The following is a 497,257-nucleotide window of genomic DNA, read 5'->3' on the forward strand; positions in this document are numbered from 1 at the left end:
ATAGATTAAACAGTACCCAAATCCCAAAATTATGAGCAAAGACAATTTCCTTCTGACCTATTCCTCCCTCAGCAGGAATAATGTTACTAACTTCTAAAAACCTTCTCCCCAATATTTAGGTTTTCCATCTCGCTGAGCTGGTTTCAGTATTGTGTTGAAGTTATGCAGCTATCAACATTCTCTTGCAACCACATAATAGTGCAGTGTTTTTCCACCTGGGCAACTTGAAGGTGGGTGGACTTCAACTCCCAGAATTCTGCAGCTGGTTCTCCAGAATGCTGGCTGAGGAATTCTGGGAGTTGAAGTCCACCCACCTTCAAGTTGCCCAGGTGGAAAAACACTGCAACAGAGACTTGAAACAAACCAAGGCAAATTTTCCCAACCAGGAGCTGATCTTGTTCAAAGCACCATCTCCCTTTTTGCTGAACCCCAATAAAGTGCTTGGCATAGTGCTGTGTACAAAGCAAGGTTTTCAAAATACATAGGAAAACAGTAACTGTTTATGTAATCCCTGCCTCAAACTTTTACAAATAAATAACAACATGGGGGAATGGCATTGTAAATCCATCTTTGTTCCATGGGCAGTTTTGTAAAGCCAACTATGTTTGTGTTGGGAATATAATATTGGATGGCCATATAAATTGAAATAAAGGCTCGCTTTTGGTTGTACAAAGTGCTGTCTTTTTGGCTCAGCCAAGTTCGTTCCCTCTGAAATTCATGTCTGATTTATGCCTGATTGTGTTGCCTTTGTTTTTCGAAAGGCTCGGCAGAGTCACCTTTGGTATTCATCTCAAGGCCGCATACGCATAGAAGTCAAACTTCGTACAAGGTAATGCATCATTAAAAAGGATTATGCAAACGGCATCTTAACAAACCCCAAGTGAATTAAAATAAATCCTGCTGTATATTTAGGTATTTAACTTCCTGTATTTTTTTCCTGTAAATTTGCCATATCTTGATTATTGATTCATCCAGCTGGATGAGATTATTTTGGAGTTCTTGGGCATCTTTTTTTCCAGAAAGTTGGAAATAAATTTTGTAAACGAGCTTGGGATGCTGTCTGTCAGCAGGATAACCCTCTGAATAAGGAACAGAACCGGATCAAATTTGGTGTATAGAGAGAGACCAGCAAATGAAAGATCAAGGGTGACTATGGGCTGAATCCAGCTGGGGTCTGCAGAGGAAAAACACCCTGAAGAATCCCACCAGGCATCCCTAGGGGAGAGCAGGTGGCAGGGACCCAAAATGATGCTGACTCTTCCGTCCTAAGCTCCTCCCCCTTCTTCCTGGTCATGTGACCCAAAGCAGAGTGTGTGCAGCCTTTCCTGTGCTTTTTTGGTGCAACACAAGGGGAGAGTAGAAACACCCACACACATGTTGCCTCACCACACAGAAGAAAATTCAGATGCCACCTATGGCCCTCACTGGTAAAGGGGTTGGAAAGAATTTCAGAGGTTACAAGCCCGTGGGCCTGGGCGTTTCATCTGCGTCCAACCAGGTGCCCTCCAGAGGCACTGGACTACAGTCCCCATGATTTCACCAGCAACAGAGTTGTCAGGACAGCCTAGAGGTGATGGGAATTGTAGTTCAATGCATACGGAATCCAGTCCTTAAGACTGGGGAAGGCATTCCACAATAATTAAGTTGCTATGGCAATGATAACCATATGGTTTCAGAAAAAAAATATTTATAGACCAGCATGCCCCACCCAGCTTGTCCTCTTCTATTTGTCGTTTGTGAAACCAGGTTGTTGATGACTGAAATACACCCATTTGGTGGCTTTGGATAGTTTTTCAAATGAGGCCTCCATTAGCTTTGCAGTATCCACTAGATGGCACCATGTTTGAATAGTATCGGTTGACTTTTCACAGGCATGGACTAGACGTTGGGCAAGTTTGGAGGCCATATTTTCCTATTTTTACTATTGTTCTTGCAAATCCAGCAGATCCCAACTCATGCCAACAATATTTGATTAGAGACGCTTTTGTAAGGTAGATCAGCGTTTCCCAGTCTCAGCCACTTTAAGATATGTGGACTTCAACTGGCTGGGGGATTCTGGGAGTTGAAGTCCACACAGTTTTAAAGTTCCTGAGGTTAAAAAACACTGCATTAGAGCATTTCTGACAGATGACTTTCCAGCTTCTATTTAAAGACCTCCACTGAAGAAGACCTACCATGTCCCGTGGCTCCCTGTTCCACTAACAGCTCTTACAGTCAGGAACTTCCTCTTAATGTCTCACCTAGACCTACTTCCTTGTAGTTTTAACCCACTGGTTCTGGTTCTGGCCTCTGGGGCAATGAAAATAAATCCATACCATCTTATATCTGTCAGTGTTTCAGATGTTTGAAGACTATCTTATTTTCCCCTCAGTTGTCTGTTCTGTTAGTTAAACATACCCAGATCTTTTGACCATCCCTCACAGAACTTGGTTTCCATATCTCTCACCATCTTGGTCATCCTCTTCTGGACTTGCGCCAATTTGTCACTGTCCTTTTTGAACTGTGGTGCCCAAAATTGGATGCAGAACCCCAAATGGGGTCTCACCAAGGCAGAGTAGAGTGGAAGAGTTATTTCCATAATCTGTCTCAATGCTTCTCTTAATGCATTCAAGAATGGTGTTTGGCTATTTAGCAGCTGCATCGCACTGCTGGCATATGTTGGCTTTCAAGTCCCATTGCTCCCAGCCCTCCTGACCAATAGCTGGAGTTTATAGGCACCTACAAAAAAAGGTGAGGCTTGCACTATGATTATGCTTCTGCCATCTTGCCTTTTTTGACCTCCCCTCCCCCCTGTGGATGCTGCTGGTCAAGGAAGTGAAGATCCATTATATCTGGAATGTGCCTAACAGGATGGCAGAAGAGAAATACCGCATACTAAGGAAGTGCCATTACAAATCAGGAGATCAACTCCATGCCAGCATCACAACAGTTGGGTGAACCTTGTGAATTAGTTGACTGGAATCCTTACAGCCAGCTAGATGCTGTTGGACTCCAATTTCCATCAGCCCCAACTAGCATAGCATTAGCCAGGTCAGACAGGATCTGGGAAGCCAAAAACATCTAGAGACCTTCACGTTGCTTGCTTCTTCCTAGAACTTCATCTGGTTGTTCAATGTTTGTCCTGCATTATTTATTTGTTCGTTTTCCTAACTGCATTTTTATATTGCCCCGATCTAAAAGAACCTGGGCAATTTACTTCAGACAAAGACATGCCTTGAATAGAACATTTCCTTGAAAAGAAAACGTATGTGCCAGTAAGGGAATACTGTAAGAGAAAAGGACCATTCCCATAGATGGAGGAAAAAAACAATGCGGGACCTCAGCGGCCAAGGAATGCTGACGGATTTGGGGTGAGGACTGAGAGGACAGGATTCCCACTGGAGCGACCACAGACCTGCTCTGGCATCTGGGAGGCCCTGAACAAGATGCTGGCAGAGGGAGAGGGTGGCGGAGGCTGCCCTGTTCGCCGCCGCCTCCTGGGGCAGCCACTGAGCCATACTCCGAGCAGTAGGAAACTGGGGCAGCCGAGCTGGTTCTCAGCATCAAAATCCAGCCCCCCCTCCCAGCTACAGAGAGGCACTGGGGTTGGAACAGCTGTGCAGAAGATGACAAAGGATGGTGCAGCTATGAACACCTGGGCTGGCGCAGCTGCTCCTCCACTCCATAACTTTTCTTCCTCTCTGCAAAAAGTATTTCAACCTTAGGAGCTGTTGCCTCGGCCTGGATGACTTTCATTTAATTTTTTTGTTTCTGCAGCACAGCTGTGTCCCCCAAGTAAGAAGGCCGGATTGCTTAGCCCTTCCCCCAAAGAGCCCCTTGATGCTCAGGATTCCCCATTGCCCAGTTGCTCCCGGTTGTTGCTGCTGCCAAACGCTTGCCTGCCGCCTTGCTTAGCTGCTCTGGATCAGGAAGCACAGAGGGTAGATGCCAGGGCCACTCCCTGGTGGCTGGATAATGTGGCCGCTGCTAGGCTGGGGTGAAAGAGAGCGCAAGAAAGCAAAGGAAAGAGAGCTTGGCAGCAATTCTCAGAGCTTTAGTTGGCTCTGAATCACAGTGTCTCCTGATGCCAGGCCTGCATCCCTGACATGCCACAAATACCAATCCAGCAAAGGACATTCTAAATCGGAAATTAATTACTTAAAGTGTCCCTTTTCTGGGCTCCTCCTCCGAAGTTGTCCTAGTTAACGTGCAATTAATAATAACAAAACCCTTCCTGCCTGTTTTAGACAGAGCACTAAAGGAGCAAAGGATGAGGAGGGAAGAGGAAAACAACTCAGGTACCAATTCTTAAACAAACATAGTAGTTTTGATCATGACCAGATGAGATGGAAATGATTCAGGGAGAGGCGCCCTCTCAGCAGAAGTGGTGGTGTAGCTCTTATTTCTCAGTTCAGCTGTGAACTGTACTTTTCTTTACTCTGTTCAGGGGAGGGAAGGGCATCAAATGATCTGCACATAAAACAGTTTTTTAAAATAAAACTTCATCAAGACAGATTGAAAGCACAATGCCTCGAAGACAACAGTGTGCAACTTCCATCAACTTAAGGGCCATGTTAGGCTTAGTGTGAAATGTTGATACACCCCAAAAGTAGCCTAGACCCACGGCTGTCTTCTTTGGAAGGGAGATGGGAGTTTTATGACGTAATAGTATCCCTTTGACATCTGCAAGGCTGAAGAAACTCCTTTTGTCTATTCAACCCTGCCCTCTTCATGCAAGAACAAACCCAAACAGGCCAACACTTTTGGTTTCACCCACACTGGGGGCCTCTGGGCAATGCTGGGTGAGGGGCATTCCTTATTCCACCCCTGCCTAAGATCCAAATTAGAGCCAATGCTGATTTGAATGCTAGAGGGCAATTGCTACGTGCAACAAGAATTCACTGAATGTTTCAAAGGCATCTCAGAGGGGGAGGTGGGTCAGATCTAGCATCAGAGACGGGAAACCTTGCTTTCTGGCTGCATTCACCGCCAGACTCAGCCATGTAGTATTGCAGAGCAATGTTTCTCAACCTTGGCAGATTGAAGAGGGGTGGACTTCAACTCCCAGAATTCCCCACCCAGCATGAGAAGGCTCTGATGCCGGGAAAGGTGGAAAGAAAGAGAAGAGGATGACCAGCAGCAAGCTGGATAGACTCAGTTACAGTGGCAATGGGTGCACTGTTGGAGGGCTAAGAACTGGCTAAGTTTGGCCTGGAAAAGAGATGTATTTATTTCATTTATTAAACTTATTTCTATCCTGCTGCAATCAATGAGACTTCTGGCGTCTTACAAAGAATCAAGGACTTATGGTGACCATCTTCAACCAAAAGACGTTTTCACATGCATGATGAAGAAAAACCATCCTCTGAAGGGTGGAACTCAACCCAGCTGGCTCAGATGAGAGGAAAGAAAAGGAGAAGTTCAACCAAACAACGCAAAGCCCTTCTCACGAGTGGTTGGAGAGAAGAAGGGGCCACCTTGAAAGGGGAGGACTTTTTCTGCCTTGGAGTTGTCATGGCAGAAGATCGGTGGATGCTTAACTCAGACACGATGGGAATAGAGCTCCTGCCAACAGCAGATGAGACACCTTTGAAGTTCATTCCAGTTCTGTGGTTTTTTGAGACAAAGAATACTTATAACATAGCCTATCTATCCCATGCCACCAAGCTGGAAATTCTGGGAGTTGCAATCCCTTCATATCTGGAGGGCACCAGCCACAGAAAAGCCGCCTTAACCTCAAATGTTAAGTTTGTTTTCATCACCTTAAACCTCATGTTCTGGAAATGTGCAAAAAAGGACTCCTTTTCTGCCTACTAAATTCTGCAGAGATTTTGCTCCCATGAGACAACATGTACAAAGAGGCCTTTTCTGCATCCTGATCCATAGGAACAGACTTTTTGGGGGGGCCACTGCTGGCTGCCAGGAAAACGGTCATTTGGAAAACATGTCTTTGAATTACAGAGCCAACAATAACCATCCATCATCCAAGTAGAATTATATTTATTAAGATAGATTATAGATGACAGACAGGCAGATGACTGATAGATAGATGATAGATAGATAGATAGATAGATAGATAGATAGATAGATAGATAGATAGATAGATAGATAGATAGATGATGGATGATAGATAGTGATAGATGATAGATAGATAATAGAGAGAGAGAGAGGAGAGAGAGGAATTGCCCAGCTCACACATCTTAGTAGTGCTGACAGATTCAAAAGCAGATACATAAAGTGCTGTTTTCAAAGTCCAATAACACAGTTGACTGTATTTGCCTGACATGCTTCCCTGTGGTTAACTGAACTCTAGTCTACCCAGTTATCTCAGTCTTCCAGATTCATACAACACACTAAGCCATAAAACAACCACAAGGGCTGAGCCTACATGACATGCTAGGCTAAAGTTTGGCTGGCTAGTTTGTGGCTTGGAATGTCATGCAAAAACAAGGCTAGCTTTCATGTTGTTCTAAAGCCACAACAATAGCTAAAATCCCAAGCTTTGTTGGAGTGATGACTACCAGGACCAGACGAAAAATCCCATCTTAGCAACTTGACTGATAAAGCTGAAAAACTGCTTCAAGAGAACTCTTGAAATGATTATGCATTTATTTTTATTTCCGTTTTCATATATAGCATTGCTGGGGGAGTGGAGGAGGAAGAGAAGGTCCCCTGCCCTCAGACAGCTTACATTCAAAACATTAAAAACGGTGTAGCCAGGTTCTTCTGGTCCTGATACAGTCCTCTTCAACTTCCGAGGCCCATCTCTGAGGGCTGCCCATCATTTCAGGCCAAGCAGCCCACCTTTTCCATGTTGACAGCTGCCCACAAACAGGACGCTCTTCCAGGGAGTCATCTGATGCTTTGATGTCATACTGACACCACGTTTTAAGGAAAGCCCACAAACGTCTATTTAAAGTGGAAGCTTTACTACTTATTAGGGTTTCTAAGTGGCTTCCTCACTGTTGTTTTGCATTTTTGTCATTTGTAAAATCTGGGGTGTTAATATCCTATTCTTTAAGTATTTGAAGGATACGTGCATTCAACAAACAGAACCTGGGGGGCGTGGTCAAAGAGGAGGACTATGGGAAGAAGAACATGGAGGAGGAGGAGGAGGAGGAGGAGGAAAAACTGGTACATGTATGATGGTGTGGAGGTCTTTGGACTTCCCTGTGAAGAATCAAAGGGACCTGAAATGTTCTAGACACCATAGAACTGTAGTTCTCAGGAGCCCCTTCCTACTCGCCTTGCTAACCAGACAGGGGTCCTCTCAGGGTGTAGTCAAAAAAGTCCAGTTGGCAGCTATAACAGTGTGATTGAAGCTCTACCCATCACACATAAAAAACCAGGAGAGCTCCAATCGCACCATTGTGGCCACCATTTTGACCTTTGTGACCATCCCCTGCAGACCATGCCCAGTAACTGCCCAATTACTGCCCATGCCCAATAACACATCCTTACCCTAATATATAATTATAGCAAACACATTTCCCCAAATGTAAATGCCCTCCAGGGGCCAATATTCATGAGAGATTTCCAAGAAAGAGGAGCTGAAAGTTAGTGTGATCATCACAAACTTTATTGAAGGTAAATACTTCAACAGGAGTAAACAGCAATGCTTCCTGGGATGGACACCAGGTATGTATGCAATGGTCTGCCATGGCGTGTCTGTGTCAGGGGCTGCTTTGCAAAGCTGGGTGCAAAACAGACTGTCAATTAAAAATATGTGAGAAACTGATCTATCAGCCTGTGAAATGCCTTTCCTGTGAACTCCTCCATATCTCTACACCTGGCATTACCCTCACGAATGTTCCTAGGCAGTGCTATGCATCTACTGTATTTTATACTAAAGGCCCGTGCAGTAGTTAAATATGGCACTAGCTTGGTCCAGGGTATACAACACACTATCTGAGCATGGATCTTTAAGTAGCCAAACGTCAACAGCTATACACATGGACGTATCTGCAAGCTTGGGGGAAAACCCAAAAGTTTCCAAAAGTACAAATATATCAGGAAAAAAGACAAAGATACGGGGAGGCAGGCAGCTGAAGAAGAATGCCGTGTGTGCTCCACAGGGCATGGAATGTGTGTTGAATTTTGGGGAGCAGCAGAACAATTCGAAACTGGCCACTGCAGTGTTTGTTGGGGTGTCAGCCTATCCACATTAACACAGCAAGCAGCAGCAGAACAAGGACAGCAGGAGAAGGGATGACCACGTTCAGATGCAGCTTGCAACCCTTTGGGCTCTCTGGGACGGTAGCGGTAGACAGAACTCTCTACTTGCCCCCCTTCTGAGGCTCCTCACCATTCCTCTTCTTAGGGGTAGGGAGCATTTCTGTTGGCAGTGGGATCCATAGCCTTACCTGATGCCCCAGGATGCCAGAGTCCTGATGCCAGATCTCGAGATACGGGCAGGAATGAAAGCAAGACCAGCGATCACAATAAGGCATAGAGCCCTGGAAAGGCGAGACGTGGTGCCTTGATTCTGCCCTAGACTTGTTGACAGAAAGATGGGGATACAATAAATTAAACACACAGAGCAGGGCACACTGGGTCTCTGCTTACAGCAGAGGCTTGTCTTGGTAGATCAAGACTGCCCTGGAAGCACACGCTGCAGCAATCCGTTTTTCACAGCCACACACCCACACACACTCACCCACACACACATATGCAGGCATCACCAGTTCTTTGGGGTCATTTGTCCTGCACAGGCTGTTTGTGGGGGTGGGAGAAGATTGGCATCTAAAAGCCACAGGACTTGGAGACGGGAAGTCTGCCTTTCTTCCTGGTTGCACTGTGGGAAAGATTCCCAGCCTTTATGACTGGTTCCTCCGGCGCTGGCCGGCTCTCTCGGTCAGCTCCGATAAGTCACGTATGCGCTCTGGCCCCCAGGAGTCTATGGCTCGGGCCGAATGGGAACTGCTGGAAGAGCAGTCAGGCGGGAGACCGAAGCCCAGCCATTCAGAAACTCGTGTCGGATCAGGAATGGACCCGGGCTTGTGCGGTGAAGGCGGGGGCGGAGGGCGGAAGGCCTGCCACGCTCTGCTGCCCTCAGATTAAGCAGGAGCCAGGCTTGAGAGGCAGTCTTCTGATCCGCTATCTAGAGATACTCCTAGACCGACCAAATGAGGGCCCGTTTTAAAACTGAAAACCAACAGTAGGCAAGGGCTGGGTTTCCAGGTTCACACAACTAAACCAGGCTAGTTGAAGACGTAGCCACTGCATTTCCACAATAGCATTCAATTGGTTAGTATTGGCTGGGTTTTTTCCTTTGTGGTTGAGTGTGTTATCCGGACTCAGATCGTTGGGTTAGTTGATTTCTGGTTTAAGGTATTATGTCAACCTGAAAAATGGGTTAATTCAGGAACCAGGTTAAATAGGTTGATTGAACACAGTTAAATATAGGTACATTCATGTGACTTCATGTGCCCCCCCCCCAAGAGATGCTTTCTGAGAACCTTAATCTTTTCATCTTCACATCATTCATTGGGACTATCGGAGTTGCAGTCTAAACAAATACTGGTAGCTGATTTACACACCGTTATCCTCTCCCAACAGGTCTGCAGCAAAGTGGGTTCCTCCTCCTCCTCCCTCTTCTATCCTTCCTCTTCTCTCCCTCCTTCTTCCATTCTTCTCCTCCCCCTCCTCCTCCTCCCCCCAATGTCCTTCACATTGTCTACTTCGGAGTGTAGGGAATGGTAACGCAGCAATGTTTCCAGGTCCATTGGTTCCCTACCCCAGTGCCAGTCCAGGATCAACAAGGGTTTTCCTTCAAGCACATTGTTTTTCCTGGGCTGGTCTTACATTCTTACCTAACCTGGATTCTGGGAGGATGAAGGAGAGTTTTTAGCGTCTTCCCCATCCCAGGCAGGGCTATTCCCATGTTCTCTCATTCTCAGTGTAGGCATTCATGAGGGAGCAAAGGAGGGCAAGTGACAAAACAGGTGTTGAAATGTCAGGACACAAAACCCATGACTTATGTTCTTATGTCCAATGTCAAGATGCAAGCTGACAGGCCACAATTTGCATTATGGCATTGCAATGCACTGTTCTTTTTTTGGCTGTTTCTTGTCGTCTTGGTTTGTGGCAGATGCCGACAGCCCTCTGCCTTCACAGGGCCCTTCAACTTTCCTTGATAGGACTTAGTTTCCAGTCCTTTGATTCCAGTCTCTCTCTCCCCGCCCAACGCCCAAATCTCCATTCATACAAGACAGTGATGCTTATAATAGCTGATGCATTTGTGCAGCTGGTTGATGTTCAACCTACTCTGGAAAGAATTACATGTCTTCTAAAACATACAATTCCTCACCTGGGGGTGTGTTGCTGTTATTAGGAGCACAAGCGTTCTCTATGGCAAGAACCACCTTTAACCATTTGTGACCCTATCTGGACAGCCACAGCCTCCTAGTTCTTGTTCAGATCATTGCAATGTGTTATGCCCAGCAGGGGGCAGCACTCGCCAATGTAGCTGATCTTGAAAAAGCTAAGTAAGGGCAGGAGCGGTTAGTAGTTGGATGGGGGACGTCCAGGAAGTCCAAGGACTGCACACGAGGCTGGAAAGTTGAAAAAAAGAAATCTTCCTGAAGAAGACAATTGCAAACCACTATTGTTGTCAAGAAAAAGACATGGAAGTCTACAGCCTATAAGGCTGTATGGAATCTTCAATTGCTGCCAAATATTGCCGCAAAAGTACCGATCGACGCTGGATGGTAACTTATGAGCCAGCTCTATTTTATCTTCACTGGCTTCTAGTATATTTCTGATGTCAATCCATAGTGATGGAATTAACCTTCGCTGTCGCAGCACCTGCCCTCTGGAACATCATCCCCTGGAGATTTGTAGGGCTCCTACTCAGATGATGTCCCAAAAGGCATTGCAAATCTGGGCCTTTTTCAGGGCTCGGAGGAGGGTGGTGGCTGAGCCTTTTAATGTTGTTTCATGTGTTTGTTTTTTTTCCGGACACATAACATGTTTTTCTCTTTTTCATTGTTCTGACCTTTCATTATGTAATGTGCCCAGAGTCAGTTGGAGACAGGCATTCTGTGAAATGAATGAATGAACGAACCTTTCATAGCAAGACTAAAGTGGCAGAGACAATCTTTTTTTTTTTCAGGTAACAATATTGAAGTGGTTTGCCACAACCTTCTCCCAGCATGTTTCTTACTTCCTAGCCTAGCCTACAGTCTGGATTTCTGAGATGATCTCCCACCTAGATCAACCAAGAACACTTCCATATTTAGACTTGGTTCACACATCACGGTTGCTCTGTTCATAGCTTGTTGGATAACTGCCGGTTGGCTAGGTTCACATAACACATTAAACCAACAACCTTGTGACTGGGATAACACCATGAGTGATACATGGATTAGTGTGATGTGTGAATGCAGCCTGGTTTCTCTTCATAACAGTCCTGCAAGGTGGGATCTGCATTTTCCATATTACTGAGTAGGTGGGTATGATGAGAATGAGAACTGGATTTACCTTTCAGTCCTATCACCATTATTCAGCACCTGTTCTATTGTATCTAGGCATGAATATATAATTTTGCTTTTAAACTGTTTATTTTTCCTTCTTGGATACCACAGCATTGTGCAACAAATATGATCCAAACCAATATTACAAAGATAAAACACTCAGTGACCAGTTCGCACAGTATTGTGCAAAACCATAATATGGTTTCATTGGTTTGGAGCCCAACACTAACATCTGAAAACAGCTATAAAGATATGAACAGAAAAGTCTTATCCTCAAATCCTCTAGCCTCAGTTCGTTCAAGCTGTCTTGTTCTATTCGAGAATGGCCTCTGCTCCACTCCCAACAGAGGTTACCCGTCAGAGTAGACAAGACTCCTCAGTGGAGGACCAAATCCTAAGTACCTGTCCCTCGAGTCATCTAGGATGGTGTTAAACTAGAAAGAATGCTTAGTGCATATATATATTTTATTACTTCTTTATGACAAGTTACTTGTGTATGCTAAATAATAAATCTAAACTTTTTGTTAAGTCAGTCTGCATGGTGTGGGTGGGTTAGTTTAAGTTCTGCTGGGCTCATCTCATTCCTTGCTAATGACTTCGTCATCTTGGCCAAGTTAATAAGGAAAAAACAACAACAACCCCAAATTTTGGATCTACTTCAATGTTTCAAGATTAGAAGTCAACTCCTAGTCACCCCAGCCGAAGTACCTCTCTCAATCAAAGTGACAACTCTTCGCCCTCCTTGTACGTGTCAAAAATTGACAAGCAAGTAGAAAAATTACCAAGATGTTTTAGAGAAGATTTTAGAGGAAAGAGAGCCTGTTTTCCACTAATTCCCTTGAAAGATCCTAAAGAGGTTTTTTTAGGAATCCCTGGGCTCTATTCTATGACTGGGGGCTGAGGAGGGAGATGTCCACGCAGATTCCAAGTTCTGACTAACTTCTGCATTCTCTGGCAATGCAGTTCTATGAGTCAAAATTCCAGCATGTAAAAGAAGCATAAAGCTAAGACGCCTGAGTCAAGCTTGGCGTCTGGCAACAGCATCCACGCCGTTTTCTGGGCAGTGTTACAGCAGTTGCTTGCCCCTATCTGCTCTTGGGAAGTTGTTTTGACTTCCCAAGCTAGCCCAAAGGCTTGAAATTTCTAGGTGATTCCCCCCTCCAAGGACTACCAAGGTATAACCCTGCTTAGCACTGGAAATTTGCTTTGTTCTGCACAATCAATTTGTTCTATATGCTGCCATTATGTTTTATTTAAGCTACTATTCTTGAGAAAGAATTATCCAGAGCAGAGTGATGTCTTGGTTTTAGGAAGCTTCATTGAAGGAACCTGCTGGCTATTGAGTTTGTTGCTGAATTGGTTCATTCATTGTTGCCTGCAACTATATGAAGTAGAATAGTTTTGTCTTGCCTGGCTTTGGTTTTAAGATGATGTCCCCAATAAGCTGAATTTCACATCTTATTTAATACTCTGGGACTTGATGAACGATATTTAGAACAATACCCCATTCCCTTCTAACACTGAAGATGTTGCCTAGTCTGGCAATGAAACGTCTGCAAGAAAACAACCAGGCTCAGAGAGCACCAAGGACTCCACAGTTAGGACAATACTTCTGACAGACAGGCCTTTTCTTTCTTCTGAGCATCTGGGAAAGTGTTATATTTAGCTATGCAGGGGGCTCTGCAGGATATGGTCCAAAAAGTCAAGATGGCAGCCACCACAGTGTAATCGAAGCTTTGCCTGTTTTTTACAGGCACCGCACACAGGAAACACACAAAAAGGCAGAGCTTCAATCACACCATCATGAGCATCTTGACTTTTTTGGCCATACTCTGTGGACAGCTACAATATCCAATGGTAAGGTTAATTTTCCTCTTTGAATAAGTCAACACCTTCCTTCATTTGAAGCTCTTCAGAGGTTTTCCATTAGAAATCAAACAATTCTGTATCTGCATAACCTTTGATCATGCTGCTGGTTACAATGGAAACCACTGCCAAAACCGATGGAGTTTTTAAAGGTCAATAAAAGAACTCCAAGCAGCTAACAACAACCTTGCAAAGTAGAAGTGTGAACCAGAAGAGAGCTTGCACATTAAGCTTAATTACGTTCAGAAATAAGTTCAGTCTTCACGCTGTAGTTAGATGAAGAACAATAGAGATAGCTTACTTTTATTCAGTAGATCTGGATACAGGTAGATTCGTAGTAGAAAGTACTTAAATCATCACTGGTTCTTTGTAGACACATTTCTATGGAAATAGAAATGTCTGCATGCAAGTGAGATGAAAGGACGAGAGCTTCATTCTGCAGCACCTCCTGCTTGCAGGTCTGCCAGAAGGTAATGGAGATTTTTAATCCCCAAGCCCAAGAAGGAGGAGGAAGTGGAAATCAGGTGACCCATGTGACATCCCACAAGCACAATAATAATTATTTATTATTATTTTATAAATTTATTCACTGCCCGTCTCCCCCTCACTTGGGGGCTCTAAGGATGTGTTTATTAGAGAGACCCCCTTAAGCTTATGAGACAATGCTGAGTTGACCCCTGATAATTCCAACAAAAACCAGGATGGGGAATATTGCTGTCTTAGGTAATAGTCATTGCTAAAATCTCCTGATCAATTTCAGTATGCTCTAAATGAAATAGCACTACTTTGTATGAACCCAATATGATTTATGCATGTATATGCTTCATCACAGAATTTTAAGTCTCTTACAAGTTGGCTTCCCTGTCAGTATATGTCATTTTCTATGTATCTTTTCTTAACTCCTCTATATTAATAGATGTTGAGATGTTTATACATTGTAAATGATTTTCTGTTCAGGTGATATTGGACTCATTCTCTCAAAAGTGGTTGGCAGTAAATGTGGTATCACTCTCCTATTTAACTCAGAGTATATATAAAGTAATTTCATATTTGGACAGATGCTGCATATACAGGAAGTGGAAAACTTTGGCGATTGTGCTTGTGAAAAGGATCTTGGGGATCTAATAGAACACAAGCAGAATATGAGACAGAAGTGCCATGCGGCTGCCAAAAACTAAAATGCATCAACAGAAATACAGTTTCCAAAGTAATCGTTCCACTCCATTTTTTTGGCACTGCTCAGACCCCCACTTGAAGGACTGGATCCAGGCAACAAGGAAAGAGAGTGAAAATGAGAGACAAAGAGTGTGTGTAAAAAAAAATCATATTTTTGAAAATCATATTTTTTCCCCAGGGCAACAACCTATAATAATCCTGGAGTTGTGAGGCCTCCATCACTAGAGGTCTTCAAACAAAATCTGGATAACCATTAATCTGGGATGGTCTGAAGATTCCTGCCCTGGGCAGGGGGTTGGACTAGAGCAGTGTTTCTCAATCTGGGCCACTTTAAGATTTGTGGACTGTTGGCAGAGTGCTAGGAAAGCATTTGGCCCAGGAGAGATCAGAAAAGTCACACACCAGGCATTTCTATAAAAATAAATTTATTTACAGAAAACAAACATATTTAAAGGCTGTTTGCTGAGAGGAGAGATTTCTCTCAGTTGCATATTCTCTGCAAGCCTACACAGAAGGGAAACTGAAACTAAAACAAGTTCAGGCAAGTTCCTCCCTTAGGCAATGCAACCATTAACACATGAAAAGGGGACAATTAAATTCAACCTCTTCACCCGGCCAAAATGATTAGTTACCATAGTAACCTTAATCTGTAGTAGAAAACAATATATTAACATGGACTTCAACTCCCAGAATTCCCCATCCAGCCCTGCTGGCTGGGGAATTCTGGGAGTTGAAGTCCACACATCTTAAAGTGGCCAAGGTTGAGAAACACCAAACTAAAGGCTTTAATCAATCCTGGTTTGATTGACTTCTGTTAATAAAATAGAGAAGGTGTAGAATGAATTACCAGCTTTAATCATACCTGTGTCAAATGAAGCCTCCCTTGCTAAGAGTAAGAAGAGTACCAATAGATTTGAGCCCAAGTGCACCCAAAATCTGCTTCACCATAGCATGTTCACACTATTCTATGCAAGCTAGGATCTCTAATTCCTTTCCAGCCAACATCCTGTTGCCCAGATCCCATCAATTGGGAGGAACATGCGGTGGGCTGACACACACACAGGATGCACCACCATTGAAACTATTTGGAACAAACCATGTTCTAAAACATTCAATAGTGCCTCCTGAGAAGAGGCAGATTTACATCACAAACTTCAGGCAATCTGTGCAAAATACAGCTACCATTTGTTATGAATTCATAAACACCCTGAGAAAACCTATGTAGTTTTTTTTAAAAGTGACAAGTAAGCTTGGATAGTGTCAGCCATCAAAGCACTTGCCTCTTTATGGACCCTCTACATCGCAGCTGGAAGCTTTAACACAATCTGTTCTTAAATCATGTTATAGGCAAAGTCTGTTACTTGTGTAGGGCTTCACATGAATATTAGCAGGAAGCACATAATTAACATATGGATGCATACCCATTCATGTATCGCTAATCCACGGTGCACATACAGCCAAACATCTGGACATACTGCACAGTAAAGAGGACGCTGGAATTGTGTCTGCCAGTGCTGCAGATGATTAAATGAACAATCCCCACAGCAAGCTAAAAATCAAGAAGAGGGCAGGTTTAATTTGTTTTACTTGGGTGCAATTTAAAGATGTCAGTATTGGAGATGTGCAATTACCATCCGAGTCATTCAAGCAAATCAGCCATTAACCGAGATAGTTTTAAGGGAATCATGTTTCCTGCTGGCATTGTTCTCAGGTAGGGACCAGGGGAATAAAATCAGCTTTGCTAATGCATGTCCCTTTGTCTTCAGGAGCCAGTCCAAAGATACCTCTAAAACTAAAGGTGGTGAAAGCCAAGATCCATGTTGACACGCTGGTGTTCACCTTGCTAGGGAACAATAGTGGGATAAGGACTGGCAGAATTCATTCATTCATTCATTCATTCATTCATTCATATAGCTTATAATTATAACAGAAGCAGCAGCCAAGATCCTAAAGTTCTTTCTTGAAGAAAGGATCTTCCGTGCATCAGCCAGCATTAGCTCTCTTGATCCATAAAGTGGTTTATTCCAAGTAAACAGCATAAGTGGTTTGGGAAGAGTCAAGCATGTGAGCCAAGACACAACTGTAAACAAACTGGGGGTGGGGGGAGAACCAAATAAAAACTCAGTGTAAGCCAAAACAACCACAACAGCTAACAACCCTCCTGGCCGGGCTCACTGGTCTGAGTAGCTGTGTTAGATGCTGGGGCTGTTTGCTGTGAGTTCTTGTCACTGGGAGCTGTTTGAGACTCTCAAGGACAAGCTACCCATCAGCGGTCAACAGAAATCATGGTAGCAGGGATGTCCGCAGGTTGTGGTCAAAAAAGTCAAGAGGGTGGCCACGATGGTATAATCCAAGACCTGCCTGTTTTTTACGGGTGTCACACATAGAAATCAGGCAGAGCTTCAACTGAAATGTTGTGGCCACCTTCTTGACTTTTTTGACCACATCCCACGGACATCCCCACACAGTGGCCAAGGTCATGAAGAAGGAGAGCGTTTCTCCCAGATCCTGATTCTGGGTTTAAAATTCTCCCCAGAAATGCATATTTTCAAGAGATTCCAAGTTCTTGACCGAGGGCCACTTCAGACACTCTTGAAGGGATGATGGGATCCCATACATCTCATTCCTACCCCCTCCCCTTTTTTCTTTTTAACTGTGGGCTCTCTGACTGCTGCTGTGCAACTAAGACTCCTTAATCTTATTACTTTCCATAATCCTCTGGGACTCTGATGTGGCATCAGTCTTGCTGGAAATATGCAATAGACATGCATTAGCATTAGTGATGCTGTCTTGTCTTGTGCAGGAACGAGAGACCAGGGCTGAGCATCTGGGTATTCATGGATGCTACATAAATTCTTCCATTCTTTTCCATTCTTATCTGCAATCTGTCAGATTTACTGTTGGTATGTTCTGGTAGCAGTGATGGGTTGCCTTCATATGTTTCTACAAGTCCTAGTGAAGGGGCTCCTTTGGCCCTATTACAAGAGAAAAATGTTTCAATCTACTGAGTAAGCTTTCTGTTTATTAAGTAGGCTATTTCAGCCCAGCTCTCAAAGAACAGAAATAGATTTATTGAGCTCTTGGGAAGCTGAAGGTGAAACTCTTTTAACTCAGGTGACTGAAGAAATGGCAAAGCATTGCACCACTGGAGGTTTTGCTTTGTTTTGTTTTTCCCAAAAAAAAAAAAGCACAGAGAAATGTAGGAAGCTCAGGGAAAGAAAAAAGAGTAATAAAAAAGGTTCTGCCATGCTTCAAACCAGTAACCTTCTACTTGCAAGGCAAGAATTATAGCCATTGTGCTGTTATAGAACCCAAGGAAAGTGCAGCTGTATAAAAGTATTAAATTAAATAGCACTGTAAGCACTGGCTCAGTGTAAGGGGTGTTCCATCCTCTGCAAAGTAGCCAATGAACTGGCAGGGTAAGCCTGCAACAAACAGAAGCATGCTATTGCAAACAGGATCACTTGCAGTGACGTAACATGGAAAAGTGATTTCATAAGTCAAGCAGAAAAGCATGCCCTGAATCCACTGTAATGGTGAGTGGGGCTTAATAGAGGGTGATGTCTGTTTCAACCTTCCATAAACAGTTGCCTGCCAATTCTGGTGATCGGGTGACAGGGCAGTGCAGCTAAACTTTGAGATAACCTGAAAAGAATAAATCATAAAGGAACTTAAATGATGCAATGATTCCAAAACAAGGTAAGCAAGTTGGTGCCCTCCTCAAGCTTTGTGTTGCACTAAACACAGCTCCTTGCCACTAGCCTTGCTGGCTGAGGCTAACGGGGGTTGAAGTCTGAAACACCTGGAGGGCTCCAGGTGGGTTGCTGTTTTTCTAGGACATCATGGGAATTTAAAATGGCAGTTTGGTTCCATTCCTTTTGGCTGCTTTTCGTACAATGAGAAGCGTTCCTTGCTATCACCCTGAATCTCAGTGGCAGAGACCAGCAAAGCTCATTTTATCCAGATCTAGAACTGGGTAATCTACACATTTCCAGCTGTGGCTTTTTTTTCCTGCAACAACGTTTAGATATGTGAAGGTATGTTTAATTATTTTAATTAATTAATTTTAATTAATAATTTTAATTATATTATCAAGCCATTGATGCAAAGTAGGCGAGCTAGGATTTGACAGTGGAAGTCAAGATAATTTGTTAGGAAATATTACTCCAGGAAGAGAGTAGATTTGGACAATTAGGGCAACTTCAGGAAGGAATAAAGAAATCTTGTAGAGGAGATGGTAAGTGTATTGTGTGGAAAGCTGCCTCCATTCAATTGGGGCATATTGGAGGGGAAACACGTTGAGATCATGTTTAGAAGAAGAAACCAGAAGCTTTAACTTTGAAGCAACCCATTATTTTAAATTGACTTTTTTCGTATAAACCACAGTCTGACAATTTGGATGACACAATTTTTTTCCCCAATCCATTAAATCATGTCCAATCCTCGGAGACTGCCTGAATTAGTCCCTGCAGTTTTCTTGGCAAAGTTTTTCGGAAGTGGTTTGCCCTTCCCTCCTTCCTGGGGCTGAGAGAAAGTGACTGGCCCAAGGTCACCCAGCTGGCTTCATGCCTAAGGCGGGACTAGAACTCACAGCCTCCCAGTTTCTAGCCTGATGCCTTAACCACTACACCAAACTGGCTCTCGGATGATACAATACTCCGTGGTTCATAAAAAAAACAAAAGCAACACTTCTGAATTTTTCTTTCCAGCTGTATTAGTGAAAGAGGATGGAGAATGTGCAATGAGACTGGCCAATTCTTGGCTAATTTGGTTAGCAATTTTATGAATGAAGATCTTGTGTGGGTCTGGATACAACCCAGCCTCAGTAGTCAAAATAAGGAAGGTAGGAGCTTGGGGAAAAGGTTCAATGGGGAAAGAAGCGAGATGGCTTCGTCCCCGAGCAGCCTTCCCCCCTGGCCAACTTCCATTCCCAGAATTCTCAGCAACTACCACATTCGTGGGAAATTCTGGGGATGGAAGTCTACGCATCTGGGAGCACCCATGTTGGGGAACTCTGTCTTGGTGTCCTAACTAGACATTTATTTTGCCTGCTACAGCCTTAGAAGAGTCAGCTGCTGCTTAAAGTGTAGACGCAGGTTCCAGAAACAAATCCCCCTTGTAATGTTCAACTAAGACTGTATTGTCCTAACTGTTTATCAGAGGGAAACACAGCACATGGTGTATTATAACAGTGGGTCATCTGAGTGGGTTAAATGGTGAATGCTTGTACATGAATAAGCCCCACCTATTTAAAAAAAAAGGCTATTCTTTATTTGCATAGCCCTGACCAAAGTTCAGTTTAGGCCCCCATGTTATGAAAATCAGAACTCAATGTACCCTAGCAGACAGACGTGTTCTGAGACACGCTGCTTCCTGGGTCAAAGGACAAGAAGGCACCCACTTCCCGTTTCGTGCACAACATCCAACTAGAGTGGCAGTTCAGTATTTCTTCAGTAATGTTGGGGCAGTATCTCCTCCACCCAGGGAGTCAGCTTGCTAGCCTAGAGGACCAGAGTGGGCTGCACTTTGATGCCAAGTCTCAGAATCTGCCGTCCCAGGTAACTGCCCCACTTCGTTGCACACCAGCACCAATCCTGCCATAACAGCTTGGACGCTACTAGTCATCTGGAATAGGTGCTGTGCTTGAGTCTTCAGCACAAATTCCGTAAACCCCAATAAATGACACGCACAGCCATCAAAGGAGACTCTGCCTTTTTTAAAGGTGCATTTGGAGACCACAGACACTGGTCCCAACATGCTTGCAAGCTGCTGCTTCTCTGCTTCTGGGAGGCTGCATCCAGGAAGGCCAAGGCAACCAAATTATTTCCAGATAAGGCTTCGTTCTGCAGCCAGCCATGCAAAATTCAGCTTCAGAAGGGATTTGGAAACATCAGCAGAGGTGAGACATCTTCTGTGAGGCACATCAGGGGAAACTGGTGGGTGGAATTGCCCTCCAACGTTTCTTAAAAGGCAAAGACTCCACAGGCTTTGCCAGTGTCGTCCTCCCGGAAGATTTTTTGTTTTTGTTTTTAATTCCCCAACCTAGCTTATAGCCCCAAGATTTGTGGGTGGTTCCCATCTGAGTACTAACCAAGGGTACCCCTACTTAGCTTCTTTCAAGATAAGCTAAGGCCTGCTAGGTGCCATCATCTGTGGTGATTATAAAGTTTCTTTTTTTTTTTAAAGTCAACTGAAAAAAAGAATCTAGAAGATTAGAAACCTTAATCAGAAGCTTTTCAATCAACAACACCGATACTATTGCTCCTATCAGCCTGACAACTAGATCTGATTCCTTCACATTGCAATCAGGTGTATGGGCAATGTTTGGCAAAAATTAAGCCCAGGTATCTAGCTCTCTAATTCATTGATTTTTTCAATGGATCACTTTTTGAGCACCCAAAAGCCATTGAAAGATGGTTATAAATCCAAAATACATAAACACAAAATCATCTTAAATTGTTAAGATACATCAGCTCTAACACCATAACTACTGAATGGGGTACCAGACTAGCATAACATCATTTCAACAGGGTCTTACCTGAAAACAATTTCACACACGGTAATTGTTATTCTTACTGCTTTCTTGGTGGGACTTTCTGGCTAGAGGGGCAGCCCTTGCTCTCAAGCGGTTCAAGGCTTTCAGAATTAAAACCAACACTTAAAGTGGGCTCAGAAACACCACTGGCACTTAGCAGAGCTGCTGCGGTGTAAGTATTACAAGATTTGACCGGTTGACTTATCTTGCCACAGGTGAAATTTCCTTTGGAGCTCGTCATGTGGGTGCCTTAGCAGCAAACTCATAAAGCATGGAAACATCGAAGTAGAGAGGTTCACTCACTAAGTGACCATGGACTATGGAGCAGGAGCTAATCCACAGGTTCTGCAGCACTTTCTCTGCATGCTTCACCTTGTCCACTACCATCTGCATATTCTTACCAGAAAAGGGAGGCTACTATGAAGTACACACATACGGGATATTACGGGTAGTAGCTACTCTACATCTCTAGTCTTGCTTTTCAGATGTTCTGCTGACCACATGGGCATATCCATGATACGTAATTTTGGGGCAGTCTTAGTGAGGTAGGTCAAAAGCCAAGGGCTTGACGCAGATCATTACGATAACAAGATTCAGGCGTCAACAGCTCTTCTCAACCAAAAGCCAGAAGTGATCAGCCCATGACGCTACATGGGTGGGAGAACAAGGTATAGACTGGAGCTTTGATTCTACCACGTCGGCCTTGCGTTGCATCGTATACTTTGCCCTTATTGGATTTTTCCATGAAGGGCTTTTCTAGTTCTTGCAATAAAGCTGGCTCATCATGTGCTGTGTCCTTGAATCACTGCCTGGATGGATTCTGGTTCCAATATTGGTGGGGAGAACCCTGGCTTTCTATCTCCCCACACTAAACATGGGTTGCTGAGCTAATCCATTCCCCAGATTTGCACAATATAATTGTGAAATAAATTTACAGAATGGCTGGATTTTGGACAACTTGCTTATCCACCAAAAAGTTAAAACTAACCAAGCTCTAGATGTGTAAGCACAGCCATTCAGCTTTTAACTGACTTGTTTAAAATGTGTTGTATGAACACAGCTGTAGATGCATGAGACTGTGCCAGTCAAGCTGTTGTAAATATGGGCAAAACTTGGCAGAATCACACAGAGAAGGACAAATGTCAGTTAATTTTTTTTTTAGACCCCAGATTGCAGACTGTAATACCCTGCAGCTCTTCGTATCAGACCAGTAAAACCCTGGCTAGTAGGTTGGCACCATCTTCTGATCTACCTTTCAATAATCATTCTTTAAATGTTGGCCTCTTGACCCAGAAAGTTCCCACTTCCTGACTCGTGCTGATAGCACCAATAAAACCAAGTTTGGTATTTTAATAGCTGCATTCAATCAAACCACATTTCTAAATGCACATTAAAAGGCAGCAGGAGGAAGAGCTGCATTTTAAAATGGAGATGCTGGTTCTTTTTTGCTTTGCTGGTGATTTCTTACCTGAATTGTCTAGGACTCCTGTAAAATGCATTTTCTTTAACTCAGCGAGGAGCTAAAATCAGATCAGCTCTTGCAAAAAGCTTATCTCAAAGATCTTCACCATTCCTAGTTTGGAGATAATATATTGTGATTTATTAAACTGAGTTACATTCAGACTTAGAGACTACAAGACATTTCTGCTTTCTTTCATCAGTGGATGCCAGACCTGAACACTAGCTGTGTAAGTAACAGCAGGGTCTTGTATGTTCAACAGATGTGGAAGTGAGAACAAACCAGATTGTGACCAACTATAGAAATCAAATAAATAAATAAATAAAAACTTCAAGCTATGGTTATTGATCTTGGTTTGTCCCAATCTTAGTAACCAAAATTCCCTAGTTTAAACATAACAAGGAACTCTAGTGAATAACCCTTAATGGTTTTAACTGTGACACACTGGAAAGAGGCTCACAAGTATATGTTGGCTTAGCAAACCAAGATTTTTTTACACATGAACCTGACCTGGATGTTTGCTTAAGCTTAACTTCATAATATTTTGTTATACTGTTATTAAAGCAAAATCATACTCTTTTGTCTGCTGCCCTACTAGTCAGAAAAATGAATGTTTTTAATAGTTCATATTTATGTTGGTTTTAAATTATGTTAATTTTTATGTTTTTGTATCTCATGGTTATAGACATGTTAGCTGCCTTGGGTGTTCAAACTAAGTAGAAAGATGGTATTAAAATAAAATAAAATAAAAAATCTCTCTCTCTCTCTGTTATGTTTATCATCTATCTTTATCATCTATCTATCTATCTATCTATCTATCTATCTATCTATCTATCTATCATCTTTATCTATTATCATCTGTCTCTTATTTATTTGACTTATAAACTCCAGGAGCTCTAGTCAGTATATAAAATCAAACCCGGGATATAACACAATGTATGTAATTACAACAGTAAAACTGAAAGCAACTTCATTCCAATGCTATCTGTTTTATGCTTCCAAGGTCAAGACTCTTCAGGTCTATTGTCCAACCAACTTACCAAAGTGTCTGTGGTCCCATCTTAGACAATGAGACCAAGCAAGCATTTTCTTTAATTTCTGAATTTGGATACTAAACATTAACCAAGTTAAGGTCCATCTTTGCGCTGTACTTCCATGCTCAAAGACACCATTACAGTTTTCAAAGCAGGCAGGTGAGGTTCTGTCTTTCAAGATTGCATGCCCAGCTATGAGCCACAGCTATTTAACAGGCCACTAAGGTTTTTGTGTGCCTGTGACTGTGTTGCACAATAACAAAGGTCCTCACTTTAAGATGGCAATTCTCCCTGCTCACACCAAGTTACTTCTGTTTCCACAGAAGACTGAGTCAGGCATGCATAGCACAAAACTGCTTGTCGTTTTCCAACCCAGCCCAACTGATACACATTGCCCGTATGAGTTTATTGAACAGAATTATGTTCACACCTCTATTTGGGTGTGTTTCTCTGTGTGTGAGATGCCTGGGATAAGGAAGCCAACGTTCTGATGTGCTCATTCATCCCTTTGCTTATACATGTGCTGGGTTTCTGCCACTGCCTTGTAAATGCTTAAAATGTCTCCCCTGATTATTCACCAAGACAACTTCCTTGAATATACAATATTCCAGTTGAGGGAAGGCTCATCTTAGATTATTATATTTACATGGTTAAAATGCTGGCATCCCATGGATAGTTTTAAAGACAGAAATGGCCTTTTAATTTATTGGAGGTGTTTTCCATGGATATACACAAGAAAATCCTCTGCCTCTTGACTGGCTTTATCAGTTTCCATGGGAGCTGTCATTGCCAAAGTTTCATTTCACAAACAATGCACTGAAACATCTGTTCCGGATCACAAAGGGAAGTCTGTTGCTAGCCTACAAAGAAATGTATCTCTGAAAGGTGAAAAGTGACAGCTTTTTGAATGCCAACTCCTGAGGACAAGCCCAGGAGTCCACTGAGTGCTTATTTTTAGGGAAAAGAGAATCTATGTAGATATGAGCTCCCCAGAAGCTATTATGGAGCCTACACTGAGGTCACTAAGGTTTTTGTGTGCCTGTGACTGTGTTGCACAATAACAAAGGTCCTCACTTTAAGATGGCAATTCTCCCTGCTCACACCAAGTTACTTCTGTTTCCACAGAAGACTGCGTCAGGCATGTGTAGCACACAACTGCTTGTTATTTTCTATTCTATCTATTCAGGAGCATTATGTTTACCAGAGATTGTCACACAGACCTGGAGATAGAGAGAAGGCAACCCAGGATGGTCTACTTATTAATGTCAGAGATGTAACAAAGTATGTCTTTCAGACTGCTGTGGGAAGCTGATGTGACTGCCTTAATTTGACTTCCTTTGGCTCAAGGAAGGGTAGGAAGCATGACCAGGATGGGAAACATAGTCCTACAAAGGGAGACTCAGAAACTGGGAATGTTTAAACCTTCAGAAGACAAGACTAATGTAGGATATGATTGATGGATTGATTATGTGCCATCAACTCACTGTAGACTCTTAGCATCCACATAGATAGATTTTCTCCATGACAATCTGTCTCTAACCTGGTCCTTCAGGTTTTCAAACGGTGAACCCATCACCACTGTAACTGAGGCCATCCACCTTGCTGTGGTCGTCCTCTTCTTCTCTTTCTTTCCACCTTTCCCAGCATCAGAGCCTTCACTGGAGAGCCAGGTCTCTGCATAATGTATCTGAAAGGATACCATCCTCTTCTTCAAATACCTAAAAGGATGTCAACCTGAAGAAGATTCTGTTATCTCAGATGTTGGAGTTACATTGGAAGTTAGTTTCCCAGGTCAAAAAGATTGATTTTGTCAACAACCAACTGCTATCTAACACCAAGCCAAAAAGTACAAAGCAAGATGTCCATTAAGCTGTGGGAAAGACGGGAGAAAGGAATGTTTGGTTTACGTTGCAATGCATATGAGAAAGGATTGCCTCTTGTGTGAATGGAGCCCATAAGCTGCTTGAGGGGCTTCATTCTAGCTTGCAGACCAGATGGTTCTTATCTGTCTGTATCTCAAGTCTGGGAGATGTTATCAACTTGGAGCAGGTGAAATTGGTACCTGAAAGTAGGTCATGGGATAAGGGTCTTTTGGTTGAATGTTAGGAAAGACTCCCAACACTATGAGCAGTTCAACAACAAATCCAATTTCCTAGGGGAGTGAGAGGCTCCCTTTCACACAATGTCTTCAAGCAGAGGTTGGATCAGCATCTCTTCAAGGTGCTTTGAAGAGGAATTTCTGCATCGGGCAGGGGCTGCACTTGATGACCTCAGTATCCAACTGTGCTCATTTAAGTCAGCATCAGCTCCATGTTTGGGAGGGCATCCATAGCAAGGGGCTAACATCTCCTCTCCAAAGCATTGCCACTTCCTCCCATTCTCTTTTCTTGCCCTGGACAGCAATCAACCAACCAAACGTCTATTACAGCCCTAAGGCCAGATACAATAATAATAATACTACTAATATATAATAGTAACACTCTTACATTGGTGTGTGTGTGTGTGTGTGTGTGTGAGAAGCTGGAGAAGTACCAGGGCCTGAAGGAGGAACTAGAGAGGATGTGGAAGGGGAAGGCCAAAGGGGTCCCAGGGGTGATAGGAGCACTCGGGGCAGTGACCTCCAAGCTGGGAGAGGGGCTCCAACAGATCCCAAGAACAACATCGGAGCTCTCTGTCCAGAAGGGTGCAGTGCTAGGAACAGCTGAGATCCTGCGCAGAACCCTCAAACTCCCAGGCCTCTGGTGGAAGACCCGAGGCTGAGGAAGACACATACCACCCATAGGGGTGAGAAGGGAATTTATTTTTTTACAGAAAAACAATTAGTATGATACAATCTAAGATTAAGAATATTTAATAATTAGGAAATTCTAAACCTAAATAATGGTACAGCGTATCATGCAGATGGTAGCATAAAACTGGGCAACATGGAGGATATTTTGAAGCCCTTCTCCGAAAGTTGTTGTTGTTTATTTGGTTAGTCGCTTCCGACTCTTCGTGACTTCATGGACCAGCCCACGCCAGAGCTTCCTGTCAGTCGTCAACACGCCCAGCTCCCCCAGGGACGAGTCCATCACCTTTAGAATCTCATCCATCCACCTTGCCCTTGGTCGGCCCCTCTTCCTTTTGCCGTCCACTCTCCCTAGCATCAGCACCTTCTCCAGGGTGTCCTGTCTTCTCATTATGTGGCCAAAGTATTTCAGTTTGGCCTTTAATATCATTCCTTCAAGTGAGCAGTCTGGCTTTATTTCCTGGAGGATGGACTGGTTTGATCTTCTTGCAGTCCAAGGCACTCTCAGAATTTTCCTCCAGCACCACAGTTCCAAAGCATCGATCTTCCTTCTCTCAGCCTTCCTTATGGTCCAGCTCTCGCAGCCATATGTTACTACAGGGAACACCAAGGAGTTTTAGGTGACCATCCATATCACACCAGCACATGACTGGAGAGTAATCCTAGTACCACCTTTTCATTTTCATTACCTTTAAATTTAAATGAAACCAAATCAAGTGGAGGTTTTGTTTGGCCCAACTTTGGAGAAAGAGGCCTTCTCAAAAGCCAAGAGCATCCTAAGCCCACGAGGCTAATACAGTCAAAGCCTCGGGATGGACCTTTCGGTATCTCTGCATGGTTCCAAGTACATGCTGTGGTGGCTGCTACAGAAGGAAGCCAGTTCCAAATGTCTCATCTTAGCAGCAGCCTGAAATGGCAAAGAGTGACAACGGGGACAGGATGTCCAGGCTGGCTGAAGCAGGTTGACTGGGGTTTCAGCAGACATCCAGCACAAGAAGACCCTGGGCAACCGGCCTTTGAAGTCTAAAATCCTGATAGACAGACGGAGGGAGGGAGGGAGGAAGGGAGGGAGGAGAAGAGAGGGAGGTAAAGACAGACAGACAGATGAAGGGAGGGAGGGAGGAGAAGAGAGGGGGGAAAGAAAGAAAAAGAAAGAACGGACGGACGGACTGGAGGAAGGACTTTCCTTTTCCCTTACAAATGTAGTCTGCTGACGACTGATCTATAAAAGTGATACCATCACATAGGCCAGTCCCACGCCTCAGACACACCAAAACTCTCTCCCTTGGCCAAAACTCTCAACTCTTGCAAGAGACTCTGCTGTGATTTATGGATGACTCTCAGTCTGTCTCTAGCTGTGGCAGGAATGAAGCCCAAGCTTTTCCTGTTCTTTCTTCATCTGTTTCAACAATCTTCCTTGAAGCTGCTTCATCTGAAGCTCTCACACTGGGGAGGTGCAGGGGGAGAACCACGATTGCTTCACCTCCTTTTCTCCTCTTCTGCCCTTTACTTCTTTTTACCACAGACAGACTGTGTGGGCCTGCAGAAGACACATGTATTCTATTGCACACTGAGCTGTGACACAATCTCTGAGTAAGGCACAATTCATGTCTCTCAGCTTCCTTCTGGGGAAGGACACAAGGGTAGTTGTTGCTGATTCTTATAAATTCTTTGCAATAAGCCAAAAGCCTATTTCCACACATTTTTAAGAAAAAAGCTTGGCTTAGGGTATCTAGAGAGGAATAGAAAGAGCTTGAAGCCCCAGTATCTACAGTATATGGTGATTAATACAGTGAAGGGTTGCATGGTGATCTTCTGGTGTCTGTGGACAATCAGCGGTGGTTGGCTGAGTGGTCATGATGTCAGTGAGATCCAGATGGATCTCTGGAGCTGATTTAATCCTACAAAGGGGTAAGAAAGTCAGAGGAACTGGAAAAGGAGCAGCAAGAAAAATGGGAAAGGGCCATATTTTAGGGCAGTGTTTCTCAACCTCAGCAGCTTTAAGCTGTGTGGACTTCTTTGTTTTTCAGAGTTTTATTAAATTTCAGAAAAAGATATAAGATACAGAAAAACAAAAAACTACAAAAAGAAAAAAAGAACTAAAAAGTGTGAAAACACAAGAGAAAATTTTTTAGATAGACTACAAAAAGAAGTGACTTCCGACTTTAAACATCAGGGATATACAGCAATTTCCCATAATCAATCCCTTACTCTATATTAAACCAAAATCACATTATTTCTACCAATCAACCCCTTAGCACCTTGTAAAAATCACTAACTACCATTGCTCCCTTCCTTTATATTAAAAGAAAAGAAAAAATATAAATCACCTAATCAACTTCCCGCCCCCCAAAGTAACAATTACTAAATTATTCCCTTCCTACTACTATTCTATACATTCCTGTCTACTATAATAAAAATCAAAAAGAAAAAAGCATGTAAATTGTCTACCATTATAATTAATAATACAAAAAACATGAATAAGAACTTTAGTAATCATAATCCCAATCATTAACGATAAGTAAAGTCATCTAAAGCCATAAGACCATCCAAATAAATATTTTTAGTCCCTTAACCCACTTCAAAATAGACCAAGGCATTTACATATCCCCATAATAGGCATAGAGCTATTTTCTTAAAGAAATCAAACAGCCCAGCTGCTCCCCTCACAAACACAGACTTCTCTCCAGAAAACCTCCCAGACATAATAACTCCTTCTTTTCCATAGCATTCCATCAGAAAGTCAAATTAACTCATGTCTTGCAACTCAATTTCTCCGTTTAAGTTCTTCAGTTCAGCATTGCCAACTTCATCAAGGATTTCAACACAAGCCAGAATCTCACTCTTAGGAGAGATAATTCCATCGCTGTTAGATTCCTCAGGTTCATCCACATCATCCTCAACCAGATGGCACATTTAAGACCACATATTTTCCACAATGCTCCGAATGTCTTGCAGAATAACATGGCAGGAATCAGAAAGAATCTCCTTAATATCTGCTTTGATATCTCGGCAACAGTCAGAGAAAGCCTGGCTAAGATCCTCCATTTCTGGAGCAGTAAGTTATGGCGCTCCCTAGATACTTACCCGGCAGAAAAAAAACTGGCAGAAATGGAAAATTTCCCAGCTGAGTTAAGATAACAGACAGTTTCCAGAGAAAGTAGCAGCAGGAAAGTAAAAGTTCAGAACGGCAGATTCAACGTGTAGGGAAAATGCCAAAATCTTCAAAACTAGCGCAAAAATAATAACAGGAAGATGATATCATCCTCTCAACCCTCCTTAATATTGGATGCAAAGCAAAATCCAAAGCTTTTTTTAAAAAAATTTTTTTAATTAATCACAAAAAAAACAATAAGCACCAAGATTGTTCCTCCTTAATGCAGAAAGCCTCTCTTAGGGTACAAATACTTAAAAAAAAATTGGGTGCTTTAGAAATGGGGTGGCTGGACTTAGTGTCCCTTTAAGGGCTGCAGGGCAGCTCGGAAGTGGTGAAATCCCAGCCTCCCAGCAAAGACTTACGTGTGGATTGCGCACACTGCCCATGATCTCCTGGCTACAACTCGCTGTCCAGAGGACGAATGGGTTGATTCCAAGCATTTTCCTTAATCCAGAAAAACACTCTGGGCTACAGGAGAAACCAGCCTGAGCCCGAAGAAACTGCCGTGATGCCAGTGCTGTCCACGGAGCTCACAGACACAACTGCTCAGCCCACCATATTCCCACTGGAAGTCCTAAGCTGTGAGCAACTCCCAGAATTCCCCAGCCAGGAAGGCCTTGGAAAAAAAGATCTATTGTAAAGACGGGAGAAAAATTCAAGGGGAAGGGAGGGAGGGGAGAGCAGTGCTTCATTTCAATTGGGGCAGGGGGCTGATTTCTTTAAAGGGGTGTGGATATATTTCTTGGCTTAGGGGCCACATGACTGTTTGGCAGCCAGTGTCATGATCGCCGTTGCGATGTTTGCGACATCGCAACGGTTCGCATGACAATACAGGGATATGGGTCCTGAGCTGATAAGGCGAGGGCAATAAAAAAACACAAAAAGAAGTAAGGGGTTTAAGGAAACTATGTAACGACTGAGTCCGGCAGCCCAGGAAGCAACAATAAAAGGCAACTGACATGAAATTGAATAACAACCACACAGGCGAGGAGGTTCGGAAGGGCGTGCCCGGGCTTTCGAGGAATTAGAAGCCTGATTGCCCGGCAATGGATCATCACCGCACAGGAAGGCGATCGAGGTGATGCCCGGGGCACAGGGGGCTGGACGACCTCTCACCTGGCAAGGACGAACTGTTGGGACTTGTGGGGCGCACCTGGGGCAAGGTGGGGCGGAGCGCTGACCGGCGCGAGCTATTTAAGTCCCGTTCCGGCGCGCTCCCCTCACTCTCAGCTTTCTAAGGGCATGCATTCTATTCCCAAATAAAACCGGAACCTAAGTCTACTCTAGCGTCTGTGTTTTTATTGGGTCTCAGGCAGAGCCTGACATAAAGCTGAGAGTCATTTAAAACGAACCTCGCCGGTCTCCACCGGAAAAAAAAATTTTCCACGGGAGAGAACACCGGCGATGACGGAACCAGGGACGGCCATGGAGTCGGCGCTTCAGACCAGAGGCGCGAAAGACGCAACGCACGTGGGAGAGATGACCAGACAGCTTCTGGAGTTGGTGCGCCCGAGAGGGGACACGGGCTCCCTCCCTGCCCACACCGCACCCCAGTTCCAAACCTGGAGCTCCAGCCCGGAGTGGAGAGCCCCGATGGAAGAGGAAATCGGGAGCCAACAACTCTTCACTTGGGACGGCGTAACGGGACCCCGGCCGGGGGCATCCTACACCACCTGGAGACTCCACTACCCCCAAACACCCGAGAGGGAAGTCGCAGGACTGCCGATCGGGCAGCAACCGGCAGCACCGAGGATGGACGACCCTGTCACACCTGACAGGTTCAGAGCCCTGGAGTCCAAGGTACAAGCCCTGGAACACATGCTCCAGTCCATGGCATTGGTGATGAGCGAGCTCACAAAGACTGCTACTGCACAGGGGGTAGGGGGGGATCATGGCTCCCCACCCACCCTATCGACAACCCCGAGAGGAAGGGGCCAAGCACGGGACTCTTTCTCAGGGCCCCGTGGTCCCTTTCCAGTGGGGGTCATCCCTAGCCACCCACAGGTGGGGGTCTCGCAACTTGGGGGGTTCACCAAGGACTTCCCCGTGAGATTTGACGGAGACCCCACGAACCTGTCGTTCTTCGTGACGAACACCACAAACTACATGATGCAATATGGACATTGCTTTGCAACGGAAGGGGCCAAAATCTCGGCCGTGGCCACAAAACTCAAGGGCAGGGCTGCGGACTGGTACGTCCAGATGTCAGAGTCCAGAGCCCCAGCCCTGGCTACCTTCCATACCTTCCTAGCCGCTCTAAAGCGGTACTTCGAAGACCCCCTGGCAAAGGAAAGGGCCAAGAGTACCCTTAAAGGACTTTGCCAAGGACAAAAAGCAGTGGCGGACTACGCCCTTGAATTTAAGGTCCTAGCGGGGAAAATCCCGAATGGTCCGAGGCCACCTTGATCGACATGTTCAAGGATGGCCTCAACCGTGAGGTGTTGCAATGGGCACTATACAGAGACGATCCAGACTCCCTGCACAAGTGGATCTGTCTTGCCGGGAAGGCTGAGCACACCCAGCGCACCTTCATGCTAGCGACCAAGAAAGACAGACCCACTCCTAGCGGGAAAGGGCCAGTTCCACAGTCGGGCTCGACATGGGACGTGGAGCGACAACGTCGGTTTGCCTGTGGGCAATGTGTCAGGTGTGGGAAGACGGGCCACTGGGCAGCTGAATGCCTCAAGGCCAGAACGACAGATCGCCCGCCCAGACCAACGCAGAAGGCGCCGCACAAGCCACCCAACCCTCCCAGACGGCTGACAGGAGCGCTAGCGACCCAGGACAAGGAAGAGGACGCCTACCTCGCAGGGGACATGTTGGACGCCCAGGAGCAGCCGGCGGGAAACGCCTTCCACCTGCCCTAAGCAGCGCCGCCGGGCAGGTGGTGAAGAATGGGCGCGACACCCCCAGAGTGAGTGGGGATTGTCCCATCCTGGCAGGGGAAATCGAACTGACCTACGGCCCCAAAGCCATCGCGGTCGGAGCTTTGGTGGACTCTGGGTGCTCCAGAAACCTGATCCACCCGGACATTGCCGCCGCATTAAACCTACCCTGCTTCCCCCTCCCAAAGCTGCTGATCTTTCAGCAACTCGATGGCTCCACGGCGGGGGGGGGGGGGACTGGCCACCCAGGGTACAAGGAAGGTCACCCTGAAAATGGGCACCCACAAGGAGACCATAGACTTCGTGGTCACCCCGGTAGGCAAGCCCATAGTGGTGTTGGGGATCCCCTGGCTAACCCGCCACAACCCCATTAATTGGAAGACCTGTTCGATAACATTCGAGGACGGGTTCTACCAGGCACCAGCAAGGGAGAAATCCTCTGCTTTGACTGTGGGGAGGGCTGAGATCGTCGACCACCAAGCCCACGCTCCCGCCCCCCGGAAGAACTGCCGGAGCAATACTTGGACTTCGCCATCGTCTTCGGGGAGGAGGAGGCGGACCAATTACTCCCCCATCGCAAGACGGACTGTGCAATTGAACTGCTCCCGAACGTCCCACTACCCAAGCCCAAAATTTACCCCATGACTCAGAGGGAATCGGCAGCGCTGCGAGACTTTTTAGACAAAAACCTTGCTAGGGGCTTCATCGAACCGGCAAACTCACCGGTTGGAGCGCCCGTCCTATTCCGGGAGAAGGACGGCACCCTAAGACTATGCACAGATTACCGCGGGTTAAATTCCGCCTCCCTGTCAAACAAATACCCCCTCCCCCTCGTAAAAGATATGCTGGCACACTTGTCAAAGGGAAGGGTGTTTTCTAAACTCGACCTCCGCGAGGCGTACTACTGAATTCGCATCCGGGGGGGGGACGAGTGGAAAACAGCGTTCAACTGTCCCTTGGGCTCCTTCCAGTACAAGGTACTGCCTTTTGGTCTTGCGGGGGCCCCGGGGGTCTTCATGCAACTAATCAACGAGGTGCTGCATGAACATCTGTTCAAAGGAGTCTTAGTTTACCTAGACGATGTCCTAATCTACTCTAAGACTCAGAGGGAACACGAGAGATTAGTGAGACAAGTTCTCACTAAGCTCCGGAAAGCCAAACTCTACGCTAAGCTCTCCAAGTGCGAATTTCACAAGTCGCGCTTGGATTACTTAGGGTACAGAATCTCAGACAAGGGCATAGAAATCGACCCTGTGAAGGTTCAGGCTGTTTTGATCTGGGAGCGCCCACGCACCTGGCGCCAGCTTCAAAGTTTCCTTGGGTTCGCAAATTTCTATAGGTCCTTCGCAAAAGGGTTCGCTGAAATTGCCCTGCCCTTGACCGATTTATTGAAGACCAAAGGCATCGGGGAGACGCGCAAGGTCAAAAACCCAAGGGCCGTACTTAATTGGATTCCCGACTGTCAAACCGCTTTCGACAGGCTAAAAGCACTGTTCACAGCGGAGCCAATCCTGTCCCACCCCGACCCCGAACAGCCTTTTGTTGTGCAGGCTGACGCCTCCGACTTTTCAATTGGGGCTATCCTACTGCAAAAGGATTCCGCTGGAATCCTGAAGCCCTGCGCCTATCTCTCCCGGAAATTTTCCGAGACAGAGAGGCGCTGGCACGTGTGGGAGAAAGAGGCATTTGCGGTTAAAGCAGCACTGGAGGCTTGGCATCACCTTTTGGAAGGGGCAACTTGCCCTTTTGAGGTCTGGACAGACCACCGCAACCTCGAGGCGCTCCGTACACCCCGGCGCCTCAGTCCCAAGCAGATACGCTGGGCTCAGTTTTTCAGCCGGTTCAAATTCCAGCTGAAGTTCATCCCAGGAAAAAAGAATTTCCTGGCAGATGCACTCTCCCAACTACCCCAGGACACGGAGCCTATCTCCGACGTCGTAGGGACTGTGCTTTCTGACTCCCAATTGGGTTTAGCAGCTGTCACCCGGAGCCACGCTTGGGGACAGCCTTCCCCCCCCTTGCAAACGACTCCGGCGCAGCCCGCCCCAAGCTGCAGGCAACCACAGATGCCAGGTGGGTTACATCCAGATTTTATAACAGCATTAAAATCTGACCCCTGGCTCCTCGCCAACCCTAACAAAGTGACTATGGAACAGGACCTCGCCTGGGTGGAGGGAAGGTTATATGTCCCTGACTCACAAAGACCGACTATCCTCAGCAGGTCGCATGATAGCAAACAGGCTGGTCACTTTGGGTTCCTAAAATCCCTCCACCTAACTCGACGCCAATTTTGGTGGCCCTCGCTGAGGAAGGACATCAAAACGTATGTGGCGTCCTGCCCTGTGTGTGCGATGGCCAAGCAACCGGCCGTTAAACCCCAGGGGCTGCTGCAGTCCGTGGCTGAACCTTCACGCCCTTGAGATGAAATCTCGATGGATTTCATCGTGGATTTACCGCCCAGCCAAAAGAAAACGGTCATCTGGGTAGTCAAAGACTACTTCTCAAAACAAGCCCATTTTATCCCCTGTGCCTCGATCCTGTCAGCACAACAGCTGGCGAAACTCTTCCTGGTACACGTGTACCGCCTCCACAGCTGCCCCTTCCGCTTGGTGACCGATAGGGGCACACAATTTACCTCAAGGTTTTGGCAGGCTTTTTTGAAACTAATAGGTACCCAGCAAGCCCTGTCAACCTCCTGGCATCCCCAGACAGACGGATCTACAGAGATCCTTAATGCCACACTGGAACAATTCCTCGCTCCTATATAAATTACCACCAGGACGACTGGGTGGACTTACTCCTGTTTGCAGAGGTCGCATACAATAACGCAATACATCAAAGCACGGGACCAACCCCCTTTGGGGTGGTGTCGGGTCGGGAATTCGTCCCCATCCCAGAGCTCCCTCAGCCCCCGTCCCCAGCAGTGGCCGCCTGTGACTGGGGTTCAAAACTCACAGACTCCTGGCCCGTCATCAAGGATGCGCTTAAGGAGGCACAAGCCGCATACAAACTGCAGGCAGATAAACACCGGCGCCAACAACCAACTTTTCGGGTAGGGGACCTGGTTTACCTATCAACCAAATTCATTAAATCACCGCAACCGTCTAAGAAACTGGCCCCCAAATTTATTGGGCCATTCCAGGTGACACAAATCGTGAACCCAGTCACGGTGCGCTTGGACCTGCCCCATAATTTAAAGCGGCTGCACCCGGTGTTCCACTGCAGCTTCCTCAAGCCGGCAAGTGACTCCTCCCGGTGGCACCCACGCACTCCCCCCCCCACCAGTTTTCATAGACGGATAGCAACATTTCAAGCTCAAGGGGGTACCCGACTCCCGCAAACTGCGGGGCTCCCTCCAATACCTGGTAAAATGGAAACACTTTCCACACCCTGAGTGGGTCGCTGCCTGAGACATCCAGGCTCCCGAGCTAATCCGCAACTTCCACACTGCATATCCCTCCAAACCCTCGGCTTGATTTTTCTCAAGGGGGGCAGTATGTCATGATCGCCGTTGCGATGTTTGCGACATCGCAACGGCTCACATGACAATACAGAGATATGGGTCCTGAGCTGATAAGGCGAGGGCAATAAAAAAACACAAAAAGAAGTAAGGGGTTTAAGGAAACTATGTAACGACCGAGTCCGGCAGCCCAGGAAACAACAATAAAAGGCAACTGACATGAAATTGAATAACAACCACACAGGCGAGGTTCGGAAGGGCGTGCCCGGGCTTTCGAGGAATTAGAAGCCTGATTGCCCGGCAATGGATCATCACCACACAGGAAGGCGATCGAGGTGATGCCCGGGGCGCAGGGGGCTGGACGACCTCTCACCTGGCAAGGACGAACTGTTGGGACTTGTGGGGCGCACCTGGGGCAAGGTGGGGTGGAGCGCTGACCGGCACGGGCTATTTAAATCCCGTTCCGGCGCACTCCCCTCACTCTCAGCTTTCTAAGGGCATGCATTCTATTCCCAAATAAAACCAGAACCTAAGTCTACTCTAGCGTCTGTGTTTTTATTGGGTCTCAGGCAGAGCCTGACAGCCAGGGGTTAAGATGGTGGCCATCAAAAACAAGTAGAGTTTTGATCACACCATTCTGAGAATGCAATGGCAAACCACTTCTGTATTATAGGTCCCCTATGAATATGCCCATTGAGTGATTCTCAACCCAAAGAAGATGTCATCTTTTTCTCTCTCTGGCTTTAAATTTCATTAGCTTGATTATCCGAAGTTTTGCCCATCAAAGAGCTGAGAAACACCAGAAAGCAGTAATATATATCCTAAAATAGGCTCAGCCATTTAAAAAAACAAACAGCATTCCCTCCCAACAACTCCCATCACTCACTGAATATCCCCTTTTCATCCCTTTTATATCATCGGGATGCTCTCGGTTGCTTTGCTGCCCCCCCCACTCCAAAAAACGGGGCAATCTGGCCTCCAGCCATCAACGGTCTGTCCATCTCCAGCAGGTTGGCCCTTCCAAAGTCCAACTGTGTTGTTTTAAAATACGTACCTTGCTTTGCAACATGAAAACCAGATCCCTATTGTTGGCTGGGGGTGCTGGGTATTGTAGCCCCTCCTCATCTTGGGGTCCAGGTGGAGGAAGATGGATCTCTCTTTGCCATTGCCTGACCCTCAAACAGGAGGCAGTTTGGAATGCCACCCGATCCATTTGAGAATTTTAGCCTCTCCATCAGTCCATTCATCCACGTGAGAGATTTTAACCACAGGAGGAGGGCCCTGCTGTGTGGTTTTCTGCATGCCATTTCCCACAAGCTTTAAAAAAAAAATAAAAAAGAAAGGAACATACTTTATTTCATGACCAAGTTGCTATTCATCTCGATCTTCTTTTAAGACCGGAGTAGACATTTTGCCAATTGCTAATAGAAACTAAATAAACACAGCCAAAACAGTATCATCTATCTGGGGGTGAGTAATTATGAAGGATTTCTCTTTAAATAGATGTTTAAGTAAATATAGAAATATCATTTTACAAACGCTGGCTCAGACGGAGAGCCTTGCTAAACTGCAAAGGACAGACGACTTCTCACCAAGGACGGCGTGTGTGGCTAACAGCGAGTGGGAGACCCAATTCATATGACTGACAGGGTACCGCCCGCACACGGGTCCACATGCATGTGCATGCACACACACACACACACACAAAAGGACCCCATGGCTCTTTGTTCCAATATAGGCCATACTGGTAACAGTTAAACATCTCGATCACACATCTCACTTTGGAAGTTTTGGATTCTCTTGCTAGATGCCATCAGCTGCCAGCAGGAGGGCATGCCCAGAGCCCCTTGGAGTGGCCTGTGGCATTCAGAATATCCCAGGATGGAGAAGCTGCATACTACATTTCTAACACGCTTCTATGAGTAAAAAATCAGGAGACGTCCGCTAGCCCCTTTTCCAACTACCTCATTTTATTAACAGGCAGAAGCTCCTGTGATCCATCAGATGCACAGGGTGGCTACGGAAGGCCACGCCTTTTAATAAAATGGGTTACTCAAAAAGGTGCTGCCAGGTGCCTCCTAATTTCTGGCTACCATACGCTAACATTGTTCTCCTCCTGCAATGTCTTCTATAAGTATTCATCCTGGAAGTCCCTTGCTCTTGCTTGACATAGGACGAAGGCAGTTCGGAGCCAGCCAACCGTAGGCAGGTTTCTAAACCATCCAAGCTGCAGTATGATCATGCTGGCTGGTTGACATAGTAGGCAAAGGCTGATTGTTGTGTTAACGACTTAATTCTTTCCATACCACATCAAAAGGATCAGCTTGGTCTCTGTGTGAGAGAGACAACACGCACATACCCATGCAGACTCATACAAATGCATATCACTGATGCTTTTTTGTTACCTCTAAAATGCAGACTGGCAATGGCATAAAAGCTCATTTTCAGTAACTTCCATGCTGCCAAGATAACCTGCAAATTGAGGCTTAATCAGCTTGATTAATTAGCACATAGCAGATGTTCTTTTTATTGTACCCCCCATCTTCCCCATTCGGTTGTATAACTGCACCCTCAGCAGTTGATTTACTGGATGCCTTACAGCATTACAATTTCAACAACTCCATTCACTGGAGAAAAATTCAAAGTGTACGAAAGTCTCGGTTTCTCAGATGAGGGAGGAAGGGGAAGGGAAAACCTTTGGGGACACGACAAGCTTGTGCAATGTGAAGCAACGCATAATGGGATTTCATGGGCTCACATCCTGTCTGCTGAGGGTGGTTAATGATCCAATAACTCCTCTTGCAAACTTAAGGGTGTTCACCACATTTTCCTTTTCTGGCCTGAAGCCAATGCAGGTAATTTGGACTGCAAGGTCACCCAAAGTTCTGCGCCACACGGAAATGCCAGGAATCATGAACTTAGGTATCTATTTCAACGGCTTAAGTCTAGCCGTTTCCCTGGAACCCTGGAAGAATGACTGAAGGAGCTGGGCCTTCAAAAGGGGGTCTGAAAAATACGATAGCCTCTTCAAATACCTGAAAGGATATCACCTAGAAGGAGGCCAAGGCATGTTCTCTCTTGTTCCAGAGTGTGGGACATGGAATTTGGATTTAAATTACAGGAAGGCAGAGCCTGATTTTTTTTCTAAGCTCCCTAAGAGTTGGAGCACCTGGACAATGGAAGCAATAGACAGAGAGGCGGTCAACTCCCCTTTGCCGGATGAGCTATCATTGGCTAGATTCACACAACATCGCAAGGCAAAGCCAGTCAAAAATTCATTAAGTCTAGCAGAACAGCTGAATAAGACAACCTGCAGCAAACACCTTATTTCAGTTCATGGGGGAAGAAAACTACAGAAAAGGCAGATCAAAAAATCCATGCAGATTTTGGTCCACTATGAAGCAAGAGGGGCCGACCAAGGGCAAGGTGGATGGATGATATTCTAGAGGTGACGGACTCGTCCCTGGGGGAGCTGGGGGTGTTGACGACCGACAGGAAGCTCTGGCGTGGGCTGGTCCATGAAGTCACGAAGAGTCGGAAGCGACTAAATGAATAAACAACAACATGAAGCAACAGAATATATCTCACCATATGTCCACTGGTTCACACCTCACTGAACACGTTAGCTCATGTTCTCAAGAAGCTAAGTTGGTTGTGTGGACTGGTTTGTAGAAAACACTGCAGAAGCTCTTTGTAATTTTGGAAGAGAATCACTTTGCCCTGGAAATGGTGTACCACATAGGATAATTATCAACCAAGGGAGTGATTTGCTGAGGAGAGAACTATATTAGTCTATTCCTAAACCACTTCTCATATCAAAAGACAACTCAAAGCAAACTACATCCATTTTTGATACAGCATAACTAAAGGCATAATAAAATTCAGTAACTAAAGCATTCAAATAAGTCTCATTAGTAGTTGGATGGGAGACTCCGGGAAGTCAGGCCTCGTTAATAGTTAATAGTTGGATCCAATAGTTAATAGTTGGATGGGAGACTGTATATAGTTGGATGGGAGATACAGGTAGTCCTTGCTTAACGACCACAATTGGAACCGGAATTTCAGTTGCTAAGCGAAGCAGTCATTAAGTGAATGACCTGATTTTACTACCTTTTTTACAGCGGTCATTAAGCAAATCACTGCAGGCGTTAAGCGAACCACATGGTCATTAAGTGAATCATGGTTCCCCATTGATTTTGCTTGCCAGAAGCTGGCTGGGAAGATTGAAAATGGTGATCATGTGACCATGGGATGCTGTGACAGTCGTAAATGCGAACCAGTTGCCAAGCACCCAAATCGTGATCACGTGACTGCAGGGATGCTGCGATGGTCGTACATGTGAGGATCGGTTGTAAGTCAGTTTTTCCAGCACCATTGTAAGTCTGAACTGTCACTAAACGAATGGTTGTTAAGTGAGGACTACCTGTAACCAGATCAAGCCTCGTTAGTAGTTGGATGGGAGACTCCAGGAAGTCCCAGGGGATACATGGAGACTGGGAAGTGGAAAACACCATGCCAGAAGGTAACAATGGCAAACCACATCTGTGCCACTGTCAAAAGAACAATATGCACACAAGGGCACCAAGAGTTGAGTTCAATTCAGAGACTTTTTAATACCAATACTTCTGAAGGACACCCGCTGGAGAACAGGGATGGGTCAGCTTTTTTCCCCCTCTGCATTCCTACAGAGATGGTGGGTGGATGCACAGAGGAAAGTGGTTTCCCTCTCACACACACTTCTTTCTCTCCCGCATCTAGTCTTGTTTGAGGTGCTTTGGGGCCACTGCACTTGATACAAAAACCCAGCCACACTGAAGAGTATATAAATTAATATGTAAAAAGTCAGTAGAGAACAATGTCTCAATCACATAATACTTTGGATATGTTACGTGAAGACCCAGCTCTCTGGGGAAGGCTCTCATGCTGGGGAAGGTGGAAGGAAAGAGGAGAAGAGGGCGACCAGCAGCCAGGTGGACAGACTCAGTTACTGTGGCGATGGGCGTACCATTAGAAGACCTGAAAGATCAGGTTAAGGACAAATCATCATGGAGAAAATCTATCTACGTGATTGCTAAGAGTTGACACCAGCTTGGTGGCACATGATCAGTCAATCAATCACGTCAATTCCCCTTCATCCTCATCCACTCATAAATTCATCCTGCATAATAGCACCACCGTATCTTTTCAGCCACATCCACTTCTCTTTCCCCAATGCTCTTCAGAAGATGCAGGTTTTTAACAATTTCCTAAACCTTATCTGATCTATCCAGTGGTAGGTTGTTCTACAAGAGACGAGTCCTTGCAAAAAAAAAAATTAAGAATGCCTGCCTTGGTATCCCCTCCCACTGTGCCTTTTCATAGACTTCTTCTCCTTTTCCAAAGTAGTGAGGGAAGCGTGAACTGATCGCTTGCCCAAACATTTTGGAACTAGGCCAGGCTGCATGGATTTATGGTGTTCTGCCAAAACCAACATACCAACCTTTATATAGGATAAGCGTGTTAGCTTTTCAGTTGCTCACAGAACGGATCGTTAATTCAGACCACCTTTTTACATGCATTTGATGCACAGGGAAGGATGCACCTCCGTTAGAATCTCACCTTAAAAAGAAGTTTTGATCCCTCAGGTCTGCAAAACGATGGAACTCCCCAAATAATGGTGAGACTTCCAGTTTTCCAGATAGTTTGCTCCTCAGTTCCTAGTTCTGTGACCCCCCAAGGAAGTTACCACCATCTCTTTTCCAAATATCCAGCTCCACTAAGACACTGAGACGCCACCAGGGCACTAATGAAATAAATGCACAAAAATCGTTGTGACGTATTTGAGTACGCAGCTCTTACTTTCTTTAAACACAGAGGACTCACAGCAATGTCTTGCCCTGCCCTTACTTGACAAATCCCTGTGCGTGTTTCAAACGCTTAGTATTATTCACATAGCACCATTAAATATGCAAAGTATTTTCCAGCTCTAACTTTACAATAGGCACTTACAACATGCGCATATAGCAAGAAGATCAATAAGTTGATCAATTTTTTTTTAAAATACTCATCAGGAACTGAAACTGAGGAGGCGATACGAGACAGAAGGTGGTGCAAGAGAAGCAAACTGAGGCTGCCTCACCTTAAGCATTGCATACCTGACTGCATTTTAGCAGAACACAGGTGGTTTCTTCAGAACCGGCATTGCTCCTAATATGTATAATTGTTCCTTCCTCCGCTCCACTCCTCCAATCCCTAGCTTGGTTTTTCATTTATTTCACTTTATTAGTTCACCTCCTGCAGCATCTGCAGCCCACACATGTTCGCAAAAGAAAAATGCAACCCCGAACCAGAATTAGGGTAAAACAATATGAAACTGAATGCTTAACAATGGCCAGTGAAAAGAAACCTAACCAGATAAAACAAAATTTAGCTTGTTTTTAAAAGCCTGGTTATGTAAAAAGGTCCTTGTCTGACGAGATGAAAAAATAGCCTGCTCAGCCTCAGGTCCATCTTCCTGGGAAGAAAGTCCCAAATGAAAGCAGTAAGATTAAATGCTTCCAGAATGCCAAGGATGTGCCCAAGGACACCTATTTCCCTGTGGCTCCCTGACCCGTTTTTAAAGATCCTTTGGATTCCTGAAAGGGAGAACCGGTCCAAGTTGCAAAGCAAAGCCCCACCTTCTCAGGTATGTCAGTATTTTTGTCTTCCTATTCATTAAATTTATATGGTCATCCACTTGCCAGGTGACTCTGGATGGCTAATGAGGGTTGAAAACATCAATACTGGAAGATGATAAAAATGAAATACAGGCAGTCCTCGCTTAATGGTGGTAATTGGGACTGAAAACTCCTTCACTAAGCAACACAGTCATAAAGTGCAATGTCACACGACCGCACCGCTTCACGATGGCAGTTCCAGCAGGCCTGGTTTCTGTCGTTAAATGAATCACCGCAGGTCATTAAGCGAAGACCTCACGTGATCGCGACTTCCGACTTCCTGCCCGCTTCCCCATTGACTTGTCGGAAGCTGGCAGGGAAGGTTGCAAACTGTGATGAGGAGAGCACGGGATGCTGCAACACTGTAATTGTCAGCCAGTCTCCAAGCACCAAAATTATGATCACATGAGCACAAGAACACTGCGATGGCACAACTACGAGGACTGGTCGTAAGTTCTACTCGTTCAGGGCCGTCATGACTTCAAATGGTTGCTGAATGAGTGGATGTTAAGTGAGGACTACCTGTATAGTCAAGTCAAACACACTGTGCTGGGGATCAAACACACACCTCATATAGTTCCAGCAGGCACAATCGGTTTCTTAGCCCAGCATCTGGGGAAAAGCAGGTCTTGCTGGGCCGGAGGGTTGGGGCCAGCTGTTCCACAGGGCAGGCGCTGCAACAGAGAAGGCCGAAGGGGAGCCAGCTGGGGGCGGAAGGAGGAACCTCACTAATTCGCCTTTGGGGATTGGAAGTGTGAAAAGGAAGGGCAGACTTTCTTCATGACTTGTGGAAAAGCAAAGAAATTTGGGGTGCCAATTGATACAATGATGCAAAAGGTATGCAGACTAGTATTACAACGAAACCAGAATTATTTCTATTGGGTTTTACGGACGCTGCAGTGGAAAAGAAATATGGGAAACTAATATTGTACATGGTACAAAGCACAAAGATGGAAGAATAATGAAATACCCACAGTAGAAGGTGGGATTATAAAATTGATGGAGCTCACAGAAATGGCAACGCTCACCAGTTTGGTCAGGGAAAAGACAAAATCGTCTTTTAAAAGGACTTTTTTAAAAGACTGGAAGCCTGATATGGATGTTTTGCTGGAAGAACAAAAAAACTGAACTGATGATTTATGGATTTGGGGATTAAAAAGGGTTAAAGAGGAAGGGGAAAAATTATGATAGCCATTACTCGATGGAGAGAAGGGTTGAAGTCATAATTCTATCTACTCTTACCTTCCTCATTTTTTCTCTTATTCTCTATTTTCTTTCTTTTTCTTTCTTTCTTTCTTTTTTTCTTTCTTTCATGTTTTTTAAATTTTCTCTGCTATTATTGTATTGAAAAGTTTTAAATTATATATAATTAAAATATAATTTCCACAGGGAAAATGGAAGCTTTGCAACTGCCCTTACTACCAAGCCAGCCATGTTGTGAAGGGGCATGCCACTATATTCTGAGAGTGCTGGCAACTGCCTTTAAAAATCCAAGTGTGGATGCACAAATAATACACTCAGCTGTCTTACTTGGAGCAAAGCAAAGATGGATGGGGAACAAGCGAGCTGTTGCAGTTTGCACCCCTCTTACTGAGCCCTCTTCAAGGGCTGCCCCGCAAGCAGCTTACTGCCACTAGCCAGCTGGGATGGGAGGCGAAGGCAGGTTATCACGATACCACTGAAACCACTTGCGTTTCCAAAGCAAAAGGCAGATGAAACAGTGGCTCCCACCCACACCCCATCACCGCAGACACGTTTTTACTGTGTAATTCACGCTAAAAATAGAAGCAAATTCCAAGCCCAGTCATTTCTCTGTGAGAGTAAAGCTTTCCTTGTTTCTCCCCATCCCACTGAGAGGCATTTTTGCCTCCATTTCAGACCAAATCTACTTTTAGGTTCCTTCCTAGCCACACATTTCAGGCAACCCGACCAATTTTATTTTATTTTAATTTATTATTTAAGGAAACTCCACCAGCGGTGCAGTCAATGCTTTCCTTTTGCAGTGTTTCTCAACCCTGGCCGCTTGAAGATGTGTGGACTTCAACTCCCAGAATTCCCCAGCCAGCCTTGCAAGGCTGGCTGGGGAATTCTGGGAGTTGAGGTCCACACATCTTCAAGCGGCCAGGGTTGAGAAACTCCCCCTTTCTAGCCAGTCGCAACTCCGCATCTTCCATAGGTGCGACGGTGATGTCACAGCCGCCTCCTGCCAATCACCGAGAGGCAGAACCGGTTTTTCATCTCCAGCCCAAGCCTTTTTTCCTTTCCCTTCCTTTCCTTTCAGACCCCTGAGAAAACTTCCAACTCTTTGGCCAGGGGGTGCCCCGGCCCATCTGGAGGGTGCCAACTTTGAAGCCCATCTGGGACGTTGGGGAGTTTTGCAAAATACATTCCGAGGCTTCCCCAGGCAGGCAAACCCCTTCGGGCCGGTGAAAGTGGAACCCAGGGCGGTTCACCTTCCATTCGGGAGGAGCTGGCTGTCCACGTGGGCCAGGTCGGGCGCGTTCGGGGAGCCCTCCCTCTATGGGTGCGGGGACTACCCCACCCAAAGTGCCCAGCCAGCCTGGCAACCCAACCCACTTCTGAGAGGGGTCCCGCTTGCGCACTTGGAGGGTGCCCGGGGGTCGGTGTAGTGCACGCGCGGTCGTGTTAAATCGGTGCTTCTTCGCCCTTCCCTCTCCACACGACAACCCTGCGAGGTGGGCTTGCAGGACAAGTTCGGGCCTGGGGGCTTCTGGGGGGCCTGCGAGAGCTCCGCGGTCCGTCGGCCCGTCCTCCCACGGCGGGGGCGGCCCTGCCTCGCGCCCCCCTCGCGCCCCCGGCCACCTGCAGCCGCCGCCCCCCGCCGGGCAGGAGGGCGCGCACAGCGCCAGGCGGAGCCAGCTGCGCCAACGGGGCCGGGCGGCGCCTGCCGGCTCCCTCGCCCAGGGGCCACGCGCCGCCCCGCGCCCTTGGCCTGGCTTGGCCCCGGCCGGCCCCCCTCCGGCTCGGCAGCCGCTCCTCGCCCGAGCGGCGGCGGCGACGGCCGGGCTGGCATCACGAGCGCCGCCTGAGTCATCCGCATCACAGGAGCCGCCGGCGGGCGAGAGGGCGGGTGGGGCGGGGGCCGCCCAGCGGGGACGGGGCGCGGGCAGCGTGCCGAGGGAGGGCCCGTCCGCGGGGCCGCCGCTCCTGCTCGCGGGAACAGCCGGCCAGCCCGGCCGGGGCATCCCTCGCTCTCCGCGGCGCGCCCTCCCCCCTCCCGCCTGGCACGGCCCGACGCGGGTCACCCGGGCGCGCCGGAGAGCCGCCCCGGAGCTCACGTGTCCGCGGGGGCGGCTCCGGGGCCCCGCGGCAGGCCGGGCGGGGCTCCGGGGTCATTTCGGGAGACGCGGCGCGGCAGCTGCGGCAGCTGCGCCGGCTTGGTGAAGGGGTGGCTGCGGTGCAGCGCCCGGCAGCCGGGAAGGCCGGGCGGCGGGGTCGGCTGCTCCGCGCCTGAAGCTCCATCCCGCCCTCCTTCGCCCGGGCGGCCCCGGCTGGGGTGCGCAGGCACCGCGGGGGCGGTCGCGCGGCCCCTTCCTCTTCCCCCGGAACGATTTGGGGCTTTTCGGACCTGAAATCTGTTCCCGGACTTGGCAAGAAACGAAGCGTCGATCGCACTCAGTTAAGTCCTTCCTGATTTCCCGGCCCAGCCGGGCCCGGATCAGGCTTCACCCGGGCTACAAGCTCATCTAGCAAGCCTGCTTCCACCCGCATTTCACCCTCCCTTTATTTTCGTGATATTATCCTGCAAATGGTGATGACTTTCTAAAAATGCTGGCATCATTATCTGGAACTTTTCCATTACAGCCTAAATGCACCCGGCAAACCCCTTTTTCTGCAGCCCCCAGTATACCTGTGGAGTAGACAACAGCTCCAGTCTTTAGGGTGTGTTTGTTCTGAAACGATTTAGGAGAATTGGGGCAATGCTTGAAAACCCCCAAGGCCTCCAAAACTGGGCCTAAAATATTGGGCTTGCCCACTGGCAGCATTGCTGGCAACAATCTACCATTCTCAAAAAAAAGAAAAAAGGCTGACCCTCCCCTCTGCCCCCCCACAAGATGGTCACTTTTGTAAAAGCCAGGGTGGAACGATGCCGCCATGTTCCTGCATGGACACTGCAGCCTCCAAAGGCAGTTGGATTGCTGTGGATGAGACCCAGAGCATACTGATAGATCACCTCCAGGGAGGGGGAAAGATAACTTTACCATCTGAAGAAAATGTTCAGCCAGGGAACGTGAGGTACAGCATACACATTCTCCTCTAAGGCTGCACTTTCTCAAATATGGCATGCAGGTAATAAAAATTCTCCACAGCAGTGTCTTCTGCAAGGCCGTGGACATGGTGTCTTCCTTACTGGGTGACATCCCTGAATAAAACAAAGGGTACGCCTCTGCGGGTGTTTATAGCCGTCTGGTGTCTGAAGGTGATTTCAGAAACAGCTGGCAGAGTGACTGGTCCAGAGACGTGTGCTCAAGGGAGAGAGTTATGAAAACGGGGTTTCAAGAAGGTGACGTCTTGACGCCCATCATTTGAATGAGGCCGTGTGATTGAACACTAAAGTCCTGCTTAGAAGCACCCTAAGTTGGAGTGATACAACAATTACGTGTTTTCTGTTGATAAAAAAGAATGCAGACCTTTCACTAGACGCCAAAAAATTAAAGGGAAGTACATTTGGTCAATGGTTGTGGCCAGACACTGAGTGAGCAATCTAAAAACAGGGTCAGGGATACAGCAAGATAAGGGTATAATGTCATTGATTCCTTGATGGCACTGAACTTTGGGTCACGCACACATGACAAGGCAAAGGGAAGCTGGCTTCAGATAGCATCCTTGCAGCCAAAATATTCACCTAATCAGAGAACCCAGTATAAATATACACCTGAAGGACAGAAGTTAAAGCATATACGCATCATAAACTTTTAGTGAGTACAGGTAATCCTTGCTTAACAACCACAATTGCAACTGGATTTTGGTTGCTAAGTGAAGCAGTCATTAAGTGAATCCAGCCCAATTTTAAGATTTCTTTGCAGCGGTCATTAAGTGAATCACTGGTCATTAAACAAGCCACATGGTTGTTAAGCAAATCACACATTTCCCCATTGATTTTGCTTGCCAGAAGTTGGCTGGGAAGGTCAAGAATGGTGATCGTGACCACAGGATGAGGCAATAGTCATAAATGTGAACCAGTTGCCAAGCACCCAAATCGTGATCACGTGACTGCAGGGATGGTGTGACGGTTGTAAGTGTGAGCAGCAGTTATAAGTCAGTTTTTTTCAGCACTGTCTTAAGTCTAAACTGTCAGTAAACAGAAGGTCATTAAGTGAGGACTACCTGTACACAGTGCTTCCATTCACTCAGAAGTCATATACTCAGGTATAGAGATAGAGTTCAAGTGGAAAACAAATGTATCTACAAAGCAAACCCTCTCGTCTTTCTAATTAGGAAGGTAAATGGTGAAGTAGAATCTTAACTTACAGAAGTTTTTCACATATATTAACTGAGTGCATGACACAGAGGGGCTGAACTGCAAATACCAGATGCTTTTTGCCCCACAAAATGGAATAAAACATACTATTGAAGGCAAAGCCCTATGCTCATAAGAAACACAGATGACACTCAGAAAACTCCAAAGACAAAATGCAGATTTAAACCCAGCCAGCAGATGCAACTCTTTCTTCCCTTCATGTCCTACAATTTCCCAAAATGTTCCCTTCTAACACTTACATAGGAGGGTGATAATGATTGCAGGACAGTTGAGAAAGCAACTCTCAGCTGCAGCTAACCACCACTTCTGATTTTCCCAATGTCAAGAGAGCACTGGGAAGTAAAGATGGCATTAGGACCTGATACTTTGCACCTTTCCTGCCTCCCTATAATTTTATTTTATTTTATTTTTGGAAGAGATATATAGATGATAGATGGATGGATGATAGATCTGGAAGGATGGATAGACTGGCAAATTGTCATCTTGGCATGTTTTAGAGTTTTGGTACACTAAGCAGTTTTTCATTTCCAGCTGGAGACATTTAGTTATTAATAGGCAAGAGGTTACATTCTGATCCCAAATCACATGAAAATGTGATGCTGTGGAATAACCCACATTTGAAAATAACAGGGAAGATATTCTATTGGAAATGCTTGGGTTAGACAAGGAATCAACACTTCAACTGGCTGATTTCTAATGGTTGTTCTAAAGATTTTGATAGCCTGCATCATAAGTTTGACATACCTAATGACACCCTTTTGGCAAAATATACAACTTCAACCCTAACTCTAATTAAACAGAATGGCCCAGAGGCTCTAGCAGCCTCTGAGATACCTGAATTTGTAGGTTCTTTAACTCATACGATTTGGTCTTGTCCAGCTGCAGCCTTGCTTTTGACTTCAAATCATTGCATATATTAATATAATTTGCGGAAGAAAAATTATACTCAGTGTGATACTGATACTGAACTATGTTCCTAAAACATGAAATTTGTCAACTGGGGCATGGCTAAAAAGATAATGTTATGTGATTGGAAATAAATTTACTCTCCTGATTTTAAAGAATGGATCTGGGATAAGAGTTCGTTATCCATTTTTGAAAAGTCTCCATGTTCTAAAACTCAGAAGATAACACAATACGTTGCCGTATGGTTAACTTTGTACAGTTACTTATCATGTTTTTCTCCTAGACAGGAACAAGATAAAATGGAGAACTGCTGTCATACTGCTTGGTGTCTTACTGTTATATACTAACTTTCAAGGAATATCTCTCTTGCAGGTTGCACGCAATCTCTTCAATCATTCACACCTTAGAACTGTTTTCTTATGAATCAGATACTTCAAAAGTACACAGGAAAACAAGCAGCAGCTGAGAAATATTCAGTCATACACACATGCACATCACCCTGGGAACATTTCCAGTAAATACAGAGATATAAACACTACCTCTAAAATTGGTCTGTGGTTTTAGGCACAGATCCGTTTTAATTTATGTTCTAAACCTGTGTTTTTCCAACTTGGCAAATTTAAGATGTATGGACTTCAACTACCAGCATGCTGGCTGGGGAATTCTGGGAGTTGAAGTCCACATATCTTAAAGTTGCCAAGTTTGAGAAACACTGGTCTAAACTAACCAACTTTTCTTTCTCTGGACTCTTTTCCATTCAAAGGCTTTTAAATCCAGGGCTAGAATGTGACAGCCACATGTCATTTTCTGTGCAAAGATTCTCTATAATAGGATGGTTGATGATGACACTGATTGATTGGATTATTCATTAACTAAACAATGCTCACAAGTCCAGTTATACTGCCTTATTGTAGTGGTGACCACGGTGGCATTCTTGGGAAGAATGAGCAAAGAACGTTGGGAGTGTTTGCCAGGAGTATGTATTCCCAGCAGGGTCACCCAAGGTGTGAAGGTCATCTCAGCTGCCCAGCTAAAGCAAGTAGGCGCCTATTTTGGGCAGCAGTGATATAGGAAGATGCCAGAGGCTGATGATCACTTTAGTGACAATGGCAAAGGCGTCAATTCATACTGTGTGGGAGAAGGCAATGGTAAACCACTTCTTTATTTTTACTAAGAAGATAGAAATATAACACGATTGACAATATAGTGCCAAATGATGGGCCCTTCAGGTTGGATGGCACTCAACATGCTACGGAGGAATTGCTGACGATCTTTTGGAGTACTAACGGTGTTTATGACATGGCTAGATTAAAGGCTTCAGGATGTCTAGTTGCTGATGTTGCCAGGCGGGAAAAGAAAATCTGAAGCTGCAAAGACAGAATTCCAGTGGGAACGTGGAACTTAAGAAGTATGACTGTAAGAAAGCTTAGCACTGTTATAGATGAAATGAATCTATAATACATTGATATCTCAGGCATCAGCAGCTTGAAATGGGCTGGAATTGGACACATTCAGTCAGAAGATTATACTGTTTATTACTCTGGACATGAAAAACAAAGAATAAATGATGTTCATAGTCAGGATGTATCATAGCCAGGAAGGATGTAGCAAAAACAGTACTTGGGTATAAAGCTTTCAATGATTATTATCCATTAGATTATTTAGATAACTCTTTAGCTTGACGGTTATTCAAGTTTATGCCCCAACCATTGATGCAAAAGAAGAAGTTGATGCGTTTCACGGCTAGGTTCAAGCTGAAGTTGATAGAATGTGCCAGCCAGAATTAATGAAGGTTCTAACTAAGCTATACCAGCAGATCTGGAGAACACAGTGGCCAACGGATTGGAAGAGGTCAGTCTACATACCAATACCAAAGAAAGTTGGCTTAATGTTGTGCAAATTATTGCACAATATTCTGAATTTCATATGCTAGCAAAATAATACTTAGGATTATCAGAGCCCTACTTGGAAGGGGAAATGCCACATGTTCAAGTTGGATTTAGAAAAGGTCGAGGAACAAGAGACATTATTGTTGACGTATGCTAGATACTGTGCAGGGTATACCAACATTAAGCACTACTGGAAGGAGTAGCAAACTACTCAAAGGGTTTGCTACTACAGTTCTACACTTGAGTTTAAATAGGAGAACTTCTATCATAGATTGCGGTAGAATTCTTTCAGAAATGCATTGCTTTATCCTGGCACATTTAGACTTGGTAGATTAGCTGCTTTTCTAAAAGCAACACTTTTATTTTTATGTTACATTTAATGCAGTTCAGACACCACCTGATCAGATGATACTGGGGAGATTACGTTTTTAAAAATTATGAAAAAAAGAAAGAAAACCAGATCATAAGTATCCAGAAAGCAACATCCTACAGGAGCTCAGCCACCTCTCTGTCCCAGGGCCTGGGAGGACTGCCTGGTTGTCCATGACTTTCTGAACGTTATCAGGGAGCTGGACGGATCTCTGGAGGGATGCTATTCCAGAGGGCAGGCATGGTGACAAATCGTAGCCATGTCCATCCAGGGGTATGGGGGAAAAAAATCCCAAATCTAGGTTGGGTAACATTTTTAATTATAACAGAAAAAAAATAGGCAAGCTTTCAAGTTTTCAGAACTCTTCATTGGATAAGATGCACCCAAACCAGGGCAAGCTGGAGAACAAGCCAGAAAATTTACCAACTGGGGCCAATGTTACGGACGCCCCCTAAAAGTCTGGATGAACTTGGATCTGGTTGCATGCAGGGATAATTTCCTTCCCTGACCTTTCCAAATTTATCCTGGCTGGGAAGCATCTTTCAAGAATTTGAACCTTGGAATGAAATGCAGAAATGGAGACAATGGGCGCCTTTGTTTGGAGCCAACCAAACCTGCACATTTAGGGCCACGCTACTCAAATAATCCGTAAGAAAAGCCTTTAGAACCTTAATACGAAATGAGCGTTCTTTGTGATTTTTTTCATGAGATAATTTCAGGAAACGTGCTATAGAGAAAACTCTGGACTTCAGGGAACAGCATCTACATTTTCCTTAAAATGTTGAATCTTTAAATGTTGGAAATACGCAGAAACATCTCTGGGCACTTTGGAATGTTCTCCCTCTTAAGCCAAAAGAAAGGTGTGTGTGTGTGTGTGTGTGCGCGGCATGCATGTGTATTTAAATAAATAAATAAATAAATAAAGGCCATTTGGGATGTTCATAACAAACAACCTGTCTTTTCCATTGTCCCCATAAGGGAGCCATCCTTCAGAATTCTGTTATTTGACATTTGTCTGAAAATGTAAGTTGCCAAGGTTGAGAAACACTTTTTTTAAACATTTGCAGAATGTGAAAAGATTGGATAGTGTTAACTTTTATTTTTATTGGAGGAAGGATCTCAACTTCCTGTGCAAACTCAGCCCATTTGGTTAATTTATGGTTCAAGAAATTCTGCAAATCCAGAAAATAGGTTATTTCAATGACCAGCTTAAAATTTTGTGCACTGCAAAGACGTGCAGGACCACTAGATGGCTGCAAAGAGATATGGCCACCACTAACTTTACTCCTCCTGGTGTTCAACTGGATTTTTGCAGGCAAGATATCATAATCCTAAATCTAAAAGAGTTCATTTTCCTTATTTCTGGCTCCCTTAATTATCCTCATCCTTATGGCAGGATGCGAGTCATTCAGATTAGAAGAAGAAACCAGGCTGTCAGAGGCTGCCTCGTGAGAATCCTTGAATGATCCTTGAAGATTAATTCAGTAACCTTGAAATATCTGAGCTACATGCATTGCGCAGTAGACAAAGAACCTCATTAGTTGCAAAGCACTGTAATATTGCTTTGCCCTTAGTGACAGGCGGGGTGGTTAAAAGTTGGCCAGTTTAGGCAAACGTTTGTTTATGGATAGGCGAAATCATTATTCTTAACGTCTTAATAGGGTAAGATCTTTAGCAGATAGTAATTGTCTAGCTTTCTCTTTTACAATATTCCAGAGCCTGCCTGCCTGCCTTGTGTGTGTGTGTGTGTTCTTTTCAGAGTTCTTTGCTTTGCTTTCCTGCTTTGTTTTTTAATAACTAGAACACCAGAACCCTTACCATTTTATTTCCCTTTAACCTTTGCTTTGGATTAATTGATTCCTTCTCTTGAAACACTGCCTCGAGCAAGCGTCAAAATAGATGCATCCCTGATTTAATTAAATGCTCCTCTTTGTAACAAGCAAGAAGTTAAAGCAGTTGAGATCAGAAAGAGACAGAAGAGTGTTGAGGGAAGCTTTGCAGGAAAAAATGTTGAAGAGGGAAGGTGCTTTTTTTTTTTACGTGCATTTATCAAGTAACCCATCCTTCTTTACAGAGGTTGGAACTCACTTTAGCCTAGGTGCAGTTCTGCCCATTTTTGCCTTTTCCTTAGCACAATTCTGGGAAGTAGTTTATGACTGGCTGAACTGACTTGATAACCTTGTCAAGTTTCTGGCCAAAGGCTGGTTAGAATCCAGACCCTTAGATGAAATGCTTCGCATAGCGTGGAATAACCCCACCTTTCCCCTAAATTCCCCAGAGAGAAATGTATACATTTTTAAAAGTATACAGTTATAATTATTTGTTAGCCAACTCTCACCTTACTATTGACCTCTGAGTCCTACAGGTAGTCTTCATTTCGTGACCGCTGTTGGGATCGGCAACTCAGTCTTTAAGTGAAGCAGTTACTAAGTGAAACTGCAACTGTGCTTACAGTCTGGCTTCAGCTTTCCTTTGTTTTACAGACCTTTGAAGGTCGTAAAGGCGAGGATTGGTTGTAAAGTTACTTTTTCATCACTGTTGTAACTGCGAACGGTTGCTAAATGAGGCACTAAATAAGGACTACCTGTATCTGCTTGAGCAACTATCTTTCGGGATAGTAACTTCTCATACTGTCGGTAGATTGCCCATTCCTTTTTAACGTCTACCTGAAGCTGTTGGATGGGGTCATCCATTGGGGCCAAGTTAAGCATTGTCAGTCTGCTGATGCTATGAAGTTCTACATCTCTACCTTGGGCCAGCCAAGGTTCTTCCCCAGTGTTCGGAGCCTGTGGGGATGGGGATGAACAGGCTTTGGCTGAACCCAAGCAAGGCTTGTGGGCTTTAGGGAGATTTACCATCTTTAGTTCTGGGTGGTGTTGCCCTCTTCCAGACAGAACTGGCATGCAATAAGGGGATTGTCTTGGACTCATGGCACCTGAGGAGCAGGTCGCAGCCATGCCCCAGAGGGCCTTTGTACAACTCTTTTGTGCCCCAATTGCGCCCCTTCCTGGATTGAGAGGCTCTGCTCACAGTCACTCATGCCTTGGTCACCTTCTGTTTGGACTACTGCAATGTGTTGTACCTAGGGTTGCCTTTGAAGACCATGTGGAAGGTACAATTGATCCAGTGATGGGTACATGACAGTATAATCATGTACAGATAGTCCTCACTTAATGACCATTCATTTAGTGATGGTTCAGACTTAAGACAGTGCTGAAAAAACTGACTGACAACCAGTGCTCACATGTACGACTGTCACAGCATCCTCATGGTCACGTGATCATGATTTGAGTGCTTGGCAACCAGTTTGCATTTATGACTGTTGCAACATCCTGTGGTCACACGTTCACCGTTTTTTACCTTCCTGGCTGGCTTCCGGCAAGCAAAATCAATGGGGAATTGTGTGATTCCCTTCACGACCACATGGTTCACTTAACAGCTGCAGTGATTCACTTAATGACCACTGCAAAAAAGGTTGTAAAATTGGGTCAGATTCACTTAATGACCACTTCACTTAGCAACCAAAATTCTGGTCCCAATCGTGGTCGTTAAGCAAGGACTACCTGTAACTCTACAGAATTTTTTAAAAAGGTTGCATTTGCTTCTGGTAGAGTAGTGGAGCTACTTTCCAAATTCAAGGAGACAACTTGGGGTAGATTCTATTTTGAGCTCTTTCTGGTGCAAGTTCTGCCATGTAAATGGTACTCCTATAAAAGCATCATTGTATACTGTACATTTGCAGAAGAGGCATTATCCGACAAGTGGGGTTTGCTACAAAACATTTCCCATCTGGTATCTCCAGGTTCCTAATTCCTCGCCAAGGAGGGCATTGCCCTATATTCCCATTTCCTGTTAGTATTCAAGTAATGTCTCCTTTGGATCCTGGTTCATCTTGTTTTCCTTTTTTCTGATCATGAAGCACGTGAGTGTCTTTAGTCAAAATTGGACTGCTTTTGGATCAAGGGAGAGATATTGACCAGCTTTTCTGCTTTTTTATTCTCTCCAACCCATCGTCCATCCATTAGCAGGCTGATTCTTGAAAACTCAGCAGAATGGGGCTATATTTGGTGTGATGATGGGAGAAATTGTCAAAAGAAAATTTACATTAAAAAATAGGCCTGATCTGACTGGGGGCTGCAGAGAAAGAAATCCCCATCAAAACTAACCTCAGTGCATCCTTACAGGGAATGACTCAGGGTATTGTTGACTCCTCCATTCTAGGTCTCCCTCCCACCTCTCTCCTGGTCATGTGACACAAAATAGAGCAGTTTTAATTGGTTGGGAAAAATCCAGAAGGGTTGCTCTGCAGGCTTCCCCACCTTGTTTCAACTCTGCTTTCTTTTCTTTTTTTTTTGCATCAAAGTTCACACTATCTCTGTTTCTCAGTTGACCCACTTTGGGTCAACATCATCAGAGGCTGCTCTTAGAAGGAATGATTAGGAAAAAGCTTGCTACAGTAGTGTCTGGGTCAGACAACAACAGCTGTTTACCTCCAACAATGATTTATGCTTCAGCCTCTAAGAGAATCCTGTTCTATAAACTACCTGACTGCCTCTGTCATAAACAGATTTTTAAAAAAAACCTGTGTAAATAACATTAAGGCTTTGACCTAGACCATTAAAAGGAAGGAGCTCTGGTTATAATCATCCACCTGCCAACAATAGGAATATGTTTTTAAAAATCCTACTTATTGTGATACTTCTTCTTTTTTGCAGATCAGTTGGTACAGGCCAAAAAGAAGATGTATGACTGAATCACAAAAGGACAAATGCCTTAAGACAATGTGCCTGGTTTTAAGTACATAGCCTATTTCAGCAGGAAGAATTCAATGTAATTAAAAACACAACACAAAAGTCATTTTTTTTCTTATGGTACTTTTATTTTATTATTATTTCTAGGATGCCTTTAACAGCATTAACTGGGGCATATACACATTTGCTTTGTTGTTGTTTATTCATTTAGTCGCTTCCGACTCTTTGTGACTTCATGGACCAGCCCACGCCAGAGCTTCCTGTCGGTCGTCGACACCCCCAGCTCCCCCAGGGACGAGTCCGTCACCTCTAGAATATCATCCATCCACCTTGCCCTTGGTTGGCCCCTCTTCCTTTTGCCCTCCACTCTCCCGAGCATCAGCACCTTCTCCAGGGTGTCCTGTCTTCTCATTATGTGGCCAAAGTATTTCAGTTTTGCCTTGAATATCATTCCCTCAAGTGAGCAGTCTGGCTTTATTTCCTGGAGTACGGACTGGTCTGATCTTCTTGCAGTCCAAGGCACTCTCAGAATTTTCCTCCAGCACCACAGTTCAAAAGCTCAGGTATTGGGTCAGATTCGCTTATTGACCACTTTGCTTAGCAGCCAAAATTCCGGTCCCAATTGTGGTCATTAAGCAAGGACTATCTGTACATTGTCTCCCATGGCCTCCAGGATCCATGTCCTTGTGTGTTGCATGATTGGTCTCCCCTGGCAATAGTCCTTTCCTTTTGTCCAAGAAACTGCCCTGGAGAACCCTAGCACAAATCTCTGCTCTCCAAACAGCCATTTCAGCTTCATTGCACAGGCAAACTTTTTCTCTTCTGGCTTCTTGATTGTAATGGATTGTAATCTCAGCCGCCCCCTCTAGATTCCAAGCCCCAATAAAGTCCTTAGCCTGCTCCCCATCCTTGGGCATGGATGTTCAAGGAAAAGCCCAGCTGTTAAACTCAAGAGTAATTCTCTGCTGGGAAAAGTGTGGTTAAAGGCTGCAGTGCTGCAGAGCAGTCAGGATGAAGACCCACTCTCTGTCTCTCTAGTCTGTCTACGTCAGCCTTGAACATTGGATTGACTCTTACAGGCGCCTGGAAACGTGGCAAGGCTAGGGGATTATGGGAGTAGCAGATAGGAAGGTCTCCAGCTTGTGGAACGGTTCACTGAGCCGTGTAGAGCTAAAAACACTGTAGAAGTTCCTTCCAGGAGGATGGGCAAAGATGAAAGTCCTGGTAGATCTCGGCCTGTGCAGTTTGACCAGCCTCTCCTAATCTGGCTGCTCCAGGAGAGCTGGGGCTGCAGATTGCAGCATTCCCAACTTGCTTGGATGAAGTTCGGCTGGGAATTTTAGGAATTAAAGTCATTCCTTTGGGAGACGCTAGCAAATTGGGGAGACTGGCTTGGATTCCCTTAAAAGGTAAGAAATCTGAGCACTCAAGTAAAAGCTTTTGAAGGCTGCTTTAAGAAGGACCTGCGGTTAATACTTGTTTTTAATTAGGAAAAACATCCCTCACCCACTCTGAAGCCAGTCTAGACGGCAGGAGAGCCCATCCCTCTTTCTTTCAGGGCTGTGCAAATTCTACCCTCTTGGTGTCCGTCTCTGTACTGTGGTTGCCATGCCGTGATGGCATGTTTTAGAAGGACTTCTTGGAAAGGCCTTGGGACTACAGGGACATCTTCCAGATCTAAGAATCCTCCTTGTTCTCCCAAGCTAGAGAGTCCTGCCATCCAAGAGCTAGAAGTTAACCCCTTTGTTATTAGGCGTTAAACACAAAGTCACCCTAGTCAGCTTTCCCTTTAATCCTTAGGAGAAAGATGTTCCAAGCGTGACACCTCATCCTCTTTGGCGAGGCTTGTTCTACAAGACAGGGCAGGGGTCTGTCCTTGAGCTTCAGAAAGCTGAAGCTCTGGTTGGTATGTTAAATGTGTATTGGGACCCTGGGTGTTGTGCAAAGAGGGTAAAGAGACACAACAAAGAGATTCTAGGCACAAACTGCCTGTTTCTGTCTCCCATGGACTCCAAAAGATTGGTTTGAGATCTCAGTAAGTACACTGTATGATTCACCTAACAACCGTGGCTTTTCAGATAGGCATCTCTTATCCACCCCCTGGGAGAAGGCCAATTTTTTTTTCCAGATGACTAGCTTGGAAATAGCCTGTAGTAAGCATTTGCCAAATGGGATAAATTAAATGAAAGTGGTTTTTGAATTAAATAGCTCCATATAAGATTCAAAAATGGGATACTTCTGTTTTCTCATGGGCATGTAGCATAGTTCAACCCCAAACTCAGCGCTTTAGATTTATACCTAAGGGAGAAGTGCAGTTGGGGTTTAATTATGATTTGATTAAACAGAATCTAATAAGTGCATCTTTGCATGGCATCTCCCCAAAACTGGATTTATTTTAAGGGCTGAAATTCCTTTTGCAGAACCCAGGGATGCAGGCAGACCTGCGGTGAAAGTGCTTACTCTTAAAATAAAGCATACTGTACAAAGAAATACGTTTTCAGGCCTTTGCCATAGAGCTAAAACAAAGCGGTGGAAATTTCGAAGAAATACATTTGAGAGAACCATTTGCAGAATGGTAAGAACTCCTAATGGTAAGAGCTGTTTGTCCCTAGAACAGGAATGTGTTAGGAGGTGGTGGATGCCACCAGAAGCACTGACACTGAAGTTGGAGAGCTTTCTCTGTAAATGACCCTCAGCAGGATATTGAATTGGGTGACTGAAGTTCTTTCCAATGATACTAGGAGCCTGCATTTTGCAGTCACTTGTTCCTCACTCCGTTGCCCCATTCACTATAATTGCATCCAGGAACTGCACAGCAATTGGCCAACATCTGACACAGCAAACTGAATAAATGAATGAATGAACTGTGGGACTTGAGTCATCTATGGTGGCTCACCGGATCTCTGTAAACCTCTTTTTTTTTTGCATTTCCTGTCTTCAAAAAAAAAGGGGGGGGGGTTGAGTGTCAGATCCATGGCAATTTTCACAGATGAATCATTGCTTTATGTATTTATTGATTTAGACTGATATGGCTGCCCATTTCACAATAGCTACTCGACTCAGCCTGAAATCTTGTTATTTTATTCATGTATCCTTATTAGGCCCAAGCAGGTGGCTTTGCAACCTTTTAGCTAAGAACAAGTAGGTGGTAGTATGTAGCCCCCTTGGCTACTCTTGAAAAAAAACTAAGCAGAGTCAGATTGAGTACTTGGAAGGAAGACCACTAGGAAATCCTGAGACTGTAACCTAGACTGGGATGTTGAGAACATACCATTTATATAGTGTTGCCAAGAAAACCACCGACCCATGTCCATGGAGTCACCACGAGTCACATTCAACTCAAAAGAGATTTATTGTGGTTTTGTTCATTTTATTATATTTCTACACATGATTGAAGCACTCCCTTTTTTATGTGCATTTACCAGGCTTTGATTGCATCTTGACTTTTTTGACCCTCCTCTGAGACAACCCTGAATAAAAGGAAAGCCAACAGCCAAAAGACCAGCAGTCCTTATAAACAAATACGACAATACAAATCAATACAAAATTCGAACAAGACTCGTTTTTAGAACCACAGCCAGCTTTCCCTGAAAAGACAACAACATGCGCATGACGTGCGTTGCATTGCCTTTAAAAATGGGAGGAGCTTCAATTGCACCGCTGAGGGTACCATCTTAACTTTTACCACACCCTGCAAACACCCCCATTTCCCAGAATGCCTCTATCACTATGTCAGGGGCATTGTGGGAAATTTAAAGAGGCGCTTGGAGATGGGTCATCACCGTCAGTGGTACAGCTAGATAATTTTTGTTTCTGGAATTCATGATTTTTTATACTGCAGGAGGGGGAAGTTTCAACATCCCTCTCATTTTAGAACAGTGTTTCTCAATCTTGGCCACTTTGAGATGGGTGGACTTCAGATGGGTGGACTTCAACTCTCAGAATTCCCCAGCCAGCATGGGTTTATTTCCTTAACTGTATTATTTCCTTTCAATCGTTTATCTACAGTAGTTGTGGTATTTAATTTTGAAAAGAGTACACCAGTCCAGAGACCTTCTCCGGGGGGGGGGGGTGTCTCCTCCTCCCATCACCACAAAGCTGAGCCTTGGACTCGCCTTTCCTGCCACAAAGCTGGGCTCATCCCTCCCGCCAGGTCAAGGCTGGATTCAGAGCATTTGCCTGCTTGAAAATCTCTGCCGGGGATCACCGGCTTTCCAACCCGTGGGCCCCATCACCCCTCGGGAGGGCTGGCTTGTCTGCAAAGTTGCTGCTGCAGGCCCTTCTCTGTCTATGTAATCTCGCCCCTCCATCTTCAGACAAGCTCCCTGGCTCCTGGTTCATTACGCAGAATGACAGCCAAATTGTCTTCTTTGCTGTTTACTAAATCTCCAGGGACCTGCCTCAAGCCTGGGCAGATGTTTTGTCTTTTGCTTTGTGTACTGTGTGTGCACGCACATATATATCTACAAGCAGTGGCAACTTTCTGAACTCCCCTTCCAAGGAGGGGATGGTGAAGAAGGCTTGAAGAATGAGACAAGGGTGAGAAAACCAGAATAGAATCCTATTTCATTGACATTCTCTATAATTCTCTGTTATTCTCCCTGGTCTCGCTCTAGAGCGGTGTTTCTCAACCTTGGCAACTTTAAGATGTGTGGACTTCAACTCCCAGAATTCCCACAGCCAGCATGCTGACAGCATAGCCCAACCTACTGCGTACATCATCCTTTTCTTAAAAGACAGTCCTCCACATGCTTTGATGTCATAAATTTTCCCCTTGCTGTATGAAAAGTCATAAAAGGAGAGTTAACCATAGTTCTGTCCAGGCTGGAAAACTAGACCAAGATCCCTTGCTATAATTTAGAGCAGAGTTTCTCAACCTGGGCAACTTGAAGAGGTGTGGACTTCAACTCCCAGAATTCCCCAGCCAGCTGGCTGTGGAATTCTGGGAGTTGAAGTCCACACCTCTTCAAGTTGCCCAGGTTGAGAAACACTGCTGTAAACCATCCTGCTCCACTGTGCATCTCTGCAGCAATACGGTCTAGCAATTTAATGGGCTATTTAATATTTAAATGAGAGCTGCAGAACATTGATGAGTACGTTCAGGGAAGGAAGGGAGGGGAGGGGAGGGGGGAGGGGATGCAACATTTTAAATCATTTAAAACAAAATCATTTTAAATCAGCAGATACAGATTCATTACAAAGCCTGATTTGAATTTCTAAATTATCGTCACCACCACCACCAAAATAATAATGCAGGGGTTATACTACCCTGAATGCAAATTTAATATTATTCATTTATTTATTGGATTTATAAGGCTGACCAACAATGCTAATCCTAAAATTGGTGTCTTAAAATGCTCAGAGGTCTTAAAATGTATTTATTTAGGTGCAGCTTTTAGTATGTGTAAATGCATAGTGAGAACATAATCCAGCCGAGTATTGAATTCTTGGGTTTGCCCCCTATCTCTTGATGCATATGATAGAGATAGTATTTAGGTAGGTTATGTGATGGGAGTAGGAACTGATAACTTCCCAGCTATGGGAATCTTGCCATAACAGGATCCAAATCTGCAACTTGCAACATACCCAATTTTTGCAAAATGGACTTCAAATGTGTATGTTGTCTTGTTCGTCTTATTAAAAACATACATTGGCAAGGTTGTACCTGCTCTATACAGCCTTTAACAAACATTTTTTATTGTTTATTTATTTGCAACATTAGTAGGCTATCGTATAACATAAAGTTCTCTGGGTGATTTGCAATACGTAAACATAAAAATAATCTGGATGCTGAACAGAGCACAAAGCCATTATATTAAAAGCAACAAAAGAAAAAGTGACACAAATCACAGCATCCCATAGTTGAACACGTAGAGCCTCGTTCTGAGGAACCCAGAATGCATAAGTCACATTAACGTACAGAACATGCTTTGTACAGTAACGATCTTCGCCCAGTGCTAAAGGGATCACCGAGACGGTTCTAGGCAAATTTTTCTTCCAAGGCTGGGATGCAATCCAAAAGGGCCTTTTCTTGATAGTTATGCGCTTAATTTGGCAGGAGTTCTTGGAAAAGGTCTTCTAGAAAAGATCTCCCCTGTGGTGATGATCTGCAACTTGGTGCCTAGAACTGCCACAGTAGGCATAAAACTCCTAGATGTCACTCCAACCTCAATTTTTTAAAATTTGAAGAATGGTCATCAGATAGCCAGGTCTTAACAGATAATGAAAGATATCTTCTGGAAACAACTCTGCACGTAGGAGTGGAAGGATTCCCAAATTGTTCTCCCACACCCAACTTAGAAGGACATCATGGTCAATGATACCAGAAGCTACTGAGAAAGCCTGGGGATTTAACATGGTCATGCCTCCCTTGCCTTCCTCTCAGTGAACTTCATTCCACAGAACTAAGATATTCTTGTCCACAAATCAACTTGCAATGGATCTCAGTAATCATATAAGAATTAGTAGACCTGCTCACCCTCCACTTTCTTGGCTATCTTGCCCAGGAAGAGAATAGTTGGCCACTGGACTATAGTTGTTTAAATTATTGGGGTTAAGACAATGTTTCTTCAGGGTGAGCTACTGCTTTTAAAGAAGTTTGATATTCTCTCTCTCTCTCTCTCCCCCCCCCCCCCACCCTGGATTCAGACAGACATCCACTCCTTGCTCCATTTAATAATCTAAGAACACCAAGGATCAAGCATAGAAGGGGTCAACCAGATTTGATCAAACCCATTATTCAATCCTCAGATTCCAGTAACTGAAGTTCACCCCACAAAATTGCACCAGATGGTGCTTTGGCTAAGAAAACTCTACCAAGATATGGGTCATCTACTCTCCAGGGCTGTTGCCAAAGGCTTACATTGTGCTACTAGGGGTCTACTATTATACTGAGCCCAATTTCAGAAGTCCTTGCATCATCCAGAAATGTTCTGCTAGTCCATGCATGATGTTCAAAGGATTTGGGAGGCTGTTTCATGCCCTCCCTCACTATCACTGTGAAATAGGGGGCTCTCCCTCAAGTTTGATTGGACTTCTATGAAATTTTTCTTCATTTGCATGGGTTCACTTCAGTGGAAGAAGCTGCTTCGAAGCTGCTTCAGGAGTCAACAGTCCACACCATGACTCTGCTGCAGAGGCTGACAAGCAATTCAATGGGAATTTTCAAAATACCAGCATCCATTTGCTTGCTGGAGGGGAGAATGTTTATACTCTTAACTTCCCCACCCTTGCAGAGGTAAAAAGTCGCTAAATTTTAACTGAAAGAGATCCAGCTGTGCTAGTGAAACAGAAAACCAGTAGAAGTCTAATCACTGATCTTCAGACCACTTTGAGAAAACTCATCTTGAATGTATCCTGATTTACGTGATGGAATAATGATGTTGAAATAGCAACAAAATAAAGTACTGTCAAAGACGTTTTCAATGGGCAGCAAAGCCATATTTTGGGAAATGAGTAAACAGTTCTCCCCAAAATATACAGGCTGTCAAGGATTAGTTCTAAATTCTTTGGTGTTAACTAAAATATTGCAGACTACCAGCAGACAGCAAAATCTCTGCTCTCCATCTTGATGACCAAAATGTGTTCTGTGCTTGGTTTCAGGATGCCTTGAGAATGAGATGGGGGTGGGGAGAGAGGGATGCCAGTTTGGATGTACAAAGACTTATAAGATGTTGCAGTGGGGAGTTTTGTGGTTTCCTAGAGAGTATGAAGAAAAGCTTAAGAAAGAAATCAAAAAGCCCAGAGGAAAGGAAAAGGCTGGAATCTTGATGTCCTAACCTTGTAGAGCTGAGCCTGGTGAGAACTTACATTTTGTTGTTTATTCGTTTAGTCGCTTCCGACTCTTCGTGACTTCATGGGCCAGCCCACGCCAGAGCTTCCTGTCGGTCGTCAACACCCCCAGCTCCCCCAGGGACGAGTCTGTCACCTCTAGAATATCATCCATCCACCTTGCCCTTGGTCAGCCCCTCTTCCTTTTGCCCTCCACTCTCCCTAGCATCAGCACCTTCTCCAGGGTGTCCTGTCTTCTCATTATGTGGCCAAAGTATTTCCATTTTGCCTTTAATATCATTCCCTCAAGTGAGCAGTCTGGCTTTATTTCCTGGAGGATGGACTGGTTTGATCTTCTTGCAGTCCAAGGCACTCTCAGAATTTTCCTCCAACATCACAGTTCAAAAGCATCGATCTTCCTTCTCTCAGCCTTCCTTATGGTCCAGCTCTCGCAGCCATATGTTACTATGGGGAACACCATTGCTTTAACTATGCGGGCCTTTGTTGTCAGTGTGATGTCTCTGCTCTTAACTATTTTATCGAGATTTGTCATTGCTCTTCTCCCAAGGATTAAGCGTCTTCTGATTTCCTGACTGCAGTCAGCATCTGCAGTAATCTTTGCACCTAGGAATACAAAGTCTTTCACTGCTTCTACATTTTCTCCCTCTATTTGCCAGTTATCAATCAAGCTGGTTGCCATAATCTTGGTTTTTTTGAGGTTTAGCTGCAAGCCAGCTTTTGCACTTCCTTCTTTCACCTTCATCATAAGGCTCCTCAGTTCCTCTTTACTTTCAGCCATCAAAGTGGTATCATCTGCATATCTGAGATTGTTAATGTTTCTTCCAGAGATTTTAACTCCAGCCTTGGATTCCTCAAGGCCAGCTTGTCGCATGATGTGTTCTGCGTACAAGTTGAATAGGTAGGGTGAGAGTATACAGCCCTGCCGTACTCCTTTCCCAATCTTTAACCAGTCCGTTGTTCCGTGGTCTGTTCTTACTGTTGCTACTTGGTCGTTATACAGATTCTTCAGGAGGCAGACAAGATGACTTGGTATCCCCATACCACTAAGAACTTGCCACAATTTGTTATGGTCCACACAGTCAAAGGCTTTAGAATAGTCAATAAAACAGAAAGAGATGTTTTTCTGAAACTCCCTGGCTTTTTCCATTATCCAGCGGATATTGGCAATTTGGTCCCTAGTTCCTCTGCCTTTTCTAAACCCAGCTTGTACATCTGGCAATTCTCGCTCCATGAATTGCTGAAGTCTACCTTGCAGGATCTTGAGCATTACCTTACTGGCATGTGAAAGGAGTGCCACTGTTTGACAGTTTGAACATTCTTTAGTGTTTCCCTTTTTTGATATGGGGCTATAAGTTGATTTTTCCAGTCTGATGGCCATTCTTGTGTTTTCCAAATTTGCTGGCATATAGCATGCATTACCTTGACAGCATCATCTTGCAAGATTTTGAACAGTTCAGCTGGGATGCCGTCATCTACTGCTGCCTTATTATTAGCAATGCTTCTTAAGGCCCATTGAACCTCACTCTTCAGGATGTCTGGCTCTAGCTCACTGACCACACCGTCAAAGCTATCCCCGATATTGTTATCCTTCCTATACAGGTCTTCTGTATATTCTTGCCACCTTCTCTTGATCTCTTCTTGTTCTGTTAGGTCCTTGCCCTGGCTCATAGATCTTACATTCCAGGTTCCAATGGTGTGTTGATCCTTAGAACATCGGATTCGCCGTTCACCACCAGAACTGTTGGCCGCTAGCCGTCCTTTCGGCTTTGAGCTAGCTGCCTCATCACGTCTGGGGCTAGTTGAAGTCATCCTCTGTTCCTCCCCAGTAGCATTTTGACCATCTTCCAGCCTGGGGGTCTCATCTTCTGATGGTATACTGACATATCTCTGGTTGTACTGATCCATTTAGTTTTCACGGCAAGAATACTGGGGTGGGTTGCCATTACCTTCCCCAGGGATCGCATTTAGTCTGACCTCTCTGTCATGACCTTCCCGTCTTGGGTGGCCCTTCACGGTTTAGCTCATGGCATCATTGAGGTGCTCAAGCTCCAGCACCACGACAAGGTAACAATCCTTTGCTGAAGGAGAACTTAGATAAAGCACCAGAAATGTGATGGAGTTCGGAGGCCTGTGAATTAAATATTTAAATAAAGGAAGATGGGGGGGGGGTTGAAGGGGAGATGAAGAAGTTAAACAAAAAACAAAAATCAAATAAGAACTACTGGGAAAAGATGTGTATTGCAATTTTAAAGGTTTTTAAATTGAATGTATAATAGAACTTATCCCTTGTAATATTTTGTTTTAAATAATAATTTGATTGTATTATAAGATTTTTATGTATAATGGTGGATGGTACTATTAGGGGAACAATAAGATAAATTTAATAGATTTGGCAGAGAAAGCTAAACGGATTATAGGGATGAGAGATAATATTTAGTTTACATTTGTAACTGGTGAAAAACTGCTTTCGGGCTTTTTGTTTTTAACTGAAAAAATGATGTTATAGTTAGGAATTTTGATTATTAGGCTGAAATGGATTATAGAAATAATGTTTATTATAGTTAAAATTGGAGTAAGAGATTGATGTATTTTCTATGCATACCTTTGCTGTAGAGAGTCGGAAGTCATTCCTTTTGTATCTTTTTCTATTTATTTCTGCACTTTTTTAGTTTGTCTCTTTTTTCTTTAGTTTTCTTCCAATCTTTTTCTATCTTTTCATGTTTTATCTGTACTTTTAAAATATAATAACGTTAAAAAAAAAAAAACTAATAAATTACTTCCCAGAAGAAGGGAGTGGCAAACAATTTCTGTTTCATTGCCAAGAAAACTGCACAAGGGTGTCCATTGAGGAGTTCCCCTTAAGAGTCCCTTGACCTTTTTTAAAAAATTGATCCTATTTATTGCTTTTTAACTGCGAGTGGGAGGAACAATTCCAACAAATGGGATGGGAAGCCACAGGATTGCCCTGTGAACAGGAAGGGTAAAATAAAACCTTAGACTCAGCCAAAGGAAGCCTTTTTAAGTAGCATTGATCTTAATGGGAAAGATTAGCATCTCTCTGGAAGACAGTGGAACTTAAAAGCCTGAATTTTGTATAAAATAAGCCCTAGATGGTTGCCCAAATTTCAGGGGCCAGGTCAGCAATTTCAGAGGAAGAACCTGGTTGCTTTCAATATTATAAAGTCCTTGTATATTCCTCTCATTTTTGTCCAAGAAGTTCATGACAAAATAATACTGTGCTCCCAAGCATCTTCCTCAAGAGCGTATCGGGACGGAGAAATATTCAGACCCATTTTTCTGAATTATTGCCTGGTGGGGAGATGATCAGCCACTTCAGACTCTTTTAGCAAGAGCTGAGAAGAAATATCTTTTCAAAGTTTCACCCAATCTGTGGGCAAAAAAAAAAAGGGGGGAGACAGGAGAGATGAGGGGAGGACATTGATTCCATTTTTTTTCCAAGGGAGGAGAAAATCTCCAAGCATTTCTCAAGGGCAGAGTTCTACCCAGGGGATCAAAAAAGTCAAGATGGCGGCCACAGCAATGCAATGGAAGCCCTGCCCTGTTTTTCTGTGCAACACGCCTAAGTATGGAAGGCCAGGGAGAAGTGATTGCACCATAGAGATTGCACCAGGACTGCACACCATTGATGGGAACTTCTTGGTCTCCTTGTAACTTTCTAAATACAAGAGCATCACACTCTACGTGTGAGAATTTCATCAGATCCTTTTGTCCTTTCAAACTGGATCAGAACTAATAGGAGCGGGGGGCGGGGAGGACACTATATCTGCCAGGTACTAGTTTTAACAGAGGGTCCCCATTGAAATGAATGTGTTGTTGTTTATTCGTTCAGTCGCTTCTGACTCTTCGTGACTTCATGGACCAGCCCACGCCAGAGCTTCCTGTTGGTTGTCAACACCCCCAGCTCCCCCAGGGACGAGTCCGTCACCTCTAGAATATCATCCATCCATCCACCTTGCCCTCACTCGGCCCCTCTTCCTTTTGCCCTCCACTCTCCCCAGCATCAGCATCTTCTCCAGGGTGTCCTGTCTTCTCATTATGTGGCCAAAGTATTTCAGTTTTGCCTTTAATATCATTCCCTCCAGTGAGCAGTCTGGCTATTTCCTGGAGGATGGACTGGTTTGATCTTCTTGCAGTCCAAGGCACTCTCAGAATTTTCCTCCAGCACCACAGTTCCAAAGCATCGATCTTCCTTCTCTCAGCCTTCCCTGTGGTCCAACTATGCGGACCTTTGCTGTCAGTGTGATGTCTCTGTTGTTAACTATTTTATCGAGATTTGTCATTGCTCTTCTCCCAAGGATTAAGCGTCTTCTGATTTCCTGACTGCGGTCAGCATCTGCAGTAATCTTTGCACCTAGAAATACAAAGTCTTGTAATGACTTGTAGCTTAACAATATCTGAATTGTGTCCGGTGTTGACTCTATCTGTCTTCCACAGAATTTAGATGGGAATATGTTTTCTGGTGGTGCCTGTTCACACCAACCCCAGAGAAGGAGTCTTTTAAGTACAGTAACTCATGATGCCCCCCTTCCTGGATTTTTAACCATCGTGTCTGTTTAAGCTTTCTTAGAAACATAAGCCCTTGCATGCAATTTTGTAAACCTTCAGTTGGCTGAATAATGGCATTACCACAACATAAGATGTTAAATACATAATAGCTCACATTGTGAGATGTGAGATACTCAGACAGATAATATTCCCAAAGGAAAGGGGACACAGCCTAATTCTGTTCAGTTTATTCAGAACAACATACTAGTAATTTAATGAACTGACTCTCAAATCCGTGTAACAAGAATTGCAATTTTAGTAGTTCAGGATGAGGAGAAGCATCAGTTCTGTGTATCTTTGTGGTGCCAGAGACTGAAGGGGATTATACCTCTGGCATGTCTACTTTTCTGGTTTATACTCCAATTGTCACACCCTAGTGCCCTTAGTAAGACAATTACTTTAACAGTTCCTTGGCTCCAACTGTCTGCCAAATGCTGAATTGCATTGCAAATTAACTTGAGTTTATCACTTGTCATTAACTCTTCAAAGGTAGTTGTGGACTAAGATTTCCAGAAGCAAGCCCCTTTGGGAAGTACAGTCTGGAAATACCACTTTGCCCCACAAACCCAAGATTTGTAGTCATTCTTGTAGACAGTGTGTTCAGGCCAAAGGATTGTCTGGCTCCAAATTAACCATCGTCATTTTCCAATTTTATAATAAAGGGGAATGCCATTACACAGCAGAGCAAATTATGATTATTTTTAATTTCAGAACTGCTGCAGCTTACATCTGTCAGTCCGTAATACCCTGGAAAGCTTTCAGCATTAAAAGAAAATGCAATGCATGAAGAAACAAGGATATCTGAATTAAGCTGGATGCCTGCATCCGATAAAGAGAGGGGTAAGTAATTCTGCTGCCTTTTCTGGGTTGTCAAACCATCATACTCATGAAAAAGGTTCAATATATTCCAGAAAGAGCAATGGAGAATTGATCAGAAGAACTGTGATCATCTTTAAAGCATAGAAAGTACTATACACAAAGTTATGTTGTTTCTAGCGAGGACCTCTTTAAACTGGAAATCTGCTGCACCAAATCTCTTGGAAGATATTGTTGGGTTTTTCTGGATCTGTCAAGAGCAGAAATCTCTTCTTGAATTGATGGTTTTAAGATTGAACAAAATTATCCTATCTGCACAAAGCAGGAATGAGAAAACTGGGGAGACAAGAGTTACATTCAACTTTTTTTGGAAGCCTAGGGCCATATGTGAATGGAGTGGTGTGAGAAAATTTGGGGAGGGGGTCTTTGATGTAAACTGTGAGATGCCTATTTTAAGACTTCTCCTACAGTTGTCATGCTTCCCATCTCAAAATGATGGGAAAATGTGCTGTCCATGTCCAAGGATCTGAACATGCCCTCTAAGGACAGGTTGAAGGAACTTGAGATATTGAGTTGGAGAAAAGATGACGATTTTATTTTTATTTATTTTATTTATTTTATATCCCATCTTTACTATTTTTATAAATAACTCAAGGAGGTGAGCATACCTAATACTCCTTCTTCCTCCTATTTTCCCCACAACAACAGCCATGTGAGGTGGGTTGGGCTCAGAGAGAGGGACTGGCCCAAGGTCACCCAGCCGGCTCTCATGCCTAAGGTGGGACTAGAACTCTCAGTCTCCTGGTTTCTAGCCCAGTGCCTCAACCACTAGACCAAACTGGCTCTCCTGATAGGAGACTTGATAATCAACTTCAGCTCCATTAAATTATGCCATAGGGAATATGATCAGGAAGTATTTTCCATGGCCACAGAAACAAGGACCAGAACAAATGGGTATAATTTGAAGCTTCTCAGTCAAGAAAAGTCTTCCTGACCAATCTGTCCAACACTGGAACAGTTTGTCTATTGCAGTGTTTCTCAACCTTGGCAACTTTAAGATGTGTGGACTTCAACTCCCAGAATTCTGGGAGTTGAAGTCCACACATCTTAAAGTTGCCAAGATTGAGAAACACTGGTCTATGAAGATTGTGGATTCTCCATCTCTGGAGATCTGTAAGAAGAGCTGGAGAGCTATTTCTCAAGGATGGTTTTCCTGCACGCTGCAGAGGTTTGGACTAGATGATCACTTCCAACTCTACACTTCATTGATTCTTTGTGGTCAGAAGAGTTAATGAGGGGTCACCGAAAGAGTCTGAGGTTCTGGCAAAGGTTAACCTATTCTATAGATGACTGAGAATAGATCACAGATTTGCAGCTTTTGAAGGGATGAGGGCCACACTTTGCTTCTGAGTGACAAGTGAAGGGCCAACTCTGGAAAGTGAGTGGGTTAGAAAAAAACTAAATCTCATTTGAATTGAAATTGATAGAGTTAACACGATTATTCCCCCGGAGTATTTAGTTATTCTCTCTCTCATGAAAACAGAAAACAAAAAATAGCTCAGTGCAACTTTGGGAAGAATTTTTGGAGCCCTAGCATAAAGACTTGTTAAAGCTGCAATCAGCCCCAGTGTATCTGTCTGGGAAACGTCCAAATTTGCAATACGGTGGTTGCGGTGTTGCAATGGAAGCCCCACCCGTTTCTTAGGTGTGTACTGAAGCGCCAATTGTAGCACCACAACCATCATCTTGCAGAGTTTTGGACCCTGCCCCCCATAGACACCCCCCGCCCCATTAATCTTGCCTTGTCCCAGCACCTTCTGTCAAAGGAATGTTTTTCTCCACTGTTTTCATCATGATGAGCTTCATGATGTAGCAAGTGAGCCTGTTTGGAGAAAGCACAATAATTTAACTTATCCTTTTTTACCATTTTGAATGAAAAGGATCTACAGTACTCTTTTGAACATTTCAGAACTGAACCTCCCTTGAGCCATGTCCATGAATGGCACCCAGAAAATCGTGCCACCCCCACAAGGCCCTGAGACATGGGCTGTGTCCTCCCAAATCAGAAAGAGCATTTCAGCATCAGCAGTGATCTCAGGTGCTCCCATGAGTTACAGGAAATGTGGCTCTTTCCCACCAAATAAATGTCTGGATACTGCCATGCCAGCATGGTAAATTGTTATCTGTCCTTCCAAAAAATCAGAACTTTGGTGATGTGAGCTGTGTGATTGCAAGCTTCCTTCTGGTAGAAGCACAGATCACTGGAAGAGGGGTGAGAAAACTCTAGTCTGGGAATCCTGGTCCAGCACAGCAGGTCAATTATTCTGGCTAGTTAAGGCTTTGCAAAATGCTCCATTCCTTGCCACCAGGGACATCCATGGGAGGTAATAAAAAAAGTCGGGATAGTGGCCGCAACTCTGCTATCAAAGCCTCTTCCCCTTTTTGTGTGGGTGGTTCTGAAGATCGTTTGGTTCTGGCAGCCATTTTTTTGACACCCCCCCCCCCAAATACCTCAATTTCCCACCTTCTTCTCCATGGATGAAATCAGGGGATGGTGCTTAAGCTCTCCCATAACATTGTCTACCCTCCCGGTGCACGTGCTATCTGGATTCAGCCTTGCAACCAGATCTGAACCTGCCTAGAGCTGTTATTTCTATTAGTTGGTTTTTTTTAATGTCAGAAAAAAGCTATTTTTTACCTGTGGTTTCTAAAAAGTCATTTCAGCTAGGTTTAATCGTCTTTGCTGAAACTTGCCTTGCTTTGCTGTTCTGCTCTGCGTGTATTTCTAATTGTCTTAAGACTGTTCTTGTTTCATTTTCAATCTTTTAATCAACGTGATACTCATTTGATAATTTAACTGACGAATTGGGGCAGGCTTTCCAGGCCATCCCGTATTTGGTGTTGTCAGGACTCCAAAGATCAGGGAGTTGCTCTGGACTCAGATGTAGCACAGGCCCATTTTCCATTTAGCTCTACACCACAGATCTGGGATAACTGTCATGAGTACGGATGGTGAGCAGGAGGGGGCCCCTATCCAGGGGCAAAAACGCATGCGTAGTTTAGAGAGTTTGAGCTCTCATTCAAAGAGACACAGAACAGACCTGCCTTGACTTTTGTGGTTTATCTGTCTGGGTTTTCCCACGCTTCTTCAGTTGGGTAGGATTTTCTGTCTACTATAGCAATAATAAAGCACTAGAGACTTCTTCCTTGTCTCGGCGTGGTTCTTGCTTAGTCCGGGCAATAACTCAGAACTGAAGACAGTAGGGTAGGGTCTTCGACTTTGACTATACAGGTAGTCCTCACTTAACGACCACAATTGAAACCAGAATTCCAGTTGCTCAGTGAAGTGGTCATTAAGTGAATCCAACCCAATTTTATGACCTTTTGTGGTGGTCATTAAGTGAATCATTGCAGTCATTAAGCGAATCTCATGGTTCTCCATTGATTTTGCTTGCCAGAAGCCAGCCAGGATGGTCAAAAATGGTGATCATGTCACCACGGGATGCTGCAACAGTCATAAATGCGAACTGGTTGCCAAGTGCCGAAATCGTGATCACATGACCATGGGGATGCTGCGACGGTTGTAGCTGTGAGCACTGGTTGCAAGTTGTTTTTTTCAGCACCGTCTTAAGTCTGAACTATCACTAAATGAATGGTCATTAAGTGAGGACTACCGGTAAGAGTTTCTCAGGAGACTTTCCCTTTGAGTTGGAATTGGAGGTAGACATGTTCTGCTGCCACCCTAGAAAGATAATCCAATCTCAGAACATTTCTGAGCAGGAGATCTCCCACCCACCTTCTCCCACCCACCCCACACCTGTTGGCCACAAAGCAATGGGGAAGAGCCACATCAGTTTGCTCTACCTCAACATGGGATGGACTGGCACACTCAAGAGATGTCTTCCAAGCAATTTCCTTCAAGCTGAGATGGAATCCTGGCAACTTCCTAAACACACTGGGGTTGCTTTCTGAGCAACCACAGATAAGCGGTTTCTTGTTGCTTCTTTCCTGGATGTTCTCTGGACTTCTCAGGCTACTGGGGTTCCCTCGTAGGCTCCCATCCAAGTCTTAATCAGATCCGCTCCTATTTAGCCTTGGGGGAGGTGCCGCCACCTTACTGGGTGGAGGAGGCATTGGGGACCCATTGGGAACTCAGCTCTGGGTCTAAGGCAGTGTTTTTCAAACGTAGCAACTTTTAGATGGGTGGACTTCAACTCCCAGAATCCTCCAGCCACCATGGCTGGCTGGGGAATTCTGAGAGTTGAACTCCACCCATCTAAAAGTTGCTAGGTTTGAAAAATACTGGTCTGGGGCCTCTGCAAGACTCGTGAGAAGGCTGTGAAGGGACTCTAGTTTCAACATGAATTGCAAAGGCATCTGGTGCAAGAAAAAAAATTGCTCAATTTCAGGGCAATTTACCCTGGGAAAAAAGGTGGGCAGCTTAAAAGAACACAGAGCAAATTCACACGATCTCTATATTGCATGGTAGTGTTTACTACAACTCTGGTTTGCAGCTCTGTTCCAAGTCAGCCCGTCAGGATGTCCCCAGTGAATCTCCGTCTGATCTTTGGGAAGGGGTTAGTAAAGTGATCTCCCCAACCCAGCGAAGTGCCAAACACATCAGCGCAGAAATCCGCAGCAACCTGATCCGGTGTGGATTAGGGATTCACGCACTGATTCAAAGTATGCCTACAATTTAAAAACCCGTGCCATAATATTGGATTAATCTTCCGAGGTGCCACAAGACTGCGTGGCTTTTTTTTTTTTTGCCTCTGAAAATAAATTTTAGTAAGGTTTTTTTTGCAGCATCAAGTAGGCGACTTAAAACCGTTTTTGAAGAAAGGGAACGGGTTGGCCCTGACAGAAAAAAAATCCATTCTGTTTTGTTTTTTTTAATAAACACGTTTATTAGACGTATTCAAAGGTCGCCAAGGCTCCGCAAACTTTTCGGCCAGATCTCTCCATCAGCCACGACGTTCTTAAACAGCAACAAAAAGGGGAGAATAAAAAAAAGGGGAGGGAGGGCTCGAGAAGCGGCCAATGACCACCGCTGAGGACTTCTGCTTTTAAGACGCGGCGGCTCGTTTTTCCTAAGGACTTTCTTCAATCTTTCCGAGCTCGGTGCCTTTCCTCCTCCCCCTCCGCCTCCCCAGGAATTGCAAGGAGGGGAGGGGAAAAAATAGCTTTCAGAAACTCGACGCCGTCTTCGCGCAAGACAGCCTTTTTTTTTTTTTAATAAAAAAGCGACAGGGTGTCTAGACGCCCACGTGACCCGGGCGGGGAGGCGGGGCGCCTGGGCCGGAGAGCGCCGCGGCACAGTCTGCGTGCGGGGGGGCGGCAGCGGGGGGGGGGGGGCGGGGGAAGGGAGACGAAGGTTGGCCGGGGCCGTCCGGCCGGCTGGCGCGGAGCCAGGGCAAAGCGGGCCGGCGGGCGGGCGTTGCAGCCCGTGCGCCCCTTCCCTTGCCAGCTGCTGCTCGGGCGCGCTGGGGGAGTCCCCTACTCGCTTCCCCCCCTTGGCCGCTGTCCCTGGCAAGGCGCGCCCCCCCGGGGTGGTTTCCTACTCCCCCCGCCCCTTGCAAGAAAGACAAGGCGCTGCGTAATGGCAAGCAGCGCCCAGCCAGCCCGGAGGGAGTAAGAGAGGCGAGAACCAGCCGGGGGGGGCGTGCAAGGCACCTTTCCCCGGCGTTGGGGGGGCGGGCAGGAGCGGAGAAAGGGAGGCAGCAGCGAAGCCGAGCCAGAAAGGCGGCGGGGGGGGGCGGAGGGGGAAAAGAAAGAGGGCCAGGCGAGAGGAGCGGGGCGGATTCCTCCCGGCCCCCCCGCCGTCCGCTCTCCTTCCTCTTCCATTCGGCCGCACGGGAGCGCGCCGCCCTCCCACTCCCCCTCCCCCCCCAACGAGCCGGCGGCGGACGAGCTGCGCCGGGAGCCGGCGGGGGAAGGCGCGGAGCCGGGCACTGCGGCGCTCCGGGAGGCACGGCTGCTGCCCGCTCGGCTCCTGTCCGGCCAGGCCGGGCCCGGCTCCTCGGGCGCCCCTCTCGCCGCGCCGCCTCCTCCTGCCGCCGCCGCCGCCGCCGGGCTCCCCGCGAGAAGGCGCCGCCGGAGGGGGACGCGCGGAGGGCGGGGAGAGCTGGAGGAGGCGGAGGCGGCGGCGGAGGAGGAGGAGATCATCTCCGCGCTGTGAGCCGCTCCGTCTCGGGAAGGAAGCAAACAAGCGCGGCTCCGTCCGGCGGCCGGGAGGAAGATCAAAGCGCCTCGGCGGAGCGCAGACGTCTCGGGGGAGCCGGCGACGGCCAGGCTGCGGCGGGGGGGCCGGCCGAGGAGGCACGCGCGCACCGCGCCCTCGCCCCACTCCTGGAGGAGCCCCCGCCGGGCGGAGAAGCGGAGCAGGCTGCGGGCGGGCAGGAGGGCTCTCGCAGGCGCTGCCGCCAGCCCCGCGGCGGATCCCGGCCGTCCGGCTTCGCCTCCAGCGCTGGGGTCGCTCCTGGGCCATCCGCGCCCCTGTTCTGTCGCGGGGGGGCAGGTAGATTCTGCCTCCCCCTCGCCATCCTGGTCCTGAAGGTCTCCCGAGAGGCGCCGCGGCTCGCTCGGCATCTCCTGGCTGGCTCTTCGCTCCTCGTCCGGAGGGGCTCGGTCTCCCTGGACCGCCGAGGATCTAACCCCCGCGTCGGCCGCCTTGGGGGGAGGGGGGGCGGGAGGGGGCCGGAGAAGAGCCCCGCCGGGCGCAACGCGACCCTGCGCTTCGGCTGGCCCGCGCCCCCGCGCAGGAGCTCGCCTGGCCCCCGGCTCGGCCGCGGGCGGGCGGAGGGCATGCCCGCTCTTCCCGGGCTGCCCCGACGCCTCGTCCCGGGCTTTCCGCCCCGCGCCTCCTCGCCGTAGACTGCCGACCCGCCGCCAGTCCTCGGCGCGGCCGTGAGAGGGGACAGCGGAGCCGCGGAGGAGGGCGCCTTGCAGCCGAGCCTGGGCTGAGGGGCCGGCGCATGCTGCAGTTCGCCTTGGCTCTCGCGCCACCGCCAGCCGCCGCCGCGCCGCCGCCCCCTCCGGCGCCCCCCGGCTCCCTCCTCGGCCCCCGCTTCGGCCCCATCATTGCAGGCTCCTTCTACTGGCTGCCTGGACTCGGATCCCGGATCCTTCATGAGTTGCGGACGACATGCCCGCTTCTTAGCCGGGGATCCTTCTTCTCGTCCCGCATGTTCAGGACCAAACGCTCGGTGCTCGTGCGAAGACTCTGGCGGAGCCGTGCGCCCGGCGGGGAGGAAGGCGCCGGCGACGCCGCCGAAGGCGCTGCGGACGGGCGGCCTCATGGGGCCGGCGGCGGCGGCGGAGGAGGAAGCCGGATTTGCTGCATGGGCAAGTCGGGGAAGCTCGCCAAGGCGCACGCCGGGTCGGAGGCTGAACTGAAAGCGCTGACCCACTCGGTGCTGAAGCGGCTGAAGGAGAAGCACCTGGAGGTCCTGCTGCAGGCCGTGGAGTCCCGCGGAGGCGCCCGGACCGCGTGCCTCCTGCTGCCCACCAAGGTGGACTCCAAACTGGGCCAGCATTGGTACTCTCTCCCGCTGCTGCTCTGCAAAATCTTCCGATGGCCCGATCTCCGGCCTTGTTCGGAAGTCAAGCGGCTTTGTGGCTGTGAATCTTACGGGAAAACTCACCTGGACTTAGCCTGCTGCAACCCCTTTCACCTGAGCAGACTCTGCGAGCTAGGTACGTGCTGAGCAGGAGCCGGTCGGACCGGGCGCTTACCCACGCTGAACAGCCAAGCCCCCCACCTCCCATTTGCTACCCCATCAGCTCCCGTACCCAAATTGAGCCGGGCCCGCAGTTTGCAAAAAAAGGCAGACCTTCGCCCTTTTTGAGACCCGGGGGGGGGGGGACACAGCCTTCATTGGAAACTTCTTCGGGGTCCTGTTGGTGAAATGGGGATCTAACGTTAGGGAATCCAGGATGAACCGGTGTGAAATCGAGGATCCTGCCCTTAAATCTTGCACCTGTATCACGAGAGGGAAGGGGGGCTTTAGATTAAGAAGTTCCAGTTTGGGACAGGCGCATTGCCTCAACGAGGTCCTGTGTGCATCCCACCAACCTCTCCTGGGGGTGGGGGGTAGAAATTAAAAAGAAAAATTCCCAGCGAGGCTTTTGATTTGGTTTTTCATATTCCAAGGGGAATTTTGCAAAGGGGTTGGGGAGGCAGAATGGGACAGCTTTGACTTTAGTTCCCATCTGAAAATCGGCTCCCATCTGGGTGCTTCTGGGTGTGCATTTAAAGTTCCTGCTTTAGGAGAGGTGAGTAGTGGAGGAAGGGATGAAGACTTCAATTTCATGTTAGGGTTCTTTCCAGCAAAAAAATAAACATTCCAAAATTTGACAGTAAATTATGTTTTAAATGGTGACGTAGCCAGGTGCTGGCCAAGCTGTAGTGTTTTGTGCACGATGCGCCATTAGGAAAAAACCTGAATGCTTTTGGAAAAACCCCTTCCAGGATTTTTTAGTTTAATACACAAATCTCTAGCCTTTTGCAAAAGCGATCCAACCCTTGGCTGGCTTACTCCCTCCTCAGTGCCCGGCCGCCTACCTTGGGCCTCTTTGCCTCAAAAATATAAAAGAGAACGCATAATTTCCAGGCCTGCAATCTTGTTTGCTTTTCTCCTTCTGCCAAGTTGCCTTTAGTTTCCACATTGGGTAAAGGGGGGGGGGAGAGAATCTCCCACAGCATGGTTGGAATTGCAAAGGTTTTTTTCCTTCCTTTTCTTTTTTTTTTTAAATGGGGATTAAGTTCATGATCTGCAAGGGAGAGAGTTGCTTGGGTAGGTTTTAAACCACATTAGTGGGCAGCCCTCCCACCCCGTTCCCCCAGAGCTAAAGTCTTTAGCCCCCCCCTCCTCTTCCTCCCCCCACCCTCCTTTTGCAAACTTTTGGGCGCTGTGGGTGTGTTAGGTCCAACCTGCGGGCTGATTCTTCAAGCCGTGGGGCCGGAGGGGGGCAGGCGGGGGCAGAACAATGTGAATCTGTATTGTGTGCCTTCCCCCCCCTTTCCCCCCTCCTGTCCCCCCTCCCCAAGTTTTTTGTTAAATGCGTTTGCAAGCTAGTTGGTAGGGATTTATCAGGGACGCTGGATCTATGGGTGACTTCCAGGACTGGAGCGTTGGGTGCAGCCAGAAGGCCCCTGCCGAGACAGCTACAGGAGCAGAGATATCGCAGAGCTTGGCGCCAGTGAGGCCCCTTTGTTTATCTGACAGTTAAATATCAAGGCAGTTGCCGCCAAGTAGCTCTGCCTTCGGCCGCCAGGGCTAAGACAAACAGTTTTGCTACAAGAATGCCTCTCTTATCATAAGTTCCTATCTCCCCCCCCCCCACTTCCCATGGCTCTGATTTTATTTTCTCTGCACTTTTCTAATTTCAGAGTCCCCCCCTCCTCCTTACTCCAGATACCCGATGGATTTTCTCAAACCAACGGGTAAGTAGATGCTGGTGATTTTTCAACAAAAAAGGGGAACGTGGGTTGGGGTGGGAAGCTGAGCTTTCAGCATAGAATATCTCTCCCTCTCTCCCTATCGCCTGTCATTGTCCTCCTTATACCAAATGGTGGTTTTTATTACTGCCAGCGTGTTGCCTTTTTAGCTCTTAATTTGCTGCTGGCTTACAGAGTTAATCAGATGGATTTCCCATTAAGATAAGTGAGCTTTACTCCTGAATAAAAGGACTGAGATTTTTACAGGGCTGTTTTGGAAGTTCCTGTTTACTGCAGTAAACCCATGTTCAGAAGGGCTCATGGCTGGGTCAGTAGGTACAGGATTGCAGTCAAAATCTATAAATTATACGAGATGCACTGAGTTTATTTTTCTGGGTGTGCCTTTGATAACTTGAAACTGAAATTCCTTTTTTTAGTTAATCAGTTCCTCTTGAGATGCAATAGTGCACCTGCACTTTTATATGGCCTTTTGCAGTTGGAAGGGAACTCAAGGATCATCTAGTCCAACCTTCTGCACAATGCAGGGGAACTATTTAAACCATCCATGTGAGGGTTTGTGGCTGTTTACTGAGAAGTAAGCTCAGGTGGGTTCCATGAGAGGGTCTGCCAAGTTAAGTGACGGGGTCAGATTGCCTGCTGGGATCTTCATAAACTTCTCTTGAGAAATGAAAAGAAAATTGATAAGCTGTTAAGATGTAAAACAAAAGTTAATAGCTTCCTCCCAACTTTTTTACCTATAATGTCTGGAACATTTGGAATGTTTAATTTTTTAAAAAAGTGGTTAATAACAGAAAAAAGTGAATTTCAGGTAAGGTGGATTTCCTGAAAGGTTCTGTTTTATATTTCATTTGGCGCAAATAAAGTATTTAAAAAAATGCAAAGAGGCACACGGATGTTTTTAGCACAGTTTGCTCGGCATGCTTGTTGCTTGTAATTGAGTGGCAAGCTGCCAAGGTAGAAGCCCGTTTGAGGCTGGCACCAAGCGCTGTTGCGGTTGTCTGCATAAACTTTTGGCTGGCAGCGGGCTCACCCTCTGCTAGATAAATAGGCTGGCATTGTGGAAAAGAGGGAGGGGGAATCAGAAATGTGCATGCAATGTGTGTGGGGGGGAGAAATAAAATTCCACAAAGCCACTTCATATCTCTTCTGACAATTAATGGACCAAAAATACAGATTACAGAGAAGTTTTTTTTCTGTACTGATTACGCCCTAACGTTAGGCAAGACAGTAAGTTGGGCAAGGCTTATAAGGAGACTCTTACAGACTCACCCTTGTCACCTACCTTTCCCATCCTTTTCCTATCCAAGAAAAGACAATGATTGCTCTGTTCTCCGGATCTGATTAAGCTTGCCCAATTTAAACATGGGCCTTGAAAAGCATTGGGTCCTCTTGACCAAGTGACCCATCTTTGATACCACTGTATTTTACATTGTGAGTTCTTTGGCTTAAGGGACCATCCTAAGGAAGGATCTTAGAGCTGGTGTTGTCTCAGCCAGGTTTATCTGGCAGGACTGTTACAGTTTGATGAAACACTTGGACTGCTTGAAGGGGATGTTCAGATCTATCCTAAGAAAAGTTTGGGATTTGCAATTTCCCAATGTTTGGTGTCACTGTTGCGTGACTGAGAAAGAGGACCCAGAATGGGATAATATGCTCCAAGAATGAGTTCGTTTTCTTGACATTTGGAATTATGGGCATTCAAGGGAAAATGCTGTGTTTATCATAGTTAGCATGTTGCCTGAGAATTTTGTGAGCTGTAGCACCAGCCCATCTTGAAGGCACCAGAGTGGGAAAAAAGTTTAACAAATCCCCTTCATCTTCTCAAGTAGGTGAGTGGGTAGCATTCATTCTGTTGGTCAGTTGCAGAAAATCTGTTCATCTCTCTTGGCACAGGGTTACCTGTGCTTTGCTGAGTAGAGTTCCACAAACTCTTTCTATTGTACACATTCTCACTGGGAGTCCTTCATGACCTTCCTTTCATGAATGGTTGTAACATTTTCATGAACTGTACTGCAGCAGATAAGCTCCCAATGAGCTTGAATTTCAAAGATCTGGGTTGGATCTATCATTTATCCATGGTTTCTCCCCCTTGTGAAGTGGGAATGCTGCTTGACTAATACTTTTTTGAGCACAAACAATTATAGTTTCCTGTCCTCTCTTAACGGTGGGCAAGGGTCTGCCCATAGGGGTACAAAGAGAGAGGTGAAAAGGTCAGCAAAGGGGGAAGATTATAAAGTTGGAGATGCCTAAATATAGCAAGGCAGGTGCTGCCAGACTACAATTCCCAGCATCCTTGCCATTGGCGATGTTGGCTGTGGATAATGAGAGTTGTAGTTCAGTAATGTTGCTGATCTTGAAACAAGTGTGTGATGTGTTTTTACTGAGTTGTGGCTTTGTGACCCTTCTGTTGGGCAGGCGAAGTATTGCAGCTGGTCAAGCAACTCTGCCTTAGGGATTGGCAGATCTGGATCTTCTGGTCGGGCCCTCTGTGATTTATAGTAGATCACAAATAATTTCTGGCTTGCTATAGCAACAGGACTGCTGAAATGAAGAGAATTTAGGGAGGAGATTTGGGGGGGAGGTAAGAGACAAAGGATACATTGTGGTGCACTCTAAGGTACCTTGTTCTGATTGGATTCACACGTTGTGTTAAACTGTGGTTTGCTTAAAGTAGGGTTTATTGCATAAGCCACAGTTGGCTAAGATTCACACCACAGCTGAAACCAAATGAAGCAAAGGGTGAGTGAGGTCAGGTTCTCCTCCTGCTGAGCTACTGTTTGGGAAGCGGTCTTGGTGAATCTTCTGGGTTCCAAGCTGAAGGGATTCCAGAACCCTCAACCTATGTGGCAACTGATGGCCATCTGAGATCTGCAGCTACCCTACTTGGTAGTGGACAATCCAGGCTGGCTTTCCTTTGCTTTGATGAGCTTGGTAGGAGAAGGAGACCTCTCTGGAACCCCCAGGAGATCTTCATCTGATCCTGTGCTTATTTCCTCTCAATCCAGTTCTCCTGGGTTCATCTGAGTTTACTGCTAAGGAAGTCTCCAATCCCAAAGATTTGTGCTTGATAGCTCTGCCCAAGACACTCAGAGTGGTGTACATCGCACTCATTCCTCCAGGTTTGCCCCAGAACCTCAACTTTGAGAGGTTAGGGTAGGCAACCGGAGAGAGAGAAAGTGCTGGCTCAGGTGGATTTGAACCTGGTCTCCCCTGTCCTAGGCCCACACCTTAACCATTATACCATATTGGCTTATAAGTAAAAGTGGTTAAAGTTTGGGGGTTTGGAGGTTTTAAGGAAAAAGCTTTTTTTTTTAGCAACAGCTGTCTCTGCTGCATCGAACTCTGTAGATTTGAAAAGCGTGGCCAGTAGCCAGCCACGTTGGGAAAAAATCGCAGAGGGGCTATCATTTTTGCTTTTGGTAAAGATGCTGGGATAAATCTACAAGCAGGCAGTTTAAACCTCCATCCTGCTGTATACCAGGCCCTCCTTCTCAGTTAGAGGAGTGACATTTATTCAGTAACAGACCGTGTATAAACAGTAAAGAAACCCCAAACTTCGACAATGCTGTTTTGAAAGGAAAAGTTCTCTGGATCGGCTAATGGGAAGTGATTAATAGAGCCAGTCGGAAGTGTAAAAAAAGTGAAGGAGCGTCCGGACGGTTCCTTCCCTTCCTTAAAGTCCATTTGGCAGTTGAACCCTGAATAGAATTGCGCAGGCAACTCGGGAGACAAAAATAATTCATAAGTCTGTCACTGCAGGTGGTTATTATAACCTCTGACTCTCATCAAACTTCCTGTTTAATCAAGGCCATTGTCAGGAGAGCAAGAAAGGAAATTGTATGTCTTTATTCTCTTGCAAATTCTGCGAGGAGTTTTCTTTCCCCATGTGCTTGAAACCCAAAGTGGGTTGCTAAAATGGTTTGATTTCAGAGGAACAGGCTATCCTGTGCTGCCGCCCCCCCCCCCCCCCCGCCGCATAGGAACAATTCGGGTTGAGGTAGAACTAAGCACTTTTGGGAGATTCAAAGTTCACTTCCGTAAGCCAGCTAGGCACTGTTTTCTCTTTTTATAGAGCACTATTAACCATATGGAAGAAAAGCAATCCTTGCTATCCACAAAGGTAGACAGCAGAAGGCTAACACATTTTTAACTGTGCGAGATGCCAATTATACCAAATGATGTGGATTTATTGAGCCAGGCTGCAAAGGTAGCATTTGATGTGTGTGAAAGGGTGAATTCTGCGTTCAGAAATGGTGAAGAACAAAGTTGGATTTCTGGACAGGGGTGCTGAGGGGATTTCAGAAAAGTCGAGATGGGGGCCACAGTCGAAACTGGCCTTTTGGACACCTGTTTCCAGAGCTTCAGAAGTGGACATAATCTGAAATCTGAAGCATTGTAGATGTGATACATATTTTCAAACCAGGGAATCTGAACCCCATTTCAGCTACACTCTTGAGTTTAGCAATTCCAAACTTTTTAGCTGGCTGGGGAATTCTGGGATTTAAAGTCCACAGATCTTAAAGTTGCTGAAGTTAAGAAACACTGCTTTATAGTAAATGCGTGTGTGAATGAATGATATATAAGCTACCTGTTGCATTCTGGAAGAATTGTCTATCCTTTTCCTTTTTTTCCTTCTCTTTTTACGTTGCTCCTGCCAAAAGAAAGATTTGTTTGCAGATGAGGTATTCTTACGACTATGTTGCAGTGGATCTCATTCTTTTCAGTTTGTTCTCAGCATCCTGGCACAAGATATCCTGTATGTCAGAAATATTTTAGATGAAGTGTTGAGTGAAGCATTAGTCACTCTAAATGCCAATCAGTATGACTTCTTGTGGTCTCTAAGAAGGCCATAACATTTAATTTAGATAGTTTAATATTAGCAACTGTGGGTTCTAAATGGGATAATTTTCAGGTACTGTACCAATAAGGAACTGTCCGACGATTAAATATGGAAAATTTGGTGAAAGATAATCTCATTTGTGTGTATATTAACAGATAGCAGTGTTGAAGTTGGATGTCCCTTCAGCTCCTGGAAGCAAGAAAAACATTAAAATTAGAACTGCATGGCTAGACTTAATTCTGCCCGTTGTTAACAGATAATGAACCCATTCAATTAAGGAAGTCAAAATAATGTTGGGCATTGTTTTGGCAACGTCTCTCTACCAACATTGGTGCTCAGGACTTAACTGTTGTTGCAGCCCCCACAATACCCAGCTTTTGTGAGGTGGATAAGTATTGGGTATTTCCCCCAGATCAGGGTCTTCTAAAACCTTTTAGAAGGCTTGGGAAGCCTCAGGTCAATCGAACACTATAGAAATGTGTGCGGTTGTACTAGTATTTTAGAGAAGATAAGTAAAGCAAGATGGTGAATTATTAGAAATGCATACAGATGTCAAAGGAGATAGATGTATGGACTTCTGTTTGGGAAGGGGGAGACAAATTGGTGCATGGATTTCCACACCATTATGCAAGTCTCCATGTTCATCTTCCCCACGATGGGTTGAAGCCCTATCATTCTGTAGTTATATCCTGTTTTTACCTTCACTGTTTTCACCTTGATGCAAAAGCTGACTTCCAATAACACTGTGTTTTGTGCTGCTTGTGTGTAGGGCTGCCACATCTGGGCTGCAAAACTCTGGGCAACAACTAGGGGACAGCAAAGTGACACAAAACCCTTTATTGTTTGCCGCTGTCTAGTGATTTACCCAACTTGTAGCCCAAATCTGATAGTTCTACTTAAGTGAAAGTCCTCTTCGTATCATTAGGATCTGTCCTGGCCCATGCATCCATAAAAGCCATCGCTTGATGTCCTTCAAGGAATTCAGAAATAGTGCCGTCATTGATTTTCTTTTTAAACCTGCATCTGTAAAACCAGCAGGGCATTTGGAAGTAATACTGTTTTTATACCTGATTCTGATTGCTGATTTGCCCTTTCCAAGCAAATCAGGAATTCTAAATCAAGAGCAAATCCTAACTTTTGGGGGAAGTGATAAAGTAGAAGGAAATGACAGATACTGAAATTGGACATGAACTAGCCAGCCCCATTTTAGCTAAGTGCAATTGTGTGGACCCAACCCTTATGTGGCCTTCCACGGTATGCTGGGCACGGTGTTTCAGTGTGCTCCGCAAATCCAGAAATTTGGATTGAGTAAATCATAATTCGGAAGTAAGATTCTTTTAAATTGGTTTTTACTGGATTTTCTGGAGGAGGGGTTTTTTCTGGGGAGAGTGCTGCCTTAATGGTTGCGATTGATTGCCAACCACCCAGCATGTAGATCTCGAAGGCCCTCTAAACATGTTGCCATAAATAAATAGTTAAGAAACCCCTGACATAAGTCTGCCAGTTTGAATTATCAGTGCAATTTCAGGGCACTGAATTTCTCTCCCTACATTAACGAAAAACGTCTTGTGTGCACAAAAGGTGCGAGAGAAGAAGGTTGCCATTTTAAATGCGTTTGGCTTTTTTTCTTATTCTGTGACATTGTCTGTGCTAGCTGGGGATTATGGGTGATGAAATCCAGTGCAGCTGAAGGGTGCAAAGGAGAGGAAGCCTCGGTGGTGTCCAGGGAGGGGGGGAATTGCCAAGATGCTGGATGGAGCATCGTCACACAAGTCCTGCCCCGTTTGTACATGTGTCAACGTCACGCACAGCGCTTCAGAAGGGGACGGGCTTAGATCATAATACTCCATCCAGCACCTTGTCTGTTTTCACACACGCACACAGACACCTTTGTAGCTGCTCTCTTCTTGGCATGCATTGCTGCTTTAGGAATTCTTAGGTGGAGATCTTTAAGTTTCTTTCTCATACCTTCTTACCCCTTATTATGAAGTGATATTACCCGGTGAGGCCTAGGTGAGGCCTAGGTCCTTGGTAAAGGGAGATCTCCAGCTGAAGCATTTGACTGCCACTTGCCCGTTTTGTTAAAGTCTTAATTGTAAAAAAAGCTGTTTCCTTAGACCACAGAAAGACACACATTGAGAAAGTGTATAGTATACAGTATTTCAGAAGTAACTCAATTTCCTGTCTGTTCCATTGTTTTTAGTTTGATTAAGTATATCCTGTTAAACTGTATATTCCTGTTCAGGGTTATACTTAACTCTGATAAAATGAGATTACGGAATGTGCATTAAGAAGTGTGTTCTTTCCCTATCTGCGAAAGAGGGAACGCAGTTACCGAAAAAACGATTTTTGGTCGTTTAAAAACAGGTCGTTATAAAGTACGTATCCCTTTTCCGACAGGTTGTTTGATTTTACGTAACTCTCTTGACCAGGTGCCAGTAGTTTTTGGTTGGGCACAGGGATAGATAAATCGACTTCTAATTTATATTTTTCCTCCCCTTGGCCTTAAAAGGTTGGTCTTTCCAATGATTTGCTGCAGGGAGCATATTTGGAATTCCGGGGTGCTGGCAAAGGAGTTTATTGTATTGATTCATTGAAATGGATTATTAGATGCTTCAGTTGCTAGAAGAGAACTTACCCATTTACAAGGAAGCTGCTATACAGGACAATGACAAGGTGCTGATTTATCAGAAGAGTACCTCCATTGTCCCTTGAACTCTCTCTGCCAAGGTGTTTGGAAAGTACCAGGCCATTTCTGATAAATGATTCTGCTTTTTTTTTCCTTTCTTTTTAATAAGCATTTATTAAGAGTTAGATCTTTGCATAGAAATACATTTCTGACTGGAGACCAGCAGAGCAGAGACCAGCCCATTAAAATGGAGGGTTGACTATCCTTCACTATTTGTACCATTAGGACCTCAGCTTAGATATTTTACTATGATAAGGGAGATAAATGGGGAAACCACCCTGTCAATAACAACGTCTTGGAAGAACATACACCGTCGTCACATTTTGTCTTCCAGAATTCCTGATTTATGTCTTCACCTTGTCTTTCTGTTTAATCTTGGAATGTATGTCTGTAGTGATCAGTGTTTGGCTGAATAAGTGTTTTTCAACCTTGGCCACTTTAAGATGTGTGGAATTCAACTCCCACAAACAATTCAGAGAAAGTCAAACTTCTGAAGGGTGTGAGCATGATGATGGGTCTCGTCAATGAGCAGACATGAATGAAATGGGTTGTTGTACAAAAAATCCTCTGTATGTCAGACAGTTCAAATATAGATTAGTCTCAGTTTTGTTTGTGAATTCTGGGAGTTGAAGTCCACAAATCTTGAAGTGGCCAAGGTTGAAAAACACTGGGTAAAATAAATGCATCATGTCACCCTTTGGAGGGAAAAGGTGGGGTGACATAGAGGACAGTTTGCATTCTTGTTAGAAATAAGAGTTTATTGCTATCTGCATCTTTGACAGAGATGTCTTCTATCTAGTTTGGCTAATGGAGAAGCCATTACAGAGCTGGCAGGGCCGTCCCCATATTAGGGTTTGGGAAGCTGGTGCGCCCAATTGTTGGCCTTTAATTTTCACAGTCTCTTGCACTGACTGTGCCAGCTGGTCTCTGGGCGTCAGGCTACCCTAGTTTCTGATTCTGGTTAGTAACCATAGCTCGCCTGGCTTCAGGGATGTCCACAGGGAGGGGGGTCACAGTCATGTGATCAAAGCTTAAAATATGGTTGATCTTGATTTTTTTACATGTACACACACACATACACACACACACACCCTGCAGACACTCCTCCCTGGCTTAGAAGTCACAACAAACTGTCATTATTATGACAGTAGAGAGGGAAATTGGCAGTATGCAGAATCCACAGACCTCTAAGATGGTCCTGGTTTTCCATGATGGCCTGGCAGGTAACCCTGTAAGATAGGTCAGTGTAACTCCAAGTATGCTTCCATTCAGTGAGCATCATTTTAGCTTTTCTGACTGTTTTCTGACTTCAGGGGGATTTGTGTGTCCCAGCATTAAGAAAACCCCAAACCTTCCATTATACAGTCCTTTTTTACAGTAGGACCCAGTGTTTTTGAGAATAGGACAGGGAATAGCTGATCATATTTCAACAAAACGTGGTGGTGGTGGTGGTGGTGGATTCTCACTGAAATAGTAAGAAAACAGAAGCTATTCTAAGGAGGACAGAGCAAAATACCTTTGACAAAATGCCCTCTTTTCCCCCATCTGGGCTGCCTCAGTTTCTCGACTGAGAGGCAGTAGTGCAGCCACGAAAAATTCCTTTTGGATTTCTCAGCTGAGGTTCAGCAAGCTGGAATTCAATAACCAGGGACGATCAAGCAAACAGAAGCAGTTCAGCCAAAGGAAGGGGGTGTGCATTCGGCAGAGAAGATGACTGCAGCCAGCCTATAATCTTGTGCTCCTTGACTAATGACAGGAGCCCAGACATGGTGATGAAGGCTGAGGGTGGATGTATCATGAAGAATTGCCCCGTGCAGACAGTTAGTAATCACTTCCTAGTAAACTCTGTGGAATGTGCTTCATTTAGGGGGAGATGGGCGGTGATAGAAATGTGAATAATAAATAAATAAATTTAGCTGGAGACGTAGTTTGCAGGGAGCTTTCAAGTATTGGGGGTGCGGGCAGTGTCATGTCATACTTATTTCTCCACTTATTTCCCTTTTTTGTGTTTCAGCAAGTTGTCCAGACTCTGTGCCTTCTTCCACAGAAACGAGGGGAACTAATTTTCTGGCCCCTGAGGGGCTTGCAGGTAAGAATCAAGATCTCTTCGGTGCCCCTTCTGTTGTATGTTCTTCTAACAAAGGAAGTTGAACTTCCAGAGCGATGTCCTCAACCTTAACAGCTTTAAGATGTGTGGACTTCAACTCCTAGAATTCCCCAGCCTACGCATCTTAAAAGTTGACAAGGTTAAGAAACATTGATCTAGATGGCCAGTTGCCATCCTGTTGTAAGCAGTATTCCGCCTGATTCCGCCCCTGTTGTCTGGTAGAATACATCTGTTCTGATGCTTTTCCAGGAATGAAAATCTTGGCAGGATTTTTCCCCAGCCCTGGTGGATAGGGATACCATCTGAGGGTATCAGGGGTTGGAAAGCTGTTGTATGTTCACCAATGTTGGGAATCAAGAGGAAGTCAAATTTCTGAAAGGTGTGAGCACAATGATGGGTCTCATTAATGAGCAGACTTGAATGAATGGATTGTTGTGCAAAAAATCCTTTGTGTGTCAGACACCTCAAATATAGATTAGTCTCAGTTTCGTTTGTGACTTGAAATCCTGTACTGCATTTTCATAAAAGGTTGTAAATAGGTCACAGTTATTTTGCATTTCTGCTAGAAATTTCAGCCCCCAATGGCCTATGTCTGAAAATCTTCCCATTTGTAAGAATGTGTATGATAATCCAGCCCTCAAGAGAATACTTAACTAAGATGTTCCAGATTTTGATTATTTCTGAGTATTTTTAACTGTGTTACACTTTATTGGTATCAGCCAGGAACATCAGTGAGTTTTCTATAGCATGGCCTGTCCCTATTCCATTCTGTTTCATGGCTGAAATACACCTCCCAGCATCCTTAGCAAAAATAGCCCATCATGGGGAATGCTGGGAATTGTAGTTCAGCATCTGACTGGCCTCAGGTTGCATGGCTGTAGGATTGAGTTTTACCAGCTGTAGAATTAAGTTGACCATATTTCACATTTCTGGTCTTACTTGTATCTGCCCTCCCCTGTTGAGAGCTGCTTTGGAGCCTAGACATAGATGCTGGCAGTACCACAGTTAGCTGAGGGCAACGTCTGCCTATGTGATTTATGCACAGAGAGCTAAATTATATACTGTCCACTGTCAGGGTGTGCCAGAGCAGGCTCCTGTTTTTTTTGCAAGTTTGCAAGTTGAGGCTGGCTTCTGGTGATTAAGGCTGGGTGTAAGGAGTTTGGGTAGCTTGCAATTTCATTTGGGAATGGCTGATCTCTGGGGGAGGAGGTGGAAAAGAACATTTTGAGATTAGCCCCCAAGGAGCACCATCCAGGTGGGGAGACATTTTTCTCCCAGCGCGTTTTGACTTCTGAGTTGCAAGTTGCCTTTATCAGTGGAGTCTTGGGCACAGTTTGTGCATTTGTATGGCTGAATTGTAGCCTTTGCCTCCAGAGCAGTGTTTCTCAACCTCAGCGACTTTAAGACAGGTGGACTTCAACTAGCAGGGGAATTCTGGGAGTTGAAGTCCACCCGTCTTAAAGTCGCTGAGGTTGAGAAACACTGCTCTGGAGGAACCACCCCATTCCGCTGAAAAGCCATGTAGCTCTCCCGACTCCTGTGATGCAGTATGCAAATGCTTAATAGCTTTTTGCCAGTGCCCCAAAAATACTCGTCTGGACTTGCGTACCTTTTGAAAGAGAGTTTTCTTTGGCCAAGGACGCCTTGTTTGATTTACAGAAGAGCCATACTCCCATTCATTAGCCTACCACTGGAATGTTAGAAAACTGTGTCCCCCACCCCCCACCCCACGAATGTTGTATGTGTGGGACACTTTTGTGTGTTCTCTGCAGGAATGGCTTTCGGCGTGGCGGTGTTTATGTGACTCTTCTTTGCTTTCTTTCTAACGTAATATATACCCTCGGCTTGTTATTTGAGAGGAGCGGATTCTGTTTGTTCAAAGGCAGCTAATAAGAATTAATCAGGAGGAGAGGAAAAGAAAGGAGGGGAGGGAAGTAAGCATGGAGAGGTTTTTTCCCCCCTTCTTTAAAAAACATGTATTCCCTTTCAACCTTCTTGCAGCCGAGCCCTGCAGAAGACGGTTAAGGAGAGGAAAAAACCTCAACTCGACAGAGGAGGAATCAGACTATACAATAAAAATGTTAAATAGTTGAAAAGGGAAAAAAATGAAGTATGCGGGAGGGTGGGGTTGAGTTCCGCAGGATGCCACATGAAATAAGCAAAGGAGGACTAGCTAGGAGCCTCTTTTTAAAAGCCCTATGAATTGATAACATCTTGGATTGTCTAGTCTGCTGCTGAAAGGGAGGGGGAAAGGAAAGGGGGGGATTGGGGGGCAGCAGGAAATCACATTGCTCAGCCCCGGTGGCAGAACGCTTTCTTAAGAGATGTCCTAGATGCCTCCACCAAAAAAAAATAATAATAATAAAAAAGATGCTTTCTCTGAAAGTTTTCATCCTTGCAATTGACCCTTGGTGCCTCCTGAAAGTAGATCTTTCTGTCCGTTTAGGTTTCTGGAATTGCAGAGGGCCCAGATGGGAACACAACCTAATAAGGTTAATAATAATTTTTACAATTGTTTTTACTGCAGTTAAATGAAGAAAAGAGGGAGGGTTGTTTAACGGACAAAGAAAAGGATAAGCAGGGGGTTATCGGTGAAGTCTGATTCATTGATGAACCTGGAACGCTTCGTGAAGGTTCCCTAGCTAGAAAGACAGTGGAACCATATGCAGCTGAGGTTCAGTGTTTTCAAACGTTGAACTGAGATTACCGTGGCCAAGATTTTAAATATGAGCTCTTTAAAGTGCTGAATGTTCACTGGCTGTTGCCTTTATTTTTTTCTTTACACCCTTGAGATAGCTTGCTGGAAAGTGTATTTGAACAGGATTTTTAATGAGCAGTTATTGGGGCAACTGGGCTACTTTTATCTGCAACGAAAACTTGTAATAACTTACCCGAAGTTTAAATAGGGGAGGGGTCACAACGAAGTCAACATTCCTCTCTCTTTTTCCTTTCCCCTTTCATATATTTTTGAAGTGAGTAGAACTGCCTTTTCTGAATTGCACATTCTGTATTGGCCACATTCTGAATTGCAACCAGATCTCCAAAGAAGGATCCGTGGCCACCTTTGTTATGGATCCCAACCTGGGAAATAAAAAGAAGCTGTTTCTGGTGCATGTTGGATGCTCTCTCCACCAACAACCCTCAGGTGGCTTTCTGGAGGAGCCCTGCATCCTCTTTGAGTGTGTGCAGGCAGCAGCACACAGGTTGGTTTTTGCATGAGCTGGGCCTGTGCATTATTGTCTCAAGAAATTATCCCTTAATGCAGGGACTGATGACCAGATGTTGTGGTGAGCCATTCTTCTTCAAGCTGGCGCTTTCCAGCGTGTTTGGGGTTGGAGTCCCAATCCACCTGGGCCACCAGCTTGGAGTAGGAAAGCTGAAGTAGATACTTCAGTCAGAGCAGTCCCTAATTCAGTGTTTCTCAGCCTCGGCAACTTTAAGATGGGTGGACTTCAACTCCTAGAGTTCCCCAGCCAGCCAAGTTGGCTGGGGAATTCTGGGAGTTGAAGTCCACACATCTTAAAGTTGCCGAGGCTGAGAAACACTGAGCTAAACGGACAGGAGCTGGGATATGTTTGGAATTGATCCACTGGGGCTTCAGTCTCGATGTCTGTGTCTACACATGCCATAGACCCCATGATTGCTCTTTACAAGGAATGATGTTTGTATAGGAAAGCAAAGCATCTTCTTTAACTTGGTTCAGCCATCCAGGAATTTGTAATGTGATGCTCATCTGTAGACCTTTCTCCCCAGATGTGACCTAACTTCCAGAAGTTGTCCTCTGGGTGAGAAAAAAAGGTTGTCCAATTCTGAGATGCTTCTAAATCTGGAGATGAACGTGGTGTCTGAAAAGTGTTCTTCTGCAGCTAATTCAGAGTAGCCAAAACAGTTTTGCCCAGCTGGAAACATTGGGCAGTTCTGCCAGGGATAGCGTAGCACCCTTCTCCATTTGTACTGAAACAGTGTAGTGGGTGTTTCGCTGTTCAAAGGGTGCCTTTAAAAATGGAAAGGAAAATAGCGTAAGATGTGTGGAAGAATGCATGTAGGCTTGGGGGTGCGTGCGCTCACAGATACGAACACAGTTTGCTTAAAGAATGCAGAGAAAAGCTGATGTTTTCTTTGAAGCTTATAAGAACGATTTTGTTCTGCTTCACGGGGCTGAGCAGATTCTCTGGGACAAAGATGCCCAGAGGATGTGCGTGGGTGATCTGCTTGGAAGGATGAGCAAAAGAGAGAGACTGCCCAAGTCTTTCCCCCTTGAAAATAGCCAGCCTGACCTTGTCCTTCACTGTTTGCTGTTTCCCACCTTGGCTTGGTTGAAGGAGTTAGTGAGTCCCAGGTAATGAATGAAGTTCAGTTCGGGATGGGAGGAAGGCTGGAAATCTGGAGTCAGTCATTCTTTTAGCAGGGGAAGAAAAGGAGTCAGCGGGAGTCAGTATATATATAGAGAGAGGGAGAGAGAAAGCGGAGGAGAGGGATGTCAAAACTTTAATCCTGTGGGGGTCTTCACAAAGAAACTGGTTCCAGCAGCAATGACCTTTAATTCACTCCGTTCTGCTCTTTCATGTCATCTGGGGCACTTGGAAAAATAAATGGGGAAGGAAATAGGTGGGAGGGGAAGTAAAGAGGGAAGGAACTTGCACAGACCAGCCAAACTGAATTTCTAGAACCTAGTTTCACTCTTGTTTTCTTAACGGAGCATCTTCCAAAAGGTAAAAACCTCAATTGAGGAGGAAGAGGAGAAGGAAGAAAAAGAGGGGTGGAATTCGGGGCTTGGGTCTGTCCTTCCCCACTTCCTCTCTTAATCCTCTTCTCCTGGGGTAAATCACTCCTTGCCTCTCTCTCCCTCCCTCATTAATTCAATGCCTGCTTTATGTCTTTGGAGCAGGAATGGATAATGTTTACTGTGCAGTCCAGAACTGTACGATGGGGAGAGATTCCTGGGTTGCAGTGACCTCCCAGGCTTGGGGGAGGGGGGCTTATCCTGGTTAAAGAAAGCAGGCCACATTCTGAATTGCACCCAGATCTCCAAAGAAGGATCCGTGGCCACCTTTGTTATGGATCCCAACCTGGGAAATAAAAAGAGGCTGACTTTTTGCTCTGGTACAAATGGGATGCTCTCTCCACTAACAGCCTTCAGATGGCTTTCTGAAGGAGCCCTACATCCTCTTCGAGTGTTTGCAGGAGGAAGGCCTGTAGACCAACTACAGCTGCACACATGTTGGTTTTCCCATGAGCCAGGCCTGTGCATTATTGTATGACACTAGCATGCCTTCTCTCCTGCAGACATTCATACAGTGTTTTACTCCCAAGCAAGGTTGGCAGGAATGTTACTAGTGATCTTGTGCACGTAGAACACACTATTTTAGCAACGTCTGAATGGGCTGCAGTCATTTAATCAAGATTATTTGCGGCCATTATATGTTGATACTTAAATTTCAAGTGGCATGTTCCCATTGTATTTCAAATTACATCCCAGCCTTGCTTGAATTAGCAGGTTGGAAGAGTGAAGAGTCCAGCTGACTCTTCTCCAATCCTCAGTAGTGAGTTGAAACTTGACATTTCCCTGGGGGTAGGAAAGATTTGTCAGAATTACTTGGAGTAGGGGAGGATTTTCCTTTAAAAAACACTTTTCAGTACCAGTAGTTCTTCACCTGCTACTGTTCCTTGTAACTATATTAATAAGATGAATGAGATTCTGCCGAAAGCAAGTAGTAGAGTTGGTTAGGCTGTGATGTCACCATGGGCAAATGAGGACAGTTGAAAGTAAGGGTACGTGAGGTCAGTGTAAATGAGTAAGCTTTTCCTTTTCACAAAAGACATTGTTTATCTTATTGCCCTCTGTTTTGTGGGATATCAGAAGCTCAGCTCTAGTTCCAGGTAGCTTGGAAGTTGCACTTGCTTGATCCAGCAGAAAGACTTAGTCTTCAAATACTCTTTAATTGTTAAGGCAGAGGAATTATGGCTCACAACGTGAAGATCCATTGCAATCTGATGTTTGATGTCCCTTGGTTTCAGATTGGTTCATACATTGCATAGGTTTAATTATTCTTCCATTCACTTTTTTTAACAAGAAAAGTTTTGAAGAGCAGTTGATTGTCTTTTCATTATGAGATGGAAAGTGGTTCTGGAAAAGTTCTGTGTGGCTCTTCATCCTTGCTGATCCCTGGGCCCATTACAAAGAGATAAACATTCATCTGCTTGCCTGTCTGTGTCTCTTCACAATAATTTATTTTTTTCTATCCTTGGCTACCATATGGGTAGTGGAGATTGCTATGTGTCCAGCTCTTAGATCCAGCATGGGTGAGATGGTGTTACTCATACATAGTTCGGTCATATTTCAGTCCCTTCCCTTTTATTAGGAAAATAAGTTAACAACAACTCAACTTCATAATAATTAAACCAAGACCCACTTGTCTTGGCTTAACACAGATCTCTGCTAAGGCTTTCCCCCTCCTCAAATCTCTTTATTTAGCATTTTATTTAAATCCACCATACCAAAATAAGTAAGCCTCTCTCTAAATAGATGACCTGGAGGTGCTGTGTTCCTGTTGCTTGACTTTTTCAAAAAGAAGCTGGCTACAGAAACCTTTGCTTGCTCGTGAAATGGCTTATATAAAAACGTAGGTCTGTCTACAAAAGGACAAGGTTATCAGGGGACATGAGTAAGATGAGAGCAGTGATGTCTGAAGTAAGGCAGGGTGCCTACCAGGCTAGCAAAGAGTGCTGGAATTCCCTTCATACATCTTCTGACCATGACAGTGTCGCCAGGTCAGAAGCATGAAGAGAGACTAGAAATTGGGTGAGTCATGCCACATAGACTTTGGGTTCTGAGCTTCATTCTACCTTGCCCCTTCTTTCTCCAGTGCTTCTTCCAAACAGACTATACTTCTGCTCTGGGCTAAGTGTAGAACAGAGACCCAGCACTGTTTATTCCAAAGAAGTTCTGCAGATTTCATGGACAGTGTTAGAGTAGCACTCGCTGAAGATCTATAGCAAGGATAGCAAGCTGATGTTCCACCAGAGATAGTTAGAAGTTGTAGCTCCAGCAACAGGGGACATGTCACTGGTTCCCTACCTAGGACTAGCAGAGTAGGAACAGATAGTTAAATATCTCAGCGTTTTTTAACCCTACTTTCAGTACGGAATAACTAACATACTCCTTTGGGAGTTAATAAAGCACATGGAAGAAATTGATCAATGGTTATTTAACGGAAGAATCCCCAATTCTCATTTTTTTAGTGATTGCATTAATCCACTGCAGCTGTTCTTGATTTCATCTTCATTGAAATTTATGAGATGGGTGCCTTTAAGGGGGGAATCGAAAAGGCAAGTGCAAGAGTGCAATTAAAGTCCCACCCCTTTTTATATGTGTCATGACACGTTCAAAAGGAGTAGGCCTTCATTTGTGCAGGCATGGCCCCGTTTTGGCTTTTTGACCCATCCTGGTATGAGACCCTGTTGATAAAATATTTTTGTTTAATTGTTTATTGTACTGGCTGTAGTCCAATTAAAGTTGCTTGTAACTAAGAGTGGGATTTGAAACATCCCTGTTTGGAATGAGAACTTGTTATATTTGGCCATGCTTCATGATTCCTAGGTAAGTGTGGAGAATTATAGCTCAGATTCCATAAAAGCAGTGGAAGTTAGTTGCAACCAATTTAAAATTCATTGTGTATCTAAAATTCATGGCATATCTGGATTGCAGCCATTAATAATAAGGGCCAACATTTGGTGGGAGTTTGCTTGATTTTAGTTACAATGAGCGGGGGGGAGTCATGTTGTCATTCAGAACAGCCCTTGCTATCCAGATCTATGCAGAAACTTGGTGAGTGGGTTTTTTAATGTGATTTTTTTCCTGTCTGCATGCCAGATTCCCCTGATGCTTTAATTTTATTCCAAGCTTGTTCTTAGCATTTGTAGAGCTTGCAAGCTTCCCTTTTTTAAAAAAAAGTTCCTGGCTAAGCAATATATGTATTAAAAGTCTAACACAACCCTAAAGGTGTGAGCATGGATTTATTTATGTATCTGCCAGCTAAATAAAATTTACCCAGAGGAAGTGGTGAAAACTTCAGCGTGTGAGATGGTTTACTTCAGCATGTAAGGGTTGGCAATTGAGTCAGATGGATAATTTTAAATAGTTGTGGTTGGAGGGAAGAGCAAGTGAATAGCGTGATAGAGCTAAAAGAAGAATCCAATATCTCACACACCTCACCAGGTATTTACAATTCCCTGCTTCCTTTTTTCCTCAAGAAAATAGTGACAGGCTTCCACCCCGTATAAAATATAGCTAAGTAATGACTGGTTATGTAGGATGGAAAATATTTCCATCATTTAAGTAGCGTAAGTGTTTGGTTAATACTTGGTATATATTCTGTGTGGTTTGTTTCACTTTGCTTTAACTTGTGTGAATCTATACCTTATAGCTGCCAAACCATGGTTTAAGGCTGAGCACAAAGTATGAATCCACCCAGTTGTGGTTTATTCCATAAACCATGGGTTAATGCAGTGTGGGAAGCCTGCTGTTGTGTGATGTAGGTACTTAAAACAGAACTCTCCACCACAGATGTCCAGAACAAGCTGGGATTGTGTCAGATGACCTCATGCATAAGTGACACAATCCTGTATTGGCATTGTGTCTGACACAAGTCATTTAGATCTGTGGATACCCTGTGATCTCAGTTGTCCCCTTCCATCCCAATCCAGAAACATTGGTAGTCATGCATCTCCTTGTTTTATGTGCTGAGTGATGCAGGAGAACCTGCCAGATAGGTGTCCTAACTAGGCCTTTGCTATTATTGAATTGGGGAAAAGGAGAACTTGAGTATGTGTCAATTTGTTTATTGCATTCAAATGTGTGGTCTTCCACTTACGGAATTCTGCAACTGGCATGGGTGAAAATTCTGGGGATTGAAGGCCATATTTCTAAAGAGTCAGAGGTTGAGAAAGCTGCAGTATGGAATATAGTTGACCGGGGGGGGGGGGAATAGAAACCACTTTACATTAATTTCTTCTTTCTTCCTAATGTGGTTTCACCTGGAAGGCAGTAAAGTTGATAGAGCAACTACATAGCATTTGCAGAAGGCCATATTGTAGTTGGTCTCACCTTTTCAGCATGGTCTTCCCAGAGCTTCCTCAAAAGCTATTGAAGAAACTGAACTTAACAGTGGGAATTTCCTGTAGTTTCTCTTAATAACTTTGACTGCCATCCTGGAATGCCAGCCGTGGTGTTTGTTCTAAATGCATTTATATAGGATATTCTGTGCCACAAGGAGACTTTATTGTTCCTTTCATTAAGTATATAACCTCCCAGGGGCTTGGGGATAATTTCTGATGGATTTTGTTTCCAATTTCTCTTTATACCTAGTGTTTGATATTGAACAATGCAACAGATAACTTTAAACTTACCTAGTTTGTTGCATTGTCTCTAACCTCATCTTTCAGCTCTTCCAATGGTGTGCCCATCGCCACTTAACTTGAGACCATCCCCCTTGCTTCTGGTTGTCCTCTTCTTTTGTTCCACTTTGCCCAGCAACAGAGCCTTCTCTAGAGAGCTGGGTCTTCACATAATGTGTCCAAATTAGGATAATTTGAGCCTGGTCATTTGTGCCTCTAGTGAGAACTCTGGGTTGATTTGTTTGATGACCCATTTGTTTGTTTTCTTGGCTGTCCATAGTACTCTCAGGAGTCTTCTCCAACATCAAAGTTCAAAAGTGTCAATATTCTGCTTCTTCAGAGTCCATCCTTCCCTTCCATAGAGTGTCACAAGGAATACCATGGCTTGCTGATCTGATCTTTGTAGACATGACACATCATGACATCTGCATATTTTTTCCAAGGCCTTCATGGCTGCTCTACCAAGTGCTAGTCTGTGTTGTATTTCTTGACTTCTTGTTCCTGAGTAACTGAGGTTACTTCAGGCTTATCAGCTATGCTCTATCAGCAGTCCACCTCTGCAGCCACTAAGAGACTCTAGGACGGTGTTGAAGAAATGCAGATATCTACCCTCCCAGTACTGTATCCCTAGCTCTTGGGCCCGAGGTTTCCCCAAAGATTCAAGAAGGAGTCATAACAACACTCAACAAAGGTCATGCCAGCCAGGGCCACGTTTCTGAATCGGATTGAATGTGCCCCATGGAAGGCAGCCTGGCACTCTGCCCAGTGTCTCAGATAGTTTCCTTTCCAGTTTATTTTCAGTTCAGTGATATTATTAAGTGCAGTTACCTGGCCTTCGTTCAATTTGTGGCACAAAAAGTAAAGTTCATATTTGCCTCCTTAACTTTTTACCCAAATAACTTGGCATTTTACTGACCAGTTGCTATTTTTCATAGAATTTGTTCTAAGGTGTTGCTGGGGAACGGTCTTCCACCATTCAGGAACTGCGTCGTTAAAAACAAGAATGTGGGCTGGTGTTGTTTCAGGACACTTGGCAAAATGGTGAGAACCGAAAGAGCTTGGCAGCTCTCGGGATCTCTAGCCGCTGGCTTTTAATTAGCTCTTTTAAGCAACATTAAAAATCTTGGGTGTATTCTTAATTTTGTTTGGTGTTAAGCTGCAGGGAATGCCTAAGTCATTTCATCACGTGGGGCCAAAATGTCTGGAGCTTTGTGCAAGGGAATTTTAATCAGGATGCCCTAAATGGAATATTCTTTTTGTTGTCAGTCTAGATTTGTGCGTGTGTGTGTGTTTCATATCCAACTGTTTTATGTGACTGGGAAGCTCTGTGTGCTGCAATGCCATCTCACAGTTTTGGATGACAATCAGATCTTCCTGGTTAAGGCTGCTAATGAGAGATAAAATCTGTAATAAAGTCGCAGTGCAATATGTGCACCGATTCCTGTAAACTGTCCGGTTATTTTTTTTTATCTGTGTCACATTTGAGTAACCGTCCTCATGTGCTCTCTAGTTACCTGGGCCTTGAGGTAGTGCCCTTCAATGTTAACCTTGATGCGTGGTTGCACGATATCCTGCTGATACAATCTCTACCTCTGCTGAGCGGTGAGGGAGAGACGCATTATGTGAACTTAACGGCTTATATGTGACATCCCGTATCATTAAAACATCATGTGGCTTGTTTGATTGGGCTTAGAGCGATACACCAAGCTTGGCAGGTCATGTGTGAAACCCGTGGTTTATAGCTCAGTGCGGTAAGTGAATCAGCCACTGACCTGTTCAATAGAACAAGGGTAAAATAAACCCTAACATTACGCAAAAGTGGGCAGTCTTCTGACGGTCAAGGATGTGCAGTTGCTGCATCAGGGAAGAGGTCAAAAAATCAAGATGGTGGCCACCCAACTGAAGCTGCCATCTTGGCTTTTGCGACGCCCCTTCCCAGACATCCCGGGTGGTGGTGCAGAGTTGCAAAGTGGGTTGGGCTGTTTTGTGGCTTGACATGGCAATTTGGGAGATGTTTAAAAACAAAACAAAACACGGTGAGCCAGTTGAATTAGAGGACGTTTTCCTAATTGCCTCCTGGACTGGAGTGACTGGTTAATCGAAAGAGTTTTCAGAGGCATCTGAAAAACGGCCACCCACCCATCAAAGCCATGCAGATTCTCAGCCTAGCAGACCAGCTTTTGAAGGTTGTGCATGACCCTGTATAAGTGGGCAAGGCTTCTGCCTGTAATATTTTGCCTAAAGAAGAGCAAGAGTTAGCCTCTTCAGGGTTTACCCCAAAGGGGACAAAAGCATGCTTCGGTTTTTGCAATTAGAAAGCGGTTTTCTGCCCTGCCATGTAGCATGTTAAGGGGTTAAAGCAGTGTTTCTCAACCTTGGCAACTTTAAGACGTGTGGACTTCAACTCCCAGAATTCCCCAGCCAGCATATCCACACGTCTTAAAGTTGCCAAGGTTGAGAAACACTGGGTTAGAGATATAATGAGATGATGGAGGGGGGTTTGTTTGTTTAAAGACATAATAGCAACTTTTACCCCATTCTTAACAGGAAATAGAGAAACCCCATCAGATGTTGCATCACAAAAGACCAAGGCAAGAACAGCCGAAACATGGAGGCCCAACTCTTACGGCCCCGCCTGTAAGGAGGGCGAGAGAGCCTGTCCGAGGGCTTGATTTTGTTTTTATTATTTCAAAAAATATTTTAACAGCAGAGTCACCTCCACTTGAACGCGGCCTGCCGCCTCCTGTCTCTGCTTACTGAGAAATTTTTTCTTGCCTTTTCTCTCCGCTTCCTTCCCCAAAAGGCAGTTAACGTTGCTGTTCGGCTGGGAGTCTGGTTTGGCTGCTAAGGCTGCAAACTTGGTTCCCACCCAGTGTCATTATCTCGGTTTCAAGAAGGGAGGAGGCGGCGGCGGCAGAGCCGGATGGGGGGAGAGAGAGAGGAAAGACTTCATAAAAATTTGCTCCGTGCTTCGTTACCCTTTTAACCTTGCCATGGGGAGTGTGGGTGGGACCCATCTCTGTTTCACCTCCCCTTAGAGCACTCTCGAGGGCGTTCGCTCGCCTTGAAAAGCATGAAGCCGTACGGCTTTCCTTTTTTCTTTTTCAGGAATTCCTTTGAAAGCCTCTTCGGTATCGGAACACGAACGAACACACACACACATGCAAAAGGAAGCTACTTTTATAGCTCTCTTGGTGGATCTGGCCTATTATGTGTCTGCAAAAAATCTGGTGCAATTAACCCCTTCGTTCACCAAATGTGGGGAGGGGATCTGCCTCTGCTAATGATCATGTATTCGCATTCCTGAGGGACGCTGCCTCTGCTTTAATCTGGAAAGTGGTGACCTTGATCCTAAATCTTCCTGGAGTTTGTAGGATTTAGTTTTTCGGACTGCTTAGGAAAAGAGAGGTGGGTTCAGGTGGACAGGACAATAAATTCTCCCAAACCTTAGCATTTTCCCCTTTTCCATCTAGCTTTGGATTCCAGGGTATATCTAACACTAAGGAGCCAACCGCATCACAGATAAACTCCAAACCAAGCTTCGATAAGAATGAGATAATGACTGGCCTGGCTTAGATTAGTCACACACGGAGCCCAGTTTTCTCTTTCTGGCTGTGGTCAGATGGATGAGTTTGTTGTGGAAATTCACAGTCTGGTGGTGATACAGCCAACATTTGTGAAATCCTCTCTTCAGACCCTCGGTTTTCATGACTTGGAGGTCTGAGTTGAAAGGTTTCTCTCCAGGCGCTGCCTCCGTTTGAAGCTTTCAGAATGAGAATCCAGCCCAACCAATGCACCAGCATGCACCTCGATGATAATTTGGTCCATGAAAACGATATGCAAATGTCCATTGAATTTCATGCAGTTATTGCACACAGATGGAGTTTAGGCCATTTGATTGGTTTTGTCCTGTAATTCCAATCTTCCCTCAAGTGCAAGACCAATTGTGCACTTTGGAACGGAGCGAACAGCAAATGCCTGGTCTCGTGGTTTCTGTTGAGTTTTTGTTCTCCGTTCAGACCCGCTTGTTCCAGATGCCTGGATCTGGCTGATAACTAAGGCAATTTGCCAATATGTGCAAGAATGAGATGATGATGAGAGTATTACCTATTGCTATCTTTTTAATTTGGCATTTGCATCTAATTTGACTAGCTTCCCAGTTTCATATGCATCAAGAGGCAGATGCTTTCTTGGCTGGCTTATGGATCCGACTTCCTTTCTTGAGCAAGCACAAAGCAGAAACTTACTCAGCCCTTCCTAACCAAGTAACCTAGTCTTTACTCAGAGAAGGGCTGTTCTAGGAGAAGACAGCAAAAGGTGTTGCTTGTCTGTCTTTTTTTTTTAATTTTATTTTGGCATTGGTTTGTTTTCATAACAACAATGAAAGCCTGGGGTTGTAGTTGTTGGTATGGAAAGGTTTGTCAAAACACAGCAAGACACCACTAGGCCACAGCGTTAGGCGTTTTGAACAGTCTTGGGGTGGCTTGGCGTGTTTTGTTGGTGCCCTTTATTTTTTTTTTCCTCCACCTCTCCCATTAGCACAATTCTGAAACATCATCCTTCTTTGAAAGTTTACATATTAGCGTTGTGCGTCTGGTTTTTCAACTGTTAGGTCTGCAATTTCCCCATATATAATTTTATACTGAATTAAGCCTGAAAGGCGAAAGAGTGAAGTTTGGACATCTTGCATTGGTGCATGAAAAATTAGGCATATCTTGGGAACTGATGGGTCTCTGAAATGGGCTGCTGAAGGGTGAGCTTTGGAAACATGAGCATTGACCTTTTATTGCTAAAATCAGCCTTCTGGGTCTGGTAGGTTGGCCCTGCACAGCTCCCCCATTACCAAGGGGTTGCTTTACAGCCTTCATGAATGTCATGAAAATGACATTTTAAAGCATGTACCAACGCTAGCTAAGCCTTTGAAAATCTCCTATCCCAGTAGCCATGTTGAATTAGAATTGTAAATGCTGTAGTTCCAGTACACATTAATTTGCCATAAGGGGAAGATCTGGTTTGGACATTTGTTGAGGCAGTTCTTTCTGAGATGGTTTAGGGTTAACAAAGAGAATAATTCTTGCTTGTGAGACTTTAAAGAATTAACTTCTCTGTGAAAGAGCAGAGGAACCCTGATTTTATTTATAAAACCCTTTTCTATTCACTTTTGTAATGATCGTTACTTGTGTAGCTAATATAGTACGATCCACGCTCAGGAGATGGTGCATTTATTCCATTCCCAGTGTTTCAGATAGGTTCTCCAAGTCAGCCAACCTACAGATACATGTATGATCTTCACCTCCCAGAATTCTCAGCAACAGCCAAGCTGACTGGGGAATTCTGGGATTTGAAAAGTATTCACTGGGATGGTGATTAGATAAAAATCTTTAGGAGGGAGGAACGGTGATAGGAAAAACAAAGTCCCAAACAGCCTAAAACAGCTTTGTGACTGTCCCCTCTGCTGATTGAATCCTCTGGAGCAGTGTGTGGACTTCAACTCCCAGAATTCCCCACTGCATGCTGGCAGGGAAATTCTTGGAATTGAAGTCCACACAGCTTAAAGTTGCCAAGGTTGAGAAACACTGCTTTGGATTATGGGATGGACAAAAAGAGGTGGATTAGATGAGTATTGAGGAAGAGGCATTCCAAGTGATGTGGAAGAGGCATTCCTCATGTTTCTGGAAGGTTCCACTTATATTTTCTAAGAGATACTGTTGATAAAAATTGCTCTTCTGCCCACAGCTGCCTAAGGAAATGTTTAAAATGTTAAAACTTCATTTTGGATCATTGCAGTCTAAGGAAATACTTAAATTGTTTTACAGAAGGCAGTCTTTGCAAATATAAACAAACATTTCTTGATTTCTTTAATTCATAACGCTTACTACATTTTGTTTTATGTATTCCGAAAGGACCTGCAAGTAGATATTTCCATCCAGTTGGTTGCTATCTTCTCTTCCTGGCGTGATTTTAAAAATGTAAAACCGCTAGCCACAACTCTGCTTTGGCAAGATTTTACTAAATGCTAAGTTCCATTTAAAGATATACAGCAGCAAGGGAGAAATATGGACATCTTTTCTTGACTTCATTAGATCTAGCGACATGCAACCTGCCAACAAGTGAGGATTAGGCATACGAAGTGGCCTTCTGCTTGCTGGATAGATATTTCCTTTCTGTTGTTAATAATTGTCAGTTACATTTTTATCGAACACGCTGGGGAGAAGTTTCACTGTAAACTGTAAAATCGTGGCTGACTGAAGACCCATTGGTAGGAAGTTGGGAGTGGGAAGCAGAAATGGTTTTCCTGGGTTCGCCTAGCTCACTCAAAAAAAGTTGTTTGAGCATGATTATACCTATAAATAAGTATGTCTGAATGTAATCTGCATGTATATGAAATAGGCATCTGACAAGCAACCACAGATTAGTCCAGTTGGTAATTTTCTTTTGTTTGAAGACCCTCTTTACAGACTCCCTTACTGTTGACAGTAAGTTAAGTTCTGTGTGTTCTTTTAAAATCTTTTCCAAATCAAGGCAGTGCCAAGTTTCAATGGAGGTTATTGTCTGGTAATTTAATATCCACCTTCTAAAGAACTCCAGATTCATTTTATAGTAACTTGCGTAGTCATACTGGGACAGAAGTTCATTAACTTCTGAAGCAATGCTTATTTATGCCCAATGAACCTGAGCTGAGAATGTCTAAAGAGCTTTCACTTTATTGCTTTTAAGGATGGCCTCGGGCTGTATCACTTGGAATGACAACATGGGTGGACTTAATTTACAGATACTGAACGTTCCAGAGCATCAAATTTGCAGGCCCAGAACTCCTCCCTGTCCCCAGAAATGTGGAGAAATGGAACCTTTAAAATTTTCAGAGGCTTTCAACCCCAAAGCACTCCATAAAAATCTGGCCTTTCCCCTCAGTCAAGCTCATTTTCCTCTTTGGGGGGCAGTTAACAATGAAGGGGTGTCTCTTTAGCCTCTATTTTGTCCCTTAAACTACCCCCACCCCTTAAAAAATGGAGGGTGGCTGTTTTAGTCTGGCTCACTGGCTTGATATCAATGGGCAAGGCTAAAATGTTCAAACTTTTGAGCAGGACTCAAGAAAGAAATGGAGCAAAAGCCTCCACCTGTTCAGAGCAATAAGAAAAATTTGAACACTGAAATAATTCCCCCCATGTATTTATTTAATTTAATTGCTTTGACCACATGTCACCTCATATAGTGGCCCTCCTCAGTTATTCTGGACTTCAGATCCTAGCAAACCGACCCCATCTCTTGTACAACTAGAAAGGATTTACTGCTAAATGACAAATGTTATATTTATTATCAATAAAAGAAACTACAGAGTAAACAGTACACTTATTTCAAATCTACTGTCAACCTACTGGATTTGGGGCCAGGTATTGCCACACCTGCCTCCCAGGTTGATGTTGCAGAACAGTGTTTCTCAACCTTGGCAACTTTAAGATGGGTGGACTTCAACTCCCAGAATTCCCCCATGCTGGCTAGGGAATTCTGGGAGTTGAAGTCCACCCATCTTAAAGTTGCCAAGGTTGAGAAACACTGTTCAAAAATATGTGTGTTTGTGTTAAAGAGTGCAGTGCACTGTTCCTTGAAGCTCCTGGAGGTTCAGTGGGACTTAAATTGGATGATTGGATGGATGGATGGATATATTTCCAGAGTAAATCCAGAAATCCTCAGGGTGTCAAGGAATTCCATGGCAGACCTGACTGAACAGGAAGATTTACCCAAGGATGAATATTTGAAAATTATCAAACTTCCCCAGGTTAATGCATTTGAGATTGCTGAAATAGATTACTGCTGCTTCTTACTCACATGTTCTTCCCTTTATTGGGTGTCCCTCCTTAGCCAAATATATAGCAGCAAGATAAAATTGTTTCTTCCCGATCACCATTTAGAGATGTTGGTTGAGTTCTGCCTCCCAGTTATTTATTGGACAGACCTGTTTGATGCTGTTCTTATAAGAACAGGTAAACGCATTGATCTCTGAGCCTCCAGGACCAAAGCAGAGAATGTTTAAGGGCTGATCCTTGCATTATGGGGCAAGGGCCTTTATCACTTAGACTGGACATGATCATTTGCGAAGCAAAAACTGCAAAGACGTATATGTTGCTACCATCATAGACATATGGACCTTCTCACTGACACTTCGCAATTTCTGCCAGACGGGGAGCAGATGTGCTTGCTACATGTAGTGTAAATTATCCTTAGTTGCTTTGAGAAAGCAGTTGATCTTAAGCAACAGAGCCTAGCTTCAGTCATTAGGGAAGATTTTTAAAAAGCCTTGCAAAAAAAGAGAGAGATGTTAGCTTTTAATCTTTTTGAAAAGACTGTTCACCTGCTCTCAATTCAGCATCAAGTGGGAACAGCAGATGAGAGTCCAGCAGAACATGGCAAATTCAAATGCCCAACTATGTTAGGATGTTTTTTAATGCAATCCTCTGTAAGCTACTTGGATACGTCCCATTGAGTTTAATGAGGCTTACTGTGTGGAATAGTAATTGAGAGTCAGTGAAATAGAGTGGCTAAGAAATTGGACTATAAATTAGCAGTCCCTGGTTTGAGACTCCCCTCTATAAGGAACTCATTTAACCAGTCTATCTACAGCAATGAAGGAGAATATGATTGGCTACCTTACAGGTTTCTTCATATGCAACAGCCATATCAATCTTAAGAGTTAATCAACCCTCTGCTTTGTGTAAAACTGGGCTCGGCTTGAAACAAGAAGCAGCATTCCTAGAATGCACCAGCAGATGGAGATTGAGGTTGGCCATCCAGATGATGCAGGAAAGGTCCTCCAACATGTGGTACCTTCGCACTGACACATGGAATCTGTAACGAGATGATGCATTTTTGGAAATGATAACCAATGCCCATCAGTAGGCCCTTCTCAAGAGGATATCATTATTTTCAGAGCTTTTTTTTTATCTCAACCCACTGTGGCAAGGAATTTTGCAGGTCACTGATCCATGGGGGTCAAGAAATACTTTTACCTTTACACCTGTTGCTTTGGAAAACCTTTTGTTCTTATAAAACTCCCCTCACCATTATTTTTCAAGTTCTCCTTCCAAGTGACTGCTTTTTTTCCCTCCATAAATGGAAGACTTTAAATATCTATTCTTCTCCAAGAGAAAGAAAGAAGATAATTCTATTTCCTTATGAGTCATTGAGGTTGGGTGGCATACAAGTTTAATAAATTACTATGATTATTTCCTTAAGCTTTTTTCTACTACTGTATTTTATCTGCTAGCATGTCTGCATTTAACTGGCTTTATTATATATTTGATTGTATTTTTTCAATGGTCCTTTGGAATTTTATCTTGGTTAGCTGCCTTGGCTAAAGGGAAGAGTCCAACTGGGATCAGGCAATGGTCTGGTATGCCTGCAGATGGTTTGGACGTCCACTCCCACCAGCCATGTGGCCAGTGGCAAAGGACATGAGAGCTGTAGTTTAACACCTTGAGGGGAGGTGGAATATCAGGTGGGTAGCTGACTGATGACCTGACTAATGTACTATGTAGCTAGCTGACTGATGACCTGACTGATGACCATGGAGATGAATAAGGGAGAAAGTGGCGTCTTGTGTGTGCCTGTTTTTACTAGCAGCAAAAAGATCACCAACGTGTCCCCTTTAGGACTGCTTTGTAATAAGAATAAACTGCTGCCTAGCCTGTTTTTAAAGTAAACTAAAAAGTAATTCCTCTCCCCTCCCCTCGCCATTCCTTGTTTTGCGCCATCAGCTTCCCAGGAATGCTGGGAGGGTTAATTAGTCTCAGGGATGGCAGATAACTGTTGTTAACTCCCTGCATTAAGGAGGGGTGCCAACCAATTGGCAAGGTAATAAATGCAACCTCCCCTTTAGGAAGAGTCTTTATTCTTGGTTTTCTTACCCAATTTCATTCTCAGCTGCCAGGGATGGAGTGGGGGTCCATCTCCTAGTTGTGGAGGGAGGGAGGAAGTTTGATGCTGTTTTTTCAAATACCTGTTTTCTCCATTCTAGTGCCCCTCCTGATGTGCTCGGACTACAACTTCCACGATTCTCAGCCTGAAGGACAGCCTGTCCAGAGGGCACCAGCTTGGTGAAAGCAGTTGAGTGTGTGTGTGTGTGTGTGTGAGAGAGAGAGAGAGAAATGGCTTTTTCTGTATACGCTTAGGCACAGAAGTGATTAGATTATGAAGGCAGACAGAAGTAATGATTAACTTCTTCAGTCTGCAGGCTGTCTCCAGACTGGCTGGATGCTGGTTTCCCCCCCTAAGTAGGGCCTGGCCAGAGAAGACAGAGTATTAGGTTGTAAAGGAAGGAAGCATGAATGGGGTGGGGGGGTGAGAGAAGGGGGGAAAGGCTGGCGGAGGAAGGGGGCGTATGGGGTAGAGGAGGAGGTATTTTTCTTCCATCAGATCCGGGAACAGAACTTAACTGGTTGCAATTTTAGCAACTGTTCAGAGGGCTGTCTCATCGAAACTTTTTTTTTTTTGGCTGCAGAAGGGGCATTTTCTTTACTGTTTTAATTGAGAGGCTTTTGGGCGAAGCCCTGAGTTTTGGGGCCTTTAAAGCTGAGAAGGTTTGATCCGTGTGCAGCCTCTGAGATGGGCTGTCCTCCGTCTCCCCTTCCGCCATTAAAATTAGACTTGTACCACGCAGAGTGTATCAGGGAGGAATGCCGTCTGCAGTGAAGGAGGAAAAATGAATGCTGCTAAATATTTGCAGTTAATCTGGTATTGCTACACTTTATTTAGGAGGTGGGGTGGGTTGGCTGTCTTTTACAAGCCTTCTTAATATAGACATCTTGGCAACTATCGTGAACAAAGTTTAGAAATGTCATCTGTCAAATGCAAAGTATGGAGCAACTTAGCTTTCCCATTTCCACGATTCCGGGCCCTTAATATTGTCGCCTACAAAAGTTCAAAAGCAGGCGAAACCCACAAGATTTATTTGTTTGTTTAGGAAGCCTTGCCGGATGATCTGAAGATTATTTTTATCAGTTGCATTTTCCCAAGGGAGAAAGTTTTCAGAGTTCAGTTCATACACAAGTGCCTTATTCCTACTCTAAAGTATTTTCTTAAAAGAGAAGGAAGAAGCAGTTTTAAAATATAATGACTACTTTGCTCTGCTTTGTCCTGGTTAGCCTTCAAGTTCAGTGAAACTGGGGGGAAAAAATCTCAGATGTATTTGGTTTGAATCTTATATGGATCACAAAAGTAGACCGTGTGTTTTAAAAAAACTGCTCACCCCCTTCGGGCTGCTTGGCATTTGAAGAATCAGTTGCGGGTGCGCTCACAACATGGCCACCACGGGTAAGATAAGCAGCTACACAGCACACACTTAAAAGAGTGCTCCCTTTCGCTCTGTCTAGCCTGCTTGGTTCACAAGATTTTCATTCCTCTTCTTGGTAGGCTTTGATGTGTAGGAGACAGGTGGATGATGCTCTTCCACTGAAATGCTGAGTTGCAGCCATGCACAATCTATTTTATTTTTTATTATTTTCTAAGGAAGCTCGAGGGACCAGTTTTGAAATATGTAAGTTGATATTAGAGGGTGGCTCTTCCTTTAATTAAAGAAGAATGTTTCAGAAATGTAAACGTCAGGTGGGGCAGGGAGCCCAGTGGGCACCAGAGGAGGTGGCTGCGGGTATACCCAGATGCTCCCAGTTGCTTCTTGGACTAGGCCCCGGGTGATCTCTTTGAGAAGACCCATGGAGTGGGGATGGCTGATTTCTAGAGTGTTTCCAGCGTTAAAAGTGGCATTGGGTTCTTTTATATCATTTGTTGGCACATCTGTTGCAGATTTGGAAGAGAAAGTTCTGAAGGGCTTAGCAGTGTGCCCAGGGTTATTCAGGGAGTTCCCACAACTGGTGGAAGAATTTCCAAAACCAAAATTGTAACTAATGCAGCGATCTAGCTATCGGTCCTTTCTGTTTAGAGCACACGTCTCACTTGTCAGAGAGTTAATAGAATCAATTTTGGTCTTAGATGTGGAAGGAAGTCTTGTTTTTTGAAACCATAACCCTGATGACCCACAGTCAGGTCTTGGTAGCATTGAGTAGGTCTTACGAATTTACTGCTAGCTGGGCCTTGTTTTGAAATCCGTGTTGAGATTTTGCTCAGACCTGCTGATATTTGCAAAGATCCCAGTTCCTCCAAAGATCAGTAGAAGATGGCTTGTACATTTCCGAACTCTGGATTTTTCTGCCTCCCTCAGCCAGATACTTCTCCATCCAGTCTGCTCACCTTCTAGATATTTTGGCCTAGAATTCCCAGATCACAAGTGATTGGGAATTCTGGGAGTTGTAGGCCCATGTATCTGAAAGGTCAGGAAGTCTGCTTTAAGAATTAATGTGCAGACTTTGTCATCTTGCATCAGAGTCCAAAACATTTCTCCCCAATTTGATACCTTCTTATCTCCAAATACAAAGATCAGGTGGAACATGTTCTGTCTGCAGTTTTTAAGGAACATGTGAATGTTTTAGGTTACAGGTTAAGGTAACTATAATGTGTAAATAAGCATGGAGGGCCTACTAGAATAATTTTTTCCCTTTTAGGTTTGTCTGTGTGTACAGTACTTAGAGAGGAGCTCAGAACAGAAAGACTCGCGTCTGGATGCATGTCTACCAGAATATTTGAAAAGCAAACAAAAATTGATTCATAAATGCTTCATTAGTCACTGCTGCCATCTAATTATGACAAGTAATCAATTACTGCTGCTACGAACAATCCAAAGAGGAAGAATGGTAGGGGAGGGAGGGGGAAAAAAGTCTTTTTTGAAGCCTAATTGTATTTTCTTTAAAAGCCAGCAGGCAGGAGCCACGGAGACTGTGAACGAGTTTGTTTTATAGCTAGAAAAAACACCCTCATACACACAGACGCACATGCACACACACACCAAACAAGGCTGCCCTGTCTGTCTCTGGTGGTCAGACTGAAGCCAACGGACTCCGGTTCTTCTGTCGCAGGCTATAGGCCTCATCAGCCATGCAAATTACAGAGTACTGTCGTCTCTGAAGGCCAAATTTCTACTTAGCTCAGGGAAAAAAAGAGGCTTTAGGAGGGAGGGAGCGAATGAAGAAACCGCGCCAGATCCATTCATAATATTTACTGTAAATGGCCTCTCTGCTGTTTGGTATACAGCCCAGCCTAATTATTTAATTTCAAGAGCCTTCTGTAGGCCTCGTCTCTGCTTTTTAAAATATGCCCCTAAAGATCTCTGCTTTGCACTCGCCCTACTCCACCCTCACCCTCCTGGCTCGAAAGGCAGCCATTCGGATGACCTCCCCTCGCTTTGGGAGAATGGGCCGAGGGGGCTTCCTCAGGCTGGGATGAAGGGTGGAGTCGGTGCCCCACAGCTGCTGAGTGACTTGGTGGCTGTGCTGGGATTCAGATCTGCATGTCCCAAGACCAGTGCATCATCTTCCTCTCTCCTCCTGGCCTTGGGCATGAACGTGGTTTCAGTGCCAGGTGGTTGACTGTGGGCACCTGTCTTGGCTTTCATTTGAGGTTTTATCTTCACTTTCTGTGCTTTGGATGCTTGTTCCGATTTAGCTATTTCTTCTTCTTTCCTTTGGCGTTCACCACACTGAGTCCTTTGGGATGGGGCGGGTCATCAGTCCTCTAAAATAAAGAAATAAAAGCAAAGCTCATCTCAAAGCCTTTTAGCCCATTCTCTAAGTTGTAATTCATGCCCTTCCTCTTTGCTAATTAACTACGGAATTTAGCAACGCAAGCAAAGTCAAGAAGGGGCAAGACCGTGTTTGCCCGTTCTCTGCGCATCGGTACAACGGCTAACAAGAACATCAATAAGGCCAGCCATACCCTTAAGATGGACTCTCGGGCATCTAGGGGGGTGTCCAAAAAGTCATGATGGCAATTGTGAGTGTGCAGTTGAAGCCCCGTAATTATGATTAACATCTTGACTTTTCTGCCCCCCTCATAGACTCTAGTAGCTCAGCTGGTGGCTTCTGGTGATGTATCAAGAAGAGGGGTCTCCTCAAAAGAAGGCATTTATGGGAGAAGTAGGGAAGAAGGAATAGGACCAAGATAGGAAGGGACAGTCACAGTTGGCTGGTGGAAGAGAAATGGCCCAGAGTGGCAGCCATGACGATAGCAGTCTTTTGAAAAAACTAGGCTAGAAGGTTGCTTGTTTGTTGTTTCTTTTTCACCTTCCCAAGGGAGTAGAGAAGGCTGATATTCATTAAATTGAGTAGAGACTTCCATGCCATGATAACTCTAGATACAGGGCAGTGAAAGAAAACCCTTCCACATCCAGAATATTCCAGGAGCTAAAAGGTGTTAAAGGATTTATACTAAAAAAAAAATTAAAAACCCCACCCTGATGTACCTGTTCTCTGAATCAAAGAACGGGTCCAGTCATTTTGAGTTAGCATGAATGAAGAGAAGAGGATGTTAATATAGCACCACCACAGCTCTGGGTTTCTTAAACTTTTCAGGAAGACTGGATGACTTGTTTCCTACAGCGTATCTAGACATTTATTTTTCTCCTCATCTTTGGTTGAGTAACAATTTGGAAGGGTTGATCAGTGTGGGACTAATAGTCATTTTGGTGGTTTCATATATTGCCCTAAGCCAGTATTTTTAGCTGTGGTTGGTCAAGTAAACCATATTGGCCTGCTCACTCTTACACTAAGTCACAATGTTTGGGAGTGCAATATGACTCTACCTGTCCATGACCCCACCTGTTGACTTGTTCAGATGCCCCACTCAGACTCTACCTGAGGAAATATCCTCCCTTTGCCAGTGGCAACCACACAATCTCAGGTGCTCCAGCCAAACATGGAGGGGCCATCTTCAACAGGCTCCTATCTGCAGTTTTTCATGTGTGTCAGCCTCTCAAAATAACCTTTTCCTAACCTCTGATTTTCTTCCGATACTTTTAGGTTTTGGAGTTACAGTACAGTACTCTAAATGGTGAGAACTATCTGCTTATTTAGACACAGGAACTTATTGAAGTGTGATCTAGATTTCTGGGATTAAAGAACTCATTAATACTATATTAGTGATACTATATGCTGTAATAGCCCAAGGAGAGATTCTAGTCTGTTGCATGACAATACAAAACTTTTCCTGATTGAAAAAGTAGTTCAGCAGTGGAACAAACTTGGAAGATGGTGGACTCTTACTTCACTGAAAGTATTTGAATAAAAGGTATATGCTGGATTTGCTGTAGTAGCGGATTCCTGCATTGGACAAGGGTTGGACTAGATGATCTCCTTCGTTGTCCCTTCCAACCCATTTTATTATTCTGCATTTCAAATACACTGATGTTGATAGATTGCCATATAACAATAATGAAATGCAATTACTATCTGTCGTGTAATAAAGATTTCTATAATATGCATTCTTGATAATTTGGCTTAGTTGAATCTTCTAAGATTTCAGGACCACAGGAAATAGTGATCAATGAGCCAGGGAAAGTATATTCCAATTATTTTTGGAAATACGTTTAGCCACATAGAGAGGAGTGTTTCAAATTATACTGTATCAGTGTATGTTCAAATATCAGTTATATACTGAGCTCGATTATTAAAAATAGAATGTTTAAGATCAGTGTTAAAAAGGACGAGTGGTAGTGATTTGTGATTGTTCTAGCCCTCATCCTTTTAAATCAGCTCTAGTCCTGTGTGGTCTCGTTTCTTTATTACTAGAATCACTGTGATTCACCACATGTTCCTAGTTTGGAAAGGAAGCCTGCATACTTGGAATATCTTAATAGTTATGATGCAAATCTCTGATGCTGCAAAGACTTATGTAAGAAGAACAGATAATTTCTACACTCTTCTTTAGAATGTGACTTTGGGGCCATCTAATTAAAACAATCTCTCTTTGCAGGAACCCAAGTAAAGCTAAGGGAAAGGCTAGGAATTCTGGGAATTGGAGTCCCAGTGCACTTGAAAGGTGCTAAGTGGATGAAGTCTGGTTTACCAAAGATTACGTTTATAATTTGAGAGCATATATGGAGGGATACTAAATAACCTGATCTCTAAACATGTTTCTCCTTTTGCTTTGGCGTTAATGAGGGATTGTCCAAAATGGGTCATTCGACAAAGAAATGGAGTTATATTTGACTCTGCAGGTGGAACTTGCAGGTTGAGATGAGGGTCAAGTGGGATGGGAAATTCTTGTGTGGTGGGGTGCTTTTAGTTACTCGCTTATTTGACATTCAGAGTTACAGTCTGGACCCAAGATTTTTTAAAGTGTGCTTTGGTGGTCGTGTGTTTTTAGGGGTTGGTGAATCACTCTTGCATTTTGTTTTGGAAAAATGCCTTTATCTACCCTCTAGCCTCAAAATTTTTAAAAAAGTGGTTCCAAAGTAGATTGTTTAACTTGTAGAATTCCTGATAAAGTAAGCTTTGTACTCTTATTCTTAGTTTGCCTGTATGTCACCTGTAAGGCTATATTTGCAAAGAGATTTCAAGGCATTGCTTTGGAGGTCAAGCATGTCTCATGAAAAAGTATCACACATTTTGTAATAGAAATATGCTGCTTCCTTGGCTATGAACACTTTTGTTCATCGGCATCCTTCATATTTTGAGCTCAAAAGCTGCAATATAAAATAGGTTGTGGTCTCTTATATGTTGGCTTCCTTGGAGAAAAGTCATTGAAAATAGGAGGAGGAAGGAGCATTAGGTATGTTCACCACCTTGAGTTATTTATAAAATAATAAAGGCGGGATAGAAAACAGACAGACAGATCCCTTTTAGTCTGTATTCAGGTCTGGTTTGCAACTAAAATGGCCTTGATCATCTTGGTGAAGGATTCTTTACTGTGAGATAGGCTGGAAGAGTATATCTTGTTGGTTTCCAATGGCTTTTAAGACCAGCAACTATATTTCGTAGATTTTAATACTATCAATCTCCTTCAGGGACATAGGCCTGGGAGATTATAGCTTGGCTCCTGCATCATTGATTTACTGAGTTCCATTGTTTGAGTTTCTTGTGGTTCCTTCTTCTATTCAGCATTTACATAAAACTACTGGGAAAGGTCATCTGGAGTTTTGAAGCTGGGTGTCAGTAACAGGCTAGTGAAACCACCTGTCTCCTTCAGCTTGTATACAGAGATTGAAGATAGTTTTCTTTTGAATCTGTGCCTGGGCATAGTGATACCTTAAATGTGGTCAACTGAAAAGTTGAAGTTTAGTCAAGATGAGCTAGCAATAGAAAAGCTGATGTGGAGGCAGAAAGAATGGCCTGTTTGGGATGTGGCCATGTTTCTTTGAAGGACCAGTTTGCATTAGGAGATCCAGAGGTCTTTTGTCTCAAAGAGTGTACTAAATTTCACCTGGGTATTTTCCTGGGGAAGGCAATTCCATCCTACTTAAATATTCCGTAGTCTCATTCATGTAAGATTATTATAAGACATTCCAGAAGAGGCTGTGTTCAGAAACTAAAATTATACCCTTGAAAAAATAATGTTACCTTACCTGCATTAGCTTCTTCCTTTCTTTTTTCTTCCAAGCCCAGTATCAGATTCTGGTTATAGTGTATAAAATTATAAATGAATTAAGGCCAGACCATCAGAGCAATTGTCTCCTTCCCCACTCAGAAGAACCAAAGCATCTGCTTTGTCTTGTCCAACCAAGTTGTGATGGTGATGGGAGAGAGGTGTTTTTTGTTTTTGTTTTTGGAGGGGGCGTGAACTTGTCTTCTAAAGATACAGTATTTGATTATTCACAGACTTGGATGCTTTTAGCCAAATTCATTTTATTCTGCCAGGCTGTTAAAAGTTTAAAGAAATCATTTTCCCTTTTGAAGCTGCTGCTTTTCCCCCTTATATTCAGATACATTTTTATGGTTGTGAACCTGAAGACTGAAAGTGTATAACAACATTTTTAATTAGAGTTGTCTTCATTTTTCTTTTTTCTAAATAATATATTTTGGAGGGATGTCATTAGGAAATACCTTACTGAAATAGCTTTTCAAAACTACTTAATTAAACATTTTAAAAACATTGGTTACCAAGGAGTAAAATCAGAGATAAAGTACTATCCTAAGGTTACTTGTTTTTTGATAACCAAGAATAATATATTTCTGGTTATATATGGATGTTATGGACCCAATGAAGCTGTTTTTGTGAGAATGACTTTTGGAGGGGGGGAAAAAACTTTCTTTTATTCATTGTGCATTCCTAACATTGTAAATGTTCATTCCATAACATTTGCAGGGCATACGGTAATATACAATGAATACAGTGTCTGTAGGCTGGAATGCAGTGATAACAATGCCAGATTGAATTTAGTATTTTTATTTGCTGTGTTCTTATATCTGAATGCGGCATAAGGTCTCTTTCGTGCATTCCTCGTAGCATTTGAAGATCTAACTAGGTTTGAACATCTTAGCACAGTTGTTCATACAAATATTCATAGTTGGAATGGATGAATCACCATGGAAGTAGATAGAAATAAGTTCCTTGGCCAAGTTTGGATTTTGGAGGAAATGATTCTGCCCGTTGGCAGTGAAAGATGGTAATGCCCAACGCTGATTTCAGGAGACTTTTCCAGCTGCTTGGTAACAGAATTCTTTTTTACTTAAGTAAAGTGTCCAATAAACATTTTGCATTAATAAACATTCATTTGGTGCTTCAAAAAACCCTTTCAGTAGCACAGCTGTAGATTGGGGGTTGTTCTGTCCATTGAGAATTGATTGCAAAAGAAAATTTTTCACCATTGAAGTCAACATATTTCAGCAAAGCTAAACTAAGACAGATTGAATGCAGTATAATCATCCAACAGCTTGTGTCGCCTGCCTCTTTCATGAGATTGATAAGCAAATTATGTTAATTGCATGCAGCTTAAAACGTAAATAAGCTGGGATTCTCTGTCTCGTGATGTATTCCTAATGTGGCCTTTGCTTCTGAACAAATTGCCCAGCTGTGGGGCTGAATAATGAGACAATCTGTACAGTTTGCTTGCCCAAGACAACCGGGGCTAGTGGCCCACTGTACAGTAAAAGGCAGTTGAGGAGGGAGAACTTATGTGTTATAAGGTGTTTTCACTAAAATAAGCAACAAATAAGGGATAGATTTTGAGTCCCACTGAGTTATAACTTCAGTGTTCATCTGCTTTCAAGCAGGTGCATCTCCAGGTCGCTAAGTTAGACAGCTGTGAATTCTGGAATAGCGAGTGATGAACCAATCTGAAAAGTATTAATGCAGACTTAGCACGAATAACGAATCTTGTGGCATTTGGTGCAAATCCAGAAGTGTTGCCTCCATGGAATTTTGTGGGGGAATTCCAATGATATGGGCTTTCATTAGTAACCACCTTACAGTTTTTCTACAGCTTCTTATCAGAGTAAGTTGTTACAGAGGAAAAGTTTGCATAGCTCTTGAGTGCATTTTGAGTGATCACATTAAAGTCTGGAAACACCCTTCTGGAAGAGCCCCCTGAATCCAGATTTCCCTTGTAATGTTTTAAACCTTTCCTAGCAGTTGTATTCAAACAGATTCCAGCTGACATAAGAGTTTTTCTCTGTGGATAGGAAGACACCACGGGATATCAGATGAGTTCAAAAGATTGTTTGGAGCAGGTGTAACTGAAATGAGCATAGGCCCACCATAATTATTGCGCATGTTTGAAAGTTCTCTTTTCTCCAAGGAATTTAGGATAGTGTAGATGAGGATTGTCCCTATTTCAGTGTTGGAACAAGGGTGACAATTGATGTGAACTTTGCTTGGCTAGGACATTGCTTAGAAGTAGAAACATGCAGAGGACTGCTCAGGGTGCATCTAATGGACTTGCTAAGCCAGTCTCTGTTTTGACCCACCTTTTCCCCACTAGATTCGTGTGAGAAGCAAGGTTGAACATGGTGCAAAATGCAACAATAAATAGAAATAGCTTGCCCCTTGGTAAAGATGGTGTGCGTTCTCCACCTGATCCCTTGTTCTGCATTCAAAGAGGTCGCCATAGTGTCTTGTGAGGTGGTGGCATTAAGGCTCTAAGGCAGCCTTTCTCAACCTTTTGACTCTGGAGAAACCCTTGAAATATTTTTCAGGCCTCGGGGAACCCCTGCACATTCAGGCTCAAAGATAGGCCAAATTATCATATTCGTTTCATGGGTAGGCCTGTATAGATGCATTCACAGTTTTCTTAAACTAAACATAAAGAATGAAACTTACCTCTTTAAGGTGAAGTTGCCCGAATTTGAAATAATTTTTTAAATAAATCGTGATCTCCCAGGGAACCCCTAGTGACCTCTCGTGGAACCCGAGGGTGCCACGGAACCCTGGCTGAGAAACCCTGCTCTAAGGGAACTATATAATGGAAGTTTGTCTCCCTCTCTGTCTACACAAACACACACGCCCCAGAGAGAGCCCTGCAATTTATCTAGGCTCCAGCCATTAAGGTAATCTGAAGACTTCTCTTTAACCAACACAGGTCTGTCTGAAAATGGCTTGGGGCATGGGTGGCCAGCTGAGAAGGGGAAAAAAATGCAAGAATGCATCTGGAGGATTTTCTTTCTTACAGTATGGTGGTTTCAGCACAAATATCCCAAGTTCTTTTATTCATGCCTGCTTGTCTGCTGATCTGCTTTTGGCATGAAAGCAGACTTTTTTTTTTTAAAGGGAGAAAACACCTCCCCAAATACCCAGAGTCCCACTTTTGGGAGAGATGGGCGGTAATAGAAATTTGAAAATAAATAAATAGTTGTAAAATTCAACACATTTTCCCTATCCAGTTTGCGACAACTGCGCTGTAATAGTTTCAGAGAGAGTGGTTAAAGGCAATTTGATGCTAAAGTTTGTTTATTCCTCCCGTGGCTTTTTCAGCTCCCTCCTGCCCCATCCTGGGTTTCACTGGACTGGTTAGATGAAATATTGGGAGGCACTAAAAAGGGGTACAAGTAGAGGTGGGAAGAACAGAAAGATGAAATCAAGGCCTGCTGAAAAGTAGAGTTGCTCCCTTCCACCAAGCTCAGTTGATTTAAATCAGTTCTGGGAGTTGAAGTCCACACATCTTAAAGTCGCCAAGTTTGAAAAACACTGATTTAAAGATAGGAGAACCAGGGGTCTTCCTCCCCCTTTTCTTTTGGATGGATTCATCACAAATGTTACCTTTCCCATATCCCAGTTTCTAAGAAGTTGGCTGAAGAAATGCCACTTTTCCCTCCTCTTCATGAAGTCTGAAAAATAGAACACAGATAGTCTTCACTTAACAATCACAGTTGGGGCTGGCATTTCAGTTGCTAAGTGAAGAGGTCATTAAGCAAATCCAACCAATTTTATGACCTTTTTTGCAGCGGTTGTTAAGTGAGCCACATGGTCGTTAAGCAAATCCCCATGTGCTTAACGGTTCCCCATTGATTTTGCTTGCTGGAAGCTGGCTGGGAAGGTCGAAAATGGTGATTACGTGACTGCACGATGCCACAACGGTTGTAAATGTGAACTGGTTGCCAAGTGCCCAAATAGTGATCCCATGACCATAGGGACGCTGTGACAGTCATAAGTGTGAGGACTGATCACGAATCAGTTTTCCCAAATCGTTGTAAGTTCAAACCATCACTAAACTAATGGTTGTTAAGCGAGGACTGCCTGCATTTTGGTTACTCCAATCTGGCTTTAAGAAATAGTGAAGGGGTTTGGGGGCCTTTCCAGCTGGGTTAACCCATCCCACCTAACCTGGGCATCCAAGAAGTGCAAAACACGGTGAACATTAACCTTGGTAGCTATGAGACCAATCAAAAATAATAGATGAAAGGATTTAAATAGATACTAGCAAAAATCTTTAAAGTGTAAGTATCAGTGGCTGGGGAAACAAACGGAAGGGAAAGGAATGCGTGACTAGAAAGTTTTTCCATAATATTTTTATTTATGCTTAGCAGTTGTTAATTTTTGTGTCCCTGTCCAATGTAGACCCTCTTTTTTTCCCCCTTTAAAAATACCTTTTTAAAAATGTTGACCTTGGTGGCTTTTTGTCGTGCAAACCAAGCTTGTTTGGTGCATTGTGGGAATCAAGAAAATAGATAAATTACGTGGCCAGGCTAAACCTGTTGTGTGAACTGTGCCACAGAAGGGAGAAGCAATCCAGCCACCATCTTTATTGCTCTTTGGAGTTGGCTTCCCACCTTGCCAGCTTTTATCATGTGAAAACATCCTGGGAGATGGATCGCTAATCTTCCATCCTGCCATAAGATTGCTGGCATGTGCAACAAACACAGTCACCTTATGTGGACCACTAACTCCGTGTCTTGGTAATGTGATGTCTTGGTAGCATGGGAGCCGTCGTAGAGAACAAACCATGTTCCAAAGTAACAACTGAGTCGTTTATTTCTGCACTTCAATTCAGACCTTCCTACTTACTTATTTTCAAGGGCAGTTATCATTCTAGAAGTATACTTCTACTTTTGTGGTAGGGTGGATTTTTAAAAAAAAAAGTCTGCAAGAATGCACAGAGTGACAGATTACAAAGCATATGTCTATAAAAATAATAATGTGCAAAAATAACATGAGTCAAAATTGCATATAAAAACCTGCCTTAGAAGATGCAGACAGACAGTTTTTAATGCAAAATAAAATCATCCTGTCACAGAAAGGAGATGAAACCAGATTGGGCCAACAAAACAGCCCGTGAAACCAAAACCAACTGATTTGTTCATCCTTGTATTAGCTAGACTTAATTCCTTGGCCTTTATTCTGCTTTTCTTTCTTTAGATGTCTCTCTTTTTGAGGAGGGAAGAATTAAACACAACGGGCTTTAATGTTCGATTTGGTCCATTGCTCGGTGTCAAAAGTTTGTTTCCACATTGAGATTATGATTTTCCTCTTCCCTCCTCCTGCTTTTTCCTTCTGTGTGGCATCTTCCAGACTAATAGCTGGGTGAAAGCCCATCCATTTTCATTTGTCTATGTCAGATGCTCTGTGAATCTTCATGACTAAAAATAGGATAAAAGTGCTATAAATAAATAAAACAAGCGTAGGCTTGCTTGTGAAGCTCACTGTAATTGTCTAGGATGGAAGTTGTATTGATTTCACTTAGTTAGCCAAACTTATTTCAAGCTTACATGGAACTTCCTTGACTGTGAGGGACAACCCATGTTGATTATCTCTGTCTTAATGCCCTATAGCTAAACATTTTTGAGATGAAACTTTGATCCATCCTGTATTTAGAATAAGGATATAAATAAATACCAGTTGAAAGGATGTTTGGAAATGCTTAGGCTATGAACATATGGATTAGAAATTTGCAGAAGGGCAACCTCACCATCCATTGTTCCTGAAGCAAAATAATCCTTGCAGGCGCAAAGCTGCTCTGCCTTTGTTTTTTTTAAAAAGCTTTGTAAAATTATCAGCAGGGAACTGATGCCTTCAGATTTGAAGCGGAAGGGTCTGGAACAAGAACTACCTTTTGCAGTCCTCGTTTTTTGCTTCCCAACAGGAAAGTTTGTAATAATTGCCTTTCCCCTGCTTTTAACACAGAAGCACAGTTAAAAAGGGAGGGATTTAGTCAGAAAGGAAAGAAAAGCATACCCTCATTCTCTGCAATTTTTTTTTTTTGGCTAAGAAATGCAAGACTTCCGGTCTCCACCCCACTACCACAAACCACAGTCTAACTGCAGCTCAATAAGATGTATTGCTCGCTCATCTGACATCTGCATCCTTTGGCATTTTATGAGCCGAGATCTAGGCATAAACGAAGCTTCTAAATTAGTGTTTCCCAACCTGGGCAACTTTAAGATGTATGGACCTCAACTTACAGAATTCCCCAGCCAGCATTGCTGGCTGGGGAATTCTGGGAATTGAAGTCCAAACATCTTAAAGTTGCCCAGGTTGAGAAACTCTGCTCTAAATTATAGCAAGGGATCTTGGTCTAGTTTTCCAGCCTGGACAGAACTATGGTTAACTATCTTTTTACGACTCTTCATACAGCAAGGGGAAAATTTACGACATCAAAGCATGTGGAGGACTGTCTTTTAAGAAAAGGATGATTTATGCAGTGGGTTGCGCTGTGCTGTCAGTTCTGCTTACATGCATCTGACATCACAAAAGACTGTGGTTGATTAGCAGATTTTTGATATGATGTTATCTGCCATTGATTTACTCTTGGCTTGAGCCAAAAGACGCAGCCAGGACTTGCAGAGAGAGACGGGTGGGATTGCAAGGCCTGGGGGACAGGGGGAGAGAGAATTATGGCATATACAAGGTATCACAGGAGAAAGCAGTTTTGCATCTTTGCCCATTGCTTTCACCACAACTGATTTGGCTGGCCACCATTCATGAATAATATAAATTGTTGACAATTGGAAGAGGACACTGTTCTTGCAAAGATAAACCACAAAGAAATGTTCATAGTTCATCCCTAGGTGTAGAATTCCATATTTATGGAGGGTTTAAGAGGTTATAGAGGACTGTAGCCAGCTCACCCCAAAGTCCTTATTCACATCTCATCGTTTTGACTTGGGAGTGAGGCAGTGAAGACTCCATCAGCTGATTTAAAGAGGCCCAGTGGCCAGATATTTCTGGGGAATCTGTAAGTGCATGAAAGTGATAGCACAACCCTGGATCTTTTTCTGAAGAGGTAGACACCATTGAGCTTTCATGACTTTGGAGCAGCGTTTCTCAACCTCAGCGACTTTAAGACGTGTGGACTCCCAACTCCCAGTTCTGGGAGTTGGAGTCCACACGTCTTAAAGTCGCTGAGGTTGAGAAACGCTGCTTTGGAGTCAGTGAAAGTCTGGCGAGGCTAGGACAAAAGTGCTCACCAGTGTTTCACCTCAAAACATTTTCGAGGATAACTGCTAAGGTACAGTTTTGAAATTCACACATCTGGTAACTTGATTCCATTTTGAGTCCAAAGGTTTTGAGAAGCATAACCGTTGCTATAACAGAAGGGTGGGGGGTGGGGTCTGTTATTCACGAAAGTCCATTAAATCAGAGAGATTGTCAACCACAGTCCTTTGCATAAGGTGTCATTACACAAATGACATTTAGGTCTCTTTCACAATGGCACTGTTACCCAAATGATGCAGTCACATCCTTTGCCTGACAGTATCATTAAGCACATAATGTTTACCAGTGCAAAAAACCCCCCCAACAACCTGTCCATTGCATTCAGGTCTGTTAAATTGTTGTTTCCCTCCAGATGCTGGTTTTCTGTGACATTAATCTTTGACATTCTCTGCTTTTTCTCTCCTAGATTCCCAAGTTCTACAGGAACCGGGGGATCTATCACATTGGTGCGTGGTGGCATATTGGGAAGAAAAGACTCGTGTGGGTCGGCTGTATTCTGTGCAAGAGCCCTCCCTGGATATCTTCTACGATCTACCTCAGGGGAATGGCTTCTGTCTCGGACAGCTCAATTCGGACAATAAGAACCAGTTGGTGCAGAAGGTCCGTACCAAGATCGGCTACGGCATCCAGCTGAGCAAGGAAGTAGATGGAGTATGGGTTTATAATCGCAGCAGTTACCCGATTTTTATCAAGTCGGCCACACTGGACAACCCCGACTCCAGGACGTTGTTGGTGCACAAAGTGTTTCCAGGCTTTTCCATCAAAGCGTTCGACTACGAGAAGGCGTACAGCTTGCAGAGGCCCAACGACCACGAATTCATGCAACAGCCTTGGACTGGCTTCACGGTTCAGATCAGCTTTGTGAAAGGTTGGGGCCAATGCTACACTAGACAGTTCATCAGCAGTTGTCCGTGCTGGCTGGAGGTTATTTTTAATAACCAATGACTTGAGACTCAACAGTGACATTTTATAACGACTTTGCTGCTAAAACGTTTCCTTCTGAGTGCTTGCTTTGTTGTGCAAACGTTTTTTGTTTGTTTGTTCTGTTTTGAGAAATAGCTTATGGAAAGATTTCTCTCTCTCTTTCTTCCCCTCCCTTTCTTTGTGCTTTTATTTGGGTGGGGGGAGGTGTTTTGGACATAATATTTTTGAAGTGTAGATGACTAAGAACCCAGAATGGGAGGAGAGCACTAGGGAGGAAGAAGGTTGGGAAAGGGTTACACTGAACATGGTTACAGAGGGGATTGTTCTGATTCCCTTTCAATTATGATTCCAACTTAATGGGTAGAATTGCAGGCCACTATCTTCTCTGCACCTTCTCTTGAATTCAAGCTATGTTACCTTTCTTGCCTCCCTTCATAAACTTAGCACACCTCTCTCCAGAACCCTGTGTTTTCCCCAGTAAATGCACACCTTCTTTGCGCACTTTGGATGTTCTGCTCATTTCAGCAGAGCTAAGGAGGCAAGGGACCTGCCCAGGCAGTCTCCGAAAATCGGACGCGATAGGACGGATTAAAAAAAAAAAAGATTCACGCTTAGAAGTGCCATAGTACACCAAAGTCTGGTTTTCTTCAGTGAGATGCATGGAGGTGGGTCTGGAGCTCTCTGGCTTGCAAGGGGTTGATCTGTCGGATTCTGGCAACAAGTTATTTCATTCTAGATCTAGGTGAATGGTTCTGGATCGCTCCTGTTGTCCAGCTCTTACAAGATGCCTTCCTTCTGACCGCTTAAATACATGGATCTCTCTTCTGCAGGTCATTGCATCTGCTGTTTGTTGCAAGCACGCCAGGTCCTTGGCCCGTATGAGGAAGGTCAGCCGTGGTGATTCAGAGCCCCCCCCCCCCCACCAATGATCACTGGCCCAATCTGCATGCAAATATTCAGAGTCACCATGGGGGGCAAATGCAGAAATGCAGAATTTTAGCCAACAGCTTTAAGAATGTTGTTTCTTCTCCCCTTTCCTACCTCTCGATTATATCTACCTGCAACTTTAACCCTCTGTGTCTGACCTCGTGGATGAAAAAAGATGCTGCGCAGGTTTGGGAAAGAAATGGCCATGTTTCTGGGCACTTGGTTATCACTTAAGATGCCAGCAAAACAAAACAAATGTGCGTGGCCTGGGCTTTTCAAATAGATTTGCAATGCAGACTTCATCCCCCTCTTTTTTTTTTTTAATGGACAAAGCTGAATTTCAGTATTTACGCCCTGTCCCCTCTTTTGATCAGGTTTAGGATAATACTGTTTGCATCCAGAAACTGCAGTCATTCGGTTAGTATTTTAGTATTTTTCTTCAATTCATACACTTAGTATGATAATTTTACACTGTTCTTAGCTCAATGAGCATGTTTAGACCTTAACATAAGCTATTTTTCTAAATACAAAAGGATTAAGTGAACAAGAGAAGCATTCTCCTTGGAATTTTAGCATTGAAGTGCTTTGGAAAAAAAAATAACAACAGACTTCTTTAAAAAAAAAACCCTGAGATTTATTAAAGAAAAATGTATTTTATGTTATATATAAATATATTATTACTTGTAAATACAAAGACGTTTTATAAGCATCATTATTTATGTATTGTGCAATGTGTATAAACAAGAAAAATAAGAAAAGATGCACTTTGCTTTAATATAAATGCAAATAACAAAATGCCAAATTAAAAAAAAAGATAAAAATTAACGATTGGTGGGTGTTTTCTCTCTTACATGTGGTGTTTTTTACATCTGCTTGAAAGGGTAGTTTGCTCAGCGTGTCACAAGATGGAATTGTGACCACAGTGGTCAAAACTATAGTCGGTCAACTTACAAAGTGTAAGTATTAAGGCAAGAAGTAACAATGGACGCCTTTAGAATCCAGCTTTCAGGTGAAAAGTTCACCAAACCAGGTGAAGACTGTCTGTCTGTCTGACCTGATTATCTCCAAGGGCTTCCATTCATTCAGCAGCCTAGAAGCTGACATAAATGTTGTAAACACTTACAAAATGAAAACAAGACAGACGGTCCAGGAAAAAAGGGGTTCTTTTTTTTTCTATTTTTTGTTCCAAGGCTTTTTTTTTTTGCATTTTTCTGAAACATGGGGAAGATGACCTATGAAGTACTTCCTAATATTTTCTTTGTAAATGAAGCATGCAGTAGTCACATATTGCTTGACCTTTACTCTCTGCAATACTTTCTAAAACCTAGGTAATAGGAAGATACATTGATAAGGCTACTTTCAAGATTGGGTCATTACAGTTGTAGTCCAGCTTTGAAATGCAAGAATGCATTTGTTTTTCCCTCTGGGGTTCACTGGCATTTATTTTCAGAAGACAAAAATTCAGCCTTTCTTGGCTCCTGGGCTTCCTTCCTCTTGTTGACTTTTTGAACTCAGGGTACTGCAATCTGTTTGTGTCATCCACAAGGCTGCAAAGCACTAGGACTCTAAAGGTGTTACAATAAACCTGCTTAGCTTCAAAGGACAGCCAAGGTCAGCCAGATGCTACCATTTAGAGCAGTTTTGTTTTCATGTCCAGCTTCTGAAAGGACTCCAGAGCTCTTCAGGTTGTAATTAAAGAGCTCCCTAAAAGTGTTAGGAGTCAGTTTGGTGCGGTGGTTAAAGGCAGCAGGTAGTAACCAGGAGATTCAGTCCTGCCTTAGGCATGAAACCATCTGGGTGACTTGGGGCCGGTTCCTCTCTCAGCCCCAGGAAGAAGAAGGCCAGGGCAAATCCCTTCCAAAAATCTTGCCCAAGAAAACTGCAGGGACTTGTCCAGGCAGTCACCAGGAGTCCAGACTGATTTGAAGGTGCAGAAATAGGATAACTAATGCAGAATAATTAAACAGATTAGCACAATGCTGAAACTAACAGTAAATATGCAATGCACCATACGAAACACATTATAGTGCCTCTTTCACAGTAGTAGTAGTTCACAAAAAGAATGAAATGTAGACTATCAAATTATGCCCCATTTGTCCTCAGCTATAAAGAAATCGTTAGTTCGAACAGAAACAGAAGATGCAAATCAGCCATTTCATATTAAAAAGAATAATTAAAAAAGCAATAGAGCAGCAAGGAAGGCTGGCTGAAGGCACATCCCGCTACGCCACATTTGTCTGATTCCAGCTTTCTGTATTATGTGACTCATTCAACAAACTATTGTTAAACCATTGTGTAGCTTGTTATAGAAATCTAAATACATGGTTCTGCTAAAAAAAAAAGTCTACTAGCATTGATAGAGGAATTAGCAGAGAAAAGATAGGGGACAGGCCCAAAGGCATTTATGATTTGCTAGACCATGCCCAAATGAAGTTAGGTAGTTTGTAAGCATGTAGTAAAGCAAGCCATCATGTTCAGCTATAATACATATAGCATGTTGTGTGAATGATGAGCAATAGCATTTTGTTAACTTGGGTTTAGGGCATTGTACATGAATCTAACCTCTGAAATTTGGGCATCTGAAGGCGGACACAAGATTGGTTATGGTTTGGAAGAATGTCCAAAAGCCTGAGGAAGACTGACGAGCTGTATTTTCATCAAGCAATGCCTAGAAGAGGTGAACAGTTGTGAAAAATTCCCTCTAAGGCTTTCGGTTAAATTTGTGTTGTCTCCGATCAGGAATTCTTCAATCATCCTGTCCCATCTTTCCCATGGCAAGATGAGAAAAGGATGGGCCTTTTGTTGCAAGAAATTCAAGCAATCAGATGCTCCCTTCTCTTCCTCCGAACCTGACAAATTCATACAACATCAAAGGCCCTAAGAGAAGGGAGGGGAGGATGAGAGAGACAAAGAAGATAGCAGATCAGTTGTAGAATTCTTCCCGCCCTTAACCTGAGCTGGCACAGTATTTACCAGCACATGCAAATAATACTGAAGTTTATAGTAGACACTCAGTACCTTCCCAGCATAAATGCTAGTATTCAAAAGGTTTTAAATTCAAAAAGAGCCAGTTTTGAGTTGCAAACAGTGGTTACAAGTCTGAAGACAAGCCACAGAAGACTTTTGCCATGCACCCTGCATGTCTAGAACCCTTTTTTTCTCAATTATTACTTCTGCCAGAGGAAACCTGAAGATGACACCAAGTGCTTCATCCACAAGATCCCATTGCCTTTTCCCCAGAAAGAACTGTAGAGTGCGTCATCAAGGCAAAACCAAGCCATCTCATATGGGGCTGAGTGTCCCTCATATTGGCATATGGTGGACCATTCTATACATGTTTTGCAGGGCTTCCCAACTCATGGAATGAGAAGATGCACATGCGAGCTGTGCATGTGCTAGATTTAGATCTTGGACTGAATGTACTGTATCTATGAGAACAGGGCCTATCAGTGTGAGGTTGTCCTTCCTGGTCTACTCCAGGAAGAACAACCTCACACCGGTTGTCCAATCTGTGCACATGTTTTCATGGAGGCATTGTGCAAAGAAGTGATTCTTACTGAGCTGGCGCTTCTGGTAGGCCATGTACAACCCTCTTGAGAAATAGGTTTGCATTCAACTTCTGACATCCATCTTTTCATGTTGGTGACAGTAATCTTTGCTTTCCACCAAGACTCCAGTATAATCAGCTCTAAATCTTCTAATGATATATCGCCATTCAGTAAATTATAGCACGGTGGGGCTTTCTCACTACAGCTTGGCTGAGCTGTAATTGCAAAGTGCAGTAAAATAGGTACAAAGCATGTAACTTTGAGATGATAAATCACCTGAGAAAAATGCTTTGATTGTCAAGAGCTGATAATGGAACAGGTTTCATGCACCAAGAGGGATAATACAAGGATGGAGGGGGAAAGCCAACTTGCAGTTTAATTTGGGCTGGTGGGATGGGATTTCAGCACAAGCCAGAAAGTTCCTTAGACTAGCCTGCTACTCACCAGATGTATTGGGAGACAGATTTTTATTCCATTATAACTGGAAGGTCTAAAGTTGAGAAGGCAGTCCTAATTCATTGGATGCCAAGAGATGGAAAACTCAAGGGTTGAGGAGCTTGACAGTGATGGATGGAAGGGAGAGGAGAGGAGAGGAAGATGCCAATGTTCTCTACATAAACAGCCATTATGAATTATCTGTTTGAGCCCAGCCTTTCATTTCTTCATATGAAAAGGACATTTTCACCTCCTTGGCAAACACCTCATTACAAAAAGGGCCAGATTACATGCTGAGACCCTAAACAATACCAAGATTCGGAGGCTCCATACCATAAAAAAAATAAATAATAAAAGGGAGATAGATACACACAATATTGAATTATAACAGAAAGTGGAATGAAAAAAATAGTAATACACATCTGTGGTATACAGTAAAGGCAAATGCAACCCCACCCCCAGTAGATCTTCCAAAAAGCTTTCTATGCATTTTCAAATAGCTTATGCTTCCTAATTAGAATTTATAAAACCGAAAGCTTCTGTTTTACAGACACATAAGAGCAATTTCAAAATCAGAACTTGGTTAATGGAATTGTTTCTTAAAAGCAGTCCAGCTTATACGAAATGATTAACACTGAGATTATGAACAAAACATGTATCTTGCAATCCTTCCCATATTTTTGTGTACATTTAAGAAATACCTTATGACTTCTTTCTTAGTAGCAAATAGGAAATTAGAGACTTAAAGTAAAAGGCTAATGAACTTGGCACACACCAACATTTAGTCAACAGCACTTTCTGCCTCTCTTTGCACAACACAAACATTTAAGATATTTCCTTAATGCTTAGTGCAGACAGCATTTCTTTTTTTAAATTAATTTTTAATTAAGAAATTTTTACAGTATAAAAGCAATACAAACTTAGAAAAAAAAGAAAAAAAGGAAAGAAGGTGGATAGGTTAAAAGAAGAGATAGAAAGGAAAGATATAAAGAAGTGGCTTCAGATCTTCTTTACAGCAGTTATAAATGCATTTATATTTTATCCTCTCTCTTTAAAAGTACATCATAACTCCCTTCTCTCCATATTTTACCCATTCTAATCATCAAACCCATAAATCACAGGTTCGTTTTTTTCAATTTTCAGCAAAAAGCCTGTAAAGGGTTTCCAGTCATAGATGAATGTCATTATTGTCTTCTCCCTAATCAGACACGTCAGGTTTGCCGTTTCTGCAAGTTCTGTCAGGGCAGACAGCATTTCTTAAAGCGTTTTTCATCCTTAGTGGACTTGATCGCTGTAGATCCATGCACAGCGGCTGAGACGTCAAAGGTAACAGTCACAGCCCCCACTGTCAAGCGAGTTTTCAAATTTGAAGAGTACTTGATTGTGGTGCAAGTACAACTGGTGTGACAAAAACATGGAGAAGTGCTCCAAGCTAAATTGGAGAAGGCATTGATGTATCTGGATCAGGGTTTCTCAACCAGGGTTCCGTGGCACCCTAGGGTTCCGTGAAAGGTCACTAGGGGTTCCCTGGGAGATCATGATTTATTTAAAAAATTATTTCAAATTCAGACAACACATTAAAGAGGTAAGTTTCATTCTTTATTTTTGGTTTAAGAACACTGTTAATGCCTATATACAGGCCTACCCATGAAACGAATATACTTATCTTGTAACTCCTGGCCTATATTTGAGCCTGAAAATGCTGGGGTTCCCTGAGGCCTAAAAAAATTTCAAGGATTCCCCCAGGGTGAAAAGATTGAGAAAGGCTGAGCTGGAGGAAGCAAATGCAGTTGGATGACCAGGAGCCTACAGCAGGCTTTCTTAACCTTAGCAGCTTTAAGATGGGTGGACTTCAATTCCCAGAATTCCCCAGCCAGCATGTGTGGACTTCTACTCCCAGAATTCTGGGAGCAACCATGCTGGCTAAGGAATTCTGGGAGTTGAAGTCCACCCATCTTAAAGTTGCCAAGGTTGGAAAACACTGATTTAGATGCTCCCCAACTTGGAATGAGTATGGAGATGGACATTAGAGAATTGAAGGCTTATGCATTAAAGCTGCAAAGCAGGCTTGAGTTGAATATGGAGCAGAGAGACTTTTAGGCATATTACTTGCTTTCCCTTCTGAGCATCCGATGGCATTTACCTGCCTGGCATAGTTTGCCCTATTCTTGAGTTCTCATGGCCTAGTACGCTTTGCCCTGCAAAGGGAAGGAGTTATGAGCCATGGCAGGACCGCCACAGATGGCTTCTTTGTCAGAGATCAGAGGACAAATGCCAGAGGAGTGTTCTCATTTGCTGCATCATTCTTTTATCAGTTATTTGTTTCAAGTATTTTATTATTCTGCCTTTCCCATGCAGGGTGCCTCCAAAAAGCATCCTGAAAACAATAAAAATACCACTGTGATGTCTGAAATGAAAGCAATGAACATTCCAGAAATGTGACTAAACCATCCTTGCATTAAAGAGAAGCAAACAGCCAAGTGGACGAAAAAATAAACATCTTTGCTTGATTTGAGAACCGGGGAAACCTCTCAGGGAAGAGAACACCGCAAATGTTGGTCTCACCCTCCACCATTAAATTGCCAGGAGTCTTTCAGGTATGCAAAGCCGGCTCTACCACCGAGCAGAGTGAAACTGCTGCTTCAGAGGCAGGGATGTCTGCAGGGAGGGGCTCAGAAAAGTCAAGATGGTGGCCACAACCATGTGAACAAAGCGCTGCCCCTTTTTAATGACATGGTAAAATTTCATTTCATGAAATACAGCTCTTCATTCAGTAATGAATGTAGGCAGCAAAGTAATGGATGGCCTCTAGACACTCAAAGTGTTTGTTAACTTTAATAAATCTCACTCTCTAAAATGATGATAGCAGAATACATTTGATTATGTGAAGTACCTTTTTCTTGGAAAGCAGCTCATGGCTCAGGGTCAATACAGTTTTGCATTTCAAAGGTCTTTTGTACACAACACAAGCCATTAATACTTTGATCACTCTCTTTGAGCATAACTGGTTTTCTTTGCAATCTATATACTACTAAAACTCTCATGACTATTTGTCTGTTTGTAACCTTCAACTGGAAGAAACAGTGCATCACAGGGCAACAATTTTTGAACCAAAGTACCTCAAATGGACTAACTTACAGAATGCATCCAAAATCCGGGATCTATTACTCCTGTGGAATTGAAATTTGACAAAGTTGTGGCTGCTTTAGTACCACTGCACCTTCCAACTACACTTCCCAGAAACCCATAGGTTATGTAGCACAAAGGAAGATGGGAGTGGCATATCCCTCCCTCCTTCCCACCTCTTTCTGGCCCCTGTGCCCAATCAGCTGGTGGCAAGGCCCAGCAGGCGAGTGGCAATTGGCTGCTTTGGAACCAAGGTCAAAATTTGAAATCTCTTAATGGCGGTGGGCAGTGAGGGAAAGATGAGGGAGTGACTCGGATGCCTGCTGGTGACGTAGGACTGGCTGGGGGGCACCAACAGTTGACGGATGAGCACTCTTCTTCCCTGGAGGGAGGGGGCCCTTGGGGACATGTGAGGATGTGGGGTGCAATTTTCCTTGTGGTCCGCAGCTCCCTTCATTCCCCTTTCTCCCAGCAAAGTGGCAGGCAGCTTGCAATACATTTTTCTGAGAAGGTGTCTACAGGTTTCGCCCGATTCTCAAAGGGCTGCTTAACACAGAAAAGTGAAGAATTCCTGTTTTAAGCAACGCTAAGGGTTCTAGGCCATGGCCACTTACTTTGGTTCTGTTTATACTGAATGGCCCTATTTCCACAATCCACTTAACCTGGTCAGCCACTAACTAGGTCAAATCTCTTTAGTGTCTGTAAGCAGAGAATCTTTGGGAATATGGAGCGCCCACCTACTTTTTCCAAGATCTGTTGAGTATTCCATTAGCCCAGTGTTTCTCAACCTCAGCAACTTTATGATGTGTGGACTTCAATTCCCAGAATTCCCCAGCCAGCCATGGAGAGTTGAAGTCCACACATCTTAAAGTTGCTGAGGTTGAGGAATACTACATTAGACTTTGCAGCAGGAGGTGATGGGAAGACATCCTTACATCGCTAGCTGCATCTCCATTTGCCAGGTAAGCAGGAGTGGGTGTGGCCTAGCTGCTGCAATCAATCAACACCTCTGGGACGTGTTCTGCAATTTCTGAAACAAAGGTGCCTTATCTTGCAGCTATTCTTTCTCTCCACTTTTCCTCTTGGAAGGTTGAATGGATTAATTTCCCATGTTAACTGATACCGTTTTGATATCCTTACAACACATTATGCCCTTAATTCACCAATTAAGCATGCTGTGGGAACAGGGTAAATGCCAGGTATCATCCTGCTAAACTGCAACCATCATAATTCCCAGGCACCACCATCAATGCTGTTTTTAAAATCCTTGAAGTTGTGATCCGGTGGATCTGGAGGTCCAGCAAAAGGACCAGGACTCAGTTCTACTCCATTTAAGATCTTTTCAGAAGTTCCCTCCCTTCTTACGAACACACAACCTGAGCCATCTACTACTGTCCACTTGGCAAGGCCTCCCTTTCCCACCTTGGATCTTCCAGACTGGCTGGATCTCAATTCCCATCTTCTCTAGCAAGCATCACGATGCAGGCTAGAAATCAGAAGATTTGAAATCCAGCACATCTGGAGGGCCTTGGCTAAAGAAATGCTGCAAACATCTGACTTCAGAACATTTGTCAAGCCCTCATTATGAGAATCCACTTTGGTCTGATTGTTTTTTTAAGCTTCCAACTAAATCTTGCTGTCTGTTGCATTTTTCTGCAAGTAACCATGCTGTTTGCACAATTCCACCCCAATCATATTTCCCTTCTGAATGAGAAAAGCTTTCAATATTATACTCTTGATTATTCCACTGTGGCATCACAGGATACTTGAGGTAAACCGAGGTTTCTGGTTAGGCACTATTCTTTTAACATATTTTTCCCTTAGTGCACATGGCGCTGACTTCTCATTTTGAAAACATTTTAACTGTGCCTTGGGAAGAAAGACAGGGCTGCAACCAACCTCCTTCCTTCCTTCCTTCCTTCCTTCCTTCCTTCCTTCCTTCCTTCCTTCCTTCCTTCCTTCCTTCCTTCCTTCCTTCCTTCCCTTCTTCCACAAGAGTAGCAACAACCAAGCAATCTCTTGTGCTCAATTTTCATGGGTTTCATTTGCCACCCACAACTTCTTTAATGCACAAACAATTCACCAGATATAATTATCTGCATTATAGTAGGCAAGATTCCCACCAAATTTGGCCACAATGTATGGGAATGGGCCAGTAGCTAGACTGTACTGGAATATGCTTCCGAGTCAAGAGTTTTTTTTTTATTCCTGTGCCCCGTAAGTGACCCTCTTCCTTATAAGAAGAAATAGCCGTCGGAGGGCAGTGCTGCATCTTTGCAACCTGGGAACATGCAGAGATTCTTGCAAGGGCTGAAGGTATCAGACCCTTTGCAGGTATCAACCAGGAGAGCTGATACAAAAGGGACAGTTGGATGGAGAACTGAGGAAAGTACAGGAGTGAAGCAAGACCAGGAAAAGAAAAACCCTTTGCATTTGATGAAGCTTCAGTTTACTTCATGGCCAGGAAACTTTGTTCTGGCAGGCTCACCCCAGTGCATTAAATGACAATTCCCACCTAAGATGAAAGCAACCACTAATATTCTTTGGAAGGAACATCTTCATAATTACCGCTGTTATTTTCATTACGGTTGTGCTTCGCTCTCTCTCTCATCAAATGGCTGAGGAGGTGCTTTGATCCTCAGCACGGTGAGGCAAGGTGAGGCCTTATACAGACCGCCAATCTTCACTTCTGTAGCCTGGATGGTTCCTTTGACGGCCCCCACCCCAATATACTGCCTTACAGTATATTAGCACACCTAATCTCCCTGTGCCATCTCAGAGGGAGAGTCCCACAAAGTCATCTCTTCTCATGATTCTCAGAAGGAAGCTGAGCTTCGGCCTGCCTGCTGCATTCGTTCGGGAGGTAAACAAAGCCACAACTGAATACGGCATCTGCTCCAAAGGCAACGTATTTCCAGGGAACAGGGACTTCAAGGGGGACCAGCAGGACTTACCCGGTGGATGAATAAAGGATTAAGTATCTCTTCTGCCTGCTGAAGTCTTCCCACTCAGGGCCACCGCCTGGCTGATTCCAGTTCTATTAACTGGCTAGGAAGAAAATGAGAACAAAACACCAAAACAAACAAAAACCAGCTGAGAAAGGGAATTTGGTTGACTGAAAGCTTCAGCCAAATCCTTTCATGTTCTGATTCTCCCATGAAAATTATGCACCAGAAGGGTCACCTGATCCTGCTTGAATGGAAAGGATGCTGAGAGCTGTTGTTCTCAGGGTAGAGTTTGAAGGCTTGTGGCGTACTAGGACATCTGGCGAGATCCTCCAAGATCTGGCGTCTTCTAGAATTTATGGACTACACATCCCATCAGTCCCAGCCAATATGGTCTATCAGGGATTACAGGAGTTATCCATCCAATCACTAGGCAACATCATTTGTTCCATCGGAGTAATCTTGGAAAACTCAGTTTTGCTTAGATATTCTGGATTAGATTTTGTTTCCATGGAGTTCTTAACTGCAGGCATGGGAAGATTTTAAAAGTGTGGGGTTAATATAAAGGACACTGCAGGGAAGCCATCTTGTTTCCAAATCCTCAGGTTTTTGAAACTTGAAGACAGACTATTTTTGAAAGGTTGGCTAGTCCAAACCATCAGGAGCTGTGAGGTTGCCCAAGCACAATTAGCATTTGTTCAGCAGAATATACAGGCCCCCAGATCACAGTCTCCTGACATTCACATTAAACCTGTTATTTCTGAATTTTCATCTAAATGCAGGAAGGCGGATTCCAGTTGGATATAAGAATAGATTTCCTAACAAGAGGAGACTCAGCGGAAACAAATTCCCCAGAGAAGTGGTAGATATGCTCAAGGGAAATCTGAAGAGCCACCTATCAGGGATAGTTTATGCTGGATTCTTGCCCTGAGTAGGGGGTGGACTGGATGGCCTTCCTGACCCCTCCCAGTTCTAGAATTCTAGGATTCTAAATTAGAAATATGAATTTTAATTTCTCCTCTTTGGGTAGGGTGCATTACAAGGTTCACACGCTTGAATGCATCTAGCTTTTATGGATAGGGATGTATTTTTTTAAATGGAGGAACATTTCATATAATCCCTCAAGAGAAAGGATTGTGTCTAAAACACAGATTTGCTTCCTCACTCCGATGTAGGTCATTATGATATTGGAAAGCCAGTTCTTTAAAACAATAAAAAGCTCTATTTTTCTTCTAGGACCCTGGAGGATCTGTTCTCCCTACTGTTGGAGATGTTAACAAATCAGCATGCTTCATTAGCATATAGATGGGTTGATCCCATGATGCAATTCTCTATGTGCAAGAAGCTGTTTGTTGCCACTCCCACTTCCCCTCTCTCTTTTCCTCCCTCCACCATCCAAGGAGGCAGCATGCTTTTGCTGCTCTCTCTCCCTCCATTATGGCCACATGCTTGGGCCTTGAAGAGGGATTTTTCCCATTTTCTGCATGTAGCTCTTAGCAGCTATGAGGGCTAAGAGTTCATTAAGTTTAGGGAACAGAAGAAACAAAGAATCTTCATTTTTCACCAAAGATGGATGTAAGACTCTTTTTACTTTAAACCTACTTTGTCTGAGCATGTAATTCTTTATGCTTGGGAGGGCTAAGTGTGTAATATCAATAACCTGTATTTCTCAACGTGCTCATTAAAGCTATTTAAGATAATATTCTTTTTCTGTGTGCAGCTTCTCCACTATGTTAAGCTCTGCTCCATTCAGTGGCCCCAGCTGTCCACTAATGGCGTCACTTACATCCTTGACAGCATGGGGGTCCACAGTGAAGGGCGAGGTCAAGGTGGTGGCCACAATATGTCCAAAGCCCCACCCTCTTTTGATGCGAGGGCAGGGCTTCAAATGTGTGGTCAGAGGCACCATCTTGACTTTTTGACCCCCTCTCCCACAGAGCCCCTGATTGAGAGAGAAAAAATTTAACTTTTGTGATCCCAACTGAGGTCTGGCCTATCCTTAGGGTGCCTCAGATGCTAAGAAGCTTGGCAGGCCTTGTGCACTTGGACTTGTAGTGGCCAATATGCAGCAGTTTCTAGCAATATAAAGCTGTCTTCATTTGGGATTGATCCTCCCAACAATGCCTGGGGGATGCTATCAATTGCTGGATGGAAGGTGGGTGGATCTGCAGCGAAGTAACTCGGGTGGTCTGCTCTCTCGATCACTTTGATTTCTTTCTGCTTTCCTACGTTCCATCTATTATCACAACCCTCCCTATCGAAACACCTGCCAGTGGGAATCCCTCCCCTCCCTTCAAAGGCCAAAGGAGCCTGGGGTGATGTCAAAAAAGTCAAGATGGCAGCCATAACTCTGAAGCCCTGATCTTTTATACATGGGTTGCTTCTCTGTGTCTGATTATTTTCTCATTTGAGAAAGCTGCCTTGGGAATCTAGCACCGGGCAAGTAAAAAAGGGCGAGGCTTCCATAGCAGGCTTGTGGGTGCCATCTTGACTTTTTTGACCCCCCCTCCCTGCAGACACCAAGGAGTGTTGTAGGTAATATTACTGCCGGGAGACATCAAAAGGAAGATGATCTCTGCTTGAATGTGTCTGGCATCATCTTTACTTAATAATAATAATCTGGGTTAATTAATAACTAGTTAAATGTGCTGTGCAAATACAGCTAATGGATCTAGAACAGTGTTTCTCAACTTTGGCAACTTTAAGACTGTTGGACTTCAACTCCCAGAATTCCCCAGCCAGCCATGTGATGATCTAGGCAACAGCTTCAGGGAACAACGAAGACCTGGTTAGGTGACTCCCCTGCTCAGCCTCCCTAGATGAGCAGGGGAAAAAATGTCCATAGCATGACCCAGATCCCTTCTGCATTAATTCAGGGCTCGCCGGAGTTTTTCAAGCCAGGGCACGCACTTGGCCATTGCAAATGATGTGAGGGACCCCACTCATTTAATTTAATTTAATTTAATTTAATAATCCTATTTTCCATTCCATTCCATTCCTTATTTGTTACTGAACCATGATCAACGAACATTATCAAGTAACTAAATTAACATAAATCCAAGACGCATAGAGAAAAAAGATAATAGAAAATTTATTTAAAAATCTACTGAAAAGAAAGTAGAGACAGGTACCGTACATGTACAAATTGACCAGGTCTATAAAATAGGACCATACTGTGCTTTACTGCTATTGAGGTAAACCATAAAATCCTTCCAAATTTTAAGGCACCCTCCCCCCTTAAAATCTGGCAGAGCCAGGACAAATGCCAACCCTGGTGGATTTAATGTCCCTCAAATTAAACGTGACTGTTGAATTCAAATGAACTCGGGAGACTTTAGGAGTTTCAGAATCACCCCTGGAGGGGGGAACGGCACTCTGGGCAGCAAATTTGGGAGAGGGGAGGAGGTCAGAAGGGGAAGGTCAGCCAAAGCATAATTCATAACGAAAACGCTCCCTGGGTCATGTCAAAGCTGCCAGCTCCCCAGTCCACCCCCCTCCCTCTGCAGAGCTTCGGAGCGCCACTGCAATGGCCTTTTGTTCTACGAGCGAGCCAGTTTTAGAGGCTGCATGAAAGAGGGTTATTGTTCCACATTCTCAAACAGTGACCTGGTTTCACTGTTGACTTCAGGAGAACCGGTGTCGGCACGTGACCTCAGGACTCGGGGCGTCCAGTTTTGGCACTCCTTGCGTTCAAAACAATGGAAAAAGAACGACGGAGGCTGTCTGCCAGGAGAAGGGAATGTGCAATTCCCCAGTCCTCTTTGGCAGCTCCCAAGGCTTTTGCCAGGGCATGGGTGAGTTTCAGTCTCGCATCGGTTGGAGGCCAAAACAGAGGAAACCGTAGCGGGGCCTATAGGAGGTAGAAACAAAAGGGGGAAAAAAACATCCCTGAAAGCAAACAAAAGGCAGACACCTGTCCACCTGTATGGTTTGCCCCACTCAATCTGTGCCATTGTCATCCCTTACACCTGTGTTTCTCAACCTCAGCCACTTTAAGAGGTGTGGACTTCAACTCCCAGAATTCCCCAGCCAGCCATGCTGGCTGGGGAATTCTGGGAGTTGAAGCCCACACATCTCAAGCTGCCAAGGTTGAGAAACACTGCCTTATGTGCGCGCACAGACAGACAGGTTTTAATCCTTGTAGAATGCAAACTGAGATCAATTGTTTCCAGAGCAAGGTTCCTGATCTAAGTCTGCAAAATCCAGATGGTTCAGTGGGGTTAAGCCAACACACGGAGCCAAAGCTAGGATCGGCCACTTGAGAACTGCGCTATTTATTTGTTTATTGAACCAGCTTGTCTGCCTCTTCAGTCGCAGGGTAACTAGGCAGCTTCCCTATTCGATTTTTTTTTAAAATGCCCCAAACAAGATGCAAAAGCCACTCTATAGTAGAGAGATGCTGTGCCTGCCGAGTGACTGATTCTTTTTTTTTCCCCCCTGCAAAAGGGACTTCTCACCTGATCTTGAGCTCAGGTTTTGACTGCCCCTAGAAAACAGCTGAGCAATCTAGCATTTTAGTATTCCCCTGACAGTGAAGTAGCTTTGCAAAAGAAAAAAAAAAGTAAAGGAAGGAACAGTGATAGAAGCTCGTGGGTTTTTTTTGGTGGTTCATGCATAAATGTGTTTCTTTCTTACCAAGTTGGCAAACATTGAAAACAAAATCACTTTGTGGAGTCCTTAGTGCCCTCTGAGCTTGGTTGTTTGCTTGCAGACATTTCATTACCTGACTAGGTAACATGGTCAGTGAGAGGGAGTGTGGAGTTTGCTCCCTGTTTATATATGGCAGCTTGCCCTGCCCAGTGTTGGTGGGAGTGTGTTCTCTCCTTGGTAGTTGCTGGATTAGGGCATTGTTTTCTGCTTGATTGTTGCTGGCTCGGGAATTCTGGGAGTTGAAGTCCATGCATCTTAAAGTTGCTGAGGTTGAGAAACACCATTCTAAATCTATTGCCTGCATTTGCACAGTACCTTTAACCTAGTTATTAGTTAACCCAGATTAGTATTATTAATTAAAGTTCAGATGCTTAAGAAACACGTCCATCACCTTGGTTTTGAATGTTCCTGTTCAAGGAGTGGCAGTCAAGATGCTATCAGAATGATGATAGCTTAAACACCTTCACAGTGTCTTTCTGCAAGACACATTCCAGGATTTGTTGGTCAAGGTGGAACATTTAAAAAAAAAATCCTGTAAATTTCCAGTGATTTCTAATAAGACATTTGTGAGAAACCCAGCTATAGATCATCACTTTGAGGAAGAAGTTCCTAGGTGTTCTTACTGAAAATGAAGAAACATTACTGGATAGATAATTGCATAGTCATTTTTGCCCTGGGGGTTTCTATCATTTTAAAAAGTATTTTTGCCTGGAAAGGCTGCAGGAAGTTCATTTAGTGATGCCATGAAGTACAGCTAGCTAGCCTGAACTGATCTTGAAAAACTTAAGCAGAGTCAGGTTGGATTAATGCACAGATTGGAGACCACCATGAACTCCTAGGTTGTAGATTAGACTGGGAAGTTGAAAACAATCCTTCAACAAGGCAGAGGCAAACCATTTTGATAGGCTTGCCAAGAAAAATACACGAACATATCCACAAAGTGACTGAGTCAAGCTTGATTTGGAAGAGACTTTTAAGTACATTAAAACATTGTTAAATTCAGTGTTTATAGACTGGCAGAGTAATTCTACTGGACAGACAGATTTGTGATCCGACTTGTCTAAAGTCCTTCTCGGTACAGTCCAGGAGAGCAAAACAAGGGTGGGTGGAATGATGTCATTCTTTTCTTTTCCTATCTTATGTACTTCGTTTTTCTTCATATTTTTCATTCTTGCTTTTTTAAAAACAAACATGTTTACAATGGGGTACAATTGGAAGACAAATGATGTATGTCATTCCCAGGACCAAGAGATGTTTCTTTCCATGCTGGAGACATTTCCAAGGAACAGGAAGGCTCTGGATCCTGCAAATTTAAATCTTCTGATTAGCCCTTCTCTTTGCACATAGCCCGGACAACGCTCTCTTTCGGCGTTAGACAAAACTGGAGCCTCGGCATGGGAGGTGTGTGGATGATTCTGCAGCCGTATGGGCAAATCTCTCCAGATTCAGGGTTTCTTTCATTTTTAAAATCCTAAATGGTTTAGGGCCTGTCCACTGACTGTCTTCTCTGTATCCTGGTGACCTTTGGGGGTTATGAATGTGCATAAATCCTATGCGTTGTTCCCAAACAAGGAAAAGCTTATAGCCCTCCTTACTTCCCCTCCTCTTCTTCCTCCTCCAGATGCATTTTTAATTTGCTTTGATGATCTGTATTCGGTTTTAAAATGTTTTTATGGTTGTTGTTTTATCATGCCATCACTTATCTATATCCTACTAAAACTCTCATGTATGTTTGTTTGTTTGTAACCTTTAACTGGGCAAAACAGCATGTTGTAGGCCAACAATTTCTGAATCAAGGTATCTCAAATGGGCTAACTTACAGAATGTGTCCAAAATCTGGGACCCATGACTCCTGTGGAATGGAAATTCGGCAATTTTTAAATACAAAATGTAAAAAAAACATTTCCTATGGTCAGCTCCTGATGTTTGACTGGGCTATACAGTTCAATATGAATGACATGGGCTATTTTAAGGGCAGATACATCTCTGAATGTCTCCCTGAATTTTTAAGAACTTTTCCAGTGAAGATAGCACATTAGAAGCTCTGCCATTGTTGAAGGCATTGGGGAATCTGATAAGATTACATGGATACATGGAGGACTATTCCGTCCTGCTCCATGACAGTTCCTTCTTTTCCAGAGTCAAAAAGGGAAAAACAGAACATAATTTTCTTCTATCCATTCAATGAGCCAAGGACAGTGTCCTCTTTGAGATCTTTGAAAATCAGTGTATAGCTCCGAGTTAGGATCGTGGGTCTTCTTGATAATGCTGAACTACAACTTCCAGCTTCCTTGATCATGGGATATGGAGACCAGTGCTTCTCGGAATTGTAGTTCAGCTGTGTGATAAACTTCTGCTTCCTCACCTTTGCTATATTCCCTGAAGCTTTGCCTTAGGCGGCTGCCCACAGCATCAGTGCATTTTGGCCAGTCCTGGAGATTTGGTGAGAAATCCAAAATCCTGTAAAAGTGGAAGTATTGAGATCAAAACACTGTGCAGATCACGGTCCATCCCTTAGCACAAACTTGATTACTTTGCACATCAGCAAGTTTTAAAAATGATTATTGCAAAGCTGATCATGCTGATTATATTCATATTCCTAGATTTCAAATGCAGACTCTTCTTTCAGTTTGATCTTCATATTTAGAGCCAGTTGGTCTAGTGGTTAAGGCAATGGGCTAGAAACCAGGAGGCTATGAGTTCTAGTCCCGCCTTAGGCCTGAAAGCCGGCTGGGTGACCTTGGGCCAGTCCCCCTCTCTCAGCCCAAGAGCCAATCAGGCGTGGTATGGGAGTTCTATTCCCGCCTTAGGCACAAAAGCCGCCTGGGTGACCTTGGGCCAGTCCCCCTCTCTCAGCCCAAGAGCCAATCAGGCGTGGTAGGAGAGTTCTATTCCCGCCTTAGGCACGAAAGTCGGCTGGGTGACCTTGGGCCAGTCCCTTTCTCTCAGCCCAACTCACCTCACAGGGTTGTTGTTTAGGGGAAAATAGAAGGAAGGAGTATTAGGTATGCCTTGAGTTATTTATAAAAATAATAAAGGTGGGATTTAAAAAATTAAATAAATAAATAAATAAAATTTATAAAGCAATGGCTTATTAATGATGTTAGTGGCAGATCCAACATTATTAATTGATGCAGCCAATTTGTTTCTTTTGAGCCAAAGTTTAACTGAAGATTTAGAATTAAAGGCAGAGGCCTGAGATGGTTGACCTTTGAAAACTGTGCTGAGAATATATATTGGATGAAAAATGGGTTGCTTTGAATGAAATGGCAACACAAAGGTTGGCCTTGCAATTGTGGTGAATGGCACAGGCTGGAGTGTGCAGAAAAACCAGTGGGGGGGCTGCAGGGTGAAGTGACAGCCTCCTGGTACATCTGTTGTTTCAGCTGTTTTGGAACGTGGGTTTAGTGTTCTTCTAGAGTGACATTAAACCTGTGTCCAGGAGTCTGTTGATCTGCTCTGCTTTGATGTGCTTTATGCAGATATATTCAGAGGGAACTCAAACTTGGATGATTCAGAGACGTTGGACATGGGTTTAGTGCTATTTTAGAACAGCACTAAAACCCTGTCCAAAAAAGAACCCATCAGCAGCTGATAGAAGGACTCTCTTTAAATGTACCAGCACAAATTGATACCAAGTCACAGCCAATCCAGCCATCTGTCAAAACTCACCTTCTCCCCAGCTGTAGCCTGATCCCATACATTTTTATGCAGGTATTGTTTTCTGCTGGCTGAAGGACTGGCGGATGTTATTTTAGCAATGAGGGCCCAGGTATTTAATTTAAAATGCTTAAAATATCATATCTCCTTGCACCGTCTACATCATGCTTTAAAACCTACTGAGAGGTTCCCAGCAGTGGGTTCATCTTTCAGCACGGTGACCACATCACAAAAAAGATATTCAGCTGTCCTCCACCCAGTCTTTTTTCAGAAAACAGCTACAGACATCTTTGTACATTCATGGGTCAGCAACAAGCACGAGACTGTTATTTGGCTTTTCTGTCCCCTCCCCTGCATCGTTTAATTTTTTTATTTACTGATATATTTTAAGCACTATTATTAGGTTTTATGCAGGGCTGATTTTTAAAAATTATCTTGCAAACCCTCAATGCTTGTCTAGAAGGAAGAGTGGTACACAATAGAATGAATTCAGTGTAAATGCTTAGCAGAACAAGAAGGCAGGAATATTCCCACTTTGCCAAAAGCAAAGTACAGACCTCCATCCACGCTTGGTGTCACTTTGGGGGAAAGAGGGCTCTGGATAGAACTGAGGTCCATTTTCACCAGTCCTGGTGAGCAAGAGGAGACAAGTCTGATCTTCTGGCCAACCAGAGGTGGCTTCTCCATCTGTGGATGGAAATGAAAGACCTTCTTCTGTAATCCCATAAAATGCTAGTAAGCCCTTTCCAGAAGGAGGCACCGTTTTGCATTGTAGTCTGCTGTGACAGTAATGCACAGGATTACAGAGCAAAGAGAGATTTTACTGGAAACTCGAAAGGAAATTGCATCTTTAATAATTTAACTGGGGCAGTTTGGAAGGAGCTGCCAGGTTGTGGTCTTGGTGCTGTCAGAAAAATCCCACCATCTGTTCCTGGAAATCTGGCTGGCTCCGCTGCCCAGCCAGGACGACCACAGGAGGCTCCGTTTGCACATTAAAGAGGGGCAACGGATGTTCTGCTGTGTCTAGACCAGGGTGAAAGGTTGAGACGCTGCAAAGCCTGGAACATGTTCTCTCAGTAGCCCTGGCCCAAAGTGGGTGCATACGGGGAGATAGGATGCAAAACATGGAAATGAATAAATAAAACTAATCGATAGAGCTTCTTGGACTGATATGGGTGGGAAAGAGCTGCGTGTTCAGTCTCTGTTAATAACTATTGAAAGCCACTTATCTTCTGCTACGGCCACTTACGTTTTAATTTGAAAATCATCTTACATCTCTGCTAGCTTGACTTATACCTCCAAACTAGGAAGTGGCTACAGAGGCAGGCTAACGGGCCCTTGGCCACGCAGCTAAGCCTTGGCAAACAGAATGTTGGTATCTTATCCTGGTTCAGCCAGAAGTCAAACATGGAATGCCAAATCACAATTGCTCCGTTGTCTTTTAAGAGAGCTCCATGCATGTCTTGCTGCCAATGCAGAGAATCAAAAAGCCTGTGTGAGTTTACAAACTTGAAAGTGGAGACTGTTGTCTCAAGTGGCCCATACTGAGAAGTAGGAACTTGTTGGGAGGGTTAGAGCTGCTCTGCACCCACCCCCTAAGGTAGCCTGCTGTTTGCTGTTTTAACATGGATGAGTGCCATTTAGTTTTGGGTCAATCTTTGGCCATAGAATCAATTGCATTTGGTTGAGTTCTGTTCCTGGGCCTGATGTTTTTGCAAATTACTTTGACAGTCAAAGGGGTCTGTGGGATGGGGGGTGTAAAAAAAGTTGAGATGGTGGTGTGACGGTGTGATCAAAGTCCTGACCCTTTTTTACATGTGTCACATGTGTAAAAAAAGTGTGGTGCTTCCATCATAAGGTCACAGCCATCTGGGACTTTCCATGGATGTTCCTGTTGACTGTCTTTCCAATTGAAGAGTTGGATAGAATTCAGTTACATGAGCTGCAAATGAGAGAGTCCAAATACAGGGATTGTGTGATTTAGTTATTAATTTAGGAAATCTTTACGCTGCCTGACTCCCAACAGGCCAACTTGGGGTGGTTACAATATTCAGCACCTCACAGTCAACAAAGTAAATTCAACTTCATACAACCCTTAAAAACATAATTAAACAATCACAGGGCAATCAGAGCAAAAACAATGTATGAGTAATGCTTGTATTATCCAACAACCAGAATTAAGCCCAGTTAATTCATTACGTTTGTGTATTGTGTCCCTTCTTACGGGTAGCAGGGAAAGACTCTTGTGCCAAAGCACATCCTGGAACATGGACTTTGCAGTTGCTGCTCCTGGATCTTTGTGCTTTCCATTTTCTGGTAGCTGAGTTTTCTGTGAATGTTTCTGAGAGAGATGAAAAGGGGGAATAAGGACAACTATCTGTGTGACTGTGTAGAAAAAATGTTGCACTGTGACATGAAAGCTTGGAAATAAATACCCCCACTACATCAATCCTTCCCACTCAATCAGGTGGAGAGGGGATGTTATGGACCCTGCCCATGAGGGATTGCCAATTGGCAGGGTCCAGGAGGAGGGCCTTCTCTGCTGTGGCTCCCGCCCTCTGGAACAAGCTACCCCTGGGAGTAAGACAGACCCCCACTCTCCCAGTCTTTCGAAAGGGCGTAAAGACATGGTTATGCCACCTGGCCTGGGATGGGAGGGGGGACAGCTATTCATGGGGGTGGTTGGCCCCGTGAGGGTGCCAGAATAAGATCTTATTTCCCATCTTGAATTTATATTTTTAATTCTGTATTTGTATTTGTATTTATATGCTTTTATATTTATAGTTATATGGAACTGTTTTTAGCAATTTGCCATTTTTATTCTTTGTAAGCCGCCCAGAGTTGTTGTACACGAGATGGGCAGTAGAGAAATTTAATAAATAATAAAGAAATAAATAAATCCCTACATAAAGCAATAGACTCTGAACACTACTACATCTCAAGGTGCAGTGAATTGATGGATCCAATCAGAAGATGTGCATCCTCTTTTCAGTTAAATGGGACTGAAGTGGGACTCTCTCCTGGTGTCCATCAAGCACATCAGGTTCTTGCAAGTCCCTTTTTGATGACAATTCATGATTCTCAGATGTCTACAATATATCAGATGTCCAGGGCAGGGCTACCAGATCCAGGCTGCAAAACTCTAAATAACCATTAGATGGCAGAAAATAGATACCAAAACCCTTAACTGTTTGCTACCATCTAGTGGCCCAGATCTGGTGGCCCAATGTTTGCTTGCATTTAAATTATTTTCTCAATAGCCTATTTTTTTTCCAGGGGATTCCATGGCAGCATATCAACATTTGAGACATGTCATAAGCAATATCAGTAAAACAAGGTACCCACAACATTACAGCTATGGCAAGTGGAGGCTTTTTAAAGAAACCCAAAACCTGGGAAAATAGAAACACCTTCACCTGACTTCATAAGAGGCAGTAGGTGCCAGCTGGACTGCTTTAAAGATGTCGATCATCAAAAAAGGCTCTTCCCTGGGTTGTTACACAATGCATTCACAGTAAGGAAGTTGTGTGGAAAAGAGCCTTGGTGGGTAGCTGTTCTTCCCCCCTTTTAAGGAACCAAAATTAGACATGATATTTGAATTACTTTCAGAAAAGGGTACAGTCAATATAGTTTTTACTAGACAACCTGTGACCCTTTGGGTCATCATTTCAGAGATATTTCCTCACCAGATTCCTCAATGCCTTCAACAATGGCAGAGCTTCTAATGCAGGGCCTTCATGGAAAAGTTCTTAAAAATTCAGGGAGATATTCAGAGATGTATCTGCCTTGAAAGTAGCCCATATCATTCATGATGAACTGTATAGCCTAGTCAAACATCAGGAGTTGACCACAGGAAATGTTTTATGACATTTTGTATTATGTCATAAAATGTTTTATAAAATGTGCAAAATTTCAACTCATCAGGAGTCATGGGTCCCAGATTTTGGACGCATTCTGTAAGTTAGCCCATTTGAGGTACCCTGGTTCAAAAATTGTTGCCCTATGTTGCACCATTTTGCCCAGTTAAAGGTTACAAACAACCAGACATGAGAGTTTTAGTAGGATATAGATGTCAAGTAAGGTCAATGGCCTGGTGACTTCAGGGAGAGACCTATTTCCTTGGCAACAGTGGTTTACCTTTGCCTTTTTCAAGCTGTTTTTTCCACTTCCCAGTTGTTAGGTCTCCTGGTGAGCCAAACCTAAGTGCCAATCAGATCCAACTTGCTAAGCTTCTGAGCCCAGGAAAAAACAGCTAGCTCTACAACTTGTGCTGATTAGCTGCTTATGTAAAAGGACAAGTGCAATACGTGTGTGTGTGTGTGTGTGTGGACACCTTGAGGATACAGTTTTGCTTTGGTTGCAATCCTGGTTAATGGCCACCTGACTGACTGCCTCATCTGGGCTTATAGGAGCAAATAGAAAAGACTGGATAGAAGAGAATATCTGTATGCTGGCTGGGGAATTCTGGGAGTTGAAGTCCACGCATCTTAAAGTTGCCAAGATTGAGAAACACTGGTCCAAGGAATGTCCTCAGGAATCTTCTCAGGTTACATGCTGCTGAGGGGGCAGAGGAGGAATCCATTTCTGGCCATAGGAAACATCCTGCTGGAGAGAAGAGATTATATGTACAGGAATGTAGGGCTGCAATATCTGGGCTGCAGATCTCTGGATGAGTCCTGGCCAGTCAGCACGGGGTTAAGATTTTTCTCTATCCCTTTTCATCCAGCACTTGTCCAGAGATCTGCGGCTCAGATACGGTTGTGGTAGAAATTGTTCCATAAATGGGAGACCATATGAGCATGAAAATGCCAGTCTTTGGCTTGAAGTAGTACAGCCAGGAAAAGGATGAGGGCCAGATCCTTCAGTAGGTATGCTTTTCCCTGTAGCACTCTTCCAATCCAATATTTGCTATCAAATCCTCCAGCTGTTTATTGCTCAGTGACCAAGACCCCCGTCTCCATCTGGTAGTAGGCCTCAATTCCAATAGACTTCAGCTGGCATGCTAGGACACAGAGCCACCCAGCCCGTGGTGCGTAATATACTTTGACTGCTTCTGTGAAGACCTTGTGATGCCTTTTCTACGAAAATATTCCCTCGAAGGTATAAATGCATCATTTAAAAAAAGATGTGCTTTCCCTTCAGAAGGGCTTATTTATTCATTTCCAAATGGCAACGGTTAAATGCGCAGTGTTTCACTGATTATAGCACGTTTATTTGGAACAGTCCAGTTCGGCTGAGTGGTGATTCGTGCTGTATAACTTGCTCAGAACTGCAACCAAACCATGCAACCCTCTCTGTATGTGCCATGGAGTTCAGTGGGCCTTAATTCCTAGGAAATGGGTGGGTATATGCAGGGAGGGGATCCAAAAAGTGAAGATGGCAGCCATAACCTTGTGATCGAAGCCCCTCACGACTGTATGTGCATCATGGGTGAAGCATTGTGGTTTAAGGTTGTTCAGTTGGATGGCAGAATGTCAGGAGGAAGCAACCCTTGTGGCGGCTGGGCCAAGTTTAGAACATTTATAGTGTGCAAACAATGCACAAAACAAGAGTCATGAGCGTCTTGTCTATTCGCCGCAGAATTGCTGTAAGGGCTTCAGCCAAACTCAAAGTACCATTTCTAATTTGTCTGAGGATGCTCTCTACCATTTGCTAGGACCTTTCTGGAGTCCAGACTTTCCTGCATATGAACTACCAGCTAATAGTTTGCTATGCAGTCTAGCAGTGGCCTCTACAGTTACAAGAATTAAAAGATTTGTCTTAGAATTTGTGGGACAAAGAGCCCGGTAGTCACCAAGGGAGTTTATTGGGGGCACTCTGGTACCTCCAGACCCCACATTGCCTTTTTTAATGAATGTGCTCAAGCTCTTGTCCTTTGCTGAAACAGAAGGGGATGGTCATAAACTAGACACTCTGCATAGGGTTTTGAAGACAGTGAGCCTCTGCTGATGATGTGAGCAGAATCCAACATACCAACCCACAATACGGTTTGACTTCCCTACATTTAAAGTGAAACATTCTTTGTAATCCCTTTATGGTTCTGTTAGACCAGTGTCTCTCAACCTTGGCAACTTTAAGACATGTGGACTTCAACTCCCAGAATTCCCTAGCTAGTCTTGCAGGGCTGGGTGGGGGCACTGTTATGCTGTGGGTTCTCTTCCTTCTTATTTGGGTGGTTCCAGCTGGGTTGAGAGAGTAAGAGGTCGAGCTTTGGGGTCCATAGCAGAAGGTGCCACTGGGGTCAACACATTTTTCTCCTGTTATTTAACAACTATGTGAAGTCACTGGGGGAGGTCATCTGCTGGCATGGAATTAGGTATCATCAGAACACAGATGAGGTTCATCTGCTTACCTCAAAACAATAGATGTGGTGGAGATCTTGTTCCAGTCATTGGAGGCTGGGAGGGTTGAGGTGGGGGTGTAGAGGTTTAGAGTCAATCTCAGGAAGCTCTTCAGTTCCAGAGATACTCCATCACTGGCTCTGGATGGGGTTGCACTCTCCCATGCAGAGCTGTTTTGTAATCTGGAGGTCTTCCTAGACTCACAGCTTCTGCTGGAAGAGCAGGTAGAGGCTGTGACTAGGAGGGCCTTTTGCACGGGTCCATCCTGTCTGCAGTTAGGGCCTTTTCTGGATCAGGAGACTTCATTCATGGTCATTCATGCCTTGGTCACCTCCTGTTCAGATTACTGCAATGCATTCTACATGGGCTGCCCTTGAAGACTACCCAGAAGCTGCAACCAGTCCAGAATGAATCAGGTCAAGCAGTTACAGGTGCAAAGTGATGTGTTCATATAACACATCTGCTCTGAGAGCTGCCCTGGTTACCAGTTTGCTTCCAGTTTCTCACCTTTAAAGCTTTTTGTGACTCGGGACCTGGAAATCTGCAGTACCTCTTTCTCTGAATGGTCTCTGTCTGTCCCTTAAGATCTGCAAGATGAGGCTTCTGCCTGGTCCCTACCTTATGGAATGTCATCTGTCGGGATCCCAGAGTTAGGCCTTCTCAGTATCACCTTCCTTCTCTAGAACAGCATATTTGCCTGATACCCAATGGGCCGTGAACCTGTTAGGTTTTTGCAAACCTGGCTCTTTCAGTGGGCTTTTGGGATCTGAAGGTTGATCTTGCTCTCTATGGCAGTGTTTCTCAACCTGGGCAACTTTAAGATATGTGGACTTCAACCCCCAGAATTCCCCAGCCAGCAAACACATATCTTAAAGTTGCCCAGGTTGAGAAACACTGCTCTAGGGGATGATTATCTATATGGGCTTGGTTGTTTCTCCGCACTGGGAAATTTTACTGTTATGCTGTGGTGTTTCTGTTTTTAACCATATGACAGTTTTGGAGATCTATAAGCTGCTCTCAATCAGACAGGACTGGACCAGTGTATAAGCCTACTAGATAAATATTGGGGTTTTTTTTTACATATATTATTTGCTAAAGTCTTTCTTCTGTATGTCATTTCAAGCAAAAAATAAAAATATACAAATCCTTTTAGACAACCAGAACTGATATGACATTGCAACAAAGATGGCAAACAATTGAGCTTGAAAGTTTTATTACTCAGATGATGTATTTTACAGCATACAGCGGTACGGGATGTTCCATAAAGAAAACAGAATTGCCATGAAAAATTGTCCTTTCTCTTTCCTTAGCATTCTGTCTAATGCTGAAAATGGTGGGGGAACATCCTTTCTCTGCCCTCCCCTTAGTACAAACGCCTAGGTCCTCCTAGTTCCATTTTGTCCCCCTTTACAATCTTTCCTTATTAAAGCAAAATAATAATAATAATTAAAAAAACAAATATGATAAATGATTAAATTAAGGTTGATTTTCAAACAAAATAAATACATTTTCACATTTTTTTAAAAAAAGGATCATCATTAGCACAAACCTGTGCGTTCTAAGGAAAATCACTTTGAAAACAGTTTTGACACAGGATTTTGACAGCTTAGTTGTTCTGAAAACTCTTGATGTATGGAGGTTGGTGAAGTATTGATGATTAGCCTGCTTAAGAAAATTTTTTCCATTAAATAGTGTTGATATCAAACCCAAGAACACATCCACAGGGGGGCCATATAGGAATGAAAACTGCCATCCCAAACACCTTTACTGGGGTGGAGGGAGGATGCTCAATTGTACAAATCTCGCAATGGAAATTGGGAAACTGGTGCCTCAACAATTTTGCTGGTAGATCCTGCTGTTACAGAACCCATGGTAGTGCAGATGTGTTAGGAGAGTTTCCAGAATGCTGGCTAGAAATACACATTTGTAGCCAACATATCTGCATGGTTCCAGGTTGGGAAAAACTGTTCCATCCTGCCCACTTTTGTGGAGCTGGATTGTTCTCCGATTCCCATGGACCAGAAGGTTACTGGGTTCAGTAAATATAAGGATTCGCTAAATGTTGTTGAACATAATAAAATGTGGACCCCTCTGCCCATTTTAAAGAACCAAAAAGGATCAAGCAGAGATTTTAATCCCTATTAGATCAGATTCACAAACCCAACGTGAATGATTGACAACTGTGAGAATCTATCTACAAATCTCTCGTAAGAGTGCAGATCAGACACGCAAGTGTTATGTTCACCTGCTCGCACAAATCTCTTTCTTGAACCGAAGGATAGTGAACGCAGAAGCACACACGAGAAAACAAAACACGTTGGTGCTTTTGAAGCATTGCAGGAACTGTCAAAACACAGCAAGAGATGGGCCATCATTCCAGATCAGCATTCAGAGTAAGGAAGGCCAATATTTAAGAAAAAGCTCTTCCCCATGATATCCAAATATTCAAATATGTCTTTGAGGATAAAGGTCTTTGCTTCCCCCATACTGCTGGAATAAATCAAAACTGGGCCAAGAAGCACCTGCTTTGTGGTAGACTAGGCCCCCAATTCTGATCATCTGGCATATTGGATACCTTCTACAGCCTCTTGATAAATAGGGATCCTGACAGTGTACAAGGGAACATCTCAATTTGCTTTACGAAATGGTAACGTTTCATAAATTTGCTTTATGAAATGGTAACACGATCCTGAATATCACTTCACACTAATGATGAGCATTCCCATAATTATGTCTAGGCCTCCCCTCTTTCTTTCCCAAGCCTTTAGCTTAGGTTGGGGGTCAGGGAAAGCATCTCCAATGAAATAGTGGATTCCAACCCATTAGGAACTTCTACGACATACCCCCAAAAGATCCCCTTTTAGCTATTCTCTCTCTACCGTAATTCTGGGGCAAAGTTAGAGGTAATAGTTTCTCATGGGTGGAATACCTCAAATAGCTCAGGAACAGATCCCACCCAGCCTGTAAGGAAAATATTTGACTCCTTAAAACTTGGAAGACTGCAAGAATTCCTGAAAGAATCCCAAGACCTGGGTAACTGGAGGGCCTGAAATGGGATCCCGGTGGAAAAAAAAAAAGAACCACAGTTTGCTTTGCCAAATTAGAATCCATGTTGGTCCTGATTCTGAATTGATAGTATTAAGCTGTGGGAAATGGCACTGGCTTATATTCTAAGTTACATTCATTCATTTCTGGAAGAGCTTCTTAATGATGTGGAGAGAATGAATAATAATCCCCAATGGGAAAGACCTCCTAATGATCTGGGGTGATTCTTGCAAGCCACCTCCAGAATCCCATTCCTTTACTGGTTAATTCCTGCAATTTACACCCTACCTTTTTTAACCAAAGAACATTCAAGATGGCTAACTGTAAAAGGGGAAAAGAGGTAAAAATCGATCAGGCTGAGCTGGTGACTGTGTAGATCAGTGTTTCTCAACCTGGGCAACTTTAAGATGTGTGGACTTCAACTCCCAGAATTCCCTAGCCAGCATGCGCTGGCTAGGGAATTCTGGGAGTTGAAGTCCACACATCTTAAAGTTACCCAGGTTGAGAAACAGTGGTGTAGATGCATTCATTTAGTTTCCCTGGTAACAAAAGGGAAGCAATTTGGCATGCCCTTCTACCAGGATATCTACTCTACAATCCTGTGATCTCCTAGTGGTTTTCTATCCTAGCAGTAACCCCCCTCCAACTCTGCTTAGCTTTTCAAGTTTGGTTAAGTGCTGGACACAAAAACTGAAAAATGGAAGTCAACGGGTTTTAAAAAGTCATCATTAAGGCTAGCTGAACAGGAGGATCTTAGCTCTTTCCTGAAAGTGGAAAGAGAAGGGCGTAATCATGTTTTTCAGGGAGATTTTTTTCCCCCAAGGGGCCAAAAAAAAAAAAAAAAAAAAAAAAAAAAAAAGAAGATAAAATGCAGGGTCAGGGAAGAGCTTGTAAAACACTCCCATCAGAATCACCTCCAGGGCTACTTGGAAAGATCTGTCAGCATCGTAAGGTGGACATAAATATGTCTTGTTGGTCCACCCAGAACTTGATGGGTACCTCTCAGGAAGACAAAAACTTTGCTGGATCGGCCCTACATTATTCTACTGCAGTATCCTTATTTATAACAGGAGCGCTAAACCTTTTTCCAGCTGGACTTGGCACACCACACTGAAAGAACAAGAGCAAAATTACGTATTATCTTTAAATGACATATACCATTAACGTGATATTTAATACCTCTCCTGTGGCAATAAGCACTGCAATTCAGGGTCCAGTCCGGACCTTATTTATCACAAATACCCTCGAGATGCCAGCTTTGGAGGGCAGACACTTTCCTTTCCTTGATCATCTGCAAACTTTGGCATGTTAGATGTAGACTGCTGCTGTACATGGAACTTCTACAGGCCTCAAAATTGAGCAAATCCTGTGGCTGATTTGAGCAATTAAGTGCCTGCACAAAAACATACTTCAGCAAAGGATCGTTACCTTGTCGTGGTGCTGGAGCTTGAGCACCTCAATGATGCCATGAGCTAAACCGTGAAGGGCCACCCAAGACGGGAAGGTCATGACAGAGAGGTCAGACTAAATGCGATCCCTGGGGAAGGTAATGGCAACCCACCTCAGTATTCTTGCCGTGAAAACTAAATGGATCAGTACAACCAGAGATATGTCGGTATACCATCGGAAGATGAGACCCCCAGGTCGGAAGATGGTCAAAATGCTACTGGGGAGGAACAGAGGATGAGCTCAACTAGCCCCAGACGTGATGACGCAGCTAGCTCAAAGCCGAAAGGACGGCTAGCGGCCGACGGTGCTGGTGGTGAACGGCGAATCCGATGTTCTAAGGATCAACACACCATTGGAACCTGGAATGTAAGATCTATGAGCCAGGGCAAATTGGATGTGGTTATTGGTGAGATGTCAAGATTAAAGATAGACATTCTGGGCGTCAGTGAACTGAAATGGACTGGAATGGGCCACTTCACATCAAATGACCACCAGATCTACTACTGTGGACAAGAGGACCACAGAAGAAATGGAGTAGCCTTCATAATTAATAGTAAAGTGGCTAAAGCAGTGCTTGGATACAACCCAAAAAATGACAGAATGATCTCAATTCGAATTCAGGGCAAGCCATCTAACATCACAGTGATCCAAATATACGCCCCAACCACAAATGCTGAAGAAGCTGAAGTAGAGCAGTTCTATGAGGATCTGCAGCACCTACTGGACAACACGCCTAAAAGAGATGTTATTTTCATCACAGGAGACTGGAATGCTAAGGTGGGCAGTCAAATGACACCTCGAATTACAGGTAAGTATGGCCTGGGAGAACAAAACGAAGCAGGACACAGGCTGATAGAATTTTGCCAAGACAATTCACTCTGCATAACAAACACTCTCTTCCAACAACCTAAGAGACGGCTTTATACATGGACTTCACCAGATGGACAACACCGAAATCAGATTGATTACATCCTTTGCAGCCAAAGGTGGCGGACATCTGTACAGTCGGTAAAAACAAGGCCTGGAGCTGACTGTAGTTCAGATCACGAACTTCTTCTTGCACAATTTAGGATCAGACTAAAGAGATTAGGGAAGACCCACAGATCAGCTAGATATGAGCTCACTAATATTCCTAAGGAATATGCAGTGGAGGTGAAGAATAGATTTAAGGGACTGGACTTAGTAGATAGGGTCCCGGAAGAACTCTGGACAGAAGTTGGCAGCATTGTTCAGGAGGCGGCAACAAAATACATCCCAAAGAAAGAGAAAACCAAGAAGGCAAAATGGCTGTCTGCTGAGACACTAGAAGTAGCCCAAGAAAGAAGGAAAGCAAAAGGCAACAGTGATAGGGGGAGATATGCCCAATTAAATGCAAAATTCCAGAGGTTAGCCAGAAGAGATAAGGAATTATTTTTAAACAAGCAATGCGTGGAAGTGGAAGAAGACAATAGAATAGGAAGGACAAGAGACCTCTTCCAGAAAATTAGAAACATTGGAGGTAAATTCCAGGCCAAAATGGGTATGATCAAAAACAAAGATGGCAAGGACCTAACAGAAGAAGAAGAGATCAAGAAAAGGTGGCAAGAATATACAGAAGACCTGTATAGGAAGGATAACAATATCGGGGATAGCTTTGACAGTGTGGTCGGTGAGCTAGAGCCAGACATCCTGAAGAGTGAGGTTGAGTGGGCCTTAAGAAGCATTGCTAATAACAAGGCAACAGGAGACGACGGCATCCCAGTTGAACTGTTCAAAATCTTACAAGATGATGCTGTCAAGGTAATGCATGCTATATGCCAGCAAATTTGGAAAACACAAGAATGGCCATCAGACTGGAAAAAATCAACTTATATCCCCATACCAAAAAAGGGGAACACTAAAGAATGTTCAAACTATCGAACAGTGGCACTCATTTCACATGCCAGTAAGGTAATGCTCAAGATCCTGCAAGGTAGACTTCAGCAGTTCATGGAGCGAGAATTGCCAGATGTACAAGCTGGGTTTAGAAAAGGCAGAGGAACTAGAGACCACATTGCCAATATCCGCTGGATAATGGAAAAAGCCAGGGAGTTTCAGAAAAACATCTATTTCTGTTTTATTGACTATTCTAAAGCCTTTGACTGTGTGGACCATAACAAATTGTGGCACGTTCTTAGTGGTATGGGGATACCAAGTCATCTTGTCTGCCTCCTGAAGAATCTGTATAACGACCAAGTAGCAACAGTAAGAACAGACCACGGAACAACAGACTGGTTTAAGATTGGGAAAGGAGTACGGCAGGGCTGTATACTCTCACCCTACCTATTCAACTTGTATGCAGAACACATCATGCGACAAGCTGGCCTTGAGGAATCCAAGGCTGGAGTTAAAATCTCTGGAAGAAACATTAACAATCTCAGATATGCAGATGATACCACTTTGATGGCTGAAAGCGAAGAGGAACTGAGGAGCCTTATGATGAAGGTGAAAGAAGAAAGTGCAAAAGCTGGTTTGCAGCTAAACCTCAAAAAAACCAAGATTATGGCAACCAGCTTGATTGATAACTGGCAAATAGAGGGAGAAAATGTAGAAGCAGTGAAAGACTTTGTATTCCTAGGTGCAAAGATTACTGCAGATGCTGACTGCAGTCAGGAAATCAGAAGACGCTTAATCCTTGGAAGAAGAGCAATGACAAATCTCGATAAAATAGTTAAGAGCAGAGACATCACACTGACAACAAAGGCCCGCATAGTTAAAGCAATGGTGTTCCCTGTAGTAACATATGGCTGCGAGAGCTGGACCATAAGGAAGGCTGAGCGAAGGAAGATCGATGCTTTTGAACTGTGGTGTTGGAGGAAAATTCTGAGAGTGCCTTGGACTGCAAGAAGATCCAACCAGTCCATCCTCCAGGAAATAAAGCCAGACTGCTCACTTGAGGGAATGATATTAAAGGCAAAACTGAAATACTTTGGCCACATAATGAGAAGACAGGACACCCTGGAGAAGATGCTGATGCTAGGGAGAGTGGAAGGCAAAAGGAAGAGGGGCCGACCAAGGGCAAGATGGATGGATGATATTCTAGAGGTGACGGACTCGTCCCTGGGGGAGCTGGGGGTGTTGACGACCGACAGGAAGCTCTGGCGTGGGCTGGTCCATGAAGTCACGAAGAGTCGGAAGCGACTAAACGAATAAACAACAAAACAACAAAAACATAAGCTGAATTAGGTCTTCAATTTGCTTTTAAATATGATATTAAGCATGGGGGTTCATGTGTCTGCGGTTTGAGTAAGAGGCCAGGGGAGAGACCAAATTCTGCAGACGAATGGGGCAATCTTGCATCGTATAATCAAGTCGGGGTAGAAGGAAAAGAAATGGAAAGACACGTTTTCTAAACTAGAGTTAGGAAAGGGCAGCGGATGATCACGGAAGTTATCCAGAGAATGCCAAGAGCAGCACTGGCTCCAGAGAACCACGAAGCGGGACCAAATCCCTTATCTGGGTCCTGGCCGCTATTCAAAAGCAACGTCTATTAAAGGCCATTTCTGACCGAGTCTTTCATGGCCGGGAGGCACAAAGCACCTTAACAGAATTCCTGTCATGCAGGCTGCTTGAAAATGGGAAGTGATTATGTGAAAATTAAGGGCCTTCCAAAGGCAGGGACATGCTGGCTGGGGAATTCTGGGAGTTGAAGTCCACACAGCTTGAAGTTGCCAAGGTTGAGAAACACTGCTTTAGATAGAGCTAAGCCACAGCATGGTTTATCAGAGTATAAGGATTGGGGTATTTCTAGAAGTGACCTGACAACGGCTTTAGCAACCGCTTGTGGCTCTCTTGATATGGTTTGTCACATCCGAGGTGAGCCAAGGCCTATTTCAGAAGGGATGTTTCTCCCACGCTGAATGGGGGGGCAAGAGGAACAGTTTTCTCCTGTTTGCTTCATCCAGGAAGGACCCAAGGCCTTGTGCTTGGAAGAATGAGCTTCTATTCACGAAGGATGTACAGTGCAGAGATGGGCAAATGCGACTCAAAATACAGGAGGGGAAGCAACCCACAGCTCCCGAGCCTCTTCCACAGCTCTCTGAAATGGCATCACTAACATGGAATGATAAACCATCGAAGAGACACAATTTCCTGCCCACTGGGGGCCAAAAACAAAACTAAGCGAGCTCTTTGAAAGGTTTAACAAGCCTTTGAAGACATCTCAACCCTCGCTTGCTTGCCTGACGCAATTCTTCATTGCCCCCAAAGGTCGGCAGAGTGTGTCCCCTGGCTAGGGGAAGGTTGCCTACCCTGCTCTAATATCTGCCCAGCTTTATTCAGCCCCAAAACTGACCCAGCCAAGCCCAACATTGAACTAACTCCATCAGTTACTCTGCAACCTAGTCATTTCACCTTTTTGCTTATCCAATCCTCCCAGAAAAAGAGCTGGTGGGAAAGACTGGCTGGGAAACCCCCCTCAAGCCTCTCTATGATAGAAGTCACAGTCAGGGCCTGGCATCACAGAAGACCCTTCCCAAATAGTGATTGGCTACAGTGGCTAAGCTACACCCACTGCTTTTTTGCTTGGCCAATGGGAAAGGGGATAGTGGTTAATGAAGGCTTGCCAGTTCTATGCTGGGTAGGGGATCACAGAATATTAGGCAATTTCTGAAGAGTCAGTGAGGACTTAGCATCTCCAGTGCAATTTAAATGCTGTCAGAGGGAGATCTGATGGTGTTAGTGGCTGGTTGGGTCAAGCGTGTTGTGAGAAAAGGGCCAATGTATTCATGCAATGAACGCAACAAGATCTGTTGCAATCCTAATAGCTGCCATTGCACAGATTCTGGAAAAAGTGTTTTTTCCTGCCTTCTTGGAAAGAGAGATAGAGGATCAGAGATTTAAAAATTGTCAGAAAGAAATGTGTGTAAGATTGGGTGCATCCACAGACTTTTGGATTTGATCCTATCTAAGTCTTCCACCCACTAGAAGGCCCATTGTCCATGAGGGAATGCAGCCCTCAGAAGATAAAAAGGCCCTGAGGATTTCTAGAACCACTTTCTAGAACCACTTTCCTCCAACTTATTTGATGGAGGAAGAAAAACTCTGTTCCCCACAGGACTCAAGACTTGTGAGACTTCATTTCTCTCCATTCTGAACTTCACAATCACATTTTTTCAACACAGTTAATCTGATTTCATTACTGTGGTTCCTTTGAATCCATGTCCCTAGGAAACAGTCATTCTTCAAGTCTATGGAAAATATCTACAGGAATGCCATAGAGGTAAAAAGCTCAGAGATGGCCTGATAAGGCCTCTGAAGTATATGGCAGAGATACCTAAAATTATAAATTATACCTGGAAGGATGAAAAGGAACAACCTGTGACAACCTAATGAAGCTGGTTCAGGGCAAACAAATGGAGGCACAACTTCACACCATGGAAACTATGGAATCTGCTTCTGCAAGAGCGAATGAGGCCACAAACCTGGACCAATTATCGTGGCTATGAATTACGTCTCTTAATTCCAGATGTTGAGAGAGTGTGAAGGTGCTACTGACTGCATGACTCAGGGGCTTCCCACTAGCAAGTGGTTGGCCGCCACATGGAACAGAACATCAGTCAGGCAGAGCAGTCCTATTCCTTAGCCTGAGTTCACTCAAATCAGAGCTTTCCATAAGACCTAAAATCCTGCAGGTTGCAGACAGGCAGGGTTGAAAGGATGTTTGCTTCCTTTCTCATTAAAACAGACAATACAATTTCCTTCCAACTGGGCATCAGGGGAAGGGATCTATTTAGACCAGGGTTTCTCAACCTTGGCAACTTTAAGATGTGTGGACTTCAACACCCAGAATTCCCCAGCCAGCCAAAAAGTCCACACATTTTAAAGTTGCCAAGGTTGAGAAACACTGATTTAGACCAACACTTGGTGACTCCAAGTTGGGGATGCAGGAGAGTGGTGGAAATTAGGTGATTCTTGAGTGTCCCTCCTTATGGGAGATTTCTGAGAGTAGAATTTCCCAAATTTAAAAAGCCTGCAGTGGAAGCAAGCAGGTGGGGTAGCAATCCAATGTTGGATCCCATTTACAGGGAATTAGAAGAATCCTATGAATTTAGAAGAAGAAGCCTAAGTAGCAATTGCTCTGATCTAGCAAGCACTTACTTATTTTGCAGAAAAAAATGTGGGTAGAGCAAACAAAAGTCTGAAACAATTATCAAGCATTTGCTACCCTTAATAGTGATACAGGTAGTCCTCAACTTATGACCATTCATTTAGCGACTGTTTGAAGTTACAACAGTGCTGAAAAAAGTGACTTACAACCAGTCCTCACACTTATGACTTTGCAGCGTCCCCGTGGTCACATGATCAAAATTTGGCAACTGGCATGTATTTATGATGGTTGCCATGACCTAGGGGTTATATGATCACCATTTGTGACCTTCCCAGCTGGCTTCTGACAAGCAAAGTCAATGGAGGAAGATGGATTCGCTTAATGACCATGTGATTCACTTAACAACCATGGCAAAGGGTTGCAAAAGCAGGCATGACTCACTTAATGACTGCCTCACTTAATAGGAGAAGTTCAGGTTCCAAATGTGGTTGTAAGTTGAGGACTACCTGTACCCTTAAACCTGCTACTTAAGGTGGGCCTTTTTTTTGTCTAATTGACGGGTTGACCTTAGGAAGTTGTAAAACAGAACTAGGTCTTCTTGCGCAGACACTCGAGGCAGACAAAATCAGCCTTGTTAAAGTTTCTGAAGTAGATTAATTCTACGATTCTAGGATCTAGGATGTTTATGATGATTTACTTCGCCTTTGCTACAACAGTGACTGAAAATCCCTGAGCTGGGCTGATACTTGAGGCAACAAGATGAACAACGGTGGCGTTCCCCAGTCAGCACCCAGCTGTCCTCAGCTTTGCTAGCTTGGGATTCTAGAAGCTGCTATCCAAAACATCTCAGGATACCAGAAATTGGTGTAGAGGAGTATGGAGATGGCCTCGAAGAAGGAATTCAAGAGCCATTAGAAAAACACCAGCTTAGCCCTGGAAAAGGAGGAGTGGATGAGAAAGAAACTCAGGTTGCTCTGCCTTGATTCTCTTTGGTATAAGAGCAGGCAGTGAGAATCAGAATCTCAAGAGTCCCTTATTATACCTTTAGCAACAGCGCTCCAGTAGTTCTTGTGGTGTGTCTTTCCTGACCCAGCCTCCCTTGAAAGGCTGACAATGGGGAAGGTTAGTTCAGAAGAAATTCCTCAGACTTTGGGATGTACAAACTCTTTGCTTAATACAATATCAACTGAACTGGAGGATGCAGGTCCTTGTTCCAAACCATCAAACCACTTATCCTATATATTGTTATCGTATAACTAGGATTATTGATGGGTATACCCCTGGTACTGCCAGCCACAAGGTCTGCACAAATTATGCACAAGTGGTTGATAACAGTGAAACATTTCTCCCAGACTCACAGCTTTTGAGACTCTCTCTGTCCACTTCCATGCTTGAGCTGTCAGCTGCCATGTCCTTCAAAGCAAGATTGCCAAGAGGGGCTGAGCCAGTTTTAAAATGAATCAGAACATCTGCGGGAAGCCTGTCTAACTGGGCCCTTCACCATTTTCCCTCAACAGCATCTTTTCACATTAACACTTCATTTCATATGGAGGAAAACCCTCAGATTAGTCAGCTTTTCGAGTGAACTATAAACTAAAATTCTGACATGATGGGGAAAAAAAAACACTCCTTAAATTCCAAGGCTAAGACAACACAGTAAAAATTTTTGGATTTTTCAAAGTCTTAACAAGAAACATTTTCTTACTCCAGAATTCCAAAGAGCACATACAGGTAGTCCTCAACTTATGCCCACAACTGGGATCAGAATTTCCATTGTAAGTCATAGCAGTCATAAGCCGCATCACCACGTGACTGGACCTGATTTTATGACCATTTTTTCGGCAGTCATTTGGCGGATCCAGCTTCCCCAATGGGCATTTTTGGCTGGAAAATGGCAAAAAAATCACAAAACGCAATCACAAGTCAGCAGGACGCTGCAACCGGTCGTAAATGCAAGCTGGTTGCCAAGCACCTGAAATGCGATCATGTGACCATTGGGGGGCGCAACATTTTGCGACGCTCGTAAGCGCTTTATAGGCCATAAAGCACCCATTCTGAGGCTGTTGTAACTTCGGACCATCATTAAACGAATGGTCGTAAGTTGAGGACTACTGGTACTTACAACTCACCTTCTATTCATTGGATGACTCAGGAAGAACTTCAAGTCTTAATTCCTCATTCCTACTCAGCTCCCTGAATTAACGTTAGGCTGTGATGGTACAGCCCCTATCATAACTGCAACTGTGACATATTACAATCCCCCCCTCACCCCAGATTAACTACTTTTAGTTTTGCACACACCTCAATCTTCACCGTCAGCAGATTTGCTGCAAATCAACTCTTAGAATAACTGGCACACCGTTTTTGACTCTATTTAAGTTATGCTCCTCCGCACAATTCAAGCCAATCCGCCTATTTATGGCTGATATGAGAAACACCAAGTGTGTTGAGCACAGAAGAGCTGATATGTTGATATCATCCATCTTAATATTTAAACAGTCATGCAGATATTTTAGAAACCAGATGGCAGGGTTACAATGGTTTCCCCTTCCTTATTCCATGTACAGTACAGAACTTTATTGGATGGCCAGCTTTCAATTTAAATCCTTAAATGCTTGTGATGGGCTGCATCTTTCATCTAAATCAGTGTTTCTCAACCTCGGCAACCAGAAGTGCTGGTTGGGGGAATTCAGGGAGCTGAAGTCCACGCATCTTAAAGTTGCCAAGGTAGAGAAACGCTGATCTAAATGAAAGATTTATTTAAGGAACGCAGGATAAGCTGTGTAATGCAAGGACGTCTGTCCCCCAAAAGAGGGAAGAATCAGAGAGGACAGAAGATCTTTTTACATTGCCTAATGGTAGAGCTGGGTCAAGATTCAGAAAGATGTTGCATGGGAGTTCCAAGATTTTTACACTTGGGCAAAAAACCTTGCAGAAAGCTAACATAACCTTGGGGTTTCTCACAGCCATCACAACCCGTGGAAGGGAATTGCACTGAACTCCATACAGAATCAGGATATTCACCGCAACCTTTTGGCAAGGTATTTTTGTGGCAATAATACTTCTATTTGCCTCCTTTGCTTCAAGATCCTTGCACCGTTCTCCACAATCTCACACCACAGCATTAACTTTACCTTTTAAAAAACAAAACAGCAAGCTGTCTGTTCATATAAGGATATGTGCATATATATACATATATATATTTATAAAATAAAAAACCCGCAAAGTAAAAATAATACTCAGTGCAAATGCAAATGCCCCTCCCCCCCAAAAAAAGGCAGAAACAGAAAAATTTATCCCCTCTCAGTGTCTAATCTGGAATGAGGTTTCAGGATATGGAGCAATGGAGGACAGCCAAGGAGACCAAACTTCGAAGACAAGAGGACAGGAAGAAAGGGGGGAGGGAGTTCTTTTGGCTTGACAAAAGCTGTCAGTGGCCACCATTTGGGGTTGGACACGTCTGCCTTTGTCCCCCCTCCCACAAAGACATCTGCTGCAGCTGGGCTGCCTCCCGCCAGTTGGCCAACGCAAGCTGGGAGAGTGCCGTGGAGACAATCCACTCCGGCCCTCCGACTTGCTATTCAACCTGCCATGTTCCTTCTGAGGCCCAACAATAGCCTGGCAGGATGCATTGCTGCTGCACGGGCAATGGGTTGCATAAAAGGGAACGTAAAACAAAACCACAGTGGGGGGAAAAGGGGTGGCGACGGCACTTGAGGACACAGCTGAAAAAAGACATGCTTTGCCCCGATGAACATATTCTTAAACATGCTGCGGTTTATCTGACCCCTTAAGGGTCTCTCTGTCCTGACCACTAAAGGTCACTCTGTCCCTTCTCCGGTCACTGTAGCGCCATCTTTTCTCCATCCTTTTATATTATTCTGAATGCGTTTTTGTTTGTTTCTTTAAAGTGCGTGTCTTCCTCCTGGCACTGGGCCACTCCCGCCTCCCGCCTTCCTTTCAAGCTGTCAGTTTCTGGATTGTCTTGTTGTAATACTGCGTAATGGTGGGGGTGAGGGGGTTCCAACTGTTGGCGTGCAGCTCAATCACCTCGAGGAGCAGGGACCGGGTCAGCATGGACTCTGACGGGCACAGCATCTTGTCCCGTGCGGTGGCCAGCAGCTCTGTCATCAGTTCGGGCAGCTGTTCTTCCAGCAGCCGGCCGGCACTTTGCAGCTGTTGAGGAAGAAAGACACGATGGTCAAGAGCTGGGGACCAGTCACATCCCAACGCCTCTTCCATTTTTCCAGTCTCCCCCACAATTGGAAGAAGAGAGGCAGGGAGGAATGGTCTGCCCCTTTCTGGAAGGGCTTGATTTCGTTATTGCTTCAGTGTGCACATCTTTGTTAAAATTAATTATATTCTAGTATAATTATATGCTTTACAAGACCCTGGAAACTGCCGTTTTAAAAACCAGAGGCAAATAACATAAATGCTTTAAGAAGCTGGCGGGGTGGGGTGGGGCGGAATCTCCCAGGAAAGCCATCAGAATGGAAACCAGGCGAGGATGTGTGTGTAGAAATATGTTTTCTCTGATGCTTTATTTTAAAAACCACAAACAGCCCAGACCTCTGACAGTAAAGCTAAAAAAAGTTGGGGGGGGGGCTTCAAGGCCAATAAATGTGTACCATGAATTCTGCAGACTTGGATGGATCTGACTTGGACTTGGATCTGCCTTGGATGGGCAGATGCATGAAGGAGATGCAACAATCTTTACAATCGTCCCCTGCATTTGTTCAAGCAGAAGTTGCAGAATGTTGGGTCAACTACATGTTTACTAACAGTCAGTTCTCACATTACATTTTGGATAGTAAGATCCAAACTTCTCAGTGGTTATGAATAAACAATACAATGTGGACTTTGCTCTTCACTTTTTAGAAAGCAACTTACAGCATGAATCCCCTAACTGGACTTTTGAGACATTTCTCCAAGTCCTGGTTGCTGGAATATGCTAGTTAAAAGGAAAAGAAAGGATCTGTACGCATGAAGATGAATGAAGATCAAATAATGAAGAAATCACATATGCATGATATTGACAATTGATGAAGTCATGGCTTTTTCAGCTAGCTTCCTAGATATTTGTAAGCATCTCCAGGCACACAGTATCATAAAAAGTCAACCAGTGCTACTGAATACACTAAAAGCTAAACCTCAAGTAGCAGTAAATACATTACGATTATAGAATGATAATACAGGCTAGTTTTCCAAATCTCTTGCAATGGGTATATATTAAGCATTTATGAAGACAGCTTCTCGGGACAATAGATGTAAACAAACATTGTTACGGCTTTGAAGAGATTCTTCTAATAATGGTTTCCCATTTTGTGCAGTAAAATGGCTGTATAAATTCCCACACTCATAATTTTGACCTTCTCTAGAAAAATAGCCCTCTTTAATGAGTGAAGAAGATGTAGAAGCAGGTTAGATGGACATCTCAGAATATCTACCTCCATTGAACAGCAAAGGACAGCATCTTCTTTTATGTCCTGAGATTGCAACAACTGCAGAAACAGAGAAAAGGAGACATTGAAAGATGCCCCACTTAGAAATTCTGACTTACACCTCCAGGACAAAAACTTTTATGTGCTAAACGAGTGAGATTTGCTTAGGTCAGAGCCAAAACAGATTGTAAAGCTTATTTTATTTCCTGCTCAGAATAGGCACAGCAGCACAGACTCCTGGAGTGAGTTGTGATGGCATGTGCTTCATTGCACCAATGGCGTCCTTCGCCTTTTGGGGGCAATGATCTAATGAAGCCCATGATGTTCCTGACTCCTACTTGGCCTCCCCCATGGATACCCCTGCAGAGCAGGCATCTTAACCTGAGGTCTTACACTGTGTGGGACTGCTGCCCTCAGAATTTGCCCATGATGGCTGGGAACTCTAGGCCTAAGCTGGTGCAACACACCCAACTCTTTAAAGCAGGTTAACCAAACACAACTCCTCTGTGCACATAACTACCATGCCCGAACAAATAAAATTGTATGATAGGTTAATGCATTGCCCTGGTTCACAGAATACGTTGACGCAACTTGTCTAGTCTGTTGTACGAACCCAGTGTAGGAATTGCACACCCAACACATTGGGAGAGTGCTAGCTTAAGACCTCCAGGAAGCAGGCAATAGAAAACTACTCCTTGCCAAGACAACTACAAGGACGTGGCCATGAAGGAACCAGAAGTTGAGATGGAAGGAGGGTCTACCTTAGCTTAAGACCCTATCCAGTGTCATAGTGGTGGCAACGTGGGTGAAACTGGCACTGAAGCAGTTTCCCCCAAACAGCAGATAAACGTGACTCTGGCACCCTGCTGAATATCCCAGCCCTGGTTGAACAGGCTTCCATCTAGAAGTTGTGTTCGATGAGACCTTCGTTGAGATGCCAGCTTCGTTGCTGTCTCAGGCAATGGCTGGGATTGAGCACAAAATCCATTGCTTTCCAAGAATGGAAGCCAAGATGAATGGCAATTAAAAAAACCCAGTGAAGCCAAACAGCACAGACGAGGCTGCAGTGACTCAGGAAAATGCTTCCCACGGCGACGTCGCTCTTAGACTGTCTGCCTTCAATAACAGCAAACTCATGAGCAGGGGAACACATGCAATTTTCCAGAGGATGTTTTTCAGTTGCCTCTTGTGAACTTTGCTATGACACTGAGGGAGATTATTGGTAACAGAAATGGCCGAACAAAGGGCTTGTTGAAACCACAAGCCAGGCTGGTCTATATATTGGATGTTAGTATACTCATAGAGAAGGCAATCTTAGTTAAGTTCATCTCCTGGAGTCTGTAGAGGGTTGATGGTATATATCTGCCTCCACCACAGGGATCTATCTGTAGCAGTGACTGTTATGTTTGACACTCCTCAGATGTAATGAGAATGCAATTCCCAGAAGGATGAAGGGGCTGGACCAGAAGTAGGGGACCCAGGTTTGAGTCCACAGAAGCTTCCTGAGTGACTCTGGGCTGGTCCCATTCCCTCAGCCCAACCTACTACACAGGGATACTGTTCTGGGGGGTGGGGTGGGGAATGGAGGAGGAAGTGCTATCCTAATGGAGGAGTAAGTGTTGAGCTCCTAAACAAAAGTCAGGATGCAAACAAAGCAACTGCCTCTAGGAATCCTGGGAATTGTAGTCCGACTACATTGAAGGATCAGAAGGTTGGGAATTGAAAGCCATGTTCCTTGTCCCTTCCTTGCCACTTATGTTTGCTGTTTCCTCTCCCCTAAAGGCGGTCCAATCCCACTGCTGCAGCGACAGCTGAAGCCACAGAATTGGTACTGTGACATTCCCTGTACAAGACAGCACAGCAGCCCTGCCTAACTGCACCATTTCCATGCGCTCCTGGAAGATGATGACGGAATAAGCCCATTTCTCTGTGGTTATGATACTTCATACCTGTTGATCTGTCTGGATTATCACTGCATTGCAAGGCATTCTTGAGGAGGGAACAAATGTGTTTTCCCCCCATTTGGACTAAAAATTAAGTTCTGCAACAGGGAGATGACTAATCTTCAGTTTCCAGAAGTTTTTGTTAGCTCTGGAACTTTTTCCCTATCAAAATGGCTTTCCTGCTATGTTGAGGAAGGATGCATATGATACGACACTTATAGGCACAACACACACAGAGACACACTCCTAAAACAGCGGTTTTCAAATGATGGACCCCTGGAGTATTCCACAATGTGTTTGCATGTCTGTATGTGTGACATTCTTTCAAAAACCTGATTCCATCTTGTACAGGCAAAGTAGGAGCATTAACACAACTTTCTTGATTTTGCCCCTCCCTCTGCCCCGTGTAACGTAGAATAAAATTGCATGATTAAAAAAGGTATGTTTTTAACATCAGTGAAATTATTAGTTTTATTTATGGAGGGAGGTGGGCACACACAGGCTCATTTATTATTTTAGGGAGTCACAGTAGCACAAACTTTGAGAATCCCTGCCTTGAGAAAAGTGACTTGGATCCACATCAGAGGCATCCTGGTGGGGAGACAGGACAAAAAAGTCAAGATGATGGCAGCAACTGCACTATGGAAGCCCGTCCCCTTTTATGTGTGTTGGAATGCATGCAAAAAAGAGGCAGGGCTTGAACTGCATAGATGTGGCCACCATCTTGACTTTTTTGACCCCTCCTCAGATGCTGTTGATTTCCAGGTAAATTTCACATAATTCTGCTCACTGTGCCTCTCAAGCACCTCCCTGCCAAAAATGTTTAATGTGTCTTTCACTGTTTTGTCAACTTTTGAGATGGGCCAGCTCAGGAAACAGACTCCAGAAGGACTACTGGAATTCCACTTTATTGTTGCAGGGTGTAATGACAGAATCTTGAAAGCCTGAAAGTTTCTCTCTGTTCCCTCTGATACCTGAAAGAATCAAGACAGGGCAATCTTGAGTTTCTTTCTCACCTCCTCCTCTCTTCCAGGGCTAAGGCCGTCCTTTTGTAACCGCCCTCCCATTCTTTCTTCAAGGCCATCTCTGTACTGTATTATAGAATCAGTTGGCCAGAGATCACCAGGGGAGAACCTGTTAATGAGTACTGGAAGCCACTGAATGACATCTTTCAGCCACTCATGAGTGGGCCTTTTCTGCTGTGGTCCCTGTGCCCTGGAAATCTCTCCCCCCTAAACATTTGTGGGGGGGCATCTTCTATCAAACTTTCAGGCACCTGTTGAAAACTGATCTCTTCACCCAGCTTCCTTCCCATTATTATTATTATTGCTGTTGTTATTTTTTTTTTAAATCTGTTCAATTGTGTCTGATTCTCAGAGACTGCCCGGACAAGTCCCTACAGTTTTCTTGGCAAGGTTTTTTCAGAAGTGGTTTGCCATTGACTCCTTCTCAGGGCTGAGAGGGAGTGACTGGGCCAAGGTCACCCAGCTGGCTTCGTGACCAAGGTGGGACTAGAACTCAGTTTCCTGGTTTCTAGCCCGATGCCTTAACCACTTCACCAAATAATAACAACAACAACAAGCCATCAATTCTTCAAGACTGACAGCAGGTCATGGCAACAAGTTAAAATATAGTAAAAGTTCCAAAATAAAATAAAGGTAACAGAATACACAACAAAGACAGTAAAAATAATTACTTCACTTCTAATAACAAGCAAGGTTCATCCAGCGATGGCCAGAAGGGTGTTGCCTTCTCTTTACACACCTGGTCAATGAATACTTTTTTTAAATTGAACTGTTTCCTATTGTTCTCATGTAATGTTTGTTATTTTACTTTTCATACTGTTTCTATTGCAAACCTCTTTGGGAAGCTTTGGTTTAGGAAGCGGTAAAGAAATATATCAAACGTGTAATCGTCATAAAAAATAAAAGGTTTCCTTTGGATAAAATGCTAGGCTAGGCCAGGCCAGGCCAGGAGCCTTGTGTTGTAACAAATGTTGTTTTACTCAAGATTTATCAGGGTGCTGAAGGAATCATCAATCTTTTCAGACAACGGGGCATCCCAGTCCCCAAATAATGTCTGAAATGTCACCCAATCTTAGGCATTCTTGATTGGAATTTTGCATGATACGAAACCCCAAAATGCGGAGAATTTTTGAGAGTTGACAACTGCATGCAAATTTGCCCCCTTTTTGCCAGAACTGTGCTGTAGACAGCTACAGATAGTAAGCAAGGAGCACATACCCCCCACTTACCTCCCTGAGGCAGGTGTAAATGGGGCAGACAAGCACGCGGAAAGGCTCCCCAGTGCTGCTTCGCATGGTGCCAAAGACTTCGCAGAGGAAGGTGATGAAGCCGAGCCAGCGCTCCACGTCGCTCTGCTGCAGCTCTTCCCGCATCGTGAAGTCTTTCTGCACAAAAGGGGAAAGGGCACAAAAGGGCATAAGAAGGTGAGATGGCAGCCGCTGGCATGGGACTGGCAGGCAGGGAGGACTGGAGCAGCCCCCCAGGAAGACCCCAAGAAACCAAGGACAGGAGGCTGAAGTGGCCCTTCGCGTTTTACCTAAGGTCAAAGCCTGAGCTGGTAGCATCCTACCTTGGCAGATGGAGGTGTTATCAGGTCAAACGGAAATGAGGATTCATCTTTCTGAATGCTCCCTTTGATGAAACAATTAAAAAAAAACCATCTAGAGTTGTAGAACCAGCAGAACAGGGAGCAGGCTGGGTTGAAACCTGTCACTCTGATGCACTTTGCAAGAAGCTTGGAATGGGGCAACACCTGACTCCTGGGGACAACGTCCCTGCAGTTTTCTTGACAGCATGACGAACGTGGCTTGCTATTGAATTCTTCTGAGATGTTTGGGTGATTTTAGTCTAGTCTGCAGCCCTGGGATTCCCAGGGGGTGCTCTATCCAAGTCCTAACTGGACCTAGCCCTCCTTCGCTTTCAAGATGACTTGCTGGAGGCCCTCGGGATTCAGGACAGCAATTTCTTCTAAAAAAAAAAAATTCCCTTCTCACCCCTGTGGGTTGTGTGTGTCTTCCTTAACCTCGGGTCCTCTACCAGAGGCCTGGGAGTTTGAGGGTTCTGCGCAGGATCTCAGCTGTTCCTAGCACTGCACTCTTCTGGACAGAGAGCTCCAATGCTGCCCCTGGTATCTGTTGGAGCCCCTCTCCCAGCTTGGGAGTCACAGCCCCGAGTGCCCCTACCACCACCGGGACCCCTTTGGCCTTTATATATCAGCAGTGGTGACAGATGTAGCGGTGCCAAGTGACAGCAACATCAGGAAGGAGTATGAGAAGCCGGAGAAGTACCAGCGCCTGAAGGAGGAACTGGAGAGGATGTGGAAAGGGAAGGCCAAAGGGGTCCCAGTCTCACCCATAAGGGTGAGAAGGGAATTACTATATTACTGAGAGTTTTTATATAATTAAAATACAAACAAGAAAAAATATAGAAAAGGAAAGGAGAAAAAGATAAAGAAGTGCTAGAAACAGTACAGATAAAAAAGAAAAAGGAAGACAAAAGTTAAAGCAGCAGCTTCTGATCTCCTTTACAGCACTTACAAACTTTTACCATTTCTCTCCCTTTACAGTATATAGCTCCCTTCTTCCCATATTCAACCCTTTTTCATCAGCAAAGCCAGAAATCACCTGTTCATTTTTACCCATGTTCAGCAAAAAGTCCATAAAGGATTTCCAGTCTTCTATAAAGGTACTTACTGTTTTGTCCCTAATCAAACAGGTCCATTTTGCCATTTCTGCAAATTCTGCCATCTTCACAGTCCACTCTTCCATGGGGTGGGGGTGGGGGGACAGCCATTTCTAAATGTCTCCCTTCCAGCTGCAGCTGTGGCATTGCTGGTGGCGGTGGCTGCTTTCTGCTGCTGGACCAAGTAGCCCGTGCTTTATCCAAGACACACTTTCCACTCCAGCTGCCTGCAATTCCATTTGACTGCTGGCCCTTTTAAGAAGCATAGCTAATTTATACATGCCTCTGCTTCCATGTATTTATTTCTGAAAACGCAAGCATCTGAACTGACTGCTCTGCCAACAAACAGCAGCCCTGTTCCTTTAAAAATCTGCCCTGGCAGCAGCTTCTCAGTGTGTCCAGCCAGCAGTGGCTATCTAACCCCCAGGTTCTTCTTTCCTCCCCCACCTCCCAATTTATTTATTACATAAATACCTTTAATTGGCAATGAGACTTTTTATTTAGTTTTCTGTCTGCTGCATTGGTTTCTGTACTTTTTATGCTGTACCTTTTTCACCAACTTTGTTTAGTTCAATATTTTTAAAGCGTGAACTTAAAGTATTGTAAGCTGCCATGGGAAAACTGTGTTCTGAAAAATAGCGTTTTTTAAAAATATATAATGGACTTTCCTTTGAAATGCAAGTAGTTTGAGAGAGAAGATTTCATGTTGGCCACAAGAGAAGGAGCTGAATGTTTCCTTTTCACCAAACAGTCCCAAGGCTGATCAAATGGTCCCTCACCAACCCACAATGTCCTTATTAAATATCTTCTTTGGCCCAGAGATGGCAAGGATAGAAGCTACATAGCTTTGGATTTTCCCTTGCAATGAGTCCTCTTTAAAAGCAGATCACTGAAGAGAAATATTGAGGGACAAATTTCCCTTTTTGGCAGAAGCAGACTTTGAATTTTGTGCCAAAGAAAGGCCACATGTGCTCTGATTGCAGCTTCCCCATCACTTCACTCCCAAAGAAACTAGATTTGATTGGACAGAGATTTCACAATTGGAGAGTTTACAACACTACATGTGATTTCAAGACACGTTTCTATGATTATATATTTTATTTAATAACTCTTCATTATTTCTATATTCTTTTCCCTTTTCCTTATGTCTCTATATATTTCCTTGGTTGGAAAAAGAGTGTAGCCCAACTGGAGAGCCAAATCTTACCCAGTCCAACATTCCCAACATGATAATGAAAACAGAGCCCATAGCTGCTGCAGTGAAGCAGCAGAACAGGCAGGGCTTCTGTAGGCAAAATCTTTGGGTCTGTACACATCCTATGGAAAGATCCAGGGGTGTTACCTGGTACAGTCTGGTTCTTACAAGCCAACTCTGGGGGGCTGCTCCTGAGCTGCTGCCTGCCTGGGCCTTGCTGCTCTCAGTGCCCTCTCCGGCTTTGCATCTCCTCCTACGCCACTTCTGTTCCTGCAGGATGTCTTGTGGCTGGCAGCCAACACACTGTGCAGAATGGAGTAATCCCACTTTTCTAAGGTTGCAGATGGGCTCTCGGCTCCCTTAGAGTTAAGGGTGGGAAAGGGGAGGGGAGAGGGCTAAACCCTGCATGCGGTTGCCTGTGCTTGGGGGGAAGAGAGTGAAGAGGAGCAAATGGATGAATCATCATTGAAACCAGTTGTTGCCTAATTTAAATTACACCAGTGGAATGTCAATTTCCCATCCCGTTCGACTCTTGTTTACAGTCCAAGGGATCTCATACACCTCTGGAGCTCCTCTCCGCCTACTCCTAACACGGCCTCTCAATCTTCCACTTCTGGGCTGAAATGCTTATTGTTCCATTGATCTTTCCTGAAATGGACGGACCACTTTACTAGGGTAGCCAAGCAGCAACAGGTCTCCAGGTTTCCAAAGCATGACCTGAGCTGTTTAGGATCATGCTGGACTATGATTAAGACAGCAAATTGAGCCAGCTGCGTAAAAGCAGAACGAGGAGAAGCTGCATGTTCACTCCTATGGGTTTATTAAGATTTTCATCCCACCCAGCTTTTGCTGTTAGAAAACAATGTTTAACAATAAAAACAGAGGGAAAACCAAAATCTAGCCCAAATCCAGTTGCTGGCAGCCCACCTCAGTTCATTTCCTCTCTCTTGGTTGCCCTGCATGGAAATGAACCTTTTTGTTTTATATGAATTAAAAAAAAAAAAGCAAATAGCTTGCCTAAAGATTGATCACAATGGGGAAGACCATATGATGCATTTTTACCAGTTATGCTTTGTAAGCAATCTAACCAACATTAGGTTTTTTTGTAACCCAGTATTACAGATTGCGAAACTTCAAAACCTCAATATTTGAGATTGGTTCAACTGCATGAAGACTCCAGTGACTAAAACTGACCTGTTTCTACTTGCCAACATGATTCACAGCCAGGCTATGCTTTAAAGGCATCTTTCCCAACCTGGCATCTAATTAATGGGATGGGACAGCAGTTCCTAGAATTCCCATCCAGCATCACTGAAAGATGCTGGGAACAGGTAAGGAGGGAGAAGAAATTAGAAACAGAGAACACTGCCCACCTGAATCCCTGCATAACACAGACCACCGATTTAACACCACAAAAGCTGTTTCCATTGTTGTCAAGTTCTTGCTTCCTCATCCGTGGTCTGGTGATATACCTTACCCACTTTTTCTTGCAGCAAAATTTGGTCTGTCTGGCTAAGAACTGTATTTATTTTGGGGCAAGCAAGAATGCCAACAGCAACATGAAAGAGTCCACAAAAGGAAATTCCTTATTTTTGCCCTGTTCCCTAGTGTATTATCCTTCAATTAGTGAGATGCTATCTATAATTTGGTACCTTCCATCCTAAATTTAAAATGCTAATACAATGCTAACTTGATGCTCACAGGTTCGGTTTTTGTAAGAGAATGAAAATATGGAAGGGGGGGGGGAGTTGTATGAATGGGGAAAAAAAGGAAAGGCTTTTGTAATCCTAGACTAGATTCTTGTAGTATGTTCTCCATGGATTAGACCTGAACAGTCCTTGACCAGGAAGAGGCCCATGACCATCCTATAAGATCATTTCAAACCTCTGTTGCAAGCCTTCTCGTTTGCTTCTGGGCTAAATCATGATTCCCTCAAAATCCAAGCAATGTTGTATCTGCTCCATCAGCCAAGCCCTTTGTGAAGCGATGGACAGGAGGGCTTCCACCTGCACCCCCACCAAGACTGTGAAATAAGCTTACTGTATTTATTTGCCAGGTTAAATAGTTTAGTTGGAGACTCTGCTTTGACCACCATGCATGGCCCTGTTATTGCTGCATTTTGCTCTTCTGATTTTAATTACTTTAAGTTGCTTGTGGAATGTTAACGTGTTAGAAAAGCAGGATAATTTTTGTTCCCTTTGCTTTCTCCTTCTTTGTACTTTTTACTCTCTCTTTCCTTTAATTTCTGAGTTTAGTTTGTATTAGTTATTATTACTGTAATATATATATATATATATATATATATATATATATATTCATTCATTCATTCATTCATTCCAAGCCATGTTATATATATTACACACACAGACGCACACACACACACACACACACACACTCCAAGCCAGGTTGTTTGCAACATGCACAATACTAGGATTTTTAAACTGGAGAACCTGCTGAAAGAAGATGGGATTTTCTTCACGTAAAACTTGTGTTCTGTTCTGGAGCTCTGACCTTTTGTTCCTGTTCCTAGAACTGAAGCCAGGACTTCTGAAGCCAGGACTTCCCATACAAAAAGTGAGAATCATACCTCTAAATTAAGGGTTCATAACCTTGGCTTCTTATATATTGTTGGACCCAAACTCCCATCACCCAGACCCAACATGGCTACTTATTGGGCTTGATGGATGAAGTCGAAAACCATCACCCTAAACCACAACCACCACACAAGGTGCAGCTTGCAGACCCTCTTTTTTGCAAACTTGAAGTCTCCAGAGGCAGCACTGCTGAATTTTGTTTTCCCACCAGTTTGAGGCAGGAAATGCACAAAAAGCAAAAGCAGGCTTCACATGCTTTCCAAAACACCTTCCCCACAAAAGCCAGAAATTCCCTCCTCTACGTGCCACTGCCCCCCACCCTCCAATTGTTCCATGTAGCCCTGGCCACCAAAGCATAACCTATATCAGGAAAAAAGGACTGGGAGAAGTTCCAGATTGTGGTCCTGAGATAAAGTGAGTCCCATGCCTCAAAATCTGGAAGAAGACAAATGTTCACCCCAATCCTATGAATCAGACAGGAATGTGAGTTCAGTAGGGCAGGGTTCAGGGGGACAAAGGGCCCCAGGCCTTAACAGACCGGTGTAGCTTTGATGGTATTGCCATAAAACTCATGAGAAATATAAAGAATAACTAAGAATAACCTAGCAAAATGCAAGAGGAGGTCATCCCTCAAGCATCACCATTTTCCTCCAAGATAACAGAAGCCACCAATGAGCAATGGCGTGTTACATTCCAGCATCCATCTGAGATCTAATCACATATTTTCGCTCACTCACTAAATGCAATGGAGTTTAACCATGCTTAGTTTAGGCTGGATTAGGTCTTTGATGATCTCTTATTTCTAAAAATCTCTTTCAAAAGGCAAGTCCCTGCATCATTAATTTTCCTAACCGTATGAAGAAACAAAAAAACTTAAAGAAGGCAGACATTTCATTTTAAGCAATAAAATCTGGAAGACTTTATGCGCTGACTGTCGCTTGAGGGGATGCGGTGGCACTGCGGGTTAAACCGCTGAGCTGCTGAGCTTGCCGATCGGAAGGTCGACAGTTCGAATCCGTGTGACGGGGTGAGCTCCCGTTGCTAGTCCCAGCTCCTGCCAACCTAGCAGTTCAAAAACATGCAAATGTGAGTAGATTAATAGGTACTGCTTCGGCGGGCAGGTAACGGCGTTCCGTGTAGTCATGCTGGCCACATGACCAGGGAAGTGTCTACGGACAAACGCCGGCTCTTCGGCTTTGAAACGGAGATGAGCACCGCCCCCTAGAGTCGGACACGACCGGACTTAATGTCAAAGGAAACCTTTACTTTTACCTTTACCTTTAGGCCTGTATAGATGTACTAACAGTGTTCTTAAACTAAAAATAAAGCAACTTACCTCTTTAATGTGAAGTTGCTTGAATTTGAACTGATTTTTAAATAAATTGTGATGTCCCAGGGAACCCCTAGTGACCTCTTACGAAACCCGAGGGTGCCACAGAACCCTGGCTGAGAAACCCTGATTTAACTGCTGCCTTCTAGCTGCAAACATTTTTAAAGAAGGGGATGTGGTGCACGTGTACACACTGTTCTCTTCCAGAGTCACCCACCTTGTGCCTGGTGCAGAAAAGGAGTAAGAAATGTTAAGCCCCCAAAAATTAAAGGCATGAGATAAAAAAAAGAAAAGGAAAATTAGTTTTACAGCAACATAGTCCATTAAACTTCTCTTTTCTTTCCTTGCAAACTATTTTTGTTTCTCCCAGGTCCATACATCACTTCATACCTTTTGTGAATCTCTCTCAAAGCGAGCATGACTTTTCTCCTAAAGGCTATTTTTCACCGTTCATTTCCAAGGATTGAGGGGGGGGGGGCTTCAGAGACCGGCAGGGGTATATAGTCTTGCCATAACTGGAATGGGTGTTTATCCCATGTTGGGGTTTCAAGGGGCAGAATAGAGGCCTTAAGCTGTAGCTTTAATGTACCAAGTACCCATTTCAAACTTTTTTAAAAAAAGCAAAAACCTGGGAACAACAGTGTGAATTTTGGTTGGTTTCAAATATTTTCAAGAGATCAAATGGACGGCACCTACTTTCCCCTTAAACATTCCAAGACACCAAAGAGGCCTCAAATTCTGGCTCGGCTCACTCCAGAGCTGCTCTGCATGTGTTCTGGAGCCCACAAAAGGGGTAAGCGTTGGCAGGTGCAATCCCCGGTGGCGTACCTACAAGCTAGAATAATTCTTAAGAGCAAGGATCCCAAGTGAGCTTTGGAAAGGATCAGGAAAACCGCTGTTCCAAATTATGGGGTTGCATGCTGCCTGGGACAAACAATGTTATCAAGGGAGTGTGAGTCATTCGCATTGCCACAGCTCTTTCTGAAGAACCGTCAGGGCTGGGCTTAAATCTCCAAGGAATCCTTTTATCTTACACAGCACTTTGGGAACGTTCAAAGCACTTCCCAGATACCTTTGGTGTCCTTGTATCACCCTGCAAGGTGACGCACTGCTATCTCCCACAGAATCTTTGAAGATCTAGCCTTGCTCCACCTTTTGGATCTGACATGGGGAGGGTTAAAGACTCCCTCAAATTCCAGAAAAGGCCTGCTGTTCATAGAATCCTAGGGCTGGAAGGGACCTTGGAGGTCTTCTAGTCCAACCCCGCCCAGGCAGGAATCCTCAGACCATCTTGGACAAATGGTTGTCCAATCTTTTCCTGAAAACCTCCAGCGATGGAGCACCACAAGCTGCTCCAGTGCTTAACAGTTCTCACTGTCAGGAAATTCCTCATTTCCAGATTGGATCTCCCTCTGATGAGCTTCCCCCCATCGCTTCTTGTCCTACCTTCAGGCACTACGGGGAATACATTGATGCCCCCTTCCCTGTGGCAGCCCTTTAAGTATTGGAAGACTTTGATCATATCTCCCCTCGGTCTTCTCTTCGTTACGCTGAACATACCTAGTTCCTTTAGTCTGTAACAACATGCTGTTATGGCATGTTGACTCAATGCAACATGTTATAAGTAGAGTGGTCCAAGTTCCCCGGGGGGGGGGGGGCACAGAGCTTCCATTCACTGATTTAGAGGTGAGTTTGGGAGGATGGGATCTGGGGGGGGGGTCTAACCAACCCCAAATGAGGCCAGAGGGAAAGTGGGCAGCTTCTGTGGGCTTATCCCCATCCTGGAACTCTGCTCTTTGCTGCGCTAGATGGTGAATAAATGCTGGAAACTGGATTGTATAAAGAGCCTGGTGGATACAGAATAGAAATTGCTTCCTGTTCCAAAACCACAGTCGTTGCTTTCCCTCCCTTCTTGCAGCCGGAAAAGACCAACTGAGGCCAGATATAAAGGAGCTGGTTGTGGCTCAGATGCTTTCCAGAGGAGGGGGAATGAAGCATCCTCTTGCGGAGCTGCCAGCATTTCTCTGCTGCACCCCAACGATTCTCAGTTTGTTTCACATGCCTTTGCCACAGAGTCAGAAGAGGTTTTACAGGACTGCAAGTTCACAGAGAAATCAGGGGACCCTTGGGACCCGCTCATCCGCACCAGGGCTGTGCTGGGGCCGGCTGATTCTGGCTGGCAAGAGCTGATGGTTAAATTTTCTAGAAGTCTGCCAGCCGGCTGAGAGCAGAGGTGAGCCTTGACAGCCAGCACATCAATCAGCTGTTTGCCCACTAGTGGCGCGGCAGTGGCAACGGAGCCAGCGGTGTCAGTGAGGCCTGGAGGTGTTGGAGTTGCTCGGCAGCATGACCTTTGGAGCAGAGGTGGCTGCAAAAGATATATACACGGTATTCCCTGTGACCTCTAGGGAAGCGAAAGTTGGACTTTGAAGCAGCAGGATAGGAAGGGTATTGAGGCCTTTGAACTCTGGGGTTGGAGAAGACTCCTGAGAATACTGTGGACAGCCAAGAAGACAAACTTATGGATCATCGAACAAATCAACCCAGAGTTCTCCCTCGAGGCCCAAATGACCAGAGTCAAATTATCTCAGACACGTTATGCAAAGACCCAGCTCTCTGGAAAAGTCTCAAATGCTGGGAAAGGTGGAAGGAAAGAGAAGAAAATAACCAGCAGCATGGTGGATGGACTCAGCTACAGTGACAGGTTCACCACTGGTAGACTTGAAAGAACAGGTTAGGGATCGATAGACAGAGAAAATCTATCTATGTGGTCACTAGGAGTCAAAAATGAGTTAATGGCATGTAATCAATCAATCAATTTTCTTTTTTCAGAGAGCTGGTTGTTAAATGATTACAAGCACACCACTACATGCACCCCACACAGGCCTACTCAAAGAAACATCAACTGGAATCCAAGTAAGAAAAAAAGGGGTCATTCCATTGCACTTCCCCAGTTATGTGCCCCACTGCATTGGGCTGGGGATGCCCACTTAGGAGATGCCCACTTATGGAGGCCCACCCAACCAAACCTGTTCCTACAATCCAGAAAATGGGATTTAAATCAACCTTCATGCCTCTCCAACAGACATAAATAGGAAGCTTCAGGAAAAAAGCTCCATTGGCAGCAATGGAAGCTTCTTCTCATATACCCGAGTCACGGTGAGGGTGGGGTTGGATTTTGCTTCTGTTCAAGATTGTGTGGGCAGCCTTCTCACTAATATCTTCTCCCCTCCCTGAATCTGCCACTTTTAAAAGTGAAAACAAAGGTCATGCATGCAATGTGTTGACTGGGGTGGGCAACCTCCGATCCTCAAACCACTACTCAAAACCATAGCATAAGCCATATATTAATAGTAGACAAGGACCAGAAGACAGCAGTGGTGATAGATGTAGCAGTGCCAAGTGACAGCAGCATCAGGAAGAAGGAGTATGAGAAGCTGGAGAAGTACCAGGGCCTGAAGGAGGAACGAGAGAGGATGTGGAAAGTGAAGGCCAAAGGGGTCCCAGTGGTGGTAGAGGCACCTGGGGCTGTGACTCCCAAGTTGGGAGAGGGGCTCCAGCAGACCCCAGAAGCAACATCAGAGCTCTCTGCCCAGAAGAGTGCAGTGCTAGGAACAGCTAAGATACTGCACAGAACCCTCAAACTCCCAGGCCTCTGATAGAGGACCTGAGGTTGAGGAAGACACATACCACCCATAGGGGTGAGCAGGGAATTTTTTACATACATACATACATACATACATATTTCCATTTGTCATGTCCGATTCTCAGAGACTGCCTGGACAAGTCCCTGCAGTTTTCTTGGCAAGGTTTTTCAGAAGTGGTTTGCCATTGCCTTTTTCCCAGGGCTGAGAAAGAGACTGGCCCAAGGTCACCCAGCTGGCTTCATGCCTAAGGCAGAACTAGAATTCATAGTCTCCTGGTTTTTAGCCTGATGCCTTCACCACTACACCAAACTGGCTCTCATATTAATATAGTATAAATAAAAATGGCTTTGCTCTGGCATTAAACTCTCATGGAAAAATTTAGGTATACCCAGCCTTCCACTTAGATAGGTTAGCTTTGTTTACACAAAAGATTTTGTTTCGGAGAGAGGTATTTAGGCACAACACCCTATCTATCTATCTATCTATCTATCTATCTATATTTGATTTTTATCCCTTTATTATTTTTATAAATAACTCAAGGTGGCAAATATACCTATTACTCCTTCTTCCTCCTATTTTCCCCACAACAACCACACTGTGAGGTGAGTTGGGCTGAGAGAGAGAGTGACTGGCCCAAGATCACCCAGCTGGCTTTCATGCCTAAGGGGGGACACGAACTCACAGACTCCTGGTTTCTAGCCCAGCACCTTAACCACTAGACCAAACTGGCTCTCTCAAAAGAGAGAAATGAAAATGCGTATTACCTCTCTTTTGAGACAATGGTTCTCCCAGGCAGTTCCCCAGATCAAGTTCAAGGAATGGTTTTTGATACATCATCTGTTCATACACCTCTGACATCAACACTGTGAACAACTGTTTTGATGCAGCTCTGATGGATCTCTTGTCCAGGAGAACTTTCTATGGCCCAATGTTCATTTCGATATATCTGTCTCTAGACAAGTCACAAGGCACCAAAATGTCTGGGGCACTGTGGCTTGGGAAATCCTCATGGGATGAAGCACAGATCTATCTGTTCCCAAGATGTTTGGGCAGATACTCAGCAACAGGGGACAAACAAAAAGAAACAAATCTTCAGCTGCTGAAGGCTAACTCTCATTGCCTCGTTCCTCCTCTTTTTTCAACTGGAGGGTTGAAAAATTCTCCAAATCAGTGTTTCTCAACCTTGGGAACTTTATGCCTAGCATGCTGGCTAGGGAATTCTGGGAGTTGGAAGTCCATGCATCTTAAAGTTCCCAAGGTCGAGAAACACTGGTCCAAATCATAGCAGTTTGAATGGGCCATTAAAGTCGGCGTGATTCAAAGAACCACAGGAAAAAAAATTATCTATCTACCTATCATCCATCCATCCATCCATCATTCTACCCTACCCTACCCATCATCTCTTGTATACTCGAGTCTCTGGTTGTAATTACTATCCAGTTTTTAAATATTTTCCACCTCTTCCTTCTTTTCAGCCTGCCTCCACTCCCTCTTTCTCTCTCTCTCACACACACACACATATGCACACACATTCATTCACTGTGTCTTCTTTATACATCACAGGAGCCAAGGAGTCTAGTGAGTGCCGTCAGGTCAGCAAATGCCAAGAGAGCAAAGGAAACTAAAAATGTCCGAGTGAGCCCTGTTTGAGTTGGCATCTCCCCTTGCAACTTTTCCAGCAGGGACTAATCTTTCACTGGAAAGACATAATTTGATGCAAAGTGCCAAGTCCACAGAAGACCATTCCTCTGCTTTCCTCTTCTAGCAATCATGGGAAAATGATGGGGGACTGTCCTGGCATTTCCTCCTAATGACCTGTATGGGATGTATCCCTTCCAGAAAGGGGCTGAAATGCTCAGCTCCTCTCCTGTTCAATGTTGGGCTTCATTGCTCCTGGGTTATTTTGCTCCTGGATTTTTTTTTTCTTTTATTTGGCCTCCCTTCTCACCCAAAGGCAAGGTAGCCTTCCCCACTAGGATGCAGCAGGAATCTTGGAGGCTGAAGGGGTAGGCTTGAAATGATGCTAGCCTTTCCTGAGCCAAGCTTCCCCATGTGTGGGTCTTCAGCTCCTAGGATGCTCAGCTGGCTAAGTTAGGGATTGGTGGTTTTTAATCTTCTTCTTCGTAAAATGGAATATACTTAGCACAATCTTGTAAAGCTGGTCAGCCTTATCAGACATAATAGCATTCCCCATCCTCCTGCGAGTTTAGGGAGAAGCTAAAAATCTTCATGAAGGCCATCCATCCAAGATTATCATAATGATACCCCTATTAAGTAGGTTAGACTGGTTGGGACTTGCCCAAGATCAGTCAAAGGTATAACCTGCTGCCAAACATGAAAGGTTCTAGTAAACCTGTAACAGCACTGACTGCTAACATCATGCTCTTCAACTATGGTAACCAAATATGCATGGCTGAGTCCCATCTGCCAGAAATTTATCTCCTCTAGTTTTAAGGTCACTGGCTTCCATTCAGTCTTGACTACCAGCAAAACATTTAGTTGTGGATTAAATATCTCCTGACGGTTTGAGGTGGGAATGTGCTCGCTTTCCCACCAGTCAGTTGAAGTAAAGCACATCAGGCAAAGATGATCTCAGGGAATTCAACATCCAGATTCTCCAGCTGGAAGGATCTAAGAGATCCTGGAAAGGGAAAGTTCTTCTTTCTTGGGGAATCCTGGGAAATCACTGTCAAAGTGGACACTACTGAAATCAGTGGGTTGTTGTTCTGACTTGGAAAAAGGTAGCTTCAGGTGATGGCTGATGCAAAGGCTGATGCTCTTGCAAATAGATCTTCAACGCAGAACAGCAGCATCTTCCTAATATATCAAAAAATCTTGTGGCAGTGAGTTCTGCAAGCCATGCCAATCCCAAGAAAAGATCCTGGGATCTCAGCAAGCCTTTTACGCCTTATGGCTTCTGCTCAATCACTCATGCACACACCTGCCAGCTGGTTTGCAGCCTTAGAAGAGCCGGCTATCTAAAAAGAGGCACGGTGTCCGTTGTCACATACGTACAAGAGCAGGCAAGAGTTCATCTGCTGAAGTTAGCCAAGAATCCACATTCTTCATTTAAGCTTCACACTTCCAGGGCGCCCACTTTAAAAGGCCGAGGTGCCGAGGAGTCTATGGGGAGCAGCCAAGATTGGAACGGGATGCAAGATAAACTAAAACTGCAGTGAGATGGTGGGAAGGAAGAGAGGGAAAGTGTCATTCACATGCACATTCTGGGGTTTTCCAATCCCACGTTACGATGATTCCTGCAGTTCATAAGCTGTAAGAGACAAGGTCTGCAAAAATGAAGCTGTGTCCACTGAAATGTTAGCATTGCTGCCTGAGTTCCTTGGGTAGAGCAGTGTCTGGAAAAATTCTGGTTGACATCTCCATTTCAAGAATTCCGCCAGTGATCTAGTCAACCTCAAGGGAAGCCCCCACAGTTTAAAGTCTGCCTACCATTTTGGAGATGGCTGACCTTTTGGCAAGAGAAATACACAGTGGCACTGCCCATATGCATGTGGATAGAAATTGGGACCCTAGTTTTCATAGCAAGAATAGACAATGAAATTTTCCCATCTGTGTGTAAACACACACACACCAGACTTCAAATGCTAGGTAGTTCCCATTGCCCTCTTTGCTACCCCAGCTTACATTCACATATTATATACTGCAAAACACTTGCTACCCTCATTGCAATCTCAGTCCACCTTTGGACCCTCAAAGAATTCTGGGAGGGGAGTTATTCTGGCAAGCACAAATTAACTTTCGGTACACCTCACATGAATCACAACAGTTTTACTGATACACAAAGATGGTAGACTTCTGAAGCAAAGAACTGTCTGTACTTGGCATGCATACCTCCTCCTTAATGAGCTGATATAATGAGTACTACCAGGCTTTCGGCCAGACTCAACAATAAATCTCAACTCTGCAAACACTCATTGCGGCATTCAGGAACTTACTGAGGACAGAAGCTCTCAGACGGGGCAAAGCAAGCTTAGTTGCTTTATTATAGGCAAAAACAAAGCCACGTGCACGCTGGAGATCCGCCTTCTGCAGTACACACAGAAACCAAAGCCTATATATGCGTATGTGCACCAGCATTTAAATTTTAAGCCTTGAGATTGGGAGGCACCTGATCAATGTTTACATAATGGTTCTGTCTCACCTGGGAACTTTTGGTTCCCATTTCGCCAGCTTCATTCCTCAGAAATTATAGCAATGCTCCTGAGTTGGAATGCAAGAAGGATTTTGTCACCGAATATTCCAACCACAAAATGACCATTCCGACTTTCTGCAAGCCATCCAGCCACAAAACGGGCCAGTTCTGAGAGCGCTCTAATGGCAAAACAGGTTTGAGTGTCAAAACTCTTCTGGAATACTCAGAACAGCCCATTTTGAGGTCAGAACATTCCGTGATGGAATGTAGTTCTATTCCCAAGGAATAATCCTGTGCAACATAACGTATGAGAATTAGAATGAGGAAGACTAGCTTTCCTTTATGATACCTTTGATTACAGCCTAATGCTCTCAGAAGCTAGCAACTCATCTCTGGGCTGCACTGCACGGTTGTGACCGAATGTGCAAAAGAAAAGAAAACCAAGTTCCAGCCCAGAGAAAACTAGCACGTCAAAGAGGAAGATTTGTCCCTGATGCATTTGTTTTTCTGGATGTAGGGACTTGTTTTGTGTGGCGGTGACTTTCAGTCATCAAGACCCTAATTCAGGCACATTTATGCTACCTATTAGTCTAGTACAAGTCACCGAAAGCCAAAGGCCACAGATCATTCAGGCAGCAGGGCTAACTAACTGCAGATTCTGTTCTAAATTCTTGGGGTTGTGAAATGAAAGAGAAGCAAAGACGCTGGGACTGTTCAGGGGAGGAAAGGGCCTAAGCTACAAACTAAGAATGTGCTGTTTGGCGAAGGAGCCTAACCCAAGAATGTCTGTCTTTTTGCTCTTCATTTTCTTGCCCCTTTTACTTCTCCCAGGTGTGATTATTAATCCGCTTGGTGGAGGGCAGGCCAGCACAGGCCCTGTCCTTCTCAGATGCAGTCAATGCTGAGAGGCGTCAGCTCCTAGGCTTCCTACCCCAAATGGTGGGGGCCCAAGGCTTGGTTTGAAAGCGTGCCTGACTGATTCCCAAAGAATAAACAGACTGGGTGACGGGGTGTACCCTGAGAGCAATGGGGAAGTGGGGAACCCCCTCATCAGCTTGCCTTCTGATCAATGGGCGGTTTGTGACTGTCCATGCTATGACAGGTAGTTGGGGAACAGCTGCTGCATCAGCCCCTGTCTGAGAGCACCTGCAACTGACTCCCCACATTCAAAATATATTCCCCATTTTAAAAGGGTTGCACACTCCTGCCCTAAAGCACTGAGGGCTAGGATGCCCTCCCTTGACAATTCCTTGACATGCTGAAAACTGTTTTGGGCCAACCTAGAATGGAAAGTCAAGTAGGATGCATGTCAAGAAGCCCACAGGATGGCAGCAGGGAGGAGGGAGTTATGGGTTGAAGGGTTCATACCTATAGTAATGGGGGGTAGCTCCACCCACACACATAATTTGCTCTCTTCCGCACAGGAGGCAACTTATTTGAACGGGAACCACAATCAAACAAGTCTGTCCAAGTTGCCTGGAGATTTCTTAAAGGCTGGTCTCAGGATGAAGACAGACTTTCACACACCAGGGGTGGCAATCAAGCCGGCCTGTTTCCAGGCCCTGCGTTTGCAACCAGTTCCAAAGGAAACTTAATTAGTCCATGTTCTGCAAAGTACTTTGAATTATGTAAACCATTCTCATTACTTGGGTTAAAAAAGGAACTGTTCATGCGGTTCAGACCTTGGGGTGTGCGCCAGAATGTCAAGCTGGATCAAATTATTGCCTGCACCAATATTATGCATACTTTCTGTAAAAAAACAGAGTGAATGAAGAAGAATATGGTCTACGCTTATTAGCTGTTGCTATGTTTCCTAGGATCTTACACATATCGCTTATACCTTTAACTTTGATCTATACAGCACCACTTCAACTGCCACTTTATAAAGCACAATTTAAAAGGAATGGCATTTGCAAAACACAGAGCAGGTTAGAACAATCACACAACACTACAGGAGAAGCCGCAGAACCGCACTGCCTTTGCTGCAGCTCGGGTACAATGTCTACACACAGCTTACAGTGTTGGCGCCACCTTCTGTTTAAGGGACCTCCATGTTCCTCAGACCATGGTCTTCACCTTAGCTCAGCTTCAGCAACTTTAAGATGAGTGGACTTCAACTCCCATGAATACCCCAGGATTTCTTATCAGGTCACAAGAACATGGACATGGTTGATTGCTGAAATTCACTTTATGGAAGAAATGAGGAAGTTATGGCTTTTCAGGTGGAGAACTACAACTCCCTGCATCCCACACTGCTGGTCATGCCAGTTGTGGTTCAGCAACCTCTGGAGAACCACTGGTTTCCTGTCTGTCTGTCAGGTGTACTTTGGGATGGCCACAAATTTTATACAAATTAATAAAACACAGTGGGAATTTCTCCAATCCAGATTCAAGTGGAGATAAACCACCAAAAGTTAAAAGATGGTTAACTAGCCATCAATGAGACAGGACACTGGATTCGGCCACTGGGGTTGCACAATATGAAAGAGCAAGCTAAAATGAGATTGGATGGTTCCATGTATCATGTGAATCAGGCTAAGTTACAAATTGATTATTTTTCTTGGGATATAGGAAGTCATATCAACACAGATTTTGTTGTTGTTAAGCTAGCTTTAACCTTTTTGTGTGAATCTAGCTGCATTGTTATATAGTTGCATGCAGAAACTCGTATATGGTATACAGTATGAGAAGCAACCAAAGCTGATTTACAATGCATGAATATGGGGAAATTTAAATCGTGTTTCAACCCAACAATGGGTTTATGTCACTGGAGATGTGGACTGAGAAGCATGGCTGGAAAATGGAGCTGCAACAGGTCAGTAAAGCTGTAATTCCTTGGTTGAAATTCGAATGTCACCAACCATTGGAAAACCCATTGTGCCTTCGAGTTAGCATTGACTCCTGGTGACTGCCTGGACAAGTCCCTACAGTTTTCTTAGCAAGGATTTTCAGAAGTGGGTTGCCATTGCCTGCTTCCTGGGGCTGAGAGAGAGTGGCTGGCCCAAGGTCACCCAACAGGCTTCGTGCCTAAGGCAGGACTAGAACTCTCAGTCTCCCAGTTTCTAGTCTGATGCCTTAACCACTACACCAAACTGGCTCTCAGTGGTGATTAGATGGCAGGGAAAAGTTCATCTGCCTTAACTGCAACGTAGTGGTCACCCAGACTTTCGTTTTCTCAGGGAAGATACTACTTTCATACCAGAACACCCTGGACTGGTTTCTGCCTGCCTCTGCAGTAGGCTATCTCTGAGTTGGAGGATCCTCAGCAAATGATAAATGGTGCGTAGTTACAGATGCATTCAAAATATTTAGTGGAAATTGGGGGTAAGAACTGGGTTAATCTACAGCTATAAGTAGGCATGGAATCTGTTAGCACCTTTATGACCAACCACCTTTAACAGGGCACATGTTTTGGTGAACAGGAGCTCACTCCAGCAGATGCATAGAGGAGTTTGCTATTATGGGGACTTTAAATACAGAGAGTTGAAGAGTGACAATATTTATGGCAAATTGGACATCAGAACTCACAAAAGTGACAAGAAAGTGGCACATTTCCACTCCCAGGATACGCCATCTCAAGTGGTGATGAAATGGAGAAGCTTCACCACTGCCATACAGTGAGTGACAACCGAATTCCAATCCATTAAACAAATCCCAATCCATTGCAGAAGACTTGAACAGGGTCTTAGCTTATTACATTTTCTAACTAATAAGATAACACTCAACCCCCCCTCTCCTGGGAGATCTTCCCCTCAGTTTCTGCTATTGCATAAACCCATTAGCTTCCCACCCTGTTTCTTCTGCTTACCCCCTTCCCTCCCTTTAATTCTCTGTATTTAAAGTCCACATAATAGTAAACTGTCTATGCATCTGATGAAATCAACGAATTGTTGCTCCCAAAACCTTATGCCTCAATAAAGTTGGTTAGTCTTAAAAATGCTTCAAATCTGTGTCAAATTATTTAGTTCCCCTAGATGGTGGCATTGCCTGTATTAATAGTAATACATCATTCTTCTGTACATCAAGCCTTCCCTGGAGCCATGGGAAGGGAAGGGAAGGGAAGAAGGGAAGGGCATTTCTCAAGGGTTTGATGGGGGAAGTCTATGTCCCTTTCCTGATGGCTTTCTGAGCTAGCCAGCAGGCAATCTCCCATCTCCAATCATATTAATTACAACTTAACCACACAGTGAGGGAAGTGCTGTTTAACAAAAGGCTGAACTCTTCCATGATTCCTACACTGGGGGATTGCCTAAGAGTTCAGCCATTTTAATGGTTCTCTAATCTTAGAAATGGTTTTTAAAATTGTATGGGATTTGGGGGTCCTGCAGATGCCACTAAGGAATGATTGTGGACTTCTGGGGCTTGCAAATGATGCATTAAGAACCTTGAAATAAATACAGTGAACTTCTGTCATTCAGCGTGAAATCCACAAACGTCAACCCCGCAGGAGCAGCATCGGAAGTGAATTTCTCAGGCTTATCCACCCTCAATTATATTGTGGATACTTTTCATGAACCTTCCTTTGACTTGCTAGTGGTACGGACCTCACCTAGAGTGACTTATCTCCTCTTCCAGTGAGTCTTTCTTCCAAACATCCACCCACCTATCCAGTATTTTGAGTAGATCTGGAGATAGGGGTTGACCCCAAGCGGCAACAGTTGGGGGAAGAAGAAAACAGTTTTTGAGCCAATGAACAGACACTTTGACCAAGGCAGGGGCCAATCCAAGATTCACCTTTGCCAAGGGGCAGGGTTTCACTTCTCTTGTAACTGCAAGCCAGGGACATTCCTGCACTCTCCTTCCAATTCCAGCCTGGAACTGGGGGGGCGGGGAAGGGGCCATTCTGCATAATGCTAAGTAGTGTTTCTCCCCCACACCCCCCGCTCCAAGAAATGGAAGCCTGGCTTGAACCTGGATTTGCCAGCAGCCAGCAAAGGAAGGCAGAGGCTGTTTTTGGTAAAATGTTTGCTTTGCACACAGCCAACGGAATCAATGGGCAGAGGCTGGGAATTATTCCCCCACTCTGCATCTCAGCAACTAGGGGGAGACTTGACCTCCAGGCTCTCAGCAGCTCATCCCTTTCCACCAGAAAGAACGTTGTGGGCCTCCTTGCTGGGTACGGGATGTCTTCTGCGGGAGGGTCCCAAATGCAAGAATTCAAAAGGTACTCTTTGCATGGCTATCCTGTCTTTGCCTCCTTCAGAGCGGGATCGGTGGAAAGAAGAAAAGGCAGATCAATAGGGAAGGTTGCTGCCGAGGGCTCTGCTCCTTAGACCCCCTGCAGAATTCCGCCAAGAGCAAAAGGTGACTGTATGATTAAAAACATCACCTGCAGAGACCCAAGGTGGTCCTCCTCCTTCCCTCCAAAGTGTCACGTGTGTGATCTCGGGGGCCTATATCCTTCCTCACCCTTGGCCAATAGGAAGAGGGAGGAAGCTAAGGCTAAAAGGGGGCACCTTGCCCCAAACCATCCAGTGAAATACCCAGCTGAGCTGGGGATTATGGCTCGCTGCTCCGCCACCTCTCAACAGGCAAACAGCTGTCCAGCTGCGTCAACTTCTCCGGATAAGAGTGGGTTGATTCGCCCAGTTCTCCAGGGTCCCTTTCAGAGTCTTACTCCCAGGGGCACCTGAGAGAAGGGGCAAGGTCAGCATTACATAACCTTGCAAGCAAATTTTCTGTAACTGGGAACTGCCAGAAATGCATGTGTGTGTGTGTGTGTGTGTGTGTGTGTGTATCCTTCTCCAGCCTGGCAATATAAGCAGCCTCTTCCCTCAATTGCCTGCCAGACGTGCTTGTCTTAGGCTGAGATTCAGCACATTGCTGCTTAGCATGCCTGGGATTCTCTTGCCGGTGTGATTGACTAGACAGGAGTCAATCGGAGCCTGCTGGCTCCCGCGGTCTGGTCCGTCCTCCTCCCACCCTGGCTCGGGGTGACCGAAAGGATACTGGCATTAGCTGCTCTGATGCATCCAGCCTGAGAGGTGCCATCACTCCGCTCATGCCCTGGGACAGCTTCATAACCCCGTGGCTGGCTGGACACTTAATACCGGCTTCTTGATGACTTGCTTTATCTGCTTGGATCCAGGTGCAAGCGGCTCACGTAACATTAACAAAACATAGAGGGGAAAGCCTATCAGGAGATTAGAAGGGAAAAAAATGCACAGACGACGGCTGGGCCAGACACAGGGCTGCGGTGGAGTATTCCCAGCATCGAGTGAAGGGCTGGCAAAGCCTCAGAAGCAAACTCTGAATGAGTCCAAGCCTTCATTTTCACCTGCCTCTTTGGGCAGCTTGCCAAAGGACCCTTCTCTCCCCCCGCCCCAATATCTCACATCTCAAGAGAGGAATTTGGGCAACTGCAGACTCTTCCACCCTGACTACCAAGGAGGGTAGAAAATAAACATGCTGCTACAGAATTACTGGAGAATGATTGCCTAATGTCGGACTGAGCCAAGAAAACTTCAAGTCTATAACGTTATTACCAGACAAGGGTTGGAAAACCTCTACATTTGGGGAAGTATTTTTCAGGAATCATCTCTCTAAAGGCAGCAGGGACCACCCTATTGTTGGGGAATAGTGACCAAGCCGTTGACCCATGATGGTCAATAGGGTATATGGTTGGTCACAATTCTGCAAGAGTGTTCTCAGTATCTGATAACTCTACGAGGTAGACCAGATCAGGAAACCAACTCCACAGGAAGACTAGAACTAAGCTTTATTGAGAGAGGTTATAGTAGGAGACTCAGTTACAGTGACAATGGATGCACCATTAGAAGACCTGAAAGACCAGCTGAGGGACAGATTGTCATCGAGGAAATCTATCTATCTATGGGGTGGCTAAGAGTCAACACAGACCTGATGGCACGTAATCAGTCAATCATAGCAAGAGAATTTTGGAAGTCTGATTGTGCTTCTTCCCTACCCCCACCTTATACCCCAATTAAGCAGGGAGGAATCCGCCTGGGTCTCTTCTCAATACTAACTCCTTTCCCAGGACTTAAGGAATGCTTCTGTCCTCTTTGTTCATATGATGCAGGGTTTCTCAACCAGGGTTCCATGGCACCCTAGGGTTCTGCGAGAGGGCACTAGATGTCCTGGCTTAAGCAAAGACCACGTTGAGATGAGGAGAATGTCTCTAGTGTTTATTAAACTGCTATAGCAGACAGAAAATCCTACCAAACTGAAGGAGCATGGGAAAACCCAGACAGATAAACCCCAAAACTCAAGGCGGGTCTCTTCTGGGTTTCTTTGAAGGACAGTTCAAAGCCTCTAAACTACACATGCATTTTCCCCCCTGGATAGAGGCCCCCTCCTGCTCACCATCCGTACTCTTAACACTAGATGTGTGGACTTCAACTCCCAGAATTCCCCAGCCAGCCATGCATGGCTGGCTGGGGAATTCTGGGAATTGAAGTCCACACATCTTCAAGTTCTCAAGGTTAAGAAATACTGCTATACGTGAATTTAATTTTTCCCACCTTTTATTGCATTTAAATAAGGGGGGTATATTTGTGAAACATGCTTTCCCATGGTTATACGTGATTACCAAGGCTTTCATTGGAATTTATGTAGTCCATCTAAAAACTAACCACGTAGCTGGGTCCAAACGTGATTACCAAGGCTTTCATTGGAATTTATGTAGTCCATCTAAAAACTAACCACGTAGCTGGGTCCAAACTACACTTTAGTCTAAAACAGGGTTTCTCAACCAGGGTTCCGCGAGAGGTCACTAGGGATTCCCTGGGAGATCACAATTTATTTAAAAAATTATTTCAAATTTGGGCAACTTCACATGAAAGAGGTAAGTTTCATTCTTTATGTTTAGTTTAAGAACACTGTTAATGCATCTTGACAGGCCTACCTGTGAAATGAATAGAATAATTTTGTAACTTCTAGCCTATCTTTGAGCCTGAATGGGCAGGTGTTCCCTGAGGCCTGGGAAGTATTTCAAGGGTTCCTCCAGGGTCGAAAGGTTGAGAAAGGCTGTTCTACACAGACATGTTCACGATCCAACCTCCTTCATTATCTGGAGCTCTGCAGAAAATATAAGAGTGACTTCCCACACAATCAGCGAAAAGCAGTAAGATAGCAAGTCTGAATGTTACAAAAGCAAAGTTCAGAAAAAGACAACACAACTGGCTTTGAATATTGTTTCTATATATAGGGCTTGTTTTTGAACCACAGCAGTTGCTGATGCTGTCAGGATTTGCCCCACTGCGCGGAATAAACCACTTTAACAAGCCCACAAGAAATCCAGAAATTTTGATAAGTAATATTTATTGCAGCAAACAAGAATTTCAGTAAGATTCAAGAAAAAGCCCTGTCAATAGAAACAATGCCTCTTGGGTTTGGCTCTCCTTTCTGTCCACTTGGTAGAGAGTTTTGGGCTGGCTGGTCTATCTCCTTCTGTCTTTTGCTTTGGTAAATGGCCAGATTTGCTATCGTATTGTTTTTCATTGACTGTGTGAGAACTAATTTTCACAGAGAACTTCAGCTTGTACAGCATCAGGGGGCAGGGCATACTAATAGGACCTCAGCCACCAAGAGCTGTTAAGTAACTTGATGTGTTTAGCTTAAAACAAGAGAAGGCTAAGGGGAGACATGACAGCAGTTTTCTGATCCACGAAGGGATGTCACAGAGAAGAGGGAGTAGATTTATTCCCCCTAGCACCTAAGGGTAAGACAAGAACGTTCCATGGTGGGTGGAAGCTTTAGAGAGAGAGATTCAAACTTGAACTAAGGAGGAATTTCCTGACTGTGAAGGCTATTAAGTAGTGGAACAGCCTGCCTCCTGAAGTTGTGGGTGCTCCATCACTGGAGGTTTTAAAGAAAAGACTGGAGAGCCATTTGTCTGAGATGGTATGAGGATTCCTGCCCTGGGTAAGGGGGTTGGACTGGAAGACCTTCAAGGTCCCTTTCAACTCTATGATCCCTGCAAGGGGAAGTCTGGCAGTGTGCCACCAAACTTCAATAGGAAAGGTCATGACCATGACATGAGGTTATTTCAACTTCCCTACCCTCTTCTTGCGTCCAAAAACAGAAACCAGATTAAGGGTTTGTTGGCTCCATTATTGATATGGAATAATCCAAGCAGAATTATTCAGGCCAGGCTCTGCACAAACACTGGAAATCTCCAAGACACTTGTCCAGGTGGAGTCTCCAGTAGTATGTCCAGTTCTGGCACAGAAGCTGTCGGGCCACATTGTTTGTAATATATGCTGGTGCCACAACCTCCCTCCCTCCAGATAGGTTGTAATGACAGCTCCCAAAACTCTCAGTCAACCAATTTGAAAGCCAATTTGGAAACTGGATTAGGTACAATAACAGGAGACCATTTCCTCCAATTCTGTTGGCCATGATACCATGATGAAGTAGCAGTGAGTAAGTCTCCAAGTATCAGGTCCTGGAGAAATAGCCATTACTGTTAAGCTCTGCTTGGTGAGCTTATAGGGACATTTAGCCTACTCTTCTTGGAAAAAGAACACTGGGACAGATGGATTTCAGCAATATAACTCCGTTCCAAAGTTTTATGGGATTCTGGGAAGAAGAACCTAAGCATGACAACTAAAGAGTTATACTTAAATCTTTCTCTGTTCAGCTTCACATGAGACTGAAGCTCTCAGAATGGTTATGTAGAGTCTATCTGAGCAGAGAGATACAGATGTTATTTTATGCCATGCCCCTGTGTACTGGGTTTTACAGTATATGACTTCTACCATTACCCTCTTGGAAGGGGGAAATGTCCCAATTTTTGCACAGTGTATATCCTGTGTGGTATTTTTCAGTTACAATGAGATAGGAGCATGACATACTGTAACATCTGTATCTCTCTGCTCTGAGAACTTAAGGGAAGATGGACTGTACATAACATTTTGATAGTGCCTCTAGATACTCCATCCTGCAACCACTGTGTGCCAGGACCTGGATAGCTCCTAAAGCTAATGCAATATATATAGTAATCTAAAGAGCAAAGCCCCCAGAGTTCAATTCCCGATAGAGAATTTGAACCCCATAGAATAACATCTAGTTACCCATGTCTGAAGAGTGCCAATATAGGATGAAACTGGTCACGTGGTGCCTCCTGGTGGTCAATGTACATGAGAACAAAGGATTCCTTTGAGCTATCTACCTCTACCATCTTCATTCCCCCTCAGGCATCTTTCAAGCTGGAAAGGTGGAAGTGGACTGGTCTTCTGTAAAATCTACCACCATATCTGAGGGTTGCTTCAACCAGTATCAAATGGGGAAAGTCAAGGCCAGATTAAGGAAACTCGGTCCATGCTCTGCCAAAGGAAACAACAACAAAACTCTAAAGAAAACGGAGAGCTTGCTCAGCTTATTTACGGTTGGTGATTCCCAAAGACAGAGAAGAGCAGTTAAAAATAAATCCATGTGCAGCACATTATTAGCATTCACCACAGTTTAACAACTTTAGAGTTCACAAAGTGGTGGTGGTGGTGGGAACAATTTCAGTAATGTTCTTGCCACATCCAGGAAAACAGATTTTTTAAAAGTCTGGCCTCTTGAGCAGTGGTTTGTGACATCTGATACAAGCATTAAAGGGTTTTAGCAGGGATGTTGATATGGCCAAGAGAACATTCTGGATTCTTCTGTAACCTGTCACTTGGATGCCGTGAATTCTGATATGATCCAGGCCATCTCTGATTGCAAGACTGCCTGTTCCATAGGAGCCTCAGCTGGTAGTCAGGTAGACAGTGCAACAAATTAAATTTAAAGCAACTGAAACAATTGTGTGCCATTTGGGATGTTCAGTTGCAAGATACATATTTATGCAATATGCAAGAGGTGGGTTTAATACTGGCTAGGGATCTCTGAGGATCTGTGGGACCCAGTGATCTTGTGCACCAAGAGATCCATCCAGGACTGAAAAGTTAGGTTAGAAAGTTATATGGATTTCTGTGAGCAAATGTTTGTGTATTGAAATTGCAACTTTTCCTAGGGCTTCACAAATCACTATGTGGGATTAGTAATCTATCCAATAACTGACTGACTGACTGACTGACTGACTGACTGACTGACTGACTGACTGACTGACTGACTCTATCTATCTATCTATCTATCTATCTATCTATCTATCTATCTATCTATCTATCTATCTATCTATCTATCTACCTACCTACCTACCTACCTACCTATCTACCTACCTATCTATCTATCTATCTATCTATCTTACAATGTTTATAGCCCACTCAATTCAAATAACCCTGGGAGGGTTACTGCAAGTTAACATAATAAAAACAATAATGAATTAAATTAAAATTATAAAAGCAACAGTAACAGTAAATCAATGCTAATAAATCATTTTGCTCCCAAGATGGGTGCCAGTAAAACCTAGTTGGGGTTGAAAACATGCTGAAAAAAACCTGTCTTTAAAGATCTTCTAGAAACCATGAGGAAGGGAGATGTCATGAGCACTGATGGTGAGCAGGAGGGGGCCCCTATCCAGGGGGGAAAATGCATGCGTAGTAGTGAGGAGCTCACAGCCATTCAAAGAGACACAGAACAGACCCGCCTTGACTTTTGGGGTTTATCTGTCTGGGTTTTTCCCACGCTTCTTCAGTTCGTTAGGATTTTCTGTCTAATGTGGCAGTAATAAAACACTAGAGACCTATTCCTTGTCTCAGCGTGGTTCCTGGCTGTTAGGACAGGAGCTTTATATACCTTCTGGTGGTAAGGAGTTCCAAAGCGCAGGGGCCACCAGAGAGAAGGCCTGTTGTCCTGTTCATTTCCCTCTCATTCAACAGACCTTCTTCAGATGTCCTTCCCAGATTCAGTTCTGCGAAGGGAGGGCCTGATGAAATCTTGCAAGGTGAGGTAGCATAACCCCATTTTAAAGATCTGGGGACAAAGGATCTGAGCCAGAGAGGGTAATAGCTTCATGTCTGAGACCTGAGGAGTAGTTTTCCCCAACTTGATCAATTTTACATTAACATAAAACAAATTGTGTGTACACATATGGAAAACTGACAAAAGGCTGTTTTAGTTCTTCAAAGACTACTTTCCACAGCTCCTGAAGGTAGGGCAAGAACCAACGGGTGGAAGCTTTACAGAAAGAGATGCAAACTTGAAATAAGGAGGAATTTCTTGACCAGGAGAGCCATTAATCCAGACAGACAGGCACCATTTGGTTTGACTTTCCTACTATATCGTCATGACATTGCCTCCATCAGGGAGACATGATAGCAATCTTCAAATACTTTCTTAGCTTGACTAGTTAAATCTAATGTATGGAATGCAGATGAAGAAGAATATAATGTGTCTTCAGCATGAATTTCAAGCTTTCACTGTTATTCAAACTTCTTTGATTTCTGTGCACACATTTTAGAAATATTTTTGGCCAATTGTAATTATGTGCTGTCCTGTATATTCTCTGCACACTTTCTCTACAGGTGAGCATTAAAGAACTCAAAAGCTTGCTCACTCTTTTTAATTCCTGGTGTGCTAAAGCACACATCCAATAATCTCCAGCTGGTAAAATGGGAGTTGAAGCCAACATATCTGGAGAGCTCCAACTAGCAAGAGGTATTCTTACTCCCTGAAATGCTGTCTTCTAAGAGATCGAGCTACTTTGTCTGGTAAACTCTGTAATTGCCAGCAGACAATTCTGGCAAAATTCAGGTAGAAGTAAAGCATCTTAAATTGTGGACCTTACATGTGGAGTTTGGAAGGGTACTCCAATGCTGAAGCTTCTCTTCCAAGTGTAAATGGAATTTTGCTGCCACGATAGAGTTCATAGCTACTGCAGACGCTCTGGGATTATGACCCTTATCAACATGACCAATGGGCGTTGTAGCCTCAACACATCCCAATGGTGATATTTTGGGAAGAACGGACTTACAAAATTGGAACACGAGGGAAATCCTTTTGATTGCTCCTTGCAGGTTGTCTGTGTGATGCTGCAAGGCTATTAAGGTGCATTTTCTTTTATACGAATTCCCCTGCGCATGCCAGGACGGTTGGCGGCATTAATAATACAAAGGCAATTCTCTGAGGGGAGATGGGCGGTGGCAAAATTTGATGAATAAATAAAATAAATAAAATAAATTCCCTATACCTGATTCCCCAAGAGGAGGATTCTTAGCCCGTTGCAGCTAATAACAGATCACTCACAAAAATAACTCGTCTAATCTTGATAAATGACAGAGACGATTTGAAAAAAAAACCACAAATCAGAAGCTACGTAGTTTTCAACACTTTAGCTCAGATGGAAACACAACACTGAAAAATTAAATGTGTAGGTATTGCCTACCTTCTCCTGGGATGCTGATCCTCGTAGACTACTTTAAGGCATTGCTTTAAAAAAAACAAAACTTGGTATTCCTCCCCACAGAAATGAGTGTTTGTCAAGCACCCGGCCAAATGGAATAGGACAGAACGTTTTATTGAAGGTTCTGATCAGAAAGTTGTACTGCCTGCAGCAGAAAACCTAATAATCGTCATGAGTATTTTTCAAACTTGGCAACTTTAAAATGTGTGGACTTCCACACCCAGAAGTCCCCAGCCAGCATGGGGACACATCTTAAAGCAGCAAGACTACACATCTTAAAGTTGTCAAGTTTGGAAAACACTGGTCTACCTTAGCCACCTTGGAATCTTGTCTGACCTGTTCAGATTGCAAGTTCCAGGTTCCAAGCCAAAGATTATGCAGCCTGGGAATGATCGAACTTGCAGTCCCAGCACCTCCAGGATGATTTAAGGATGGGAAAAGCTAACCTCACTTCTCATTACAATGGGGTTAATGCAGGCAAGCTTCCTAATAGACTATGTCCCAAGTTAATCCCAAGAAACAGGCAGCGTTTGGGTGAATTCCAACCCATTCATTCATTAGATTCCATCTATTCTACATAAGCATAAGGTGGCATTCACAGCACTTACTCCTCCAATCTTTCTCCACAACAACTCTAGGAGGTTGGTTATGCTGAGGAACAATGACTGGTCCAAATGAAGTCAGTGATTTTTCTTGGCTGAGGCTGGACCTGAACTTGGCATTTCCATCCCCCTAACTGGTACATCGCTATGGCCAGTGGTATCTCAGACAAGGTGAAAAATGGGACTGTTGTAATTATTTTACCCATTTTTATGATGTTTTGCAGGTGAAGCATTACAAAGCATTTAACCTAAAAAAGTGTAAAACACATTTATAAAAGTATGTGATAGAACAGTAAGACTATGGCAGAAAAGGGCATTGGAAAAGCAATTTTTTTCCTCCTTTCTCTCTCTTGTCCCGGATCGATGCTACATGGCATATTGGGCAGTAAGTTATTTTTCCTCCTTTAAGGACCCATATTTCTTGGATGCCCTTGGGATTGTAACGAGGGAAGACAAGAGATTTCATCTGTCTGGTATACCTAAAACTTCCAAAATTTCCCACCTGAAAAAAAAATCACACCTGAATCTGGACAGATTAGAAAACTCGGCTGAAAGGCACAAGATGTCCTTCAACATGGAGAAATGCAAAGTATTACATTCGGAGAGGAAAAATGTACAGCATACGTACAAGATGGATTTATGGCTTGCATGCACTACATTGGAGAAGGACTTTTTCTTGTTTGTTTAACTTAATAATAATTTTTAAAAAGATAATCCAAAAGATAGTTACCTGGGCTTTAAAAAAAAAAGGCTTTTGACATGGTCCCTCACCAAAGACCCCTGAGCAAAGTTAGTTAGTAGCTGAGAGATGGGAAGTCCTCTTATGGATTAACATGTAACTGAACAACAGCAAAGAGAGAAAGTCACAAAGTCAATTCTTGCACCAAACTGTGGGACATACACAAAGGATTGCATGGAATCAATGCTTTGGAACTTACTCATAAAGGATCTGCAGTTGTGGGGAGCAGCAAAGTAGTCCAGTCTGCTGATGATACCAGATTATGGAGGGCAATAAAATTGCCAGTTTGGTCTAGTGGTTAAGGTGCTGGGCTAGAAACCCAGAGTCTAAGGGTTGTAGTCGCACCTTAGGCCTGAAAGCTGGCTGGGTGACCTTGGGCCAGTCCCTCTCTCTCAGCCCAACTCATCTCACAGGGCTGTTGTTGTGGGGAAAATAGGAGGAGGAAGGAGTATTAGGTATGTTTGCTGCCTTGAGTTATTTGTAAAAATAATAAAGGCGGGAAAATAGATAGATAGATAGATAGATAGATAGATAGATAGATAGATAGATAGATAGATAGATAGATAGATAGATAGATAGATAGCAGTGAGGAGCTCCTTAAGGACCCTGAAATAGCAAATGGAGTTCAGTGTATGGAGGTCTTCTAGTTCAAACCCTAGGGCAGGAATTCTTAGACCATCTCAGAGAAATGGCTATCCAACCTTTGTTTAAAACCTCCAGTGATGGAGCATCCATGACTCCTGGGGGCAGGCTGTCCCACTGCTTAACAGCTCTCACCATCAGGAAATCCCTCCTTATTTAGAATTTGGATCATTCTTTGTAAAGCTTCCACTCGTTGGCTCTTGTCCAATCCTTGGGTGCTATGAAGAATAGATCCACAACTCTTCCCCATGACAGTCCTTCAGGCATTGGAAGACTGCTACCATGTCTCCCTTTAGCATTCTCTTCATTAGGCTAAAGATACCTACTTCTTTTTACCAGTCCTCATAGGATTTAGCCTCCAAGCCCCTCACCATCCTTGTTGCTGTTCTCTGCACTCTTTCCAGTTCCCCAGCATCCTTTTTGGATTGTGGTGACCAGAACGTGACACAGTATTCCAGGTGCAGTCTAACTAGGGCAGCACAAGAGCAGAACTATCTCTTCCCACGATCAACCAAGTAAAAGTGCTTTTCATAATTCAATACTCTCCAGGTACATGGAGACACCCTAAATTGCAAGCCAGGTTTAGCCATCTAAGAACAGGCATCTGGTCAAGGAGCCTGGCAGAAAGCAATCTTTAGCTGACGCATTATTTTAATTTTACGGTGTAACCCTGTGCATGGCTGAAATCAATGGGAATCATGTCAAGCAGACAGCTATAAGATTAAGTCTCCGTTAAGGGACCCTAAAAAGAAGAAATCTCTTTCAAGTTGAACTCAACTCCTGGTGACTTCATGGATACATCCATGTAGTTTTCTTGGCAACTATAGAGAAGTGGAGTTTTTTTTTTAGTCTCCCAGTATGTTTCTGGTAGTCTCCCATCCAAGGACTAGGTAAGCATAATCTCAGCAAAGCAAAAAACCTATGCTTTACCAAACCCATGGAAAAATGGAAGGCAGAAAGTATCCGTTTGCTGGTTGGAGGTGAAGGAATTACCGTTCAATACATTTGGAAGTCACTCAGTTGTGGAAGGCTTTTAATGCATTCATTAAAAATATCCTGCCTGAATTCTATCAGTTGTTTACTTGATAATGACAAGGCTTGGCACAGTGAGGGTTGTTTTAGAAAAGTTTTATGTGTGTTTTTCTCTCTCTCTCTCTCTCTCTCTTGCAACAATCTGGCAGTACTGGAACCAGGGAACAGATCTGCTGGTTTAGGCATTTCTCTCCAAACCCACCCCACCTACCCTTTTTCCTGAAAGGTATCACATCCTTCTGTTTGACATGTTGTTGGAAATGGTTGCTAAGGAGAGAAGGGTTCTGTTACAACCAGTGATGCCTGCTCTAATAATACCCTTCTCTGTGCAAACTTCAGGAGCAGACACCTCTCAGCTATAAAGAGCCTGCACATTTCAGCAGAGGAATACTTTAACTTAGGTTACATCGCCAGAGTTTGTAGGCAGGCCAGTTAACCTCCTGGCTCCACGCAGCCCTAGATGGGAGGACTAACATTCATAACAAGGGCCAGCAGAAGCTTCCCAAGAAGTATCTTTCAGCTTCCAGAATCAGAGGCCTCTCATCCTTCTGAAAGATGAGCAATCCCAAGCACCTCAGATGAACCATTTGCCTAAACATGCTAAATGAACTGGTTGGTTTTCAAAATGGTGAACGACAGGCCTCATCCAGGGTGTTTTATTTATTTATTTATTTATTATGAGCCCTGACTGAAGAATCAAACGTTTGTCTAACGTAGCACTGAGCTTCCTCGACAGGTGACCTGGAGCTTCCTTACTTCTTCGGTTCTTCGTTAGTAAGTCATATTTCTTCAGTGATTCACCCAAAGTCGTGCTATGCTGCTTTATCATGGTGGGGGTTGTTCCTGGGAGGGATGAGCAAAGGATGCTGGGAGTGTATCACCAAAAGTATACACTCCCAGCAGGGTCATCCAAGACATGGAGGTCCTAGCTGCCCAGCTAAAGTAAACAGGCACAATATCAGGCAATTGTAATATAGGACAGTGCTGGAGGTGGATGATCGCTTTAGTGACAACAGCAAAGATGTTTCTTGTGGTGTAGGAGAAGGCAACGGTAGACCACTCCTGTATTTTACCAAGAAAACCACACAGATAGACAATATATAGTGACTGATGATATAGGGCAGGATGATGGGCTCCTTGGGTCAGATGGCATTCAACATGTTACTGAGGAATAGCTGAAGATTTTTTTCGAGTACTAATGGTATTTATGACGTGGCTAGATTAAAGCTTTCTGGACATCTAGCTGTTGATGTTGCCATGCAGAAAAAGAAAATCTGAAGCTGCAAAGACAGAATTACAGTGGGAACATGGAATATAAAAAGCATGAACATGGGAAAGCTCAACATGGTGAAAAATGAAATGTATCAACTGTACAATGACATCTTAGGCACTAGTGAGTTGAAATGGACTGGAACTGGACACTTTCAGTCAGAAAATTATACTGTTCATTATTCAGGAAATGAAAAACAAGAACGAATGGTAGCAAACACAGTAATTGGGTACAATGCTGTCAATGACTGAATAATATCAACTAGAATTGTGGACAATCCTTTAATATGATGGTTATCCAAGTTAATGTTCCAACTACTAATGCAAAAGAGGATGTTGATGAGTTTTATGATCAATTTAAAACTGACACTACATGCAAGCAAAATATGCTGCTTGTAGTTGGAGACTGGAATGCCGAAGTTGGAAATAGTAAGGGTGAAAATGTTGTTTATTTATTTACTGCCTAAGAAACAGAAATGAAGTAGGAGAACTGTAGGAGAACGACTTATCAGTTTCTACTAATCCATTTATTTCTTCATAGCTAACATGGTCTTCAAACAATCAAAATGATGTCTATATACATGGATATCACCAGAGGGAGCATGTGGAAAACTGACTGACTTCATTATTGGTACACGGAAGTGGAAAAGCTCAGCTGCAGCAAAAACATGGCCAGGGGCTGACTGTGGAATAGATCAGGGACTACTTGTGCGCAAGTTCCAAATCAAGCTAAAGTGGAAGAGCAAAGCCAACCAGTTTCCATGACACAATCTGAGCATATGCCCACCATTTTCAAGGAGAACGCCACAAATTGCTTTGAAGTCCTAAACCCCATTGATAGGCAACCAGAAGAACTGTGGAATAAAATGAAAGAAGTTGTTAAGAATGAAAGAACAAGGAACAGAAGAAACCAAACTGGATGTCAGAACCGATGGCAGAAATCGCAAAGAAGTCAAGAGAAACCAAAGCCAAGATAAACAAAAATTTCAGGAAGGAGCTTAAAAAAAGATTTTAGAGAGCTAGTAGATGAGACACGAAGAGAGGCAGCATTACAACATCTGTAAAGACACGGAAGATGGAAACTGAGACAGAAAGACAAGAAAAGTTTTCTGAAAGATCTCTAAACTTAGAAGGAGGCTCTCATCTTGAATGGATATGCTGAAGGACACCAATGGACAGGTAGTAACTGATCAAAGGTGAAAGGAGTACACTGAACTTCTATACAGTAGTGATGTCAACACCCAAGATACCTTGAATTGCACCTAGAAGCCTACTGGGAGCCAGTGCAGCTCACAGAGCAGCGGTATTAAATGGGCATAATGAGAAATGCCCAAAACTGCCTGCACTGCTACATTCTGGACCAGTTGCAGCTTCCAAGAGCAGAAAAGGAAAAATAGGAATCATAGCCCTTGGGTTCTGACAAATGAGGCTAAGTCCACTCCCTCACTAGATTTGCAGGAAGCACTTGGACAGACATCATACCTCATACATACACAGCATCCTTCATTCAATTTTTCCTCACTACCACAAACCCTGTGAGGTGGGTTAAGAGGCAGCCACTGGCCCAACACCACCCAGGCAGTGTCCATGGCTGAAGGTGGATTGAAACCTACCTCCTAGTCCAACATTTTAATAACTAAACCGTGCTGGCCCTCAGCTGCTGAGCTCTGTTGGGGTTTAAGCAGAACTAAGACATTTGCATGGATACAGCACAGAGCAGGACAAGTTAGAACCTGGTCTATTTAACCCAGCAATAAAAGGGAAACACAAATATACACCAAGCTGGGACACCAGGAATCTGCTCCAGAATCTGTTATCCACCAGATGGGAAAGACTGGGTGCTATGACAAAACTGTGTTGCCTTGCTCTCTCTGCACTCCGTGGGGTCTCTTCTACTGTGTTACTACAGCCATCTGTTGCAGAATACAGGAAACCCAACACACGCGCACACACACACACACACACAGAGCTAATCCTAGGATTCATCCAATCTGCAAGGAACAGCAGATCTCGTCCCCCTTCACCCCCCACTTGACAGTGGTAACAGATTATCAGTGGGTGGTTGCCTGCTAGAGGAAGAGGCAGTCTATCACCTAAAGCTTGTGCTAGATGTCTCTCATTCTTCAGCAGGCTTTCTGTTAGCAAGAGGACTTTGCTTCACAGCTCCAGGTCAGCAAGGGGGCAGGCAACAAAAACAAAAGAGGGAGTGGGGAAGCAAAACTACAAGGACTGCTTTTCTTTGCAGATGGCACAAAGCTACTGAGTTCCAAGTAGCTCCTACGTGACTGGGTAGGTGACAACGAAATCAATCCAGTGCTAGACAGGCCACGGTCTATCCTGGAGTTTCCTAAGCCTCTTCTTGGTTCTCCTGCCCCAGCTGTGAGCTCATTCGTTTCTGTTCTGCTCCCTGCTACTGCCACAATGCCATCCAAGCTCCTGACTCTCCCAGCCCTTTAAGACAGGGAAGGTAGCCATGGGGTCCTCTGAAAACCTTTTCCGTCTAGGGTGGGGAGATACATATGGGCCCTGTGTGCATGATTTGCCTCCCCTCCCCTTTTCTCAGCTGTACAGTACAGGGAATTCAGGCAGCAAAGGAAGAATGCAGAACAGAAAGTAGCAAATGGGGAGAGTGAATAGCAGAGGAAAAGAGCAGGAAGGTCTAGGCGCAATCTGGTCCAACGTAGCCAATACCTTGCAAGTGACACCAGGTTTAGTGCACCAACAGGCTGAATCAAAGAGGCCCTTTTAAAGCACATGCCTATTGCAAGTTAAGGATGCGAGAACAGCCAGGCTGGATCTAACTCAGGGTCAAGCCTTTGTTTCCCAACAATCAGAATTGTGCAGGTAATGGTATTCCCTGTGACCCTCTATGGAAGCGAAAGTTGGACTTTGAAGAAGCAGGAGAGGAAGAGCATTGATGCTTTTGACCTTTGGTGTTGGAGAAGATTCCTGAGAATACCATGGACAGCCAAGAAAACAAACCAATGGATGATTAAACAAAGCAACCCAGAGTTCTCATTGGAGACATAAACGACCAGGCTCAAATTATCCTAGTTCAGACACATTATCTGAAGACCTAGCTCTCTGGAGAAGTGGCAGGAAAGAGAACATGACCAGCAGTGGCAATGGGTACACTGTTGGAAGACCTGAAGGACCAAGCTGGGGACAGATCATCCTGGAGAAGGTCTACCTGGGTCACTAAGAGTAAGCCCAGGAAGGGAAGTGACTTGAGATGACAAATGATCAGGCTCGCTCGCGCTCTCTCTCTCTCTCTGTCATATTTTTATCACTGCCTATCTCCCCCACACAGGGGACCCTACTTCAGACACATTACATGAAGACCTGGCTCTCTGGAGAAGGCTCTGATGCTGGGAAAGGTGGAAGGAAAGAGAAGAAGAGGACGACCACAGCAAGGTGGGTGATCGGTTACAATTGTGATGGTTGCACTGTTAGAAGACCTGAAAGACCAGGTTGGGGACAGATCATCATGGAGAAAACTTATCTATGTGGTCACTAGGAGTCGACACTGACTTGATGGCACATAATCAATCTTTTGCTCCCAAAAGCAACCTGTCAAATTACTTTGCAGATTCCCAGACAGCACTGCACTTTCATTTGATAACCAGAAGCACATTCCCTTCTGCACATGGACGCACAGTGTTTCCTGACATTCACTTTATTAATAACTCTAACCAGCTTGCCTTTTCACCTCCCTTTTCTTGAAGTCCTTTGCACACATTTATTCTTCTGGCAGCACAGTGGCTGGCAACGTTGGGCACAAGAACTGCCCTTTCAGGGACAGGGCTGCTGCAGCTGGGACTATAAAACCAAGGCCGCATGGGTGCCAATGAAGCAGCCACTCTGAGCAATTGAAAATAGCTGCCAGAGCATGAACTATTTCTGCCTAGCCCTCCACACCCCAAGCCAGTCAGACAGGATCAAGCTGAGGCATTGCCTGGGCACACAGGCTCCAAAGTTACAACAGCCTCAGAAAAAGTGCTTTATGACCAGTACTCACACTTATGACCATCGCAAACCATCACACCACCCCCACAGCCAGGTGATCACAATTTGGGCACTTGGCAGAAGGCTCACATTTACGACCAGTTGCAGTGTTCTGCGGTCACGTGATCACAATTTGTGACCTTTTTTGCGGGTTTTTGGCAAAAAAAAGTCCATTGGGGAAGCTGGATTCACTTAATGACTGTTGTAAAAATGGTCATAAAATCAGGTCTGGTCACGTGGTGACTCACCTAACAACTGCACTGCTTAACAATCAATTTTCCAGTCCCTATTGTGGTTGATAATTGAGGACTACCTTTACAGACAAGTTTACTCGGCTTCCAAAATCAGGATCTATTCAAGCTCGGCTCTTTAGCTATTTGTTTTGTCTTCTGCTGCACCAAGAAAGAACACTTGGTCAATATCAGAGCCATAGATGAATCTGTCCTTCTGGTGCCCCCCTACAGCTGGGAAACAGAGAGAACACCTTTGGAGATCAAGGATGGGGAATCGCTTGGCTGCTTGGGGGTGGGGGGAGACATCCCTTTTTACAATTATTTTCTTCAGCCTCCAGGCAGTGCAAGGAGCTGGATGATATGATGCCTCTGAATGGGGCGACGCCAACATTTTCCAAACTTTTTCTCCTTTACTGGGGAAGGATGAGCACATGTTGAAGCCTGTCAGAACCTTACAGCGTTAGATGTCCTTTTCACTGGAATGTCACCAAATTTCTGTATTTTGCTGTTAGGTTTTGGCAGTGGGATCTACAAGAAGCTCCAGGGGCCATAAAAATGAAGTTGGGGGTTATATCCAAACTATCTGCTGTGCATTGTTCACTGTAGGTGGAACTACGCCTCTGGGTTAAAAAGCTGCAGTGGTCCACCCTGGTTTCTTTTTCTGCTGGTAAAATGCTGGGGCAGCACAGTGACGTATTTTCCAGGTACAGTAAATCTATTTAACCATGCCATCCATCCATCCATCCATCCATCCATCCATCCGATTTATAATGCCACCCAACTCAAACAATGACTCTGGGCAACAACAAAAACAAACAATAAACTATCCATCCATCCATATCCATCCATCCATTTCTCCCTCCCTCCCTCCCTCCCTCCCTCCCTCCCTCCCTCCCTCCCTCCCTCCACAGAACATTAAAAAAGCTACCTAAGATATAAATGATCACTTTTGGTTCATCTCTGGCAAACAGCAACTAATGTGGGGAAAAATTGCATACAGCCATTCCCAGTGCACTGAGGTCTTTGTACAGTCTTCCCTAGCACCTCCAGTTGGCTGTGGAAGAAGCTGTTCTCAGAAGGTGTGCTCCATAGAAGAACATCGCTCACTTCCTTCTGGAAGGGAAGCTGTGCCTCTAAGCTTTATTTGCGAGGCAAGGCAAACTCTGAGTATAATTGCCAAATGCCCCCCACAATGATCCGGCACTCCAGTGTTCCCAGAACTGATTCTATGACAGTTGGGTATTATCTCAGAAATCAGAAGCTGCAGAAGAGATAGGTAGATGAAAGGTTTTTGCAGAGAAGGAGTTGGTAGGTGGCTCTTGAGAATGCCTATTGGGAAAAATACAAGGGATGCCACCTGGGACCAGAATCACAAAGGAGGAAAACCAACATTTATCCCAGGAACCCATATGAAGGTCAGGCTCCACATGTTGCAGCTACAGACTCTTTGATGGAGCTTTTCTAAAACACACGCTCGCCCCCAGATATACACAGAATGGACCATTCAATCTGTCCTATTCAAAGTCAGCTCTTAAAAATGTTATACTGTAGATGATCCATTAAAAAAAAGTTGGGGGGGGACTCCACTGATCACACACAATATATACAAAACTGAAGACTTGCATCCAACAGCCGGTAATTGTAAGCCAACACAATAAATTCAATTCTCCTGAATTTTCAACCTTCCTTCCCACCAAACCTTTTGCAGCTCCTCCTGTCCCTGGGCCCTACTTGAGGTTTTTCCTTCCCCCTGCTAGCTCTTTCCCCATATTCTGCCACGGGATTCACACATATTTATCCAAATGCGATGAAAGCCACATATAAAACCAGCTAGTTAGCTGGATCTTTTGAGCTCAAGCCGATTTTCATGGCAAAAGGGAAAAAAAAAGTCCCACTGTGCCTCACCTCCCTGTAGATCAACAGAGGCAGCCTTTCAATCCCCCCCCAAACAATTCCCCCTTCCCCATTTACAGAGCAGAGAAGAATTGCACCTCAGGAAAGTGAGTGTTTGCTAAAGGGAGCATTTAAAATAGAACCAGAGAGGGATTGTGTCTATATAAATTATAACAGTTCCCTGTAACCATGAAACGCATCATGTAAACAAACAGAAATACCACTGCCCCTTCCCTTCCTCCCTGCTGTTTTTATTTTTCTAAAATTAATTGGGTGCAAAAGGAATGTTGGGCTGCAAGCTTTCAAGCGTGGCCAGACGGCATGGAGATCTTGCCCTGCAAGTGACGGGACGCCCGCAGGAGCAGCAGCAGTCATTTATCAGGTTACCTGCAGCATGTTCAGAAGGAGACTCCGGAACTTGGTGCCTTCCACCATGAAGAGGGCCATCTTGTCACAGAGCTTGGCTGCCGTGGACGCAAAGCTACGGTCAGTCACGGCCTTCTGGTAAATGGTCTTGACAATCTCCCCCAGCATCTCCTCAGAGTTGGTGGAATTCTGGGCTTCCTCCATAAAGTTGGTGAGCTTGGAGTCCACCCCACTGCTATTGTTATTCCTCATGCTGTTGAGAATTTCAATTAATTTGTCCATTTTGTTCCTTTGGGGGTCAGTGGACTCCCCCACCACTTCGTCCTGATCCGTGAAAAGGGAAAGACAAGGCATCTGTTACGCAAGGGAGAAGTGGAGGGAGAAAGAAAAGAGAACACAGATCAGCACCCTGTGGCAAGCAATGATGGTTAGGAGGAATACAACAAAAACTCGGCGAGAAACTGGCCTGCTCCACATCTTGTGCCCACCAGGGAATTCTGAGAGTTACACTCCCAATACATTTAAAGGCTGCCATGTTATAAAAGTTGCAGCAAATTTTCAAGGGCTGCTCTGACATGGTGTCCACTTCTAGCTGGTCCCTACTCAGATTGTGGTACATCTCCACAGAACCCAAGAATCAGTCTAAATTGCACCTTTCAAACTATTCAATTGACATATTTCTCTCACCGACAAATTCAAATATCCGAGGACTTCTGAAAAAGGACTGCCATGCTTTCTTCAAATTCAGTGCTCTGGAAAGGGAGATAACCACGTCCCCTAAAAATTTTGGACAGGCCTTGGAGTGCAAACAAGGCTCTTTTTCCTGGGCAGAAACTCTGCACTTTTAATACCCATATGGCAAACAGCAATTAAAGGAATGAATAAACCCAAGAGAATACTGACATCTGGGAAGCTATGCACATTGAATTTCTGTTCATCATTTTCACTGAATTACTCATTCATGTTGTGATAAATGATCACAGTCCCTCCAACATCAGAGGTAAAATTGCGTTCTAATATTAATTAACTGGTTGGCTTCACGTAAGGCGGCACAAGAAATATGTGGGGCTACAGTTCAATGGCTGGTTTTCTAAAATTCATGAACTGATGCCCAGGACATTGTTTTTAAATGGGTGCTTCTCCTGGACATGGAAGTGAGAGTATTTGGGTCAAAAACTAAGATTAGCTTTGATCTATAGAAAGCAAAAGCAACAAACAATATAGCATGACACCTAGGGGTAGAACATGGTATTACAGGACATTGCTCTGGTTTTGTTGAAGCAGAAGAGAAATTACAAATAGGGACGCCAAATGACAACAGACTTCTTTAAGACAAAATGAGGCCAAAGAGCAACAGTCTCTGTAGAGATGATAATAGCAATAACAATATATTAGTAATCATTTATATCCCACTTTTCTTTCTGGCATTCAACACGACTTTTCCAAATTTCCCTATAAGGCCATGAAAAAGCTAGTCCACTGGCAAGCAATGCAGAACGTAACCGATGCCTCTTAATTCAGCTGAGACAGAATTTCATCCATGTGGATTTAAATACAAATATCAACAACAGAGGCAGCTTGTGGTGGCAATAATACAAAAATATTCATATGTGGGAATAATACATAGATGACCCTAGAAGATTTGTTGTGTAGGCCTAAAGCACGCATTTGTGCCAAAAATCCCTCCAGATTTTTTTTCTATTTGGGAGGATTTAAAGGGCAAAATGGGGGCCTTAAGCCCTATCAAAACTCCATCAAAGGCCTGAACATTTTGGTCCCGCTTAGTCCAGTGGCAGCATGGTCACAAATCCCGTGACCAGGTTAGTGCAACTCCCAGACACAAGAAACTTGCAAATGTCCAATGCTTCAATGGGTCAAGAAGTGAGTGGGGAAGAAAGGCAGCTACCTTCTCTTTCAGCCTCCGTCGTAGCCTGTCCTTGGAAGACTGCAACAGGTTAACTTTGGGCCTCTCGTTTCTCCGTTCATGGATGCCGTCTTTCCGTTTGCTTTCGGGATCCGGGACGTACTGTGGCGATGGCCTCTCGGTGACGTCGTTGCTGCGGTGCATCTCCAGAGGAATGTGCACTGTGCAGACAGAGGTATCTTCTATTTTCAGATTCTCGGTCTCTTTGGCGTTGCGGTGCGCCTCCTTGTCATTGGGAGAGTGTTTCTGGTTGTGGTGCCACCGCCGATTCTGGCTGTAGCCGTGGTGGCCGCATCGCCCAGAGGAGTGTGGCGCCTGGCCTCCCTGTGAGAGCTTCTGGTGTTCTTTGTTGTGCTTGGTGGTGCCTTGCTGATGCTCTGGGTGTTGCTGCGGCTTGTTCCCCCCAGGAGCCCTTTGTTTCCTGCAAAGGCAAAGCAGGAGGATCAGCACACTGGTCTTTCTGTACATGGCCTTGAAGGCAGGCCCCCCAGCACCACACCTAGAGCATAACAAGGTAACTGTGTGAATCCATCTGAGGAACAATGTGCACTTCTGGCTAGTAGTGTAGATTCAGCAACCTGCATTAATGCTACTTCAGCAATAGCCCTCTCCATTGTGGGACAGAAACTTAATTTGAATTAACTTATGGGGGGGTAGGTTTACAAAATACAGTGAATTGCAAACCAACTAAACAGGTATACAGTGTACAGCGTCATCCCTACAAAATAGACCGGACCAAGAAACAGATGCCACGTAGGCCTAAAATGACTTTTATTAGAATAGCTGCATTAACAGAATCTTGCAAGCCTGAATGCGATTCCTCACCTCCTTCTTTTATCTTCTTGAGAATTAGGGGAGTGCCTGTCCGAGACATTTTTAAACACTTCTGCCTTTGTATGGGCTTAAGCCACATTTATCTGTTGGTTGCCTTGATAACAAGATCTTCTTTCAAGGTCATCCTCTATACTTTCTAAACAAAGTCACATACACACATACACTTAAAATTTAGACTGAACCTTGATAAGGCTTTGTGATGTAGCATGTTTATTTTCCTGAACTAACTACCTCGAAGGGCTGACAATACAGGTAGTCCTCGCTTAACAACCATTTGTTTAGTGATGGTTTGGACTTATGATGGTGCTGAAAAAACCAACTTATGACCAGTCCTCACACTTATGACTGTCACAGCATCCTCACAGTTACCTGATCAGGTTTGGGCACTTGGCAACTGGTTCACATTTATTACTGCCGCAGCATCCTGTGATCATGTGATCATCATTTTCAACCTTCCCAGCCAGCTTCTGGCAAGAAAAATCAACGGGGAACCATGTGACTTGCTTAATGACCACATGGTTCACTTAATGCCTGCAGTGATTTGCTTAACGACCACTGCAAAAAAGGTTGTAAAATTGGGTCAGATTTGCTTAATGACCTCTGCTTAGCAATCAAAATTCTGGCCCCAATTTTGGTCATTAAGTGAGGACTACCTGTATTCCTGAAAGACTTGAGGCCAATATCCCTCTCTCAGCCCAACCTACCTCACAGGGTTGATGTGGGGAAAAACAGGTGGCAGGGTCACTACATACGCCCCTCCTGTATTAAAGGCAGGATACGAATCCAAAGCTTTGACTGTGACCTTCAGAAATTTGGTACTAATTTGTAACAGGCAAAATAATTAAATGTACCCACTGGGGAATAACACTAACTATATATAGAAAGTTAATTAACATTATATTTGTACTGTGCCTGACAACCAAAATTCTCTGAGCCGATTACAAAGTTATTGAAAACATTAAAAAAAATCAGAAAATGACTAAATAAAAACAAGAAAATGCTGTCAGTAAGTTCCAATTAGGTACATTTCAATGTAAATATGAAATTGAATTTCATTTTTGTCTTTGGCTTACCCCAGCCACCCCACTCTTTTTTTAAATGGAGCCCACAGCCTGCCTTGTACGAAGAAAAGATGTCTGTCTCATGCCTGAGAGGAATGACGGTGAAAATGCTGGCTATACAGTAATGGAGCTAGTAATTGGTTCTGAGAGCCCTTTTGTCTTTTTGATTGTTCAGAGGAGGCTGAAACAGAGCATTTCCAAGGCCCAAGCAGGTTCTCAAGATCTAGATATTTCTGAAGGGAAGTGCTGTGTTCACAGAAGCAAAACTGTAGATCAGATGGTTCCTGCAGTTTTTCAGCTCCCCGGAAACTCATAAAACGCAGGGCATTTGCAAAAGGGGCAAACAATGAAATGTGTGTTGTAATATCACAAGGCAAACTCTGCCCCTTTCGCACTTTTATCGCCTTTCTGACCCTTTTGATGAAGTTACCTAGTTGGGTAATGAAACATCGGCAAGCAAACAACCAAGTTCAGAGAGCACCAAGGGCCTCCACCTTTTTAGACTGCAAGACCAGAGAAATGAGGAATGAGGAATACAGCAAATATACATACCCACAGGCACACAGGCATGCCAATATGGCACATTTACCCAGATGAAGGAAGAAGCAAAGGTCCATGGCTATCATTGCTGGACAATGTTAATTCAGTAAAATATTGACTTTCTATCACCTTTAAGAATAAGCAACCATCTTTCTGAAGTTCGCTTTAATAACCATCTCTACCACAACTTCAGCTTCGTTCCTCTCGGGAGGAATAGCATAAGTTATTGTAAACTTGCTGTACAGATTCATTTTGTTTTAAGGAGAAAAAAAATGTGTTACCCTGCTTAAAATGTGCTTCACTGAAGGAAGCAGTCCTTCCCTTTCCCCGGTCAGTGGCTAAGTATCCCCCAGGGTTGTTTGCCAAACCAATCTTGTCCATCAAAAGTGTGTTCTTTGGCCCCCAGAAAGGGTCAAATCTCCTTCCTGGGACTGAATGATTCTTAACTGTCAAGACTGGGGGCCTTGTATTTGGCTGGAGGGAAGAAGGGCTGGCCTGTTCGCTGTGATAATGGAAGGAATTCATGCTTCGGTTGGAAAATTTATGAGACTGGATTGTCTTAAAGAAACCTGGTTTGAAATTCAGGTAAGGTGTAACACTTCACCAGAGGGGAGTGTAGAATGAAACAGATTCCTTGCTAAGAGAAGTCACCCCCAGCTCTGCATCGACAGGAGATATATTTTTGACTGGAAAAATACAGTTCTAACAAATTTATCGTCACCCAAGCTTTCACAGAACACAATCCACTTTATCAGATGTGGGGAATATGTTCCTGACTGAGGAAACTGTCACTGGACACCCCTGGGGTTCTCAGGCCAATCCTACTTGAAACGAAATAAGTCCTGTTTTCAGCACTTGGGTGGGGGTACGGATCAACATTTTGCAGTAAAATTAGGTATCTGAAAGATCGTTAAATCTATTCTTATATTTGTGGGTCTTGCTGAGAGAGAAGGAAAAGGCTGGTAGATTACACCAATCTTTGTGAAGTTAGAACATAGCAACAGTAGCTCATGAGATAAAATAGAGGAATCTAAGAAGAAATGATGCATTCCCTGAATATGCAGATATAGGAACATCACTTAAGGCCTGTTAAAGGTCCTCATGCCCCCCTCATCTCTCTCCCTCTCTCTTTTTTAGTTCCTTCTTATTGCACTGCCAAATTTCAGTGGTATAATTGTAAAGAACCAATGGCTCGCATTGCATCTGTGGGAAGGAAACGTATAAAAACTGAATGTACAATAATGATGGTGATGATGATGGTCTACCCCAAACCTTGAAAACATGAGAGATTCTGGGGCTACTCCTGAGGGTGGCATGGCCACATCCACTCTATCCCAGCTCCTCTCACCCCTTAAATGTGGTGCCCAACAAATAACAGGTGGCCAACTTTGGATTTAAAGAATAGGTAACTTGGCACATCCCAAATATTTTGGATTACAGCTCCCATAACTCTGTCCATTGGTCATGCTGGGTAGGGATTATGGCCATTGTAGTCTAAAATGCACTTATCTGGCATTAAGTCCCATTTGACTTACTTCTGAGGAAACATGAAAAGGTTGCATAGTGAAATGTAAAAACAAAAACAAAAACTGAAAAGCTTTGAAATATTGTAAAATCTGATCACTGGTTTTCCACGCAACAGGCAGTCCAAATTTTAAAGGTTAAAAAAAAAAAGGACATTGCTAATAGCAAGCAGCAAATTCAAAAGACAAAACCACAACCAGATAAACACAGAGTTGTTTGTTGGAACCCCTTTTTAAAGTATCAAATTGCATACAAAATAGCTTCATTATTCCTGTTCTTGGCCCCTGACTGGCTCACTCCTGACATTCAGCTGAAGGCTCACAAACAGGCCTGTCAACCTCTTCAAGATCAAATAACTAGGCACCAACTAAATTTATTTTACAATAACGCTGCTCCACCTGGTCTGACCTTCCCCACAATCCCAGCTGGAGTCCCTTACCTGGACACACCTGGCCCTCTTTCAGTGTCCCAGCTTTAAGAGCTCATGAATTTAGATTATTCCACCAGCCCACCTCCATCCATAAGCAAGCTAGCTTGCTTCCCTCCCTCCCTCCCTCCCTCCCTCCCTCCCTCCCTTCCTTCCTTCCTTCCTTCCTTCCTTCTCTTTCTTCCTTTCTTTTCCTTACAGCTGTTTTTATTTACATCTCCATGAATCTTTGACCTAGGGCAATGAGTCATCTCTCTCTAGCTTTTCTTTATTTCCTCAAAATATTTTGTAGCCTGGCCTTTGAGTCAACAAACTAGGGCTGTTCAAGCATCAGCCAGAGAGAACTCCTCCAGGAGCTCTCAGGAAGGATAAACTAACCCCAATTTTCCATGGCATACAGTGACTTCCGATCTGTGGTTTTTGTGAAAAGTACAACACGCTTGGGAGCATGCGCCAAGTGCAGCCAATGAACTCACTGCCATTAGTTCTTCAGATGTATCTATAACTAGAGATGTGCAGCCAAGGATGGGGTTGGTTATTCTGAATCATGGTGAAAGCTGGCTTTTGTTGCCTTCTCATCTCTGTAACCACGCTCTGGGTTTCAGTATTTTTTTTAAATCAGAAAAACTGACTTCACACTTCCCTTTTGGCTGCTGAATGAATGATTCACAACATGCTGTCACTGAACCCTGTCAGAAGTTATAATGTTCACGAATTTTCCATGATGTATGAGCATCTTGGCCAATTGATGGAAAGAGTACTCTTCAACAGTTTTTTAAACTACAGATTCAGGTCCAGATGTAGTGCCAAATGTACTTCTCCACATTATGTTGGATATACAGTTATAATAACTTTGTGGTAGCCTAACAAGAAGATTAGTGATTCACACAAAAACCTGCTTTCAATCATTCTCAACTTCAGTTCTCTGGAAGCAAGACGAAAGTGTAACCTGATTGAGATGTGGATCTGACCCATTTTCCCACCACATTTTCAGGTGTAAAAATCCAACTTCTCACCACAAGCAAAAGGAACAACTTTTCTGGATTGGCTTGGGCTCCTGAAATTGGATTGTGTCATCTTTGTTCTTCATTGAACAAATTAAGGATCCTTCTTGAACACAGGGGAGAATCAACTCTGGAAGCTGTTGAGGATCAGAAATTACTGTACATCCTAACAACTATGGGATAAAAAAGTAATAGGGCTTGCCAGCATTGGTGGTACTGCAGAGGGCCAAGAAGGAACCCACCATCTGTTTTTAAATTACTGCAGACTACACCTTAATTCAACCATCTCTAATCTGGTGCCCTCCACATATATTCATATTATAATTCTCATAATTCACCACTGAATAGGAGAGGCATTAAGTGCAATGTATGAACTCAAGCTTTTAAGAAAAACAACATTGCTTTTTTACAGTATCTCCTATATCTCACCAGACTGAGAAGGGTTGGCCTAGATATAGCTATATAATGCAACTGTAAAATGATGCAAAGCATTTGGCAAAGTTTCTCATGATATCCTCATTACTAAAATGATGAAATAAGGCTAAATGATAAACTGTAAGATGGAGTCACCATGGGCTGAACGTTCAAACCCAGGGAGTATTAATCACATCAAACTGGAGAATAATATTGGGTGGAGGGTCAGAGGGCTTTGTGTTCAACATTTTTTACAAATGACCTGGATGAAGGGGTTGAGTGGATGATTATCTGGTTTGTAGATGATACAAAACAAGGAGGACAAACACTTTAGAAGACAAAAAGAAGGTTGAAAAAGATCTGGTCAGGCCTGAACACTGGCCTGAAAAGCAGGATGAAATTTAACAGGAAGGAATGTGAAGTTCTGTATTTGGGTAGGAAAAATAAAAGGCACAAGTACAGGATGGGGAGATCTGGCTTGGCAGAAGTATTAGTGAAAAGGATCTGGGTGTTCTAGTAGAACACTAGTTGAAATTGTGGACAAGTGGGCTACAGGGACCAGTTCCCTCTGCTGGGCAGCCAGAACAAAGAACTGCAGAGCAACTGGAAGGAAATTGCCCTAAAAATTGACCACTTATTAGAATCAAGAAATTATAAAATGCTGTCATGAGTCAAATCCATCAATGTGGTTTCCAGAAACAAATATAAACTGTCTGGAATCAAGTGTTACTGAACACCTCATGGATTAGAGAAGTTTCATACTCAGAAAAAAAGGCCTTTATAGCCACTGAAGTCAATAAACTGGAAAATCAATTAAAATATTGAAAACAGAAGATCTGAAACTGAAAAAGAAAAAACATGTTTCAAAAACAGTAGAAGAACAAGCCAATACAACCATCCATTTGGAAGCAGCCAATGAAAATTTTGAACAGTCAATTCAAAATTATGAAACAGAACCACAGCTGTCTGAATATCAACAGCTACTTAAGAGAAAAAGTTTTGGAATGCATGAAAGAAACTGTAAGAAAAAGATTACCTCCTTTGATATCTATTCAAAAGAAACATTTAAAAAAGTTTTGCACAATACAAATAAGGTTGCCCACTCAATTATGAAATAAATGATCAAAGAGATGAATCAGCTCATGAACAGCTTTGCAAAAATAATAGCAATAGAACTGGGTTATAAATTAAAAGCAAGCCATCAAGTCAAAAATCAGATTCCAAGTGGAAAATTAAATTGGAAAATAAATCAATTTCAAAAAGATATTTGCAATTTACAAAATTTAAAGCAACAAAAACTTGAAAAATGAGGAAAATAAAAGCAAGTTTGAAAAAGCAAGACAATCCAGACAGCAAAATGATTGCAGAAGTCATGGAAGAATTAAAACAAAGAATAGTGGCCACTTCTAACAAAATGGAATAATATTAAAGTAGAGTCAAGCAATTCCAAAAAATAGGCCAATTCAAACAAATCAACATGGGTTTTCCCCCCAAAGCTTAACTGAAAACATAAAACCAAGTGGATCCCCTAAAATAAGGAAGAAATATTGGAATTTTGAAAAAACATTTGGGATAACCAAAACAACCCCACAATGATATGGCCACATGGATATCTGATACAGAAAGACAAACAAAATCCGAACGAACATAGGCATAGTAGCAACAGCAGAAATTGTAGAACGAAGTCAGAAGGTGAAGGATTAGAGTACCCTAGGAAAAGATAAGCTCCATGGATTTTAGCTCAAATATCTATTCATTTGACATTCCCGTTTTACAAATCCTTTCGATCAAATGTCGCAGCAAAGGTCAAGAGATGGCTGGCTCACTACAGGCTGAACTTTTCTGATCGTGAAAGACAAAACAGAACACACAACAAAGAAGTGAGGAGCTTTCGGGCTGAATGGCTGTGGTCTAGTTTTCTTTTGTTTTGATGTTTCGCCAGCAGCTGCAGCTGGCATCTTCAGAAGCAGAGCGAGCTGCTTTGTGGTGGACCTCTTGACAGATCACAGGCAACTGAAATGGGGTGACTGGGCTCTTGGCAAGCTGCTCTCTGATTGGTTCATTGATCCACTGGTCTGGCTGGCCCACACAAAATGCTCAACATTTTTCGTACAGTTGTTTATCTGCTACAACGTTCAAGCAGTTAACAAGAATCCTTGCCAGTAACATCTTCAAACACCTGATCTCAAATTCATTGTACCCTCCAGAGCAGTGTTTCTCAGCCTTGGGGACTTTAAGATGTGTGGACTTCGACTCCCAGAATTCCCCAGCCAGCCATGCTGGCTGGGGAATTCTGGGAGTCGAAGTCCACACATCTTAAAGTCCCCAAGGCTGAGAAACACTGCCCTAGAATTAGACCCCAGAAAAACATAAAACAGCCAGTTTGGTGTAATGGTGAAGGTGCTAGACTAGAAACTGGGAGTGGGTAAGTTCTAGTCTTTCCTGAGGCATGAAAGCTGGATGGGTGACTTTGGGCCAGTCATTCTCCCCTAGCCGAAGCCCACCTCACAGGCTTGTTGTGGGAAAAATAGGAGTTGGGAACATTAGGTACCCCGTTTTGGGTTGTACAAATAAAGGTCGGGTATAAATCTGACAAAAATACATAAATAAAGCCTTGCAGGGTCAACCATTAAGAAGAAAAAATGTTATCCAACATCTCTTTCTCCTTCAGAAATTTCAGCCAAGCCTATTATCAAAGGTGGAAATGACAAAAGTGGCTCACCAGGAGGCAGCTTAGAAAATGCTTTTTGTGGAAATGTAACAAACAACGCGTATTTGCCAACAGCTATTCTAAGGTTCAGCTGGAAAGAAAGGTGTCATTTCCTCAAGATAGGAAGTCGATTAAAACATTAACAACAAAAACATTTTGGTTTTGGTTATTTAATCACAACGCCAAAATACCAATAGAAAAGTCACTATCTAGTACTAGCAACTAGCATGCCTGTCGTTCTGTTATATAACCAATGAATACTGACCAAATACCTCTTGCACCTGGAAGAAATAAGGAATTAGGGAACTGGGCTTATACTCCATTTTTCCTACACTGCAGGGCCATGGAAACTGAGGTCTGAGGGCTTCTTGTAGTCCCTTAAAACCTGGGGTACAACCCAAAAGGCTTCTCCAAAAGTCACTATTTTTCTCCTGGTCTCCCTCAATTTTGGGAAGGTGCATCCTGGCGTGCTCTCAAAGACTAACTGTGACTCTTGGTTGGAAACGTCCTACAAGGACTTACTGATGCTATCCAGGGTCTCCACCTTGGCAATGTTCCCAAGTGGACTGCCTGCTTTAAGGACCCACCTAAGACTTAAGGACACACCACTTAAGAAAAGGACTCACCTCTCTCTTCCACGTACCCCTTGCTCAGGGGCAGTAAGGCCATCACTCATCCCTGCTGTGAGGGAATCACGAGGCATATGCCACAGGCACCTGACAACATGGCACCCTGAGAATGCCTTCAACATGATGCACGTATAGAGCGGCAAACCATTTCGGAGAGAGGCGCACTTTACGGGCTCTGATTCACTGCCTATCCTGGTCTACCATTGGCAGCAACTTCTGCTTGACACCTAATGGTAGGGTGAGCCCTGCAAAATCTCAAATTGGCATGGAGTTTCCATCTCTACTTCATCTCTGATGTGGAGAACAAGAAGAACCACTTTTGGGGGGAAGGGGGGAATTATTTACAGATATTTGGAATGCAAAGTCTTTCCCCTACCTCCGATCGTTCCTTCTCCTCCTGAATAGTTTTTTGGTGTGTGCGATTTCTGCTTCGTGTGGCAATGGGTGACAACCCTGGCATAAAACAGGAAAAAAGAAAGATGGTTATAAATTCAAAAACAAGAGCCAGAGAATATTCATGCTTATGGCAAGGATTAGGATGTAAACGGTCCCTGGCCCTGTGTGCCTTCAGAACCTCCTAAAACACTGGTTAACTTAAAAAGCCACTCGTTTTAACTTTTTCCAAGAGGTGCTAGAACACAATAAGCTTATGATGATCAAGGGCAGAACTGCATGCTGTTCATACAATCAAGCTTCACCACTGTAATGGAATGTGAAAAAAGTTATGGCTTCAAAGCTTTAAGACCACTGCACATCACGCATCCATGGCCACTGCAGAGGATTCTGGGAACTGAAGTCCCTACTTCTGGAAGGAACCTAGATCGTGGATGCCTGGACTAGACTTTTCAAATTCTGGTATTCATCCAAAATCATTGTAATGGGAATGTGCCTTCCATCTGTCACAGTGCCACCAGGCAGCTATCCTGGAATAATGTAGCATGAAGGCTGTACCAGCTCCATCAAAGGGAACCCCAGGAACTCTACATTATTTTACATTATATATTTGTTGTAGGATATTATAACAGAAATCTTGAAAGCTCATCAGCATTTCCTTCTGCTCCATCTTATACCAAACAGAATCAAGGCAAGATAATCTTGAGTCTCTTTCCCGCGCTCCCTTGTTCCCAGGGCTGAGACGGTGCTTATTCTCTAATGGCTCTTGCGTATCTTCACCACCTTGATCGCTGTTTTCCTCTACAGCAGCACTGATGCCATTTGGAAATGCAAGTCTAGTCCTGCTGCAAGAGCTGTCCTTTGTATTCAGTGTGGGCTGGCAGAGGCATCTGGTCAGTCACTTTGAGAATGAAATGTAGGACCAACTGCTTTTTTCCAACTGCCTTTTTATCAACATGATACAGTTCTGACTTGCCTTAGAGGCAATTTCATTGTTACTCAAGATACTTTAAAGTAGTTTAATCCTGTCACAGATTGAACACAATTGAACCCCTACCAAATTCAGCTAACCTTTTTACTGAATACACTTCTATGCTGCATTCCAGGGTTTAACACCTTAGCAAGATGCACATCATTGAAAAAAAGAGGAAGTCAAATGAGTAAAAAGGCAAGGAAACAGTTTATAATAAATCAAAGCATTCAATGTAAAACGTGTGAAATTTGGATATTTAAAAGATGAGAGTGGAAGGAAAAACATTCATGAGCATCGTTGTAATGGTTGCCTAATCCCAAATACTCAGTCTCACAAGCTCGGGCTTAAAGATAACTGATTTATTAAAGGAATAGTATGCAAATACAGAGAAAGCTGAGAATGAGCAAAAGCGCGCCAAATACAAACTTAAAGCTTTGCCTGTGAGCCAGTCCCGCCCCAATCACCCGTCAGTGCGCACCCCCTCCCAGGTGCTAGGAACCGTTACACGCGCCTGGGAAAGTAACCTTGAACAGGATCGCAAACCCAAACACACATTCCAAAGCTCCAAAACAAGAGAGGGCGGAGGAATGGAAAAAAAACCTGAACGGGCGAATGAACACGGGAAAGGAGTTGACATGTGAAACGTTACAATGTTAACAGAACATTGAAATGGGAAACATGACAATCGTTCACACAAATGGGGGCTGGGTGTGGAAAATATCTTCAGCAGGCACCACCAAGACTTAATGGTAGAAGCCTCTCAGATATCAGGGGAGAGATCATTTTAGAAAGTGGGCCCATTCCTGCAGAAGACGTTTGCTTGCAAATAACCACAAATGGCAATTTGCAAGTTGCCCGCAAGCAGTGAGCCCCTTTGAATGGCTTTCTACTTTGGCCCATTCATAAGGTCCACTCCAAAATGCAGATTCCAACTCCAGGGTGTGCTTCATGAAGAAGAGAAGAAAAAATTACTGTTGTCAAAATTGCAATGAACATTGGAGTGGATGCTTCTTGACCCATTTGATGTCAATATCTCCAGTCCTCATCCTAAGTTTTCCAGAGCTTGCCTCCTGTCTCCTAACATTTGTTACGTTCCAAGTTTTCATGTCAATCCTCTCCCCGTTCAACCAAAAAATAACATTAAATCATACAAATCTGCTCCACTTCTAGAGTGGAAGGGTGACTTCATCAGATCCGTCAAACCACTGAATGTGGATTTAGCTTACAACCCAATTCAATGCTTAAGGTCAGAAAAAGGGAATCTGTGATCCTTGAATGTTGAGCTCCAACTTCCTAGCCAGTACAGCTAATGATCAGGGATGATGGTTGGGGGAGTCTCTTACGGATTCGCCACTCCTGCTGCAGGCATTCCAGAACGTTGGAATTCCATTTGTCTGCCTGACAGCATTTGAACCCAGAGAAAGAGTCGGATGGTATGTTTAATCCTCTTACGAAGATTTAGAGCTTCGTTACTTTGTGTAAAGAGCTCTCCATTTTTTGGAAGAAGCAGCCCTCTCTAATAATTGCAGAGCGTTAATCATTTCCCTAGAACCACAAGTGGTCAGAATTTACAAGCAGTAGAAGTATTTTATCTACACAATCCAGTGCTTAGCAGCCGGACCATCAAACAGCCTCTGGAAAAGCCATTCTGCATTTCAAACAATCCATTTCCCTGCTTCCCAGGGCACCTCTTCTACCATGAAGGCACATTACCTGGTTTGGGTGTACAGCAAATGACAAGCAAGGAGTCTGTGAGGCTGGGGGAAGGAGAAAGGAAACCCACAGGCCCTCGGGGCATTCGCGTGGCTTGGTAATTGGGCATTGCAACACCGTAACCGAATTGCTATTTTCTCTTCTAGCCTATTAATTTGTTAGATTGCTGTTTTTCCTTTCCTTCAGGAGCAAAGGCCAAAGCCCATACCACTCCAGTTTCCCCCCACAACAGTAACCTTACAGAATAACTTGGGCTGGGAGAGGATAAGGTTTCCCAGTGATCTGCTATGGGATCATATCAGCTAGGGGTATCTGGAAATGATCTAAAAACTTTGGTGGCACCTCGCTGTATATATGGACGTTCCCCATCACCACAGATCTAGTTTGGAGAGAGCCAAGGTCCCAATTGCTCTGAAAAGCTTGTACAACCATCAACTCCAATTGACTTCTGTTTGCTGTATCTTTCCTTCAAGTTACCCTGGAATTGGTGCAACCAGAAGCCCATCTCTTAATGTCCAGGCAAAGAGACATGATTCTCCCATCCTGCCTGGGCACGGTTCAATGTGTTGACCTCCTTATCTCCTTTTGGTCAAAGCACAGGAGAGATCTGGCCCAAATCTGGGGCACTTTTCTGGCAATCCACTGCACCCAGTGATATCTGCTGCATAAGAGGAGAGGAACAATGGAATAAGGGTGGGGATTTTAAAGAAAGAACAGACATGTAACTCTCTAGGCTTCTCCATACCCAACGTAGTCCAGTAAGCCAGCATTGCATACGCAAAACATTTCCAAAGATACAGTGGGAGAATGGGCAGTTCTATCCATGCTTCTTCCAAGTTGGGGCCACATGGCTCCCATCAAGTCATGGATTATTCCAGCTGCCCCTTGCCCACCCACAAACAGCAGCCCAGGAGAAGGGATTGAAGGTATATTTGGGAATGATCTAAAATCTTTGGTGGCACCTCACTGTGTATATGGACATTTTAAGGCATTAGGAAGGAGTAAGGCAGAAAGGGATGAGTGAGCAAAGACATCTGGAAATCTCTGGACTAGGAGGTGAGACTAAGCCCCAGGATCAAATAGGCACTGTGTGAATTGTGAGAAGCTGGAGCAAAATATTAAAGGAATCAACATTAATAACTTAAATATTGCCAGTTTTATAACTACGGTAACCCCAAACATGTGCCATGAATGTCCAGCTGCAAACCAATTCACTGGGGTATGAAAAAGTTGGAAAGTGTTATGGGGCTCTGTCACTGAGTCTCGGCCTCAATCATTTTACCCATCTGAAGTGTAAGGATAGTAATACTTTGATTGGTTATGTGCCATCAAATCATTTTTGACTCCTAGCGACCACACAGATTTTCTCCATGGCGATCTGTCCCTAACCTGTTCTTTCAAGTCTCCCAATGGTGCCCTCATCACCGCTGTAACTGAGTCCATCCACCTGGCTGTAGTAAGAGTAATACTGGCCTACCTTAAAAGGCAGCTGTTTGCTTCATAAGAATCATTTGAGCAAATGTTTCCAGGGTAATGCAAAAGCTAAGCCTTCTTTTCAGAGACCCACAATTAACAAACCATCAGGAACGGTATCTATGTTTTCTAATGCAAATCTCCAATCTTAAGATACTAGTATGGGAAAAGAATTATGACAACAGCTGTTTGACAATTCCTCTTTTTTGGCATTATGGAAATGGGCAGCGGAGTATCTGGCAAATAGGAATTTTTGGGGGGATGTCTACCTACATCACAATGCAGATGGCCAAGCAGAGCTTTCCAAAGAGAAAAACTGAGAGTATGTCTTTACAGTGTACCTTTTATGAAGGCCTTAAATGAAGAAAATTAGAATATCTGGATTCCATTCTTTCTACTATCCAAGTAGCTAAAAAGCTATGCTCTCATTTTCTTACAGACTACCTTTGTCTTTACAAATACTTTTCTGGATAGGAAAACTGAATGTGGGTGTTTTAAATTCTGCGTTTCTGAAGGTATTTTATTTGGACCTTCTTTTATCATTCATTGTATTCTGTTTTGGATGTTCTGTTGCTTCACTCCTTTCATGCTACATCCACTCTTCTACATTAAGAACAGTTCCTGCTGTAGGTTCTAAAAAATGCACATAGTGATATGAATTCATTTAAAAACACTTCAGTATAGATGAAACAGGCCAGTCCTGTTTTTCCCTGCACCACTGCCCTTTGAATTCTTGCTTTAAATAACATAAACAAAAGCAAAAGCAAAGATACACGGGGAAACAGGCAGGCAGGGAGAGAGTGTCTGCTTCAGTGTCTGCTGGGCCTCCCTCAGCGCGTTACCTGCCTCTAGTTTTAAACTTTGGAATTCAGAAATACCAAATGACTCTCAAATGCACCTTCTTTTCTTTTCAAAAAAGACGTGATGCCCATTAAAAATGGGCAAAGCTTTGATCACAACGTTGCGGCCGCCATCTAGATCAGTGTTTTTCAAACTTGCTAACTTTAAGATGGATGGACTTAAACTCTCAGAATTCCCCAGCCAGGGAATTAAAAGTTGCCAAGTTTGAAAGACACTGGTCTAGACTTTTTTGACCACATTCTGCGGATGCCCCTGTGTAACCTGCCTCATCGGCAACCCCAACAGGACACTGGTCCAGTGTTCACTCAGATGCAAGGAAACTGCTTTTACGCGAGCCACACTGCTGAAAGGATCTCACCACTTTGTGAGTCTGTGAGTGCGTTTGTGTTAATGTGTGGGCTGCCTACGTGGGAGAAGATCTGTCTGGCACCTGAGTACCAAGGTTTCCCTGGAAACAAGGCTGTAAGGAACATGGTTAAGTGGGTCATAGGGGCCCGAGACGAAGCTATTTTTACTCCTGTTTTTGCAATGGAAAGCAGCTGCTGGCAGCATTTGGAGATCCAGCGCTTATCTTTCATTAGTGCCTGTTTTATCCACAGCTTGCTCAAACGATCTCAGATAGCTTACTCTGGGAGGAAGCCCAACATGGCAGCTGACAGCATTCTCAAGATGGTCATCTCCTGCTGATTCCTTCCTTGTCAGCCCTGCAAGGTAGTCCAGGTCAGAAAACAGACTCTACAAAAATACACTCTACTGATATAGGCAATAACAACAGGATCTGGAAAGCCTGATTGCATTTTCCCTTCCCTCCCTCTTAAACTCCAGGGAGTTAAGACGGAACCAAATTGAGTTTCTTTTCTATGCTTTCCTTGTTTGCCAGACTTAAAACAAGTTTTCTGTTTGTAGCCATGACTGCATAGTTTCTCCAAGGTCATCTTGGTGGCTCTCTACATACTTCCAGCCCAAAATTAAAGGTCTCTATTTATGCCAGCCATGGGGAAAATGGCATAGGCAAGGATTACTGGAGCCCTACAGGTAGTCCTCGCTTAACAGCCACAATTGAGACTGGAATTTTGGTTGCTAAGCAAAGTGGTCATTAAGCAAATCTGACCTGATTCTGCCACTTTTGCAGCGGTTGTTAGCGAATCACTATGGGCGTTAAGTGAACCACATGGTCGTTATGTGAATCACACAGTTCCCCATTGATTTTGCTTGCCAGAAGCCAGATGGGAAGGTCGAAAATGGCAATCACATGACCACGGGATGCTGCGACGGTCCTAAATGCGAACCAGTTGCTAAGTGCCCAAATTGTGATCATGTGACCGTGAGGATGCTGCAACGGTTGTGAGAACTGGTCATAAGTTGGTTTTTTTCAGCACCATCGTAAGTCCAAACCGTCAATAAATGAATGCTTGTTAAGCGAGGACTACCTGCATTTAGTGGAAATTCTCCAAAGGCCACCCACAAAGAAGTTACTTTGTGCTCCCCAAACGATTTGGCCCTCTTAACCCTCCAGCAGTTGCCACCAAATTGTATTTCAAAGACAGAAGTAAAAAATTATTAAAAACACAGGAAGCAATCAAAGTAACTATATTTAAATTACATGAAATCCAAAGGGAATCAAATATAGGCTTGTCTTGGCTCCGTCTCTTCTTTCTCTGGGCTACACCCACTTCTTCCAGGGACCCCAATTTGCCATTCAAAAGTTGAGGGTGGTCCTTGGTGTAAAATGAGTTGCACATCCCTGATCAAGAATAGGAGATTCCCAAGTTTTCCAGGCCATGGAACCTGGTAGTTCCATTATTTTACCCTGAGTTTCTCATGAAGCCCCATAAAGTTCTCTTAAAACCTGATGGTTTCATGGCACACAGTTTGAAAAACCCTGATCTAGACATCTCTGTTAGATGCATTTTGAAAGTTACCAAATTAATGAGCAAATCACCTTTTTCCCACAATGTCAGAAATAAACACTTTTTGATTTCTCAAGGGTCCACCAGAGCATCACAGCAGGGCATCAATCCAATAAATCCATATATAAGTATGTTTTGTCTAGGCATACAGCGTTATTTTAGAAATTCTATCCAAATGGCTAGAAAATTCAACCCTAAAGATCCCAGAGCAGCCCTTCTCAACCTTTTCACCCCAGAGGAACCCTTGAAATAATTTCCAGGCCTCACGGAACTGCTGCATAAAAATCACGAGAAATATGAAAACTTTACAATACAATTCACTTCTAACCTTCACGATCCATGTTTTACAATATTAACAGCAGCAGCAAAGCAAGAGGCCAGCAGCTGAGTCGTGGCACGTATACATTCCCACCTCTGTGAGAATTAGCATTGCACAGCATGTGACGTTCCAAAAACCATGTTGATTTTTTTCAGTCACAATCTTGAATGGAATCCCTAATAACCTTTCATGGAACCCATTGAGAAAGGCTGTATCCTTCCTCAAATGATTTAGCGTATTTCCCAGGATCCTTTGAGAAAAAGGAATCCTTCTCGACTCTTGCGATTTACAAGAAAATTAGCCTATGTTGCCTTCACAGGGCAGGAGACCCAGTGACATGCAGAGTATTTGATCATTTTGGAAAGCCTTCCAGTGCAAGCCTCCAATTTATGATGGCACCTTGCAGATGCATGGATCGTCAGCGTTCTCCAGGTAATACAACCATTCCTGTGAACTCTGGGAGTTGAAGTCCATATGTGGAAGAGGTGCCAATTAATATTTCAGTAATATTTCAAGTAGATTAAAATATCCATTCTAGCCCATTCCCCATCAGTGACATAGCATCTTCACAGGATCACCAAGACAGCACTGAAGTGATAGAAAATGTACCTTCACGATTCTTCTCTTGCAACAACTGTGACTGGCTGGATGACTCTAGAAGATGCAATAATGTCTAGAAGAGGTTAATGAGGAAATAACCCAGAACATATATCCTGCTTTGAGTGCTTCTTAAGTAGAAAAAGCAGGATAAAAAAAATTAAATTGAAAAAAGGGTTTTATAAAAATGGTCACCATTATAAAAACAAGAAACATTTGGATTCTTTAAAAAGAAAAGCCATTCTGTAAGAATCCTTGATCAGCATTAAAAAAAAAAAACCTTAAGGAGCTGCCTACTACAGGTATGAGCATCTTTTGTTGGCTTGAGAACGGGATCACATTTTGCATGGAATAACAAGGACCATGTCCCAATAAATCGATAGTACCTGGGACAAGGGCCACATTATGACTTTTGTGCTGGCAAAAGTCTCTCCATAAGATGTCACCTTGAGACCTTTAATGAAAAGGCAGAATAGAAATCTAATACATGACGGAGTCTGTTTTCAGTTGGGGTAGCCTTTGAAATCAGAATGATCAATCAATTAAAATAGTAAACTTGCGTGAGTCCCTGGCATTCAGCGACCAAAAGACGTAGTCAATAAACAAAACCAATACATATATTTAACATGCAAAGAAAGTTCTAAGTTTTCTGGAGGCCACCAAAGGCAGGCTTGTGGGTTGCCCATGGGCTGAACTGCTGCACGCCTGATCTAATGCGTAGGATGGAATGAAGGAAGAGGCTTCTATGGGATCAGATCACTGCCCAGTCTCTGCCAAGTATTGCCAACTCTGACTGGCAGGTTTCTTTACCATTCCAGACAGGAGCATTTCCAGCCCTCTCTGGGGATGCTGGGCACTGAACCTGAGACATCCTACTTACAAAGGAGGGAGGCCTCTGCTTCCACTCACCCAAGATGCAGGAGCCAGGTGAACTGGAAACCTTTCCCCAGCCCCTCTCCCCACCAAGCTCTGCTTAAAACAGCAAAGTCTCCACAGCCTACTTTAGGAAGAGCACAAAAATAACTCACAAAAGAAAAACCTCTTTTGTTGCTAGAATCAAACCGGTCAATGCAAAAATCAGTTACAATCTGATCTAGGAAATCCAAAGTACTTTTCCCATGTTACGGCTGCGAATGAACAATGCCTTTGCCAGTGGATGTGACTATGATTGTTTTAACTGATGTTATTTTAGTTTTGTTTGGGTTTATTGCTTATTTGTATGCATTTCCTGTGATAGAGGTCACGTTTAAAAACAGACTTTTAGCATCAGTGAGCCTACCCAGTCTGCAAAAGAGAAAAAAGGGGTGGGGTGGGGGAAACCAGTCAAAAAAATAGTGGGTAGATTAAAAAAAACCCAAACCATTGAGTTTTTGAGGCTAAAGATTGTGAAAGGCAGCAAAAGCCACCCCACCCCTTTTTCTCTTTTCTCATTTTGGGGGCAAAGCAGTCGCAAAAACACATCCACCTAATCTCGAACATTTAGTAGGACGAGCTTGAACAATAAATCAAACATATGGGACACTGACACTACAGGTAGTCCTCACTTAACAACCATTTGTTTAGTGATGGTTCAGACGACAATGGTACTGAAAAAACCGACTTACAACCAGCCCTCACACTTACGACTGTCACAGCATTCCCACAGTCACGTGATCACAATTTGCGTGCTTGACAACCAGTTCACATTTATGACCGTCGCAGTGTCCCATGGTCACGTGATTGCCATTTTCGACCTTCCTGGCAAACAAAATCAATGGGGAACTGCATGATTCACTTAACGTCCCACAGTGATTTACTTAATGACCACCGCAAAAAAGGTCGTAAAATCAGGTTGCATTTGCTTAATGATCACTTCTCTTAGCAACCAAAATTCTGGTCCCAATTGTGGTCGTTAAGCAAGGACTACCTGTAGCTGTAAAGTTGATAGTTCTTTTCTGTTACGCTACCTGCAAGTCATGATTACACTGTACTATCAAGGGGGTAAGAAATGCTGATTCAGTGTCCACAGCATCTCAGCACTCCTTAAAATAAATCTTACGAGCAGCAAAAGCAACATAAGAAGACCCATCAACTTCATTGCTATGGGCCTGCTGACCTTCTCTACACCTTGTAGGCTAGCAGATAAATGTTTATCTTCATTTTTCTTGCACTGCAGCTGGTTGCGTTGAGAATTCTCATACCCCAAAGGAATCATCGTGATTAATTTCAGTTCCCTGGGTACCTTCACGTGACTGGGTATACACCTTGCAAAGCTCCTTTCCAAGCCGTCCCAAGCAGCAGATAGCATTCCCTACTCTCTGCCAATAATAGAGGAAGATCTTGGACCAGCTCCAGAAAGCTGAAAGTTAACAGACATTCTCTTGGCCTAGAGAGGGGAAGAGAACCACATTCAAAGAGCTGATGGCAAACCACATTCTCTTTGTCCGCTAACAGCAAGCTTCATGGGGCCTGAATTATTGCAAAGATTCAGAGAGGGCTCTATTTGTTCCAGATGCGTGTTTCCCCTTTACCTCTTGAAGTGGCATTTCCCAGAGAGATCTAGTTTGCCACGCTTTGCTTTTTATTTTCATTTATGCAGCACTGGAACAAATAGCTTTAATCTCGCTCTAGTGGGGGCCAGAACGGGTGGGCGGGAGAGAAACCACCACATTTGTTTGCAGCTCCAGAAACAATAGGAAGATGGCATCACTAAAAGAAAGAGGAAACACTTGGAGGAATTGGCGAAGGAAAAGGACAAGTTGAGAAAGGTACAATGAGTAAAACAGTTGGGCCACAAGCATAGCTGTTTCACCGCTTATTTCTATCGTTTTTACTCTTTTGTTTTTTTGTTAAAGGCGTTATTATTTTAGCCCCAATGCCGTGTTTCATGCAAAATTGAGAAGCCAGAATTCTAATTTTGGATCTACCTATTAGTATCATTCCCTTATGGAATACCAGGGAGGATAATCGGGACGAAGGCTGCCAGTCTTCATATCAAAAGAGCTACAGAAATGAGATTTATGTAATTACAGCTTTTTTTCTTCTTCTTCTTCCCTACCATATTAAAACAAACAAACAAAGTGTATCAGCGGCATGGAATCCAGGAGGAACCATCCCCAGATGAATCAAACTCTAAATTATGCCAATGAAAATTAACTATGCTAGGTTAGCCAACTTCAATAGATACAGACTAGAGAAAAGCTTGAGAACCATTTTCAGTACCTGGGAAATGAAAGTTCAAATTCTTATGTCCTTTTATATGGAGCAATACCAAGCTGTACCAACTCTAGCCCCATCATCCTCTTCCTAACCTGGGTCCCTCCAGATGTGTTGAGGTCACAACCCCTGGAATCTAGGAAATCACCTACGCAAAATCTTGGGAGATCTCATTGTTAGAAAGAGCACATTTAAAACTCATCATACATCCTGATTCAGCCATGTAAGATGATGTGGCCAAGTATTCATGTTCTAAGCTGTGTTGCAATCAGATAAATTACTGGCTCATAACGCTGATTAATACAGTTTTTGTTCTACTGCGGTTTTTGAGAGCAGCATTTTTCAGAGCCTAAATAAATACTAAGGTATTTTGCTGCACAAATCAATGTTGCAGTGGGTGGCCTGCAATTAAGCAACACTTGAGAAATCAGCCAGGAATCACAAACTCAGTTTATATATTTTACAAAAAGAAACGTGACAGCTGCAATAGTGGCCAAATTAAAAGTCTGTATTCCCTAACCTAGCCTTTTCCAGATGCATTGGGAACACTACTCCAGAATTCCCAGCCAAACAGGCCCTGCTGGTTTTGCTGCCTCTTCCTCTCCTATGTAAAAGGCTGGTCCTCTTGGGCCAAAGGTGTCTATGGATACTCTGTGCATGGGATAATTAGATTCATGGGGTTCTTGATGCTCTCTGAGCTTGGTTGTTGGCTTGCAGACATTTCATTACCCAACTAGGCAACACTGATTATGGGTAATGAAACATCTGCAAGCCAACAACCAAGCTCAGAGAGCATCAAGAACCTCACAGTTCAACCCTGAGCTACAGGTATCCTCTTCTGTTGGAATTAGATTTATGTCAGCGAGTCTATCAATAGTTCAGAACTGGGTGAGGCTGGATCTTTAATTAATCCAAGCAACTTTCACACCAAAGTTGAAGCTCTCTCCTCAAGATGTACACCAATGTGCCAGCAATCTAACTCCATAGTTAGGGCGAGGATTGAGGTCCCCAGTGAACTGAATGCAACACTGTTGGCAGGCAATTACTTTTCAATTCATTCCCCTCTAACCTATTTCATGATAACCATCCCATTCCACAAAATCAGGTGCCATTTTGCCAGGATTGAATTTTCCCCTGGGTAAGAACATCTCAAGAGGGCCTGTTGAGAATTTCTACTCGGTGTGAAGTTAGGGGGAACGTGGCCTTTTCTATGGTAGCCCATGCTCTGGAACTCTGTCTGAGGGGGATGTGCAGCTCCCTCCCTCTTGGCATTTTGCAGGACGGTAAAAACAACGGCATTCCTCCAGGGCTACGGACTGTTTTGTGGTGTTCGTCCTGGGTTGGGTTGATCAATCTATATGCTATATGCTGAGTGTATGTACTGTATTGTAAGCCAGCCAGAGCCTTTGGATGGAGTGGGGTACAAAAACTGTAAATAAATAAAATAATGCTGCAGTGTAGAAAACCAGAAGCAGTTAGAACACTAAAGCACCAAGCAAGGAACAAAGGAACAAAATAAGGTAAGAGTCAGATGATACGTGAAAAGAACATTTATGTGTGCGTACACACACACACATACACACACACACACACACTGTCCTAACCCTAGAAGTGCACCAGGTAAAGTTCTCGGAGATGGGAGCCCCATCCCCAAAACAGAAGCCTTTACAGGGAGGGTCAAGAAAGTCAAAATGGTGGTTACAGCTGTGAAATTGAACCCACCCTCTTGACTATTTTAACTCCCCCTGCACAGCCCGTGCCCAAAAGCCTTCTTGCCAATGGCTGCCCTTAAAAGGAGTTTGAAGACACAACTTAGGATTTGAGAAAACCTCCCTGTGAGGCTACAATTCAGATGGCTTGGAACAGTCATTGAATCTACTTCCCCTTGGATAGTCTGATGCTCTATTTATCTGTCTGGTCCCCTTTTAACCTTGTTTGGATTGGTGGAGACTGATGTTACAATTTTTTTTAATGTATTGTGCACATTCCCTTTAATCACTCCTAATCTGTCTGTATTTGGTTTTACTGTAATGGTCAACTCACAGATGTCATGTTGGGAGACAGGGAATGAAAGACCCTTTGGCCTGCATTTTCTATCCCATGCACCATTTCCAGCAGCGGGTAGGAGGCAGGAATTGATGGAGGAGGAAGAAAGAAGGAAAAAGTTCCTTTGCTTTGCCTTCCACTAAGAATTATAATTGAGCAAAGAAAAATAGATCAAGCACATTGTACTTCTGCAGCTTTGCCTAGTTCAACAGCCCAACTTGGACTTTCAGTTCAGTGGTGGGAAGGATCTCCCCAAAGAAGTGTCTGAGACTATGATAAAAGCCAAATTTGATTTTAGTTCACTTACATTTAAAGTAAAGGACAATTACAGTTCATTGATATGATTAGTCCCTTGCCATGCAGTTTTCCTTCTTCCCCTGTGATAATTTGATACAAACTTTGGAAGTCTCTTAAGGGCTGCACCTATATTTTTTTTGGGGGGGAGGGGATTTGCAGAGTGGGGCAAAAAAGTCAAGAGGGTAGTCACAACCATGTGATCAAAACCCTGCCCCCTTGCACACATGAATGAAGGGGTGGGCTTTCCATCTCATGGTCGTGATTGCCATTGGGACGTTTTGGGCCTCCCCACACACCTGGAGTCCAGGTGACCACACCTGCCTGATGGAGTTATTATTCTGGGGATAAAATGAGATTCTCAGCTATGCTGCCTTAAACCCTCCAAGGACAGCCCAAAGTCAGGGCATCCACAGGGGCTTCAACAACATCAGAAAGGCACGCATGATCGGCCAATGTCCCTTTATACATGTGGGCGAGGTGTGCAATGCACATTTGAAAGAGACAGGGCCTTAAATGCCCAGTCTCGCACACCACGTTGATGTTGCTGAAACCCTGGTGGATGCCCTTGCCAGAGATGCCAACGAACACACACCGTGCCTTTAACTTCTGCTGCGGAAATGTCCACTTCTATTTTATTACAGGTAGTCCTTGTTTAGTGACCATTCACAGTTATGACGGTGATGAAAAAGTAATTTTGTCACCAGTACTCACATTTACAACCTTCAAAGTTCTGTAAAAGCAAAGGAAAGCTGAAGTAAGATGGTAAAATTGGGATGTTTCACTTAGTGACCGCTCCCCTTAATGGCCAAGTTGCTGGTCCCCATTGTGGTTGCTAAACGAGGACTATCTGTATAACCCTTTTGGCTGGCTGGCTTGGGATATACACACAGCCGGCTGCTAAATTAAGCAGCAAAGTCAAAGCAATCAGCTCTACTTCCTTGCGAGAGACCAGCCTGTAATTTTTTTTCCTTACCCAGGAAGGTAACTTGAAGAATGCTGAAAACTGCACTTCAAGCTGCAAGAGGTTTTTTTGGGGGGGGCGAGCAGAGGTCTTTGTCCCAGATTCTTCATGGCCTTGTAGCCTCCTGCCCAAAGTAACACTATGCGTGGGCTGATGCGTGTTGGCCAGCCCCATGCTTACCAATACTCTTTCTGAAATCCCCACCCAAACAAAGCTCGAAGGGAGGAAGCAAAGGAAATGCCTGCATTTTCCAAGAGGAAAAACTATTCTAACCAGCTTTAAAAAAAGAACGGTATTACGCTTGGCAAATTACTTCCCCCCCACTCTTTTACCCAACATGGTCTCGCGTCTGCGGTGATTAAGGAAAGGAGAAACACCTAAGATGGAAACAGCCCCAGCAATCTTCTTGAATGAATGATTAGTCAGAGACAGGAACCATCTCAATAAAAGGGAAGGCCAATTTAGCCAGGGAAGGCTGTAGCAATAAAAAGAACACCAAGTGGAGTTATGCAAACTTACTCATATTTTGCTGGTTTGTTTTTCAACAGAAGACCTAACCGGTACCTGTTTGCACAGAATTAAGAAGCACTGAATTTTAGGAATTTTGCTGCTAGGCTAAAAATGTTCATGTTGCAAGCTGGCATTATCGATTAACCCAAGCAGTCAATCATATAATGCATATAATGTGTATAATGTAATACATTATACTAATTATTATTCATTATATCAATTATATCAATGCATATAAGTAATTAAGTGTGTTTCATTGAGGGGGTTTATTTATTTATTCATTTATATTTCAAATTTCATCACCGCCCATCTCGCATGAAGTGACTCTGGGCAGTTTACAATAAAATAAAATATTATCTAGATCTCCTCATGGTCACTTCTGAGATGTGGGGCGGTAGGGGGGAAGGATCATATGAATCTATACCTTTAAAAGAACTATTTCCTATTTCTTATTTTCTTTTTCATATCCTTTTCTAATAAACAGATCAAATAAAAATAGAATTTTTATTTGATCTATCTATCTCACAACTGGAGCCTTTAAAACACACCTCATATTGAATCAGCTAAAGCTTGACTTGATTAATCTACTGGATAACTACTTAGAAGATTAAAATAGGGTATCTACAAATATGTACATAGATTCTGAGCTTATGTAAGTATCATACCCAAATCGCAGAACCACTACCTTGGGCTACCAGATAACACGATTCAACAGTCAACCCTGATGCTCTCTACAAGTCGTCAAGACTGAGCCGAATGACTCTGAGAGCTGTTGCTGCTTATACAAGCCCTTGGGCCATCTTGGCTGAGCACTCCAGCGTAGCAGCCTCTGAGCAAAAACATAGTTAGAGCTATTTTTTCTCAATTTAGCACCTTCCAGATCTGCTGACTCTTCTGGGTGGTTGAGAAAATGTTCTCTGCAATGGAATGTCACTCTGCACACTTTTACCGTCATGTTGGAAAATGTTCTTCTTGGTAAGGAAAGAAATATGGAATCCTGGATGCATGCAGGAAACATTAAGATGCGGTAATAAAAATATGACAAACAAACAAACAAACAAATATACCAGAATTTTTGAAGCTCTAATGCTAGCAAAGGTGGATTCACATCCCTAATTTTAGCTTAACAACCGTGCTATGAGATAGATTGGGCTGAGAGAAAAGGCCCCAAATCCCTGGGGAACTTCCAAGGCAGAGGTGGGACTAGAACTGGGGTCCCCCCACTCTTAGTCCAGCACCTTCATCATTGGATCACAGGGGCTCTTGGGCTGAAAGAAGGGATTGGCCCACAGTCACTCAGTCTGTGGCAGAGGTGGGCTTGAACTTGGGTCCTCCTGCTCCCAGTTCAACCCAACAACACTACACTAGTTCCCAGTTGCATTGTCTGCTTGGTATGTCCTTCTTCCCATTCCTGTGATTTCTTATTTTCAGGCTTCTAGTTTTCTTCCAATCCAAAGGCTCTGAATGGCTTAGAATTCCTGTTCCAGGAAGCAGGACTAAAACATACCAAATCAAAATCAAGCCACCAATCACAACCCCATCCCATCAGTCAACAGCATCAGCACCCTTGGCAGTCCATCATTCCTCTGTCCCATCCCCCAACGCCCTACAATAGAATCTTGACCACTCTACAGGCATTTAACAGGGAGCAGGCTGACCTTACGTCTGAGATACAATTATCTGAGAAGAAGGGGCCATCACTGGCCCGTGCATGTGTCCCTGTTGACCCTCAACTTGAGATCTCTTCCTGATCTCCTTTGGCAAGTGGACTGTAGGTAGACTTGGAGATGCCCAGGCCCTAAGCCATACTTCAAAAGTAACAATCAGCACTTTGAATTGCACCCGGATGCCAACTGGCAGTCAGTGCAGTAGTGGTGAAACACAGATAAAGCTGTGTGGCAATAATGACATTGGCTGTCGCATGTTGAACCAGCTGCATTTTCTGAACAGTCTTCAAAGGCATATACCACATCCAAATTGTAGGTTTTCTCTTAACATAAAGTCTTTACATTCTGACCTTCAACAATCTGTCAAACCAATGGATCTTTCCCTGTTTGGACCAAAATCACTGTAATTCTTTATCTTGGTGATTTATATACATTGGTTATTGCTGTCGATATTTATATATCATCTGCACTTTAACTATGACCTGCGGCTTATAAAACAATGTAAGATACGCAGTTAGATAAAACTAGCTCATAAAATATTGAATTTTTTTTCTAACAATTTTAGTCCTATTTGATCCTATGAAACTTGTACTTTCCCGTTTATTCACTCTGTGTTTTATTTGTTTTCCTTTGTGTTTCTCTTTTCTTCTTGGTCCTTTTTTCCTTTCTCAAAAATGTTAAATAAAAATGTAATAAAAAGGAATAAAATAAATAGGGTAGTTGTGAGTGATTAAAAAAAAAAAAAGAGGGGGCAGGAAATTGCTACAGCCCAGAATTGAGGAGATAATAGCATACATGACTGTCGGAAAAGCCTCTCATTCCAGGAATAGTCACAACTGGGACCCAAGATGTGACCGTAGAAAGGCCTCCCGGTCTTGACCTCCACCTGCCGTTTCAGCAGCAGTTGTGAGTCCAAGAGGCTATCCAGATGGCAAACCAGCTTTGTGAAGAGGAGCACAACCCCATCCAGAACAAGAGATGGACTTTCTAAGGAATCAGAACTGGGTTTTATGGAAAGGTGACTCGTTTTCTCTTATAGGCATGGATATTTTGGCTCTGATATTTCTACCTTGCTGCACGGAAGGAAGATCAAAACTTTGTATTATTAAATGGAGCACACGAATGCCCCTGCTAACAGTAGAGAGTTCATTCCACATCCCTTTGCCCTAAGATGTGGGGGGAAGTGCTCCCGGTTTGCCCATTAAAGGCCCAGCCTAAGGGAACTGGTGTACGTGTGTGAGTGCACCGCTTCAGCTAGCCAAGGTGCTGTTTACCTTGGGTATCTGTGATATACAATAGAGTCTCGTTGCAGTGACAGACTTTCCCACAGGCGGACTTATCATCTCCCACAAGGGAGATGGGAGGGGATGTCAGGGTTGTTTCTTTCCACAATTCCCTACACAACGTGTCAGGTTGCACGTACTTGAAGTCTGGCTGCGGGGCTCTAAGAAAAGAGGGAATTTCGCCCAATTCACGGCGACTTCCTCTCCTGCAACTTTGTCTGTCTCCAGGAAAGCAACTCAGCTCTGAGGAAATCCTTGGCTCCGAGAACCTGAGAAAGGTTGTAGCATCTCCCCATTTATGGGAGCCATGGGCCTGATGCACACACACCCCAAAAAAAGAGGAAAACCTTCAGGTTGGCCGGCTGCCGCCTTTGTGAAACCAGAAGCGTGGAGGGTTTACGTGTACAGCATGTGCTGCCATCAGCTCACTGGGGAGAAAGAAAGGCGCTCGCAAGAGTAAATAGTGTTCTGTTTACATGGCATCAGCTTGTGGTACAAAACAGGCGAAACCCTTTGTTGGGCCAGACTGAGTGGGTGAAAGAACATGCAACTTTTTCCACAGCTCTGGTTGGAGACAGCGGCATCTGGGATAGGACTGCTTGTCACCCTGAAAAAAATATATATAGAAAACTCGTTTCTCAGAGAGAGATGTTCAAGGCGGGATTCTCCCTGACTTTCCATCTACAATTATGGGGTGTGGGTGCGGGTGTGATTTTTCCTCCTTTCTCCAGAACCTTCAAACCTATTTCCACAGCTCTCCTAAAACTGTTGGGTGGTTTGATATGAGTTTGCTGCTTGTGTGAATCAACTTTCAGGAATGTGTAAAATCTACTCATGAAGAATAGTAGTAACTGCGTTGGACTAAAACAACAACAAAAAGATGAGTATCAAAACGGAACACATTCCAAAACCCTTCCTCAAACTTGCTTCTGGCATTTCACTGTATCCTGAGCACATGGAAAATTTCTTCTTTTTTCCTGCCACAGCACTGAGGAACTCTTGTTCTGATGAGAAATGGATCTGACCTAATGGCTGGGTTTACACAACATGGTAAACCCTAAACCTGGGTTAATAGGCAACAGTTGCTGAGTTGACATATCATGCTACCTTTGTTGAGGTATTCCTCAACAAAGGTAGCTTAACACAACGGTCTGGTTCAGATAACATGCTAAGACAACAGGTGAGTTATTACAACATGGTGAAATGTAAACTACCCAACCTCCACTTCTGTCTTTTCCAGTGTATTGTGTGAACCAAATCAGTGTGTCCCTAAAATAAATTCAGAATGATGTTCTTTTGCACAGAATGTTTTCATGGTTTTTCAGAGACTGTAAGCCAGCATCTAGACAGGGGTCCCTTATCCTGAGACCAAGTTGATCTAGTTCATCTTCTCCCCATCTTGTGCTCTCCCAGATGTTCTGGCTACAGTTCAAATCTACCACAGTGCTGGGAAGTCCAACCCTGTATCTGAAGGTCTTCAGGTTAGAACTTTTCTCTGAGTTAAAAACTAAAACAAAACCAAAAAACCAACCAACAACTCAAGATAGCCAACTTAATCCATGAGAAGAAAAAGTCCACAAGAATACTCTGATTGGGAATACTCAAAAAGACAAAAAGAGATTGTCAACTGTAGCATACCTCTTCATTCCTTCTCAGGACTGCTAGCTATCAGGCAGCTAGGGACCAACTGCTATGAAATTCCAAGTACAAAATGATAATAATTTAAAAAGTCCAATGAATAACCAAGCAAGCAAACAACAGGTAAGATTGGCCTTGATGGATGTCTTCTCAGCCACTGGGAAATTCAGATATCCCTCAAAACGGCATGGAATACAAATGGATGTGAACAGCATTTGGATATTCCCAATCCAGTTTGTGGGCAAAAACAGAACCAATCAGACCAGCCCCAGACTGGTTGGACTGATCAAGGGGGAAAAAGGAGCATTCCAACATTTCTCAGAAGAGTAATTTTTGAACGTCCACCACACACATTCCTTGGCCACCTTGTAGCTAAGTAGGTAAAAGTACACCATGCCCCACCCATGAGAATTTGTCTGAACTTTCTTCTCCTTTAAATGAATTTCTAAAGCAGAATCTCTTCCATGAAATTGAGTGAGAACTGAGAATGAGAACTCCCCCTTTGGGGGGAGATGGGCGGTGGCAAAATTTGATTGATTGATTGATTGATAAATACATACACACATGCATACATACATACCAACCCAGGATAATTTCTCAGCCTAGCCTTGTATCAAAGTTGGCAAATCTTCAGCAGGCAACTTTGTCTGCTTTCTGACCAGGAAGAGCGGAAAGGAATGGCAAAATCCCTTCCAAGGGCATGGATCTATCAATTCAGACAATGCCTGGAAACATCTCTGTATGAAAATAAGCAGGGCTATCAGGAGACCATTAATGAATTTTTGCAGGAGGAGGATGAGATCCTGGTTCTTCACTATCTTAGCCACAATGGTGAGCTACCTAAAAATGCAGGGATTCCTTTTCAGCAGCATGGCTTATTAATTTCAATAGCAAGGAGGGAGATCAGCTGAACTGAAACTACAGGTAGTCCTTGTTTAGTGACCACAATTGGGACTGACAATTCAGTTGTTAAGCAAAGCGGTCACTAAGTGAAACCGTGACTGGGCTTATGATCGTACTTCGACTTTCCTTTCCTTTCCAGATCTGCAAAGGCCATAAATGCAAGGATTGATCGTAAAGTTACTTTTTCATCACCATTGTTACTGCAAATGGTCACTAAATGAAGCGGTCACTAAATGAGGACTGCCTGTATTAATGTTGTATGGGTACTATCAATTTCAAAGTATGCCATCTTCCAACCTTCTCTTCACTGAACTGTGATATGGCTTTCCCCAAACAGGAGCCTACCAGATGTCAGGTTGGGAAGCCTGAATTGGCTTCTAAGTGGCCTGCACGGGACTATGATGTCTTAAGTGGCTCAAACTAATCTAAATTCCCATTTCCTTGATCCCCATATCAACAATTACAGTGCAGTGGCATTTTGGAGAGGCTCCAAGGTCTACACCCACATTTCAAGGGGACTCCAGCTGTTCGTTTGGGATCCACTGCATAGCCTTGGTGTCTTGGTCCAGCTTGGCATGACTGTCAGGAGACCAGGGCCACCCAGTCAACTCGCAGCACAAGCTGTGCCCTCCAGTGCTGAATACCATGAACATTTCACTGCACCACCATGCCTGGGAATCCTACCTCCCCTTCCCTCCAGACCCACACCAAGGAAGTACAACCAGCCTCAAAGACATGGCGCATTCTTTGATGGAACCAAGGTTACGAAAATCAAACCTGGCCAGTCCAGACATTCTCTACCCCCCCCAACATTATATCTGGAGCCTTTTGCTTAACTCTGGAGCCCTGAAAGCAGCCTGGGATTCTTTGCACAATGGAAGGAAGAGGGTGTAAGAGAGAAGATCTAACTGCTGACCCCTTTATTGTTCTTGGGCTAGAAAAAGGCTTCCTCCGCGCTTCGCAACTGCCACGCTGAAAAATATTTTCCAGCCAAGTCAAGCCATACAGAGTCACTTTCAGATTTCGCCCTTCCCTGCCGCCTCCCATCTCTGTTTGGCGGAGCCACAGGGAGTCACAGGGTTGAAGTCCATTCACAAATACCTGCCGGTTATCACGTACTCTCACCCCCACCAGCCCCAGCCACGCACAGACACACACAGCAGGAAGGGCCAGGAGCAGAGGCCTTAGCCAGCTAAAAACAACTTTTCTCACCCCCACCCCTTTCACAGAAATGTAATTGTGTGTGTGGGGGGGGGTAGAAAGCAATAAGCCCCCCGCCCCCCGCAACCGATGCTTCAGGTTTGGATACAGGGGAAGCAACTTCCTTGCCGGAGACCCTGGCCTGCGTGGGGAGGAGTACAAACAAAATCCGTATTTGTTACCAAAGGCATAATGGCGATTTCTCAAAAGCGTCCATTGCATAAAGCTGTTTTTAATCGGAATGTCACCAGGGTTATCCACGTCAGCCGAATGGAACAACCCAAAGCGTTGCCTTTTAATTGGCAAACAAAGCATTAAAAACTAGCACAGAAATATGATGTGATTCCAAGAAAGGCTGATCTCCACATCCTGATTGGCCTTCTTTTGGGCTTCTTTGCTCTTTGGTGTTAAGATTAGATGGGCCCCAGCCCCACTGGCCTTTCAGAAGGCTCCGCAGACGTGGCTTTGCCACCGGGCTTGGGCATCCGGTTGCAGCGGAGAGCCTGTTCAATGGTTACTCCGAATGCTGTGAATCTTTGCAACTTGCCTGTTTGTATGGTTTTAACCTGGTTTTATATGTTCTGCATTGTGCTGTGCTTTTTTGTTGATTTTTTTAAATTGTGAGCTGCCCAGAGTCACCTATGTGAGATGAGTGGCTGTACAAGTCAAGTCAATCCAATCCATCAGAAGCCCTCTTTGCTTCATTCCTGCTTTCTCCTTTTGGTAGAGTTCAATCAGCATCCTATTTAGCCTAGACTCAATCTTGATCTGTTCCAGGAACGTCTGCAGGGTATAGTCAAGACGGTGGCCACAACGGTACAATCAAACCACCTGTTTTTTGTGTCCATCACCTGCCTATCAGGCAGCCAGACTGATCTCATCATAGTTTACTGAGCAATCGTATTAAATGTTCTCCCAAATCTGGTCTACTCTGGATGTGTTGGGATCTATAACTCCTGAATTCTGGATGGAACTGGCAGGTGGCAAGTTGAGGATGATCCCTTCCTAGAAGCATTTCAGAATCCACTGAGTCTATCAGTTGCCTAATTTAAAAGACTGCTGTGCATTGAAACAGAGCGCCAAGCAGATTGCTACAGCTGTTGCTCTTCTGCCAAAGAGCATCAGGTTGGAAAAGAAAGCAGGAAGGGGGTAGAAGAGAGAACGAGGCCAACCTCACAGCAGCTGTTGAATGTTACGGGTTTCTGGCCGAATTATAGGGGATTCTAACAGGCAAGGCATCCATATTCAAGCACATCTAGCACATTTCACTATTATGTTAACACCTGACAGGTGTTCCGAGACCAGAAGTCCCAGATTCTCAATTCCTATCAGCCTTGCTGGTTGGCACTTCTGGCTGCTGCAGCCCCAAAACACCAGAAGGATGCCAAGTTGGAGAAGGTTGTGTTAAGTCAAGAATTAACACCCCAAAGGCTTGCAGGGCAGACTTTCTGAAGAGCATGTTTTCTCTCACTGGAAAGGAGACAAAACCAAGAGTCAAGCTTGTTAACGATCAACTCTCAACTGAGGGCACTTGCAGACGACCAGCATTTCCAACGCCCAAGTCTTCTCACTTCATCTTGGAAATGGAACAGCGTCTGAATCGGCTGTTCTGGCTGTTCAAGTTGCCAGGAGGCATCTCTGCTGTGAGTTAGCCTTGCAGATGCCCCGGTTGATCTGGGCTTAGCTGCTAGCCAATGACTGAGTGCCTTGCTCCTCCCCTCGTTTTTTCCTCCAAAATCAGAATGGACTTTTTCTGCAAAACCACCCCCCCAGCAAAATAACAAGCCGTACACCTCTTTTCTGCTTGCCATGGCGACATTCCACTTGGCACGCTGCTCCTGAATCTTGGTCCCTTTACCATGTCCTGCTGCACTGCCACGTCACCAGAAATGCAGGAGCTCAAACGTCAGAGGTGCCCCACATCACATCCAGTGGCTGGGCAATTAAGGAACACACCGTGAACTGCTGTCTCTTGTGCAACATCTATCACTGCTTTTACCTGGAAGATCCCTGCTTGCCAATGCTTTGGAACCACTGGAGGGAATTTGGACCAAGAGTAAAGGTGAAAAGTTGGTGACAATGTCAGCTGTCCAGCACAGGGCTCAATACACGACATGAGCCATTCAAAAACAGTATGTGAAGGGGCTCACAAGCTACTTTGGCCCTGAAGGTGACTATCTTCCTGTCTCGCCCGCATGCATACTGGCATACAGTGGGCAAGTAAATAAGAATAACATCCTGATCACTGATATATGAACAGCAACAAGTTAACTGCCTCCTTTGGCCATGCCTTAAGAGTTCAACTGGATCATGAGAGCAGGAAGCACGCTTATGAGTACTGTTATGTGGGAAAGACCTTGAGCAACTGGGCAAAGAGATGCTGCCAAGGGAACGGTCAGGTAAGAGACTGGGCGGGGCAAGAGGCAGCTGGAGAGTAGGCAGGACAAGAGGCTCAGAAGAGACCCTCCCTCTGTAAAGGAGATGGGGGTGGGATTGTACTTTCAGACTTGCAAGATTCTGTCAGTGTAGCTTTACAATAAAGTAGAATTAGCTCATCTGGTTGTGATCCCTATTTGGTTTACCCCACAAAGCCAACATCAATCTTGCAAGTCTCCTTTACAGCCCAAGAAATGAGGGAGGGTCTCTTCCGGGCCTTTTCTCCCCCGCCCACTATCCAGCTGTGGACTCAGCTGTCTCTTATCTGACCGTTCCCTTGGCATCGTCTCTTTGCCCCGTCTCCCAAGGCCTTTCCCACATACCATTACTCTATGTGCCATTTTGTCTGATTGTCCCCTTAGTCCAGCCAGGCTAGTAGGAATGACTTAAACAGCTTTAACGAAGTAATACACACCTTGCCCCACATCTTGGGAGTGCAAAGAGCGAGCCAAGCGCATGCCTTCAGCTAAATGCAGAGAATTCTACATAAGGCCATGTTAAAGGCTTCTCCGTAAGCCCTTAACATGGCTGGCGTCACATTTATTAAATTCAGGTCTTTGTTTGACATGGTGAAGAGAAAATCCAGACTCAGAGGCCACATTGTACAATGACTCCTACCTGCTGACTGTGGACAGGAAACCAGCATTTTAAGAACTTATATTGTATTGGTTGCTATTTTCATAGTATCAGAGGAAATGCTTCGGAGAGCAGGCGGGAGGGGGGAAGAGAAAGAATACAGGGGACAACCACAGCAAGCGAAGAACCCATTTTAGTCTCAACAGGAAACATTAACCTATTATATTACCAGAAAGGATGTCCCATTAGCACAGATTTAGCAAGGAAGCCAAAGGAAGATGATATGCTGTGCCTGAAACACTGATTTCCCCAGCAGAAATGGGGCCCTGGCAGGGGAGATACCATGATCGTGAATTATTAATATTGATTTTGATTTTATGTTTGATCCATAAAACAGAATTCAATTTTAAAAAAGGAGGTAACATGGCCATACTTAGCATATTGAGTTAAATCATCTTCATCACCATCATCATCTGGAATCAATCCACTATGGGATGGGGGCCTCTTTATTGAAGGTTATGGACCATAATCTACCCTGCTGGTCCTTCCAGGGTGGTAGATAGATGGTTTCTTATTTTCTAGTCTAGGGCTGAGAGAGCGCGACTGGTTCAAGGATACCCAGCCAGCTTCTATGCCTAATAGAGGACTAGATCCAGGTCTTCCCACTCTTGATCCAGCACCTTCACCACTACACCACATGGATTCTTGGGCTGAGATAGAGGGACTAGTCCAATATCCCCCAGGGAGCTTTCATGGCTAAGGGGAACCAGAACCTGGGTTTCTCCACTCCTACTTTTACACTTTCACCACCACACTCCATTGGTTCTTATGTTCTAATGCAGCCTTTCTCAACCTTTTGACCCTGGAGGAACCCTTGAAATATTTTTTCAGGCCTTGGGGAACCCCTGCACTTTCAGGCTCACATATAGGCCAGAAGTGACAAAATTATGATCTTCGTTTCATGGGTAGACCGGTATATATGCACTAGTGTTCTTAAACTAAAAATAAAGAATAAAACGTACCTCTTTAATGTGAACTTGCCCAAATTTGAAATAATTTTTTAAATAAATCGTGATCTCCCAGGGAACCCCTAGTGACCTCTCGCGGAACCCTGGGGTTCCACGGAACCCTGGTTGAGAAACCCTGCTCTAATGATATGAGTAAATGAAACACCTTTCAGGGATTGGAGTATGTTGATATATTCCTACTTGCAAAAAATGGATTAAAAGAACAGGCATAAATCAAATAAATTATCCTCATTATATCCGTATGTACCAAGAATTCCCAACTAGCATGGGATCTATAGTCCTCAAATATCTTGGACCCCGTGTTCTTAGAATGCAATCATTGAAATTCCAGTGTTTTCCCATGCAATCTCTATTAACAAAAACATTTTATTTGAATTGTTTTCAAACTTGAGAATGAACTGGGATTACACATTTAGAAAACAAAAAGATGAGAAAGAATACAGTTTTCTGAAAGGCAGAAAAACCACTGAACTTCCAGATTTAATACAATGTTTTATGAATAGTGCTATAAGGTGGGACATCCACACAATTCGGTGAACACTGTTTTTGCAATCACTCAATGCAGAGGCAGGTTTCATTAACATAAATCAAATTCCAAATCAGAGAAAGGAACAGGTCTGCTACTTTAGATACTTTAGTTTCTGAGACAAATTCAGGTGAATTCAGAGAAGGGGGGCAGAGATTAAGTTTTATGGTGGGGTGGCCAATATTTGAGAGCTTGGGGTCTGCAATTCAGCCTCCTAACATTGCAGAGGGCCCCAAGGTGACAATGTCACTGCAAAGAGCAGAGACAAAGATTTGTTACCTATCTTGTCATTTGGAGAGTGTTAAGGATGGGAATCAGGAGTGGAAGGCCTCTGGGAAGCAAACCATATTGCCATCCTTGACTCCCACCTCCCCCAAAAAGTTAGGCTCTACATCACCATCACGTTTGGATGTCTACCTCTGTCCCACAAGAGAAAAAATGGTGGGAAGTGGGTATGATTAGCCTTGAAAAGACATAACTGATATTGTATCACTCTTCAGGTTCCTGAGGGGTATTACAAAGAAGATCAAGACCTCTGTCATGTCAGAATGCAAGATCCAGAATCATGGTTTTAAGTGTATTAAGGATAAGGCAGCTATGATTGAAGGTTAGGAAAAACTTCCTAACAGTAAAAGCAGTTTGATAATGGAACCAATGATCCAGTGGGATAGTGAGTTCCTCTTTATTCCAAGTGTTCAAATAGACGCTGGGTAACCATTTATCAGGGCAGGAAAGCTTTCAGCTAGATTCCATTTCTGAGCAGGGGTTCGGACTGGATGGTCTGACTTGCTGTCCAGTTCTATGACAGAGGCAAATGAAGCACACCTCTAAATAGACAGGAACTCCTAGATTTCCACACCCTTTTTGAGATCCACCAGAATTGTAGGACTTTTATGCAAGGCTAAGGGTTACTTTCACCAAGCACTGATGCTTGTAGGTAGCTTGAGGTCAGCCGTGATGACTTCAATGGGAAGACAGTGCGCCCTGACCCTTGTTCAGGATGTGTATAGAAAGGCTGCTACTAACATACACTACATTCTACTATGTGGAAAAAGTGACAACAGCTTCCTTTCCATGGAGCTCTGTTTAGCTAGAGGAGTCGGTGCCAACTTGTCAGGCATTGCAAACATCTTAGCGCTCTCTAGTGCTGGCCATGTGAAGTGCATGGTTGCAAGTCTCTCCCCAAGGAGAATAGCCAAAGCTTTTTCATTTGGAGCGGGGGGGGGGGGGAAGCTTTAGATGAAGAGGAAGGGGAAAAAAGGCACACTACAGTGTAGAGTAGACACTGTGCAGCCCCAGGGAGCACCATGGAATGATCTCCCTCAAAAAACTTGGGCAGGTATCTCTTAAGAATTCTTCTAAAGTTAACCTTTAGAAGAATGACAAGGAAAACAAAAACTTCCCCAGAGAAGGTTTTTCTTGGGACAGGACTTTTGAGGGACCTGCTATCAAGGTCTTGTAGATGCATCGGCACAGAGTCCTCCAGATCTTGCAAATGTTAACCAACTAGAATGATGACCTTGACTTCCACGGGTTAGAACGCTCACACTGGCTGAATCCCCAGGATGATATTTAGCAGGGGACCAGCTCCCTCTGCTTTCGGAGGCAGATTTCTGATCTGCCAAACTTTCACACCAAAGGAGAATTCTCTAGACATTCATCTTGCTTTTGATCTTTTCATCTAATTATATATTTATTTGAACCCAAGCTACAGATTTGGGTATGCTACTCAGAATTGGTTGATTGCAGAGGCCTAGCAAGAAGCTAGGACTAGAGGCAATGTTTTGCAGTGGTTCTTCTCCTTCCTTAGTGGGCGGTTTCAGTCTCTTGTGGGGGATGAGGGGTCAGCCCAGGGGCTCCTGACTTATGGGGTGCCACAGGGAACGGTCCTCTCTCCCTTAACATCTACATGAAGCTGCTGGGTGAGGCCAACTGATGGTTCAGAGTGCAGTATCCTCATTATGCTAATGATGCCCAACTTTACATCACTACCCCAGGAGGTAGGGGTGATATTATCATCATACTGTCCCAGGGCCTGGACGCTGTAAGGTTCTGGATGGGAGAGAACAGGCTGAAGCTCAATCCCAGTAAAATGGAGTTGCAGTTTGTGTCCTGGGATTTTCTACTAATACTAGTGTTGTCTCTGATGGGCAGGCACTGTTTGTTAGGTTGTGATGTGGGGACCCTTCTGAATTCGTGGCTTCTGCTGGAACAGCAGCCTTTGCCCAGCTGTGCCTGGTGCAGCAATTGTGATCCTACCTGGTGCAGGAGAACTTGGCTATAGTAATTCATGCCCTCATCACCAGCCAGCCAGACTACTGCAGTGCTCTTTACATGGGGCCGTCCTTAAGGACTATTTAGAAACTGCAGGTGGTCCAGACTGCAGCAGCCCACATGCTCGCTAGCTCCCAGTGATGGGAGCATATAAGCCCAATTTTGCAGGCCCTGCCCTGGTTGCTAATAGGTTGTCAGACACAATTTAAAGTGCCTGTGTTGACTTCTAAAATCCTTCATGGCTCGGTATCTGCAGGGCACCTGCTCCAACCAGAATCAGCCTGTCTTATTAGATCATGTGGCTGCTGGTGGTACCACATTTCTGGGAGATGATGGGAGGCGAGGCTAGGAGGTGCTACTTTTTTGTGGTGGTGCTGGTGCTCTGGAATGGCCTGCCCTTGGAGATCACACTCAACCCTCCCTTCTGGCTTTCAGGAAGTTACTAAAAACTGAATTATTTTGGAGAAGTTTCTCTTAATTTTAACCACTGCACCATTCTTATTTTTATGCTAGGTTAGTGTTTTCTGTTCATGTTGGATTTTAGGGTTAGAATTTACCATAGATATTTGTTATAATGTATACCTTGAAGCCACCAAAAAGTGTCTGGTTGAGGCAGGCTATAATTTGAATGTATTTATTTATTTGTCAATCAATCAATCAATCAAACTTGTATTGCTTCCCATCTCACAGAAAATTGATTCTGGGTGCCTCAGAATGAATGAATGAATGAATGAATGAATGAATGAATGAATGAATGCATGCATGCATGCAATAGGGAGCCAACCCTAGTCTGCCAATTAATGTTTACTGAAAAACAACAAGGGTCTTTGCTTGCTTTTTCATTTGTGACCCTGCAGGATATATGCATGCAAATTGCATGTGCATATTTTGATTTTAGATAAAGTTTACTTATTTGTTTATTTAATGGATTTATAGAGATGCCTAACTCAGCGTGACAAACTTAATCTTCGACAGATACTTAAAACAGCTTATCTTTGATGGATACTTAAAAGAGATGCAAGATGTAAAATAAGGATGGACAATATAAGTCTCTAGAAATGTACGTGATGCACAAATCTCTTTCCACGGTTTCTGGAGCCCCTTTTGATGACACCATCAAATTCCAAACTTTTTTAAGTTAAGGCAGGAGACATATAAAAATTGTGCCAACCTAACAGAATTAAAAAACTAAAAAAATCTACCCTCACCCACTCAAGCTTTGGGGGAAAAAAAAAGAATATCTCAGCCCCGTCAAAGTTATGATGTGGCCTAACCCCTTTGCATCTTTGCCTCTCTAATTGACCCCAGAAGTTTAGTGTAGATTCCTTGATGACTCATAATTGCAATTTGCTCTTTCAAGGCCTGCACCTGGATGAACCAGACCATTGGAAGGGCTTCTTGATAGTTTCTGTAGATGGACCCAACCTAGACTACGTCGATTGTACTTGGCTGTTTTCTTGAACTTTTTGCATCCTTTTCACTGCTAAAAAAGGCACAAGTATACTACCCACCTATAATTCAAGGCACATTCATTTCTCTTGCACTGCATGATTAGTAGAACTGAACACATCCTTCTCTTAATTGATAACTGTGCCCCATCAAATCTGAATATATGCTGCCCTCTTCTGGCTATCAGTAACAACAAAAATCTCTTGATGGCGTTGGGGGTAAGGGACAATAAGAACTGGGTTTCTTCAGCCAAATCTCCTGAAGAGGAGAAACCCACCAGCCAGCCCTTGTTGGAAAACATTCAGCCAAGGGGAACTCACAGCCACCACCATTCTAGGCAGACCAGAATGTGAGGTCCTTGAATCTCCTTCCATTTTATTTCAGCCCAAAAGAGGTGACCTACACAAAGCTGATCCCATTGAAGCCTTGAAATGCTTCTATCTCTGTGACACAGATGGAGTGCCCAGTAATCTGAAGGCTTTTTCAATGCCATAAGGAATGACACCAGCCTCTTTTTTTTTAAAAAAAATGCAGAGCTACTTAAACCCTTTGCAGTTTAGGACTTATATTCCTACAGGGTAGTATGGTACCATCTTTATCTTTCTAAATCTCTGGGTGATTGACAACCTGAAAGTTTTTTTCCCCCCTCTTTGTAATTAGAAGCAACTTAACATCAGAAGCTACACCTAGAAATGTGGACTTAAAAAAAAAATAAATAAATAATGAGATGGCCATACAGATCTGGGCTGCATATGGCACATTGGGCTTATACTGTATCACCTTGTGAGGGTCTGGATTGCTTCTGCTTGGCCACCATGTGGTGAAATTCTGAACGGTGGCCGGATCCCATTCTTAATAAAACAAAATAAATCCTCAGGACATAGACAATTACTGTCTGGGAATCTGCTAGGATACAGAGCATTGACACCCCAGTTTCAGTGCATAAGGATTTTATTTCCAGCTTTATAGCCTCTTACACAGGATTAACAGGCCGCTGAGAACTGGATGATAGCTCCTCCATCTCAGAAACGTCAAGACTTTCCACTTTCCTTGTTCTAGATTCTGTTAGCCTACAAATTATTCAATCCTTGCCTCTTTTCATTAGAACTTCTATACATGATCTATGCTGAAGTTTAAATAGGCAGAAGCATTCAGTCAACCATGCCTGGTCTCCAAAGCCAAACAGGGTTGGATCCGGTAAGAATTGGATGGGAGACTACTAGCCAGAAACGTAGGCTAGATTGGAAAGTTTTTAAAAAATCCCCGAAGAAAACACAGGAAAACCTCTTCTGTAATGTTGCTAGCACAGACCCCAGAAGTTGAGCTCTTCAAGACCTTTAGAGTTCAAAAGGCAGCTGAATGTTAAATAGCTCATCTGAGGTCACTTATTCTTATCTAAAGAAGAAGAGTCTTGGCACGCTGATCCACAAACATTAAAGCACAATGTCTGAAGGACACTCGTGAGTGTCACTGAGCACCCTCTTGTTGTTTTAAGCCCTGCCCTTCTTGCCCAATGCCAACAGTTCAGTTCCCACATTGCTGCCTGACCCATCAACAATGCCTTCAACTTCTCTTCACAAGACTTAGAACCTTCTCCTCACCTTTTCACCCCCCAATTCTAGTCTATAAGCAACCTTCTTTAACTTCAGTGCCCAGAACTGGACATAATATTCCAGATGTGGCCTGATCCAAGGGTAAGAAAGCTTAGAATTACATGCCCATCCTATATTTATACATCCCGAACTTTTCTGCCAAGCACCACGCTATTTCCTATTTAAATTTGTTTGATTAGTTTGGGGCCATCTACTCCTGTCAAGGATCTTGCTTCTGTCTTCTACCCATCCCAGTTTAATGTTATCTGCATCCCTACTATTATTTATATACTTATTTATGAAATTTATAACCCATCTAAAGACTCCAAGTGGTATGCAAGGGCAACAATGAAGCCAACACAAAATAATAAAATAAAAACAATGACATGCAATAAAATTTACTAGATCAACAATCAATCATGAAGTAATGGAAGTTTCATTTCTGGCATCAGCAGCTCCAACAGAATCAAGTCCAAAAGGCCTTCCAGAAAGCTGCGTTTTTACAACTTCAGGAAGGCCACAAGAATGGGATTGACTCTCAGCTGAGCAGGCAAGGTACTGTGGAGGAGGGAAACCCCACACAGAATGACAGATTTTGGGTCCCTTCCTGTGGGGACCTTCAGAAGGCATTCTCTATGGTCTTGGATGGAATGGACAGAAGTTATATGGGAGGAACAAACAAACAGCTCCTTGAACTGCACTAAGAAACACTAAGTCACCAGTGCTACTCCTGAACTAATGGTATTATATGGCAGCAGCCACACAGCTTGGTGAGGGTGCATGTTACTGCACTTTGCACCAGCAGAAGTTTCTGTACAGTCTTCAAGGGCAGCTCCATGAAAAGTGAACTACATTACCCATGAGAGACTGGGAATTAGAATTATTCCCTCTCCCCATGCAAAAATCAGCTAGATCCACCTACTCAGGACAAGGCAGCACCACCACAGTATGGTGCCTCCAACTTCCAGCCCTTCCCGCACCCTGAGAGATACCATAGTTGAGAGAATCAAAAGCTGCTGCGGGGGTCCAGCAGGACAGTGATGGTTAAAAACTTCACCATAAATGAAATCAAGCATGAAAAAACAAAGGCATCAGCTTTAATTTGTTCTATATGCTGCCATTATGTTTTATTTAAGCTCCTATTCTTGAGAAAGAATTATCCAGAGCAGAGTGATGTCTTGGTTTTAGGAAGCTTCATTGAAGGAACCTGCTGGCTATTGAGTTTGTTGCTGAATTGGTTCATTTATTGTTTCCTGCAACTATATGAAGTAGAAAAGTTTTGTCTTGCCTGGCTTTGGTTTTAAGATGATGTCCCCAATAAGCTGAATTTCACATCTTATTTAATACTCTGGGACTTGATGAACGATATTTAGAACAATACCCCATTCCCTTCTAACACTGAAGATGTTGCCTAGTCTGGCAATGAAACGTCTGCAAGAAAACAACCAGGCTCAGAGAGCACCAAGGACTCCACAGTCCAACCCTGAGCTACAAATATTCTCTTCGATTGGTCTCTACTTTTTGTCAGAACTTCAGCAGATGGCTGCCATGTCCATTCATGGCCACAAGGTGGAGCAATGATAGTCCTGAAAAGATCATTACAGGCCTGTGCAAGAGATTTGGAATGCAACTTCCAATGTTTGAGCACAGGACTGTAGCCCCAAACTCTTTACAATCATCACTCTTGCCCAGAAGAGAACGCTGGGAATTGTAGTAATGCACGGGAGGGAAGGGTTCATTAAACAGAGAATTCACAAGGCAACTTGCAACTTCTATTCCAAGCATTCTTTGAGGGAAATCATGACAGAAATCTGGCATAAAAATAAATACACTTATAGTTTTGTTCTGCTCCTAAGGTCTAGATATTGCTGGTCCCCTAGAACACTGGAAGGCAGGGCTGCACAAAGGCTCTTAAGATTGATTTAACTTCACCTGAGTTTAATTTAGTTTAATTTACAAAAGTGTGAAGAACTTATCATTCCTCCTCCAGATCAAGCCATGAAGTGGTCTGAAGAAGGAATGGAACTGTATGTGTTACTTACACCTATTAATTTGAATCAGATGAATGACAGCTGAATGATTTGTCCCAATTTATTTGATAGGGTTTCCCCCCCCCTTCTGCCACATTAATTTGCTTCAGGATTTTTAAACTGAGAAGTGGGATTGTTGTTGTTTATTTGTTTAGTCGCTTCCGACTCTTCGTGACTTCATGGACCAGCCCACGCCAGAGCTTCCTGTCGGTCGTCGACACCCCCAGCTCCCCCAGGGACGAGTCCGTCACCTCTAGAATATCATCCATCCACCTTGCCCTCGGTCGGCCCCTCTTCCTTTTGCCCTCCACTCTCCCTAGCATCAGCATCTTCTCCAGGGTGTCCTGTCTTCTCATTATGTGGCCAAAGTATTTCAGTTTTGCCTTTAATATCATTCCCTCAAGTGAGCAGTCTGGCTTTATTTCCTGGAGGATGGACTGGTTTGATCTTCTTGCAGTCCAAGGCACTCTCAGAATTTTCCTCCAACATCACAGTTCCAAAGCATCTATCTTCCTTCTCTCAGCTTTCCTTATGGTCCAGCTCTCACAGCCATATGTTACTACGGGGAACACCATTGCTTTAACTATGTGGACCTTTGTTGTCAGTGTGATGTCTCTGCTCTTAACTATTTTATCGAGATTTGTCATTGCTCTTCTCCCAAGGATTAAGCGTCTTCTGATTTCCTGACTGCAGTCAGCATCTGCAGTAATCTTTGCACCTAGGAATACAAAGTCTTTCACTGCTTCTACTTTTTCTCCCTCTATTTGCCAGTTATCAATCAAGCTGGTTGCCATAATCTTGGTTTTTTTGAGGTTTAGCTGCAAGCCAGCTTTTGCACTTTCTTCTTTCACCTTCATCATAAGGCTCCTCAGTTCCTCTTCGCTTTCAGCCATCAAAGTGGTATCATCTGCATATCTGAGATTGTTAATGTTTCTTCCAGAGATTTTAACTCCAGCCTTGGATTCCTCAAGCCCAGCTTGTTGCATGATGTGTTCTGCATACAAGTTGAATAGGTAGGGTGAGAGTATACAGCCCTGCCATACTCCTTTCCCAATCTTGAACCAGTCCGTTGTTCCGTGGTCTGTTCTTACTGTTGCTACTTGGTCGTTATACAGATTCTTCAGGAGGCAGACAAGATGACTTGGTATCCCCATACCACTAAGAGCTTGCCACAATTTGTTATGGTCCACACAGTCAAAGGCTTTAGAATAGTCAATAAAACAGAAATAGATGTTTTTCTGAAACTCCCTGGCTTTTTCCATTCTCCAGCGGATATTGGCAATTTGGTCCCTAGTTCCTCTGCCTTTTCTAAACCCAGCTTGTACGTCTGGCAATTCTCGCTCCATGAACTGCTGAAGTCTACCTTGCAGGATCTTGAGCATTACCTTACTGGCATGTGAAATGAGTGCCACTGTTCGATAGTTTGAACATTCTTTAGTGTTTCCCTTTTTTGGTATGGGGATATAAGTTGATTTTTTCCAGTCTGATGGCCATTCTTGTGTTTTCCAAATTTGCTGGCATATAGCATGCATTACCTTGACAGCATCATCTTGCAAGATTTTGAACAGTTCAGCTGGGATGCCGTTGTCTCCTGCTGCCTTGTTATTAGCAATGCTTCTTAAGGCCCATTCAACCTCACTCTTCAGGATGTCTGGCTCTAGCTCACTGACCACACCGTCAAAGCTATCCCCGATATTGTTACTCTTCCTATACAGGTCTTCTGTATATTCTTGCCACCTTCTCTTGATCTCTTCTTCTTCTGTTAGGTCCTTGCCATCTTTGTTTTTGATCATACCCATTTTTGCCTGGAATTTACCTCCGATGGTTCTAATTTTCTGGAAGAGGTCTCTTGTCCTTCCTGTTCTATTGTCTTCTTCCACTTCCGCGCATTGCTTGTTTAAAAATAATTCCTTATCTCTTCTGGCTAACCTCTGGAATTTTGCATTTAATTGGGCATATCTCCCCCTATCACTGTTGCCTTTTGCTTTCCTTCTTTCTTGGGCTACTTCTAGTGTCTCAGCAGACAGCCACTTTGCCTTCTTGGTTTTCTCTTTCTTTGGGATGTATTTTGTTGCCGCCTCCTGAACAATGTCGCGAACTTCTGTCCATAGTTCTTCCGGGACCCTATCTACTAACTCCAGTCCCTTAAATCGATTCTTCACCTCCACTGCATATTCCTTAGGCATATTAGTGAGCTCATATCTAGCTGATCTGTGGGTCTTCCCTAATCTCTTGAGTCTGATCCTAAATTGTGCAAGAAGAAGTTCGTGATCTGAACTACAGTCAGCTCCAGGTCTTGTTTTTACCAACTGTACAGATGCCCGCCACCTTTGGCTGCAAAGGATGTAGTCGATCCGATTTCGGTGTTGTCCATCTGGTGAAGTCCATGTATAAAGCCGCCTCTCAGGTTGTTGGAGAGAAGTGGGATATCAACATTTTAAATAGGAAGGATTAAAGTTAAAATTTGGTGGCAAAATTTGGAAGGATTCTGAGGACCACACCACATCTTTGGTATCCTTCCAAAAGTTTCTTCCATCCACTTGATTTTTTTTTTAATCTTTGTGGGATACGAAGGAGAAAGCTTCAAGCTGGAAACCCACCACATTGGCTTCATAGAATCGGACAGAGAACCTTACACTCCATAAAGCTAGACATTTTGGGGAGTGGAGAGAACGGCAGTTGTCAGAGCCATCACTTCACTGAAACCTGCCTTGGAGTTGTCTCCTTGTAGAGTTTAAAAGGACAAGTCAAGTAACCTCGACTTCCTATTTGCCTGTGTAACCGTGGCAAAAAATGGAAGCCGTGTAGCAGCAGCCTCCCACATAACACTGTTTCACCAGTCCAGGCATATCTCGGAAAGTGAAAGTAACCACAGGATCCGATGCTTTGATCAGAATGACCACCCGAGCATCGTACCGATGTACACAGAAAGGGGGTGGAGCTTGTGGCATGATGGTACAATACTTGTTTGATCCTTTGCTCCCCTTTGACCTTTCCTTGCAGGTGTCTCTGTTAGAAAGTGATGCATCTATGCACAAACTGAACACTGAAAAATATTGAAGGTTTGGATCAGAAAACCCTGTATCTTTTCAGGGGCAAATGGAATTTGGGGGCTGAATGGCCCATGTACATCCTTTAGGCCAGTGTTTCTCAACCCTATCAACTTGAAGATGTGTGAACTTCAACTCCCAGAATTCCCCAGCCAGCCTTGCTGGCTGGGGAATTCTGGGAGTTGAAGTCCACACATCTTCAAGTTGATAGGGTTGAGAAACACTGTTTTAGGCACACAGATGTTCCATTAAACAAGCATTCAGATTCTAGGTGGACAGGTTTAGGGGAAACAACTTACTTGCCAGGCTGGGAGAACTTTTCCAATGTCGTTTAAGTTGATTCCCTCTTCTTCTTCACATTTTCCTTTGCCAATTCTAAAACAGGGATAGACAAATGGATCAAGAGAAGCTTGCCTGAATGAACTGCACACGTACTTACAGCTGACATGGACAAAAAAAATCTGGCTAGTTTTTCTCAAAATGTAGGACAAATAATGACCACTAGCATTTTTTCTCTTCTTCTTCTCTGGATTCTAATTTTTATTCTTGTGTTGTTTGTTCCTAGGATGGCAGGATGCTTGCAAGGGTATGCAACCTGTAACCCTACCAGGATCCCTCACTCTTTGCCAGGTTTCCAAGGGATGCTGGGAGTTGTAGTTCATCAACATCTGCAAGGCCACAGGTTGCCTATTCTTGCAAGTATCCTTATGGCTACCCTCCCCCAGCTTTTCAGTTTCACATAAAGACTTGTGGGAATCTAAAACTGTTATTTCCTCAAGATAAGCTTCACATTTCATATTTACACAGCACAGTGTTTCCAGTTCCTAAACCCCAAGCCAACGTAGCTCACTCAAGCACTGTGAAATTGTGGCTCGGAATATTGAGGCCCAGAAAAAAAACCAGGACAAATTTGGGTAGGAAGAACATTTTTCTCCAAAGCCTTTTGGTTCTTGGGGTTTTTCCCCTCCCCCGGTTAAAAAAAATAGGAGGAAAGAGATTTATGAAATATTCCCTATTATCTTCATTTTAAATTATACACAAAATGGCCAAGATGTGGAACAAACTGGTCTGTGTTTGGTAATACTTACACCGAATCAAAACATTAACATGTGAATGGACATCAGAAGTTGCAACTGTTAGTAGGACTTCAGATTCAAACTGATTAGTCAACATCTCATACTGTAAAATGTGCATTCTGAGCCTTAGTTCCCTCTACCCAGTTCGTTACTGAAAACGAATGCTTTCTATGTATCCAAGAAAGAATCCAGAATTCATAACTTTTTTTTTTTTACAAAGCTGACACTTTCTTCTCTTAAACACTTTGAGAAGATTCAGAAAAGTGGAAGCATCCGTTGAGGAGAGAAGAATGGAAAAGAGAAGCATAAAATTGTACTGCTGGAACACTGAATAATTTTATAATATTATCTGAAGGGAAATGACCTGGCTTTCCATAAGAAGTTGGGTTTCTCTTAGTTGTGTCAAGCCCAAAGGTTCATACCCTGTTCACTGTCACTTTCTACCCCGGAATGGCAAGAAATCTCAGTGGTTTGCTATTGAACTGTGGTGCTGTGATTTCTGAAAACCATTGAAAAAAGTCATTTGGGGACCACAGGGAAATACTGGAGAAAGAGGCACCCTGAACGATTATCACAGAAAATGTTCAAGTGACTTTCTGCCTTTCAATCAGGGTTCATTCTGATGGTCCCCAATTTGGTTCCTACCTGATGGCTGAGGATTCTGAGGTAAATTCCAGCACACCTGCAAAGCCAGGGAAGGCACCAGGCTATGCAAGCCAGCTTCTTGCGTTTTGATCTCTGTTACTTTCATATGAACAGGATACTTACCCTTCCCTGTCTATTTGTGGAAGAGGGTGCTTGGGGGCGTTGCGAATCTTTCTGTGGAACTGCGTGAAGTCAAGTTTTTCTGGTTGCAAATCCCAGGTGGCCCCGCTGGGGGAAGAAAATGGAGAGATAGAAAGGGTGAAAGACTGAACATCTGGAATGAAACGGTGTTTAACAGGGAATCGGGAGCATTGGGCAAACTAATATAAGGCTGTATTTTGGGGGTGGGGACAGTCAAATAAACCATCCAGGCTACAGAAGTGAAGATTGGCAGTCTGTACAAGGCCCTCTGACTTGGTGAAGAACAGAGTAGGAATCAGGACAAGAGAATGTCTATACCACGGTTTCTCAACCAGGGTTCCGTGGCACCCTAGGGTTCCACGAGAGGTCATGAGGCATTTCCTGGGAGATCACAATTTATTGAAAACATTATTTCAAATTCAGGCAACTTCACCTTAAAGAGGTAAGCTTCATTCTTTATGTTTAGTTTAAGAACACTGTGAAAGCATCTATACAAGCCTACCCATGAAACAAATATAATAAATTTGTAACTTCTGGCTCATATTTGAGCCTGAATGTGCAAGGATTCCCCAAGGCCTGAAAAAACATTTCAAGGGTTCCTCCAGGGTCAAAAGGTTGAGAAAGGCTGGTCTACACTGTAAATTTGTTCCAGCCTTCACAACTGGCTCATCTGAGAGTAAACAAAATTATACTTGTATTAGTCCTTTAAAAAAAAAAGCTGAATTATTACGGCATTTATTAAAATACTTTGATGTTCCCACCAGTAGATGGAGATGTACAAAATGGAACTGAAATGATGGCAAGACTGACAGAGCAAAATGTGAATTAAAAAAGAGCGATGGAATTCAGAGAAGTCGTGGAATTCTCAAATAGCATCTGAATATGGAGCTTCTTCTGAAAGAGCAGTGTTTCTCAACCTTGGCCGCTTTAAGATGGGTGGACTTCAACTCCCAGAATTCTACAGCCAGCAAGGCTGAATTCTGGGAGTTGAAGTCCACCCATCTTAAAGTAGCCAAGGTTGAGAAACACTGTGATAGATGAAGGGGGTAGGTGAGGCCACATGGCCAAAACTGATCCTTCAGGTATCAAGACCAAGTAAGGGCTGCAGGAAAAGCAGACCACATGCTTTACATGCATATATTCAATTCCTGTCACTCAAAACAGGTCTCTGTTTCCCAGCTCTATTTGCAGATTCAGTGAACTACAGCTAATTATGGTGGTTGAGCCTCAACCAAATGGAGCAAGGGCTTTTCAAGTTGTGGCTCCCCTGGCTGAGTCTTAGAAAAGCCATCCCATCATTTTTTTTCAGCAGACCTTAGGGGTGGAAATATGAACTTTTCCCTTTTTTGTGGGGGTTAACTAGAATCATTTTATCCCTCTCTGGTGATCAACTGTGCTTGTATTATGTTATTTATTACAGAGTGGGCAAATTTTAATCTTAATTACAAAAGTGGGGTATGTAAGGCACTCAAGAGTTGGCATCAATTGGGGTGGCATAGAAAGCCCTGCAAATAATTAAATAAATAAAACGTGTTTAAAGCAGTTAATTTAGTCATCAATTCTGCATATGAATAAAACAGTTGTGTTGAACGAAGAATATTTTCTTTCATACTACATCACTAAAGGAATTATGTAATAACCTGCATTTCTAATATCTAATGGTATATCTTATGTATGAAGTATTAATTAATTAATTAATCAATCAATCTAATTTATCCCCGCCCATCTCCTCCCGTCGGAGGCCTCTGGGTGGTTTACAACAAGTGATTAAAACCATCAGAATAATAAAATACAATAAAAATATTATAAGTAGAAACAAAAATAAAGAATACAAATCCAAGCGATGAAAGATCTAAAACAGTCCAAGTGTGGGAGGAGTGGTCTATAACAACCATCCCCATGTAACTCTATTCCCCTCTCCACCCAAGCAAGGCGGCAGAACCAGGTCTTCAGACTCCGCCGAAAGGCCAGGAGCGGTGGGGCCAATCTCACCTCCGGGGGCAGCATGTTCCACAGGGTGGGAGCTACTGTGGAGAAGGCCTGCTTCCTGGACCCCGCCAGATGAAATTATTTTACAGATGGGGTCCGTAGCATGCCCTCTCTGCACGATCGGATGGGACGGGTTGATGTAATGGGGAAGAGGCGGTCCCTCAGGTGAACTGGTTCCGTGCCACGTAGGGCTTTAAAGGTAATAACCAACACCTTGAATTGGAGCCGGAAGCAGGCTGGTAGCCAATGCAGCCCGCACAGCAGTGGTGTTCCATGTGCTCTTCTGGGGGCACCAAAAACAGCTTGCGCAGCTGCATTCTGGGCCAGCTGAAGCTTCCGGATACTCTTCAAGGGTAGCCCCATGTACAGCGCATTGCAATAGTCTATCTGAGAGATAACAAGGGCATGAGTGACTGTTCGAAGGGCCTCCCGGTCCAGGAAGGGGCGTAACTGGTGCACAGCACGTAGCTGCACAAAGGCTCTCCTGGCCACGGCTGCCACCTGCTCTTCGAGCAGGAGCCGTGAGTCCAGGAAGACCCCCAAGTTACGCGCCGGGTCTGTCTGGGGCAGTGCAACCCCATCCAGAACCAGAGATGTTAATGTCCCGGATACAGAAGAATCATTAACCCACAGCACTCGGTCTTACCAGGGTTCAGTTGAAGCCTGTTGTTCCCCATCCAGGCCCCCACAGCCCCCAGACACTAGGAGAGGGTGGTCACGGCATCACTTATTTCACCCGGGATGGAGATATACAATTGAGTATCATCAGCATACTGATGATACCTCATCCCATGGTGACGGATGATCTCACCCAGCGGTTTCATGTAGATGTTAAAAAGGAGAGGGGAGAGTACTGATCCCTGTGGCACCCCACAAAGAAGGGGCCGCAGGGCCGATCTCTCCTCCCCTATCAACACCGACTGGGATCGGCCCTGGAGGAAGGAGGTGAACCAGCGTAAGACTACGCCACCCACCCCCAACTCCCTGAGCTGCCCCAAAAGGATACCATGGTCGATGGTATCGAAGGCTGCTGAGAGATCAAGGAGAGCGAGGATGGATGCACTGCCTCCATCCCGCTCCCGCCAGAGATCATCCATAACTGCGACCAATGCCGTTTCCGTCCCATAACCAGGCCTGAAACCTGACTGAAAGGGGTCTAGATAATCCGTTTCCTCCAGGACCCTCTGGAGCTGCAAAGCCACCACTTTCTCAACCACCTTCCCCAAAAAGGGGAGGTGGGAGACTGGATGAAAATTGTCCAGAACAGTAGGGTCCAGCGATGGCTTCTTGAGGAGGGGGTGTACCAACGCCTCTTTAAAGGCCGCCGGAAACACCCCCTCTCCCAAGGATGTATTAACCATCGCATGGACCCAACCACATGTGACCTCCCGGCCTGCTTTTACTAGCCAGGAGGGACACGGGTCTAGATGGCATGTGGTGGCATTTACTGTCCACAGGATCCTGTCCACTTCTTCAGGTCCAACAGGATCAAGCTGCTCCCAGATGACTGGGTAAGCCTGTTCCCCTGGTATCTCTCCAGACCACACATCACGCCTGGAGTCCAACTTGGAGCGGATCCGAGCGATTTTGTCCTGCAAATGCTCAGCAAATTCCTCTGCACGGCCCTGTAGGTGGGTTGCTGAACCCACCTTCCCCAAAAGGGATCGAGTGATCTTAAACAGGGCCGTCGGGCGGCATTCTGCAGATGCAATAAGAGCAGAGAAATATTGACGTTTTGCCGCTTTTATCGCCACAAGGTAGGCCTTAATGGCAGCTTTTACCTTTGTTCGGTCGAATTCAGTCTTCATCCTCCTCCAGCGGCGCTCTAGGCGTCTCTTAACCCTCTTCAGCACCCTCAGCTCCTCCGTAAACCACGGGGAGTGCCGGGTTCGATGAGACAAGAGAGGCCGCACAGGCGCAATCCTGTCCAAGGCCCCGGCCGCCTCCCTATTCCAGGCTGCAGCTAGGGCCTCTGCTGGACCGTGCAGCAGATCACCGGGTATAACCCCCAGCTCCCTCTGAAACCCTACCGGGTCCATCAGTCGCCAAGGGCGGACCAATCGAATGGGTCCTACCTCCCTGCGGAGGGGGGTGGCATAAGAGAATCTCAGGGCCACCAGGGTATGGTCTGACCATGACAATGGGGACAGATCTATCTCTCCCCTCAGATCACATTGCCACTGCTCTGACAAGAAAACCAAGTCTGGGGTGTGACCACTGTCTCGAGTTGGGTCCCGAATTATCTGGGACAGGCCCATGGCTGCCATGGTAGCCATGAACTCCCGAGCTGCCTCTGAGGCATGCCTCAGGGATGGCAGATTGAAGTTCCCTAGAACCATAAGCCTGAGGAACTCCACCGCCAGCCCTGAGACGGCCTCAAGCAGCTCAGGCAGGGAGATTGCCACGCACCAGGGAGGTTGGTACAGCAGCAACACTCCCAACTGTTCTCGGGAACCCAACTTGAAGAACAGGGTCTCACAACCAGCCACTTGTGGAGCAGGGCCCCTGAAGGCCACAAGAGACTCTCAGACGACAACAGCCACCCCTCCTCCCCTGCCCTGGGATCTCGGCTGGTGCCATACCGTAAACCCAGCCGGGCACATTTCCGAAAGGGGCACCCCCCCTTCCACGCCCAGCCAGGTCTCGGTAATACATGCCAGGTCTGCCCCCTCCTCAGTGATCAAGTCACATATGAGGGGGGCCTTGTTATTAACTGACCTGGCATTGAAAAGCAGCAGCCAGAAACCAGGGCCCCTATGGATCTGCTGACCAGGGCCTGGGTCTGAGCGCAGAGGGCCGGAACACGCCACCGGTAACAAACACCGGGGGCGTCTTCCCCGAAGATGGTCCGCCCTCCGGCTCCCGCCACAACGTCCCCTACCCGTCACCACCTCAATAATGAGCCCTGCCATGTTGCCCCCAGTGACTCCTGATCCATTAGCCCCCATTCCTGGACCTTGGGAGTCTCTGGCTCTAAGTAGGGCTCCCTCCTTCCATTCATACATCCTTACTCACAGTCAATCTCCCACAGGGTGATGGTAGGCCCTCCGGCGCACCAGCTTCCGCTCTCGGCGCCGTCAGAGCCCAACCCTCACCCCTCCATTCACTATGCCCCCCCTCGAACTCTCTCACTGCTCAACAGGGGGCACTCATTCATTCTTCACCCACCCCGTCTCTCACTCAGGGGCTGAGTGCTCTTGTATACAAACACACGCCCAGACTCCCCCTCTCGTCTCTCACCCTGGGGGAGAGTCTCTCATTCACTCTGGAGGGCCCTCACAGCTTCCAGCCACCTCAGGGGTGGTTGGGGGGGATGGGTAACTTTTTTTTATATATAATAATAATAATAATATAATACAGTACAATACAATACAATACTATACTGTACCATACCATACCATACCATACCATACTATACTATACAGTACAACACAACACAACACAACACAACACAACTAAGGTATTAATATTAGGCAACAGAATTCCAAGATTCTGTTAATGTAACCTTACAATAAAGATAGAGCTAGTATTCCTGTTTGTGCTTCTTGTCTGGACTACATCGCAGGGCTAACATCAATCTTGCAAGACTCAAAGTATTTCTCCCCTCCTTTCCTTTTACTCTCTAGAAAACTAGGGGGGTCCCTTCTGAAATGCTTCCCACACCCTCCCTCCTTCTGTGGGCTGAGATACCTTTTACATGCCGGATGTCCAGTCTGCGACTCTCCCTCCTGTCTCCCAAGGTCATTCCCACAGACCATTACAATTTGCTGGAACCCAGAAGCAGGACTCCTCTGTTGCTGCTTCAGCCCTCTAGAACCCCATTCCCCCTGAGATCTGTGTGGCCCCCAGCCTGGCCTTAATTAACAAAGCCCTTCAGACTTGGTTTGTCTTCAAGGAAACCGATGGTGGAGTCCTCCACAGTACTCCTGTCATGTGAGAATATGCCAAATTTCTGTGTCACGTTACCTTTTGGACACTGTTGTTGGTTTTTTATCCGTTTTTAATACTGTACGCTGCCCAGAGTCCAAATCCAATATTATTTGGATTTCTATCCCACTTTTCTAGGCTCCTGATCCTGCTTCTCTCACAAAAAATAATTGGATTTGGGGATTAAAAAAGGACGGAGGCTGAGGAAAAGATAGAAAGAAAGAAGGTAGAAAGAAGGCCAGAGGACATACAGTAATTGTATGTTTTCATTTTCTTATCTCTTTCTTTAATTCTGATTTTCACTCTTTGCTTTAGTTTGTTCTGTATACCTTTACTACATTGAAAAGCTAGGAAGGAAGGAAGGAAGGAAGGAAGGAAGGAAGGAAGGAAGGAAGGAAGGAAGGAAGGAAGGAAGGAAGGAAGGAAGGAAGGAAGGAAGGAAGGAAGGAAGGAAGGAAGGAAGGAAGGAAGGAAGGAAGGAAGGAAGGAAGGAAGGAAGGAAGGAAGGAAGGAAGGAAGGAAGGAAGGAAGGAAGGAAGGAAGGAAGGAAGGAAGGAAGGAAGGAAGGAAGGAAGGAAGGAAGGAAGGAAGGAAGGAAGGAAGGAAGGGGAGCTTTAATTGTGGAATGCTTTGACATTACCAGTTGCAAGCCAGAATATCAATCAGGTTAGTGAACAGAAAGTGAAAGCAGACTTACCTGAAAGATTCAAGAGTATTGGCTGCCCAGATATCTGTCCCCAACATGTCCAGGGAGCTGTCTTTGTTGCCATTCTGAAAAAAAACAAAACAAGATAGCAGAGATTTTTTGTGTGTGTGCAGGTCCTCATTTAATGAACCCTCATTCAGTGACCATTTGAACTACAATGGTGCACTAAATGAGTGGCAGTTACAACCGGTCCTTCTGCTTATGGCCACCGCAGCATTCCTGTGGTCACATGATTGCCATTTGCAACCTTCTTTGCTGGCTTCCTACAAGCAAAGTCAATGGGGAAGCCAGCAAGAGGTCACAAATGGTGATCATGTGACTATGGATTGCTGTGGTAGCAGTAAGCACAAGGACCGGTCATGCAGTAACTGCCACTCATTCAGCGCACCACTGTAGTTCAAATAAGCCACTGAACCGTCTTCCAAAGTTTTATGCCATGATTTAGAATGTCCCAATAAATTAATGTACCAACTTTCAAATTGTTCCTAATGATTTTGATGGTCAATATTGGCCTGGTGCACAAATTGTGCCAAGCTAGGATTTACTTAATCACTGCTTGTTGAACATGTTCTAGTGGCTTGGTTCATACATTATGCTAATCCACAAACCATGTTTTACAACCTACAGTGGTTGAATTCTTACAGCTTGATTCATTTGTTTAGTCTGGGGCTTAGCCAACTCTGTGGACCCTGATGTTGGGTAGAAAATTGTTCTAAAGGCAAAAGAAAGATTATCGAAGGAAAGCAGGAGATCACACTGTAGAGAAACTCAATTGAAATGGCAAATTGTCAGGTCTGGGGCAAGAAGCATATTCTTCTTCAGAAATAATAAGAATATTCTTTTAGAAAACAATACGTCTCAAGGTCTGCAATCAGGGTCCTCTAGATAAGCATCTAGAAAATGCAGGGACCATCCAATTAAACAGACACCCACTTCCTATGGTTTTGTGTTTAAAAGCAGGAGATTTCGCATTTTTTTAACAAAGGAGAGAAGGGTTACGCTTGCAATTCTGCAGGCCTTCCCATCTTCTCTATTTTTAAAGGCCTTCTCAAACTAAGTTGTCAGACTCCCCGATCAAATGTTCCCAGAACAGCTTTATCGGACTCGCATCCAGCTTCAAGAAACCCGAGTCAGCAGACTGCAAGTCGCCAGTGGGAAGGGGGACATTGACTGGAGTGTGAATTATTTTGTTTGGGTTAGATACGTCGTCCCAAGGTCAACAGCTAGCATACCATTCAAGCCATCTGCTGGTATGGGGAGGTACATGCCTTGGAGGGCAGAAAGGGGAGGAATGAGGTATGATTTTAAACTGCAGAACGCGCGGGAATTGCTATTCACAACTTTTACATTGTATCGAATGCTTCACTTCATTAAACAGTTAGACAAAAGTCTCAAGACTGTCATTGAGTGAATGTTTGAGTGTTCTGGTCATTACATAAATGTTGCACCAAAACTATCATCCAAATTAATTAATTAATTATCTTTGGAATTATCTTCTGTACCCCATGTCATAATATTTACAGCTTTTAGCACCAACTGCTGGCCAAGAATGTTCTTCAGTAGACATCTCTGAGCATTAAGGGTCTAGGGGTGAATGAATCTGTAGCCCAATAAAATCCCATTTTTAGATATTCTTTGTGGTATTTCCTATTCACACTTTTCTTCTGGGGTTGCTTGTTGGAGATCACAGTTACACTTAGCCCAGCACAGTTGGTAGCTGCACTCAAGGTCTAGGCCGCCTTGAGTTATATATATTGTATATATATAAAAAGGTGGGATAAAACTCTAATAATAATAATAATAATAAAAATTGTGAGATTTCTGAATATAGCCTTGGCGCATAATACACCAGATTTAACTGTGGTTGAAAAGAAGAAAGTGTGGATAATTGATGGAGCAATACCAGGGGATAACAGGATAGATGACAAAGAGTTGGAGAAGATCACAAAGTATCAAGATCTGAAAATCGAAGTTGAAAGATTATGGCATAAACCGGCCGTGGTGGTCCCAGTGGTTATCAGCACGCTGGGTGCCATACCAAAAATCCTTGGACGGCACTTAGAAAATCTGCGCATTGACAAAAATTTCCATCTGTCAATTACAAAAGGCCACACTGCTTGGATGCGCACATGTACTACACCGATACATTACAACATCCTAGGTTCTTGGGAAGAACTCGATGCAAATGAAGGCCAACACCAGCTAAAGAACTGGCAGCTGTGATTTCACACTGTTGTGTATAACAACAACAACAACAACAAGAACAATAATTCACTATTGTCAATTTCCTGAATTTTAGTACTCAGGAATTTGTACTATAATTTGTATCCTTCAGTGAACCTGTTTTCAGCCACTGACCTCTTTTTGTGAGCCAAGTGACTGGCAGTAAACACAAGGAGCTGTGTTAGCCACCTGATGGACCCTCCATGGACCACAGATGATGCACAGACTACAGACTGAGGCTCCTTGACACAGAAACTGAAAATAAGAGTGAAATGTAGGCAGATGCTAACCAGAACTTGCTTGCTCTGCTCAAAAATGCTTCTTCTGGAGACAAACCTCCAAGCCAGTCGTTGGAGAAAATGCACCAAAGGATGTTTTTCTGTGTAAAAAAATCCAATTTCTCTTACCTGGTTTTGATTATGAGATGCTGACCCCTTGCCTCTGTAGCTGGACACACTGCCCTCTATTTGTTCATTACAGTCAACCGTCCACTAAAAAAGAAAGAGGATGATTCTGACTGGAACCAGAGAGATATATGAGAGCAGTGACAGCAATGCACCAGGATGGGAATTAAAGAGTTGTTGTTGCTTTTTTCAGAAAAAAAGGCCCACCTTCTTTCTTTGCAAGAAAACCATCACAGAATACACCTGTCTCAACTGGTGGCTACACCTGGCCAACCTTGTTGGGACTTGAAAGCTAAGCAGGGTCTGGCCTAGTTAGTTCTTGGATGGGATACCCCCAAGAAATTGCCAGCACCTCCAGGGCATCACCAGATAGCAGGTGGCATTATTTAACCAATTGTGGTTGACCTCAAGAAGCTAAGTGGGGTCAGATCTCATTAGTATTTGGATGGAGACCAGGGCTTTAGGCTAGGCTAAAGTCAGATGCCTCTATTTCATATAACTCAAGGTGGTATACAAAATGCTCCCACCTCCTATTTTCCCCACAACAATAAGGCTATGTGGTGGGTTGGGCTGAGAGAGAGGGACCAGCCCAAAGTCACCCAGCTGGCTCTCATGCCTAAGGGAGGATTAGAACTTATGGTCTCCCAGTTCCTAGTCCAGCACCTTAGCCACTGGACCACACTGGCTCTTAAGCCAGCTGTAGGAAGCCAATGATCCATGTCTGGCCTTCCCATAACAGAAAGTAATCAGGGGTTCAAATTAAGCCCTTTATTTTGCCCCTTAGAGGTCCCTGAGTCAGGTCTGATTCTTGGTGACTGATCTGACAAATATGCCACCCTTGACTCTTATCCCTATGAAGATCTTCCTAGAGAGCCAGAAGATTTGCCCCAATTGGTGGTGACTGATGCCATAACTGACCATTCCTTCGCAGCCTTTGGAGACCAGGAAGCTTGTTTGTTTGCTTGTTAATCCATGCCTGATTTAAAACATACAGCTTGGAACTATCTGAAAAATACCCAACCTCTTATTCAGGTCTGCAGTGTTATTGTTGTTCTTCTCACTAGACCTCTTTTTCTGTTTTTAACCAGTGGGGAAAACCCGCTCCAGGTTCACTACCAACCTGCGAGATATTGGGTTGCGTTTTCTCGTTCTCTTCATCCCCTTCGGTTTTTTCGGTCAACAAGCCTTGGACTTGATATTCCAAAACATAGCTGTCAATAAATCTTTCCAACTCCTCGATTTCCTGCGACCGGTTGCTTCCTGCCTCAGAAGAGGCAGAAGCCACGGAGGAATTTTCCATCCCCCTCTGTAATGAACCAAGAATGGAGGTGTCCTAAGGTGGGGAGAGAAAAAAGAAAACAAACAACTGTAAGTCAGTGTCTGAGATATTACAGACTCCATGCCTTCCCCTTAGCAAAACCTGTAGAGTCAAGGGCTCCAGCTCACACAAAACTTACACTTTCTGATTGTACACCGATCTTCTTTCCATCCTTCATAACAGGCCTAGCAACTAACATGACTGTGCCAAACCAGGGGCAGCATAATCTTCATGAATGCATCAACACCGTCTTCTATAATTCTGCATTTCCATCTAAACAGTTAAAATAGGTTCCTAGGTTTCATGGTTTCTACATGCAAGGCTGAGAAATTTCTACTGTTACAAATTGCTCAGTGAGGACAAGCAAGTTCCCAGGAAGCAGAGAGAAAGACTGACATCCACTTGATCAATAATTCAAATTCAATTCTTGGTGTTCTCCAAACTTGGTTGTTTTCCTGCAGATGTTTTATTATCAGGCTAGGCAACATCTTCACTGCATGGGGGAGTGGAATTTGCTGGTTGTTTATACACAGTAATTGCCCAGCCAGTATTGGTTGGGGTGTGGTGTCTTGATAATTCCTTGATTAGGGTATTCAAATTAAGCACCCGAAGCACCAGTACAGCACCAAATAATCAAGAAGGAAGCAATATCCTTATCAAGGAAGAAGCTACTAAACATACATACATATATATTTACACCATATATAAACAACCAGCAAATTCCACTCTCCTACGTACTGATGATGTTACCTAGTCTGGAAATGAAACATCTGTAGGAAAACAGCCAAGCTCAGACAATACCAAGAACCCAGCAGATCAACCCTGACCTACATACACTGTCTATTTTGGCAATTATGGTTTACTCAATCAGCCATGTTGAAACAAATTGAGGAGCATATTTCATCCCTTAATGCATTAATTAAATTAGTGCCAGTTATAAAAATCACCTGTTTTGGATTTTAAGAACTGTTAAATATATGTGTTATGATCTTAAAAGAAGGTTGATTTTGGGGGCGAGGGGGGTTCTTCTGGACTCAACAGATGTTTTAAAAGGGCTAATTGTCAGCCTTTTTATGTTAGAGATGCAATGAATGTGAAAGTACATTTGTGCACATATCAAGCTTTACCCCACTGCGGGAATAAGACAAGCAAGTAAGAAATCCAGGAACTTCAGATAAGTATTTTTTTATTGAGAAAGTATCAAGCACACTCACTCTTATTTCTCTTTCTCTTTCCCCCTCTCTCTCTCTACACACACATACACACTGTATATATATAAACAGTGTGTAAACCGTCTTGTGTTTGGTTTTTCTTCCCACCCTACCTACTAGACAACTTGGCACCCTCTGTTGGATGAGCGGTCTGGCTTGATATCATATGTTTTCCACTAACTAACTCCACAACATGCTTCAATCATCTCCCTTGCAGTTTTGTATTATGATAAATCTGGTTCTTGGAAGCAAGTCAAGATTTAAAGGTGTCAATGTGCCACAAAAGCATATTCCAAAAATCTGGAAATTGACTATTTATGAAGAACTTTGGGTATATTGTGCTTGGACTGTAGCCAAAAAGACCATCATGTATTCCTGGAAAGATGCTTGTATGTATGCCAATTATCAAAGATTGGGTTAGTGAAATGTGTTTACTCTCAGCCTTAGAGCCGGCTCTTCGTCGCTATAAAGAAAAACTAGTCAATATGATTCTGTGCGATCAAGGTTCAATTTGTGATTTAAAAACTGAATTGTAAAAAAGTCCTATCTAGGGGTCATTATTGTTGTAGTTGAATTGTTCTATTTGGTTTAGAGATATATTATTTTCCTTTTGTTGGTTTGCTTGCTTTATTTTTTAAAATATCTTGCTTTATTTGCATTCATTATTTTGCTTTTTGCTTTTTACAGTTTTATTAAACCAATTGAAACAATCATTTAAACAAGGCTTAGTGCAATGGGCAAACTAACAAGCCCTGTGCAAAGCAACTGAGATTTGTTTCAATTCACAGAGCTAACTACCTTTACTTCACTGAAGCAAAGATGCCAACCCATTGGCTTGACAAAACCATTCAACGGACCTCAAGCAGATTCAGACCAGGGCCTCCTCCCCTGTATTGGCAGAAGTGCATGCAAGCTGTCACTGAATCTCTCTTGGCAAGCAGGCCTGGAGGAGGTGGGTAAGGATGTTCCCGTACACACCACTCACTTCCTGGCCAAAAAGGGTGAGAGAGAAGCATGTGCTGCTCACCTCCCGGAGAAGTTTCACAAATGAATCTGTTCTCAACACCTGTCTGGGAAAAAGCCAAGAAACCCTGTGAAACAGGGTGTCATGTTCACTGTTTCAAAGTACAGTATACATCGTAACGTTTCACATGCCATGGCACTGATGCGCATTTCTGTTTGGGAGGGAGCTGCTGTGAAACCTTGTACCAAGCTCTGTATCTGTGTTCATTACAATGGAATGTGTTTGGGTTATGTGCTCTGTTCAAGGACTTTTCCCGCAGACCATCAGAAACCGTTAGGAGCGCCTGGGATTGTGAGCTTGGGAAGATTCTATGGGGGAGGGGAGGAATTTCATTTGCACTGAGGGTTTTTAGTTTGCATTTGGCGCGCTTTTATCATTGTCAGCTTTCTCTGTGATCCTGCATACTATTCTTTAATAAATCAGGTATCTTTGAATTCCTGCTCATGAGTCTGATAGTGTTTTAGAATAGGCAACCATTACATAAAGCTGAGAATCACCAAAATTGTACCATTAGCTCCTACCAAGATTAGTTTCTTGTGAGGGAAAATAGTTAACGATGGCCGAGTCAAAGTTTACGACCGGGGGACTTGAGGAGACGGCTACCTTGATGCCCGAGTCGATGGTCAAGAGCAGAGAACTGAGCCTCACCCCAGAACCTTCAGATTTCCGGGTGGAATTGAGTTCCAGTCCTGAGGTGGAGGAATCTGATAGGGGAGAACCAGAGCAACCGGCACCCAGCAAATCACCCGCAGAGTTGATCACCTGGGATGAAGTGGGAGAACCCCAGCCAGGGACGTCCCAGGCGTCCTGGAAGTATCGGTTCCCGCTGACCCCAGATGTAGAATCTACCACGGTATCAACAGAGAGACAGCCTAACACGCGAGGGAGGGAGGAATCTCAAACCCCTGAAAGGCTAAGAGTGATGGAGGCCAAAATAGAATTGATGGAGTACATGCTAAGAAACCTGTCTCTGTCACTGGGGGGGCAGGGGAGGCGCGGAGAAGATCCCAGCTTCACGCAACCATCCCCCATCCTCCCATCCGGACCGCCGGCGGAGCGGGGCTGGAGACGGCTCCGGGATGAATCTCCACCCCGCAGGGCTTGATCACCAGTGTCCCCCCCCCGCCCTGTAGAGGGAAAGCTACTGAAACCTGGGGCCCACCACTCAAGCCACTGCCGATTCCGCTCCAACCGGAGTGGGGGTGAGAGACTTTTCTGTCAAGTTTGACGGGGATCCAACCAAGTTATCTTTCTTTCTAACTAATGCTAAAAGTTACATGAGGCAGTTTGGAGTATACTTCCCTTCCGAAGAGGCTAAGATAACTGCCATTGCCACCAAGTTGAAGGGTCGAGCAGCTGACTGGTATGTTCAATTAAGTGAGGCTGATTCCCCTGCACTTGATTATTTCAAGGAATTCATGTGGGTGTTAAAGCTGCATTTTGAGGATCCTCTGGCCAAGGCAAGAGCTAAGAAGGCACTGAAGGATCTTACCCAGGGCCAGATGTCTGTAGCTGATTACGTCCTGGAGTTTAAGGCTCTAGCTGGGAAAATCCCCGACTAGTCTCAGTCAACCTTAATAGAACAGTTTAAAGAGGGACTCAACCAGGACGTCCTACGGTGGGCGTTGTGTAGAGACGACCCAGAGTCATTGTACGAATGGATCTGTCTGGCAGGCAAGGCTGAGCACGCTCAGCATATCTTCATGCAAGCTAGAAGATCTGAAAGACCACCCGCCACCATGAGGGCACCCCGAAGTGCTGCGACTGCTCCCCGGCCAAGCTATAGAGCCTGAGATGAGGAGAGAGATCGGCGCTACGCGAGGGGTCAGTGTCTCCGATGCGGAAAGGAAGGGCATCGAGCAGCTGATTGACCAAAAGCCAAGGCTGGAGATTGAGCGGGCAAGCCGCCGGCCAAATTGCCCCCCCCCTCGTGGCAGATGACAGCAGCCAAGGGCGCAGCCGACGCTGAGGAAGTATTCTACTCCTCGAGAGAGGCTGAAGACGACTCTAAGGAGCCAGCAGGAAATGCCAGCCACCTGCCATGAAGAGCGCCTGCGGGCAGGTGGAGGAGGATGGGCGCGAGGATGGTGAGTGCTGACTGTCCCACTTTAGCAGTAAAAGTGAAATTGGGCTCCCACGCAAAAACTACAGAGGTCTGGGCTTTGGTTGACTCTGGGTTGCCAACAGGTGTTACAATGAATTTTGGGTGTTCAGGTTCACCCTGATCTGGTTGCTGCTTTGGACCTGCCTAGCTTCCCCCTCCAGCAGCCTTTGATCTTCACACAGTTGGATGGTTCAATGGTGGGGGGGGGGCGGCAACCCATTTCACTGGAACTGTTGCAATGCAACTGGGCAGCCACCGTGAGACTTTAAAATTCATTGTAACACCTGTTGGCAATCCTTTGGTAATTCTGGGGATCCCCTGGTTGACCTATCGAAGCCCATATATAAACTGGGAACACAGAACTGTGACTTTTAAAGATGGGTTTTACCAAGCTCCTAAAGCGGAGAGAGCTGCACGTGCGGGGGTTGGAAGGGCTGCGATCGCCACGCCGCACCCTCGCTTGGCACATTTAGAAGGCTTGCCCGATCGATACCAAGACTTTGCAGACATATTTGGGGAAATGGAAGCAGATCAGCTACCCCCCCCACCGGAAAACGGACTGTGCAATAGAGTTGGTTCCCAATGCTCAATTGCCCAAGCCAAAAATTTATCCAATGACTCAGAAGGAGCTTGAGGCATTATGAGACTTTATTGACAAAAATCTGTCAAGGGGGTTTATTGAACCTGCAAATTCCCCAGTTGGGGCCCCTGTGCTATTCCGGGAAAAGAAAGATGGCATGCTTCTACTCTGTATGGACTATTGAGGGTTAAATTCCGTCTCAATTCTCAACAAGTACCCTCTTCCGCTCATGAAGGACATGTTAGCTCATTTGTCTAAGGGCAAGATTTTCTCCAAGCTCGATCTTCACGAAGCCTATTTGCGCATCCACATACGAGCTGGGGATGAGTGGAAAACTACTTTTAATTGCCCACTGGGTTCATTTCAGTACAAAGTTCTCCCTTTTGGGTTAGCAGGGGCGCCCGGAGTCTTCATGCAATTGATTAATGAAGTATTACATGATCATTTGTTTAAAGGGGTCCTGGTTTATTTAGATGTTGTTCTCATTTACACTGAAACCGAGGAGGAACATGAACGCCTCCTCAAACAGGTGTTACGCAAGCTTAGAAATGCCAAACTCTATGCCAAACTTTCCAAATGTGAATTCCACAAGACCCAACTTGACTATCTGGGCTATCGGGTATCTGACAAGGGCATTGAAATGGACCCTGCAAAAATTCAGGCAATTTTAAGTTGGGAACGTCCCCGCACCCGGAGGCAAGTGCAAAGTTTCCTCAGGTTCAGTAATTACTATCACCAATTTATCCAGGGGTTTGCTGAGATTGCCTTGCCCCTCACTGATTTACTCCATACCAAGGGCTTGGGGGAGACACGCAAGGTAAAACATCCTGGAGCAGTGTTGAATTGGATGCCTGAATGCCAGGCAGCATTCGAAAAACTGAAATCCCTTTTCACTGCTGAGCCTATTCTACAGCACCCCGATCCTGAACGTCCCTTTGTGGTCCAAGTTGATGCTTCTGACTCCTCAGTTGGGGCTATTTTGTTACAGAGAGATTCTAAAAATCACTTAAAACCCTGCACTTATCTGTCCAGGAAATTTTCTGAAACCAAACGCTGGTGGCATGTTTGGGAAAAGGAGGTGTTTGCTGTAAAAGCCGCTTTGGAAGCCTGGCATCACCTCCTTGAAGGCGCTAAATGCCCTTTCGAGGTTTGGACTGATCACAGGAATTTGGAAGCCCTCCACACACCCCGGCATCTCAGTCCTAAACAAATTTGCTGGGCTCAGTTTTTCAGTCGTTTCAACTTCCAGTTAAAATTTAACCCAGGAAAGAAAAACTTTCTGGCCGATGCTTTGTCGCATTTACCTCAGGATTTTGACCAGGGGGCAGATGTGGTTGGGACTGTTCTCACTGAACCACAACTGGGTTTAGTTGCTGTCACTTGGAGCCAGACCCGCACGCAGGGAACCCCGCCCCCAGCCCAGTCTGGGAAGCAGAAAGTGCAAGTTCCTTGTCAGTTACAGGAGGACTTTCTCCAGGTGCTGAAATCTGACACTTAGTTGCTACCTAATAAAGACACAGTTTCTTTTGAAAACGGTCTGGCGTGGGTGGAACACCGCCTTTATGTGCCTGAAACTTTAAGAGCTGAGATTTTACAGCGTTCCCATGATGATAAACTTGCTGGACACTTTGGTTTTGTCAAAACATTGCATTTGGTTCGTCGTCAATTCTGGTGGCCTACCTTGAGACGTGATGTAAAAGACTATGTTGCTTCCTGTCCTGTTTGTGCCATATCAAAACGTAAGAGGGGGAAACCACAGGGGCTTCTACAGCCAGTGGCCAGCCCGTCCCGTCCCTGGGATGAGATTTCTATGGATTTTATTGTGGATCTTCCTCCCAGTCAGAAGAAAACTGTCATTTGGGTTGTAAAAGATTTTTTTTTTCCAAAAAAGCACATTTCATTCCATGTGCACCCATCCCGTCAGCCCCGCAATTGGCGCGCCTATTTCTCATCCACATCTACCGCCTCCACGGTAGCCCCTCCCGTTTGATCAGTGACCGCGGGACACAGTTTACTTCCCAGTTTTGGAAATCATTTTTAAAATTGGCACCAAACAAGCACTGTCCACATCTTCCCATCCTGAGACTGACGGTTCTACTGAGATTTTAAACTCCACTCTTGAACAGTTCCTTAGAGCATACATTAACTACCATCAGGACGACTGGGTGGAGTTACTACCTTTTGCTGAAGTGCCTTACAACAATGCTGTCCATCAAAGTACCGGGCAAACCCCTTTTTGTGTGGTTTCTGGTCACGACTTTGTTCTCATCCCTGAACTGCCACAACCCCCTTCCCAAACATGTTCTGCATCGGACTGGGTTGTTAAGCTGTCTGATTCCTGGCCGGTGATTCAACAAGCTTTGGCTGATGCCCAGGCTGCTTACAAGTTTCAAGTCGATAAGCATCGTTCCTTGCAACACAACTTCAAGATTGGGGATCAGGTGTATCTATCTACCGAATTTATCAAGTCACAACCCACTAAAAAACCTGCTCCCAAGTTCATTGGTCCTTTCCCTATTGTTGGTCTTTTCAATCCAGTTACTGTTAAATTGGACCTGCCTCACAATTTGAAACGCTTGCACCCTGTTTTCCATTGCAGCTTGCTCAAGCCTGTCCACCACTCCTCCCGCTGGCATCCTCAACCTCCTCCTCCTGCTCCGATCGTGATTAACAGCCAACAGCACTTTGAGGTCAAGGAGGTCGTTGATTCTCGCAAGCTTCGAGGCATCCTCCAGTATCTGGTCCGATGGAAACACTTTCCTCATCCTGAATGGGTGTCTGCCCATGTTAATGCTCCTGATTTAGTTCGCCGTTTCCACCTTGCTTACCCTTTGAAGCCTGCTGCTTAGTCTTTCCTTTCTTTTGGGGGGGCAGTATGTCATGTTCACTGTTTCAATGTACAGTATATGTCCTAACAACCAGGAAACACACTGAGACATTGCACTGGTCTCTAATATTTATTGCTAGTACTTAACAGGAATCCTAACAAACTGAAGAAGCATGGGAAAACCCAGACATATAACCCCCAAGGGTTAAGGCGGTCCCGATCTGTGTCTCTTTGAATGGCTGACCAATTCCTCAGTGCTACGCATGCGCTTGACAGTCTGGATGGGAGCCCCCTGCTCGCCATCCTTACTCATGACAGTATGCATCGTAACGTTTCACATGCCATGGCGCTGACACGCGTTTCTGTTTGGGAGGGAGCTGCTGTGAAACCTTGTACCAAGCTCTGTATCTATGTTCATTTCAATGGAATGTGTTTGGGTTATGTGCTCTGCTCAAGGACTTTTCCTGCAGACCATCAGAAACTGTTAGGAGCACCTGGGATTGTGAACTTGGGAAGATTCTACGGGGGGGGGAGGAATTTCATTTGCACTGAGGGTTTTTAGTTTGCATTTGGTGCGCTTTTATCATTGTCAGCTTTCTCTGTGATCCTGCATACTATTCTTTAATAAATCAGGTATCTTTGAATTCCTGCTCATGAGTCTGATAGTGTTTTAGAATAGGCAACCATTACACAGGGCCTTTGGGTGCTTCACTGAAAGCTCCACCAAAATGAAACACGACATCAGAGCTTCATACAGACCTATCAGCTAATCCAACAGCTTCTTATATCAATTGAGTTAACAACTATCAGAGTCAGGAAATTCTTCCTTATTTCAAGTTTGAACGGGGGAACAGCCTAATGCCAAAGCCTGCCTGGCCCTAGAACCTCTTTGGTTGATTTTGGGCCAGTCTCTACCTCTGCTTCTTAGCGCATCAACCTCACATGGTGGTGGCCATAAGGAAAAATGGGAAGAGGCATGGTTACACATGCTGCCTAGAACTCCTAGAGGATATACATCCGATTCATCATCATGGTCATCATCGGTAGCTACCCAATGCTAAAATGGGCCACTTCTGCATTTCTCATTCAGAACTCACAACAGAAGTTCTACCACCCAGCATACCAACATAGGACTGAATATGGAATACTGCAAATGCATGACTCAGACTCTTGGGCTGGGGAGAAAGGCCCGACATTGCAGGAGCAACCAGAAACAGGACATGCAACACAACCAACAGCATAGAGCAATGTTAAATCCTTCCTTTCTCTCTTTCCATCACTTTGCATTGGGATGTGCAAAAAGTTCAATTCCTGGGGGGAAGCGAACAGTCTGCACATTTTTAATTGGAGACCTCCAAGGGAACGTCTTCGCTCCCAGAACTCCGGCAGGAACTACTGGCAATTTCCATGAGCACTTACAGCAGGGAAGCCAGAACAATGGCCAAACGGAGAATCCTCTTGTTGCCAAGGTCGACAAACAAAAGGCGGGGGGGGGGGGGCGGACAAGGGGCGTAGACAAAGGCTCAATACTGATGAAGCCTGCTCTTCAAATGGGAGGGGGGGAGCAGAGAGAATCTCCATTTTGTGAAGTTCCGGGCTGATTCCCAAAGAAATAAAAGGCAAAAGCTCTTGCTGCAAACGTGACCGGAAAGCAGAACCTATTGTTCCACCCTCTGCAGCAGACAATAGAGAGAAGCCATTGAGGACTGTCACTCACAGGGGCTGCTTTTCAAGAAGCGACAGATGGACAATGCTGAGCCAGGCTTGACAAGTGGGAGCAGGAAGAAGCTCGGCACGGGGTTGATGGAATGGGAAATCATTAACTGGCTGAAGTGGATAAGGACCACAAAGGATAAGTCAGCATCTCCCATACATCAATTTCACAGGGTTGCTTTTCTAAATAAGCCTGCTAAAAATGTAGGATAAATTGGTGATTCCTGTAGCAGCCCCATGCTGAATGTCAAGATGGCAACCATTTTAAAAATGTTAATAAGGACTTATGTTCCCAAGCCAATACAAAAACGTACATTAATTAGTACATGAAAATCAAACCTGAAACTATTAGTGATGGAAAGGAGGTATCAACTGCCTTCTGCAAGCCACAACTCTTGCTAAGAACTTTCTGGTGGTTGCCCATGTTTTATCCAGTACAAGGAGGTCAGTAATCTCTTGATTAGAAAGACAACGAAGATTTCTGAAAATCAGATTGATGAGTGCCAGACAGCACTGGTGGTATAATGAACAGTCTAGCAATACATGAGTCCCTACCGTTGGCTTAGAGGACAGAGAGAGGGAGCCCCCACAGAGAATGTCCACTTTCTCTCTCTCTCACTCATACACACCCCACCACACTTCTTAGTAGGTGGGGGACCTTCAGTTGTAGTCCTAACAGATCTGGAAGTTAAAAGGATGAGGTGAACCTCACTAGCTTTGTGTTCTGATTCTACCAGAGGTCCAGCTGAGGTCCACATATGAAGAACAAAGGCAACACAGATTTCCATTGTCTGCATGATTTCATAAAGAGGTAACTTCATAAAGAGGAAACCAGCAAGCTAAATTGGTGGCCCTTGACATCTAGTGTACTGTTTTTCGTTTATTTTACAAAAAAGATGTTAAAGCCATCTTCTGGGGGGACCCCAAAATACTAAACAGAGCTACAAGATTATAGCCCATAAACATGAGCAATCAAAATGAATCAGTAGAGTTCTCTTCAAAGCCAACAAGAAGAAGATTATACATACTATGTCCCAGGTCGGACAACTGAGAAACAGGACTGCTACATAATGTAGTAATACAAAAGCTGGACTACAAAGGTTGGGCTACCACTGAACCTACAAAGGTGGGGCTAACATATTGAGAACTAAGATTTCATACCAGCCTTTGCTGGCTGTGCTCACATCTACTTCCTCAACCTGGGTGCCCTGCAGATGTGTGGATCAATTTTCAGCATCCTTTAACTACCCAGGCTGTAGCTGCAAATCCTGCAAGTTGAAGTCTACGTAACTGGAAGAGAAAAGGTTTGGGAAGTCTGACTTAATACATGGTCCATCTCAGGACTACCATCTCATTCTACTGTATGCAAAGACTAGGTCTAATTCAAAGAGCTTCACTGGCAGTAAATGTGAGTTATACCAAGGCCAAGGCCAAGAGAGAAAAAATGGAAATTGTGCCAGAAAGGAGGACCAGTCTTCTGGTGAGTCATCTGTCTCAGATGGTTATGAAATCAAGAGCAATAATCTATTAACAGAATCTTGCTGAATTGTCCCTAGCTAGAAAACATTGGGTGTCTGATGTAGGCAGATTTAGATACTGTAAATACTATTCAAGCAAAAAAGAACAAACTTCTCAGGGACTTCTGCTCAGCGAAAGCAATCCTTATTTATAGCAAAGCAGCACCTAAAGATGTTCCTCTAACAACTTAGCTACATGAAATATTTCCCAGTTAACATTTAATCCACTGAAAACAGATATTTAAGTGGAAATGCTGACAGATTCTTAAAATATAGCATCACCAGCAGGCGCCATCTGAATTATTTTAAGGGCATCTCACCTTTCATCTGCTCTATTTGTTCCTCAAAAATACTTTGCAGGTGTAATGCAGTAGCCAGAGACAGACTTTGGGAAAAGGGGCTTTCAGGTGAACAAATGCCACACAACTGTTTCTCAATGTGGAAGTGGCTGAGGCACAATAATTTGCAACGATCGTTTTGTGAGGTGAAAAAAAGAAGCCACCAATTGTAATAACCAAGGCTGTTTTCTTAACTTTCTTTAAAAAAAAAAAAACATAAGCCACAGTTCTTGCTAAAGGACAATTCCTAGAGGAATTATTGGTAGTACCCCATTTTTGCTCATGCTGTTGTTTCGCAACAGTTCTGACTTTATGGAAAAGCATAATTTTGAGAGTTGGATTGCCCTTCAGTGTCCCAGAAATTGGTTCTGTTGGAGGTCTTCCAGTGGGCTTTTTGTGACTGACGATGGACATTCTCTGCAAGATTTATACGGTACTAGATATATAGATGATATAGATATATAGATGATACAGATACATAAATTCATTCTATGACAGCTCCATTACTACACTGAGGGGGTCTAACTGCTTTCAGTTATTTTACATTTCTCATGGATGTTTTAAACCTATGCCATGGACATTTTAGTTCTGTATCCTTCCTATTTCTGTGAAGCACTGGGAGTTCCAAGTAGATTATGGAATAAATAAATACGCCAAAATCTCACAAGATCCCACCTGAGATTTCAGTGTGCTTGTGCAAGATCTAATGAGACTTCATGCATGGCTTCATGCAAGAAGAGCGCTAACACGCATGAGGTTTAGTGATCTCCTGAGATTTCAGCAGGGGGTTCCAGTAGGCTGTTTCTGGGGAAAAGGGAGTTCTCCAGGAAGATGGCAACCTTCTCTTCCACTCCTAGAGACTGTGCCTGGCCTTAAAGTGTTGCTGGTAAATACCTTGTCTGTCTGAAATAAAGTCATGTCCATCCATGATTTGTTGACGGACAAACAGGCAGAGTTTCCTTCTCCCTCCTCTTCTGTCCAAGATAAGCAAGGCAGCCCAATCCTGAGTTCTTTCTCATCCCCTCCACTCTTCCAAGCTGATGTTTATGTAACTGCCCGTACACTCCTTCTTCAACGCTATCTCCATACTCCTTTCCAAGCTCTTCTGGAGGGCACAGGGGATGGGGGAAACACTATGATTAAGGTTGATTTTGTGTGTTGTATTATTTTAGGTCAACCATGGATGTTTTCACTGTCTACTGTACTTCCTGTAAACTGCTAAGAGTCCTTTGAGATTGTGGTGGAATATAAATATAATAAATAAACATTTTAAAGGTATTATCGGCATACTCTAGAACAGGCAGAGAGCCTGGAAAGCAACATTATCATTTTTTGTTGCAGATACACACACAGACACACTTGTAAAGATTATTTGCATTATAAAGGTAAATCAATTAATATTAAGGTCCTACATAATAGCTTATGTTATTTCTTTGGTTGAAACCAATGTTTTTCTGCATACTTATGGTCCCCCCCTACCCCCATTCAGCAAGAATATTTCTTAAGCTGTGCAAGGAAAAACGCCACCCTTTTTTTTTCCAGAAGAAAAGGAGGAGGAGATGATTCCAAAAACACCAAACTCTTCTGAGATGCCTATTTCAGGTCGGTCTGTCTGCCCGCCCGCCTGTCTGTATTTATTTATTTATAAATAAATAATTTATTGGCTGCCAAACTCCAGGTAAACTCCTGCTTATCTAACAAGTTTTTCCTCTTATTCGGGCCAAATGGGCTCATTGTCTATCTAACTTGCAATACTTTTTAGGGCTCCACAGCCCTGCAATGCCAGGAGAGGAAAGTAGATGCGCATTACCAGGAAGAAACCCAACTGCTTTAAAGAACTGAGGACAGGAGTCACATGCACACCAATGCGCTTTTGGGGAATCAAATCCAAAGCATGGCATAGCCGTAATGTTTTTTTATTCAAGGATGCTCCAAAAGAACAACCCCTACAATTATCTATCAGCCACTCCTTTTTGCAATGCAGTGGGGAAATGATCACAGAGTCATAGAGTTGGAAGGAATCTTTGAGGTCATTTACTCCACACCCCCGCTCAGTGCAGGATCCATGAGAGCAGTGTTTCTCAACCTCAGCCACTTTAAGATGTGTGGACTTCAACTCCCAGAATTCCGCAGCCAGAAAGACTGGCTGCATGTGTGGGTTACATCACCCATACCCCAAACGACACTTTCTTCAAACCTGTCTTCCCTGCTGGGTTCTCTCATGTCAATGACTCTTCAGTATACGTAACCTTGATCTGAATAATTTGCCCTTTACTGTTCTTTTATGTTGACGGGTTTTATTGACACACCCCACCCTGGGGTCTACAGATCTTTATAGACTATGAGAGCAGCATCTTAATAACCAATTTCACCACCTTTAATTTTGTTTGCTTTTATTCGACTATTATCATAAGAGTACAGGGTTCACCTTGTATGCAGAACACATCATGCGACAAGCTGGGCTTGAGGAATCCAAGGCTGGAGTTAAAATCTCTGGAGGAAACATTAACAATCTCAGATATGCAGATGATACCACTTTGATGGCTGAAAGCGAAGAGGAACTGAGGAGCCTTATGATGAAGGTGAAAGAAGAAAGTGCAAAAGCTGGTTTGCAGCTAAACCTCAAAAAAACCAAGATTATGGCAACCAGCTTGATTGATAACTGGCAAATAGAGGGAGAAAATGTAGAAGCAGTGAAAGACTTCGTATTCCTAGGTGCAAAGATTACTGCAGATGCTGACTGCAGTCAGGAAATCAGAAGACGCTTAATCCTTGGGAGAAGAGCAATGACAAATCTTGATAAAATAGTTAAGAGCAGAGACATCACACTGACAACAAAGGTCCGCATAGTTAAAGCAATGGTGTTCCCCGTAGTAACATATGGCTGCGAGAGCTGGACCGTAAGGAAGGCTGAGCAAAGGAAGATCGATGCTTTTGAACTGTGGTGTTGGAGGAAAATTCTGAGAGTGCCTTGGACTGCCAGAAGATCAAACCAGTCCATCCTCCAGGAAATAAAGCCAGACTGCTCACTTGAGGCAATGATATTCAAGGCAAAACTGAAATACTTTGGCCACATAATGAGAAGACAGGACACCCTGGAGAAGATGCTGATGCTAGGGAGAGTGGAAGGCAAAAGGAAGAGGGGCCGACCAAGGGCAAGATGGATGGATGATATTCTAGAGGTGACAGACTCGTCCCTGGGGGAGCTGGGGGTGTTGACGACTGACAGGAAGCTCTGGCGTGGGCTGGTCCATGAAGTCACGAAGAGTCGGAAGCGACTAAACGAATAAACAACAAACGGGGTTCACTTCAAGTAGACTGTGTTCTTTCTTTGCTAAGCAAAATTCTGCTGAAAAGATTTAGTTTCTATTCTATTTTAAAATGTCTGGGTTTTTTTTTCAATGACCCAATCATTTTCTAACCAGAACTTTTTAAAAAGAAATGTCTTAAAAGCTGCCATTGAGGAACAGGGAGCTGCAATCTTGACTTGAGCCTTGGCAAGGATGCGGGCAGCTTCGGATCATTAATACATTGAAAATCATTGCTTCAAGTTGTGCACCACCTTCATTAGTCTGGGGGTATCCCCATGTTTCACTATGACAATTAAAATCACCCATAATAAAATTTATCTGATAATATATAAAATTATCTGGTTCATTAAAAACAAAGGTAGTATCTGGTGGCTTATATATCAAAGTGAGTGAGAATTCGGGAGTTTGAATAGTGAGGACTTTTATATTATTCTTTTCCATCAATGCCATTGATATTATATGAAGCCCAGGCCATGTGAAAATTATGCAAGAGGGCGGGTTTCTCAGTGCCCTTTTATAATACTCGAATTAGAGGAAGCCATAAAAAGTCTGAAGCAAAACAGAGCCGCGAGCATTGATGATTTAAGGGCGGAACAGATAAAATAGTTTGGACCTAATACTTTGGAGTGGCTCCAGCAAATGATGAACACCTGTATTGCTGAACTTAGGATTCCGAGGCTTTGGAGACAGGCCAGAGTGGTAGCCTTGTTGAAGCCCGGAAAGGAGCCAACTGATCCAAAGAACTATCAACTAGTGTCACTCTTATGCCATCTTTATAAGTTATTAGAATGAATGATTCTTAATTGAATGGCAGAGACCCTTGATGCAAAGATCATGAAGGAGCAAGCTGGTTGTAGACCAGGAAGGTCATGTTGCGGACAAATACTTAATCTTACACAACACATAGAGGACAGTTATGAAAGAAAATTAATTACTGGAGTGGCATTCATTGACCTTACTGCGGCATATGTTACGGTCAATCACAGAAAATTGCTGTGTAAGATAGACAACTTTACTGGAGACCATAAGCTCACCAGGGTTATGGGGAGTTTACTTCAATACAGGTGTTATGTAACTTTGAATGGTAAGAATAGCAGATGGAGGAAGCAAAATAATGGATTACCACAAGGCAGCGTATTATATCCGATTTTATATAATGTATACACTAATGACCAACCTGCCCTGACTGATGCGCGGATGTTTATATAAGCAGACAATACAGTGGTGGATGTACAGTACAAGAACCGAGTTTCAATGAGTGTGCTGAAAAATTATCACGGGCTCTAGAAGAACTGGAGAGGTATTATGATAATAATTACTTAAAACCTAATCCAAGCAAAACTCAAGTATGTGCCTTCCACCTTTGTAATCAAGATGCAGGGGTTGAATTGGATATAATGTGGAGAGGGAACAGATTACAGCACTGCCCAACACCTAAATATTTGGGTGTTACGTTGGACAGAATGCTTTCTTTTAAGCAACACTGCTTAAATACCAAGGCTAAAGTATGTGCTAGGAGTAACATCATCCGACAATTGACAAACTATGCATGGGGAGCCCAGCCAGCTACACTACAAGTATCAGCTCTGGCCTTGAGTGTCTCTACTGCCGAATATGCGGCACCAGCATGGAACACATCGGCACATGCGAAGCAAGTAGATATCGCTGTGAATGAGGCAATGCGCATAGTGACAGGATGCCTCAAACCTATGCCCATTAATAAATTATATCCCCTTGTAGGCAATGCTCCACCTAAGATTAGAAGGGAAGTAGAAGCAGATGCTGAAAGAACCAAGCAAGAGACTGACTCTCGTCACCCTTTAAACGGATATGCTCCTCCAATTCGACTTCAATCTAGAAAGAGCTTTATGGCAAGAACTAAAACCCTAGAGGGGCCCAAAGAACAGAATCGAATAAGTAAATGGAGGAATGAGCTCACCAATTTAAGAATTCTACCAAAGAAATGGCCGCAGGAAGCACTCTCCCGTATACAGTTTGGAGGACAATGAATAGGATGAGGAGGTGGATACCAAAGTGTAAAATGAATCTATTTAAGTGGGGGTTGCTGGCTGATGGCAATATATTATGTGATTGTGGAGAAATCCAAGATCTGGAGCATCTAATGGTGTGCCAATTATTGCAGTTAGCTGTGCTGGCTGGGGAATTCTGGGAGTTGAAGTCTGTAGGAATTACAAGGGGTCAACTCAGCATTGTCTCATAAGCAAAAGGGGGTCTTTCTAGTAAACTCATCTCTATTGTGCTTGTGGGTCATCTGATTTCCACTTCCTCCTCCTCCTTGGGTTTGGGGATTAACAATCTTCATTACCTTTTGGCAGACCTGCAAGCAGGAGGTGCTGCAGAACGCATCTCTCGTCCTTTCATCTCGCTTGCATGCAGGCATTTATATTTCCATAAGAATGTCTACAAAGAACCAGTGATTATTTAAGTGCTTTCTACTATGAAACTACTTGTATCCAGATCTACTGAATAAATGCAGTAGATCTTTTTTTCTTTTCATCTAACTACTGTGTGAAGACTGAATTTATTTCTGAACGTAATTAAGCTTAAATGTGCAAGTTTCTTTTTTGGTTCACGCTTCTACTTTGCAAGATTGTTGTCAGCTGCTTGGAGTTCTTTTATTAACCTTTAAAAACTCCATCAAAGTCCACCTATCTTAAAGTAAGCAAGGTTGAGAAATGCTCTGTTAAATGGTTAAGGCATTCATCTCTGCTGTCCTCCACCATTAGTGCTCTTTGCTGGAAATAAAACAGCAGAGGCATCTGATCCTGACGTCTGTCCTGGCCCTGAGCTCGGCTGCCTGCCACAGCCAACGTCAGCTCCTTGGCCATCCTTGGCAGTGTCACAGAGAGGGGAAAAATTACTCAGGGGCTGTTTTCGAATTAGTTGTGTGTGCCTTTCAGCTCCCTATGTGGTAAGGACAGACACACCTTGGCCACCCCCAAGTTCCTGCCCTGCTGGACTTTCAGCTTTCTCATTTTCCTCCTTTAATTAAAAGCAACGCCACGGGGATGCAGCCTGACATAAATCAATGCATCATCTTCTAGCATCTCCCTTCTGGGTGATCACCTCCAGGCATCACCTAAATTCTCAAAGGTATACTTAGGAAATGAAGCTGGTTGCGGCTCTGGGTTTATTCTGGAGGCTGGGCCAATCATTAAATAAGAAAAGCAAGAGAGTGAAACGCAGGCCCAGAGAGATCTATAGAGAAACGAAGCTCAGACGTGTGCAGGATTCGCAAAAACCAATGTTACCCTCTCCCTCGATGATTAGAAAGCAGGCTCTCACGTTTCTTTCCACCACGGAACTTCTTACAAATTTGCTTTGAGGTTTTGGATGCGGGAGGCATTTCATGCCCATTTACATCAGTTTGTGGATGTGCAACTGGTCCCTGATGGAAATAAAGTAGCTAAGGAAAAGTTAAGTATGGCAAATAGGAGGCAATATTCTCCTGGAGGCTTGAAGGAATCGTGCTGAGTAACTGCACCAGTTTGCTTTCTGGCCAAGGGGTGCTTTGGAACTGGTAATGCTACCGTGGCAGCCATTTTGTGAGTACGCCAATGAAACGCTCTCAAAATCCCATCTGCCCAAAGATGTGCCCTTAATTCCATCTTAGCTGCCAACTCCAGACCTGGAGTGCGGGATAACAGAGAGCCCACTCATTTCCAAATGGGAAAAAAATAGTTACAAACATTAAAATGGCATATATATCTCCCCAGGTAGCCAAATCTGTATCTGGTCTTCTCAGTTGAAAACATAATTTCTCTACCTACCTGTGTCACCAGAACATGATGTTGAGGAGGCTCTGCTTTGGGGAGAAGATCCAACTAATACAGTGTTTCTCAGCCTTGGCAACTTTAAGCTGTATGGACATGGCTGGCTGGGGAATTCTGGGAGTTGAAGTCCATATAGCTTAAAGTTGCCAAGGTTGAGAAACACTGAACTAACAAAATGCTTACTTCTATGAATGGTGACCACACAGCCTGTTGCCTTTGGTCCCCTTCCATCACCCTGCCCTAGCCCCCTGCAGATGTGTTGGGACTGCGGTACCCAGAATCCCTAGACAGCATGGGTATTGGAGTATAGCCCAAGCACATCTGGAGGCATCTGGTTGAGGAACACTGCCTCATGAGAAGATAGCCAAGCTGGGTTTTTCTCTGATGTTTGCTGAAGGAATATTTCCTCCTTAAACAAAGCTGAACCATCAACCTCAGCAGAGACGAATCTGGAATTAATTTAATATCCAAAGCTGGTCTGTTTTTGCTCCTGGAGGAAAATGAGGCCTTGAGAAGATGCCAGTTCTGCCTTAGCTCTCTCTGGAGGCCACATCTGCATCTGAACAGTTTCCCCAGCAGCGAATCAGAACAAAGAGCTGCTGGAGCCAGAGAGAGAAGACTTCAGCCTGCACTGATCACACATTCGCTGATGTTTCTCACTTCTGCACTGGCGTATCAAATCTCTCCAAAGCAAAAAAACACACACACCCCTTGTTTTCTGGCCTACATCTATAGTTCAGAGTAGGACAGAACATAATAAATCAGTTTGCTATACAATGCATGTCAAGGCTTCTGGCCAGCACATGACAAATGCAACTGGAATGAGATGCTGCAAATTCTCCTCTGAGCAAACAGCACAAGGACTTGCACCAACCACATCTTGGTGAATGGCAGGAAGTTCAGGAGTCACCCATGCACGTATGAAACCAAGGATGCAAGAGAGGGCACATGGTTTGGATCATGCCCAGCTAATTCTCTTGATAAAACGCAGGCCTACGGGCACCTAGCAACTGGGTTTGGCTACCCCCTGCACTGTAATACACCACTGGTATTTAGAACACATTCCAGAACAGTGGAGTAGAGCAAAACAGCGTGGCTGTCTCAAGTGCAAAAGTGTGTGTGTGTGATGATACGTAGACCAGAAAGCCAAAAATAGGCTGGGTCAGCCATGCTAGGCATCCAACTGATCTTCTGCCATTTCAGGCTGCATTTTTAACTAGGCAGTTTCCATACCAGGTGTGAAAAAATATAAAGTGCTGCCTGTTTTATAGCAGCTTCTGGAATTCCAAGACGCATTATACATACCCACCCCACAAGCCGGTTGCTATTTTTGTTCAACTGTGAGCTCTGCCTAGAGGGCTTACTACCAATGCCATTTCACAGACAAGAAGCAGACTGTGTCGCAACAGCCAGGCTGGCATTACTAATGTAACTGAGCTAAAGTGGGGAAAAAGAACAGGAGGACTGGAAGGTCCATGACTTCTGACTTTGTTTTATCTTACCACAGCTTTTTGTAACTTTTTGACCCTGGAGGAACCCTTGAAATATTTTTCAGGCCTCAGGGAACCCCTGCATGTTCAGGCTCCCATATAGGCCAGAAGTTGCAAAATTTATTATTATTCAAATTTAATTACATTACTAAATTTAATTAAAAATACTATATTTGTTTCATGTGTAGGCCTATATATACGCATTAACAGTGTTCTGAAACTAAAAATAAAGAATGAAGCTTACTTCTTTCATGTGAAGTTGCCCAAATTTGAAATAATTTTTAAAATAAATTGTGATCTCCCAAGGAATCCCTAGCGACCTCTCGTGGAACCTGAGGGTGCCACGGAACCCTGGTTGAGAAACCCTGGCCTATACCATCTGTCTGCCGCTTAATAATGTGAGAAGCTGTTTGAAGTTATATCCTTTTTACTGAGAAGTTATCCCAAAATTTTCAGCGTTCCACGTAAACTACCACTTTAAATCTTTGGCATAAATCTCTTTACTGTAATCTAAAGAGAACAGGTCATTAAGAAATTAAAGACTGATCTTGCTAGATGAGAAAGAAGCTGGGCAGACATTAGTTTTTGCTTGCCACTCTGGCCCAAGGCTCCACCTGCTGCCTATTTGGCAATATATCCCTAATTATAATGCAGGCTTTCTGGAAAATAGCCTTTGCCCTTAGCTTGTGCATTTTTAAAATTAATCCTCATAGGTGGCTATCCTAAGCTGAAACTCAACAAACCACATTAGTGCAGTGTCTCAGCCGCTTTAAGATGCGGAGACTTCAACTCCCAGAATTCCCCCAGCCAGCATTCTGGGAGTTGAAGTTCCCAAATCTTAAAGTTAAAGAGAAGTTAAAGTTAAAGAGAAACACAGGTGTAGTGGGTCATGTGAATTCAGTCTCTCCCTGATCTGAATCTTCTAAGGTTGCTGCTCTGTGCCTGCTCCAAATTATTTCAAGCAGTGCAATATCCTGGGCATTGCAATGAGGTTTGTTTGTTTGTTTGTTCAGACTAGTGTTTCTTCAACTTTTTGCTCTCAGGACCCCTTCCCATATTTAAAAATTATGGAGCACTCCAAAGAGCTTTTGTTTGTATGGGTTGTTATCAGTGTTTCTGAATCTCAGCATTATTTGACAGATCAAATGAGGCACAATGGTTACACAGACCATCTTAAAATCCTGTTTGGGGTGAGGATTCAACACAGCTTCTACCACAAATCGCACACAGTAAGCAATTAGGCATGAGAGCCGGCTGGGTGACCTCGGGCCAGTCCCTCTCTCTCAGCCCAACTCACCTCACAGGGTTGTTGTTGTGGGGAAAATAGGAGGAGGAAGGAGCATTAGGTATGTTCGCCACCTTGGGTTATTTATAAAAATAATAAAGGCAGGATATAAAATAAATAAATAAACTAGGTCTTCCTCAGAACCACCATACTGATAGAACACACAGTTGTAATGACAAAACTTTGGGCATACATCTGCATATGTAGCACATGATATGCCAGCTGGAATTACACAGATAGGGTGAGTTAGGTCCATGCCTAATGTATACATTGAATAATCTATAGACTTACTTACAAATGTATAGACTTACAAAGGACCTCTCTCTGTAGATCTTCACATAGATGCCAAGAACAGCACCTTAAAAATATCAGATGAGAAGAGCCAGGAAATTACAGAAGCAAGGATTTAGGAAAAGGCTGATTTAGGAAAAGGCTGAGGAAAAGGAGGGTGAGGATTTAAAACAAGACCAGAGAAAATCCAAATCTCATATTCAAGATGACCAAAAAATACAAAATGTTCACAAAAGTTGATCAAGAGTGCAGAGACTATCGTCATGCCATGAGATCACTATTGGGGGTGACTCAGAATATGTGGTCTATTTCTCTCATTTTCCATGGAGGGGGGTTGAGAACTTTATTCAAAGCTCAATTAACACAGATTAGTTCTTTTTTTAAAAAGGAGAAAATTGCATGACTTACTCAGTTTGTTGCCCAATTTCAGGATCATGATCATGATCATGATCATGGACAGTGTTTTTTAATGGGCAACTTTAAGATGTGTGGACTTGAATTTCCAGAATTCCCCAGCCAGCACTCCCAGAATTCTGGGAGTTCAAGTCCTCACAACTTAAAGTTGCCACAGTTGAGAAACACTGATCTTGGAGGAGAAACTGGGAAAAAAGGAGACCTGAAGACTGTGTATCCCAGTTAGTTTAGCAAAAAGGTAGCATGACTTGCTTAATAATCCAAAGCTAAAACAAAAGACATCTTTACATGATACATAAACTCAAGACAGCACAACAAAGCAAGGCAAATTATTCTGAAATTGGTAGGACTCCTTGGGGAACGGAGTTGATTTTTCCTTCTGTTTGCCACAAAAATCAAATTGAAGGAGGTCTTTGCCAAGCAGCAAACATAAGAAAAATATTCCTACTTGCTCAGCTGAATTAGGTGGTTCCTATTCCCATGTAAACGCCTAAAGGACTTCTAGTCTTGTTCATTAATGTGCCAGCCAGTTTCCTCCAGTTCTGTTCCACCAATGGAGAACCTTCAGTGTCCAAAGACCTTGATTTTCTACAGTCCTCCTTGGCGTGGCTAATTTCCAAGGAGAAAGAAGGTGCTTCACTGCTGACATTCATCTTCTAAAGTAGAAGGCAACAAGAACTGTCATGTCATCTTCCTTGAATTCTGGGCAACATCTTCTGCCACATTTCAGCTGCTTTTATTTTAATTATTTGCACCCCCTCCCATTCCTTTACTCTGGCTGCCCACTCTGTTTCCAGCAAATGTAAGACAACCCACCCACCCCCGATTCACTGGCAATAATCCGGTGGTGGTGGTGAACCTTTTCCTCTTTAGATAACTGTTTGTGTGGAAGGCAAGTGTGCCACTGAGATTTAGTGGGAAAGGTGGCTGGCAAAGGTGGGGTGGGGATAGCTACGAAGAAGAGAAGAGCTTTAGGGCCAGATGTGGTGCTGGAGCCACAATACAGCTTGTCTGCTTTTCTTTTTCACTTGCTGGGTTAAGGGGACCCAGCCACTGCTGTTTGTAAGCCATAATTTATGGCTTAGTGTTATGGGTGAACCTAGCCGGCTATGATTCATTCAATAAACTACAGTTAAATATATTACGGCTTAGGACAATGTGTGAATCCAACTCCCTCGCAGGTTCTGGTAGCATGCTTGTCTGCAGATCTGGGTTAAGCGCACATGGCACATTAGCTCTCACCATGTGTGGCTCTTCAACCAAAGTTTCAGGCTTAAGTAAATCACCTCTGATCATGGTCACCTGGTAACCGGATCTTAGGTTTGCTGCAAGTTACAGCATCTGGTTTATGATGCTGAAAAGACCATGGTCCATAGGAACCTTGATCACTGGAGTCATGAGCTGAGATTCACAGCTAAGCATGCCATGTTCCCTTCTCATTCCTTTCTTCTTAGGGGTTAAATATGCCATTGGATCTTCTTCTTTGCACATTACCCGCCCCCCTCTTCCTGCCCTGATAATCCTTCTTCCCCGCTAATTTCTCAATAGCAGCTTTCATAGATCTGCAAGATTCACACAGTTGGCTATACAGGTTCAGTCATTCTAAAGTTTTACTTGTTAATTAGTAGAAACTGATGTGAATGGGAACACACCACGTAGCAACAAAAGTAGGCAGAAAAACTGTGAATGGAAGACACATTTGTTTTTAGTTTTTCCCCCCCAAGATATTTTAACCCTAACACATCTGCTATAAAGGGAAGCAGGAAAGGGGAACAGTAAATATGGTCTTTTGGGAAACGATTAAGAGCCTTCGCTTCTGTACTTCCTTTAATATCTCAAAAATGAATCTATGCCAATACTTTGGCAATATGAAAATTTATCCAATGCTTCATTATCCTTTTAAAAGCCAGTGATAAGTAACTGAATTTTTTGGGGGGGTGAGGTTAGCAGTTTAAGAATTTAGCTCTGTTAGCTGCAAACTTGGTTTTCCTTCAAAAGCTTTAATTAACTGCTGCTGTCTAGTTTTCCCACCAGCCAGCAGGAATAGGGAGTCCCCAACTGCTTAAAAACCCATTCAGAGTTGACATTTTGCTGCATTAAGCATTTTACCACATCTGATGCTGCAGTTTATATAATCCCATTTCCCATTCATATTCCTTTTATTGATTTTTGAGAGGAGCCTGTGCAATGGAAAACTGGGATGCCAAAAAGTTTGCCTTTTCCTTCTAACAAGGGAAAAGCGTACTAGGGCTTGTTTGATAGGTCTACGGTTGACCAAATAACAGAACACCATGGAAACCTCATGTCCTTCAAGAACTACCCAGGTGTCTTCTCTGAGTGCCTTTCTGACCTCTGTTCCCAATAAACCCATCACATCACTCAGCTCTCACTCATCAGCATGATTCCAGATTCCCAGAAAAGGTGACAGGCAAGCAGTTGAGTGTCACGCTCCTTCTTACCAAGTGGGTCACACTGATGACCTCTTCAGCAGCAAAGAGACCACTCCCATTTTAGCACTGATGACTTCAAATCAAACAGGACATTTAGAATCTGTTCTAGTCATACCAAGCTGTCTTGGAGTCAGACCACATCAGCATTCCCCATGAGCTGAGAGGAGAAAACAGCAATTCTAAAACTGCACGTAAGTCTAAGTTATTAATTTTTTTTAATCTGTTCAATTACGTCCGATTCTCAGAGACTGCCCGGACAAGTCCCTACAGTTTTCTTGACAAGGTTTTTCAGAAGTGGTTTGCCATTGCCTCCATACTAGGGCTGAGAAAGAGTGACTGGCCCAAGGTCACCCAGCTGGCTTTGTGCCTAAGGCGGGACTAGAACTCACAGTCTCCTGGTTCATAGCCTGATGCCTTAACCACCACACCAAACTGGCTAAGTTATTAAAATAGATAACAAATGCTTTGAAAGTTCCATCAAGATTTGTGTGTGTGTGTGTGCGCACGTGCAAGCATTGTACAAAAGAGGGAATTAGGATAAAAAAACATTTCCACTCAGACCATTTATAGCCAAACTACACGTTCAGCACAATCCCATCAAGGGCTGATCTTGGTAGACTATCACTTAAAACTGACATTAGGTAGTTTTTCGGAGAAAGGAGGATCATGGGTTAGTTGTCTCCTTACATGCAGAGACTATTTTTATATGGCGGTGCTTTCAAGTGGGCCACAGTCTGAAATGGGACTGGTTTGGCAAGAGCTCCACCATACTAGACAGCCCCAATTCTAAATGAAAGGACAGGTAGCATCCTGCGTTGGAGTGATTAATAGTTGGTGGACAACTTTATACACTTTCATGATGAGCGATATAGTATTGGGTGAAACCAGGAATTGGATAAAACACAGTGGTACGAACAACACTGAGAACTCCATACCAGTTCTGGGAATTCTGAATTCTCTTCAAGTTCCCTTTAGGAAGACTGAAGAACTCTCATGCCAGCCAGGCAACTGAACTTCTCATTAAATCCTGCTGTAATATGAATTAACTATTTCAATTCAAATCATGTCGAGAGGAGTAGGGGACCCAATGAGGTGTCCATGGGAGATTTTCCTTCCCTGATATGGTGGATTAACATGCTCTTTGTTTTTAGTTACCATTTCTTTTGCTTTGTTTTTATGTTTTAAAATATTGTACATTGCCTAGAATCACTTCAGTGATTGAGGTGGCTTATAAATGGAGTCAATAAACAAACAAACCCTCCAGGACTGCATCTGTTCACCTTGGGTGCCACCTCCAGAGACTTTAAAGCTTTCACCAAGTTGTAATTAAAAATATTAAAGACATGACTGGTGAGGAATCCTATTAATTCGTGAAAGGAGACATTCAGCTTTTGCCTTGGTTTCACTTAATACTATGGGGAGCAGGGGACTGTATTTGACGTGCTACTCACAAACCCACTGCAGCCCTTGGGCCAGAAAAGATTGCAGGATGCAGAAACAAAAGGTGGGTCTTTACACCATCAAGAAGGATATCATCCACACCCAGAGGAGAAGACTTGCAGAAGTGCATTTACATATAAGCATCCAATATATACAGAAAAGAACAAGGTGGATGCTAAACAGCAGACAAAGCTCCAAGCATGTGGGAGGGAGGACATAAAAAATAAGGAAGGGAATTAAGTGAGTTATTTATTTTTATTATTCAAATTTCTATTATCCTGGACTTCAGCAAAGGATCGTTACCTTGTCGTGGTGCTGGAGCTTGAGCACCTCAATGATGCCATGAGCTAAACCGTGAAGGGCCACCCAAGACGGGAAGGTCATGACAGAGAGGTCAGACCAAATGCGATCCCTGGGGAAGGTAATGGCAACCCACCCCAGTATTCTTGCCGTGAAAACTAAATGGATCAGTACAACCAGAGATATGTCGGTATGCCATCGGAAGATGAGACCCCCAGGTTGGAAGATGGTCAAAATGCTACTGGGGAGGAACAGAGGATGAGCTCAACTAGCCCCAGACGTGATGACGCAGCTAGCTCAAAGCCGAAAGGACGGCTAGCGGCCGACGGTGCTGGTGGTGAACGGCGAATCCGATGTTCTAAGGATCAACACACCATTGGAACCTGGAATGTAAGATCTATGAGCCAGGGCAAATTGGATGTGGTTATTGGTGAGATGTCAAGATTAAAGATAGACATCCTGGGTGTCAGTGAACTGAAATGGACTGGAATGGGCCACTTCACATCAAATGACCACCAGATCTACTACTGTGGACAAGAGGATCACAGAAGAAATGGAGTAGCCTTCATAATTAATAGTAAAGTGGCTAAAGCAGTGCTTGGATACAACCCAAAAAACGACAGAATGATCTCAATTCGAATTCAGGGCAAGCCATCTAACATCACAGTGATCCAAATATACGCCCCAACCACAAATGCTGAAGAAGCTGAAGTAGAGCAGTTCTATGAGGATCTGCAGCACCTACTGGACAACACGCCTAAAAGAGATGTTATTTTCATCACAGGAGACTGGAATGCTAAGGTGGGCAGTCAAATGACACCTCGAATTACAGGTAAGTATGGCCTGGGAGAACAAAACGAAGCAGGACATAGGCTGATAGAATTTTGCCAAGACAACTCACTCTGCATAACAAACACTCTCTTCCAACAACCTAAGAGACGGCTTTATACATGGACTTCACCAGATGGACAACACCGAAATCAGATTGATTACATCCTTTGCAGCCAAAGGTGGCGGACATCTGTACAGTCGGTAAAAACAAGGCCTGGAGCTGACTGTAGTTCAGATCACGAACTTCTTCTTGCACAATTTAGGATCAGACTAAAGAGATTACGGAAGACCCACAGATCAGCTAGATATGAGCTCACTAATATTCCTAACGAATATGCAGTGGAGGTGAGGAATCGATTTAAGGGTCTGGACTTAGTAGATAGGGTCCCAGAAGAACTCTGGACAGAAGTTGGCAGCATTGTTCAGGAGGCGGCAACAAAATACATCCCAAAGAAAGAGAAAACCAAGAAGGCAAAATGGCTGTCTGCTGAGACACTAGAAGTAGCCCAAGAAAGAAGGAAAGCAAAAGGCAACAGTGATAGGGGGAGATATGCCCAATTAAATGCAAAATTCCAGAGATTAGCCAGAAGAGATAAGGAATTATTTTTAAACAAGCAATGTGCGGAAGTGGAAGAAGACAATAGAATAGGAAGGACAAGAGACCTCTTCCAGAAAATTAGAAACATTGGAGGTAAATTCCAGGCCAAAATGGGTATGATCAAAAACAAAGATGGCAAGGACCTAACAGAAGAAGAAGAGATCAAGAAAAGGTGGCAAGAATATACAGAAGACCTGTATAGGAAGGATAACAATATCGGGGATAGCTTTGACGGTGTGGTCAGTGAGCTAGAGCCAGACATCCTGAAGAGTGAGGTTGAGTGGGCCTTAAGAAGCATTGCTAATAGCAAGGCAGCAGGAGACGACGGCATCCCAGCTGAACTGTTCAAAATCTTGCAAGATGATGCTGTCAAGGTAATGCATGCTATATGCCAGCAAATTTGGAAAACACAAGAATGGCCATCAGATTGGAAAAAATCAATTTATATCCCCATACCAAAAAAGGGAAACACTAAAGAATGTTCAAACTATCGAACAGTGGCACTCATTTCACATGCCAGTAAGGTAATGCTCAAGATCCTGCAAGGTAGACTTCAGCAATTCATGGAGCGAGAATTGCCAGATGTACAATCTGGGTTTAGAAAAGGCAGAGGAACTAGAGACCAAATTGCCAATATCCGCTGGATAATGGAAAAAGCCAGGGAGTTTCAGAAAAACATCTATTTCTGTTTTATTGACTATTCTAAAGCCTTTGACTGTGTGGACCATAACAAATTGTGGCAAGTTCTTAGCGGTATGGGGATACCAAGTCATCTTGTATGCCTCCTGAAGAATCTGTATAACGACCAAGTAGCAACAGTAAGAACAGACCACGGAACAACGGACTGGTTTAAGATTGGGAAAGGAGTACGGCAGGGCTGTATCCTCTCACCCTACCTATTCAACTTGTACTCAGAACACATCCTGCGACAAGCTGGCCTTGAGGAATCCAAGGCTGGAGTTAAAATCTCTGGAAGAAACATTAACAATCTCAGATATGCAGATGATACCACTTTGATGGCTGAAAGTGAAGAGGAACTGAGGAGCCTTATGATGAAGGTGAAAGAAGAAAGTGCAAAAGCTGGCTTGCAGCTAAACCTCAAGAAAACCAAGATTATGGCAACCAGCTTGATTGATAACTGGCAAATAGAGGGAGAAAATGTAGAAGCAGTGAAAGACTTTGTATTCCTAGGTGCAAAGATTACTGCAGATGCTGACTGCAGTCAGGAAATCAGAAGACGCTTAATCCTTGGGAGAAGAGCAATGACAAATCTCGATAAAATAGTTAAGAGCAGAGACATCACACTGACAACAAAGGCCCGCATAGTTAAAGCAATGGTGTTCCCTGTAGTAACATATGGCTGTGAGAGCTGGACCATAAGGAAGGCTGAGCGAAGGAAGATCGATGCTTTTGAACTGTGGTGTTGGAGGAAAATTCTGAGAGTGCCTTGGACTGCAAGAAGATCAAACCAGTCCATCCTCCAGGCAATAAAGCCAGACTGCTCACTTGAGGGAATGATATTAAAGGCAAAACTGAAATACTTTGGCCACATAATGAGAAGACAGGACACCCTGGAGAAGATGCTGATGCTGGGGAGAGTGGAAGGCAAAAGGAAGAGGGGCCGACCAAGGGCAAGATGGATGGATGATATTCTAGAGGTGACGGACTCGTCCCTGGGGGAGCTGGGGGTGTTGACGACCGACAGGAAGCTCTGGCGTGGGCTGGTCCATGAAGTCACGAAGAGTCGGAAGCGACTAAACGAATAAACAACAACAACAATTATCCTGGAAGAGGGTATGTTTGGCACCTTGAACAGCACGCAACTACTTGTTGCAAGTTCAACTTTGTCACCAACTGCAAAACAGAAAAAGGGAAACCAATCTCTGGTTGAAGATGCCTAATGGCATTTCTGCATGCCACCTTGTGATGTAGAACTCTCTTTTCCAACTTCCAAATGCACTGAGAATCACAATTCTCATAACCATGCCAGCTAGGGAATGATGGGAGTTGAAGTCAAACAAGTCTAAAAAGTGTCAGAAGTTGGGGAAGACTGGAATAGAGATGCAAGCAAGAAATGGTGGTAGACATCTTGGTCACCACCAAACCACCACCATTCCTTAGTTCTGCATTCCTAAAAGGTATTGGTTGGAAATTATGAACAATATTGTGTGTGTTTCATAATCCAATCAGAAGCAACTTATTTGGCACCCAAACAATTCAAAATTCCAGGCTAACTTCTTCAAGACAGACCCATATAAATGGACAAGAATTAAATATATACAATAAAATAGTCCTCTAAATAACATTTTCCCTGTCATCCTCATTTCCCCAGAAATATTTGTGCCCAAGTTTGAAAAACACTGCTTTAGGTGATGAATACAGTAGAATGTTTTAGACAAGGTATTTAAATACAGAGACCCTTCACTCTAGAATAGTGAAACCATTGTATTAGGAAGACTTTTCCAAGCAGGGTAATTACAACACCTATGCTTTTGTTAAACAACCCTTCCAAGGGTAAGATGCATTTAGGCCTCCAAGTTGCACTGCCAATTTATATAATAACCATTAGTACAAAAGGAAAACAGCATGATGGAGGGGGAAAGAGAAAAAGATTCATATTTGGCAATCATACAGCATTTGGTGCTGGATAGTTTAAAGTACTTTAAACTAGTACTCCACAATGAAACACCCCCACGCACATCCCCACACACAAGCACAAGCAACTGGATAGGCCATCAGAAATACATACAGCACCAAACCAGACCGCTGATTGTGTGTTCTGATCCTCTGTTCCAGGGTTCCTCAACCTTGGCAACTCTAAGCTGTGTGGACTTCAACTCCAAGCTTTGCTGGCTGGGGAATTCTGGGAGTTGAAGTCCACACAGCTTAGAGTTGCCAAGGTTGAGGAAGCCTGCTCTGTTCTAGACTGGTGAGACTACACCTGGAGTGTTCCAATAGACAAAGGGGTGCCATAGGGAAAATGGTCAAGAGTTATAGAAACTGGGACCAGGAAGAATGGGCATATATTGCAGCAGTCTAGATTTTATTTAAATATAAGGAAGACTTCCTGATGGTTACATTCATATAACAGTCTGTCTGTAGAGCCTGTGGATTCTCCATCTCTGGAGGTTTTTAAGAAGAGGCTGGGCAGCCACCTCTCCAGATGCTTTAACTGGTTTTCCTGTCCGTGTAGAGGGTTGAACCAGATGATCCTTGAGGTCCAACTCTACAATGCTGTGATTCAGTGACTGATCCTGACCTGAATTGCCTTACTTTTTGGTAGTCCTTCTTGAAGATCTGAGGACAGCAATGGGGCTCTGTCCTGACCATATACATAGCATGTGAGATGCGCCCTAATTTTGACCGTGCCTTCCCCTCAAAAACCACAGCAAAGAACTTCACTGAATGTTCCTTTAATCACAAGAAGAGGCTTTCCTCCTGTTCTCCTGCAACACTGAAGTTCAAATCCAGTCTCACTCAATCTGGACGTCCTCTAGATGGGTAGACATCAACCCCCAGAATTCTCAGTCATGTTCATGCTGGTTGGGGTTCTGCAGGGAAATCAGCACATCTGGTAGGTGCCAAGGGTGGGGAAAATCATCATCAGCCATGGAAAAAATGAGCTGGACAAAGGGAAGCTGTTCCCATCTCCAGGGTTATATAATTTTCTTTGAATGATGCATTATCACCCATGGACCAAAAAGAATCACAGCCATGATCAGATATCAAGTTTCTGGCTGCAGATTAGAACCGACAGTTTCATTTAAAAAGAGAGACAAAGTGTTTCTAGGAAATAATTCTCCACATTGAATCTCTCTGTCTCTCTCTCTCTCTCTCTCTCTCTCACACACACACACACACAAGCAGAAGCAACTGGATAGGCCATCAGAAAAATCTACAGGTAGTCCTTGCTTACCAACTGCCTTGTTCAGTGACCGTTTGAAGTTACGACAGTGCTGAAAAAATAACTTTACTACCAATGCCCACATTTACGACTTTCGCACCGTCCCTCAGTCACATGATCACCATTACAGTCAGTACGCATCGTCCTGTGCCTGACCCACTTTTTTCTCCCCCCCACCCCACAGAGCAGAGAGATTGGTAAGGAAATGATTACAAGAGAGTAAACAGGCAATACACCGAACACATCAGGCTGTTTGCGTAGTGAGCTCATAGTTGCCGGCACCAGCACATTCCTTTCAATGTGCATTCCCCATGGTGTGCCTGCTTACTCTCTTGTAATCCCTTCCTCTCCAATGAATGTCAATACAAACATTAATTCCCTTTTTGCTAATTATCCCAGCGCCAGGGTAAGCATTCCAAAGAGCAGGGGAGGGGGGAAAAGGAAAGCTCAGTCACGGTCACATGATTTCCCACTTCACTTAGCAACAAAGTTGCCAGTCCCAATTGTGGTCGCTAAATGAGGACTAGCTGTATTTGAGGCAATACAGTGATTAGGCCAACAGCTATAAAACAGCATGCAAGTTTCTGAGTTTCAATGATGCTTTGTCAAGAACAAAAAATTATTACAAAACAGTGAAAAGTAACAGAGATCCAAGTCCAGTTACAAGCAAAGTTGCATGTCTGGGATGTCGTAATGCTCCAACTCCTGCCAGCCTTAGCAAGCAGGGAAAAAAGAGTGGAGGAAGAACACCACGCTGCCCATACATTTACTGTAGATGGAATGAAGAAGCAAACCGCAGACATGGAAGCTTTCTTTTTTGAATAAAAAGATGAAGTTGGCTGCACACAGGATACTCCCAAACCCAGAAAAATATTCCCTCTCCACCATTTTTGAGAAAATAAAATCACACAGTACAACTGATACTGAAACAGGGAGCAAGGAACCTAAGGGCTGTCCAGATAGGACTGAAGTACAATCTTGAATAATTCCGGCTGGTGAGGGGTCTTGGGAACTGTTGCTGAATTATACCTATAACTATCTCAGCACTGCAGCTAGGAAAAAGCACAAAACACATTATTTGTTGCTTTATTTATTTATTTATTTATATCCTGGTGTTCATACAGACGTTAACAGCAAGAACCCTGAGAGAAAGTGACTGGTCCCAAAGTCACCCTGGGGACTTTTGTGAGTGACGGGGGACAAGAATTTTGGTCTCTCCAGAGAAAGTCCAACACCTTCACCCCTAGACTGTGTTCTTAGTTAGATCTTTACAAGCTGACTAAAGGCCTGCCTTGTCTGTGTTTATGCAAGATCTGTATTTATTTTTTACTGATATCCTGCTTACCACTGAGGAGCTCAGGATGGCGAACATAAAATCCCCTCCAATTTTATTTCACAATAATAACCCTGTGGGGCCGATTGGGCTTAGGGAAAGCAACTGGCCCACAGCCACCTACTGAGCTTCTTTGGTTGAGAGTGGACTTCAACTAGGCATCCCCATTAGTAGTCTATCCCTTTCACCACTATCCCATACTGTCTTTTGAGCTGAAAAGAGAGATGGGCTCAAAGTCACCTTCTCAGCTTCCATGGCTCAGTGGGGACCAGGACCTGGGTCTCCCTCCTCCTAGCCCAGCACCTTCACCATTATACCCCGCTGGTTCTCATACAACGTACCAAGGAACAGAAACCATGACTGTATTTTTTTTTTAATGGCTAAAGCTCTCCTCCCCATATTTTGTTTTGCCTCTCCCCACCCCCACCCCTGCTGATTCATGACCATAAAGGAGGAGGGAAAGGGCTATATCTATGATGTCCTAGAAATGCCCTTGCCAACAGCCCTGACTTGACTGAAGCTGAACATCCACAAGGCTATCCGAGTTTTGCACATTCTCCATCAAGTGAAAATTCTAAATCGAAGTCAGCTTCAAGGGGAAAAAAACAGATCCTGCAACAACAGAATATTTTTAATTGGCAAGTACCTGATTATGTTAGAGAGGCTTGCGATGCCAACCAGGCAAGATGGGTAGATATAGTCCAACACTAAGAAAGCACCAAGCTTGAAAAATACTGATGTAGTCTAGAAAAAAATTGGTGGTTGTCTCAAAGAACTGGCTAATTTTCTCATTCTTTTTACTGATCCGATACTTTAACATGTAACCCAATATGCATCTATTCAAAAGGAAGTCCCACTCAGTTCAGCAGGACTTTAATATATAAAGCCAAGCTCAATTCCAATGACTTCATAGAAACCCCCATGCATTTCCTTGGCAGAATTATACAAGTGGATTGCCACTGCCTTCTTCCAGGATATTTTGTTAATCTCTCAGTCTATCCTACAGCTCTAGTACTTCCTGGTTGCTTCCAAGCAAATGCCAAGTACTAAGGCATGCTTTGCCTGCCTCATTCACATCAGCCAAAGTCAGCTAGGTGAAGCCACTGAGCTGGGTGCAGTAGAACTTACTCCAGTGTAAGTGTATATACAAGGGATGGGCAGTGTGGTGTCCTCTAGATTTTTGGACTGTGACCCTGCCTATCCCTTCCCATGATGGCTGGAGCAGATGTTCATTAAAGGTCCAAACATCTGGAGGGTGCAATATAACCTACTCTGATACAGCCTAAAATTGACAAATGAACTGTTCAGTTGTGGGCCCTGTCCTCCTCAACATTTCTTACTGATGACTTGGAGGAAAATGTAGACGGAACGCTTACCAAATAACACAAATTTGGGTGGGGTAGCTAATATCCTAGAAGATGGGAATAAAATGCAAAACCATCTTAATGAGCTGAAAGAATGAAATTTAACGGAGACAGATAAAAAGCTCTTCACTTAGGAAACCAAAATCAAAGACACAGAGGATTTCTGTCTTTGTAACTTCTAGCCTGAATTTGAGCCTGAATGTGCAGGGGTTCCCCGAGGCCTGAAAAATATTTCAGGGTTCCTCCAGGGTCAAAAAGTTGAGAAAGGCTGGTCTAGCCACTCTAGGCATCTGATGAAGGGAGCTAAAGCTTACCAAAGTTTATGACTTTTCATAAAATTTTAGTTGGAAAAACAGCTACCAGACTCCTCCTGACTTTTTTTCATTTAAACTTTATGTTTCTATGATTATCCATGTGTTAATCAATTCAACAGGAGGGGTTTGCTTAGAAAGGACTCACTTCTCACTCTTTCACATGCTAATGAGCAAAAATGGATGAAGATTCCAATCTGAATTCAGAAAAAAAGTGCTTCTGCTTCTAGAAGTAAAGATAAAAATGTTTTGCCCTATTTAGGACACTATTAGTCACTACAGGTAGTCCTCGCTTAATGACCACAATTGGGACCAGAATTGCAGTTGCTAAGTGAAGCAGTCATTAAGCGAATCTGATCTAATTTTACGACATTTTTTGCAGTGGTTGTTAAGTGAATAACACAGTTCCCCATTGATTTTGCTTGCCAGAAGCCAGCCAGGAAGGTTGAAAATGGCGATTGTGTGACCACGGGTCAAACAGTCATAAATGTGAACTGGTTGCCAAGTGCCCAAACCGTGATCACATGACTGCAGGGATGCTGTGATGGTCATAACTGTGAAGACCGGTCATAAGTTGTTTTTTTTCAGCACTGTCATAAGTCTGAACCATCAGTAAACAAATGGTTCTTAGGTGAGGACTACCTGTTTCCATGTATTTACATCTAGTTCACAGGAAATAGTGCTAACATCTGGCTGCTTATCTAAAGAGACATAGTGCCTGGCTCAACACAGTATGAGTCCTTTCTAAGCAAACCCCTCCTAAGTCAAAATCTATGGTTAAAAACCACAATGACTATATCTACAAAACACTTGAAATCCAAACCCAAAAAATTATGTTATGGATGTTCAGGAGGGGTCAACCCAGCTGATGAATCTCAACTCAAAGCAAGGTCTGAACTGCAGCCTTAACCAAGTGACCAAGTGACATTTACAGCTTCGCTTCTTAATTCATATTATATCATTCTATAAGACTGCCACCCATTAAAGAAATGTTAGTTAATAAATCATATGATTACTCATATGAGGAAAAAGGATTCATTAAATTTAATTAAATTAGTTGAAAGGGAACATGGGTGATAATAGCAATTAAAATATCCACAGTAATTCTAAACATAAAATCCAACATGAATAGGAACACTAACTTAACATATAAATAAGAATGGCATAACGTTTAGAATCAAGAGAATCTTCTCCAAAATAATTCAGTTTATAATAATTTCCTGAAAGCCAGCAAAGAGGGGTGGGTCTGATCTCTAAGGTTCCAGAAGCAAGCTATGAAGGCCTTTATAGGTCAATACCAGCACCTTACACTATAACTGGCAACCTATTAGCACACTAGTTCAGGGCCTGCAAAATGGGTGTTATGTGCTCCCATGGCCAGGAGCTAGCAAGTATGCAGGCCACTGCAGTCTGGACCAGTTGCAACTTCCCAATCGTTTTTAAGGACAGCCCCATATAAAGTGCATTGCAGTGGACCGGCCAACTAGTGATGGCTGAGTTTTCTTTCAATGAAGAAAACAAGTGTCCCAGTGAATAGCATGGACTGATCTTCTTGGTCAAGGGACACCATAAAAGATGAAGATTTGCTATAAAAGGGTACCAACAGGACCATAAGTACCTGTTACTCACATTTCTCTACAACGATAAACCTGAGATCTCATGGGAGAGACCCTCAATCAAAGTTTAATCATAAGGTTCATCTTTGATATTAAAACCAAAAAAACAAAAGCTATAGCCTTCCTAAGAGTGGAGTCTATGGCCCTCCAGATATTACTCAGAGTGGCTGGGAGGTGGGTGGCATATACAGTTAATGAATTATGATTATTATTCAACCCCAGCAGCCAAAGTCATCATAACCAATGATAAGGGATGCCAGGAATGATGATTTAGCCCCAGCTGAAGGGCCACATATATTCCTGACTAAACCTTCTTCTTGTACAAACATGTGAATGGACTGTTATAAAAGAGTGTGTAGCCCTCTCTCTAGATCAGTGTTTCCCAACCTTGGCAACTTTTAAGATGTGTGGACTTCAGCTTCCAGAATTCTCCAGCCAGCCTTGCTGGCTAGGGAATTCTGGGAATTGAAGTCCACACATCTTAAAGTTGTCAAGGTCGAGAAACACTGATCTAGATGTTTTTGGGGCATGTGGCCTCATAAACATGAAACCAAAGAAGGGCAACAGATGTACAAGTCTCTCCACAAATAATTTTAATCAGCAGGAACTTAGATAGCATGTTGACCGAGTTGCAGTGGCATCTAGAACAAACACAGCTATCTCACTTATCAAGATTCCCTTCCCATATTTATTTCTAAATGCTTGAAGGTGGTCTTTATTTGGTCTCTTCTTTCCATCCCCCAAAATTATTTGACTACCTCAAAACAAGATTATTAACTGCTCACTAGGACTTTGCACCTTCTTTAGCCAACTGCTTATCTCAGTTAAAAATGATTATAATGTTCAACCTACAGCCTGATTGCAATCATATTTTACCAGAAGTCAGCTGCCTTGAAATGCACAGAATTTCCTCCCAAATAATCACACTCAGGACATTTGCCTTCAGAATTTCCTCCCAAATAATCACACTCAGGACACTTGCCCAAAAGTAGGCAGAGTTACAGGCTTTCAGGAGTTCTAAGATGTAAAATGGTGCCCTTAAGCATTTGCAAGAATCCATCCTGCTCAATCTCCTCAATCCCTCCAATTTTTTTTAACGGCCTGAATGTTTTACCCCAATCACTTGGGGGAATCTGGGAGCCATAAAGCAATGCTGTCAGGTCGCATGCAGCCAGTGGGTCATACCTTTTGCACCCCTGCAAAAACAAGCTGGAATTGTTTTTCAACCACTACTTCCAAGCCTTCTCGGAGATTAGCCACATCTGGTTCTGAACTATAATTGGAAGCACACACAAACTGGCTTGCTTGTACATAAAACACTATGGCATGCTTAGGGAAGCCCTTCCCATCTACCCCAGCTATTTCACTCATGGCTTCAGATTGGCAGAAGTGAAGAACCGCCTCCTTCTGGGGCAGAGTCATTCTGATGCACTTCTGTCACAGGAGACAATGGTTTGGGTCTACCAACATGATAAGCCATGTTCTGGTTTGACTTTGCAAGTCCCCCAAACCCAGGGTCACATTGTGGTTAAGGAGCTCCATGGCTGGATTTTGGTTAGCTCAGCTTAATCATGGTACTGCGTATCATCTGAATGTGGATTAATAGCTAGTTTACAGTCAATCCTCCATTAGTCCTCCATGAAAACTAAATGGAATTCAAACGCAGATAGGAAATGACGGTGCTGTTGCAGCAATGGATTGGGGACACCAAAGATGGGGCCTGAGTCTAAACTTTCCACCACCCCATGCAAGGTTTCTCAACCAGGGTTCTGTGAGAGGTCATTAGGGGTTCCCCGGGAGATCCCAATTTATTTAAAAAATTATTTCAAATTCAGGCAACTTTACGTTAAAGAGGTAAGTTTAATTCTTTATTTTTAGTTTAAGAACACTGTTAAAGCACATATACAGGCCTACCCATGAAACGAATATAATAATTTTGTAACTTCTGGCCTATATTTGAGCCTGAATGTGCAGGGGTTCCCCAAGGCCTGAAAAATATTTCAAGGATTCCTCCAGGGTCAAAAGGTTGAGAAAGGCCGACCCTATTTGTGGAAAAGGCACTCGGGGTCTTTTTTCCTCACTACCCAGCAAATTATAAAAGGAAACTGACAAGAGGAGGAGAGGATTAATATCTTACCTGGTCTCATACATTACCCATTGTTACTGCTAAGGATCTTTCAGCATCCACAGCGTTCCTCAAAAACTACCCAAAGCCCAGAGCAAATCTGAGCAATTCTCCCCATTTTTGGCAGAACTCAGGGTCAAAATAGCTGCCTGAAGCCTCTGCAGGAACAGAAACACCATTTTTTCCTCTGCCCCAAGGTTCCCAGAAAGTACAAAGAAATTGAGACCTGGCCATTCCAGGATATTGCAGCACCATGATCCATGTTGCTTATGGCTACCTTGGCCTCCACAAAGCCTTATTCCTCTGTCATATAGGAATTCATCTGGAAAGTTCCATAGAGGGAAAGAATTTCCTTAAAAATTCTTCCTCCAAGAAAGTGTTGACACAATTGCTTTTTTTTCTTCCTCTATTTAAATGATGTTTATACTGCCATTGATTTTCTGATTCTAGGGCTATCTGCACATGTATGCACGCACACATACACGCACATAAAATACCAAAACACCCACGTTTATAACCAGTTTTAACAATGTTAAAAAAAACAAAGCAAGCCCACCACGGTCCTGGATCCCACTACTGCCACCACTTGATCATAGTTTGACCTAGTGCTAGAAAAAATATATTTTCAATGCCAGCGACCTGGCCATGGACAGAACGTTCCATAATTTCAGTGCCGTAACAGAAGTTTCTTCACTAGGGTATCCCATAATATTCCCATGGGTATTGCAAAAGGAACCCCGCTGCGTTCACACAATACATTAAGTCACGTTTTATTTCACCATGATTAACTGAATAATCCATAATTTTCCAAGTTTACACAATCCAGCAACCACTACCACAGTTGGGCTTATACACAACATGGCAAACCACAATCAATGAAATCACATTTGGGCTTAATGTGATGTGTGAACACAGTCCTTCTCTTGTATGGGCTGATATATATATAGGTTTATCTTCCCACTTTCTTCTTTTGCCTCCTCTGGTATTGCCCCCGTGCTGAATTCAGCTGGCAGTCCCTTAAGAATTGATTATGTGCCCTTAAGTCTGCTTTGTGAATCCACCACACTGGTTTGTGAATCATAACTATGGTTTAGCATCTTGGCTTATTTGTTACTGCTGCTTATGGTAGTTTACAAACCCTGCAGCTCTAATGAGGATCAAACTGACTCCACAGAGCATCTTCCCAAAACAGTCTGGGAGGACGATTCTTAGCTACATAACAGAAAGGGAGCTCCGTGAAGCTTCAACATATGTTTTGCAAATGTGTATTTTTGAGTCAACAAAGTAACATCAAGCCGTCTGCTCAGAGATTATTAGCCACAACAGCTAAGTAAAACTTGAGTGAGCTTTGCTCAAAATACCAGACAATGACGACAAAATTATTTCCAGATGCACTGAATATCAATACACCACACCCAATCTTATGTAGAAAGTAGATTCTCCAAGCTTTCGTATCTGATTTACCTCGGATTTGCTCCTGAGGATGTTGCTCTCACTTTTAAAGCCACTCCAGCATTTAATTCCAGTTTCTACTCTATATGGAAGAATTGGAAAAAAAGAAAAAGAACTTGGACATATATGCAGTTGCATGAAAGAAGAAAAATGTTCTTCATTGCAGGCACAGAAAACCAAGTGGTTTCTTAGCCAAGAAAGGCTAATGAGATTAAGGCTGATGTAACTCCTGATGTCATGGTATAGACGGCGGCCACTGAAACGGGATCAGAAATCTTGTACTCTGCTGGAATCCCATAGGGAATCTGCATGGTAACTTTAGACTTCTCTGATGCCAAGTGAGCCAGTGTAAAAAAAGAGAGGGCTGTCTCACAGATCACCTAACCAAAGGATTTTCCTGCATCTTTCTAAAACTTTTCACCCTATCTTCTAATACTTTTCACCCCTAAAAGTGTCAACCACAATTTACACTTTACAGCAGTGTTTCTCAACCTTGGCAACTTTAAGATGTGTGGACAAAGCTGGCTAGGGGATTCTGGGAGTTGAAATCCACACATCTTAAAATTGCCAAGGTTGAGAAACACTGCTTTAGAGCAACTGCTGCCATTCTGCCTTACAGTCCTGAATCACAGGTGGCAGGTAGCTTTTGCTAAACTTCTATAAATCTATTAAAAACCCCACTCATTTGTGTTTCAAACACCACAGTTCCTTGGGAAACCCTGAATTTAAAAAAGAATCTGATCTGTACATATTTTGGAATCAGATTTACTGACTTCTGAATACTTGTTAGATGATGTAGAGCATTTATAAAGACCAATGTGCTAAAGAGAGAGCGACAGGACTGATTAAATTCCATTAGGCTTTGCTTTCTCCTGTTGAGCTTAAATATATGTAAAGTCAGCAAATAAGTAAATAAATACAATAAATACAATAAAATAAAGTAAGTAAAGCATTTTGTTGTTTAGAAGAGGTGTGAAGACCCGACTCTTCACCCCGGTCTTTGGTGAAGGAGAATGAGATCCCCCTCTTCATCTTTTATCTTCATCTTTTATTGATTTTATTGTAATTTCTTTGTGTGATTGTTGTGAGCTGCCCTGGGCCACTGAGAGTCGGGCAGCATACAGTATATGTTTAATATATTATTACTATTATTATCCTTAAAACAGATTGGGAGTTGTTTGCTTTTTAGAAATTCAAAACATTAAGTCTGCCATATTGATCAGGACATCATTTTAATGCTTTTTTTCCCCCCAGTGAGCATCATAAAATGTGGAAGGGGGAAGAACCTATGCCGATCTACACCTGGAGACACTGCTGATTGTTTCCCAGGCCTAAAAAAAAATTCCACCACAAGATTTTAGCATGATAGCTAGAAAGATCATCAGTTTCCAGGGCCAGAGAGATTCCATGTGTTTGCTTCTCATCTATGCTTTCAGAAGGCAGTATATTCTCATAAATAATACAGCAGCATCCCACAATCTGTGGACTGCGTTGAACATCCCTAATCCCCACCTTGCACAGTCAATAAACCCACTAGCTGGGAATCATGGAGGTTGCAATCCAGTGTATCTACAGGCAGTGCCAATTGATCTAATTATCACCAAACATTAGGCAGTCGATCTAGATCCAGGCTGCTCCCTGCAACAGAAGTAGGCACTCAAAATTCCACCACTGTGGTTATGTAAACACTAGTTTATGGCTTAGCTTATTGTGTAACACAGCCAGTTACAGCTTATCAACAAACTGAGACAGAGCTTAGATCTGACTTGTTTGGCATGTAAGGTTTAAGGTTTGGTTAATGTGTTGTGAGAACCCAAACATTCATTTGTAAAGCATGCTTTATGATTCATTGCGCTGTTCTCACCCAACAAATGATTGTCCATTCCAGAAGCCGCAGTTAAGTAAACTACAGCTTCATGGAGGTGGCTGCAGTGTTCCCCCTTGGGTATCCTTTTGCACCCATGCCAGGGTTTCCTATCCCATCTGATTTTGTCTATTTTTAAATCTTCATTCATTCAGTCAGTCAGTCAGTCAGTCAAGCACCAACCCCCAGTGTCATCCTGATTTCAAAAAATGCCTCTCAGCCCCAAACTGGCTGCTTGGGTCTTCCCAGGAAATACAAGAGCAAGGAAGCTATGCTCCAGTGCTACTTTGAAGCCCCGTCTGCCAAAAAGAGAAAGGACTAAAATAAATAGGAATAGTAGTGAATGTCTTGCAGAAGAACCTAGAGAAGGTGGCAGGTAGTTTTCTGTAAATCAGTGCAGCGCTGTGCTAAGAGCATCCAAACATCTCCCCCAAATTCCAAGGGATCTTACCCTCCAAAGATTGAGACCTTCACCATATCACATACAGTAATATGCGATTCCCAACCTATACGTTTTCTTCCAACTTGCATTCCCAATTATCACCAGGCCATTATCAGCTGCCCCAAGTATCTGTTTCAACTTGGGCAAATATGTTTCTGGTAAAATGGTTCTGTATATAAGCAGTGTATCAATGGTTTCCATCCATAAACAAATGAACCTTAGTGTTTGCCCAATTTTGTCCTTTTTTGCACAGGTTATGTGTTACACTTTTGCAAAAAAAAAAAAAAAAACCCAGCTAAGTCAAATAAAGAGAATTAGGAATCTGACACTTAGCTGTCAGGAAAGGATTAGAACCCCGATACTTAGCTGATTCAGCCAGATTACTATAAACGCATAAAAGCTGTTTAATCAGATTTTTAATAACATTAGCTTATTTTAGATCAACTTCACACATTGGTTCAACTGAAAGTTACTGGTATCCTTGTCTCAGTTTCGCCATAGTTTTAGATGTAATGTAAGGGTATCATTACCTCAGGTATGTGCTGAATTACAAATTATCAAATGTAATTCCCCAATTTAAATTTAACTGAGTTTACTGAACTGATTGTGTTGTTGTTGTTGCCAAACACAGCAGTATGCCCTTCTGGTCCTCTATAATGCCTGTTAATTACTTTTTAAATTCCTGGTTTAGCACAAGGCAAATCCTTCATGTACATGCTACGAAGGCAGATTAGCAAAAAACATTCATTCACATAACAAGGCAAAACTATTTATTTTTATTTTTATTTCTGTTACGAGTTTCTAGTCCTCACTGAGAGTGCAGTTGTATATTAAGAGAAAAACAATCTGCTATTAAGATACTCCCAGGTTCTTTTTACAGTCAGTTTCCCCACATACAAAAACTTTGACCAGTGTTTCTCAACCTTGGCAACTTTAAGACGCAAGGACTTCAACTCCCAGAATTCCCAAGCCAGCTGGTTGGGGAATTCTGGGAGTTGAAGTCCACGCATCTTAAAGTTGCCAAGGTTGAGCAACACAGACAAGGTCTATGTGAGTACAGACACTACAGCTTTAATTTCCATTTCAGTTCCAGGCACCCATCCTTCAAATCATGCTCACAAGCCTGCTAAAAATTAGTATATCCTGGGATCAAATGCTAAGCTTTTGGCTCCTTTTGGAAATTCACAAACCCCAGGTTGCTTCCATGAGCACCTTCAAAACCAAGGCAACCGATAGCTTTGGGATGGGCCGTACATGCAACTACGAATATTTATTTGAACCAGGTTACGGGGAAGGAAGGATGGAAGCCGAGAATGGGCTGATCTCCAACTGTTCTCCGCTGCAATCTGTTCTGCCTTTCACGCTGCAGCACAGCTTTCTCCATCAAGGCAAGTGCAGGTGGAGAACCAGCGCTTGGAATTCCACCCCACACCCTCCGTTTTGAGCCTCTGGAAGCCTTTGGTCTTTCCCGTGACGAAGGACGAGCAAAATAAGACCTGGCTGCACGGTAGGGAAAAACTGGGGAATGAAGGGCTGCAGATAATAAGATCTACCCAGCCCACACGAATTATAACTGGAAAATGGACTGCACCCAGAAAAACCTCCAGGTTTGTTTCCCTCGGGAGCCTTCCTGGGGTGACCCCTGCAATCCTTCGCCTGGGACTAAGTGCTGCTGAACTCCGGGAGACGTCCGCCAAAATGTACACGCAAAGGACTGCATGGCATGTCACCACAAGGGAGCATCAGCATTCAGAGGCTCTGATTTTTTTTTCTTCCCTTAGCAAACCCCTCTCACTTCTGACAGCCTTTGTCAGTTCCCCCTAGCATGTGCTAGGAGGAGAATAGCAAGAATCCTCTCCCCGATGGGAGTTAAAAAGGAACAGGCCATCAGCATCACTGCAACCCAAAACTGAACCGTGTATGGAATTTGCCAGTTTAATTGTTATATTCCTGTATGAATATAGTAGGAAAAATAAGAAGCACAGAATATGATACACTTCACATTCCATTGTAAACAACTATTGCCCTGGTAAGCATCTACTGCACATTTGTACATTCGCCACATGAAAATAGCAAACCCCTGGGATCAGTTAAAATCCTAGGACAATCAAATCCAGATATTGTAAAATCTGCATTTTAATAACCAAAGAATCTAGGAAGGCATAGCTTAGCTATGAAGCCTGCTGTAGGATATTCTTTTTCTTTTCATAATGTGCTCTTTTAGACGTTGCAAATTTAGCAAAATGCAATCTCCAGACCAAGCAAACAGCTCAGAGCAATTGCAACCTTGCACTCCATGTGCAGAGTTGGACGGGAAAATCGGTGCAAAGCGCCCAGGGCTGCTGGGAAAGCTGAAAGGATTACAATAGTCTTGGAAGAAGTAATCCAATGGGATCAAGAGGAGAGTGGAAAGGTGGCTGACCTCAAGACACTGTCTTGGAGAGAGGAGGCTTTTTTAAAAAGCAAAAAAGATTGCAAATTGAGATTACCCCCAAGAGAAAGTCTGAGCATCTGTATTTATGTATGGCAGGTTCCTCTAAACAATTAAATATGCCATTTCACAATATACCCTCAAACTAATTTTATTTATCTATTTATTTATCTAATTTATATAGCCGCCCATCTCACAAAGCAAGTGACTCTGGGCAGTGCACAGCAGAGCTAAAACAATTAATAAATGCCTAACACCAGAATCATTATTAATTATCAAAAAACATTACGCACTATATAAACAGAGCTAAAACAAGAAATAGCAGACCAAGGGATGTTAATAATAAGGGAGCCAGGTTACCTGTTCTCCCATACTTCAAGAATTTAGGGGACGAAATCATAATAATACAAGGAAATATGAGCCCGTCTACTGCAGGAAAAATTACCAGGCTGTGCAGCCCCCCTCCTTCTCCTCTCCCCGCCCCGACCGAGTAGCTTTGTGCGTCGGAATGATGCATTTTCTCCGAGGCTGACCCTCGCCAGGCCCAGCTGGCTGGCGATCCACTGGCGGTGATTTTGCCCGCTCGCAAACCGCAGTGGGAGCAGCGGGGCTGATTTGGGGCGGAGGGGGTGGGGGAAAGAGAAGTCTAGACAACAACAGGCAATCAGCATGCCCGGGACCGCGCGGGGGCTGGGAGAAGAGCCGCGCCGGAGCGTCAAAAAAAAAAGAAAAGAGAGAAAGCAAGATCAACTCCGGACCCCGCGGCCGGAGGAGGAGTAGGAGGGGGGGGTCTGGGGGGGCGCGGAGCCCCCCGGCCTCTTTCTCCCTCGGATCCAGCTTCCGCTTCCCCGCACCTTGGGAAAAGGAAGCGATCCGGCGGCAACTTCGTATCCCCGGGGCCGCAAAACAAAGGGAAGCGCCGCGCGCCCCGCCCCGCGTCGCCGGAGAGGCTGCCCCGCGACAAGAGCAGCTGGGCGCCGACCCCCGCCGCGGCGGCAGGCGGCGGGCACGGGGCGGCCCGGCGGGAGGGACGGGCACCCCCCGGCCCCGCGGGGATCCCGCGCGCCCCGCCCCCGCCCTCCGCGGAGGGGGCGGCCCCCCAGCTCCCCGCGGCCGCGCCGACGGGGGGCTGCCCGCTCCCTCCGCCCGCCGAGGAGCCGAGCCCGTGGGGACCCCCGCCGCCGCCCCGCCCGAGCCCTCGGAGGAGGGTTACCTTGGCTGAGGGTCCCGGAGGAGGAGGAGGAGGAGGAGGAGGACGGCCGGCGGCGAGCGGGGAGGCTGCGGGGTCAGATGCCGCCCCGGCGGAGCATGAGTCCCGGCGGAGCGGGGACGGGAGCAGGCAGGGCTGGCGGCAGGATCGCCCTTTCGCAGCAGCCCGTGGAGGCGCAGCCGGGCTCCGCTGACACAGGCGAGGAGAATGCAGGATCGTGACGTTCCCCGCTCCGCCCGGCGAGCCACGTGCATAGATTTTAAACCGAGAGGGACGCGCTACGAGTCCTGGGAAATGTAGTTCCACCCGGGAGAAGAGCGGGGGAGGGGGAGAAGCCGCAGCGCCCCCTCCCCCCCGGTCCTGGTTTGCCTTCCCCGCGCGAAGGAGGAAGACCGGCCGGCCCCCCGGCCTCGCTCGCCAGCCCTGTGGCTGAAGGCCGGGCGGTCCGGGGACACGAGGATGGGGATGTCGGGCTCTCCCGGCGCTTTTCTGCACCGCGGCAGAATTAACCTGGATTGGGTTCCTTCCCTAAAGCGGATGGAAGCGAAGCGGGCTCAAGTCCTTTCCTGGATGTCAACCCCACCCTCCACCTGGGCCAGGGCGAGGACCCGGCCTCCTCCTGTCCCGGCTGCATTCTTCCCGTTCCCTAATCCGTGGATCCTCCCGCGGCGTCACCCTTCACATCCACGCTGGGAAAGCAAGCGTGACTCTCCGGGCTGCGTCTTTGAGCGCCGGGGTTTCCCGCTGACGGCCCTTTTGTACGAGTCCCCCTCCACAGGCTGCTGCTGGTACTTGTTACCTACTTGTCTGGTGTGTTCACTGGCGGGAGGGCGGAAGGAAGGAAATAACCCTTAACAGTTGTTCCTCACGCTTGGCTAAGAGGGGAAATTGACAGCACTCTTGTCAATTTCACCTTCTTAAAAAAGAAAACTGAAGGCCCACCTTTCACCTTTCCGTTGGGGAACAGGCAGGCAGGCAGGCTTTACAGTTCCTCACACTCCCCTAAGAGGGGAAATTGACAGAACTCATGTCAATTTCACCTGCTTAAGAAAGGAAACCAAAGGTCCACATTTCACCATTCCATTAGGGAACAGGAAGGAAGGAAGTTTTACAATTCTTCCTGATACAGTACTTGGGTTTTAATGGGAAACTGACGGGACTCAGGTCAATTTCAGCTGTGTGGACTTCAACTCCCAGAATTTTAAAAAAAGCCCATGTGTCACCCTCCCTTAGTGGCCCTGTAAAATAAAAAAGAAAAGCCATTTATTCATCATTCCACCATGAGCCTGTAAAAAGGGGGAAAAAAGAACAGCCTTTACCCATTCCACCAAGGAATTTTTCTTTTTGTGTTATGCTGTGCTGTGCTATGCTATGCTATGTTATGTTTGTTGTGTTATTTTATTTATTTTTAAACAGGGTTTCCAGCATAGTAGCCTACTGGAATGGAGGCATTTGCCTACAGTGAAATAAGTGCAGCAGGTGAACCAGATAGCCACATTTGTGCCAGCACAACTTGGAAAATGGTACTTCGGCTGCATAGTAGGAAGCGCAAAGGAGCACAGAGATGACCTTGGAGAAAGTATGTGGCAACAATCAGCAAAATATGAGCTAAGCTCAAGAAAACAAGAAAGCATGAGAACTCAAGACTGGCCCCCCTTGACTCTGTCTGACGTCAACACTCCCAGGCTTTCAAGAATCTGTTACTATAGCCTATCTTGATAAAGTAGAGCAGGTTTCTCAACCTTGGCAACTTCAAGATGGATGGACTTCAACAACCCATGCTGGCTGGGGAATTCTGGGAGTTGAAGTCCACTCATCTTGAAGTTGCCAAGGTTGAGAAACATTGAAGTAGAGTATTCCTTGTATTTCTCATGGTGTCTGTTTCCTGACCGGGCCTACCTTGGAGGGGTAGTAGTTGCTTTTGCAGTAGGCAGCCAGTAGGCTGGACAAAACAACAATGTGTGTTCCTGCCTTGAGAAACAGTGTCATGTTCCCCATTTCAATGTTCTGTTAACATCGTAACGTTTCACATGTCAAACCGTTTTTCCGTGTATACCCGCCTGGCTCATGGCTGGGTTTTTCCATTCCTGCGCTCTGCTTTGTTTTGGAACTTTGGAATGTATGTTTGGGTTTGCACTCCTGTTCAAGGTTACTTTCCCAGGCGCGTGTAACGGATCCTAGCACCTGGGAGGGGGTGCGTGCTGACGGGTGCTTGGGGAGGGACTGAATTGAAGGCAAGGCTTTTAAGTTTGTATTTCGCGCGCTTTGGCTCATTCTCAGCTTTCTCTGTATTTGCATACTATTCCTTTAATAAATCAGTTATCTTTAAGCCCGAGCTTGTGAGACTGAGTATTTGGGATTAGGCAACCATTACAAACAGTTAATAATCCCAAATTCACGCAGTGGCAACCTGGTCATGCCGATCAGCTGACAATCAGCTGAATATTTTACTCAGTTCACTGGATTTTCAGGACACACAGAACAAAAAGTTGACCACATGGGTTGTGTTGTGTAGCATACCAAGTTAAACAAAGTTAACTAGTTTGCGATTCACTGAAGCATGCAAATACAACCGTTGAACCACAAACCAATCAAACTTTAATCTGTTGCACAAAGCCAGAGAGAGAGAGAAAAAGAGGGATGGGCAGGAGGAAATAAGAATAGCGACGGTGTAACAGCTAATTTGTTTCTTTATCCATGTGGCAACCAGAAGCATCCTCAGGGGGAGGTCAAACAAGTCAAGATGGCAGCTTTGATCACGGGATCACTAGTTTGACTTTTTTGACACATACCCTCCCAATATTTATCTGCTGTAAACTCCAGGCTTCCTGCCGAGGTGGGACGTTACAATTTTGTGGAAGAAAAAATAATGTAAAACATATTTATTTATTTATTTGGCCGCCCCATAAACAAAGCAGGAAAGTTTGTCTCAATTAAATGAAAATACTGTTGTTTATTCTCTGATCTACCAAACTATATATTTTTAAATGTGGATTTCTTTCCACATGTCATTGTTAGTTGCTACCAAGAGGGTGGGGGAGTTTGCATGGTAATATTTTGTTATTTGCCCCCCCGTCCCCTCCTCAAATGCCTGATATCAGTTGTTCTATTAGTTGGTCTCCACTCATCTACTTCCTACAGGTTCTAAAATATCTATGGAAACCTGTAAAAATTGGGCTTTTGAACTTTGTAAAATATCTTGGAATAATTATCCCAAGACTATTTTCTTTATTTGTAGATATAAATATTTCAATTTGTTTATCTCAAACTAATATTGATATAAATAGATGGTTAAAAATCCCAGTGAGTTTATGTGAAAAGATCAATGTTGTAAATGTTAATGTTACTTTAAGACTGATATATTAAGCTGTTTATGGGAAGGGCAACCTTTAGATTTTCTTTATCTACATTATAGTTATCATATGATGATGGGCTTTTTAACTTTATGACCTGCAGCTTTATCATTCAACATATGTTCTGACTTCTATGTAGTTATAGAATCCAACTGGTCATGTCCAAACACCTTTATGGGCACAATTAAAAAGTTATGGGACCTCCTTGATGTGATGGTAGGGTCTTTGTTACTCTATTTAAATAGTTTACTCTCAGTTTAACCTATTTTATTTGCAGGATGATGGATAGTATATGTTCTTAATCCAACCCCCTGCAATAGCTTACTATAACTGAAGTGGTTATGGCACCGGGCTAGAAACCAGGCGACTGTGCATTTTAGTCCCGCCTTAGGCATGAAAGCCGGCTGGGTGACCTTGGACCAGTCCCTCCCTCTCAGCCCAAGAGCCAATCAGGTGTAGTAGGAGAGTTCTAGTCACACCTTTGGCGTGAAAGCCAGCTGGGTGACCTTGGACCAGTCCCTCTCTCTTAGCCCAACCCACCTCACAGGGTTGTTGTGGGGAAAATAGGAGGAGGAGGGAGTATTAGGTATGTTCGTTGCCTTGCATTATTTATAAAAAATAATAAAGGTGGGATAGAAAATAAATAAATAAATAAATAAATGCATTTGGTTTTTAGTTGCCTTTATTTTCAATTTCTTTAATTTTACTTTTAAACCTCTATCAGATGCCTGGTCCTCTTCCTCCTCCTTGCTGATTCTTATTTTTGACCTCCTTGCACATGTGATGTTTTGCTGGACATGTTCCCATAGCAACCTTGCGGTCTCAAACAGGGGTCAGTAATTGAGGAAAGACTATTTTGCTCTGATTCTTAAATTTCTCCATGGTATTTGAGACAGATTTTTATGGCTGTTTGGTAGCCCAAACACATCTCAATATGATGAAACCACTTTGCATATTATCAATACTATTTGTAGTATTCTATAGAAGCCGCCCAGAGTCGTTGCATGCAAGGTGGGCAGTAGAGAAATCTGACAAATAAATAAATAAAATAATTAGATTTGTTTCCTCTGGATTATAGATGGCATCTATTTTAGCATAATTTAAAACTTCTCACAGAATAAAGTACTTCACAATTCACCAGGGAATATAATCATTTGCTATCTCCCTATCTGTATTTTCTGGATGGTTAGGAAACCAATTGTGCAGAGGAATCCTTTATCTGAAAACTGGGAGTTGAAGTCCACACATCTTAAAGTTCCCAAGGTTGACAAACACTGCTATATATGAATTTAATTTTCCCCACCTTTTATTGAATTTAAATAACGGGGGTATATTTGTTGAACATGCTTGCCCATGATTATACATAACTACCAATACTTTCATTGGAATTTATGTAGCCCATCTAAAAACTAACCATGTGGCTGGGTCCAAACTACACTTTAGTCTAAAACAGGGTTTCTCAACCAGGGTTCCACGAGAGGTCACTAGGGATTCCCTGGGAGATCACAATTTATTTTAAAAATTATGTCAAATTTGGGCAACTTCACATGAAAGAAGTAAGTTTCATTCTTTATTCTTAGTTTAAGAACACTGTTAATGCTGTATTAAGTAGGATGTGTGTCTGCTCTGACCCCAATCCAGGGATGGACCGGGAGTGTGCTGGGTGCAACAGAAAACTGCCTACAATAACAGAGAATAGTAACTGTACTAATAGTAAATTGATAGTAATATTAAATTTTACATAGCCAGGGTGGTTGGCAGCCTCCAGCCAAGCTTGGCTGATTTTAAAAAGCAGAGTAGCCAACTTTATTTTAGATCAGACTTTTTCAACCTTTTGACCCTGGAGGAATCCTTGAAATGTTTTTCAGGCCTTGGGTAACCCCTACCCATTCAGGCTCAAATACAGGCCAGATGTTACAAAATTATTATATTCATTTCATGGTTAGGGCTGTATATATGCATTAACAGTGTTCTTAAACTAAAAATGAAGACTGAAACTTAACTCTTTAATGTGAAGTTACCCGAATTTGAAATAATTGTTTATATAAATTGTGATCTCCTAGGGAATCCCTAGTGACCTCTCACGGAACCCTGGTTGAGAAACCCTGTTTTAGAGTAATGCGTAGTTTGGACCCAGCTACGTGGTTAGTTTTTAGATGGACTACATACATTCCAATGAAAGCCTTGGTAATCGTGTATAACCATGGGCAAGCACATTTCACAAATATACCCCCATTATTTAAATGCAATAAAAGGTGGGGAAAATTAAATTCATATATAGCAGTGTTTGTCAACCTTGGGAACTTTAAGATGTGTGGACTTCAACTCCCAGAATTCCCCAGCCAGCCATGCATGGCTGGCTGGGGAATTCTGAGAGTTGAAGTCCACACATCTTAAAGTTCCCAAGGTTGGGAAATACTGCTATCTAGGGATTCTCCAGTCTGGATTCTAATTAACTACAGCATTGCAATCTATTCTTGTCAGTAATTGCAGCATAGATCAGTCTCTCTCAGATAGTATTCCCATGTTCAGATGCAGTGCCCCACATATTGCCCTGACACATTTAATTGTATGATACACATGGCCTATCATCTTTACCACCCCATTCTTACTTACGTTACCCAATTCTGTTAATTGCTTCTGTTAATCTGTTGGAAAAGGCAAGCTGTGCAACTCCTTGGCAGAGAAAGAAATCAAATAGTTAGGCTTGGAATAAATGCCCTCCACTCAAAGGAGCATTTTTGAAGGACCCTCGACCGATCCCGGCAGTGAATTGATTATTTCAGTTTGTTTGGATGATGCATTTAAGTTAGCCTGCCATTTGCCTTGTAGATTCATGACTCAGGAACAAAAAACCGAAGAAACCAAATTCTGAACTGTAAATAACACAACTTCAGCAAAAGATCGTTACCTTGTCGTGGTGCTGGAGCTTGAACACCTCAATGATGCCATGACTAAACCGTGAAGGGCCACCCAAGACGGGAAGGTCATGGCAGAGAGGTCAGACTAAATGCGATCCCTGGGGAAGGTAATGGCAACCCACCCCAGTATTCTTGCCGTGAAAACTAAATGGATCAGTACAACCAGAGATATGTCAGTATACCATCGGAAGATGAGACCCCCAGGTCTGAAGATGGTCAAAATGCTACTGGGGAGGAACAGAGGATGAGTTCAACTAGCCCCAGACGTGATGACGCAGCTAGCTCAAAGCCGAAAGGACGGCTAGTGGCCAACAGTGCTGGTGGTGAACGGCGAATCCGATGTTCTAAGGATCAACACACCACTGGAACCTGCAATGTAAGATCTATGAGCCAGGGCAAATTGGATGTGGTTATTGGTGAGATGTCAAGGTTAAAGATAGACATTTTGGGTGTCAGTGAACTGAAATGGACTGGAATGGGCCACTTCACATCAAATGACCACCAGATCTACTACTGTGGACAAGAGGACCACAGAAGAAATGGAGTAGCCTTCATAATTAATAGTAAAGTGGCTAAAGCAGTGCTTGGATACAATCCAAAAAACGATAGAATGATCTCAATTCGAATTCAGGGCAAGCCATCTAACATCACAGTGATCCAAATATACGCCCCAACCACAAATGCTGAAGAAGCTGAAGTAGAGCAGTTCTATGAGGATCTGCAGCACCTACTGGACAACACGCCTAAAAGAGATGTTATTTTCATCACGGGAGACTGGAATGCTAAGGTGGGCAGTCAAATGACACCTCGAATTACAGGTAAGCATGGCCTGGGAGAACAAAACGAAGCAGGACATAGGCTGATAGAATTTTGCCAAGACAACTCACTCTGCATAACAAACACTCTTCCAACAACCTAAGAGACGGCTTTATACATGGACTTCACCAGATGGACAACACCGAAATCAGATTGACTACATCCTTTGCAGCCAAAGGTGGCGGACATCTGTACAGTTGGTAAAAACAAGACCTGGAGCTGACTGTAGTTCAGATCACGAACTTCTTCTTGCACAATTTAGGATCAGACTCAAGAGATTAGGGAAGACCCACAGATCAGCTAGATATGAGCTCACTAATATTCCTAAGGAATATGCAGTGGAGGTGAAGAATCGATTTAAGGGACTGGACTTAGTAGATAGGGTCCCAGAAGAACTATGGACAGAAGTTCGCAACATTGTTCAGGAGGCGGCAACAAAATACATCCCAAAGAAAGAGAAAACCAAGAAGGCAAAATGGCTGTCTGCTGAGACACTAGAAGTAGCCCAAGAAAGAAGGAAAGGGGGCAACAGTGATAGGGGGAGATATGCCCAATTAAATGCAAAATTCCAGAGGTTAGCCAGAAGAGATAAAGAATTATTTTTAAACAAGCAATGCGCGGAAGTGGAAGAAGACAATAGAATAGGAAGGACAAGAGACCTCTTCCAGAAAATTAGAAACATCGGAGGTAAATTCCAGGCAAAAATGGGTATGATCAAAAACAAAGATGGCAAGGACCTAACAGAAGAAGAAGAGATCAAGAAAAGGTGGCAAGAATATACAGAAGACCTGTATAGGAAGGATAACAATATCGGGGATAGCTTTGACAGTGTGGTCAGTGAGCTAGAGCCAGACATCCTGAAGAGTGAGGTTGAATGGGCCTTAAGAAGCATTGCTAATAACAAGGCAGCAGGAGACGACAGCATCCCAGCTGAACTGTTCAAAATCTTGCAAGATGATGCTGTCAAGGTAATGCATGCTATATGCCAGCAAATTTGGAAAACACAAGAATGGCCATCAGACTGGAAAAAATCAACTTATATCCCATATCAAAAAAGGGAAACACTAAAGAATGTTCAAACTATCAAACAGTGGCACTCATTTCACATGCCAGTAAGGTAATGCTCAAGATCCTGCAAGGTAGACTTCAGCAATTCATGGAGCGAGAATTGCCAGATGTACAAGCTGGGTTTAGAAAAGGCAGAGGAACTAGGGACCAAATTGCCAATATCCGCTGGAGAATGGAAAAAGCCAGGGAGTTTCAGAAAAACATCTATTTCTGTTTTATTGACTATTCTAAAGCCTTTGACTGTGTGGAGCATAACAAATTGTGGCAAGCTCTTAGTGGTATGGGGATACCAAGTCATCTTGTCTGCCTCCTGAAGAATCTGTATAACGACCAAGTAGCAACAGTAAGAACAGACCACGGAACAACGGACTGGTTTAAGATTGGGAAAGGAGTACGGCAGGTCTGTATACTCTCACCCTACCTGTTCAACTTGTATGCAGAACACATCATGCAACAAGCTGGGCTTGAGGAATCCAAGGCTGGAGTTAAAATCGCTGGAGGAAACATTAACAATCTCAGATATGCAGATGATACCACTTTGATGGCTGAAAGCGAAGAGGAACTGAGGAGCCTTATGATGAAGGTGAAAGAAGAAAGTGCAAAAGCTGGCTTGCAGCTAAACCTCAAAAAAACCAAGATTATGGCAACCAGCTTGATTGATAACTGGCAAATAGAGGGAGAAAATGTAGCAGCAGTCAAAGACTTTGTATTTCTAGGTGCGAAGGTTACTGCAGATGGTGACAGCAGTCAGGAAATCAGAAGACGCTTAATCCTTGGGAGAAGAGCAATGACAAATCTCGATAAAATAGTTAAGAGCAGAGACATCACACTGACAACAAAGGTCCCCATAGTTAAAGCAATGGTGTTCCCCGTAGTAACATATGGCTGCGAGAGCTGGACCATAAGGAAGGCTGAGCGAAGGAAGATCGATGCTTTTGAACTGTGGTGCTGGAGGAAAATTCTGAGAGTGCCTTGGACTGCAAGAAGATCAAACCAGTCCATCCTCCAAGAAATAAAGCCAGACTGCTCACTGGAGGGAATGATATTAAAGGCAAAACTGAAATACTTTGGCCGCATAATGAGAAGACAGGACACCCTGGAGAAGATGCTGATGCTGGGGAGAGTGGAGGGCAAAAGGAAGAGGGGCCGACCAAGGGCAAGGTGGATGGATGATATTCTAGAGGTGACGGACCCGTCCCTGGGGGAGCTGGGGTGTTGACAGCTGACAGGAAGCTGCAGTTCGCATTCAGCAGGCAAGGATTGATGTTTTGAGCTGCTGAGTCTGAGGCTGAGAAAAAGAAGAGGCTGTAGCTCAGTGGAAGAGAAACTGCTTTACCTGCAGGATATACCAGGTTCAGTCCCTGAAATCTTACAATAAAGTTGTTCAGAAATAAATTTGGGGATTTGCTGCAGTCATTGTTGATGAGCAAGGGTCTGACTTGAGGTAAATTTAATTTTATATAAAAAATTCCCTGCTTACCCCTATGGGTGGTTTGTGTCTTCCTCAACCCCAGGTTCTCTACCAGAGGCCTGGGAGTTTAAGGGTTCTGCGCAGGATCTTGGCTGTTCCTAGCACTGCACTCTTCTGGACAGAGAGCTCCGATGCTGCTCCTGGGATCTGTTAGAGCCACTCTCCTAGCTTGGGAGTCACAGCCCCAAGGGCCCCTACCACCACTGGGACCCCTTTGGCCTTCACTTTCCAGATTTTATTTATTTATTTATTTGATTGATTGATTGATTGATTTCTATAGCCACCCATCTCAGCAAGTGACTCTGGGCGGCTTACAACAATAAAACTATAAAACAATTTAAACAGTTACAATTAAAAGTTAAAATATAAAATAAATACAAAATTAATATACATGGCTGCCAAGTGAGCAATGTATGGATGTTAATACAGCCAAGAGACTGGACCATCCACACGTTTGAGGCCCCAGGCCCGGGCACAAAGCCCGGTCTTCACGGCCTTACGAAAGGCCAATTTCTGGAGGGAGGATGTTCCAAAGGGCAGGCGCTATGGAACAGAAGGCACGCCTTTTAATTCCCGCCACATCCACTCTAGTCCCTCCTTCAGGCCCTGGTACTTCTCCAGCTTCTCACGCTCCTTCTTCCTGGTGCTGCTGTCACTTGGCACAGCTACAGCCATCACCACCGCTGTCTTCTCTTCTGGTCCTTGTCTACTACCACAATGTCCAGTTGACTGGCCAGGACCTGCCTGTCTGTCTGGATCTGGAAGTCCCACAGGATCTTAGCCCTTTTATTCTCCACAACATTCTGTGGAATCTCCCATCTGGACCTGGGAGGGTCTAGCCCATACAGATAGTCCTCGACTTACAACCACAGTTGGGACTGGAATTTGCATTGTAAGTCATTGCAGTCATATGTCAACTCACTAGTGACCAGACCCAATTTTACAACAATTCTTACAATGGTCATTAAGCTAATCACAGTTCTGCTGGGAGCCTTTGTTTAGCAGTCTCTAGGGCTTCAGATGGAGTCAGTCCCTTGTATTTTTTCAGTAGCCGGGTCTTATCCTTAATCTCCACACCCTTCTGCAGTTCCAGCAGCTGACTAACTTCTCTCCAAGTTGCCAAGTTGTTGGAATTGACAGAGATAGAGATAGAGAAAATAAAATTTGTATTAGGACAATCAACCCCTTTTCTTCCTTTTCCTTGTTCCCATCCAGTTTGTTTTCTCCACCATCTTTTGTTTTGTGTTGTTTTTGTATTGTTCCTTGTTTATAAATGCTTTTAACAATTTGTAAGCCACCCAGAGTCGCTGGGAGTCGGGCAGCATCAAAATTATTAATATTATATTATATTATATTATATTATATTATATTATATTATATTATATTTAATGTTATATATAATATTATTATTATTATGGTAAAATGGTAAAACAGTTTGCTATCCAGTTATGTTCCTAAGGAACTCTCAGGGACTAAGTGTTGGCTTATCCTAACTCTGTGAAGAAAGGGCAATCTGTCCGCTGCAGGAGAAATCTCTTCAACAAATTTCCCCGAGGGTTCATTTCAGCCAGGGACCAGCGCACAATCCTGCTGAAGCCCAGATAGTTTATTGTGGTATTGTGTGTTCAGTGAGGTGGTGAGGTAGTTAGTTAGGGTGGACTTATGAGACCATGAGTCCATTAGAATTGGGCAGCTAATAAATTCAAATCAATAAAAATTTGAAAAAAAATGAGTGCTATATTTTATTTATTTCTTTATATTTATATTTTATTTTCTATTCCTCCTTTATTATTTTTATAAGTAACTCAAGGCGGGGTTACTTATACTCAACATCCTTCCTCCTCCTCTTTTCCCCACAACAACAACCCTGTGAGGTGGGTTAGGCTGAGAGAGAGGGACTGGGAGCATGGTGTTTTCTGACAGAAGAAAGAGGCAGTATTTTACAAATCTGGTTTCTTTCTAAGGAATTATTTTATGGTTATATTTTATACTGGCCTCACTTCCCAACATTGTTCTTGAATCTTAGGGCTGTCATCAACATGTTTTGTGTCTAAATCAGGGTTTCCTCAAAATGGCCAAATTGACTTCTTTGATTAGAAAAAAGACACCATCTACGTTTATTGGTGACTGGAAACCTCTTATGGACTTTTTGCATAAAAATGAAAAAAAAAATGAACTTGTGGTTTATGGCTTTGAAGATTAGTCAGGATAGATTATGGAAAAAAGAATATCATGATTAACTTTAGAGAGATTAAAATGTAATTGTACTTACATTGTTGTAATCCGCCCAGAGTCACTCGCTGAGATGGGCAGCTGTAGAAAACAAACAAACAAACAAACTGCTCTGAAGGATATGGAAAGCCACTTCTTTGTATCTTTTCTTTTTCTATTTTTCAACTTTTTTTTTCTTGCACTTTTTTCTTTCTCTTTGCTTTCTTCCTTTTCCCTTTTTCTTCCTTACTTTATCTTAGTTGTATTAGTTTTCATCTTTCTTTCTAAAAGTTTTAATAAAAATTATATATATTAAAAAAAAACAACCTGGGTTTCCCAAACTGTCAGGTGCCCCACCCTTGGGAGGTACAGACAGAGCCCAGGGGAGGTGTGAAGATTTTAATTGTTTACGTCTTTATTAAAAATAAAGCTTCATTGTATTGTTTTCAGTGTTCATTTGTGTTTATTCCGGTATTTGGATTTCTAGGGGACTTGTGTACATTAAGATTACACTAAAGCAGTGTTTCTCAACCTTGGCAACTTGAAGATGTGTGGACTTCAACTCCCAGAATTCCCCAGCCAGCAACCTGGCACTAAAGGGAGGTGGGAGGGCAAAATGTTTAGGAAATCCCTGATGTAAACATTTTTATGGCTGAGCTTAGAGTTCAGCTGGGAAAGTAGAATTGAGAGGGAGAAAGCTACTTGCCTTACCTAACTATTATAGTTTTTTTCTCCTCTGCTGCTGATCTCAGGGTCTAATGAAAGCTGTGCAGTGCTGTGCCAATTTATGACTGTCACCACCAACCATAACTCTGAGCACTTAATGGCAAGACGGCAGGCACAATCCGGTGACCCTGAGTCATCTGCTCCCTTGCACAGCTGACTTAAAGTACTCCTCTGCAACAGCAGTGCGTGATCCCAGATCCCTCGGTTAGTCAGAAACCAGTGCTTCCCAAACCTTCCCAGTTGTTGCAAAGAAGGCTGGAAAATGGGACCTCTCCAGGTTTTCTTTCTTGCCTGGAGCAAAATAAAATTACAATCCATTGTGGGGGAAGGAGCAAAATGCAAAAAGGAGACCGGGGCAAAACGAATCCTCTTGGTTGGTCGTTCAGGTTAATTAATCCGATTAATCGGACACACTAATGCTTCCACTCATGTTAGAAGTGTAAATTGCCAAGGGGGTCAAAAAAGTCAAAATGGCGGTTGTGCATTGTCATTTTTTAATCTTTTCAAGGATGCACCAATTGAGGGAGGAAAAGGGAAAAAGAAGAAAGAAATGTTCAAAGACAGAAAAGAACGCAATGTTGCATAAAATAGGCCTATGCTCATTTAAACGGATAGCCAGGTTTTAGAAAGGATTTCTTGAACTATGCATGTATCGACCAGCTATAAATGTCTACTCTTCCAGAAAAGTCAACCCCCCATTTAGGAACTAGATAAAACACAGAAGCTTTACGGACTTTAAATTACATTGGCTTTATTGAGGACAAGAAAGAAGTCATATATACCCCTAATATCTGTCTATGGCAGAAATCAAGACCTACGTGCATATGTCAATCAGAGGCCCCTGTCAAAAAAGCCTTGCAAGTTAAAAAGGGTGGAACTTCAACTGAAAACATTGAAAAATGAGTTGAAAACATTTGTTTATATAATAGTTCTGGCTTGAGAATAGCTGCTTCCCACCTTATCAGCTTCAGCCCTTGCGACACGTTAAATATCTAATTTTTTATAAGCATTGGGTAAATCGACCTGTGTTGAGATGGCTGAAAAGGCACAATTAATGTTTCCCGCAAAGCTTCTCCCATATCATCTTTTTTACGCAGTGGCATAACTGATGGAAACTAGAAGAACCCTGATCTCTCAGTCATTAAGAACATGGTTGGGCTGCTAAATAAGTTTCTGATTTCCTGGCTGGACCATCAGAGATGGGGCATTGTGCTCAGTGAGGCAAAGCAATGGCCAGTCTTTCCAAGCTTTACGCTTAGGCTGACCACATGAGTTTGATCTGGGTGTCTGAACGTGAGATTGTTCCCTTCCCTTATTCCCTTACCTCCCTAAAGTCCTTTTTGTATGTAAAGGTTTGGCTTCAGTGGTGTAACGAGCGGATTAAAGAAGGGAATTGCTCATTAAAATGGTTCCCATGTGTAGGATTTTACAGTTGCACAGCTCCCTCTTGTGTTTCAGGACTGGTAAGTTTGGCATCTCTGGGCTTCAGGCAGGAAGAGCTACAGCAGTGTTTTTCCAACTTGGCAACACTTTTTTGGTTTTTTGAGCTCCTGACAGGGGAGTCTGCAGGGTATGGTTACACTAAAAATCAGGCAGAGCTTTGATCGCACTGTCACAGCTGCCATCTTGCCTTCTTTGACCACACTCAGCAGACACACTTACTCCTTGAATATGCCAAAAGGTCAAAAGGCCAGCTTTGGGTCTGCTCAATCTGCTGATCAGGTACCAGAAACAGAGAATAGAGAAGAAATAGCGAAGCAATTTTGAGGCTTCTGCTTATCCATCAGAGAAGTCCACATCTTTGGCCTGGAAACCGATCAGACACAGGAAGGCTTCTATAAAGTAGGACACTTGATCAAGTTAATCAACTTAAATCACTTTTTAATTAATAGGGGAAGTCAAGAAAGAAAGTCTTAAAGGGTGTGGAAAGTGGAGGGTTTTCACCTCAAATGCACATTGGATGTTCCCCCCTTGTAGATGAACATGGCTGTCCTTTGACAATGCCTACCAGGAGTAGATAACCCATGAGCCACAAACACTGTGTGGTTTTTGCCACACCAGTGTGCATCTCTCGGAGGAGGCTTGGGTTCCACTGAATATTAGGGAGAGAAATGAGGGCCCTGCAGCTCCACTGTAACTCTTTTTCTGGATTTTTAAAACTTATTTTAGGCTTTTTATTGTTGAGATCCCTCAGTTCCATCCAGCAGCCCCCAGCATGTCCCTCAGTGATAAAGTGTGACCCCCAAGAGAATTGCCCAGGCCAGGCAGGACTGGGTCAAGTTCTATGTCAAATGGGTCAAGTTCTATGTCTCCTCTTGCCTGCTTTTCCTTTGCAATAGAAGCCGCTAAGTGCTAAAACCTCCCAGATCCTTGTTGGACCTTTGAACAAGTGATTTGGCTGAACAAACTAAGAAAAATCACTTTCTTTGGGGATGCAGATCCATTCCCCAAAATGCAAAAACAGGGATAGTAATATGGCTGGGCAGCACTTTAGATTCTGTCTCAAAGAGGTGGTTCAGAGCATACAGATGCACAAATGTTGCATTGGAACATTAGGACAGGTAATTTCCAATTTAGTTTGCAACCAGCACCAGGCCAGTCAATCTCTCTGTCCAGTCAATCTCTCTATCAACACTCCTGCCACTCAATTTGGCTATAAAAATTACAGCTTGATCTTTATTTATTAAACATAGAACTTCAAAAACAGTTTGCTGGTAAAAATATGGGAAAAATAGGGAGAGAGACATGAACAACAGGCAAAAATTTACATTATTTCTTTCTCAATATATTGAAAGGCACCACACTTTCCAGAGCCCCTACAGCAGTGTTTCTCAACCTTGACAACTTTAAGTTGTGTGGACTTCAACACCCAGAATTCCCCAGCCAGCTTTGCTAGGTTGGACTAAGTTGTGTGGACTTTCAATTCTGGGAGTTGAAGTCCACACAACTTAAATGTGTCAAGGTTACACTGCTCTAGAAAATATACTGTGGGAAAATAGCATAGATAGTGCCAAAGGGAGGGGCCTTTGGTTATTCCAGCTTTAACCCTTTTATGTACTTAATAGTGGCCGAATAGAGATGAAAAGTAGGACACCAGGTCCTCCTCTATTCTGCACCATGAAAGAAACAATTTGGTGGATGGAGATGATGGATCCAACACATAGCATCTGTCTGCAATATTAACTCTCATGTACTCCAAAGCCCTTGGAGACTGAATCTGAAGCACAACTGTAGAATCTAGCTTCAGTTCAAATAGTTAGACCATCATTCATTTTATTCATATATTTCTTTCCCATGGGCACTCAAAATAGGAAATGTTGGCCATCCATCGCTCCAACCATCCATCCCAAAGATGGGTGGGATGTTGGACAGCATGGACCTTAACCATCAGATCATTGTTCACTGTTGTTTCCCATGTCTTCGAATGCTGAACCAATAGACAAACAGGCTGGTGTAGCCTACTATAGAAAGATGCTCTGTGGATGCTATTCTGCTCCTTAGAAAAAGGGTAACTCTAAATTTTTCAGTGGTACCAACTAATGCAAAATCATAGAGGTGGGTTCCTGGGGGGGTGTGTGGCATAATTCTTTTTTTCATGCATCTCCAATTTTAATTCTGAAGAAAATGTAGTTCTGTTAGAGAAGATACCCCTCTACACAATAACCTTATAATCTGCATACAGTATTGAAATTATTTCCATTTTGTTCCAGGCTGTAACTAATCTTGACATAATCTACAGCCAGATTTTTTTTAAAAGGCTTCTAGATCTTCCCAACGTGAAAGAGATGCCTGGATTCATCCCTTTGCTGGGGTGACAGCTCAAGCTGAGTAAATCATTAGTAACACATTCCTGTATCAGATGAATGGAGTCTGTCTCCTTGTCTCCACTGCACATGTACAATTTTTTATTGCATTTATTAATACAATAACTCAGAGCCCGACAACTGTCTTTAAACACACATGGGCACACCAAATGAAGCATCAATCAGAGTTATCTGAATATATTTTTCCCACTAGGGCAGGCGTGATTAATGCCTATGCAGAGGTTTGACAGTATAAAGTATCTTACACTTAGTGTTTCTTGTCTGACGGGGAAAGAAATGGTGCTGTATGGCCTACAGCCAGTCTTGAATAACTTGGATTCGGTTTTACAGAGTGTATTCCATCAGGACCTAGCAAGATGGCATGGAAAAGGGTAGGTTTTAAAGTCTACACTTCTGAGTGGGGTGGCTGCTCCTAGGTGCAGGGGTGTCCTCAGGCGATGGTCAAAAAAGTCAAGGTGGCAGCCACAGTGGTGTGATCAAAGCTCCGCCTGATTTTTTAGGTGGCATTGTGGGAGATGCTACAATGATGTCATGATGCATGACATCAAAAAAGGAGGTAACAGGTTGCCATGCAAATAAAATAGGAGTGGGGCTTCCATCAGGAGCTTGGGGCCACCATCTTGACTTTTTTGACCCCCCAGATGCTCTCAGCAAGCAATATCTTTCTTCTGCTGCGTTCCCATGATGTTGCCTTCATCTCATCCCCAGCTCAGGAGTGTGACAAGCTTGCATCCACCTTATCAATACCTTTTATTAAAGTAGCATTTTCTCATGAATTGTAATCTTGTCCAAAGTCAGCCTGAAGGTATTTAAATCTGTATGTCAATCTCCATTGTCTTGGCTGACTGGCTGGGACTGGGAACAGAAGTAACACAGACAGGACAGGGACTGGCAAATTTCACACTGGAGTTGTTTTTTTGCTCAATGAAAGTTGGGTGGAGAGATTTCAACTCCGCCGTGGGAAAGAGAATGAGCTCACCACCTTGGGGAAAGTCTCTGAAATTCTCTCTTCCTTTGAAATAATTTTGAAAAAGTTTTCCCCCATCAAATTGAATGAGAAGAAATGGGAAAATCACACAGTATAATTTCCCTGACACTGTCCTTGGACATAAATAGACAGGATCATTTTGGCCTTTGTTTCAACCCATGTGAGAAAAAGTGGGCACAGAAAAGGAGCTGCAGAAAAAAAGAATAAGGAAAAAATAAGGAAAAATAAATCTGTCAATAGCAGGGAATTTGCTTCTACCCTCTGCCCTTTTCAGCAAATTATATAATGCTGCAAAGAGAGAAGACTTTTTTCCCCCTCTCAGGGACATCTCTGAGAAAAAGTTCAAGATGCTGTGCCTTGATTAATTATTTGGATTAAATGGACCCACTCTTAAAACACCTTCCTCATTAATCGAATGTGTAAAAACTCAAGCTTTGAGCTCTTCTTTTGAGAGATGCCAATGGAGCTACATGAGAGAAAAATATGCTCCTTGAATTTAATTTCTCAGATGCCCATTTTTTTCCTTTTTCCTTTTGAGATTTTTAAAATATTATAATTGGAAATGAAAGGCGAATTAAATGTGTTATTTATATAGCACCTGGTTGTGCTCTTTTGAAATATAATCCAGAAAAGGCCTTTATGTTTCAGTTTGACTTTTAGGCTAATATATAATTTCTAGCTGATAACACTACAATTTATGAGAAAAAGAAGGCTCCAGAGAGGGTTGCAAATGGCCCGTAATAATAATTTAAAAGCTGACCAGTTGGTTGTATGTTTGGATGTGTATGTTAGGAAAAAACAAAGGAAGGTTGCTGTTATTTTTTTTCTTACGAGTTTTGAGGGGTCATCTTGCAGATTTTCAGAAACCACTGGGCTCCTCTACCACAAATCTGTCCAAGGTGCTCCAGGCTGAGGAAGGGTGCATGTTACCATACTAACCCCCTTAAGTGTCCATACCAGGTAATCCTAGATTGACACACTTCTCTTAGCCAGATTCCCATGCACATGTGAATGTATTGGTGTAGCTGCGCAGATGCATGAGGTATTAATTGTGGATTTGTATAACATGCTCATCATAATAAACCAGATTTGTATACCACCTTGAGTCCCATAGCCATGCTAAGCCATGATTTGCTTAATTTGGATTTGTTTGATAAGCCCCAGTTGGCTTGATTTGCATGATATGCAAATTATAAACCATAGTTAAGCCAAAGTTAGGCAAAACGTATTATGGTTCATCGTACTATGTAACCCAGGCAGTGTGGTTTGTGAATAATAGTTCATAACAGAGTCATTCTGCAAAACCAGTCTTCAAAAAAACCCTATTATTTAAAAGGTAAAGTCTCCTTCAAGGCAAGACTGATTGATGGTGATTTACTGATGACAAAATTGTTGCAAATATTATGTGTTACCCTAAATCCAGAGGAGGCAACCTACAAAGGTGGAGGAAAAAGAGATGATATTAAAGAGGAAGGGGATTGCATTATGCATATCAATGAAGAAGTTGCCCCTCAAGGTTCCCCCCCCATCCCACATTGGAGGGAGGAGAGATTGCTGATTGGTTCAATGGGGCGTCCACAGGTTGTGGTCAAAAAGTCAAATGATGGCCACAGTGGTGTGATGGGAGTTCCTCCTGATTTTTAACTGCATCACTCACAATCAGTTACACTCCTTTTTTACATTAATCTAGTCAAAAAAATCAAGATAGTAGCCAGAACCTTGTGATTGAAGCCTCGCCTCTTTTTAGATGTATCAGGTCAAAAAAAATTAAAATGGTGGCCAGCATCTTATGTTCTGCTCCTTTCTCCTCTTGTAGAAGCCTTCTGCTTTGGGAGAAGTTCTGCCTGGCAACCATGATAATGGGCTGCATGAGGCCACAGACTGATGGATTCCCTGGCTCCTGTTCTTCTCCCACCATGCTGGCAAGAGAGGTGGCAGGAGAGAAGAGGTCCATTCCCTCTTTCTGGTAGGTAAACTGGGTGTTAGGGCAGTTGAAGTAGGTGGAGAAAAGCAGAAGAAAGTAAGGCGTTGGGTGCCAGATCTACGATCCCACAACCCTTCTATGGCATCTGGGAACTGGCACCAAGGGAGCCATTGTCTTTCTTCTCCCTCCACTCTTTCCACCCCATGGTGGGGAGAGAAAAAGACCCAGTCCTTCCTCTCTTCCCCCATGGGTTGAGAAGAGAAGTGGGCGAGCCTTGATGTTCTCACTGCCAATGACCCTGAAAATCAGGGACCAAGGGCCTGAGCAGGGAGGTGCCACAAGAGCCTCAGGTGGACAAGAGCTGAAGGGCAGATCTCCTATGTTACTTTGGTAGCATTTTCTTCAGGCCAGCCCTTTGGTATGGCTTGCTCTGGCAGAAGTCAAAAGACATGACTTTAGTGGAGCACGAAAGCACAAAGATGAGCTGTATTGGTGGTGGGACAGAGGTGCTGAAAGCTCTACCATCCATTCGTGGTCCCCAGCTCCATCTGTGAAGGACAGCCAGTCTGGATGTAGCAGGTGGGGCAGAAGAGTCCAAAGAAGCTTTTTTTTTAATCTGTTCAATCATGTCCAATTCTTGGAGACTGCCTGGACAAGCCCCTGCAGTTTTCTTGGCAAGGTTTTTCAGAAGTGGTTTGTCATTGACTCCTTTCTAGGGCTGAAAGAGAATAATTGGCCCAAGGTCACCCAGCTGGCTTTGTGCCTAGGGTGGGACTAGAACTCACGGTCTCCCAGTTTCTAGCCTGGTGCCTTAACCACTCGGCCAAACTGGCTCCCTAAAGAAGCTATGCATGATTGCAATTTTGCTCTAGAGTATCTCCCAATTTTTTTCAGATGGCTTTCACACAATATGCTTTGTTTGTTTACTGAATTAACCTCTTTCCTGGGTTGGCTTAACAGGTTGAACAAGTAACCAAATGGCCTAGCCTTGCAGAACTTCCTCAGTACATAAATCAGACCAGCCCCGTAGCCAATGTGAAATTGAACCAAGCTTTGCATGTCGTATAAATGCCATCGCTAATACTATAATTGATCCCATGAAGCATAATGTGTGAACTGAGGCCTAAAATTAGAGGGAAAGAGACAAAATGCTAGTAATCCTGCTTGGTAAGATGGATTGGGTGGGGCAGGGGGAGAGAATTATACTGCAGTATTACTTTTAATGGAAAGAGAGAAAGATAGATAGATACAAAGGGGAGGGGAAGGGAGGGGAGGGATAGAATAATTTTGGGAAAGAATTTGGCCTGGTTTCCAGGACAGACTTCCCCTGCACTTTTTTCTCTTTTATTTATTAATGAAATATAACAAGCATGGATAAAAATAATACAACAATGATAAGTCAATAAGAAAAAGTATTTATTGCATTAAATTTATTGTAGCTGCCCACTCCAACAGACCCTGGGCAGCTTACAAAATTTAATACTAAGAGAAAACAATTTAAAAGGTAAACAAAGCAAAACAGCCAGACTAAAACCAACCATTAAAACAGGGTGCTGTTTTGACTCTTTGAATTTGTATTGCTCTGGATTGGCAAAAATTCAGTTTTCGTCTGAATTCTCTGTCCACCCTGTCGTTCCGAAAGTGGCCACAAGGGGAGGCAAGAACTTGCTAAATCACCTTCATAAAAAAACCTCTAGCATTTGCTCATTGCTTTCAAGTGCTAGTTTGGATGAATTCGCCAAGTACACAGAGATTCCTAGAACAACACTGTGCCGTTATGTCTATCTCTCTTTTGATCACACATGTAATTGGGACACGGGTGGTATCCAAGTATTGTGTGAACACTTTAAGTCAGTCAGCTAGAGTGGTGGTGGTGTAGGAATGGCAGTTTTGATCCAAAGCCAGATGCTTTCTGGGTTCAAGTGCTTTGCTATAGTGGCATCTGCAGCCAACCACAAGGATGAACAATCATGATGTGCCCACCATGTAAATGCTACCATTAAGATCTCATTCCCCGATCTTAGATACCAAGTACCTAAGCACTGAAGCCATTAGACACCACTGAATGGAGCAGAGCTTAACACAGCAGAGAAGCTGCGCAGAGAAAAAGAATATTATAAACTGCCCAGAGTCCCTCTGGTGGGAGGAGATGGGCGGTGACAATTTGATAGATAGATAGATAGATAGAATATTATCTTAAATAGCTTTAATGAGCACGTTAGAGAAACATAGGTTATTGATCTTACACACTTAGCCCACCCAAGCATAAAGAATTACACACTTAGACAAAGTAGATTTATAAATAAAGTAAAAAGAGTCTTGAAAGAGTCTTAGTGAACCTCATGTGGCATAGAGTGGTAGGCAGCAGTATTGCAACCAAAACTCTCCCCACGACCTGGGTTCGATCCCAGCGGAAGCTGGGTTCTCGGGTAGCTGGCTTAGGTCAACTCAGACTTCCATCCTTCCAAGGTCGGTAAAATGAGCACCCAGCTTGCTGGGGAAGGTGACAACTGGGGAAGGCAATGGCAGACCACCCCACCATAGTCTTCCAAGAAAGCATCACAAAAGTGGCTTCCCACCAAAGGGTCAGACATACTCGGTGCTTGCACAGGGGACCTTTCACCTTTCACACAAAAAGAGTCTTACTGACTTTTATTCTTCGTTCTGTTACATCCATCTCTGGTGGAAAAATGATGTTCCTTGTTTCTTCTGTTCTTCAACTATACTTAGTGATCTCTTAGCCCTATAGCTGCTAAAAGCTGCATGTAAGAAAGGGGCAAGTGCATGGCTTTAGGCCCAAGATGGAGAGACAAGCAAAACATGCTTCTTCCTAGATGGTGAAGAAGGAGGAAGAGAGAGAGAGAGGAAGTGGGTGGCAACAAACAGCTTCCTCTAACAAGCATGGAGAGTTGCATCATGGGAAAAACTCAATTTACATGCGAATTGAGGAATGCTGAATCTCCAACAAGCACAACATTTGCATAATTATTTATTAAATGTTTTAAAAATCCCACCTTTATTTTTGGTCAACTCAAGGCAGTATACATATTGATCCTGCCTATTTTCCCAACAACAACCCTGTGAGGTAGGTTAGGCCAAGAGAGAGGGACTGGCCTAAAGTTACCCAGCTAGCTTTCCTGCCTAAGGGAGAACAAATTTTCCAGTTTCTAGTCCAGCACCTTAGCACTATTCCAAACTGGAGTATGTCATCCCATATTTCATCATTCTTCCCCCATCAAAAAAACTATCCATGCTCTGTTGATCAGGTAAATCATGGGAAAGCCACAATCCAGGCAAAAGGGCATCCGTTGTCCAACTCTGCCTATTTGGTCCTCCAAACCAACAAGTTGGAATTCTAGAGCAGTTCGAATAGCTGGGCTCTCTGTTCCAGAACCTCACTGCCAAAGTCTTGGCAGCCAATGAATGCATGTCCTTACTCTGATTGGCAGCGGGGACCAACCAAGCCACTGGCATGCTCAAGCTGCTTGCAGACACAGTTGTGCAAAACCTCACAGCCAGCAAAACCCCAACATGGCAGGGAAAAGACCCCTCACTCCAAAGCTCTAATTTTTTTCATCCAGTCAGTAGCATCCACAGAGGGAGGCAGAATGATGAAAGCAACCTTGCAGTGTTCAAAGGCAAGCCGCACAATGCAACAGACCAGTGTGTCTTAATAATTTTGCTCTCAGGACCTCTTCCCACTTTTAGAAATTATGGAGGACCCAAAAAAAGAGCTTCTGTTTGTATGGGTTGTATCAGTGTTTCTCAATCTCAGCAACTTTAAGATGCATGGACTTCAACTCCAGAGTTCCCCAGCCAGCAAATCAACCGAGAGTTCTTACTCAAGGCACAAAGGTTCAACTTATCCTACTTCGGACAGATTAGGCGAAGACCCAGCTCTCTGGAGAAGGCGCTGATGCTGGGAAGGGTGGAAGGAAAGAGAAGAAGATGACTGGCATTGAGGTGGATGGACTCAGTCACAATGGTGATGAGTGCGACAACTGGACAACATAAATGGATTCTCCATGCCCTTATTGTGGCCAAAAGACTGATATCGCCACACCGGAAAGATAAACGTACGGCCCCATTTATTCAATGGATTGAAGATCTGACTGCACTTGCCAGTTATGAGCAGATTGCCTACAGACGTAGACTTTATATGGACAAGCATAACGAAATATGGGACCTACAAAATACAGTAGGTTAGAAAAAAGCACAATAGTTATATAATTGTTTTAGAAAACACACACACACAGTATATATATATTCGCATAATATTTGCATTAGATAAATGTATATAAAATTGTAACTATTAACTGTTCTAACGAAATGTTATACTGTACTTTATATTTTTTATTATTTTTCTGTTGTATTTTTCCACTTTTTAAAAGCACTTGTTATATAATTTTTTTATTAATGTATGTATCTTTTTCTGTTATATATATAAAAAAAGTTAAAAAAAATTAAAAAACAGTGGTGATGGAAGACCTGAACGATCCGATTAGGGACAGATCGTCCTGGAAAAAAATCTATCTGTGTGGTCACTAAGAGTCAACACCAACTTCGTGTCACATAATCAATCAGAAGCAAAAATGTATATTGGTGAATAAACTGAAGCAAGAGGAATTAAGCCATAACCCAGTCTGGGACTTAGAACAAATGAGTAAAGTGATTTGTCAATCTGCTAGATTTAAAGGAAGTAAATGAGGTCTATAAGATTTTGAATTTTGTCAAACAAAAATATTTTGAAAAGGACGATAAGTCAGACAAATTGTTTTCTTATAGTTGTGAAATTAACAAGAGAAAAGATTGATTACTTCTACTTGGGATGGGATTGGACATGTGCCTACAAAGAAGCCTTTACTGTGCGAGCTGCATTGGGTGCCGGTTTGCTTCCGGGTCCAATTCAAGGTGTTGGTTATGACCTTCAAACCCCTACATGGCATGGGGCCAGGCTACTTGAGGGACCACCTCATCCCCATAACATCGGCCCATCCCACCCGGTCATGCAGAGAGGGCATGCTATGGACCCCGTCAGCAAGGGAGTTCCACTTGGCGGGGCCAGGAGGCGGGCCTTCTCTGCAATAGCGCCTGCCCTTTGGAACGTTCTCCCCCCGGAGTTGAGACAGGTCCCCTTGCTCCTGGACTTCCGTAAAAAATTAAAAACCTGGCTTTGTCAACACGCCTGGGGTGGGAAAGAGAATAGTTCCTCTTGGGGATGGTTAGCTCCGTAGAATTGCCCTGTTTTGCTTGCGGACAGAGAGAATACCTTAGCCATCTGGATTTTATTATATTTTAACATTTTTATATTTTACTGTTATTAATATTATTGTGCTGTATATTATTTATATTATATTATGGCTAAGTGTTTTTATTGTGAATTGCCCAGAGTCCCTCCTTGTGGGGGAGATGGGTGGTGATAAATTTGATTAATAAACAAACAAATAAATATTACAGCAAGTCCCCAGTTTAAGAATGAGTTCCATTCCTAAGTCTGTCCTTAAGTTGAATTTGTATGTAAGTTGGAACAGTTATTTAGTAACAGTTTGTCAAATGCTTGTCTTAATATATAGAATATATTTCACCTTTCCATGCATATAAAACACATAAGAAATATTTCCTGTGACGAACCTGACTCCATTACTGCACAGCTAGATTGCATGTCTCTCACGTAGCCTCAGAATGCTGTATATTCCCTTATAAGGGCATGACTTGTATTTCCCTATTCTCTTTGTACTCACTCCCCCGCCCTGATAGAACTGCTGAATAAAAGGAGGTGGGGGCGTGGCACCAGGAGGCAGTACCAGCAACCTCCTGAGATGTGGCGTCTCTCACCAAAAAAGAATCCTGTACCTACCGTTGTTTTTTCGACCTCACCCTTGCGAGGGAATCGTTGGCTCATTCCCCCCCAGGGAATCCCATAGACCGAAGGGCGAAGGACTGGTCGCGCGACGCGACAACTGGGGGCTCGTCCGGGATCCCTTCGGTCTCACAGTGTGATCTCTGTCTAGAGGTGCACTGCCTTCACTCTCGTTACTACGCACCTGGCAAAGGCTCTGCAATCGTAAGTAATGGGCTCCCCACTCTCCAAAGTTTCGTCAGTTCATAGGGACGAACTTTATGATTTAGTGAAGAAGGCTAACTCTTGTCAAAAGGCTAACGGTACGACCATCTTTCCCATTTCAAAAAATTCGGTGACTCAACTCCTACTGTACATGGAGAGACACTGCCCTGTCTATCCTTCAGAGGGGTCGCTCAAAGCATCCACTTGGGAAAGGATAGGAAAATATTTTCATGATACCCCACGAGCACCCGTGCCTATTCTGACTGCCTGGAAGGCTGTTATGGCGGCCATCAACACTCTTTTCCCTCCCCCGTCTTCCCCGGAGACTTGCCCTTCTCCTCCCGACCCAAAAACCCCACCCCCTCTTGCCGCCCATCTCGATGCTGCCTCACCACCACCCCCTCCATACCCAGCCGTTCCTCCTCCCCCTTCAGCTCCAACCCCCGACTCCCCTCAACACCACCCCCTAGGAGGCGCCATCACTGAACTCCTCTCCTCCCCCCTCTCATTGGAAAAAACTAGATCGGGGGTTGTCAGCTAACCCCGCCCCAAAGGCTGAATTACCCATCACCAGCTTCCCTGTGGAGCTGGCAGAGGATCTTTTGTATGACGATCCGGGGGCTGTCCTTTCCCTTCCTCTTGTTGTCACGCTGCATAAACCCCTCCCTCCTCTTACCCCTGCTTTGCTTATTCCCAACTCCTCGCTCACGCTTGAGGGAATGGTTGCTGCTCCCTATTTGTATGACTCGTCAGATTTGACACAAATTGCTCTGGCAGGAGTGGGAGATAGGTGCTTTTCCTTAGATAAAGGAACAATTGTCGCCACGCTCATACTTCTCCCTTCTCCTGATATGCCATCATTGTTTGCCTTGCAGCAACCAGTCCAAACCTCTAAACCCACCCTCCTTGTCACACTAAATGGTCGCTCTTTCGAAGGCTTGATTGACACCGGCGCCGACGTCTCTGTCATTCGTTCCGCTGAATGGCCCTCCTCCTGGCCTATCGCCGAAGCCTCCTCGGTGCAAGGAGTAGGCGGAGCACAGGCCGCTAAGGTCAGCTCTCATTGGCTTTCTGCTGTGACTGCTCATTCTCATATTACAGCTTATCTAAAGCCTTATATCTTGCCTTTGCACTGTAACCTATGGGGCCGTGACTTGCTTTCACAGTTCCACGCTTTTATTCAACTTCCCTAATGGCTTTACAGGACCCTTTAGGGTCTCTCTCTCTCTCTCTCAAAACCTCTGTGCCGGTATGGGTTGATCAATGGCCACTCATCAAAGAGAAACTGGACGCCTTACATATTTTGGTCCAACAGCAGTTAATTGAAGGCCATATCGAACCCTCCACCAGCCCATACAATACTCCGGTATTTGTCATCAAAAAGAAGTCTGGCAAATGGCGCCTCCTACAGGATCTTAGGGCTATCAACACCATCCTTCAGCCCATGGGACCTTTGCAGTGTGGACTTCCCAACCCCAACTTGATTCCGGAAGGACACGACCTTATTGTAATAGACCTCAAGGATTGTTTTTTTTCCATACCTTTGGCACAAAAGGACAGAATTATTTTCGCATTTACGGTACCGGAACTTAACAATTCAAAGCCTACTGCTCGGTACCAGTGGAAGGTCCTCCCACAAGGCATGTTGAACTCACCCACAATGTGCCAATTTTTTGTCGATAAAGCATTGCAACCCTATAGATCCCAATTTCCGCATTTTCTTGTGTATCATTATATGGATGACATTTTAGTCGCTGCTGAGGGCCCGAAAGGGACAGTTCAAAAAACTTTTCCTATTCTTTTAGCCACCCTAGCAACGGCAGGGTTGCACGTTGCACCAGAAAAGGTCCAGTCTCGTTATCCAATGCAATATCTAGGCCACAAAGTTTTAGCCTCCACGGCTGCCCCACTTCTACCTATGCTCACGCTTCCCCAGCCGACCACCTTGGTCCAATTACAACAATGTCTGGGGGTCATTAACTGGGCCCGCGCATACCTCGCTTTAACTACACCCATGTTATCACCTTTATTCCAAGCGTTAGTGGGTTTGACAAACCCAGCTGACAAGGTGTACCTTACAGAACAACAATTGCATGCCTTACAACAGGTCAATGCCGTCCTTACGACCCAATGGGTGGACCGTGCGCTCACTGACAAACCACCCTCTCTTGCCATTCTTTCAACACATCAATTATTAACTGCCATCATTGTCCAAACGTCTGATAACAAACATCTACATATTTTAGAATGGCTACACTTGCCACACACACCTAAGACATCCATCATCACCAGAGCAGCACAAATGGCCTCTCTTGTTGAGAAAGGCCGGAAGAGGATTAGAGCCCTAATGGGACTGGATGTTTCCACCCTGTACATTCCCCTTAAGGTTACTCAATGGGAACCCCTCCTACAAAACTCCACTGCACTGCAGGATGCCTTGGAGGACTGGTGTGGCCAGGTGTCATGCCATCTTCCCCCTGATCCTCGATTGCAACTGTTGCGAACAGTACCCTTCACACTAACCTCGCCGTTCGTTCAGCAGCCACTCAAGGAAGCCCTCACTGTTTTTACAGACGGCTCCAAAACCATAGGGGCTTGTACATGGCAAAATAATTGCAAATGGCATAAACGCCTAACAGGCCCACAAGCATCTGCCCAACAGGCTGAGTTAGCCGCTTTTCTGTTAGCCTTGTCCCTTTTCCCAGAACAGCCTTTGAATGTTATATTAGATAGTATGTATGTCACTCAAATGGCTGTGGCCATGTTTGATGCATATATTTCCCCTGTTACCCCCCCCTCTCTCATGACGCTTTTTTTGCAGCTTCAAACTCTCCTGAAGGACAGAACATCCCCTTTGTTTGTAGCGCATATTAGAAGCCACCAACAGCTACCCGGTTTCCTGTCCGAAGGCAACCACATGGCAGATGAGGCTTGCAAAATTATGGCCTCTTCCCCTCTTCCTCCGCAGCTTTTAGCAGGGGACAGCCATGCTTATTTCCACCAAAATAAAAAAGCATTGGTGCGCCAATTTGGCATTACATATCAAGAAGCTACCGCCATTCTTCAACAATGTCCAACCTGCAGTTTGCAGGCAAAGTGCATCCCTGAGGGAGTTAATCCCAGGGGTATCCAAGCTTGTGACACATGGCAGATGGATGTCACTCATTATCCCTCTTTTGCACCTTGGAAGTATATCCATGTATCTGTGGATACTTATTCGGGATTCATCCTGGCAACTTTGCAAAGAGGAGAAGCCACGAAAAACGTAATCAATCATTGTATTCGCACTTTCGTCACATCGGGATGTCCCAAAACTTTGAAAACTGACAATGGCCCTGCTTACGTCAGCACTCCCTTTGCTGAGTTTTGCCGTAAGTGGTCCATTACCCACAGATTCGGTATACCATTCAACAGCCAAGGTCAGGCTATTGTGGAAAGGGCTAACCAGACCCTAAAGAATGCCCTTGATCGGCAAACGGGGAAAAAGGCCTTAGGCCCCCCAAGCCTCCCGATGTTACAAAATATCCTTAATCTCACCTTGTTTACCTTAAATTTCCTTAATCTTACCGGTACCCCCCCTGCTACGGCTGCATCTCGACACTTTTCTAAGCCAGTAGTTCCCTCTTCCCGTCCCCTTGTTTATTTTAGGCAACTGCCCAGCCCTGAGTGGAAAGGCCCTGCGCAACTCGTCACCTGGGGAAAAGGCTACGCTGCTGTGCAACTTCCTGATCGAGTGCTCTGGGTTCCTGCTCGCTGTATCCGGCCATATCATGGGCAGCCTCCTGACAAGCACCTCCTTGACCCTCCTTCTCTGTTATCTCTTTTCCATCTCTGCTCCCCTCACAACGAACCCTAAAACAACCTCTCTCATTCGAACCCATCGTTTACGCTACCCTGCCACCATCGGCCGCAGCTCAGCATCCAACGCCATGGAATGTCTTCAACGCTCTCCCATCAAAAGAAAAGGCACCTTCTGGCGCTGGTTTCGCAACAACACTCTTCTCCAAGATGGCGATTCCTACTCCATCACTTATCACTTTCGCCAAACTACCCTTGCTATCACCAACGTACAGTTGACCGATCTAGGACAATATCACTGTGAAATAACAAAATTAATTAAGGGGTTCGCCACCTCATCTCGCCTTACGCTCACCTTGTTTCAACTCTCCCTTCCTGAGCCCGCCCGTTGGCAGGGACGACGCCTGCTGGCATCCGACGCCCAGGAATCGCATCGCCCTTACAATATCACCTGGACAATCCGCGATGCCTTGGGTCAGATCCTGAATACCTCCTTTTGTTATAGCCCAATTGTATCTTGCTTCCCTAACCTGTATTTTGATTTTTCAGAAATGCTTTTAGGGGTGACAGCCTACAGGAAGCTAGACGGCTTCCCACAGCCCACCCACTCCATCGTTAAAAGCCATCCCCTCTACGTGTGCCCAGGACATGACACCCGCCCTGACCACGTGCACGACTGCGGAGGCTTAGCAGATTATTTTTGCAAGTCTTGGTCCTGCGTTTCCACCGGCCACATCTACTGGACCCCTCCGTATAAGACCGATTACATCACTCTCACTCGGTTGAGAGAGGACATTGAGTGCACCGCGACCAATCAGGGTTGGAATAAATGTAATCCGGTTATTGTACAATTCACTGCTGCAGGAAAAGCTCAGGGGAATGCCTGGGACTCAGGTGTAAAATGGGGAGGTCGCATATATCCCGGATGGCCCGCATATCATTATGGCAACATCTTCTACATTCAACGACAGGTCACCCTTCCTCAGTCCCCACCTGTTGGGCCCAATGCCGACGACATTCACTCCACCTTTCTTAAACCCCTCACCAAACAAGAAAACCCCCTTGTCTCTCTTCTTAACTCCTCCTTTTCCCTTGTTCACACCGCTTCTAACACATCTCGATGTTGGCTTTGTTTGTCTTCCTCTCCACCATTCTATGAAGCAGTCGGTTCTCCTGACCCTGTCCGAAACTCTACCTTAGCCTCCTCCTGCCGCTGGCAAAACACCACGTTGACTATCACCTCTATAATAGGGCAGGGCTGCTGCCTTGGCCGTGTTCCTGCTAACTATACTCAATATTGCCTTAATTCTTCTCATGATCACTGTGCCCTCTATCTTCCAAAAAATCGCTTGAACATCTACGGTTACACCGGCCATGGTGGCTACGGTGTACTCTACACTGCCTCTGGTAATATCTCTGCCCGATTGACAGGGCAATACTTCATCCCTGGGAACAACTCTGTTTGGGCATGTTCTTCTGGCCTCACCGCATGTGTATATGGTGATACTTTGTTACGAACTAACGCCTTTTGTATTCAGGTGCTCCTACTCCCCAAAATCTCTATCTATTCCCCTGACGAACTTATCTCCATTTTAGAACCCCCTCATTACCCCCTCAAGGCTAAGCGCGAAGTAGTGACTGCTGTAACTTTATCAGTCCTACTGGGCTTAGGTGCGGCCGGAGCCGCCACCGGTGTGTCAGCCCTTGTTGTCAATGATCAGAACCTGCGTCACCTTAGTGCTATCATTGACACTGACCTTCGCGCCATCGAACAATCTATTGTGGCGCTACAAGATTCCCTTACCTCTCTATCCGAAGTGGTTTTGCAAAATCGTAGGGGTCTCGACCTTCTGTTCCTCAAACAAGGGGGACTGTGTGTTGCTCTAAAGGAAGACTGCTGTTTTTATGCCGACAACTCAGGAGTAGTATTGGACTCTATGAAAGAGCTCAATTCCCGTTTAAAAACAAGGGAATTGGAGCGCCAACAGTCCATGTCATGGTATCAAAATATGTTTAGCATTTCTCCATGGCTAACCACACTGTTGTCCACTCTGTTGGGGCCCCTCCTGTTATTGATTCTCGTATGCACCATAGGCCCCTGTGTGCTGGGTCGCGTTCTCCGCTTCTTAAAGCAGAGACTTCATACATTGGACTCAGAGGTATCCGAGACAAAGCTTGCTGTTCAACACCTGGTCACTGCTGTAGGTATGGAGAAAACACCACTCTTGGGATGGTCCTCTGATAGTGAATCGGAAATGGACAAGGACCCCCAGTCACACTACCCCCCGAGAGAGGACGCTGGGATGGGTCTCCTTGGACTGAAGAGTCCCTGGCTCCCCGACCCAGACCCTCTGGGGGGAGGACAAAATTAAATAAAAAAGGTGGAAATGTGACGAACCTGACTCCATTACTGCACAGCTAGATTGCATGTCTCTCACGTAGCCTCAGAATGCTGTATATTCCCTTATAAGGGCATGACTTGTATTTCCTTATTCTCTTTGTACTCACTCCCCCGCCCTGATAGAACTGCTGAATAAAAGGAGGTGGGGGCGTGGCACCAGGAGGCAGTACCAGCAACCTCCTGAGATGTGGCGTCTCTCACCAAAAAAGAATCCTGTACCTACCGTTGTTTTTTCGACCTCACCCTTGCGAGGGAATCGTTGGCTCATTCCCCCCCAGGGAATCCCATAGACCGAAGGGCGAAGGACTGGTCGCGCGACGCGACAATTTCCCAATATACTAAAACATCCCAAACATAATAATACACAAAGTAGTATTGTGTATATTACCTGAAACATTGTATTTAACTCAATTTTTTAATATAATAGTCTTTATGGCAGTCCATTCTTAACTAGGAGTTGTCTGTAAACCAGGACGTTCTTAAACCAGGGACCTGCTGTATTCAAAATTATATAGTAAATTAACATCTGATCTGGAAAAGATTCAAGATGAGTTGAATGCAATACTACTTACAAAGTTTACAGATCAACAAAATGAAGTCCTTAATAAGCCTGTAAAGGTGAAAGCACAGAAGCTGAAACTGGACAAAGCTCCAGAACCTAATGGCGTCTCTGCCATGTATTTCAAGGCTTTCCAAGGAACTTTAGTTAAACTATTAACCCAGATAATGGATTACATTCAGCGATGTCAAGAAAACATTCATCCTGGAAAGAAGCTTTCATCTTCTTCGGGAAATGACCCGATTCATCCAGAGTCACACAGATCTATTTCTTTACTGAATGTAGACTACAAGCTTTTTTTAGCAATACCTGCAAAAAGAATAAATGGTTTTCTAACTGACCTAATACATTCTGAGCAGACTGGATTTGCCACAGAGGGAAAATAAGAGAAAATACCTGATATACCTTGAAGGTTACTGATAATATACATCAGAACAACCAGACGGTGGCTATGATTTTTCATGAGCTTTTGGTAATTTGGGATGGTCTTATTGCTTAGGTCTCTAGTGGCTTTAACTTTTTAACATAGATACAAAATATTTGTAAAGAACAAGAAGCCAAGATCCTAGTAATGGTTATTTATCACAAAAATGTACCATAATAAGGCTATTCCCCTTTCTCTTTCCTGATTCTTATTGGCATTAGAGCTATCGGCAAAGAAAGAAAATAAAATTTCCAGGAACAAAGAACTTAAACTGAAATAATATGCTGATGACATTCTACTTTGGTCACTGAGCCTAAGGATTCTCTAGCGTTGATAATGGAATGCCTACAGCGATATGGTTCAGTGTCAGGATATCAGATTAATAAAGATAAATATCAAATGTTCACATGGAATTTAGCTAAGGAAGATGTGCAATTTTTTTTTAAACTGTTCAATCGTGTCCAATTCTTGGAGACTGCCTGGCCAAGTCCCTGCAGTTTTCTTGGCAAGGATTTTCAAAAGTGGTTTGCCATGGCCTCCTGAGCAATATGTTTTCTTTCAAATAACAGGGTTTAAAGTCACTGTAAAAAGGAATAAATACATGGGAATTTATTTGACCTGAAGCAGTAAAGATCTATTTAAAAATAACCATTCACAGATCTGGAAAAATGTAATGGCTGTTCTTTGATGATCGAGAAAGTTAAACTACAGGTAGTCCTCGCCTAACAAACACAATTGGGACCAGAATTTTGGTTGCTAAGTGAAGTGGTCATTAAGTGAATCTGACCCAATTTTACAACCTTTTCTGTGGCAGTTGTTAAGCGAATCACCACAAGTGGTAAGCAAACCACATGGTTAAGTGAATCACATGGTTCCCCATTGATTTTGCTTGCCAGAAGCCAGCCAGGAAGGTTGAAAATGGTGATCATGTGGCCACAGGACACTGCGACAGTCCTAAATATGAACTGGTTGCCAAGCACCCAAATTGTGATCACGTGACTGTGGGGACACTGCAACAGTTGTAACTGTGAGAACCAGTCATAAGTCAGTTTTTTCAGCACCATCATAAGTCCGAACCATCTCTAAACAAATAGTTGTTAAGCGAGGACTACCTGTGTCTGAGTTAGGAGGCACTTTGGCTGTTAAAACAAATATTCTGCCAAAGCTTAATTCTCTGTTACAAGTCATTCCAATAAAAATTGAAAGCAAGGTAATAAATGATTGGCAGAGGCAAGTAATCATTGTTAAATGGTTTAATAAAAGACTGAGGGTTAAATTTAAGATACTACAGGATTCAGAATAAGGCAGTTTGGCAGCCCTGAATTTTGTATTATCCAGATAGCCACTTAACTTGAATTACAGATTAGATTCTATCGACCTATACCTGGGCAACCTCTGTTAAAGGCGTGAAACTCCTTGATGAACTCCACACAGGTCTTTGGACTGATGCAGACAGAAATAAACCTCTCTAAAATGATGGGTTTTGAGCTTTCAAGCCACCCGAGGCAAGGGTTCAGCTACCTTAAATTTAGTTTTCCAAATGGATTCCCCATTTCTAGAGAATTTAACTTTCCGTGCCATTGTGGACAAATAGGATTCCTGGAGAATTTTTTTCCCCCATTCCTCATTGAGAAGGGTTATCTTTCAGCATGCCTCTGGAGTACCAGGTTTCCCTGCTGTCAGCCTTAAGCACCGTGTTTTAGATTGCTGCCGTTTGATTTAAATACAAAGAGGATTTCATGCATGCAACTGCTTTCAGATATTTGTTCTGTGGTTCATGCTGCTCCAAAGGTCTTATGCCTGTAAGGCAGTGTTTCTCAACCTTGGCAAGTTTCAGACGCGTGGACTTCAACTCCCAGAATTCCCCAGCCAGCCATGCTGGCTGGGGAATTCTGGGAGTTGAAGTCCACGCGTCTGAAACTTGCCAAGGTTGAGAAACACTGCCCTACAAGGTAGTCTCTGCAAACTCTTCAGATCCAATCGAGTGTGTGCCATGAACTCATCAGATGCCTTACGCCAATTTCCCTTTCCAGCCTCAATATTTCTCCCCCTTCAGAACCCAAACCATTTTTAAGGTAAGAGGCCTTGCCGTGTACTTACGAGAAATGCAACAAGAGCGTGCATTTGAAGTGTTTTGGATCCTCTGTGCTGGCATCTTCAGAAAGGAAGGTCAACATGGTAAGTCGAATTTATTTCCATTACAACAGGAAAACAGAAAGTGGCCCTTTGTGGGCTTCATCGTTCCCTCTGCTGCTTAGAAGCCATGCAAGGAAGGGGAATTGTTTGCTTTTGCCTATAAGAGTCATTAGGAAAGTGGGCTGATATGCCAATATTTTTGCTAGATCAATGTCAGCTTTGCCGGGGAGATATTGTGCTGCAAACAAGCCTTCCCAGATTTGCAGCACAGAGCAGTGAAAAGGTGGGGGGGTGCTTTGGGGATGAAGCAGAGCACCTATTTCCAGATGGCAAACGATCCATGGGAAATGGCTGGCGTTGCAGGTCCTCTGCTTCCATTTTAAGCATCGTCTTCACTCTTTCAGTCGTTCATAACATCCCAGTAGAATTGCCCAGAATGTCTGCTTCAGTTTATATATTTCAGTGCAGAGTCTGTCTGAGTATCACCGGCCCACTCCCATATATATCTCTAAGATGGAGAGTAAGGATTTTATACTGTCTGAGTAAATAAAGTTAGAATCAAGAATGAATCTGAACAAGTCACAAGCACTGTCAGATTCACACATCTACATATACACTATCTTGGTTGAACATCCACTGCTTGATGACTCCCAACTACTGTAGTGGTGTCTGTGGGGTGTCAGCGTGTGTGCACGTGCCTGTGTCAAAAAAGTCAAGATATGTCATGGCATGTGGGGATGACCTTGGGAGATAGGAGGAAGAGCTGCAGACTAGGGAGTAGTTAGATAAGAGGCAGCTGAGCCTCCAGAAGGAATGGGAGAGTGGCAACCATCTCAGAAGGGACCCTCCCTAGTTTCTTGGGCTGTAAAGGCGAGTGGGGGGTGGATATGTACTTTCAGACTTGCAAGATTCTGTTAAGGTAACTTCTCAGTAAAGATAGAGCTGGCCCCCCTGGTTGTGCTTCTTGTCTTGACTACCTTGCAAGGCTGGCAAGATAGCTGTGACCATATGTTCAAGGATCTGACCCTTTTTAAATGTGTGTCTTACATGCAATACATGTAAAAAGGGGCAGAGCTTCAGCTGCACAGTGATGTCTGCTATCTTGACTGTTTTGACACCCACCCCTGCAGATGCCCCTGCTCTCGACTGAATGTGTGAACCAAGTCTGCTGCAAAGTATGTTCTGGATAACAAAAGCTGATTTGAGAGGTCTACTGTAGCATCTAAAGTGTAACGTCTCATTCACACATAAGCCACCTTGCGATGCAGCTAATCTATTTTTTTATTTGCTTGTATGTAGCTGAATTCACAGTTCATTCCATTGTACCCCTCTGAACGACAATTTTTTTTTTATGCGGCTTTGACTGAAAGATCAACGGCAGTGAGATAAACCAGCCGATCCTTTAAGATCCCTCCAAATTCTACAATTCCATGACAACCAGTTACCGCAATTTTACCCTCTGGTGTCATTAGAAACACTTTAGCAGATGTTCCTCACCAGCCAGCTGTGTTCTTTTACTTAAGCATATGCTCTGCAAAAGCGTGTTCTACTAATTTTGTAACAGAGGCTCTTTTGTAACAGAGGCTCACCAAGAAAGGCAGGGAAAAGGCTGAGTTGGGTGAGGTCTCTGACTGATGTATCTCTTTAAATTGTGGGGTTTCTGTGGAGGTGGACCCACTGAACTTCTTTATGATGAGCTGGAACGCGAGACTTCTACCTAGAGTTGGTCCTCTAAATCAGGGTTCCTCAACCTTGGCAACTCTAAGCTGTGCGGACTTCAACTCCCAGAATTCCCCAGCCAGCACAGCACAGCACAGCACAGCACAGCACAGCACAGCACAGCACAGCACAGCACAGCACAGCAAATGATGCTAAATAATTTTAGCATCATTTGCAAAGCAAAGCTGGCTGGGGAATTCTGGGAGTTGAAGTCCGCACAGCTTAGAGTTGCCAAGGTTGAGGAGCCCTGCTCTAAATGGCAGCTGTTCTTCAGAATATCTAGTGGGTCTTTTTCCATCATGTTTGTGGCTCCCAAGGCTGTTTATACAACATGCTTAATCAGGCCAAATAAAGCTAGTAGCTGCATTTGGGTCATCTAACTAAACTGGGTTAGGTTTTGGTATTGGGGTGTGTGTGTGTGTATTAGCATACTGTGCACCCCAACTGATTATGGGTTAATGGGTTAATTTAACTAGTAGATTAAGCCTAGCTGTATGAATGCTAGCTTCACAGTTTTAATCACTCAGAATCTGTTGAATGGGGTGACATGTATATCCTGGAGTGAGTGAGTGAAAATGACCTTCCCTCTTTTCTTAAGCAATCATGAAGCAAAATAATCTAATTCTACTTTCCCATCCACACCCCAGAAACAATGGTAGCCAGGTATTTCTAAACCAGGAATGGGCCACTTCAGAAGCCAAGGTGCATATGATTTCTGAACCCCCTTTTTGCTACCTACAAAGCCCACCCCAACTGTGACTGTCGAAAATTGGAGGCACAGTTTCCCATTATTCTGAAGTGGGAGACACAGAAAAACTGCAGGGTATGCCCTAAAATAATTATAACATCATTTGCAAAGTAAAGATCCTCCTGTATTAAGTTCTTTGTTCAAAACACAGGGGAAAATGGACATTCTTGGCCCACCAACTCCGCAGTTTTGTTCTGCTCATTGCTTGCTCTTTCAAGATGATGATGATGAAGATAATGATGATCATTATGTCCTGTGATCATCTTCAAGGCCTGCAAGGTTGGGGACAAGGGTGGAGACTGAAGACCTGGTTTTGTTACCAAGCCTGAGGCTCTGACTGTGTGTTTGAGCCCATTTCATAGTTGTGTTAATTGTTGCGTTGATTTGTCTTGTACCTCAGCTACTATATATGTTATTTATTGGTTTGTTATAATTTATTTATTTATTTATTTATTTTATAAATTTATTCACCGCCCATCTCCCCCCTACGGGGGGACTCTGGGCAGCTTACAATAAAACAGGATTAAGATATAAAACCATTACATTACAAAATACAGTAAAATACAAATATAATAAAATCTACATGGCGAAAATATCTTAATCAGTCCTGGAGTGTAATAGGCCCCTCAGAATCACTTTATGGCGTTAGCCATCCCCAGGTGTAATTATTCCCCCTCCCATTCCAAGCCTGCAGACAAAACCAGGTCTTTATAGTCTTTTTCGGAAGTCCAGGAGAGAGGTGGCCTGTCTCACCTCTGGGGGAAGCATGTTCCAAAGGGCGGGAGCTACAGCAGAGAAGGCATGCTTCCGGGACCCCGCTAGATGGAATTCTTTTACAGATGGGGTCCGTAACATGCCCTCCCTGCATGACCGGGTGGGGCGGGTTGATGTAATAGGGATGAGATGGTCCCTCAGATATCCTGGTCCCATGCCATGTAGGGCTTTAAAGGTGATATGATATAATGCTTTTATCTTGTTTTTAGTAATTGTTAACCACCCAGGGTAATTTATTCGATATAGGTGGCTGTATAAATTGAATGAATGAATGAATGAATGATCTCAGGAGGTGTGTTTACATGCCTTCCTGGCACTCATAATTCATATTTACCATATTATGCTGGGCTGGGCTAAGAATGTTATACAAAACACTGAAAAGGAATAAGAAATAGGAAGTCAACAAAATTAAAGGCATAAGGTAACCCAGAGAAACCTAATTACTGTATATCTGGTTTATACCAAACAATTCACTATTCTTCTCTGCCCCATTCTGTTTGTTTGTTTGTTTATTTATTATTCAAATTTAATTACCGCCCATCTCCCCCAAGAGAGGGACTCTGGGCGGTTTGCAATAAAATCAAACTCCGAACATAAACATTAAAATCTCATAAAACCAGACACTTCACAATTATTATAAAATGCAATAAATAAACTGCTGCAAACCTGGCTTCCATCACATCCATACGCTGCTTCATACATTGCTTTTTCTTCTTTAAACTTCTCACCTCTCTGTTTTAGGAGCTCATCCATTCTATCCAAAAACTTTCTCAGTCCTCTCCTTCCTTGACCCATCCATTCTTCCTATGTTGTGATTCAGTCCTCATTCATTCCCTCTCTATGACCAAATCATTCCAATGTCCTTCTTTTGAACTAATCACCCACTGTTGCATTCAACCCACATTCATTCAACACCCAGACCTTACTTCTTCTTAGTTTACCAACACATTCTTCAAGTACTCCCATTGCCACAGCATTCAATTTATTTTTTCCTGACATATCCAACTCTCACTTTCATATAATAAAGTGGGCTGAAGCATGCTATATGTAGCTATTTTTGGTTGTCTTGACATTGATTCTTTGCAACTGACTATATGCTATCCACCACCTCTGAATTTAAGGTATCTGCATGTCTTAACATTTCTGCTTATGCTTTCCTACCTTTAGTAACTATTCTACAAAAGTACCTAAATTCGTCAACTCAGTCTAGTCTTTCACCATTTGTGTATTATTTGTCATTGTTAACTCCATTTTCCCTGTTGAATAAACCTACTTTGTTCTTTGATACATTAATTTTCAGAACCATATTCCTTGTTGCTTTATATGGTGGATCTAACCAGCAGCATCCACAAGGGTTGGGGTCAAAAATGTCCAGGTGGCAGTTGGATTAAAGCCTCAGTCCTCCTACTTGTGCATCAACATCACACACATGTACAAAGGGAAGGGGGCTTTGCACTGCCATCTTGACTTTTATGGCACTCTTCCCCACCCCCTGCCCCAGATGGTACTTCACTGCCACTGTTTTCCTCCGACAATAGAACATCATCTTTATACAAAGGTGAATGTACATTCATGTCCTTGAGCAACACACCTCTACCATCACCACAAGCATTGCTTATACATTTCTTCATAAATACAGTACATTAAACAGCCAAGGGTTTAACACATCCTTGATTTACTGCATACTCAACACTGACTCACTTCTATGTTTTCCATTGATTCTCAGGCATGCTTTGTTTCCATTATGTACCACTCCTGGCGTATTCAGCAACCAACCTTCAACTTCCTATCTATGCAAAGTATTCCATAATTCAAACCTCTTCGCTGTATCATACACTTTCTCTAAACCAGGGTTTCTCAACCAGGGTTCCGTGGCACCCTTGGGTTCCGCAAGAGGTCACTAGGGGTTCCCTGGGAGATCACGATTTATTTAAAAAAATATTTCAAATTTGGGCAACTTCACATTAAGGAGATAAGTTTCATTCTTGATTTTCAGTCTAAGAACACTGTAAATGTATATATCCAGGCCTACACATGAAACAAACGTAAGAATTTTGTAACTTCTGGCCTACATCTGAGCCTGAATGTGTGGGGGTTCCCCGAGGCCTGAAAAATATTTCAAGGGTTCCTCCAGGATCAAAAGGTTGAGAAAGGCTGCTCTAAACCAACAAACGTACAATGAACCTTCTTTCTCACATTCATAGATTTCTCAATGGCCTGCTGAAGAGCAAAAAGCTGGTCTGTCCAGCCCTGCCCATGTAACGCTGCTCTGCACTTCTCAAAGTTTGCTCACTGTCACCTTCCAGTTGGAATCCTGCCAAAACCCTTCCCAGGCGTGCTTAAAACAATAATTCCCTTCTAGTTTCTGCATTCACTCTTGCGACTGGTCCCTTTCTATGGAGAAACAATGATAATGTTTTCCCAATTTCACAGGTTAAACAACCGCTTCATAAAAAAACCACAACCATATTTTAACATTTCTCCAGTTATGTCATCTTCATCTGCAAAAAACACATGTACAGATGCAACACTGGCTTCATTACACAGAAGAAAATACAGATGCTCCCTGTGGGCACAGCTGAAAAAGAGCGTGGAAACCATTCTAGGAGCCATGTTTTTCCTGCCGTGTTTTTAATTCCATTCCCTCTGCTGGAAACTCCTTGTTTAACCCCATACAATCACTTCCAAAGCAATTTTTATTTCCATCAAAATCACTCTGCATTTTATTTGCCTCTTTAATCTTAACCATTTTTTGCTCTCTGTGATATTATTTATTACTCCAATAGAAAATAATATCTGTAGCTCAGGGTTGACCTCTTGGGTTGGGGGTGAGTTTGGTTGTTTTCTTGCAGACCTTTCACTTCCGAGCTAAGTAACATCATCAGTGCAAAATGCACTCTCCCTCACACTGATGATGTCTTTTTCTCTATATCCACATTACATACCAACTTTATCTTCATTCTTTTGCAGCAATCATTCTCTTTTATGCATTTTGTCATCCATAGTCTCTTTCACTTCACCATTCAACCAAGCATCCCCTTTCATACTTCCAGAGGTGTCCACAGGTGTGGTCAGAAAGTCAACCCTGTGGTTGAAACTGCCTGTTTTTTATGGGCAGCATACTGCACTGCGATCACACTACTGCAGCTGTCATTTGGACCCTGAAGACACCCCAGCATATCTACTAGTGTAACCCTGCATGCATCTGTACTTACTTCTCTTCACTCTGTTTTGAGCTGCTTTCACATCCTCTTTCCTTATACAGGTAGTCCTCGACTTATGACCACAACTGGGACTGGAATTTCTATCATAAGCCGTTGTGGTTGTAAGTCAAGTCACTACGTGACCAGACCCAAATTTTACCATTTTTATGGTGGTCATTAAGTGAATCTAGTTTCCCCAATGAGCACTTTTTGCCGGAAAATGGCAAAAAAGTTGCAAAACACAATCATGTGATTGCAGGACACTGCAACCGATCATAAATGCAAGCCGGTTGCAAAGCGCCCGAAATCCGATCATGTGACCACAGGGGTGGTGGTGCAATGTTTTGCAATGCTCGGAAGTGCTTTACAGGCCATAAAACCCCCATTCTAAGGCCACTGTAACTTTAGACCATGGTTAAATGAACAGTCATAAGTCAAGGACTACCTGTATCCACTATCAATTATTCATCCATTCAAAGATTTCTTCCAACACTTTTCCATATACAAATAATTTTTTATCTTCTTTCATTCTACCCTCAATCTTGTTTAACTTTTCTTTTCCATGTTTATTTCCCCCCCGAGATCCATTACAGATCCCACCAAAAACTGGTCTGTCCCCCATTGAGAATCTCTTGTCATCCTTAGCTCCTTCAGCAATTCGCTCCATCCCTCATTGTAAATGAAATCCATCATGCTCTTAGATTTATATATTAGAATAGTATATATACAATGCACCTCCCTTAAGCGCTCAGAGTAGAGCCATACCAATGCCATGGCCCTGTGTATGAAGTTCTACATGACTTCTACTGTCCTTCCTGGGGGAGAGAATTTCTCTATTTTTACATAGTTTAATTGAAAACACCATACAAGATAAACATTAAGTGCCAGGAGGTGGAATGGGGGCATAACATGTGACATCTGTTTCTCTCTATTCTGAGAACTTAAGGGAAGGTAGATTATATGTACGATTTTCTTTTTTGTATAAGAGTTTTTATTAGGTTTAGAACAAAGATAAAACCTACAAAAAAAACCTACAAAAAGAAAAAAGAAAAAACTAAAACAGTGTGAAAACCCAAAAAGAGAAAAAAAATTTTAAAGGTTACATAAAGAGGTCACTTCCGACTTTCAACAACAAGGATATACAACAATTTTCCATAATCAATCCCTTACTCTATATAAAACCAAAATCACATTATTTCTATAAATCATTATATTAGCACATTATAAAAATCACTAAATATATTTGCTCCTTCCCCTTATATTAAAAGAAAAAAAAAGAATATAAACCTCCTAATCAACTCCCCCCCACAAAACATTTATTTAATTATTTCCTTCGTACTACTATTCTATACTTTCCTGTCTGCTATAATAAAGATTAAACTAAAAAGCATGTAAATTGTCTGCCCTTATAGTTAATAATACAACAATTATAATAATCTTAATCATATTAAGCCTAAAACCAAGCATTTATTATTATATCTTATTAAACTTAATCCAAATCATTAAAGAGAATGAAGTCAAACAAGCCTTAAAAGCAATCCAGATAATTATTCTTAAACCACTTCAAAATAAACCAGAGCATTTACATATCTCCACAATACACACAAAGCATTTTTCATAAAGAAATCAAACAGCCCAACTGCCCCCTTTAAAAATTCTGACTTCTCAACAGAAAGCCTTCCATACATAACAACCCCTCTTTTTCCATCACATTCCATCAGAAAGTCAATCTCGCTTATGACGTGCAATTTATTCTGTCCCATTAATTTCTTCAGGTCGACTACCCGATCGTCATCTGGCATTTTAACTGAAGCCTCAGTCTCGATGTAAATAGAAACATTTCTATCCTTGAGCTCTTCAGTTTATTCCACGACATCCCCAACCAGATGATACATTTTAGAACTGATGTTCTCTACAATGTCCTGAACATCTTGCATAATAACTTGAGAGGAAGTGAAAAGAATCTGTTCAAGCGCACAACAGAAATCCAAGAAAGTCTGCTTGAAATCATCCATGTCTCAGGCAGTAGATTATGGCGCCCCCTAGGTACCTAACTGGCAAAAGTACCAGTTAAAGGAAAATTTCTGAAAGATGTTTACACAAGTGAAAGTAGGATAACAGGCAGTTCCCCAGGGAAAATAGCAGCAGAAAGCTAAAAGTTCAGAACAGCAGATTCAATGTGTAGGAAAATAGTAAAATATTCAAATTTAATGCAAAAATAATAACAGGGAGGCAATTATGTGATCTCAACCCTCCTTAATATTTGGATGGAAAGCAAAATCAAAAACTTAAAAAAGAATTTAAAAAAAATTAATCCCCAAAATAAGCACCAAGACTGCTCGCTTCTCCTTGCTGTAAAAAGCCTCTCTTAGGGTACATAAACTTAAAAAGAAATAAATTGGGTGATTTAGAAACGGGGTGGCTGGCCTTAGTGTCCATATAAGGCTACAGCGCAGTGTGGCCATGTTGATGTCCCAGCTGCCCGGCGGCTCTTACCAGATTAGCGCGAATGCTGTTTGCGATCCTCTGGCTGCAAGTCGCCATTCTGGAAGACAGATGGGATGATTCAGAGCATTTTCTTTGTCCGTGAAAACACTCCTGGGCTTCAGGAAAGACCTGCCTGAGCCCAAAAAACCTGCTGCCTTGTCAGTTCTGTCCTCAGAACCCACGGACACAGCTGTTCAGTCTGCCATGTCCCCACCAGAAGTCTGACTGTATGTACCATTTTGGTACGTTCTGTATACCCCTTTCTGCAACAACCCTGAGCTGAGCATCCAGACCTGGATAGCTCCTAAAAATAATGCACCAGATGCAGTCATCTAAAGTGCAATGTTCTGTGAGTTCAATTCCTGGTAGAGAGTCTGAACACCATAGGAAAAGATCAGGCTATGTACATCTGATGAGTCCCAATAGGGATGACACTGGTCATGTAGTGCCTCCTGGTGATCAATATACCATAGATTTATTTTAATCCTTTTGCCATGTGTTCATGTGAATAGACTTAGCTTAAACCAGTGTTTCTCAACCTTGGCCACTTTAAGACCTGTGGACCTCAACTCCCAGAAATCCCCAGCCAGCATGCTGGCTGGGGATTTCTGGGAGTTGAAGTCCACAGGTCTTAAAGTGGCCAAGGTTGAGAAACACTGGCTTAAACCATACAGCCAAAATAATCAGAAATTTTTCTAAGCAGATGCTCACCAGCCTCAACCTCATTCATTCTTGAATCTCTGAATGGCTCAATATATACACATCCACCAATTTGGGTCACCTAGCTAAGTAATTTTTTCCCTGGACTGCATTCATTTGGCCCATTGTGCAATTTTGTCCAAAACTCATCTTTACCCTGTCTATCATCACTTTGGAGTGTAACAACCATCACCAACCTCTGGATTCCTATTTTCATAGACACACATCAGATGACCACAGTTCCTACTTTCTGACATGCATTTTAGCCTTCATTTGTAATTAAATCCATCCTTTTGCTTCCTTCTGTACATGGATTTATCAACTCCGCTCCACAAGATCAGACCAGCTTTGATTAAAACAAAATAAATGAATAATTTACCATTCAGTATAGCCACATCAATCAATGTGAGTGTATCTAAGAGTTTTAATTTTTTTTCTCATAAACTGCTGGGGGTCCTTTCTGAGAATTAGAAGGCACAGAAGTAAAATACAGAAAGAATCACTGCATTTAACTGCATCCACCTCCTTTGAGATAAACTGATTTTCCTTTTATTAATAATGGAAAAAAAGGTCACTACTGAACAGTGAAGAGCATCAGTTCCGGATAATGTTCTTTCACTCTCGTTCAACTGGCACCAAATTTGAGTTAAACCAGTTTCTGTAACTTACATCAACAGAAGCCAAAGCAGGCAGAGCGGTTCGCAATTCGCCTCACACAACACCGGAAGCCGCCGAAAATGCCGCCCTCCGCTTAGCGTAAAACTCTGCCGAAGTTTAGCGTGTCCTGCTAACGCAGTTCCTCGCGCTGTAACTGATTCGGGTGCGCGTCTTGTGGGAACGCCTCTTTCGCCCCTTTCCCGGCTCGGAGTGACAATCCCGCCTCTCGGCAAACCGGCTCACTCTGGTCTCCTCGATTTGGATCTACTTAGTTCTGGGCCCTACACACGGCAGGCCCCGACTGCACCCCAAGTCCCGTCCTGGGCGGGAAAGCCGCGGCCCCGCGGAACCCTCGCCAAGCCAAGCGGTCGGGAAGGAGAACGTCTGCACGCGCCCCCTCCGGCTCCCGGGCGCGGCTGCCCTCGCGCAGAGAGTTCAGGACGCCTCTTGGAGGCGGGCGAGGAAGCCCAGAAAAGGGGACCGGCCTCAGGGCCTGCCAGGGCGCCCTTCCAAAGGAAACGTCCTACCGGCCGCTCCCTGGCGGGCGCGGCTCCCTACGTTTTTTAGCCAGCAGCGCGCCGGGACGAACGCAGGTGAGCGTGCAAACTCTGCCCGGACAGGCGCCGGTTGTTGGGGTGGAGGGCAAGCTGGGGATGATGGGAGCTGCAGCCCAAACGCACGGGGAGGGCCGGATCGTAGAGAGCTGCTGCTCGGACTGCTCCTGATTCGGGTGTGGACGATCCCAGGAAAGCTTCCAGTGCGAAGGGTTCAGTGCAGCAGTTAAACAGCGGAGTCCTTGGTGCTCTCTGAGCCTTGTTGTCTTCTTGCAGTGAAATAGTGTCATTGCTGGACTGGGCTCCGTGCGCGAATCCTGGCCCGCTTCGCCTGAAAAACGTGTACACGACATTTTTAGTAGTCGTCGGGTTTGCGTGTCGCCGTCAGGCATGGTTGGTGTGGGGCCGCGGTTCCTTGAGTCGCATTCATTGGGATCGCAAAGCCACCGCCTCTGCGTTCCCATAACGCGCTAAGCCCCACTCGAGCGAGCCCCGGCTTAGCACTGTTACGTGTGAACCAGGTCCCTCCTGCCGGCCTTCTCCCCTTGTAACGGGGAGGGGGGAATTTCGCTCCTCCTCCGCTTTGTTTCTCTGTCTGGAAGCAAGCGTTTTTCAAACGTGGGAGAAAAGGCCGGTTTTTTTTTTGGCCGGGCCCTTCAATAAGAATTAAGCACGCGTACAAGAATGAGCTGAAGAGGGTTGCTGGAAAAAGCCGGGTGTTCCACCGGTCGTGCTTCTCTCTCCTGACTGCAGCTCAGCCTTCTCCTAATTGGCGCCATCCTGAAGCATCAGACTCCAATTTTCACCAACCCCAACAAGCAGCCAGACCAGCGATGGGACTTTTTTTTTTTTAATCGTATGGCACAGCAGTTCGGTGTTCACGCTTTTTCTTGCTGGGAAATCCTTGTGAGGTTCAGCAGCCAGATGTGTAGACTAGCTAGCTAGCTATCGATCTATTATTTATTTATTAAGACTATTTATGGGACTTATAGTCCATCGCATTTGGAAATTCCTAGTAGGGACCCGCCAGACGGCTCCTTCCGCTTCCCCCCCCCCGAAGCTCGTTTAAAGCCAGCGCCAGAAATCCTAAAGCACACTGCTTCTGACCACGGAGGTTCCATTTAGTTTCTCTTGGCTAATAATGCCAACTAACAAACTTGTCTCCTTCCCTGTCGCCTAGCCGTCGGAACCAGGCTGAGCCGGGGCTGGGTGCCTAACACCGCATGTCCCTTGAACTCCGCAACAAAGGAAGTAATCCAATAATTACAGAATAAGCTCGTGCCAACGGTACACTTCGCTATGATTAATGCAATCAATTTCCTAGGATTCCACAACATTCTGAGCCATAAAAGAAGTCACCCGGCTGGGTTCGCCCAACCCGGGAGACTAAAGCGCGGTGGGGGAGCGCGTTTCGAAGTATCGTGCGAACTCAGCCATGCGAGCACCAAATGCGCGGCTAACCGTACCGAGCGCCAGTGGGTGAAACAGGTGTGTGCCCTGGGGGGCGGGGAGGACAATGGCTTGCAAAGGAGTGTCTTAAAGAGGCGGGGGGCACCTAGCCAGTCACTACATTACACTGCCGTCCCCACCCCGCGGGCAAGGCAGGGGCGACCAGCGCGCCGCCAGCGCCAGATCTCCTCTCCAAGGAGCGCGCGGAGCCTTCCAGCCCCAGCAAGTGGCGGCGCGTAAAGGGGGCGGCGGAGGAAGGAGGGAGCGGGCTGGAGAGACACAGACATCCGGGCCCTTTGCACATGCCTGTTCCTCCCCCCCCCCCCCGGTTTCTAGCCCCTTTGCAGCCGCCACCGCCACAGCCGGGAGGGAAGCAGGCGCGCGCGCAAGCCAGCCAGCTCTGGCTGCCCAACTTCCGCGCCGGCAGGTGCTGCTCCCGCAGCTGCGAAGCGCTCTCCTCGGCTCCGGCGAGCTGCTGTCACCGCTCGGAGGGGCAGCCAGCCGGCCGGCCGCCAAATCCGGCAGCTTTGTCCCCGGGAGCCGCTGGCTGGCAGCAGCGGCGGCGGCGGCGGCAGGGAGGGAGGGAGGAAGGAAAGGAGGGAGGGAGGGAGGAAGCCGCGCCGCTTGGAGGCGCGGCACGGCGACGGAGGCGCTGCGCCCGCCGAGGTGTCCAGGAGAAGGCGAGCAGAAGGAGCCTCCCACGCGAAGGAGCCTCGGGACCAGCTCGCCCGCCAGGTGGGTGCCCGGCCTCTTCCTCGCCTCCCTCAGGTCTGCTCTTTCCGCCGGCGGGGTTCTTTCGCTGCCTCCGGTCGCTGACAGCTGAGGAGGGGCTCCCCTGCCGGCGCCGCCGCCGCGCGCGCTTCGGGGCGAAGGGGGCTTTCAGCGCAGCCGACTGGGTCGGCGAGCGGAGCTGGGCGAGGGCTGTCCCTCCGGCTTGCCACGGACCGCCCCGGCCTGGGAGGGGAGGCTTGGGCAGCGCGCCGAGCGGCCAGGCGACCCGTCTCCGCCGCGGAGGAAGTTCCTGGCGTGAGTGTTTCCGCGGGGAATCCGGAGCGCGCCTCCTGGTACGCTTCGTCGAGCTTTCTTTCCTCCTCCGGTTTTAATTTGCTAGGACGTTGCCGATTGGCGGACGGCGTCGGCTAATGGGAAACTCGCTACTTTTCGAGATGGATTCTGCAAGGTTTTTTAACTTTTTTCCTCTTCTAACGGGGGCGGGAGGAGGGGAAATCCTGGTCCCTACCGGTCCTCCCAAACGTGCGGCAACCCTGCGGGGTAGGCTGAGGATTGCAGAGCCGGCCGGGAACTTGACCCTCGGACTTCCACACGACCGCGTCCCTGGCGCGCGTCAAGGGCTCGGTGCCTTAAACGCGCTCGCCTCCAATTCTTCGCCAACCCCAAATTGGGCATCGCAGTTAATTGGCCAACGAGGGCTCGGTTAACCTTGGCTTAGCATGTTGGGCGAACACAGCGTGCGTCTGAAGCCGCGGGCATTCGCGGGACGTTTTCCCAAGTCAGTACGCGCTGGATTAGATTGCAGCCAAGCGGAAGGTCTCCCATCTTGGCTAGTCTTGAATAAGAAAATCCAGCTTTTCCCTATCTTTCAGGTGCGCCGACCTACAAAACCCCTGATCCCCAGCAGGATGGACACCCTGTGATACTTTCCTGCAGGAACAGAATTTAAGGAGTTAAGAGCTCCCCTCTCCGAGGAGATCTTAAAGAAAAATCTAACAAACTGTGATGAAAATTAAATGAGAGACTGTAGGGCTCCCGGTCTGGGTAAAATCCTGGTGGCGACTAGGTGACGGTCAAGAGGTGCTCTCTGCTTCCATCTGGTGGCCCTCTGTATTGTTGCAGCCTCGCTCTGGCCACCTTAATTCTGCCTTGCGGAAATTAAGGTTTTGCTGGAAATGCGATTTGTGTGGACCTGTTCTCCAGAGGTGAACAGTCTTAACCTTGGATGTTTTTTAATCCTTAATCGGGCAATGCTATGAATATGTACTCAGCAGTATGTTCCACTGAATTCAGTGGATTTTAGTGCAAGTGTTACCCTTAAGTCTGAGGGTGGGTGTGCACAACACACATTGCACAACATGCCAAGACAAAATGGTTATGCTTATGGCTTAATGTGTTGCATGAACCCAGCAAAGCATGGTTAATTCAATAAACCCTTGGTTGGGCAAGCCATCGTTCAGTCAGTTATGTGAATGCAGTATGATTTTGATCAATTTGAGCAGTTGTTTTTCAGTTTGTCTCTTCTGTTAAAAACAACATGTTCTGTGAACACAGCTGGCATCTGAAACCTTGGGGGTGACAAGCATCCTAGCTTTTGGGGTGGGGTAAGCGCATTTACTGTAGTAGCTCACAACCTAGATTTGGGTTGTAAGAATTGGTTTTTATTCCATTGCTTTGCTAAAAAACCTACCTGTGCTTGCTTGGATTGAGCTGCATAAAATACGGTAAAATTTAGAGTTATTCTATATATCAAGGGCATTCTTTTTTTTTTTCCCCGGCTGCTGCCTTGATTCCAAATTAGGAATAAATCTCTCTTTCTCAATAGCATTGCCATTTGAGCATGTAAATAAATTATCAAAGGCTTGATTTTTTTGGTACAATACCACAACTGCCACTGGAAATGCCACGTATTAAGAGCTGTATTCTTTCCTTAGGGTTTTATAAATGCCCCGTTCCTTTACACTATCCTATCCCTGTTCCTTTACACTATCCTTTACACTATCCTATAAATGTAGGATTTTGTGGTATAGTCCTAGACTTCTTCAGTAAGCGTTTTTTCGGGGCGGGGGGGAGTGCCTTTAAATCAAGTCCTGGTGACTTCATGGACAAATCCATGCTGCTTTCCTGATGCTTTTGGAAAGGTTTTGCCATTGCTGCCTTCTTAGGGCTGGGAAAAAGTGACTGGCTCAGAAAAGAACTCAAGTCTTCTGTTCCTAGTCTCGCACTTTAACCACTAGACAAAACTGCCTCTTGACCAATATGCCAGGAAAAAGATTCTCGCTTTTTCTTTTCTCTAACATCCTATTTTTCTGTGCAAAGAAATGTTGACACTGTTGGAGCAATCAAATAAATGATCCACACTTGCAGCTTGATGTTATATAGACTTAAGAGGGCTTATATCATATTTTAGTTTTGAACATATAGGCAGATATTACGATCTTAATGATGGCCAGGATTTGCTTCTGGGTTGACTGATCCTTAAAAATGACTGAATTTATTTGCAAAAGTTTGGGGGAGGGCTTTCTTTTTATAAAGTTGGCATCTTATGTAAATATAGAATTGCAGTTAAAAAGTTGAAGCACCGGAAAACATTAAAAAACATAAAAAACATTTTAATAATTATAAGCCAGCTGGGTGACTTTGGGCCAGTCCCTCTCTCTCAGCCCAACCCACCTCACAGAGTTGTTGTTGTGGGGAAAATAGGAGGAGGAAGGAGTATTAGGTATGTTCACTGCCTTGAGTTATTTATAAAAAATAATTAAGGTGGGATAAAAATTAAATAAATAAATAAAATAAGTAATGTCAAAAGTAATAACAAAAAATAATTGGGATACTAGAATAAAAATTAATGGGAACTGTCCTAACAACCAGGAAACACACTGAGACAAGGAACTGGTCTCTAATATTTATTGCTAGTACTTAACAGGAATCCTAACAAACTGAAGAAGCGTGGGAAAACCTAGACATATAACCCCCAAAGGTTAAGGCGGTCCCGATCTGTGTCTCTTTGAATGGCTGAACAATTCATCAGTGCTACGCATGCGCTTGACAGTCTGGATGGGAGCCCCCTGCTCGCCATCCTTACTCATGACAGGAACACGGAGCTCCTTATAATATAATTAAATAAAAATAATTTTGCATCTGCCAGTTAACATCAACCAAATATACCTTAGTTAGGGTCATCGCATTAGGCTTGATTTCTGGACATGAAAAAATGTCTGCCATCTCAGTTTGTTTCCAGTAATAACCTGTGTTGGAAGACTAGGTTTAGCAATTAACTTCCTAGGGACATCTAGTTGGCCAACGGTGGCCAAGTAAGCTATCTATTAGATGGAATGTTGGCTAGTTGAGGGAGGAGTGCTGCAGTGGTAGGGTTCCTTGCTTTGCAAGAAGAAAGCCCAGGTTGAGTTGTCAGCATCTCCAGAAAGCACTGGAAGCCTGGAGAACATCTACTAGTCAGGATGGACCATGATTCAGATTCAGATTCAGAATAAGGAACTTCCTGTGCTTTTCTATGTTCTCTTTTTTCATCTCTGCTGACGGATAGCAGAGTTGAGATTTTGGATACGAAACAGGTTCCAAGGCATCTTGTTCTAAGCTTCTACTTTTCCTCCTCCCACCATTTCTTCTCCTTCTAATATTTCTTTGGCAATTGTTCTTATTTCCATGTGGGGAATGTGCAAAGGAAGGAGATTCTGGAAGACACAACAAACACCCAAGATATGGAGATATGGAGCCAGTGATGACCACAGATGAGGCAGGTTGGGATGAGAAGGAGCAGTCTGGCCGTCCCTGAAATTAATTGAACAATACCCATAATTTAATTGGAGTTAAGATGAAATATTATTCCCCTTACATTCTGCTGCAGGTTTTCTTTGTCAATCTTCTGTCCTTTAACCTGGATCCTTGCAGTATTTCAGGTCTGTAGGATCAGCTTTGCTAAACCTCAATTGTACAGGTTGTCCTTGTTTAGTGACTGCCTCATTTAGTGACTGTTATGATGGTAATGAAAAAGTAACTTTCCAACCAATCCTTGAATTCATGACCTTCCCAGGTCTGTAAAGCAAAGGAAAGTTGAAGTCAGATGATAAGCACCATCACGGTTTCATTTAACAACCAAGTTGCTGGTCCCAATTGTGGTCGCTAAATGAGAACTACCTGTATTACAGTTTAGCCATAAAGTTAGGTCATAGAATACTCTTTCTAGCACACATTTGACTGAAATCAGGGCAGCACTGTTGCTGGTGTAGCTTATGAAGTAGGATGATGGGGAAGACCCCTAGTAATACATCTCTTAGCCTGGAGCAGAGTGCATCCTTTCCTTTGTTCCACGTGTGTTACCCAGCATCCAGGTGCCTTTTTAAAGCAGTGTGTCAAATTGTCCGCGTACTCCTGGGCCAGTTACTTCGGACAAGATGTCCAGAGGGTTACATTCAATGAATGGCACCTAAATCTCACTCCTGTCTGGGAACTTTGAAAAATGGGCATTCAGGCCCATGTTTTTATCTTTCTGAGCAATCAGCAAAGGTGACCTGGCCTTATCTGAAGGCACCTTTCTAAATCACGTTTATAGCTTTCTCCTTCATGAACACCGCAGGCCGCGCCATATTATAGACATTAAGGAAAGGCCGAGTTGGGTTAGGTCAGCGTTCCTGTCTCTCCTGCAGTGTTTTTCTCCTCTGGCTGAGAGCCAGCAGCTCTTCCAGTCGGCAGTCTCAGAGGGCCACCTTCCTACCCCTCTTAGCTCACTGCCCCTTATTCTTCTGGGTGCCTTCACTGCTTAATAGCTTTGTGTGAAGAGAAAAAACGGTAGTTGAGTGAGAACTTTTTCTCTGTGAGGATAACATCTTACAGTGCATTGTGGAAATTGCAACGTATTCTCCATTAAACGTTTGACCAATCGAGTATGTTCAGAAGAGACATTTCGCTCAAGAGAACGATCAGCCCTCTTTCGCTGTCTTTTTCTTCCATCTCTCAGATTTCACAGTATCACTCTCCATGGCATAAGGTAACGTGAAAAGATTTGCTTGACTCCTGTAGAGTTTATGTGGAGCACAGCTGTGTGACCTTGCAACAGACATAGACTGAGCTTGCATATTGAATTAAAAAAGCAAGTAAGTGCCCCATTCAACTTTAATATAATAAAAATAAGTATAGATTTGGCACAATCCACTCTTGTAAGTGGATGCGTTTGTGTCCCTAAAGATGGGGAAATGGGCACAGAGATTTTAGTGCAAACGGTAGTGGAAAAGTAATGGGCAATATGTGGTCTGTGGCACGGAATTAATCTTTATCAAAAGGAGTGATAATGACTGTGTATTAAGAGAGTATTTCTGCCTGCTTAGTTCTTGTGTAAGTCAGGACAAACTAAGTTGAATGCAATGACAGTGCAGTTCTTAAGAAGTATGTCTGTAAAACAAGAAAAGAAGAGGTAGGTCAAGTATCAATGGAGGCTGAATTAATGTGGCTTGATTGAGTGATCACCATGAATGAAGTCCATTGATATTAATTGGTCGTATAGAAAGAATGAATGAAAGTCAAATGGCAAAGCTAATGTATGAAGGAAGATTGAATGGTCAAGAGGAAGAAGAGGACTGAGAAAGTCTTGGTTGGATGGAGTTGATGAACTTCTCAGAAACAGAGCTAAGAAGTTTAAAGAATAAAAGGCAATATATGAAGAAATGGGCTCCACCTGAATCCAAGTGAGTGTGTATTTGCTGTGTCTTTTAATTTTTGTATATTTCTTTGTTTTTGACTTTTTTTGTTATATTGTTATATTTGTAAAATTGTTAGCTGTCCAGAGTCATTTGTTGAGATGGGCAGCCCTATAAATTGACTAAATAAAATGAAACCAAGCGCTTGGCAAAAAACATCAAACATGGTGTATTTATTTTATTTTATTTTATTTTATTTTATTTATTTATCCAATTTGTCCCTGCCCATCTCCTCCCATTGGGGGACTCTGGGCAGTTTACAGTAACCAATTAAAACAACAATAATACAATGAATAAAATATACAATATAAAATTACAGCAATAAATAATATAAATAAGAGTAAAAAATAAAAAGTTCAAGTGGCAAAAGAATCTAAAACAGTCCAAGTGTGGGAGGAGTGGTCTATAGCAGCCATCCCCATGTAGATCTATTCCCCTCTCCGCCCCAAGCGAGGCGGCAGAACCAGGTCTTCAGACTCCACCGAAAGGCCAGGAGCGGTGGGGCCAATCTCACCTCCGGGGGCAGCATGTTCCACAGGGTGGGTGCCACTGCAGAGAAGGCCCGCTTCCTGGACCCCGCCAGATGAAGTTGTCTTAGAGGCGGGGTCTGCAGCATGCCCTCTCTGCACGATCGGGTGGGACGGGCTGATGTAATGGGGAAGAGGCGGTTCCTCAGGTAACCTGGCCCCATGCCGTGTAGGGCTTTAAAGGTAATAACCAACACCTTGAATTGGACCCGGAAGCAGGCTGGTAGCCAATGCAGCTTGCGCAGCAGCAGTGTTACATCTGCCCTTCTAGGGGCACCAAAAACAGCTCGCGCAGCTGCATTCTGGACCAGCTGAGGCTTCCGGTTACTTTTCAAGGGTAGCCCCATGTAGAGTGTGTTGCAATAGTTTATATGAGAGAGAACAAGGGTATGAGTGACTGTTTGAAGGGCCTCCCGATCCAGGAAAGGGTATAACTGATGCACAACATGAAGTTGCGCAAAGGCCCTTCTGGCCACGGCTGCCACCTGCTCTTCGAGCAGGAGCTGTGAGTCCAGGAGGACCCCCAGATTACACACCGGATCTGTCTGGGGCAGTGCAACCCCATCCAGAACCAGAGATGATAATGTCCCAGATATGGAAGAACCATTAACCCATAGCCACTTCGTCTTACCAGGGTTCAGTCGAAGCCTGTTGTTCCCCATCCAGACCCCCACAGCCCCCAGACACCGCGAGAGGGCAGTCACAGCATCACATACCTCACCCGGGATAGAGATGTACAATTGAGTATCATCAGCCTACTGATGATACCTCACCCCATGGTGACGGATGATCTCACCCAGTGGTTTCATGTAGATGTTGAAGAGCGGAGAGAGTACTGAACCCTGTGGTGCCCCACAAAGAAGGGGCCAAGGGTCGGATCTCTCGCTCCCTATCACCACCGACTGGGACCGACCCTGGAGGAAGGAGGTGAATCAGCGCAAGACCACGCCTCCCACCCCCAACTCCCTGAGCCGCCCCAAAAGGATACCATGGTCGATGGTATCGAAAGCCGCTGAGAGATCAAGGAAAGCGAGGATGGATGCACTGCCACCATCCCACTCCTGCCAGAGATCATAAGTGTATAAGTGTTCCTCGGCTGGGACTGGCCATCTTCAAACCAGTGGAGGGAGATTTGGAGCTCTTGGTGGTGAACAAGAACAGAGATATACTGGATATAACAGGAGCTTGGTGGAATGGGTAGAATCAGTGGGATATGGTCATTCCTAGGCACAGATTTTACAGACGGGATAGGGAAGACTCACTATGGATGAGATGCTTTTCTTTCTATTAGAGTATAACCATCTTATATTCCAGAAACCCTGGAGGGCCAGATTCTTCCATAAAGTCATTATAGTGGCAACATAATTACAAATGTAAACTTGACCTAGAGATACGTTATCACTAGGGCAAGGATTTCTATGACCTAAAAATGTTAGAAATATGCAAGCATGTATGATCTTAAAACCATTTAAATATGACCAATTAAACCAAAAATATGACTTTTAAAGCAAAAATATGACTTTACAATTTTTCTGGAATTAGCACCCAATTTTTAAAAATCTGTGCTTACACACACACACACACACACACACAAATTAAAAGGTTTATTTTTCTTCACTTCCAGTGCAGAAGTGCTAGTATTGAAGGAATCAAATGAACATTTTGAGAATAAAATTAGTTTTCACTAACAGCAGAATTGCACTGGATGACCACGTGCACCTTGAGGTTATCAAACTCAAAACTCCTTCTGTTGTCCACCAGTATGTTCTTGTATCTGAAGAAACTCCATTTGACATCACAAGAGGTTATAGGAACAAATCTGAAAAAAGCAAACTCATCTGGAGAAAATTCTGGCTTGAAGTCTTCAAATTTTGCTTTGAATCCATTTAGAACATTACTTATTTTGCAAAGTATTGAATAACCCAGATTAGATTGCAGCACTCTTTGCTGTTTATCACTAATTTTTTCAGCCACTTTCCCCTTTGCTTGCTTTAAATCACTCTCAGTTTTTTTACAATGTGCAGTGCATCACTAAGTTCCATTCCTACAGTTTCAAGGCGGGTGATTGCTCTTGATAATCCACTGAAGTTAGATCCTATGTATGCTAAGTTTCCAGCCAAGGTTTCAGAAAAGGAATCGTGCACAATCTTGATGGAGGAAGATTTACAACAGTCACGTTCTTTAACTATTCACTGCAAGGAAGCCGAATTTGTGAAATAATACATAGCCACATCTAGCCAAGTCCCCCAACGTGTCACGACAGGTTGGGGAGGGAGAGCCAAAGTAGGGACAATTTCTTTGAACTTTTGTACTCGAAGTGGAGCTTTAATGAACAATTTTTTTGCATTAGAAATTATCTACATCAGGATAGTTGCTTCGAGTCCCTTCGGCTACTCTGTGTAAACCATGTGCAAGGCATGTGGTATGGATCATTTTTGGATAAAGAAGTATAAGTCCCTTGGCTGCTTTAGTCATATATGGTGCGGCATTTGTTACAAAGAGAAGGATATTTCCCCTTTTTACACAATCCGGCCAGAGTAGTTTCATAGAATTGTCAAAAGAGCATAGCAATAGTGGAATTGTTTACTTTTTGTAGAGTTTCACATGTTAGAAGAAATATTTCACCAGGCTTGTCACATTTCAGAGTGCCAATAATAACATTGGCTACATATCTTCCATTTACATCACTTGTTTCATATATTGAAACCCATATCTTCTTGTTGTCAACAGCAGATCTTATCTTTTCTAACACATCTTCATAGCAGGCAGAGATGTAATTTTTCCTTGCAGTTGATTCATTTGGAATCAGGTGACTGGTGTACTTCTCCCAAAAATGCCTGAGGCTACTCATCACTGTACAGAGATCCCTACAAAATTCTGACTGGGTATTTGATGAACCTGCAGTTGAAGAAGGTCTCAAGAAAAGGAGACGTTGCCTGTTCTCAGTGAAGGTAAATCTTGCTAAACAACTCTTGTGTTTCATGGTGTCACAGTGTTGTTGAATATTAAAACGCTTTTGGGCTGATACCTTAACTTCACACAATTTACAAAACAAAATATCGCTACTAGGGAATATTTGAAGTAATCATCACTGTACAGAGATCCCTACAAAATTCTGACTGGGTATTTGATGAACCTGCAGTTGAAGAAGGTCTCAAGAAAAGGAGACGTTGCCTGTTCTCAGTGAAGGTAAATCTTGCTAAACAACTCTTGTGTTTCATGGTGTCACAGTGTTGTTGAATATTAAAACGCTTTTGGGCTGATACCTTAACTTCACACAATTTACAAAAGAAAATATCGCTACTGAAAATCTGCTCCCCAAATTTTTGAACAAGATGCTGTAATTTCACACTCGCTGAACATCTACTTTTAGGCATGTTGAAATGAGATTGTGTTCTGACCAACTAGACTGAATACAGAAGAGGTATTAACGGGTTTTATTTATTGCAAATTAATGTGCTACTGCAATGGCTGAAGTGTGTGAGCAGGAATTCAGTCAGTGTGGCTGGAGCCAAGGACTGTTGCTGTTTGATACCAGACAGGGAGCTAGGCCGGACTGACAGACCGAGTCACCAGTGGCAGGATGGTTGAAACAGCTGGACTGGAACTGGCTTGCACATCAGCAAGACAATGGCAAGACTGAATTGGTTGGTTGGAATCACCAACAGCAAGGCAGGAGTATAACCAGACTGGAGGATTCAACTCATTCAGCAGCCAGGCAAGGAGCAGAGACAAATCAGATCATTGGCAACAAGCAGCTCCGGAGACAGCAGCAGTGCAATGACAGCCAGCAACTCCAGATGCAGTAGCAGTGTAGCAGCACAGCAGGAGACAAAGTTGCTCTACCCAGCTGAGCAGGACGGATCAAGGACCAGCGGCAGCACAGCAGCAAAGCAGGAAGCAGGAGACGTGGCTGAGAGAGATTCCGGGAGAAGCAGCGGCTCAGCGGCAAGGCAGGAAGCAGGAGGTGCAGCAGAGACAGATTCCAGGGCAAGCGGTGGCTCCACAACAAGACAGAAAGTAGGAGGTGCAGCAGAGATAGGATTCTGAGGAGAAAAGTCATCACAGAAGGTTGGGAGGTCGGCTGAGGTGGCCTGATCTGGGAGCGCGGCTGGGAAAAGAGAATGGTTGTCACTGACAACCCATTCTCTGTGTGGGCGCCTTTTTAAGCTCTTGACTTTCCCGCCATTTTTGGCGGGGAGCCAATCGCCTTTCGAGCTCTTGAGCTCTCTTTGCCGCTCTCCACTGTCGAGTGCTGATTGGCTGCTGAGTCTCTTCATCCGAGACTCCACCAATCAGCAGCTCTGAAGGCTCTTTGGTTTTCGCCCCCTCACCAACTGTCATCCAGTTCTCCTCCACCGCTCTGTCTTCGGAGTCCTCAGACTCCATCTTTACAGATTGCAGCTCTCACGTGACTCCACCAGCTTGAACACACACACACCTGAGTTGGGGAGCAAATAAGAAAAAGAAAAAACAGTCAAATTCTCACCTTTCTTTTCCAGGCCTGATCAGGGGAGAAACCTTTGTTCCCATCTCCCTCCCTCTCTCAGACACACACCCCTCCCTGAGTTGGGGAGTGAATAAGAAAAAGAAAAAAAGAAGGCAAATTCTCACTTTCTTTGCTGGTTCGAACTTGCTGGCTTATCAGGAGGGTTGCCAATGACCAAAACATGACCAAAATACGATGTTTGTTACAAAATTAAGCAGAAATATGATATATCACCTTTAAAAAGTCAAAATATGACTTTTCAGGCAAAATAAAAAGCATCTAATTCTCACCAGATTACTCTAAAACATGTTTTAATTTACTTATAAATTCAAATAGAGGTTCCAGAAAAAATATGACATATCATAGAAATCCTTGCCCTAGTTATCACTTCCCTGATCAAAACTCTGAGGATGATCTTGAGAGAGTGGAATTAAACAGGGGAGCACTGAAAGGAGAAGCGGTAATAATGTCGGGATTCAGTTACCTTCACATAGCCAGGGTATGTTCATGCTCAAGCCATCACAAAGAAACCACATTTCTTTGAGCCCCTTTGAGTCTGTTTGGAGTTGGGCAACATCTAAATTGCATACAACAAACAAATACATTTCTAGATACCTGAAATGACCGGGCTGTAAAACAACTGGTTTTGGAATTGATCAAAGAGAAGCAACTCTGGAATTCATCCTAAGGAATGACTATGATCTGGTGCAAGATGTAACTGTTGTTGAACCAGAAGGAACCAGGACCACAAGGATATTATATTTAGCATACATGCAGATGAGAAACTGGGTTCAGTATGCTGGGTTCAACACAGTCCCATTTGACAACAAAAGGAGGGATTTCTGAAGAAGGAGGGGACTGGTGAAAAAGAGATTGAAATGAAGAATCTTCAGAGATCTTCACAGTACTTGGAGATTATTTAAAACCCCAATTGAGTTGGGGTTTAATTCAATTATATTGTGTATTCCATAATATAAGAAAGAGTCAGTCAAATCCAGGAGGAAGCCATCATGGCTTTCTAGAAATGTCTGGGAAGGCTGCTTTCGGGCAATGGAAAGTCTGTTGTAATCAGGAGAGCAAAAAGGAGAACAAAAGTTTGGCAAAATAGTGTGAGGCCATTGTAAGGATTGTGGCTGTATGGCAAAAATCATGAAAGGGAACAATAACAATTTATTTAAGTATATTCAGAACAGAGAAGTGGTTGCACTGTGAAACAATAAAGGAGCAAATGGGATCCGCAAGGAGGATATGGAGATTGCAGAGAGATTGAATGAGTTTGTTGAATATGTCCTTACAACTGAAGATAGGTGTCTAACACTGTACTGAATTTCTCAGGGCATGAATTGGAATGATTAAAGCAAATTGAGGTAGTAACAGAAGATATTTTAGGACACCTTGAAAGACTACACTGTAAGAAATAACTGGGTCCTGATTATGTCCACCCTGAAAAATTCAAAATTGCTGATCTCCATGCAAAAAAGATTTAATTTGTCTCTCAAGGTCTCAAAGGAAGTCAATGTGACACCAATTCTTAAAAAGGGACCCAGGGAGAGGCAGGAAATTGCAGATTGATCAGCAAAATGTCTGATTCAGGCAGATTGGTAGAAACGCCCATCAGGGAAAAGTATAGCCAAGGATGCAGAGGAGCAATCTTTGTTGAAAGAAAATCATGGATTCTGCATGTCACGTCTTACCAACCTTCAAGTGTTTTTTGATAGTATCAATGAGGCTGTGGAATGAGGTGATGCTGAAAACATTATATCCTTGGATATATATCAAAGGCTGTTGAGTAAATGTAGTGGTGGGTAGAAGGACCTGCTGTGTTGTGGATTGCTAACTGGTTAATAAGCAGAAGGCAAAGAAGAGGCATAAATGTGCAGTGGAGGGAAGTAAGAAGTGAAGTCCCTTCAGGATCACTGTTGGGACTGGTGCTTTCTAACTTGTTCATACATTAGCTTGACTTTAGGGTAGGTGTTGAACTGGTTAGACTTCTGGGTGCTATCAAACTGTTAAGACTGGTCAGACTAAAAGGGGCTGTAAAGAGCTTTGGAAAGGTGTCATAAATTGGGTGAATTTAAACAAGTGGCAAGTGCAATTCTGTTTAAATGCAGTTAAAATATGTACATTGGGACTCCCCCCTCCCATATTTCACTCATATTTCACATATACACCCATGGGATCTGAGCTAGCTGTGACCAGGAGAAGGATCTTGAGGCCACAGTGGACAACTCAGTGAAGATACTGACAGTGTGCAGCAGCTGTGGAAAAATGCAGATTCCATGTGAGGAATCATTAGAGGGGTTTGAGAGAGGGGTTAAGGAATCCATGCCAAAGTGGAAAATCCTTCCCTCAATAGAGGCGGAGGCTTCAGACACAACTTGTCCCCCATTTTTCATGCTGCTCTTTCATCAGTCCCCAGGAACGTTAAGACCATCAGGAAGGCCACTCTTAACGATCCACTTGGGGATGAACAAAGGATCTAGGAGTAAGAGATCCCAAAGGCAATCCACACCTCCATGGCACAATTAACAGCCATTCAGGTGTAGGGACAATGCAGCCACCCTGGAAGACATATATGGGGTCCCCTCACCAATCTTTGCCCAGACTGAAGAAGCTGCTTGGACAAGCAGCAAAATGTTTACCAAAAAGAAAGAAAGAAATCCAGTCGCAATGGCTCAACCTACAGACAATCATTAGGACAACGCCCAAAGATAAAACTACTAGCACAGTAATGCCCTTACTTAAATCTGTGTTCTGTCTGAACTGGCATGCTGTGTACAGTCCTAGTTGCCATATGTGAAAAAGAAAATAAATGCAGAAGAGGGCAGCCAAGATGATCAAAGGGCTCAAAGACCTTCCTTGCATGCAAAAGTTAGAACTTTTAGAACTTTTTAAGCTTAGAAAAATGGTGGTTGTTGGAGAGCATAATTAAGGTGTGGATGGTGGACTCATGCATGGAGAATTATTTTCCAGGTTTAATCCAATGAAGCTGATTGGAAGGAAACTTAGAACAAAGCATTTCTTTATGTGGTACATAACCTGTGAGATTCATTACTACAAGACATGGTGATGACCACTGATGTTGGGTGGCTTTAAAAAGGGATTGAATAAACTCATGGCAGTCAGGTCTTTTAAGGACAATTGTTTATGATATGCCCCAGTAACCATTTTTCTCTGCCATGTCCTCATGACGTCGCCTTCACCTTAGCCCATATCTGAGGCATCTGCTAAAAGAGTTGATTGCTTGCTGTCAGCATGAAAGTACAGTTCCCCATCATAGTTTAATTATGGTGATTCCTTCTGTCCTACCTATGGTTTAAGGGGGTTTTTGCTCTGCACGTTTTGGCTTTGAAGCTGGGCCACAGTTGGTTGTTGACTAAGCCCTCTGCCCAGAGGAATTAGGGAAAGCTAATAAATCAATATATTGGTTTCATATATTTCACTGTCAGCCCAACAAGGTAGAGCAGACGAAGAAACCAATACCATATAGGTCAGGACTACTTTAATTTTAAAGCTATAGTAAGAGAATCTTGAAAATTTGAATCTGCTTCCCTCTTCCTCATTTTATCTTTGTGTGAACTAGGGAGGGGCTTGTCTGAGATGTTTTCTCACATTATTTTCTTGGCCTGGGCTCAAGCCCCTCTTATCTGACCACTGCCTTGGTAGTGGCTCTTCCTCCTGTCCTTCAAGACCATTCCCTATGCCCTCCAAACTAAGCCCTAATGTGGATTATTTGGTTTTTGCTTGGTTTATTGTGTCAGTATAGTTGTTGGACTTTCCAACCTTAACCCAATTTACAATCATTGTCCCCAGTGGGCATACCATCCACAGATGAAAACAGGATGCATTTCAGCAAGAGTTGTATAGGTTTGTTGATGGAAAATTCCAGTATAATTTCCCCTTTAGGACACTTCACAGTTCCAGCACAACGGCCCAGAGATGATGCACTGCTTTCTCTGTGGGGTAAGCTAGGAAGCGTGTGTTCTAACTGGGACTGCCAAGAATGTGTGCTGTTGCCTCCTATTTTATGGAGGCAGTGTGCTCATGATAGTGTAGGTTAAATCAGGGCAGAGTAAGCACAGAATATCAGGTCAGAATAACAAATGGAACGTTTTAATTTTGCTCAGTAACCTTTATTCATTCACACCCTCCCTTCACAGTTTCCCTATTCCTGTGGTGCTTGGGTGATTGCCATTTGGCACTGGGGGCAAGCCACAAGACCATTCCTGCCGTTGGATCATTACCCTGCAACGCCAGGGCAGGCAAACCACCACTGCCATCTGAGCATAGGCAGATGCTCTAGCATGAAGCGTGTCTTTGTCCCTTGCCCCCAGACCCAACTTAGAAAGCTACAGTATGTCTGTGCTGGAATCCTTGTGTTATCTCTGGCTTACAGGTAGTCCTTGCTTAACGACCACAATTGGGACCGGCATGTTGGTTGCTAAGCGAAGCAGTCATTAAGTGAATCCGACCCAAGTTTACCTTTTCTGTAGCAGTTGTTAAGTGAAACACCACAGGCATTAAGTGAGCCAAGTGGTTGTTAAGCAAATCACGCAGTTCCCCACTGATTTTGCTTGCTGGAAGCGGGCTGGGAAAGTTGAAAATGGCGATCACGTGACTACAGGATGCTGCAACAGTCAGAAATACAGACTAGTTGCCAAGTGCCCAAATTGTGATCATGTGACTGTGGGGACACTGCGATGGTTGTAAGTGCGAGGACTGGTCATGTCATTTTTTTCAGCACCATCGTAAGTCTGAACCATCACTAAATGAATGGTGTAAAGTGAGGACTATCTGTATTCTCCTGTATGTGGAACATAGTTTATCCTCCCTTCTCCTGCTCTCACTCATGCATCACATACATCACTCACACCAGTAAGACAGAATCTCCTTAGTGATTGTTCAGTTACAGATTACACTCATAAAGAAAAAAAAATCAGATTTGCAATCCTGAATTCCTGCCTGATTGCTCCTGCTAAAGAAGATCTAAAACAGCAGAGTAGCAGAAGTCTTAAATAACTTATCCTTATGTGCAGATTTAAGTGTCAAAAGAGACCTGGTGGCCAGCCTTATCCTACCTGTTGAAATGAAAGCAGGAAGATGTTACAGGCCAGGCTATGTCGTTCGAAAGGAAACGGAACGGACAGCTGAATTAACAATCTCTTTTACTATTTGGCAGAACAATGTGCTGGATTCTGACCAGACATTTTCAATTAGTTCAGATCTGGACTTTATTTCTACTCCCTTTTTGGAAGGGACATGATGGAACATGCTGTTTATTTATGAGATTTATAGGCTGCCCCAGTCTATCATGACTCATATGATCTCAGGAACATTATCTTCAGATGCTGGTCTTCCCCAATACCTCCATCCATCAGAATGAACATTTTGCCTCTCCATCACTGGGGCTCAGTTCTCAAGTCCTCCTACCCATCTTTGTTCTATGCCATCTTTGATCCAAGATATCTTCTTGTTCATTTTGGCATTAGTCATATTTGCAGAGGAATAGGTCATCCTATGATGCCTTTTCCCATTAAGGTGAACATTAGTCATATAATAAACAGTAATTGCACATGTTCACAAAAGTTACTTTCTTTTCCAACACAAATGACCTGGTCTGAGTTGGTGTACCCTGCCATGCATAGTCCAGATACTGTTTCAAGACTAGCTGTTGTAGTTTGGACGCTCAAGATGGCAGTTCTGCTAGTTCACATGGCATGGAAAACTGCAAACTTCATTTAAAGAGCTCTGTGCAAAGAGGTTAGCACAGCTGTGTTCATTAACCAGCTTACTCTGTTGTGTGAACCCAGCCTAAGAGCGATTTATAGATGAGGTTAAAGAAGAAAGTGGGCAAACCAACTTTTTTCAGTGTCTCAGAACTCTTTGCCATTTATCAAAATGGAGTGGTGTGGCTTTTGATAAGAGTAAAATGGACACTGACTCTGAATTGTGTAGAATACTTCCATGAGTTACAAACATGGATCATGATCAGATGGATTAGAAAGCTCAAGACTCAAAGATGGTTGAACCTTCATACATTATAGCTACCCTGAGGACTAGAGAGTTGGATTCCTATCCCAATTAGTAAGTGATGGCGATTACTAGATGGCAGTGGAAAAATTAGTGCCACTTAGGCTAACCCTGGCATGAAGGATTTTGGTCTGTAGATTCTTGGAACTTCTTGAAGGACACACTGGGATACAGATGTGATAAAGGGGAGGCAGGCTCGACTTGAGCCAGCAGTTTTGGTCCCTATTCATAAAACTTAAGACTTTGCATCATCACTTTTGATGTTCTAATATGCAAGGAAAGAAAAAGAAAAGGGTGGCCATGCCAGCTTATCCACCCAGCTGGCGTTGGCATCTGCAGGGTGGGCAAGGGGTACAAGTGATGCCTTGCATGTCACAACATCACTGCCAATGATCCAAATGACTTAAGTTGTGTCTTTTGCATGATGACCTCATGATGGTTGTGGGGGCATCATTGTGGCTTCTTCTAGAGATCTATGAAGACTGGGACACCCAGTAAAGATCTGGGGCTGAGCAAAAGAGTTCTTTTGCTGTCTGATAAATGCCCGATTTATTGAGTGGCAATGTTAGCAAAGCAGGGGCAGCATAAAAAACATCTGGCAGAAATTTTGCATGAAATTCGTAGTGTGATTACAGATTTATAGAATACAAACAGTGGCCAAAAAGATTGGATTTTAAGATGGAAAATGCTGCCTTTGAAGATGCAGTCTTCTTCTGTACTGAGTAGATTCACAGCTTTGGAATACAAGTGGATTCCTTTCTTTTTTTAAAAAAATGTTTCTAGGTGGGCAGATCTGAAGTGCGGGGACTTGAACTTGGGAAGAGAAATTTACCTTAAATTCCCTTCCTCAAACATTCCTCCAGGCCGGAAAAAGGGATTTAGCCATGTTCAATTAACCACAGTTTCTGAGTTTGTCCTGCCTGCTGAACTGTAAAATATGACTGAAAGCTGATACTTCATTAGGTCATGGGGACCCACACTTTTTATCTGCTTCCCTCTCAAAATGGCACTGAGTTTCATCAAATGTGGGTAGAGGAAGCTTAGGGAAAGGTTTGGGTGCATGGGCAGCCCTGGTCTAATGTGATAAAGTCAAAATACAGTCTGTGGATAAAGCAGAGGAGTTGAAGCCAGATCTGAGTCGGAAGTGGTACAGAGACAGTCCAAGGATAAGATAACAGTTTCCATCTTGACTCAGTTGCTAGTCTATTGTTCATAAATACCCTGAGTGACAAGCTAGCTCATCTTGTTTTAGCCTGGCAAGTTGGGCAGACCCAGCTGTGTAATTAGCTTATTATTTAGCCTGTTCTGCTGCATAGAAGTTGGTCTAATTGGATAAATGCTGGTTAACACAGCTCTTGGCAATAAGTTGGCTGAACAGACCCTCATGAGCAAAACTTCATTCTTATGGTCTTCCCTGCAGCTCAGTAGCCCTTCATATGCCCAAATCGGCTTTCTTTGCACCTTGGTGGGTCCCTAGCTTCCCTATTACTCACTGGTTTCTTGGACTGTGGCTCAGGTAAGTCTAACACCCTTTATCCTGCTGAGTCCGAGCTCTCAGCCTCTGTGCCATATCCAGGTGAGGATGCCTACAGGAGGTTCATGGGAATCAAACCCAGGCAGAGTCCACACTTGACAGGAAGCTGCCCTGCCATTTGGGTGTGACCTTCGCCAATGTGAACCCATCGATTTGCAAACTTTGATTTATGGCTTAGCAATGTTGCACAGGGCATAACTTGTGGAAATCACGCATCCAGTCACTACCATGCTATTGTAAGCAGTGTCTTCCTACCTTTTATTAAAATGTTGGTCATGAAGCATGGGAGAAGCATGGGAGAATTCTGCGAGAGCAGGAACACCTGCTTTTTTTCCTTCTTGGCTGGCAGCAGACGGTTGAGCTCGCCAGATCAGGAGATGACCTGGCAGGTGTTTTTTTCCATATGCCTTCCATGCAGGGTTTTCTCTTCCAGCCCCCCACCCCAAGGCAGAAAGGGATCTAATGTGCTCCCATGTGCACAGCGCACCCAAGAAGGAAATGCAGCTAACTTCCTCTTCACAGTCTTGCAGCCTTTGCGGTTACCAATTTATTTTTTCCCCTTAAGAATTGGCATAACAGCAATAGGAAATTGGTGACGAATTTCCAGGTTGGCTGCCTTGTGCCCAGTAGTGGGGCTTTAGAAAAAAGGCATGGTGTGTAAAAACAGGGCAAGAGAGGATTTCTGTACAAGAGCGAGAGCGAGTGGAAGGAGGAAAATAAAACACTGGTGCCTCTTGTTCTTTCAATCTGATTAGCACCAGCCGAGGGAAAGTTGGTTTGGACAGCAAGGAAGCTGGCTTTGAGCTGGATGACTGCTTATGGGTGAGTGCCAGCATCATTTCAGTCCTGTAATAAAACTGTTCAGAAGCAATGGATTCCCTTTTTTTTTCACACATGACCCACTATTACACTTCGTGCTACCAGAGAGAGAGAGAAAGGAAGGAAGGAAGATCTCAGCTGTAAATTTTAGAACAAATTCATTGGCCTTGGGATGTGTCCTTCCTTCTAGGAACCCAAGTAACAATTCTGACTGAGGGACTTGGCTCTCTAGCATTTCTTGTTCTTTTTAAACTTTATGCTAGAGCTGTGTTTCTCAACCTTGGCAACTTTAAGATGGGTGGACTTCAACTCCCAGAATTCCCCAGCCAGCCATCTTAAAGTTGCCAAGGTTGAGAAACAGTGTGCTAGAGGATAAATCCAGTCATCCTATGATAAGAGAGGTGTCTATAGAATATGAAACAGGCAAAACTTCAGTTGCACTGCAAGCACCATCTTGACTTACTTGACCACACCCTACAGCTTCAACTGCATGGTAGGCAACTGCTGAAATTGATTGAATTGATTTGCATGAGATGATTTTGAATAGCTGCTCTTTGATACAGTTGGAAGCATGGGGAAACTTAAATAGTCCCCTTTCTCCTGTACCATTAGGTATTCCTTAGACCTTGCTTATGATAAATAGCCATAGACTATATAATCACAACGGACCATGGTAATTTAGCTAGTTAAAATTACAGAGCCTGATAGGTTTAACACAGCTCCCCTGCACCTGGCTTCCGTTTTGCTAGTCACCTGCTCTTGCTAAATATCACTGTTTAATTTGTGCATTGCACCAAGCCATGATTTGTGTGAATGAATTAACCACAGTTGGCTAGCTATGCCCAAAGATCCTATGTCTGAGGTGGTCCCACAAAGGCTGAATGATTATCTGTTAGAGATGCTGTTACCTTGGCAGGGGCTTGGACTAGAGAACCTCTTAAGTTCCCTTCCAATTCTGTGATTCAAAGCATGCCAAGTGCATGATGGCTTAGCAGGCGTTGATTTCTCAACTAGAGGAACTTAAATCCAACCCTTTCTAATAAGGGCCCACCCATTTAAATGGGTGCCAAGATTAAATTCATTGCCTGTTCTGATAGATACCCAAGAGAAAGTGGCTTTGGGCTAAAGTTGGAGTTGTTTAAGCTCAAAGCAGAGAATCCTAGCCAGGGACACAACCGGCGTTCTCTTCTCCTTTTCTTGTGCTTCAGGAGCACAAGGGTTAATTCTGTCCAGCAAGGAGAACCTCTTCTAGTGCTGTCACTGACACCTCTGTGACTTTGGCCCTCTTCCTTATTATCTCTCATCTCTGCCTTCCGGTTGCCTGGCAACACCCATCACCGTTGACAGGCCTTGGTTCTTCCATGTTACTTTTATACCACCCTCTTCTTTTTTTTTTTCCATTGCTGTAAAAAAAAAAAGGAAAAATTAAAAGTTGCTCATTTTAATGGAAAGGCTGGGCTGCTTTTGGCAAGATCAAAGGATGCCCAGGGAAGCCTTCAGCTTGCTTACCATGAGGACAAGGGGGGATGCATCTGCATCCAACTTGTGTGACAGAAAGAAAAATCACTTTTTCCTGAAACAAAGATGACCCTGAATTGAAGATGGTGCCACCCCCAGAGGAAGATTAGACAGGAAAAAAAAACTTGTTTCCATTATTGTTTTCTCAGAAATCTAAAAGGATCCTCCTATTTTAAGATAAATCATTTTGGGGGTGGGGTGGGGAAATTACATATCCAGAGGATGAGCAGGTCACAGTGAATTAAAAATATATAGATATAAGCTGTGTTCACGCATCTCATTGAGCCATTAGGTGGCTTAGTGTATATTCTGAACACAGCTCATGGTGGTTTATTCAGTAAGCAAAGGTTAAGGATGCTGTGGCTTAGCACAACATCTGAATCTGGTTAGAAGGCAGTTTGTGTTTAGATGAAGGAGAGACAGCATGGGTCTCTGGACGTTGAGTTGCAACAAAGTCCAATCATGATTTGTGTTGAGAGTAGAGTTTAGCAGCATATGGGGATGTAGTCTTAATAAAGCCAACTGTATCACAGCTGCCAAAATAGCCAATGCAATCTTGGGCTACATCAACAGATAGTGTCATGATCCTGGAAAGTTATAGTTCTGCTCTGTGCTGTCCTGGTGAGACTGCCCCCGGAATACTGTGTCCATTTCTGGTGGCCACAATCCAAAAAGGATACTGAGGAACTGGAAAGGGTGCAGAGAAGAATAAGGAGGAATTTCCTGACTGTGAAGCCTATTAAGTAGTGGAATAGCCTGCCTCCTGAAGTTGTGGGTGCTCCATCACTGGAGGTTTTCAAGAAAAGATTGGACAGCTATTTGTCTGAGATGGTATGGGGATTCCTGCCCTGGGCAGGGAGGCGGACCAGAAGACCTCCAAAGTCCCTTCCAACCCTATGTTTCTATAGAGCAGTGTTTCTCAACCTCAGCAAGTTTAAGTGTGTGGACTTCAACTTCAGCTGGCTGGGGAATTCCAGGAGTTAAAGTCCACACATCTTAAACTTGCTGAGGTTGAGAAACACTGCTATAGGGTTACCAGCTCTAGGGTGCAGAAATCCAGGTGAACATTAGATGGCAGAAAAAAGAGTTTTCTTTATCTCTTTACTGCCATCTACTGGTCTGGATTTGTGTAGCACAAATATGGTAGCTCCATTTAACACATTTAGTGGGCACTAGGATGGAGAAGGCAAGAGAGAAAGAGAGGGAGAGACCAATATTTAACTTGAATGATTGGCTTTTCTTTACCTGATGGTCCTCTTGCTTTTCCTGGGAAAAATGTATAATGGTTTATCAAACTTGCTTATGGACCATCTCTGCTATAATCTGTTTTGGCTTTACAAGGTGCTTTATAAACTCTATCAAGACCTGACATCAAAATATACAGCAGTCTATATTCTGGACTTTGTGCAACAAGGAGTTTGGAATGGCAAATTGCTCCCTAACTTAAGTTGGCAGAGATTGATGTTGTAAGGCTGCTAGTCTGAAATTGCTTACTGAATAATTCAGATATAATTCTGAACCTTGGTTTGATGCTAGGTGGATAAATCTTTCTGGTTTGGTTAATTGCTGTTTTGGGAAAAAATGGTGGAGGTGGCACTTTGTGTGCCAACTTAAACTCCTGTAAGAGAGGCAAGAGATAAATCTAATAAATAAACAACTTGCATCCTGGCTTATAGCAAATTTTAATTTGTCACTACATATTAGTTGATAAACTATGAGTTGTGCCAGCTAGACAACACAAGAATAGTTAACCAAGTTTCAGTGTGGTTTGCTGAGCAACCACAAACCATATTTGACCAGTTTGGATACCATAGTGATGCATGACTTAACATGAAACAAGGAGATAACTGATAATGGTGGGTAGGTGAGTGGGAAGCAGCTCAGTAGCTTATTCTGCATCCTAAACTGGATCTCATAACCACTAACCCATGGGTTTGAGTTACAGCTGAATTAATTCTTGGCTTTTTATGGCAAAATTAGCATCAGAGCAAAAATGGGACAAAAGGTGGAATAACATGCAGGTTTTGAACACTCCTTCACATTTAAAACCTCTCGAGTCTTTTCCTTACAGATCAGCCACTCATTCCCAAAATTCTCAACTAGCATCTGGAGGTCATGAACTTGGGGAATGGTGCTATAAATGACCCATATGAATTGACTTCAGATTTTTTATATATATAAAATTGAGCCCTATTCGCATTTTATTGGTCATGTCTGGGATCCCTAAAGTATGTCTGTGTTCACACAAGCCACTGAAACTGATTATTGAATTAATCCATTTAAATTAGTTGAATTGTACCAACCAAGCAGGATAGGTACCCCATGTTAATCTGCAGAAAGTCCGTCCAAGATTAAATTTAACCAGGTTTAGCAGGCAGCTGCTAGACTTTTACCTGACCTAGTTAAATCTGTTCTGTAACCCAACCAATGTTTAAGTATGCTTCTTTTTTATTCAGACATTGGCAGAGCTTTTGACTAGCTAAGAATGTTGGTGTCCTCTTTAGAAATGCATTAATTTACTGAGTCAGGAGGAGATGGCCGCACCTAGCCAACTTCAGCAGATCTTGAAAAGCTATGCAGGGCTAGATATGGTTTGTAGTTGGATGGGACACCACCAGGAAGTCCCAGGGCTGTAGACTAGACTGCAAAGTCAAAAAACATTCCAGAAAAAGGCAATGGCTGGTTACTTCTGTATTCCATATTGTTGGCAAGACAACAACATGAGCATCTCCATGTGGTCACTGGGACTTGAGCTCAGCTCAGACAAATCTCTACCGTATAGTCTGGCTCCTCTAAAAGCATGTGTATGGCCTGCTTAAGCTGCATCAAGGGTGGTATGTGCAGGTAGTCCTCGACTTACATCACAATTGGGATAAAAATTTCCATCGCTAAGTGAGGTGGTCATTAAGTGAGTCTTACCTGATTTTATGACCTTTTTGCCATGATAATTAAGCGAATCACCATGGTCGTTAAGTGAATCATGTGGTCATTAAGTGAATCCAGCTTCCCCCATTGACTTTGCTTGTTGGAAGCTGGCTGGGAAGATTTCAAACGGTGATCACGTGACCCCGGGACGCTGCAACTGTTGTAAATACATGCCAGTTGCCAAGTGCCTGAATTTTAATCATGTGACTGCAGGGATGCTGTGACGGTCGTAAGTGCAAGGACCTGTTACAAGTCACTTTTTTCAGTGCCATCATAACTTCGGTCACTAAATGAGTGGTCAGAAGTCGATGACTACTTGTATTTGTATAGAAGACAATTTTGGAATATTTAGTGCTGTAGACCTTAGTGGCTGAAGAGGCTAAAAGTGAGACCACTTTAGCTTTGGGTGATCCTTTTAATCGTCTTCTGTTCTTAGGGCAAAAAGATGGTAGCTGCAGGATAGAGCATCTTGCATGCATGCCGAGTTCCTGGAATCTCTGTTGGCCTGGAAAAAAAATCAGTGAGAACCTATAGTTAGGATAAAATTTAACATAAACCTTTGATTTAATGAACCATTTGTGGGAAAGTGGTATGTGTTAAAGCCAAATATCTGTTAAACCTGTTTCTCTGTGGCTGATGGCATTTACTTCACTTGCAGAATCACATCATTGGCATAATTACATCATTTGCAATTATGCAAATGGAGTAAATGGATGCAAAGATGTAATTCAATGACAGAATTATGTGAATGATGTAAACTATAGCATAAGTTACCTCAATTGTCTTGACTGTTTCAGGAACAACAGATTTTGTCCGTTGTTTGGGAATGATGTCCAAAGAAACATTTTGCCCACTGAATCGAGGTCTAGAGCAGCCTTTTTCAACCTTTTGACCCTGGAGGAACCCTTGAAATATTGTTCAGGCCTCGGGGAACCCCTGCACATCCAGGCTCAAATATAGGCTAGAGATTACAATATTATTATATTCGTTTCATGGGTGGGCCTGTATAGATGCATTCACAGAGTTCTTAAACTAAAAATAAAGAATGAAACTTACCTCTTTAATGTGAAGTTGCCTGAATTGAAAATACTTTTTAAAATAAATCATGATTTCCCAGGGAACCCCTAGGGATCTCTCACGGAACCCGAGGAAGCCATGGAACCCTGGCTGAGAAACCCTGGTCTAGAGAATCAAGGTGTTACTGTACTATAGACCGGAGTTGGTGACCCATAGATCTATGCCTTTTTTGTAGGCTCTAGAGCACAACACAATCACAGTTAAAAATCAATGCTTAAATGCCAAAAAAATCAGTGATGTGATTTTTTTTTGCTTTCTTTAAACAAAGGAAATAAAAAGTAAAACATTTTTAAGATACCGGTCTCTTAAACCTCAAGAAGATTTAACAGACCTATTGCACTTGTAAAAAGCCTGCCCCAAATGCCAAAACTATAACAAAGTGCAAAAAATCTCCAATGATGCCATCACCTTGCCCTTTGTAGCTTTTGTAAGTTGGAAAATAGGGCAAAATGTAATTCCTAAATAGGGTTCTTCTCTTTGATAGGCAGGAGTGGGGCAGCTAGACCAGTGGTCTGAATTAAGATAAACCATTTCTTGTGTTCTGTTGAAAAGTCTTTAGAGGAAAACAAGTGTAACTCACCAGCCCTCCTTTTGCACAATCTAGAGCAATGTTTCTCAACCTTGGCGACTTTAAGACGTGTGGACTTCAACTCCCAGAATTCCCCAGCCAGCCATGCGTCTTAAAGTCGCCAAGGTTGGGAAACACTGTCCTAGAGCCTTACCCGAGTGGATGTGGCATTGATGGAGTTGCATGTTTTTATGGTAAACCACTATGAGACTTTGGTGGTCAGCATGTACTAAGGAAGGAAGATGTTTTAATACAGTAGACAAAATGGCTTCTGAAGCCTTGCAGAGGTTTAAGTCCATTTCAAAATTCTTAATCCCTATAAAAATTAGATTTCCTTGGGTCCCTGACCCTCCCTTCATTTGGAGAATGCCTTAGACGTGCTGTGCAAATTCCAGAAGGAGCTTTGAGCTGATAGATCTTGCACACACCCTGCCTTATGTGGTGACCCCTCCATGCTTCCAGGGGCAAAAGCAGTGGAGTTGTTAAGCCATGCACATGGACCATGTTTGCATAATAATTTAACCAGTTTAGTTATATATGCCTCAGCATAATGTGCAAAGCTTGGTTACTTTTAATTCTGATTAGAGTCCTTCTTTCCTCTACCTCTCTCTCTGTCTCTCTGTCTCAGCCAGTTTGAATAGTCTCTGGTCCAATGTACTGCACAAAACCAAAATGTTTTTAGATTTACGGCCAGTATGTACTGGAGGAAAATCTTCCTCCAGTGGAACTTGCATTGTTCGAAATGGCTTTTTAGGTGTCTGTTTGCTCCTGCAGTGGTGAATTACATGCCTTCTAGGCAGTTGAGTGTGACATTTGGGAAGGCAGCGCACTCCTTTCTGCTGCAAATTCTCAGCAATGTGCTGCTGACCATGTTCTTCCTTAATTAAAACCCCAAAGATAAGTAACTTCTCTGATGATAAGGGGGAAAGGGAAGGTCACACACCAGTTGCTGCTTACCCAAGAGAGACATAATCAGGTGCTGTTTCTCTTGGCTGCCAGTTTCTGATAGTTATATATACTACTAATTTATCCTGGCGGCCAACAGCCGTTACCATCATGTTGCTGATAGAAATATCGAGATGTACAGCTATGAAACTAGACGCTGACAAATGTCCTGCTGCCTGGCATTTTATGAAGGGCCTTAATGGCTGGGAGAGAGCAGTCTTCATCAACATGGGGTCCTTCAGATGTTCAACGTTACAGTTCACAGCTCATCCAGTCAACAGGGCACTGGATATGTTGCCTGGGGACAACAGGAACTTTGATCCACCTGGAGGGCTCTTGGGTCAGGAGGGGGGCTGTAGAGAGGCTGAAATGATTCTGTAACTAGAGCTGTGCACACTTGGAAAATGATTCGGAAGAAGCACTTCAGATCTCACATGAACACAACTGTTCTTGTGCTACTAGTTAAAGCAGCTATGTCCTTTTTTCCACCCAAATCTGGAAAAAGTGGCTGCTGCTTGAAGGAGTCAACTCATAAATGGACTCTTAAAGTATCTGTATCTCTTTTCCAGCCTTTTACAGAAGCATAAAGAAAGAGAGAGATGTAGCTGCTTTGATGAGAAACAGGGCTGTGCTCATGCAAGGCCTGAAGGATTTTGCCTGAAGTGTATTATATACTTCAGAGGTATCCCCAGATTTTGATGTGCAGGCAGTATGCAAGCTACTTCATCAGTCCATCAATCAGCTTCTTTTAGAATGGTCCTCTGTGCTGTATACACATCAGCTGTTGCTACCAGAAAAAGAAAATTGCCCATGTGCCAGATGTTGAGCTTGCATTCCCCCCTCAGTGCCTAGCATGTCTCATCTTTGTTTGTGTCATGATTATGTGATGATTTCTCTTTCTTCCCTTCCACTGCTGCAGAGGAGGGATTTCAGGGATGAAGCAAGGTTACAGATCTTACGTATCACGTAATGGAGGGCAGAATTTGGGAAGCCGTGGGGGTGGGGGTTGTCTTCTGGCAAGGAACCACAAAAGTAAAGATCTCCTGAAGCTGAACTTGATTGTGATGGCTTAATGGCCCTGTCTGTGTAGTTTTCTTGCTAACAGTACGGAGGTGGCTTGCCATTGACTTCTTCTGGGTTTTTTTTGTTTTGACTTTCCAGTCTAGTCTACAGCTCTTCCTTGGTCTCCCATCCAAATCCTAACCAGACCTGAACCCACTTTTCTTCTGAGCTCAGGGGAAGAAAAAAAAACCCAAGGTGAGACTTGTTTCCATTTTGCTGAGGCTCTTCTCCTCCTCGGTCCTTTTAAATGTGCCAGGCCATCTTGCATTTTCTTCTAGGTAAACATGGATAAGATTGAGCTCCATGGCTTTTAGTGAGTGGGAGTTCCCATCTGCAGGGAAGTAGGAGCTGGCTACTTTAAATAAGTATAAAACTTGTTTCATGTTTTCCAAATCGTGTTTTCTATGCTTAAACATTTTGACATGGGTTGGATGGAAAGAAGCATAAATAGCCAAGCAACATATGTGGTATCTCCATCACTGAATGCCATATGGGGTGTGGCAGCTAGAGAAAAAAACAAAACACCAGCCAGTTTTCTTAACTAAACATTCTATTAATTCCTCTTTATATCTTCAAAATTACAATGGTGTCATTACTTTTTTTAATAGCAAATATGTACATTTGGTTGCTTATTGGTGGCACGTTGCCAGTGGATGCACTTCCATTTGCAGAGAAGGGTTATTGCCTTGTAAATCAACATGAGGTTATTGCTAATGCCTTTTAATTAAAAATCTAATAATCGGCTCCCTTTGTTTTAAACTCTTAAAGAGAGCATGAAGGAGCAAAGGTCTTAACCGTGTGGAGAAGTGGCACAAAAGTTGCTATTCGCTGTTGCAAGAAGCAGAGAAAAATCTTTTAATATTTTCTTTTCGGTTCCCTAGTTCAGTGCAGCGTGGGTGCCAATGGAGGTACACACCTATAGCTCTCTGCTCCATGGCTTAAAAGTGATTCCCTGCAATGCTACATTTTTTTTTTATCCATTCAATCATGACCAATTCTCCGAGACTGCCTTCACAAGTCCCTGTAGTTTTCTTGGCAAGATTTCAGAAGTGGTTTGCCATTGCCTCCTTCCTAGGGCTGAGAGAGAGGGACTGGCCCAGGGTCACCCAACTAGCTTCCTGCCTAAGGCCGAACTAGAAGTCACGGTCTCCCAGTTTCTAGCCTGGTGCCTTAACCACTACACCAAACTGGCTCCCAAGCAATGCTACATAACTTGCCTAAAAGTGAAGCCCATTAACTGGAGGAGTGGGGGGAATAAAATATACACAGGACTGATTTCCCCAGCTTTCATTCAGGGCTGGCCAGATGGGCAACCCCATAAGTGATTCGACTCCCGGGATAATTTATTTTGGCTTCTTGATGGCTCCCTCTGATTTCATTCATGAACTGATTGAAACAACCACAAATCATAAACAACTTGAAATTTGTTGACCGCTTTGCTCTTAAAGGAAATAGCTGAGGCTTTGTGTTACACAGAGGTAAATAATTCTCATTTGGTTCTTTTTAACATTATGCTATAGCAGGATACTGCTTGAAGCCGGAGTAAAGCTCAGATGGGGTTGCTGAACAGCCCATTTCTGATCCTTTTCGGGCTCAAAAGCTGCTTGAAGCTGCTCTTCCAACTTTGGAGAGGCACATGCAGGTGGGAAAGCAACCTGGGGAAAGCTACTTTGGCTGAAGCAGCCAAAGCAAAACTCACGGCCAAGTCTCCCAGCTCAGTTTTCTCTTGTTGTCACATGCAGATTGAATTCATGCATTACACCAGTGTTTCTCCGCTTGGCAACTTTAAGATGTGTGGACTTCAACTCCCAGAATTCCCTAGCCAGCCATGCTAGCTGGGGAATTCTGGGAGTTCAAGTCCACACTTCTTAAAATTTTCAAGGTTGAGAAACTCTGTATTTCACTAAGCCATCATATGGACCTGGCCATTGTGGCTTGTAAACCATGGCTTATCACTGAGCAGGTTCTATGAACTCAGCAAAATACGGTTTATTCAATAAGCCATGGATAAACCAACCATAGTTTAGTGCAGTGTGTGAACCAGACTATTTAAAGGGGCTAAGGAGAGGCATGCAAGTTTAATAGTAAATAAAAAAATAAAAAGAGGACTTCCTTCCTTCAACCCAACCCAACCCAACCCAATGAGGATGAGGGACAATTCCTAGAACCCATATAAGATCCCTTAGTCAAGGACAAAACACCAGAGGACCAACTCTTATTTCCCTCAGAAGGAAATTTTTTGGGCAGGTGGGAGGGATGATTCTTTCTTTGACTTCACAGCTGAAACCTTGTAGAATATCCAAGTGCTTCATCACTGTCTCTGTGGACCCCCCAGCCTCACAGCCTTCATCTTTTATTATGAAATCGCTCTATGTTATTATATGGCAACTTAATTATGATTGCTGTGCCTATTAATCATAATTTCCAAGGCGGCTTGGGAGAGCATTAAAAGAACCATCCTTGTCATGTCTAATCCAGAAGAAATTCCAGTGATATCACAGGAGGAACAACAAATAAATAAATGGGGGGAAAAGGAAATGACAGAAAGTTCTGATCAAATTAAAAGCACATCTCTTTGTACCGAGATTAAAACAAGCATCACAAATGCAGTTGAAAAGCACAAGATGTTCTCCAGTAACTGGGGAAATATGTGTTTTCAGCTGAGGGAGTGTCCTTGATAGTTGGGTGGGGAAGAGATGTCCATAGCCAACGTGTCATCAAGGAGAAGCCCGTGACCTTGTAGCCACCAGATTGGAGATAATTCTTGATGGAGTCTAATAATCCAGAGGGAACCAGCATTCTTTGGCCCTCCCCAATAGAACAGTTTTTCTCAACCGTAGCAACTTGAAGATGTGCGGACTTCAACTCCCAGACTTCCCCAGCCAGCATGCTGGAGTTGAAGTCCACACATCTTCAGGTTGCCAAGGTTGAGAAACACTACTCTAGAGAACTTACAAATGGTTCCAAGGATGGAATTTGTTCACCTTTCTTTCTGCTATTTCAGTGAGGATGACAGAGGATACACACAGTCATCAACCCCAAGATTTCATGGCTGAATATGAAGTGGGTCATCTGAAGAAGGGGAATAAAGATGAAGGAAGGTCACATGGTTTACGTGACTGAGGAAAAGTACTGTAGGATAATATATACCCAGGGGCACAGTATCTTTTGGAAAACATGAAAGGAAAGCTGGAACTACAGCTGAGAAATGCTGTTATCCAGTGATAACCCCACAGGGGACTGCCTTCCATTCTGCATGGCTAGGCTGATGGGAATTGTAGTCCATTGCAACAGGAAGGAACCTGATTGGGGAATGTGCAATAAACTCTTGGGGAAGAGAGACCATTAAGCTGGTGACTGCATCATGGAACCCCAAGGGCCAGCGATGGGTTTGCCTGAACTCTCAAGCAAAACATTGGGAAACAGAACAGAAATTGGAGGCATGTTGGTTTCCAGTGTCAGTGATGGAAGTTTTGTTTGTAAGCTATTTCCTTCTCTCCTCCCTCCATTAATGTTTGGTTTCCATTCTTAAGTGTTGATTTCCTTCTGGTTATATTTAGAAGGCATTTGAATGGTCTCCTTCTAAGGAACACCCACCAAGCTCCATGGATGGGGTTGCAGGCTAATTTTATAAACAGTAGAGGGGGGTAGAGATTCTTCCTGATTGCAGCTTAAGAAAGCTGTTAATTGAAAAATGGCTTAGTCTGGCTCTTTTGTTGTAATGTTGTCTTTATGAATCTTTCCCTCTTCCACCCCCCCTTTTTTTTCCAGAACAGTTTAGTGGTTAAGGGTTTCTTGTATGTTGTTGACATATTGGGTTAGAAAACAATTAAAATGTAGGTCTCTGCTGCTGTCCTAACTCAGTCGTTCCCTTGGAGTAGAAAAAGAGGCACTGAATAAGCCATAACTGTGTGTGCAAGAGAATCCCTTAAAGGTTAAGTTATCCAGGCAAATGCCATGTCCCTGAAGTTCATTTGGCATTTCCGTGATTGACCTTCTCCCATTCTGAAGTAATGATTATTGCTTAAAAAAAACTGATTAAGGAGAACCTGCAGAAGTGTTTGGGAATAGTTTTCGTAGTGTTACCTTTGCCCTTTGAACACAGAAGGTTTCTACGGCCCCATTTTTCTACTGCTGCCATCAATACTCTTCCTCTCCTGCTTCTTCAAAGTCCAACTTTCGCTTCTGTAGAGTGTCACAGGGAATACTATTGCTTGCACAATTCTGATCTTTATAGGTATAGACACATTCTGCCGTCTGAATACCTTCTTCAAGGTATTAATTGCTACCGTACCAAGCACTAGGGTCTGCCATATTCCCTGACTGCTTGTTCCTTTACTGTTGATGGTTGATCCTAAAAGCAGTTGGCCCAGTTTGTTTTTTTCTCCATTTCATTTGTTTTTTCTCATTTTGGGGAATCTGTTAATTTGTACAGGTAGATTTTTTTTTTCCTTGAAGGATGGCTTTGATGTTCCCAGACCACCTTGAACAGACCAGTTGTGAGTATGCATGCAAGTGATTTATATACTGGACCTGTGCATGTTTCCTTTTACTGTTCCTCTTTTTTATGCTGGGATCTTCAGACTTAAAACAGCTTGATTTTGAGATTAGGTCTGTATCTCACCTCTGCCCACATTTTGACACCAAAATGATGACTTGAGTAGCATTACAGATTGTCGTGCAAATGATGGAACTATATCACTTCAGTCCTGATGTTTGATGCAAGTATGTCAGTTACATCATTTGTCTGATGATGTAATGATGCACAAGTCATTGTCTGCACCCGCTTGCCTCCACCCCTGTGGACGTCTACATTTTAATCTTCATTTTCACCTTTCCCATTTGGCGGAGGGGTATTTTCCTGTGCATATATAGAGTAGACATGAAAACAAATTTGAATAATAAATTGATAAGGGGGGGGAGAGATGAGTATATTTTATAGCACAAGGTGGGCAAGCTCTATAACAATCTAATATGGCTCTTGCCTTAATTTCAATCTCTTGCTGAAGAGATCCGTTAAAATCTCTGTTAGATAGCTCTCTCGTTTCTCTGTGAACTGCTGCGTAGAATGAACCTGTCTAAAAGGAAAAAAAAAAGGCTAGAGACAGACTCGATCAGTGTGCATGGCTGGCTAGGGAATTTTGGGAGCTGAAGTCCACACATCTTCAGGCTGCCAAGATTGAGAAACAATGGACTAGATGTTTCCACCCACTTTGGGCTGAGACCTCACCTATATCAATCAAACCTTTATGGGCATTATAAAAGCAATAAAATACAAAGGCATTAACATATCATGAGAGTAACAAAGAAAGAGCCACACTCATTGAAGAATTTGATTACTTATTTGTGTCCCTTCAGCATGAATTACTCTCAAAACCTTTACAGGGTAAATACCCCTTAAACGCTGTAAATACTGTATCATCTTGCCAATATCTACTGAGTGATGCTGTATCTGAAACCACCCGAATTGTTGCGAAATTCCTAGAGGAAGTACTTAAAAGGAAATGTAATCAGATTTTTCAATGAATATGGCTGTTTCTTTGTTACTCTCATGACCTCACCTACATTATTTCAGCTGTGCCACTACGTGGTCCCCTCCACAATTGGGCTGAAGCAAAAAATGCAAAAAAGTAGTCCCTACTTATTCTGGCAGATGCCTCCATGTCTGTTGGGCTTTCACGATTCTGTTATGATACCCTATAACAATAGAGTTTTAAGAGTTCATGGGGTCTCTGGTTCCTGACCTGGTCGACCTTGAAGGGCTGACATCCATCTTGACTGTGACCAAAGAAAAGATCACTACAGTATGGTGTCTAAGCTCGTGCAGATTTCCCAGCCCAGAGTGAACTGCAAGAAGAACACCCATTTGCCCTACCTTTTATGGTTCCTCGCTTATTTTGGGCTATACAGGTAGTCCTCGCTTAACAACCATTCATTTAATGACATTTTGGACTTGCAACAGTGCTGAAAAGAAGACTTATGGCCGGTTCTCACACTTACGACCATCGGAGCATCCCACAGTCATGTCGTCATGATTTGAGCACTTGGCAACTGGTTCACCTTTATGACCATTGCAATGTCCTGTGGTCACATGATTGCCATTTTCTACCTTCCCGGCTGGCTTCTGGCAAGCAAAATCCATGGGGAACCACGTGATTTGCTTAATGATCATGTGGTTCTCTTAACACCCACAGGGATTTGCTTAATGACTGCCACAAAAAAAGTTGTAAAATCAGGTTAGATTGGCTTAATGGCCACTTTGCTTAGCAACCAAAATTCCGGTCCCAATTGTGGTTGTTAAGTGTGGGCTACCTGTGTGTTCTTCTGATAATATGAATGCTCTTGGAGGTTGCAATTCTGAGTAGCCATGGGTTTCTCAGAACAACAAGTAAATTCTAACCATGGAGTATTTATTTCCTCTTCCCCACCTCCTTTGATTTGATCTCATTCCTAGCCTAAAACCTAAATGGACCATTAGTTCTTAGCTGTTTTAAATATAGACCTCTCTCCTTATCCTCAAGGCCACAGTCCCTGTTTTGCATTCCCCCAAGTCTCCTTTTTGGACCGCCTGCCCGTGCTCCCATGCGTCAGGCCGAGATGAGCTGACAGCCCCGGTTATGGAGCAGGGCTGCTGCGGAGCAGAAGGTGAAGCTTTGATGAGCGCCCGCAAGGAGCCCAGGGGAACCTAAGCCTGTTTTATTAATGAGATTTGCCACTGCCGGCTGGCTCTGGCAGAGGAGGAGGAGAAAGGTCAGGCAGGTGAGCGCCGAGTCTCTGCATCCCATTCGTAACTCAAGCTCCCTCGGTCCCCGTGCATCTCCCACAGAGTCATCTAGCCTGCAGGGTTTGGGAGCAAATGAGATCAGGTGGGGAGGTGGGGGGAAGTGGGGAGGAGGAGGTTGCCTGAAACTTCCTTTCCTGGCTGCACACAGTTCAATCCTCCCATCTGTTTTTATCGCAGCCATTCTGGGAACGGATCTCGCCTTATCCTGAAGAAGGGCGATCAGAGTGAAGCGATTGCTTCTCTTTTGTGAGCAATCTTCTCTTGTTAGAACCTGGCCCTTTGCTCAGCATAATTAATGAAATGAGTCACTGCAGTACATCTATATCCCACCTTTCCTTCAGGGACTTAAGCTGATCTGCAGGGTTCTCCTTCTCTCCCTCGCTCCATCACGGAGAGGTTCTGAATTTGCTAGTGAATTTCATAGCTTGGGTGTTTGGAGGTAAGCTTTTTCTGGTTCTGGACCAGTGTTTCTCAACCTTGGCAACTTTAAGATGAAGTCCACACTTCTTAAAGTTGCCAAGGTTGAGAAACACTGGTCTAAACCTTCCCTGATTCTCAGCATTCTAAGTATTTTCGTGTGGATTTCATCTTTATATTTCCTCTAGCAGAAGGGCTTGCAAGCATTTGCACTGATGGCTGAATAACTAAATTGGGTCTTTTGTGGATTTTAAACCTTTGATTCTTCGGTTTGTCTTGACCTGCAGGCTTCCCAGAGAATATAGGTTGACAGGGGAGTCAATAAATGAAAGGGACACATAAATGAAATACGTTGGGTTGACAGGGACACCTAAATGAAATGCATTGGGTCAAATATTGGAAAGGTATCAATGGGCGGCGTTAAGAGAAAGAATGGATAGAGGTGTATCTCTGTAGAAACAAAGATTGAGAAGGTAAAGAGTTGTCAAAGGAGATGATCCATCCTTAATCTCCAGTGTGTAAAAAGAGCAAAAGACTGCCATTGCAGAGACCCTCAGATATCCGATGGAGCTGGACTTAATCCTACGTGGTACCTGGAGCGTTGTCTGAGGCCTAAAAGTCCTAAAAGTTATTGAACTGATTGGGAAGAGTAACCATTATGCTATAACCTTAGCATGCATGTAAGTGAATGTCTGCTGCAAAATTCCAACATAGTCAGAAGAACACAGGCCAAAAGAAGGTTGAGAGGGATGCCCAAGATGGTCAATAATGCTTGGGGGTTATGCAAAGCCATAATAATAGAAACTAAACTAGAATGGTAACCCTAAAGACCAAAAGGGTTAATGAGCAGGATCAGAGATGTCATTAAGGGACAGGAGGCTTTCTGACCCAGATGTGGAAAACAGAAATGGACATAAACTCTTACTAAAGATGTATAAGCAGTTGATAAAACACGAACTCACATACACACAGAGACTTTGAGGAACACATGGCAAGGAGGTTAAAACAAGCAAATAATGGGAATAGGAAATGGACCAGACAGGCTGTTGGATTATTTGATGGTGGGATTTAATGGAGAACCGAGTTGGGCTGAGAGAAAGTGACTGGCCCAAGGTCACCCGTCCTGCCTTAGGCATGAAAGCTGGCTGGGTGACCTTGGGCCAGTCGCTCGCTCAGCCCAAGAGCCAATCAGGCGTGGTATGAGCGTTCTAGTCCCGCCTCAGGCCTGAAAGCCAGCTGGCTGACCTTGGGCCAGTCCCCCTCTTCCAGCCCAAGAGCCAATCAGGTGTAGTAGGAGAGTTCTAGTCCCGCCTCAGGCCTGAAAGCCAGCTGGCTGACCTTGGGCCAGTCCCCCTCTCCAGCCCAAGAGCCAATCAGGTGTAGTAGGAGAGTTCTAGTCCCGCCTTAGGCATGAAAGCTGGCTGGGTGACCTTGGGCCAGTCACTCGCTCAGCCCAAGAGCCAATCAGGCGTGGTATGAGAGCTCTAGTCCCGCCTTAGGCCTGAAAGCCGGCTGAGTGACCTTGGGCCAGTCACTTTCTCTCAGCCCAACCCGGTGCAATGTAGTCCAGCCTCCTCGTGGTGCACCCCGGGCAACGTGACTTGTCACGGCTAAATAGTCTGCACATCTGGCTGCTGGACCTCACAAGGATTTCCCAGCAAGAAAAGCAGCATGAACACTGAACTGCTATGCCATACGATTAAAAAAAATGGAGAATAGGGAAATAGCACACTTTTGTCTTTGTTTCTGAGGATACTGGACACATACCCATGACCAAGTTTGCTTTTTCAGGAGGATGTGCCTACAGACTGAAACACAGAGGTAATAAGAGGTGAAGTTATAAGCCAAGCCAACAAACAAAAAATAAATAACCTGCCTGAGCTGCTGGAGGCCATCTCAGGTTTGGCAGTGGAGTTCCCCAGGCTTATGGTCCTGGGGGACTTCAATCTGCCGTCCCTGGGGCGGGCCTCGGAAGCAGCCCGGGAGTTCGTGGCTACCATGGCAGCCATGGGCCTGTTCCAGATTATTCAGGACCCGACTCGAGACAGTGGCCTCACCCCAGACCTAGTTTTCTTGTTGGAGCAGTGGCAAGGTGATCTGAGGGGAGAATTACAGCTGTCCCCTTTGTCATGGTCGGATCATGCCCTGGTGGCCTTGAGATTCTCTCGTGCCGCCCCCCTCCACAGGGAGGCCGGACCCATTCGATTGGTCCGCTCCCGGCGACTGATGGACCCGGCTGGGTTTCAGAGGGAGCTGGGGGTTATACCCGAGTCTCTCCTGCACGGTCCAGCGGAGGCCCTGGCTGCTCCCTGGAATAGGGAGGCGGCCAGAGCCTTGGACAGGATCGCGCCTGTGCGGCCTCTCTTGCCCACCCAAACCTGGCACTCCCCGTGGTTTGAGTTCTTAAAGGACCTCAATCCGTATGTGCTAATCTTTTCACAAAATGTTGCAAATTTTCTGTAATATCAACATCTGTTCCTGAGGGCTGAAAAATAACCAGTGTGATCCTGATTGAGAGATGCTAAAATTAACAATAGGCCAGTTAGTGTAACATCTGTTCTGAGGAAAAGGTCTGAGAGTATTATTGAAGAGAAAAGAAGCAAAAATATAAAAGAACAGTCTTTGCTAAAAAGAAATCCCATGGCTTCTAGACTTTTTTGAGAACATCAATAAGCATGTAGGCAAGGATGACCCAATAAAGTCTGTATATTTGGGTTTTCAAAAGCCTTTGACAGAGTCCCTCACCAAAAGCTCCTGAATAAGCTCAGCTGCCATCAGATGAGGGGACGGGAACTCATGAATTGACAACTATTTTAAAAAACAGGAAATAGAGGAGGAATGAGAGCCAGTTTGGTTTAGATAGAAGGCATCAGGCTAGGAACCAGGAGACTGTGAGTTCCAGTCTTGCCTTAGTCACAAAGCCAGCTGGTGATTTTGGGCCAGTCACTCTCTCTCAGCCCTAGGAAGGAGGCAATGGCAAACCACTTTTGAAATCTTGCCAAGAAAACTGCAGGGACTTGTCCAAGCAACAGTCAATACTGACTCAAAGGCACACACACAAAAAGGAAGGAATAAATGGGTAATTCTTACCCTCGCAAGAGATGCAAATTGGGATCCTCCATCAATCAGTGCTGGAGCAGTAATTTTTAATATGTGTATAAATGGTCTAGAGTTAGAGCCCAGTAGTGAATTAGCCATGTTTGCTGATGACCCAACTGTTTGGGATAGTAAAATCAAAAGGAGATTGTTCCAAAAGGATGTTTCCAAACTGGGTGACTGGGCTTCAGAATGGAAAAACAGGGGTTGCTGGCTGGCACACAAAATCCAGATTTCACTTATACATTAATAGAATCTGAAGTAGAAATGATACGGAAAGAGGTCTTGGTACCATGGTGGACAGCACAGTGAAAGCATCAACCCAGGTGCAACTGCTGCAAAAAAAGGCAAATTCCATGCTTGCAATTTTATTAGGAAGGAAATTAAAAATAGAATTTCCAATATAGTAATGTCCTTACACACATTTTTGGTGAGGTCACACTTGGCATATTGCGTATAGGCCTGGTCTCTGCACCTTAAAAAGGAAATTATGGAGCCAGAAAACCAAAAACAGTCAACCAGTTGATTATCAACTGGAGTAACACTTATACAAGGAAAGACCATAGACATTGGGGATCTTTATTTTTGAATGAAGGAGAGAGAGAGAACACAATGCTAGACTTATATCAAATCAGGCATGGCCCAGATATGATGGAAAGAAAGTTTTTTTTTCTCTCCTAGTGTTAGAACTTACAGTTACTCATTGACGTTAAATCCAGGGACCAACGGACAAGAATATTTTTACAGAGTGCAAAGTCAAACTGGAATTTTCTGCCAGCAGGTGTACTGGCAGCCAATATGGATGGTTTTAAAATGGGTCTGGAAGGATGTCATAGAGGATCAGGCTTTGATATTGATGGCTGCTTCCTATTTCTTGAATCATAGGCAGCAGCCTTTAATATGAGTTGCTGAGAAATGATACTGGGGTTTTTTTTTTATTCTTCTGTCCAGACTTGTGGTGTCCTCAGATGTAGCCAGTTGTTATAAATAGACTAAGTAGGCTTCTTTTTTCACTCTTATAATGTGGGAACAATGAGCTTCAGTATTTTGCTGAGACTAGTTGCCTCCATCTGTGGTCAACTTGCCATTCTTTGTAGCTATTTATTTATTTAAAGCATTGATATGGCTGCCTAACTCAGACAATGTGACTCTGGGCGGTGTACAACAAAACAAAACTGACAAATACAAAAACAACACATATCACTAAAACCTAATAAACAATAAAATGGTAATCAGGACTAAGGCATACTATGACTCTGCAGGGTGGGAACTCTACTCATCCTGGCCCAAAAAGCCAGATCTTAACTATCTTCCTAAAGGTCCACAGGGTCAGGGCCAATCATATGTATGTCGGGGAAAATTGATCCAAAGGATAGAAGTGCTCACCAAGACCTACCTCCTGAGTCCCATGAGATGACACTGTTTCAAGAAGGGACCCTGAATGTGCCTTTCCTGCTAGACCATGTGGGACAGATACCCTTGGGAGCAGGCAATCCTGCAAATGACCTGGCTCTATGCATGGAGGGCTTTGAGGGTGACAACCAGCACTTTGAATTGCATCCAGAAGTCTATTGGGAACCCATGCATCTCGCAGAGTAGAGGCATCACATGAGTGTATTTAGAAATGTTCAAGTCATGCCCTTGGCTGGAGTTGCTCTTGACCTACCTGATCTTTTCCCTTTCTCCACAGCTCGATCCTCAGAGCCTTCCAGTCCTTTCTGGCTGTTGGCAGCCCTGCATGGGAACCTCTCTAGAAAAAAGGGTGATAACAGCGGCAACACATTTTGGACCAGGGTGTAGAGGAAGGTAGCCTTGAAGAAGGAATGCAAAGGCTGTTAGGTAAACACCAGGTTAGCCCTGAAAGGCAGGAGGAATGACAAAGAAGTTCAAGATTGCCCTACTGTGACTTCTTTCTTACCTCTCTTCTTTTTCAAGACTAATCTGGTTTTATGTAACCGCCCTTGCATTTCTTTTTCAAGGCTATCTCCATATTCCTCTACCCAGGGAGACTTGGGTTCAAATCAGTCATGAGACTTGTCCTGCTGGTAGCTTCAGAGGGTTGAGGGCAGTTTAAAATGACTGTGATAGGTCCAGTTGCAGGACATCAGGCTGTGCAAGGCTGTTATACATGATTTGGTCAATGCCTTAGCTTTACTGTAAGCTAAACTACAGGCTGAGTTTACAAATTGACTGTCAAGCTGAGGGCCAGGCTAGAGGCAACCTTGCAAACCTCCTGTAGGCTTGGTTTTCATGTATGAAATAATGATGGAGTGCTTGAATTCACATAGCACCCTTGACAATGTCAAAGACCTGCTCTCTGCAATAGCACAACATGCTAATTTGGGTTAATGTGAATGCTGGATGGATTTCTTATTGCATGAACACAGTGTACTAGGTTCCACGCTGTATGCAAACCCAGGAAATGGATCAACTCAGTAGCTAAGTTAAATAGCTGTCTTCATTTCAGGTCTCAGCAGCAGTCATAGATCTCACATTTCTTCTCTCAGTGGCTATATAGCAGATTCTGATATACTTTTTCCATCTTTGGGCTAAGCCTGTGGAGGAACTGCTTCAGAGTGGGTTCAGAAAGTAAGCTTAGCCACATGTAATAAACTGTTCTGTAGAAGACATCACCTTGAAAACTTGTCTGGCTGATCAAATGGAGTAAGAAGTAAGTAAGAGAGTTACAGGCAATTTGTAAATTGGACTTAACACTCTGCACTGTCTTTCACACCAGAAGCAAATTCCAGTCAGGAGAAGTTCTGTTCCAAAGTTAGTCTTAAATACAGTCCCTTGATGCTAGCATTAAACAAGTGCCATCATCAAGTTCCAAATGGCACACTGCCTTAAGTCATCAAAGCAGCTTCAAAATCAATTTGGCAGACTGCACAGTGGTTGGGTTTAAGCATTGTAATAAGCCACGGTTATTGTTCTGGCCAACCACACGGTGGTTGGGTTCAAGCACCTCAGTAAGCCATGGTCAGTTTTACCCATGGTGTATTGAACAAGTCATCGTAGTTAGGTTCTGACTTAAGAGTAAGATATAAACCATAATGGCTGGATTCACCCACAAGTTGAACCAGATTTAAACTGCCTGATAGTTTAGTGGGACATCTGAACCCAGTGGCAAAGACAGAGTGCAGATTCTTTTGCATGGGATGTATAAAATGAGTTTGGAAGGCCTTTTTAGGAGATAAGTGCCAAGATTAAAATGAGTTCTTTAACTCTTTCTGCCATCCATTTGGTCTCTACCACCCTCAATTTGTAATCTGCTCCCCAAATTCTATTTTTGAAACTAGGATCAATAAGAACAACTGGACCCTGAGTTTTCAGGTCATGTGGGTAAAAATGGATGGGGAATGTGTTGCAGAGGGAAGGTGATAGGCAAGAAAGAGTTATGCAATCCTTCTAGTTCCTCTGGAAGTCCTGTAGAATTGCTTCACCCATCAGAATATGTTGAGCCTCCTAGTTTGGAGTGAAGTGATCACAAAGTAGTGCAGGAGTGCTGGCTTCTCAAATTCAAGTCTGAGAGTGAATCTGCAAACTCCCATCAAAGTTTTCCCTCAAAGAGTTTTGGGATTTAGACATTTATAGAGAAAGCTATATATTAATGTCCTTTCCAGTCCAAGTTTTACAAATGGACACAGATGTGGGTCAAGCTAGATACTTAGATAAAGGTGATGCTGACGATGGTCATAATAGTAATGACACAATTGTTCAGTTGTATCTAGAGTAGCTTTTAGAAGGGTGAAACAGAAAGTATAGAACTCGTAAGTTGTGTAAGATCCACAGTTCAGAGTGTTGAAAATGTGGAGGAATAATACAGCTCTCTCGTTTGTTATTGAAAACTACATCCCAGTACAAAAATGTTTGCCGCAGGAATATTGTTCATAAAATTATTTTTTACTTTTAAATTATTTCTTTAAATTAATCAATGCAAAAGTTTGCAAATGAGGAGCTCTGAATGAAATGTTGAGATGCTGGCAGATGCCAGGTTCTTACGTGTAAAAGGCAGGGGAACAACTAGAGGATAAAAGAAGACTCTTTTGCAGCTGTTTCATTCGTTGGCCACTAGGAAAATGAAATTCAGTCTGTATTTGATGCTTGACTTCCACTCTGGTTAAATTTGAAGGAGTCATAGCCTCATTACTGTATGTTGTTTTTCCCAGTCTTCTGCCCTCCAGAAGTACCTTACTGTAGTTGATAGACATACCAAACCCTGAACCTGGGTTAGCAAAACACAAATGTTGTGTTTATGTATCACCCGATGTCCAAACAGATCATATCACAGCTCTGTATGTGCACAATATGTGAGAGTACTACTGAACCACAAGCTTCCCAACCTACTTTACCTGAGTCTACTATATTGAGTAAGCAACCAAGCTAGAGACTGGATTTGCACAGAGTACTAAGCAATGGTATGTTTTACTATGATTTAATGAATAAGCTAAGTTGGTTGGGTTCATACAACTCATTAGGCCAAATCAAACCACATTTATGGATTAGCATGACGCTGAGCCCAGTGTGTCTCTGGTTAGCGTGGCCAGTAGTAAACTGGCTTTGAAAGTAATCCTGCAGTGTTTTGTAGGTACCACTTTGGCAGTATCAACCCAGTGAGCAGTAGCTGTAAAAGAAAAAGAATTCAGTGAAAGGAAACTTTAGGGAATTGAGAATAAAACTATCAGTATAAGGATGCTTTTATATAAATTGATGTGCTTCTGATTTTGGTGTATTTCAAGTGCGCTGTACAGCTGGAAAAGTTGTGCATTTGAGCAGGTTAAGTAGTTCCCCTATGAAGAAAGAGTACCATCTTCAGGGCTTTTCAGCTTAGAAGGGAAGTGGATAAAGGAAGGTATTGGAGATATTTGGAATCAAGCATTGCATGAAAATAGTGGAATCCAGGATGATCAATCAAGGCTAAATGTGAGGAGATCCAAGACCAATAAAGTACTTCTTTTTGCAATGGAATTTGCAACAATGACTTGCAGTTGTGGCCACCAATTTAAAAGAGGGCTGAACAAAGGTTTGGAGAATCAGACCTAGCTAAGCCTTGATAACTTGCAGAATCTAAGGCTGATGGCTTCAGTATCAGTTTCTAGGGAGTAACACTGAAAGAGAGTTAGGCTATGCTTGTGAGCTTCTTGGAAGCATCTGGTCAGCAGCTACGTGATACAGCATGTTCAACTAGATCATGCTCGGTTGGGTGGGATCCAGCAGGACTCTCCTCGAGTTGACATGGAAGGTTTCGCTTTGTTAACTATGGAAGAAAATACAGGTTTTCTAGTTGTTAATAATATACAGTATGCAGAAAAACATTTGAGTGAAATGGGCAGACTAGGTTCCTTCTCATCAGCTGACTGTATAGTTCTCTCAGAAATTCATGTGCACCTTCTTGGTGCACTTGACTGCTCTACTTCCATCTTCTGGTTAACACTCCCAAAGCCATGTGCTTAGTGGGCACTTTTAACAGAGTTCATTTAATTGTGTTCTGTGCCAAAAAGAGCAGTTAGGATTCAGAGGTGGGCTGCATGTCTGTCACCCAACAATGTCCTCCTAGAAGCTGCTTCCTACATCCTCCACTGTCATGGCTAGATTGCGTGGGAACCAGTGCTTGGCACTATTTCTTTATTCCATTTGTATACCATCAAATCTACCAGGGACTCCCAGTGTTTTGATTAAAACATAATTAAAACCACCATAATCATTAATATAAAATCATCCAATAATAATAATAAATGATATTATTTATATTATATATTATAAAGATTTGGAGAAGATCACAAAGTATCAAGTTCTGAAAACCAAAGTTGAAAGATTATGGCATAAACTGGCCGTGGTGGTCCCAGTGGTCATCAGCACACTGGGTGTCGTACCAAAAAGCCTTGGATGGCACTTAGAAAATCTGCGCATTGACAAAAATTTCCATCTGTCAATTACAAAAGGCCACACTGCTTGGATGCGCACATGTACTACGCCGATACATTACGACATCCTAGGTTCTTGGGAAGAACTTGATGCGAATGAAGGCCAACACCAGCTAAAGAACTAGCAGCTGTGATTTTATGCTGTTGTGTATATAATAATAATAATAATAGTAATAATTCCTTTCCCCTTTTTTCATTTCTATCTTGTCCATCATATCTGGCTTAATTTAGTTGGTGGCCCTTATGGTTAAAGGCCATTCAGTAAAATATGGTGCTTCAATGATTTTGTTTCCTAGTTTAGCAAAGAAGCATGATGATGGTGAGGGAGTTGATGATGATTTGCTAAGGCCTCCAACTCCAAAAGGATTCTGGGCAGCACACAATATATCCAATACATGTTAAAAAAAACACAACTAAAGCAACGTGACTGCCCAGGCTAAATTCTCATCCTTCAGAAAAAATAAACAGATACCCTGACCTCAGGCTTGGGGGCAAAGCCACGTCTTAAGGGACATCTGGAACACCTGGAGAGTGGGAGCTATCCGTATCTCCAGGGGATTGCTATTCCAGAGGGCAGGGGCTGCAACAGAGAAGGCACACTTCCTCAGTCCCACAAGATGACAACCTTTAATGGAGGGGACCTGGAGCACACTCATTCTGCCCAAATGCACCAGATGGGCAGGAACAACTAGAGAGAGGTGGTTGTTCAAATAACTTGGTGGGCCAGCTGTTTTCACTGTCTTCTGCCCATCATACCTTATCCATCAGAGCATCCATGCTCCAGACCCCGTCTGTTAAGCAACGTCAACTGGTTGAACCCAGAAGGTGTGCCCTCTCTGTCACCATGCCTATGTTATAGAAGAGACTCTAGCCTGGGATTCAGATGGCCCCAATCCTGCTAGCCTTCCAAAAGCCCTTGGAAACCTGGCTTTCTCTCGGATGTTCATTGACCCCTGATGGATATTTTATGATGCCTTAGGGGAAAATTTTGCTTGGAGCCTTGAGTGCTATGTATTGCATTGTCGGATACTTTTTTTTTCCATTCAGTGTTGTTTTATGTTTTCTGCTCAGAATGACTAGGTTGAGATGGACAAGGCTTCTTATTTTTAAATAAATAAATAAATGTGATCAGACAAAGCTGTTTTCTCTTCAGCGCCATGCATTCCCATGTAAATAACAGAGGTGTTGGGGACCATGGTCAGTTAAAATAACATTTTTTTTTCATGTAGAAATACTTCCAAAATGAAGGGAAGGAGTTAAAAGAATAGTATGAACCTGCTGCTGCATTGATAAAGGAAGAGGCATTCTTAGTGCAGAAGGGCTGTTTTATGAACGACTTCAAGTTGGGGGTGAGCCATGATATGCTTATATTTGCTGATGACAACAAATTGTTCCAAAGGATTGCTAAAGAGATTTCTCCAAACTGCAACTGGGCCTTAAAAATGGCAAATGCAGTTTAGTGTAAGGAAGTGCAAAGCACTTCCCATGCCTTAATGTCATGCAAATGATGTAATTTGCACATGTGGCTGATGGAAATTACATCGTTTTTGTCATTTATGGAACATTTATGGAGTCCCCTTTTCAGGGGAGATGGGCGGTGATGGAAATTTGAAATATGAATAAATAAATAAACATCTTGGTGTTCTTTGCCCCCCTTTATCTCCCCTACCCAGCACCCTTGGCAAAATGGAGAATATTGGCAGAAAACCCTGCCCTACTGTATACATTAATTAGGCAAAGGTTCTTGAAGTCAAATGCCTTATTAGCAACGAAAAAAAAGGATGCTGCTTTTTCTGGTTTGCAAATATTCTTTAATCAGCTTCCAATCAAGGACAACACCGGTCTCCTAATTCACTGGCTGCTAAGTTGCTCAGGAGCATTTTGGTGAAGGACTCTGTCAAACATGTTTTGAAAGTCCAAATATACAATTGTTATAATGTACCCCCTTGAACCAGGCTTTACCCTTGTAAAAACCATTTTTGTTCTTTTTTTTCTAGCAAGACATGTACTTTTATATGAAAGATGAAGTCTCTAGAATGAGCTTGAAGGTTTTTGGTGAATTGAAACACAGCTTGCCTATCTACCTGTTCTGTTTTAAAAACGGATGAAAAAATTTGCTGGTCTTTTTCTTGCTAGTTCTTCCTACTGCCAAGAATAGTTGCAGTAAAGGAAAATCTTTACAGACATCTTTGCATGTGTTTACCAAACAGATGCTGCCTGTTTACCTATAAAGCCAGAGCATCTCCTGTGAACGTCAAAGTCAACACCTGAAAGAGGAAAATGGCATATAATTTTCTCCCCTCACTCTTACTTTGCTTTGCACAGTTCTTTGCAGTTCTTTGCTTTGCAATATCATATATGAACTGGACTGGGCAAAAACACCTGAGAGCATCTTACTTCAGTAAGATTAGCTTGGTCTGCAGATAGTACCAAACTGAACTATCTTTCATCTGTCTCAATCCATCCATCTTGCTGCTGGTTGTCCTCTCTCCTTCCATCTTTCCCAGCATTATAGACTTCTCAAGAGAGCTAGGTCTTTGCATAAGGTGCCCAAAATAACGATAATTTGAGCCTGGTCTTTTCTGCCTCAAGTGAGAGCAAACTTTGTGTTTAGAAGCACCTTCTGGAGGCCGATTCTCAGGCACAGCACAACTTCAGGAAGTACAACCATCCCACAGTTGCAGCATTCTGCTCTTCAAAGCTGTTGGTCTAAGAATGCCAATATTCTCAGCTAATGTGGTCACTTGGGCAAGGTTCAAATGAGTGGAATTCCAGGAGGAACTTTCTGAAGAGCAGGCAGTTCAAAAAAGACAAGGTAGAGAGGGCCAGGACAAAAGTAAACTGCTTTTAATAAATGTCATATTACTTTAATTAGTTGCAGCTAGCATAATTGTACCCCATGTCTTCCACCTTCTATTAGGTTAAAAGTGACAGTTTTTGGTGGCCATGTTTTGGAGGCATCACTTGTGAGGCTTTGGAGGATGGTGTGAGCCCTGGAGGGAGAAAGATAGAGTTTTTCAGCATTTCTACCATCTCCTTTACAGGTTCTTTGTTCCAAGTCCCGTCTTTTCCCTCCGCCTCCCCTTCTCTCGGTTGCTCATTATCTGCGCTTCCAAGTCACATTGGAAGACCCTCTGCAGCTGTCGAACAAACCCCACCGATGACCTGGTTCTGCTTTCCTCCCGAACGCCCACCTCTGCAATCGTGCATTCTTGTCACGTTGGTGCAAAAATAGGAAAGCATCTGAAAAGCGAGGCTGGTCTTGGGTCTCTGCAAGCAAAAAGTGCCCCTTAGCAACCCCCATGGAAAAGACACTTGAACGGTGGGAGGATTTGCAGAACAACCTTCATGCAGAACGGTAGGTGATTGTGTTCGATTGTGGTTGCTGGGTGTAAAATGATTGAACAAATGAGAGGCGGGGGCTTCTGAGGTCATGTTCAGTCTGAAAGATGGGAAGAGGGGTGTGTGTGTGTGTGTGTGGTGTAGCACATTGGAAACACATTTCTAAGGAGGACGACCTTCAGCTTCACAATTCCCAAGCACTCTGTCTTCAGGCTATTATGCCCAACATCCTGTTTGACCAGTAGGATTTGCAATGCAGTGTTGCAGCCCTGTTCACATGCCCTATTCAAAACAGGTCCCAGTTGCAGTGCAGCATCCCGTTCCTTCTTTGCTTCTCCATTTTCTTTGGTCCAACAGATGCTCCGTGATGCTATACGCAAAACCTACTAAACTAAACTAAAATGGGATTGTGTCGTTCGTGGAACAGTCTGTTGCGGACCCCTGGCCATTGTCTTGGCATGGTGTGTGAAACAGGCCTCCAGTGGTACCCCAAGATGCTTCCTTAGTACGGCAGAGGGTAACAGTGGCATCTGCAGGACCTTGCTGCTTTGCATCCAGCTGCAACCCCCCATGAGACGTGTGAGTGGGTGAGATATCATGACCCATGTAGAAAAGGGGCGGGGCTTGCACTGAAATACTGCCCCACTGCTTGCATCATAGCAGACGCTGCTGGGAGACAGCATCTTTCTGATCTAGGTTGATCCCAAAAAAGCTGCTCGAGACCTGTACCGGGAAGGGGGAGCTCAAGGAAATGCTAGGGTTACAGGTTAGACTGCGAAATTTTAAAAAATCCCGGAAGGAGCAGGAATTTAGGTCTGAGAGCGCCATTAAGGTGGGACTTGGAGAAGGAAGTGTGAGAAAGCAACTCAAACACCCACCTTGATTTTGTTTAGTATAAAATGGGACAAACTTGACAGGCTTTCAAAATTCTGTGATTTTGCCCTACAACAATAAAGGAGCATTCTTGGGACCCTGCGGTGTCTCTTTCTTGACCTGGCCTACTTCGAAGGGCTGGCAACCACCACCCTATGTCCTTGTAGTCACCAAAAGTCAAGCCAACTTCAGAATTTACCATAGCATGTCACGGGGACACTCCATGCTTTGGACCTTTCCTCCCTACAGAGATCTGGTCTGCCCCTTCCCTCCTGGGTTTCAGGAGAGCAGTTAAATCATTGTTTCCATCCAGCCCAGGAGGTGGGCATGTCTTGATTTGGTTGTGGGGGTGCATTGTTAGACCCGTGGCTTTGTATTTTTTAAATCCCTTATGATGCCATTGAGAATCTTATGTTTATTTTTATTTTTTTTTAAAAGTGGGTTTATTTATGTTGATAAAGGGGTTTATGATGGTTTGGACTGTTAGCCAGCACAGAAATATAGCAAATAAATAAATAAATAACACTATTTTCTCAGTCTGGGTTGAGCAGCTGCTAAATATGTCCCTCTCCCCAACTGAAAAAAAAAATCCTCGAGTCTTCTAGCATTTTAAAAACTAACACACTGAGTATCTTATAAGCTTTTGTGGGTCACAATCCAATTCATTAGATCTGTGGAGAGGTGTGATATACTCTCTCTCTCTCTCTCTCTCATACACACACACACACACACACACACACACGCACAGCTGTTGTTGGGAGGAGGAGAAAAAAAAGGGGATCAAGCAATTGCTTGAGAGAGGATGCAACTGAACTACAAGCTAGCCAGCATGTTTTAGTCTATGCATCAGGCAGCCCCCAAAGCCCTTCTTTGGCCAATTTATATCATGATACTGAGTTAAGTCAACAAACCACCATTAAGTTAATCATGGTTAAGTGTGTTTGCACAAACATAGCCATTAGTAGCAGTGGTCTGTAAAAGGATATCCCATAATGAATTGAACCCTAACCCCCAGTTTTTTTATTTGCTTGCAGGGGTGACTGCAGGTATGGTAATAATAAAAGTAAGGTGGTAATTGCAACTGTACAATCAAAGCGCTGCCCATTTTTTATTTGCGGGGGCTTTAATCACATTGTTGCAGCCACCATCTTGACTGTTTAGGCCAGTGTTTCTCAACCTTGGCCACTTTGAGATGGGTGGACTTCAACTCCCAGAATTCCCCAGCCAGCTGGCTGGGGAATTCTGGGAGTTGAAGTCCACCCATCTCAAAGTGGCCAAGGTTGAGAAACACTGGTATAGACCTATTGCAGATACCCCCATTTGCTGGGAAGGGCTAACAGGCTCTTCCTGGAAATGGAGCATGTTCTGCCCCTTGAGGGGTGTATAGCCCCTACTTTGGCCCCCTCCCCAGTCAAAAAACTGCATTGCAGCCCAGGTTTGCTAATGCTTCCTTCAGTGCCCTTGGAGAAGTGAATTTGCCATTGTTCTTTTCTCCAGGGTCCACAAGGCTGGATGTGGCCACCCAGCTTGCTCCCCCCCCCTGGCCACCCCCTCCCCATATCCCTGACAGGAACTCAAAATCCAGGGGCTGAAATGAAAGCGCTGTGCTTAGGGCTGTAAAAAGCAATTGTCTGCTTGGGATGGATATAATCCTGTGCTGTTATATGTTGCCTCTTTTTGGTAGAAGAATGAACCGGCCCCTTCGAGGTCATTTCTCCTCCCGCCCCCCTCCGTCCCTAACTCTGTGGGTCTTTGCTGGGCCGCCTCCCTGTTTTCGCTGCCCCCCATTCTCTCCTTCCAGGCCCTTCGATTAGCCTGCTGAGACCTTAGGCAACATTTGTCCTACTTTCAGGCACAGCAAGACAGCATGCCTATTTTTGTTCCAGGGCACCATTTCAGGGCAACAGATTGTCAATTATTTCGTTTATTATTAGCTTTTCACCCCTGGGAGGTAGGAAGGGAGCCATTTAGATGTTGTTTTGCCTCGGGCTTCAAAGTATCTGGGGCTGTTTCTGGCCTTAAGCTCAAGTCCCAGGTAGCTGGTGTATTTATAGACAATGTGACCGTGAGCGAAGGGAGGCAGATTTATTATTATTATTGTTATTATTTTGCACAAGTATTCTTTAAGAGCTTCTGAGCCTGACACAGTGATGACTGGTTATATACTGTTGCATGAGACCATGTTGCCAAAGGAATAAACTCTCTTTATTGCAAAATACAGGTAGTCCTCGTTTCACAACCACAATTAGGACTGGCAACTTGGCCGTTAAGTGAAGCAGTCACTAAGCGAAACCGTGACTGTGCTTATGATTTGCCTTCATCTTTCCTTTGCTTTACAGACCTGCAAAGGTCATAAATGCAAGGATTGGTCGCAAAGTTACTTTTTCATCACTGTTGTAACTGCAAACTGTCACTAAATGAGGCAGTCACTAAACGTGGACTACCTGTAAGGGCAAAACAGGGCAAAAGAGCCCCCTTTTGGGGGAGATGGGCGGTGACAGAAATTTGAAATATAAATAAATAAATAAATAAAACCAAGGTGCCTCTATGTACTAAGCTGATGACAGAATTATGCATTACTGTTGGGTGGTTTCCTACATTACATAAAACTGTAGTATGTTTTAATCACAGTTTTCTCAATAAACTGCAGTGATTGGCTTGTTGAGCCATAAACCATGTCTGCTGTCCACAGTGGTTGGATCCATGCTAAGCCAAAACCACTGTGTCTATTGATGGTCTAGTGTGAACTGTGAACCTCTATCTTTTTCTTTAAAATACTTAACCTTTTAAAAATTGAACTAGTAAATAAAAAGAATAATGTTGACATAGTTATAGGCTTTGGGGTTCATACCTTTGATTTCTTTCCCTAAAGTTTCCCCCACTTGTACAAAACTGGTTTTTACCAAGCCCACTGGTCATTCTTTTGTGTGTGTTGGCTGTATCATTTTGATCTACAGGCAGGTGATAGGCTTGCAGCGGGTACAAGTGGCATAAATGTACTACTTTCCAGTGAATTAGCCATTCGAGAAAATTCTTTCCCAGGGTAAATACCAACTCCCACCAGGTGAGGGCACTAATTCTCTACATGGAGTTGGCCCTGCCAAATCTCTTTGGTTGGACTTTGAAGCAGCAGGATAGGAAGAGTATTGATGCCTTTGAACTCTGGGGTTGGAGAAGACTTCTGAGAATACCGTGGACAGCCAAGAAAACAAACCTATGGATCATTGAACAAATCAACCCAAAGTTCTCACTTGAGGCACAAATAACCAAACTCAAATTATCCTACTTCAGACCCATTATGTGAAGACTCAGCTTTCTGGAGAAGGCTCTAACGCTGGAAAGTGTAAAAGGAAAGAGAAGAAGAGGACAACCAGCAGCAAGGTGAATGGACTCAGTTACAGTTGGAAGACCTGAAGGACCAGGTTAGGGGCAGATCATTCTGTAGAAAATGTAGTGGTTGCTAGTCAACACTGATTTGTTGGCAAGTCATCAGTCAATCCCTCTGGCAACTTTAGGACAGACTTCCTCAATGTGAAGCCCTACCCACACATCTGAAAGGTCTCCAATTAAGACAAAGCTAACTTAGAATATTCAAAAGTATACTTATGGCCTTGACCCTGCTGGCCATTAGGAAGACCCTTGAGACCTAGCTCTGAGTTAGATTCATGTGTGGTCCTTTTTAAGCACCAGCAGTAATGCAGCTGATTTGTTTCTGCAAGCCTTTTTTTTTTTTTATTGTTTTAACCCTCTGTAAGTCTCCCAGAGGCTTTGACAAGTAGGTGGTCTTAAAAATTGATTAAATAAATAAATCATGAATTCAGCCTTGAATTTCTTCCTCCCATGCTCCTGGCCATCACCAGGCATTCAATTTAAATCAGGATTCGGTAACCAGGGCCCCGCCAGATGCTTTGGATTACAGTTCCCCCCATCTCTGATCATTAGATATGCCGGCTGGGGCTGAATGGTGTTTATAATGGAGAATGCCATGTTAACTAAAGCTGGACTAAAATTCTTCCTGTAGTGTTTTCTCAATATTCTCTTTTTCAGTTGCGTGAATTCTAAATAATATATGGAAGTGCCAATTAGCTTCATAAACTGGCTACAGATTTTATTTTCAGATCTGGAACCTGAAAGCATAACACTTTTTAGCTGGCATGAGATGATATTTATGAGTGTGAACTATGAAACCCCTTAGTTCAGATTTCATACCTGACATATCTCTGAGCTATCTTGGTAGCTGAGAGAAATCTGGCAGTCCTTTAGGCCTGGATAATTAACCTTAAGGCAGTGTCTTGCCGAAGGCAACGGAGTGATTTCATGGCTGAGCTAAGATTTTTAAGCTTACCATTCATTCTTGTAACTTCTGCTGTAGACATGCAATACATTTATAACTTTCAGTGGAGCAATCTTGCATTCTTGCATTGGCTACCTGCTTTTAAACTTTAAACCCCAATGTTAGTCTTTTACTCTGCAAAGTTTAAACCGCATTTTCAAGCTGCAAGTAACCGGAAATCCAGGGTGGTAAACCAGACTGGCTATCCTGCTTCCATGTTTGCTTTGGCACCACATTCATTTTGTGACATTATTTTTGTCTTTGCAGCTGCTACAAATCAGAAGCTTGTTGCTGCAGCCTTAGTTTCCATGCATGGAATCCATGAGAAAAAAACCCTTTCCCAGGAAATGAATTAGGCTGCAAAGGAAGTGGTCTTACTCCCCATTTGTGATGTTTGTGCAGGAGGTACCATCTATACCATCCACTCAATTTGTTGCTTCAGGTCCACCCATTCTGTTTTTCATGTGGGTGGCTTTGTTCACCTGTTGCAGCAAATGCAATAAAGAGAGTTGTGGCCTCTTAAGAACTAATACTTGGTCCTCAATGTGGCATCCCAAAGTGCTAACAAGATGGCTAACTAACTCCTTAGCATCAGCCAAGCTCATCTGATTGTACTTTTTAGAATTATTTTAATTGAAAGAAGAAGAGGAAAGGAGGCTGGCATACGTCAAAACAAATGAACAAACCAACCAGCCTCAAACTCTAATATTTCCAGCCATGCCTCTGGGTTTCTCATCGACCCCAGAGACATTCCTGGAAACTAAACAGGTGGGTGGTGGTTGTTTGGAAGTGAGCCCACCACCCCATAAAAAGATGACCAGTCTAAGATGAAATGGGGAAAGTGGGGAAGAATCAGCAGTTTGCCTTCTGGGAAACTCTGTTCTGCCATTAGCCAGGAAGTCATCTGGGGCAAGTGCTCCTAACGGGTGTTAAAAATTCCACATGTACCAACTGGCCCTCAAAGATTGGGGATTCCTGGATTAATGTACAGGTAACTTTTTGTGGAATACATCCATTTCATCGGATGGATGGGATATCAGTCTGTGTCCAGAGTTCTGGTGATGTCATGGAGAAATGCTTGAGTATTATATTGTTGGGATGGGGAGAGGTTAGAGAGAAATGTAGGCAATGCAGACAGTGGGCTTTTCTGCACTGCGGCCTTCAGCTGCTTGTCTCCCATGTGAAAACTGGCTGGAAATGAAGCTGGCTTATTAAGAAATCGCCTTCCGGATTCCATCTCTTTCCTTTTTTGGCCATGAAAATGGCTTGAGGTTCTGTCCAGACTATGTTTACCACAGATCCTGATTGGTGGATTCCCTTAGGAAGGGAGGGAGGAAGGAAGGAAGGGTTTTGCCAGTTTTTCAATCACTTGGGCTAGAAAGATAAAGTGGCAGAATTCTTGTCAATTTCACTTGCTTAGAAAAAATTCTTGCAGTGTTTTGGCAAGGAATTTACCAAAAAGTATCAATTATTTTAATGTTTGATAATATAAAACTTGGTAAACGATTGGAGTGGTGGGTTTGCTTACAAGGAACTGAAGCACAACACACAAGTCGGACAGTACGAACTTGAGCCAATGCAAGATGAAAAATGCTAGCTTTGATGGGTAGCCCCCAAACACAGGCGGCCGTTGTATTATCTGCTGGGCATATGTTACTGATGTCTTACATTATTGACCTCCAGAAATGGGGGGTGTCTCATGCTGGGGTAAGCTGGAAGTGAGGATCTGCCCAGTGATGATCACATCAAAATAATTGTCATTTGCAAATCATGATGAGGTGCAAAGAAGGTATTCTTGCATTCAGCTGATGTACTGGGATCTGAAACCCTAGTCTCTTAACCCATGAGAAATAGATTGAATTCGTCCTACTAATTGTAATGATTGCCTATTCTAAAACACTCTCAGACTCATGAGCAGGAATTCAAAGATATCTGATTTATTAAAGAATAGTATGCAGGATCACAAAGAAAGCTGAGAATGATAAAAGCGCGCCAAACGCAAACTAAAAACCCTCGGTGCAAATGAGATCCCTCCCCCCGGGGAATCTTCCCAAGCTCACAATCTCAGGTGCTCCTAACAGCTTCTGATGGTCTGCGGGAAAAGTCCTTGAACAGCTAAAATAACCCAAACACATTCCATTGTAATGAACATGGATACAGAGCTTGGCACAAGGTCTCACAGCAGCTCCCTCCCAAACAGAAACGCGCGTCAGCACCATGGCATGTGAAACGTTACGATGTACAGTGCACATTGAAACAGTGAACATGACACTAATGAGGTTTAGTCAGCTTTATGTAGTGCAATATATTGTATAAACCTAGCTCTTGTGTTTTGTAAACTACAGATTATGATTAGCATGCTTGTGTACCGAGACAATTGTAGCTTGTTCTGCAAAATATAGTTAAGGCAAACAATAGCCCACCACAACACTTGAACATTAATTCTCTTAATAGACTCTAGGCTAACGGTTTGGCAATAAAGTTTGTCTCTGGTTTTGTCGCTTGTGGTCCCTGTTTTGTGGTGGGAACTGGCTGCTAGTCACAGATACCTGCCTCTGTTTGTGTGATGTGATAAATCCCACACAAAATGCATGGAGATTCCCAAACTGATTTCCTTATGATTGATTACATGCTTGTGAAACGGTGTTTGGGTGCCTCCCCAACTTGTGGGTTGATGAATTGTGCAGCGAAGGAAGTGTATGATACTTCTGTAAGCAGAGTCTAGTTGTGTGATGTTCACTATGATAGGTCTAGGCGTAGGTGAGGCTGCTGTATTTCCAGACTGTTCTGTTCCGAAGAAACACTGGGAAAGCTAATGATTTCTTAATAGCAAGTTGCAGGATTTATAAACCCAGTGAAACGGCTTCCCTGGAAGCAATTAGAAGCAGGAAGGGGTGTCAAATGTGTTTGTTTTGTTTTCTACCAACCAATAATTGAAACATTTGTTCATCAAAGGGACAGAAAGCACTTGATTTTTAAAAAAATTCTGAATGTGAAAGAAAATAATAATAAAAAGTATTCCACTATCCTGGAATAGATCTTTCAGCGCTTAGCTTTCAAAAATGTGGGTTCAGATCTTTGTGGATGATTGTAGGGCTGAATGTGCATTGCCAATTCCACTCTTCCTCTCTTCCCCAACAGCCTCCTCATTTTCTCACTGTTACCACGTGAACAGGGCACAGGTCATTCTCCCCGTGCTAGAAGTATTTGGCCTGTTGCATTAGGCTATTCCAGGTGGATGTTTAATTGTGCATTGTTGCTATTGTTGTTTAATAAGAACTAACAAAAAAGCAGTTATCTGTTCTCCATCGTCCCAGATGGCAGGAAGGATAGGGAATACTGGTTTTAAGTTACGGGAAGGCAGTCCAGTTGAATGTTAGAAAAAACAATAAGAGAATTCAGAAGTAGAACCAAAGACCTAAATTGTTGGTGGGTGTCCCCTTTGTTGGATGTGTCCAAGCAGTCTTTCTGGATACTTTAATTTGGATCTCTGTGCAGAGCAGGGCTTGAATTCAAGGGAATCATTGGTCCTTCCCAGCCCAGTTCCCAATTCTCAAATATCCTTATCAATGGATTTTTCTTTAAACATAAATATATAGATAGTCCTCGCTTAACAACCATTCATTTAGTGATGTTTCTGACTTATGACAGTGCTGAAAAAACAACTTAAGACCGGTTCTCACACTTATAACCGTTGCAGCATCTCTGCAGTCACATGATTCCACTTTGGGTGTTTGGCAACTGGTTTGCATTTATGACCATTGCAGCATCCCATGGTCACATGATCATCATTTTCGACCTTCCCGGCCAGCATCTGGCAAACAAAATCAATGGGGAACCATGTGATTCACTTAACGATAACGTGGTTCACTTAATGCCTGCGGTGATTTGTTTAACAATCGTCACAAGGTCGTAAAATCGGGTCAGATTCACTTAATGACCACTTTGCTTAGCAACTGAAATTCCAGTCCCAATTGTGGTCATTAAGTGAGGACTACCTGTAGGGGGGAAAGCGGAATTGCTAAGTCAAATGACTCCAAGCTATGAGCCACAAGTAGCTAGTTAGGTTTGTTGGTTTGTTTATTGAAAGCCAAGCAGAGATTTGATTGCATCATTGAGACCATGATCTTGATTTTTTTTACCATATCCTGTGGATACCCCTGTTTCCTGATGTTGAATATTAAAAAAAGGGAGAGTTGAAGAAAAGGATATTACTGATCAAGGATGTAACAATGCATCAGGGTTTCTGCTGACCTGTAAAAGGTCTTTATCTAGTTTAGCATCATAACACTAGCAGCACATAAGCCAGGCGTAAAAGGAATAATTCCATGCCATTTCTTCTCTCCTTCCCTCCCTCCCTTTCTGCAGCTAAATGTTCAGTAATATTGTGCCTTGGAAAATGGAATACTCCTTATGTCCAAAGTCTGACAGCAACTGAAGGACATCTTTTTTGTGGTCGAGCATCGTCTGTGAGATCTGACAAATCTTAGCATGACAGTTCAGGGTTACATAAAACACACACACACACAAATGAAACCCCAAGCCATCCCATACATCAGAAAATGTAATAGTTACCACTTATTGGATCTGTATCTTAAATTAAATGGATCCCCTCTAAGGGCAGGAGAAAGCACAGAAGGAAGAGAAAACTTTATTGCCTACACCAAAGTTACTTCCTTAATCCAGCGTTTCTCAACCTCAGCAACTTTAAGATGTGTGGACTTCATGCTGGCTGGGGAATTCTGGGAGCTGGAGTCCACACATCTTAAAGTTATTGAGGTTGAGAAACGCTGCCTTAATTAAAAAGCAAGAGATGTCAAATTGAGGAACATTGACTAGTGAACACAGTCTCTTCTTTAGAGAGCATTAAGCATCCATGTGTGTTTCTGTTAGAAAATATTAACACTTATAAACATGCAAGAAGTACTTTGATGGAATGTTTAAAGTCCTTGTACCTATTTTCTAACATAGGCTTTGAATAAAAGGGATTGCTTTATGGATAAAAAGGACAGGCTTGGTTATCAGAGGAATGGACAATGACAGGTTCATATCTTTGATACGCTTGGCACATATTTCATAAAAATTATATTTGTATTTCACAATAATAGTAAAAATTTATTCCTTTTCCATCCTGTCTTTCTGCTCAGAGGTGCTCTATTAAGGATGCCCTCACCACACTGAGGTGCAATTAGCTGTTACTCTAGATCAGTGTTTCTCAACCTCAGCAACTTTAAGATGTGTGGACTTCAACTCCCAGAATTCCCCAGCCAGTGTGCTGGCTGGGGAATTCTGGGAGTTGAAGTCCGCACATCTTAAAGTTGCTGAGGTTGAGAAACACTGCTCTAGATGGTTGTGATCATCCTTAAATGATCTTGGATTCCACCCCCCCCCAAATGTTCAATCGCTCTTTACTTGGTGGGGTGGGCGAGAGAGATAATTCAGTGGAGGGGTGGACAAATTTTAACGGCTGGGGGAGCTACACTTAAGATGTTATGGATGGCAGGATGACGATGCAAAATGGGCTGAGCCAGGAGCATTCCTTGATTTTTTTAGGGGGCATTTGCAAAAAATTAGAGGATGGCGAACAGGTCTATATAGTTATCAGGCTTGGGTATTTATTTATTTATTTATTTATTTTATTCATACGGCTACCCAACTCACACGGCTACTCTGGTCGGCTTACAAAATTAAATGTTTTTAAAGTGGTCCGGAAGAAGCGCTTTGTACCCTGTGTGAGCACAGCATCTCTCTGCGATTCATTAAAGCAGCCCCTCTTCTTTGCAGCTTCAGATCAGCTTGGAAAAAGTGATTTTTAATAAGTTGCCATTGGGCAGGTTCCTGCAGAAGCCAGTAAAAAAAAAAAAATCTGGAGGTTGTAGCCATAACACATCTGGCACACGAGCTTGGGGGACTCTAAACTATAGTACTGGGTATTATCTCTATCCCTTTGGGCTAGTGATTAATTATGGCAGACTTCTCCAAATCCAAACGAATCTTCTTTCTCTCCCCAATTTCATCTTCAAAATTCTTTGCCCCTAGCAATGGTGCTTATGCGCCACAGCGATCGTGTGGTGCGGATTCTTTCTGGTCCTATTTAACAACCCTGGGAGCATCTACAGTTAAGTGGCACTGGAGTTTTCTCTGGCCAGCTTCCCCACTGGCCAGCTTTGTTCCCCTTATGCCACTTTGAAGGACATTAAGGCAACTAGTGTCTCTTTACTGAAATGCTCATGTATCCCTGGATTCTTAGATGGGAGAGAAACAAGCTTAGAGTAACGGGAGGTTAGCTGTTTAGGTGAATTGATCCCCAAGAAAAGGTTGGGGAAGACTGGAGAGTGTGCCTGCAGAGTGAGTTTGGTCTTCAAAAGTCCAATAACTTGGATATATTCAGTTGCCGTCTACGAGTGTTGGCCTGCAGATAAAACTAAGGAATCAGAGATGTATGCTTAAAAAAGCATGAATCGTTGTGGTGTTTGCTAGGGGGGAAGTCTCATCGAATATATAATATCACGAAATGGTGATAAAGAGACAACCGTATCACCCAGTTTCCAATCTTCTCCTCTTTTAAGGGAAGGTTATTTACCGTGTGGTGGGGGTTTCAGCTGCAGAGCACCGAGAGAAAGTGAATTGTTTGGACTCTTTTCAGCCTGAGTTCAAACCTGAGCATTGGATTGAAATGCATTGGTCATTTGAGTTGATTACTTTTGTTGGGACCATGACAGGGTTGTGCACTTACCTGACTCCTAGTAGATACCTTGGCTGCTTGCAGAGGGTGGGGACTGGCGGCCCTGCTTTTCAGTGGGCCTTCTCCTATTGAAGAGATGTTGGCCTGGTGGCTATCCCTTTGTAGAACATCACAGTATTGGGGCCTCTCTCCCTGCTTTTTAATGTCTGTATCAGCATTTCTCAAACTTGGCAACTTTAAGATGTTGCGGGCTGAGGAATTCTGGGAGTTGAAGTCCACACATCTTAAAGTTGCTGAGTTGAGAAACACTGCTCTATCATTACCCCACTTAGTCTTGTCTTTGTGAGGCTAAATGTCACTACTCTTCTACCTCTCTTAATAGGACTGTTTCCAGTCCCCTGAATCTTTTTGCATTGCCTTTTCCTGAATCTGCTCCACTTTGTTTGATTCCTTCTTCAAATACGCTGTCCAGAACTGGAAACCATACTCAAGGGGGACTAACACAGAATAGATGGGAGGATTACTTCTCAAGATTTGGAAACTCTACTGTCAGGTGTGTGCAGACTTTGGATCTGGATAGGGAACTGTGGGCACCTTTACTGTACAAGTAGATCTCATTTAGTGACCACAGTTGGGACCGGCAACTCAGTCATTAAGTGAAGAAGTTGCTAAGTCAAACCACAACTGTGCTTATGATCTTACTTCAGCTTTCCTTTGCTTTACAGACCTGTGAAGGTCATAAAGGCGAGGATTGGCCGTAAAGTTACTTTTTCATCATCACTATAATTGCGAACAGTTGCTAAATGAGGCAGTCGCTAAACGAGGACTACCTGGATCTGTCAGTGGCTCCTTAAAGAAGGAATGTCATTCAATTTAGGAGACATCAAGGAGCAACAAACTCAAACTTTCTGTCAGCCTTTTGAGGTAGGCCAGGTCCAGAGACCGACCATGCAGGGCTTACAGGAAGAGTGAAGTATAATAACAGAATCTTGAAAGCCTGTCCAAGTTTCTCTTTGGGTCCCCTCTTACAGTATCAAAATTAAGACGAGGTTATTCTGAGTTTCCTTCTCACACTTGCTTCAGTCTGTGAACGGCATAATCGCTTCTCTGAGATCCTCCTTAATGGTTCTTTGACACCAAGGTCATCTTTAAATTCCTTTACAGTTTCTCATTCTTTTCACAAGTCCTATAATCCTGCATTCTGTTCAGGTTCATTTCATTTCTGTTTCCAAAGTGAAGAAGTTTTTGCCTACGTGAAATTTCATTCAGTTACTTCCAACCCGTTTTTATAACCAGTCAAGATGATATTAAATTAGTAAATATCTCACCCAGTTTTGGGTCGTCAGCATCTTGGATTAAGCATTCCTTTCACCTCTCCTTCCAAGTCATTAAGAAAGTGTGCCGGCCCAGGAGGGAACCTTGAGTACCCTCCCTCCATACTTCACTCCAGATTGATGAGAATCATTGATGAATGCCCTTTGAGTATGATTTTCAAGCCAATTATATATCCCTTTAATTGCCACTCAATTCAAACCACTCCAAACTGTCTAGTTAATCAGAATGTCATGGGGTACTTCGTCGAAGGCATTGCTGATATCAACATGTTATTTTATCTACTGCATTTACCTAGTATACTAGGAAAGTTGCTAATCTAGTAATAAGATAAGTTTAGCAGAGTATTAGAAACTGGCTGGTGGGATAATTTAAATCCTGGATTGATTGATTGATTGATTGATTATGTGCCATCAAATCATTTTCAACTCCTAGCGACCACATAGATAGATGTTCTCCATGATGATCTATCCCTAACCTGGTCCTTCAGGTATTCCAACATTGCACTCATCGCCATTATAACTGAGTCCATCCACCTTGCTGCTGGTCTTCCTCTTCTTCAATTTCATTCCACCTCTCCCAGCATTAGAGCCTTTTCCAGGGAACTGGGCCTTCACATAATGTGTCCGAAGTAGGAAAACTTGAGCCTGGTTGTTTGTGCCTTGAGGGAGAACTCTGGGTTGATTTGTTTATGATCCATTGGTTTGTTTTCTTGGCTGTCCATGGTATTCTCAGGAGTCTTCTGCAACGCCAGAGTTCAAAAGCATCAATATTCTTCTTATCCTAGAGAAAATACAGAGTGGATTTATTTCTATTTGGAAACTGCTTTTAGATTATTTTCCTTGTATCTAAAAAAAATGAAGTTTTGATTTTGGGTTTTGATGATTAAACAGTTTGACTTTATAGAAATAATGTTACTAAATGTTTAATTAATGGTAAGAGATTACATTTGTATAATATGCATTTTTATCTGTGTTGGAGAAGGTCGGAAGTTACTTTCCTTCTATGTTTTCTATTTCTGCACTTTTATAGTTTATCTTTTTTCTTTAGCTTTGTATTCTATCTTTTGTATTTTAATTATACTTTGAAAACCAGTGAAGTTTAATAAAAAAAACATTCTTCCTATCCTGCTTTTTCAAAGTCCAACTTTCTCTTCTGTAGAGTGTCACAAGGAATACCATGGCTTTACACAATTCTGATCTTTGTAGGTGTTGACCCATCATGGCATCTCAATATCTTTTCCCAGGCCTTCATGGCTGCTCTACCAAGTGTTAGTCTGCAGCATATTTCTTGACTGCTTGTTCCTTTACTATTGAAAGTCCTCACTAGCTGGCCCCCTTTTTAAAAGGGGTTTCCAGTACAAGATGCTTTGGATTGGGCGCTACCTGACATCAGCTAGTCTGTCCAGCTGGCATGTTTTTAGCTCTTCCACCGATCACACTCCTAGCCCTAGGAAAAGTAGCAAGGACAGTGCTTTGGAACTTCTTGTCCAAAGCTTAAGAATGCAGAACTTAACAAATTTTGTGCCATTCCTGACACACAGTGGGGAGCTGTGTAAGGGTGTGAACTTGCAAGGCAGGAAGATTTTAATGGGAAATTCCCTTGTGAACCCAATGGAGCAGAATCTCTAGATATAAAAAGGATTATAAAAAAAACAATGGAAGGCGGCAGTTACACATCTGGTATTCCAAAATTCGTACAGGCAGCCTAGGTAAACTAGTAGCTTATTTCATCCTGAAATCAGTGCTTGGATTTCAGCACACGTTCAGCACTTACTGTATTTATTTATGAGATTCACATCCCACTTTTTTTGTACAGGAGCTCAACTTTTTAACAATGTAAACGGTACTTTTTGTCTTTATGTTTGGTGTTCCCTGCCCCAGAGTCCTAATTGACTGGGGGAGGCTGTAAGTCAATCAATCAGTAGCAATTCCCTCCTGTAAGATGCAATTCATCTGGCCCTGGAACGCACACCTTCTTGTGGGAGACTTAGCCTCAGTGGTGGAGCAGTTGTGCTTTTCCTTTGCTCTTGTTAATATTTTGCCACCTTCACTGACCTGTTGCTATACTGTATTGATTCCTTCTTTCTTCCTTTTATATATCTGAAGAATCCTGTTTGGGTGTGATCAGTATCTTTTTACCAATCTCAGCTCCTTCTCAGACTTCACTTTCTTGGCACCATCTTTATACTACCTGATTGTTCTCCTTCACGGTCTCTCTTTCCACCGTCTGTCTGTCTGCCTGTCTCTCTCCCCCTATTTGGCTTTGAGATCCTCTTTAAGTTTTTAATGCAGCTGCATTGGCATTGTGTGCCATCTTCCACCTGTTTTGGTCACTGGAATTGTTTGCAGCTGTGGTCTTGTACCTCCATTTCTAAAAACTCCCCTTCATCAGTTAGATTACACACACTGGTCCTAACAAGCTTTGCTGTATGTGATGTTTTAGAATTGATGGTCAAGCTTCTCGGAGTAAATGTATTGTAGTCACTTGCAGAAGGTGGTCTGGCCTTGCCTTCCCCAGATTGACCCTTTCCAGGTACGGTGGGACTTCAGCTCACACAAACCCAAGCAACACTGGGCCAAGTTGGGGAAGACCGTTTTGACAGATGCTTAATTTCAAAACAAAACACTCTGGCCAGGACAAATGAGCAGGAACTTCTGAACTTTCATTGTCTTGTAGGTTTAGTGTAAGTTACCATTGTGCGGCCTTCTTGATGTGGGCAGAGTGCAACTGTCATCATCCCTCATCATTGATGACCTGATCTACCACCATTCAGGATTAATGCATGACCATTTTTAGGCAGAAAGCCAAAGTTGGCCACTGTGTAGCATAATCAGGTCACATCCAAAGGGTATCCAGAGCCAGGCTGAAAATGTGTAACTTGATTTTAAATATAATTAAACTAGATTAATTAAACCCAGGTACTAAAATTACCTTGTCGTGGTGCTGGAGCTTGAGCACCTCAATGATGCCATGAGCTAAACCGTGAAGGGCCACCCAAGACGGGAAGGTCATGACAGAGAGGTCAGACTAAATGCGATCCCTGGGGAAGGTAATGGCAACCCACCCCAGGATTCTTGCTGTGAAAACTAAATGGATCAGTACAACCAGAGATATGTCGGTATACCATCGGAAGATGAGACCCCCAGGTCGGAAGATGGTCAAAATGCTACTGGGGAGGAACAGAGGATGAGTTCAACTAGCCCCAGACATGATGACGCAGCTAGCTCAAAGCCGAAGGGACGGCTAGCGGCCGACGGTGCTGGTGGTGAATGGCGAATCCGATGTTCTGAGGATCAACACCCCATTGGAACCTGCAATGTAAGATCTATGAGCCAGGGCAAATTGGATGTGGTTATAGGTGAGATGTCAAGATTAAAGATAGACATTTTGGGCGTCAGTGAACTGAAATGGACTGGAATGGGCCACTTCACATCAAATGACCACCAGATCTACTACTGTGGACAAGAGGACCACAGAAGAAATGGAGTACCCTTCATAATTAATAGTAAAGTGGCTAAAGCAGTGCTCGGATACAATCCAAAAAACGATAGAATGATCTCAATTCGAATTCAGGGCAAGCCATCTAACATCACAGTGATCCAAATATACGCCCCAACCACAGATGCTGAAGAAGCTGAAGTAGAGCAGTTCTATGAGGATCTGCAGCACCTACTGGACAACACGCCTAAAAGAGATGTTATTTTCATCACAGGAGACTGGAATGCTAAGGTGGGCAGTCAAATGACACCTGGAATTACAGGTAAGCATGGCCTGGGAGAACAAAATGAAGCAGGACATAGGCTGATAGAATTTTGCCAAGACAACTCACTCTGCATAACAAACACTCTCTTCCAACAACCTAAGAGACGGCTTTATACATGGACTTCACCAGATGGACAACACCGAAATCAGATTGACTACATCCTTTGCAGCCAAAGGTGGCGGACATCTGTACAGTCGGTAAAAAGAAGACCTGGAGCTGAGTGTAGTTCAGATCACGAACTTCTTCTTGCACAATTTAGGATGAGACTCAAGAGATTAGGGAAGACCCACAGATCAGCTAGATATGAGCTCACTAATATTCCTAAGGAATATGCAGTGGAGGTGAAGAATCGATTTAAGGGACTGGACTTAGTAGATAGGGTCCCGGAAGAACTCTGGACAGAAGTTCGCAATGTTGTTCAGGAGGCGGCAACAAAGTACATCCCAAAGAAAGAGAAAACCAAGAAGGCAAAATGGCTGTCTGCTGAGACACTAGAAGTAGCCCAAGAAAGAAGGAAAGCAAAAGGCAACAGTGATAGGGGGAGATATGCCCAATTAAATGCGAAATTCCAGAGGTTAGCCAGAAGAGATAAGGAATTATTTTTAAACAAGAAATGTGCAGAAGTGGAAGAAGACAATAGAATAGGAAGGACAAGAGACCTCTTCCAGAAAATTAGAAACATTGGAGGTAAATTCCAGGCCAAAATGGGTATGATCAAAAACAAAGATGGCAAGGACCTAACAGAAGAAGAAGAGATCAAGAAAAGGTGGCAAGAATATACAGAAGACCTGTATAGGAAGGATAACAATATCGGGGATAGCTTTGACGGTGTGGTCAGTGAGCTAGAGCCAGACATCCTGAAGAGTGAGGTTGAATGGGCTTTAAGAAGCATTGCTAATAACAAGGCAGCAGGAGACGACGGCATCCCAGCTGAACTGTTCAAAATCTTGCAAGATGATGCTGTCAAGGTAATGCATGCTATATGCCAGCAAATTTGGAAAACACAAGAATGGCCATCAGATTGGAAAAAATCAACTTATATCCCCATACCAAAAAAGGGAAACACTAAAGAATGTTCAAACTATTGAACAGTGGCACTCATTTCACATGCCAGTAAGGTAATGCTCAAGATCCTGCAAGGTAGACTTCAGCAGTTCATGGAGCGAGAATTGCCAGATGTACAAGCTGGGTTTAGAAAAGGCAGAGGAACTAGAGACCAAATTGCCAATATCCGCTGGATAATGGAAAAAGCCAGGGAGTTTCAGAAAAACATCTATTTCTGTTTTATTGACTATTCTAAAGCCTTTGACTGTGTGGACCATAACAAATTGTGGCAAGTTCTTAGTGGTATGGGGATACCAAGTCATCTTGTCTGCCTCCTGAAGAATCTGTATAACGACCAAGTAGCAACAGTAAGAACAGACCACGGAACAACGGACTGGTTTAAGATTGGGAAAGGAGTACGGCAGGGCTGTATACTCTCAACCTACCTATTCAACTTGTATGCAGAACACATCATGCAACAAGCTGGGCTTGAGGAATCCAAGGCTGGAGTTAAAATCGCTGGAGGAAACATTAACAATCTCAGATATGCAGATGATACCACTTTGATGGCTGAAAGCGAAGAGGAACTGAGGAGCCTTATGATGAAGGTGAAAGAAGAAAGTGCAAAAGCTGGCTTGCAGCTAAACCTCAAAAAAACCAGGATTATGGCAACCAGCTTGATTGATAACTGGCAAATAGAGGGAGAAAATGTAGAAGCAGTCAAAGACTTTGTATTCCTAGGTGCAAAGATTACTGCAGATGGTGACTGCAGTCAGGAAATCAGAAGACGCTTAATCCTTGGGAGAAGAGCAATGACAAATCTCGATAAAATAGTTAAGAGCAGAGACATCACACTGACAACAAAGGCCCGCATAGTTAAAGCAATGGTGTTCCCCGTAGTAACATATGGCTGCGAGAGCTGGACCATAAGGAAGGCTGAGAGAAGGAAGATCGATGCTTTGGAACTGTGGTGTTGGAGGAAAATTCTGAGAGTGCCTTGGACTGCCAGAAGATCAAACCAGTCCATCCTCCAGGAAATAAAGCCAGACTGCTCACTTGAGGGAATGATATTAAAGGCAAAACTGAAATACTTTGGCCACATAATGAGCAGACAGGACACCCTGGAGAAGATGCTGATGCTGGGGAGAGTGGAGGGCAAAAGGAAGAGGGGCCGACCAAGGGCAAGGTGGATGGATGATATTCTAGAGGTGATGGACCTGTCCCTGGGGGAGCTGGGGTTGTTGACGACCGACAGGAAGCTCTGGCGTGGGCTGGTCCATGAAGTCACGAAGAGTCGGAAGCGACTAAACGAATAAACAACAACAACAACTAAAATGATTTCTCATTGATTTTTTTTTTATTTCTGTCACAGGAAGAAGTACTGTGTAGGGTTTGAAGGACCCCTGGGGTCCACACTCAAGCAGTGTTAGCTGTAGGTGGGGTCAAAAAAGTCAAGATGAGCGTTGCAGCTACATGATTGAAGCCCCACACTTTTTGTACATGCATCACTGTTGCATGCATGTGGAAAGGGGAAGGGCTTAAATTGCATGGTGCAAGCCTCCCCCCCGCAATACTTACACGGGATTATGTACCTCAGGTTTAGGGCTCTAAAAGCTAACATGAACTCATTAAATAGAACTTAGAGGCAAGCAAGAAACCAAATCAGAATGTAATAAAATTGATTTATTATGATCTCATGTTCAGGCAGCAAATAGCAGTTTGAGGCCATCCTTAAATTAATGTGTGCTTAGATAATTGCTGTTTCTACTATTCTAGGTAAAGCTGCCCTAGTTCTCTAGATCAGCCTTCCTGAACCTGCTACTCTCAAAATATGCTGAAATGCAGTTTTTGTCACCTTCGCCCAGGCTGGCTCATCCGAGGGCACCTGTTTGGGATTTCCAAATTTCAGGAAAGCTGCTGCACAAGTTGGGGAACTTCTGATCTTCCGTAGTTTGTTTTATGATTCAATGCTGCCGTACTGCTCTGGAAAACCCAAGTCCTTTTGTGCTTTTTTTAACCCTTTGTCAGCTGTCCAGTTCAGCCTGATGAAATTGCATTATTTTGTAACGTCTTGCCCTTCTCCTAAATCTCTCTTTCTATACAATTTGTTTCAAGCGGTCCATTGCTCTGCTTTCACAGACTTTCTTACCTCTTCGCCACTGGCAGCTAAGTCTTTCCCCAGACTGTTAGGTGAGTGCTTACAGGTAGTCCTCGCTTAACGACCACAATTGGGACCAGAATTTTGATTGCTAAGTGAAGCGATCATTAAGCGAATCTGATCTGATTTTATGACTTTTTTTGCAGCGGCCGTTAAGTGAATCACCACATGGTCATTAAGCAAATCACATGTTTCCCCACTGATTTTGCTTGCCAGAAGCCAGCTGGGAAGATCGATAATGGCGATCACATGACCATGGGACGCTGCAACAGTCATAAATGTGGACCAGTAATGAATGGTTGTTAAGCGAGGACTACCTGTATTGTTGCTGTCAGCCTCCAGTATTTGTTAAAGCCATAAAGCATTTGGGATTTGTATCCATTGGGTAAGTTAAAATCCTTTTTGCTTGAGTGGAGAAGCAGAAGATGCCCCAACTCATAAGACAGGAAGTTTTCTCTGACGCACACAAAGTAATCCTGGTTCTCCGTTTTTTAATTCAAAATTGGTAAGATTGGAAGCATGGCACGATCTACCCACTGGAAGCCCATAGGAATGAATGAATGTTGAAGGGTGGGGGAAATCTGGCTCAAGAGCAGCATGTGTGAGAAGGACCTGAGAGTACTAGATGATCACCTTTCCCAACGTGGTGATGCGCTGCAAAGAATGCCAACAACATCTTGAGGAGCATCAAAAGGAGCACTGAGTCCAGATCATGGAAATAATTATCCCTCCACTCTGCCTTGGTCAAGCATCACTTGGAGTGTTGTGTTAAATTCTGCACACTTCAGCTTAAAAAAGGACATACTGTAGATCAACTGGAGCAAGTCCAGAGAAGGGCTACCAAGAAGGTGGCAGGAATGGAAATCATGTCCTACAAGGAAGGGTTAAGAAGGCATGTTTAGCTTGCAGAAGAGAAGGCTGAGAGGGGACATGATAGCTGCCTTCAAATCCCTGGATGGCTGTCGCATTGTAGGGGGTTTGGACTTATCCTCACTTGCTCCACAGGGTAAGACTAGAACTAAGGGGGTGAAACTTCAAGGAGGTAGATACATTAGGAGGTAGACATTAGGAAGAACCTCTTGATGATAAGTAAGGGCTGTCACTCAGCGGAATAGAATAGGTTACTGCATGGAGTGGTTTCTTCCCCTTCACTGATTTTCAGATAGAGACTGGATAGTCTTCTGTTAGGGATAGTATAGTGAAACCTGCAGCTTGCGGGGGTTGGACTTGATGACCTCTTAAGTCCCTTCCCACTCTATGGTTTTAACAAGGAAACAGGTTATAAAATATTATTAAACCCATTTTTATGATACTTAAAAATATTTATTTTCTGCATTTAGCTATTCATTGATCTTTTAGTAGGTGCTGGGGTAGGAAATTTTGTTGTTCTTTTCCACGGTATGGTAGGAAAGCCTTTCTGAGTTCTGTTGTAAAGTGTTTGGAATATGGTTTGATTATGGTTTCTTATCTTCTCTGACCCTTACAAAATTAACTGTGGAAGTTAATCTCAGATAGAGAGTGAGATTTCAGGGTTAATTGTGATCTGAACAAAGGAAGTATATAAAAGGGATCACACCAATATGTAGAGTGGCAAAGAATTAACTTTTTTCCACTTTCGCCTAATGGATCTATTTCTTCTTTCCTACAGTGTTTATTGGGCTTGGCTCTATGTAGTGCCCATTGTAATGATACTTGCCAGCACAGTAGTTTAAAACATGGTCAAGTTCTCTTCTTAATCCCTATTGTAATAGAGTATACAAACACAATTTGAAAATACATTTGTCAGCCCTTAACTGTTCAGGACCAAATGGCCTTCCAGTACGAAAACATCACTTGGAGTAACAGTTTGTCAAAAGGCATTTTTGATACCTTTTCAGACTTCCTTAAATATGTTCCGGATTTTTCTAAAGATAAATATTCTGGGCATGGTTCCAACCAGGGAAGGTTTTTCACATTCTTCATTGCACAGATTACACTTGGAACACACCAGCTTGCTCACTTTTAAAATTAATGGATATCTCAAACTAAAGGAGGCTGAGAATGAAACAGTCCCATTTTTCAATGCTCATGTGATGTTTAAACCTCATTGTAAGGAATTGGAAGAACTTATTGGCAGAGGCTGGAGAGCGCTCAGCCAGAGATGCTTTGATATTGATTCCTGCATTGAGCAGAGGTTGGCATCAGTGGCTGAAGTGAGCCATTCCAGATTTGTGCTTCTAAACAAGTAAATGCTCCTTTAATACAGCACCCAGATATGCTCCTTAGAGGGCCAACGGTCAAATAAGAAGAAGAGGGAAATAGATAAAGTACCAGCATTAAACTTAGATGGGGATGAGGCTGAACGTATGTTGTTGTTGTTTATTCGTTTAGTCGCTTCCGACTCTTCGTGACTTCATGGACCAGCCCACGCCAGAGCTTCCTGTCGGTCGTCAACACCCCCAGCTCCCCCAGGGACGAGTCCGTCACCTCCAGAATGTCATCCATCCATCTTGCCCTTGGTCGGCCCCTCTTCCTTTTGCCTTCCACTCTCCCTAGCATCAGCATCTTCTCCAGGGTGTCCTGTCTTCTCATTATGTGGCCAAAGTATTTCAGTTTTGCCTTTAATATCATTCCCTCAAGTGAGCAGTCTGGCTTTATTTCCTGGAGGATGGACTGGTTGGATCTTCTTGCAGTCCAAGGCACTCTCAGAATTTTCCTCCAACACCACAGTTCAAAAGCATCGATCTTCCTTCGCTCAGCCTTCCTTATGGTCCAGCTCTCGCAGCCATATGTTACTACAGGGAACACCATTGCTTTAACTATGCGGGCCTTTGTTGTCAGTGTGATGTCTCTGCTCTTAACTATTTTATCAAGATTGGTCATTGCTCTTCTTCCAAGGATTAAGCGTCTTCTGATTTCCTGACTGCAGTCAGCATCTGCAGTAATCTTTGCACCTAGGAATACAAAGTCTTTCACTGCTTCTACATTTTCTCCCTCTATTTGCCAGTTATCAATCAAGCTGGTTGCCATAATCTTGGTTTTTTTGAGGTTTAGCTGCAAACCAGCTTTTGCACTTTCTTCTTTCACCTTCATCATAAGGCTCCTCAGTTCCTCTTCACTTTCAGCCATCAAAGTGGTATCATCTGCATATCTGAGATTGTTAATGTTTCTTCCAGAGATTTTAACTCCAGCCTTGGATTCCTCAAGGCCAGCTTGTCGCATGATGTGTTCTGCATACAAGTTGAATAGGTAGGGTGAGAGTATACAGCCCTGCCGTACTCCTTTCCCAATCTTAAACCAGTCTGTTGTTCCGTGGTCTGTTCTTACTGTTGCTACTTGGTCGTTATACAGATTCTTCAGGAGGCAGACAAGATGACTTGGTATCCCCATACCACTAAGAACTTGCCACAATTTGTTATGGTCCACACAGTCAAAGGCTTTAGAATAGTCAATAAAACAGAAATAGATGTTTTTCTGAAACTCCCTGGCTTTTTCCATTATCCAGCGGATATTGGCAATTTGGTCTCTAGTTCCTCTGCCTTTTCTAAACCTAGCTTGTACGTCTGGCAATTCTCGCTCCATGAACTGCTGAAGTCTACCTTGCAGGATCTTGAGCATTACCTTACTGGCATGTGAAATGAGTGCCACTGTTCGATAGTTTGAACATTCTTTAGTGTTTCCCTTTTTTGGTATGGGGATATAAGTTGATTTTTTCCAGTCTGATGGCCATTCTTGTGTTTTCCAAATTTGCTGGCATATAGCATGCATTACCTTGACAGCATCATCTTGCAAGATTTTGAACAGTTCAGCTGGGATGCCGTCGTCTCCTGTTGCCTTGTTATTAGCAATGCTTCTTAAGGCCCACTCAACCTCACTCTTCAGGATGTCTGGCTCTAGCTCACCGACCACACTGTCAAAGCTATCCCCGATATTGTTATCCTTCCTATACAGGTTTTCTGTATATTCTTGCCACCTTTTCTTGATCTCTTCTTCTTCTGTTAGGTCCTTGCCATCTTTGTTTTTGATCATGCCCATTTTTGCCTGGAATTTACCTCCAATGTTTCTAATTTTCTGGAAGAGGTCTCTTGTCCTTCCTATTCTATTGTCTTCTTCCACTTCCGCACATTGCTTGTTTAAAAATAATTCCTTATCTCTTCTGGCTAACCTCTGGAATTTTGCATTTAATTGGGCATATCTCCCCCTATCACTGTTGCCTTTTGCTTTCCTTCTTTCTTGGGCTACTTCTAGTGTCTCAGCAGACAGCCATTTTGCCTTCTTGGTTTTCTCTTTCTTTGGGATGTATTTTGTTGCCGCCTCCTGAACAATGCTGCCAACTTCTGTCCAGAGTTCTTCCGGGACCCTATCTACTAAGTCCAGTCCCTTAAATCTATTCTTCACCTCCACTGCATATTCCTTAGGAATATTAGTGAGCTCATATCTAGCTGATCTGTGGGTCTTCCCTAATCTCTTTAGTCTGATCCTAAATTGTGCAAGAAGAAGTTCATGATCTGAACTACAGTCAGCTCCAGGCCTTGTTTTTACCGACTGTACAGATGTCCGCCACCTTTGGCTGCAAAGGATGTAATCAATCTGATTTCGGTGTTGTCCATCTGGTGAAGTCCATGTATAAAGCCGTCTCTTAGGTTGTTGGAAGAGAGTGTTTGTTATGCAGAGTGAATTGTCTTGGCAAAATTCTATCAGCCTGTGTCCTGCTTCGTTTTGTTCTCCCAGGCCATACTTACCTGTAATTCGAGGTGTCATTTGACTGCCCACCTTAGCATTCCAGTCTCCTGTGATGAAAATAACATCTCTTTTAGGCGTGTTGTCCAGTAGGTGCTGCAGATCCTCATAGAACTGCTCTACTTCAGCTTCTTCAGCATTTGTGGTTGGGGCGTATATTTGGATCACTGTGATGTTAGATGGCTTGCCCTGAATTCGAATTGAGATCATTCTATCATTTTTTGGGTTGTATCCAAGCACTGCTTTAGCCACTTTACTATTAATTATGAAGGCTACTCCATTTCTTCTGTGGTCCTCTTGTCCGCAGTAGTAGATCTGGTGGTCATTTGATGTGAAGTGGCCCATTCCAGTCCATTTCAGTTCACTGACGCCCAGAATGTCTATCTTTAATCTTGACATCTCACCAATAACCACATCCAATTTGCCCTGGCTCATAGATCTTACATTCCAGGTTCCGATGGTGTGTTGATCCTTAGAACATCGGATTCGCCGTTCACCACCAGCACCGTCGGCCGCTAGCCGTCCTTTCGGCTTTGAGCTAGCTGCGTCATCACGTCTGGGGCTAGTTGAGCTCATCCTCTGTTCCTCCCCAGTAGCATTTTGACCATCTTCCGACCTGGGGGTCTCATCTTCCGATGGTATACCGACATATCTCTGGTTGTACTGATCCATTTAGTTTTCACGGCAAGAATACTGAGGTGGGTTGCCATTACCTTCCCCAGGGATCGCATTTAGTCTGACCTCTCTGTCATGACCTTCCCGTCTTGGGTGGCCCTTCACGGTTTAGCTCATGGCATCATTGAGGTGCTCAAGCTCCAGCACCACGACAAGGTAACGATCCTTTGCTGAAGGCTGAACGTATAATCCCTGGGAATTGGTCCTCCATGGTGATGGGCGAAAATTAGTGCATTACTCTCTGCCCATACATAAGATATTATGTGCATCAAATATTTCAGTAGAACAAAAGGCACAAAAGCCTACCATGTGGATTCTTCCCTTTGCATATATGAGGTAAGAATAGGCTGCAAATAAAGCTATTGTATCTCAGGGGTGTGCATAATGTGCCAGGCGCACACAGTGCCTTTGCACGTGCAGTGCAATAGAGCATAGCTCTTTTTTGTTCTACCATTTGTTTGGTGCAACTGTGAATCGGGTTGTGACAACTCTGGTATGTGCTGGATATAGACATGGCTGAATGAAGGGGCAGTGCTTCCAATTAAAATGCCAGGGATCAAGCATTCCTCTAGAAAATGTTTCTTGCCAGGGATCCATAAATTGTTTTGGCCAAGCAGCCCCAAGTTATACTGCTAGGCAGTAAAATTACAGTGAATGTGTCTCTGCAGATATGCAGAACACACTTCTCTTTCCCTTAGCTAATATTACACGTTGCATTGTTCACCACAAACTTGAGTATCTTGGTTTTCCTGAAAATCAAACGTTATTCCACGTTCCTGGCAATTCCCCACACTGTCCAGCAAGCAACTGTTTTCAAAACAAACATTAAACCTAAGAGTTAAAAGTGTTCTCTTTTACCCCAAGAAATCCCAGTCAGACTTGTCTTCCTTCCTTGCAGCAATCCCTTTTCACTGTCCAGTTTTTTGTTTGTTTGTTTCAAAATCCACCTTCTAAATTGGTGCAAAATTTGTTTGCCCTTCTTATTTTCTGGGACTGGTGCAGTGGTGGGGTTTCCCTTTGTAGGGATAGCCACAACTCCCTTGTAAGTTGGATATTAGTTTTTTGCTTCCGGCATAGTTTTCACTGTTTCCTGGCTAGTAAAATGTTGTATGCCGCCCGGAGTCACTTGCTTGTGAGATGGGTGGCTGTATCAATTTGACAAATAACTAAAATGTATATCTGGCCTGTATAATCTCATATTGTAGTGAGATTCTCAAGGGACTGAATGTTTCCTCATGTAGTAAATACTCTCCCTAAACAGGGAGCACTAGAATGCCAAATAGGAGGCTGAACAAGAATTTTGCCATCTGTTTCTCAAGGTGGAGGTAAATTTTGTATCGCACAGCATTCCGTCCTGGTAATCCTCATATGTGGTTGGAAGTGTTGGAGCCCAGACCTGCGTGAAAACGTGGCTGCAATTATCCTAGAAGAGATGTCTATTTCCACCTTGCCCCCCGTTTTGTAAAGTTCCTCACCTAACAGTTATAATTCAGTAAGATCATACATTTCAACTTTCATATCTAACTAGCTGGGGTTCATTTGGAGCATTATTTTTTTCCTACATTGTTTGTGTCCAGATTAAGTACTTTTAACTAGCTGCGTGCAAGTGTTAGGGTGGACCTGTCACCTTCTTCATCAAATCTCTAGGTACACTCATTGCTAACCTTGAGCCTGACAAGTAATTTCAGATTCCTACGGAATTGCAGAGTACATCGGGGTAATGCAGGTGAACAAGACTATTAAAAAGTGTGATGTATTCTTTTTCTAAGTGAAGAAATCCATTTTGTATCGCCACCCACCCTTCACTGGAACAGCATGGAGCAATTCAATCAGGAAAGGTGCCCATCTCTCCTTGCTTGATCCTTTGGCCTACATTCTCTGATTTCTCTTCAGATCTTATAAATCTTTTGCGTTGGCGTTACGCGCACCAGGATTGTCAGAACTTGCAAGTAAGTGCTTTGGGGTGAAGGTGAGGAAGGGAAAAAAATCAGGGGACCAGCCTTAGTGGATGATGTTTTGTTGAAGGACAGTGCAAGAGATGCTGATGCTGACTTCTTCATCACGTAAGGAAGGGGCAGAGCGGAAGAAAGTGATGTGAAGAGAGTTTTTGTTACTAGTGCTCTCTTCCAGACTTAGCATTTAAAACACTGATTTTATATTGCATAGACATTGGTCTCCCATTGGCTCAGAACGTTTTGGAGCAAAAGTACTTCACGTTAAGTTATAAGATGTGTTTTGATGAGCGTTTTGCATTCGGTTACTGTATTGATGTTTTTATTATGTTGGCCACCCAGAGTCCTGTTATGTGAGACAGGCAGCCATATAAATCTAAGAAATAACAATATTTTATTTGCTTGGGCATCCCATGTCATGTGAATATAGCAATTGTAGCTTGTTAATATAAAGTTGAGAGCCAGTTTGGTCTAGTGGTTAAGGCACCAGGCCAGAAACCAGGAGACTGTGAGTTCTAGTCCCACCTTAGGCAAGAAGCCAGCTGGGCCAGTCACTATCTCTCAGCCCTAGGAAGGAGGCAATGGCAAACCACTTCTGAAAAACCTGCCAAGAAAGCTGAAAAGGCTTGTCCAGGCAGTCTCTGAGAATCGGACACGATTGAACAGATATTTTTTTTAAAATCTAAAGTTAGGGTGGGTGTTTTGCACCCTTCTCTTTCAGTGGAATTGACACACTCTAGAGCAAGCTGGCTGGGGAATTTTGGGAGCTGAAGTCCACATTTCTTCAAGTTGCCAGGGTTGAGAAACACTGCTCTAGATGCTGTGTTTACCTGCCCTCCCTTCAGTGGAGGTGTTTTTGAAGCCTTGCCAGAAACTTGTGCCGGAGGCCTGCAAAATGGATGAGTTAAGGTTAAGGCGTCTAAGGACCTAGAGTTATGTGGGGCTAGAAAAATGGGGAAAGAAGTCAAGAAGGAAGTCATTTGAATATACAGCCTCTGCGGGATGTCTTTGCATAGAGCATCTCAGGTGATAAGAAACAGGAAGTTTTGCCTGGTCAAAGCTAGCGTTTATTGGTTGCTGAATTTTTTGTCTTGTCCTGCCTAGCAAAGCCAATGGACAGGAGAGATGGATGGGTTCAGTCCCAGAACATGTGAATGGGTAGCATCTTCAAGTAGTGCAGGATTGCAGTTCTGAAAGATTGACAGGGAGGTTCTTTTCATTCTTTTGCTTAAAAATCTATTCCTCTAACCCAGTGTTTTTCAACCTTGGCAACTTTAAGATGTGTGGACTTCAGCTCCCAGAATTCGGAAAGGTACTTGATTCAATGTAAAGAACTGGGAAGTAGAATCCAGGTTGTCGTGGTATAAGGTTCTGTTAATGTAACCTTACAATAAAGTAGAATGAGTTCATCTGGGTGTGCTTCCTGTCTGGACTACCTCGCAAGGCTGACATCAATCTTGCAAGTCTGAAAGCACATTTCCCCCCCATCACCTTTACAGCCCAAGAAACCAGGGAGGGTCCCTTCTGAGACATTTGCCACATCCACATTCCTTCTGCGGGCTAAGCTGCCCCTTGTCCGACCATTCCCCTGGCTGTGGTTCTTCCCCTCGTCTCCCAAGGTCATTCCCACATACCATTACAAGTGGTCACTGGGATGCAACAAGAACAATCTTTTTCCCATGAAGATGTAAAATATTAAAAGATCCCTACTGATGAATCTTGTGGCCCACCAAGGTGCAAGATTGTGGATTTCATAGTGACCAATCACGTGCATTCAGGAAGCTTATGGGACAGGAGATTAACAGCCCTTTTCCACTGCGGTTCCTGAAGATTCTGACAGTGACACAGCCATTGACGGTCCAATTGTCTATGCATTGGTCCAGCCTTTTTAAAAAATTGGTGGCCATTCCCACCTCTGAGTGCCGGCAATGCATGGAATGGCCGAACAAATCCTTCAGCAAAGGGGAAGATTAGAGAAGGAGTCATACTGCCTAAATTTCAGCCATTTACATTGGCTATTTGAAAGCCAGTTTGGTGTAGTGATTAAGGCGCTGGGCTAGAAACCAGGAGACAGTGAGTGCTAGTCCTGCCTTAGGCACAAAGCCAGCTGGGTGACCCTTGGGCCAGTCACTCTCTCTCAGCCCTAGGAAGAAGGCAATGGCAAACCACTTCGGAAAATCTTGCCAGGAAATCTGCAGGGACTTGTCCAGGAAGTCTCCAAGGATCGAACACAATTGAATGGAATATATATAGGCTATATTTATTGCGGGAGAAAATGCAGTCCGAAAGGGTCTTGGGCCCTGCTGTATCATGGTATCTGTGGGCATTGGTTTGTCAGAGGAAAAGGGGCATTTCTCTAGCTGCTTTTATAAACAGTCAAGGAAGGCAAGTCTCTCTCTTGATTTATTGTCTTTAATATTCTTGTGCAATGACTTTGGACCTTTTGACTCCCTTTAAGCCCCAAGAGAACACCACTATTCCCAAGTTTGTATTTTTTAATTTTCTGCTTTATAGTAGCAGTAAAGAAAGGCAGTGCCTCTCTTTCCTGCTTTGATTTAGAAGGGATATAGCACATTGTGGGAAGACTCTGAGTATGAGCTCTACGGTACAGGCAAATTTATGAAAGCTTTATTAAATATTAACCCTTTCTCAGCCTGGAGATTGGGAATGTTTCCTCCATACGTTTTTCTGGCTTAGAATCTGGCTTTTCCTAGCCTCCAGCCTTGATATTTTAGGGGACCCTTTTTTGCAAGTTGTGTCATTTTGGAATGTTCATAGTGGCACACTGACAATTTCAACGTTGCTGTCACACTCTGGGATCTGTAGTAGTTAATGTGTTGGACTAGGAATGGAGAGACCTAGGTTTATTCTCCCCTCAGCCATGGAGGCTTCTTCCATGCTAGTCACTAGTGATGCGGATGACTGCTAAACATTTTGTGATAACCCCTAAGCCCTTTGTGGGAGGAGGAAGGGGGACTGCCATGGATGCCATGATCCTCCTGAATCTCTCAGTGGTTTTCAGTGCCATCAACCATGGCATCATTCTGAATAGGGAATTAGGAATGGGGGACACTGCTTTGCAGTGATTCTCCAACTTCCTTTACTATTGGTAGTGGGAATTGGTGCTGGTAGGGGGAGTACAGATTTAGCCCTATACCCCTTTAATGTGGGGTACTTCAGGGCTTGACCCTCTCGTCATTCCTATTTAACATCTACATGAAGCTGCTGGATGAGGTCATTGGTGGTGAAAACCACCAACCAGTCCAGGAGAACTAGCAGTCACACTATAGTTTCCAGCTTCAATCATCCACAGTCAAAACTGTCTCAGTATCAGAAGTTGATTCATCATAGTAACACTTCTTTAATTCCTGCTCTGGTTACTCATGGGTCTTTCAAGGGTTCCAAGGATTTTCTGGTCTTCCAAGGGTTTTCAGGTCTTGTTTTTATCTTTGTGAGCTACTCAGAGTCTTATGACTGGGGTGGTATGGTGAAGATAGATAGGTAGATAGATACCCATCAGTTTGGCTGAAGAGATGATTAGACAAAATATTAAGGTGACATTTGGCAGTGTTAGTTAGCAGGAATATGCTAAATTTGGTGACTCAGTGTCATGCGCTGCCTGCCTCTGAATAATACTCAGACACTGGTTCGATGGATCAGGCTCTGGTTTATTCACAGCGCAGTTACAGCGTCGGAAGAAAAAAGCTGAGAGTGACAGGAGCGCGCCGGTGCGGGGTTTAAATACCCCGCGCCGGTCAGCGCCCCCTCACTCGCGGTCATGTCACCCCCCTTTGTCCAATACGTTGCCCTGCCGGTGGGTGAGGGGTTGTGAGGCCCCGCTGGCGTTCCGGGATCGCCCATCATCGGGTTTTCTATTCATCCGGTGATTGCTGTCAGCTGGGCGATCCCCGTTGTATTGGCGCTGATGGCTCGGGTGTGCTCCGTGATCCGTTTAGTTATTGTTTGTTGGCCGTTAGTCGTTGTGAGTTGATGGCTACTTATCTTGAGCCCCTTCTCCTGTTTCCTTGCTATTGTCATGTGTGCCATTGCGCTGATGACTTCAGCTCAACGGCACTCATGACACTCAGGCACAGAGTCTTCTGGAGAACTCTGGAATGTTCTGTTTCCTTGGTGGACCATGCTGAACTTCCATGGTCTGGAGGAGCATAGAACATTTTAGACTTCTCTGGAATGTCCTATTCCCAAATCAACAAAACCTCCACATTGACAGTCACAATCACAGTAGATATATGCCGCATTCACTACCAGGGGAAGTATGTCTCCAGATACCTTGTTTTGCACATTTCTTTGATTTATACTCTGTTATGGACTTCCTACAGTTTCTAGTTAGTCTCTGTTATTGCTACATTCACATAATACACTCAGCCTGAAACTAAACAACTTTTAGGTTAGCATATTGTGTAAACTCAGCCCGTGTAGTTAGTTTATACCTCAGCATATTATGTGAACCCAGATAATTGGGTATGAGTAATTAATGATCAAGTTAAGCAAGTTGTATGAACACAGATATGGTTATTAGATCTAACAGGTCTTTAGTACGATCCATGCTTTTCTCACAAGAGTGAAAAACTATTTTGTTTAACCCATTTCACATTTGTAAGTTAATAAAACCCCTTTTGAATGAATAGTTCCATATTTTAAAATATTAACAAAAAACACACCATAGCTAAACACCGCTCAGATTTTGTTGCTAACTGAAAGAAGCTCAACTTTGTAAGTTCTAGTTTTGGCATAATCTTCCCTTGCTATGCTTGCATAATTTCTAATTATTTTGTCCTCAAACCCAGGATTGATGGATGTTTATTCCTTTATGGAGGGACTTGTAAAGTGTCCCAAAATGACTGATAATTCCCCATTGTTAATTCTCAGTATAGAGAAATCAGCAGGTAGCATCCAGCATAGTTTCATTGGTTTTTAAATGAGCACAATTAAAAAGAATGGGTTAGATTGGTGTAGAAATTCTCAATCTAGAGGCAAAATAACATTAGCATCCCCTCGCCTTGAAAAGTAGTTAAAAAGCCATAAATCCATTATCCAGATACAGATCACTCAATAATTTAATGTCTTTAGCTTGGCATGCTTCCCAGGACAAATTCCCTTTATCTGCCATTATTTTCAGGTTATAACAAATTGAGGAACAGGCAGCAGGACTGAAATCTTGAAGAGATAGAAGCAATCATTAAGAGTTCTGAATGGAGCTGTCTCTTTGATGCTTTCAAGTGTTCCATTAACAGACGAGAATGGCTGTGTCCTGGAAGGGAATGGAAGGGAAGGGTGAACAGAAGGAACTTCAGATGTCACTTTCCACTCAGCAGAAGATTGTCAATGGATTACATTCCCTCCTACCCATTTGTTGGTGGGAAGATACAGATTTGTCCAGCCTGGGCTAGAAAGCAACTATTTTTCAAGTGTGCCTGGAGTACAAACTTTCTATTTGTGCATGCTACAACTTTAGTGTGAACCTGGCTGGTCTTTGAAGACGAGCCAATGGAAGGGGGGAGAGCAGTCATCGTAGGCCAGGCCATGATGGAATGGATGTCTTAACTAATACCCAAGAGTGTGGAGGAGGGACCGGATAAGGTTGGCCACATCAGATGGGTGGGATTAGCTATAAACAATTGTCTTAAGTTACTGTAAAAAGATTTGCTTCTGGTCACGGTTTGGTAGCCTGGCTACAGTTGCATAAAGCAGAAATATTTATTTATTTTATCTATTTTTCAAATTTCTATTACCATACTGTATACTGTACAGCCTGAGCAATCAGCCTTGCATGAGACCTTTGAAAGTAATGGGTCGGCCCCCCAAAGGGGTCCAAATCTTGTAACCCAATTGTGAAAAGAGACAATGATTAAATATGTGACCAGGGAATATAGTTCAACTATATATAATTTTAATGTTAATGAAATAGAAAGGGGTTTTTTTGTCTGGATTCCACCTTTCTATTTTTGAAGTGTAGCACGCCACCTGAAGGCCAAGCGTGGTCTTTTCCAGGGATGTCCTCTGGAGGGGGGAATGTCAAAAAAGTCAAGATGGGCAATGTGCCGTTGTGTGCATGAGCCCCCATCAAGGGGTCCAGAGGAACCCCAATTTAAACAAAAAGTAATTGGAGAAGTTGAATGGTTTTTTTTAAAGTGCCAAAATTGTGCAAGATTATCTGATGAGTTTTTGAGCATGATTGCTGTATGTTTCAGAGATGTGAACGTGAGAATTTGAACATGAGATTTGGTTCATTAAAGTATGTACAGTATGTCTGTTTGTTGGTTTGTTTCAGTGCTTTATCCAGTGCCTGAAAAAGTTGCTAACCCCTGTTCTTGGTCCTTCTGTTCACCATCCCTTTGGCTATGGCGATTTCCTTCACTTCTATCACCCTACATAAAGAGTCACCCATTCATCAATCAAGTTTGCACATCAGGCTTAACCAGATCAGCTACAGACCTGCTGGCTGCTTCCCCACAATATGCTAAGCTTGTTTGGTTATATACCTTGGAGACTTGCAGGGTGGGCTTATTTTGTAGGCACTGCGTCTTTATGGTTCAGTGTATACTCTGTAAAACCAGAAAACAGGTTTTATTCAGTAATCGGGTTAAGTACGTTGTCTGAACATAGGCATCAAGCGACAAGTAATCTTCTGGATTCAAGCAATGGGCTGAATTAGAGAGGTCCTGGTCAGAATAGATTAGGCTGCGACTGGAACTCCAGTTCATAGTCTCTGCACACGCTAATCATTTCAATAATTCAGCCCTTCTGGAGCTGGTGTCTTTCAGTAATGTTGGAGCTACATCTCCAACAGCCATGCAGCTGGGAAGTCTAACAGATCTTTATATGGGTTTCCAAGTTGATTCCAATAGCTCCAGGGTAGCACTCCTGCTATCCATGCAGAAGACCTTTAGATATCTCCAGTCAAAAAGATAAGGCAGGTAATGTTCTATTGCCTGCCACCATTTAGAATGCTAATCAATGCATTTCTGTATCCATGTAAGCATGGCCACCAGATAGCCAGCCTCGTGGCCCAGAAAGATAGGGAATGCTGGGAGAAATCCTTCTCCTTAGAGTCCTTAGAGTGAAATTCCTTAAGTACTGTTGACATCAAATTAGTAATACGTTTTCATGCAAATCAATGGATGTAGGGTTGGTGACATTTTTTGCAAGATAATGTGACTGCTTCCTTTCATTGCACTAAGTTAACAAGAGTATCAGTTTCTATGATGGATTCCCCTCCACGTGAAAATTCAGTTTAAGTGCTGGTAAATGTACTGGGGATTGACTGTAAGACTTTGAAATGTGGACTACAAACTGGGAGAACATAGCACTGTGGAAACTTTGCTAATTCTGGTTAATCACTCTCCTTGGCATTCTGAATTAGGGAGAAAATGCTATCTAAATACAGAGAAAACAGGTATAATAAAATGCGCCTTGTTGTAATGTCAAAGGAAGCAGCTTAGTCTTCTGGGGCACCTTGGGTTTTTCTATGTGTCTTTCAAAGTGTTTCACAAGGTAATGAGCTGAATCTTGTCAGTGTAGCCAAGTGGAGTAGTCATTAAGTGCGAACTATAGCTGTTGCTCAGCCTGGAGAGTAGAAATGTTGGCTAAGATATTGTGGAGGAATCTAGAGGCTGCCTTTGATGACATTCCATCTTTTAAACCTGGCATTTGGGATTGTTCAGAAGAGTCTTATTGTAAATTCATCTTTTGACCCAATATCTGTATGACCCTGGACTCTATCTGAATACATTTTAGAACAAGAAATTATATCTAGCTATATCTAGTTAGATGTTCACATCTCTCCCCGTCTGTCTATCTCCATGTCTCTAATTCTGTTTGTCTCCAAACTCAGGAGAGTTTCAGAGATTTTGGCATTTAGCAATATGACTGAATAGCAAATGAATGAGATTCCACTGTTGTATTTCAAAGAATGTGAAGAAGCGGAAAAAATTTGTACAGAAACTGCCCACTGCACTTTTCTGAAGGACATCTTGCCTCCTATGAAGGAGTAGTTACATCTTTCTAACTTCTATTTTGCCAAATAGCTTGTATCTATACCCTTTTCTACACTGAAGGCTCCACTTGGGCTTAGCAAAGTACTCCAGGGACTAAACTCTAAAAAGAGGAGGGTAAGGACAGGCCAAAAGCTAAGTTTGATTTCCATTACCCATCATTAAACATTGAAAAAGGCAAATTAGCATGGAAAGGAGAGCCAATTTGGTGTAGTGGTTAAGGCACCAGGCTAGAAACCGGGAGACCATGAGTTCTAGTCCTGCCTTGGGCACGAAGCCAGCTGGGTGACCTTGGGCCAGTCACTCCCTCTCAGCCCTAGGAAGGAGGCAATGGCAAACCACTTCTGAAAAAAACCTTGCCAAGAAAACTGCAGGGACTTGTTCAGGCAGTCTCCGAGAATCAGACACTATTGAACAGATTAAAAAAAAAAGCATGGAAAGGGGAGAAAATTTGGTGTTGTAGATCGACAAGAGGAGGGAGAGGTTGATCCCTCACTGTAGAATGAATAGATAGTCCAGTCATTTTCATGAGACCTCACTTTCCTCACTGCATCTCCTCTTTGATAATTTTCCTCCCCACTTCTTAAAAACTACTGCAAGAGGGAAGTTTTGGCCTGTCCTAGCAAAAACAGTAAACAGTCCCAGGCATTGCAAGGACTAGCAGATCTATTGTGGCTTTCTGTCTTGTGGATGACAGCCCACTTAAAGGGGGGCACGTGGATCAGCCTCTTCCAGCCTTGTATGATCTGGTGTCCTTCAGAGGAATTGGATTTGCTGGGAAGTCCTGTACATCTGGGGGTATCAACTTGGGGCAAACTTATAGGTCCTAATCTAATTGTCAGATGCTTCTAGATGGGCATAGAAAGTCTACATAAAACAAATCCCTATTTTGTCAGTGGCCTTCCAGAAGACAGTAAAAACCAAACGTTTCCAGGGGGGACGTTGGGGAATGACTGTGCACCGTCCGTAGCAGAGTTTTGTTAGTTAATTTATTGTTATTCTGTATTATTTATTGTAATTTGGTTTTATTCTGATCTGTAATACTGTAGCAGTTTTATTATGTTTTATGTTGTCATAAGACGCTGTTAAGTCCACTACAGTTTGGCAGCGTGTTAAGTTTGATGAAGTAAATAAGTTTGATGGACTGAAGGAGCTAATAAAATTGGGATGTGGTACCCAAAGGGCAGTTTACGACAAGCTATTACCTCAGTTTACACATTGCTTCATTTTGGCTTATGTGAGGGCTTGGCTTGGCCATTAATTCGACAGGCTAAGTTCAAGCAAACTATAGCATAATATAATGCATTAATCTAGACGTTGTTGAGCATAGTGGCTGTTGGGTGACAGCAACAATTGTCAGTAAAACAAATAGCACGCTGCGTATGCTAATCCTGTGGTACAATGAACAGCAAGGATCAAGTCCAGTGTTTCTCAGCCTTGGCAACTTGAAGATGTGTGGACTTCAACTCCCAGAATTCCCCAGCCAGCATTGGCTTGAAGTCCACACATCTTCAAGTTGCCAAGGTTGAGAAACACTGATCTAGTCTGTTTTTTAAAATTAAACCCTAAACACAGCTAAAGTAAACTGTTCCAAAAGATACAGGTTTAAAACTCAATATTTGGCATCCCACAAATGTCTTTCAAGCAGCAGAAATGAACAAAAGTCAGCATCTTTCCATGCAGAAAACCCTTCCTTCTTCTCCCAAGCTTTGTTAAGTATTCAGTCCTGAAGCAGCACCTTTACTTGTTTAATTATTTTCCCCATATACTACTCTTAGGTGAAAACTACCATTCTTTGCCATTTATGAATTTTGAATGAATTACTCATGGAGAGCTGGTCCCCACAGTGTCCTGCCCTAAGCTATCATCGCAGGTTTCCATCATCCCAAAGAGGATGGTTAACAAGATTAAGTGTTTTCCTATTTTACCCAGAGAATAGGAACCCTTGTTTTAAACTCAAGCAAGTAGTAGAGCAAATCTTTTGAAGGGTAGCCCTTCAGTGCCAGGAAGATGCCTTTTTCAAACTTTTGATTGGCATCTTGGCTGGGAAAATGGGGGACCAGAGAAGGTAACCCAGAGAAAGAGATGGGACTATCAACCAGGAGGAGCAAAGATCACCTTGGGTCTCTGTAGCCTTTCTCTGAAATGGAGCACAACCCATTGAAATGGGCTCCGTGCCTCTGGGGTTAGGGCACTCATCTTTCTCAGTGACCTTGGCATAAAGTTGGAAAGCAGAGCGCCCTGCCGGAGGGGAGCAGCATCTGCCCCGCCCTGAGAAGGATCACACAAATCTGTCAGTCAGGGAGGGTGGGGGCTGACAGATGAGGCTCAATAAGGAAGTTGCCTTTTGGTGGGGAAGGGCTGGAGGCCTGGGCGAAGTCCTTGTTCTCAAGGCAGGGTGTTGGCCGGACTGCAGCCTGTGTGCTGGGGCCCTTCCCTGCCTGCCAAACAGGGTGGAGGAGGGTAAGATGGGCTGGACTGGGAGAGAAGCTGCTCGTGAACAGCTTCTGGGCAGCTGGAGATGTTGCTTAAGAGCAGTTTGGCTCTTGAGTTGATGGGGTGTTAGACTCCAGACTTGGTTGTCCTGTAGGACTCTCCTTTTCAGACAGCACCAAGGTTCTATCCAAACTCAGTTAATTAGACTTGTGGAAAGCAATGAGATTTATGACAGTCATGGTTAGGAATTTGAAGGAATTCTGCCCTGATCTTGCAGGGAGCAGATCTGGGTATATAATTGCTGAAGGATCTGTGGCAAGACACGTACTAGCTATAATGAAACCCGGTTAGTGTTTGGCCTTCCCTAGAAGTAGTGGGATAGATGAAGGGTGCACTTACTTTCTAAACTTTACAGTTTTAGAAGAATCTTTTCTATCTTTTCCAACTGTATTTCCTGACTGGCAGTGCTGGCTCTTTGGCGTACAGATGCTTCCTATCTGGCGCTTCCTGGAATGATCAGGTGATCACTGTTTCCTCCAGTATCTTGTCCTTATACCTTCCAGTAGCATGCATCTTTCTGATTTGCTCAAAGAGCATTTGGCACTACGTCAGCATCCCACTGTACTCTAGAGGGCGTAGGGAATGGCCTTGAAGGACAGCAGGAAGAACTGCTACCAAGGCAAGGATCAGGTAAGAGGGGCTTGAGGCCAGGCCAAGAAAGTAATGTGAGAAAACTTCTCAGACCAGCCCCTCCCTAGTTCACACAAAGATGAAGGGAGGGAGGGAGGAGGAAGCAAATTCAGACTTGCAAGGTTCTGTTACTAAAGCTGTTCTATAAAAGTAGTCCTGACCTATATGGTATTGGTTTCTTCATCTGGTCTGCCTTGCCAGGCTGACACCCATCCACAGCTAGACTTTCTCTCCTGTCTTCATCCGTTACTTTTAGGGGGAAAAAATTGGTGAGCAGATGAAAATCTCACTACAACTCTGTACAAATGGTTTTTTGTTCACTGCTCAAGTTTAACTTCCTTCTCCTCTGCATTTAAATCTGAAGCATCCTGGAAATTTGGCTCAAGTTTTGTGGGCTTCAAGTGTGATCTGACATCTCCCACCTTTTCTGGTGGACGTTTTCATTGCTACGTCCTCCCCTCATTAGTGACATTCTTTTAGCCCTTTAGTTGTGAGAGTTTTGCTGTGATGTAGAATTATTCAGAACAATAATGCTAATTATGACCTACAGGAAGCAGTTCTGCCTGTTGAGAAAAGGGATAAAGACAGCCTACTTGTGGCTTTAAATCCAGTTTCGCCTTCTTGGGCAAATGACAAACTTAGCTGGAAGCACTTGGTTTGTTTTTAGTTTACTTAGCAGTTTTGCTCCTCTGAATGACATTACATAAATCAGTGTTTCTCAAGCTCTGGAACTTTAAGATGGGTGGACTCCAACTCCCAGAATTCCCCAGCCAGCTAGGGAATTCTGGGATTTGGAGTCCACCTGTCATGAGTAAGGATGGCGAGCAGGGGGCTCCCATCCAGACTGTTAAGCGCATGCGTAGCACTGAGGAATTGGTCAGCCATTCAAAGAGACGCAGATCGGGACCGCCTTAACCCTTGGGGTTTATATGTCTGGGTTTTTCCCACGCTTCTTCAGTTTGTTAGGATTCCTGTAATGTACTAGCAATAAACATTAGAGACCAGTTCCTTGTCTCAGCGTGTTTCCTGGCTGTTAGGACACCACCCATCTTAAAGTTCCTGAGCTTGAGAAACACTAACATACAGGTAGTCCTCAACTTACAACCACAATTGGGACCAGAACTTAAGTCATTAAGTGAGGCATCACATGACTGCGCCCAATTTTTTGCCATGGTTGTTAAGCTAATCACCATGGTCTTTAAGCAAATCACATGGTTGTAAAGCGAATCTGGCTTCCTCCACTGATTTTGCTTACCAGAAGCCAGTTGGGAAGGTCACAAATGGCAATCACATGACTCCAGGATTCTGCAACTGTCATAATTACATGCTGGTTTCCCAGCGCCTGAAGTTTGATCGAGTGGCTGTGGGGTCACTGCGACAGTCGTAAGTGCAAGGACCGGCCATCAGTCACTTTTTCCAGCACTGTTGTAACTTCAAAAGGTCGCTAAATGAACGGTCGTTGTAAGTCAAGGACTACCTGTAAATTATTTCTTCCAAGAGGAATACAAGCTTCTTTGTAACAATGTGCAATTGACACACCCACAGCCATGCACAGAGTATTGTGTTGCTCCAATTCACTGCATTTTCTTTTAATGTCCCTTTAGAATAAAAGTGTCTAACTTTGGCGTGTTGCTCAGCCATTTTTTTTACTGTTGTGCAAAACATAGATCAATAGGCCCTGGACAAAAAGGAAACTTGATTTAATTTAATCACTGAGTAATTAAAATCAAGTGTTGTTGAAAATTTCACACAAATCATAATTTACAGTATTCTGTTGCATTCAAAATTTGACTGAATTCCAGAAAATTGCTTCTGAAACTCTACATTATGTCACACCCCCCCCAAATGGGCATATGTTATTTCTGCAAATTATGACAGGATTATCGTAAAAACTTTCAAAAAAGGGAGTAGAAGAAATTACAGCTATTTAGGAGACCGTTAATGTGGAAGAATCCTAGGCTGAACAGTGACTCATTCGAGGTTCAGTGGGCAACGTGGTTGAAGCATATGGGAACATTGTTCCTGCATGCTAACAATTTATTCACAGCATACCACTCACTTATGAATGAGTCTCATAAAGTCTGGTTGGGGCATTTGAAAAGATGTATAGCTAGGCAGAGGTGGTTAGGAATATTGTAATGACAATAATATAAGAACAATTAGTAATAATAATTGACCAATATTGAACCATGGCTTCTGTTCCTGCTTAGATGATTTGTTCAAGCTGGGGGAGCTGTGAAGAAGGTTTCCATGTGCATCGTGAGGTCATTATGGAACTGATGTGACAACTAATTGATGTCATGAAGCGCATGTCATTTGACCCTTGGCCCCCTGCCTGCAAGTTTCCGGGGTAGGCAACCCATCATCTGCAGCCTGTTCACAGCCTCACAGCTTTCTTTTTTGCAGGCCCCAAGGTTGTGATGTGAAAATTCTGCGGCACAGCACTGGAATTGGGCACCATGTTCCCCTCCCCCTCCCCAGGTTTTAACTTCCAGAAATAAGGAAGGAATACACATCTTAAGCCTCCAATCAGGTTAACATATTTTTTTTAAACACTCCTGTCCACACGCTCCTGAACTGCAAAATAAATTCAGCCCCGCCCTCCCCACTGGGAGAGATGAGATCCCTGGCTGCAGATGAATTGCTTGCTCCTGCCTCACATTATCTTCAGGAACCATCCTCTGGATGCCCACAGTGCATCACGTTTGATACAAATCCGAGGGAATATTTACTTGCCCACTTCCAAAATGCCCTTCCCAGAACCCCTTGCTTGGCATATCCCTTTCTGTCGCAGGCTGTGATTTTCCTCTGCTCTGTATTATTTTAGATTTTTAATGGTTTAATTCAGTAATTCTGAGTTGCCAGCACTATGCTGGGATGTGGTTCTTATGTATTGTTGGAGATACGCAGTGATGTTATTTTTATTGTATAATGCAGTGTACTGTATATCATCTATTGTCTTTTTATTTTGTTTGCAACCTTCTCAAGAACTTTCGCTGTTAGGGCAGATGAAAAATATAAATACATGAAACTGAGTATGAAAAAGCACCATCAGATAAAAAGGCATCTAGAATAAATACCAATCTAGGGGATCAGATAAAGTCCTAAAACTGAATTTGGCTGTGATAGGACAAAATAATAAAGGGAGAAACATACCCACACCCCACAACTGAGATATTTCCAGACAAAAATGGGGCAAAGCAATTCCCATTTACTTACTTACAAGGTTTTTTTTTTAATGTGTAGGCGCTGATAAAGTACTCACTTGACTGGATTAAGGCTCGTTCTGTGAAAGTTCATTAACAGCATGCAAAAATAGGAGACAGTTATCTCGGAGAACAAAACAGTACAAAAAGGTTTTATCTATCATTTGTTTGAATGAATAGATTTCTTTCAAAAGCAGAGGTGGAGGAAAAGGATGGGTGGAAAATTCCTACATTATCTGCCCTGTCGTTTTATTGTACAAACAAATGTACATTCTTTAAAAGAAAGATCAGATGGTGTTCAAACAATGAATGGAGCAACGTCTTTTCTTTAATGAGCAGAGTGTGGTGGAGCGTTTGGGGAAAACGCAGCAGTCCTTGATGTTCCTTATTCCAGATAGAAAGTTCTTATTTATTAAGTCCAACAAGGGACATTGTGGAGTGACATGATTGACGCGCCCACTATAAATCCTGAGTTTTTATGTGGAAGTGAGCTATACCTCCCTTAAGAATAAGAACATTCCTGCTGGGCTCTTCCACCTACCATCCAGGCCATACTGTGAATCAAAACCCTCTCTGTCTCTGAGCAAGCTGATGAGCTGCTCCATTTTTCCGTATGATTTGGGATTTGCTTTGGCCTGTATACTCGAAATAGATAGGATGCTCCCTAGTGTGACTTCCAGAATCTGTGGCTTGCAGCCTTTCACCTCCTGGGTTTAGGCCTGGTTGGGGGTTGCAGCCAGCCTTGGTCATGCTGGTGAATAATCTTTGTTGGGACATGGATGGAGAAGTACAGGTAGTCCTTGCTTAACGACCACTTGTTCAGTGACCAAAGTTATGACGGCGCTGAACGAGTGGGACTTGTGACAGGTCCTTGTAGTTGTGGCTGTTGCAGCGTCCTCACGGTCACGTGATCGTGATTCAGGCACTTGGTGACCAGCTTGCAATTATGATGTTGCAGCGTCCAGCGGTCACGTGGTTGTGATTTGCGACCTTCACTGCTGGCTTCCCACAAGCAAAGTCAATGGGGAAGCTGGCAGGAGGCGACCACGTGAGGTCCTTGCTTAACGACTGTGTGGGATTCACTTAACAAAGGCAACCGGAAGTACCAGAACTGCCATCGCTAAGCAGCGTGGTCAGGTGACACCACGCTTTACAACCACATTACTTAGCGATAGAGTTGCCCATCCCAATTACTGTCTTTAAGCCATTTGTTATTTGTATATCCCTTTTAATTATTAAGACATCAGCAGGTTTCTTTTGTATGTCCAGTGTAGCATCTTTTTCCATATCATACTTGTAGCCTGTCATTTTTAAATCCACTTTCAGATCATTCTCAGTTTTGTCCAAAACTTGTTCCTCTTCCATAACATCTTTTAAACACGGTCTATCTATAGAGGCAAACACTCTTAAAACTAACTTCTGGGTCCATTTTTCAAAAATTTCCTTCAATATGTCCAGTGTTAAAATATTTTGCTTCATTCTGTATTAGCAAGTCAAATTTAAGCGTTCTTCTCCTTTGATTGTAATCTTTTGTTCCTTCTGGTTCCCTCTAGTCTCTAACCTTCAAAGTCCCATTCCATCATGTTTTTTTATAAAAGAATTCAAAACAAAAGCATCTTCCCTCGGGAAGGATTCTTGTAATTAATTCCAAAATCTTCTTTCAAATCCATCTGGACCCTTAGTCCACTTGTAACTTTCCAAAATCAAAGTTCTAATCACCCCTTTGCTGTTTATTCCAAAACACATATTTTTTAAAGTCCTTAAACTTATATTTAAAACTTCTTTTGCTAAGGATTGAAGGAAACTCACCCGGTGTTTTCAGACTTGCCTGTCATGAGTACTGATGGCGAGCAGGAGGGGGCCCCTATCCAGGGGGGAAAATGCATGCGTAGTACTGAGGAATTAAGCAGCCATTCAAAGAGACACAGATCAGACCCGCCTTGACTTTTGGGGTTTATCTGTCTGGGTTTTCTCACGCTTCTTCAGTTTGTTAGGATTTTCTGTCTAATGTAGCAGTAATAAAACACTAGAGACCTATTCCTTTTCTCAGCGTGGTTCCTGGCTGTTAGGACATCAATCCTAACAAACTCAACTACTCCCATTGAAAAAGGGAGGAACAGAAAAAAAAGGAAGAGACATTTGGGAAAATGTCTTCGGGAAACCAGGAAATTCAGCAAGCCATCCAACAACTGGCAGCAGTCCTGCAACAACACCAACAACAAGTAGATCTCCAGATCAACACATTACAAGCAGCCATGCTACAGCAGTTACAACAACCAGCTCCGGTTAACCCACAACCGGTGCCAGCAGCAGCAGCAGCAGCAGCTCCGCCAGTAGTCTTGAGATCCCAGGGCAGTCTACCAGAGAAGTTTGGAGGAGAAGCAGGACAGTTGAGAACCTTTCTCACACAGCGCACAATGTTTTTCGACAGCAGACCGGCAGAGTTTCCCACAGACAGAAGCAGAGTCACCTTCATCCTAAGTCTGCTAAAGGGCCCAGCAGCCAAATGGGCTATTCCCATGGTGGAGAACAACGACCCAATTCTCAACGACTACCAGAATTTTCTGGCAGGGTTCCGAGCACACTTTGACGACCCGATCAGAGAGGTCACTGCCAGCCGGGAAATTCGGAAGCTCAAGCAAGGCAACAAGAGAGTGGGAATTTACATTGCTGATTTCAAGCTGTTAGCAGGAGATCTGGACTGGAATGAGAGTGCCTTGAAAGACCAATTCAAACAGGGGCTGAAATGGAATGTGAATCTGGAGGGGAGGGTGATGTCATGAGTACTGATGGCGAGCAGGAGGGGGCCCCTATCCAGGGCGGAAAACGCATGCGTACTACTGAGGAATTAAGCAGCCATTCAAAGAGACACAGATCAGACCCGCCTTGACTTTTGGGGTTTATCTGTCTGGGTTTTCCCACGCTTCTTCAGTTTGTTAGGATTTTCTGTCTTATGTAGCAGTAATAAACACTAGAGACCTATTCCTCGTCTCAGCGTGATTCCTGACTGTTAGGACATCACGGAGGTGCTTTCAAAACTCTCCATAGAGCTCTGAGAGACTACTGGTGGCCTAAGATGACTGCAGACATAAAGGGTTACGTTGCTTCTTGTCATAACTGTAGACAAGACAAGCCTCTCCCAGGGAAGCCCACAGGACTCTTGAAACCCCTACCCACCCCCGGTAGGCCTTGGGATACAATCTCCATGGATTTCATCACTGATTTATCCCCGGTCCAGGGGCTGACTTCCATACTAGTGGTGGTGGACCTTTTCACTAAAACGGCGCATTTTATTCCTTGCAAGGGCCTCCCATCTGCTCAAGCCACAGCGCAGTTGTTCATGGACCATGTTTTATAGAGGATATGATACATCACTTGGTGAGTGACAAGAGGCCCTCAGTTCACTTCCAGGTTCTGGAGGGCCCTTTTCCAGTCATTAGGGGTCCAGATCCACCTATCATCATCGCATCATCCGGCTAGTACCGGGCAAGGTGAGAAAATTAACCAATGGTTACAGCAGTATCTCAGGTGTTACACCACTTATCAGCAAGACAATTGGCCAGCCCTGCTCCCCATGGAAGAATTTACTTATAACAACTCTGTGCAATCCTCTACCAAGATGTCTCCTTTCCAAGCACTCTACGGGGTTAACCCTCGGGTGTTGCCCACCTCGTCCCAGCAGGGAGCTGTTCAGCCGCGGCTGATTTTCTTAAAGAGCAACAAGCCGCACAGGAGTTGTTAAAGGAGCAGCTGAACAGGGCAAAGAGTGCTTACAAGAGAGCTGCAGATGCTCACAGACAAGAGGGGCCAGTGATTGCAGTAGGAGACAAAGTGTGGCTCTCTACCAAGTTTTTGACCTCTACCAGGCCCTCCATGAAGTTGGACTCTAAGTTTGTGGGCCCTTTCACTGTGGTACAGCAGTGAAAGTGGCTTATCGCTTAAAGCTGCCAGCATCCATGAAAATCCATCCAGTTTTTCACAGAGCCTTGCTAGCCAAAGACCCTCCCCCAAGTACCTTACGATCGCAAATGCCCCCCTACCTCCAGTAATTGTGGAGGGGGAGGAGGAATATGAAGTCAAAATTCTGGACTCTTGGAGGAGGGGAAGGGGCATCCAGTATTTAATACACTGGAAAGGGTACCCTGAGGAAGAGCTCACATGGGAAAATGCCAGAGATGTGCATGCACCAGCGCTGGTTCAACAATTCCATCAGCTTTTCCCTCACAAACCCAAACCTCGCACTCTACCAGAGATTCCTCACTTGACTGACCAAGCAGAGGAATCCCAAGCAGAGGAGTTCGTAAGTTGGCAACCTCCACCCCCGCCAGAGGCTCTGAGGCCAGAGAGAGAGGAGGAGAGGGAGCCGCAGCCCTCCACCTCCGGCTTGCGTTTCCCAAGGGGGAGGGGGGAAGAACCTTCTAATTATCTAGCTATTTTCCAGCCGCAGCCACCTGGGCCAGAAGCGTTATCAGACCTGGAGAGCAGCACTGATTCGTCCTTGGAGGAGTTTTCCTTTGAAGAATTTCCATCGTTGCCCAGTTCCCATGGGAGCTTGGAGGGGGAGATGGACTCTTATCAGACCTCTGGAAGGGAGGGGGCTGAAATGGAATGTGAATCTGGAGGGGAGGATGATGTCATGAGCACTGATGGCGAGCAGGAGGGGGCCCCTATCCAGGGGGGAAAATGCATGCGTAGTACTGAGGAATTAAGCAGCCATTCAAAGAGACACAGATCAGACCCGCCTTGACTTTTGGGGCTTATCTGTCTGGGTTTTTCCCACGCTTCTTCAGTTTGTTAGGATTTTCTGTCTTATGTAGCAGTAATAAACACTAGAGACCTATTCCTCGTCTCAGCGTGGCTCCTGGCTGTTAGGACATTGCCAGTCCAAAGGTTCCTAATAGCTGAAAAGCAGTTAATAAGCAGTTTCCAAAAGGTACTAGAAAAGGAAGTACGGGAACTCAGTGTCCTTTCAAAGGCGCCAACCGGGGTTTGAGCAAGATGGTTGTTCCCTCATCTCCTGGAGCTCTAAGCCTACTGGAGACCGCTGTCTTGTGGTCTCCTCACAAGGAGCAACTGTCTGGAGCACTTGTGGGCGATCTCAAGTCCTCTCCTTGTCTGGAGAGGAATTACGAAGGGTTGGTCTACTCACTGGCGCTTCCTTCTGCCGCGGTTGTTGGCTCCACTGCTTTCAGTTCAAACATTTCTTCCCCCGAAGAAATAACAAACCAAGACAGTGGCCTGGATAATTTTCTTATATTGGATTTACAAAAGAGGCTTGTTAAGGCTTTGAAGGATTTTGTGAGAAGGGACAAAGGAAAAACAAAAAGAACTAATTTATATGGCCTCCCAACTCACACACGGTGACTTGGTGAAAATTATTGTATTTGTTTCGTGTGTAGGCCTGTCTGTACGCATTAACAGTGCCCTTAAACTAAAAATAAAGGATGAAACTTAGATCTTTAGTGTGAAGTTGCCTGAATTTGAAATAATTTTTTAAATATATCATGATCTCCCAGAGAATGGAACCTGTCATGAGTACTGATGGTGAGCAGGAGGGGGCCCCTATCCAGGGGGGAAAACGCATGCGTAATAGTGAGAATTTGAGCTGTCATTCAAAGAGACACAGAACAGACCCGCCTTGACTTTTGGGGTTTATCTGTCTGGGTTTTCTACACTTCTTCAGTTTGTTAGGATTTTCTGTCTAATGTAGCAGTAATAGACACTATTCCTCATCTTGGCTTGGTTCCTGCTTGTTTGGACAGAACCCTCTTGCGGAACCCTAGAGTGCCACGGAACTCTGGTTGAGAAACCCTGCACTGTGGACTTTTATTAGTTTTTGTTATTATTTTTACTGTGAATAGTTTAATGGATTATGACTGCAAACCCATAGGAGCCCCTCACAGATTTTGGTGGTGAACAAATAGAACAAAGACAGACAGACATTTGGGGTGGGTCAAGACTCAAGAGAGCTTTTTCTCAAGTTTGAATATGCTACTTCAGGGAAGTGTTACATTTGGAGCTACAGGTAGTCCTCGTTTAGCAACCACAATTGGGACTGACAATTTGGTCATTAAATGAAGCAGTCACTAAGTGAAACTGCAACTGGGCTTATGATCTTAATTCAGCTTTCCTTTGCTTTGCAGACCTGCGAAGGTTGTAAAGGCGAGGATTGGTTGTAAAGTTACTTTTACATCACCGTCGTAACTGCGGACGGTCACTAAACGAGGCAGTCACTAAACGAGGACTACCTGTACAGTGAGTAGTTGTATAAAATTTTGTGCAGTGAACCCAGTGGCTATGTGGCTGTGAGCTCTCTCTGCAACAGAAGAGAAAATGTGCATCCCAGGCAAGACTCTTGTAGGTCTTACGCTCGTAATACACAGACCTGTTTTCAGAGTTGCATTGAGAAAATTGCATTGTTAGCTCAAGGGTGGGAAGCTGCAAATACCTGTAGAGAAATCATTTTTGCACCTCTGAAAGTTGTGAAGATGGGCCTCAGAAGCTGCGAAGGCACTTGCAGCTGTGTGTAATTCACTGGCGGGGGCGGGTAGGGAAAAAGCACGTGCCCTTTAATCACGCTTTCTAATTTCACTTTGGAACTTAACAAGAGATAGCACTGGGGATTTTTTTCCCGATGCATTGGTCATACCACTCCAAGAACTATTTGTTTGCCGCAGCTGATGCCTTCCTAATGTTTAAGAAGCCTCAGAGCTAGAAAACAAGCCATTCCTTGCAAGTGTGGTTGGTGCACATTGGCCTAATGATCTTGGCTGCTGCAGCAGCACAGAAGAAGGAATAGGTGAAGAGCAGAAGGTCAGACCCTGTTAAGTTTCTCCAAGGCAGATGGGATCATTAGCAGCTTTGGGGAGAGAAGAAAATGGGGAGAGATTGCTCTGGCCGCTGACCTCGAGTGCACAGTGGAGCTTACAGTCCGAACGGAAAGAGATCAGTAGGCGTTTTGCAACTTACAGGAATTTTTACTGCCTCTGGCTTTTCTTATTAGCTGCCGGGTTCAGAACGAGCGTGGCGTTCAGTGGTGGGCAGGGGGATGCTGCAGGAATGTGCCCACCTCACAGCCAATTACTCTTTCCGCTTCTTCCCCATTATTTGTGCTTGAGTAACCTGTAATGAGAACATCAGCTTAATATGAAGAACCGAAAGGGTTGGAGAAGAAAAAATCTGGATATCTATTGTATGAGGATGCTGTGGGAGCTGAGCTGGGGAGAGGTAAATAAAAAATGTGCGTAGGCCAGCCATGTTTCCCTGTTGCGAATAAGGAACTGCGGCTGCCAGTGACCCAGACTAGGATTCTGGGCCTGGAAAAGAAGACATTCTCTCCTCTGCATTCTATATCCTGCAAAAAATCTCACCCCCAAACGATTTTCCTTGATTGGTAAGGAAATTCGAAGAGCAGCTTCAGGAGAAGATTCCAAGGAATGGACAAGGGGAAAGATTAAAGGCCCTTCCTTCTGTGGTTGGACTGGAGCTTCCCATGACTTTTTGTAAGCGAAAAAGCACTGTAGTCCCAGGCAAAATGTGGCTTTAAGTGATTGGTTTGATCCTATAGAGCAGGGTTCCTCAACCTTCTCTCTTACTCCAGCAGGACATGGAAAAATGGATTTAAATTACAGGAAGGCAGATTCCAGTAAGAGCAAAAACAGATTGTCAGATGGAACCAATGACCCCGTGAAGGGAAGGACTACCATTCATTGAGAGTGGTCAACAATATCTGGCCGCCTCTGTGTGGACAAATAAAATAGCTGTGTTAGATGGGCTATTTTTGAATATCTGATAAATCAGAAAGTATGTCATTTGTGTAATGACTTCATTATTCAAATTGCGTAAATCACCATGGGTGATTTAAAATTAAAGTGAAATTAACATACATTTAAACACCAAGCCTGAACTACATTGGATGCAACAGACTCGTCCGTTATTTCAGGGCAATGTCTGGATGGAAATTTTTCTGTTGCATCTGGGGCCCTCTAAAAGGGAGTGTGTGTTAAATGGAGGCTTTACTATAGTGTCCCTGAAGCCAGAGGGTAGTTGCTTCTGCTTGTGGATAATGTCATTAACTAGATTTGCCACTAGGTGGCACCAAATGTAGTTGTGGCTGGGTGGAACCAGGATTTTGCTGCTGCCCTTCTGGTTCTTGTTTTGTTTTGTTTTTTGAGAACAAGAAACAATAAAGGCCCTTCATTGGTGTGTATATTTTTAAGCCTTTCCCAGCATGGTCTGTGCTTTGCTGTAGACCAGTGTTTCTCCACCTCAGCAACTTTAAGATGTGTGGACTTCAACTCCCAGAATTGCCCAGCCGACATTGCAAATGGACAGGTGGTTTAGTGAGTATGACCGTGGGCTAGTTGAGAATTTGGAAAGATGCAGTCCCAAGATACATGGAGGGCAACCATTTGGAGAAAACTCATAACTCAAGGATTTCCCTGCTTCCCAACAGAGACTTAGCAGAGACCCAGATTTTAAACAGGTTGTGTTGAGTAGGGATCTTAATATGTCATAGCACTTTTAAGATAGCTTTAGTAGGTCAAAATCTTCTGGGGGTGATGAATGTCATCATTTATGGTCATGCTTTTTTAGAGTAATACGTTTTGAGAGTAATGTGTAGTGAGATATTTTAGACACCTTCTTTTTACTCAAGCCTTTCCTGCACAAATGGTGTTTTGTTTGTTTTCCTCTTTCCCCTTCTCTTGCACACACTTTACAGTGAATTATTGTGTTGTATCTGTTATGCATGGCAATGTTTTTAAAATCCATTGAACCGAATACTGTATACACTGTTTTGAAACATCTTTGGACACGGGAAACTATGAATTCTTAGAGGAATATTTTTACAGAATTTTGCAGTGGCACTTAAGGAAACAATATGTCAGTTTGTAAAGGAGGGAATTCACTTTCCAGTGCAAAATTGGGATCTTGATCTCAGCTAGTCTTCTTTCTGATCTTTTTTCCCTTCAGGAACCAACCAGAGAATTATCGTTCTGAAGACATAGACAAGGCAAACGGTGAGTGTATTACTTTGCTGTGCAAGTTCAGTCTAGATGCTTTTAATTGTGCTGCTAGGAAACCTTCTTTCCAACCTGGTGTCTTCAGGAGGTATGAGACCACAGGTCCCATTATTCCCAGCCACTGGCCCTATTGATTTGGAAGTGCAGTAGTCCTTGGGTTATGATGGCAATTGGACCAGAATTTCCATCACTAAGCGATGTGGTCTTAAAGGGTGACATCACATGACCGCATGGCAATTCTGGCAGTCCCAGTTGCCGTTGTTAGGTGAGGATCTCACATGTCCACAACTTCTGACTTCCTGCTGGCTTCCCCATTGACTTTGCTTGTGGGAAGCCAACAGTGAACATTGGAAATCATGATCATGTGACCACAAGATGCTGTGACAGCTAGAACTCCATGACCCGCTGTAAGTGTTACACACGCACACTGCCAGGTTCGGCTTATAGTCAGTCACTCACAGACTCACAGCCTGTTGAGGCACGCGGATCTTGTCAGCCCCCCTTGCTTTCTACCTGGGTTTGCCAGACACACAGCCCTGGCCAACAGCCAGGGAGTAATTAGGGACACACACCAATAACTTTCAACCGAACACTGAGGCACAACAGGCTCTTTGCAATACACGGAGACCCAGTGGATTTAAAGGAACAGCAAAATTTTACTGGTTGCAAGATACACTGCTCTTTCTCACACGCACACACACGCTCATCCACACTTACCCACCTCCAACTAAGCTGCCAGGCACTAGCTAGAGGGACGGAAGCCGCCAAGTCTGGGTCCAAAGACGACTCAAGGAGTGAGCGGCTTGGGACCCCTTTTATCCCCAGAAGTCCTTGCTTTGTTGATTTCACAAGTTTGGTAGCTGTAGGTGGGATTGGGTGGGGGTTTCCATGTGCTCAGGCCTGGCTTCCTGTGTCTGGTTCAGGTGACGTTTTTCCTTTGTTTCCTTAATGACTTGCTTCCTTCTTACCTACCTCCCTGAAGGGATCTTTTAGACAAGTTTCCTGGCTTTTGTCCTCTCTGCATGTCTGCTCATCTTTAGGTAATGGCAGCTTCGCTCTAGTCTCACATAAGTACCATTTGTTCGGTGCCATTGTAACATTGAAGGTCGCTGAATAAATGGTTGTAACCTGAGGACTACCTGTATGGGACTTGTAGGAGGCCCCCCAGTTGCAAAAATTGTCTGAGATAGATGGCTCCATGCTCTGTGCACAAAAATAAGGCTGTAAGAGGAGGCACCTTAGACAGTGTTGACAAAGGTTTGCAGGTAGCACACTTAACTTGGTTGCTGAATGAACCCGTTTTGGGGATCCACACATTGCACGGAGTTATCTACTGACTAAATGGTCTGATTTCACAGAACAGACTGAGGCATGAAAAAACTAATCAGCGTTAAAATCAATTGAGTCTAGCGTGTAATGGGAACGCAGCTTGTGTGTCTTTCCTTGATTCTGTTAAGAGTCTTGGGTGAAGTCTTACCAAAGTTTTGCATGACTTCAGAAGGGATGAATGGGTCTTTCAGGAGAGCAGTGCACAACCTTTTGAGCTGACTGCTAGGTTCGGTCGGATTGGGAGTGGGGGGTGGTGGCACACGCACAAGGAATAGGAGAGATCAATGCAGAGAAGTACAAGGGCCAAAACGAATTTGATTTCGTTTGCATTTAATCAAAATGAAATTCAATTTAATGTTGATGAATTGCATTCTGTTGATTAAATGCAGTTCATATAATTTAATTTGCTTCTTCTGACATACTAAAAATTAAACATGGGAAGCAACTTTGGGAGGGTTCTGGCAGCGGCCTATGGCTGTCAAGTGTTGCAATGTAGTCCTGGTTACCCCAAGACCTGCTGGCTGGGGAATTCTGGGAGTCGAAGTTCACCTATCTTAAAGCTGCCAGCATTGAGAAACCCTGCCCTGACTGCTTTAAACTCCTATGCACTGATGTCGTTACCTAACATGGTAATAAAACTCCTTGCAGCAAAACGACCAATCTCAGAGAACACCAGGAACCAACACTTCAACCCTGAGATACATCTATCTTCCATTATTGAAATGCTGACTTCATGAAAGAGCTGCTTTTGGTCTTCATGAAGTCAGCATTCCCCTGACCACCCCATGAAAAGGAATGAGAGTTGCTGATAGCATCCAGATCTGCTCTGCTTGGCCACCACAGCACAGATGGTCACAGAGATACAGAGCCCAGCAGTTGAATGGGAGCGCGCAGTCCTGCAGCAGGCCACAGGGGCCCCCACAGGTTGTCAGATTCCTCCCCTTTGCCTAAAATGTCCACACATGGAAGATGCTCCTTTCAAGCTGGAGCGCCTTGGGCTGGTCTGCAGAGGCTCCCCTATCAGGACATGTCCTCAACAAGTGGTGAGTCTTCAAAACAGGACAAGGAGCTTGCATGGATGAGCCTGTGTGTGGTTCACAAAAATGCAGATGTATCCTCCTTCTGTATTGTGATCCCAGCAGTAGCCAGGGAGGCACAAACTAACCAACCTGATTCAGAATTTAGGAGGCAATGGATTTCCTCATGCATTAGCAGGAATGAGTGCTCTTTCGGGGAGGGAAAGCGCAGAATATTCATCAAAGTCTCCCCCATTACAGTTTTTCCCCATTGCATCCTGGGTCAATGGGATTTTTCTCCATTATTTTGTCCCTTAAAACCAGTAGTCCAATAAATGGAAATGTTTCAAGGAAACCCAGAATACTAAAAAAAAAAAAACTTTGGAGATCATATTTTAAAATTAAATTAAAATTATATTTTGGTGTGTTTTACAGCCTTGACGTTCATCTGATAATTTCAAATAATGAATTACATACCTTGCATATGGGGCCCGGGGTTTTGCCTCCCTTCCCTTCCCTTAAATTGGGCCTGTAGTATTAGTGGATCAGAGCATATTGGCTTCATACCACCCTCACTTCTATACCATAACTTTCTTTCAAACATTCCACGGTGCTAAATATCTTGGAATTATAGGTGGTTCCTATAAGTAAATGTGAATAGATCTAATGTGTCACTAATAGTGTTGAAGCCCGCCTTCCCTCCCTCCCTTCCCTATATGCATTCCATGGAATCAGTGGATGGAAAAGAACTTTAGCAGAGCCCCTCTGCAGTCCCATCAGTCAGATTTTGGGTTAGATGGACTGAACCAGGTGTACTAGCATGACTTAATTCCTGTGTTTAAAAAAGAACCAGTTGGGTGTGAGACTAAGTTTTTGGGAGACCAGATTCAAATTCATTGACAAATGTCAGTCATAACTCGGCAACTGTCATGAAACTGGGCTTAGCCTGGAACCTATTGATCCATTTCTAAAATCAGCACAGCTTACTTATCCTCTAATTAAATTGTGAGAGGTACAAAAGGTGAAATTTCCCAGAAGTGGAAAAAGTAAAACTTCTTTCATCTAGCCTCTTTGCATTATAAGCTAGCCTATCCAATATCTATCTTTTTACTTCCCCCATGAGAACATCTGGCTGAAGTTGGGCAGCTGTCTTGGAGGCAGGTGGCAATTTACATAAGCCCTTTTCACTGGAGGGGAGGGACAAAGCTCTAACTATTTAACATTACTTTGTTTATTCTGCCTGTTAGGCATCTTGCGTGCCCTAGAGGTTGAAGGGTGGGGTTGAAATTTTAAAAGTGATAATTCACTCGAGTAAAAAGAAAGGAGAAATCTTCAAATGAACATTCATCTCCTCCAGGGTTATCATATCTGAGCTGCAAAATCTTCTCTCTTTTTGGCCATCTAGAAATTATCTGGATTTTTGCAGCCAGACATGGTAACCCTAACCTCCTCTTTTTTGTTTGTGTTGCGCCCCATGTAAAAAAGGGCAGGCCTTTGATTGTAAGGTTGTGGCCACCATCTTGACTTTTTTGACCCCCTCACTGCAGACACCTCAGCACCAGGCTAGAAACCGGGAGACTGAGAGTTCTAGTCGCGCCTTAGGCACGAAAGCCAGCTGGGTGACCTTGGGCCAGTCCCCCTCTCTCAGCCCAAGAGCCAATCAGGCGTGGTAGGAGAGTTCTAGTCCCGCCTTAGGCATGAAAGCCGCCTGGGTGACCTTGGGCCAGTCCCCTTCTCTCAGCCCAAGAACCAATCAGGCGTGGTATGAGAGTTCTAGTCCCGCCTTAGGCCTGAAAGCCAGCTGGGTGACCTTGGGCCAGTCCCCCTCTCTCAGCCCAAGAGCCAATCAGGCGTGGTAGGAGAGTTCTAGTCCCGCCTTAGGCACAAAAGCCGCCTGGGTGACCTTGGGCCAGTCCCCCTCTCTCAGCCCAAGAGCCAATCAGGCGTGGTAGGAGAGTTCTAGTCCCGCCTTAGGCCTGAAAGCCAGCTGGGTGACCTTGGGCCAGTCCCTCTCTCTCAGCCCAACCCAACTCACAGGGTGGTTGTTGTGGGGAAAATAGGTGGAGGAAGGAGTATTGGGTATGTTTGCTGCCTTGAATTATTTATAAAAATAACAAAGGTGGGATAAAATTTTTTAAAAATGTGGTTTATTCTGAGGGAGGCAGCCACTTTACAGAAATTAATAAACTCAGCACATCAATAAGAAATCAGCAGGTTTTTCCAACGTTTCTCTGTTTTTCTTCCTGGCCAATACAAAGCTATCTCTAGAATCACTTTTATCTGTTGAATCTTTGAATCAATTGCTGATGGCTTGGTGTAAATTGGTATGTTTGTCAGCCCTTCGAGGTAGTCCAGACAAGAAGTCCAAACCACGAGTACTAATGCTCCCTTTATTGTAAAATTGTAAGGTTACAGCAGCATAATCTTGGAAGTCTGAAAGCCCTTCTCCCCTCCTGTGCCTTTGCTTTCCAGAGAGCTGAGCAGGGTCCCTTCTGAGATGCTTTCTTCATCTCCATTCCTTCTCTGGGCTCAGCTGCCTCTTATCTGACGGTTGCCCTGGCTGCTGCTCTCCCTCCTGTCTCTCAGGCTTATTCTCCCAGCCCATTACAATGTGCCTGTTCAGATGTGGATCTAACTGAGTTCAGTGAGGTTTGTTCCCAGGTAAGAGGACAGTAGCAATGGAGCCTTCCAAAGAGAAGCAGTTGCAAATTTGCAACAGGAATGCTTGAGGTTACCCTGTTTGGGCTCTTGGCTGAACGACACCCCTTGTAACTCTTCTGCCTTTCAAAGCAAATCTGGTTTTCTGGTTTAACTAAAAAGAGGAGGTGGCTTGTTAGAGTCTTTAAAGCAGGTTTTTCTGAGCATTAGCGATGCCCAGAACACAATTGATCTCTTGGGGTTTTTTTTTTGACTAAGATGCCTTTCTTTCCATTGTAAAGAGCAACAGGTAATCTAAAGCACGGCCGTGCCTGTGCGGAAGGGAAGCTAAGAAACAAGGCACAACAAAGAAAGGAAAGGAGAAATGATCACGGCGTGAAGCTTCTTTCCCAAATCTCCCCAAATAGCCTAAGAATTAAACAGCTGAAGCTGTGGAACGAGGACGTCCGTGAGGATATATTTCTGTCCATTGTGAGGTTCCTATTACAGGGTCCTGCAGGCCAAATTCTTGGTACAAAGGGAGAAAAAATAGGAGGGAGAGGAGAGGGGTGGGGGAAGCCTTGCTGGCTGCTGACACCATTTGAAACACGCTGCTCCCCACATCAACCCCTTTCATCAGTTCACAAGCATCCCTTGCCATGAAACCTTTCAGGAAGAGGCCAAAAGTTGGTCTCCAAGCAGCGTCTTTTGTTAGTCATGCTTCATGTGTGTGCGTGTGTGTGTGTGTGAGAGAGAGGAGTGATTCTTAGGGTGCAGTGCACCCCTCCAAATCAGTTTCTGGTACCTCTGCACACTTAACATTCATTTTTGTCAAAATATGACCATAATGAGTACCTTCTGCTGCTTTCAGCATCCCCACAGAAGGGGCTTTGATGCATCATGAGGCATCAAAAACCAGCCTCTTGAAAAGCTTCCCTTTTTCTTTTTTCTTTTTTCCCAAGGGGAGAAAAAGCTTTTACGTGGGATGAATTCAGTTCTCTTCTAAACAGTAGCCGGGGTAGCCTCAGCATCTTGACCTACCTCGCATCTGAGGAGGCTGAAATCACAGGCGTGCCAGGATAAAATGCCTGTTGTTATCAAGGCAGTTTGAATGCTTGTGGCTCGCTCTGTTAAGGGGAAAACCTGATCCAGAGGCCCCTCTGGGCCGCCGGGAAAGCCAAGGAAATTGGATGCCAAGATGGCTGGCCGGGTCAGAAGGCTAAGAAGTAGCCCTCTTCACAGCAGGCTTCCTTTCTCTCTCCAGCTGAGAAGAGGAATGAAAGACAGCAGGAAGCCAGACCGACCTTGATTCATTTCTTTTGAAAATACTCTGGCTTTTCATGGTATCTTTTTTAGCAATGTTGTACACTATCTGTTCTCACGGCAGAGGATCCTTGTCCACACTTGTCCTTTCAGTCAGAAAGCCACCAGAGAGAAAAAGGGGGTGATTTTATGGAGGCGATCCTTGAAGGAGAGGTAGAAGTCTCTAGAGCAGCGTTTCTCAACCTTGGCCATTTTAAGATGGGTGGACTTCAACTCCCAGAATTCTGACTGGGGAATTCTGAGAGTTGAAGTCCACCCATCTTAAAATGGCCAAGGTTGAGAAATGCTGCTCTAGGTGTATGGATTTAGGTCCCCTTTCAAAATCTCTACCATATTTGTGGCCAGAGAATATGAGTGGGCAATTTCTCCACAAGAAGGAGGAATTTTCCATCCATTTCTCAAGGGCAGGACTCTCCCTTAGCAATGATACGAGACCACAGTTGAAAGGGTCTTGTGGATGGAGTTCTCTCCAGATGCCTTCTGTTGGGATTTCATGGAAGCGTGAGAACCTAGGGACGCTACAGATGGCAGAAGGGAAAATTGTACAGGAAAATTCACACATGCACCTTGATTATCTCAGAACTAAATATGTGTAAGAGCATCATATTTCACCTCTAAGAACTGCCCTAACATCTTCTTTGGTGAATACCTACCACAAATCATTTTTCATCAGCTTGAATGAGAATCAAGCCCTTACGAACAATGTGGCATCTACTAGAAATCAGCAGTGATTTGACAAAAACAAGTCTTCTTAGACTAATCTAAGCTCATTTTTTAATCAGAAAACTTCCTTAGTACATTACAGGAAAGCTGTAAATACAATACTGTATATTTTGATTTCAGGAAAGCATTCAAAACGGACCTCATGAATTCTGATCAGGAAGCAATAAGGTAGGATCTGAATGGCATCATGGTTAAAGAGATTTATTGATTTATAAAGATTTACGTGGCTGCCCATCTTGTAAGACACAACTCTAGGTGGCCTACAACAGTAATAAAAACACAAGGAATAGAAACAATACAACAACAAAACCCAGGTGCCCAATCCATCAACTACACCCCGTCATCTCTTCAATCCCCAGGCTCTAACCACGCTGTCCCAGTGCCTGGTGGGAAAGCCAGCTCTTCACCAATTTATGGAAGGCTAAGAGGGTGGGGGCCTGCCAGATCTCAAGGGGAAGGGTGTTCCACTGGGCAGGGGCTGTTATGGAAAAGGCACACTTCCTAGGTCCCACTAGAAGGCAACATTTGGGGAAAGGGACCTGGAGTGTGCCCATTCTGTCCAATCTAGTGGGATGGGTAGATATCCTTAGGGAGAGACAGTCCTGCAAATAACCTGCATTATGTTGGACTTTAAGGATGATAACCAGCACCCTGAGTTGCAGCTGGAAAGAAACTGGAAGCTAGTTGCTTGCACAGCAGTTCTGTAACATGGGCAGACCTACAGGTGCCCAGTACCACATAAGCTGCTCTGTTCTGGACCAATTGTAATTTCTGGGTGGTCTTCAAGGGCAGCCCCACATAGAGCGCATTGCAGTAGTCCAACCAGGATATGTACAGTTGGCTAAAAAATCATATTGAAAGAGTGGTTATAAATGATTTGTCATCAAACTGAGGAATGGTATAGAATGGAGTGCTGCAAGATTCAGTCCTGGGCCATGTGCTCTTCAACATTTTTTATTAATTACTTGGATAAGGAGGTGGAGGAAATGTTCATCAAAAATGTAGATGACCCCAAAATTGGATGGGATGGCTAACACCTAAGGGAGAAAATTTAACATTAAATTAAAATTACCCTGATGGGTTAGCTAAAGGGACTGAGAATAACCAAAATAATTTTTTTTATAGAAACAGATCTCCATTAGAAACAAAAATCAAATGCACAGGTTTGGAATGATAGTCCTCACTTAATGATGGTTACTGAGACCGGAAACTCTGTTACTAAGCAGTGAGGTTGTAAAGCGTGATGTCACGTGACTACACCACTTAGTGACAGCAGTTCCGGCAGTCCCAGTTGCTTCCATTAAGTGAATTGCATGCAGTCGTTAAACAAGGACCTCACATGACCACGACTTGTGACTTCCTGCTGGCTTCCCCATTGACTTTGCTTGTGGGAAGCTCCCAGGGAAAGTTGCAAATCACGATTATGTAACCATGGGATGTTGTGACACTTGCAAATGCTGGCCAGTTATGGAGCGCCTGAATTGTAATCACGTGACCATGAGGGCACTGCGATGGCCAGAACTTCAAGGACTGGTCGTAAGTCCCACTTGTTCAGTACTGTCATAACTTTGAATGGTTGCTGAAGTGAGTTGTTAAGTGAGGACTAACTGTACTTGCAAAAAAGATCTTGAAATAAAAATTGATTGCAAATCAACCAGCAAAAGAGGTGGATATAACTTTAGGTTTCATGGACAGAACTATTGTTTTCAAGTCACAGGAAGTAATTTTCCCACTGTAGGTCAGAGATGAATTCTTTTTCCAGTTCAGGCAGAGCATTTTAAGAAGGGTTAAAATAATCTGGGATGCATTCCAGGAAGGGCAGCGAGGATGATCAGGGGAACACGAATTAAGTCTTACGAAAATTGTTGGAAGGAAGTGGTAATATTTAGCTTTGAAAAGTGTGTGTGTATGTGTGTGTCTGTGCAGGGAGCGGGGTGTGATAGCATTCATCAAAGGATGCCACACATTGCATTGTCAAGAATAGAATGTTTAAAAACAAAACAAAACCCTGCCTAACATTTACCAGTAGAACCAATTTTGCAAAGCACTCCTCTTTGGTGGATGCATTCAAAGGGAGAGAATCAATATTGAAAGAGACAATGTTTCCAACAGAAGTCCATTGTGGGTATTTTAATTTCGTTTTGTAACTAGAGCAGGGGTTTGGATTCAAGGAACCAGACCCTTCCAACTTGGGGTTTCCATGAAATAACTAAATGTGTGAATTGTGATATCTTGCTAGTCGAACACCCAACCGAGGAACTGTAGCCCCCCCCCCCTTTTTTTTTTTGCCTCTCCGTAGACGGGTAGGATTGAGAAGTTGAGGACATTTGATTGTCAAGATGTTAAAAGAACTAGAATCCTTTCCTCTTTGGACATACCAGGTACCCTTGGCACTCCCCCCACCCCAAGACCCCTTCCATGATCACCACAACTCTGTTCTACATGTTACAATATCAGCATCATCATGTCCTCTGTGAACCAAAAGTGCAAAATTGCCCAAATAAATAAAATAAAATAACAGTAACTGGCAAATATCTGCTCTGAATCTAGCTTGGTCTTCCCTGCCTGCCCTGGGTTGCCACATCAGACTTTGTTCGTACCATTGGGGTAGATGCATTTCAACTGTTAGCACTCACTTATCTTCTCCTGCCCAGGCCAGGCTAGATTGCTTAGCAAATACTTGCAAGCGATGGGCATGCTAATCCTATTGCTTGGACAGAAGTGGGAGAGATTTTTGGAACCGAGTGGAGGCCGCTGGCTGAAGCAGAGATCAGCCCAGCCCTTTCGAATGAATGCACAGCTGGGGAAAGAAACGGGTCTGAAATCCAAAAACTCCTCCATTAAACTTTTGGCTCACTCCGTCAGCCAAGTCCTACTGCTTTGGCTCACACGTTGTACTAAACCTGAATGAACCCTTCCCCATGTTCCCCGTGAAGTTGCCAGTAACATCTTGTCTTCAATCTACTTAGCAATTGTGGCCAGAGTCACTGGGAGTTGGGCATCATCATCACCATCATCTCCTCCAAAGAACTAGTCTCTGAAGGACTAGCAATAAGAAGAAGGCAGAGAATCCACTTCCGTTGTCCAGCCATCAGTTTGCATTTACTACTTACATAGCTTAAAAGAATGCGAATGTCCAAAAATACTAAACTTGTCTTGGGGTCAAACGAATGAATGTAACTACTTCTTCCCAGAACACAACAACCTTAGGATATCTCAAAAACATGTTTTAATGAAGCCTTGTTCTTGCTGCATCTCCAATACCACAAACATTTCCTTTCTATACAAATGCAGTGGGGCCCCATAAATCCAAAATACCACACTGAATAAGCTGTTGTCTAACAGCTACTGAAATATTTGCTAAAGAAGACAGTTTCCCATTGTTTAGAAAAGATGGGGATTTCCAATTCCTTGTTCCATTCAGCCTTTAAAATATGCATATCAAACTGATTTATTGACAGCAAGTATTTATAAAGACAAAATAGCTTTATCCTTTATGCAGGTTGGTGAGGGAGCTAGTGTGTTATGCAAATCCAGCCTGATTAGTTATTTTATCACTGAATGTATTATTTTTATTTATTTATCAAACGTTATCACTGCCCGTCTCCCCCCCAAGGAGGGACTGATTATGTGAATCAGACCATGAGTTCATTCAGTAACCAAGTTAAATGTATTTGCAATTGAACCACTGGGTTTGCACATTGGGTTAAGCTATAATGAAGTTTCTTTTTGTGGGAGTATGAAGTGTCATCCTGATTTGTGGACAGTTGCTTCTAGATTGTCACGAGATTCTAGCTGGTGTGGTGTGGCAGGGGTTCAGGGGAGGCCTAGTTAATAAACCATGATTAAACAAACTGAGTTAGTGTGTTGTGTGAGCCTGGAGGAGATAAAATGGAGTCTGTGTGGGTGGGTGCTGTTTTTCTCCAGATATGGTTTTAGGTGGATTCACGCTAAGCCATAGACAAAGCAGACCACCTTATGGCTTAACGCACAATGTGAACTCGGCTGTAATTGTCAAGAGAGAATAAAATAAAACAGGTGCTGGGTGGTGGTGCTGTCAGTGTTTGGGGTTTTATGTGCTGGCTCCCTTCGGTCCATCTCATGTTTGCCCCCTGCACATGTCTTCTCTGCCTTTGCCTGGTCAATACAGAAGGACTGTGGCCACTGAAACAGGGACCTCTTGGAGGACGATCTTCCATGCCTAGCTGAACCATCCAGAGCTATAGACTGACCCTGATTACATCTGATTGCCTTGTCGGACTTACCCTGACAATAGTCCTAAGCAGGGTGTGCGATCTTTCACGTTGGATTCCAGAAGGGATTCCCAATTCAGACTGAAATCAACCCCCCCCTCCTCCCCTCCCACATAAATGTGTGCTTGTGATAGCCTCCCATGCGTAGATATTGTAGGAGCAGAGCTGTGTGAGTCTGTTGTAGCCAAAGTTCAGATGGAGTCTGGTAGCACCTTTTCCAGCTGACAAGTTTTATTAAAAGGAGGGACAAATTTTCTTTTTTTTTTATTAGAACTTTATTAAATATTCAGAGTAAAGTTAAAATACAGAATACAGAAAAGCTAGAATACAGAGCTAAAGAAAAAAAGAAAAACTAAGAAAGAGCAGAAATAGAATGAAAATATAAAGAGAAGGTGACTTCTGACTTTCTCCAACACAGATAGAAATACTTATTATACAGATTTAATCTCTTACCATTAGATAAACTTTTGCTAACATTTCTATAAAAACAAACAGTTTAATCATCAGACCCGAAATTAGGAGGCACAAATTTTCATGAGCTTACGGCTTTTAATAAAATGTGTTAGAAAAGAATTCCTTCTTAATTTTTGGCTGTGCTTATATGTGTGCGCATAAATATACCTCTCAGAAGTCACCCTCCAAAAAGGTGCAAAATGGATGCCTTTTATTCATGTTGTTATCCTTCCCCGCAAACTCTGGAAACCCCAAATCCAGGCTCCGGTGACATCACCAGCTACTTCCCCTGCAGTCCTTCAAAGCCAGTGGGGGAGGACGTGCTTCCTGTGCAGAAGAAGAAAGTGACGCATCCCTGGACTGGAAGTTGGCCATGTTACCTTTACCAGTGTTAGCAAGATATGCAATAGGTGTCCCAACATTTAATCAATATACGCAGAATGTGGGGCATGAGACTCTTTGCTTTTGTTTATATAAAAGCAAGGTTAACGGCCAAAAATTAATCAAGTTAATGAAGTTTCCCTTTTCACCTTTACCAACCTGTCCCTCCAATGTGCCATCTTACCTATTTTGAAGGCTTCTGGGTAGCTTAAGGTTGCCCAGTAAGCAAAAAATTATAGACTTCCTCAAGTCAAACTCAACTCACAGTGACTATCTGGACAGGTTCATATTGTTTTTCTGGTGACAGCATGGAAATATTCCATATAGGTAGTCCTTGCTTAACGACAGTTCGGAGATACGACAGGGCTAAAAAAGTTACTTATGACCCATCCTCAAAGTTACGACGTCGCACCAACCCCACAATCACACAATCGTGATTTGGCCACTTGGCAACCAGCTCACATTTGCAACTGTTTGCAGCGTCCCGTGGTCATGTGATCGCAATTTGCAACCTTCCCAGCTGGCTTCTGACCTGAAAAATCAATTGGAAACCATTGATTTGCTTTATGACCACCACAAAATGGTCATAAAATTGGGTCCGGTCACTTGGTGCCTCGCTTAACAACTGCATCACTTAGTGACCAAAATTCCAGTCCCTGTTGTGGTTGTTAACCAAGGAATACCTGTAATCCTCTTTTCTTCTTCCTCTCCTCCTCCTCCTCTTTCCTCTTCTTTCCTCCTCTACTTGCTCTTCCTTCTCCTCCCCCTCATCTGATTTCCTCCTTTCCTTCCTTCCTTCCCAGTCTAATCTACACCCCTGGGATTTTCTGGAGGTCTCTATTCAAGTGCTCACAAGGTCCAACCTTGTTTATTTTCTAGTTCAGCCAAAGTTGGCTAAGCTGCAGCAGATTGTGACCCCTTAAACACTCTAAATCCAACCAAAATATTTTTAAAAATTCCAATGTTTGGAAATATCCATCCTGTTTTATTACTGGCCAGGTGCCTTGCACACCCTCAGAAGCAAAAAAAAAATTACACGGGTAGCCTCTGGCTGCGAAGAAGTCATTCAGGTGGCTATTCCTGTTAGAAAAAAATTCAGAAAGCCAGAATAATGATTAAGGCTTCTCTCTGTGTTAATTGGGCAGCTTTCTGTTTTCGGCTTTTCTGGGTGCGTAGTTTTAATTTAAAAGTAACAACACCCCTGGAGTGCAACAGGTCTCTGCCTCTACAGTGTCCCCGGCTCTGCATCAAGTTAATTCATTTTCTCCTGTAGAGCCACCTGGGATGAGCAGCTGGAAAAAACACCTCTGCTGGGGGTGGATTCTCTTCTTTTCCTCTTAATGTCAGCACTTTGTGGAGAACCTTTAAATGGAGGGAGAGAAAACAAGGGCTTGTCTCTCCAAAATGGGGTGGTGGTCCCTTAACTGTAGGGAGCAATGGCTCCAGAAACATGAGCCAGAGAAGATGCATAGAACAGCAGCAGATAATTAGAAAAACAAAGACAAGAAATCTATGCTCTGTAATCACACAATGTGTGTGATCAGGTTAAGGAAAGACAGAATAGCTTCATTGGTACAACAGGCTAATCTTGGTTAGTTATTTTGTGGCTTAGCATGCATGAACCCAGCCTCTTTGGCTGGCTTATGATTCAAAGTCTTGTGTAAACCAGTGTTTCTCAACCTTGAGGAACACTGGTGTAAATCTAAAACATGGGTTAATTCAGGAATTAAAGCAAGTTTGCTGATGGAACATAGCCAATGGCGTTCACACAGCATGCTTAAACTGGTTATAGAATTAGTTCATTTTCTGTGCTCACACAATACATTCAATCACAAACTCTGCAAATGGATGGAGTTCGTACAACTCAGTAACACACAAACATTAACCATGTTTAAAACAGCAAGCTTAGCTTCTGGTGAAAAGTAGCCGTAGGTTTTTATCTAGCCAGGTTAAGCATGTTATTTGAACACAGCTCTAATAATACTGTGGTTTTTTTGGAAACTACAATTGCTCCTGTTATGGCTTTGAGATAAGGAAGTTGACATGGAACCTGGGCATGATTTGAGATGGGAATCAGGATTGAAGCCTTCAATTCGAATTCAGGACAAGCCATCGAACGTCACAGTGATCCAAATATACGCCCCAACCACAGATGCTGAAGAAGCTGAAGTAGAGCAGTTCTATGAGGATCTGCAGCACCTACTGGACAACAGGCCTAAAAGAGATGTTATTTTCATCACGGGAGAATGGAATGCTAAGGTGGGCAGTCAAATGACACCTGGAATTACAGGTAAGCATGGCCTGGGAGAAGAAAACGAAGCAGGACATAGGCTGATAGAATTTTGCCAAGACAACTCACTCTGCATAACAAACACTCTCTTCCAACAACCTAAGAGATGGCTTTATACATGGACTTCACCAGATGGACAACACCGAAATCAGATCGACTACATCCTTTGCAGACAAAGGTGGCGGACATCTGTACAGTCAGTAAAAACAAGACCCGGAGCTGACTGTAGTTCCTATCACGAACTTCTTATTGCACAATTTAGGATCAGACTAAAGAGATTAGGGAAGACCCACAGATCAGCTAGATATGAGCTCACTAATATTCCTAAGGAATATGCAGTGGAGGTGAAGAATAGATTTAAGGGACTGGACTTAGTAGATAGGGTCCCGGAAGAACTATGGACAGAAGTTGGCAGCATTGTTCAGGAGGTGGCAACAAAATACATCCCAAAGAAAGAGAAAACCAAGGAGGCAAAGTGGCTGTCTGCTGAGACACTAGAAGTAGCCCAAGAAAGAAGGAAAGCAAAAGGCAACAGTGATAGGGGGAGATATGCCCAATTAAATGCAAAATTCCAGAGGTTAGCCAGAAGAGATAAGGAATTATTTTTAAACAAGCAATGCGTGGAAGTGGAAGAAGACAATAGAATAGGAAGGACAAGAGACCTCTTCCAGAAAATTAGAAACATTGGAGGTAAATTCCAGGCCAAAATGGGTATGATCAAAAACAAAGATGGCAAGGACCTAACAGAAGAAGAAGAGATCAAGAAAAGGTGGCAAGAATATACAGAAGACCTGTATAGGAAGGATAACAATATCGGGGATAGCTTTGACGGTGTGGTCAGTGAGCTAGAGCCAGACATCCTGAAGAGTGAGGTTGAATGGGCCTTAAGAAGCATTGCTAATAACAAGGCAGCAGGAGACGACGGCATCCCAGCTGAACTGTTCAAAATCTTGCGAGATGATGCTGTCAAGGTAATGCATGCTATATGCCAGCAAATTTGGAAAACACAAGAATGGCCATCAGACTGGAAAAAATCAACTTATATCCCCATACCAAAAAAGGGAAACACTAAAGAATGTTCAAACTATTGAACAGTGGCACTCATTTCACATGCCAGTAAGGTAATGCTTAAGATCCTGCAAGGTAGACTTCAGCAATTCATGGAGCGAGAATTGCCAGATGTACAAGCTGGGTTTAGAAAAGGCAGAGGAACTAGAGACCAAATTGCCAATATCCTCTCGATAATGGAAAAAGCCAGGCAGTTTCAGAAAAACATCTATTTCTGTTTTATTGACTATTCTAAAGCCTTTGACTGTGTGGACCATAACAAATTGTGGCAAGTTCTTAGTGGTATGGGGATACCAAGACATCTTGTCTGCCTCCTGAAGAATCTGTATAACGACCAAGTAGCAACAGTAGGAACAGACCACGGAACAACGGACTGGTTTAAGATTGGGAAAGGAGTACGGCAGGGCTGTATACTCTCACCCTACCTATTCAACTTGTACGCAGAACACATCATGCGACAAGCTGGGCTTGAGGAATCCAAGGCTGGAGTTAAAATCGCTGGAGGAAACATTAACAATCTCAGATATGCAGATGATACCACTTTGATGGCTGAAAGCGAAGAGGAACTGAGGAGCCTTATGATGAAGGTGAAAGAAGGAAGTGCAAAAGCTGGCTTGCAGCTAAAGCTCAAAAAAACCAAGATGATGGCAACCAGCTTGATTGATAACTGGCAAATAGAGGGAGAAAATGTAGAAGCAGTGAAAGACTTTGTATTCCTAGGTGCGAAGATTACTGCAGATGCTGACTGCAGTCAGGAAATCAGAAGACGCTTAATCCTTGGGAGAAGAGCAATGACAAATCTCGATAAAATAGTTAAGAGCAGAGACATCACACTGACAACAAAGGCCCGCATAGTTAAAGCAATGGTGTTCCCTGTAGTAACATATGGCTGTGAGAGCTGGACCATAAGGAAGGCTGAGCGAAGGAAGATCGATGCTTTTGAACTGTGGTGTTGGACGAAAATTCTGGGAGTGCCTTGGACTGCAAGAAGATCAAACCAGTCCATCCTCCAGAAAATAAAGCCAGACTGCTCACTTGAGGGAATGATATTAAAGGCAAAACTGAAATACTTTGGCCACATAATGAGAAGACAGGACACCCTGGAGAAGGTGCTGATGCTGGGAAGAGTGGAGGGCAAAAGGAAGAGGGGCCGACCAAGGGCAAGGTGGATGGATGATATTCTAGAGGTGATGGATTTGTCCCTGAGGGAGCTGGGAATGGCAACAACCGACAGGAAGCTCTGGCGTGGGCTGGTCTATGAAGTCACGAAGAGTCGGAAGCGACTAAACGAATAAACAACAATGCCATATAGGGCTTTGTGGGTCATAACCAGCATCTTGAAGTACACCCAGAAGCATACTAGTAAGCAGTGCAGCTTGTGGAGCAGAGATGTCATATGGACATATTGAAGCATGCACAACATGGTCCATGCCACTGCATTCTGGACTAGCTGAAGTTTCTAAGTGGCCTTCAAGGGCAGCCCCATGTAGAACTCATTGCAGTAGTTGAGCCACAAGGTGATTAAGACATGAGTGACTGTCTGAAGGGCCTCCCAACCCAGGAAAGGATACAGCTAGCACACCAGATGGAGCTGTGTAAAGGCCTTCCTGGCCACAGCAGCCACCCGCTCGTTGAACAGGAGCTGTGAGTCCAGGAAGAGCTCCAGATTGCTCACCACTTGTGAATGGGGACATTGATAAGAGTTCTGCCAGTTTTCCCTTTTAGCCCTAGCATCAGAAGAAGAGTAAACCTGGAGTGTTCCCCATCTCCTGCCCCACCATTGGTCCACTGGTGGCTATACCAGGTAGGAAGATGTGAATCCATCTCATCAAAAGGTCTATCAATGGAAGCCATATGTTCTCGAAGAACTGCTCATTGAAAGGAAAGAGAAAGGAAAGCACACACATACTTCATATTTGCAGTTGTACAATATTATTACCATGTCTATCCTAAATACGGTATCCCCTACAACACAGCTGAAGATCCCCAGGAGATGCTGTTGGCCTGCTTGTTCTAATTGCGGAGAGGGGAGTAGCTCTGCATGGGGATGGCTGGAATCTTAGACCACTCCTCCCACGTATGGACTGTATCGGATTCTCCTGCCACTTGGATTTTAGTCTTTTTTCCCCCACATTATTTATTAAGAGTAATGATATATTTATACATTGTATTTATCTTTTATTGTAAACCGCCCAGAGTCCCCCGATGCGAGGAGATGGGTGGGGACTAAATAAATAAATAAATAAATTGCAACCACACAATATTGCCTCTTGTTTGGGCCTTAAATGCCACATTGCCCCATTTTCCCGTTTGGAAGAAGGTTCATCAGGAGGAAGTGAAGTGCTTGAGGCACCAGGAAACTTTGTCTAGAACAGTATTTAACTAGATGGATCAATTGTTTGACTAATATTTATTCTGTGCATTTCCAGGAGGGAAAAAAAACTTGGTTCATGAAAAATAAGATTTTGGCTGTTGCACTGCACTTAGTTTGGATAATCTCTGCCTCCTCAATGATTCTTGCATTTTGTTTGTATGATCATCTGAAGGTCAACCTCCTTGTTTATCTCTGTAGAGTAGTTTGCAGGATACGGCCTAAGAAAGTAAAGGTGGCATAAAAAGGAAAGTGGGGGGGGGGCAGAGTGAGTTTCTAAAGAAACAAGAGGAGGGAAAGAAGTGACTCAGTGGCTTGCAGGGAGGGTGGAGGGAGCTGAATGAAAGAGAAGTGCCCCTCCCTGGGCTTTGGAGGTGGCCCGGGTGGAGAAGCCAAAGTGCGTGGGAAGGAGAGAAGAGGGGAAGAGAAGGAGGGGAGGAGAAGATGACATCAGGGAGCAAGAAGAAAAAGCTCTTTGGGCAGAGGGATTTTCCCAAGCAGAGGGAATCAAAAGAGAAATCTGATAGTGGGTGAGGAGGGTACAAGACCATGTGGGAACACACAGCACATGCACAAGCATGCGAGGGGAAAAGGAGAGCTCCACTGGGTTCGGCCATGACTCCATCTGGCCCAAGTCCTGCTTCCCTCAGTTGCTCAGTGGATGCCGCTGAGAAATCCACAGGCAGAGCACCATGACATTGACCATATCCTGATGTTGCTTCCCAACAAGTGGTGTTTAGTGGGTCTAAAGCCCAACCAGGAAGATTCCACAGAATGTTTTTAAAAGATGGGTGTTGGTAGGTGCAACAAGTTGATCACCAGATGTGAGCAGAGGAAGCATGCATGTATGCATGCATGCTGACTAAGGTTGGATCCAGAGGCATCTGCAAAAGTTCCCCCAACAGGACAGTGCTCAGCCATGGTCTCTTTAACCAGGGTTTGTTGAATACCACAACTAGCTGGATTTGCTTGCTGGCTAGGGGTTACCGTTCCAACATATCTGGAGTGGCAGATTGGTGAAGGTTGCATTAAACCCTCACTGTGGTTTACAAATGACTGTTTCCAAAATAGATGTAGCCAAACTCAGACACTAACCATATTACTTTCATACTGTGTGATTTTAGCCATCAGGTTGAGGTTCCCAGGATTCTTAGCTAAGAATTTTGGTAATTGCAGTTGGAATGCATGTGGAAGGCACCAAACTGAAGAATGCTTGCTACAAAATAGGGACCCTCTTCCAGAGACAGCTGTCTATTCTTTGGCAAGACAACTTAGCTGCTTTGGCAAGAAAAGAAGACTTCTGCAAACTATACACAGGAACCAAACAAGCGTTCTTGATTTTATTTACAGTTCATAATGAGGAGCTGTCAAAGGGCCTGAACCATTGTCCCTTCCATGCTAGAAATTTCACTCATAATACTTGGTTCTCCATGCAGGAAATCTTTAAATAACCCTCACTGGAGCTGCACATTCAGCCGTTTGGGCAGAGAAATTGGATGGATCATTTGTTTTCCAAAATTTTTTCAGGGGAAGGAGAAATTTTCCAACAGTTTGTCATGGGCAGGACTCTTCCTTAGCAGCAATGGTAACGCTGGACCGAAAAAGGGGATAAATTGTCTCCTAATATCTTTCCTTGAGATGTAATGAAAAGCTCAGGAAGCTGCAAGCTGTTGAAGAGAAGCCGAGACAAGGAAAAACAGGTCATTCATCCATGGCCCTTTCTTGGCCACCTTGTCACTAAATGAATGCAAGGACACCATGCTCCACCTATGAGAATTTCATCAACATTCTTGTTTTCCTTTGCCAAAAAAAAAAAAAAATCAAAGCAACTTCTCTTTCATTAGGCTGACCAGTGTCCTCTGATAAGCCAAGGTCTGGCTGTTGGAAGCTGATGCTGCTAAGGTTGCTATAGGCCTTCCCTTCCCTTCCCTTCCCTTCCCTTCCCTTCCCTTCCCTCTCTTGAACAGGACTGGACTCTTTCTAATTCATGTTCAGGCAGAGAAGAAGGAAAACAGCCTGCCTGTTTGGGTCCCTTAATGCCTTGGCTGCCTGCAAAGAAAGCCTCTGCCGCTTTTCTGCTGAACCTGGGTGGGTTCGCAGACTGAAGAGCAAGCTGTGTGAAAATGGGGGGTGGGGGTGGGGAGTGGGAGAGGCTAAGAAAAACTTCCTGGCCTCAGAAGCAAGAAGGGGATGGGCTGGAGGAAGCAGGCTTTGAGATAATCTCTTCTCTGGGGGTGTGTCTGTGGTTGCCTTCGATGCCTCAGACTGTCTTCACAGGCATTAGGCTGAGAAACGGGTGGTGGGACAGCAAGTTCATGCTATTCCAACCACAGCCCATGGTGAGTCCCACTCCCACCTCCCCCAGTCCTGGAGAAAGCTAACAGCTGCCCTACCCTGAATGCCCTCTCTCCAGTGCATGGTTAAAAACAGAAGAGCCACACCGAAGAAGCAGCAAAGCTGCAATATCTGTATGTACAGTATGTATCTCTAGGGAGTGCAAAGGTTTAGGAGCTAGGAAAACAGAATTCTATTATCTTGGATTGAAGGGACGGGCAAGGTCACACTGCCCAGTCTTGTCCCCGGTTCTTTGGGTTAATAAAGGAAAGGAAGCTGAAGATGAGAACGTCCCTCCTAAGGAGAGATGAATCATAGCTCAGGGAGGAGAGATCCAAGTGAGGAAGAAAAGGCAGAGAGGGTCCAAGGTTTTGGCTGTGGGGTCTGGCAAAGAACCAAGGGGTGGAGAGAGCTTGCCCAGACCAGCCTTGCAGTAGGAAATTAGACATGTGGAAACAGTTTCCTTGCTGAAACACTTTCGGCCAGGTTTGGGTTTGTGAATTGCCCAGATGAAAAGCCAGATGGAGTCTATGGGTAGCAGAATTTTAAAATAAAGAACAGCAGCTTTGTGATGGCCCCTGATCTGTTGCCCCAGAGGCAGAGGAGGCGACTTTGTTTTCTCTGTTTTTATCCTGGTTTTCTCCCAAAGGGCCAAAAGTTGTCTTAGTCCACACACGACATAGGTAACGGGTCAGCTGCATTTCTATAATATGCTAAGCTTGGTTAATTTTCATTTTGGGGTGAATTTTGTTTTATGGGTATGGCTTAGTATTGTGTGAAGTCACGTTGATTGGTTAAGTTGTGGTTCACTGCATTGTGTGAACCCAGAAACTGGTTCATTCAGTAACTACATTAAAAGTGTGAACAGGGCCATCATTAAGACAACCCCCATTTCATCCTCCCCACAGTCCTGTGAATTACATTTGGCAGGGACAGAATCTGGCCTAATTTTACCCAGTAGGCCATAGTTAAGAAGGGATTTGCTCCTGAAACTCTTGATTTGATTTCCTAACCACTACCAAATACTAGCTAGGGTTTCTTTCTTTTTAAGGAAACTTTATTATATTTTCAGAATAAAGACAAAACATGAAAAGATAGAAAAAGGTTGAAAGAAAACTAAAGAAAAAAGAAAAAAACTAAAAAGGGCAGAAACAAATAGAAAAAGATACAAAAAGAATGATTTCCGACTCTTTACAGCAAAGATATACATAAAAAATACATAAATCTCTTACTCCAATTGTCTAGCTAGGGTTTCCATATTGCATTAAGCTGTGATATTATTTGTTTGGGTTTGGCTTAATATGGTATGTGAATCCAAGCACTGTAGTTTGTGAACCATAGTTTATGACTTAACACTAAGTGAATTAAGTGTCAGCCAGCCAACTGATGTTTATTTAACAAACCGGTTTTAAAAGAAACCATGGCTTAGTTATATTGGAACTCAGCCAGGATAAAAAACCACACATTTTTCCGTAATTGTCCACCATGGTGACACTTTCTGTCTAGACAGTTTTGAGATCAAATTAAAAAAGCCAGGTTGGACAATGTTCCCTGGGAATTGCCGAAGAATGTAGCCTGTGTCCAGGAGCGTGTCCATATTCTCTGTTTCCAATCGATTGGGAAACTAAATTCAGTTCTGCAAAGTAAGGATTTGTTGCCACTCTAAATGTCAGAAAGTTGGTCACTGTTGACATTTACTGGTATGATTTAAGATCTGAATTCAGGGGAAAGTCGGTAATGTAAACATCATACTCAGTTGAGTGTTCTTGGTTAATGACTAGCGTCCAAACCTTGTTCTTGTTTGCCTTTTTCCAAGTGAAAGGTGAAGAGCGCTTTTCAAGTCATGTCTGAAGAAGGTCTACTGAAACCTTGTTCATGTCATAAAGATCTCATATTGCTTGTCAGGACCTGTGCGGTCTCTTGGAACAGGTAGTGTTCTGAATAATACCTAACATGGTGTCTATGGCTATTGAAAGTTGTGTTTGGAATTGTTGTTTCTTTTATTTTTCTTTTAGTGCTGACTCATCAGCAGTTGATATATGAATGTTTTCTACTGATTCAGCTCCTTGCTAGAGTAAGGTGGCATCTAGATATGGCTCTGTTTGAAGCCCAAATACAGCTGGTGAGAAACATCAGTGGGAGAAAATTGTCACTCTGTTGGACTGTCCAGAGGTGCCTGGTTGGCTGTTGTGGAAAATTGGATGCTGGACTACGTAATGCTTTTCTGATTTTCTTACTCATTTTCCCAGTCTTACTCTCTATTGATATCTGGAATTGAAATGGGGACTTTCAGCAAGGGATAGATCTTTCAGATTCATCATCACACCTTCAGTATTCTGGTTGGGTTCAGACACTGAGCACAACCATGTTTAACCATGATTTGTTGGGTAACCTCATTTGGCTATTTCACAAACACTCTAGTCAGGACTAACAAACTACATTATAGCTTGGTGAAAGGTGGAAGGTCCCCTGTGCAAGCACCAAGTCATGTCTGACCCTTGGGTGGGACGCTGCTTTCATGATGTTTCCTTGGCAGACTATAGAGTGGGGTGGTTTGCCATTGCCTTCCCCAGTTGTCACCTTCCCCAGCAAGCTGGGTACTCATTTTACTGACCTTGGAAGGATGGAAGGCTGAGTCTACCTGAGCTGGCTGCCCGAGAATCCAGCTTTCGCTGGGATCGAACTCGAGCCGTGGGGAGAGTTTTGGTTGCAATATTGCCGCCTACCATTCTGCGCCACGTGAGGCCTGTACATTATAGCTTAGTCCTTCTTAATAATGAGAGCAATTTAGTAATGGAATCAGTGACTGAAGGAGAAGGTCAGCTCCCCTTCGGTTGATGTCCTTGGGAAGAGGCCAGATAGCAAAAATAAGGGCATGCTTTTATATGGGTTCCTGAACTGAGCAGGGGTTGGATTTGATGGTTTCAGGCGCCCTAGTAAATCCATGACTGTATGATAGGCAAAAAGAGGCTCTGCGTTGATGGAACTATTGATCCATCAAATAAAAGATGAAAAAAATTGCATTTAGTACTTGGTAATTCAGTCATTGATTTAGCATGTTGTGTGAACAAGTTAAGCCTGTTCGTGCAAACCATGTTATTTGGACTCAGCAATTGTGTTTTGTTAAGCCGGGTTTAAAGTTAAATATATTGTGTGAATCCAGCCACTATTTCCTACTCTAATGCTAAGTTACCAAAGTCTTCATTAAAGGTTGTTTTCAGGTACCTCTGTATTTATTGTTTGTTTGTTTGTTTCTGTTCTACTGTGTCCAATTCTTGGCAAGGCTTTTCAGAAGCGGTTTGTCATTGCCTCCTTCTGAGGGCTGAGAGAGAAGGACTGGCCCAAGGTCACCCAGCTGGCTTCGGGCCTAAGGCAGGACTAGAACTCACGGTCCCCGGTTTCTAGCCTGGTGCCTTGACCATTACAGCACACTGGCTCTCTCACCACTGTATATATGTTTACTAATGCCAGCTTTTCCTTGATCTGCAGCCCTGTTGACATTATCCTATATCCTCTGTCTAGCATGGCCGTAACACTTCAGTCTGTCTCAAAAGCATCTGGCTGAAGAAGACTACTCCATATAAATGTAATTTGGGTTACTTAGATTTCTAGGCTGCATTTTTTTGGCAACAGCTGAATTTGAGAGTTTTCTCAGGGGAGAAAGTGCTGGTGCTAGTAACAAGGAAGAGCAAAAATATTCTGCAGTTTCTCGGCTCCATACTTCATGGTTCACATCTGTTCTTTGTGTCTCAAAGACCCTTGAACAGATTGGTTTGGCTTGGGCAACAGCACAGTAATGGCCTTTTGAGAACTTATGCTTTGTAAGAGTCCAGGCTTACAATGACCTGCCTTAGATAACAGTTGATTTAATGCTTCACCTTCTCCAGTTCACCTTCAGCAGCACCAGGGCATTCCAGTGCCACGCTAGCAGAGGCTGATAAATGCAAGCTGCTTTGGTTAAACACTGGAAGGTTTAATTATTAACCCTCCCCCCCCCCCCGCTTCCTGCTGCTTCCCCCCATCCTCACTCCACCTTCCTCCTACCACAGTTGCTTGAAGCAACAGCTGAAGATCCCAGCTTCATGTTTTTTTGGGGGGGGTGTTATCTCTTACCAGATGGGACGGCAAAGTCAAATGCAAATGGGGACTGGCAGCTCTTACCATGCATTTTCCCCCATGGTTGCCTTCTGTTCTTGATGAGCTCATTAATGCTCAAGGACAGATTAAGGGAGGGCAGTGTCTGCAGACTGACACGGCCAGTTAAAAATATGATGCAGGAAAAAGAAAATGTATGGAGGGGGTAAGGTGGAGAGAAGAGCCCATCCAGGCTTGGTGTAACTCCTTAGCAAGTTTTGGCAGAATGGATTGCCTCTGGACGTCACGGTGTGGCCTAGCAAGTACAAGGAGCATTTCCGCAGGGCCTGTCCTGGCTCTCCCAACTTCTTATCACATTGCTAAGAAGCAAGCACTGTCTTGAGTTTGTTTCTTCACTGGAATTTATGAGGCTTACACCTGGTGCCCTTTCACAAGAGTTCAGAGCTGAGTAGCTTAATCCTGTCCATTTTATTTGGAAGCAAGTCCTGCTGATTTGAAAGGAAAAAATGAACTATTTTAATGTGGGCTTCATGAAAGTATTGGCATGCCCCCAAAGCATCTAAATTCAGAGATGAATTTGTAGGAATGTTTGTGTGCAGACCAAAAAAAAACAGGGATAGGAGGGGGACTGACTTAGTCATGGTTAGGACAAGAGAACTGACACTGAAAAGAATCTAGAAAACTTAGTTAGTTGAAGCTAAGATGCTTCTTTGTTCATGCCAAGCTGACCTATCTAGATGGCTATGCAAACAGTGGCTTCCTTCTTCCCTGGTTTGATGTAATGCCCCCAGTCCAGAGGACTTCTTCACAGAGCAAAAAGTCTTTGTCCACGCATGAGGACTGGTGGATAGTTTTGATGGAAATTATACAGCAGGCTGCAGAGGGAAGCAAAAAAGGAAGAGGGATGGTTTTGGCAGTTTTGGAGCTGGAAAAAGAGGCTTGCAAGATAAACAAGTTCATAATGATGCATGTTGGCACGACAATCCAAACTTCACAGGGGAAGTTCGAAAGTGACTGAGTAGGAAACGTCTCATGGTGAAAATGTCAACTCAGTTTTCAATTGCTGTTAAAAAAAAATTAAAAAAAGAGGAGGAGGAGGAGGAGGAAATTCCATGGCTTGGGATCATTGGAAAGGGAGATGAAAATAAAATAGCCAGTTTAGTCATACCAGGATATAAATGTATGATGAGACTGGATTTCAAATCCTGGGTACAGTTCTGGTCATCACATCTGAAAAAGGATATTGTTAGAACTGGAAAAGAAAGCAAAAAGGGTATCCAAAACAAGTATAGAAGCTTCCCTGTGAGAAAGGCTACAGCAGCTGAAAGTTTATTTCTTTTTACCTGAAGCAAAGGAAACATGATACAGGTATCTTACATCTCCCTGTGAGTAGAGAAAAGTTGTTCTCTCTTTCTAACCAGGCAAGAATCTGGGGTCATCCATTAAAATGAAACCATCAAACATATTTATGGAACATAGAATAAAACCGAAATTTGCTACTCTCAGCATGTTTGATGGCTGCAAATTGCATGGTTTTAAAAGGGAAATGGACAAATTTGTGGCAGAATGGACTGTTAGTGGCTACTAAATTTGACAGAATCACTGGCAGCCTGCCTTGAGGTTCAGCAGCAGGCAAAGGGAGCTTCTGCCCATGACGGAGATCTACCCGAATGCAGATGGAGGGAAGAGCCCATCTAGGCTTGGTGTAACTCCTTAGCAAGCTTGGGCTGAATGGATTGCCTCTGGACGTCACTGTGCTACCCTGTAGCACGTGAAGTTGGACTAGATAATCCAGCCTCTTCTTAAGATCTTTTTCAAGTCTCAGCCTTAAAGAACTTTGGTCCTAATCATGACTTTATGCACAGTTGCTACCAAGTTCATCAGTGCCAGATTTATTCACAAAAATGACCTTTTCATTCATTCATTCATTCATTCATGCATTCATTCGATTTACATCCCACTTTTTCTCCAGGGGCTCAAAGGGGCTTGTGTGGGGGTTTCCCTCCCTTTAATGCCCACAGCAATAATCCTGTGAAGTTGGCTGAGCTGAAATAGAGTGACCAAAGTCACTCAGGGAACTTCCATGGCAGAAGATAGACTTGAACCTGGGTCTCCTGTTTCTCTATTTGAGCAGAGGGTGCAGAGGGAAGAGGGAATGGCTTTGAAAGACAGGATGAAGAGCCACTACCAAGGCAACAGTCAGATAGCAGGGCTTGGCCTGGGCCAAGAAAGTAACTTGAAAAACATCTCAGAGAAGCCCATCCCTAGTTCACAGAAAGAAAAAGAGAGGGAGGGGGGAAGCACATTCAGACTTGCAGATGTTGTCACAATAAAAGTAGTCCTGACCTAGATGGCATTGGTTTCATAGTCTGGTCTACCTCATAGTGCTGACATATAGTCAGTGACGCCACATCCAAGGCCTGTCATCTCCAAGCAGTTGCCTGGATCTTCTGTGAATCCAGCCCTGGCAGTAAATCTAGAGAATAATACTGTGCCCTCTGTAATTAAGATCTTTATTCATTTGGAATTATTTCTGTCATGCTGACAGAAACTACCAGCCACCGTTGAATCCTGATATCACCATTGTCTGCAGCTAGAGCAGCAAGTAATTTCATTAGGTGATGGGGTCACTGAGAACAACTGAGGAAAATTGAAGGAGCGAGTCCGTGAGAGCCATGCCACAAAAATAGCAGATATTGTTATAACTAATCCTGAACTTACAGAAAGAGCAAACAGTTTTTGAAACCCTCTGAAAAATATAAACGATGAACATGTTTGGCTCTTTTCTTACTGTTATTATAAGCAGGTCTGATCTTAGTTTGTATAAATGTCTGATTGCTGTTTAAAGCATTTCTTGAGCCTGAGCTGCATTTGACTCTCTTGCCGGAAATTTTAGTAAACACAAAGGTTTTTGGCATAAGCAACTGGTTTGTCTTGGTCAACTGTTCTGGAATATGAAGCCTGAAATAAGTTTCATATGTGTGTGAAAATGCATATATGAAAATGGCATCAGCTGCTAGAGAGCTGCTCCTGGTAAGACCCTTCTGTTCCTTTACTCCTACCTGACGGGGTAAGTAGTAGTGTTGTCTCTGCTACTTAGGATCTAGGTTATGATAGCTATTTGAAAACTAACTTCTATCAATGTTAATATTCTATCAACCAGCATAACTCTGTAGAATAAAAGTAGCCACTTCTAAAAGGAGTGTGTTGATCTTCTGTGAGGAGCAGATATCAGAAGAACTTGCCATGCTTTCTACACAGACACTGACTGGCTTCACACTTTACACACAACCACACATCTATGTGGTGTGTTTGGCATTTCCTGTTGCAATGAGCACCTGGATCTCTCCTTAGACTAGAAGCTACAGGGTTGGTAGATGGGGAAAGGATGTGATTTTTTCCACAGCTTAGATCCTCAGGCAAAACCCACTATCATCTCTTGCTCCTTGTCTGAGAAGAGATCTAGGACGGGCATGACACTTAGTCATGGTTAGTGACTAGTGACTTAGTCACTAGTGACTTAGTCAGCCCCCTTAAGGTTCTTCAGCTATGTTTTATGATTAATGAGTTGTGTGGACCAGGCTACCTGTTGGTTTATTCAATAAACGGTGGTTAGGCAAACCATAGTTTAGCACAATATGCATAGCCAGCTATAATAAGGCAACTTTCCATGAAGATGTTATGCATTGTGATATGGCCCAAGCCCATGAGAAAGGTCTTTTAATAACTTTCCAGGTACATTTCTAGGAGAAAGTTGTCCAGTAGGTCACATTTACTGTAATCTCAACTATTTTAGGAAATGGCTAAAGGTAGCATGTGAATTGAATCTTTGATAAGCACCCTCCCTCTCCACAGAAGTTGTGATTTCCAAAGCTGTGTCATTGAAGATGGACTCTGCGGTGGATCCTGTGGTAGTCCTGGTTTAAAGAAGAATCTGAAACAAATCAGGATGACTTTTGGTGTTGCTCAAAATGTAGCCTTGGGTACATTGTTCAGTTGCATCACAGAACCCGGAAGAAATACCAGATCAAGAATTTTTAATTTTTAGTGGGGTTTTTTTGCCTATTTTATATTGCAGTGTAAGAGAGCAAGTCCTATTTTTTCTACTTTTTAATTTACCTATTTATGTTCCCAATTGACTGAGCCTTTAGCCTCTTCTTTCCCTGTTTCCTGATCTTAAAAGTATTATTTACCTTTATTTTCTGTATCAACAAGGAACACTAGCAGGCAGTTTGGTAACTGTCCTTGGATACTGTCCAAAGGACTTTTCATCCTGCCCTGTCCTGTAGCAGAGTTTCAGTGAGTCTCTGCAGGAGCTGGCTTCCTTGGGCCTTGGCAGTAAGTCTCAGATTTGGCTTTCTGGCATGGTACAACTAGATGACAAGAGAACTGTAATCCAGCACCTTGGAGAGTACCTGGTCAAAGCCAGCCCTGTTTTGATAGGGGTCCTGAGACCCTTAAGTTCTTGTCATGGAGAAAGATAAGGGTAAGGACATCTTGAACTCCTGGTGATGATATGGATATAACCCTGCAGTTTTCTTGGCAACTGGATGGAAGTAATTTTCCATTCCCTTCTGTAGGAAGTTCTGGCAAATCCAGCATGCCTCATTTGCATGTGAATTAACATGTAAATTGAGTTGTCCCACAATGCAACTCTGAGAAAGCTGTTTGTTGCCACTCCCACTTCCTCTTTCTCTCTTCCTTCTTCACCACCAGAAGCAAGCACACGGATGTGTGCTGCTCTCTTCCATTCTGGGCACCATGTGGTGGGCCTGGAATTCTCCTTTCTTCCACACAGCTCTTGGCAGCTGTAGGGCTGAGAGTTTAGGGCAAAACTAAGTATTTAGAAAGAAAAGAACTTCATCTTTTCCACCAAGATGGATGTAGCAGAAGCAACATTAAAGTCAGTAAGAAAGTCCTTTTACTTATCTCAACCTAATGTGTCTAAGTGTGTGATTCTTTATGCTTGGGAGGGCTGAGTGTGTAAGAGCAATAACCTGTGTTTCTCTGGCATGCTCAATGAAGCTATTTTAAGATAATTCTTTTTCTGTGCCAGCTTCTTAGCTGTGTTATAAGCTCCATTTCAGTGGTTCTAGCAGGCCACTAAATTGGCTTCACCTTCTTCCAGGATGTGCTGTCCCTTCCTAGCCTAGTTTACAGCTCTGATATTTCCAAAAGCTTTCCCATCTAACTACTAACCAGACCTGACCCTGGTTAGCTTCTGAGATGATATTGTAAATATGCCCAGTATCCAGGTCTCCTCCTGTTAGCTGAGAAGCAGCTCAAAGTAGTGATTGGTCTTGCACTAAACTAAACTATGTTATAGAAACCCGGTCCTTGTTGGTTACAAATTGTGCTTTGTAAACTCTGGTATGTAGGATGAACCTAGCCAACTGTCATTTATTCATGGCTTAATGTGCTATATAAGCCCAGTCTGATAATCAGCTAAATCCTGTCTTTCTCTTCTGTGTCAAGAACTTCCAAGGAGAATAGCCATAAGTAGTTGGAGAAACAATAACATTATTGATTTGTGAACTCTGCTCCAGCAGTGTAAACCCAGGTGTTAGGCCCTCCTTCTCTGTGTGAGTTCAGCCTTTGAGGTCACAGGCATTATATTGACCACAGAAGGCAGCCTTCACTAAACTGCTGGGGAAGCTGGGACTTGTAATCCAACACCAACTGAAAGGCACAGGATGGGAAAGGCAGTTGTATCTCCTCTTCCTCTTCATCTGGAACTACTAAACTGGGAGTTGTAAGACTTATAAGGACTCTTAGAGCTATAAACTTGGTGTGCCACCAGATAGGAAGGACTGGTCTACAGTGCTCTGAGTGTAATTAATGTGTAGTGTGTGTGTATTGAAAGTATTATCTATAATGAGTTCAGATGTCCTAACAGCCAGGAACCACGCTGAGACAAGGAACTGGTCTCTAATGTTTTATTGCTTGTACATAACAGGAATCCTAACAAACTGAAGAAGCGTGGGAAAAACCCAGACATACAAACCCCAAAGGTTAAGGCGGGCTCAATCTGTGTCTCTTGGAATGGCTGCCCAATTCCTCAGTGCTACGCATGCGCTTGACAGTCTGGATGGGAGCCCCCTGCTCGCCATCCTTACTCATGACATCAGTAGAGGAACTGTAGTTGACTAGTAGAGCCCATGTTTTGAATGCACTCGTTCACAGGAGATGCTACTGATTGAGGGTGACATCTTGAAGAGTTTTGAAGAGGTAAACCAAGATGATATTCCTGGGCTAGAAGATCAGGTGGTTTGCCCTGTTAGAAGGAAGGCTGCTCCCAGGATGATATAAGATGAATCAGATCTTCTAGAGCTGTGGTTTTTAAACTGAGGATAATCCCCACCCCCGGAGGGGGGTAATTTGGACATATTTTGAGGGTAATGGAGCAATTTGTAGTTGCGTGTTTGTGAGTTGTGGATGCAGTTTGTCACTGCTGCTGCTGAGACACTTGTGTAAAATAAGGCTGTTTTTGTAGGGGATAATTACATTTTTCAAGACTGGGAAAAGGGGTAATTGGGTCAACCAGTGTAAGAATGACTGTTTTAGGGAGATATCATGGAACATGTTTTGCCAAAGCAAGGTCAGCTGAAGCAGCAGGACCAAGCAAGAAATGAGATCCATTGCTTTGGCTAAAAAAGTTCTTGGAAAGCAGCACCAGTTTTGAGAAACTATTATAACCTGTACGATAAAAATCTTAAAAGATTATTTGCCCTAGAATAAAATGCAGTTTATTAAGGAAATGATGTAGAAAAAGTATATATATTCAGATCGTTACATATTTACAGTGGATGTATCTTCTCCATGTTCGGGGAGAAAGAATTATCCAGAATCTGTGCTCCACAGCTGCCTTTAAAAAAAAATCATTCATGAAAAAAATTGCTGGAACTGAATCACATATGCAAATATGTGGTGCTGGCATGAATCAGATTTAAATCTACATGTTGTTCATGAGTTCTAAATATGTAATATTAAAATATTAAAAGGTAGACATTTTGGAGCGGAGCCTGAGAAATGATTTGTATTTATTTTATAAAGTGTGTATTGCTTATATACGTCTCAAACGATTTTTGTCTCAATGATGAAATAATGTCATTAATTTCTTGGCTAGGCAGGCTTTTTTTGGGCTTTTGACGGCCGTTTAATAAAGCCTTAAAAAGGAAAAAAGGGGGGAAGTATTGTTGAATTATTTTGAATTGATGAGGGTTAGGACACCTTGACACTCACTGTGCATTCTGGAAAGATAATGGAGAATGGAGATGGGAATGAATGCAGATGCTCCTGGAGAACCATAACAGGACTCAGGGAAGCCTTCTACAATTTAGACTATAACATCAAAATAAAAGTTCCATCGTCAGCATTCTTAAGGGGGGAAACAATTGCATCGAGCAGAGTGTTCCCAAGTGGGTCATCCTAGGAAACTGTATTGTGTGACTGAATGCTCTCCAGCAAGGGGGAGTGTGTGCATCTGGGTGTGCCTGGGTGGAAAGTGAGATGGGCTAGATTTATAAATAATTCATATGTGTTATTAGCACAGTGGTGCCGCAACAACTTGGAAGATTATCTCCGCGCTTCCGATCATTGTCCAGCTGAGAAGGGTGGCTGGCATTTTCAAAAGACTTTATTAAGGCTGCAAGAAATGAGTGCTCTGTGTATGTAAGCAAGATCTTATCTGTTGTAAAGTGGATCTCTCTTGAGTGACATGTAACGTAGGTCAATACCTCTACTCTCAACTGATAAAACTGAGGGCTATGTTAGAAGATAGGTCTGGCAAAAAATCTGGAACAGCAGAAGCTTAGAGTTACAGGTAGTCCTCAATCATTCGTTTAGTGACAGTTCGAACTTACGACGGTGCTGAAAAACCTACTTATGACCTGTCCTCACACTTACAACTGTCTGAGCATCCTTGTGGTCACATGATCATGATTTGGGCACTTGGCAACTGGTTCACTTTTATGACCCTCACAGCTTCCTGTGGTCACGTGATTGCCATTTTCAACCTTCCTGGCCAGCTTCTGGCAAGCAAAATCAATGGGGAACTGCGTGATTCACTTAACCATGTGGCCCACTTAACGACTGCAGTGATTTGCTTAACGACCGCCACAAAAGGATCGTAAAATTGGGTTGGATTTGTTTAATGACCACTTCACTTAGCAACCAAAATTCTGGTCCCAATAGCCGTTAAGTGAGGACTACCTGTACCTATCTTTTAAAAGACCTCTATAAACATATGTGAAGTGGCACACTTGAAGAACTCCTTCCTAAGATATCTGTAACTTCAGGATGGTCAGCAGAAACTCCTGCTGGTCCACCCTTGGAATAAATAAGAGCAACAGTAGCTTGAACTTTTGTTCCAATAGCCCTAAAACTGGACACTTGTAGCAGAAGAGAGCTACAAACAATCTTGCCTGGGATTTAGAAGGAACTGGAAAATGACTCTTTTCAGCTTTGAGTTACATATTCATGCTTATTTATTCATTAGGTTTTTATCCTGTCTTCTTTCCAGATGCTCAAGGTAGAATATGTCCTTCTTTCAGTTTATCCCCCAAACAACAGTCCTGGGAGGTAGATTGGGATGGGAAATAACAACTGTACCAAAGTATCTAGTGAAGTTCCAGGGCTGTGTATCATCTTTGTGGTACCTGCATTCCTAAGTTCTGATCAAACACCTTAGCCTATATTCCAGTGTTTCCCAACCTTGGCAACTTGGCTGGCTGGGGAATTCTGGGAGCTGAAGTCCAGACATCTCAAAGTTGCCAAGGTTGGGAAACACTGCTCTATTCTAAACTGGTCCTCTGCTAATGCTAGTTAATTGGTTATTACTCTAGGACAGGAGAAGGTCTCAGTTTTTTTCAGTATGGGGACCTGTTAGTTAAAAAGCAATTCCTGGAACCCTTGATCAAGAGGCCAAACTTTAGTGATAGAAAATTGGCTGTGTTTGAGGGAACTTGTATTTATTTTTTGCTCATAATTTCTCATGGAACCCCATCAAAGTATTGTGGAACCCTAAGATTCCATGGAATCTTCAAACCATGGTTTGAAAAAAAAAAACTCTAGAACACTTAAGCTCTTTTTCTACTGGCTTTATTTTGGGAAAATAAAGGATTGATTTTCTTTATAGTGAGTTTCTATTTCTGACAGTATTTCCATCAGTTTGGGTCCTGGAAAAGCCAAGTCTAAAATAAATCTAGTAGGTTTACTCAAGCTTTAATTGTCCTCCTGCCCCTCTAGGCATAGCCACCTCCAGAATTAGTCCTATATGAGAATGTGCCAACCTGTTCTGAATTGCTGGTGGGCAAGGCTTACATTTGAAACTTTCTCAAGAATCAATAGCACTTTCTTCATGAGCAGGCTGTTGAAGAGAAGACCAATGTTCCTTTCTGGTTCTATCCCTCAAGGAAGACAATGGGCTTCTAAACAAAGGGAAGGGATGGAGGTCCACCACGTGATGATTGTATATATCCAGCTTTAAAAGACATCCCTCTGACTTTATGCTCAGTAGTAAAATGAAGGCATGTGGTGTTGGTACTTGTAGAATTACTAGATTGGAAGAAACTAGCATTTCAGCCACGCAGTTCTGAATTAATGGTGTTCAAAGTTTATAATTGGAGAAGAGGGAAAAGGAGATTGCTTGGAGTGTGGAAACTTTAAGTTGGGAGGGATGAAAAGACCACAGAGTTGAGGGGTGTGTGAGAATTTAGTCAGCCAACAGTTGGGAGAAAAACAAGGGTAGAGGGGATTATTTGGGTGGGCGTGAATTATCTGTTCCAATGGCATTCATTCCAGACTCCAGGGTATACTGAAGCTGTTTTCATGGTACCACAGATACACACTCTGTTGTTAACCCTAAATAATTGCTGATGAAGCCAGTGCTTAAAGAGTTTAAACACTACACCTACACTATATGGAGAGTATAGTAAACTTGAGACAGTCTTTCTTTTTCTCCCTGTTGTTCCTGCACCTGCATGAACAGCTGCTTCAGATGAAATGCTTGGGCGGACCAGCAATTAACAGGCTTTGGCAAGGTACCAGATCCCACTGAGTCCTTCAGCCCACGGGGCTACCGTGTGCTGCTGTCTACCCCATACTCTCAGGCAGGGAAAGGAAGTATGAAAGAAGCATGGAATCCATCCTTAAATTTGACCCTGTTGTGCATCCTGCCAGTGGGTGGCAAACTAGGGAACAAAAGAAAACCATCATATGCTCGTTCTAAATTGTCGGGATTAAGAAGGCAGCCCTGAAATTTCACTGAGAAAAGTGAGGGATTCAATTAAAAAAAGGATGTAAAAGCATCACCTGGTCATTCCAGGAAGCAGAGCTGGAGGGAGTCAGTGGCTCTGCTGACAGCCCCAATCTGGTGTCACTATGCTGGGCCACATTATGTAGGGAATACAGGGCATTCATCTCATTCCCCTGAAATTACAAGAATAATAGTCCATTATTTTATTCTTTAAAATAAATCCATAGAAAAAGCACCAGGCTGGAAATCTGCCCCCCAAATACAGTAAACAAGCATATTGACAGTAGGATAAGACAGCTGCATAAAAAATCTGGAAAACAATGACTTCTTCATCCTCTGGCCTAAATTTGCTAAGACAACTCTTGGGCATTTCTATGCCCTGTCCTCCTTCGGAGGTAGCATCAGATAACCAACCAGTTCCAAAACAGGTTCTTCAAAGTCCAAAGTTCTCCAGGGCCAGCATCAGGCAAACACTTGCAAAATTTCCTCACGTTATCATCAGCTGCCCAATTAAGCAAATTAATTAAACTTTCCTCCCAACTTTTACCGTTTGGAAACTGGGGCGCATCCCTGGCCCTTTGAGCCATGCAATTTTGATGGCTGTCTCATCCAGAAAGCGATAGTGTCAGCACCTGATCATTCGAGCATTCACACAATCACAGTCAGGAGGCTGGGATTCCTTTAACTGTTTTAATGAAGCCTAATGAATGGTACAGAAGGCAAGCTGCGAATAAAGAGTTCCTGCTCAAACCTAACTTTAAAAACTACATTCCCTTAGTTAGTCCCCTTTCCCATGAAACCACGTCACCCCCCCTCCCATCCAGGTGGTGTTCCTGGTATATCTCAACCCCGTGTCCTTGATGTCTGCCATAGCCATAATAACACACTCCAACTTCACACCCGCTCCCATCTGGCAACAGAGTCTATTCCTTGGACAAGGAAATGATGGCAGATGCTCTGATAAGGGGTTTTGTAAAACCTTTGATCGGGGGGATCTGACAGATTCTTTCACAACACAACTTACACTGGAGCAATTTAGATTTTAAGGGAGTTTAAACGTTAGGATTGAGAAAACAGATGTCATAAAAAAAGGAAGAAATGGTTGCCAAAAGAGAGAGAAAGGACTGGCAGTATTCAGAAACCTTGGTCAGATGAGGCTACAAAAAAAGCAGGGATCTGTGTGATGGAGTTTTTAAAGGTTAATAAAAGAACTCCAAGCAGCAAACAGTAATCTTGCAGAGTAGACGCGTGAAGCAAAAAAAGGAACTTGCACATTAAGCTTAATTATGTTCAGAAATAAATTCAGTCTTCACACTGTAGTTAGATGAAGAAAAAATAGAGATAGCTTACTTTTATTCAGTAGATCTGGATACAAGTAGTTTCATAGTAGAAAGCACTTAATCATCACTGGTTCTTTGTAGACACTTTCTAAAGGGCGAGAGCTGCATCCTGCAGCACCTCCTGCTTGCAGGTCTGCCAGAAGGGTAATGGGGATTGTTAATCCCCAAGCCCAAGAAGGAGGAGGAAGTGGAAATCAGATGACTCATGTGACATCCCACAAGCACAATAGAGATGCGTTTGCTAGAGAGACCCCCTTATGCTTATGAGACAATGCTGAGTTGACCCCTGATAATTCCAACACTGTAGAGGTGCACAGATTGGACAACACACATGTTTCATTTGGGGCACTTAGCTCTTCGAGGTGGCTGCATTAAAATACTATCCCCCAGTCTTAGAACTGGCAGAAAACTAAGCCAACATAAATGATGCTGTTTCTATTGCCCATCCCTATCCTGTCATGGGAACAAGAAGGGTAAATGTGCTTTGTTTCCTGTCCTCAAAGCACCAGTGGCCAGCAAGGAAGAGCCACCAGTTACTCTCCTTGGTCCAGAGTTGGGGATTTTGACATTAACAGCAAACCTTCTTCCTGCCCTTGGTGACAAAACCTCTGATGATAGCCAGAAACAACTAGTTTCACCATCATATCCCCCAGTGGGATTCTTTTCAAATTTTTATGCATTGTTCAATTGAAAATCAGATCTTTCACGTTTGGAGCAGATGGTAGTAAAGGTAAAGGTTTCCCTTGACATTAAGTCCAGTCGTGTCCGACTCTAGGGGGCGGTGCTCATCTCCGTTTCAAAGCCGAAGAGCCGGCGTTTGTCCGTAGACACTTCCTCCGTGGTCATGTGGCTGGCATGACTAAACAGAACACCGTTACCTGCCTGCCGAAGCGGTACCTATTAATCTACTCACATTTGCATGTTTTCGAACTGCTAGGTTGGCTTAAATCAGGTGGTGGATTTGTATGGGACTCTTTTGGCAGTCTTTTTTTTTTTAATAAACAGACTGAACATAGTTTCTAGATCAGTGTTTTTCAACCTCGTCAACCTGAAGATGTGTGGACTTCAACTCTCAGAATTCCCCAGCTAGCATGCTGGCTGGGGAATTCTGGGAGTTGAAGTCCACACATCTTCAAGTTGACAAGGTTGAAAAACACTGTTCTAGATATATACTGTGTAACTTAAGCTATGCATTCTACAGATTTTTTAAAAGGGGTAATTCTGTCTGAAACCTTACCAATTTATCTAAATTTAGCCATTTATTCAGGATAACACCTTCTCTGAATTAGACAAACGTTGCTACATGCTGTTAACATTTTCCCCATTTTTAAGTAACAAAACAATCCTTGTGATTGTAATAAAAAGAAAATGTGAGAGCTTGTGCTTTTACTGTCCTTTTAATTCATTTTAGATGCCCCCCAAAAAAGCTGAAGTACTTTGAAAGCAAGCTTGTAAAGCAACACAGTTTTGTTACTCTTTATTTTGCCAAGAAGGGAGGCTGAGGCTCGGAGAGAGTGGCTTGCTTGCATGGATCCAGTAGGCAGATATAAGCAAGCCTCAGTTGCTCTTATCCACAGAACAATGGATAATAAAACTGGGTCCCCTTACAATTTTGCTTTCAGAAGGGCAATTTGTTTCAATCATGGTGGAAAACCTCTGTCAGATATTCAGCTTTCAGATATTCTTATGCCATCATTCTGAAGTGAGCAAAGTCAGTCCTCATGTGGGCCTTGGATCAAAGCACCCATAACTCTGTTTCTACGTCTTAAATTATGTGGTTAGAAGCCAATCTAATGTCCTTCAGAGATCCATGGACCCCATCTCCCAGAATTCCTCAGCCAGTAGAACCATCTTGAAATGACTTTAAAATTCTCCCAACCCCGAATTGTTGTAGTTTCTTCTGCTACTGCTGCCCACGATGATCCTTCTTGAGCCTTTCTGAGGAGGCTGACTTCTTTTGAGATTGTGGCCAAGTGGTCTTCCTCTTTAATTATAGTTGCCACTGCTTTTAATCAATTGCACTTAGCAAGAAGTTATCTTCTTGGTAAAATAAATTTTTAACATGTAATAGGCCTGTGCAAGGCTTCCAGTCTGATTCCAAAAGGTGCTTCAGAGCCAGGGGTGTCCACAGGGATGGGTCAAAATCTGCAAAAGAGCAGGCGCAATGTCACAGCTGAAGCTCTCCCTCTTTGTACCTGTGTGCTGATTAATGCGCGCTGCCCCCAACTTGCAGATTTTAGCCCATCAGAGTTCAGAGTGCAGGGCCTGTCAACAGCTGGATGTGTTCCCAGGTTTGTATAGTTTAGGATTCCAGTCACAAGATCCATATTCCCAAGGGATGCTTTTCAGGACTGAAATCCTATGCTCTCCATAGTCCTAATGGATAATATATTAATATGTGTAATTCATCCCCACATTTCTTCTTGTTGGCTTTTCTTTTTCTTCACTTTCTTGTTTAAGTTTGCATCTTTTTTTTTCCTTGGATGTCTGGCTTGTTCAGTTAG

General features: G+C 43.7%; 2 protein-coding genes across 4 annotated transcripts; one reads left to right on the top strand and one right to left on the bottom strand.

The window, feature by feature from the left end:
• Nucleotides 1-75,892: 75,892 nt before the first annotated feature.
• SMAD7 (SMAD family member 7) lies at nucleotides 75,893-365,932 on the top strand. 2 transcript variants are annotated; one of them, XR_010067368.1, is made up of 5 exons: nucleotides 75,893-76,795; nucleotides 78,492-78,545; nucleotides 88,104-88,178; nucleotides 122,743-124,157; nucleotides 365,921-365,932. XR_010067368.1 is itself a non-coding variant. In XM_063295841.1 (4 exons), the coding sequence occupies exons 1-4, from the start codon at nucleotides 76,075-76,077 to the stop codon at nucleotides 123,279-123,281; spliced, it is 1,389 nt and encodes a 462-aa protein (XP_063151911.1). In that variant the 5' UTR covers nucleotides 75,893-76,074; the 3' UTR covers nucleotides 123,282-125,012. The 2 variants fall into 2 exon arrangements, 1 of the variants encoding a protein (XP_063151911.1); XM_063295841.1 differs by lacking the exon at nucleotides 365,921-365,932 and having other exon boundaries at nucleotides 122,743-125,012.
• On the bottom strand, nucleotides 161,485-313,687 carry CTIF (cap binding complex dependent translation initiation factor). 2 transcript variants are annotated; one of them, XM_063295839.1, is made up of 12 exons: nucleotides 313,505-313,687; nucleotides 267,734-267,946; nucleotides 266,617-266,700; nucleotides 263,978-264,051; nucleotides 257,347-257,451; nucleotides 255,802-255,877; nucleotides 218,979-219,055; nucleotides 209,442-209,880; nucleotides 207,557-207,889; nucleotides 169,092-169,247; nucleotides 164,901-164,954; nucleotides 161,486-163,629 (listed from the first exon to the last, which is right to left on the bottom strand). In XM_063295839.1, exons 2-12 carry the CDS (start codon nucleotides 267,911-267,913, stop codon nucleotides 163,414-163,416), a joined length of 1,794 nt encoding a protein of 597 aa, XP_063151909.1. In that variant the 5' UTR covers nucleotides 267,914-267,946; nucleotides 313,505-313,687; the 3' UTR covers nucleotides 161,486-163,413. The 2 variants fall into 2 exon arrangements, with proteins under 2 accessions (XP_063151910.1, XP_063151909.1); XM_063295840.1 differs by lacking the exon at nucleotides 266,617-266,700 and having other exon boundaries at nucleotides 161,485-163,629.
• Nucleotides 365,933-497,257: the final 131,325 nt, after the last annotated feature.

Source organism: Candoia aspera, chromosome 2 (assembly GCF_035149785.1).
Source record: "Candoia aspera isolate rCanAsp1 chromosome 2, rCanAsp1.hap2, whole genome shotgun sequence".
Lineage (NCBI taxonomy): Eukaryota > Metazoa > Chordata > Lepidosauria > Squamata > Boidae > Candoia > Candoia aspera.

Coding starts and splice junctions, on each gene's coding strand:
- SMAD7 (XM_063295841.1), top strand. CDS start 76,075: ATGCTGCAGTTCGCCTTGGCTCTCGCGCCACCGCCAGCCGCCGCCGCG. Junction 78,546..88,103: donor GGATTTTCTCAAACCAACGG/GTAAGTAGATGC, acceptor TTTGTGTTTCAG/CAAGTTGTCCAGACTCTGTG. Junction 88,179..122,742: donor GGCCCCTGAGGGGCTTGCAG/GTAAGAATCAAG, acceptor TTTCTCTCCTAG/ATTCCCAAGTTCTACAGGAA.
- CTIF (XM_063295839.1), bottom strand. CDS start 267,913: ATGGAAAATTCCTCCGTGGCTTCTGCCTCTTCTGAGGCAGGAAGCAAC. Junction 255,878..257,346: donor CCACAAATAGACAGGGAAGG/GTAAGTATCCTG, acceptor TCCCTGTTTTAG/AATTGGCAAAGGAAAATGTG. Junction 209,881..218,978: donor AGGAGAAGGAACGATCGGAG/GTAGGGGAAAGA, acceptor TTGCCTTTGCAG/GAAACAAAGGGCTCCTGGGG.